This window comes from Notechis scutatus, chromosome 1 (assembly GCF_049901735.1).
Source record: "Notechis scutatus isolate UNSWTSFEM ecotype Mainland chromosome 1, rNotScu1.2, whole genome shotgun sequence".
Taxonomy (NCBI): Eukaryota; Metazoa; Chordata; class Lepidosauria; order Squamata; family Elapidae; genus Notechis; species Notechis scutatus.
In genome coordinates, this window is record NC_142009.1 from 160,657,539 (window position 1) to 161,202,711 (window position 545,173).

At 37.8% G+C, this 545,173-nt stretch overlaps 8 protein-coding genes across 19 annotated transcripts in view; 3 read left to right on the forward strand and 5 right to left on the reverse strand.

Annotated features, from left to right (window-relative positions):
* Positions 1-3,370: 3,370 nt before the first annotated feature.
* SETDB2 (SET domain bifurcated histone lysine methyltransferase 2) lies at positions 3,371-31,625 on the reverse strand. Of its 6 annotated transcripts, none has more exons than XM_087949232.1 (14): positions 31,349-31,625; positions 30,171-30,293; positions 28,066-28,131; positions 26,683-26,719; positions 24,385-24,936; positions 23,493-23,609; positions 21,080-21,249; positions 20,759-20,954; positions 19,485-19,578; positions 11,752-11,848; positions 10,606-10,892; positions 7,908-7,996; positions 5,794-6,686; positions 3,371-4,153 (listed from the first exon to the last, which is right to left on the reverse strand). In XM_087949232.1, the coding sequence occupies exons 1-13, from the start codon at positions 31,353-31,355 to the stop codon at positions 6,569-6,571; spliced, it is 1,953 nt and encodes a 650-aa protein (XP_087805358.1). In that variant the 5' UTR covers positions 31,356-31,625; the 3' UTR covers positions 3,371-4,153; positions 5,794-6,568. The 6 variants fall into 6 exon arrangements, with proteins under 6 accessions (XP_087805358.1, XP_087805356.1, XP_087805360.1 ...); XM_087949230.1 differs by having other exon boundaries at positions 19,485-19,575; positions 26,683-26,764; XM_087949234.1 differs by having other exon boundaries at positions 7,908-7,991; positions 10,624-10,892; positions 26,683-26,764.
* A 4,810-nt stretch (positions 31,626-36,435) lies between these two features.
* RAB20 (RAB20, member RAS oncogene family) lies at positions 36,436-39,134 on the forward strand. Its single transcript, XM_026679067.2, has 2 exons — positions 36,436-36,820; positions 38,120-39,134. The coding sequence occupies exons 1-2, from the start codon at positions 36,652-36,654 to the stop codon at positions 38,650-38,652; spliced, it is 702 nt and encodes a 233-aa protein (XP_026534852.2). The 5' UTR covers positions 36,436-36,651; the 3' UTR covers positions 38,653-39,134.
* Positions 39,135-40,742: 1,608 nt separating this feature from the next.
* COL4A2 (collagen type IV alpha 2 chain) lies at positions 40,743-207,931 on the reverse strand. Its single transcript, XM_087949238.1, has 48 exons — positions 207,068-207,931; positions 206,532-206,611; positions 206,311-206,371; positions 178,626-178,706; positions 138,566-138,700; positions 138,428-138,472; positions 134,407-134,523; positions 131,277-131,352; positions 128,681-128,712; positions 128,519-128,581; positions 125,616-125,651; positions 124,687-124,728; positions 124,337-124,423; positions 122,678-122,722; positions 120,160-120,222; positions 115,158-115,202; positions 114,554-114,607; positions 113,307-113,373; positions 113,057-113,158; positions 103,176-103,331; positions 101,993-102,085; positions 93,786-93,949; positions 93,153-93,225; positions 92,952-93,058; positions 91,071-91,272; positions 89,768-89,827; positions 89,343-89,405; positions 86,823-86,927; positions 81,152-81,373; positions 78,471-78,632; positions 76,620-76,790; positions 76,289-76,432; positions 66,596-66,721; positions 65,010-65,191; positions 64,266-64,329; positions 63,028-63,102; positions 60,693-60,800; positions 57,415-57,522; positions 56,714-56,785; positions 55,292-55,417; positions 52,993-53,109; positions 51,482-51,643; positions 51,292-51,390; positions 50,595-50,741; positions 49,373-49,489; positions 47,593-47,784; positions 45,348-45,634; positions 40,743-42,630 (listed from the first exon to the last, which is right to left on the reverse strand). The coding sequence occupies exons 2-48, from the start codon at positions 206,573-206,575 to the stop codon at positions 42,376-42,378; spliced, it is 5,154 nt and encodes a 1,717-aa protein (XP_087805364.1). The 5' UTR covers positions 206,576-206,611; positions 207,068-207,931; the 3' UTR covers positions 40,743-42,375.
* A 33,332-nt stretch (positions 207,932-241,263) lies between these two features.
* COL4A1 (collagen type IV alpha 1 chain) lies at positions 241,264-358,628 on the forward strand. Its single transcript, XM_087953225.1, has 51 exons — positions 241,264-241,365; positions 241,857-241,946; positions 242,035-242,079; positions 249,461-249,505; positions 249,611-249,673; positions 249,754-249,807; positions 249,980-250,006; positions 251,635-251,718; positions 252,496-252,558; positions 260,681-260,716; positions 262,473-262,514; positions 264,729-264,818; positions 265,466-265,501; positions 271,823-271,882; positions 273,587-273,631; positions 273,852-273,905; positions 275,819-275,860; positions 277,657-277,750; positions 278,122-278,157; positions 279,826-279,981; positions 280,487-280,579; positions 282,836-282,919; positions 284,848-284,918; positions 288,369-288,560; positions 293,664-293,832; positions 298,150-298,242; positions 298,341-298,445; positions 300,502-300,599; positions 303,213-303,363; positions 304,137-304,250; positions 311,959-312,126; positions 313,282-313,371; positions 321,464-321,616; positions 323,176-323,274; positions 323,464-323,553; positions 323,679-323,818; positions 326,767-326,893; positions 326,987-327,067; positions 329,070-329,168; positions 333,019-333,069; positions 337,685-337,870; positions 338,201-338,334; positions 341,203-341,275; positions 341,913-341,984; positions 342,638-342,766; positions 345,479-345,577; positions 346,728-346,940; positions 348,999-349,176; positions 351,057-351,171; positions 355,564-355,736; positions 357,456-358,628. Exons 1-51 carry the CDS (start codon positions 241,264-241,266, stop codon positions 357,535-357,537), a joined length of 4,986 nt encoding a protein of 1,661 aa, XP_087809351.1. The 3' UTR covers positions 357,538-358,628.
* A 3,739-nt stretch (positions 358,629-362,367) lies between these two features.
* ADARB1 (adenosine deaminase RNA specific B1) lies at positions 362,368-436,424 on the reverse strand. Of its 5 annotated transcripts, none has more exons than XM_026679063.2 (12): positions 436,124-436,424; positions 403,953-403,997; positions 398,538-398,612; positions 390,484-391,412; positions 385,176-385,290; positions 383,717-383,885; positions 377,571-377,719; positions 375,929-376,097; positions 372,764-372,945; positions 369,987-370,165; positions 365,610-368,144; positions 362,368-365,553 (listed from the first exon to the last, which is right to left on the reverse strand). In XM_026679063.2, the coding sequence occupies exons 2-11, from the start codon at positions 403,975-403,977 to the stop codon at positions 367,968-367,970; spliced, it is 2,169 nt and encodes a 722-aa protein (XP_026534848.1). In that variant the 5' UTR covers positions 403,978-403,997; positions 436,124-436,424; the 3' UTR covers positions 362,368-365,553; positions 365,610-367,967. The 5 variants fall into 5 exon arrangements, with proteins under 5 accessions (XP_026534848.1, XP_087805365.1, XP_026534851.1 ...); XM_087949239.1 differs by having other exon boundaries at positions 390,484-391,458; positions 436,124-436,400; XM_026679066.2 differs by lacking the exon at positions 403,953-403,997 and having other exon boundaries at positions 390,484-391,458; positions 436,124-436,405.
* An 18,312-nt stretch (positions 436,425-454,736) lies between these two features.
* On the reverse strand, positions 454,737-480,486 carry SLX9 (SLX9 ribosome biogenesis factor). Its single transcript, XM_026679062.2, has 6 exons — positions 480,043-480,486; positions 476,231-476,339; positions 470,816-470,881; positions 458,459-458,615; positions 457,702-457,767; positions 454,737-456,127 (listed from the first exon to the last, which is right to left on the reverse strand). The coding sequence occupies exons 1-6, from the start codon at positions 480,169-480,171 to the stop codon at positions 456,001-456,003; spliced, it is 654 nt and encodes a 217-aa protein (XP_026534847.1). The 5' UTR covers positions 480,172-480,486; the 3' UTR covers positions 454,737-456,000.
* Positions 480,487-489,500: 9,014 nt separating this feature from the next.
* On the forward strand, positions 489,501-532,241 carry ITGB2 (integrin subunit beta 2). 2 transcript variants are annotated; one of them, XM_087949242.1, is made up of 16 exons: positions 489,501-489,606; positions 500,436-500,496; positions 503,697-503,785; positions 506,282-506,462; positions 508,436-508,606; positions 510,273-510,514; positions 511,348-511,503; positions 516,185-516,280; positions 516,407-516,496; positions 517,992-518,132; positions 520,815-521,002; positions 523,692-523,936; positions 525,260-525,479; positions 528,771-528,976; positions 529,862-530,028; positions 530,300-532,241. In XM_087949242.1, exons 2-16 carry the CDS (start codon positions 500,439-500,441, stop codon positions 530,363-530,365), a joined length of 2,316 nt encoding a protein of 771 aa, XP_087805368.1. In that variant the 5' UTR covers positions 489,501-489,606; positions 500,436-500,438; the 3' UTR covers positions 530,366-532,241. The 2 variants fall into 2 exon arrangements, with proteins under 2 accessions (XP_087805368.1, XP_087805367.1); XM_087949241.1 differs by lacking the exon at positions 489,501-489,606 and adding an exon at positions 489,826-489,865.
* The window catches only part of KMO (kynurenine 3-monooxygenase), a 27,074-nt gene continuing 13,704 nt past the window's right edge, over positions 531,804-545,173 (reverse strand). For both annotated transcript variants that reach the window (XM_087949243.1, XM_026679057.2), the window contains 11 exons: positions 543,328-543,376; positions 542,277-542,364; positions 541,305-541,470; positions 541,124-541,195; positions 538,573-538,694; positions 537,659-537,806; positions 536,753-536,810; positions 535,307-535,389; positions 535,125-535,226; positions 534,950-535,009; positions 531,804-533,666 (listed from right to left, as the gene is read on the reverse strand). In XM_087949243.1, the coding sequence (XP_087805369.1) occupies positions 533,544-533,666; positions 534,950-535,009; positions 535,125-535,226; positions 535,307-535,389; positions 536,753-536,810; positions 537,659-537,806; positions 538,573-538,694; positions 541,124-541,195; positions 541,305-541,470; positions 542,277-542,364; positions 543,328-543,376 (1,071 nt within the window). In that variant the 3' untranslated portion in view covers positions 531,804-533,543. The remainder of the gene's footprint in view (positions 533,667-534,949; positions 535,010-535,124; positions 535,227-535,306; positions 535,390-536,752; positions 536,811-537,658; positions 537,807-538,572; positions 538,695-541,123; positions 541,196-541,304; positions 541,471-542,276; positions 542,365-543,327; positions 543,377-545,173) is intronic.

A 545,173-nucleotide genomic window follows, 5' to 3' on the forward strand; every position in this document is an offset into this window, starting at 1 on the left:
TTATTTGATTTGCCAATTGTTTACAAGATAATAAGTATAAATGTATACATAGTTGTGAATACATGAAATGGGTACATATAAGAAAAATAAACAATAAACAATAGGACAGGGACGGTAGGCACGTTGGTGCGCTTATGCACGCCCCCTACAGGCCTCTTAGGAAAGGGGTGAGGTCAATAGTAGACACTTGTATTTTATTTTGTGATTTTTTTTGCCAATATGTAAGACAGAGTATTTATTTGTTGAGATTTGAAGTTGCCATTTGTTTGACCACTCTGATACATAGTCAAGATCTTTTTGTAGGGTAGCAGTATTGTCTGTGGTATTGAACAACTTTACATCATCAGCGAAAAGAACGCAATTGCTCTTAATATGATCACAGAGGTCGTTTATGTAGAGTATGAAGAGAGTTGGTCCTAGAACACTGCCTTGGGGAACACCACTATTGACAGGTACTGGATTTGATAGTACGCTCCCGATTTTGACCATTTGTTGTCTGTTTGACAGGAATGCTTCTATCCAGTTATTCAGTTGTCCAGAGATACCATAGGATTTTATTTTTAGGAGTAGTTTGTCGTGTACCACTGAATCAAAGGCTTTACAGAAGTCTATGTAGATTGCGTCTATTGCTTTGCCCTGGTCGAGTTGTGTCGTCCATATGTTTTTGCAGTGTAAGAGTTGCAGATTACAGGATAGTTTTTTTCTGAAACCAAATTGTTTATTGGAGAGTAGGTTATTTGTCTCTAAGTGAAGGATGATGGATTGGTTAATAATTGATTCCATGACTTTACAGGTGACGCAGCATAAGGAGATTGGCCTGTAATTTTCAACTAGGCTTGGGTCTCCTTTTTGAAGATGGGGATGACTGTGGCTTGTGACCATAGGTTAGGCAGGAGCTGGTTCTGAAAGATTTTTCAAAGATTATGCTTAGAGGTTTGGCTATGGCAGTGGATAGCTTTCTTAAGAAGTAGGCACATATTCCATCCGGTCCAATAGATAGAGATGGTTTTAGGTTGCGTAGTGCTTTTTCAACATTGTCTTCTGTGAAATCGATATGTATTAGATCATTGTTGTTATCTGTGGTACGGCTAGGAAATACTGGGCATGATCCATTGCTGTTTACAAATACTGAGCCGAAGAATGTGTTAAAGATGTTGGCTTTAATGGTGTCGTCGTTGCAGTCTTTACCATCAGGTCCTATCAAGGGAGGGATGGACCTTGAGTCTTTTAGTTTGTTGTTTACAAAATTGTATTCTCCTCCCTTCCAAGAGCCAAATTTGTCCCCCATTTTCCTGGCCTTTCAGAAATATCTTAAAAATCCTGGATGTACCATCTCGCATGGGGGCTCACAGACGAGCTGCAGCCATGGGGTCTTCTTCCCCTGCCTTCCATTAATTTTTAATGTTAACTTTTAGCTACCCTTGCGTGGTTTTTTAAATTTTAATATTCATTTAAAAAAAAATATTTTTAACATTTTATTTATATACTACCCAGAGTCCCCATATGGGCAATTCCTAAATGAGAGAGAGGGAGAGACAGACCCAATCTTGCAACACCACTGGAACAATTTAAAGGCCAAGATTGCAAAATGCAAAAATAACATAGGATAAGTGTTGGAAGGGACCTTGGAGGTCTTCTAGTCCACTCCCCTGCTCGAGCAGGAGCCCTATACCATTTCAGACAAGTGGTTGTCCAATCTCTTCTTAAAAGGATGGGGCATCCTCAACTTCTGGAGGCAAGGCATTCCATTGGTTAATTGTTCTCCCAGTTAGGAAGTTTCTCCTTAGTTCTAGGTTGGTTCTCTTGCCTTCTGGTGCTTTCAAAAATAGGTTCTCATATCTTTGTGGTACCCCTCTAATATTGGAACACCGCAATCATGTCTCCCCATATCCTCCTTTTCCCTAGACTAGACATACCTAATTCCTGTTCTTCATAAATGCTAGCCTCCAGCCCCCTAATCATCTTTGTTGCTCTTCTCTGCACGCTTTCTAGAGTCTCAACAACTTTTTATATTGTGGTGACCAAAACTGGATGCATTACGCCAACTGTGGTTTTACTCAGCCATATTTCACATGACCTTGATTCTCTCCCCCTATTAATGCTTCCTAGAATTGCATTGGCCTTTTTGGCAGCCGCCACACACAATTGGCCCATATTTAAGTGATTGTCTATGAAGACTCCAAGATCCCTCTGACAGTTACTGGTATTGAATCAAACTTAATCTGTACCTGTAGTTGTTTTTTCTTGCCTAAGAGTAAAATCTTATTTTTCTCTACATTGAATTTCATTTTGTTAGATAGTATCTATTTTTCAAGTCTGTCAAGATCCATCTGAATCTTGAGCCTATCTTCTTGGGGGGTTGGTGCTTCCTACCAGTTTGTCACCTGCAAATTTGATGAGTTCTTCTATTCGTTCATCTAAATCATTTATGAAGATATTGAAGAGTACTGGGCCTAAGACAAAACCTTGCAGTACCCACTGTTTACTTCCCTCCATGTGGCTGTAGACTTCAGTCAGTTACAAATCCATCGTGGTGGTGCTGCCTTTTCCACATTTTTCTAGCTTATCAAGAAGTTGTGGTCTACTTTGTCAAATGCCTTACTGAAATCTAAATACGTTATGTCCACAGCATTTAGCTGATCCACTAATTTAGTCACTTTGTCAAAGAATGTAGTAAGGTTTGTTTGGCATGATCTGTTTTTGATGAAACTGTGTTGACTTCTGGTTCTAACTTTGTTTGCTTGTGTTTGCAGATTTGTTGCTTGATTCTTTTCCAGGATTTTCCCAGGCATAGGTGTTAGGCTGATTGATCTGTAGTTTCCTGGGTCCATTTTCTCTCTCTCTTTCTCTTTTTGAAGATGGGAACCACACCAGCTCTTTTCCAATCCTCAGGTAAGGGCTATTTGATCAGGGATAAAATACTTGTTTCAAATTGCTGATAGCTTCTTATGGACTTTTTGCTGAATCAGGACTGAAAAGATGGATTACATATAGATATGAGTTAGGTTATGGGTAGAAGAGTTTTTTTGTTATGTAATTTTAAGGGAGAGTGAAGAATTATGTTAGCTTATGCTTGGTGTGATGAAGGTTGGAAGCTACTTTATTTCACTATTTTCCTTTTTTCTTTCTCTTGTGCTTTTTAAACTTCTTACTTTAGTTTCAGTTTACTTTGTATTTGTTTTTACTATTAAAATCTCAATAAAATTACTATTAAAAACTTAAATCAACACATCTGGAACATGCTAACTTTCAGAGAATTCTGGTCTACTATCAGCTTCATAGACGCTTTGACTAAATTTTATATGCTTATTATATCACTAGTGTTTATATCTATTCCCTCTTTTGAAGTTAAAGCAAAAAGAGCATCAGATTTTCAGAAAACCACATATAATTAGTTTATAGTTGAAGTATTGATGCATTACAAGTATGATTCCTATAATTCTATTTGCTTACTCTCCACTCTGTGTTCATTACACTCATTCATAAAAATAATTGTACACATTATTGTAATAATTAAGATTATTATCAACGTAAGCTTAATGAAAAGTTGGCTTCGGCATTCCAAAGGTTTTTCTAATGGTTAAAAGCCAAGAATAAGAATTGTAGTTAAAACTAAAATAGATGAATTCATGAGAGTTTGGTTTTCTCTTACATATAATCAAAACAGATATTTTTTTTTTTTTTACCAAATGGAAACAAAACCATAGACAAGATTTTTTAAATGTTTTTTTAGTATAAAAATATAAAACAGCTACACTCTAAATGTTCAAATTTCCTCATTTCACCTCCTAAACCTAAAATCTATTTTGTTGCTAGCAGCTGACCCAGTGATATATAGGATCTTGCTCTCTTAGGAATGTATTTTCTATGTAGTATTATTTTTAAAAAAGTACTCAAGAAATTAATAATCTGTTTGTTTGTTTCTCCAAAAGTAGTTACAGGAAATATGGACTCAAAGAAAATAGAGGTAAAATATGGCTAATGGAAAAAATTGAGTTTTCTTATTCTACCATACATTTTATGCTATTGATTCATTAATAATTGCCATAATCAACTAGGGGACTTCCATATGCTTTGCCATAAACATCCTATACAGGTAAGACTGCAACTTGCAACTGGTTGCTTATGATAGTCTCAGAGGGTGCTTTGTGGCCTGCAAGGCACTTTCAGCTCTTGTAAAACTCCCCCCTCCCCCTGTTCACATAATCATAATCTGGGTGCTTGGCAACCTGTTTTCACTTGTGACCAGTTGCCAACTGGTGTTTTCATGTGATCATCATCTTCTCTGCTGGCTTCCCCAGAAAATCAGTGGAGAAATTGACAGGGAAGGTTGAAAAGCTGCTGTCTGGAGACTCCTTCTCATCTCTGGGGCTGGTCAAATGAGCTGCCTGTGAAGGGATGCTGAATTCTTTTGGTGGGATGGAGAAATGGATAAGCTTAGTTTCTGCATCCCCACGCAAGTTCCCTTCTGTGCGTGGATAAAGGACATCCTCTTAAGGAGTGGGGAATTGGAGCTGAGAACCTGATTTGAGCTGTTTCTGCACCCCGTGGAAGGAGTTCCCAGAGGAGAGATGACTTTCTTCCATGGGGATGCAGAAACGGAGTTCAGATCGCAATAATTTGAGCTTCATTTCTGCAGCACGCAGGAGTTCCCTTCCATGCACAGAAGGGAGCTTATCTCGTTTGACAGGGTGGAGAAATGGAACTCAGGTCCTGAAGATCTGAGCACTGATTCTGCAGCCCACCAAATGCATTCCTCTCCGTGCACGGAGAGATGATATCCTTTGGCAAGCAGTGCTTTCAGCCCAGCACCTAGAGACGAGGGAGCAGAGGGACAAAGTGATAAAAAGTATGGGTGCTTCAAACAAGTCAGAGAGGTCCTGCATGGGCTGTGTGTTAGTGTCTCTCCCTCAAGGGCTGAAAATCATGCATGGATTTTAGAAGGGGCAGGTTTCAGCTCCTGAGTGGAACCTCCCAGGGTCTTCCCCCAACACCAAGGCACCCTGCACTCCTTACCTGGGACTCTGTCCACAATGACCACAAGCACAAGTGCCAAGATTGCAATTGTTGAGTGAAGCAATCATGTGATATCTCACTTAACAATGATCAAGATTCCAGGCTCAATTGTAGTTGGTAAGTTGAAGACCGCCTATATCTCCATGTAGGGAGACATATGGAAATTACAGGCATTTAAGGTTCATTGTGAGATGGACTTTTTAAATTATTTATTTCCTATCTTTGATTATTTTTACATATTATTCAAGGCAGCAAATGCAGATGACAAAGCATTGGACAATTTTCTATCTTCTTAATAGCAAATTAAAGATTATATCATGACTTGATCAGTGGAGATATTAATCCAATGTGTTATCTTAGCTGAGGTTGCAACATTTTTGAAGTTTGATGAACAAATGCCAATTGTTTTATTGGCACATCTAGAAGTCTGAAGGTGAAGAGAAGTAGAGGAATTAAAACCATTCTTACACAGGCTATACACTATCAAAAACCCATTGGAATACGCTTCTGATATAATTAAGAGATTTGTTTCTTTCTTAGCTGGGCAGAGCTTTTGGGACTTTGGCATACAAGTAAAGTGTAAAGTAAGAATGAAAGGAATTGCTGAATCAATACCCTATCACAGTAATCAAGTCATTAAATAGGTTACAGCACACAAATTGTGTACACAAGAATTGACTTACGATAAATATGTCCTACAACTAAGAAAGTGAAAGCTGTTAGGACTCTTGCAAAAATTGGTACTGAATGGTAAGCTTTAATATACATGAAAATGACTGAATATAGACTAATACATCATCTTAAAATAATATACATATAGTTAATTAAATACAATGAGTACATTTCAGATATTGTCTTTTAGTACCAGTTCTTGGTCCTAACCTTTCCTCAATTTTCAGTGTGCCTCTCCAAGCCAACTGGTCTTCTTGCTTATGAGGGTCCACAGGAATTTGGGTGGAAGGGGGAAAGCTGTATTGTACGATACGATTATAATTCACATGTGTGTGCTGCTATTACATACCTGTCAATCTTTTGTTATTCTACTAGATATTTTTATTACTACCATCTTTTCACGCAATAGCCAATAGGTTGCTAAAAAAATTCCATCTTTACAAATACAACTATAGGAAACTAGCTGCCTATTACTATATTAGTATGTTAGTCCATGTGAGTCAGTACTTCATACATTTGACTCAGTATTATGTATAGTATACTGGAAATTCTCTGCAGCAGATCTTAGACCTGACCTTGAAGAACTAGTGTATCTGGTTTACCAATTCCTTTTTGGTTGGTAAAGTTGAGATCCAAAAAAATAACTATGCAACTATCTCAAATCACTAAAAATTGAAATCCAAGGAAGCTGTTCAAAACCCAAAGCAGTGACGGAAATCTGCCCTAGACTGGAATGAGATGCTTCCATTAATACTTAATGCAGATAGTACACAGATGCCTTGATCCAAAAAGGCTGTGCCTATCAATTTTTTTTAAAAAAAAGTAGATTATTTGTGTGCTGCCCATTTTGTCAAGTTCTAGATTAATACATACAAAAACTCTACAAGATTTTTTTCCGGCACTTCAGACTCCCACACTGACAGGTAGTCTCCGCCTCAGGCATACTTCCAGCTTCATAACCATAATCCCATGTAAGTTCAGTTCCAGCTTTTACATGTCTGAAAAGCAAATATGCCACACAATTAGAATAATAGCAATAATCCATGAGGATTTATGCTTACTTTTATGAGTGCTTTCTGAAAAATAAGAGATGGGGCTTCAGACTGCCAATAAGGCAGCAACAATGTCTGCTCTTCACAACACTTACAGCTATCTTGGTGAGAAGAACTGTACACAGTACTCCAAATGCTATCTCACTAGTAAAGCAGTACTATCACTTCCCATGATCCTGATGCTATCCCTCTTCTTGATGCAACTTAGGACTACATGGTCCTTTTTGGCAGCTGCAGCACAGTGCTGGCTCATACTCAAGTGGTGTTTCACTAGGACACCCATTCTCTCTAAGTGCAGGATCTTACCTTCACTGAACTGCATTTTGTTTGCTATGGCCCAATGTTCAAATCTGTCAAGACCCCTCTTCTATCCTCCAAAGTGTTAGCAATTATCCCTGGCCTGTCATAGTAACATTACTAAATTTTAAAATTTAATTTAAAGATGACTAAATCTGAATATCTAGCAGACAGTGCTTAAGTAGCACTAATCAAGATTTCTGTTCTTAACAAGGTTAAAGAAACAAATGAAAGCACGGTTTACTTTACTAAAGTTTGCTCTGTCCCTGGAGATTATGCAGGAGAACATTAGCAAGAATGAAAAGCCAGGAAAATTATCTCTTCTGCAACTGTTACTGATTCTTAATAATGGTTTACAAACGCACTTTAAAACATGCTTTTCATCTCTGGTTTATAATTAATATTAACATTTAATAATATCTAAAAAGCTCAGAGCATTTACCCAAGATAAAAGCAGAAGTGTTTATATTACAAAGATAAACATTCTAAGATCAAGTAGCTATTCATCAATACACACATATACAGCCGCACACTCAAATTCCAAAATAACTTTCTTCATCAGTTCCTTGAAATATCAAGTTTTGTTTATAGTGCAGGCATAAAATCACTTATGCTATAAAAATAAGACACAATCATACAGCTGTATTTGCCTTTATATAAATGGGATAAAACTCTTGCTATTATGTTTTTCTCTTTAATATGGCTCAGCCATATCACCATTCCATTTTCTGCCTTCTGTATTGTTTAGTATAGATTTCTACTAAGATAACCACAGAACAAGTAGTTTTATAAAAAAAATTCTTAGTAGAAATCTGTTTTTGCTTACAGAATTATGCTTAGGATTTGTTAACAAAGATAAATATGCCAAACCTCTTTGTGAAGAATGCCACCCAGGGGAAGTTTCTATCGTGAGTCTCTACAAATACACTTTGTACAAAGAGATTAGGAGAGCAGCTGTGCTATAAAGAAAATAAATAACAGTTAAAGTAGAAGTAGAAGCACCTGTTTTCTTTTAATATATATTTTTGTACACATTTGGAATGTTTCTTTTGGCAGACATACTCTACTTATGGAGTCAGGTATGAATGCCTGGGCAAAACATTCTTTTCTGTAACATCATCATCAATGCAAAAATAACAAAAGAGGAAAATGGTTTTATAAAGGGGCAAAATCTGTGTATTTAGTATCAATATGTTATAAAACCATAGAGCTGTTTTTTGATATATTTTATATGCTATTTTTATTTATTTTGTTTTGCTTAAAAGTTGTTGTTAGCTCTAGACACTCTTGTAGGGCCCTTTCAAGCTTTGTGTTTCAAGAAACTACAGTAACACTCTTTTTTAAGGATTCTGATCATTAGCATCCTTATCAACTCCTCAGCCTTAATAGGATCAGGGATCAAACTGTTAAGAACACCAGTTACAGACCTGATACTCTGCCCTATCAAAAGCAGACAAGCCCTGCCTTTTACAGTGAATGGTTACACTTAAGATTCTTCTCTGAATTTTTTATGCTTATATTCTTCTCTTATCACCACAGAATAATCTTTAGTAGTCTCTATTTGATGAATATCCATGTCCTTTTTCTTTTTAATTGTTAAATTATACAAGAACTTTATAATTTTGTAGCTGATGCTGCTGACTTACTGGGTTAACAGATTAGTGACTCTTCCATTATCCATACTTCTTGGATGACTTTTCTAGCACCGAGTTCAACCAGACCAATAAAAGCAAAAGCAAAATTGCTCCAGAGGAAGCCAATGAGTAGAACAAACTTCAATGGCCAAAGGCTTCTATTCCAATAGTAACTAACACGATGAAGAATAAAAGGAGGGGAAGAGACCATAAACCTCATTTTAGGACTTATTCACACCAAGTCCCTTCCTCCATTTCAAACCCTAGCCTTTTTTTTGGCTCCACTCTTCAGCCCTATTTCCTTACAGTGGACATAGTGGCTTAGCAAAATATCATTAATTACACACTGAACATATTTATTTACCTCCTCATTTATTATCAACCACTTCTACATTTGGTTATACTTATCACTGGCATCTAAATGTAAGGCTAAAAAGGTTTTCCAGTATTTGCATGTGAATTATGAGGATGGAAAATGAGAACCCACATTGTTGGGGGCAATATGCTGACTCTGTAAACCACTTATAGAGGGCTGTAAAACACTGTGAAGCACTGGTAAGTCTACTGTTACTGCTATTTCAACACATAGCTAGCAAAACTGTAATGTTTTTCAAAATTAGCATAATATTAATTACGAAAAAGGTAACTCTTTAACTTGATCCATTTCAATTGGGATTCAGCCCCGAGTACGAGACTGTGATGAATGCACTTATGTATAATCTCTTGTGGAATTGGAATGGGGGTAGTACACCCATCCTTGCTGTTCTTGACCTCAGTGGATTTTGATACCATCAATCATAGACTCCTTTCTGGATCCCCTCTGGGAGATGGGAGTGAATAGCACAGTCCTGTGTTAAGGAAAAACTTGTGTTTTTCCTTCCAGGACCAGTTCGAATCACTTAGGGGTGGGTGGGTAAGGGAGGGTCCAGACCACAACCTCTACTTTTTGAATAGGTCTGAGTTCTCTCTCCCCTCTTGCTTAACATATACATGTAGCCACTGAGTGAGGTCATCTGATGTTTAGAGTGAGGTATCATCAGTATGTGAGAGCTAGACTGGTGTGACGGTTAAGGAACTGAGGAACTATTTTTCTGGTCTTGTCTTAGAAAAAGGGGTCACCCAAATGTATCTTAGGAAAGAAGTTGTGGTTCAACCCAAACAAGACTTAGGGGCTTTAAGGTTTTGAACCTAAGGATTTTCCATTTTTTATTCTGGATGAGGTGGCACTGCCTCAAACAGATAGGATGAGCAATTTGCTCACCTTCAGGTTGTGCATCTGTTGTGCCTGTTCCTGGATTGGGAGGCCTTGCTCAGTGTTATTCATTCCACAATAACCACCTGTCTGGACTACCACAATACTCACTACATCGGGCTGCCCCTGAAAAGCATTTGGAAGCTTCAACAGGTGCAGAATGCAGCTTCATGTACAGTAAACTGTGCTGACTACTTAGTGCACGTGAGCTGTATTAGTTGCCAATGTGCTTTTAGATACAATTCAAAGAGCTGGTTGTCACCTTTAAAAGCCTTCATGGCTTGGGACCGGGTTACTTAAGGAACCGTTTTCCCCAGTTGCTTCTACCTGACTGGCCAAGCAGGATGAGCATATTCCCGTCTGCCAGCTAAGAAATGTTGGTTGTCAGGGCCCAGAAGGTGAGCCTTCTCTGCTGCAGGGCCTACAGATCAGGGTGTCCCCATTCTTACTGGCCCTTTCATAAAGTTCTGAAATCCCAGGACCCTGAGTCTATGAAGGGACACATCTCCCAGTTGTGTTAGTGATAGCTGCATTTTTCTCGGCTACTGTGCATTTACATTTTTATAGTTGCAATTGTACGTTTTTAAACTTTCATTTTAAATATTGCTTGCTGCCCAAAGCTATTGGCTCAGATATGTGTCTATGTAAACTGGAACTAGAGAAGTAAAAAAACAAAACTTACATTAAGAAACCTGCCTACATTGCCTTCCCTTGTGGCATCCACCAAACAAGTATTTTCTTCATTCTTTGGGCATGTCTCAATTTCTGCTGCCTCCTTCATACAAGCAAGTTCCTGTCTGGTTCTCTGAGTTTTTCCCTTATGTTGTTTTTTCACTTCTTTGTCATCTTGCATAGGCAGTTTACTTTTCAAAACAGCATCGGAAAGGAGATTCTCTTTATGGCAGTCAGGGTTAGCTTCAGAATTTCTAGCGTTTGCCAATTTTTCACGTTCTCCTTGCAGGCTTGATTCTGTAAAGAACCACATCAAGATTAGCATTTGATTTAGGAACATCTCACAGTTACACCTTCCAGTATGTAATATAGATGCTCTGATTTAAATTTGCTAGACCAATTGATCAAAATATTATTTTTGTACCTGAAGCTCTATCAGATTCAGAGCACGATCATGGCCATACCCAAGTTTTCAGTATTTGGATCAAAAGGCAAAGCCACTGTGAATACTGTGCTTTATCTGTTGGCAGTTGCTTATAAGGAGTTGCACCTTTTCCATAGATAATGACAGGGTAATGTCATTGTGCTGTCTCTGCTTCCTGAATTCACATATACAAATTAAGGAAAAGGTACAACTCCTTCAAGGAGCTGCCAATAAATATAGAAAAGATGCCCATGTGGGATATGAAGTAAAATCTTTGATAATGGCTTATGCTCAGAAAAAAAACCTGCATCATAATTCTCATGCCACGCGTCACATAGCAGATCCCACATATGCCTGCTAAAAACATAAGACCCCATAGCAAGAAGTTAGCTTTGTGTTCTAGGCAGCTATAAATTCTGAACTATTCCAAACAAGTAAGATCATCACTGCTCAAAGCTCTTCAACTCAGAGTATCAGGGAGGTAATATTTGAGGTTATCTGTCTACCGAAGGTAAGAAACCATGGCAAAGGCTGAATATTATATTAATAGAATATTATAGTCTTTTCTGTGCTGGTAAGAATTTTTCATACTTTTACATTTCAGCATTATTTTTATGCAATTTTCTTTTGATTTTATTAACTATAGTGCTTTTAACTCCTTAATAGTGGTTTTGAGATATGCAATTTTATTTTAAAATTTGTTGAAAATGAAAAAAAATGGTGCAACTTTACGTTCATCTCCTTTTTTTGTTGCTGGAGTTATTCTTGTTGTTCCTGACACCTGACACAAAGAAATCTCATCTTCATCAGAGCTGGCATCAGTAATTCCCTTTGAAGAAAGAAATTAGTAAGAGTAGGCAAACTAGGAATTTTAATCCTGGATTTCTTTTGTTGGCTTCTCAAGGCTTTGAACTTTTTCTAGAAGCCACTTGGGTCTTGGATACAACAAACACATTTTCTGGTTTTCATACAGCACCACAGGACATGTTGGGCAAGGGTGAGGTAAGATAAATAAAAATTAACTCGAAGAGACTCTCTGATCTCCAATCAAACCCAAATATTTTACTTAGGCAGGATCAATCTGTGAAACAGAGTACTCCAGTACATCCTTCTTGGAAGGACAAATTGTAAAGTAGATTCAGCAAACAGTGGTATCCTAAAATAATCTCCTTTCTCAGGCTCTCTTACTTCTCCTAACTTCAAAGGTGCATGAAATGTTTCAAACTCAGAACTGTTCAAATGCAAAACAGCCTTTTCAAATTTGAACTGCACTAGTACAATTTCATTTGCCAGTTCAATGAAATGGGCGTTGGTTCTTACCTGACACGCCATTTCTCTGGAGCCGTGAGGATCATCCAGAGAGTGGGAGGTGCTTCAGTCTACGTCGTTGATGGCTGAGCTCAATCACTGAGGAACGCTCCGCCCTCCATCACGTGGCTCTCTTGCGTTCCCCAGTTTGCGTGAAGACGAAGGTGAAGAGAAGGACGTTGCTCTGCTCTCCCTATGCTAAATAGGTCACTGGCCGAAACAAGGCCCCACCAGACGGCAATTAAAGGGTGGGGCTGGATGATCCTCACGGCTCCAGAGAAATGGCGTGTCAGGTAAGAACCAACGCCCATTCTCCTGAGAGCCGTTCGGATCATCCAGAGAGTGGGACATACCAAAGCTTGGCTGTCCTACGGGAGGGACCCCGTCTGGTCCTGCAATCTCCGAGGTTCCCTGAAGACTCGCTGGAGGACTCGCCTACCAAACGAAGCCTCCGCCGAGGCAAAGGTGTCAATCTTATAGTGTCTAATGAAAGGAGAGGGGATGCCCAAGTGGCTGCCCGACAAATATCAGAAATTGGAGCCTGGGTGGCCCAAGCCGCCGAGGTGGCTGCACTTCTGGTGGAGTGTGCTGTGATCCCCTGGGTACCGGCAGTGCCTGGGACAAATAAGCCTTGGAAATGGTAGCCCTAATCCAGCGGCCGATGGTTGACGGGGACACTTTGTGGCCTAAGGATTTGGGCTGGAAGGAAAGGAAGAGAGATTCTGACCTCCGGAAGGGTTGGGTACGCTTAATGTAAATGCGTAGGGCCCGTCTTACGTCCAGTGAGTGCCAAAGCTTCTCCCTTTCCCGCGAGGGATTGGGACAGAAGTTCGGGAGTATGAGTTCTTGAGCCCTGTGAAAGGTCGAGTTAACCTTGGGCAGGAAGGTAGGGTCCGGTCGGAGGACCACCCTATCGGCATGAAATATGCAAAGGTCCTTCCTTACCGACAAGGCTGCTAACTCCGATATGCGGCGGGCCGAAGTAATAGCTACCAGGAATACCACTTTGAATGTGAGGAATTGGAGAGAGGCTTCCCTGAGAGGCTCAAAGGGTTGCTTAGTCAGAGACACCAGGACCTTGTTAAGGTCCCAGGTAGGGTATCGGTGTATGGTTGGGGGACACAGGTTGGTGGCCCCCCTGAGGAATGCCCGAATACGGGGGATGGTGGGAAAGGGAACCCAGGTTATCACAGTCAATGACTGTGGATAGCGCTGCGACCTGACGCCTTAGGGTGTTGGGGGAAAGCCCTTTCCTCAGGCCCTCTTGGAGGAACTCCAAGACCTGAGCTATGGAAGGTGACAGCGGGTTGATCTGGAGACCATGACACCACTCGCAGAATCCCTTCCAAGTGGCGTTGTATATGCGGGTTGTTGAAGGCCGCCTGGCGGCTAAAATGGTCTCAATAACTTGGTCGGAAAACCGTTCTTTCCTTAAGCGTTCCCGCTCAATCTCCAAACGGCTAACTGGAGCCACTGAGGGTCTGGGTGTTGAAGGGGCCCCTGGGAGAGGGATATCCTGGTCGGGGGGATTCTCCAGGGAGGGGCCACCGATAAGTTATGGAGGTCCGCAAACCAGGGGCGCCTGGGCCAGAAGGGTGCTACTAGAATCAGCTCTGCCCTCTCGGAGATGAGCTTCTGGAGAATTCTGGGAACCAGGGCTAGAGGCGGGAAGGCATAGAGGAGCCCTGTGGGCCAGGGGCAACGGAGGGCGTCGTGATTCTCGGCCCCGTGGGAGGGGTACCTGGAGAAAAACCTGGGGAGTTGCGTGTTGAGTGGGGAGGCGAAGAGGTCTACTAACGGGAGACCGAACATACTGGTCGCTTCCCTGAATAGTGACGGGTGGATGCGCCATTCGGACTGGTCCACCGTGGTCCTGCTTAGCCAATCCGCTTGGGTGTTTGAGTCCCCTGAGATGTGTTCGGCTCTGAGGGAAAGGAGATTGCGCTCTGCCCAACGGCAGAGGCGTTCGGCCTCCTCATCAAGCGGATGGACTGTGTGCCCCGACGGTTGACGTGAGCCTTGGCGGTGGCGTTGTCCGTGAGTATGAGGACATGCCACCCGCGTGCTTGGGGGAGGAAACTGCGCAGGGCCAGGAAGATGGCGTGGAGCTCCAGCCAGTTTATACTGCACCCCGTTCTACCTGAGACCATGTGCCCTGAGTTGAGAGCGAGAGGATGTGAGCGCCCCATCCGGACAGGCTGGCATCTGTGGTAAGGGTGAGGCGGTGGGGCTCCTTGATGAAGTGACCCTTGTTGATGGTGGGGCTGGTCCACCAGAGGAGAGATGTAAGGACTTTTGGAGGTACCTTGACTGTGGCCTTTGAGTTGCTTCTGCCGGTCCGCTGGAATGGGAGCAGGAACCATTGTAGGGGTCTAGCGTGTAAACGGGCCCATGGAACAATGGAGATACAAGAAACCATTTTACCCAGTAATTTGGACAATTCTAAAATTGTAACCTTCCTGGAGCGTCTGATATGCCTGACGGCTTCCTGGATACTAAGGAATCTCTCGGGGAGAGGAACACCTTACCCTGCACTGAGTCAATGACAGCCCCCAAGTGGGAGATCCTTGTAGATGGGGATAGTTGGCTCTTTTGCCAATTAACTAGGAAACCATGGTCTTGGAGGGCCGAGATAGTAACCCTGATGTCCCTCTCTGCTTGGGGTCTGGAGGGAGAGAGGATGAGGATGTCATCCAGGTAGCAATGGAGGCGGACCGGGAGATTCCTGAGATGAGCCGCCAGGGCCGCGAGGACCTTAGTGAAGGTCCTCGGGCAGAGGCTAGCCCAAAGGGAAGGGCGACATATTGGAAGTGGCGGTGGTTGTAGCAGAACCTGAGGAATTTGAAATGGGAGGGTCGGATTGGAATGTGGAGGTAGGCCTCGGAGAGGTCTATGGAGGATAGCCAGTCCCCTTGGCGGATACTGAGGAGGATGGACTGCAGGGTGTGCATCTTGAACCTGCGATAGACCAGATAACGGTTAAGGCATTTAAGGTCCAAGATGGCCCTCCATCCTCCGGAGGATTTGGGGACTACAAAAAGGTGGGAGTAGAACCCCTGCCCCGCTGGGAGGGTGGGACGGGTTGAATGGCCTGTATTTGGAGAAGATGATGGATTGCTGAATCCATTAGGTTGCGTTTGATGGGGTCCCTTGGGGGGATGCCAGAAAGAAGTCAGGGGGCGCTCTTGAATTCGAGCGTGAGGCCGAGTCTGATGGTATCACGGACCCAGGTATCAGAGGTGGAAGAGTCCCATCGGTCGGCAAAGTGCTTGAGGCGTCCGCCGATGGGAGGAGGGACGGGATCTATCTACGCCGGAAGGGCCTCCCTCCTGAGCCCCTGAAAGGGCGCCTGTAGCCGCTGCCCCTCCTGTTCCTATCGGCCGGATCGGTTCGATCCTGGGGCTGGAACGGTCGGGAGGAGGGGGTCTCGAGTACCTTGGCGGGAAGGGAGACTGGTAGAAAGGGCGGGAGGAGCCTCTCCGAAATGGCTGGGGGCTCTAGACTCTGACCTCCGAAACAGAGGAGGGAGAAATTTTCTCTTGCTCCGGGTTTCAGATAGCAAGGGGTCCAGAGCCGTGCCAAATAGTTTGTCCCCTTTTATGGGGGCAGTAGCCAGCTTAACTTTGTTTTTAACGTCCGCCTGCCAGTGTTTAAGCCAGAGCAGGCGGCGAGCAGTGACATGGGACGTTATTGCCCGGGCAGAGAACTTGACCGCATGGAAGGTGGCGTCAGCGGAAAATTCCGCCGCGGCCGTCAGTTTTGCTATGTCCTGGTGAGCCCTTGTGTTGGAGGGGGAACATGTTGCTTCAGTTGCCGAAGCCACCGGATCGAGGATCTGGTGAAGAAAGAAGCCGCAGTGGCTGATCTAATGGCCCAGGAGTCCGCTTGGTGAGCTCTACGTAGGGCGAGCTCGGACCTCTTGTCCTCGGGTTTCAGAGCCTCTAGGGGGTCACTGGGGAGGACGAGGAGGCCAACCCAACAATGGGCTCATCCACCTCGGGGGTGTTGAGTAAGTCACAGAAACTCGACTCGAGGTTAAAGAACCTCCTGTCCAGGCTGGATGGGGCGGGAGGGGCCCTAGTAGAATTCAGTTGATTTGAGACCAGGTCATGAAATAGGGGTGGAGCCGGGATTACCTCCGCCTCCACCACGGGTTGACTAAAGATGGTGTCCTCCTGACCTTCTGCCGGGGAGGGGAGAGCTGAGGAGGTTTGGACCGACAGGCCAGAGATGTTCCTGGCTTTGAATAAAAGGGATTTAAACATGTGGGGCTTGAACAGGCCCGCAACAGTGGGTTGGTCCGGGTGAGACCCTCATCCTCGGACATGTCCCCCTCCATAGGATCTACCTCCGATAGGGGCTCCTCTTGTTGCATAGACCCCCATTCCATTTCCTCTTCCCCCCAAATTGGTCTAGATACTCTATATCCTCCTCCGGGTCCCTTTCTGGGAGAGGACTGCCCCCTTGAGAAGGTACCTGACCACAAGTAGGGTCCGATCTAGGCGAGGACCTCACTGATGGTGGGTCGTGTTCGGGCGCCAGTGAGGGGGGAGTAGACCTGGACATCTATTGAAGGCCCTCTGCTATCCCCTGGCGAATGGCCCGTTCCATCAATGCCTGTATGTGCGCAGGGATCTCGGATGAGGGGCCTCCTCCTGGCGAAGACCAGCGGCCGTGGGCGTGAATGTAGCTTCGGGAGGCCGTCTGGTTGATGGGCCGGGAACCTGGTGTCCCTGGGATGGGCTGCGCCTGGAGACGGAAAAACAATCTGGAGGAGGGGGGGTGTCTGGAGGTAGAAGGAGCAGAGGGTGCTGGAAGTACCGGTTGTGCCTCTCTGGACCGCCTGTCAAATTCCCTCTCGAGAGCCCTGTGACGTCGTAGGGCGTCTCTCTGAGAAGCCTTAGAAGTCTCTTTAGGTGTTTCCTTAGGAGTTTCCTTAGGAGTTTCCTTAGCCTGTTTGCGCAGGTGGTAGGATTTGGATTTGGCCTTCAAAGAAGGGCCTTTGATGGGAATGTCATCTGCCATTGTACAAGAAAGGACAGTAATACAGTTAAAGGCGGTTGGCTCGCCAAGGGTTCGACCTACAACAAAGGTCGGGTGTCCTTTCAGCTGGCCCACACCCCCTTTTGGAATTTAGATGTATAAATTCTGTAATATAGATGTTGAAATAATTCTTAATACTTATCTGCACAAGCAGGATAACAATCCAATGAGACTTGGAATGCTAAGGTACAATATCAATAAGAAAAAAATTACAGGAATAAACTCACTCAGGTCTATCTATATGTGAGTATAAATATAAACCTATATATGAGGAAATATCTAGACCTGCATACAGGCAGATATTCCAATGTCTATTAGAATTAGAACTATTGTTAATATTCTTGTTCTAATATTATTATAATTATTATTATTGTAATTATTAATATTATTATTATTACTCTATTAATGAAAGATTGCCAATTATCCGAATTAAACGCCTGAGGCTGGAAGAGAGGCCTCTGGCAGCTGGAGCTCCCAGGCAACAACCGGGAGGGATAGGCTGCAATCACTTGCCCTGAGCGTGCTGCGGGAAGCCAACAATTACTAAATTGTACCAATTACCAAAGGTCCTACAGGCTGAGAGGCCTGTGCTAGGGCCGGTTACTTCGCAGCGCTATGAGGCCTCAATCTTTTTATTTTATTTTTTTAAAGATGGCGCCCGCCACGTGGGGGCGCCCTAGAGGCGATCGCCCACGTTGCTAAAGTCCCGGGCTGCTCAGGGCAATGAAGTTTTTACTTCTCCGGCCTTAAAAGAGGCCGAGGAAGCCAAGCAGTAAGTTTTCGCCCCTTCTTAGGGCGAGCGGCGTTTGCGGTGGGGGGGAATACCAGCAGCACTTATCAGTGCGATCAGTAAAGCTGCTGCAAGCGCAGCGAGAGAAACGGCAGGCAAGAGATCAAATTGGGGGGAAGGGAAATTAGCGCCGAAGCGCGAAAGTCGCCCGTTCTACAACCCCCCTGGGGGCGAAAGAAACGCGCTCCCCTTAAATCCCCAGTCCTGCGCCAGAAGGCTAAGGAAAATAACTTGTTTTTTTTCTATAAATAGATTCAAACCTGAGAGCAGTCTTGGATCGGCCAAGGAGTGAGAAATGCACAGCCTAACTTGACGACGGCTGAGCGCAAACTGGGGAACGCAAGAGAGCCACGTGATGGAGGGCGGAGCGTTCCTCAGTGATTGAGCTCAGCCATCAACGACGTAGACTGAAGCACCTCCCACTCTCTGGATGATCCGAACGGCTCTCAGGAGAATGTTGGAGCACATTCATTAAGGTCAAAACAGTTCGATTTAATCTCAAGACAGATATTTCCAAGCTCAGAATAATTGACACTTACTACACAATACAGGTACCTCTCGACTTGTAACCATTAGTTCAGTGACCTATCCAAGTTACAATAGCACCGGGAAAAGTCACAACTGTTTCTTACATTCATGACTGTTGCAGCAACCGCATGGTTGGGTACTTGGCAACCATGCACGTGTATATTATGGTTGCAACCTCCTGGGTTCACATGACTTGCCATTTGTGACCTTCCTGGCTGGCTTTTGACAAATAAAATCAATGGGGAGAGTTGAATTCACTTAACAACCATGAGATTCACTTCAAAACCGCAGTGATTTGCTTAACAACTGTGGCAGAAAAGGTCATGACTGATTTAACAACTGTCTTGATTAGCAACAGACAATTCTAGTCCCAATTATGGTAATAAATTAAGGATTATCTGTAATCTCTTTAAATTAAGGATTATCTGTAATCTCTTTAAATTAAGGATTATCTGTAATCTCATATTCATATACATTACATACACACACACACATACATTCATTCTTTTGGAGGAAAGAGAAGAAAGGAACAGTGCAGGATAGTTCATCAACCCCAGTAACTTTAAGATACATAGACTAAAACTCCCAAAATTCCCCAGCCAACATGCTGAAGTCTGGATATCTTAAAGTTGTTGAGGTTGAAAAATATTGTGGTACTGTATTATTTACTCACTGAGCAAAGTAAGACCTTTCCTAATTACTTGGCTACCAAATGCAGAAACAGAACAGATTTGAAATAGCTGAAGTATAGATTAAAATAAAGTGAAAAGCCAAAAAACAAATGCAGAATATTTACTAGTTCTCGCCGGTGTTTTTGAAGAAGGGATGTTTTAGTTTTAGGTCTTGCAATAGCTTGTACATTCTTGTATGAAGTGTAGTTCTGAACCCTGCTAACAGAAACATGGTTTTATATAGCATACGTTAAAGTAGAATTCTTTTAACTGTTTTTAAATTATTGCTTGTAATAATTGTCCTAGTAATTGTCCAATGTTTACAGCAAATTCCTTGTCATCTTGTGGAAATTTTGTATTGGCCTACAAAGATTACAATTTTACCTAAACTTTTTTTTATGTAAACAGACTCACACATCCATTTGGGAGTTTCATCCACTTGGAAGATTTAGCGTATTCTACTGAAATAAAAGAGCTTGTATAATATTATTGTCAATGTTGAAAGCCCAGCTTCTACTTAATTTGAGAAGAGATTTAAAGCATTAAAGAATAATTTATGTACTAAGAAGATTTTGAAACTGCTGTAATCACCACATTGTAATATTATGATTTGCATTTTTTATGTCATAAGGCTCTTTTTCACAACTGGGCCTGCTCTACTTTAGAGTGATGCAACATTTATGATTTTCAGCAAATATTTGCTGCCACCACTTTCTTTTTAGCTTCAACTATGGTTATAAAATAAACACAAAAATGCTTTCCCTTTAGTGACCTGGAATCCCTTCCACCACAACTTCAACATATGGACATTTAAAACATACATTTAATGCTCTTAGGAATACATGGCAATGAAGAAAATATAGAGGATTATTGAATTTAGAGATGAGGATTAAACATCAGGAGAGGTAAAATGAACGAAGGAATAATTTAGGTACACTCAGCCACAGTGGGGATTAAGCCTAAAAAGATCAGCCATTTGCCTCAAGCACATGTAAAATAATATCAACTTCCTAACACTACTCTTATTTAATATTCTGAACACATAATTTTGAGTTGGATTATATCTTCTCAGGGTCTGGTAGGTGGGCTTAATTTCCTTTCTCTTTCTTTACTACCACCAAAGAACCAGACTCTCCAACAAACTCCTTCCTCATTACTTCATCTCAAGAGGAGCCATGCTTACTCAGAGCAACTGTGTATATAATTTTGATCTAATCTGATGGATTTTTAAATGCTTGTATTGTTAGAGGTACACATTACATGTTTACGGTGTTAATGTGTCACTTCTAGATGGACCATAAAAGTGGCTCTATCCAGATTCAAACAGTGAAGGGATGCTAAACATGTAATTATTGTTAATTATTTAAATTATTTAAACATGTAATTGTTGTTAACTTACCGATTTGGTTGACCTTCAGCATTCAGATGTAAAGATTGTCTTCCAGTGTTCTGAGTAAGTTCATTCTCTGAATCAGAACAGACTGCACCCAGTTTTCTCTTTCTTGAAAACAAACTCTGGTTGGTTTTCTTGGTAACTTCTTCAATTTCACCACTATCTTCACCCTGGTAATGTTCATCTCTGGACATCAATTTCCCTAGAATAAAACACTGTATTTATGAAATGTATATCCCAAGTATGGCAGTAAAAAAAGATAAAACATTTAAGGAAGACAAAAAGTATGTCTCAGATATGCCTAAAGCGTATCTCCTCTTGCCCTACCTGCATATGTACAAACAAATGTTCCTTTGTCAATGTCATCAAGGCAACGAACTCCCCAGCCTTTCTTTTCAGTGCTGAAGACTTGTAAGCGAACTTGAAGGCCGTGCTGTACCAATCTGTTCTGGCACATGTTCTTGTCACAGCTGCAGAGCAAGCTGCATTCATAAACTCTGATACACAAAGCAAAGAATAAGATAAAGGAGGATTATGGGGGGAAAAGCATCAAAGTGCATATGAGCACAGACAGATAAACACACACATTCACTCCTTTGGGTCTTCCAATAAGGATGCCCCTTGCTTGGACAGAGAAAGATGAAGAAAAATAGGCAGTGAGCATATAAACTCAAGGCAAGACAACTCAGCAACTACACTATCGTAAAACAGCAGGGTTCTTAAGAAATTAACAAGTGCATGAACAGTACAAGATTTGGCCCAATTGACTAGGCAGATGGATATCAACGAATGGTCTAGCAACATATCAGAATTCTTGAAAGTGTACAATGATGGATAATGTTCTTAAAATGTATACTTTATATATTTGCTAACAATTGGCATTCCTGGATGAATGGGTTTATTTATTGTGTCTTTTGAGTGAACAACTATTGCAATTCCTTAGCAGAGAATGCATTTATTGATGCTTAGATTCAATAGAGGCACAATGTAGTCGCCATGGGCGAATAGGCGGCAAGATAAATTTAATAAATAAATAGTGCAGGTAGTTCTTGATTTATGACCACAATTAGGGGTTTCTGTTTGTTGGGTGCTCCATCGCTGGAGGTTTTCAAGAAAAGACCAGACAACCATTTGTCCGGGATGCAATGAAGATTCCTGCAATGAATCCTGCAGAGGGTTGTACTAGAACAGGGGTCTCCAACCTTGGCAACTTTAAGACCTGTGGTCTTTCTTTGCTGGCTGAGGAATTCTGGAAGTTGAAGTCCACAAGTCTTATAGTTGCCAAGGTTGGAGACCCCCGTACTAGAAGACCACCAAGGTCCCCCTCAAGTCCTATGATTCTGTAAGTCAATGCAGTCATAAAGCAAGTCATGACATGACTAGACCTGATTTTACAACTATTTTTACCACAGATATTAAAGGAATCATTACGGTCATTTGGCAAATCTGGCTTCCCCAAATGGCTTTGCTTATTGGAAGCAGGTTGGAAAAGTTGAAAATTACTATCACATGACTACACTATTACTTGTAAATGCAAGCTAGGTGCCAAGCAACTGGATTATGATCACATGACTGTGGGGATGCTGTGACAGCTGTAACTTTTGAGAGTAGATCATAAAGCACTTTTCCCAAGGCTGTTGTAACTTCAAACCATTGTTAAATGAACGGTAAGTCAAGGATACCAGGCATGCTCAAAACAAACACTGACCAAAACATCTTTACTTTTATTTTAGAACGCTCCTCATGTAAGTAATAAAGGACAGGTTTACATATGCCAATAAGTCAATCTGGGACAATTAAAATGCTCTAAAAGCCACCTATAGCTTTCAGGTCTAAGCCTGGGTTGCAAACTCATTAAGCTATAACCATCTGAGAGAACCAAGACATCCAAGCTCAAACCTGGATTCATGAAGCAGTTCTTCAACGCAGTTTGCATTTCCTCCCCCTTGAGTTCCTTGGTGAAATCAGAAATGAGAAACAAACTTTCCAATAATTATCAACTGTTATTTAAAAGGGAGAGTCAGTCTGGTATAATGATGAAGCACCAAGCTAGAAGCCAGGAGACTATGAATTCCAGTCCCACCTTAGATATGAAGCCAGCTGGGTGATGTTGGTCAGTCCCACTCTCTCAGCCCTAGCAGGAAGCAGAGAAACCACAAACCACTTCTTCAACCCTGACTCAAAGGCACCAGAATAGTAGCAGTAGTACTGATAGTGATAGTAATAGTATCTGCAGATGTATGGAAAAACTCCACCCGAAATTTGCTACTCAATACTGCCTATATAAACACAGTACAGTCAAGTGGAGCACCATTTGAACATCATCAGCATTGACAAACTCACTATTAGTCAATTGTAAATTGCAATTCCAATTTACTTGGAACAGTTTATAGCAAGGGTCTTCAAACTTGGCAAATTTAAGACTTGTGGACTTCAACTCCCAGAATTCCTGAGCTAATGTGACTGGAGGAGGAATTCTGGGAGTTGAAGTCTTAGAGCTGTCAAGTTTGAAGACCCCTGGTTTATAGCCTTATACTTTTAACATCATTAAACAGTAACAGGCACCTATCTTGGGCCCTTGGGAAGGCCTCATGGGTGGATAAAAATCCCAAACCTACTCTAAGTATCTGGCTGACTATGCGACCAACCATATAATAATATAAAACAGCAATGCAACAGAGTTTATATGAGTGAAACAAGTGAGTGAATTAGATACAACATATCACACAGTATTCCTTACCCACTGGAAATAGGTTCCTCCAGCCTTTTATAAGTATAACCGTGAGATGATCCATTTTTTGGAGACATAGTTTTCAAGAAGGCTCTTTTAGTAAGAAGCAGGCACCTGCATTTTGTCCTAGAAAGCACACAGTAGATCTAGTGGAAATAAGGATATGAAATAAAGCAACATAGCCCATTTATTCCCTGGATTCTGATGCGATAGCATTTTCAGAGAAAGCAAATATACAGTATTACTTAAGTGCTTTCCTTGATATATTTCATTTGGAATTTTGATTGACTTCTCCATCGATGGCATTTATGTAATTTTGCAGAAGAGCGGTAGGGTGGCCTAGAGGTGGAGCTCTTGCCTCATAATCAAGAGGCTGAGAGTTCGATCCTCGGTAGAGGCAGTTATCTCTCCTGACACACTGAGAATGTATTTGCTGGATATAACTCCATATTCGCAACAGGAAGGGCGTCCGGCTGGTAAAACATTCAGCTCCGTTCAGTTGCCTAGACCCCACCCCACAAGGGATTATGGTGTCATTAAAAGAGGATGATGTAATTTCACAGAATCATTGTAATCTTCTTACCATTTCACATGCAAGTAAAGAGCAATAACACAGGATAGTTCACATATTCCAGGGAAGATATTTCCTTAAGTTTAAAAATTAAGGCTTTCAATAAATAAATTCCTTTACTATGCAAGCTGACCTTTCCCCTTTAAATAGGGCCTTTCAAGGTTCTGCATATTTTGTAAACAAAAATAACCAAGTCCCTGTATTTGATCTCAAATCTTGTAGGAATTATTTAAAGAAACATACTTTGGCAAATCACCCCATTATCTCATCACTACACACATACTTAAACACTTTATTCAAAATGCTGTTTAAAAATGGACAATTATTCACCTGTCAATGCAGCCATCGGTACAGCCGCAGGAGTCAAGAAAACTGCTGGAAAAGTTGTTCAAGAAGTATCCACGGGGCCAAGAAGTCTTCTGGTATTTAAAGCAAGGCAGCCAATCGTGGTTGATATCATTACAGAAGGACACTGGTACAGTCTCTGCCCCTTGGCTGATATCTGGATCAGTGATAAACGCCTGGGGACTAGAACTGCTTCTGAATAACTGCACATAGGTATTGAAGGAAAAGTGATCTAAAAATAAAAAGCTGCATCCTGTTTGAAATAAGTAATTCTGCACATCTTTAAAATTCCTCAGGCTCTTTCCGCACGGAGCTTTGTATATCACATCGTATGATTTTGAGCCAGAATCTGCTCTGGCATGCCATCTCTGGAAGTGACACAGCAGCGGCAACTTCAAAGGATTTTCCCCTTTGTAGGAATCCCATGGCCTTTTGGAAAGACATTTCTTAGAACAGACATGATCCTGGTAGAACTTGGAAGGTGTCTCTGCAGATTCTCCTTCAATCCTTAAATCCATTCCCTCATTATTTTCCAGTCTGCCATGTATAGCCGTACATGTAAAAATAAAAATAAAAAAGTGTCAAGTAATCAGTGAGATGTTAGGATTTGCTCAAACACAATATTGTTCAGCGAACCTGATAATTCAATCTCTTTATTTAAAAAAATAAATCCTACCATCACAGCAAAGGGGGATGTGTGTGACAACTGCCTAGACTGGTATATAATCTCAACACAAAAAGATTCTGTTGGGAATCAACAGGAAAAAAAAGTTCTTCTATTAATTGAACCCTTTAAGACAGGGGTGTCAAACTCACATAATGGCGGCATCACGTGATGTATCAGGACTTTTTCTCCCTTCGCTAAACTGGGCATAAGTGTGGCCAGCACGTGATGCATCCGGCCCATGGGCCGGAAGTTTGGGGGGGGGGGGGGACAACCCTGCCTTAAGAGATTCTATGCTGGATTCAGCTTAGGTAGACTAAAATCTAGACAGAGGTGCTGGGTATTTATTATTCAGATAGCTTTCACCATCAGTTATTTGCATTAAGCAAGCAGCACAATGATCTTAATCCATAATATTTATAAATTGAACTTCTACAATTATTTTGTTAATCTATATAGTAGCAGCCTTTCATATTAAGTTCCACTAAGTTCTAAATAAACACCACAATATGCTAAAAAGAACCCCTCACCTGAATTCCATCAGTGAACTACATTTCCTAAGAAGGATACAAATATGTTTATAGGGATTCTCATCACATTATCATCGATAGTAAATTTTAAAAACATATAAAATTGCAGTATTACTGGTATTATTAATAGTATTGGCAAATTAATGAGGAAAAGCTAACCTGGGTTGAACAACTACCTGCCCAAGTAGGAGAATAGCCTATTTACTCATAGATCTAAGGACTATGCCCCTACATATCATCCAAATAATGGGAGAGATAACTACTGTGAAACAACTTATTCTGGAAGTTAAGCTTGTGCAATCCCTTATTATTCAATCCTGGACTGCAGGAAATGCTGTGTTCAAATGCTCAATAGGAGACCAGGAATTCTGCCTACCTCCCCATTTTTCTTTTGGGCTCTTTTTCCTGGGTTGGGGAAGGAGGATGTGCCTCACATAGACTACTGTGCACCATTAGTGACACCCATACATAGCCATTGGCTGAAAAACGCCAGAGATATCTCAAAGGTGCTGTTTTAAAAGACAAGTGGACTGTTTTTTCCTTGAGGGAAAAGAAGATTTTTCGCTTCTCATCCAAGAAACTTCATCAGTTCTGGCAGGATGACTGAGAATCTCCACAGACAATGAAATAGAGAACTGATAACAACTATGTTGACATATGCTGATTGAGCAACATAGACTTGCTCATAAAGATTCAAGGCAAATTCCTTTACCAATGATCATAAAGCGTTCAGCAATGTTTAGCTCTGCAGCCTTAGTATCCAAAAGAAATATGTATTTGCCATTCAAAAGGCATTTTAAATTCTAGGGGAGAAAAGACAGGGCAGAAGAACAGGCAGTAAGATGAACTAGAGAAGTGCAGGAGAGGAAGGCAGAAACTGAAAACAATCTTAAAGAGAGAAGATAAACTAAGATCCAAAATAGTCAAAAAGTGAAATAATAGGAAAGGCTGAAATTCATATTCAGAGCAGTCATTTTGTCTGATAAGATCTAATCTGTTTAGTGTACCTTACTTTCCAAATGAAATTTCAACTTCTAAGATATAAAAGCAGCAAAAAGACAATTTATATATTTATAGAGTTTTGCTTACAGAGAACAATCATCGCCAGCATCTTCTGTAATTTTCCCTGGAGTAGACAGATGTAAATCCAGATTGCATATAGGCTTATTTTCTTCAGTAGGAAAAAGTACATAAAAACTTTAAGCATACATTTAAAATTACAATTCAGATTTATCACAATTAAGCAAGTAAGAAACTATTAATCACATCATTAAAATTAATATTAATGCAAATACAGAAACATTAAACAGGCAAAAAGTATTTTAAATGTTAATTTATTATTATAATATAACCTCTGCCCATCCATACTTTGTAAGATTTTTGTATTCGATATGCTGACAGCATTAATGTTTAAAATGAACTATACATGAACTACCCTCATGCTTCCATGCCACAAAATATAGAGGAATTCACTTTTTCTTCCTCATCTCAGAGTTCATGAAATATACAGCCCACCTCCAGTGCACATAAATTAACCTGTCGCTATCAGGCTTACAAAAAGCTGGAGGATGCATGCAGAATGAAACTGTTATTGTAAAAACTTGGGGATTAGAAAGCAAACCTCAATGTCCCCACTCCAACTCCATAAAAACATTTGCACAGGATGGAGTCTGGTGGTTTTACCTATCTGAAGGGCAGAGTTTGCGCTGAATTTCTTTTCAGTACTTTTAGACGTCAAGCTTAGGGACAAAATAGATGCAACACATTCCTCTTATATTTGATGCACCAGTAGGAGCACTCTTTGTCCTGTTTAAGTGATGAACAATGAATAAAGACAGCTTTTAGTAAAACAACAATAAGTGTTAAAAGAGGTAAACCAGCAAGAATTTGACTCCATAATATTCTGCTAACAGAGGTCTATTAGTAAATCCACAGACATGTATCATTGGAAAAGCAACTGCTTCACATGTAAAAGTCATCTCCACTAAAAAGGTCAGACAGTATGCTAGGTAAATTCTTCTATCCAAAATCAGGAAGAGCTTGATTACAATGAACTAGACAACATATAATTCTGACCCAATGCAGGGGAACAATATGCCTTACTACTAGAGATGGTGAATATAAATTGACTGGCTTCAGCTTTCCCAAAATGCTTGCTACAAAGCTTTTGATCTGTCCCAATAAAATTTGAATTTGGGTCCCTCATAAGATATGACTATATCAGGTTTATGTTTTGTGAAAAATTAAAACCACAAGTACCCAAGTATTGAATCTGCTGGAATGGAAAATCCAATATGGAGAGTAGACAATAGGAATCAGGCTCAATTTCCCTATAGAAAAATCAGCCAAGAGCCAATATGTGAGGAAAAGTAATTCCTCAGGCTTTTTCTTCTGGCTAGGTAAGAGGCTAGTGCCTGTAGAAAGGAATACATGTCATCATCTGTTATAGAAAAGCAATGAGACTTTTCATACCATGCACCAGAGGTAAGAGGTCAGCCATTCCCAGCTGATTCACAAGTGCCAAAGCTTGATCGCATTCTGTTCAAAATAAAAACAGAAATCTGCACTGAAATATAGCATTTTAAAATGATGTAGATGTTAATAAACAGTAAAATCGTTCTTTCGATTGATATCTCTTAGCTGAAGTCCTCCATACATTTTGAGACCTAAATGTGATTCCCAACCACCTATAGCATGTTACATATTAGCATCAAATACAGGAACATATTTTGGAACAGAGAAGCTCCATATCTGCAGATAGATTTTTTTCTCCTACTTATTTTAACAGAACTGCAAGGAGCCACCAAGGCCAACAAATTTGCTGATTGCAGAATCTAAATTAAAACATTCCTATTCAAGACCAAGAGAGCCAGTTTGGTGTAGCTGTTAAGGCCCAAGAATTACTTTTCCTCACATAGGCAGGGTAAGTTTGGGCCAGTCACTATTTCTCCACCCTATGTAGCTAGCAATGGCAAGCCATTTCCAAAAAAAAAAAAGTTGCCAAGAAAACTGCAATGACTTTTCAGAAGTCAACTCTGACAGTAAGGGACACAAATAAATATAAAGATCAACTAGAATAAATATCCTGAATAAAGGGAGGCATGGTAATTTTTTATCTAACTGGTTCCACACTTAAGCTGATATCTGTCCTCAAAGAGCTGGAAATCAGAAAAGCTATTACTGTCTGTATTTTTTTTTAAAAAAAAACCTGTCCACTTAGGTAGCAACACTGATTGACAATCAATTTCACATGCTGTTGTGCAAATGGAATAGACAACAGGTGGAAAGCATAGGCAGTTAGCAAGACATCCCCAATAAAGGAGTGGTTCTGCAGGTGGTGACCACAGACCACTTCTCATTTCCTATGCTTTCTGGCTGATGGTTTGGCCACTTTTGAATGCTGGCGGTGCTTTCACTCTAGTGGTAGCATGAGACGGAGTCTACAACCCACACAAGTAGCTCAGGTAGTGCAGCTCCTCCAGGATGGCACATCAATGCAAGCTGTGGCAAGGAGGTTTGCTGTGTCTGTCAGCGTAGTGTCCAGAGCATGGAGGCGCTACCAGGAGACAGGCAGGAGACAAATGTGCATGTGGCTGCTCAAACTGTCAGAAACAGACTCCATGAGGGTGGTATGAGGGCCTGATGTCCACAGGTGGGGTTGTGCTTACAGCCCAACACCATGCAGGACACCACGTTTGGCATTTGCCAGAGAACACCAAGATTGGCAAATTTGCCATTGGCACCCTGTGCTCTTCACAGATGAAAGCAGGTTCACACTGAGCACATGTGACAGATGTGACAGGGTCTGGAGACGCCGTGGAGAACCTTCTGCTGCCTGCAACATCCTCCAGCATGACCGATTTGGCAGTGGGTCAGTAATGGTGTGGGGTAGCATTTCTTTAGGGGGCCGCACAGCCCTCCATGTGCTCGCCAGAGGTAGCCTGACTGCCATTAGGTACCGAGATGAGATCGTCAGACCCCTTGTGCACCACAGACTGTCCAGGAGTTGGGGGATGCTTTAGTCCAGGTGTGGGAGGAGATCCCTCAGGAGACCATCCGCCACCTCATCAGGAGCATGCCCAGGCATTGTAGGGAGGTCATACAGGCACGTGGAGGCCACACACACTACTGAGCCTCATTTTGACTTGTTTTAAGGACATTACATCAAAGTTGGATCAGCCTGTAGTGTTTTTTTCCACTTTAATTTTGAGTATAACTCCAAATCCAGACCTTCATGGGTTGCTGAATTTGATTTTCATTGATAATTTTTATGTGATTTTGTTGTCAGCACATTCAACTATGTAGTGAACAAAGAATTTAATAAGAATATTTCATTCATTCAGATCTAGGATGTCTTATTTTTGTGTTCCCTTTATTTTTTTGAGCAGTGTAAATTCAGCTGCAATCTCTGCATGGCTGTATCCAGTTCTAACCCTAGCATTACAAAGTATTGCAAGGTTAACTTATCTGCAGAGGACAGGATACTTAACATCACTAATTATATCTGTGAAACTGAATACAAGTTTTGTTTCATTAATTTCTCAATTCAGGTGTGATAGTTTATAAAGATGTCTAACCTTCACTTGTTGCAGTTCCATCTTTGATCTTCTGCTGCAAAGACAATAGTGCCTTGTGGATACACTCAAATATATCATCTACTTTATTTTTTTCCATGTGGTTCCACACCCTTTTTGCGTCAACTATGAACAACAACAAAAAGTTTTTGTTTACATTTTGGGTAACAGCCGACATCCTAATCCTACCTCACTCCCCAGCATGGATTAGAATAAACACCTATGAATGCATACTACATAGACTTAAAAAGTTGGCACGATATACAATATGTATTGTGTACAGAGAAAAGAAATTATTTCTCCTTCATGGAAAAGTACAATTTACCCAACAGTGAAGAACGGTGGAAAATTCTAAACAATGCAAGGTGCTTTTTCAAAGCATATATAAAATTATGGAATTTTTCCCTTCCCTGGGGAGGGATGAGAAATGACGTGGCATGGTTTTAACAGAAGATATTCAACGTGCATTAAACACAGCATAAAATCCCGCTTTAAAAATAGGCTATAAATCATTTCCATATCCGTGACTAAAATGCATGCACGTCTTGGGTGTTATGTTTGTTGCTAATCGATAATCAAAATATATTGAGTTAATGTGTGTGTAAAAGGGGGGGGGGGGGGGGGGGGGGGGGGGGGGGGGAGGGGTGGGGGGTTTATAAAGGAATAAAAAACATTTTAAAAAAAGGGTAGAGAGTGTATATGTATATATATGTATATGTATATTATATATATAAATGTGTGTGTGTGTGTGTATGTGATGTATATGTATATGTATATTTTATATATATATATATATGTATGCATATGTATATATATATATGTATGTTATATACACATACATACATACATACATACATACATACACACACACACAGATGAACACAATACAGAAGCCTGATAATGGCAGATGAGATTCTGCCGAAACGTTGCTACAACTTTAAAAGCACAACTACAATGACGTGGGAAAATACCCGAACAAAGCTGAATACCATACATGTAAGTACCCGCGAAAACTTAAGAAAATATATATTAATATTTAATATTAATATTTAATATATTCATATTAAAGGAAACGTTTATAAAAATATATAAATAAATTCCGTTCCAAAGGCAACGTCTCAAACGTGGCGCTTTCATTTTACAGCAACCCTCCCTGGGTCCCGGTTCCCGCCCCTCGCTACCTTTCATTGCGTCGGCTTTTCCTGGAGCGGCCCAGGCCTCGACCGCAAACGCCGCCCTGGCCGGACTTTGTTCAGCCGAGCAAAACCGAACCCGGAGTCCACGTCACCAGAGGCCAAAAGACAAAAAGCCGGGAGGAATGGCAGCGTCCCTCCGCCCCGCGCTAAGTCCGTCGTCTGCACCAGCGGCCGAGAGAGTGCGCGGGAACAGCGGCTCTAAGACAAGAACTGGGCAAGGAAAACTGGACGGGAAGGTTTCACGACGCCACCCCTCTTTGTCGGAAATGACGAGCGCGTATCGGAAATCGGGGGGGAAAGACGTTTAAGAGCTCCGCGTTGGGTTTTGTTAGTATCGCTTTATTGCAGGTGAAAAGAGGCGATTCAAAATAAGCATTGGCTTCTTTTACAAACACTCCAGCAACTACAAAGCGAGGCCATACGTCAGCGTTGCACACAGACTTTTAAGTAGCGGGAAGAGGCTATTTGAAGCAACCCCGTAAAGCGACGCCGTTTGAGCAGGGACCGGGTCTGCATCTTCAGACAAAACGCTTTAAAAGTCTTTAATGCTTTAAAGAAATGTTTTAGCATTTCAAATACGAGGGTCCCCCACCCCCCTTTGTTTAATATCACAGTATAGCTCCTGTTGAATGTTGAACTAGCAAGTTTACTGTTTAGGAATCAAAGGAGATATAGTATGCAAAATATTTGGTGGCAGAAAAAAATATTGGGAAACCAAGTAGATCGAGAATTGCAAAACAAACACCTGCAAAAACCTGTATGGACAGCAAATGGAAGGAAAGAGATATAAGGCAGCCTAAGTCTCTGTTGTTGCCATCTAAAGTTTTCCAGAGCTGGCCTAGCCAAAAACTTACCCATATTATGAATTGCACAAGAGCTGCAGCAGATACAAATAACATCCTAATAATTGTAACATAGGAAAATACAATTGCTGCTCATTAGATATTGCTGGAAGGAAAATCATCTGGTTCAGTTAGACACTGGAAATAACATGGAGGCTGATTGGAAAGAAAGACTGTTTATTGATCAACAGAACCACACCGTGCAGTTCTGGGGCAGCTGACCAATTGGTTTGGTTTTACATGGGCTTTTATACTGTAGGAAGTTAGCACCCACCCCACTCCTAGAAAAATGAAATATCCTAGGAAATATTAAAAAGGCAGAATATTTCCCCTAAAAAGAGTAGAAACTGAAGAAGCAGAAACTCTGCTAATGGGCCATTACTCTGGCCTAGGCCTGCCTATTTTACATAACAAAGATCTCCAAGTAGAGCTATAGGAATTGCCCAAAGCCCTTTCATTACATCATGATCCAGCATGGCTCAACCAAGCCTGGGACTCAGGACAGCCTACAGAGTTGCCCCTGCATGGCCCCATGGGAGTCTGACAACCAATCAGAATACAAGCTCAAATTCAAATCCCAACAGAGGGTATAAAACCCAGACACACTCGGCATATCAGCCCTTCCTTCTTCATCTTGAAGCATGTGATCATTCTTTCTTTGGAGCTCCAGGCCATGCGGTCCTGCTGTCCACCATTAAACCATCTTTCCAAACAGCCTCCATGTTTCCAGTGTCTTTCTTCCCCACTTGGAACTGAACTCAGAAGGATGTTTCTTCCAACAATTCATTTTTTAATAGCATTTTGTAATTTTCCACTTTTCTCAATGAATGTGGTTAAGGTCATGTCCCGTCCTTAATCCCATCACCTGGAGGAGAAGGTATTTTGTGAATAGGCTGGCCCAGGATTTCTTAATGGGCATCTGCTGTAGGCTATTAAGAAGAACTGGGGGCTGCTGAGCATGTTTCTACATTTCTCCCTTTGGGGAAATATTATATTCTGCTTCTTTCAATATTCACTAAAATATTTCATTCTTCTTGGGGGGAGGGGGAGAGCTTCCCAAAATATGTGATTGAAAGTTCAGCATGAGCCAATCAGTGCCTTTAAAAAGCATCTGCAAAGAACATGAGGTCTGTAGCCTTTAGCAACTGATTTTGCTTTATGCTGAAAGAAAAAGGAAGAAAGCATCACACTGACTGTGTAATGGGGATGTGTGATGTGGTCAGAGGACAAGGAGAGACAAGAATGGCTGTGTTCCTACTGTACTTGGCTTCCCTCTTTTCCTCAAAAGGAAACTGGCTTCACATAATGTATATGATTACATGTACATGTACAAGGCATGAAGTTCACCACAGGGTACAATGAGCTGCACTGGATCAAGCAAAACTCATAATAACTCTTGCACAATTGCTGACCATGTATGAAACCTGCAACAAGAATTGAAGGCAATAGCAGCTTCCTCCTGCACCCCTGCAGCTACTGATATCAGGTGGCCTTGGAATATCTTTTATCATTTTTCCAAGAATCTACCAAGGTACTAAAATAGTTATACAATTACTAAGAGTAATTATTTTCTTTTATAGTTTCTGAATTACAGTCCTTCAATTGCCCTCCCTCTTTTTATTTCTGGACTTTCAAAATTAAATATTATTTACTCCAGTGTCACCAGAAAAACTCCTCTCAGCCACCCTATAGGATACAGCTGAATAAATTCAGCTCCTTTACCCCAGCTGATGGGGAAGAGGATAGTGACATTATAAAACCTAGCCCTTACTGTAGAATGAAATGGCTCATAGGGCACTGGGCAGGTTATACACTGTGAAAAATAAATGAAATTCCTCCTCCACCACCCCGAAGTAGAGGTCATGTAAAAACTGCTCACACAGGAGCATAACATAATGTAACATCTCTCACGGAGAGGTTAAGGGAAGATGGGTGTTATCTATCGTTTTGATAGAGGCAGGATTGGAGTTAAGCAGGTAGGGGCTTTGCATTTCTTAAACTAGTAACCCTTAGCTATTATATTTGGGTACTGCCAGATCCAACAATATGAAATTATAACAGGGTTAATAATCATCTAAACTGGTTATTCTGGACAGCATAAAAAAAACTAGAAAAAACATTAAAATAGATAAAAATATTAAACCAAATAGACAGCCCAGACTGAAATAATCTTACAGACAACAAAAATCAAACAAAGCAAAGCCCTGGACAAAGATTAACAGGCCTGGGACCAGAGCCAAGTTTTCAGAGCTTTCTGGAGATGGTGCAGTTTTGATCTTTGGGTGGATAAGGTCTGGTGCACAGAAGGTGCATTTGCTTGGTTCCACAAGATGACTACATTTAATGGTGGGGACTTGGAGCACACCCATTCTGCCACAGTGTACTGGGTGGACAGAAATGACTGGAAGAAGGTGGTCCCCCAGGTATTCAGTCTCTCTGCCAGGCAGGGCTTTATAGGTAACAACCAGCACTTCGAATTGCACTCAGAAGCTGACCAGCAGCCAGTGCAGCTTGCATAGTAGTGGTGATACATGGAGACTTTGAAAGGGGTCCATGCATTTTGAATGAGCTTAGCTTCCAGCAGTGGTGGGATTCAAATATTTTTACCACCGGTTCAGTGGGCATGGCTTGATGAGCACGCTTTGCATGCATGCACACACTTTGCGTACGCATGTGCACCAAATACGCACTTTGTGCAGGCGCAGAGGTGTTTATGCAGGCGCAGAGGCGTTCTAACTCCTGCAAGCCTGCCTGCACAATCCTGATTGCTTCAGTAGCTGCCGCACGGCACTCTTCCGTGCTGCGCAAAGCTGCTGTGCTTCAAATTCAAAGGATAAAAGTGAATATGGGAGCCCAGGAACCGGTAGAATACCACCACTGGCTTCCAGGCAGACTTCAAAGGCAGCCCATGTACTACACATGCAATAATGCAATAATCAGATGGTCACCAGTGGTGGCATTCTACCGGTTTGGCCCAGTTCAGGCGAACCAGTAGCAAAAAATGTTACCGTTCGGCCGAACTGGTAGTAAAAAAAACAGCTACTAGTTTGGCCAAACCAGTATTGTTTCCTCCAGATGATCAGCTATTCCAATGATCAGCTGGCCCAGGAGGCAAAAAAATGGAGTATGGGGGAGGGGGTGCTGCAAAAACAACAACCCCAAAGCCACACCCATCCAGTCACATGGCTATGCCCACCTAGCCACACCCACCTAGCCACACCCACAGAACCGGTAGTATAAATATTTGCATCCTACCCCTGATGGTCACCAAGGCATGAGTGATCATCTGATGGGTCTCCCAGTATTATATGTTATTGTCCAGTCGCTAAGTCCTGTCAACTCTTCACAACCTCAATATTATATAAACACAAGCTAAGATTCTGATTTTTTGTTTGACTTCCATTGGTATTTCAGACTTTTTTCCACAGCCAGCACAGGCCAAATTAGCATATTCCATAAGAAGAAAAAAGATACATCTTGTTATATAACGGACTTCTTGTAAAAGAAACATTTTGCATGGGTTCCTTCATAAGGATTCAACATACAATATACAATCAGTCACATGGTAATCAGTAGTAAAATCAGTCACATGCTTAATCACCACCATGATTTAGACCAAAATTGCAGGCTCAATTATGGTCATAAGTTAAAGACTACATTGTATCTAATTTTTCACTTAATTATTCAGTTTTTCTTATCAAACTGTTGCTCTTTCATGGTGTATAACAATCCTATGGATATTTACTTAAAAGTAAAATCATTTATATTCAGTGTATGACTTACTCGTTTCAAATTACACTAAAGAAATCTTCGAAGAAAATAAGGAGAGCTTTCTGATTGGAAAAAAAAATTACATTAGAATTAGAGAAAGGGTTGTGAGAGATAAATTTTGTAAGGGGATGTAATGGGTCAAAGAAATAAAAGGAAATGAGGCAATTTATACTGCAACTTTGTGTGTGTGGGGGGTGGATATGAGAGTGAGCTACTTATTTTACTTAATATTTCCCCATTGATACCATTTTGAAATATTCTGTCACGTCTTTAAACTTAATACAGAAGTACGCTAGTCTAAAAGAGTATTGTCATAACGGAGCTTGTTCGGTTTTGACAGTTGTGCTAGGAACCCAGTCCCTGTCCTTTGCCATCCACAGTTCTGCTGAGGTTTAGTCAGTAAATCACGATTAAGCAAACCATGGCCGAGCCATCTTCGTCAGCGTTACTTGCTTAACCGCGTTCCCGGGAGAAGGAGGCGAGCGCGGCCCTCGCCGGAGCGCCCAACTCTCTCCCCGTAGGGCTTTCGCCGCCGATCGCCCTGCGCCCTCCTCCTTTTCCCTTCTTCACCTCCGCCCTCGGAGGGGAGCGAAAGCGCAACTCCACCTCTCTTCTCCGAGGAACTCCAGGAGGGCAGGGAGGACGGGGCTGCGCCATCACGCCCGGCGGGACAACATGAAGCCCGACGGAAAGGTGGTGCTGCTGGGCGACATGAACGTGGGCAAGACGTCGCTGCTCCACCGCTACATGGAGCGGCGCTTCCAGGACACCGTTAGCACCGTCGGGGGCGCCTTCTACCTCAAGCAGTGGGGCCCTCACAACATCTCGGTTTGGGACACCGCAGGTGAAGGGGGACTGGGGCGACGTCGGTTTCTTTTTCCCAGTGGCGCGGCGGGGGTGGGGGGTCGTTGGCTCTCCCTGTTGCGCCTCCGAGGCCGAGCAGACCGCGCGGGACAAGAGGCGCCAAGCCGCGCTCGGCTAACTTTGCCAACTTCGGGAAAGCAGCCCGACACGCCCACCGTTGCTTGCTGGCCGCGCAGACTACCTCCGCCGCGGGAAGTCAGCGTTTGCGGTCGGAGGAGCCCTTCCGCGGGGTTCGCGGGAGCTGAGCGGCCGACTCGATCCGGTTGTTTGGCTTTCCGGCACCGCGGCCGCTCAGTTCCCTGGAAGAGTTTTCACTCCAGCGCCTGGCTCCTGTTTTACTTTAGGCCCCACATTTCAGCTTTTGTTTTGGAACATCCAAGAGGTTTTTTTGGGCTTCTGGTGTAACTTAAGCAGCTTTTCCAAAAGAAGCTTTGACCCTATTGCGTCAGTAACAGTACTGTATGCAGGATTTTTAGCATTTATTATGGAATGGCAGCAGCAGCCACTTTGGGGGATTATATATTAGGGTGGCCTGGTGGGCCAAGTTTCCTTATCTTGCTGGACAGTATAAGGGGGAGAGATTTGCATTAACCAAAGTCTGTCCAGTTCAAAGGTGAATTCATGGTCTGCTTGCTGTGAGTTTTCAGTTGTTGCAAAAGTAGAACAAAACTGTCAGAAAAATTAGGAAATTCATACTTAGACTATTGTTATTGTCAAGCCAGTATTCTTTACTTAACAGAAAACAGAGTTGGAAGTAACCTTGGAGGTCTTCTTGTCCAGGGGTCCCCAACCTTTTGAACCTCAGGGACCACCAAACTCATAATTTTAAATCCTGCGGACCACTAATATGAATTTTGACTGACGGTGGCTTGCTGACGTTTTTCCAAGGTCTTTGCAGAAAGCAGCAGAGACTGGGGAAATCCCCAAAAAAGTCTGCAGGAAAGTCTCCAGTGATGGAGCACCCACAGCTTCTGAAGGCAAGCCCCTCCACTCACTGATCAGTTGTTCTCACTGTCAAGAAATTTCTCCTTAATCCCAGGTTGCCTTTCTCTTTGATTAGTTTCCATCGGTTGGTTGTCTTGTCTTCTGGTGCTTTGAAAAATAGGTTGATCCCTTCTTCTTTGTGGCAGCCCCTGAGATATTGGAAGACTGCTATCGTGTCTCCCCTGGTCCTTCTCTTCACTTAGACTAGCCATGTCCAGTTCCTGCAACCATTCTTCATATGCTTTAGCTTCCGGTCCTCTTAATCATCTTTCAGTTATTGTGATCTTTCTTCCAGGTCGCGAGCAGTTCCACGGCCTTGGGTCCATGTACTGCCGAGGAGCAGCCGCTGTTATTCTCACGTATGATGTAACTAACTTACAGAGCATGGTGGAACTTGAGGATAGGTTCTTGGCATTGACAGATTCCGCCAGCCCAGATTGTCTCTTTGTTATTGCCGGGAACAAAGTTGACCTGACAGATGCGTGTACCTCTTTGCCAGAACCAGAAGACAAGCATCGGTTTGAGAAGCCTTCAAACAGTTCCATTTCTACAAAGGTGAAAAAACAAGTCCATATGAATGATGCTGCAGCATTTTATAGGAAGATCCTCAAGTATAAAATGTTGAATGAGGCAAATGCCCCAGCAGCGGAAAAAATGTGTTTTGAAACTAGTGCAAAAACTGGTTATAATGTGGACCATCTTTTTGAAACTGTATTTGAAATGATAGTACCAGTAATTTTGCAACAAAAAGCTGAAGGCTTGCCACAAACAGTAGACTTAAATAACTGCAAGACTGCTAAAAGCACACACTCTGGATGCTGCAGATGACTCCGAATGCATTTTTACACTAATTGAAGGACAGTGCAGGAAAGTGTTAACAACAATGTGAAAGTGTTACAATACTGAAAAAAAAAAAGTTGAATAAAGACAACAATGCAAAAATAACAAGGCCAACCAGACAAACTGCATCTTCTATAAGAATGGATTTTTGTAACAATTAAATGAGAAAAAAATATGAGAAAAAAAAAACTTCAGTGAAGGGGAGCTTGGAGTCAATCATTGAAAGCTTTTAAAGCCCATTAATTGTGGGTTTTTTTTTGCCCCCTTCACATTAAATTTATGATACTGTATGCTGTTTTACACACGAATCTGTAGTAACTATTTTGGCAAGTATCTTTTGATATGTGGCATTCTCTATGTCGTAAGGAGGAATTTATAAATGAAGAAATAGATTTCAGGAAGGAGGTAGATGTTGATCAGTCATTTCACACCATACTTTTTCAGAAAAATAAAGAATTGTAGCAAACTAATTCTTCCCTTTTCTCTCGCCTCATTAATTTCATGGTTGTGGCCACTGGGAGCCAGAGCAAAAAGGAAAATCATAATTTCCTTTTTATAATAGAATTGTATTAGTGTCACTATAAATGTTGTTAGGCAAAAAATTTATTCCCATTTCCCCTATAATAAAATGCACCTAAAGAAATTCACGAAGTAGTCTGCAGTTTTAGGTTAATCTTAACTCAGTGGTGAATTGGTGGTATTGGGACTAATAATGTTTATAATTGTACTATTAGCAGACATGATATTATTCCGATTAAAATCGGAATTCCGATTTAAATCGGAATTCCGATTTTTTGGGGAATCGCCCGGGCAGAGCCCGGGCGGGCGGGCGGCGGGCAGCGCGAGCTGAGCCCGGGCGGGCGGGCGAGCGGTGGGGGGTCTCTTGGCCGGCCCCGATTTTTTTTTTCAGAGGGGAATATCATGCCTGTATTAGCTTCAATTTTTGAAATTCCAGGGAGTTGATGAATTATTTATGTTCTAAATCAGTAAATGTTTTTAGTTGTTAGTAGATCAGATTCTGGTGAAATTATTTAAGCATATTTTTGTTAAATTATGAATAATTAATAGAGTCGTAAAAGTGGATATGAGTAGATGGCTAGGGGGAACATCGATTTGTAAAAGTTTATGAGGACAGGGAAGAAAATGGATATGTTTTGTTATGAAGATGATTGCAGTATGTATAACAGGAAACTTGATAAGACAGTCAAAATTATTAAGTAATTTGGTTGTAATCAGTGATAACAATGTATCAGTGATAGCAGTGATTTTTTCAGGACTGTTGTTGAGGAAATATATAAAAATAGCAACTTGAACTTTTTCTTGTTAGGAAAATTAGTTTTTCTAAAATTCTGCAATTATTTCCACATTTTCTGAACATGAAAGAAATTACTTTGAGGCTGATCAAACAATCTATTGACACAAAGCAGCTCTTTTACCTCTGCCTGTTTTTAGACTATTAGCAATAAACTTTACTAACTACTTTTGTGACAATAATTGATAAAAACTAGAGATTATGGGCTAAATTATGCCTGGATTATATATATATTGTGTGTGAACCCCAAATATGGTACATTATTATGGTATTTATTTTAGGACTGAGTCCTGGCAACAAATAACAGGGCTGAGCTCATACTTGGGGGAAATAGATTTTAATAGTAAAGAGAATTGAGAGGAAACTGAAGGACTCGGACTGGAAATCCATAAAAATTCACTGGGCTTCTAAATCCACATAGTGCTCATCTAATTCTGAAACCTTTTCAGTCTTTATCAGATATGTAAGAAATAGACTAACAGAATTTCCTTAAATGTGAAGAATTTAAATTGATTTGAATGTGTGATTACATGCTCTGCATCTAAAGTGACGCTTTAGATATATATATATGCACATTTCCAACGCAGCCTCTTTGCTGCTACAGTTTGCTGGATGGTGAAGTTGGGAATGTCAGGGCCAACTCCCTGGATGATTCTTTTGTCCTGCCCCCTTCAAGTCACTTCATATATGGGTTGTTTCTTCACATGCGATTCTTTTTCTCTTGTTAGGATTTAGGTCATGTCTTAGAAAACCCGTACTAGTTCAATAAGGAAAAGTTGATACTTTTATTTATCATACAAAATAAAACACTCTGATCCTAAGTACAAAGGAGAAACACATGAAAGGAAATTTGAGCATTTCTTTTTCAAGATTTGGCTTGGGAAGGAAACACTCCGGAAAACAGTGGGAAGTCCCAAGTGCCCAATTACAGGTTAGTCTGGGCAGCTGCCCTAATATGCCTGCCACCAAAAGAAGGTCGTTGCCACTTGCAGCGTTGAGGTTCTGTAACTCTTGTCTCCTTTTCATCTGCTTGTCCGTACTGGTGAAGGAGTTGGGGATAGAAACTGATTTACTCAGCAATTTTATGCATGTTTACTTGGAAGCCAGTCGGGCTTCATTTGTACAGTTAAGTATGCACATAATCACAGCTTTGGTATTACACTGCTATGAGAAAAGTGTGTTTCTCACTTTCCCAGGCACAGTCCTAATTCTTTCTGGGCAGAGATGCCTTTTCTGTCACTCACTTCCCTCCCAAGAATGTGATACTAATTGAGTCTCTCTTATCATCCTTATATTGGGAAGAATGACAAATGCCACATTCCTAAGTACGGACACTCACAAAGCTTACTAAATGGTACTCTCTAGTGGGGTGTTTCTTGACTGCAGCTATAATTGCAATTGGAAAAGCTTCCTTTTTTGCTATTCCTGAAATTATGAGATTATTATCACATAGATTCTGCGATACCCAGCAATGGCTGAACAGAATTAGGCAAAGTACCTTCAGATATGGATTTCAAACCACCATCTCTCATCAATCCAGCTAGAATATAAACATCTAAAAGGCCATAGATAGTTTATCTCCAAGCCACGCTAAAGTAATATTAAGATACGTGAATTCTGGTCTAATGGGCTATGTCTATCCATTGAGGGTATTGCATAGAATTATATAAGATTGCAGTCAAAAAAAGTCAAGTGACACATAAATAAGCTTATTGTTCATTCTCTGCAGACTTTTGAAATAATTACGCGCTAATAGCAACATGGTGTTTAATAAAGTAACAATGTATAAAAATAAAGGCCTTGAAATATAACAAAAGTATATTCCATGCATGTTTCCTTCAGTTACAAAAATTGTAGTTCTGTTGGATTTGTAACCAAAGACCTCAGCTAAAACAGGACTCCCTTAGAGCAAGCATACAGCTTATTTTTTGACAGTTTTGAGGATGTTGAAATGGCATTTGCATTTTAACAATATGAGTTTGCTAAATACAGTTTAAAATCCTAAATTCTAACATAGTTTGCATTTGTTTTTAAATATTTAATACTTAATGATTAAGAGTTAGTAGTGTTCAGTAATACATTGAAAAAAAAGATAAATATCATTTGACAGTAAATCAGACTTAAATGACAGCAACTGTATTTAATAATGAAACTATGTCTATTGTTTTATTCCCATAACTGACTGTATTATTTGCAGCATATAAAAGCAAACTCACAAATACATGAACAAAGGCTGAACAATTGCTTGGTTATATGTACTTGCAGTGTTTGTTCTCCCAGATAACAATGGTGTTCAAACGATGAGGTAATAAGTTAAATAAGCACCAACAAAATCTAATCCATGCCACTTTAAAGTGACTTATTTCTTTTTTTGGGGGGGTGGGCGGGAGGGGGTTATTTTACAAATTTTTCATACACACTTGGCATCTGCTTATATGTGTTCGGATGAGTCCAGCCTTGAGAGTATCTGAAGAAGGTGAGTGTTGAAAATGATGGTCAATGGTGGTAAGCCAAAAGCTGTATTTGTTTGCAAAGTAGTGGCAGGTCCCCCGAGCACCATTGCATTCAATGAATGGTGTGGCTCTGAAGTCTTCCAGGCAGCTACCTGGAGAAACCAGTGACTGCCCTCCTCCTTCGGCACCAGCTGCAGTGTGCTAGAAGAAACCAAATAACAATTCAAATATAATACAAAAGCACATTACAGGTAGTGGTGATCATAAAAATGAGAGGAGACTTTTCATATGCCAGCTTTCATCTCAGGGAAGGAGGGATATAAATCAAGTGAGGGGTAACAAAGGTTCCATATGCCCAGTATTGTCCCCCCCTTTCTTTTAACAGCTACCCTGTTTCTCCAACAATACGCCCCCCCCCAATAGGAAGTCCCAGCATGTTTTATAGGCATGAAATGAAATTAAGCCCCTCCCCCCAAATTAAGGCCTATATTAAAACATGCGAAATGGGGGGGGAGTGGTGGTGGGGCTTGCCGTTAGGAAGTACTTTTGTTGCACACCCAGATATGGTGCTGCCTGCGTTGACCCCGATACGAAGTGCCCCACCAACGCCGAGGTCAACATCCAAGCCGTCGCCACCCGCCCACCCGAAGATGCTAGGGGGGAATTAAGTCACCCCCAAAAAGACAGCCTAACCATTTTTTCGGGGCTCAAAAAAAAATAAGACCCGGCCTTATTATATGAGAAACACGGTATCATTTCAGAGTTAAAACACAGATAAGCTATTGTCGTAATGGCCATTATGATTTCACTTTTTTATCTGACTGGTGTTGAATTTTGCAACAAGAAGCTTAATGCACCAGATTTATGAACTGAAAATCAATGTGGGAAAATGCAGGAGTCCTTTTCAGAGATGTTCTATATACATGACCCATTCTAGGCAGTTATTTTCCCCATGTCAGACTCCATGTTTTCTGAAACTAATGCAGTCTAACGTAGGAAGAGTACTATGCTGTCTGAAATTATATCTAAATAAGCCATTGTATAATCAGCTACAACATTGTGATGGGTGGCTATTGGAAATTAATTAATTAAATAAATAAATAAATGTAATCAAAGCGCTTATACCTTCAATATTTAGTATATATGCTTTAATAAGTTAATATGGCAAACTTATGGACCTGTATGTTTTTCAAATTTATTGTAAATGCTTGGAACTCCGATGATATTGTGCCGATGTTTTTACTTCTTATAAGGGTGAATAAATAAACAGAAAAATAAACAGAACATAAAGTAGGATCATAAATTTATGGACTTCATATTTGCCCCATAGTCTTTTTTATTTTTAAACCCATAGATATCAATGAAAGCTTTTGAAAAATATCTAGTCATTACATTCGGAAGAGGGTTTATCATTGATATGAGAAGGGTTAAATCTCCAGTTGGAAGAAAACAAAAGGCCATTTGTAGTAAAAAGCTATATAATATGGGAAGCAAGAAGAGAGAAAAGTGATGTGTACAATTCATAATTTCGCATGACATGGAATTCTAACCCTGATCCTAAAACATAAGTTAGAGCTTAAGTGTTCTATGTGAACCTGGTCAACTGTACACAATACAGGTAATCCTCAACTTACAATCGTGCGAAGTTACAACAGCACTGAAAAAAGTGACGCCTATTTTTCATACTTATGACCATTGCAGCATCCCCATGGTCATGCGATTTACATTTGGATGTTTGACCACGGACTCATGACGGTTGCAGTGTCCTGGGGTCATGTGATCACCTTCTGCAACCTTCTAACGAAGTCAACCGGGAAACCAGATTCTCTTAAAAACTGTGTTACTACTTTAACAGTTGCTGGGATTCACTTCACAAATGTGTCAAGAAAAGTTGTAAAATGGGGCAAAACTCACTTAACAAATTTCTCATTTAGAAGCATACATTTTGGGTTCAATTGTGGTCTCAGGTTGAGAACTACCTGTAAACCATGACAAAGAAAACTAAATCCAGCCTGTATCTATGAAAGGATGAATTGACGCAAAGTACTGAGGTGGTGGATTCCCAGCAGGGAGATGTTGTATTCCAGGGAAGTAAGAGGCAACCCATTTTAGATGCTGCAATATGTGAAAGAAAGAGGGTGAAGACAGAGTCTTCCTAATAGTTCACAGAGTATATTGTAGTTGCAGACAGCAGAGTCCTCAGTCTGGCAACATTTCATCTATAGCAGTGATCCCCAACCTTTTCGACGCCGCAGCCCGGTTCCGGCATCAGCTGGGCGCCGCGGCCCGGTACCGGCGTCAACTGGGCGCCGCCATCTTTTTTTGACGAAAAAGTGCTTCCGGTGATGTCACCGGAAGCACTTTTTCGTCAAAAGATGGCGCGCTAGCGCTCGGTGAGCTTTTCGGGTAGAAATGGCTTTCTACCCGAAAAGCTCACCGAATTGGCGCCATCTTTTTGATGAAAAAGTGCTTCCGGTGAGCTTTCTACCCGAAAAGCTCACCAGAAGCACTTTTTTACCAAAAAAAGATGGCGGCGCCCAGCAACCAGCGGCCCAGTAAGGCTTGTTCCGCGGCCCGGTACCGGTCCGCGGACCGGTGAGTTGAGGGACCCCTGATCTATAGGGGTGAAACAATAAAGAAGTCAGTTTGGAAGAACCGTCAAGTGTCATTCTTGGTTTTGGGCCTGACAAATGGCTACAGGCCTGCCTATCACAGCCATAAAAATCCACCTATTGGGGGTTGTTTCTACTGTTAGTTTCTTTTTGTTCTTACTTTTAAACACATGTTTGCCAGCCAGATTTTCAATTTTGTGAGAGAGGCAGCCACCCATAAGTAAATAAACTTACATAAAATAGGAGACAAATGTAATTTTAAAAGCATTCTGAACTTGTACCCCAGTCATGAAAAAAAGCACATACCATGAGGAAAGAGTAACCAATCCATAAACTGCGCCATCCTTCAGGACAGTGAGGAATAGTAACATCTTGGCTGTGAATAGCAATGGCAAGAGCAGGAGCTTCACAGACAGAACAGCGACTGATATAAGGCCTGATTTCTTCTTCTACCACAGGCATCATTGGAAGAGAGGCTGTGGTTGAGAGCCAGTAGGATTTATCATTACGACTTGCATAGTAGCAGACGTCTCCCGGATTGCAGTAAAGGAAAGGCATGGTGCTGAATCGAGCCAAACATGACCCAGCCAGCCCTACAAGAATAAAGACAGAGAATAATCACCAATGTGTCTCCAGAACTTTGTTCTGGAGGTTTAAAACAATAAAGGTTGTCTTCCAAACTAGTAGATACTTCTGAAGTTTCTGAAATATTTCAGAAACTTCCCTGTGAAAGATTGGAAATGGGAAATGTTAATATATTTGAGAACTCAGCGAACATCCAGAATGCTTCCACCCCCGAGGATATTTTTTTATAATTTCTCTAATGTTAATTTTCAGTCAGGTCCTACACTTAGGCAGGGAAAACCAAACACATAGGTACAGAATAGGTGGTACCTGGCTCAACAGGTGAAAAAGATCTAAAGTTCTAAGTGAATCACCACTTAAGTATGAGCAGGCAATGTGCTGCAATTGCCGAAAATGCCAATGCCGTCCTGGGCTATATGAATAGAACATGGGTGGGATGCAAATATTTTTATTACTGGTTCTGTGGGCGTGGCTAGGTGGGCGTGGGCATGTGACTGGGTGGGCATGGCTTCTTTTGGGGGGGGGCAGCAACCCTCCCCCCCCGCACTCCATTTTTTTTTTGGCCTCCTGGGCCTCAGGAAAGTCTCCTGGGGAGGCTATTTTTGCTCCCATAAGACTTCTCTGAGGCCAAGGAAGGCAAAAAAGGGAGCGTGGGGCAGCATTTTTTGTCCTCCTGGGCCTGGGCGAAGCAGTAAGAAAGTGAGGGGGATCTTGGCACAGCTGATCATTGGAACAGCTGATCATTGGGAGGAAAAAAATACTGGTTTAGTTGAACCGGTAGCTGGTTTTTTTTACTACCGGTTCGGCCGAACGATAGCATTTTTTACTATTGGTTTGCTTGAACCGGCCCGAACCAGTAGAATCCCACCACTGGAACAGAGGAATTAGTATCAAGATCCTGAGTAGCGATAATGCCGCTTTATACTGGACTAGTGAGGCTACACATAGAATAGGGCATGCAGTTCTGATCACCATGATACATAAAAAATGCTGAGACATTAGAAAGCATGGAGAGAAGAGCAACAAAGATGATAAAGGGTCTGGAGGCTAAATCATATGATGAACAGTTGAAAGAACTAGGTATGTCTAGCCTATCAAAGAGAAGAATCAAAGAAGCAGAGGGTTGGACTACAAGACCTCCAGGGTCCCTTCCAGCCCTACGATTTTATGTTCTATGTTGAAGTCCCCTGCAGGAGAAAATGGCAGGAGGCAGAGAAGGAGCAGGAAATGGTGGAAGTGGCAGGACTTTTGGCCCCTCTGGGGAAGGAAGTTTAAACTAATGTGAGGTAGGGATTGAAGTGTTGGACTAGATAATCTAGCTGCAAGTCCACCCTCAAACCATGGAAACTCGCTAGGGTCATTTTCTCTCAGAGCTCAGCCTATTTCACAGAATTGTTTTGGACATAAAATGAAGCAGACTGTTATAGAAAGTGCATTCGGCTCTTTAAGAAAAAAGATATGAATCTAAATAATAACAGTAACAATAAGTAGTAATAGCGATAGCACTGATAACAGTAGTCAGTCTTTGCATGGATTTTTCTGGTACGTTATTTTGAGACAGTCAGCAGTATCCTCCAGAAGAACTGATTGTAAGTCTGAAACAAACCGTGTAGATGTCTTCAATTACTTGCATGAGTTTTTGCCTCATGTTCAAGAACTATCTTATGAATGGACACTGTCACCTTTGAAGCCTTTTACATTAGTTTCTTTTACTCTGTCTGCCTGTCAGATGTTTAATATTGGTCCAGCCGTGGTGGAAATATTCTTCTTTCAGGATAATAATCCATGCAACTGCTGAAATGGTCTGTAATGAGTTTATGCCATTGTAAAACCCCGGAACCAATCTAGTACACAATTTCTATTTTGTTATCTGACAATGAATAGCTATTCTGTTTTTTTGTTTATTGAAATGCTTTTTAAAAATTGTTTTGCAATGTATTATTTACTAAGCAGGTAAAATGCATACCGAGATCCTGGTTGTGTGCTTTGTCTTGTCCTTCAAAGTACAATAAACTGTAGCCGCTCCAAAGTTGCCTCATGCCCTCTGGACACATTGGCTCTTGAGTAGATTGGCTGTGCTTCACAAGAAGATAACCTATGTTAACACTGCGGCCTGGCATACCAGGAATACCAGGAGTACCAGGAGCACCTGCTGCACCTAGAGAAATATAAAGGCAGGACGTTGCTTTTAAAGGTATTGCCACCCACAGTCTAAGAAAATCATGGTGACTTTATTTACCGCTGAAGAATCTAGTACAAGTAGAAAAGAATCCACAGCTGTTGAACTGAATTTATTTGTGCTGATTCTGGCATTATGTAGCAGTTACCAAAAAGTACTTCTCCAATGCCAAAACATAACGGTGCAGTCTGAAGATAACAAGATCTCTCTTTTTTCTCTCCAACCCCTTTGGAGTCCTCAGAGCCTGAAGCTCACACAGCTCCCATTTGTACAAGGAAGATCCCTAGAAGATCCCTTTCCCTAGAAGATCCCTGCCACCCAATGGGACTTTTGAGGCATTCCTAGAAGTACTAAAAGGCTCACCTTGTGCATTGTACTTTGTAGCATTCCAACATCTGTTTCGTGTATTTTGTTCAAATAATATATTTAAACGATCAGATCATGCAACAAGGTGTGTTAATTAAGCACTAAGATTGGTAACCGAAGCCATGGACACTACACAGTCACATCTCTATACTACTCTCCAAAGGATAAAGGAAATGTCCTTAAAAACAGAAAATATAGTTGTGGAGGGAAAAAGATGTACTTTTTTATTGGTTGTTGGAAGGAAATGCAGATTGACACTACTCTTGTGCACTGGTTGTACTTATAAATACATACTCCTGAATATCTGGAAATGCTGAAACTCTTCTATGGGATGAACGGTCCTCTTCATTTCTGCAACCCTTAGATATTATTTGCATACCATGCTTAAAAGTTAAACATTCCAACAAAAAGTTGAGTTAGATACCAAGTTGCTATATAGAAGTGGGCAACCTCTATAGGTATCTTCAGTAGCACCTTCCAGGTTCATTATTCCATCTGAAAGATTTGTTTTAATGCTCATATGAAGCAAAACATCAGACTATAATATCATTTTTCCCAATAATAGTTCACTATCTATTTAAAAATCAATGTTAATAAACATATTTATTTAAAAAGCAGGTAAACACCATCTGAATTACTTCTTGTTCTGTCGCGGGAAACAGACCTGACTCGAGACCAGTGTGATTTCAGCTCTTTATTTGCTCTCAGTAACTTCAACAAAACCGGAGCCGCGGCAGCCTCTTTTATAGAGGCTGCTCGCGGCTCACGGCCAATGACGGCTCCTTAAACTTCCCACCGTCAGGCGGACCAATTACAAAACAGTATTCAAGTATTCAGGATGGACCAATCAATAGGCAGCATTGGCGGACCAATCATAATGCAGTATTACAAGTATGCAAATATATAACACTTCTTGTGTGAGAAAGGCATGGGATGTCTATTCCAAATTTATGCCCTCTTAGGTGAATCTTTCAAATAATAGTTGCTTAGGTGCCTTACCTTTAAAAAAAAAACTATATTTTTTCTTTATATTATTTTGGCTCACATGCAATTGTATACACATTCAATTGACCTAGTGCAGTTGCAATCCTGAATTTATTTAACTGGGAAAATATATATGAATAGATTGGATGCAGAATTAAATCTCCAATTAGATGAAATGTCTGAGAAGATACAAAAAAGAGAAGAATTTAGGATTTACCTTCAAAGCCTGCTAGGCCGTGCAGTCCTTGTCCTCCTTGATCACCTCTGAAGCCTGGAGTTGCAGCTATGCCTCCTCTTCCTGGTGCTCCTGGTTTGCCTATCGGGCCTCTAAAACCTTAAAAGTAAGGTTATTAAACAGAACGATTGATTATGACATTTTATTACAAAATTGCTATGGTACTAAGAATTAAATCCACTCAGCATCTTTAAATAATAGGTGTGTGTCGCTCACAGATAATTTATGTGGCTTTGTGTAGCAAAGCTATTAGTAAGATCCTAAGAGGAAACTAAAGCAGGATCAGGTCACTGTGCCCCAGGCAGAAGCAGTAAAATCAAATATATGAGAAATTTCATGACCAGCACACTGGGGATTATCATTTCTGAATGAGAACAGAATTATCTGGAGATTTCATCTGAAGCAGGACAATTTATAGGACAGCAGCAGGAAGGCTGCGACAGAACAGGAGATGCATTACATTTTCTTCCAAATAACATTACATTTCTGCACAAAAAAACCTGGGCCTTTTCTGAAGGAAAACACAGTGGGAGCCCCTATTGCTTTAAACAAAGGACCAATTGCATAATGTATTTCGCCCCCTCCCCCACTCTATAAGATGTGCTTGTAATGTTAGTGCAGCAGGGATTGATATATGAAGTGTACTAGTAGAGCATTAAATCCCTGCAGCATTTTCAGAGAAATCTGCCAAAGCCACTGACCAAGGGAGTGTCAATGTTATTTTGTGTGGCTGACAAACTGATACATAACAATTTAACCTGCCTCAATATTTTTAGGTGCCTCAAATATCCCTTTGAAATAAGTACCAGTATTTGCCGGCGTATAAGGCGACCGGGCGTATAAGACGACCCCCACCACCACCGGAAACGCCCTCCAGAAATCCCGGGGCTGCAGCGGCAGGGCAGAGTGCCAGGGGCCGTGGGAGAGCAGCAGGCTGCAGCCTCGGGCGGAGCGAGGCGAGAGCGGGATGAAGCGGAAGCGACGCAGGGGATCCAGGAAGCCAGAGGCGCCGCTGCGTCCAACAAGCCTCCGAAGCCGGCAGTGGATATACCGGCGTATAAGACGACCCCCCACTTGGAGGCATGTTTTTCGGGGCAAAAAGTCGTCTTATACGCGGCAAATACGGGTATTATTTGGTCTTTATTTGAGAAATAAATAGCTTCAGAACTCATGAACACCATTATTTTTGGAAGCAACCTCCTACCTGGATCTCCTGGGGGACCATGAGGACCCATTTCACCTGCAGGGCCGTGCGGGCCTATTTTCCCAGGGGCTCCTGAGGCCCCTCGCTCAGCAACCAGTTTAGGAAGTAAAGGTGGCAATCCGGGGGAACCTGGAGGTCCCTGAAAACCTAAAAGTTAAAAATCCAAACAAATCATTGATTTTGCAGATAGATTTTTCTACTTGCACCAGTTGAACACCTATGCAATTTTTAAAACAAATATATTAATCAGTTTAAGAAATTCGTATAGCTGCCCAACTCAAATGATACTAAATATTTATCCCATGGTGTCAGTAGTTGTTTATATGCACAAATGGCTCCATTTTTCTTCCAGTAACCTTGCTTTACCACCCATCTACTCTAATGAATCTGTCACCTGAGGGAAAAGAATGCATCTGGACTCATGGGAAGCCAGTCCTGTAAATAGGTTTGATGAGCTACAGAGGATCCAATATATTCTATATTCCTTACAACTATGAATATTACTAATAAGTGCTCTCTTGTTACAAAGAGAAAAAGACATCATTGCAATTTTAGGAATATGTAAATTATTACTGAAAATGCTGTTAAAATTAAAACTTTAAACATTAAGGAGAAAGGTATGATAAAGCTCTGTAGAAGCAATGTTGGTTTAAATGTAGCAATTGCAGAAGTTAGCATACCGAATCAATCTACTTACCAGTGGGGCCTCTATCTCCTTTAGGTCCTATGGGACCAAAGTCACCAGAAATTCCTGTTTGGCCAATAAAGCCCATGACTCCTTGTTCACCTTTATATCCTTCAAGGCAAAACAATTGTAGGCATGGGTTATTACACATCTGACCAAGTAACCTAGTTTATATTCTCCATGCTGAATTTTCCCATCGTACCTTTTGCGCCAGGCAAGCCTGATATTCCAGGTCTTCCGTCTGGGCCCTGGGCTCCTTTTATTCCTTTTAGACCATCTTCTCCAGCCGCTCCTATTGATCCCTCTTCTCCTTTGATGGCAAATGAGCCAGGTGTGCCTGGAATCCCTGGAACTCCAGGGTAACCTTCAAAAGGTAAGTAGAATTCAGAATGCTCATTGAAGGGCAAAGTATGTGACTCCAAACCTGACTACTTTTGATTGCTTTTAGATTGGTCCTAAGTGAAACATGAACAGGGATGGTTAAAATGTTTCTAATTTCATCCGCAATGGTACTAAACTATTGGGTTGCTGGGAGTATGGTGTGATGTGGTTGGTTATACTATTTCCATAGCTTGTTAACCACTTTTCCAGTAGTTTGCATTCAGACAAAGACCGCTGCTTGTCTGGAGCAGCCCTGATCATACCCCACTCACAGTAACCCAAGATAAGTTACTGCAATAGATTAATGGGAGTCTGCTTCTATCGTTTAAACATAACCTGTATGTATGCAAAAATTACTACAGTAGTGGTCAGAAAGAAGCATCCTGATTAATTATCTCCCCTAAACATAGTTTACTAGTATGTCAAAATGGGCCAGTTCTGATTAAGTAATTTCCTAGGTAAATTTGGTTTACTTTTTATCATTTCATTAGACATTTTAAAAATTATGACCAGATGAGCTTTTGCTTGTGCTCTAAAATACTACTAAAATTCAGCATTCAAATTTTAAATTTTATTTTGAATCCTGTAATATGTTAATTATAACATGCAAAGAAGAAAAACGCATAAGCCTAATATTTGGCACTACTAACAAATTGTCTGTATTAATTTTAACTTGCTTAACTGAATGAGCCATAACACTCTGGTTTGCAAATAATACTAAATCATAAACCATAGTTTACACACTATAAAGGCCACATTAACAGAACTTGCTAACCAAACCTAGCCCCAAACTTTTGGCTTAGTGTAGTAAGTTCTATTTGTGTGTCTCTAATTAATCTTGTAGTTACATGCCATACTTCTGAATTGCTATTCTGCATGAGAATTTCATAGTTCAGTTGCCTCGCCTCAATCCTAGAATGATATTAAAGTAACCCTCCCACATATTCCCACTCCACAAAACATTTTCTAAGAGTCTTTTAAATCATGCTTTTTAATTGATAGCACTAGTTTATCAGCTATAGATTATAACTATAATTATACTGCTAATCCTATGTGAATTCAACTGAAAAGAAGGGGGGCTGCCATGACCTATGGATTAAGCCTTAATTACAGAATTTATATTTAATTATTCTTGATTACCATTTTGCCTGTTTCATTTTTATGGTGAAGAAAGGCTAAATAAACTTGCAACAAATTCAAATAATTACAATGACTTAAAATTTTTAAAACTGATGATCTCCAGTGTTTGAACTTTGTAACTATTTTCATGTTGTATTTGAATAGGACTATAGTTCATACATCCCCGATGAATATAAGGTAGTGTTGCATTACCTGGTACTCCATCAAAACCAGGTGAACCCACATCACCAGGTATACCAGATATATTGGAGACTCCAGGAAATCCTGGTCTTCCATCTGGTCCAGGAGCGCCAGCTAAACCTCTCCATCCTGCCAGTCAGAAATGAAGGAACAAATATCAGATGCAAGCTTTGATAAAAAGGGGGAGGATAAAAGACATCTGGATGATGCCAGTGGGAAGGTAGAAGAACTGGATGTCTAAATTGAAATGGAAATTCATTCTGAAGATAGATTTGGGAGAATGATTAGTAAATACAGTAGGAAGGGTAGGTGGTTCTTCCTATCCCACATGATGGGCTCCATTCTCCTGTGCAGGGCAACAAAAGAAGACCCAGCTGATCAGCTGGGACTTGGGAGGCAGATAATAGATGGGGGCAGGGCCAGTCAGAGGTGGTATTTGCCAGTTCTCCAAACTACTCAAAATTTCCGCTCACGGTTCTCCAGAACTGGTCAGAACTTGCTGAATACCACCTCTGGGATGCATCAAGAAAATAGGGAAAATTAAGAAAAAAAAGTATGGCATGCAAAACAGCCTGGAAGTGAAGTAATCACTGGCAGGAGAGACACAGTGGGAGGCTGCAACCTGGCTATTGTATGGGAAAGAGGGAAGGACCATGGCCAGCTTCTTTTCCTTGCTGTCATACTTCAAACCAAAGCCAGACAGAAAATCATCCTTGAAGTTTTGTTCAGCTTTTATTTTCAGAAGACTCCAGTAAATGAATTAGCGAGATAGGTTAGAGTAGAATCTTTATTGCAGACAAATCCTCAACCTAAACTTATCCATTGCTTTCCTGGATGGAAGAACTAACCTGGCATATTATCATGGAGACCTGGCTTATGAAACAAAGGGAATTCTTCTCTCTTCTACCACACTACTCTTTGCTACAGCAAGTTGGCATTGAAGGGCAAGGATGATATGGTGGCTGTTTAGCCTGCCATTCAAAGTGGCAGAAGATGCCTTCCCATCCAAGTAGCACATCAGATGGGATTTTTCTCTTGTAAATTTTTTGTTTGATTGTTTCTGAGTTTGGGAATAGGTCATGAAGAAACAAAGAAATATTAGATTTCTGATGGTCAGTAATCAAACAAAAGAATAGTTTAAAAAAAACCTGGTAGCTTTAAATACATCAGGAATAAAACAGCAGAAGTGGTGAGATATCTTAGGCTCAGTGGTTTTGGTTGATAAAAAATGTACTTTTTGTTGTGTTTTTACTCTTCCTTGCACTATACAAACTCTCCATTGCTAAGTCAGCAATGCAGATACCTTAAGCTCTTCTGGATAACTATAGGGAATCCTCAACTTACAACCCACAATTGGGACCAGAACTTCCATTACTAAGCAAAACAGCTATTAATTGAGTTGCACCTGATTTACTTGACTCTTTTTGCCATGATTGTTAAGTGAATCACCACAGTCATTAATTGAACCATACAGTTGTTAAGTGAATCCAGCTTCCTCCATTGAGTTTGCTTGCTGGAAATCATTTAGGAAGGTTGTAGGTGACCCCAGGATGCTGCAGCCATCATAAACCCATGCTGATTACCCAGGGCCCAAATTTTAATGTGACCGCAGGGATGCTGAAAAAGATGTAAGTGCAAGAACTGGAGGGAAGTCGTTTTTTTCAGCGTTGTTATTAACTTCAAACAATCCCTAAATAAATGGCTGTAAGTTGAGGACTACTTGTACTAGTCAATAAAATAAACACATTGTCAAAAGTTTAGGAGATGTATTATAGCTAAAGAAAAATAAACTTCCCATTTTGAAATATTTTGTCTGAAAATGGTTGAAGTCAGCCCTGCCAGAAAGACAAGCAGTCAGGCATAAAGTGAAAAAAGAATTGTTCCTTCCTACTATACCAAATTACAGCGTACAGATTGACACAAAGATACTCTTAGGTTGAGATGAGGCTTGCTGGGAAGTAAGAGCAAGCAAATGTTTGTAAGTAGAGTATTCAATTCTGGAAATTACAACTTTGAGCCATTAAAATTAAGCTATTTCAATCTTGTGTGAGTTGCACAGACATTTTAGAAAAGAAAAGAAAAATAAGCTGGGTAGTCTTTATTTGAACACAACTGGATATAATATGTGCCAAATGGTTCTTGCAGCTGTAAAACTTGTAATAGATAGAGATAGATAGATATATAGATAGATATAGATATAAAAATACGGATTCCATGTAAGTACAACTGTACTTTCTGACATGAAATTTAGAATAAATGTTTCTTTAAAAAAATGAAAGTATTTCATTAATTGTGAGGCTAATAAACTAACCTGGATCCCCTCTTTGCCCCTTCTGGCCAGGAGGTCCTCTACTGCCTTCAATGGGACTTGGGTCTCCTGCTGGACCCTTCTCACCCAAAGCACCTATAAAACCCGATGTGCCATATCCATCTGGACCTGTTATGTAAAAAAAAAAAAAAAAAGGAAATTTCTATATTCAGCATAACACTTTTTAAAATACTGGCATTGTTAATTGTCCAGCTTCTAAATGAAGAAGTCTTACACACTAACTGCAGAAATGGGAGACATAATAATATTAAGAGTTTTCATATTTCAAAATTTGTGAGCAAAAGTCTCAAAAGTATCCACTGGAATACCAATAAAACCCAAATTAAAAAATTAAACATATTGCATTAAAATAACTAAGATGATCAAAGGCCTGGAGACAAAAACATATGAAGAACGGTTGCAGGATTTGGGTTTGGCTAGTCAAGAGAAAAGAAGGACTAGGGGGGACAAGATAGCAGTATTTGAGGGGTTGCCACAAAGAGGAGGGGGGGTCAATTTATTCTCCAAAGAACTGGAGGGCAGGACAAGAAACAATGGATGGAAACTAATCAAGGGGAGAAGCAATCTGGAATTAAGGAGTAAAACAATTAACCAGTGGAACAGCTTGCCATCAGAAATTGTGGGCGCTTCATCAGTGGAGGTTTTTAAAAAGACACTGGACAGCCACTTGTCTGAAATGGTATAGGGTCTCCTGCTTGAGAAGAGGGCTGGACTAGAAGATCTCCAAGGTTCCTTCCAGCTCTATTCTATTCTAAGACTCCAGGAGAAAATTTTGGCGTAACACTAAAAAGGCGATACTGTAGTTTAACGTTTCTGGGTTTCCACTGCTGAATAGGCTTACTCTCAAATATCTCAGCATGGTACTCTCCGATGTGATCTGAATTAGAAGTGTTTTCTCAGATATTATGGCCCCCAATAACAAAAAGCTTTCCGGGTTAACATTAGCACTTAAAATTGGACCCAGAAATTAAGTGGAAAATAATGAAAACGATGTACAATATAATCATAACACTCATTACAGCCAGTGTTCCAGCTGTCACATTTTGTACTTGGAAGCTTACGGACGGCTTCCCACATTGCAGTAATCAAAATGAAAGATTTTTAGGACATCAGTGACTAAGATTATTTATTATTTAAGATTGATATAAACTATAACAATAGCTTCAGCTGGTAAAAATCACCCCTTGCTACCGAGGAAACTAATGAAGCTAATGACAACTATAAAACTTTGCAAGGGTCTCTAGATCCAAATTTACCATCTCTAAAGCTGGATCTATAGCTAGAAGCTTGATACTTGGGGTGGGGGGGAGTGTTGTTCCTTTGATTTCAAGTTGGACATCACTTATTCATAAGAAAATTCAGGTTTCATAATGTACGTTAGACCATCTCAAAACTGGAACATACCTGGTGATCCTGGCAAGCCTTTAGAACCCGGCAAACCATCTAATCCAGGAAGTCCTTTGCTCCCATGCACACCTTCCAAAAAGCACAGTAAAATCAGTATTATTTACAGACTTAAGTAACATATAATACAGAATTCTTTGAAAATTTCTGCTGAGTTTCGAACTGATAAAATGTTGTAGGTCAGGCAAATGTTATAACCGTTATGCTATTGAAACACCATTGTTAACAGAAGCTGAAGCACACATTATTGAGCCAAATGCAGGAAAATGCAAGGAAAAGCTAGTTGCATAAATTTAATTTTGAATATGGATGAAGCCTGACAAGAACACTCACAAGCAGATTATTGCAAATACTTAAAAAGCCATTAACAATAAAGAAAAGCAGCTACAGCAGATCCAGATTCAACTCTTATATCTCCTTCTCCTGCCCATGTATCATAATGGACTGAGAGCCACTGGTACCTCAGTAGAAGGAATGTTTGACACTTCACTAGACTTCAGGTTCTTTGCTTCTGACTTTTCCTGTTCTGATCCTTACAAAGCTGTTTTGCCAATGGAATGGATTCTTGAAACCTAAGCCCATCCTTTCATAGACTTCCCAAAACAAACAGTATTTTTTAAACGGATATGAAACACAGAAAAAGAGAAGCTGCCACTGAATTAACGTATTAGTATCAATTCTATTGTTAAAATTTAATTTACCTTTTCTTCCTGGAAGGCCAATGTTTCCAACATTTCCTCTGTCACCAGAAGCCCCAGGAATACCTGGATCTCCAGGTGTACCTTGTTCCCCAAACTGCCCTGGGAATCCTATAGATCAAATAAATATGTATCCATTCAAGTATTAGTGTATTCCTCCAATAATGGTAAAACATGTCAATTTTTGCAAGAATCTATTGTTTATTATTTTAACACTGAACAATATAATGGGAAATAGGTTATGCCACATTTGTTATATTTAACTTATGGAACTGGGCCTGCAAGTTGCTCTTCATTATAATTGGAAGGAGTTGGTAATGGATATTGAGAATAACAGAGCAAAACAACAACATCTTGAACTAAGCAAGGCTTCTGTTAAAATTCAAGGCATATCCTTTAAATTTAGGCAAAGTAAACATTTGCTATAGGGACAATCAGACAAAGATGTCTCTTTAAAAAATCAGATTATATATTATTCTGTGGATTTGGATCTCTTGCTTTAATTTAATTTTCTTGTTTGGGCAACAACTTGTTAGATTTTGTATCAAATGCATTGTGATTTTATTGAAAATAAATAAGAAAAACAAGCTTGATGAGATAAAACCTAGCATTTTTCATGAGCAAACCAGTGTTTTAATTTCTCCCAATAAATATTATTACTTTGTGGGGATACATCTCATATGTTGTGTATAATATTAAATACAACACTTAATATTTGGGTTGGAATAAAAAGCCTAAATAAATAATTTTTGCATCAATTCCCTGACAAATTCCAATATCTTGGAAATTCTTCATAGTCAAAATTACCGTTAAGAATTAAAAATTGATTCTGTACAAAATTTATTGTATTATGCCACTTATTACTTAATGTTAAAATAGAGCCAGATGATCTATTGGCATACATTTCTGTACCAATCTTGAACAACACTGGGTTTGTTCTTTTAACTATTGACTTTTTAATTCAACTTTCTTAATCTTTTAACTGGAACATGATTGGTTTTTTTTGGATTCACTGTATTCTTGGAGACATTTTGGTCTGGGTTCAATAATTAGGAAATTGTGCAATGTTTCTTGGCAGGCTTTGCACTGATCTTTTCCAGATCCTACTTAAGCTACTGAACTCTGCTCTCTTTCCTAATAGCTACTTTAAGAAATATACCAGCCTATCCAGGAACATAGCTATTGAACATTCCTTAAAGAAGGACACCACTCCTTTGGCATTACTGTTTTCTATCTGAATCTTTACTAGGCTAGAAGTCTTCAAATGCTTCTCAGTCACCTACAGCTTTATCTGCATGCAAAATATTTTCTAGCTTATTTCCATGAGGCTATGGGGCTTCCAGTTATTTTGAAAAGCCCAACTGAGTAACACCACAAGTCAAGTGATTTGGTTCCTAGTCCAGAAACAATATTTTCAAAATGCTTTGATTCGGCTGAAAGCAGGATGACCACCCACACCCAACTCTTGTAGCATTCCTCTGCCCTTCCTCCAGAAGCTGATGCCCTGAGGTGCCCTGGCTTCTCTCCCTCATCTTTCTCCTGCCAAATGGAGTTAGAGATATAAATTAAACAGACAAAGGCAAAATCGGGAACTATCAATCCAGAAATAGTGGTGTTCCGGTTGTAGGAAGGGAAAATAATAAGAAGAATAGTCTTTGTGAAAGAGTGTGTTAAATTAACAAATAAATGCTTGTCTTCTATTTAAAAAATAAAAAAAATAAAGCTGTTGGCAAGTGGTTTGCTCTTTAAGCTTGTTTCAATTTAGTCTCTGAATGTTTTGTTACCAGGCTAGGTAATATCATCATCAGGATTGTCTTGTCCTACTCTCCTTAACTTATAAATGTCTTGTGTACCAGTGTGGAGTTAGAGATAATCTGGTTCAGTGGTGGGATTCAAATTTTTTTACTACTGGTTCTGTGGGGATGGCTTGGTGGGTGTGGCAGGGGAAGGATACTGTAAAATCTCCATTCTCACCCCACTCCAGGGGAAGGTTACTGCAAAATCCCATTCCCTCCTCACTCCACTAACCTGCTTTCCAGCTCCATTCTCCTGTGCAGGGCAACAAAAGAAGACCCAGCCAATCAGCTGGGACTTGGGAGGCAGAGAATAGATAGAGGCGGGGCCAGTCAGAGGTGGTATATGCTGGTTCTCCAAACTACTCGAAATTTCTGCTACTGGTTCTCCAGAACTGGTCAGAACCTGCTGAATACCACTACTGGTCTGGTTGTGGAGGGATAGGGTTTGCTCTTCTCTTACTGGGAAGCTAAAATGGTGGTGTGATTTGCAAGGGTGGAGGGCCAGATGCTTTCTGTTTCTGGTATTTCCCTATTCAACTGATTGGGAGGACTGCTAGCCAGGGCAAGATGGGATCCTTGCTAGATGATTATGGCAACGGAGAGAAAACTGGCAGGTTCTCTGGGCTGTTTTAACATACAAGCAAACAGTAATTCGTGCAATAGATAATTTAGTGGACTAGGCAATCTAGATGGCATTATCTGACTAAAAAAACATCATGTGGAATTCATGATGGACAGAGTAACTCTCTATACACAGATTTATCTGGCGACAACCATCGATTTAAGGAGTCATGGTGGTGTAGTAGTTAGAATGCTGTTGAGGATAATAGGCTGTTTCTGAAAACCACTCAGAGAGGGCTGTAAAGCACTGTGGGGCTGCATAAAAGTCTAAGTGCTATTGCTGTTACTATCTGGTGACAATCATGATATGTGGAATATTGTGCTTTAGAATTAAGAAAGAAAAGAGTTGAAGGAAAGGAGGGGTGGGATTAGGTAGGATAGTGTGGGTGTGGGGTTGCATAAAGTAGAAATATAGATGTTTTATGTGCATGTTAGTGAAATGAAAATCGGAGAAATGAAAGACTGGGATAATCAGAAAGAAAATGGCAACTTATAAAACATTGTGTCTCTCAAGATCTCTGTAGGGCTGGCTGATGGGTCCTTCAGACCCCACTGGTGTCTCTCCGTTTTACAAAAGATGGTTGAATGTGATGCATGGTGGAACAACGGTGGAAAAAAATATTATAAATCTAAAAGCATGATTGTAAGTTTAGAAAACAAGAAGGAAGAGGAAAAAAAACGGACAGAGAGCCGAGTTTGAAACGCTTTTCTTCCTGAGGTGTTTGTCTTTCGCCCTAAAAGGCTTACAAAAGAAAAAGTGGTGGTTCAACTTTTCAATGTCTAAGTATCACATTGTCTACTTGTACTATTTACCTTGTTATAAATTTTGCTATTTGTGAATATATAAAGTATAAAAAACTTTACCTCCTTGCCCTATTAATCCCTGGGAGCCTTGAGGGCCTTCCATGCCTTCCACACCACGATATCCTTGATCCCCAGCATCACCCTTCTTTCCTTTGTCACCTTTCAACCCTGTAAATAGGGAAAAAAAATACTTTTTTGTATAGTGTTATTTCTGACATGCTGGACCCTATGATGTCTCCATCTGATGCCGATTCATAAATATTTCAGATGTGTAGTCTGGATTCCTAAAAGGATCAACAAGAGGAGAAGGGTAGTATTTTTCAAATATTAAGAATCATATTGTGAACATAGTAACGTAAAATAAATATGGACAACCTGATGTCTACAGGTCAAATGTGGCCTTAAGGAAATGGCTGTCAATTAAGACTGACTGGAACTTTTTGGGATAGGATATGAGGCAGTGAGCCAAACTGGGAGGAATCCCCAGGGTAAAGCCTACACCAGAGGCTATAGGGCTTATCTGTTTCAGTAGACTTTTAGTTGCTCAAAAGTGTATTCCTCAGACAAACATAGAGGAAACATAGGAAGCCCATAGTTAACGAGGCCAGGAAGGCAATGCAGCACAGGGCTAAATCTTTAGAAAGCAACCTATTCCTAAACCACGAACAAACTGCCCAAGTCACAGCAATTGGCAGTTAGCAGACAGGTACTATCCTAAGTTCAACCTATAACGTAATGCTGATCAACATGCTAGCCATTTATATGTTAACAGCATTTTTACTTATAGCATGAAAAACCTTGTAGTTGCTTTATAAAACAAATTCTGCATATCCATGCTATAATCAGGTCATTGCAATAAATGTAATTCTCATTCTTTCCTCATATATAATTTCTTTGTATGTTTTCCTACAATTTTTATCTGCTTGGTACTTGAGATCTATGTAGGACAAGCTAACAAGAGACCAAAGCAACTATGGGACAAGGATGCTGTTTTGCTGTCAGCCTTCCAGTCTAGAAAATTGTAAATCTTCATAATTTTAGTTCCCAGAGATTCAAAAACGTGTTAACTTCAGATTCCCAGGATAGACACCTGAGAAATTAATGGCTATGTTTACTCTCCCTTCTAAGTACTTTTCAGGCCTGATCCTCTTAATACTGTCACCTACTGAAATTTTTATTGAAAAGCATGTTCAGGGAGAGACACCAGCGATCCCTCCAGACACCAGCGATCCCTCCAAACTAGAGTTCTTATGACTAAATTTCCCACAATTAATTCCATAGCCCCATTAGAAATTATAAGCATTACATAACAAAGCAACTTAGAAGGCTAAACATCTGCCACATTTAAACTTATTACTGCAGATTTCATTTAATTTGGTGATATTGATGATGACAGGCTGGGTTCATTCAACATGGCAAGGCAAAACCAGATCAAAACACAGATATATAAGATCTTACTGTAAGCAGTGAACTCAATCAATGCATGCCATCATTATGTTATTTCAAAACTGAACAAGTTAAGGAGAGCCTTTAGATCATGGCTCTGGAATTCTTTCCAACTAGCAGGAATGATAAGAGATTTCCACATTTTCTTCTGTATAACAAAGTAAAATATTGCATCTGTGTAAATAGATTGTATCTTTGAGTGTAGGTCCTAGGGTGCATTGGAAAGCAAGGGCAGCAGACCACAGATGCTTCACTCTGGGTCACGTGGACAGGAGAAAGGAAAGAAGGGAACGAGGCAGTCAGAAATGTCCCAAGATATTGTCCAGCTGCTTCTCTCATAGAGGTTCTCTTCAGTAATGGTTTTCTCCACAGACCCAAGCCAGAGCCAGTCCATTTTCAAATCCAATCTTTCCTTTGCTAGCCTCTCCTCCCCACACCAAATTTGGTTCTGCTCTGTTCAGTTTTGTTCAGAGACAATCCTGATTCCTTTTACATCATTTCTTTCCAAAATTCTGTTTAGTTACAAAGAAGAACAAAAGTCTAGTAAAAATGTTGAGTCCCACTGTAGCTCAAGTATACATGTAAGTGTGTCTGTGTGGAGAGAGAAAGGCAGAGAGAGCAGGCTCCATTCTGAGTAGTCCGAATATTGCAATCTTAGTTTTCCATCTGGAAATGAGAATCATTATCATGGTTTCATGGTAAAGATCCTGATTTAGTTAAAGATGACAAACCTACAAAGCACTTGACAATTTATGAATCGCTCTATCTTAATTAAATAGAATGTTCAGTCATCTTCTGTAATGATATTGAAATGCATCAAAGATATTGTAGTCATTCCTAAGTGCATAAAACTGTTAATGAATCTCTTTTCTAGTTAGCTATTTCATCTGATAATGAATTATTCTGTATTATAAATGCACACATATACACATTACACATACATAAATACCTGCTGGTCCAGCTGGTCCAGGAATTCCTTTAGAACCTTTACTTCCTGGCAAATTCATAGTGTCTCCTCTGTCACCTATTAAGCAAGAGATATCTTTAATTTTACCAGTTTCCATCTTTTGAATATATTTTAATGTAAAAACTTGTTAGATAATTTCTTACTATACACATCCAGATTTAGGGAGACATTCTACAAGATTCCCCTCCCCCCAAGAGATTGAGACAGTTTGACTCTTTGATTGGGGAAGAAGTACAGGAACATATTCCAGGAAAGAAATTATGCCAATATTCTGAAATGCCAGCATGACTGAACATAGGGTAAAGAAATTAAGGAATCCTTTCCCCTTAGCTATTCCCTCTCATGTGTCCAAGCAGATATTACATGATGATTAAAAACTCTCCCAATGTTTTCTTATTCTTTATAGAACTTAAAACTAAGAAAAAGAACATTCAAGTTATAAAAAAACTGTATATGATAGTAACATTCCTGCAGGGCACTCGTGTAATAATCTGCATCTGCCAATGGATGGGAACTTATAACACTATATATGAACAGACATCTAGGTTATCACTCTCCCAACCTTTTCTAGGAGATTCTTTATTTATTAGTCTGAGGTAGCTGATCTGTTTTACTCATTCTATGACAAAGTTTTTGTAAGATGTACAAATGCATTGCCCTAAGCTAGGCCATATAAAAAGGGTTGATTTCAAGAAATCTCTTAAGTGAAGGAGTTAAGACGTTTGGTTCTATGGCTCCCTGATGTCTAATCTGTGTCATGCTTTATTCTGTGCATGTATTCTATAATGTTAGGGGAGAATGAGGAAATTCCAAGGTCTATATATAAAACAGAAATTCCTGCAAGAATGAAGGTAGAAAATCACATTTTTTTCTTAAGTAATGCATAAAAATTGAAGAAAAAAAAAAATGAATTAGAAGACAACACACATAACCAAGATACTCATCTTTGCTCAGACAACACTACCCACAAAAACCTTATATGGGGAACACCGAACAAATTGAATAGGTATAAGCTGTCCCTAGCACTTCTGATGGGATATAGAATGCTCTTTGTTGAGAACTCTGCATTAGTTTTAGTACAATACAAAAAGGCAACAGGTAAATATGAAATTATATGAAGAATAAAATGATTCAAGAAACCAGGTTCAATGTCTCTATGTAACTGCATATATGAATTAAAAAACAAACCAACTTAGATTCCTAAAAATAATTGGACTTACCAATTTCACCCAGTTGGCCAGCTTCACCAATCAGACCTGGAACTCCTGGAACACCTTTTTCTCCCTGTCACATTGAAAATGGGCACAATCTTATCAATTAGAATTAATATTGGTTTTATCAGAATTCTGTCATGAGCCTTGATAAGCAGAAATTATAGAATGTGGAGTATGTTGTGTTTTTTTTCAATTTATCAAATTTGTATGCTTCTTGATTCTCAGTTACTCTGGGCAACTCGTAACAACTAACAAAACCAAGGTCTTCAGTATCCTTTGTCAAAGGCCTGCAGAAAAGTCAGGTCTTCAAAATCCTCCAAGTTCCTATTGTATAATTGAAGGGACCTGGAGCAGGCCCGTCCTGCCTCTAGTAACCAGGCTCTATGCTTTAGATCAGGGTCTCCAACCTTGGCAACTTTAAGACTTGTGGACTTCAACTCCCAGAGTTCCTCAGCCAGCAAAGCTGGCTGAGGAACGCTGGGAGTTGAAGCTCCACAAGTCTTAAAGTTGCCAAGGTTGGAGACCCTGCTTTAGATTCACCTTTGAAAAAACAACAAGAGTAAAATGTCTTATGACCATTTAATGTATTATGGGATACATTTACATAATACATTTAATGTATTATGGGATACATTTGATTTAGGGATTTTGATGCTCTGTTTAATGAGCTCCCATAAAGTAAGAGTTAAAACACAGAGGTAGTTCGATTCATGCATGCAGACAACCATCAACACACCCAATTTTGCTCACCCTCCGTCCTGTGGTTCCAGGGAAACCAGAAATACCACGAGGACCTGGGACACCAATGTATCCTGGAACACCTCTTATTCCTTTAATTCCGGCATCGCCTTTATGACCTTTTTCTAAACCAGGAATTCCAGGAAAGCCTGACATTCCTGTTGGACCAGGTGATCCCAGCGTTCCTTTACTTCCTACAAAAATACAGTTGAAAATGTTAATTTCTTTTCTTCTCTGCAAACCTTTATGTCTCAAGTCTGCTTGGCATCAGTAGTAGCTCTATCCAAAAGTTCTTGCTTCTAAATTGGCGTGTTCAATAGAGGCATAGAGCACTATATCCAACATCATTCTGCCTATCCTGTGAGGGCGACCGAAGGGGCTTGCTTAAGATTCTTCCTTGGTGAAAGGTAAGAGGATGAGAAAGCAGACCTTCTCTCTGATTGACCCAATGTGAAATATGCTAGGCATTTTAACCTTTCACTTCTGGCATTCAGACAAGCATTGAAACCTTCCTTTTTAGACATTTGATGCCTAGTATTGACGTTATGGTGAACATTTCAAGTAGGATTTTTTTTTAGTTGTATTTTGCTATTGTAATACAATATGGTTATTATATTCATGGATGTCTCTTTTATGCTGCTATGAATTGCATACCTTTGATTAAAAAGTAATTGATTAATTAATATTAATTAGAATGCACTTCTTTTCCTTGAATGGAATCGATTGGTGCCTGGGTGTGAATGCTATCCTGGTTTACTAAAACCCAGAATTATCTGGCTTTATCACTTGAAATCAGCGCAGAATAATGAGGAAATGGTGGACCATAGCTGGACATTTTCCTTGAGTATTGGGTCTCCAAAGAACAATGCTACTCTTGCCTAGTTCCTTAAGCCTTCTTATAAAATTCCTCCAAGATAAACTGTGATGGTCACAACCTTATGTCAGGAATCTAACAAGGCTGTGAAGAACCCCAAGCCACCTCAGTTCAGGAAAAGCCATTTTTTTTCTGTCTACTCAGCTTGAATATGTAGAGTTCAGACTAATAATATGGTTCCATAACATCTCCAGTTTCCCAGATATGCAGATATGAGGTTTCAAAAAGATCCAAAGATGGTTAACGTAAGCAGCACTACTCTATATGTCTTCTATTCTCTGAGAGTAATCTGCAATTGGCTGCAACCCTCCTTTTCCATTCGTCTTTATATTAGTTTTTATATTTACGTTTATTATCTTGTAAGCTACTGAGAAATAAATAAATAAATAAAAATAAAGTCTTGAGACCATTACAGCTGTATTGTCCACAATTCACCAGGAATCTCTTCCTTTTGTTATTTATGTATTTGAAGTCACCCTTAATCCAAGGAAGGGAAAAATTTAAGAAAAGTAAAAGGCAATGAATTGTTTCAGTTAGGACAGACTCGTAGACTAGGGGTGGGGAATGCTTGCTTTCATACAAGGAATGAGAGGAATGTACTGTACGATCTGATGAGAAGAAAGCTTGCATTCTCTCACTATAAAAAAATCAGAACTTGGGGCATTTTGAAAGGTACAACAAAAATTTTAATATATTGTGTTTATGATACATAGTGGCTCTTTACCTTGTAGACCGATGTTCCCTTTAACACCAAATGTTCCTCTACTTCCCTTTTCACCTTTCACTTCCAGCATTACGTTTGGCATGATTTTAGGAGGTGCTCCTCGTAGACCACGAATTCCACGCTCACCTTTCAAGATAAGAATCTTAATTAAGGATGTATTGGAAGCATACAAGTTGCCTTATATTAAACTGAATTTGTGCCTTGCTCTCTTTTCATTTTTAGCAATTTCACCGCCAAAGGTTTTTCCCAGCCCTTGAAAATCAAACATCTAGAAAACTCAAACATCAAAACCTGTCATTTTTCTCATGCAAAATATATGCTCTACTTTTTCCTATAAACCTAGACTTCTAGCTATCTAGAGAGAAAACTGCATGCTGTGATAATATTCTTAACCATATAAAACATGTTTAAGAGGAAATAGCAGAAATGAAAAAATGCTTTGTCCCTCTTCTTGCAGATTTTTAATAGTTGTGTTTAAACACTCTTCCAAATGGTCCCATTAAGTTGTTTTGTTTGAAAATAAATTCTATTTGATTTGAACAGTAAGTAGAAGATCTCTTTTTTTTTCTTCCAGAAAAATTAGGATTTAAAAAAGAAAAATAATGTAAAAGTGTAATCACAGAGATTATCCAGTTGTATTAGTGATAGGAAGATGGCAAGGTGGCAGTATATACGGTACTCTAATGAGCTCTGGTAATTCCTTCAGATATTTCTATTTAACTCACTGCAGAAGATAAGCATTTGCTAATTACTGTTTGAATCCAAACTTCCCAGCCAGCAGACAGGGAATGGATCTAACAACATATTTCTTTGAAAAAGCAATAACAGAGATAAAAAGAATGCTGATACATCAAAACTCAAAAAAACATCAATGAAAATACTCTGAACTAAGAAAGAACACTGACGCCAATCAACCCAGCCTGGAGAATTTTCTATCCATCAGTGCCTTTGTTGGTGAGTCAAATTCTAATGTATTGTCATCCAGAACCTTGTTAGATTGGAAAAGCAAGGAATTTACATTCTTTTAAGAAAGAGGGCGATATGAGACAAGGGGGGAAAAAGTATATTAAATCTCCTCCATGGAAACTTATGTGGAGTCACAATCTACGAACTGTTTATTAACAGTTTGGACTGTAATTTCAATTCATGACATAATAATAATAATAATAATAATAATAATAATAATAATAATAATAATAATAATAATAATAATAATAATAATAATAATCTAAAGTGTACAGTAATCAATTGTGACCAAAATAAAGTTACTATTAGTAATAATCAACCCATTGTTCTTTTTCAACTGGGGTCATGGAAGAGGTTTTTTTTTTTTTTAAGAAATCAAAATACATATTAAAACCGGAAGGGCGGAGCTAGCGTCGCGACAATACGACATGCGATCTTGGAGGTCTGAGATCGCTGCCGATATCTTTGCTCCTGGATGGTCCAATCGGATCTAAACCGTCCCGAAGAGACGGTGAATGTAAAGAGCGCATCCTATCAATCCCAGGGATATCGCAAAGTCCCTGGTAGATCCAGGAGAAGCTCTTTTTGCCAGCGGCAAAGAGGCAGCCATTAAAGCTGCTGAAGTTGGGACAGCTCCAAAACGAAAGAAAACGGAAAGAGAAAGTGTGCTGGTTTGGTGAGACCTTTTTCTTTATTTTAAGATTTGAAAGGATACCCTAAGGAAAAGAAAGAATCTGTAGAAGTTTTGACAGAAGTGATTAAGCGGTGATTTTAAACAGGAATGTCAAAGTAATTTTTTTTTCCTCATTGCTGGATTTTCTACACATGATTTTATATTTTGAAACTGGACTGGTTTTTTTTTCTTTCACCTATTCTTTTTCTCCTTTTTGACTTTAATAATATTCTAGGCTAGAGACTCCCTTTTAGTCATCTTTTTAAATATCTTTTTCCCTTTTTATTATATTTTGTTTGGAAAAGGAGGGGGAAAGTGAAAGCAAAAGAAACTCTGTAACACTGCCAACTAGAGGCTTGGAAATATTCTATTTCTTTTTCTTGACCAGACAAAGCTGAGAAAGAACTGAGACTTCTTTTCAAGGACATTGCTACCGTGTTTCTCCAACAATACGGCCTCCACCAACAGGAAGCCCCAGCATGATTTATTGGCATAAAAACAAATTAAGCCCCTCCCCCCCAAATTAAGGCCCTTTTTAAACATGTGAAATGCGGGGGGGATGGCGGGGGGGGGCTTGCCGTTAGGAAGTACTTTGTTGCATGCCTGGATATGGTGCTGCCTGCGTTGTTGGGGCACTTCATATCGGGAGACTCAGTGCTCATGCTTTGCTCAGATGAGCGAATTGGAACATTTCGGGCACCTCTGCCGCCTCCTCCTTGCCCATCGCAGGGGGTGGCGGTGGCAGCAAGCGGCGGTGCTTCGCTGAGGGAAAAAGAAGACAGCGCAGCCGCCTTGCTTGCTTTTCTGCCTGCCCACCCCAACCGGTCCTCAGGAGCGGCGGCGGCAGCAGGCATGCACGCTCCTGCCGGCGAAGGGAGGAGAGGCGAGGAAAGAGAAGGGAGCGTGGCAGCGGCGGCTGTCACAGTATTCTCTCATAGCTGGCAAGCTGAGGTGGCCGCACCAGAGAGCGTCGCTGCCGACCCCGTCATGAGGATAAAGGAGCGGGATAGAGATTCAGTCAGATGTCAGCCTCGGCTAGAGAAAAGAGCAAGCCTCTCGGAGCACACCGGTGTCTCTCTCTCTCTGTGTGTGTGTGTGTATGAAAGAGCTCGCCTCGCTCGGAGCGTTTGGCGAAGCACGCGAGTTTCACAGTCGGAGAGGGAGGCGGCGGTGAAAAGGACGTGGCGGCAACGGCAGGATGCTGCAATTGGGCAAGGTCAGGACCTTGCACTGAAGCAGCCCTGGGGGCACGCAGCCACCTCCCTCCAGCCCACCTTGAGGATTTGCCTTTTGTTGTTGGTATACTTGGCATCAGGCGCTCCTGTCGCCGCGTTCCCTTTGCCTTCGAAGGCAAAGCGAATTATTTTAAAAACCTCCACTCATCCCACCAGGGCCGTGCCGGAGCCGTGCGGGCTGGGCAGAGCCAGGAAACACCTGCGGCTCACTTTCCCGGCTCTGCCCAGCCCGCACAGCTCCGGTGCGGCCCTGGTGGGATGAGCGGAGGTTTTAAAAATAATTCGCTTTACCTTCAAAGGCAAAGGGAAGGCGGCGACAGGAGCGCCTGAAGCCAAGTGTTTCCTCAGGGCTCCGGTTTTTAATCACTGCGGCAGCAAGGGAGAAGGGAAAGCAACGGTGGTGGAAGGTCACCCAAAGCTGTTGCCGCCCGCCCACCCGAGGATGCAAGGGGGGAATTAAGTCACCCCCGAAAAGACGGCCTAGCCGTTTTTTCGGGGGTCAAAAAAAAATAAGGCCTGGCCTTATTATGTGAGAAACACGGTATTTGATAAGAAGAGCATGGGAGAGTATTATTGCAGGTGCTCTTCTGGGTTTCTATCAACAGCTGGAGTCTGGTGTTGAAGCTTTTAGGGGAAAAAAGGTGATAAGACTCTGGAGAAGAGAGTTATAAATTTTAACAAAAGCCTTGGATAATCAAACAAGGTGCAGTGTGCTCTTTTTATTTTATTTTTTAAGCTGCGCTATTTCTTACTCTAACAAACCCCCTCCTTACTAGTTTACTTTTTGTAATAGCTATTTGGATTTTTGGTCTTTTGGAACTTGTTTTTGTCTTTCTTTTTGTCTTTTGAAGTCAAATTTTTACGTTTGCATTTTATTTTAAAGGAAAGCTTCAGTATTAATGTCTTTTTTCTTTTTTCTCTCTCCCTCCCTTGTATTTTTTTTTCTATTTACCTTCCATATTGGAGTTTTTTTTGTGGCTTTCTTTTTTTTCTTATGCATCCTTTTATACCTGGGACCTCTTAATTGGATTAAGGTGTTGAAGAACCTGAAAAACTTTTCTTTTCTCTTTTTTAGTTTTTGACTTTTTACTTTTCTGCCTTTTTCAGGATTTAACAATTTTTTCTTTTTTGTGTGTGTTTACGCTCTTTTCTTCCATTTTTGAGTTTTTACTGCTATCTAGCCAATCGATTGGATTAAGGTATACAAGAACATGAAGAAATTTTATTATTATTATTATAATTATTATTGCCACTATTTGGTTTATTTTTTCCTACTATTTTTATTTGGAATTGCAATTGGTTATTTCACAAGTGGATTAAGGTTTAGAAGAACCTGAAGATTCTGAATTGTCCAAAATGAGTAGGAAACTAACAGCCCCTGGTTCCTCAACTTCTACTTCTTCCTCTTCACCATCTGGAGGACAACGTTCAATACAGACAATGTTACAGCAAGAAAAAGAACAGGAAAAAGTGACCCTACAGATGATTATGCAAGGAATTCAAAATATTCAAATAAGAACAAAGAATATTGAAAAGAGAACAGCGAACATTGAACAAAGAACAGGGAAAACTGATGAAAAGGTGGAGAACATTCAACAAATGATGATGAAGTATGATGAGAGATTCCAAAAAAATTGAAGAAGAAGATAAACAAAGAGATAAGAAGATTGGAGATACTGATAGCAGATTAACTGTGGTTGAACAAGATAAAAGTGGGATGCTGAGATGGGAGATGGACAGATCAGAATTTTATCTCAGATTCCAAAACATAGAGGAAGAAAAGGAACAAAACCTAGCTGAGATAATGATAGAAATTTTGGCTGAAGCTTTGGAAATAACTAAAGAGAAGATGATGGATGGAATAGATGAGGTTTATCGAGTCTTCACAAGATATGCAATGAGAAATAGCTTACCAAGAGAAGTTCACATCAGATTTACAAAGAAAGCCATTAAAATGCAAATATTACAAGTGGCAAGAGAGAAAACATTGAAATATAAAGACAAGGAGATTGTGGTCCTGAAACAAGTACCCAGAAGAGTGAGAGAGATGAGAAGAGAATACCGATTTCTGACCAAAATGCTACTTAAAAGAGAGGTGAATATAGATGGCTGATTCCAGAAGGTTTAATGTTCACACGGCAAGAACAGAGACATAGAATTGACTCAATTGAGAAAGCTGAATCATTTTACACAGAATTTTTTGGAGGGAAAGAGGCAGAGGCAGAAAAAGAAATCTCACTAATTGAATTCCAAGAGGACTGCCAAATAGCGACTGAAAAAGAAGAAGGTGCAGTAGGTGGAAAGGTGGAAGCCAAAGAACAACGTGAACCAAGATCTACGAGAGCTGCTAAACCTAACTACAAAATATAACCATGGAAGAGAAAAAACTGATTACAATTAATATAAATGGACTAAACTCAGCTGCTAAAAGAAGGAAAACTTTCCATAAATTAAAGAAATTAAATTTTGATAATCTGCCTACAAGAAGTACATACCAAAAAGCAACATGAACAATTGTTGATACAGCCAAAATTAGGGAAAATATTTACTTCTTTGACACAATGCAAGAAAAGAGGAGTGGTTTTATACATTAAAGATATTATCCCAGCGAAATTGATCTATACTGATGACGATGGAAGAATACTAATGGTGGAAATGATGGACAATAATATGAAAACACTCCTGATTGCAATCTATGCCCTGAATGGCAATCAAGAAGAATTCTATAAAAATTTACATATGAAAATAATTGAACTGGACTATGCTAATATAGTTATGATGGGAGATTTTAATGGAATTGTAGATAATAAACTGGACTATACAGCACAGAAAACAACAAAGCAAAACAGAAAGACTCTCCCTAAATCTTTTTTTAAAATGGTAGATGAAATAAACTTAAAAGATACATGGAGAGAAAGAAATGCTAAAACTAAACAATACATCTTCTACTCAAATAGACATTTATCATGGTCCAGAATAGATATGATATGGTTGTCAACAGAATTGTTAGCTAATATTCAAGAAATAAATATTGAAACAAGTACTTGGGCAGATCACAATCCAATGACAATTAAATGGAAAGGACAAGGAAGAAGATCTAGATGGATGTTAAATAATACTATATTAAAGGAAAAAGACTTCATACAGTGGATGGAGAAAGAACTGGCTTTCTTCTTTAGAGAGAACAAAAAAGAAGATACATCAATTCAGAATGTATGGGATACAATGAAGGCATATGCCAGAGGCTTGATAATAGACTATACAAGGAAAAGAAATACCATGAAAAGACTAGCCTTTAAGGCATTAGAGGATGAGTATAAAGGACTTGAAAAAGAGCTACAGAAAATGCCACAGAAAAAGGACATTAAGTTAAAAATGGATATAATTAAACATAAAATGGGTCTAATAGAAAAAGAATTAGCACAGAAAATCGGAGGTGCTAAACAGAACTACTTTGAAGATGCAAATAAACCAGGTAGATGGTTAGCATATAAATTGAGAAAGGAGAAAGAATCAAGGAAAATATTGCAATTAATAGATGACCGAGGCCAAGTTTGCTATGGTAGTAAAGAGAAGAAGGAAATCATATGAGACTATTTTTGGAAACTATACACACAAGAGAATATTGATGAGGAAAGAGTTAAACAGTATTTACAGAATGCTAATTTACCCCAGATACCTAAAGAGATTGAAACAATGTTAAAAAGCAGTATAACGATGATGGAGTTAACTGAAGCACTCAAGAAGCAAAATAATGGAAAGGCACCAAGCCCAGATGGACTTCCGGCAGAATTTTATAAAACACTACAAGAATCGTTGAACCTTCCATTGCTAGAAGTTATGAATGAAGTTATGTTAAAGAAGAAGATACCTAAATCATGGTCAGAAGCTTATATTACACTTGTCCCAAAAGAGGAGGCCGATCCATTACAAATCAAGAACTATAGACCTATTTCCTTACTAAACTCAGATTATAAAATTTTTGCTTCAATATTGGCAGAAAGACTTTAAAAATACTTAAACAATTTTATCCATTCTGATCAAAATGGATTCTGCCAAAGAGACAAATTAAAGATAATATGAGAGTAATCTTGGACACTTTGGAATACTACAAGGCACACCCTGAAAAACAAATGGCTTTGATATTTCTAGATGCACAGAAGGCATTTGATGTGAATTGGCGATTCATGTTATTACAGCTGAAACAGATGGGCTTTGCTAAAAAATTTATTCAAGCAATAGAAGCTATATATCATAAGCAAATGGCAAAGGTAATGATAGAGGGAGAACTGACATACTCTATTGATATAAGAAAAGGAACAAGACAAGGGTGCCCACTATCACCTCTGTTGTTTGTGTTAACCTTGGAAGTGCGAAACAGAAATATTAGAGAAGAAAAGGATATAAAAGGGATGAAAATTAAAAAGGAAGAATTTAAGTTGCAAGCATTCGCAGATGATCTGGTTTTCATTTTAGAAGACCCACTAGAAACAGCATCAAAACTGATAGAAAAGATAGAGGAATATGGAAAGGTGGCTGGTTTGAAAATAAATAAAGATAAGACAAAGATTTTGACAAAGAATATGCTATCAAGACAAAAGGAAGAACTGGCAGATCTATTGAAAATTCAGGTCAAGAATAAGATCAAGTACTTGGGGATACACCTGACAGCAAGATGCAGTACACTAAAAGAGAGTGATTATGTTAAACTTAAGCAGCAGATAGCGCTAGATTTGGCGAAATGGGAAAATTTACAACTGTCATTAATAGGGAGAATATCAACAATCAAGATGAATATATTACCCAGAATTTTATATTTGTTCCAAACAATCCCAATAAGGCTTGGAAAAGATTACTTTGAAGATTTAAATAAAATTGTGTTGAAATATATATGGCAAGGTAAGAAAGCGAGAATAAAGTTAAAACTTTTGCAAGATGCTAGAATAAGAGGAGGATTTGGTTTGCCTAATTGGGAGTTGTAGTACCAAGCTACAAATCTGATGTGGGTTAAGGAATGGATAACACTAAGAAATACTAGATTGTTGACATTAGAAGGACATGATCTGTTGTTGGGGTGGCATGCTTTTCTATGGTATAAAGGAACTAAAACACAGGGGTATTTTAGAAGACATTATGTACGGGAGTCTCTGTGGTTAAACTGGGAGAAGACTAAAAGACAATGTTATTTAAAAATTCCAGTCTGGCTATCGACTATTGAAGCATTTTCTTATCCTATAATATATAAAAAGGAACAAACAGTTAGATATGGTGAAATACTTAATGAAAAGGGTGAACTTAAATCTATACAAAAATTAGAGGAACAAGGTATAAAGATGAATTGGTTTTCATATGCGCAAATACATTCAAAGTATGATAAAGACTCTAAAACAGAAGGTTTCTACGATAAACTGACTGATTTAGATAAGATTTTGACAGGTACTGATGAAAAGGTGATTAAAAAATTGTATGGATACTTATTAAACTAGAAGAAGAACAAGTTAAAGAAACAATGATTGCTTGGGGGAAGAATTTTGGATATGGTATTGATTTAGAGAAATGGCACAAATTGTGGTCTCAAAATTATAAAATGACAATGTCAACAGCTATAAAAATTTGTATAAGATGTTTTACAGGTGGCATTTTCCCCCGACAAGAATAGCAAGAATGTTCAAGAACAAATCTGAAAAATGTTGGAAATGTCATCAGACACCTGGCTCATATTACCATATGTGATGGACTTGTGCGGATGCTAAAAAATATTGGACTAAAATCTACACGTGGTTGGAAAAAATGACAAAAAAACATATAGATTTGAAACCAGAGATAGTTTTGTTGGGAATTTTACCTGAAATATATAGTAAAGAATTGAAATACCTGATTGCAAATGTATTAACAGCAGCTAGGATTGTATTTGCTAAAAACTGGAAAAATGAGAAAATACCATCACAGGAGGAAATCATTAAGAAAATATTGGAATGTGCTGAAATGAGTAGATTGACATTTGAAATCAGAGAACAAGATGATAAACAATTTTATAAAATTTGGGATCTGTTCTATCAATGGTTAGACAATAAAACATGGTAATGAAATATGTAGATTCTTAGAAAATAATAAATATATAAAGATGTATTCTTTTTTTATTATATCTACAAAAAGATTGTAGGATAGATTTGAGATGATAATATGAACTGTCATAAAACAAATTAAGTAAAATATGAATTATTTCGTAAAACATGAATGAATAAAAGTATTGTCAAATGATTAACAATGATATTAATACTTGATTGAAAATATGAGAATATATACAATGTAATTGTAATTGAAGACTATAAAATGGAAGCACAAAACAATTTGTAAACCAACCGGCACACTGTATGTATATATATGGAAGATGGCCTGATGTTTTTATGTTTTGTTTGTCTATGTTCGTCTTAAAAACCAATAAAAAGTTATAAAAAAAATACATATTAAAACCCTTTTTTTGATTCTTCTGTTAAAAGAAGAGCAAAATACATACTTTTAAACTTGGCAACTATTCTTCATTTGTCTTACATGGACGTCAAAAGCAAAAAGATACTGTTGAAATTCATACATGGTAAGATTAAAGCTAACATTCCTAAACACATTTACTCGGAGTAAAGCCTACTCAATTTATAGAATTTGATTCTAAATCCTATACTTAGGATTTACACGGTAATTTTTTTTTTATAAAAGGAATTTTCAGTTAAACAGAAGCTTTCTTAAAGCATATTTACAATTACACAAATGTGTCTGTGCATACTGAATAATGTGAGTACCTCATAACACTGAAGAGAATACCTTTTAATCCGAATTCCCCAGATGGCCCTTTAGCACCTTGCTTCCCAGGGAGGCCTTTCTCTCCATAGATTCCCTTCTGTCCTGGCCATCCTTTGAACCCCATAGCACCACTGAAACCTCCAATGCCACGAGATCCTTTAGAACCTTGAATGAAAATGGTAAAAACATGTTTAGGCCTTCAATGGAAATCTGAAGTGCTGAATTTAGCTTTCACAAAGGGGCTTTACAATAAGTGAAAACAATTCACCAGAGCCTAGTAAAAGCTAGTAGTGGCTGAGAAAGGAGTGGGTTGTAATTCTGAGCAGCGATTTTATGCAAAAGTTGTTTTCACCTTTAAGACCTGGGAAACCAGGCATTCCAGCCGTTCCAGGGAGACCCGTTTCCCCAGCCTTTCCTTTAGTTCCAATAAAGCCCTGTCCACCTTTGTCCCCTGGCAGACCTTTCATCCCCACAGGACCAACTTTCCCTGGCTCTCCTGGTTCTCCTCTGACACCAGGGGATCCTGTAAAAAAGAAATAAAAATGAAAGAGGGGTATTTGATTAAAATATAGGCAGAAGAGAGCAGTTCAGTGGTGGTATTCAGCAGGTTCTGTCCAGTTCTGAAGAACCGGTAGCGGAAATTTTGATTAGTTCGGAGAACCGGCAAATACCACCTCTGATTGGAGATTTTACAGTATCCTTCCCCTGCCACGCCCACCAAGCCACGCCCATAGAACCAGTAGTAAAAAAAATTGAATCCCACCACTGGAGCAGGTTGTATAGGTACACTGGTTGTATAGGTGCACAAAAGGCAACGGTAAGGATTCATGTGTTTGAAAAATAAGCAAAGGAAGTGTCTTCCAATAATCGACATTACAAATTAAATCTAAAACCTTTTTTTATTAGGGATCGAGTACTGTTTAATGTAAGGGACACAGTGGCTCAGTGGCTAAGATGTTGAGCTTGTCGATCAGAAAGGTCGGCAGATCGAATCCCTAGTGCCGCATAATGGTGTGAGCTCCCATTACTTGTCCCAACAGTTCAAAAGCATGTAAAAATGCAAGTAGAAAAAAATAGGGGCCACTTTGGTGGGAAGGTAACAGTGTTCCGTGTGCCTTCAGCCATGCCAGCCACATGACCACGGAGACGTCTTTGGACAGCGCTGGCTCTTCAGCTTTGTAGTGGAGATGAGCACCGCCCCCTAGAGCCGGAAACGACTAGCACGTATGTGTGAGGGGAACCTTTATCTTTACCTTTTACTGTTTAATAAGCAGATGGCTCACTCTAAAGCAATTCCTCCCCCCCTCCAAAGACAATTTTAAGATATGTGGACCTTAACTCCTAGAATTGCCCAACCAGCCAGATTCTTCCTCAGATTTCTCACAGATCTCTTAATAATCTGAATATTTAAGTATTAAATTTAAATAATTATATAACTTAATTCAGGAAATTTAGGGTTAGGAGGCAGTGGGGTTTTTTCATGGCAGGAAAGTTTCACATATCTGAAGACAAGGTTAAGGCCTGATTCAATGTTTCAGAAAATAGTTCAGACTAACTAACAGAGATAAAAAAAATCATAGGCTATCTATTTCAAACTAGGATTCCAGTGAAATTTATGCCTCTTAGTAATTACAGTATGATGACAGAAATTGCTATAGCTTTTTTTTTACCTTTTAAAAGCATAGAATGAAAAAGTAGGGTTACTACTTGACTAGATTTAAGAGAGGGGGGAAAAAAACCCCACAGAGATATTTGAGCTATGGCTTTTTAATTGTCTAAAAAGACCTTTCTTACTCTCCAGTGGAATGACACTGAAAACAGCTGAGGTGTGATCTGCCCACAACGTTTATCTGAGAACAAGATGAGGGTTATTTTTCTGGCCATTTGTTTGGGTGATAGGCGCTGAAGAGGTCTGTGAGAACCTGAATGAATAGGGAGATAGTTTAAATCTTTTTTGTCACTGAGTTTTGAGATAGGGTAGATATCAAGAGTGCATCTGTGGCAGACTGACATAGAGGCTACCTTGATATGTTGGGGGTGTGTGGGAGAGGAAGAATAATTGAATGGGGAAAGGCTTGGTATGTCCGCATATGTGTGATACGAAGCGGGGATGCAGGGGCTGCTAGATTGATGCCTATGAGAAAAGCAGAAAGTGATGAGGCTGTACAGAACTTTTGGGGAGAATACTGGAAGAATTTCTCACCAACAAATCCTTGTGAGCCTTTTCTACCCAGAGACCCTTGCTGGCCTGGGAGTCCAGGGAATCCAAATGTTGCTGGTGGTCCTCGGATACCGGTCAGGCCAGTGGGCCCACGAAAACCAGGATTCCCTTTGGATCCAGAGAGACCAGGGAAGCCATCTCTTCCTAACAGAAGGGGATAATAAGTAAACAGGCTTCAGAGAACTTATATGCACAGGTGCGGTGTTGAATTCTTACTAAGTTAATCAAACTTTCTCCTAATGGAGCTTAAGCCATGACTATTTTGTTTGTAAGAGCTGAATCCAACCAAAGACCTACAAATACTAATAAGCTATGATGATAAAACCAGTTGAAAAACATGGCTTGACCATAAGCTTTTAGGTTGAATCATCTCATCACTGACAAGCTGCATATGGTTGAGCACCTCTAGGTAAAGGCATTCTTTTCTCTGCTGGTGATTATTGCTTCTTTTGCTGGAGTAATATGCAATATATCTTTGGTGATGGCAGTGAGCTGCATTCAAGAATAAAAATCATGATCTTTTCAAATTCATATTCAAATGCAAATGCAAACTCATTCCAATTAATGACCGATGCATTTACATATACAAAATAATATAAATGAACATAAAATAACCTAAAACGAATAATCATAAAACCAATTTACTCTAGACTTACACCAATCAAAAAACATGTCTGTCTATCATCTCTCATCTCTCTCTCCATCCATCCATCCATCCATCCATCCATCCATGTACTCTAATCTAATCTTGATTGCACAAAATATAAAGACTACAGTTATGAATGCACACATTATATATATTCACACTTAGATGGCAAGCAACGAAAAGGCTTTTCTGAATATTGGATATTGTTATATCCAAAGATAATCAGATGGCTTCCAGAAAGATTTCTATCCAGATTAAAATAACTTGGAAACAATGACAAATCCAGTTGTTATACTGTAGCCATTATTTAATTGGGATCCTGGTACTCTCTAAACCCAGTGCCAAAAATGCCTCTGGAGAAAAGCCATGAAACTATAGCCTAGACTTTAAACATCATTGTGAAGCTGTTCATTTTCAGGAAAACTATTAACAGAGAGTCCAGTTAATATATACAATTTGGGGGAGTACTTTGTGGCTCAATACTATTTTAAGCTGAAACTTACATATTAAATCGGGAACTGAATTAAACTCTCAGCAATATTTAAAACCAGAGTAAAAAGAATAAGTGGAGGGGTTTTTTTGAAGCTACATTTCAAAAAACTGCATGTGGAATGTGCCGTATATCATTCAACAAGATAGCAATAGCACTTAGATTTATATGCTGCTTCATAGTGTTTTACAGCGTTCTCTAAGCAGTTTACATAGTCAGCATATTTCCCCCAATAATCTGGGTCCTCATTTTACCGACCTGCATCCATAACCTCACATGGCAAGCTGTTCCATTGATTAATTGCTCTCGTCAGAAAATTTCTCCTTATTTTTAAGTTGTATCTCTCTTTGACAAGCTTCCACCCATTACTTCTTGTTCTGCCCTCTGATGGTCTCAACCGCCTCTTCTTTTTGACAACCCCTCAAGTAGTGGAAGACAGTTATCATGTCCCCCTGATCGTTCTCGATAGATTAAGCATACCTAGGTCCCACAACCATTTGTATGTCAGTCCCTTTATCATCTTTGTTGCTCTTCTCTGCATCCTTTCTACGGTCTCAACATCTTTTTTATATCAAGGTGACCAGAACTGGATGCAGTATTCCAAGTGTGGTCTCACCAGTGTGGAGTAAAGTGGTACTATCACTTCTTGTCTTGACACTATCCCTTTGTTGTTTCAGCCTAGAACTGCATTGGCTTTTTTTGACAGCTGCAGCACACTGTTGGCTCATATTTAAGTGGTTATCCACTACAACACCTAGAGCCCTCTCAGTTACTACTGTTGAGCCAGATACCACCTATTCTATGCATTTGTTCTTTTTCTGCCTAAGAGTTGGACTGTACTTTTCTCACCACTGAACTGCACCTTGTTGGCTAGGGCCCAACGTTCAAGTCTGTCAAGATCTTAGGTCTATCTTCTAAAAAGTTAGCTATTCCCCCTCAGCTTGATGTCATCCACAAATGTGGAGTTCCCCTTCTATCCTCCTTATCTAGATCACGTCAGGTTCCAAGTAATGTGACTGTCATTTATGAAGATGCTGAAGAGTACTTGGCCTAAGGTCACACCATTAAAAAAAGAAAAATTCTGGGAAAGACATTCTGAACATTTGTTTGCGTTGGTGCCGTCCAGGCATGATTACTGGGTTTCTTCCCAAAATTACAGATAAGTGCTGATGATGCACCCTGCACATTGTGCACTCAGTATAGTCTTCTGTGAGACTATCTTGTCATTGGAACTATATCACATGATTCCTTTCTGCAGAACCTGTAAAACAGAGATCTCCAAACTTGGCAACTTTAAGACTTGTGGACTTCAACTCCCAGAATTATATGCTGGCTGTGGAATTCTGGGAGTTGAAGTCCACAAGTTTGGGGACCCCTGCTGTAGCATCTTAACATCCCAGTGGCTCCTCCAATACCAAACTCTGTCTTTTCAGCTTTTTGCCACCCTCTTTATTCTAATGTATAAGGCCCTACTGTACCATTTCTTTCTCTTATTATTAATATTTGTGTAATCTGAGCCAGACTTACCTTTAATTCCTGGTAAGCCTTGATCTCCTTGTAAGCCTTTTGTTCCTGGGAATCCAGGTGGCCCATTGTCTCCAGGAAAGCCTGGTGGTGCTCCTAGAACATCACCTGTAAGCCCCTTTTCCCCAAGGCGGCCTAGCAAACCTGGCAAACCAGGATTTCCTTGAAGTCCCCTTTCCCCAGGGATTCCTGGGGCACCTCTGCTTCCTCTGGGTCCAGTGAATCCTAAGCGTAATAAAATGACAAGGGTGATAAGAATCACACTTCAGTCAATTAACAATGAATTACATAAAGTATGGGGAAAATATGAAAATAATCAGGATCCTGAATATTATTAATAAAATGAATGTTCATTCCCATTAGTTTCTATGGGAATATAGTAATTACCAAAATATCTCATTTGCATATAAGTACAACCTAACTATTAATCTGTTATATGAATATTTTCTAGACATGATTTAGAAAAAGTTTTGGCATAAAGGTCTGATCAAATACAGTCCAATAACAACATTTTTTCATCCAATTAAAATTTTCTCAGTGCTTCCCTCCTTTGTTTCCTGAACATGTGAACTGTAATCTGTTGGTACTATAAGCTATCCTTATAGTTAAACTAATTTGCTAAAAAAATACAAGTTATGTTCAATGGATAAAAATGGAGTCAGACTCTGTTATAGATGTATATTCTTGCATTATATTAAGAAATTAATAAAAAGTACCACAAGTACATATCTGAAACTTACCTTAGAATTTGAAAAAAATAAACAAATTTTGCCCTTGATACTCTGCATATTCTTCCATTCCTTAATCATGCAGGTTTTTAACATGTGGATACACATGTGTAATTTAAGGAATTGGAAGATAAAATCCATAGGATTAGAGATTTTATTTATGGTAAACCTATTTCTGTTAGAAATATGCTGAAGAAGTTATCACTAGTTACAACTACCTTTCAAATTTCAAAAAGAAACATATTTCTTTTTAAATTCATGGGATTATGCAATAAAGTATTTTTCATGTTCGAAGAATGAGATATATCAAAAACATCTCTACAATTTTATATAAAACTCTCACGTTGAATAAACAGGTTTTTAAAAATATGAGATTTAAAATATGAATTCAGTGGATTAGTTTGGACCTTCTTATACTATATAATGATAAAATTTACTTTAGCAAGTAATCACTGACTATAAAAATAATTAATACATTATCTAGATGATGTTGAAAGTAATCAACTTGATGTCTATTACCATCGCTAGTTGGCAATATCTAATTCTTCTACATAGAACATTTTTGGGAAAAGGGGAAATATGCACCAGACTATATGCATTAATTATAATGTTTTATTGTCTAGCCCCAAGGAGGGACTTTTCCAAATATTATGAGAGGAAACTCCTCTTCTTCACAGTAGGCAAAAATGCTCCCTAGTGCAGGGGACAACTTCCTCCTCTCCAGATCACACACAAAATAAATTTTCAGAACATTTGTGGAAAACTAAAGAAATAATAGAAATTAACATGGCTCTCGGTCAATCAGCTATTATATGCTGAAGCAAAAAATATAGTTGCTGTTATAAATACATAATCTTTAGATTGAGTGGAAATCCCTATATTTTCTAAGAACAGGAATACTCAATAAGGATCAATTTCTCTGTCAGGAGAGAACAAGTGAATTGTTAGTGAGTTAAAATCTCCTTTTAAAAACTTTATTAGTTAGAATTAAGAGTTCTTTTCTCAGTGGGTCTGTTTAATCTGTGATTCGCCAGCTAAAGAGTAGCTCTTTGCAGACTTCTAGTTTGAAGGGCTTCGGTGACAGACAGAAATCCGCGATCGTGCGCGGTTTCTGTCTGGGCTCGCTGGTGGAGCGCCCCGAGCCGGCTGGTTTCGGGGCTAAGCCACCCCGTAGAGGTGGTGAAGAGGGGGGAGACCGCCAGCAGGGTCGAGGAGAGCCGCATCTCTCCTCTTCAGCTGGCCATTACTCCCTTTCCCGAAGGCGGTTGTAGCGGTGGTCAGAAATGGCCACCACAAAGAAGAACTCGACCGGAAAAGAATCTGCAGGAGGAAGATAAGAAGTGAAAGTTTTGGCTGACCGGGTTAAATTGTAAAAGCAACAACCAAGGTACCCTGGAATTTAAACTTACAAAAAATAACATCGCTCCCAAAGAAAAGTCGGAAGCAGCGAAGGAAAGTGAAAAGGGAAAGGTTTGGCTTTTTTTCCCTTCTCTCTCCTTCCCTATACTGACAACTAAGAGACTTAAATAAGAAATTGGAAAAATCCACTTTGACATCAATAGGCAATTAAGCTGAAAATAAAACAAAATGCCAAAGGGATAATAAATCTGGACATTAAAAACTTTCTTTTTCATAAGCAGGAAGGGAGAGAAAAAGAATAAGGGCAGGATCTGGAAGAGGGAGGAGACTGCCTGGAATTAAAAAGAATCTAAAGTAAAACTTCAACAAGACTTCTAAAAGATACATTTTAACTGAAACATTGCAACTAAATAGTAACCCCAGGAAGAGAAAGTGAAAAAAAAAAGAGCAAAAAAAGAAACAGCTTGCGTGTATTTGGATTATTTGGTGATCTTTGGATTTTTGGTTATTATATTTGAATGACTAAAATCAATTGGGTGGTTGTTTAAAAATTTATACAATGGCACCACTTCTGGATGAATTGAAAATGGAACTTAAAAAGTACAAAGAAGATGCACAAGAAGGGAAGGGTTCTTTTGGCTTCATCTTTCAATTCTTAGAAATGGAGATTTGGAACTATGAGAAACAACAAGAAATGACTGCAAAACAAGAAGACTGGGATAAAGAAGAAGCCATCTTTAATGAACAAGTAATTCTATGTGGGGAAGAAAAAGGAAATGGGGGAAAGAGAATGGAGAATTTAAGACTTAAAAACACAACCAAAGAAAAGAAAAATAATTCAAAAAATAAGTACAATACTGGAAAACAACAGAAAAGGGGAATACAGAAGAGAGAAATGGAGGTAGAGAGACAAGGGGGTAAAAAGGGGAGAGAGAAGAAGAGAGGGAAGAAGGAAAGGAAAAGAAGTTACAAAGGACTGGAGCAAGATATAGAGAAACAGGACCTATTTAGAGATAATGGATGAAAATCTAACTGAAAAAGGGATTCTGTAAAGGTACATAAGATTGTATTGTTATATTAGTAATAGAAATAACTTTAGAAAATTGGAAACAACGTATGATTAAAATAAGGTATAAAATAGTTAGTGTAATTTAGTAAAATGTTTGTGAATAAAATAAGTGAAATAAAATAAATGAGAAAATTGAATTAGGAAGAAACGGGAACATTTTAATTAGTTAATGTTTTATAAAATATAAGTGAAGAGGGGGGGGGGGAATTAACTATGGAAAGCTTATAATTGTTCCCATAGAAGTATGATATTTAATTGAAAAGTAATGTTAAAGATGTTAAGACTTTAATGAATATTAATATTAATGATAGAATTGAATTGGAATGGAATGTTGTTTTAATTATATACATTTATAATTTTTTTCTTTTTTTAAGAATACAGTGTGTATTTTAAGAATGTACCAACCAGAATCCGAATAGAAGTTATGTATTATATTGAATGTTACAACTTTAGGGAAAAGATATAAAGGCGTCATACTCCAATCAGTAACTACAGGAGAAATTTTGTTTAATGAGAAAAGATAATAGATAATTGAAACAGGACAGACAAAAAATATAAATACAATGATCTGAATTGAGATGAGATAATTAAAATAAAATTGAGAAAATTAAAAGAGGGGAGAAGCTATGCAGAAAATGTAAAATAGTAATAAGATATGGAATAGAACATAAAAATGAGCACGAACCTGAATTTGTGTCTGTACGAAGAAATGTAACCCGGGATTATGCTGCTTTCAAAAAAGATGTTTTATTTGTATTTTTTTCTCTTTGTGAAAACTCAAATAAAATTTACAAAAAAAAAAAAAGAGTAGCTCTTTGCTTCTCCTCAGGCAAATATGCTTGCCCAGTCTGGTATAAATCAGCACACTCTAGGAAAGTACATGTTTGTTGAGGTAATTCCCCATTAGGAGAATGAGCGCATACAGGGAGACGTAGTGAGAGAAGTGTTGGAATAATACACACACAGTACACAGATACACTGTACAGTAAATGTAGGTTTTTACTTCCAGAAACGTTAAGCAAAGTTCAAACACAGTCCAAAGTCATTCACAAGTAAGGCAGTCAGTAAGGTAAGGCAGTCCAGGGATAATCCAATAACAAAGTCCAGTGTCAAAAACAGTTCAGTATCAGACTTACATCAAATCCAGGAATAGCAGTCAATTAAGAGGAACGGCAATATTCTCCAACAGAAGGGGAAAAAAACTCACTGAGACACACTCTCTTCTGAGACTAGCACTAAGACAACCCAGGTTTCTGGCTCCATCTTATGGCCGTTTGAGAAACCACACCTAATTACAGTTTTGCATTTTCTTAAAGATACAGTATTAAAATGTCTATCCTGGTTTATATATTTCCAACCCAAATACCCATTAGGTGACTTATATTCCTAACAATGTTGCTCTGAATGAATGCAGGGAATGGCCCATGATACGGCATACCGACTTGACTGAAGACTGACCTTTCTCTGTTCTATCACTGACCTTTCTCTGTTCTATTAAAAGTATAAAGGTTTTCCCCCTCAGATTCTGAGCTGTGCTATTTTAGAATAAAGATTTTTCCTCAGGAAACTAACACGCAGTCAACTATATGCTTGACATCACCCACCTGCACGCTTAGAAACCTACTTGTATTAGCCAATTACTGCATTGTTACTATGCTGTTATCCTTGGGGTAAACCAATCATTGAGCTTGTATGTATAAGCACACTGCTACATTTAGAGTATAATAATAAAACACGGTTGACCGAGAGAGAACTTCTGAACTCAGGAGACACTTGACTCAAGAATCATGTGTACATGTCCTTGGTTGCAACAAATGAAGCCAGCAGAATTATTACTGGATGCCTTAAACCTACCCCTCTTGAGAAGATCTACCACCTAGCTGACATTGCCCTGCCTGCTGTTCGCAGAGAAGCAGCAGCATACAGAAAGAGTCTTAAATCTTCTATATTTAGGTAACACCCTCTCTATGGCCTACAACCAGTTTATCAAAGATTCAAATCCAGGAAGAGTTTTCTTAGGTCAACAGAAGACTTCAAAGAATTTGAAAGCAGAGTGGACCTATGGAAAACTACAAAGAACCAACACTGGAAGAAGCCAATGGAGGAGCTGGCACCTGGGCCTGACAAAAGCTGGGAAGTATGGAAATCGTTGAAAAGACTGCGCATGGATACAACAAGACACTTTGAACAAATGGGGCTACCCGGTGGCTTCTGCCCTTTGCGATTGTGGTGGCATGCAGACAACAACACATACGTATATCTGTCCTTTGTGTCCCGATCAGTTTACACTTGAGGACCTCATGGCAGCATGACAGAACACAATTAACATTGGTAGTTTCTGGGCAAGATCTGTTTAATTTGTATATATTTTAATATTGCATTTTATATTTTAAATGTTCTGTCATATAGTATGCCTTATTTTAATTGTGATGCTTCTGACACAAACAAACAAACCAGCTAAAAGGTGAAATATAAATCCTATCCAAATATCTGCAAGTAATGGTTAGTTTTACAGTACCTGGTGAACCTGCACCTCCACGACCTTGATCCCCTTGAAGTCCTTGAGGTCCTTGAGGTCCATGCAAACCAAATTCACCAGGAATCCCTTTTGTACCCTTTGCACCTATGATTTGAAGATGTAACATGTATATTTTTATTTAAAAAAACTCATTAGAGGAAGAAAAACTAACTGTGGTTGAATGTAGTCCTGATTTCCAAGTGGGAGGGAGTGTGTTCCAGAAGAGCAAGAGACAGCAAGGTTTAGATAGTTTGTGTGGAAGAGAGTTAAAATTGCCCCTCCCTAGGAATTATCAGAGTATATGTTCCATGGTATATAGTAAGTAGTCCAGTTGGGCAATATTTCTGTTTATAGGTGAGGAACAAATAAAGGCAACTGCTTAGAAGAATACCAACATGTTTTTCTTGGTTTTTGAAAACTGACACTAATACAAACTAACAGAAAGTAAGTAGTAAGAGAAAGAAAATAGCTGGAAAAAGAAACAGAAAAGCACCAGGTAAAGTAAAAGGGAAATTTCATAAAGAAGTGACTTCTATTCTTCATCACAACAAATACGTTTATAACTCTTCACCCCCTATTATAATGTTACGAAGAGATATCTCTTCTTTCCATAACTTACCCCTTTATAAGCAAATCCATAAAACTTCAACTTTTCAGTCTGTAAACAATTTCTTTTAGAACTTTATAAAAAGCATGTGTTATTTTAACCTTGCTCAAATGAACTAACTTTATTTTCCTTCCTTTTACTTCTGACAATCTTAAATTCATTCAGATATTGTCATAGGCTTTGATTTCTCTTCAATCTTCTTTATGCCATCACAGAAGCTTGTTCAAGCCTCTTTTGTAAACCTGATAAAAATACATTATCAAGACCGCTCTCTTGATTTATTGTTTGCACTTTCCTTTTAATTTTTAAAACTTCAGTCAGCTTCTTCTGTATATCCAGAAAAGAGTCTTTATCTGGGTTGTTCAATTGGTCTATCACTTGTATTTCCACTTGTATTGTTTTATAATCCATACTTCTAAACATCCAATATTTCTGACTCTACTATTTCTGCATCAAACAAGATTTGTTTCACATCTGTTGGACATAATCTATCCATACAAGCAGGTATTATTATTAACTTTGTTTAGATTGTGGCTACTAATTTCTGACTCCATTCTTCAAACGTCTGCTTCAATATTTTCATTGTTATCTGTTATTTCTTCTAAAAACAAATCACTACTATTTCCTGCAAGAAGCTGTTTGTTCTTTATAATTAACTTCAAAGTCTTACTGTAAAAGTTTCAATATTCCAAATTTGTCTCGACCCTTACTTAGTCCATCTATTACTTTCTAAGATCAAAATCCTATTTAGCCTTTTGGTGTTTATTTCAGATTTTTAAAATCTTATAAATTTTCTTTTGTTCAGAGCTGAAAATAAATTCACCCTATGTAGATTTTTCAAACCTGTCATTCTGAAGATTTCTAATAGCTTTAAAATAGTTAATAAGCATTTCCTGAAAGTGATTAGGAAATGAGATTTGCAAACTTAGTGTCCTTTAAAAGGTTTTGCTGTGGCTGTAAGCAAGATGGGTAATCCTGTCATCTTCCAGCACTGAAACCCTCATAAAACCATTATCCTGTGGTCTCCTCATAAGGAGCAATTATCTGAAGCATATGTAGATGATCTCCCATCCTTTCTTTATCTGGAGACATTCTAAGGAAACAGTCTACTCTCTGGATCCTTGGTTGTCGATTCCACTTCCACAGAGTCATCTTTAGTTTGTCATACCTCCTCCAGAAGTTCCAATAATATTTTTAAAATGCATATTGCGATAATGAATAGTCATTCTGATTCAGATGGCATATTTTAAAGGGATTAAAATGAAAAATATCCTTTATTAAAAAAAAGTTACTTTGAAATCAATATAAAAGATTTTCAATTCTGTTGAAATATTATAAACATAAAGAATGTGACATGTTAAGTAAGTTAAGAACAAGTTTGTCTACTTGAAACAAAAACAAGAACTACTACTATATTATTGATTACCAAGAAAACGATTACAGTTGTCAACTGAAAATTTTGAGTTCATACAAATACACAAAATTACAAAATAATAATTGACAGATGAATATGGAAGTTAATTTTTTTAATTAAGTAAGCCAGATTTGATGTCCATGAACAGTTGTCATCTTTGATTAACAGCCACCCATTCAGCATCTGAAACAATGCTGAACAACTGGTGTTTGGAGTTCCAGCTGCCATAGCATTCCCATAGTCATGTGATTGTAACAGGTGCTTAGTTTGTGCCCATCTGTGATCCTCTTTAACGTCCTCTAAGAAAGAGATTCATATGATGTTGCATTTTATGAATGCATTGCTTAGTGATAGCAATTCCAGTCACAACTGCAGTTTTTAATTGAGGATTACTTGTACAGTGTTGTTTTGGAATAATTATTATAGTTAAGAAAAATTGGATGAAATTATTCTTTCTATGTGAATGTATGGTACTATTTGATTCTTTTAAAAAGCATACCTGGTAGTCCAGGTGGTCCTGGGTACCCCGGAGCTCCTTTGGGGGCCATAACACAACTGGTCCCTAAAGACAAAAATATAGACTGAAAGAACAAAAAATGCTGATGGTTCCTTAAAGCTCAACAAATGAATTATGGCAAAGTTTTTGTTAGATTAGAGCCCACATTGTCAGTTGAGTAGACAAAACAATTTTACTCTTTTAATACAATTACTTTAATGTTGCTTCTGAATTTTTTAACAATTGTGCATAGCATATTTTGTTAAATAGAATTTGTGAAATTAAAATGTATAAAAAGAGTTTTGAAATAATATTCTTGTCTCACAGTTTTCTTGTCACATAGGTTTCTTGTCTTATGGGAGAAGAAACATTCACTTGAATAAAAGTATATAGTTCATTTTTGAATAATCATATTTGGATCACTTTACCTGAATGAATTGATTCTGTTCTATTATCTCTAAGAAAGTGGTCCTGTGTTTGCCCACATTCTATAAAACAAAAGAAGCAAACAAACAAGAATGTCTGATTTGTTTAAGCCATTATCAGGCACCAAACTATAATATTCAATTAGACTATACCTATGAATCCATCTATAAGAATTCAGTGGATCAATTATCTATCTGATACAAATCATTCATAAGCAGGAAAAACTGCCAAAGTATTCAAAATTTATGAGACTGATGGACAAATGAAGCAACGTTACATGAGGAGGTCTATAAAAATTGTATGGTCAACAATATCGTAAAGCAGAAGGGACACTTTGTTATTCTACTAATCCTAATTCCAAAACAATTTCATCAAGTACTCCTATTGCTAAGATTCAGTGATTTATTAATTATAGTATCCACCTCAGAGATTAATTTCCAGTTCATTGAGACGGAAATTCCCTGTCAGCCTTTTCATTGTTCACTTGCTTTAAATATCAAAAAATTGCCCTTGAAAAAGCCTACAATCTTTCTACATGCAGAACAAGTGAAAGAGATTCTAAGCAATATATGAAGTTTTGAACTAAAAAGTAGAATGTAAATATTATCTATCTATCTATCTATCTATCTATCTATCTATCTATCTATCTATCTATCTATCTATCTATCTATCTGTTTTTGGTCTGAGTGTGTGTGTGTGTGTGTGTGTGTGTGTGTGTGTGTGTGTGTGTGTGTGTGTGTGTGTGTGTGTGTGTGGGAGAGAGAGAGAGAGAGAGAGAGAGAGAGAGAGAGAGAGAGAGAGAGATGGAGGGAGATAATTTTAATTTTAGACAAAAGCTTATATGTTGAAATTAAAATACTTGTGTATTTTGTTTCCTGAATTTGTCTGGGCATGGCTTCTTCTTTTTGTGTAGTACCTGCCCCCCACTTTCTGGTTTTTTTTTGCCTCCTGGGCCTCAGGGAAGCCTCCGGGGGGGGGGGCATTTTTGCTCTCAGGAGGCTTTCCTGAGGCCCAGGAAGGCAAAAAATAGAGTGCGGGGGGCGCACAGTACCCGCCCCTGCATGCCCCTTTTTGCCTTCTGGGCCTCAGGGAAGCCTCCTGGGTGAAGCAGTAAGACAGCGAGGGGGATGCCAGCACAGCTGATCGTTGGAACAGCTGATTGTCGGGAGGAAAAAAAAAGAAATACCGGTTCAGTCAAACTGGGCGGAACCGGTAGAATCCCACCACTGATTTTGTGATCATATTCATCTCAGGTCCTCAGATTTCCAAATGTGCTCAAACTAGTTGGGGATTGCAACAAAGTACCTGTCCGAGCAGGAGTGCCTGGAGGGCCAGGAGGGCCTTGAAAGCCAGGGTTTCCATATGTGCCAAGGTCACCTGTAGGACCACGATATCCCTTTGGACCGGGCAAACTCACACCAGGCAGACCAGTTTCACCAGGAAAACCTTTTGGGCCTGGCTGGCCTGCACTACCAGGATCCCCTTGTCCTCCTCTTATGCCATCACCCTGCAAAGAAATTTAAAATATTGTAAGCAAGCTAAGCTGTTTCAGCACTAAATCACTTTCTTAACTTTCTTAGTTACCTTTTTATTGAGTTACCCAAGTTCTATAAACAGGTAACTCCTGTACTCAGCAATTACTTACAGAATATACAGTATATCTCCATATCTCCAGTTGGCTTCAGGGAGGAAATGTGGATAACAAAGGAAAAACTCCAAATAGTAAAACTGCTAAGATTATTTGATCGACGAATAACTTAGAATCAAAATAGCATAGAAAGCAGTTGTAAAATTATTGTTAGCAGAACATTTATTGCAAGTGACTTAATCGATGAAATCTCTCTGTCCGTGTAGTGCAAATAACTAGCAGCATTTTTCAATTATATTCATCATCTCCTTTTTATGGCCCCATAATCCCTTGCGGGATGGAGTCTGGGCAACTGAATGGAGCAGTGTTTACTGGCCAGATGCCCCTCCTGTCACCAATGCGGATTTTTGTTCATCAGATACATTCTCATTGTGCCCGCAGAAAAATACCTGCCTCTACCTAGGATCAAACTCACAGCCTCCTGATTGTGAGTCAAGAGCTCCACCTCTAGGCCACCGTACCATTCTCAACTATATTTTTCAACTATATTGAACCCATAAAATGTCCAAATTGTCACATTCACACTGTGTGAGTCTATTAGTCACTGTTGGGGGGTAATTTTTAAAATTTGCACGTTATGAATAAGGCAGGCTGTTCCAACCAAATTTTTAGAACAAAGTTCTATTCCAATTGAAGCTTCTTAGTTTCCTCAAGGATAACTAAAAATTCCCACCTGATTTCAAACTATTCCCATCCAGGATTGCTACAGCTTCTAAAGTGTAAAAACAGTAAAAGCAATAAACCAATAGTTGACCAGACTAGCTCAGGATGAATATTAAATCCCCAAGAACCACTGTGTCATGCCCCTGGTGGAGTCTGACTCTGAGGAAGAGGAGGAACAGCCAACAGGGAGTGGGAGTGTGGCTCCAGAGGTGGTGGAGGAGGCTGGGGAAGGGCAGAGGCCGGCTGAGCAGTCAGAGGAGGATCCAGGCCCATCCCCTATCCATCCTAGGTCACACAGGGAGGAGAGGATCAGGGAAACGCAAGGTCTACTCAAGAGGAGATTACCATGATCCTCCTCGTGGCTTGCAGGTGGGAGCTATGTATATAAGTTTGCAACTGCGCAGTTAGAATTGCTGAAGTCAATTAGTGTTCACCTTGAAAGAGGCTTATCTTTGCTGGCGTTCTTCCCATGGACTTTTCTCGGCTATTTTCCTAGAGTTTATAATTAGTTATCTCGGCTTGCTTCAGAACTCTCATCAATATGGTTTGTTTTGGTTTTCTGTTTGCCTCCTTATTTACTTTTGTGACTTTAAACTGTGCCTAATAAAACAGTGAAATTAAGTTGAAGGCTTTACCGGACTTTAATATATGTTTTGGGTTATTTTGAGAGACTACGAGTCATCACACACTGCCTTTGCCCTGCCAGGGTTCTGTTTCAGATTACTGGCCTGTCTTGTCCATTAATGAGTCCAACTCAGCAACTTCAAGACTTGACCTGATTTCAACCATTAGCAGAAGTCAAGTGGAAGGAAGGACATCAACGTGATAAATCTCCCATTAGGACCTTGAGGGTTGAGGCTGAATGCCCAACTTACCCGAAGACCAGGAAACCCTGGTAAACCATCTATGCCATTCCTGCCTGGTGAACCATCTTCTCCTTGACTTCCAGGAATTCCTGGAGTTCCTGGCTCTCCTTTGGCACCTTGAAAACATGGTTTTATGGAGATGTAGCAAAAGAAGTCAATATATACATAACGTTGTTTACTTTATATATTAAAAACGTATCTGTTTGTTACCTTTTATGGTAACATACTGGGAATCCCCCTTTATCCCCTTTGGTCCAGATGGTCCAGGTTCACCAGGTAACCCCTATTGATGGATATTAAGAAAATTTAATTAATCACTCTAAAAACATACTGGAAAAGTGTAAGAAAAAAATTATGTGGTTTTTTTTTGTGAGAACAAAATGCACCAAAGGTTCAAAACAAAAGGAAAAAGAAGTCATATAATTTCTCCCAATTAATGCAGGCTTGCAAGCATGTGTGTAGTATTCTGTTGCAAAGAGAGGATTTCAAGAAAGTATTAAATTTGTGCAAAGTTTAGAATAGGCTGGATTTTACACTGAAAAGAGGATGAATTAGTCTCATTTCACAACTGAATCTGGTATTTCTGATTTTTTTCTCATATAAAAGATTCATAGCACATTTTGTATAAATCTAAAGAATTAACGGAACTTCTACAGGGGAAACAATGCTTTCAAGTAGAGATCTACATATGGAACCCCGTTGCTGCAAATAATGTAAGCCCCTATATGAAGAACTTCACTTTTGAAAATATTTATGGCATAAATATAGATAATAAATTGGGAAAATATTATATAATATTTTGTTCTCTAAAATATACAATATTCTATTACAAAAATATCATACCTTTCCACCAGTAAAGCCTGGAAGTCCATGGTAGCCTTGATCTCCTAATTCCCCTTTTCTCCCAACATATCCTATTGGACCTTGGAATCCTGGAGGACCAGGTTGTCCTGCAGGACCCCTTCTTCCTTCGATCTGTTCAACACATTTGCAATCTCCTGTATCACCTACAAAGATATATAGATATTTGTGGGTTTGTGTTTGTGTATGCTTAATATTGAAACATTTATCTGCAATCATGGGTTTTAGCAAAGTTCATATAAAATTACAGCTATCCATATCAGTTCAATACATCCCTTCATAGATACAGATATTGTGCTAGTAAAGCAGAGCTACTGTATGTAAGTTTAAAAACTGATAGGACCACTAAGTGGAAGTATAGAGATACTGAAAATTCTGCAGCCTTAATTTGGTAATCTAAACATTATGACAGATCTCAGAGAAGAGCCAAATGGAGTGCCTAATTCATCCTGCTGACTGAAATCCCTGATCCATAGTAGTCGTATTCAACAATTTCATAGCACTATGCATCTTTACCTAAAGGTGTTGTACTGAATTCCTTGGGGTTGACTTTTAATTCTGCATAGTATTGAAGCATCCACTTTTACACACTTGGGAATCTTATGGCAACTTAAGCCTGTCTAAGTTGACTAGAATGAGAAAAACGTTGATTTTTCAGCCAAGAGGGTTTCCTTTTCAGATCCATAGGGCCCCCTCCAAATAATTTGCTGGAATTTGATGTTGAGGTTTCCTTATATGTATATTTATCTGTAATGTGCAGAGTCCAGCTATTTATTTATGCACAATCACACATCTTGCTTAAATTCATCTAGATAAATTGTTGCTGGCTCCCTTTAGTAATTGAAATGATTTAGTATATTTAGAAAGCACTTCAAAGCTTTACAGCTTGCATAAACCAAGTGATCTGACATTTGTCTTAACAACTTTTGTTTGAGCCCGAAAAGAAGTGAAGTTAATCAAACCTTTAAAGTAGCTGCATTCATTTCCGAACCATGCACAGCCCTATATTTAGCCTTATTATTTATTTACAGCATTTACTTATAAAATGATTATTAGGGAGCTTATAAACAATACGATTACACATATCATAAAAGATTAAAGGTAGTCCTCAATTTATGGCTATTTAACAATGGTTCAAAGTTATGACAAAGCTGAAAAAGTGGCTTAAGGCCAGCCATCAAAGTTATGACTGTTACATCAAATCCCCAACCCCCCCCCCAGTCATGGGACCATGGTTTGGGACCTTGGGAACTGACTCACATTTACAATGGTTGCAGTGTCCTGTGGTCATGTGATTGCAATTTGTAAACCTTCTCAGCTTCTGACAAGCAAAACCAATGGAGGAAGCCAGATTCACTTAATGACCATTTGATTCACTTAACAACTACATTAACATTAATCATAAAATCAGTGTCAGATCCTTATTGTGATTTTGCCATTCCTATGGGGAGGGGGCCTGAATGCATTGATTAGCTTATTGTCTTCTTCCTGGTTCCTACTCATCCTATAACCTCTTAGTTTATAAATCTAACTCTGACACCTATCTGCTCTGTGCTTTGATTTACCTTTGGGGAATGTTTAAGGGGGGAGGGCCATCTGTTTTATCTCAGTTCTGAAGCTTCTGGAGAGAAGTGCCTGGGAACAATCCCTTATCTCCTTCCCAGGATTACCTTCTTCACAACATCTTCACACCTGTGGATTGGCTCATTCAACATCGGACTTAGGGGAGGGGTTTCTAACTCCTTTATCCTGGCAGAATTGCCTAAGGGGACCTTAGAGCCTGCTTTGCTTTTGTCTTGCAATCACTCCCTTTCAATAAAAGGATCCTTTTTTTTTTTGAACAAATTTTATTAATTTTTAAAGACATACAAAACATGAGACATAAGAACATAAAACCTCTTTTCTGAAAGTTATTTGCAAATTTTAACAAAACTAATAAAACATTTTATACACCATTGTGCCAATCTCCTTATAAACACATACATATCCTTTCAAGTTTCTCATTATTTCTCCCTTTACTTTTATTCAATTATATTTCTTTTCTATATTTATCTATTTTATATGTTTTTATTCACTATACCTATTTTCCCTTCTGACTTGCTTTATTCTCTTCTATCTTTTATTCTCAATTGTCCTCTTCTAACATTCCTCCAAGGTTTTATTAGCTCAATCAAACATAAACACACAAAAACACAAAACATAAAAACATAAAAAACATCTTTTCTGAAAGTTGCTTAGTCCCGGGTTACAACTCTTCGTACAGACACAAATTCAAATTCATATTCATTTTGTATACCATTCCATATCTTATTACCATTTTCAATTTTCTATATAGCTTCTCATCTCTTTTAAATTTTCTTAGTTTTATTTTATTTATCTCATCTCAATTCAAATCATAATATTTATTATCCTTTGTCTGTTCTGTTTTATCCATTTATCTTTCTTCTTTAAACAAAACTTCTCCTGTACACTAATTGGAGTATGACACCTTTGTCTCTTTCCCCTACATTCCCCTACTTCCGGTTTGCAAGGCTTCGGCAGCGGCAGGGATTCGCAATACTGCGCGATCCCTCCTGCGCTCGCTGCCAAGGTTCCTCCGATCCGCTTGGATTTGGGGGATATAGCTGCCCCGTAGAGGCAGCTGAAGATAGGGGGGATCCGGATAGGGGTTTGGGGGTGTCGCAGACCCCCTCCCCGGCCGGCAAAACCCCCTTTTCCCAAGGTGGAGGAGCGGTGGTCAGTAATGGCCGCCACAAAGAAACCTGCAGCCGGACAAGATTGTGCAGGAGGAAGAAAGTCGGAAGAGCTGTGAAAGTGGTTTTTGACCGGGATAAAGTAAGAGAAAGTAACCTGGAATTTGAAAGCTGCCAAAGATAAATTGTTTCCAGAGAGAGTTACAAGCGGCGAATGGAATTCTAAAAGGGAAAGTTTTTTTCTTTTCTTTCTTTTCACTCTCCTTCCTAACGTGACAGCGGATGGAACTATAAGAGAAATCGGAAAACCTGCATTGGAGGTAATTAAATGCTGAAGTGATAAGGATTTCTGAACATTTTTTTTTAAAAAGAACCTTTTTGCTGTGAGTGGGAAGGGAGAGGGAAAAATAAATTGGAGCAGAACTTGAAAATAAGGAGAAGATTGCCTAGAATTTTAAAGAGTTATTAAACATCAATAAGACTTCTAAAAGATATATTTTAAATGAAACTTTGTGACTAAACATTAACCCCAGAAAGAGAAAGTGAAGAAGGAGAAAGTACTTAAAAGAAACAGCTTATTTGGATTACTTGGTGATTTTGGAGCTTCTGAACTATCTTTGATTAAAAGCACTTGGGTGGTTGTTTGGAAAAACCTTTTCTCTCTATAATGGCATCACTTGTGGATGGATTGAAACTTGAATACCAAAAATATAAAAAGGAAGAGCAAGAAGGGAAGGATTCTTTTGGCACTCTTTTTCAATTTTTAGAAATGGCGGTTTGTACTTATGAAAAGCTGACTGCGCAACAGGATGACTGGGATAAAGAAGAAGCCATTTTTGATGAACAAGTGACTTTAGCTGGGGAAGAAAAGGAGAAAGAGAAAAAGGAAAAGGGGACTTTAAGATTTGGAAAAACAACCAAAAAAGAGAAGAATAAGGTGAAAAGTGGATACTATGTTAGAAAACAACAGAAAGGAGGAAAGCAGAACAAAAGGGAGGTGGAGAGACACAGGGGTAAAGAGGGCAAGGAGAATAAGCAAGGGAGAACGAGAAGCCTCAATGGTGGGGAGCAAGATGCAAAGAAACAAAAGTCTTTTAGAGATAATGGGTAAACCTTATTGAAAAAGGGATTCTGGAAAGGTACATAAGATTGTATTTTTATATTTGTACTTAGAAATAATCTTAGAAAATTGGAAACAATAAGTAATTTAAAATCTGATAAAATGTTTAGTAAATAAATGGGAGAATTGTAGTAGGAGAAGGGGGAACATTTTAACGAAACAATGATATAAAATATGTGATGTGTGTGTGTGGGGGGAAATAACTATGGAAAGCATGAGTGTTCCCATAAAGGCATGATATTTAATTGAAATGGGTAAAATGTTTAAGAATATTAATATTAATGATTAGATGGTGTTATCCCAGTGAAATTTTTTGTGAAATGAGAGATTTGAAGTAGGAGAAGGGGGAACATTCTCATGAAATAATGATTTAAAATATGTGATGTGGGGGGGAAATAACTATGGAAAATTGGTGTTCCCATAAAAGTATAATATTTAATTGAAAAGTAATGTGTTAAGTGTCTAAGATATAAATTAATATTAATATTAATGAATAGATTTGTATTGGCATTGATAATATTGTATAATTTTAGAATGTACCAAACAGAATCCCAATGTAAGTTATGTATTTTATATTAAGTATAATAAAAGGATCCTTTTGAAATGCTGCTGTTTCAAGAGTCCATGCTTTCTTGATTTGGGGAGTAGAGACAGGAGCTTACAATCAGGTCTGGTCACATGATGACTTGTTTAACATCTGCATCATTTATCAATCATAATTCCAGAACCAATTGTGGTTGAAAGTCAAGGACTACCTGTATTTGTGAAACAACCAATTGTAGCCTACACTACAATGGATCTAGCTGCACAAACTTTCTTCCTTTGTGTTCCAGCCATCTTCAGATTATTTTCATTGATCTTAACTCAGATTAATACAAAGGAGTCACATTAGCTATGATCAGTGAGAGAAAGTAATCAACCTGAAAATTTCCAGTTCTCATCAGATTTCATTGATGTTAGGAATATAAGTCACCTAACAGTTATTTGGGTTGGAAATATATAAACCAGGATAGACATTTTAATACTATGTCTTTAAGAGAATGCAAAAACTGCAATTGGGTGTGGTTCTACAAATGGCCATAAGATGGAGCCAGAAACCTGGGTTGTTTTAGTCTCAGAAGTCTTAGAAGAGAGTGTGAGTGAGACTCTGTTTCTTCTGTTGGAGAGTATTGCCGTTCCTCCATTTTTCCCTATTGACTGTTATTCTTGGATTTGACGTAAGTCTGTTACTGAACTGTTTATGATACTGGACTTTGATATTTGAATTATCCATAGACTGAACACTGACTGCTTTAACTGTGAACTGACTTTGCTTAAACGTTTATTGAAAAGTAAAAACCTACATTTACCATACAGCGTATCTGTGTGCTGTGTGTGTATTATTCAAACACGTCTCTCACTACGTCTCCCTGTTTGTGCTCATTCTCCTAACGGGGAATTACCTCAACAATTGATTTCCATAGAAGATGAATAATTTTAATGTGTTCTCTCTTATAATCTTAAACCTTAACAAGTTGATTTGATCATGATAAGGAAGCAAATAAAATGCCTCACTTTTCCAAGGCAATGAGATGGAATTGTATGTTCTATAAAATAGAATTTTCACAGATCTTTCTATCAAAATGATGTGATGAGGCAAAGCAAAATGCCCCCATTTTTCTGCTTTCAGTTGCGAGTGTCAAGGTTGAGTGCTTTTTCTCTCTCTTCATGTTAAAGTGTTTTCATCCTTACTTCCAATGGAACATCAACATCCAGTGAAGGAATGGAGGATTTTAGAAGTAAACCATTGGCTTAAAAAATGGTGCCATTGAAAGAACTTTGGATTCCTAGACCACAATCTATATCCAAAATAAGGGACTTCTGGAAAATGAGGGGCTGCACCTCACAAGAACTAGGAAGAATGTGTTTGGAAAACAACTGGCTTGGCTTATCTGAAGGGGTTTAAACTAAAACTGGAAGGGAAGGAAGACCATTTTTATGGTAGGATCCAATCCCAAACATAAACCTAAGACAACCAATTAAACATTGAGGTGGTGAGTGGTGAGAAGGAAGAGGAACTCAAATATAAACAGGGGATGTAGGAAACAAGTGGAGAGTCAGCAAAAAGGGACTCAAGATTCCTATATACTAATGCTCAAAGTATGGGGAAGAAACAAGGTGAACTTGAAGTCTTAGTACAGGAGGGCAAGTACAATATTGTTGCCATTACTAAAATTTGATGGGATGGAACCTATGACTTAAATGTAGAAGGATATAGATTGTTCAAAGGAAACAGACCCAACAAAATAAGTTGGAGGGAGCTGCAGTATATGTAAGAAATCACTACCCCTTTAAAGAAATGCACAATACCAATGATGAAAGACTTCTTGAATGCTTTTGGGTTAGTATAAAAGGGAAGAAATGACATTACCATAGGTGTATACTACAGGCCATCCTAACAAAGCACAGGAATGAACTTTTTGCTAATCAATGAGCTAATCAATGCAGGAAACACACCGCAATAGCAATCACTTGAAGTTGTGGTGGCAAACAGGAAGTGGGGAAGCGGCAAAATTTGAAAGGCAAGGCTGTGGATTTACCCCTCCCCACTTGCAGAAACGCTCCTTTTTTCTTTCTCCTTTATGATGAGAGGTCCCTGCAAAGTTTGAAAGGGAAGGGAAGGGAAAGGCTGGGTGGATTCCCCCCTCCACTTGCAGAAACACTCCCCTGCAACTCCCTCCTCCTCTCCAGAGATCTGTCAAGGCAGAAGTTGGATGTGGAGAAAACTGCTTCCTTCAAACTTTCTCCTCCACGTGATGAGTAAGCAGCATTGAGCCAGCCATGCTGAGCCAACTTCACCCACCCAGCCATGCTCACTGTGAGTCGTCATAGACCTGCATGCACAGTGGGGTACCTCAAGATTTTGTCTCAAGGGTCCGTACTTTTCAACATTTTTAGAAATGATCCAGACGAGGGTATAGAAACTCATCAGATTTGCAAATGACACAAAGCTGGGGGGGAATTGCTAACACTTTGGAATATAAACTCAAGATTCAGAAGGATTTTGATAGACGAACAATAGGATCTAGTCAAGAAAAATGCAATTCAATGGTGAGAAAAGTAAAGTCCTACACTTAGGCAAGAAATACCAAATGCAAGAGACGGTACCTGGTGCAACAGCTGTAATTATGAGAAGGGCCTAGGTATCTTCATGGACAACCATTTAAGAGTGAGCCAGCAATGTGCTGCAGCTGCAAAAAAGCCAACGCAATAATAGGCTGCATCAATAGAGGGATACTATCAAGATCATGAGAAGTGACAGTGCCACTTTAAACTGCACTAGTGAGACCACTTTTGCAATATTGCATCCAGTTTGGGTCACCCATGTTACAATAAGGATGCTGAGACTCCAGAAAGAATGCAGAGAAAAAAAACAACAAAAATCTTAAAGAATCTGGAGGCTAAACTATATGATGAAAGGTTGAGGGAACTAGGTATGTCTAGCCTAATACAGAGAAGGATTGGGGGTGGTAGCAACCTTCATATATTTGAGGGACTGTCATAGAGAAGAAGAGGCCAATGTATTCTCCAAAGTACCTGAGGGAAAGACAAGAAGTAATGAATGGAAGAACATTTAAGAGAGTTCCAACTTAGAACGAAGGAAAAATTTCCTGACAATGAAAGCAGTTAATCAGTGGAATCATGCAGAAGTTGTGGATATGGTTTTCAAGAAGAGATTGAACAACTATTTGTCTGGAATGGTATAAAGTCTCCTGTTCAAGCAGGAGATTGGTTTAGATTAGAAGACCTCCAAGATCCTTTCCAACCTTCTTATTTTATGTTATATCTTGGAGCAACTAGAGTTGAGATGGTTACTTGCTGGATTAGCAGCATTTTACATAAATAATAAACTAATCCACCTATCCCCAAAGGAAAGGAAAGAATAAAAATGACCATATAGTTAAAAGCTAATAGATAAGACTGAGATTTTTTTTTAAAAAGCACTTGCAAGATAAGTTTTCTCGTAAGAGAAATCCTGAAAGTAGAGAACTAAACAGGAGGAAAAGCATTTTAGACTATATCCCATTATCCAATGCATGTTAGATATGGGCTAGATTGAAGAGGCAGGACAGCGGGGAGAGGGAAAAGATCTCTTTATTCAGCTCCGAGTAAAAGACTGCCGGCTTATGTGCCTGCTGTTCTTTTTACAGGCTGCTGTCCACAACTTTAGCCACTGATGGTTGTTCATTTTCCCGCCTAGAAAATGAACCAATGGGGGAAGTCTGACATCACTGACTTTTCCCCACTGAATATCTAACAATGCACATGAAGTATGTTCTCTGCATGAAAATCTGTGGTGACAATAGCTCAATATAGTTCAGTATTTTAAACTTTACCTTTCAGTCCTTTTTGTCCTTGTGGGCCTGGATAACCTTGCTGGCCTGCAGGACCTGGAACTCCTGGATATCCCTTCAGCCCAACGGAATAACCTGTCGAACAGGGAGACTGCAGTGACTTGGGGAGACTGACATGGTTATGCGGTTCTGTACCAGCATTAACGGGTTAGCTTGTCTGTGCTAAGACTTAAGAAAAAGTCTGAAATCAAAATGCATGAGATAACATTAATATTAGTTTTTGAGAGATTTACATCCTTCTTTCTTTTGATCAGCTCAAAATATTCATATATGAGTATAATAGCACTGTTGTTGTTTTTCCCCACTTCTTTCAGACAGCAGGCAGCAGCATAATTTTTTTTAATAGTATTTGCTTCATTTACTTAAACAGGTGAAGACCGAGTCTTTATAACATGCTGTTAAACAGTAATGTTATTTGTCTGGTTTGACTTAGTATATTACACACTACTGTAATTTGTAAACCATGGTTAATAATATACACAATTGTGTGAAAGTAGCCTGGCGTTCTTTATTCAATACATCCTCATTAAACAAATGTTATATTAGTAGATCAGGGAGGAAGCTTTTTAACAATTTTCATTTGCATGGCATATCAAGCCAAGCTGTAGTTTGGTTAACACTGTTATCCAACCTGCACTTTGAATCAGATTGTGATTAAAGAGGAACAGGTTAACTACAAATTGTTACCACTGTTGAAACTTTGCTTATTTTAACTGAAGACGTGGCATATTATCAGGAGCCAAACAATGGCTATCGTACAATTAATCTCATACATGCAGACATTGCATAATGTAATCTCTAATGCTCGTCTCTCTCTCTTTCTCTCCCTCCCTCCTTCCCTATGACAATGGATTTTAAATTAAAAAAATATCCCAGTAAAGAAGCAGTAGAAGAAGAGAATGATAGAAAAGAAAAAGAGAGGCAGATTTCACAGAATAAAATTATTGATAATAATAGGTTATTGTGGTCTTAATTAAATGAGACTAAGATATAAAGCAAGGCATTATTTCACAAATAAACAGCTGGTTTAGTATTTGTTTTTATTTACCTGAATTTTCAAACTTCCCTTGGTTGTTCAATTTCAAAATGCCTGATTAAGGAAATTTCTCAAAGCATTATTTTCTAAATATTTAAAAACCAGTATATAAACGTATATTCGATTTACCTGGACTTCCTGGGGGGCCAGGGGGGCCAGGAAAGCCAGGTGTTCCAGGTTCACCATCTAAACCGGGAGGACCAGGACGATTAGCTGGGAAACCAGGATCGCCAATAAAACCTTTGGGGCCCATTTCTCCAGGAAAGCCTCTTCTCTCAGAAACACCTGGAATGTGGAAGGAAGTGGCTCTGCATGACTTTCAGAAGGCCATAGATGAACAAAATACAAATGAAAAGCAAACTAGTACAGAAGCTCTCATTATTAAAATGAACAAAAAAACTCCAAATCAGTTATCATATTTATAAGAAGAAAAAGAAAACAAAATAGAATAAAAACACAGCCCCAGATCACGATTAAGTCCTGCTGAAACAGAACAGTTCCGGTATGTTCCCAAATACACTTTCTGATGGCAGCATATTTGCTAATGCAGTATTTGATAATGTGAGGGCCACAACCCAAAATACTTCTTTCCTGATCTTTCCACCCCTTGACTTCTTATGTAGGTTGGAATCTGAGCCTCCCTTGATGCCTGGACATAATGGACAGCATTGTTCCAGACAAAGTGATCCCTAACACATCCCAGTGCAATGCTATGTAAGAGTTTAACTATTTGACTTGGCTTTAGAGGCTTATTGACAACCAAAGTAATGACTGCAAAGCAGATACTATTCTACAATAGTGGGTCTCCCTGACAAGTAGTTTTCTACCACATCTTAAACTAGTTGAATCATTCTAAAGATGGCCTCAAATAAAGTTCATTGTAGTACTGTAGTCCAGTGGTGAGGTTCTGAGGTAATAAAAGTAAAATGAACTTCATGATCCAGGTAGAGCAGCAATTGTCACTCCTTCTGAAGCTGGGCATGGACTCCACTGGCTATAGCGTCCATCTGCTGCTGAAGCAGGAGCCACAAGCCCAGGAAGATGCTCAAGCTACAGACCAACTCCTTCAGAGTTAGATGACCCCATCAAGTCTCCTACTGTGGCTGATGTAATCTGATGCGATCAAATTTAACAAATGTATAGGAGCTTAATCTGAAGTTTCTCTCCCTATTCAGCCACTGAATATATTCTGGACAACAAATATATATTGGACAACAAACTTTTCAAAGATTTTGCTTCCTGAAAAACTTTTGGTGATTATGATAGACTCTTTCAAACCAAACACAAATATAATCTCACAATGATGTAGGAATAGAAATAGGAAATAGGAGAAATGGGAAATTAACTTTTACGGATTATAATGTATTTAATTGCATAATGTTTCTGACATGCTACATGAGTTCAACAGAGCTAAAAGTGATTTTCCTTTGCACTCAGTGTCCAATGCATCTCACTGCAATGTCTAACAATAGTCAGCAGCACTGATAGATTCCAGTTGCCCTGATACTGTTTTTCCACTATGTGAATGTCCTGTTGAAACCATTCCCATCTTCTTCTCTGTTATAGGCCCTGAAGTACCAGAAGACAGCTATCATGTCACACATAATTCTTCTGTTTGTTAGACTAGATGTATCTAGTTTCCTTAATGGTTTATTGTACGATTTAGCCTTCAGACCCCTTCAGACCCCTATTGTACGATTTAGCCTTCAGACCCCTTCAGACCCCTATTGTACGATTTAGCCTTCAGACCCCTTGACATCTTTGTTGCTCCTCTCTGTGACCATATTTCTATGGTCTCAGCATCATTTTTGTACCAGGCTAACCAGACTTGGATGTAGTATTTCAAGTGTGGCCTCACTAGTGCAATATAAACATTACTATTACTTCTTATGATCTTGATGCTATTCCTCTGTTGATACAGCCTATGTGTCGTGCCCACGCAACACAATCGACCAACGAAGCTCCGATGCTACGGAGGAGGTTGAAGGTGTTGGTCCAGGGATTCTGTGGTTCCGGAGCGCGTCGCCACGGCTGCACACGCTGGATGCCGATGTCGGCAGTGACCAATTAACAGCGATGATCCTGGAGTGTACACATGAAGGGTGTACAGACGGGGAGCCGTTTTACAGAACAAAATGTTGCAGAAATATTGTTGGTGACGGGATAGTGGTGTTCGTGGTATTGGTAGCGAATTACGTTATATATTGGTGATTGTAACATAGTAATTGATGGTAATGAGGGATTAATTGAGCTACGGATGTTAGCTCCGATGACGGTGATTGAATAATGAGGGGTAATAATGGGAACTATGCATAAATACAGTACCCTGTTAAACTCAGTTTAGAGCTGACTTTAGTTGTTTTGCTTGGCTATTTTCTTGGTGTCCTTGCAAGAAAAAGATTAAACCAACTTTCCAGAATTTGACAGACTCGGTTTTCCTTTATCAATGCAGTAGACCCACAGAGCGGTTGAGAGGAAAGTTTAAAAGCATTATTTTCGCAAGAGCCCATTTTACCACATCCCGATACCCATAAGAGTTTTATCGTACAAGACGATGCAAGCGATGTTGCTGTAGGAGCTGTCTTACTGCAACGTAACAATGAAGGACAATTACAGCCATGCGCCTATACATCCCGCAAGTTCACACCTATGGAAAGGAGGTGGGCTATTTGGGAGAAAGAGGCATTCACTGAAAAATGGGCACTCAGTACATGGCGACATTTACTATAGAATAGAACAGAATATCTTTATTGTCATTGCATTCTACAAATACAATGAAATTTGAAAACTACTCCAGCACAGTGTCCCAAACACCACATCACAATCACACTACAAAGTAATTAAAAATCAAAATAATTAAAATAATAATTAAAAACCTAGTCTAAAACCTATCTAAAACATATAGTAAGTTAGATAGTTTAAAAATGCCACTATATACATAGGGCTAAATCACATATGCATTGTTTGATTCAAGACAATTATTGCCTTGGAAAAGAAACTGTTTCTCAGTCTATTAGTCCTCATTTTAAGACACCCATAATGCCTCCCTGATGGTAACAGTTCAAAATATGAATGTGCAGGATGAGAATGGTCTGTGGAGATTTTTAGTGCTCTAGAGAGGAGTCTGGTCTTCGCAATCTCTTCCAAAGAAGAAAGAGAGCAACCGATGATTTTTTTGTGCTGTGTTTATAACTCTCATCTTCTTATCCACTGCAGAGCATCCAGCATACCACACCGTTACAAAGTATGCCAAAATGCTCTCAATGGTAGAATGGTAAAAAGTAACCAGCAACTTCTCACCCAGACCATTCTTTTTCAGCAGCCTCAGAAAGTGCAGGCGCTGTTGCGCCTTCTTTGCAGTGGCCATAGTGTGGACTGACCAAGTAAGGTTGTCAGAAATATGAGTTCCTAGAAATTTAAAACTATGAACTCTTTCCACACAGTCTCCATTGATACATAGTGGGAGAGGCTCTGCTTTGCATCTTCTGAAGTCTATAATCAATTCTTTGGTCTTTTTGATGTTCAGGGAGAGGTTATGACTCTTGTACCACAAGACCATTCTGAGAACCTCTGACCTATAGGCCATCTCGTCTTCTCCTGATATGAGTCCCACCAACGTGGTGTCATCTGCAAATTTTATTATAGAGTTAGTGGGACAAGAGGGAGTGCAGTTGTAGGTGTAGAGTGAATACAAAAGGGGGCTCAGCACACAACCCTGTGGAGAGCCAGTGCTGAGAGCAAGAGTGGAGGAAAAATAGCTGCCAATCCTAACAGTTTGGGGTCTGTTAGTAAGAAAGCCTTTTATCCAACAGCAGATGTGAGAGGAGAGGCCCATTTTTAGCAACTTCTTAATCAGTATATCTGGAATGATGGTATTAAAAGCTGAGCTGTAATCAATGAAAAGCATCCTTACATAGCTCCCACTATGCGCCAGATGTTTCAGTGCAATGTGGAGAGCCATGGCAATAGCATTCTCTGTGGATCTATTATTCCGACAGGCAAGCTGGTATGGGTCAAGGTTTGATGGGAGGCAATCCTGTATATATTTTAAGACAAGTCTTTCAAAGCACTTTATAATTATGGGTGTGAGAGCTACTGGTCTATAGTCACTTAAAGTATCAGGAAAGGGCTGTTGGGGAACTGGAATAATAATGGAAGTTTTGAGACAAGATGGAACAATGGCTTGTGTAAGAGAAAGGTTAAAAATATTTGTAAACACACCTGCGAGCTGGTCAGCACATGTTTGAGTACCTTCCCAGGTATTCCATCAGGGCCAGCAGTCTTTTTCACATTCACTGCTCTAAGCACCTGCTTCACATCATACTCTTGTACTGTGAACAGTTGAGTACTGGTGGTTTGTAGAGGCAGTGTTTTCAAAGACCTATACAGTTCGAATCGGGCAAAGAAGCAGTTCAATTCTTCTGCCAGTGATGCGTCCTTGTTGATTGATATGGGGTTGCTGCCCCTGTAATTAGTGATGTGTTTAATTCCCTGCCAAGCCCGTCGTGGATCATTATTTGTGAAGTAGTCCTCAATCTTCCTTTTATAGTCCTTTTTTGCCTCCCTGATGCCCCGCCTCAGTTCCGCTCTTGCCTTGTTATACCAAACCCTGTCCTCAGACCTGAATGCCATATCACGTGTCTTGAGAAGTAATTGCACATCCTTGTTCATCCAGGGCTTCTGGTTTGGAAAAATCCGGATGCACTTATTCACAGTAACTGTATCCACACAGGTAGAGAAGTAAAACAGTACAGTTTTTATATATTCCTCCAAATCCTCTTGTTCAAATAAATTCCAATTACTATTTGAGAAACAATCCTGCAGCTGATCAAGTGCTCCCTCCTACTAGATCTTGGTGAGTTTGATTTCAGGCTTAGTTTTCCTTCTGAGGGGGGTGTATGCTGGTATAAAGAACAGTGATAAATGATCTGAAAGTCCCAGATGTGGAAGGGACACTGCTTTATATGCATGCTTTATATTAGAATACACATGATCAAGTGTGATGTTTCCCCTGGTGGCACGTCACATACTGAGTAAATTCGGGAAATACAGTTGTTAGGGATAACATTGTTTACCCTAACTGGTTTGGGTAAAAATAATAAATATGGTATCATGGTTTGTTAGTTAAAGTGTGTGTAAGAGGCTCTCAATAGAACAGCACAAGAATACAGGAATCAGGCAAATAAGAAGAGATGAGACAATAAACCATTCAAAGTTGGCGATTACATTTACCTATTAACAAAATATATAAAGTTACAACTAAACAGTAGAAAACTGGGACCAAAATATATTGGACCATTCACAATCACTAAAGTGATTAACTCCATCACTGTACAGTTGAAGTTACCAGCACGATTAGGGCAAATCCATCCTGTATTCCACGCTAATTTATTGAAGTATGTGCAACACTACAGTGTACCCCAGGTCGAGGAACCTGTCACACTTGGGGAATCCACCCATGCTGAGATTGATAAAATCCTTGATTCATGAATCCGCAGGAATGTTCTTCAATATCTAGTAAGGTGGAAAGGGTATCCTGAAACAGAGGCATGCTAGGTGAAAGTATCAGACATGTGTACAAACAGACTATTAAGGTGTTTTCATTCCAGGTACCCAAATAAGCCTAGACCCCAGTAGTACTGACATATTGATATAACTTGTTACTGTTTTGTAGGCCAGGTCCTGGTAGAGGGGGCCGCCTGTCGCGCCCACGCAACACAATTGACCAACGAAGCTCCGATGCTACGGAGGAGGCTGAAGGTGTTGGTCCAGGGATTCTGTGGTTCCGGAGCGCGTCGTCACGGCTGCACACGCTGGATGATGATGTGGGCGGCGACCAATTAACAGCAATGATCCTGGAGCATACACACGAAGGGTGTACAGATGGGGAGCCATTTTATGGAACAAAATGTTGCAGAAATGTTGTTGGTGACGGGATAGTGGTATTAATGGTATTGGTGGCGGATTACATTATATATTGGTTATTGTAACATAGTAATTGATGGTAATGAGGGATTAATTGAGCTACGGATGTTAGCTCCGATGACAGTGATTGAATAATGAGGGGTAATAATGGGAACTATGCATAAATACAGTACCCTGTTAAACTCAGTTTAGAGCTGACTTTAGTTGTTTTGCTTGGCTGTTTTCTTGGTGTCCTTGCAAGAAAAAGATTAAACCAACTTTCCAGAATTTGAAAGACTCGGTTTTCCTTTATCGATGCAGTAGACCCACAGAGCAGTTGAGACTATGCCTGTATTGGCTTTTTTGGCAACTGCAGCACGCTGCTGGCATACCTGAGGGTTGGCCCACAAGGATGCCTAGATCCCTTTCACACTTACTGCTGTTGAGCCAACCTACTCTATACATGTTCATTTGGTTTTTCCTGGCTAAGTGCAGGACCTTGCTTTTCTCACTACTAGAGTATATCTTCCGAAGGGCCCAAGATCCTTCTGAATCTTGAGTTTATCTTCCAAAGTGATAGCAGTTTTCTCCAGCTTGGTGTCATCTGAAAATTTGATGAGTTCCCCTTTTATTCTCTCATCTAGATAATTTGTAAAAAACGTTGAAGAGTACAGAGCCAGAGACAAAATCTTGAGGTAACCCACAGCATGCTTCCCTCCATGTAAATGCAGTTCCCTTGAGGACTACATGGTGAGTGCAGTTGGTCAGCCAATCGCAAATACATCTGGTGGTGGTACTGTCTATCCCATATTGTTCAATCTTGCCAAGATGTAGGCTATAGCCTACTTTTTCAAATGTCTTACTGAAGTCTAAATAATATATGTCCACAGCATTTCCCTGGTCCACTAATTCAGTCACTTTATCAAAAAAGGAAATAGTTTGTCTACCATGATCTGATTTTGACTAACTCATGTTGGTTTCTAGTAATTGCTTTGTTTACTTCTAGCCACTCATAAATCCACCGATGGTCTTTTCCAGGATTTTTTCATGTATTAATGTCAGGCTGGTTAGTCTATAGCTTCTTGGATCTACTGTTTTCCCCGTTTGGAAAATTGCAGCTACATCAGCTCTTTTTCAGCACTCTGATAGTTCCCCTGTGCTCCAGAGCTCTGAAATATTTTGTTCAATGTTTCCAAGATTGTATCTGTCAGCTCCTTCAGAAATGTAGTATATAAACCATATGGTCCTGGCGATTTGAACTCATCTAGAGTGATACATGTTTTCTTACCATTTTCTTGCCTAGTTTGACTTGAATTCCCATTCTGTCCCCATTTGTTGCTTTCTATAGATTGCGCTATTTTTTCCCTTTTCCATGAAGACAGTTGCAAAAAAGGAATTAAGCAGTTCCGCTTTCTCCCTGTTGCCTTCTTGCTATCATTTCTCATTAGTGCCTCAATCATTTCCTTGACTTTCTTCTTATTCCTTAGATATTGAAAGAAACCTTTTGGGGTATTTTTTATATTTGTTACAAGTCTTGTAGATTTGGGCTATTTGCTGGAATTCTGTTCTAGTTATGTGTCCTTCCTTCCATTTTTTATATTTGTCCTTTTTGTCCCTCAGTTTGTCAAGAGAATTCTTTCTGCACCATGATGGTTTTATCTAGGATCTCTTGTTTATCTTTGTGGAAAGCAAAACACAAAATGTAGTCACCAAACCGGTTGAATCCCACCCCTGCCCTTGATGTAGATATTCCAGTTGTACTTGGTGTACTGGATGCGCTTCAATAACAGTTCATGTTTTTGTATGCATGCCATGAGCACAGCATAGTGAACAGGCCCTGAATGACATAAATTGGGTAACAAGATAGCCTTGAGGCTTAACACTGATGAATCAATAAAGAGATACCACTGTAGTGGATCATCCTTGCAATCCAAAGTTGGGGACAAACTGTCAATGTCAGTATAGAAAATGAGGCTGTCAACCTGTGCTAAAAAATTAGTTAAATAATCTTGGTGGCTTTAAAAGACAGAAATTTTCTTACCTGTTAGTATCAAACACCATCCTTGCAGTCTTGAACTCAGTAGTTCTGCTTTTGATTTTGACAAACCTAAGTCCCTGATCAGGTCCTTTAATTCTGACTGTGTTATGAGATGCCGCTCACCAGACATACAGAGTTCAAAATCTGGATCAAAATCTGGCTGGTGCACTGCAACATCTTTATTTGTTTCATCTAAGTTCCATTTCTCTGGTGGCTTCAGTACTGAAAGATTGTTGTCGTGTGACACTGGTCTCATGGCTGAAGGCAGATTGGGATATTTAATTGATTTCATAATTTAGCAGAAAAACCAGCAACATTAGTCAGGCAGAAGCAGCTGTCACAGGATCATTCTGTTCTCACCATATGATTGGAACAGCAAACAGCACTGATTGCTGAGTTCCCCTGACCCAAGTTCTAAAATCAACAGCACATTTTGCACCACAAATGTGAGGAACACAGGCTTTATCATGGTCACCAATCTTACAACCAAAGTAGAGTTCTTATGCTTTCTTAACAAGCCTAGTCAGGGTGCGTCTTTGAGGCTTTTAGGGGGAATGTATCGTAGCTGTTCCGACATTGGTGCGATATTTCTGCTGTCACCAATCATCTTCTAACAAGTTTATAACTGGTTTACTTGTTATGTAAATTACATGTGCAATGCCTTGAAACGATTACATCAAAATTCATGGAAACAGATACCAACAAAATGAACAGCATCCGGTCATGCGAGCTGCTTTCCAGGCAGCGTCCAGCCAGCCTAGCATGCCTAGGCAGGTGCAGCAGCCAGCCAGCCTAGCATATCTATACCAGTTTCACAAAAATTTATGCAGTATGTCCTGAGTGCATGCCTGGACATGCATGAGCTACACAAAGCATCTTATAACGCAAGCGAACATTAGTAAACTTAAAATATATATACGAAATCACAAAAACAGAAGTTTTCTATAAAATGGTACATGACAGATTACGTTTAAGCAGCCAAAAGTCTATAAGATACACCCAAAAGACTTCAGAAAGCAAAATTTTGTTGTCCAGTGATACTAGTACAATTTCTACAGTATCTAAAGCTTAGATACACCCCCCAAACCATGTCTCCACACTACTCAGTGTTATCATTGTTCTTGCCTTGCCTTTAGAAGTTGTGGGTGCTCCATCACTGGAGGCTTTTAAAAAGAGACTTGACAGTCATTTATCTGAAATGGTATAGGGTCTTCTGCTTGAGCAGGTGGTTGGACTAGAAGATCCCTTCCAACTCTGTTATTCCATTAGTGTTGCAAAAAGTTGTTTAAAAATCAAATACACATAAGAGTCTTAAAATATTTGAAGTAAACCACTTAAAGATATCCTTTACAGATATCATTATAATTGAGTTGAGTTAGAAGTGAGAATTCAATGGCAACAAATTTTTAGTGCCTTGTGAATTTTAGACCACAAAGGGTAGCAGGAGATTATGGATTTATTTACTGTCCTTTCTTCACCTGTCTTGCCTTTTGTCTACGAGATTGCAAATCTGAGGCCATCTCCTTCCACTTTTGTTTCCAGATGACCCAAGAGGCGGCAGAATCTGACCATGTCAGTCAAGGGAACAAGCCAGAGGCCAAGAGGGGGGATCAGATGACCAGGAGGCAGCAGAGTCTGACCATGCCAGGCACAGAGGTGAGCCAGTGAGCCATCCCCACCATGTTGAAGCACCCTCTGTCACAGATTTCAAACATTAGGCTTTAATATTATGGATGGCGAAGATGATGGCAGAGTCACAGTGCTGTAACTGCATGGTTATTGCCAAGACCTCTGATTTCTCTAACCAATCTTTATCTTCAAAACCAACACAGTCCACATACAATCTATTCAAAGCAGTTAAAAAGAAGCATTTGCTATGAAAATGTGCCTGAATTGTATCAACAGCTGCAGAAATCCAAGGAAACCAGCCAAGCCATGTTAGTGTTTGGGATTCTGAAAGAAGCAGTTACAATGACATTAAGAGGAAAAGATCAATTATTATAGTCTGGAGAAAAGCGGATGTATTTCTCCAGAATCAATGCGCTCCATCAAAGGGGTAGAAAATTACCATCGAATGATCCTTCTGCACCAGGTGGACCAGGACTGCCTTTGGTTCCTCTCTCTCCCTCGGGGCCTGGGATGCCATCCAATCCCCGGTCACCAGGTACACCTGGAAAAACCCCAATTAGTTATAGTTTAAACCTCAGCTACATAAGGATAACTCCAGGTTATCTCACATTAATATATTTTAACACTTTCCCCCCCCCAAAAAACTGCTAAGCCACATAAGCAATATTCAAAAGCTATAAAAGCAGCACCTTTTATAAGTGTGGGATGTTGTGCGTGACCTGGTGGCCCTCGGATTCCTTTATCTCCAGGGTCTCCCTATAGAAATATACATTTAGTTAAGCCAATTTAGTACATACTTGAAAATCAACTAATTTCATTATGAATGAGAAAATAAGGCATGAAGAACTTCGCCACAGACCCAGTAATTTCTGTAAGGCTGCATTTTATTCTTATCAGTTACTGTAATATTTCTTCATTTTTTATTCTTCAATCATAGGCTAAAATATCCCCACAGTAAGCGATTGCTACTTATATTACAATAGTACCATGATACGTTGTTTTACCAGTTTTTTTATTGTCACCCATCATCACAATGACAACTGTTCCCAACTCATTTTTGGCAGAATGGTTCAATAGCATGGCAATTTCGCCAATTCATTCTTGCTTGGCCACTTCAACATTACCCAGACTTCATTATTAGACTTGCTTATAAGTAGAGAGACACCAGCTACAATTGGTCATTGTTTAAGTCATGCCATGTCCTTTCCTTAATAATAAATATGTAAGTTTTGCAGGCAAGGCCATAAAGGAGGAAATAGAAACCATGATCAAATTAAGCAAAAATGCTTGAACAAAGACTCAAGATGACAGTGAGGAAAAAAAGGGCATACATAATATTAAGCAAATAATATTTTATTTATTAATCTTATTGGCTACCCATCTTGCCACCGGGTAACTCCTACACCAGATATTCTATCATATTCATGTTTATATTTAATGAGCCTTCATACCTAACACACTTATACAGGATTTTTTCAGACTTGCTTCCAGGATGGACAACCAGACATTTGGCATTTTGCCATGTCTGATGCTGTTCAATTGATCTGACCTTGAAAGATAACACTTAATTGAAGGCCACTATTGTCAGTAAGGGCAGAGAAAAGTAGCAGAGATGTGGATAATCCTTTCCTGTGTGAGGACAATGGCTGGCATATTACAAGGAAGGAAACATGGAGTGGGACAACCATCCAAGGGGAAATTATAAAAGGCAAGCTTAGATTTTGTGAAAATGATGCTTGGGCTGATATTAAAAACAAATAAACTTCAACTTGAAATGGATCAGTCTGTATAAATAATGTATTTCAGTCAGCAAGGTTTCTGTTCATGGAAACCAAATAATTGTGTTGCTTTGTATATTTCTTGTAACCCGCCTACAATGATTTGCAGTTATTTGATGGTTTAACATATAATGTTGAACAACTGAATAATTAATTACCTTCATCCCTTTCTGGCCAGGATTGCCCTGGAATCCATAATTTCCTGGGGTACCCTGAAACGAAGGTCAAAAAGAATAGCAAGATTTCTTTTAACTGAACTCCACATGGCTGCTTCAGTTTCTTATTCTGCATTACAGCAGTGAGAGTGCTTAGAGCCAAAACGGAGTAGGGCCAGATAGGTGGACTTGGTGAGATGAGGACATAGTTAGTCCAGGGAAATATACTACCCCTATCCCTACTTTAAAATAACTGATGAAATTGGAAAGTAAGCTCAACATTTTATCAAACTTCATTCTTTTGTTGGGTGAGGCCTACTATTTTTTTTTAAAAAAAACCTCCAATCTCAATCTACTATGTGAATTTGTTAGCTGCTTTTGTTGGGTTTTTTTTGAACATGCCTCCTCTGATACTAATCTTTTTACTGATCTTATCTGCTGCTCATTTAGGGCTGGTCTTCCTTTTTTCCATCAGTTCTCTTGCTTTGTAAGAGGCACTTCTCAGTGCAGGGTTGCTATAAGGAAGAAGAAGTGATTTTCCTTTTAAAATGTCCTTAAATTGTCTTTCTTTCTCAAAAGCAACCTGATTCTGGGACTTCATACTTACCACATCCCCTTCAGCTCCTTTTAGGCCATTGATTCCTGGCAAACCCTATAAACATTAACAAACAGGACCATGTTATTAAGTATTTATTATCAATTCCTTTAAAAAAGGAACATGATGAAAGAATTAAACTTAATAGACTTATGGAGAAAACTAAACCCAGAAGAGAAACAATTCACATATTATTCAAATCTACACAAAATCTGGACCAGAATAGATATGGCCTGGATGGATGGGGAATTGGCCAATGAAATAAAAGAAATTAAAATCCTACCAAATGAATGGGCTGACCACAACCCAATACAATTAATTTGGAGAGATAGGAGAAAAACAAAGAAGAGATGGACACTAAATACTCAGTTAATAAACGAAGAAGAGTACATTAAGAAGCTGAAAGAGGAATTAAATTATTTTCTAAAAGAAAATAATAATGAAGCAACCACGAAACAAAATATTTGGGATACAATGAAGGCAATTATAAGAGGAACAACAATCTTTATAATGCCATGAGAAATAAAAGAATACATGCCCAACAAAATAAATTCCAACAACAAATTAAAGAATTAGAAATACAACTACAAAAATCCCCTAAAAACCAGAGAACACAAAATCAGTTAATAACAATTAAACATAAATTGAACTTACTTGAACAAGATAAAATAGAAATTAACTTGAAAAGGTCCAAACAAAATTATTTTGAGCATGCAAATAAACCAGGAAGATGGCTATCCCATAAACTTAAAAAGTGAAAGAAAAGAGATTGATACACCAACTAATGGATGAGAAAGACGCCTTACAACATGAGACAGAGAAGAAAAAAAGATATCATTTACAACTATTTTCAAAGATTATATAAAAAGGAGGAAGTTAATGAAGATAAAATAAGAACTTATTTAGAGGAGACGAATGACAACGTAATTGGAGAGGAATGGATAGAGTTATTGAATAAAGATATTACATGGTCTGAATTGAAGTCAGCAACGGAGAATCAAAGTAATAACAAATCTCCAGGACCAGATGGGATTCTGGCAGAACTATATAAAGCAATATTGGAACTAGTAGGACCACTGATGCTGGAAGTGTTTAATGAGGTACTTCTGGCACCCAAGATGCCGGACTCGTGGAGGGGGCGCTGATTTCGCTAATCCCGAAGGAGGATGCAGATCATAGATACATCAACAACTATAGACCGATTTCACTTTTAAATGCCGATTATAAATTATTTACTTCTATCATAGCTAATAGAGTAAAACAAGCTTTAAATCCATATATCCACAAAAATCAAAATGGATTTCTTCCGTCCCGACAAATAAAGAACAACTTAAGAACCGTTATCGATGTCCTAGAATATTATGAAGCCCACCCGGAGAAACAATCCACACTCATGTTTTTAGATGCTGAGAAAGCATTTGACAACTTAAATTGGCACTTTTTAATTCAAAAATTTACAATATGAGTCTTGGCACCAAATTTGAAAACATTATAACAACAATTTACAACACACAACAGGCTAATATACTAATCAATGGTGAACAAACAGGTCCAATAAATATAGAAAAAGGTGTCAGACAGGGCTGCCCTCTCTCACCTCTTCTTTTCATTTTTGCCCTAGAATCACTCTTAACACAGGTTAGACAAAATTCTGAAATTAGAGGAGTGAGGGTCAAATCAGAAGAATATAAACTACAAGCGTTTGCTGACGATATGGTTTTCTTTTGGAGGAACCCATGGAAAAAGGATATAATCTAATAAAAGAATTAGAACGATTTGGCGCAGTGGCAGAATTAAAAATTAATAGAAAAAAAGACGAAATTAATGACCAAAAATTTAACAGAAAACCAGAAGGAAGAATTAGAAGCAATGATGGGGATACAGGTAACAAAAAGGGTCAAATATTTAGGAATATGGTTAACACCACAAGGTAAATCACTCAAAGAGAACAATTACGATAAACTACTTCAACAAACAAAGAAAGATTTAGAATCCTGGAATAAGCTGCAGCTCTCCTTATTGGGCAGGATTGCCTCGATTAAAATGAACATATTACCAAAATTTCTTTATTTATTCCAGACAATCCCAATTAAGTTGCCAAAAATTTTTTTTTGAAGAATTAAATAAGATCACACTTAAATTTATTTGGCAGGAGAAAAACCCAGGATCAATGTAAAGGCCTTACAAGATGCGAAAAGTAGAGGGGGTCTAGCCCTTCCAAATTGGGAATTATATTATTTGGCAGCTATCCTATTATGGTTAAAAGACTGGGTGAACTTACTTAATAAAATAATTTTAGCATTAGAAGGGCATGACCTCCAGAGAGAGTGGCATGCCTTCTTATGGGAAGTGGGAAACCCAAGCAGTCTTACTTTCATAGACACCTCATTAGGGACTCATTATTAATTAATTGGAAAAAAAATATGCAAAAAACACTATCTAAAAATTCCGATCTGGCTATCAACAATGGAGGCAATGGTACATCCCAATAATTTGGACATAACAAAAATGATTAAATATAAAGATCTATTAGATCCGCAAGGAAAATTAAAAACTCGACAAGAGTTACAGGAACAGGGATTTAAAATTGATCAGTGGTTATATATACAAATCCATAGCAGATACAAACAAGATATAAAAGACTTTGGAATTTATAACAAACTGCAGTATTTAGATAAAATTTTACTAGGATCAAACAAAAAGAACATATCCAAATTCTATAAATACTTACTGGAAGTAGAATTAGAACAAGAGATAGTCAAAGGAACATGATAGCCTGGAGCAGGAATGTCGGAAGAAGTATTACATTATCAGAATGGGAAAAGATTTGGAACAGAAATATTAAGATTACAAAATCGGCAGCATATAAAGAAAATACATACAAAATGTTTTATAAATGGCACTTGCCCCCTTCGAGGTTGGCGAAAATGAACCCAAACACGAGTCCAAAATGCTGGAAATGTAAAAGCATAGAAGGAACCTACTTTCATATGTGGTGGTCTTGCAAAGAAACCCAGAAATATTGGCAAAAAAATCAGAAAATGGTTGGAGGAGATAACCAAAGAACAAATCGAATACAAACGAGAGTTCTTCCTACTAGGGATCTCCGATAAACATTTACCCAAAAAGATGAAATATGTAACAATTCATATCCTAACTGCGGCCAGATTAGCGTTCACCCAGTGTTGGAAATCACCCTATACACCTACAGAACAAATGGTCATCCAGAAAATATGTGATTGTGCAGAAATGGATAAATTAACTATAGCACTTAAAAACAAAGAGCCTTCAACATTTTACGATAATTGGAACTCTTGGTATAATTGGTTAGTCCAGAGATAAACTGCTTAATGGACAATGGGTAATTTAAGCATAGATATCGATAAGATGTATGTATTCAAATTAAGGTAGGAGAATTGGATCTTGCAGACTGTCAAAAAGGATATTGTCTGTTTTTAAACGCATCCTTTTCTTTTTCTTTTCTCTTTCTCTTTCTTTGTTTCTTTCTTTCTTTTACATCTCTTCTTCTCTTCTCTTTCCGGTTCGTAAGACCGAGTGTTCTTTTTTTGTTTTTTTCCTTTTGTGTATGCAATGTCGATGTGTTTTTAATTGTAAATTTAATAAAATTTATTTAAAAATAAAATAAAAAAGATTTTATTGAAATTAAACTTTATGAAGAATAAGATTTAAAATGCCCAATTTCATATACAATATGAAGAATGAAATGAAACTTTCCCATACTTCTTGGCTATCATCTAGTTACATGTAAACAGACTAAACTCACCAAAAATTTGGGGCGTATGGTCCAATATGGTCCATCACTATCAGGTAAAAATATTGGAAATTCAGTGGGTGCTTTGACAGAATTTTTGTACATACATTCTATGAACATTTATGCCCACACCTATACAGTACTAGAGATTCAATTTTATTCAATTGTGAGTTAAGCTAAATTATCCCAACTAGGTTTTAAAAGAAAAGAACATTAAATAGGAATGATATCTGCTTATTTTATCCCAACATAATACATTATGGGGATACTAGGATATATTTCAAATATCTATGAACCTCCAAAAGTTAAAAGTATATCAGCCCGATATTTTTGATGACCATGACAATAAAACAAGGAGACTGAAATGACTGTTGCCTTAGCTTTGAATATGAATTGATCACTTCACCTTTTACTGCCAAACATCTGATACTGACTATAGATTTTACATCCACAAATAAATAAACAAAACCAGAAGACACAATGGCAAATCATTCTATGGTTGCCAAGAAAACCTCAGAGATATTTCCATTTAGTCACAAAGAGTCCAAGAAAGACTATCTTGATTCTTCAGACCACTGTCTGCTCAACTTTCCAGTGTCTAGCTCCCTCACTTTTAACTACCAGAAATTTAAACACTCACATCTTGGTTAAAGCAGCTGAATATTGTTTCACATGATGAAGATTACTATGTGCCTCCAACAAAAGCCTGGGCTACAAATGCTTCCTTTACACAAGAAATTAAGTGGCTTGAATGAGATGCTTAGTACTAGAAAAGGAGAAATGGTCAAAGCTCCCTATCACTTGAAGATATTCCTTTCTGATTATAAATATGATTCTCAGAACAGACTCTCAAACATGTGCAAAACAACAAGAAAATCCAGGTAAGAGTAGGTAAGTAGTCCTTACTTAGTGCTTGACTCAGACTACAACCCCTGTAGCTATGATGGTGCTGAAAAAACAATTTTGTGACCAATGCTCAGATGTCCTCTCTCCCTCCCTCCCTCCCTCCCTCTCTCATCATGTGTTTGCCACTACCATCAGTTAGTAGGCACCGTCCAATATAAAATTATAACTACAGACATAGTGTCTGTTTCACTTAACAACCAAGTTGCCAGTCCCAATTGTGGTAGTTAGAAAAGAACCACCTGTACCAGAAACACCACTGAAAACTGTTTCATTTTCTTAGTATAGAAGGAAATAATATATGAATATAATTAATGCTTGGTTTAGTTATATATTTACTCTTTGTCCTGGAAAGCCAGTTATTCCTTCTTCTCCCTTTTCTGCTTCTTGTGTAGGAAAACCCTGTGGGGAAAATATTTGCACAATTGTAAGCATAATAATATGTAATTTAGCATACAATACTAACACTTCATGGAGAGGATCATTATTATAATACAGAGGGTACAGCCATGAACTAGTAGTAATAGTCTCTGCAGGACAACAATAAATATCTCTAAGCATGTCCCATAGGTGTTTTTTTTTTTCCAAAAGGCAATTGAACTTTCTTGTTTTTTTTTCCCTTTGAAAACATTTAGCTTCTCATCTAAGAACCTTCTTCAGTTCTAACTCTTTAAGCATGTGTTTTCCCATTCACATGCATCTATAGTGCAAGGTATCATCAAGTGGTAGCTTATAGACAACCTCAGAAGCTAAGAAGGAACAGCCCAGATTATTATTTGACAAGGAACCACCTAAGGGCTTTTGAAAAATACTCATAAGAAGTTAATGGCAAATGCTTCTGTAACATCAACCAATCAATCAGAATACTTTCCCCAACCTACACATGCTCCCCCTTGTAGCGGCAAGAAAAAGACACAGCAGTTTACTTGATCTCCAGTAGGTGGTGCTTTAACAGCCTGGACAGATATTTTCAGAGATAATCATTCAATTCCAGTTTTAATTGCAGGAAAAGGAACAGAAGACAACTAAGGAGGAAGAAGAAAAATAGTACAGAGGGGAAGGGAGGCTTCTACACAAAACCAGCACCTCTTTTTTGAACAAATAAGTCAAGAAATGGGAGGGGGGTTATTTACTATTCAAAAAAAAATGGACAAAAATGCAATATTTTGTTGTTTAAGAGAGGGAGCACCAGTACCATAGCCATGTCTCCTAAAGAAAAATGATGCCTCCTGGTTTCTTTGGGAAGAAAGTTGGAGGAGAAGGGATGGGAAGGGTGGGGAGAAAGTAGAAGAAAGAGAGAGAGAGAGAGGAGAGGGAAAGGGATGGGAAAGGCAAGAGAGGAAGCAAAACAAGGGAGGGGAAGATTGTGAAGAACAAGTAGAAAATAAAATAGTCAAGGGAAGCTGAACTCAAGGCCTATCAGGCTGCAAGTAGACCAGAGGAACCAATGTGTCCATCTTGGCATAATTATGGAGAGATAAAAGAAACACAAGCACCGTTCTCTTCTCTCCCACACTTTATGGTGTATATACAAACAACTGCTTGGAATATATGTGTTTGTCCTTTATAATTACTAAGAAATGCAAATCAGAAGAATTTACAGTAAGGTCAACCTTTCTGTATATTTAGTACAATAATTCCTCAGAAAATGAACACATTTTATTTTTATTTCTGAGAAGCAACTCAGTAAGAATTCTTTAGCTTCTTTGATGCACTCTTCTGTGGTTAATAAAATTAAATACAGTAATAACAGGAAGCACAGTATATTATCAGTAATTCTCTGCCAGCCCCCATTCTTCTATAATTTGTATTTGCTTGTCATTTCTGTTATTATTAAATTATTATTATTAAATTAAATTATCAAATCAAATCAAAATAATTTTTATAAAGCGACTATTTTTAAAATATTATTTTAAATTATACATTTAAATAAAATTATTTTATTTTAAAAGATAATTATTATTAAATGTGAAATATTAAAATAAAATAAAAAAGGAATTTTAAAATAATTTAAAATAAAAAAATAGGATTATTTATAAAAAAAGGTTAATAATAAAGTGTCTTGATTTTTCATATAACAGTTGGTGTTCCAAGATTGAAGAGTTTTTTTCTTCCCCTTTAATCCATCTTTTCTCAAAGACAGCTGACATGATTTTATCTATCAGGTAGTTTGATCCGATGTGTGCCATGGCCAAGGGTAGAACTGAATCTTGATCTCCCCAGTCCTTACCTAATACCTTACTTGTGGCAGAAAAAACCCACAATTAAAGCTTTCCCCCACCTGAGTGGAAACTAAAATTGGGACAATTAAGAGAACTGATAGTCTAGTTACGAAAAAGTATCACATTTGACTCAATCAGCAAAAAGGAACTATTGAATGAAAATAGATTCTGTCCATTTGGTTGCTGAGAGAGAGAAAGGTTTCATTGATTAAATGCCATGATGGTGCAGAGAAGATGAGACACTTCTAATTATTATCAGCATTCACCAACAATTATAATGTAATGGAAGATGCCATGGCTCTGAAGAGAGTAACAGAACCCATGCTTGCTTAGAAACCGTTTTTAATTTTGTTTCATAATTAAATAAATTGATGCTACAATATGTCATTATTTTTAAAAAATCACCACAAATAGATGTAAAATAGTTTGAGTGTACAATACAGAAATTGTTAGATTGCAATAAGTTGACAGTGATGTCATTTCACTGCTCCATGAAACTTTTCAATTTCAATGTTACAGCTAAAATACTACATTATCATATTATCAACCAAGCACCACTATTATTGAAATAACAATGAATCAAGATATTACTTTTTTCTATGAAAACAGTGTTTCTCATCACAGAAATAACTTACTGGAAATCCAGGTTCTCCTATCATTCCTTTGTTTCCTTTCATTCCCTAATAATATAAAACAACAATAATATTAAATAAATATGTATTCTTATTCTCTGCTAAATTTATATCAGCTAGAACACTTCCATTTCAGTTATCTATATGATAATTTTTAGTGATAAATCAAAATTAATCAGAAGGGCTGAAAAAAAGAAACTTGAGGGAATAGCAGTCTTAGTTTGAATTCTATTTCCTCTAATATAGAATCCAGTTCATAAACTAACACAATACTTTATTTGCAAATATAATCCCTTGTGAGTCAAAATTTACTTCCCATACATTTTACTTTCTATACATGTTATGACAGAAGACTCACACCCTAAAAGGTAATGACATCATTCAAAATGTTCCTTTGAAACCATCAGAGTGTGTCACCTGTATGGCATAGGGAACTGTTTCATCCAATGATATAAAATCATTCTAAGGGGCAGTTTGCACAGGAGAACTTTTCCAAAAGGTAAATTGCCCTGTAAAGTAAGGCCACCACTTGAATAACAGAAAGGCTTAAGTGTGAATAAATTATTCATTTTATATTAAATAACATTTTTTCCTAAATTTACATTAAATTTAGAACCCTAATTTAAATTAAATTTAGGAAAAAAAGTTCATATTTTTTTTGCCCCATAGAGAGGGTTGATTTAAATATTCCCTTGACATTTAAATCAACTTTAGTCTTGAGTAGAGTGACCTTTCCTAGAAAAATTAATATGGTGGCCTATGATTGGTAGGAGTTAACACTGCATAGCTTGTTAAAGTGCTGGACGTTGCTTTTTTTGTTTGTTTTTTTTATTTTTGTAGCTAGCATGAGATTTAAGTGAAAATGCAGTCCTAACTCAGAGACATCAGGGAGTCTAGGAAGAGTCTGGTTGGCTGATCCTAGATATTTACTGACACAAATTTGCAGGAAAAATAACCCAGTTGACAAAGGAATATGAGCAAGGGAACAGAAAATAGCTAAAAGAAAGTAGAATTGGGTTAGATTTGAAGCTCTACTAGATGAGGGATGTAACTTAACATCATTATGTTAGACTAGGCTGATGATAGTCCATGATGAAGCCTCAAAATGGCCTCAGTCAGGTCAGCTTTAGGGTTGGCACCATGACTTATATCTTACTGTAAAATATTGGAATGGAACCCAATAAAGGCAGAGTTTGGCCCATTGTATCAAATATGGTTTGATAATTTAAGACAACTCCAATAGTTGCAATATCTGCAATGTTCTGTACAGACTTCTATGACTTCCTTTATTTTTGTATTTAAGTTTTCTGTAATTTCAGAAATGATTCACAGAAAAACATGGATCACCGACTCCGCAGATACTCATATTTATGTCCACATGGACTTAAGATGTTCTTGTGAATATGAAAGTGGGTACGGGTGGAAGACTCTCTTAAAGTTGCTATTGATCCGCAGAGAAAAAGAAAAGAAAATATTATTGGCACAACTTGTGAGGAGAGCAGCTTGTGGTAAAATAATGGCAAAAATGTGCATACAGAAAAGACTGCAGTAATACAATATAGCAAAAGAGAGACAAGACCTACAGTGGGGAAGGCTAGATAGAACACTTCTATTTTTCAAAGACATGAATACTCTGTAATTTTCAATAATAGTTCTAATTACCTTGTGTTCATTTAGAATTTCATCTATTGAACCAACGAATTCTCCTGTTGATGTACACCCAGGTGGACCAGGAGGTCCAATTTCACCCTTCAGAAAAGCCACAAAGATAAGTTTAATAGGTAAAATGAACATTTAAACAACATGGAATGTACATTCTTTGAACTCAATGAAAGTGAAGAACATTTGATTCTCAACCTGAAGAATCTGAAGACAATGTATGGATTGAAGAACATAGGGATTTTTGAAAGACTGCATTTCTCATACAGTAATCTGACCTCAAAAACAATTTGCATAGATTGCACAAAGTTATGTCCATCACAGTAAATGCAAATTGATTAAATTCATTTTACCTTTTCACCCTTCTTTCCATAAAAGCCAAGACCTCTATTGCCCTGAAATGACAGTTAATGAACATTTAACTTATGTTTACACACTTAACCAAATGACATGTGCGAAACTACATGTCCCTCTGTAATATCAGAACTTTAATACTGTTTTACATTAAATAAAATAATTATCTTGGACACTTAGGTTAATTATATACTTAAGCCATATTCTTGAATTTTGATGTGTCCCATAATATATGTTAAATTCCTACTCAAAAAAATATTGAATGAAATATACAATGTGTGGTTATCAATAATGCTAATTATAATACTTTAACACCATCAAACAAGAACATCTGACTATCCCAAGTGCTTGGGAAGGTTTTGATATATAGATAAAAATGTCAAATCCTGTTTAAACAACTGGCTGTGTGACCAACCATAATGCTGTCAATTTGATTTCTTCTTATAAATTTGAAGATCCTATGTAGGCTACAAATACCAATTTGTGCTCCTATGGGTAGGATTTCAGCCAAATGAATAGTTTGTAGTTAATAAAGTCCGTGAAAAAATGCATAACTGCCTCAGTTTCTATAACTATAGGACCAATGCAATTTGATGACAGGAATGAATGGGAATAATTAACTTTCTTCATTTACACTTCTGCCTCTTTATCTGAGTCAGATCCAGAGATTCTATTTTCAGAGGAAAAGTTAATGCAATATTTAGTGCTGTATGAACCAGCATAAAACTGGGGGGGGAGGGGGAGAGAAATGCCCAAAACTGATTTCATTTAAATATTTATTCCACTGTGTCCCAACATTTTACAGTATTGCAATATCTCATGTTCCCCTTTCAAACAGCAACAACAACAAAAGGATATTTCAGACATTTTGAATCACCTCAGAAAACATCAGAGTCTACCAATCTAAGGTGAGTCCTCAAATACTTACAATGGGCCCTGGAGGTCCTGGGGGTCCTGGAAGTCCCTAAAAGCAATGTTGAGAAACAGAGTAATCTCTTAGAAGTGTTCAATTCATGTAAATACGTGGAAAAACACCAGTTACTTCACACACCGTGTACTAAGTCTTCTTAAAATACGTACATTAAAAAAGAGCATCCTAAATAAAAATAATATTTAATTTTTAGTAATTTATTTTTTATTAAATTATAAGCTTGTTAAACTTTATTTAAATAGCAGGAAATCAGGAAAATTTAAAAATTTCTGATAATCCACATTTCATATACATCATATACCCTCTTGGTTACTTGGGAAGGTTTGACCATTCCTCACAACACTGAAATAATGAAAACCCTCAAACCTTCAAACTGATGCTCCACTGCAATACTCCATTAGGTAGATGATGCTGTTCTACTGGCCCAGACCCAGTTTGGCTTAAATGGTACAAGACTACACAGTCTCCCTTACAGTGGGAGTCATGATTTAACTGAGTTTTAATCGTTCCTGTTGCAGGGAGATGTTATTATGAATATGCTACTGTTAGTTTTGACATAGGATTCAGTTGTGGTTAGAGGAGATGATAGGACAGAAGATAGATTGCAAACAGGAATTATTTTTACTTGGAATTATGACAGAGAGATATAGTAAAGAGGAGACCTATTTAATAGTACATATTATCGCAGCAGTAAGACTGACAATTGCTCAAAAATGGAAAGATAGAGAAATTCCCGATGAAGGTGAGGTGATAAAGAAGATATGTGCTGAAATGGATAGACTGACTCTGGAAATAAAAAATAAGGATGAGACAGAATATTACAAGACATGGAATAAATTTTACCAATGATGGGAACAGAAAGGAAGGACCCAGAATAAAAAATAAGCAGGATTTGTAGAACGGGTAATCAAGATTATGTAACTAAATACAACTGAATATGAAGGATAACATAAGTACAGATGTATAAATGTATAAATGTATACAAGATATGTATTATACTGTATATTATAATATATATGACAAAAAGGAATGTCAGGACAATCACACCATGTCCAATGTTTTAATAATTCAATCAATAAAATATGTTTTAAAAATATGCCACTGTTAATGAAACAGATGAATTTTTATGGTTAAGTGCTGATTATTTATATTGCTTTAATTCTGCTTAGAGATAAGGAGTATTTAAGATGCTCAGAATTAGCTGTGATTGGAGCAGCATATAAACCTAGTAAAAGAACACCACCACCACCATTCTCTCATTTTCAATTGTAGTGAGAAGCTGCAGAGTTCAATAATGGCAACATCAAGATCCTCACTTTTGCTAGATGTCAAACTTGTCACCTGAACAAGTTAATAACTTTTAAGTATTTGGATGTCAATTTTCAGTTCCCTAGCAGATAGTTTGCATCTCTGTATTATATACTGTAGATATTTTATTTTTTATTTATTTGATTTGCCAATTGTTTACAAGATAATAAGTATAAGTGTATACATAGTTGTGAATACATGAAATGAGTACATATAAGAAAAATAAAAGAATAAGAGAAACAATAGGACAGGGATGGTAGGCACATTGGTGCGCTTATGCACGCCCCCTACAGACCTCTTAGGAAAGGGGTGAGGTCAATAGTAGACAGTCTAAGGTTAAAGTTTTTGGGGTTTGGGGAAGAAACTACAGAGTCGGGTAGAGTATTCCAGACATTGACCACTCTATTGCTGAAGTCATATTTCCTGCAATCAAGTTTGGTGCGGTTAACATTGAGTTTGTATCTATTGTGTGCTCTTGTGTTGTTATGGTTGAAGCTGAAGTATTCATTGACAGGTAGGACATTGCAATGTATGATTTTATATACCATGCTTAAATCAGACCAAAGATGGCGTAATTCAAGGTTTCATAGAAATTCAAGATAGCATAGAAATTGGATATCATAATTGCTAGGCCAATTTTTTTTATCTCTGCAATCATTATAAATAATTGCATCTGAGGGAGATGGCTGGTTGAGAAGTGTGAAATTAGATAGATAGATAGATAGATAGATAGATAGATAGATAGATAGACAGACAGACAGACAGACAGACAGACAGAGGTAGATAGATATAGATACAGATAAATAGATAGATAAACAAACAAATAAAAAATTAACGAACTAGTCTTAGTAAAAGCCTCCACACATTTTGGGTTGTAAGGGGATATGATTAACAATATTTGCCTACCTGTTAACACTAGTTCCATTAGCATTAAATGGAAAAGAGAGCAAATGCTGCATTATTACAATTTATTTCAAGAAATTCTATCATAGATGAGTTTTGATCAGACTAAGTTAGCACAAGATAATGGGTTAAGGACTTGCATTTACCGTCCACATGAAGCCATGTTAGAAACTTATCTTTAGCACATCAGGCCTGTTAAATATTAAATCATGTTATAGTATCAGTACTTAGAAAAGTTTACCATCAGCACATTTCAATATGATATCAGATCAGTACTGGAAGAACAATTTAAGAAATATAGCTAGCTTGCCCACACTAGCTAGAGGCATTATATAAGTCAGTCTTATAGTGTGCTTTTAACAAGGATAACAGCATGTTTTATGAATTTTCTTTCGTTCAAGTTCCTAAGCCACACAGGTTTATTTTACTTTCATTAATTATTATCCAATCAGAATAAGACAATATTGTATTTTTCAATGTTGTGTAATTTTGTTCCATTGAGTATAGAGCATGTGAAGAATTTATTACTGTTTCTTAATTCTCAATTCTATTGCTTTATTATTGTTCTGCCTTATTGCTGAGTTTTGTTTTTATTGTTTTACTATTTGTTTTATTGAAATTTTCTAGTTGTTGGCCATAATAAAGAATGTCAAACCACTGTCATAATCTCAGAATTTTATAATACTTACAGGAAGACCTGAGTCTCCTTCCAGACCAGGTTCACCCAACAGTCCAGGAGCACCTTGAGGTCCCTATAAAAGATATTTTTTTCAAAATAATAATCATGCTTTATTTTATTTTACAGATAGCTAATTTTCTTATAGAAATTTATCTATCCCAATGTTACTTACCATGAAGCCAACCACGCCTGAGTCACCAGGGTCTCCCTAGAGAAAAACAATTTATAATGTGAAATGTTGTTTTAGTAAACTTGAACATAAATTTTTGTATACTACTAAAACTCTCATTCCTATAACCTTTGAGCAAAATGGTGCATCATAGGGCAACAAATTTTGAACCAAGATACTGCATCTCAAATGAATAGAATAGAATAGAATACTTTATTGGCCAAGTGTGATTGGACACACAAGGAATTTGTCTTGGTGTAAATACTCGCAGTATACATAAAAGATACATTCGTTAAGAATCAAGAATCATAACGTACAACACTTAATGATAGTCATAGGGTACAATAAGCAATCAAATCATACTAGGAAACAGTCAATATAAATCATAAGGATACAAGCAACAAAGTTACAGTCATACAATCACAAGTGGGAGGGGATGGGTGATAAGGAGTGATGGAAAGGTTAATAGTAGTGTAGACTTTGTAATAGTTGAACAGTGTTGAGGGAATTATTTGTTTAGCAGAGTGATGGCTTTCAGGAAAAAACTGTACTTGTGTCTAGTTGTTCTGGTGTGCAGTGCTCTATAGCGTCGTTTTGAGGGAAGGAGTTGAAACAGTATATGTCCAGGATGTGAGGTGTCTGTAAATATTTTCACAGCCCTCTTTTTGACTTGTGCAGTATACAGGTCCTCGATTGAAGGCAGGTGGGGAGTAATTGTTTTTTCTGCAGTCCTGAAGTGTGTGTCTGTCCCATAGGGTTGCAGAACCAAACCAGATGGTTACAGAGGTGCAGATGATAGACTCAATAATTGCTCTGCAGAACTGTATCAGAATTTAAATTTGGCAAATTTTATAAAACATTTTATGACATAACATGAAATGTCACGAAACATTTCCTTTTCTGATGTTTGACTGTGCTACACAGTTCAACATGGGCTATTTTCAAGGCAGATACGTCTCTGAATGTATCCCAACTTTTCCAATGAATATAGTACATTAAATGCTCTGTCATTGTTGAAGGAATTATGGAATCTGAAAAGGAATTATTTCTGAAACTCTCAGATTTCCACAAATAGCAGATTTTGTAAATTTCTTACAAAAACCTTTATGATTATTTCTAAAATCTGAAAGTTAAAAGTGAATAAAAAAATCAAGTTCTGTAAATATAATGAAATCTACACTTATAACTAAAAGAAAAAAGTTATTGTGTGTGAGGGCATATATGTCTATACACACATAAATATGTATGTGTGTGTGTATATATATATATATATATATATATATATATATATATATATATATATATATATATATATATATATATATATATGTATGTGTTCGGCTTGGTTCGGTATTTTCCCACGTCATTGTAGTTCTTTTAAAGTTGTAGCAACGTTTCAGCAGAATCTCATCTGCCATCATCAGGCTTCTGTATTGTGTCCGTCTGTGGTCAGACTTTCCCAGCCTTTTCTGTTTTAAATTTGGTTTTAAATCTATTCTGCTGAATCTTTTCTGTTTTAAATCTATTCTGCTGAAACGTTGCTACAACTTTAAAAGAACTACAATGGCGTGGGAAAATACCCGAACCAAGCCGAACACCATACATGTAAGTACCGCGAAAACTTAAGAAAAATATATATATATATATATATATATATGCTTTTAAAGTTGTAGAAACGTTTCGGCAGAATCTCATCTGCCACCATCAGGCTTCTGTATAGTGTTTGTCTGTGAGTCAGACTTTCCCAGCCTTTTCTGTTTTAAATTTGGTGCTAGCCTACTGCTGTGCCGTCCATTAACTCGGAGCCAAGCTGCACTAAAAGCCTCCATTACAGGAAACACAATGTTGCCAGCCAATCAAGACAAAAAAAGCTACAAAACAGACAGAAGATATTAGAAACACCAATCTAGCAGAACACAGCAAACTCCAAGACCAATAAACCAGACCAAGACTCCCAACCAATCAGGAAGAAAAAAAAAACCATTCTGGCACAGCAGTAGGCTAGCACCAATTTTAAAACAGAACCGGCTGTGAAAATCTGACTCACAGACGAATACTATACAGAAGCCTGATGATGGCAGATGAGATTTTGCCGAAACGTTGCTACAACTTTAAAAGCACAACTATAATGACGTGGGAAAATACCCGAACAAAGCTGAATATCATACATACATACATACATACATACATACATACATACATACATACATACATACATATACACACACACACACACACACACACACACACACACATACACTAATGGAAGAATCATGTCGGGTTCACTTTGGTTTGGCTCAGCAACTTCAAAGAGCATACAGACATGCTTCTATTTAAACTAAAAGATTGGCTGTGTTTTATAAATGAAAGCCCCAATGTGGCTGCTTCATTTAAGATTGCCAAAGAATAAATCTAAGGAAAAATATTATAGCAAAATTTAGTCTAGCCTCTGCAAGTCTGTATTTGATAAAGCATAAAAGAAGCTGAAAGAATTAGGAAAACTATAGTTTTTTCACTTATATGGAAATATCTGAGGCACTTATTTGAAAATGATGAGGAAAACATACTTTCCCAACAGATTATAACTATTCACAGAGACTTACCCTGAACTGTATAGCTAATTCTTCAGGCAGTGCAAAAGGCTCCCCCTTCTGACCTTTGGGTCCCTGGATTCCCTAAAATGATTGAAAATAAAATTTTTCAGCCATTTGTCCAGAATTGCCTGAGGATTTTCCTGCAGTAGACCGGCTGTTGGACTAAAAGACCTCCAAATTCCCTTCCACCATACAATTCTTTTTCTTGAGGATTCTACAGGATCATCTCAAATGCTGGGTACATGTAGAATTCTTTCTATTATTTTGGAGGTTGGGGATCATTAAGACAACTTTAAGCTTCACATCATAATTTATATGCAATTCCTGAAAATGTGAATGGCCGTTAGCAACTGAAATTATTCCAAGGGTTAATTATGAAAAAAATAAAGAGAGTACAAAAGAGAGGCTGAGAGACCATGTGTGGTGTTGGTACTGCAGATTGCTCTCCGCTTATTCTAAACCATCCAAATGAGAAGAGAGAGAAAAACTGGGCCATGTAGAGTCCATTTCCAAACTGAAAAGCCTGCAGTAAATTAGGGATTGGCAAGATTAGTTCTAGGATCAAATGATCAAGCCCCTCTTTTGTGGCTTCCAGATTATGTCCCTTTGAAAATAATGACTGAAAAACAGGAAAACATTTTCCCACCATTATGAGATCAGATATAGTCTTGCTGTAGTTGTGTCCTCTGCCACACCACAATAATTACACCACAGCTAGGATGTGTCACTTACAGGGCACTTCACAGACTTAGTCAGCAATTCCACGGCTCTCATTGTGGGTTCCCTCTCACCTTATGGACCCAATTGGTCATATTCCTAATGTCCTTGCAATTGAAGCACACCTAGGCAGGCATATCCAGGAGTCCAGAGGTAGGGTCTTACAACCTGTACTAGTTAACTAACTAACCAACACAACTAACACATATTTGTATCAGTTTTTCTTTTCAGAATCATTTGTCTTCTTCATGTCCACTGACAGTAGCAATGTTTATATTTTATGCAATTCATGTTCAAGAGGTTTGCTATATATAGTTGATACAATTTCTTCACATTTATTTCATACCATTTACTTTTCTCCTTAGAATATTGCAAGTTTTTGTCTGTTTTCAGAAAATAAGCAATATTAAAAAACAATCCAGAGCTTAATTGCTAAAGCTTCAAAAAGTCTCTTGATAATTGCTGCCTGCTTGAAACTTCAATTTGACCAGAAAATCAGAAAACCATTGTTCACTAAAATCTTTTAGAATTGATTTTGCTAGCTTTTTCTTTTCTTGAAACATCAGGACAACAGATGGAAATTTATTATTATTAGTGCATAGACTTTGTTATCAGTTTAGACTATAAGACTGGTTATTTGAAAAGGTACAAATTGGACTGTGAAAGACTATGCAATTGCTGCTGTTTTCACCATTTCTTATTTTTATTTTTTGGGTGGTGGTGGTAGTGATGCTGATATTACTGATTTGCAGTATTTCTTCATCAGTTGATATCTCAGAGACATAGCCCTGGATGTTAGGATGTTCAGTTTGACTGACATATAATTTTATTTATTTTTAATAACATCATGGGTATTTTATTTTAAATGTTTAATTAGAACAAATATACAAAGATCTGGAGACTGCAACATTTTTACTTTTGATAAGTAAGTAAATTGTATAATAGCTATAAAAATCTTTTTCTCTTGTTATCATCTACTACTTCTCTATTGCCAAAGCCAGACTGCAGACCTATTTTACCTAATCTGAAAAACTTCTCCATGATTTTATTTCTAAACAGAAACTACGTGGATATATATGTGTATCTGGCCTAGTTGGTATCCATCTCTTGTAACATGGTTCTTTGTCTCGCTTTGTCTATATGACAACATGGCACTTCGGGATTTTTAGATCCTGAGAAAGCATATCATGTAGGGAAGCACAAAATCCTACTGTCCCTCTAACTGTAAGTCCTACAATGTGCTTGAACCCTTGTAAGTGCTTGAAGAGCCCAAGCTGTCCCACAACTCAAGATGCATGATGATGTGTCTGTGTCTGATTGCCTTCAGCAAATCTCACCATGGGAGCCCACGTAGATAGGAACTAATGTTTGCGGAATATTTCAAGCCTTTCTGCTGTGGAAATAAGATTGCCATCTGGACTAATCCCCCTGGTATTCTGACCCCTGGTAAAGTATATCATTCTACATCTTGGGTTCCAGACATACAGAAGTTGTAATGTAACCTTCATGCAGCTGAAAAAGAAATAAACAAAAGAACATCCTAAACTATCTCCCTCATTATAAAGAAACTCAGAATAAAAAAAGATAGATCCTCAGCACTCTATCAATCACAGTTCCTCCAATGACTCATTGCTATGTATCTAAACATTAGTTATCATTGATTAACAAATTAAAATATTTGTTTACACAGTCAAACTCTTTCCCTCATTTGAAATTAAAATGGGCTATCTTCATAGAATAAGCAAACAATTCCTCAAATGTAATCTAATTTTGTCTAAAAGTAACAAAGCTATTTCTATGAATTAGGAATTTAGATGATCCCTGATCCAACTCCACTTCTATTTCTTTGAATAGCAGGGTTCATTTTTGTGGTGTTTTTTGCCAAAAAGTACCCTCAACAAGATACTTTGATTTCTCAGATACTGCTCACCAAACAGAGGAAAATTAATTATTTCTTCACTTTAAAATATGCTATGTATCCCTATGAAACTGAGCAAGTTCATTCAGCACAGAAAGGACAAGTATATTTGCAACTTTATTAATGTGTCTCAAAAGAACAAAGAAGGAAATTTCCCCCTCCTTTAAAAAAAAAGAACCTGTAAATTATTATGGATTTTCCCCTCCAAAAATTATCATTATAATCAATCATGGTCCTCAACTAATGTACTAATATTGTGAGCACATAGGATGACTGAACTCCAAAGTTTTCCAAAATGACTACTAGTCAACCTGGAATTTCCTTCTGATAATTATGTTTCAGCTCTAGGCAATGCACCATTTGTAGCACTTCAGCATATAATCCTAATGTGGTAGATTCACAAGAATGGAAACCCTTTTCTCTCATTTAGTAGACGGGAACAATCTACTCTTGATTTTGCTGCTAGCTTTAAGTCGACATATTCAGTGTTCATAACTTACAAAAAACCCAGGAGTCCCGGCAGGTCCCTGAATTCCCTGTGGACCTGGATCTCCCTTGGTCCCATTGCAACCATCATGGCCTGGTTTTCCTCTTGATCCTCCCTGACCTGGATGACCCTGTGGAAACAAAATAAATACAGTTATGACCTGCTGTTTTTGCTTTCTTCTTCTTGGTTTTCTTGGAATTCTTAAAAGTTCTTACATTCGTGCAAGCAAGTGGTCTATAGGAAAAATGGAGTAAAAAAAGTATTATTTAATTCTATTCTATTAAGAATACTATTCTATAGTTCAAACCATATGTCTTTGAGAATATGAAAAGAAAGTAGAAACAAACTAGGATATCAGCAGAAACAGAAATGTATAGATAACAAGTAGGGAAGAATAGCATATTTTTAATATCTTTGCATTCCTTGCATTCAAATAGTTAAGATAACTAAAATCCAATTTAAATATGGCATTAAGTGAATAAGAAGACCTTCCTGAGGGTGCATTCTATATGTAATCTTTTGGAAGTTGTTGCATTCTGTATATGTATGACCTGCCCTGACAAATGTGTATAGGTGAATAGGTTTAGTAACTATAATAAAAAGGAGGTCTTTTTCCAGGAAATACAGTACATAGTTTAGCAGCAAGCAAATTATTTTTACCAAGACAAAAATCAAAGAGCACGGGCTTACCCAGGTGTGCTTGGATCAAAAGCAGAAGAAAGTGACCTGAAGTTAGCAACATTTTGAATCAAGAGTGAACGATAAAGAGGAGTAAATCCTTAATTCTCCATCAAGAACCCATTTCTCCCCATCAGTTGCAAGGGTCTAAGAAATCAGTGCCACTGATTTATCCAGCCAGCCAGCATTCTATATATCTTATCAATTAAATTGCAATTCTATGAACTGCAGACTAGGAACTGCAACAGAGTATAAATGGTGCTTCATTCATTAGGTATTGAAACTCCATTGGAACCACAGAATGACTGTGTTGTACTGTGTGGGGAAATATCTTTTTATGCTAAAAAAAAATGCATTGAGAATTTGTCCAGTTCTACATCTCTAAAGATTATTGTAAATGCCACTCTTACCATTAGAGGAATGGGAGGTTTTTTTTTTTTTGTAATTATTAAAAATATTTTTCAACATAGTTTTAGAATATTGGAGAGGAATTTTAAAAAGTGTGTTGACAAGTATCTATGAGTAAATGAATGTCATTAAAATGTGTGTGAATACTATTGATATGTCTTTTCCTATCCTAATTCTATGGTGGAAAATGGTTTCCATAAGTATCCTATAAGTTGTTCATGAAAATAAATCACTCTAGTATACCATCACTTCTCATGCAAATTTTGTTGTATTTTAAGTCTGTGTGTTAGAACTGAGGAAGAAAAGCAGTCACTAATCAATTTCTTCAATTCTTCTTCTTTCCTAAGGAAAACAAATGGCTGAAATTTTATTCATAGCTGATTTATACTTTTGTTATTCCCATTGTTATTAATATCAAATTGTATAAGAGAAAATGAGAAATAGTTACAGAAGGTAGGAGTTATTATTGGATTCCCCTCCCCCCCCCCAAGGATTTAGCTTACTACCAAATCTAAATATTCCTGGGAGTGACATTGGAAAAGGGTAAGTTTTTATTTTTTTAGCTTGCTGACTCATTCTTGGAGCAGACAAATGTACAAATTCAATGTTACCCAAAATAAAATAATATTCAGATCACATGCTCAGGACAATGGTTTCCAGAAGGAGAAATCATCAAGACGAGGAAGACAGATTAGTGAAGGAAGAGAATCATTCTTGAATCCAGAAGCTCTGAAATAGCTCAAAATGGAATTTTTCAGACTGCAAAAAGTGTTACGTCAAAAACTAATTCCAAATGTCCCTGGCTGGATGTTGCATGCCAGCCATTTTGAGGTAGTAGAAATAGACAACCCCACTATGCCTTCTATTTGTTTCCTAAAGACACTTACCTTAAATACACAGCAGCTATTTAGCATTTTAGAGGAATATATATCAAGGAAATAATATTATATCTCTACATTGACGAGCATATATGCTCCAAGTAATCTCCAAGAAGGGCCAAACAAGGCAATAATAAATGGTGGTGAGTGTTCTTGCTCCTTTGTGCTTATCTAAGCTATGTGAAAATATAGAAATATAGAAAATTATATTTAGCTTATCATACATGATAAATAAATCCTCCATTGTCCTTCATACTTGAAAATTACTCCTGGCTAGTTTTCCAGATCATGTGAATATTAAATTTGTGTGATCACTGCCCTTAAAATCACATGGCTTGCTTTTTCCTTTTCTCTGTCTTCAGGATATATTCTGCATCATCTGCAGGCAGCTTTTCCTTGTGTGACCTTATATTACCTTTCATTTGCTGCCTGAAGGCAAGTCCCATGAAAGTTAATGCAACATCCATATGTGGAAAAAGAAAAGCATTTTCTAGCTTTAGCTCTGCACTGCAAAACACATTAGAAGAGTGGGTGAATGAGTCAAGCAGCTGAAAATAGCCATTTGGAATTTCATTTTACTGATGCATGTGGGTGGTAAAAAAATGTTCTGATGTCAAAGGGCATGGAAGAGGAAGCTGGTATTGGGAAATCTGTCTGGGGATTTCTGTGAAAGTGTCTAGGAATAAATGTACTTTGCTTATTATTTTATGCAAGGCAGCAGTTAGAAACTCTGTTAGCCGAAGAATGCTTCTCTCTGCATTTCTCATGGCTCTCATGTCCAGAATTTGGCAAAGGGTGATGTAATAGATGTTTAAAATTTACACCAGATTGTTTTCTGTTTAAATGCTTTTCAAGGGGATATTGCTATACCCCAACATTGTGGACAATTTTCTAGGGAACGTTGTAGAGAAGGTGCATTACAACTTCAAAGGACTCTGGAAGAATAGATAATTTTTCAGTCAGGGTTCAGATCTGGGTATAGAACTGAGATGGATTGATAGCACTCTGGTATGACCTCTGGTGGGAGAGGGGTGGGGTGCTGAGTCTCTCTTGTTTTTCTTGACTTCTCAGCAGCTTTTGACACCATCAATCACAGTATGCTTCTGCACCAACTTCAGAAGTCTGGGGGTAGTGTAGTGCTGCTTCTCCTTCTTCTTCAAGGTTGGTTCCAGGACAAAGAGATCCAGCCTGTGGCTCTCTTCCTTTGTGAAATACCTCAGGGCTTGGAGCTCTCTCCCCTCCTATCTAACATCTACATGAAGCATGAAGCTGCTGGTTGAGTTTGGAGTGAGATATCATCAGTGATACTCAGCTTTATATCTACACACCAGGCTGTCTGATTGATGTTGTGGAAGTTCTGTCTCAGTGGCTACAAGCTATGGAGGCCTGGATTGGGCGCATCAGGTTTCAGCTTACTTCAAGCAAGACCAGGTGGCTCTGGAGTTTTGAACCTCCTGGTTCTGGGGAACCTTCCCTCTTTCGTTTGGGATGGGATGGCACTGCCCTAGATAGATCCAGTGCATAATCTTGGAGTCCTCCTGGATTCATGGCTTCTTCTTAAAGAGCAAGTAGAAGCCATGGCTCAGTTGCACTTGTTCTGGGATCACATTTTGTATTATTTGTTTTATTTTAAGCTGCTTAGAGTCACATAAAAGTGAGGCAAGTGCTAAATAAATCTATAAAGAAATGCTTAAAAATAGATTTCTCTTCAGCATGCAAAACATTAATCTTTAATCTCTGCTCTCTATTTTGACTATGTCTGAGATCTAAGATCCAATCCACCAAGATCATGGGACAGTGTATCATGAAAATTCATCAGCATCACCTATGTATAAACAGCTAAAAAAACATTTATTTCATCTACTGTTTAAATAACTTTTTAAAAACATGATTATGGTTTGTTTTTAATGCTGATTTTGTATTTTATACTAGTCTTGAGTTTGGCTGGAGAAAAAATGAGCTGTTTATTTTATCATATGCATTATTTGGTTATTTATAACTTGAATTATTTACAGGAAAGACTATCATAATAGTTTCACATTTCAATACAAGGAACAAACATTTACTTACAGGAATTCCATCTGCACCGGGAAACCCTGTGACTCCTCTTTGTCCCTATAATGAAAAGAGACACATGATGATGTAGTCACCTACTTTTTGCATTTGTTCTTCACAGTGAAATTGACTTCTTAGAAGTTATAAAATTACCGCTTCTCCTTTGGGTCCAGTAATGCCAGGTCTACCTCGTTCACCTTTGTCCCCTTTGTGCCCTGAAAGTCCCGGTATGCCCATCACTCCCGATGGTCCAGGGGGTCCTTGTTGCCCAAGCAATCCTGGCTGGCCCTGTAAACAACAATCCACAAAAGTTTTCAGGCACAATAATAATGAGTACTTCTGCCTTTGCAGTTTATAAAAACTGCAGGATCACAAAACTTAAACCAAGTTTAGTGTGAGTTTAATGCTAATGCCCAGTCAGAAATCTGCACAGTGTTTCATTAGGGAGCAGTTTTTCCACATTTCCTATTGATCATTAAAATATAAAGATGATGAAAGTATTGGCCAAAAGTAGCTTCTCCTGTCAGCAGATGCCAAGGGATTCCCAGGGTAAGATACCATCAATAGAATCAATCAAAATATGATACTTATCCAGAACCAGGCAGAAGACTGTGGATGTTCTAAGCCAACATCTTTTAGACTCTTGAACGAAGAAGTGCATGAAACATGACACTGAATCCCAGGAAGACAGAATAGTTATTCATTCAGAAAGCATGAGTTTCTGGTGGCCCCTTTGCTCTAATTCTGGGCAGGGTTGCTTTTACCTTGAAATGTATGGTCAACAACTTGATCCTCCTCCTAGATTCATGTCTCTACCACAGGTGGAGAATATGATGGGGGAAGGGGATTTGACCAGATTCAGCTTTTGAGAAAAGGTGGGTTTAGTGATAGCTGCTCATAGCTCTTTCTACTTTGAAGATGGACTACCTAATATGATCTATTTATATTTATTCCATTGAAGGCTGCTTCAATTCCATTGAAGGCTACTTGAAATTCAATGATCCTAGGTAAGAACTGTTTTAGAAGCATTATATCAACAATGTAAGCAAGGGATGCCCTGGTTTCCTGCTTGTTTCCAAGTACATTTCAAATTGCTAGTTATTACTTATAAAGATTTACACAACTTAAGTTCAGGTTATCAAGGTTAGGGACCATCTGCTTCCTAAAGAATATATATCATTTTGTTCAGTCCACTTGTAACAGGGCACTTGGTTTTATCTCCTCAGCAAAATAAAATGGCTTGGATTGGAAGTAAGCCTTTTCCACAACTGTCATCTCCATGTGGAATAGGCTGCCTCCTCCCTCAATTCCTACATTTTTGTAGAGAAACAAAATACTGGCTATTTAAGAGAGCATTTGGGACTTGAGAGATGTGATTTGTTCTAACTATTACAGTTAATTACATTTTAAGTGTTGTTTCTGTTTTTCTGATGATTGTACTGTATTATTATTGTTATATAAAGAGCATTATTGTTGTTGCTGTTAATTTATGAGTTTTCTTATTTGGATATTATTTGGATATTAGCAGCCTGGAGTCTTTAGAGCTGTAAAAGTTAGTTGGGTAAATAATAGAGAACCACTAATAATAAACTCTGTCTGAAACAAATGCTCATACAAAAAAGAAGGCTTACATTGCAATGGTGCAATTCCATTGTCAGACTTGGAAGCCATATTTTACTTAGAAGCTTTGAGGCTGCCATATTTTAGTGCCTGGGAATTTGGGAGGGGGGATTTCATAGAGAGGAGGAAGTTTAGACTCAACAACATTCTTCTCAAAAGTCAAGGACAAGTTTCCCTGCACCTGGAGAAGAGGGTCTGGAGGAATGTCTCCAGTTGGAATGATGGTTGATTGGACAATGTGATGAACTGGTGGGTGCAGGGGATGGGATATGATTTTCAATTGGGAAGGGAAAACCTGGCAGTCTCAGATTTGGATTTTCCCAGATGTGCCAAAAGGACTTCTTCAATAAATTCTTACTTGGATGAACTTTGTTTCTGAGTGCAGAATGAAATGGGGAGTCATTGGAACGCTGACAGCTGTTTTTTTATAAGCCAGGGGAAATGGCCCTGCAATTTTGCAAATGGAAAGCTTCCTACAGTAAGGGGAAGCCTGAAGAAAACTCCTACAACCCCTCTCTGCTTCTCCAGGTGCATTCACTATGGCTACATAACTAGACAAATAAAAATAATTATGAAATGGTAACAAAGAGACATGAAAATAGTAAATCTTTACTGCCTTCTAGTGATTATCTGGATTTTTGCAGATCAGATATAATACCCTATTTTTACTCAGGCACCAACACTGAAATAAAGGTTAATATCTTGGTTTGTCTAAACGGGAAAATCTTAATAAGCAGTTGTAAAACTATCAGTGAACCAGAGGGTGTAATTTCTATTGATACAAGGTACAAAATTTCCCAGAGCACATTCCTGATTTCATGGCTGCCTTTGCTTCATCACAGCCGTGCAATGAAAGTCTCTCCCAGTTCAAAGAAGATTGTCAGAACTGATTTTGCAAACATTATGGTTGTAGAAGGAATGTTGTTGGTTTCACACATTGCAATTAGTCATATTACAGTACATTTTGCTTTATTTGGCTTAGCAACCTGTGGGAACCCACCACTGTGCTCTCTAAACCATGGCTTATGGGATGTAATACCAGGATGCAATAACTTATTCAAGTGTCCCTGGATACTTGGCACAATGTGCGAAACTAGTACTTGTGTTTGCCATCACTAGCATATTTAATTTGTTGGAAGCCAGCTCCAAATCCCTATTCAGTCAGGAAATCCTGAATAAGGATTTTAGCCAAAACATGTTGGGCTTCATGTCAAAACACCAATTTTATAGCATACAGTTCTTCAATTTGTAATCATTTTTAATTTTTCAAATAGACCTTTAGATGTCACTAGCTGCCTTCTTAACATTATGTATAGAGCTGCACTTTTAGGAAATTGGGACCTTCAATAACTCAAGTCCCATAATGGTTGGAAGGTTAACAGAGAAATTACGAAGGTGAAGCATTATTTTTACTTGCGCAAAATCCACCAAAGGAAATGCCAATGGACAGCAGTCTGTTTACTGGCACCTTCTGTGGTGGCTACTAAACTATCCCTGATTCCTTTATTTTATTTTATTTTATAAGTGGGAATTTGGTATGTATGGCCACTTTTTTTAGAAAATAAAAGACGGGTAATTGCTTTTTTGTGCCCAGCTGATAAACTAAAAAAACATCACCACCCACCCTGGAAAGCCAGAAAGAGTGGTAAGTGATAATCATCTTGGTGACCTTGGGCCAGACACTCTCTCTCAGATCGACCCACCACACAGGGCTGTTGCTGTGGATAAAATAGAAGGAGGAAGATGTTTGGATATGTTCACCCCCTTCAATTATTTGTAAAAATAATAAAATTCAGGATACAAACAAACAAATAGCCTATCAATAGTTGTGGTGGATGATTAGATAAAAGACCCCTGTGAAATTTCATGAGAATTAAAAATTATTATGAAAACAGATTAGGATAGTTCTTATAATCTAAAAATACTAAAAGTATTTTTGTTATTGGCCCTATTAGCCACATGAGGACTATGGATTACATTTTGTGACAACATTACAATTACTTGCAAATTTGAAATATGTTCATCTACTGATAAGGCCTTTTCTATTTGTTTCCTGTACTCTATACAAGAAGATTGTATTTATAATGGCTAGCAAACAGATTCACATTCTACAAAAATGAAATGCAACCATTTCCTCTACCACAGGGTTGTCAAACTTGACTTCATTGAGGACTGCATCAGGGTTGTGTTTGATCTCTAGGGTGGGGGCAGGGGGGCATGGCTGGGGTGGACTTGGCTAGCTCGACATCACTCGTGTCGGAGGCACCTGTGGTGGCCAAGTGCTAAGGCAGGATTTACCTCAGACCCTCCCTCCCTCTCATTATAATCTCCTTCCTCCCTCCCTCCCTCCCTTCCTTCCTTCCTTCCTCCTTCCTTTCTTTCCTTTCCTTCTTTTTCCTTCCCTCTTCATTCTCCTTTCTTCTTCCTTCCCCTCTTTCCTTATTTTTTCTTCCTTGCTCTCTTTGCATCTTTTCTTTTTATTTGACTGTCCTCTTTCCCTTTCTCCTTTCCTGTCTCTTCTTGAATACTCAAATGCAAAAGGGGAAACATTTCTCCTTTTGTTTTGCTTTTAGTCTGTTTTGCTAGCCCTCTGCCAGTGAAAACGGAGCTCGGCCACGAATGGCCTCCTGCAGCCCTCTGCCAATGAAAATGGAGCTTGAGGGGGGCATGCCCCATTTTTGGCCGCAATGGCCTCCTGCAGCCCTCTGCCAATGAAAATGGAGCTTGAGGGGGGCATGCCCCATTTTTGGCCGCAATGGCCTCCCGCAGCCCTCTGCCAATGAAAATGGAGTTTGAGGGGGGCATGCCCCATTTTTGGCCGCAATGGCCTCCTGCAGCCCTCTGCCAATGAAAATGGAGCTTGAGGGGGGCATGCCCCATTTTTGGCCACAATGGCCTCCTGCAGCCCTCTGCCAATGAAAATGGAGCTTGGGGGATGCACATGGTCCCTGGGCCCCATTTTTGGTCACTAAGAACTCTTGCAGCCCTCTGCCAATGAAAATGGAGCTTGGGGAGGGCGGCGTGTACGGCTCTGTTTTTGCTGGCAGAGGGCTGCAGCAGGTGGCCCTTCTGAGCTCCCTTTTCCCTGGCACAGGCACCACAGGCTGGTCCTTTGCTGTTTCCAGGGCAGCCCCACAGGCCAGATCTAAGCATCCAGCCATGGACCTTGAGTTTGACACCCCTGTTCTACATATTCTTGGTTCATTCCACCTGCAGGACAAGTTATGAGATCACATTGCTTAAAATGTTAATAGTCCAAGCTGTTTTTTTAAACCAGGAGACTTCTACAGGTAATCCTCAACTTACGATCATTCTGTTCAATGACCATTCATAGTTACAACAGAATTGAATGGTGTTTACAACTAGCCCTTGTAGTTCCAGCCATCCCAAATCCCCATGGTCATGCAATCATTATCTGGGCACTTGGCAATTGTTTTGCATTTACAATCAGTTGCAGCACCTTGCAGTTACATGATCCTCATCTGTAACCTTTCTTGCCAGCTTTTACAGAAAATCAGCAGGCAAGCCGGCAGGAAAAGTTGCAAGTTGCTGGGGTAAATCTCCCCAACCTAAACACTCTGCCTCAGCCTCTCTGTGCTTGCCCTGTGCCAGCTGTTCATGCACCCTTGTGCATCCTCCCTCACATCCTCATGCACCTCCCTGAGCCTTATCACACCTCCCTTGCATCCTTGTGCACTATCATACACTTCAACACACTCTCCCTCTCTGACCTTTGCCCCACCTTCCTTGCATCCTTGTATAACCTCCCCAAGACTGCTGCCCTTCTCTCACACTCTCACCCCCTCACTCTCTCCCCCACTCAGCAGCAGGCACTTACCTGCTACCTGCCTGCCAGTCTGCATGCACGCCTCCTGGGACTTGCACCTTCCTGTCAGCTTCTTGGCAGTGGAGAGCTGGCAGGAAGTTGCCTCATCTAGTAATTTAACTAGCAATGGCAACAAGGACTGCAGGGATTGCTGTAGTTAAGCAATGTGGACACATTTTAAGACCACATCATTTAGTGACAGAAATTTGAGTCCCAATTGCTGTTGTAAATTGAAGACCACCTGTATAGCTGAGAAAAATAATCTATACATTGTTGTAATTAAAAGTAACTCGATTTACAAAGCAGTTTCGTAACATAAAAACAACAAATGTATGTGGAATATACCCCAAGCTGAAGAGCTTTGCCAGTACCATGAGCACTAATTTACAAATATGTTCCAATAAGAATTTTTGCTACTTGTAACGTGTATTGCTATTATGAGTCAGAAAATAAGCTCTGAAAGGGAACTATTACATTCTCTGAAATCCCACATCATTGTTCATGAGGTCCAAAGCATTCCCTTTTTGTCTCCTGTTAGGAATCAATATGACATGAATGTCTGACTGAAAGTATGCAATAACATCTCAGTTTCATAAAGCAAGAAATTACTGACTCTTTTCTTCATGCTTGTAATTTTACTCTCCATTCCCATTCACAGCTTATTTTAATAACGGGATGTCTCTACTTCATCAACGTTTCCCAATCAGTCTGACTAGAAAGTTATTAACAGAAACTAGAATCTTGGTTGATAATCCGTATTTATTTCAAGGAATGCAGATGTACATTTCTGGATCAGAATTCCAAGCACATTGAAGCATGATACTTATCTACCCTGGCATATACCCCCAATGAACATTTTGATCTGACAGATGTGTCTTTCATATAAAAATATCATAACCTAAATAAAACATCAATCAACAGTACCTAAAACATTTATCAAATGTACACCCTTTTAAATAGCCACCACACTTTTAGTATACCTGAAAGACATCCACATTTCCATCAGAGTCTTGGTAAGTAGTGACATAAGTGGAGGGCTGGCTTCAAAAATTCATTGCCTTCCCTCTTTAAAATTACATCCCCTCAGAAATTTGGATGGCCTCCAGTCCTGTTAACCTTTTGCAAAGCATTGGGGACATTCAGGGGTTCGCCCCTATTCACTAGAACCGGTTGTTAACATTCTAAGCAGTTTGGAGAACCGGTTGTTAGAAGAAATTACTGGCCTAATCCTGTAAGGAAGGCAGAAAGGAAACATTCTGGTATTGCTTACAGAAACTGCCTCTCTGTTAACCCTTATTACTTTCTTGGCAGGACTGGACTTCCTGTCTCAGGAACTTCTCTGGAGTTTTTTCCCCCTCCTTTGCTGGTACTTTGCTTGTGTGGAGTGACCATTCAAAGTTACAATGGCACTGAAAAAAGTGACTTATGACTGTTTTACACTTACGACTGTTGCAGCATCCCCACAGTCATGAGAGGCCAGGCGAGGAGATGCGTGCCTCGATGTGAATGATATTGAGTTGGCCACACCCAGCCAATAACATGACCACCAAGCCATGTCCACCCAGTCACATGACCACCAAGCCATAACCACCACCTAAACCACACCCAGAGAACCGGTTGTTAAAAATTTGAATCCCACCCCTGGGGACATTGCTGTTTCCCCAGGCATTTGCTCAGTGGAATAGATGGGTTTTGTTATTCTTGGGGTCATTGTTTACCCTGGGCACTGGGGGAGATGAAGAGTTATGTGTAGTGGATTTATGTTTTGATCCTGTAAGCCATCATAGCCATATGTGTGAGATGGGTGGTTATATAAATAACATGTATGTGTATATGTATAAATAAATATTTGGAATGCCTGTATGCAGATCTTTTTTTCTGAACAAGGTACCTTTCTGCAAGCATCCTCCCCCTTTAGTTCAGGACTTCAGGGTAAAGACCTGGGTAAAGGTATTATTCAGCAGTCATGAGTTTTGCCAGGTAACTTAGGGAAAACAATGAAAAGTTTCTGTGCCTTGCATTTCTGACAGGATGCTGATAGTGTCTATTGTAATATAGGCTTGTTTTTCCTCATAGCATCACAATAGATGTCAGGAGCTGGACAAAATGGCTGATCTCTAGATCCAATTATGCCAGAGAATATTTACAGTGCTATAAGTCTCCATTTTTGATTCTATATAACTCTCTTTTTTAACTCTCTCTTTTTTTTTCTTTTTTTTACAGTTTGGAAAGTAATGAAGACATGAAAGTGATGAAGTACTGCCTCAAAGTGATGGCTGGCTGGAGACTGTCACACGTGTTGGGCATCACTGACATTCCACTGCAATCATTTGGATAGTGCAGGTACAGTATATTTCATAGAACTGAGATGACATGATGAACTGTAGCACAATTTGAGAGTTTGTGCCTTCATCTTTGGCTGGAAAGGGCCTGCTAAAATTGTACAACTGCTTCTGCAGTAGCATAGAGGAGGAGGAACTCTTCCAAGCAATTAGAATAGGTCTGAGCTCAACAATAGGCTTATAGTACAATGTAGGGAAGGTGGAGTAGAATATTTCGCTACTCATGGTCTCTTTTCCGCACATATTGCAATGACTTCCTCTTCCTGTTCAGGGCTCTTCAGTGTTAATCAGTATCAATATGCTAGGTTTCAGCTGGGTTCCTATGTAGACATCTGCCTTTGCTAGAGCAGCTGCTTATCATATGGTAACCAAGCAGAATCAATCTTACCCCATTCATTGCCTAATTTCCTTATTGCATCCATAATATGTAAACTAGTCTTTTTTTTTTTTTGTAATTCCCAGGCATTTCTTTGCCTCCCTGTGGAATCAAAAAACCAATCTTATCCAACAAATCAACTGAGATATTATCCCTTCCATTCACATCTTTTTGTTCATATTCCAAGGTCATGTGTGTGTGTTCTAATGGCATCCTTATCTTGCAAGACATGCTTGCTTGACCGTGGGATACTGAGTAGAAGACAAATGACCCTGAGGCCCATAGGCTGGGAGGTGGGTGTGGGACAAATTCTTTTGCAGCTCAAGCTGTTTCCTGGATTGCTAAACAGTTTTCAGAGATGCTTGTCTTATTTCTTAGTTTATCATTTGGTTTGATTTTGATAGGACACCTTGGCTAGTATGGCAACAAACTGGCAACCATGGAATAAATATGTTATCTCACAGCACTTAGATGTATCAAATGTAGATTTGCCACAGAATGTTGTCTCATCCACATTTTCTTAAGCTGACAAGAATTCAAACCAGTATAAGCAGGCCAGCACTGGCTTGTGTCAGGTAAGTGCTTAAATGTCCTTAACACCATGATGTATAAAAGCAAACTACCGAAACTGTATTACTGAGATTTTAAAAAATAGCAATATATGCCCAATTGAGGATAAATCATTCTTCTGTATGATGTATACCTGGAATGTCCCTAACTGAACCTTCCAAAAGTTATAAAAAATATAATCCAAGAGACACACTGTTTAATATTGCTTCCAGGAGAAATAGGCAAGCATAGATGATGATGATGATGATGATGATGATGATGATGATGATGGCAGTGGTGGTGATGACAATGATGTTTTGGGAGCTTCCTGACTCAAACCTTTATTTCTCCTCCTAACAGAGGAGGCAACCAAAGCTAAACTGACATCCAAAATGAGAGTACATCAAAGCCCAAAATTTAATTGGGCGTTTGTTTCCCTAGGGCCATGATGGTGAACCTATGCCACACATGCCAGAACTGGCACGCAGAGTCACTTCCCCCGGCATATAAGAGCTTGCCCGGAAGAGCTCCTCTGCACATGTGCACACACCGCCGCAACCAGACAGCTGATTGTCGGGTATCTGGCGCGTATGCGTGAGGGGCAGGTGGGCGGGGAGACACGTGTGCATGCGCAGAGATGCACAGTGTGCACTGGGGGTCGCGGGCGCAGGCACAAATGGATGGCATGCGAGAATGATCGCATGCACATAGGCGTGCAGCACGCAGCGGAGTGATTGCACATGCATGTGCAGGGGCACAGCAGTGGGAATCACGCGCGCATGCACAGACCTGCGGCATGCGGCAAGGGGAATAGTGCGTGCACGCACAGATGCATGGCGCTGCAAGGGGATCATGCACACATGTGCAGATGTGCAACGCACTGTGAGGGGATCGCACGCGCAGGCGCAGGGGATGGAGTGGGGCCAGCACGCATTGCCTTCTGGGTGCTGGCACGCGAGCATGAGCACACAAGCGCATACGCAATTATCAGCCCAGGAGCCAAAAAAGGTTTGCCACCGCTGCGCTAGGGCTACAGAGACCATGGATGATGATACTATACAGGGATACCACTGGACCCAACAAAGCTTTCAGAAATTTCAACTCAATGGGGAGAGACCTATTTTTTTTCTTTAAACCAAAATATTTATATTAATGCCAGCAGAATTGCAACTCACATTTTCATTGCTGTTTAATAACTGTATAACCCAAATTAGATTCTTCTTTTGCTAAATTTGATCAGCATAATAGTAAAGACACAGTGCCATCTCTGCAAAGAAGCCGAAGAAACAGTGGACCACCTACTTAGCTACTGCAAGAAGGTCACACAGACTGACTACAAACAATGGCATAGCAAAGTAGCAACAATGGTGCATTAGAACATCTGCAAGAAATAACATTTGCCTGTAAGCAAGAATTGGTGTGACCACAGATTAGAAAAAGAAATGGTGAATAAAGAAGCTAAAGTGCTCTGGGACTTTAGAATTTAAACAGATAAATATTTAGCACATAATTCTAGACATAACAATTGTCAATAAGAAAGACAAAATGTCTGGATAGTGGATGTGGCAGTGCAGAAGAGAAGAGAAAGAGAAATTAGAAAAAAATAGCAACATACAAAAACTTGCAGACAGAAGTAGAACTACTATGTCAAAAGAAAGGAAAAATCGTACCAATAGTGATAGATGTCTTCAGTGCAATCCCAAAACAACTGAAACATCATGTGAACACTATTGGCATGGACAAAATCACTATCAGTCAATTGCAAAAGTAGCTTTATTTGGAGCATCTTGTGGAATATCTTTAACACATCAAAAAACAATATTTGCCTTTGCCCACTCGATATTTGGATAAAAATGCCAAATCCAATCTAAACATAATGAATTATTATTATTTATTACACATTGTCCAACTCTCAAAGATTCTGGGATTGTTTGGGATTATAAAATTAAAGTTAGAAGAAAACTTGAAGTTAGCAATCTCTCTATTCAAGAGATTCAATCTCTCTATCTCTAATACTTGCACACCTTTTAAATTTTACTCTACCTCAAACAATCAAGATAGGACTGATGTATTGACAATATCTTGCTACCCTTTTGCCAATATAGCTGGGAATTTATTGTCAATATACACTTTTATTATTCAATGTGACAGGAAACATTGAATTCTTGGTCTAAACATCTGGAGGGCACCAGGTCAGAGCTGCTTTTAAATGTTTGCAACTCTAGATTTGATTAGGCTATTATTTACAAGACATTGTGAGGACATTATCTCAATAAGATTCCTAAATAAACAAAAAACCCCAAAACAAATAAATTATGATGATATTTGGGAAGAAATAGGGCATTGGACTCTTTTGAGGCTGTAAAACAGATGTGTTGGAAACTTTTGAGACTGAAGCAATAATTCTCCTCTCTGTGTAAAAATAATGCACTCTTACAATAAAGGGGTTTTCAATGTAATTCTTCTAAAATACTAACAGAGGAAAAACCGATCCCACAAAGTTTGGTCTAATTATCCTATAATTTACTGTTCAAACATTTGAGATTTAGTCCCAGGAAATGAATTCCAATATCGTGATTCAGCTCTGAGATGGTTTCTTTTTTTAATTACAAATAAGAGCAAAATTAGCATACAATTCTCATGAAAATGCTTACTCAGAAATCCTATCCAATAAAGCTTGTGAATGCCAGATTCTTCCTTTTGGACAGAAGTAGCTCAAAAAACTTTAGAAGGATCTTTTTTTCTTCAAAAATTCAAAACAGTTTTTTAGGTGTTTTTGTAGACTATCTGAACTTTAAGGTAGTCTATAATGTACTCTAGTGACACACTGACCAACTGAAGATTTGGCTGTAGAACCGGGGAGTGGGACTGATAGTAGTATTGCTCACCAAAAGTGTGTGGACAAGTACAGTAATACTACAAAAAGGATAAATTTTACATTTTAGTATTGTTTTATTCAACTTTTATCATTTTTGTCAGCTCAAATTTGGCAAAAAATACAGAATTAACGATATCTCAGTGAATGTCAAGATTCAAATTATTAGGTCAAAAGTGTCCTTTTAAATAAGCCATAAGATGCTAAAACTTTGGATTTATATTTTGTGCCCCCTTTAATATGGATATGCCTATTGGCCATTCTGTTTAAAAGTTTGCAAGACTTAAATAATGAGATTGCCTTATATGGCTGTATGATCAAAGCAAGGATGTCTACCTGCTATGACTAATGGGAGTGACTTGTCCAATTATAAAACAGCTGCCATTTTATGTAGCCATTGTAAATATAATGGAAAGCAGATGGGGAAGCAACTTAAGGGCACCTATAAAAGACTCCACTGGCCCAATGTTGTGGCCCAGAATTACAGAGACAGTCCACAGCGTGAGTGATTTTAATCCTAGCACCCTTCTCCCTTATTCGCCTCTGGTATAACTGTTGCCATACAAAAGCAATGAACATTAAACAAGTAAAATGTAAACTACAATGGTTATTGTAGACATTCAAATTACTTGTAGCCTGATTCTGTGTTTTTCAGTTACTTATCATGCTTTCCTGGTTAGATTTTTAAAATTTGTTTGGATTCCCTTGGCAACAAAAGACAGTGCTTAGTATAGATCTTTTTTTGGCAAGCTGCTTCTAGTTTATCTGATGAAGAGAAAGCATCATCTGCCTTAATTAAGGTAAAAAAGAAAAGATAATTGTTGGCTCCTATTTGTATTACAACAGTGAGTACTATAGTAAGAAGAATCAGTATGAGTGGTCAATCCATATTTTTCAATCTGTGTGGGAGTCTGACTGAAAAATATCCAGGAAGTTCAACACAGATGTTTTATATCAACAGGCGTCAAAGGCACCAGTTACTAAACCTTTTTCTTGTTGTTTCTATTCAAAGTCTTTTAAGGGCATAATTTTTATCCAAATCAGTGACTACTGCTATATTCTTGGTTACTTGGTTGTTTTGGAAAGATTGATGATAAAAATCAGTATTAACCTCAAACTCGTATATTATCATGATAGTTTTAATAGGTCACATTATCTTAAGACTCTTTTATTTGAACAATAATTGATAAAAATACTCCCAAAGTATGTTAATAATGGATGTATAGTGAGAGCAAAAAATCATGCATCTCCTTTTATAGACCTCCCCAGAGCAGCCACCCTTCTAAGAGCTACTATTTTACAGAAGGCAGAAACACAGGATAACTGAAGAACAAAAGATATGTTGAAACCAAATACTTAAATAGTTGGAATAGTTGTTGGAATAGTTGTTTTTATTTTTATATTACTGACATGTGAATAGTTTCATTGTACAGCAATGCTTGGAGATTTAACATTTTATCTGTAGCTGAAATAACTATTAAATCTTGCATTTTATAGCTTTTCATATTCAAAAAAAAATGATAGAATGTATGTATTGGAGGCTGGAGATAATCTCTTCCAGGAATCTGCCTGGTGCAAGAATTTTTTGAAAGTAAGCTTGGGAGCAACATCTAATTAATTTTAGCATGGACTTATGAATGAGCCAAAGGAGAAACTCTCAGCAATCTCTCAATTATAAACTTTTGCTTTGTGAATGCTTAAATGATGTCCTCTGCCTCTTAGTAGACACTGCAGAATATTATTATCAGCCTATTTTTTCAAATGGATGACAAGGATAATACTGGCACGACATACATGAAGAAAATCTGTATGGTCTCTCTCTCTCTCTCTCTCTCTCTCTCTCTCTCTGTGTGTGTGTGTGTGTGTGTGTGTGTGTGTGTGAGCATGCACCCAGCTTAACAATCAAGTAATTATTCTACATGTCTGGAAGACTAACTTTACAAGTCTTTTGCAGTTCTATATCATTCAGCTGACTAGCTCGTAAATTCCAGGATTTAGTAGGATTTAGAATGTTTGACCAGGAACAACTAGAATGCACACATGTTAAATAAATAAATTGGTTTGAAGTGTAGTAAGTATTCATCTCTGTCTCTCTTTATTCCTTTCTGCATGGTCTATGGGAAAATAAACAGATTTCCAAAAGTATCTCTTCATGATACTTATTTTCCCACTAGTAAGAACAGGCATTGCCTAAGCAGCAGATGCTAGCAGATGGAGTGTGGTGATGAGTTGTTGGAGGAAAGAAATGTCCAGGCTGTGTTGCTGCTTATGACCCACCCCCTCCCAATAAAAGTATGTTCCCAAATGAAGGAATACGTTTGTTGACATATTCTTGTGTATCAATAATTTCATAATAAGATTCACTTGATAATAAATACACATCTACCTCATGCAACAAAATATCTTGAGCTTATGCTGCACTTTATTTTCTTTAATTTTTTAAAAACTCAGATCAATAAAGCACTGCTTTTATTTTAGAATTCTAAAAATGTGAAACTGATAAAAAGAAATGAAGGATGTGAGAAGACTCCTGAATGATTCTTCCTGGATAAATTTTTATGCCACTTAAACAGTAATGTGATAAGCTATTTTTTCCGAAATGGTTTGACCATTCCTTCATTTCATTGTCAAATTTGACAGTAATTAAACAAGCAAATGTATTCATTAAAAAAATAAAACATATTTCAATTCAATAGGACAAAGAAATGAAAAATAAAAATTTGAATTTTATTGAGACAATTAAGTACCTCGAAGGATGCAGTTTAACATATGCTTTAACTTGGAAAAACAATAATTTGGTCCAAAGTTTATAGATTTTTGTAAAATATTCTTTTTATGAATGAAAAAAGCTAATTGTTTTATTCTGCCAATTATGTGCAATGTTTAACAATATGCATTTGCACATAAATTGATATAGTTCCCAAGAAAAATATGAAAAATCCAGATGGCTACATTTTCCCTCCCGTCTGGATAGTTTTTACTTTGGTTTCTACCCACGCTCAAATTAGATGCATTATAAATATGGAACTGATTCCAAAGTTTCAGGATTCTCATAGTACCATAGGGATTACTCAAATCAGGAAGAATTTTAATGAAACATTATACAAAAGCAGTTGGGTCACCATATATTGTAGAAGTTATGCCAAAGAATCATAAAGCTAGAAAGGACCTCATGGATTCTCTATTCTAAGTTCCTGTTCAATGATAAGAACAGGATTCTGTGACGGCATCCTTCACAGGTATTACTCCAGCCTCTGGTTAAATGTAGAATGAGCTGCTGCACTCCAGAGTATTAAATAACTAGTATTTTTCGTGACTGTCTTTCAGATATTTGAAGATGGTTACAGTATAGGTTTAATTTTTTCTCTTATCCAGAAAGGTTATCTTAAGCATATCCATCTTCACCTGTCCTATCAGTGTCCTATTTAAGTTGTAATATCCTGAACTATACAAGTACTTCAAATGCAGTCCAGTGAACATAAAATTAGGCAGAACAATAACTCTGAAACCTATAAATTGTGGTGTTAATGCAGCCCAAGATTGGATTATCTTTCCTATGAATTATATTATACTGCCAACTCATATTAAGTATCCATTAAGATACTTAAACAATTTCAGCATTTATTGCTCCCAAGCCAGATTTCAATCATCATTTCTGAATTTTGTTACCCACCTGTAAGATTTGACATTTATTTCAGTTAGATTTCAATGTATGATTTTGGCCCAATGTATCATATTCTTGATTCTGCCTTATTATGATATTGCTCCCATCACCAATTCTTATTACTTGCATAAGTAACTCATCAGTTTTGTAGTTGAAGCAATTTTATTAAAATTTTGAGCAGCACACAATCTAGTGCAGAATCTTGTTACTCTATTTGACACATTTCATCATAATTGGCACAAAGCAATTTGTGAGCACTTGTTGAGTATTGTCGGTTACTCAACTGCTGAATCTATCTAACTCACATTTTACCAAGGTATCCCAGGATCCCTGTCAGACTCTTTAGAAATTTTTAAAAATTCAAAGAAGTATGAAAATTTTCTCCAGATATGTTAAGAAAGGAAGTAATGAATTTGGGAGCTCAAATTGTCCATTATTACAGTTCGGCAGTTCAAATCCCTAGCACCACGTAACGGAGTGAGCTTCCGTTACTTGTCCCAGCTTCTGCCAACTTAGCACTTCGAAAGCATGTAAAAATACAGGTAGAAAAATAGGGATCATTTTGGTTTGAAGGTAACAGCATTCTGTGCACCTTCGGTGTTTAGTCATGCCAGCCACATGACCACGGAGACGTCTTCGGACAGCGCTGGCTCTTCGGCTTTGTAACGGACATGAACACCGCCCCCTAGAGCTGGAAATGATTAGCACGTATGTGCAAGGGGAACCTTTATCTTTACCTTTATCTAGAGGAGAAAGAGTGTTTTTGTATTTTTTGACCAACAAGATATAAATAATGAGACATAATTGTGAAACTTAAAAATAAACCTGGGAAGTGATGAATATTTTTTCACCTTGTGCTAATATCTGTCTTCTTTATATCAAATTTCCTAGCAGAACCCTCCATGCTGTATTTTTGCTTAGCTTCTATTTTAATTTTATATCTTGAAAGTTAAGACTAGTTTCGGTAGAAGCTGCTATCCCATCTGGCATAGAAAAATACTATTAACCAAGGCCTATTGTAAAAAAAACGTTTTTCTTTATGACATTCAAATGTTTCATTCTTGAATTAGTGCATAGTGGGAAATTTGTAAGTTAGCTTATTTCATTTAATTTCATGAAATAAGCTAACTTACAACTTACAACAAATGGTTGTAGCAAGTGGAATACAGGTAGTCCACACTTATTGAACACCTTATTCAACTATTGTTCAAAGTTATGACAGTGCTGAAAAAAAACCTTTATAACTAATGTTGTCATTTATAGCCTTCACAGTATCCTGTCATATCCCTGTCCCTGTAATGTTCATCATTATAGTCAGTATATATTCTCCTTATCTTACTGGTTTCCCCCGCCCTCACACATTAGAAAGATTGGAGAAGAAAGGATTACCAAGAGAGTAAGCAAGGTACACAATGGGAAATACACTGAGCTGCTTGTGTAGTGCAATTGGGGCTGCCAGTACCAGTGCATTGTTTTTGATTGGTTTTCCCCTATTATATACCTGCTTACTCTTATAACCCCTTCTTCTCCAATGCATGTAAATACAAACTTTAATTCCCTCTTTACTAATTATCCCAATGATCCAATGCATTCCAAAGAGTGGGGGACTGGGGAAAAGGAAAGCCCAGTCATGTGAGTTCTCTTTTTGTGACATTCCTTAGTAATGGAGATGCCAATCCCAATTACGGTCAGGAAATGAGGACTACCTGTAATCAAGGGCAGAAAGAAAATAGAAAGGGGAAAATAATTTACCACAATTTAATATCATTGCAAGTATACTTGATCAATTCATGCGTAAAGGAACTGAAACTATAACTGCATAGTGGAACATACAGAACTGCAGCAGATATGGTGCATAGGCTTAAGATATAGAAAAGTTTAGTCACAATTACAGCTGCAGTTAAATTTTTGGGTTTTGGTGTGGCTAGAGGAAACATTTTCAGCACCTGGCACCCAAGAGGCCCCTCTGACTATGCACTGCCAAAACAAAACAACAACAACAGGAGACTGGAATGATCCCAAAATCCCCGAATTCCAAAATGACACCATCTGGATAAAAGATCTGGAATGTTCTAAATAAGATCAAGGGATTTAACCTTGTTTGCTCCAATGTTTTGGGGGAAGCACCCAGTTCTGAAAATAAGTAAGATTCTGGATGAAGTAAGTCAAAGTGTGATGAAAAAAACCAGGAAGGGAATCTACCTACGACATTTCATATTTCACAGATTAGTCATGGATATATTTTATAAACAATATTATCCAGCATATCTATGTATACAGCAATGTGCACAGAACCTCCTCATTTTTTAAAAAAAGAGTTCAAGTGTTAACTGCCTGAGGAAAGAATGGGATACAAGAAGGCTTCCACATGGGAAGTTTCTCATTTTGTCATTCAAAAGACACTGGGTTACTATTCTGGGCTTTTTGCCTTCAGAATGACTTTTTGTGTGGGGAAAAGTATGAAAGAACTTATGGGAAAATACAGTACTACAAAGGGAAGATGATTTCTAATCCCCACGAATTTCTGTAAGTGGAACAGGATGACTTCATAATAAAAATATTATCTTTAAATACTGAAATCTCAAAAGTGTAAAAGTATATTTCTTTTGGCAAAACTTGTTTTCGCATCATTTGTTTAGGATTAGTATATAAAGCATTATAGGAGCTTTATTTGGAAAAAAAACTTATTAGCTAAAAAAAGCTTTAAAATGTCCATAAAGGATTTCTATAGAATGTAACAAAACATATGGAGGCAGAAAGTAAAATGGGAGGGATTTACTGAAAAAGTATTCTACATTTATTGTAGAAGTAATTATATGCATATTTACAAGATTATCGTGGTAAACATTCCTTCTCATATATGTTTATTATAAGCATGAAATACAGAATCAGTTATATCAATTCTCCTACACGATTCCCATCTATTCTTCCTTCACTGTTCTGACAAAAAGGCTATTCATTCAAACTACTAAACAGAATTATTCCAGATTGCTTCTGCCATGGTTCACATGCTCCATTCTGCCCCCAGTAAAATTTCTCTGAAACAGTATCACTGCTGTTCTTATTTTTGTTGAAGCTGCTGATACTTATTATTATTAAAACCATAATAAAATTATTGTATTTTAGTTACATTTCAACATTAAAATTTTATATAGGTTAATCTAACAGTTCTTTACTGGCAACTTACTCTGAAAAAATTAAAGGAAAAAGAAAAGGAAAAAAATTGGCACAACTACAGGAATTGAAATCCTATCTTTCTCCTTCTGTTGTTTTCTATTATTTTCCAAGGAGCCTAACATATGCTGGACTCACAGTGATGTTACATCACTCATGCTGTCATTCCACTGGCTGCTTTATATCTATAGTATAATTCAAAAAATGCATTCCTAATCGCTTCATTGATGGACTGTGGGTTCTTCATCATAAGCAGGTTAAAGGAAAATCTACTCCCTGAACCAGCAGAAAAGTTTGTTGGCAATATTGTACATTTGCTGCCCCAACAAGACCAGTGAATGGTCCTGTCCTTACATTTTTAACATGACTTAAGTTTCCTTTCCAACCAAAAGTCTCCAGAGGATTTTAAAAAAAACAAAAAAAACCCCACCAGTCTTCTTAAGGTGGACTGAGTAAGGTGTAAATTTTGAGTGATGGCCAGATGCACTGGTTTAGCCATTTGTTAAAATGTGGTACCAAAGAGCCCTCTTCTGTTCTGGCTCAGTGCTCTTTCCAACTTTACCACACACCTTTACCTGAGTAAACCTTTCAGATGTGTCTCAAAGGCCTTACAGAATGCAAAACATTTCTTTGACAGTTGCCTGGAAAAGAGCTACAAACATTGAGGATGCCAATATGTGGCTACCCTCTTTCCGCAGGGCCTGAGTTTCTTCTGCAGCTGGCTATTGGCCAAGAGAGCTGATCCGTGTGAGGAGAGAACTGGAAAGTAAAAAAAAGCAACAGAGAGCCAGCTCCTCTTTCCTAACCCATCATCCTGCTGTCCCATCCCCCTCAACTCTGGTCAGCTGCTTTAGCTAAATTAAGGATGGTGGCACCTTTCAGGGAGAGAGGTGGAAATGGAGCTCCAAGCCAACCAGAAGAAATTTTGCACAGACACACACCCAACAAACAGAAGCACGAAAACTACACTGTTTTGCTTTTGTTGTTTTTGTACAGGCCTGGGACTGTCAAAAAGGTTTGAAACGGAATCTCGTTACCTACCCATGGGAGGAGTTTTTACTCAAAAGAATTGGAATGCCTTTTATTGGTCAAAGAGCCAGAAAGAGGGAGCAAATACTTTTTTTTTAATTTCATATATAATGTATGAGTGGTTGGAAATGGGGTTTAAAAAAGGCAAACTTCACGTAACATTTGTACATTTATATGTAAATGAAATATAAAAGATTTCCAGACTGATAGCAATTTGATTGTATAAACAGTCTGCTACAGACTTCTCTGAAGGAGCTCCCACATGTGATTATTTATAGGAATATAAAGTATTTTTTGCAATCATATACTGCACACTGATATTACCAAGGATGGTAAGAAAAGAACTAACAGTGACCTATGGAGGCATGCAAACCTCTCTGTTTCAAGGAGATGGACCTAGTTTACTTGCTCAATACATATGTGTTCATTCAAGGATAGCAAGTGGAATGTTAAAAAATTTTCTTCTTGATTCAATGCAATACAGTAAACATATTTTTATATTAAATTGCTACTGAATGTTATGTAAAATGCTTCAAAATGCTTTTACATAGGAAACCTACAAAACATTTTAAACAGAACTGAACTAAATACAGTACATAAGTACATATAGCAATATGGTCCTAAATTTTCAGGAAAGATTTCACAGTTTTGAGGCAGTGGAACAAGTGACCAATGAAAAACAAGAGTGAAGATAGTTTTTAAAGTCTTTATCTCTCATGTTCATGGTGGGTGGGGGGATAACAGATAATCAAGAGTTGGAAGGACCCTTGTAGGTCATCTAGTCCAACCCCCCGCCACCCAAGCGGGAGACCCTACACCATTTCTGACAAATGGCAGTCCAATCTCTTCTTGAAAGTCTCAAGTGATGACGCTCCCACAACTTCCGAGGGCAACTGCTGTTCCATTGCTTGATTGTTCTGTCAGAAAGTTTCTCCTTATTTCCAGGTTGAATCTCTCCTTGTTCAGTTTCCATCCTTTATTCCTTGTCTGGACTACAGGTGCTTTAGAAAATAGCTTGACCCCTTCCTTCCTGTGGCACCTCCTCAAATATCTGAAGACCGCTACCGCTATCATGTCTCCCCTGGTCCTTCTCTTTACTAGACTAGACAAGCCCAGTTCCTGCAACTGTTTAAATGCATCTCATGTTTGTCATATTTTGCCCAGTTTTTCTTACCCCAATGTTCCCAAGTGTCTGTATGTGTCTGTGTGGGGTACCTTTTATTTTCTCTTCTGAAATTGTAAATTATGAGAAAAAATGCTTCTAATAGAAACATTCTCATGGCATCTGTCCTTCTAAAAACACAGTGTTAACCGCTTCCTTACCAGATATATAATTTATTTTGAATGAAATTATCATATTAATGTGAACTCCAATCTTATTGGCCTTTGTGCAACTGATAGTTCTTATAAATAAATAAATAAATAAATAAATAAATAAATAAATAAATAAATAAACAAACAAAGTAAACAAAAAAACATCACAGTGACACCATGCGTATCATGATACTATCTTGTAAAGGACATATTTTGCACCAGTCAGATCAGTGAGTGCAAGCATAGTCACATGACTGATGCAACCACTGAATATTTGTACAATATGGTGTTACTTTCCTCCTTTACTTCCCTCCCTGCAGATAGCTATGAATTGGGGCTATTCCCTATTCAACTGTGATCATTATTTTTACTGCATTTTTGAGAAGTTGACATTTAGACCCACTAGCAAGCTCCAGTTTAATCTGAGACTTCAGAAGAAACATCTAGCATATCTACCCAAAATTACTAAATAGAAATGCTAATATGGGTTTGGGGTTGAAGGTGGAATTCTTGTATTGAAATATTTGAAGGGATGTAACTAATAATATGAGCTTCATCCTTTAAATTACTTTCACTTTGCTTAGGTCAGCTAAGTTAAATATAATAATTGTGTAAGGTGTCTGTTACCACAGAGTAAGCATATTACAGTTGTACAGGTCAAATATAAGGGCACTAAAAATTTTTTTTACTACTGGTTCTGTGGGCATGACAGGGGAAGGATACTGTAAAATCTACAGTCAGAGGTGGCATTTGCCAGTTCTCCGAACTACTCAAAATTTCCGCTACCGGTTCTCCAGAACTGGTCAGAACCTGCTGAATACCACCTCTGGCACTATCTAGATTAGATTAAATTAGATTCAACTTTATTGTCATTGCCATGGATACAGGCAATGAAATGCAGTTAGCATCCAACCAGAATGCAGGACAACAGTAAAATATAAATATATGTATGCAAATATGCAAGGCATCTATGAATATGTCAATAGAAAACACAACAAAATGTATGTACACGAGCACACAAAGATAAGTGTGACTGCACATATATGAACATATACAACTGTACAAAATGTTTATGGACACATTAAATATAAATACAGAAGGCCAGTTCCCCCTCTTAATGACATAGAGTAAGCATATTATGGTAGCACGAGTCAAATACAGGGCACTGTGGGGATATAATGTATACAGGAACTGAAATGAGTTAGCCTATCATGCAATAATTCTAATGGCATTCTGTACAGGTAGTTCCCAAATAGAGAGAGCCAGTTTGGTGTAGTGGTTTAGGCACCAGACTAGAAACCAAGAGAGTTCTAATCCCACCTTGCCATTTGGCTTGCACAAAGCCATTTGAATGACCTTGGGCCAGTCATTCTTTCTCAGCCCTAGGGAGGAGTCAAGGGCAAACCACTTCTGAAAACCCAGGCCAAGAAAACTGCAGGGACTTCACGCAATTGCCAGGAGTTAAAGGTAGCCAAAAGAGGGGGGGAAAGTTGTCAAAAAGTTATATCTGTTTGCCTAATTGCAGAAAAAAAAAATCACACTATAGGTAGTCCTCAACTTATGAACACAATTGGAACCAGGATTTCCATTCCTAAGCAAAGGGCATGTTAAGTATGTCGTGCTCAATTTTACAAGCTTTGTCGTTAAGCGAATCACTGCAATTGTTAAGTGAAATCATGCAATCATTAAGCCAGGAATGTCAAACTCAAGGCTCGGGGCTGGATTTGGCCCGCATGGCTGCCCCTAGAAACAGTGAAGGACAGGCCCACAGTGGCTTTGCCAGCAAAAACGGAGCTCGGGAGGGCTGCAAACGGCCATCCTGAGATCATTTTTGCTGGCAGAGGGTTGCAAGAGGCCACTGCAGCCAAAAATGGAGCATGTGAGGGCCGTGGCAGCCCTCCTGAGCTCTGTTATCGCTGGCTGAGGGCTCGGGGCTCAAGGCAAAAATGGAGATCAGGAGTCTGTTTTCGCTGGCAAAGTGCTCAGGGCACCACAGGCACCCCCAACACAAGTGACATCGAGGTAGCCACACCTCCTGGCCATGCCCCCCCCAACATCAAACACAACCCTGATACAGTCCTCACTGAAACTGAGTTTGACACCCCCTGCATTAAGCAAATCCAACTTCCCCCATTGATTTTGCTTGTTGAAAACTAGTTAGGAAGGTCAACAAAAAATATTTTATGGTTTAAGAAACTGAATTACCTCTTCTTATTTAATAGCATCAGAAATTTTCTGTAAGTAGATGAGATTTTATTTCCTTCTCATATAGAAAGGAAAGAATATACACAATAGACAAAACTTAATTTCTTACTTTGGCCACCTAATGAGAAGGAAGGACTCACTGGAGAAGAGCCTAATGCTGGGAAAGATTGAGGGCAAAAGAAGAAGGGGACGACAGAGAATGAGGTGGCTGGATGGAGTCACTGAAGCAGTAGGAGTGAGCTTAAATGGACTCTGGAGGCTTTCTGCTAAGCTTTGTCTAACAGAGGATGTAGGTCAAAGTTTATTATGTCTTTTAGAGTCAATTCTTCAATATTTAAATGTCAAGCATTTCCAGACAACCAGCCAGCTAAAAGAATTAGTTATCAGACTTCTCTCCCAACAGCAGATATACTTTTAGTTTCATTCTAACCAGTCTTGTTGAGAAATAGGTCAAATAATTAAATTTGGTACCCATTTTCAAGATTACTTCAAGAGCATCCTGCATATAAAGAGAGACAATCTTTTTTTTTTTTTAAATCCCAAGGGGCTTTTATCAATCACCTGGATCTCCTATCAGCATAAACCAGTGGATTCATGTCCAGATAAAAGTGTCCATGAGAGGGATTCCCTGGGAAATATTTTGAGAGTACAGGAAGGAATCTGGACAAATCCCATTCATAATTACATAAATAGTCTGGATATTTCTATATGACAATGTACTACATTCCATACATTTGAAATAAAACAAAATTAACAGCAAGAAACATATTTCTAACAAAGATTTATTAAGGAAAATGCTTATTTAAAGAACTATTTCTTTAAAGAACTACAGGTAGTCCTTGACTTATGACCACCGTTGAGCCCAAAATTTATGTTGTTGAGTGAGACATTTGTTAAGTGAGTTTTGCTCCATTTTACTACCTTTCTTGTCTCTGTTGTTAAGTGAATCACTGCAGTTGTTAAGGCACATGCAAATACATAATTTGTATGGGATATCAGTTATACAAATTATATATTGTTATGTTGTGAAGTTTGGTGATAGGCTGCATTTGGAAACATAATGCTTTCATCTGTTTTTTACATGCATGCAGAGTGTGTCAGTATAACATCCATGTTATTATCATACATGTTATTCCCCCTCCCCCAAATATGATTATTTCAATCATTAATTTATTTTTTAAGAAAATATATGTAGCTGCCCATCTCAAATACATAGCTCTGCATGGTGAATAATTCACAGAAAAACGATGTTAAAAAAAAACCTATAACAAATGTAAAATTGTAAAACAAATAATATACATGCATTTTGAGCTCCCTTAGCATCCTCGCACTAATGTTTGAGGGAAAATCCAGGTTTTACTACCCCTTAGAAAGGCCGGGGGGGCGGCAGAGTAGGCACACATCCCTGGTCCCACAAGATGGATCCGTCAGATAGGGGGAACCTGATGGAACGAGCAGAACCCCTGAGAGACAGAGGATCCTCCAAATCATTTTGGAATATAGGACATTCCAGGAATGTGTCATTTACACCCAGGATCTATGTCTAATTACTTTACTTTTACATAACTCCGTACAGCAGTTTCTTTTTTCTAACTGAAATGTGAATATGTTTTAAACTTGTGTCTACAGTGGTGAAGCTATATCTATTTTTTCACAGAAAGCATGATATTATAGAATGGAGATATATATCAGAAATGTTACAGTGACATGAATTAAGGAAATTGTAGTAGTTTACCAATGGGAAACAATTTCAAACTGCTCCTTGGCTTCACATCCTTACTTTGCTACTATATTATATAGAATGTCTCTGCTGAAAGCTTTCCAATAATTCATAATTAAAACAATGAAGTCAAAGAGCATGAGAGACTTTAAACCTTGATCCCCAAAGAATTGGTTCATACTGCTGCAAAAAAATCCTGCAATGCATGATGAGGTCAAAAGCATGAAGTCTTGTATGACTCTTATAAAAAGTAACACAATATTTGTACAGTACATGTACATAAACAATACTATTTATAAAAGCTGGTTAGTGTCATGGGAAGCAGTTTAGAACATAAAATGATAAAGTACTTATAATTGTTTATTATTACATTTCTCATTAAATATTTAAATGGATAAACAGTTCAACTAAATTATGAAAATTGAAAATATGTTGTTTCTCTCTTTCAGAACCATGAGAGATTAGCGTATAGTTTCTTTAATGAATTAAGATGACCATCTATTAATATGTTTTACAAAAATGTTCAGTATGCTAGGAATTTTTTCAAAGCTTCACAACGTACTTCCTTCTCCTACTCAATAATAAATCTTTGTTGAAGCAGAGCACAGAGAATTATCTACAATCTCAGCTTTGTCGATAATTTGCCAAAAACATTTGCACACTTCTATTAGCTGTGTTTTCTGTGTCCATATATGAGAAGAAAAATGAAACAAAGTTGTTGTAAATTATCTCTTAAATGCTACGAAAGCATCCAACAAATGAGCTAAATATATGGGCAAAGTCCATGCTTAACTTCCTTTCCTGGGTGATTTTTTTATTTATTGATTACTTGTTTAGTAATTTATTATTTAGAAAGTAATAAATAATTATCTATCTATCTATCTATCTATCTATCTATCTATCTATCTATCTATCTATCTATCTATCTATCTATCATCTACCTACTACCTACTCAGGCTTCCTCTCTATTAATGCTTACAAATATTTATGTTTCTGTATGGCCAAGTAGTTATGTTTCAAGAGAGCAGGTTAATTGTTGCATATCTCTTTAAGACCATATTTATGTCGGTTGGAAAGTTGGCAAATAAAAAAGGCAGGGATTGCAGAAGTGGTGCTGATGACAAATGAGGGAAACATATGCGGTTTTGTATAAAATGACATTGGAGAATGGAGAAATGACATTGGAAATAGAATTATTCTATTTGACAACAACAAAAAGAAATTTCCTGACTGAATTTAATATATTGCCTAACAAACCACATTTTTATTTATGCATTTTCCAAGAAAATTTACTTAATTTAATCCTGCATCATATTTTCAGCCTCTCTCCCCTTTTCATTCATAATCATTCTGAGAAATGGAGCAAAAGGATGGTTTATATATCCTTAACGAGACTTTTGTGAATAATAGTATACTGTTATTATCTTGTCCCGTCCCCCCCATTTTCATTATTCAATCCATACAGGGTTTTTTTTTATTTGTAAAATGTACTGAGCAATACAAATATCTTAAGAACATCCATGTATTGTTTGGAAGCCATGAAATAAATTATTTTAATATCCAGCTACATATCAACAAATAGGCCACCTTAACTGGCCTAAAAAACTTAGAATAGGATCTAATTAGTACACAAAACAGCCAGGAAATTCTGGGATTGTAGATTGGATATGGAAGTTAGAAACACATTCTGGAAAGAAGCAGTGGCAAACCAGTTAAGCATTATTGGCAAAAAAAAAGATAATGTACATGGATAAGTGTATGAAGCATGCAGTAACTCAGCTTTACTCCAAGGAGATTGCTTTCCTAAGCAAGATTTGCTATAACCCTACAACAGTTGTACTTTTTCTGACTTTGTAGCCTGGATATCATGAGTTCAGTTTAATAATGTACGTCTCATGGTTTAGCAATGGGAAAACATTGTTTCTTCATTGTCACTTTTTTTTTTTGCTTGCAATGCTATTTAAATGCTATTAAAATGTCCTAGAATTTGATTTATGTTTACATCAACATTGGAAAACTAAGATTTAAACTTAACAAGAAAACCAAATTCCAAATGAATTTTGTTTTGATATAGTGGACAGCTATGGTTTCGTTGTACATTTTAAGTAGCAGCTCAGAAGAAAAGGAAATAATGATGACCTGCCATGGGATTCTTCCCCCACCATTCCTGCCCTGTTGCTCTGCCCTCGCCACTCCTCAGTGTGAGGATTGGCTGCCAGGACACATGGCTAATTTTCCTGCATGGCTAATAGGCTGGGGCGATTTGTCCCACAGAGAATCGCCTGGGCTAAGTAGTGAAGGAGGAGTGGTGGGGAAGGAATGCCCACCGTGGATCAGCTGGGACAGGGGAGCCAGGGTGATGTGGGCAGGGACAGATAGATACCAACAACTGTCTTAGAACCAACCAAGAAATAACATCCTTCCTTGGTGCAATAATATATGCCTTATTCAAATAAAATAATTATTTTATTTGATACTGCATGTTGGAAGAAAATGGAACACATATACACATATACATATATACAACGGGTTTGTTAACATTTATTTTTTATTTTATTGATTTGCATCTTATTGTTCAGGATAATCCATTCTCAAACCATACTTTAAAACATAAACTGAATAATCCCATCATCAAAACAATAATTCAGCACTTAATTCCTTAAAAAGTGACTTTCCAGAAACACCTAACAACATTTGTTAAATAAAATTTTCCTTGTGAAGGTTCACCAAGGTTATAATGAGATCTTTGCTGGAGATGTATTGACGTGACATCATTATCCAGCAAAAATCCATATTTTCTTTCAAAATATTGTCTAGTTCCAAGTAAGCATTTACTTCCAAACATATTGTTTTGTTGCCTATTCTTTGTTGTGTTTGCAATTCCCATGGAGGCTTCACTTTTCTTTAGGATATTTGATCTCATTATTTCTGTTATATGAATTTTAGCTCTGAATAGGCAGCGTTTTCTTGCAATATGTAATATGTCTACTGCAGTAATGAGATATTATATTTCTCTCTTTTATCTTGTTTAGAAAATAATTCTCAGTTCATTCTTCAAATCATACAGATATCCCTCCAGTTTGGCCATTATGTATAAGGAAGGTATAATTAATTATATTAAATATTTATATCTGGCAATTATCTTAACAGTTCCTTCATTAAATCATCAGAAAAGTTTGTACTGTTTTATTTTAGTATCTTCTGAATAGAGAGATATTCCACACATGTTTTATGTGATGTCTGTCCCAATTATTCTGGATTTATGAATTTTCTGAACATTAAAGAAATGTTCTTGAAACGCATATGTCTGTTTTGCTTATTTTAAATCTCTTCTTTGTAGAATCCAATTTTGAATTAAAGTTTTGCTAAGTTTAACCTACATAATTTCAGATTTAAGACTCTATCCAAGTTTTCATGACAGATGTCTTCTCCAAAATGTCTCAGAGATCTTGCTTTCCAAATAGCATCTCTATCTTCATGCTAAATTCTTCATCATTTTTGAAGTTTGATATTTTCTGATCTTGACACCACTACCATTTTCAAAATCTTTATGCCAGCTTTGAAGGTATGAAACCCCCTCCCTCAATTAGGAGTATTTATGACATGGATATTAATGAGTATCCATGACATGTGGGCTCTGAGTGCTGGTTCAACTGCAACTTCACCAAGCACCTGAAAATAAATGGATCTGTTTTGTGACTGAGATATGTTTAGATGTTCTACATAGTGTTTCATTCCTGGCTCTCTACTAGGCCTATAATTCTTTGGTTGGAAAATAATAATATGCAATTTCCAATTTATTCTGTATCCACACACTCCTTATATCTAGATAATAGTGAACACCAATGTCACTCACTATAGCTAGCAAAATATAGCCTGAAGTTTATTGATTAAACATCAACAGCAGAGGTGGTATTCAGCAGGACCTGACCAGTTCTGGAGAACCGGTAGCAGAAATTTTAAGTAGTTCGGAGAACCGGCAAATCCTACATCTGACTTGCCCCACACCCACCTATTCGCTGCCTCCTGAGTCCCAACTGATTGTCTGGGTTTTCTTTTGTTGTCCTGCACAGGAGAATGGAGCTGGAAAGCAGGTTAGTGGGGTGGGGAGGGAATGTGTTCTCACCCAACCCTGATACCAGCAAGAAAATCTCAAACAAACTCAGTAACTCAAACCTTCACAGCTTTAATCTACAAATAAACTTTTTTGTAGATAAAAGATGGCTTGCAGCCAATTAGTCCAACCAGAAAAGCCTTGACAGAATTCTTCCGATAAGCCGGAGTCTCTACACACAATGCTGGGTTCTTTAAATGTTTTTGCTTTCTGCAAAAGCAAAAACCTTTTGAAACCAGGCTTATATTCCCTGGAAGGAGGGGCCATTATGTTGCATCCTTACTCCCGACTCACCTGTGCTGCTCCAGCTGTTCTCTTCTACGAATCACCCTGCACTCATGCGCACTTGGCACAGGCTCCTCGGGAACCTCCTCGTTACTGCTGCCAGCCCCCACAATCCCTGAAGGCAGCAGCCCACTCCCTGATGGTCCTGGCCCCTCATCAGAGTCATCGCTCTCCTCAGCCACCTGCACCTGCTGCCAGCTAACCACAACAGAATGGGATTTTGTAGTAACCTTATCCCACGAGTGGGGAGGGAATGGAGATTTTACAGTATCCTTCCCCTTCCATGGCCATCAAGCCAAGCCCATCAAGCCAAGCCATGCCCACAGAGCCGGTAATAGAAAAATTTGAATCCCACCACTGATCAACAAACATAAAAACATTTAACTGGCAGGGACAGTCAAAAAAGAAGTGACAAAGAAACATGAATAACAGACAACAAAGTTTATACTATCTACACTATATATCTATACACAGAGATCAAAAGAGACAGAACTTTCCAAACCACTAGAAATAATATTAAGGTAATATTCCCAGACTAAAGGGAGTGGCTTTTGTTGTCCCAGTTCTACTTCTTTTATGTAACAGTAGCAGAATAGAGATGGAAAATCGACACCAGATAAGCCCTCCTCATTCTGTACCATGAAAGAAACAATTTGGTGCATGCGGATAATATAACCAATAACCGGAATTAATTAACCAAGTAGAATGATAAATCAATTTATCAATTGCCAATAAGGGTGCATGGTTACTTTGAGTAGTTTATACTGGAAATTGGGAAATTGGTATGCAACAGAGACAAGGCCATATATTTAACACTAATGCTACAAAAGAAACAAGCCTTGGGATATTTTAATGGGCATTTGGGATTGTTATTTAAATATAGGAATGGCATTGCTAACATACATTTTTAATTCCACTACATGGCATCATGAGAGGTTTATTAATGCTAGCCAGTGATTAATCTTACAGATTGCTCTTTCATTTGTTTTGAATACTTTGAAGAGTTAAGCAATAAAATGGTCATTGCCATTAGGAGCTTAGCTGGTTCTTTGTTTATTAGTAATGTGAAATCCTTCCCTTGGAATTTCCTGTTTTATTCTTAACGTCCTAATTTATAAATGTTGTCCTAAATTACCAGTAGCAACAGTTAAAGTCATTAGCATATATCAAACTATTTTGATTAGGGTCAATTAAGGTTTGGTCTTTCCCACTGTGACAGACTCAGATGTCTTAGCATTTACCCCCTCCCCATCACAAAAACTTGTATAGTGCCTCACAATATGTTTGCTTTTGCTGACCTTCATGCAGAATATTTTAGGAATAAATTCAAAGAATCATATCTCTAGTTCTAATGATTACACTAGCATTTTATGATTCTTCTTCCAGTAAATTTAATTTTATTCTGTTGTATCTTTTATTTCAAGCTGATAAAATTTAAATTATATAACAGAAAGCCAGCTTTGTGAGATAGATATATATAGAGTAGCTAAAATTACAGAAAAGAAAAAAAGGAAAAAAAAATCGAAAAAAGGAAAAAGATACAAAAAAGTAATTTCTAGTCTTTTTTCAGCAATTTTAAGTACAATAATAAATGTACTTCTTACTCTATATACAACACAACCATCCTGTTTATATAATCTATCCTGTCTAATCTTCAAAACCATAAATCATTAGTTCATTTTTCCTGTTTTATGCAAAAAGTCCATAAGGCGTATTCAGTCAATAACAAACATAGATATAGTATTTTCTCCATTCAAAGAAATCAATTTAGTAAATTCAGCAAGTTCCATTGTCTTCACCAACCATTCCTCCATTGTGGGTAATGCCAAATCTTTTCATTTTGTATATATCCAATAATGTTGCTGCAATTACCGTGTTTCTCCAACAATACGGCCTCCACCAATAGGAAGGCCCAGCATGTTTTTGGGGCATAAAATCAAATTAAGCCCCTCCCCCCAAATTTAGGCCTATCTTAAAATATGCAAAATAAGGGGAAGGGCGGAGACTTGCGTTAGGAGCGCCCGGCGGGCAGGAATTCCTCGCCACCAGCCGCTCCTAACGGGCGATCATGGCGAGCGGGGGAGCTCCCTACTCCCACCAAACACCTTTGCTGCAGACACCTTTGGCACCCGTTGCTGTTGCTTTCCCTTCTGCCCATTCCGCCACCACGTTTGGAGCTGGCGCTTCCGTGTTTGGAGTGCCGCCGCCATTTGGAGCTTCAAACGCGGAAGTGGCAGCTCCAAACATGACGGCGGGCGATCTTTTTATTTTGGTCCGCGAAGTTCAGAGCGAGCAAGAGAGGGAGACTGCGATGCCTCCATCTGAGTTGGCAACCTCACTAGTGGATCACAACGTGGCTGGAAGCCCGAATCGGCGGGATACGATGGCAATCTTTTTGGAGCGAGAGGAAAGGGAGAGAAGAGTTGTGAGGCGTAATTTGCAGGAGGAAGTGGGTGTACCCACAGCAGGGAGCCCAAGGAAGAAGGGCCGGTAGGCAGCGGAGAGCGTCCCGTAGCTCCGAAGCAGCCTAGAGACGCGCCCGGAAGAGGGGCGATGCTGCCTTGTAGTCCCCAAACCAACTGCGTGCGCCGCCTTTAGTTATGTGCGCTCCGCTCTCTGGGCATCTCCGTGTGATCGTGACCCTGTCCTTTCCACCTGGTGCCCTTGCTGCTTTCTGGCTCTTTAGCGACCGGCTTCGCGTTTGGAACACGCTTCACGTTTGGAGTTGGTTTGGGGACTACAAGGCAGCATCTGTGCCTCTTCCCGAGCGCGTCTTCCCTAGGCTGATTCGGAACTACGGGACGCTCTCCGTTGCCTACCGGCCCTTCTTCCTTGGGCTCCCTGCCGTGGGTACACCCACTTCCTCCTGCAAATTACGCCGCAACTCTTCTCTCCCCTTTCCTCTCGCTCCAAAAAGATTGTCATCGTATCCCGCCGATTCGGGCTTCCAGCCACGTTGTGATCCACTAGTGAGGTTGCCATCTCGGATGGAGGCATCGCAGTCTCCCTCTCTTGCTCGCTCTGAACTTCGCGCGACCAAAATAAAAGATCGCCCGCCATCATGTTTGGAGCTGCCACTTCCGCGTTTGGAGCTCCAAATGGCGGTGGCACTCCAAACACGGAAGCGCCAGCTCCAAACGTGGCGGCGGAATGGGCAGAAGGGAAAGCAACAGCGGCAGGTGCCAAAGGTGTCTGCAGCAAAGGTGGGAGTAGGGAGCTCTCTGCGCTTCGCCATGATTGCCCGTTAGGAGCGGCTGTTGGCGAGGATGCAAGGGGGGGAATTAAGTCACCCCCCGAAAAGACGGCCTAGCCGTTTTTTTGGGGCTCAAAAAAAAATAAGGCCCGGCCTTATTATGTGAGAAACACGGTATAAGGTGAAAAAAAAGTACCATAACTTTTTCCCAACTGTTTGTACATCAATCCCCAAAGAAAAAACTGTGGTCTAATAATCTTTAAAATCCTCTGAACCAGTTTATGTATTTGAATACAGAATTTTCTGGATTTTTTATATGTCAACCAAATGTGATAAAATGTCAACATAAATTTGAGGTGCCTTTATACATTCTAGACAATTTTTGAGATGACATATTCCACTGATACATCATTTAAAAATTATTTGAGATTATAACAATAAATAAATAAAAAATTAATAACTTGAAGAAAACATCTTAGTTTTTGCCAGGGATTCTTACAGGGAAAACACACATACAAAGGGTACACTATTATTTTGTTTAATACACACTCACATTCACATGCATATTTATGTATACACGTATACTATATGTGTGTGTGTTGAACAAAAGGATAGCTATTCTAATTCTTCTAGAAAGAAGTTCACCAGAAAAAAATATCACTTCCCATATTTCTATGGAGATTCTCAGTCATCCAGGTCATAGTTGTCCCAAAGGTGTTTTTTTCAAGAAGCAACTGGACTTTTTTTTTTTCTTTGAAGGTGTTTCACTTCTCGTCCAAGAAGCTTCTTTAGCTCTGACTGGATGGTGGGGAATGGAAGGATTTATATTCCTTTGCATTCTTTCAGAGAGTCATTAAGAGGACCTGGAGGTTTATCTGTGTCGTCAGGGTCACCTGAGTAGTGCAAATGGCTGTGGAGCCTCCTTGGAATTGTTGAAAACTGTAGACTGGAGATAGATGTATCCCTCCCACTCTGTTGAGAGAGGGCTGTTCAACCCACTGGAGCACAACACGAGTGTTATCAGAACCCAATACCATTGAGCTGAAAGTCTGCCCACCAGCAAAGATGAGGAAAGAAAAATAACTAAAACAAGGATGCCCTCAGAACATGTGGGCCTTCCGAAGTGGGCCTTCATCACACCCTCCAAAAAGACCCAGCAGGAGCTCCTCCATAACAGACAAAGAGAACAATAAATGAAGCAATGTTGTCATTCCATACGCTGCAGGAATATCAGAAATGCTCAGGTGGATCTTCAGCCAATACAACTTACGTGCACACATCAAACCCAATAATACATTAAGGCAGAAGCTTGTCCACCCCAAGAATAAAATATGCAGACACATATTGAGCAACATGGTACATGCAAGACAGTGCAGTGAGATATGTGCAGATCTGTACATTGGGGAAACAAAAAAAACCACTTCATAAATACATGGCCCAACATAGGAGAACATACCTAGGACAAGATTCAGCAGTCCGTCTGCATTTAAAAAACAAAGACCACTCTTTTGAAAATCCACATTTTGGCAGAAAGGACTGCTGGTTTTAAAGAAGGGTCAAAGAGGTCATCTATCTCAAAATTGAACAGCCCTCTCTCAACAGAGGGGGAGGGATAAGACATCATCTATCTCCAGTCTACAACACAGTCCTTTCAGCAATTCCAAGAAGGCACCACACCCATTTGCACTACTCAAGTGATCCTGAGGACACAGATAAACCTCCAAGTGGCCTCAATGACTCTCTGAAAGAATGCAAATGATCAGCTGTCTGCAATGAGTATAAATCCTTCCATTCTCCACCATCTAGTCAGAGCTGGATAAGCTTCTTGGAGGAGGAGTGAAACATCTTCAAAGAAAAACGAAGTCCAGTTGCCTCTTGAAAAAAGCACCTTTGGATTCACTTCCCACAACAAAAGCATAACATTGTAAATTGGAATGGCTGTAAACAGACAGAGCTTCACATGTACTGTACATTACTGACAGCAATATCACTTTGTGAGTGCTTTCTTTGGGGTGCATAATGTCCATTCTCAAAACAGGAAAATACAACATGCTGGTTTAGAAGAATCAAGTTTTTCTAATTCCAAGAATTAAACCAGACTCTTGGAACTGTGTATAACAATGCTGAAATGCCTCACAGATTTTATTTGTGCTTGTCAAAGATTACTGCCAGGTGTTTTAAATCAAACTGCTGTATTATTTATTTGACATAAAAACTGTACCAACATTTTTAGCTCCCCCTGATAATAATCTTAGTTTTGCAGTGTGTAAACATGAATAAATACCATTAATATTTCTTGGAGACATTGAGGTAACTTCTGCCGCTGATTGGGCAAAATGCCTTAAAAATGCGTAAGTATTTTAGAAAATTTACAATTTTTCCAGAAACTCTATATTCATATGAGAAAGGCCTGGAATATTAAAGTATTTAAATTATTTAAATATTTAAACTATTCATCAGTACAATGAGTGCAGAAACTACTATATCACAAGGCAAAATAACAAGGCCAGCCCTTTAATGTTGGCAAACTGCCAGCTAGTAAATTCATTATTATATTGTTTGTCTAAATATGGGAAACACATTTTCCTAGTGCTCAGATATTTTGAGCTGGGCTTTTCAGAGGATAAAAGGTTTTGTTTCTCTTTGGAAATGATCAGGATGCTACTTTCCACCTCCACAAAGTGATATACATAAATCCAAAATAGTTTGAAAATGGGCAATGAACCAACAGAAAATTAGTGAAATTCACAGCTGTACAGTATATTCCTCAGCCATACAAAATCCCCAGGGGAATACAGATTTTACAGAAATCAGCAAATGGATTAAAATATATTTATATTCATAGGCATGCATCTCTGTATCCATGCTAAATTATTCAAAAACCTTCACATAACTGTAAACTTGGAGAGCATTACAGTATGACTTGTAAAACATTATTATGTTTTATTTATAGATATTCTGAAACATTTGGGAAGGATTTATTATTGTGATTGTTACAAATAGTACAAAACTGCTTGGGGTTGTTATGTCAAGTAAATAATACTTTATGCAATTTACTTACATAGTTATTCAGTGTATTTATTGTATTATTAATAGCTAAGCTTTTAAAAGAAATATTGCTATTTTTAAAGTAATCATTTAGTTCTTACAAATTTACAGCTATTTTTTAAAAAAAAATTAACTGTAGTGTTTTTAAAAAGAATCATAAAAAATTTAAAAGAAAATACATTTATTTATTCATATCACATTTTATAAGAATTTATCTAAAATATTTTATTTCTATATAAAACAAATTGTAATTTTATTTTATAAGAATACGTAAAAACATTCCAGAAATATTGTATACACCTAGTCTTCGCTAAGCAATAGTTATTCGGAGCAGAATCTGCATCCCTAAGTGACTTGGTTGTAAACCATTGTCTTGTCTGTTCTGACCATTGTCTTGTCTGTGGTATTTCCTCTTGGTATTTCCTCCTGTTTCCAAAGACCATTCTCACAAAGCATTACAGCAATGTGGTATAATCCCCCGTATTATGTGATCCATATTTTTTTTACCCCAAATGTAATACTTTACTTTTCTCCTTGCTAACGACATTTTGTTCCTCTCAAGTCTACTCTTTCCATCTGTCCAAATTCAACCCCAATCTTGTTCCCTTGGGTAATTCCTGGAATTCTCCTTTCTTAAAGAAGGGAACCACATTTATTCTTCTCCAGTCCTCTAACACCCCCCCAATTCTGCAAAGCTTTGCCAAGAGCTGTATCCAAATTTTTGCTATCCTAAATAATTCTTAACTATTGTATATTCTGAAGCAGTGTTGTCTGTAAACTACAATTTCATTTTTTGCTCACAAAATTACTATGGTTTACTATTGCCAAGAGTCACTAAGTCAATAACATGGGCAGTACTTAAATTTGATAAATGAATTAATAAATTCCATCAGATTTACCCATTTAATCTATGTTCCAATCATTTCATGTTCATCAACTCTGTCATCCAGGAAATTAATGGAGTGGAGTTAGGGTAAATAGAATCAGCAATCCTAATCAATTCTTATTTCCTAAAATAAATTAGGGGTGCAATATATATGGTACAATATAGATGGTTGATTCACTAAGAATTTTTCCAAATACACATAGGATTCAATAACTTCTGGAGTTTGGGACCTTTTCTAGAGAGGTTCCAAGTTACTACTAAGTGATATGCTCACTAAATAACTGCCTATCTATGCCAAGAGATCTATATAAAGTCTCCTACCCATAGGTCATCCAATATCAAATTAGATGTATGATTTGTCAAGTGTGTTTGGACAGAAGTATACTGAATCAGTCTCACGACTTTGATGCCAGCCATGATGTCTTGAGAAACAACTGGTAATAAAGGCCCTAAAAATCAATCCACTGCCAAGATGTTGCAAATGAATGGAAAAGAATCAAAACAATCCTACAGGTCTTAAAAGGTTACAATAAGCTGAGTAAATTTTATTAGAATAGTTGCCCAGCGACCAAGATGGCATCTTCTGGCATTTGATGACTCTCCTCGGAAGCTTGCCCTCAGAAATTGTGGGAATGCTATCACTTGAATCTTTCAAGAAGAGATTGGACTGCCATTTGTCAGAAATGGTGTAGGGTCTCCCGCTTGGGCAGAGGGTTGGACTAGATGATCTATAAGGTCCCTTCCAACTCTGATTATCTGTTATCTGTTATCCTCCATTTACTCACTCTTCTAAAAGCTAGATAAAGAAGCCCTGATACGGCAGAGTTCCAGACTGTCCAGCTAATCACCTCTTCCAATGGGATTAAATTCTACAGTAGTTTAATTTACATGGCATTTACTAAAACCATTTGGGGAGGAGAATACAAATACTGAGCAAAATAATTTTGGCGTCCTTAACCAGTATTATTAAATGTTGAAGCCCTTTTAGTACCTCAATCCACATTTACAGCTCCCTCTTATAACTCTGTAAGGGTTATGTACATGCAAACAGAAATGGGATGGCAGCCCATGCCACCAGAGGTTGTGTTTCCTCTTAGATTCTCCTCAAGGAAATAGTTGTGAAGAAACTATTCAAATGTTTAAATATCCTTATTCAGTTTCTCTGAACCTCAAGAGTCTCAATGCCCATGGGAAGCACAAGAAGATAGACACCCACCCACTCCTGTTTTGTACAAGTCCCAAAATCATATAACTATCTCTCTTGATAGACATTTATTCTGCTTCTGCCTACTAAGGCAGAGAGATTTTCTGGACAAATTAATCCCAGTAGATATGATTTAAGAAGCAATACATATTGATAAACCAATCTATTGCTGAAATTCTGTGTACATTTATGCAGTGTCCTTTGAGACAATTATATCTGGTATTATGTCAGCCTGTTGGTATCATCTGAATTGGCATGGCTCCACAGTTATGTAGATTGTAGCCTGGATGCAAAATGAATTGATAAGCGAATCCCACTACTGGAGTTTTCAGAGACAAATTTCAGAGAGAAGGAAGTCAGTGATATTAAATAAGTTGGAATACACTAAAAAACATTGTAAGTTATACCCCACCCACAAACAAAACAAAACATATCTCCTCTTGTATTTCCTTTCTTGCCAAATGCTATCAGGAAGGGCTTCCTTTTCCACCCCCCAACATCTGTGATCTCAGCTCATTCCCCCTCCCCATTTCCTTTGGGGCTTCAGAAACTAAAACCTGAGATGATCAGAGGCTAGGGATTGTGTTCCATCAAAATATGCACAGTATTGAGAAAATTAAGTTTAAAAAGTTTTCCTCAGTCAGTTAGATCTCTGCATCCTGATATGGAAGATGAAAGTTTTTCCTCACATAAATATTGTTGAAAGAATAACTATATAACCTAGTAATTCAAACAGTATTTTAAAAGGGGTTTCCACTACTTCTTAAACTTCCCACTTTGTAGTAAATCTTTGTAGTAAATCACACAAATTGTATTTTTCCCTCAGTCATCTGACTTATTTTCCTAATTTATAAAGGGAATATACCCAGAGGATACCTTGCTCTTTGTAATAGATAAACAAACATAAAAGGAATCAAGCAACATTAAAAGGAATGTATAAAAGATCTACAAATATCAACATACATAGCAAGTGTGAATTTGAGGAATTTCAACATTAAACTTTTAAAAATATATATTCTCAGAGCCCCAGAATGCTTTATTTAATAGTTTTAGAATAAGAACAGCACAATAATTTCAAAAATAGGGTAACATCTGAAAATTCTTTGTCTTGCTTTTTAATGCCAGTACCTCTAATGACCTCATTCATTGTTGTATTATTTCTTCATTAAGGAAGTGACACTGAAATGTTTCTTCCTGATTAAGATTATTTATCTTTAATGATAATGTTTAAATGTTCTGATAGGAAACTCTTATTTATTTTTAAGAACAAAACAGGTTTTTTTTGTGTGTTAATGATATTCAACAGCTAAACTGACTTTTGGTCAAGAAACACGCTCCAGATAAATTTCTAAAAATAACAATGGACCTTCTGATAATAAAAACTAATTCTATTAGAACTTTATTTTTTTCTTTCATTACATTTGTAATGTAACAGGAAGGTGTATGCAAACTTTAAGGAAACCAGGCCATCAAAGAGCATGGTGGCTGGACACCATCAAAAGTGACACCAGCCTGAGCATAGAAAACTCAAAGAAGTAGTGCAATCAAAAGATCTGGCCCATAGAATTGCCAAGAGTCGGACACAACTGAATGGATATCATCATCATCTTCATAATCATCATCATACATACTTAAGTCAAATTTATTTTATTAAAGGTGAATAAGGTCACACTGTAATAAATACCTGTATTTGACAATATGGTCACATGATTTCTTCAACAAATATTCAGATTTTTATTTTGACATATAAGGACATATAAATATTATTAAATTAATGGAAAAACTCTATTTCCAGTGATATATGAATATGTGTCATATATCATCACTATGTATTGAAAACTGATATTTATAGAAAAAGCAAATCAAAGCAAGCTTAGTGAACATTCTGACAAGCAGTAAACGCCCTGTGTGGGCACTCCTGCCAGCCAAGATCATTAATACAGATGGTGGCAACATGAGGTCCATGGACCTCAATGGGCCCCAGATTCCACTTTAGCTCCCATCGAGATTCTTGCCTTTTAAAATACTTGCAATTAAAATAAAATTGGGAAATTGGCATTCCGAAAAACAGAGTACCAATATGTAGCATATCTTAATTTTCAAGAGTAAAAAATTATATTCTACATCCTTTATTTCAAAATGAATTCATCCCCCAAGGATTTAATAGAAGAAAAGGCAACAGTGAACCTTATAAATTCAAGAGACAAACTTACCTGTGGTTTCTGATAAATGAGTATTTTACAGAGGTGTGAAAGTCCAGCTCCATCTTATTTTGTTTTCTCTCAAAAAGATTTAATCTGCATGTCTGGGATTGGTTCATCTATGTTACGAACTAAACAAACTCATTCATCAGTAACCATACTAGCTTTACTTAAACAGCAGGCTCGTAATCCTGCACTTCTGATTGGCCCGTTGGTAAGTGAATCGTGATTGGCCACCTCTGGCTGACCTGATTGGCTGACAGCGGGCCGTTTCTGATTGGACGCTTTTAGAGCGGTTAATTCAATCTCATTGGTTGTTGTGACAGCAGCCAGCTCTATAAAAGAGCTGCTGCTGCCCTAGTTGTTGTCCTGTTCTGAAGTCACTATTAAAGAGTTGAGTTGAGTCACTATCGATGCCTCGTCTCCGTTATTGCGCCCACTCCTCCAGATCTAACAATCTACATTTTAATTCTACCCATTAATATCTAATTCCAGACTTCTATACCAATTTTTCCAATTTCAGTGATTAAAAAACCCTAATGCATTAAAATAATAGGATTTTTAATGCAACAGGATGCTGGTACTCACACGAGCTCCTTTTTCTGGAAAACATTCACAGCCCCCACTGCAGTCTCTCCCTGCACATGGTCCAGTGTAGGACTTTCCTCCCTGAAAAACACGAGACACATTCAAAAGGTCAATAAAACTGACAATAGGGAAAACAATTAAAATACAATTGAAACAGGAATAGATTTAAAAGACAGCGTTCAAATACAGGTAGTCCTCAACTTATGACCACAACTGAGCCCAAAATGTATGTTGCTAAATGAGAAAATTGTTAAGTGAGTTTTGCCCCATTTTATGACTTTTCTTGCCAGCATTGTTAAATGAATCACTGCAATTGTTAAATTAGTAACACAGTTGTTAAGTGAATCTGGCTTCCCCATTGACTTTGCTTGTCAAAGGGTCACAAAAGGGGATGACATCAGGGGTGGGATTCAACCGGTGTTACTACCAGTTCGGTGACTTACATTTTACGCGCGCATGCACGCTTTATGCGCACACATGCCTGATGCACGCTACGCGCGTGTGTAAAAAACCTTAAGCTGTGCTGCCCGGACAGCTGAAAAGCACTGCGCGCAGGTGCGCAGCATTCGAAAAGCCTCTTTTTTCCTGCATTTTCAACTTCAGCTGTGCCACGCAAAGCAGGTGAGGTTGAAAAAGCAGGAAATAAAGGTCAGGTAAGAGCCTGGGCAGGCGGGTGGGCCAAAACAGCAGCAGACACAGAACCGGTTTGGTGTCTGCTGCTCTTCAGAACTACCGGTTCTATAGAGCCAGGCAGTACTGGTAGCATCCCACCCCTGGATGTCATGACCTGAGGACACTGCATCTGTCATAAATATGAAACCATCTGTCCAGCATCTGAATATAAATCACATGACCATAGGGCTGCTACAACATAAGCGTGAAAAATCGTCATAAGTCACTTTTTTCTCTGCTGTTATAAATTCAAACGGTCATTAAGCGAACTGTTGTAAGTTGAGGACTACCTGTAATATCTATTTGACAAAAAAAACAGATAAAAACATGAGACAGGTGAATGTGAAGGGGCTGATTTAGTCCGGTCCACCATTTTGGTGGAAATAGGTGCTGCACAGAAGCCTGTTTAGCATCCAGATCCAGGAGGTTAAGCCACTCTAATTCTGCCCTTCAAGGAGACAGGCAACTTGAAAATGGCTTCAAAATAAAAGCAGCACTTCAAAGGTCTGCACAGTCACAGTACCAAAAATGGATGCACTTAGAGCAATCTTTACACAGATACAAACAGATATCACTTCTTTGGTACCAACGAACCTTATTAGCAAAGCTCATATTTTTGAAACCCTGGTTAGCTATCACAAGGAGCTCAGAAGAGCTCTGCTAGATCGCCTGCAATATTCTCTGTGACCCAGTTGATCAGATGTAATCAGGAAACCTACAGACATGGTCAGGAGGAAAAAAGCTTTTTTTTTTTTGCCACTAATTGCACTGTGTGCCACTAGTGTTGTATGTTACCTGTGATTTAGGAGATAAGTAACTAGGTCAGTGGTGGGATTCAATTTTTTTTACTACCGGTTCTGTGGGCGTGGCTTGGTGGGCGTGGCAGGGGAAGGATACTGTAAAATCTCCAGTCAGAGGTGGGATTTGCCAGTTCTCTGAACTACTCAAACTTTCTACTGCTGGTTCTCCAGAACTGATCAGAACCTGCTGAGCACCACCTCTGAACTAGGTAGCTGCCTGTTTATTACTTATTAGTAAGTGATTAGGTAGTTCACAAATGCTGCTAGCCCCAGTAATGTTTGAAAGGGAGGGGAATGACAAAAACAGTATTGCACACCTGCATATGCAAACTCCACTTTCTCTCATTAAATCATACACATGTGTAAATAGGACGGAGTATATCTGTCTTTTATCATTTACCCTGCAAATTCATTTCAGAATTGGGATGAGGAGTTCCCATAGTCTACTCCCTCTCTCTAGGCTTTTTATCACTATTCCTGGGAGCCTAGATTAAGTAGGATCAACTAATTATCTTCAAACTGTGGAAGGCATCCTTCTATACTAGATACTTTTAAAGTGTTGCTATTTTGTGTTGTGTAACTTTGAATAGATTAAGAATTCTGTCAATGTTAACTCTATTCTCACTTGGATTAACAGAAATGGAACAAACCATATGACTGCTTGGACTTATCAACTTATCATGGACACTAATAAATCTTACCCATCATTCTGGGGCGGGAAAACCTGTCTTAGACCTCAGTTAGACCTCAGAGCTTAGACCTCAGTAGCTAATGGGGATATTCTTGAGGAGGAAGCATCAAAGACAAGTCAGTTTACTCATCCACCCAATTTATAAAGAATCTGTTGAAAGCATAAACTGATTAAATTGCTGTGCCCAAATGAGAGAAAGAGAGAGATCATCCTTATGCTTATTTGAGAAGGGTGGAATACGTAACCACTTAATGTATCTATCCCCTATGTACCATGTATTTAACTCTAAAAAAATCTCAGTTCTTCAGTTAAATTAAAAGTATTAAACAGCAAGTCACACTGATTGGTATACAACACAACCCCCTTCTTGCCTTTTCAGTCCTTTCTGACACATAAAAGATGCATAAATTTTGTACAGCATTATGTAGTGAATCTTGTGGTTTGTTCTGTGTACCAAAAATGCTCTTATCAAAGTACAAACAACGAGCATATGGAGCTTATAAACATCAAAACAGTAGACTTCCTTCATGTGAATTACACCATGTCATTTGGTGTATTCACATCCTCTCTCAATTAGACACTGAATCTTAACAAAAGTCAGGAAATGTCTAGGCCTGGGAACAAGCAAATGTTTAAAGAAATATAATCTACTAAGAAAAAATATTACTTGGTTGCAAAAATTTCAGATTGATTATTACTTAGCATTTTACAACATTAGTAAATACCTGGATTTTATTTCTCAATTTTATTTCCTAATAAGATATGCACTGCCCTGACACAACACATTTTGAAAAAGAATAGCTAATTGCTCCTCACCAGATTACAGTTTCAATATTTTTTAAATATTCTCTAGAGAATTCCTGTATGATATGTACATTGTATAATCCTAGGTAAGCAAATGCATAAAACCTATATAACGGGTTTGACTGAATTACTCTGTCTTATATAGAATTGGCTCACAAACATTGACATATAATGTATGAAGATCCTGTCCTGTTTAAATTGTACCAAAATGTAGGTTAATATGTTGGAGGAAGACCTATTGATGGGACAAAATACTAAAATTGGCAATAAAAATAGTTCTCCACACTCTGTATTTTATAACTTGTGTAAAAGTTTATAAAATATTTAAAACATTAACATTGCTTAAGAACAAACAATGCACACCCAGGTCATATAGATATATAGATCATATAGATATATCAACCCCCAATATTTAATAGAAATGTATACATATTACTTTATAAATAATAATATTTCTATGAATTGCTACAATAATTGTCTTCTTTCCCTTTAAGGAACTCTTCTAGCTTTCTAATCATTTTGGTTCCCCATACACACACACACACACACACAAACTACCTTGGAGCTGTGATAGAAATTACAACATTTCTATCCAACCACTATGTAAAATACTAGCTACTGAAAATAATTATTAGAGATGCTATGAGAAAAAAATACCCCTTTTTATGAAAAGAGAAAAAACAGTCTCCAGGAGCAACACATAAGAGTTAATTGATTTGCAACTAAATCATAACTCATTGTTTAGGATGGACGAATTAATTTAGGACTGAAAGAAGAAGCCACGATCACATCATTTAAACCATACAGAAGCTAAGTTAAAGGTAGTTCCAAATTGCAGAATATGCTAGGCCCAGGCAAAATATGGATAAATATTACATGTGGATCAAATGTGCTTTAGAAATGTTAGTGAGTCCAAGGTTAACGCCAGCAGTCTCTAGATTGACCAGCAGCCAGAACTGCAAGTTAGGAGGAGGAAGCACTGATCTCTGAACCAGCTGCACTTTCTGGATCTTTTTCAAGCACAGTCTTGTACAAAGTGCATTGTATGGCTCATATCTCAGACAATCTCATTCAATAACATGGCAGAAAAAGAAAAGTACTTCTTTACACAACAGATAGTTAAACTGTAGAAGGTACTTCTGTCTGATATAGAAGCAACTGCTTTAAATTCTTATGTTCTTAATTAGTACACTATTTTTATAATGCAGAAAAAAAGATGGATTAACAGTGAAATGAAGCAGGAGACAATACTGTTTGCAAAAATATTCAAAAAAAGTAGATGAAGAATAAAAATTGGAAATCTTCATGGCAATACAAGTCAGATAATCACTTAAAGCTAATTCATTTAGTTAGAGAGGTAAGCAAATTTTACAGTTTATAATAAAAATACATGGAGAGTTTAAATAACATTTCATTTTAAAACAAAGATATAGCTAACACAGGTTTCATGGGACAGAATATCAAAATAACAACAGCAATAGTTTAGAAGCCAAACAACATCTAGAACTAAATTAATATAATGAAAAATATATCTGAAAAAGGTCTTAACCTGTAAGCATCTAAGTATAGGAACAGATATCTAACTATTTCATTGGGGTCTTGAATTAAACGAAAGAGAGTGCATGTGATGCAGCACTGATTTAATATTTGCTGTTTGGTTTCCCACTCCTGGATTTAGTCTTGAATCTGGGTGTCCAACGGCAGGAATACTAGAAATTCCGGCTAGGGACTTTCTTTGAGAGTAACTACACTGATTACCAGTTGTTTGTTTATAAACACAGTGCAAAGCTTGGGTGATTCTTCTCTCCTCCCACATTAGTGTGCGTAATCCCTAAGTCTTGCTGTGGAAACATTTGTGGTGTCCCAATGTTAGACAAGAGAAAGCTGTGCCCGATGCAGATATAGGGGAAAATCTCTGTGGCCAAGGCTAAATTGTAGGATGTTATCTCAGGAAGCCATTTTCACTTCTGACTACCTCATTCAGTTTTTCTTCACACAGATTTCACTCACCAGGTTGAGGATGCTTTTCCAGTTTTGTCTGTTCGTTGCTTTTTAGATTGGATTTATCTTCTATGTTTGTCTTTTGTTTTACTGCTTTTTGTTTTTGTTTTACAACTTAAGAAAACCAAGAAAAAAAAACCCAAAACTGCAAGTTCTCTGGATACATGCATTTTAAACAGTAGATATTTATCAGAGTAGCCCTGGAACTTGAAAACCTCTATTTTTTTCTGAGATCAGCCAAGGACAACTAGGAGGTTACAGAGTCCGTGTCATTTCAAGGTCCCCTACATCCACCAAAAGAGCCACAGCTGCAGAGAAATTTTCCTCATGGAAAGAACATGGAGCTCCTCCAACCATCTGTGTCTCAAAGACTGAAGAAACAAGGGAGAACAACTCTCTGGCCTCATGGTCTCTCTGGTCTCATGAATCAGCTGACAAGAACTGCTGACTGCTATTGACTACAAGTGCACACACAAAGGATATTAATGCTGATGTGTAGCTCCCCTATTTCGACCTGTCCTGGAAGAATTGATTTCTCTCCTCTCCTGTTCCTGTATGGTCCTCTTTTTTAAAAAGTGATTTAAATTGCTCTTTACCTTTACCTTTGAGAAATGAACAAGGAATGGATTTTTGAGCACCTAAAAATGAACAAGGCAACCAAACAGAAGGCAGCATGGTTTTGTTAAAAATTAGGCCAGAAAGATCTTATTGCCATCATTGATAAAGTGATTAAATTAGCAGATCAGTAAAATGCTGTGGATATAGTTTACTTGGACTTCAGTAAAGCATTTGACAAAGTAGATCACAGCTTACTTCTTGGTAAGATAGAACAATGTGGGATAGATATTACCATTATCAGGTGGATTCACAGTTGGCTGACCAACTGCACTTAGCATGTAATCCTCAATGGAACTATACTGACATGAAGTGAAGCATATCACTTTAGTTATCTCAACATCCTGTCTTGGACCTAGTGCTTTTCAACATCTTCATGAATAATCTAGATGAGGGGATAAAAGGGGAACTCCTTTTACAGATAATACCAAGCTGAATTGCTAATACTTTGGAAGATAGATTCAAGATTCAGAAGGATTTTTGAGCATTGAGCCAGAGCCAACAAGATGCAGTTCAGGGGTGTAAAAAGTTAGTTCCTGCACTCAGGCAGGGAAAAACAAACACAGAGATATAGCATAGGCACTGCTTAGTTCAACAGTAGTATCTGTGAGAGGGATCTTTGTGTCCTAGTGGCCCATCACTTAAGTATGAGCCAGAGGTGTGCTGAAGTTCCCCCAAAAGTGAATGCAGTCCTAGGTTGCATTTACAGATGATATCAAGATCACAAGAACTAATAGTACCACACTATACTGCACTAGTAAGGACACACTTAAAATATTGTATCCAGTTCTGGTTACCACAGTACAACACTGAGATGACAGAAAGAATGAAGAGAAGAGCAACAAAGATGATAAGAGATCTGAAGGCTAAATTGTATGATGAACAGTTAATGAAACTAGGTATGCCTAGCCTAATGAAGAGGAGGATTAGGGGTGACATGAGAGCTGTATTGTAGTATTTATGGGGCTGGAACTAAGGAGAAATTTTCTGCTAGTGAGACCAATTAAACTATGGGACAGCTTGCCTCCCAGTTATGGGTTGTGAATGCTCCATTCTGGAGGTTGTCAAGAAAAGAATTGAAAGGATGAAAAAAAAACACCCCAGCCTTTGGAAGGATGTTGGACTAAAAGACTTCCAAGATCACTTTCATCCCTACAATACGATGATTATGTCAGAATATCTAAGAGATAACCTGTTTATCACCTAGTCAGTTGCTTTGTTGTTGTAGAAACCAGTGTGAATTTATTTTTTTAAATTAAAATCAATAATTCTTGCTTGACTAGATTTGCATCCTGCTATTTGACCATTATTTCCAAAAGCAACTTGCAAAATAAAAAAAGAAATAGTCCTTGATCTCATGCTCACCATCAAGTAAGTCAAAATAAACAAACATTTTCCTCTATTATTATTATTTTTTTTGGCAAATTTTCCTTCTACTTATTTGCAGGAAAGTGTCCTTGACACTTTGTGCTTTTCATTATGGCCTGCAGGAGTCAGAATCTTCTTAACTCAGGCAGCTTTAGAGACATTTTGCATTTCCTCCAAAAGCTCAGAGGATACTATCTAAGCCAGCTGGTTGCTGTCAATATAAGTTAGATTTAAAACTCCCAGTTGGCTGGCCTGGATTCCATTTATGTATTTATTTAACATTTTAAACCACCCAATAGTCTTTCTGGGCGATATGCAATAAAACCCACAATAATTCAATGTGTTCAAGTTAAAACATGTATACAAATCAAATCAGCTTCAAAATATTCTGTATAAACTAGCCACAAGAAGACTGTCATTCAAAATTAATCACAATATAAATTAAAATAAACTAAATAAATAAAGTTCTACAGGCTGAAAGCTAGTCGGGTTTTCAGAAAAATGGGGAATGTCATAGAGAAGAGAGGATCCGCCTATTCTCCAAAGCACCTGAGGGCAGAACAAGAAGTAATGGATGAAAGTTTATCAAAAAGAGATCCAACATAGAATTAAGGGGAAATTTCCTTAAATTTCCCTGGAATCAGTGCTCCCAGAAGTTGTGAGTGCTGCATCACTGGAAGTTTTGAAGAAGATATTGGATAGCAATTTGTCTAGAATAGTATAGGGCAGGGCTCTTCAAACTTGACAGCTTTAAGACTTGTGGACTTCAACTCCCAGAATTCCTCCTCTAGTCATGTTAGCTCAGGAATTCTAGGAGTTGAAGTCCACAAGTCTTAAACTTCCCAAGGTTGAAGACCCTTGAGCAGGAGGTTAGATTAAAAGACTTCCAAGGTCCCTTCTAAACTCTGTTATTTGGTAATTCAATAAGGTTTAAGGTTTCATAGGCAAATACCTTTCTCTGCTTAGTTCCATCCAGAGATTCAAACACTGGGCACTAAGTGAGGGCATCGAGTGAATAGATAACCCTGATCCCAGAACAAGATTTCTAGTCTGTGCATTGGAAATGATCGGAAAGCTATTAAACACCACAGACTCACATTATTGAATGACACAAATATACACCCAGTTCATGGAGAATTCACATGACAATACTGATTACCAGTAAGCTTGGAACTTATTCTGTCTCTTATTAGTCAGAGCCATGAAGTGGTCTGCTTGTGAAGTGCTGGAGAAACAATGGCACTGATGCATGCTATTGTTATTAATAATGGTACATTTCCTCTGGGAGAGAGGAATGCATGTTAGACAGAAGGCTTAATTTCATAACTTAGTTATTAAGTTTAGTCTCAAGAAGGTACCAAAACTTCTTCCAGTAGAAGAACTTGTGCTCACATCTGGACTATGGCCAGATTCAGTTAATGAAATTGGATCTGAGCAAGTCTTTCTGTTTTGCTGTTAGCAATTAGGAACAAGAGTAAAGCCTCATTCGGGGTGTCTAAATTGGTGGAACTTCACTGACACTTTTCAATCTATAAGGACATAGCAGTAGCTCTTGGAGTCCTAGTAGACAGCCACTTAAATATATGCCAGGTGTGTGCTGCAGCCACCCAAAAAAAAAAGCCAACACAGTTCTAGGCTGCATTAACAGAGGGATAGAATCAAGATCATGTGAAGTGTTAATACTACTTCATAATGCCTTGGTAAGGCCACACATGGAATACTGCATCCAGTTTTGGTTCACAGAATGTAAAAAAGATGTTGAGGCTCTAGAAAGAGTGCAGCAAAGAGCAACAAAGATGATTAGGGGACTGGAGATTAAAACATATAAAGAACAGTTGCTGGAATTGGGTATGCCTAGTTTAATGAAAAGAAGGGCTAGAAGTGACATGATAGCAGTGTTCCAATATCTAAAGGGTTGCCAATAAAGAAGAGGAATCAACCTATTCTCCAAAGCATCTAAAGGCAGCAACCTAGAACTAAAGAGAAATTCCTGACTGTTAAAGCAAATAATCAGTGGAACAACTTGCGTACAAAAGTTGTGGGTGCTCCAACACTGGAGGTTTTTAAGGAGAGATTGGACAATGTCTGAAATGGTATAGGGTCTCCTGCTTGAGCAGGGGGTTGGACTAGAAGACCTCCAAGGTCCCTTCCAACTCTCTTATTCTGTTATTTTTGGCTGTTCTTCACCCTTCGCTAGGAACTACTTTCCTGCTTCCTGACTTGCATTCCTGTAATTTCACATTCCAAGCCTGTCCTACTTCTTGTCCCATAGCAAATGTTTGGTGTTAATCTGTCTATTTTGGATTCTTCTGCAGCTAGACCAACAGACTATTTCTTAGGTGACAATTCAGTTTTCCTGCCTCCTGGTTTCAGAAGCGCATTTCCAAGATTCACTCAAACAAACTACAGGCAAGAGCTGTCTTTGCTACATACAACTCTATGGCTAATCTACAACTCGTGGTCTGAATTTTCAAATAACTCTGCAAAAGTGGAAGATTTATTACATGCAATTAAAATGTAAATATCTATAAGTTGTTAATCTTTACATAGAACACTCTTGAACCATTGACAGTTTAAGAAGTGATTCTTGCATAGTATGTACTACTGCACAGTATGTTCTCCATCCTATATTCATATTTATAAAAAAAAATTCTATCCAAATGTTATACTGTAAACCATCTTGCTACTTTGCTCAGTGTCCCAGTTTGTCAAGATCTTCCTGAATGCTGATTTGTTGAGATTAAAGGATGTGGAGCCACTGCCATATGCTTGTTTGGTTCAATTGTTCCAACAACTCTGAATCCATCCAATGATAGCACTGTCCAGTCCACATTTTACCACGGGAAACTCTGTCAAATATTTTGCTAAAGCCAAGGCACACTGTGTCCATTGCATTCCTGTGGTCAAATAAACTGGTCATCCCAACAAAAAGGGAGATCAGATTGGTTCAGTATGATTTATTTGTGATAAAGCAACTTGCACTTGCTGCTAAAGAATGCATTCTTTTCTAAATGCTCACAAACTGACTGCTTAATTCTAGAAGTTTGCCTGGTATTAATATCAAGCTGATTGTTTGGATCCTCTTTTCCTTCCTGTTTGAGGAAGGACAACTGGGTCCTCTTTCCTTTTCACTTTTAAGGCAGGAACAACATAATGCATGCCCTGCATGATCTGTGAAAGATCAATGAAAAAGGCTCCACAATGACATTTGCAAAGTCATTTAAGGCTCTCAGAAGTAACTGTTAAAATGTGCTTATGGATGGAGAGTGGTGCTGATTTGTCTTTGTTACTTGAACTGCAGGATAGGGTACCGGTATCACAAAGCAAGGGGTCGATAGTGAGCAATCTTAGAAGACACCTCCCCCAGTTAACCCCCCCCCCCAACAAATTACTCCTTATTCCTAGCCACATTTTCATATTTGATTAATTATGTATGCTTTTTTACTTTGTTTTAAATGATATGCAGCCAAACAAAAATTGGCATCAGACATCCTTAAGTTGAGCTTAAACAAACAAGCAAACAAACAAACAAACTTCACGGTCCAATCCATCTTGATCCAATAATCTAAAATGAGCATTTTCAACATCTGATAATGATTTTAAATAAAATTGTATTGATAAAATGCTGGATTATGCCATCACATAGAACAGAAACTTTATTTTTTTAATTGAAAATAACTTCTATAAAACAAAGAAAGTAAAATTATCCTTTAACATCAATATCTGTTGGCAACCATTTGTGGGTGAAACATACACATAATGTAGCAAAATTTTGCTACTTTTAGAAAAAAAAAAGATCTATGTTGTTTAACAGATAACACAGATAAAAATTAAGAGAATGCCCCAGAAATTTAAATAAAAAGGGAGTAATCAACTGGTGGTGAATATCCCTGTACTCCTGATTTTATTACAGAACATGGGTGGTGGTTTCTACAGCACCCAAGTCACAGGGGCATAAATGGATTTCCTATAAGAAAACATATTTCCTATATTTCCAGGACAATAGTAGAGAGGGCACTCTTATATATGCTTTTCCTTATTCTCAACTCTGCTAAAGAAGACAAAGAGAGAAGATTCTGGATTCTCTAGTATATTCCCTTAATGCATGACTTTCCATACAGAGAAGAAAATCTTTCACTTCTCTAGAAAGTTCTTTAGAAATCTGATTTTGTTTCAGGGTCCCAGTATTATCTAGGGTGTAAATTATTCTGTGGCTAGTAAATTTTTATAAATACCCTGTTTATTGTTTCATTTTCTGTTGTTATTCTATAATGGCTTTAGACTCTAAAGTTTTTTATAATGTTTCTACATCAATCAATTTACAATTTCATTAAAAGTAAATACAGACTGCAATAACAACTGCTTCTTTCTTGCCTTATTTTTTTTTCCTTTCTGAATATATGAAACAGCTGGATATTTCCATAGAAAGAATTACTGGATAACTACAGAGTGTTCAGATACTTGACTTAACCAAATTTCCAGTCACAGTTAACAGAACTTAACAGAAACAAAATATGCTGTGTCATATTCACTGGCACAGTTTCTTTTCACAAACAGTTTTTATAAGTCAACAGCTCAATATAAAAATAAAGAAAAATGTTGGACCTGGAAATTAAAAACATGATTAATAAAATGATATTTAGTGTATAGGGATCAATGACTGGAAAATAAATATGGATAATACATTAGAAAAATATTTTAGTAATAAATTCAACAGGATAAAGTATTGTTAAATATTAAATCTAATACCATTAACAATTCCAGAGACGATCAAGGTAGGCCTATTAAGTGTGCCTGCGTAAGGGATTGGTGGAAAGCTAGGGAAATCAAGAAAGATGCCATATCAGGTTCTAGAGCAGGGGTGTCCAACCCTGGCAACTTTAAGACTTGTGGACTTCAACTCCCAGAATTCCTCAGCCAGCAAAGCTGGCTGAGGAATTCTGGGAATTGAAGTCCACAAGTCTTAAAGTTGCCAAGGTTGGACACCCCTGTTCTAGAGCATATCAGGGAGAAGTTGTGGGGGACATAACTTGTACCCAAAACATAACCATGTGTAAAAGATGACAACACCATTGGCTGCACACTGCTAGTATCACCACTCAGATGCAGTTCCAGGGAAAGCATTAGATTCTGTAAATAGCTAAGGAGGCTTCAGATTCGGCTAGTAATTGTGTCAGAACAAACCTCCCATTCCCAACAATACTTTTCTGGACATGCCTCAATAGGAAAGATGAGGACCACTTCAAAACAGCACACCTAGTTCCAGCAGATGATAGGGTACTATAGTAGATGATATCAAAACTTCAAAACTGGATCAAAGATGATCCAGAAGAAGTAGCAGTCTCACTTTTTGTATCTACTTTGTAGCACGAGTTTCGAATCAAGATAAAGCAGTTCCAAACCCTGTTAAAATAAGTCCAAATAATCACTCTATTCAGAAGCTTCTGGAACTGCAAGACCATTATATTTTTTTCCTCACCTTTTTCAGACAATGAAAGCTTGATATTATTGTAAAATTACAGTGAAATCTGTGGTGTAAAGTTTTCTTCAATAATGGTTGTACCATATAATTGTTTCCTTAACACAAAGGTGGCACTGAAATCTCTCTTACTTTGGGGTGGGGGATGTCAAACCTGTTTTGCTTAGTCTAATCAGCCAGGAGAGGCAAGGGGCAAATAAGTAGGTGTTAGGTCTCATCTCAGGCACATTCTGTTTGCATCCTCATGATCTATGAAGCTAAAAAGAAAAATAATCTAAAATAAGAGTTGTTAAGATTACATTCCTTTGAACTTCAACAACTTCTTCTTTATCCTCAATCCTATTGGATATAATTTGTCCTGAGAAGTTTTCCACTTGTATGCCAGGACTCGTCCTGTCCTTCATTGTTCTCACTTCCCTAATAAATTAATAAAATGATTTACAAGAAGAGATCGAGCATTTAGGAACTTTAAAAACAACCGCTAAAGCTACCTCCATTTTCTACAGATTTGTTAAATACTGACAGTAGTGATGACAGACGAGATGGGAAATTCTCCAAGCGGATTGAAGAATCCAACCAGATGATTCAGACCCTTTAAGTGATCTTCAACTTCCAGCCTATAACTAACTACAATCAATAAATAAATAGCTTGCACCTTTCATCCATATATTTCACGTTGTATGTATCTTTCTGAATGTATGCATCAAATAATAATGACAGACCATAATAATAATAATAATGGACTGCCTGGTCAGCTGCTGCAAGAAGATCACACAGACTGATTGCAAACAATGGCATGATAAAGTAGCAACAATGCTGCATTGGAAGATCTGCAAGAAACACCATTTGCCTGAAAACAAGAACTGATGGGTCCATAAAATAGAGAAAATGAAAAAGCTAAACTGCTCTGAGACTTTACAATTCAAACAGACAGGCATCTGCCACATAACACTCAGGCTTAACAACTGTTAATAAGAAACAAAAAAGTCTGGATAGTGGATGTGGCAGTGCAGAATAGAAGAGAAAAAGAAAATAACAAAATACAAAATCTTGCAAACAGAAGTAGAACAACTGTGGCAAAAAAAAGCAAAAATAGTGAAAGATGCCTTGGGTGCAATTCCAAAACATCAACATCAACAAAATCACCAACAGTCAATTGCAAAAGGCAGTTTTACTTGTGAACAGCTTACATCCTGTGACGACGATACCTCTAATACCATCAATCATCCACTTCTCCAGTGATGGTATGCTACCGGTTCGGACCGGTTCAGCTGAAAAAAAAAAGCCTCTGATCAGCTGAGAGGAGGAAAAAGCCTCCCATCATCTGAGAGGAGGAAAACAAGTATCAGCTGAGAGAATAAAAGGGAGGGTCACTCCTAGATGTTCATTTCTTCATCCTCTCAGCTGATTGGCTTGTTGAGGGGGGCGTGCTAGGAGCACGCGAGCGAGCGCGATCACCCATCAAACTGGTAGCAACTAAGGTAGTGTCCCTCTACCGCACCTCTCCCTATACCAGGTCCTTGGGTAGGACTCGATAGGTGGATAAAAATGCCAAATCCAAATATGAATTTCTAGCTGACTGTGCAATGAACCATAATAATAATCATCCCAACGGTTTCTATAGTAGAAGAGCTGAAAAATGTCAAACCATCTTTCCCCTTCAAAAGCCTGATGTTTAGAAACTGGGAGCACATTGTGAGAGAAGAGTTATTGAAAATGGGGAAAATAAGACTAACACACTGCCTAAGAGTTCCACAAACCCCTGAGGATTAGGGGTGGTGGTGGTGATGTAGTTTTTAATAGTAGTTTTACTATAGTTTTTACTACAGTGCAACAGAACCATAAATCAGCTCCACTCCCAAGCACAGGTGTCTAGAAGTGTGGAAGTTTTGATACAAAATATGTAAATAAAAGTGTGGAAAACAGTATTCATCTCCCAGAACATTCCCTTCTTCTCTTGAAGTAAGCCAACCCAGCAATCAAGGGATGTTTTATCATCCCTGAAGTTTCCTTTCCAGAAAACGAAACCAAAAAGAGTCCTCTTTCAGGATTGGATCATGTCCTGTTCATGAAAGCCCATTTCGAGAGAATGCCAAGCCACCCCAGGAAGGCTAGATTTGCACATTCCAGAAGAAACACAGGCCATTCCAGAATTGGAACATGCAGTTCTGTACTTCCCTGCAGCTGCTATTATAGGATTGTAGAAATCCAGTGCTATTTCCAAAGTGGAACAGAGTCTGCATGGGAAGATCCTCTTAGCCTACCTAGCAGCAACAAAAGAAAGAAGAAGAAAAAATTGAGTAGCAACTTGGCTTACTGAACTAATTAGCATGTGCAGAACTGTTTAGATAACTGTAAACGCCTTTCAAAACATTTTAAAGAAGTGTATAAATCTTACAAGCAGTAAGATTCAAAGCAGAATTCATATCCTCAGAAGTCAAGTGTTGGGGTTTGTTTTTTTAAAAAAAGATATCAAATGCCACTGTTAATTAAAAAGGCAGCTGTGAGGTTGGAAAGGTAGTAAAAAGTCTACTGAGCAGCATGTAGAGCCTGCAGGCAGAAAACAAAGATGTTTTGGTTATTTCCCTGCCTTTTTTAAAACCTGCTTTTCTGAAAAGGATTACAAACCCTGTATCTTTGTCTGCAACAGCAGGAAGGAACAATCAAGCATAAAAAGACAATAGGCAGAGACCAAAACACCAAGAGCTCTTCCTAAATCCAACACCTCATCTATAATTATTTAAAGTACAGTATCCTCCCCCTATATAAAGACGCTTTTAAACCGCATTAAAAGAAAAACAAGGAGGAATTTTATTTTTATTTCCATGCCCTTTTATTGTTAATCCCTTGTTGTCGATTCCTCATTTCACAGGTCTGAAAAATATTATCCACGCTTCTGTACCTGCTCTCCATTCCCAAGTGCAAATAATTAGCATTGCTCAATATTATTCTTTCTCTCTCTCCCTCTTTTACACACACACACACATACACACATGGGTGGGGAGAGAAGGGAGGGAAAGGGAGCTAAAATATCTATTGTTTCTAAAATCCAAGATGAGAAAAGAACCAAGAAGATTGGCCAGTAACACAAGATAAAGAATGATCATCCAATGTTGCCCTGGAAGCTTCAAAAGTTTGTTCCACATCCGAACATTGCCTTTATTTTCTTTTCTTTTCTTTTTTTAAACAAATTTTATTAATTTTACAATTAAAAACAAATCTACAGCACATACACAAATAGAAAAACCAGAAAGGAGCAAGTAAGAAAGAAAGAAAAAGAAAGAAAAAGTGAACACTTAAAAACATTCTCATTTTCGATAGTTTGTAAGATCTTTTCTCTTCTTAGTTTGTATCATATACGCACATCTTATCCATATCTATATTTAGATTACACTCATATAAGTTTATCCCATTCTTTTTTACTTTATGATCTAAAGTCTATCTTTGGTCTAACCATTTATACCAGCAATTCCAATTGTTATAATATATTGAAGAATCTTTATTTTTTAAGGCTTAGTTTGTCCATTTCTGCACAGTCTGAGATTTTCTGGATGATCATCTGTTCTGTAGGTATGTGAGGTAGTTTCCAGCACTGAGCAAACGTTAGCCTAGCCGCTGTTAAGATATGTATTGTTATATACTTCACTTTTTTTGGTAACTGTTTGTCAAAAATCCCTAACAGGAAGGACTCTGGTTTATATTCAATCTGTTCTTTTGTTATCTCTTCTAGCCACTTTCTAACTCTTTGCCAGTATTTCTGGGTTTCCTTACATGACCACCACATATGAAAAAAGGTTCCATCTATACTTTTACATTTCCAACATTTTGGACTCGTGTTGGGGTGCATCTTCGCTAACCTCGAAGGAGGAAGATGCCATCTGTAAAACATTTTGTAAGTGTTTTCTTTATAAGCTGCCGATTTAGTGATCTTATTGTTTCTGTTCCAAATCTTTTCCCATTCCGTTAATGTGATACTCTGTCCGACACTCCTGCTCCAAACTATCATATTCCCTTTGACTGTCTCTTCTTCTAGCTCTACTTCCACTAGGTAATTGTAAAATTTAGTTATATTTTGTTTGTTTGATCCTAATAAAATTTTATCTAAGTGCTGGGGTTTGTTATTAATTCCAAAGTCTTTTTTATCTTGTATATATCTACTGTGAATTTGGAGGTATACTCACTGATCTATTTTAAAACCCTGCTCTTGTAGTTCTTGTCGTGTTTTCAATTTTCCTTGTGGATCTAATAAATCTTTATATTTGATCATTTTAGTAATGTCCAAATTGTTTGGGTGAATAATTGCCTCCATTGTCGATAGCCAGATTGGTATTTTTAAATAGTGTTTTTTCCGTACTTTTGTCCAATTGGTTAATAGTGAATCTCTAATTAAGTGTCTATGGAAATATGACTGATTGGCTTTCCCTACTTCCCATAGAAAGGCGTGCCATCCTCTTTGCAGGTCGTGGCCTTCTAACAATAGCATTCTTTTTTTAAGTAAGTTCACCCAATCTTTTAAAAATACTAAAACAGCTGCCATGTAATATAGTTCCCAATTTGGAAGTGCCAATCCCCCCCTACTCTTCAAATCCTGTAATGCCTTTACATTAATTCTAGATTTCTTTCCTTGCCAAAAGAATTTGAGTATTATTTTGCTAAATTCTTAAAAAAAAAATTATGCAATTTAATTGGAATCGTCTGAAATAAGTATAAGAATTTTGGTAAAATATTCATTTTGATAGAAGCAATCCTGCCCAATAGTGAAAGTTACAACCTACTCCATAATTCTAAATCTTTCTTTACTTGTTGTAACAATTTGTCATAGTTATTCTCTTTGAGTGTCTTACAATGTGGTATTAGCCATATTTCTAAGTATTTAATTTTCTTTGTTACCTGTATTCCCATACTTACCTCTAATTCCTTTTTCTGGTCTTCTGTTAAATTTTTAGTCATTAATTTTGTTTTTTTTCTATTGATTTTAAGTCCTGCTACAGCACCAAATTGTTCTAGTTCTTTTATCAAATTGTATCCTATTGGTTCCTCCAAAAAGAAAACCATATCATCGGCAAACGCTTGCAATTTATATTCTTCTGTTTTAATCTTCAGTCCTTTAATTTCAGGATTTTGCCAAATTTGTGTTAAGAGTGTTTCTAAAGTGAATATAAAGAGAAGAGGTGAAAGAGGGCAACCCTGTCTAACTCCCTTTTCTATTTTTATTGGACCAGTGTATTCCCCATTTATTATGATATTGGCCTGCTGTGTATCGTAAATTGTTGTTATGATGTTTTCAAATTTGGTGCCTAAATTCATATTATAAATTTTTGGAATTAAAAAGTGCCAATTTAAGTTATCAAATGCCTTTTCTGCATCTAAAAACATGAGTGCGGATTGTTTCTCAGGGTGGGCTTCATAAAATTCTAAAACATCTATTACTGTTCTTAAATTATTTCTTATCTGTCTAGTCGGGAGAAATCCATTTTGGTCTTCATGTATGTACGGGTTTAAAACTTGTTTTAGTCTGTTGGCTATAATAGAGGAAAATATTTTATAGTCGGCGTTTAGGAGAGAAATTGGTCTGTAGTTGTTAATGTATCTATGGTCAGATTCCTCCTTCGGGATCAGCGAAATCAATGCTCCCCTCCACGAGTCCGGCATCTTAGCTACCAGTAAGACCTCGTTAAACACTTCCATCATCAGTGGTCCAATTTGTTCCGCAATTGCTTTATATAATTCTGCCGGGATCCCATCTGGCCCCGGGGTTTTATTGTTCCCTTGATTCTCTATTGCTGATTTCAATTCGGACCATGTAATGTTCTTATTTAATAATTCTATCAGTTCATCTCCAATTACTTTGTCTTTTGTTTCATCTAAGTAATTTCTTATTTTATCCTCATTGACTTCTTTTTTATATAACTCTTCAAAGTATTTATATACAATGTCTTTTTTCTTTTCTATCTCTTGTTGTATATTGCCCTTCTCGTCTATTAATTGGTATATCAATCTCTTTTCTTTCCTTTTTTTTAGTTTATAAGATAACCACCTTCCTGGTTTATTAGCATTTTCAAAATAAATTTGTTTTGTCATTTTCAAATTTAATTCCATTTTTTCTTGTTCTATTAAGTTCAAACTGTGTTTAGCTATTATTATCTGATTTTGTATTGTTTGATCTTTAGGGGTCTTTTGTAATTGGGTTTCTAATTCTTTAATTTGTTGTTGTAATTTATTTTGTTGAGCATATTTTCTTTTATTTCTCATGGCATTATAAGAGATTGTTATACCTTTTATAACTGCCTTCAATGTATCCCAGATATTTTGTTTCGAGGTTACATCATTATCATTTTCCTTTAGAAAATAGTTTAATTCCTCTTTAAGCTTATTAGTATACTCTTTTTCTCTTATTAATTGGGTGTTTAGTGTCCATCTTTTCTTTGGTTTTTCCCTACCTTTCCAAATTATTTGAATTGGGTTATGATCAGCCCATTCACTTGGTAAAATTTTGATTCCTTTTATTTCATTTGCAATTTCTCCATTCATCCACGCCATATCTATTCTTGTCCATATTTGGTGCGGATTAGAGTAAAATGTAAATTGTTTATTTTCTGAGTTAATCTTCTTCATAAGTCCACCAAATTTAACTCATTCATCATTTCCTTACATGTCTTGGGAAACTCTCTTTTTCCTTTTTTGTTCTTCCGCGCATTACTATGGTCCTTTTGGTAATCAGCAATAGAGTTGAAATCCCCTATTATACAGATATTCCTTTTTTCAAATCCTATTATTTTTTGATGTAGATTTTTAAAAAACTCTTTCTGATCTTCATTTGGGGCATAAATTGCTACCAATAGAAATGAGATAGTATTAATCAAGATCTGTAAAACCAGAATTCTTCCTTCCGGGTCTGACCAAACTAGATCTGCTTTTAGGTCATCTTTCATGTATATTGCAATTCCTTTCTTTTTTTTATTAACTGCTGGTGCCGTAAATAACTTCCCTAGTTTAGGGCAGTCTAAATATCTTTCATCTTTTTTTCTTATATGAGTTTCTTGTAAACATATTATGTCAGCGTTTTGTTTAATTAATTTAGCTATTATCCTTTTCCTTTTAATTGTCGAATTTAAACCATTTATATTGATGGATAGAAGTTTCTTTTCTTCATCCATTTAGTTAGATCTGTTTCGCTTTTTGCCTTGTGATAATTCCGCTTTCTCCTTGTGTTTGTTGTGGAATAGATTCTTCTCTCATGAGGTGGATAGTCGTTCCCTTGGTTTTTAGGGGTTCCTTTTTTATTTCTGTGGTGACTTCGGTCTTCCTGTGTCTTTTTAATTCCTCCTTGCTATTTTGGTCTTCCGTGCCTACTAGCTGTTCATAAAAATCTTGTGCCCATTCCATAGAATCTATCTTGATTTTTCTTTCTTTCCATGTTACTAACATCCCCTCCGGGATTAACCATTTGAATAGAATTCTTTTTTGATTTAGATAACTGGCTAGAAATTTGTAGTCTCATCTTATTTCCCTTACTTTTCTATGAATTTGCTTAAGGATCAAGATTTCTTTGCCTTTATACATTATTGTTCCATCTCTAGTCATTCTAAATATTATGTCTCGAACACTCCTTCTCGCAAAGTGAATGTGAACCTCTCTCGGGCATTTATGACATCTCGCATAGTTGGCACTGACCCTGTAGACTTCATCAAATTCCTTAAGTATGTCATCTTTATCTTTTCCTAATAGTTCGGCCAATATTTCTGCCATTAGCTGCTCCAGTTCTTCTTCCTTAGATTCCTCCACATTCTGGAATCTCAGGTATGCAGCCGCCTTATCCATTTCTAGGTAGACCAATGAATCTTCCATTTCTCTGCTTACATTTTTTAATTCTTCGTCTACCCTTTCCAAATTCTTTTCCGTTCTTTCCATCCTTGTCTCTATTTCTTTTATCATTGTTTCATTTTTTTCCAAAGCCTGTTGGAGTGTTCCAATCTTGTCCTCTACCTTGAGAATGTCTGCTTTCATCTCGGCTTTTAACTTTCCCATCTCTTCTTTTAATTCACTAATATCTGCTCTTGTTTCATTATGATTTTTGATCATTATTTCTTGAAGTTTTGTCATTGATTCTTGCAAAGTTAACAAAGTTGATTGTATATTAGCATTCGAGGCATTGGTTTGTTTTTCCCCTGTTAGTGATTCTTCTATGGTTTTTTGAATTGTAGGGGAAGCTGTTGCCAGAGTGGTTGTTAGAGTTGGGGTAGTCTTCCTTCCCGTTTTCAAGGCTGTGGTTGTTGTAGAAGTCATTTCTTTTAGTATTTGTTTTTGCTGTTGAATTATATTAGTTATGTTGTCCCAAATTACCATTCAGTAATATAACCCTTACGATAGAATTGCAATATCTAGTTACTTAGTCTACCTATCTACTAAGTAGATGAATTCTGTGCTCTTAACTAGAAATTAAAATATATAAATATATATTATTTTTGATCTTATGTCCACAATCAAGTATATAATTTTGAACAATCTATATTCAAATACTATAGAACACCATACAACACTATATGACATTCCATGTGATAAGTGTATATAACAAGTATATATAACAATTAATATATCAAGTCCCACCAGATTTCAATTTTGTATGATTATAGGTTTTGTAAATACATATATATATTTATCTAATCTTATCTAACCCTGTCTTGGTATTAAATATTCTTAGTATTCTAAGTCACCAATATTTTTGATCCAAAATGGTATTACTCTACCCCCAATAAATTGATTATATTCACCCACTAAGTTGTACTATTTTAGCATTTAATAATTACTGTTTAATATTTAATCTTATACTTATTATTTATAAAATTCTTGACTTTGTTGCTATTTTCCCTATGAAACTGGTTGCAGTATGGCAATCCTTATTGTTACTAATTATTCAAAACAATTAAATCAATTAGCAATACAATCTAACAATCACTATACCTTTTCTAAATAGATAAATTTATAGTGGTTGTTAGGGATAACATTGTTTACCCTAACTGGTTTGGGTAAAAATAATAAATATGGTATCATGGTTTGTTAGTTAAAGTGTGTGTAACTTTAACAGCAAGAATGTAATTAAGGGTGTGGTTGTAAAAGCACTATATAAGAAGCGAGGCAATTGCAGCTCGTTCTCTCTGGCTTGAAGATCCCTAATTACTGGATGGATTGATGACTGCGTTCTTGCTGGAACGGGGAGAGAAAAAGGAGTGTTGATTTTTCTCAACGGAGAGAAGATAAAGATTGGACTGATTTATTGTAAGTGTACTGACATTGGCTATTCAACACGGACTTTGCAAATAGAGTATCCCCGACAAGACTTGACTGAAATGATATATGACTAATGGACCGTTATTTTGACTATGCTATAATTCTTAAATGGAATAAACAATATTTTTGATAGCACAAGCGTATCTGTATTTTTACTGCGTGTTAACTAGAAAACTTATCTCACACATTTACCTGTCTTCCTATCTGACTTCGCTGCACGTTCTGTTTAGTTTGTTTTCCTTAACACCCGTTGGGGAATCCAGGCTTAACAGTGGTTATAAAGAGAAAATGAAAAGAGAAAAGGAATTCGCCTTAACGTCAGAGAGACAGTAAATAGTAAACAGGATAAAAAGTTTAACAGAGTGATATCAAGGGAAAACCGCAAAGAAATAGGATAGGGCAATAAGAAGAAGGAATTTTAGAGTCAGATTTAAGTCCACCGTTTTTGGGATTTGTAGTTTTCTTCAAACACACCGGAAGGAGGGAGGTGAAAAGTGCTGAATAATAGCTGTCAGCAATCAGTCTCTTCCAAAAGTTCCAAATTACTTTTTTTTTTTTGTCAATGCTTCTAAGTTCAGTATTTTGATCTCCTTCGCTTACAGTCTTCACCTTAGTTAATTTAGAATCAAGTAAAGATCTCCTCCAGATCAGTTAAAGGTCTGTTAAGCAAATAGTGTCTGTTGTTTTTTTTGCAATGACTTCGGAGATTCAATGTATCTCTTATGGCGCCGCGTTTCCCTTTCTTCAGCAGCCTTGCTCCTCTTCGGGTTTTAAACCTGGGAAGTCTGTCAATATATCAGTCCACTTAAGAGCTCAAATTCTCCACCGGTCTCCTACTCTTTCTCACGATTTCTTCTTAAGTTCGCAGTCTTCTCCTTTCAAACACTATAATCCACACTTTCACTTCCGTCTGCCAAGCCTTTCCACCCACGCTAGTCAAACTTTCGCTTTTTTAGCCGCTTTTCCCTCAGGCTTTCGACAGATATTAACACAAAAAAATCACTTGCCGATCGCTCTCTCCACTGTTAGAGTCTTTCTGCCACCTCTTTCTGCTCTTTCTTCACCGATCTTACAAGCTGTCATTTACTCGCTTTTCACATCAGAGGCAGTCCGGACTTTGGAGCCGCCATTGACAGGCGGCTGGCTCTTTCACGCTGGGCTCTGGAGGTCTTCTCTTCACTGCCAGGGGGTTGCCTTCCCCCACACTGCAACCTGAGGTTCCCCCACACCGACATGAATCTCTCCAGGATTCGGGTATCCTCTAGGGATCGCACCAAGCGCAAGAAGAGGTACACTGAAACCACAGCTGGGCTTCTACACGTCCTTATCCTGCCACCGGAAGTCTCCACATTGCCTTTATTTTCTATTTATTTAGAAAACTTACATAGCTGCCTATCACACATATGCATACCCCCCCGGGGGGTAACAATAACAAGCCATAAAACCAGAATAAATATAAACCCCACAATATCATATATGCCACAATCTCCCACTAACTCTATATTTACATTTTCTGGAATCACTTCCAGCCTACCCCCATCCCTGGATGAAGAGCCCACTCTTCACAGCTCTCTGCAGCTGTGGGCCCTCCAAATCTTGGTGGCGGGGAAGTGGGGAGCAGGGAGGCTGATCCAGATGGTCAGGGCAGCACAGAAAAGACTAATCTCCAATGTCCCACAAGAAGACAACATGTAATACAAGAAGACAACATGTAATAATTCTAAGGTATTGCAATATTGATAAGAATTAGCTGAACACAACAAAACTGGAATCAATGCTGCATTTACATTAACTTTCCTCAGTCTAACATTCTTCAGCATCACAACTACCATAAACACTAGAAATTTTGGCATGTGGTGCCAATCCATCAGGAGTTGTGGAAGACTAGCCAATGTCCACATATCTTCATCTTACCCAAGAAAGATCTTAACAATGGCAGTAGATAAACCTCTTAGGAAGATGGCAACTCAAATACAAATATCGGAATAAAAAAGCTATTTTTCTCTTGCATTTCCATCTGTCTAACACAAATCCAGAATCTCAACATTTGGACCTTTTGGGTTTTTTTTCCACCCTAGATTGCTACCCTTTCCTCTACTTTATGGTTTATATGCCAAAAGTCTAGTAAAATCCTTTTCAGCATTCACAGTGTAACTTCCATTCTTCTGCTCCTGATTTGTGTTCTCTCTCTCTCCTTCAAATTCCCATTTTAAACTATTAGTCATTCTGAGATCATTATCCTGCAGCTTGTGTACAAATATAGTAATCTCTGGCCTCTTATATGGACTGTTTCAATCTTTGCAGCATTCATTCAGCTACTGCTTTTCAAAAGCATATATTCTAAACTAATTCAATATCATATACTACCCATCCCTCTTTCATGAAAAGACTCTGCTCCATCACTGCTATTGACAAGATCAAAATAGTTATTTTGTTGATATGGTGTGAAGGTAATTTGAAATGCCCTTTGCTGAAGAAACTAAATCTTGCTCACTAGATTGTACAACCTTTCTTTGGACAACTATCCTTATTTCATCAGGTTGATGGGAGCCAGGTTCTGATATTCCAAAAAGAGAGATTTTTATACATTTTTAAAATATGATTACTAAATAACTATTGTTTAGTTCCTGCACTGGACAGGAGATTTGACTAGCTTCAAGGTCCCTCTAACCCTATGATTCTGTAATATCTGTAATATCTGCATAATATTTGCAATTCCATGAAATGAAGAAATTAAAGTCACTTTTTCATGTTTGCAACACTTCAACCTAGTATCTTTATGATCAACAAAAGAAAGATATATGTTCTGCAGCAGATGGAAACCATACTCCATCTCCTTGTGTGTCTTTTAATTATCTATTTCAGTTCCTGGAGTACATGTTTTGGTACATGCAGCATCAATCTTTATCAATTCCGTTATAAACACTGGCTACACCTGATTAGCAGCCCACAGTATCACATACCATGTAATAGCAGTGTGGGGCACTTTCATCAGGATCAAAAAAGAGGGCTACACCTTCCTCTGGCATACTGATTCCCCCACCCCCTTTCCCCCTTATTCTGAACGCTTTCGCTTGGTGCAAGATCGGGGCTGTAGGGCGGATGAGGAAAAATCTCCCACTTGAAAGCATTCAGGACTTCTCGAGTGCCGTAGTTCAGCCATTTTTAAACTTAATGCACCATTGGCGCACTCCACCTTCAGTGATGATGTTGTCCCGTACACTTCACACAGTTGCGAAAAATTTCAATCGGTTTATGGTTTTTTGCCAACAGAAACCTTATCACTGATCGCACCTCACAACTCGCGGGATTTTCAATTGCAGCACACATTTCAAACGTTTGCTGTGAAATAACGGGCAACGATAAACCTCCCACTAGCACGACTAGATGCAGACTGAGCGGCAGCGCACAGACCAAAGATGGCCACGCTAGCTCCGCCTTCTTGCTACAGACAAAAACATAATCTATTTTGTGGATAGCCCTCGATATTTTATATGTGTGTGTGTGTGTGTGTGTGTGTGTGTGTGTATCTTGTTATTCGGGTTTTCTCCGTAAGATTGAAGATCAGGACGATTGAAGTACCTAAACGATCTCATTCATCATCTTCAGGCTTCTGTCTTCAGCTCTGTGCTTCTAGAGTCTGCTTCTCAGATTCACCTGAGAAGCACAGAGCAAGACAGAAGCCTGAAGATGATGAATGAGACTATCAAACGCGCTTACTGTCAATCTTACGGGGAGAAACCGAATAACCAAAGATCCACATACAAATACCGGAACTCAGTATAATATATATATATATATATATATATATATATATATATATATATATATATATATATATATATATATATAATGAACAATTTAAATATATTTTAATTTATATAAAATATATTTTGTTTATAAAATATATTTTATTTATATTTTATATGTATATAAATATATAAAATATATTTTATCTATATATTAAAAGCAATAAAAATTAATAAGCAGAGATATTATTTTAGCTCAACTCAAAATGTACTGGTAAGAAATGTCTTTAGTGAAGCCAATTACAATGTAACAAACTGTAAACAAATTTAATTCTTTTTCTGAAATAAATAAATACATTCTACTATATACAAATCCATAGAGTGGGCTATGACTGAATGGCCGATGAAAACAATGACTATATACGCTGACCCTATAATATAAACTTTAATGCTACATTTAGCTTTATTCTTGTACTTTTTAACTTCCCTGTTAATTCCCTGTTAATTATTGTTTGCTTTTTAAAAATTCTGTAATGTACAAGAATTCTACTTTTTTGGGTTAGCAGTCTGTTTTGGAAGTTTGGGGAAAGGTCCTCACAAAAAGAGGATGCGGTAATAATTTATAAACAGGTTCCTCAAACAATCAAATATCATGGTGAGCCTCACAAGAATGGTAAAACCAAAAACCAGGTCAGTAACTTTCACAAAAACTTGAAAAGTTTCAAATAGAAACTACACTCTAGAACTCACGATAACTTTCTCCAACAAAGCCTATTTTATAGAAAAACAGATGACATTTTTTAAAAAAACACAGGACAATGGCCAATCGAATAAATTTTAGGCCCCCAAACAAATTCAGGATTATTTTCCACATGGTCTTATTGCAATGTCTCGGAGTACAAATCCAATACTCCATCAATTTGTATGGCTATCATAGGTTCCTCCCCAACCCCCAAATGGGTGCTCACTCATGCACAATGACTACTGACTGACTCCAGGCAGCTGCCTCCTAAACTAAACTTCACTCACTTTGTTTATCTGCTTCAGCCAGCTCTATGAGGCAGACCAGACTAACAAACCAATGGATTAAAGGTCTAATACTGTCCCTCAATCTTTGTGTAATTATAGGAGGGGCTTGTGTGACATGTTTTTTAAGCTATTTTGTGGGATGAGATCATGACCCCTTGTTTGATCTTTGCCTTGGCAGCAGCTCTTGTTTCTATCCTTCAAGGCCATTTTCTATACCCTCTACAGCTTTTTTGTTTTCATGGTTGGTCTTATGTCCCTTAACAAGCAGCAACCACAGTCTGTCCATTTCCCTCTGCTTGAAGGAAGTGGAACACTTAGAAAGACTTCCAAGCGATCAGAACCCATCATTTTTACTTGTTAAAAAATATGGCTGTCCCACAAGGGTGGGACAGGGGAGAAGTCCAAAGAAAGAAATGGAAGATATTTGGTGGCCAGTGGGTTATTTTCTCTAAAGCACTTCTAGTCACCCGACAACTGGATAGATACCTTGATAAGGCATTTTGTGAATAGAGGAAGAGATTTCTACAGTTGTCTGAATTTCCAAAAGATTCAAACCCATAATTACCTTAATTATGATTTATTTATTTTGCTTTGGAGATTAGTGTAAAATATAAACTATACATAAACTAACCATGTGGGCAAGGTACACAGAGGACTGCAGCCTAAACTCTGGTTGGCTTGTTAGCATGTCAATAATTCATGCACACACCCTCAAAGTGGTTCATATCAGCCTGACTTTGTCTAACTCACGAGTTGCTTCAGAAGAGGCCCTAGAGAACTAAAAAAAACTTGTGGTATTTCAGTTGGGTTGTAATATTCTGCAAATATGGGTTGTTCAATTTTTAACATTTCCATAAAAACATTACAAGCAATGTCTAGAAACCAACATGACTGATACTTTCCTTATTGTTTTAAAACATATATGAAACAAATCAATTCAGGTGAGTTACAGTTTGAAATTAAAAATACTTCGCATTCATACTTTAAGCCATATTTCTGAACAGAGAGAAATGGGGAGGGAAGATCAAACTGTTTAGTAGAAAAATAATAATAAAAAGTGCACTTCTGGAAAACAGCAAAGGTAGTTGAAGAACTTTGACAACAGATTTGGATTGACTTGGAAGCAACCCTAAAAAGGTTCCTCACCGTTTTGTTTTAATTTTAAAAAAAATGGTGATGATATACTTACAGCTTGTACACAGGCAGGAAGAAGCACAGTCAATCCCACCAGGAGGATAATTTGCATATCCCTGTACCAAGACAAGATTAAAATAGTTACAATTCATCCCCTTATGGCCAGGCCGGCTCTTACTGTTTTGCATGTCTTACAGCCACTTTTAAGAAATGCTAACAATACTTTCCCTGCCAGTGAAAATGGAAGCAACTGCAGAAAGAAATGGGTCTACTTACTGCCTAGTCCAGCATCCTAAGCTGAAGCGTGGAGTACTTTTCATGTCTGCTTTATTTTCTCCTCGTTGAAGAGGACGGTCCTAGAAATCAAAGGGAAGACAGTCTTGGAAAGAGACATTAGCGGCGGGCAGAGGCAGGCATTTTTCACGGGGAAGCGGGGAGGAGAGAGGAGGGGAATGAGCGCAACCTCCAAAGGGTCGCCGGAGACAAGTTAAGCGGCACTTTCCTCCTGGAGAGGCTAAACAGATCCCTATTGTCGATGGTGGAGGACATTCCCCGCCCCTCCCCATTCCTCAGAAAGCTCCGCTTCCCTCCGGAACCACACGCCGGGTGGAAGAACTTTTTCCCTCAGGTGGCTTACCGGGCTAGCGCGGGGCGGGGCGGACGACGACACACCCGGGGCCCTGAGACGCGAAAGTAACGCCCGGGGTCGTGGTGGGGGGGCACGAAGGGAGCGAAAGAGGCGACCCTCGAGGCGGGCTCAAAGCTGAGGGCGGCGAAGTCGAGGCTCGCGCCCTTTGCAGGTATGGACTCACCTTCCAGTCACGGCAACTACCTCAGGCTGCCGCTCGGCCAGCCCGCATCCTTCCTCCGGACGCGACGGGCTCCTGGCTTTGAACGGACGCGGGAGACAGCGGAAACCGGCCGACTCCTCCTCGGCGGCTCCTGGCTCCCAGGGGCCGGGGGCGGAGAGAGGCGGGGAAGGGAGCGGCCGCGGCCGCCCACAAGCGGGGCCCAAGAATCAAGCTCGCCTTTCCGGCGCTAGAGACGCTCCAGGCGGGACACGGGAAAGGAGGCTGACTGTATCAGCCCCGCCGGGCACGGGCACGTGTGAGCACACCGGTGGGGGCGGACGGAGCTTTTCGCGACGATGGGTAGCAGGCTGGCGGGGCCGGGCATCGCGCTCCTCTTCGCGGTGCTGCTGCTGCTGCTCGTTCCGGGCTGGTCCGAGGCGGCGGGGGTGAGTATTGCCGACCTGCCTTCGGATGGCTCGCTTGGCTTTTCTCTCCCGCTTTTCCCTGCCGGCGGCCGTCAGCGGGATCGGGCCGCCCCACCCTCCGAGCCTTGGCTCAAGCCTTTCCTACTACATCTTGAAGAAGCGTTTGCTGAACTCCCCAAATCCGGTGGCAAGTAGCAGCCTGCTTCCTATTCCCAGCAGCGCTCCACCGAGCAGACCACTCGTGGGAGGTCTCTTTCTCTCGGGTGCAGATTTCTGCCGCCTCAGAAGCTACTCCCGATGCAGAAGGCAGGGCAGGGCAGGGCAATCCGGCGTCGTCCCGTAGGCTAGTCCTGGTGTCAGTTTTTCAGGCAAGAGTCGGCGGCATGCCGGATGCATAGGAGCAGTAGGTTTATTTGTATCGGTATGTCCGTTTTATTTGAATAGCAACCCTGCTTGTATTAATGGTTTTACTACATTTGTAAGTAAATAAATTGCCGCTATCATATAAATGCTTGGCATTAACGTTTTGGGGTGAGACAAATTGCCTTTGAGAGCATTTGCACCAAGGCAAATTCCTTGTGCGTCCAATCACATTTGGCCAATAAAGAATTCTCTTCTATTCTACTGTGTTTGAAAGCAGCCGCTTTCGTTTTGGAACACAGGGGAATTGGACAACTTGCTAATTTGCTGTTCAATTTCATTTATTCAAGTCTGCTTTAAATTCGTTGTTTGAACACGTCCTTAAGATGCCTCTGTAGTGAACCAAAAGCACCCACAGACTATTTTTGCATTTTTTAAAAAAATGCCAAACTCATGGTAACTTATGGTCAATAAACGATGTTTTTCTGAATGAAATCAATTACTTATGTTTACAAACTACAATGAGCTTTAAACTAGCCCTCCACATTGTAGTCTAATAATATGTGAACCCACTCACAGATTTATTGGAGTATTAGAAATGGAACAGTGTAATCTCACTATTTATTTTATGGGAACTTCTAAATCCACATTTATATCAGGAATAAAGTACATATAACTCTATAAACGTCTGTCTAGTCAAGATAATGTTTTACTGTGCTTGGGAGATTTGTTTGTTTTTGTTTATCTGAATGAAACTATGGTCTCCAAAGTACTGCAGACTTTCAATTTAATCAACCACTTCCATCAGTTGCTTATATGACCTGTAAGGTCATAAAAGCTTCCATTATTTAAAATTTCTGGACCATCTTTACTTTGCTAGAAAGGAAGAACCTAGATGTCAGATATCTTGTTCACTTTGTTGTCATTCCAAACAATTTTATTCTAGCTTGACAGTCTTTTCCCCTAAATTTCCTTTTTCTAATCCTATCGTATGTAATTCTTCCCCTGGTAACGTCATCATAATTGATATGAAACTGCTTTACTGAGTGCTCCAGAGAGAAGAGATGAAGAATAAAATATGGTTGATCTGTTCCTTTCGATTTCACTAATTATGATTGATTGGCACAGATTGGCAGATATCAGTCTAAAAGAAAGATTCTTTTTCTGTCATGTCTGAAGAAATCTACAAACCTCAGGAAAATAATCTCAATAATTTAACATAAAAAAAACGTACAGAGATTTCTGAAGGAAACAGATTAATTGCATATCAACCTGGGTTCAGGCCCTGGCATAGGACTGAACATACCTTGATGACCCTCTTTGATGACCTCTGACAAGACTGGGATAAAGGGAGAGTAACTCTCCCCGCCCCCAGTCTTGTTTTATTTATCAGAGGGATCTGATACCATCAACAGCTGGATAGGCTGCAAGATTTGGGGAAGGGTGCACAATGTTGCATTGGTTCTCCATCCTGTATAGCAAGTTCCAGTTTGTGGGTCTGGGCAGAAAGAAGTCAACCCTGGTGACTCAAGAAGTCAACCCTGGTTATGGTGTGCTGTAGAATTCAACTATTTTCTTCCTTTCCTTTAATACCTACATGAAGCATAGGGGGGGTGATATATCAGCATGGGGTGAAGTATACATACATATCCATTGCATCCCAAAAACTGATGTGCTGAAGGCACTGTCTTGATGCTTAGAGGTTGTTAGAAATAGGACCAGGAAGAACAGACTTAACCCTGAAAGAAAAATTGGCTGTGGATATGGAAACCCTCTGATTCTAAAGATAGTCTCTTTGTTTCTGAAGAATGTTGAAGCCCCCTGGACAGAGGCTGTTCATGATTTAGGGTTTTCCTGGGTGTTTGGCACTTGCTTGAGCAAATATGATGGTATCTAGTGTACCCATAGCAATTGTTTCTGGGTCAGGAAACACTGCACACAGTTATGCAGACCGTCATCACTTGGCAATTGGACTATTTAATATATTCAGGATTCTGCCCTTGAAGACCATCTAGATTCTAGGAGCTTAAACCAGTAGTTCCCCAGGTAATAATGGGCTCTTCAAGAGTTGCCCATGTAAAACACATCTATCCTGTAAACTGCTTAGGTGCAAATCAAGGTGCAAATCAACCCCACCTTGAAAACTCTACAAAGAGAGCGAGATACAGAGAGATACAAAGGGAGGGAGGGAGATTTGGCTCAATTCAGCTCTGTCTGCTCCCCTCTCTGTCTTCGCCCAGTTTTGCAAGGATTCAGCAGCGATCTAAGGCAGCAACCTCGTAGCACTGTGAGGTAACAGCCCGACTGCCACTACTTTTGGAATGCAAGGTTTATTTTTGTATCTTTCCAGAGACAGAAAGAGCGTGGCCAAATTTCCTTACAGTTATTCCCTGGGTGCGGGAGTTGGGAAGGGGGGTGGGGAATGGGGGAGAAGGAGGGAGGAAGAGGCATAGAGAGAGAGTTAGAGGAGAGGGAGAGAAGGAGAGGGAGAGACAAAGAGATGAGAAGGAGGGAGAGGGAGATAGAGGGAGAAAGATAGAGATGGGAGAGGGAGGGAGGAAGAAAGAGAGAGCAACCTGTTCCCCATAGAAAACACAGAAAACCACAAAACCTGGGGGGGTCATGTGACTCAGTGGGAGTGACATTGAGTTGCCATGTCCACCCATGTCTCGGGGCTCCCAGTGTTTTGTTTTCTGTGGGAAACAGGTCCAAATGGCTCTTTGAGCGTTTAAGGTTGCAGACCCCTGACCTAGGGGGAGGCAGAGGAAGGGGGACTTGCCCAATATCCAGGATCCTGCTCAGCCAAGCCCGCCCCTCTTTGTAGTTGCCATGCCTGACAGCAAGTTCACAGGGTGCCCCTCCTGCCAGGGATCAGCCTCCCAAGCTGGCCCCCCTCTTGGGGCACTCACGTCGTAGAGGGTGGTGCTGTTCCCTCCTTCCTGGAGCAGGGCAGAGTTGAGGAAGCCCAGGGCAGGCAGCTTTGCTCTACTTTCTCAATGTGCCACTTCTGCGTTCGACGTGCCGGCTCCGCAGGCTCACTCCATTGAGCCCCTTGCACCTCTCCGGTGCAGCAGTCAATGGGGTGAGCCTGCAGTGCCGGCGCCTCGAATGCCCCCCTGCCTCTTCTTAGCACCCCCAAGGGGGCTGGCATAGGGGTGCTAAAAGGTGGCAGGGGGCGTTCGAGGCGCTGGCACTGCAGGCTCGCCCCATTGACTGTTGCAGCGCTCTGGAGCCGGCGCCTCGAATACGGTGGCGGCAGCTTTGCTTTACTTTCCTAAAGTGCCACCGCTGTCGCGTTCTGTCTGTGTGTCTGTCTGTCTGTCCATCCATCCATCCATCCAAAAGGTCTGTCTGACTGCTTTCCTGTCTACCTACCTACCTGCCTGTCTTTCTGTCTACCTATCTACCTACCTGTCTACCAATATCTATCTACCTACCTACCCATCTACCTACCTATCTATCTACCTACCTACCCACCTATCCATACATCCATCCAAAACGTCTGTCTGTCTTCCTGTCTGCTTGCCTGCCTGCCTACCTATCTACCAATATATCTATCCACCTACCTACCTACCTACCTACCTGTCTTTCTCTCTCTCTCTGTATCCATCCATCCATCCATCCATCCATGTTTGAAGTGCTGGCGCCGCAGGCACATTGGGAAAGTAGAGCAAAGCCAGTCTGGAAGGGAGAGGGAGAGAGAGAGAGAGAGAGAGAGAGAGACCTGATGCATCAGATTGAAATGAGGCCCAGTTTAGACTGAGGCCCTTTTCCACATTGAAACATCTTTGGCTTCTATCCAGGTTGGCTGAGGAATGAGTGCAAGCCATGGCGGAGGCTTCCTTCCTCCCTCTCCCCTACTTCTCCTCTTGTGCGCACCCTCCAGGCCCCACCACAGCCGCCTCCATGGCTGTTCACTGCTCTTGCAGCACCTGTGCAGCACACTCAAGTTTAGTGCACTTTATTCCATCCCCTCCTCCTCTTCCTGGAGCTCATTACAAAGCAGTGCATCGGAGCTGCCGCATTTGAGGTGCCGGCTCCAGAGTGGTGCAACAGTCAATGGGGTGACCCTGCAGGGCCTCAAACACCCCCCCTGCCGCCTCTTAGCGCCCCCCTGCTGGCCCCCTTGCCTCTTAGCGCCCCTCTAAGGCATCCTACCAACCCCCAGGGGGCGGTACCGCCCACTTTGGGAACCACTGCTCTACAGGATCACTTCAGGACTTGGTTATTTGAGATCTCCCATAATAAACTTAATATGTCAATCCAAAAGGATCTAGAAGAGAAGTCCTAGAAAGTGGCATAGAAATATTAAAGAATAAATGAAATAATAGATTTAGATAATTATGTACATATATATAAGAAGGACAGAAAAAAATCTGTATTTATGTTTGCTACAACTAATACTTGGAAATGAATAGGAGATCTTTGTCTCTCTATATATTGAAATATAATCACCAGAAAATTTTGTTAGAACTTCTAGAAATTGTTATTTGGTAATACCTAAGGGCCATATGTTAACTGTCTCAGTGCTAAGTACAGGTAGTCCTGAACTTACAATAGTTTATTTAGTGACCATTCAAAATTACAACGGCGCTGAAAAAAGTGACTTATGACCATTTTTCACATTACAACCAGCATCCTCATAGTAACATGACCAAAATTCAGATGCTTTGCAATTGATTCATGACAGTTGCAATGTCCCAGGATCATGTGATAATCTTTTGAGACCTTCTGACAATCGGAAGCCAAATTCACTTAAGGTCATAAAATGGGGCAAAATTCACTTAACAACTGTCTTGCTTAGCAATAGCAATTTTGGCTTCAATTGGGGCTATAAGTCAACTACCTGTAGAAGTTTTTGACCTGGTAGCTGAAAAGGGTCTAAATATCTACATTGTCCATCACATTCCTCCACCATAGCCTGCTCAGTCATCTTTCCTTGTAGGGGTCAGGGGAAGGCAAATTGAATATAGATTATCTGGAGGTAGAAAAGGTCTTTTTAGCAGTGACCTCCTAGTATAACACCTGATAATCTTACTTTATTTCAGTAAAATTATTCTTTTTATTCTCATATGTATTATTGAACATCTTAATCAGACAAGAAAAAAGAATAACAAGCTAAGTAAAATACTGGAAAAAAAGTGGAAAAAAAAACAAGGGATTTGAAATATCCTTGAAATTTTAGTGTTTCATTAATTGATTGTAAATAACTGCATGCATTTTAACATTTGAAAAAAAACTAAAAATCCCCATTAAACCTTAAACAGAATATAAGTATCAAAAACAATAGACAGCATATGGCAAAACAGACTGGCTGCAGGATGTCAAAGGAGCATGACAAGGCTTATATACTTCCCCTTTATTTATTTAACCTACTTGCTGATTATATCAATATCAATAATTTGTGCTCTGCCGATGATGCTACCCTGATAGCCAAAAATGCAACTAGTCTTCAAGCTTTCGTGTTAGCCTTGCAAGGTAGTCCAGACAAGAAGCACTACCAGGATTACTAGCTTTATCCTTATTGTAAGATTACATTAACAGTGTCTTGCAAGTCTGAAAATACATTTCCCTCCTTTCATTTTACTTTCCCCAAAGCTAGGAAAAAATTGTTTTCAGATGCTTTTACCACCTCCCCTCCTTCAGACTCAAATTTCATTTATCAGATTGTTGCATAGGCTATGACTTTTCCTCTTGTCTCCCAATTACGTTTCTGTGACTGGTTAATTTAAAATGCAGGTAGTCCTCAACTTATAACCATTTTGTTTAGTCACCATTCAAAATTAAAACAACACTGAAAATAGTGACTGACAACCATTCCTTGTGCTTGCGATCATTGCAGCATCCTTACAGTCACGTGATCAAGTCTGGGCACTTGGCAACCAAGCCTATATTTGCCAGAGTTGCAGCTTTCAGGGGTCATATGATCACCATTTGCAATCTTCCCAACCAGCTTCTGACAAACAACTGGGAAAGCAGGATTTGCTTAACAACCACAACATTCTCTTAACTGCAATGATTTGCTTAACAACTATGGCAAAAACTGTCATAAAAATGGGTGCAAATCACTTAATAACCACATTCTTTAGCAAGTGAAATTCTGGTTCCAATTGTGCAGGTTAAGTCAAGGACTACCTGCAGAACTTTATAATTTTCTGACGTATAGTCATAGAAATTTAATTTTTTGTGTAGTGTTGAATCTCATTAAATTTAGTAAAGGTATTGCTTTTTTTAGTCTGTTAAAGTTCTATGTCAGCATCTGAATGTTGCATTTATTGACCCAAAAACTTGTCACAGATCCATATTGCTGCACATATTCCAATATCAATATTAAATCATTCTTTGGTATCTATAAATGTAACAGTCTTTGTATAAATTCAATTTATGGTCTTGAGTTGCTAACTTAACTATTAACATTTTATTTTTCTAAAGGGTAATAATCTGATAAACAATGTGAAAGAGCTTGGAGTAAAAATCACAGAATCACTAGATATGTGAAAGGGCTCATTACAACTAGCACCAACAAGGATGGCGCAGTGGTTAGAATGCGGTATTGCAGGCTAGCTGTGCCCACAGTCAGGAGTTTGATCCTGACCGGCTCAAAGTTGACTCAGCCTTCCACTCTTCCGAGGTTGTTAAAATGAGGACCCAGATTGTTGGGGGAAATATGCTGACATTTGTAAGCTGCTGAGAGAGTGCTGCAAAACACAATGGCTGTGTATGTAAGTCTAAGTTCTATTGCTATAAACAATAATAATTCTTTGCAAAATTGCTTGCATTCCTATCAAGCCCTATGACATTTGGTTTTTCAAATCAGCAAAATATTTTTATATGTATTTCCGCAGATCAATGTAGGTGAGAAATGCATTTCCAGAGATTTTGGCTGGTCATGAATGAATTAGCTATCGATGACAAAAGCTCTTATTACAAAAGCTCTTCCTAAAGCATATTATCTTCTTGAGTCAGAAGCTGTGGTTTGCTTTTTGTTTCCAATTCTTGACTTGTTGGGATTCTGTTCGTTATATCATAATGAATTATACAATGGAGATGGCTTTTAAAAAAATTATTTAGCTGCAGGAAGAATTAAGCAGAAACGATTCAGCAATGTTTGCCTGAATTCAAGGAAATTCTAACTTATTGTGATATAGAAATGCTGTTAGTATTGGGGGCAAGATTTGCTGAACCTAAGAATTTAGAAGCAAGGATCACTGGGAGTAAGAGATCTGATTCTCAAATAAATTTGCATATGTTTTGTAATTTATTACAGAGCACTAGGTTATGGTGCTACAGGACTCCTAAATGAAAATTTGTTTATTCTTTCATTTAGGTTGTCATATAATTTCTTATTTTAAATTGACATTCTGTTAGCCAAATATTTTCCAAAATTTGTTCTAAAGACAATAGCATAAATAATAAATAACATTTGAATTTATGTAAATATTAATTGTATTCTTTCTCATTAATCTCTGAGGCTGTGCATAAATGTTTTTCATTGTAATCTCTGAAACTTCCAGTTTCTTACCTGCAATTCCATAGAGCAAGCAGTATTCACTAATATTCCTGACTGCCTTATAGAAGAATAATGCTGTTTTTCACATTAGGAATATTTCAAATATTTTAAGCCTCTGATAAGCAGGAACTTTTAAGTCCAGACCAGAGATAGGACACTGTCCAGTGAACTTTTCTACCTAGACTTCTGGAATTGAGATGGTTTATTCACTCACATCCTAAGGATCCCATGCTAATTGAGCCGGCCTGACCATGAGGCAAGATAAACCCCACCACTTAGTTGGTCAGTTGGGATCATACCAAAGAGAATACGCATTTTATACCTTTTAGCTAAAGAAAAAGGTAGGCACTATTCATGAATGCTTGAGGAACACCTAGCCAATGCTGCCAACCAGAAACTACAGACATCTCCAGATAGGTTGTTGCTGCAGTTTGACCAAAGCCAAAATTGAGTATTTCAGATCAAACAGCATCTAGCCTGCAGCCACTGTCTGAATGCTCTTTGGCTACCTAGGACCCAGTTGCTGCTATGATATGAAGCTAAGTTTGAGGTATGCCATAAGAATGAGAGCCAACTTGAACAACAGCTTACAAAGTTGCTTCTCAAGAGGACCCAAATCCTATGCAGTCTACTTTTTCACCTAACCATTGACTGGACTTGTACTCTCTGTGCCCTAGGCTGGGTTTAGCTGGTGCTTAAATTCTAGACTGGGAACTCTCTGCGTTCCAGGGAGATTTTCCCTAATGTAATGGGAGCCTTTTATTTTATTTTATTTCACTTCTTAATTGCTCGTCTCTCAAGAACAGGGCTCTGGGTGATGTTTAATCAATAACATTAAACATTAAAACAGAATAAAATAAGATTAAAGCTTTTAAAAATATATGAAACTATACTTTAGGTTTCTAGAATTTCTTCCAATGTAAAACGCTCAGAGGTAGAGATACTGTTCAATAATAGCATTTCAGTAACAGCAAACAATGACTCCATTTATTTCAATGGACTGTTTATGGCATGTTATTCTAGTTTCTATCCTTAGAAGGAAGCAGGTATTCAGTCAATGGCTGCCTGATCATCTAGACACGATCTTATTAAAAGAGTAGGATCCCAGAATCTGAAAAAACTCTAGGTTCCTCAGTTAATGCTTGATTTTTCTGTTTCACATCCTGATGTACTTTGCTCCTTTTGTACATAACAGACATGAAATAATCTTTCACACTCTGAAAGCAGCAACAATTTCCATCATTGAAATCCAAATACTGAATCTGATCCAGTCTATTTCTTTGGCAGAGCAGATAAAATTTTGCATGGTTGAGATTTCATCTCCTTGGAACTCCGCTCATGTTGGCTTTTCAATTTCAGACAACTAATCTAACAACACATATATTAGAAAGTAAACTACATTTGAACTGGTTAGTAGGTACAGCAAGTGTTTGGAACAGTTTGTAATTAGGGCCAGGATTGTAGCTAAATTTTGTATTATTTATCACTATGACAATTAGAAGTTTGGGGGTCTGATTGTTTTACCAGGTATATCTAGAGCAGGCTTCTATTGGATACTGTGTAATATATATATAATTTCTGTGCATTTAGTCTTTGACCATATATTTTAATGAACTATACTGAAAATTAACTTTTGGTCAATATTCTTTTACTCTGGTCCACATTTAGCATTTTAGCTGTGGGACATCCTTTGGTATGTCCTGCTTTATTTAAGTGCTGGAATGTGAGCTTATGATGGTATAAGGAATTCACTGTGGAATGTGATGTCATCCTGAGCTTACTAAAAACACATTTTCATTTGGTGACTTTACCGTGGGAATAAGCCCTTAGTCATTTGAGAGCAGAATATTGGGAAAGCTCCGTGTTCTTTCATGGAAGCACTTTAAGACAAACTGACCCTGGAAAAAGAAATGAAGAAATCAAACCAAGTAATCATAAACTGATGGGAAGAACTGTTAAACAGTGAAACATTCTGCCCCGCTATCGGGGGAAAGATTGAATGGATTCTTACACTAAGCTAGTTGGCTGAATTATAAGGCCACTTTTAACTTCCATGTTCCATGATTTTGTTATTATTTTTACAGCCATTGCAAGACAGGCTCTCCAGGCAGATATACATGTTTGGCTAAAATGTGGTTGGTTTGCTTAATGGATAGTTTGTATAGCACCCTATTTTTTTAACAATAGTTAAGTATTATCATAATTTCCTGGATACACATAAAACTTTGAATCATATGATAATTTTAGTTGCTGGATATGTGCACAAACTACATTGTAACCTAACATGCTGTGCAAAATAGCCAAGGATCCAATGTTTTATACAAATCCAGATAACTGGGTTAATCTAATGTAATAATGCAGGATTCAAATAATCATAAATTAATATACTGCATAAGCAGCTTTAACTTTAAAAAAATCAATAATTTCCCCACTTAAAAGAATAAAGGTTGGATTTATCAATGAAACTATTACTTTGTTCTACCATCTTCATGAAATTGTCTTCCCAGCTATAGTAAATTGTTTCCTATTGGTCACTAGTTTTTAGGGGGAAAGTATTGAAAACAAATACAGTTTATAATTGGCGTACAAACAATAGTCATTTATTTCAGGATATAGCATTTCTTCCATTGTAGGCTACTCCAAATTTATGATACCCGGTTTATCTAATGCCACTCCTCTTCACTCATTTTTAGGCAATCAATAATCAGTCGTCACATTTATTTCATTGGGTAGCATCTTTTGTCAATGTATGGTAAACCAGCAGCTCATCTAATTGGGTTTGTATATGAGCAGATGGGCCCATGATAAGGGAGGTACCCAACAAGAAAACTAGAGCAGAAAAAATTCTCTTCATATAATTGCTTTGCTCGGAGTCTTGTAAGCTCAGAGGTTCAAACTTCTCTACTTGGAGAGGCTAAAGTCTTTTAAAGTCTTCAGTGAGCAGAGCATCTGGCAGTCTACTTTGTAGTTATTGACAAAGGTTATTGAGAGGATTCCTCCCAAAGGACAGGATGCTATGAGGAAGGAAATAGGGTGGAGAAGGAAAATAAAGTACACAAATGACTGGAAGACTTGATTTTTGCTGTCAATACTCACTTGTGATTACTGTATCACCTTTTTTGCACAGGAATGAGGCAGACAAGAAGGTATGTGTGCAAGAAATGAAGGAAGGATAATGGAAGTGCTATTTTTTCTTTTTTTAAAAAAAAGCATTATTTTTATGTAAAATTTTCCTTCCCATTTTTATTGCCCCAAACTAATGCAACAGCCTGTAGTAGGTAAATCTTGTTGAGTCTTGGTGCCTAAAAAGGAACAAGTGACCTTAAACAGAGCTGCTGTAGCACTGCCCACTAATCAATAAGGGTGGAATAGTAAGTACATTGTGCCCCTTTTATAGGTTCAAGCACAAGCTTGAGCCTGTGTTCAAACAAATTCACTTCTGTTTTTTCTCTAGTGATGATCTAGAGCAGGGCAATCTCATGGCCTGCAGGCCAGATGTGTCACATGCTCCCCCCCAAACCCAGTTTAGCAAACTCATGATATGTCTTGTGACGCTGCCAGGTTTGACATCCCTGGTCTAGAGTATTATTTCATTTGTTTCATCTTCCTGAAATGAAGATGAAGTAAATCAAGGGAGACTTTGGGACATGAGGGTGAGAGAAGCCATAACCAACTGGATCATTTCAGTGATCCTGAGATGATCTAGGCACTTGGTGGAACTGCCTTTGAGATTGCTAGAAAACTCCAAGCATTCACCAGAGTCCATCCACAAGGCTTCTGGTGGGTCAATTTAACCATTCTTCCAGCTGCAGGGATTTCAAAAAGTAGTTAGCTTCTGGTGAGCCAGAGTCATCCAACCATGCTTTTGGACACCCTGTAGCATCCTCCATTTTTAGTTCACCTATCAGTTGCTTTGAAGTGAAGATTGGATGTAGAATGCTGCCATGAAGTATGCTGGACTTGAGATAACTTGTGGCAAACTCAGTGATGGACTAAATTCCTAATCTAGACCAGATCCTCCTCTAGAGCATTGAAGTCCTCCAGCACTATGAACCTAGTAGATTTCAATACCGGTCTAGCTATGTGCTCCAGGTGATCAAGAAAGGTACTGTGCTGTGCAGCAAAATAACCAGAATCCTTCAACTATTTTCAAAGTCACATAAGGGCAATAAAAGCCACCCCACACATGAACAGTATTCCTAGTTGCCACCAAATCGATGTCATCTCTATCCAATGGTCCTGGCATCAACGTTTGTGCAGGCTTCAACAATCAGGAGGTCAGATCTCAGGCATTGCTACCCTCACCCAACCAGGATTTGATAATACATGGTTATGTTTGTATTAATACTAATATTCAGTATTCTATTCTTAACATAAACTACTGTCCATCTATTTTTCTCTACAATATTTTTGGGACCTTTTAATTGTATCCCTTATTCCCAAAAAAGTTTGACTGCATATAATGCCTCTTATATAAAATCCAATTTTAATATTTTTTTATGCCGATAAATATCAGTATACCCAATATCATTTCTTAATTAAGGTAATTTTTTAATATACAGTAAGTTTGCATCTAGCTTGCTTTATAAAATCTTTATCTATGTAAGTTACTCTGAAAAAAATTCCAGGAATGTTGTAATATCCTTCCGCTGCTCCCTTAGTTAATTTTTTAACAAAAAAAATCTTTTGGCATCAAATATGCTTTTGTCTGAAATACATCACCATAGTTTCCTTCCTCTATAACAGAGATAGGCCAGCCAATCTTGGGTGAACTAAAAGAAACAACAAAAACAGTGTCCCCCCAAAAAACCTAAGTCTAAAACTGATTAATATTTGGGTGGAACACCATTAGGATATCCCAAGTTTGGACTGGGAAGTTAAAAATAATCCTTAGAAGGAGATAATGGCAAACTTCTATATTATACGGATGTACCTATCAAGTCACCAGAAGTTAATCTTGACTTGAGACAGATTGTATCTTTATGGTGGTACAGATTTCATTCAACTGCAGTTACAATTAGCCTTTGCCAACATAACAAATGGAGATGAACAATAGATGTTGTAGTAGAACAAAACAGGGAGAGTTGGTATATACTGTACCAGGCTTGTGCAGAATTAGACCACATGACATGATGGTGGATAAGTGTGCATCTAAGAGTTGGCTGGACAATAATAAGCATTTTCCCAGTTGGGTTTCAGGTCCTCTAGTAGCTATGAGAGTATGGTTGGAGTGAAAGAATTGATGGGATTTTTTTTATGACAGTTGCACCATGAGCACTGCTCCAGAGATGACCAGTTGTGAAAGCCTGAACTAGGAAGGTAGCTTGTTAAGATTCTTGCTGGGGCATCAACCACATAGATGGATACTACTGGTCCTTTACAAGCATCAACATCTCATCTCAGGACTGATGTTGAAGTTTTAGTCTGGGAATTTCAACCTTCAAATCCTGGACGAAGATTATGGTGGATGAGATTGCCTCATGACTATGGATGACTATGGCCTCTACTCAATTGCCAATCCCAAAGAGCTCCTTGGTTTATACCAAGAAGCCTAAAAAGATGCCTAGTAGCAGGAAAACCAAAAGTGGACACAACTGATACTGGTAAGAAATCATACCGAAGCTTATATACAGTAGTGAAACATCTTTTCCGTAGACACCTGGCAGCATTCAAAAAAGCCTTGAAAACCTTCCCATAAATTTGGGAGTAGTGTGTGACTGGAGAAGTTGTTTATTTATGTGAGGGATGTGTTACTTTCGGGGAACTAAGAGTTGTTTATTCTTGTTTTTTTATATTTTTATTGTTTTATTATTATTTTAAGCTTTCCATAGCTATACTGCATGTGTTCTTATGCAGTGTTTTCTGGCATAATGACTTTAATAAAGGTTTGTTGTTGGTTGGCAGTTATATAAATAAGTAACTTACATCCACAGATTGGGCAGGAGGCTGTTTGATGTTCCCTGGACCCTTCTGCAGTTGCTCATATTTGCTCTGTGCTATATGGCATGTGGGCAGAGCCCAATGTTGGCAGTTTTGATCTTGTGGAACCTAAGAAAGGGGTACCCTGTAATTCAGATATCCCCATCCATGTGCTAGATCTGTTTTCTGGGACTGAGGGTGGAGTTAGGTCTGAGCTTCTTTCTCATGCTTCCTCTGTTTCCTGGGCTTAAAATACACTTTTTAAAAAAACAATTATTCCAAGGCGCTTTCTGTGGCTCATTGCTCCCTCGGAAAGAGGTGATCTGTGAATTTGGGGTTCATCTAGACTCTTGGTTTCTGTCTACCCTAGCAGCAGCAGCTCTTGCCCTGAGCATCATTTGACTTGTGTAGACAAGTATGGAGATGGGAATTAAATGAGGACTACCTGTAACCATTATGTAAATATCAACTTGGATATTTGAGATTACATTAATATCAACTTAATAGACAAGAGAAATGAAGAAGTAACTGAAGATTGCCCTGCCTTGATTCTCTTTAGTATAAGGGGTGTGTGTGAAGAGAGACTCTGTGCCAGCTTTTCATGATTGGTTACCCTTAGCTTTCTGGGTTGAATTAATAGCAATAGCAACAGTGCTTAAACTTATATAACACTTATATAGTGCTTTACAGCCCTCTCTAAGTGATTTACCGAGTCAGAATATTGCCCCCAATGCTCTGGCGCCTCATTTTACTGAAAGTGGAAGGATGAAAGGCTGCGTCAACCTTGAGCTGGAAAAATTTGAACCCCTGGCAGTCAGCAGAATTAGCCTGAAGTACTGCATTTTAACCACTGCACCACCGCAGCCGTAATACTGCTGCTTATTATCTTTACAGCCCTCAATGGCACAGAATCTGGGTGTAACAGGTAATGTCTTGCCAGAACTAAATTTGCCTGTTCAGTCTGGGCATAAGGAGAAAGGTTGTAGTAGGTCTTCCCTCCTCGAGGTGTAATGGGAGATGGACCCGAAATTCTCAGAAGCCACTCCCTCTTCTTAGGACCCTCTCCAAACAGGGAAACTAAGCAGAGCTGTACTTCAGCAGGCACTTGGTCCTTAAAGATAGTTTTAGTCAGGGGTGGGATTCTACCAGTTCACACCTATTCGCTAGAACCGGTTGTTAACATTCTAAGCAGTTCGGAGAACCGGTTGTTAGAAGAAATTACTGGCCTAATCCTGTAAGGAAGCCAGGAAGGAAACATTCTGGTGTTGCTTACAGAAACTGCCTCTCCGTTAACCCTTATTACATTCTTGGCAGGACTGGACATCCTGTCTCAGGAACTTCTCTGGAGTTTTTTTCCTCTCCTTTGCTGGTACTTTGCTTGTGTGGAGTGACCATTCAAAGTTACAATGGCACTGAAAAAAGTGACTTATGACCATTTTTCACACTTACTACTGTTGCATCATCCCCACAGTCATGAGAAGCCAGGCGAGGAGATGCGTGCCTCGATGTGAGTGATATTGAGTTGGCCAGGCCCAGCCAATAACATGACCACCAAGCCACGCCCACCCAGTCACATGAACACCAAGCCATGTCCACCAATTAAGCCACATCCACAGAACCGGTTGTTAAAAAATTTGAATCCCACCCCTGGTTTTAGTCATGGGACACCTTGGAGATTTCTCTTTAGTTTTTTTTTTTTTTAACAGTGTGGTTCTAATACATGTAGGAATGTCATTACTCAGAATTCTGGTGGATTGAGATAGGATATAAATATTGTCAAATAAATAAATAAGCATTTCACTTACTCCAGCTCCATACTGAGCACTATTCTTCTCAGACCCTGTCATGTTACTTGGGGAATTTTAGTTTGGAAGCATTCAATGAATCTTACATCAAATTCCTGTATCTGTACACCTTCCCAGAATTTCATCTTTATTTCTGTTTTATTTTTTAAAATGCTTAATGAGAGAACCACTTTATACTCTTTGTGACCTGTACTGTATGTTGCCATGTATAGCATTCCAAATTGGGTTTTTGAGACTTCCTCCTACTCCCACCAGTAAGTCCTCTGAATGTTGCCCTGACAAAGTGAGCTAGGATTATAATAATTTTTTTGCTTTTAAACATATCAAATAAGTACTTTTTCCAAGAGCAAATGTATTTAGTTTGGCATTCCCATCCGCAACTTTGACACAGACAGACTAGAGGAAGTGATGGGTCATAGGAATCACACTGGATCAGATCTCCATCCTGGCTTACATATCCATTTCCGGCACATGGGAAGAGATGCCCGAGGAGACATAAATAAATGATCTCAGGGGAGATCTGAAGTTTTAACAATGTAGCAAAGCTAAATTTGGCAATAAGCCTGCTCATTATTTTGTTATCTCAAGCTTTGTCAAAATGGGACTTAAGAGAGATGTAATTTCCTTCTTTTGCATTTTATGTACAATGCTTTTCTTATCTTTGATTTTTAAAATTTATACATGGAGGTTTTACTCTCTAGTTTGGAAATATTTTATCTTTTAAAAAAAGAAACCTCCTTTTTTTTTAAAACAAATTTCCTATTGTTAGAAATATACATATAGAAACCAGTGTTTTTAAGACTTACATTTAACTAAGTTTGTAAAAACACTTTTTTTAAAAAAAGTAACTCTTGGATTTGTGGAATTCTTTGCCTCCCTTTTTAATATAGTTCCCAAGAAGAATTAATAGTTAGTGAGTGCTGTCTAGATTGTACACCATCTAATTTTTTCCACCAAAATACAATTTTTATACCTTGGAGGCTTGGTTTATACATTATATTTAATGTAATGTGCTGGTTTCATTTTTGTTTAGCTTGTTTTGTGAACTTTACCATTACGGTCAAATGGTAGATTGCTCATTCAACAACCTTTGGTTACTGCAAAGAAGATATCAACCAGTTCTAGGATCTGAGCAGTTGTATTGCTTGCTCAAAACTTTCCTGCAATCATCAACCCAGATCATCCTTTATCTTAACCACATGCTCCAGCCTTCATATCTTTCAGCATGATCCTTTCATATTCAAGTTTGACTACATTTCAGTATTTTGATAAATCTTGCTAGAATGTCTAACTATATCAACTATTAATATTTTTAGTTGTGAAATAAATAATCTTGGGTTTAGTGGCCACTGGAAATCTAACCAGAGACATTGTGATATCAATGATACAGATTCCAGTGGGGATGGTGTGCTTTGCTGGAGGTGACATCGGACTACCTGAAGGCTAAAGAGTAGAACTAAGTGTTTTCTGGGAGTAAGAGTAAATAAGAAACCAAAAGACAAAATAACTTTAGAGAAAATAAAAAATCCTTCCTTTATTAGTACCCGCCCCCCCAAATATGAAAGGATATTGTCTGAGATAGAACTGAGCCAAGACATAAAAGCGGACATGTTACCTTCTCACTTGATTGATTGTCTGGTTGATTAAATGCCATCAAGTCAGTTTTAGTTCTTAGTTATACATCGGTAGACCTCCAAGATGATCTACCCACAACCTGGCACTTCAGGTTTCCAATGCTATACCCATTGCCTCTGTAATGAAATCTGTCCACCTTTGCCACCCTCTTTCTTTTTCTTTCCTTTTCCTTTTTTTCTTTCTTTCCACCTTTCCCAACATTTTAGACTTTTAGACATACATAATGTGTCTAAATGTGATGCTCTAGCATTCCCACTTTCCTAAGAAAATGCTTCTCTTTAACCAATGAAGCACATATTGACTTCTTTTGGTGGTGTTTGACTTCCTCAGTTATCCAGAGTGCATCCCAGTAACTCTCATCACCTGTTCCCACAGTAATTGAATGCTTGATCCATGCTGGTGGCAATACTTGTTCTACTTATTTGTAGTGTATTGGCAATTACTTATTCCTTGTTCCTTGCATATACTGTATGCTGTGATCCTTGTTAAGGATAATTCATGTTTTTGCTGGCTGTAGTGTTTGCTGGCCACAGGGCTAACATTATGATTATGGTTAATATTATGATTAACATTATGGTTTACCACTCAGGGTCATTGGTTTGAGCTGAGTGGTTATACAAATTGAATAAATGGACAAAAATTGGAATGAAGCACCTTGTTTTTGCCAATAGAAAATTGGCTTCTCAGTTAACTAGATTGGTACCTCATGAGATGAAACCATTACTGTCTTGTCTTAATTCAGGCAGTTGTTCAAATAATCTCGGTATTGTTGTGTCTTCGTAATTCCAAGGCAAGATGCCTTTTTATATTTCCTGGCAATGAAGTGAAAAGCAGTATGTTTAAATTCCCACATGAAACCAAGCTACTTTTTCTTCTGGGCTCCCTTTATAAATGTCCATGACATGAGCCAGGGGGCAAGAGAAATGCAGTCTGTTCTTGTATTGTTTAACATATGAGTTTACTTCCCTTAAGTGGAGATTTTAGGATCCTGTATCATTCTTTACCTGGGAGATGATTTGCTTTACTGTATATTACGATCTATGAGTTGACAAATTAGAAAAAATGTCTGCCCTTGCATTTTAATATCTTTTCTCCCTCTCTGATGGAAATCACCGGGATGGAAAATTTCTGTGTCAGGGCTGAGACTGGTATAAAGCTGTGCTATTTTAAAGGCATTTAAAATATGGCATCACTGTGCTTCTCTTCTGCCTTGCTGGTTCTTTTCCAGTAGTTAATGAGTGCCATATTATGGTTGTGTCTTAATTCAGAGGTTTCACTTCGCTTGAGGATGATTTGGACTCTGATGCATAGCTTATCTAATTTGAATAAAAACTTTCAATACCTCTTTCCATTACTTTTTGGCCTTCCTTCAAGCTTTTAGAAGACCCAGGGTTGTTGGGGTTGTTTTTTTTTAATGTTCAGGCAGACATGAGCAGGAGACCGTAACAATAACCAAGGACCACCTAGTCAGCCACAATCATAATCAAGCAGTGGATATATTCACTGGCATGGTAGGCACTACTAACTACCGTAAGGTCTCCGTTGCCTAGAGAGTGCTGCTTAAACAACCACTCTTGCTGCAAGAGAAAACTACTGTATTCCAAACCAGATCCCCTGCTCTATGCTGTCCAAGGTCCTGACAATTCTTGTAACCTAAAGCTTACCTGATATGACCCTGCTAACTGAAGTGTTATAAATGATACAGCATTCTCTCTGGGAGCCGAGTTCTGTGTGATACCCCCCTTCTTCTTCTTCTTCTTCTTCTTCTTCTTCTTCTTCTTCTTCTTCTTCTTCTTCTTCTTCTTCTTCTTCTTCTTCTTCTTCTTCTTCTTCTTCTTCTTCTTCTTCTTCTTCTTCTTCTTCTTCTTCTTCTTCTTCTTCTTCTCCTCCTCCTCCTCCTCCTCCTCCTCCTCCTCCTCCTCCTCCTCCTCCTCCTCCTTCTCCTCTTCCTCCCCCTCCTTCTTCTTCTTCTAAGTCTCCACTTGATTAGTAAGAAGTACCCATGGTGCAACAGTCTTTTGAGTACAGATGGTTCAGCACTACAATAATATGGAAGCTTTCCATCAAATTCTAAAGCCAATAAAAGACTATGCTTTTAGTGAGGAGCTTCTAAAACACAGAATTTTAATGGCAACAACTATTAATTAGAACATACTAAAAATAGCATGTCAGTCCAAAAATGCTTAATTGTATTCTTGCATAGGACCACTTTTTGGAAGTAGAGATATTTTGTGCTTGGTTTTTATTGTGGAAATTATAAATAAATTATAAAAGCAAGGTTTTCATCTAGGATCTGTTTATATGGTGATGCTTATGTAAACAGCACCACAATGTCAGAAAAGAGTATATTCTGGGAAAGAAACTGAAATAGCTAGAAAGCTTTATTCTCTAGATATTCAGATTAAAAAGACAATGAAAACTAAACAGAATGTTTGTTTGTTTGGCTCAGAATATAGATTGAAAATTGCAACTTTCAGTTAAAGGGGGCAAAATATCTCTGTATATTTGAAACAAATATCTGGCATGTTATAATTTGGAGAAATCTATTCACTAGTTAGTTTTTCCTTCTCTTTGTTAAAGATACAGTGTTCTTTATAAATGGGCAACTTGTTTCTGTCACTTTCTCTTCTCTATATTATTTTGTTGGCCTTTTTTATATAGGCAAAATTAGATTATTTTTCTGAAGAATTATAAGAGATTTATGAAACATTAAAATAGTAATAATTTCTTAAGAAACTGTTTTAAATATTTCAGGTGTTTGAAATATGCTGCATTATAGGACTGAAGTATTGTTAACTAGTCTTAATCGCTGCTCTGCGTAGTGTTTCAGGACTCCTTTTTGTTAATGCAGTTGCTTATCAGAAAAATGCTTTGCTTTATAACAACTTGAAGGGTATTTGGAATTTGAGTTGAATGTGTCATGCTCATTTTTTATTTCAGTTTTGCATTTATTCACTCATAAATCAATTATACATGTATTAGATTTTCATGTCATTCAGCAGTTTCCTTTAATTGAAATAAATGTGTATTTATTTTTTATGCACTTTTCCTAATAAATACATTTTAGCATACAATTTAAAACATTGATTTTTGCACACATATTTTTGAGTTAAGAATTGCATTTCAAATTCTGGGTATGTGCAGAATTTTAGATCCTTCATTTTGGTTATTTAAAAATGTTAACTAATAATCAGTTTGATGTTTCCCCAGTTCAGTAAGCAAAAATCAGTATAAGTAATCAACGGATGATGAAAATATGCCAGTTCCACAATTGCCTGTTAGTACACTTATATAAGTTTTAATTTCAATGTTGAGAAAAAATGCTAGATAAAATACATAGAATAGAGACAATTGTCTACTTATTCCTATTTTCAAAAAAAAAAGAAAGAAACATTGATAATCTGTTAACATGAATGTGTAATTGTTCTAATCAGGAGAAGAATAAGAATGACATTGTAATGCACTCCAAATAACTTCTCCTTTAGAACCGTGATTTGTATTAAAGTTGCTTAGCATTTGAAAGAAGCATTTCATTTTTGACCTTCACATGAAACTTATTGTTGTTTCTTTTCTGGATTAATGGAAAGATTTTCTTATTCAAACTTTTCTTGTCAGTTCTATAGAAACCCCAGCTTTTAAATAGGAGATGATACAATACTGAATTTAAAAAACAAGTGTTAATTATTGTGAAAGACTTCAAACTTAATTTTGTCAACAAGCTGTCTAAAATACAGACGTATTCTTAATTCTCAAAAAAGTTGACATGCGGTTTTATATAAATGTGCACAACAAAATAGAAAAAAAAATCACCTGGTATATTATGTCAGAGATACACACACACACACACACACACACACACACACACGCACACACACACGTGTGTGTGTGTTATATGTATTTTGTGATTAAGTTTATATCATAGACATTAATTTACAGATTATGTGATTTACAGATTTTGTGATTAAGTTTATATCATAGACATTAATTTACAGATTAATGGCCAAAGTAAAAGTGGAATTCAAAGACCGAAGTAATTTACCTTCTCTTCCTTTGTGGAAGGTTCTTTTTGATCTTCCTCTGAAAGCTGATGTACAAGGGGTGTGTGGGGTCGGCTGTGTATCCTGTGGCTCCTGACATCTTTCCAGTATCTGTATTACTGCATAATTTTATTATGGAAATAATAAAATTGCTTCAGATGTGTAATAACTGCTGAAGTCTTGCATAGAAATGTTGGTGGGAATGTTTATATACCAGTTTATTTGACAATAAAGTTCCTGAACTTTCCAGCCTAGATAATAAAGCATGAATTCAAATATTAAAAAGATCATAAAATATATATGTACATTTCAGAAATGAAATTTGGCTGTTAGATCTAATTTCTATCAAAAAGTCCATGTACACTTATATAAAAATACAATTTGCTAATTTTATTACTGTCTTCCAAGTGAAACTATCCAGAATTATAACATATGATTAATGTTTGAAGCCAGCACATCTGTAAAGTCACTTTAAAGATTGCTGTTTCAGAGCATATTATGAAATGTCAACATTTGGCATACTTGTTAATGCACAAATGTATTCCCAGTATGCATCCTAACATTGACAACATAAAACTATATATCTCTTCAAAACTGAGAAACAAAAATTCATGATAAATATATTGAAAAGTACACAATAAAAATTGTTAAGGGAATTATAAAGAAGTCTCAAACTGATTTTTAAGACATCTGTGTTGTAAGTATGAGTGAACCCTTGGGAAAAAGTACAATAATGCATTGGAAGAAAATGCCTTTTATACTAGCCTTAAGTTGCAAGCTGTAAGAACAAACAGGGATCAATAACTCATGAATTGAAATGACAAATTGTACAAACTAGTATCCTGTTTTTGAAATGTTTTTAGTTGCAGGTAATAATCACATTGTGAATTTTACTGAATACTTGTTTCTTGTTGGCTAGGAGTCAAATCTAACACACACACTTTCATTTGTTTATCTTTAAAACATTTTGCACATCTTTACTTTTGATTTGTATGTTGTATCTATTGTAGGTTATCATTCTGATAAAACTGTACTTTAGAGAATCGATTTACTGAGGAAATGTCCAAATATCCCAATCCCAAAGGATCTGTGCTGTATCTGGTTTCTGGACTTGTCCATCTTATAACTCAGTGATGTTTTATACTCCTCAGGAGATAATATTGGAGATAATATTCCTGTGTGTATTTGTTCCATCTCATCAACTGAAGGTTAAGAGAAAATAATTAGGAAGATATTCCAAAAAAGCAATGAAAGCATATTATGATACATGCCACTGACATGTTATACTGCAATATCTAGAGGGCTAACTATCCTCTTGTGGAAAATCATTAAAGAGAGATCCAACCTAGAACTAAAGGGAAATTTCTTGACAGTGAGAACAATTAGTCAATGGCTTGCCTCTGGAAGGTGTGGGTACTCCGTCACAGAAGGTTTTCAAAAAGAAACTGGACAGCCGTTTATTCAGAATGGTATAGGATCTCCTATTTGAGCAGGGGTTGGACTAAAAGACCTCCAAGATCCCTTCCAACCCTATTAGTCTATGTCCTATGATCTTGTGAGTAGACAGTAGTCCTGGATTTTCTTCAGGTAGCATTTTTAAAGGTATAAATGCATTAAAATATGCCATTGATTCTCTTATATGTACAAGATACCCTTTTCTCATGTCTCTTTGCTAAAGATATATGCTTATAGAATGGTTATTTACAAATTTCCATCATGGATGGAATGTTAGGAACTTAATCATACTTATGAAGAATGTTGCTCTAAACATCCTTATACTGTTGAAAAAAAATAACTGTGGCTGTAACCTGGTTATAATTTGGGCACAGCTGGGGATTTTAGCATGCTTTCTGCACTATATATGAGTCACAAGTCTGTTACTTGGAGGAATTCTTTGGTAATTTCTAAAAGCAGTTTTATATGGGCTTTCCAGCATCCAAAGCCCTCTCACAATCAGGACAAAAATGATGTTGATCACTCTTTTTTCTTTTTCTTTTTTGGCAATTGATATTCCAAGGCAGTCCAAGACCGACAAATGTACAGATGCAACATTTGGCAAAAATGAAGCTTTTGTGTCACATGTGCTCCCACCTGGACATAGTCAGAAGGATAAATAAATAAGAATGCCTTCTGGAAGTCCTGCACAAATTCTTGCCTTTTCAGGATTCTCAGAGATCATTCTTCCATTTTCTCCCCAGTCCAGGTGCTGATTAGTGGAACACCAATGCCTTTATTCTCACAATTTTCTTGGTCTTGTTCAATGATCTATATAAAGCAATGGCAAACATTTCAGAGTAAAATTGTGTGAGGGCTCAAATTTACCCCACTCCCTTTTTTTAAAAAACTGACCCAAATCATGAAAGACTACTCTTCTTTCTCTATAAGATTCTGAAACCCGTTAAGTCTTGTGAAATTTCAACATTTCCACACACAAAATCTCATATAAGAACATTGTAATCTTTTAAGCCACTTTTAAATTAAAAATATTTTATTTGTAAAGTTATCCTAACTCCTGATTTGTAGTGTTTACTGTGCTGTATTGATCTATATTCTTGACAAGTATCTATAGTTCAAATATGAATGTTTCATCTAGATTCAGGAAAGAGATCCATTTCTTTTTCAATTTATCTAGAGAATATGTCTTCCCACAGAGAAAATCCACAGATGTTTGGTCTTGCTGGTTGAGTCAATGAGGGGACATGATGCTACCCAAAGCATAAGAGATCAGAATGCTCTTGGCAAGTCCTGGAAAATAAACATTTATGATTAAAAACTTTATTTCCTAACACTGGAAGTTCAAACCCATTTGGAATTTTTAACAAACCTTGTTGTTAAACATTTTGGTTTGTTAATGATTTGGAATGCTAGGATTAAACTTTAAAGAAACAAAAACATACTACTTTGTATTAATTAAAATCCATAAATCACTTTTTTTTAAAAAATGCCTATGGGACAATTACAATTACTTTTACTAGAAAGCTTGCACATTCTGAAGATGGAGGAAAAAGAAAGACCACTGGTACATCATGCCTTTGAGCTGAGTCTCCCCCCCCCCATCAACAACAATATTTAAAGCAAAGCTTTCTGTATATGTATATATAGTTTTTTGTCATATATAGAACATAGTCATTAAGGAATATCTTTGGGGAGAAATGTGTGCCATGCAGATCTATCAGAAAAAGTAATCCAACAATCTTCCAGAGTCTGGTGATCTGCAAAATCTGACAGCCCCAAAGAGCATTGCCATTGGTGAAAGATTTTGGGAGCCGTAGTTACCAATAGATAGATCATAGAGGACGCACTTCGCTGCTGCCTCCTCCTATGTCTTGCTCTTAAAACTGATGAACCTGGGTAGCCCTGAACCTGGGGAAAGTTTACTAACAGCCTAGAATGAACTGAATAGCGTTGTTTGTGAGAAGACTCCTGTTTTGCTGTGAGGTATTTGACCTGTCTATCTCATGATGGCTCTGAAGCCAAAGCGAATGCATCATATTACATTTAAGATACTATTTTGAAATATTTAAGATATTTTGAAATATTGATAGCATAGTGCAAATATATGTGTGTATCGTGGAGTGTCACAATGTAACACGCATGAAGAGGAATGACTTGGGGGATAAAGCAAAATGATGGACAATGAGGGACTATGTCCAAACAATAAAGTTTTAGCTTACAGTGTACTCTGTAATCTGTGGTAAAAATCTGATAAGAAAGAACACACTGGACAAATGAATTAGACCTAGCAGCTGTCATGATACTCTAAGCTTGGTTTGTATTAGCCATGCTTATTTTTTAATGGTTGGGCATATTGTGTGAACTTAGTTCATGTGGTTCTTGATTATACTATGCAAGCAACAAGATGAAGTTGTTGGGTGAATAAATCTACTTTGTTTTGTTTCTCCAGCCTATCCAACCAGCTCTCTTGGCTTTTGATTTTCTGATAGGTGAAAAGAACCATGGCCTATGATATAGAAATAAATATTAAGAATTTAAGAACAGCTGAGGGCCAGAGTGGTGATGCTGGAGCCTAACTTGGTATTAGTTAGCTACATGGAAAAAGGGAGAAACCAATCATTTTCTCGTTTCTACAATTAAAATAATCCCTTTGAATGTGCCGTTAAGTACTCTATTGTTAAACCAACTACAGATTTTTCCCCTTCTAGAGGGACATTTTATAGACCAATAAATCTTTGCCATTGGTTCTGGGTCATTTCATTTATTCCCTCCCCCACAGATTCAAAAACTTTTTTTTTAAAGGGAAATGAGTTCACAGGTTTTGAATACCATGCACAGTATGTTTTGAGAGGTTATTTATCTGAAAAATTGTTAAGTTTGTCATGAGCAGGATAGAACCCTGAGTTTTTAATCTTTGCAAGTACAAAGTGCAAGTACTTGTTTATCCACAACGTATTTTGAGAATCCCAGACTGATTCTAGTGAAGAATGCAATACATGATAGATTTTTCACTGTTAATCCAGACTTGCATTAATGCTTTGATTAATCTAAGAAAATGCACTGAAGTAGGTTTCTGTAAAATGGGAGGTCACAATTTGTTTAATCATTTATCACAAATAAATAAATAAACAAACAAACAAACACACTAAGCTGTAAACCTTGAAATATAGTGGCTGTATCCATACAACACAAACAGGCAAGCCACTTTTAGCTGTGCATTGAGTGAACATAAAATAGAAACAAGCAATTTAAGAATCAATTCACAAAATCAGGAACTGCTGGATTATTTCTATTCTATTGTATGATGTTTATGGTGGAATAAGCTGTGGCAATTTTTTCCTCTTAAAGAAATTGGTATAAATTTTAAAAGTATTTCAGATATAATCTTGGAATTTTAGGTTTTCTGCCAATAAAACAAGTAGTTTTTTTAATTGTTTCCAAAAAAATTGGTCAAAGTAGTACGAAGGCCTACCTCAAAAACATTGAGATATAAATCTAGAATGCAATTGAGAAAATATGTAATTGAAAACTAGAGAGTCATGTTGTTGTAGTTGTTAAAGCATGAGATTAGAAACCAGAAGACCATGAGTTCTAGTTTCACCTTGGGCTCAAAGCCAGTTAGGCCAGTCACATTCTCTTAGCCCCAGGAAGCAGGAAATGGCAAATCACCCCTGTGCTTTATAACTCTCTTTGCTGTGTGATCATATCAGATAAAAGAATGACTCTCTGCTCAGACTAGATCAATTAAACTGTGTGAGGGTTTTCTTTGTTTCCTCAAAAAATCCTGAATAGATCAGAAAGCTTCATCAGATGTTATTTCCCGGACTCTTCATTAAATCACAGCTCTAATTCCTGGACTCCAAAAGATAGGACTTATGAAATAGAGCTCTCTTTGCATAAATTAGAATGATAAATGCAGGAAAGGCTGAATGTCTCTTAAAACATTTGCAGCTGTCTAGTATGGTCAGAGATGGCTAGTAGAATCTCAAAGGTGTAGGCTGGATTGGAAAGTTTAAAAGACCATCCCAACAAAAGGCAATGGCAAAATGGTAAAGCATGTTTGTATTGTTGCCAAGAAAATTAGAAGCTTGTGCCTACAAATTCACCATGGGTTATGCTCAATAGAATGGATTTTTTTTTAAAAAAAAAAAAAAGTTGCATCCCAAAGGTCTATGTGAGGGATGTCAAACTGACGTGAGCCGAATGCATCACGTGCTAGCCCTGCCCCCGCCCAGTTTAGCAAAGGGGGTGAAAGTCCCAAGTCGTCACGTGATGACAGCGTGACAACATGAGTTTGACACCCCTGGTCTATGCATTTGCCATTAGTATAAAGCAGGATGTCCCTGTTGCTATAAGACAGTTGTTGTAAACCAGGGATATCAAACTTGCGTTGTCACAGCATTGTCACATGACGTATCATGACTTTTCCCCCCCTTCACTAAAGCAGGCGTGGGTGTGGCCAGCGCATGATGCATCCGGCCTGCGGGCTGTGAGTTTGACAGCCATGTTGTATACCAAATATTTCTGTGGACAAATTACTGTCATGAATCAAAGCACTGTGGTTATTCTTAGTAGTCTTTCTGCTATAGTATGGCAAGTACTAAATGTATCTCCAGTATATCATACAATATGATACAATCTGCAGGACCCTTGATTTCCTATTTCCCCAGTTCTTTTGGGTTAAGCAGAGAAAGAGAACACTCAAAAGGACATCTTTGCAATAGGGACTCCAAGCAGATCAATTCATTAGATAAAAGCTTCAAACTATTTTTTTTCTATTTCCTAAGAAATACCAGTATTACAGTTATAGAGATTTGTGTTCTCTTTATCTACAATCTAAATTGGCTTTTTAATGGAGTCAGCATTATTTAAATAGTCTGAGTGGACAGATATGTTTTCGTTACAAGCAACTTTTTCTCTAGCAAACCTTCTCTAACAAAGTCTAACCTTTGTTGTAGATATTACCAAATTGATGGATTGCTTTTTTTTTAATTACAGGGTTGTTCTGGCTGTGGAAATTACAGGGTTGTTTCGTGTGCCAAGAAAATAGAAAATGACTTTTTCGTGGTATATAATAAGGCGGCTAGTTTTTGAGTCCGAAAAAGCTAGGTATCTCGGTGACTTATGTACAGCATTTTTGCGGGGCACTCCTTGGGTTTATCAGGCAGCACCATCGGGGACAAGTACTTTTTAGGCGAGCCCCCCCTTCTCCCCCATTTTGCATGTTTTAATATCCTTAATTTGGGGGGGAAATGCATTTTATATACGGCCCTTTGGGGGGGGGGGTTGTTGGGGACAGGGTACCAGGGTACCCAATTTGGGAGTGGGGGTAACATTTAGCTATGTGGAAGTAAAAAATTGGACATGACCAAATTGGAAAACACAGGGCAGAGACTGAAGATAAAAGCTGTGATAAATGACTGGGTTGTCTGAGGAGCCACCTCTCTCCCTCCTCTCTCCCCCAACAAACATTTGAAATAAAGTTTTGCAATGACCTCTGAAATGACTTGCTTTTGAATGCCTTGAAAATACATATAAGAATGGGGTTTTCCTAATATCAAATCTACAAGCCTGAGAAACTTCATATTACAAATCTCAATTTTTAATGGTTTTAGGAAGGACATTCTTTGTAGGGTCATATCCACATTATCCCCCTGGGAAAACAGTTTTAGAAAATCTCATACTTCTTTATGGACATATTACTATTAATCCTTGCCCATTTATAGAAATGCAGAAAACAAAAATTAATACTGACGTTTAAACAATTTATTAATAAAATTAAGCAGTCAGCTGAAAAATCCTATCAGGTTCACTGAATGGAGCTATTATCTGAGTAAGATATATATCAGTGTTGTTTAAAAACATTCTGAAAATTATACACCTTAAATTTTAGAGTATGTAATGTTCAGAAGAAGTAAGAAACCATATCAATATCTTTGTTAATACCCAAAGGCATAGCATGTTTCAGAGCCACTGAAAACAATATCCTGTGGATAAAATAGCATAGATAATGGCCTCACCCCGGCTATAACCTTTTAATATACATAATAGCAGCAGAATAGATGTAGAAAGTAGAATACTGGTGATCTTTCTGTTCTGCATGAAGGAGACAATTTTTGATAAATAGGGATAATGTATCCAACAATCTGATGCTTTTTAATTTTTAAATCTCTGGTGACACTGCTGACACTGGTATTTCTGTTTAATTTATTAGGACATTGCCTGTCTACCATTTTAAAAAGTATTTCTAGCAGTAATGACAGCATAAAGTTTGTTGTTGTGTTGTACACTTTAAGTTAGATATAAATTAACATTTGTATAGTAAAAGCTGCTGTAGATATTAAATGACAAAACTTGTTGCAGTAAAATAGAATGTTTGTTTGTTTTAATTCCAACTTAGTCCAGTGTGGGCCAAGCAAAAAGAATGCTGGTGGGGTCCATAGGATTCTTGGGTTGCAATATTTGCACCCTTGCATAAGACATCTGTCACATCTCATAATGATTGGCCTTATTGGACATGCAACAGCCAACATCAAACACATTGTTTTCTAGCTCAGTGCAATAATAGTATTAACTGTATTTTTGAACCAGAATTTTTCCCCCCTCTCTCTCTAGATATTATTAGCAAAATCCTACAAAATTTTGGATAAGAACCATAATATGATACTTTAAAGGGCAGTATTTTATCAAAATGTTCTGAGCTCTTGCTTACTGAGCTGATATATTTTGAAGTAGGCAGAAAATGTGATCCAACAGAAAGAGTAACTGTTAATGTTATAAAATGAAGAAATGTTTCTTTCATAAGAAAGATCTCTAGACAGAATTATTTTCAGTGTATCATTATGGGATTAATAGTTACGTCACTTTCACATTTCTTTCAATCCATTTTGACTAATAATTAACTCAAAGATCAGCAACCTTTTCAAGTTTGGGATGATATTACATGGTCTCATGTGATTGGTATGAAACTTCCCCATTCCCAACCTCCCCCCCTCCAATTTAAAAATGATTTCAAACATTTAATTTTTTTTTTAATTTTCAAACATTTATTTTAGGGAGTTGCAGGAAATTTGCAGGCTAATAGATTGGAAGCTGACCAGAGTAGGTTATAAGATGGGTGGCTATATAAATGTTTAAATAAAGAAAGAAAGAAAAAAAGAAAGAAAGAAAGAAAGAAAGAAAGAAAGAAAGAAAGAAAGAAAGAAAGAAAGAAAGAAAGAAAGAAAGAAAATAGATAATTGAGGTCCTAGTTTAGTTTACTTTATTGTCATTGCACCTTGTACAATGAAATTAAGTGCCATCTTCAGTGTACATTATAACTATAAAAATAAAGCACAAACACACATTCTTCACATTCTATACAACTGAATTGAAAACCCAATATTGCATTAATATTGCACTATACAGTAGAATTCAATGTAGTTATTGCCCTGTGGTAGAAGCTGTTTTTAGCCTATTTGTCCTTGTTTTTATTATCTTGTACCATCTGCCGGATGATAATAGTTTTTAAAAAGGGGTGCCCAGGATGGGATAGATCTTTGAGAATGTTTTGAACTTTCTTAAGGCAGTGGGATGGGAGCTATAAAGCTCTTCCAAAGAGGAAAAGCCTCAACAAATACTGTTTCTGACTAGACACATTGCATAAAGATAAAACTATTGTGGGAAGTGACATTAATGAAAACTAACAAAAAGTTTTACTTTTCTAGATCCTTCTGAAAATTTTCTTAACCAGAAGCAAAATGAGTATGTTATTTTTTGTGTCTGAAAATGTAACCACATGAATGAATGTAATTATAGTATTCACCTGCTAAGTTACACAGAATTTTATATTAACACAGCAAACTAAATCTGATACACTGATATTAGCTGAATAATGGCTTCAAATAGTGTTGACATTCTGCTGTCATTAAATTAATCCCAACCTTGCAAAAAGAACCTGGTGGCTTAAATCTAGTTTGCTTATCAAATGAGCTAGTATGAAAAATATTTTAAAAATATTTTATAAGAATTCAATTTACTCATTCATCCCACATATTCTATAGAACACTTTAAAAATAATGATTTGTTCATTAATTTTGCAAGAAATAAAAAAAAAATTAAGCAACATCTCCGAAAGCAAATTTAGGCTGGAGACATTCTTTTTTTGAAAAGATCTTGTGATACAGCAGGGTTGTCAAACTCATATCATTACATGTGATGTATCAGGACTTTTTTCCCCTTTGCTAAATTGGGCATGGGCATGGAGTTTGACAGCCCTGTGGTACAGCATAAAAAGACTGCTGCGGAAATGGGTATCACTCTGCCTGGAAAAAGCAGATCTTACAAGTTTAGATCAGGACAATGTAGAGACGCCCATAATTTATTTAGATTGGCAGATTTATACTTTTCAACAAAAGAAAGAAAACTCTAGATACTGTTTTTGAAAAGAAGAATAACAATGCCTTTAACTCATATTAAAAATGAACACAAGAGAAGGTTACTTGATCAAAGATAACTATCATAGAATCTCGGAGTCAAATTTCATTCCCCATTTCTGTAAAAATCCAAATTAAAGCATCCCCAACATTGACTATTATTCCATATTCTGAACTTTGGAGATAGCAAGTTGTGCTCTTCTTATAATATTATTTCATTTTTCTGAAGAGTGTTATTGTATCCTGTCTGGTCATCTTCAATCTTTTTCTCAAGGCTAAACATTATTCAGTTCCTTCAGCCTCTGATTGTAAGATTGAAGTATCCAATATCCTGTTTATTCTCATTAACATTCTCATTGCACGTTCCAATTTCTTTGAACTTTTTAATGAATGGTACTTAAAATAAACACAATATTTGAAGCATAATAGCCATCAGTCTTCAACATTTAATTTGGATTTCTGTACTAAGAAAGAGATTGAATTCAATGGCCTACATTCTTCCTCCCTTGTTTCTTTTACCATTAATGGTAATAAACTAAGTAATGATCCTTTGCCCCAGAATTTAAAGATTAATAATTTTATGTAGCTTCAAAGGTGAGGATCTAGTGATGGGTCAGCTGTGAGTCATCAGTGAGTCTTGTGATGGGTCTTATGATAAGAAGATTACATCAAGTCAGGGTCATTGGGAGGTGAAATTGCTGGTGGGGGGATTGCATAGGTTGGTTGACAGTACTGTCTCTGGTTGGTTGTGCGGTTGATTGGAATTCTGAGAAGTTCATAGGCTGGTTGTAGGTCAGTGTATCTGTTGATGGAATTGCTTGTGGAGTGCCAGGCTTCAATGAACTCATGAGCGTGGTGGGTGGTAGCTTGGCCAATGATTTTTGTGTTGTTCCAGTCAAACTTGTGTTTGGTGTCAGTGAAGGTAGAGATTAAAGATTTGGAATTGTGATGGTGTTTGACTGCCAACCGGTGTTCATGGATCCTGTTTTTTAATTGACATAATGTTTATCCTATGTAGAATTGCTTGCAATGGTTGATTTTGTAGATTACATTGTTTCTTTTATCCTTCTGTATCTTGTCTTTGGTTCTGGATAATTCCTGGCAGAGTGTGGTTGTGGGTTTGTGAGGTATTGTTATTCCTAGGGGTTAGAGGATTCTGACTGACAACAGACACATTGATCTACAACCAGCCTACAAACCCCTCAGAATCCAAATCAACCGCACAGCCAACTAGAGACAGCACTGACTCTCAATCCATGCAACCCCTGCCCACCAGCAGTTCATCTCCCAATGATCCTGACCTGATGTAATCTCCTTATCACAAGACCCATCACAAGACTCACTCATGACTCACAGCTGTCCCATAGTTAGAGCCTCACTTGGACACCCACACCTGAAGCCCTTATATCCAGAAGAACACTGACATCCCCTAAACTCTGCTGAAAATGTTACCTAGCCTGGTAATGACATGTTTGGAAACCAACCCACAAGTTAGGAGAATGAACTTTCACCCTCACACTTTTCCCCCTCCAGTCCTGCTCTTTAAAAACTGAAGTTTAAGAATCCTTGGAATTTGATACCAGAGTTTAAAGAAAATATTATTCGGATTGGCCAGTTGTTTCTAATGTTGTTTTTTTAAATTGTTTTTGTGCCTATTCCAGAAGAGCTAAAAACTGGTGAAAAGAGGGAGCAAAACTTAGCAATGGCACCTCCTGGACAATAGTTCTCAGAAAAACCCTAGGCAGAACCTTGCAGACATCATACTCTCAAACTCTGTTACAACTTTTTCTGAAATATAGTTTGCTAATTAAAACCCTGACATATATTGTAAACTATTAACAAAGAAGATGAAGTTATGAATGTTGCTTACTATTGCTCTTGTTAATGACGTTGCAATTTTTTAATAATAAATAGAAATGCATAAGAAACATGTATAAAGTATTCAGTTAAACTGCTTTAGGCTGCAGCTTATAGCCTGAAAAATATTGCAGAAATTGTCACTGATTTTCTCCCTTTGAGGCTTCCAGCCTTGAAGAAGGAAATCTGATTTCTCCTCCTTCTTCCTTAACAGCCTCATTGGCTTCAATTTTCTGATTTGTATGTAGGAAGGATTCAAAACTATTATAACTGCATGGTATAGAGCAGGGGTGTCAAACTTGCGGCCCATGGGCCAGATGCGTCACGTGCTGGCCCCACCCCTGCCCAGTTTATTGAAGGGGAAAAAAGTCCCGATATGTCACGTGATGCCACTGTGATGACGCGAATTTGACACCCCTGGTGTAGAGAGATCTAATGTGAATTACCAGCTCTCCTTGCCTTCTGTTACCTCTCTGATATCAAATGAAATGTAAATAATCCAGATATTGATCTAAACTGTGTCCTATTCCAACAGGAATGCTTATCCATCTTAAAGTCTACTGTTACTGGACAGGCATTGAGCTTATTGAACTATTCCAAAGTACTATTAGAATTACTCTGCTGGTAATCTGTTATAATATGTTGTAATAGAATTTTGGGATGTTGTGGTAAACTAATTCTTTTTATTTATTTTTCAAACTGAGTATTCTGTAAATTTTTCAAACTGAGTATTCTGTAAATATTAAACCTTTGTATTTGTAACTGAAGAAATATTATAATTTTAAATAAGTTCTTTGATTATGCTATTTGCTAAGAAAACTTTGCAATTTGAAATCACAAATTCTGATGAAATCACAAGTTTGTCTGATAAAAGGGACTATGATCCAATTGAGATTATAATTGTTAGTCTTTAAAAGGAATATATGAGTTTTGTTTTGTAGCAAAACACTAACATGTTTCAATGGCATGCAAACAAATAAAAAAGCAAAAAACAGATGGAGATGGAATAATATAAATAATTGTCAGAGATTTAATTTTGTACTTATTTCCAGATTGATGTGAAAGATCTTAAACATAAGAGACTTATGCCTCACTTTTAGTTGCATTGACATCTTTACAAATATAAATGGTAAGCCCAGAAGAGGGGACTCTGCCCTATGAATATAAAAAAAATGTAATTTAGCCCTTTTTTGCCTCACTGATCTTCCTGTAGCAATGCCCTCTCTGACTTCATGACATTAAGAAGTAAATTCTTATTGGGTTTTTTGTTCACTACTATATGTTATACATATTTCTTTCTCCTCCTCCTCCTCTTCCTCTTCTACCATTTTGGGTATCAAGGGATATAAATATATCACATATATATTATATAGTGTGTATTTAATTTTCACAGGGTGAAAGAGGTTTGCAAGGTTTACAAGGCTTAGTTGGATTTCCTGGAGTACAAGGACCAGAAGGGCCTACAGGAGCCTGTGGAACAAAGGTAAAATGAACCTTATGCCAAACATTAACGTGCAGAATGGTACTTGAAATCCTGATAAGAGTAAACATTTTTTTGTATCTTTCTATAGGGTGATACTGGAGAACCAGGACTACCAGGAACAAAAGGAACTAGAGTAAGTTTGTTTAAACCATTTTTGCTGCTATATATATATCATGTCAGTTGTGGTTTGTGTAATAAGCCATAGTAGCCTGGTTTACACAACACTCCAAATCATTAGTCGTGGATTACAAATCACAATAACTGGGCACACATAATGCACTAGGTTATAACCAAATACATTGCATTCTGCATTCTGCTCAGCATGATGCATACTCTACTTTTTTTAAAAGTAGCATTGAACGTGTTAGTCATTCTTAATTTGTTGTATTTATTACATGGTAATGTGCATAACACTTTGTAGAGCACAATTTGCATGCCCTGAATTTTATTATTACTTTTTCACCTTCTTACTAGAACGCGCCGTTTGATTCAGTTAGGTAATCAGCTCAACGATGTGAAAATGACAGTGAAGTAGCTATTTACACTTAAGTCTTACTGGGCAAATGTGTCATTTGACCTGTTGTTTGCAAGTAAGAACAAGAAAGTATTCAACAGTTTATTAACTAGTTAAAATATTTAAAGAAGAATGAAATATACTCCCATTTAAAAAAATTGGAATGCTTTGGTTAAAGCATTCTAAATATTTTTGGAGGTTGGGATCTGAAGTTGTTGTTCTCAAGGATTGTCAGGGAGTATCTGCTTCTCTGAGTTTAGAAGTTCATGCAAGAGCCTCCTGATAGCATCTAGCCACCTTGTTTATCAGCCTCTGTTTCTATGGCTTTCAATTTTCCCAGCATCAGACAAACTGATTATATCTAAGCAATGTCATAAAGCAGAACATCACATGACCATGCCTCTTAGCAAAAGCAGTTCCAGTAGTCCCCTGTTACAATAGTTAAATGAACCGCCATTGGTTGTTAAGCAAGGACCTCATGTAACCTTGATTTCTGGCTTCCTGCCAGCTTCCTAATTCACTTTGCATGCAGGAAGCCTGCAGAGAAGGAGAAAAATTGCAATCATGTGACTGAGGGACATTCAATGGTTAGAAATCCAGGCCGGTTGCTGAGCACCTGACCCATGATCATGAGATTGTGGGGATATGACGATGGTCCTAACATTGAGGATTGGTTGTAAGTATCACTCATTCAGCATCATCCTAAGTTCAAACAGTTACTGACTTCTGGATGAGGAAAATGGCAGATTACACATCTTTGAAAGCACAGAGACAACAATGCAGTAATAATGCAGCAGCAACCAGTGGACTGGCAGCAAACTCAGTCCAGTAGAAGCTCTTTGGACAAGGTGAGCATGAAGGACCACTCGCATATGCACCAGATGGCAGGTCAGGGTTTCTCCCATAGTCTGAGTACTGGGAGACGAGGGAAACCATCAAGCCACTAACTGCAGCACAGCTTTGAAGGACATTAGATTAACCAAATCTCACTTTTGAACCTACAATTAATGTAAAGTTAAAAGAGGTCTTTCAAGCAACCAGACAAATTTATCTGACCAGGCAAATTTGGAGTATTAGAACTTGCTAAAAACTTTTTAAAAAGTAAATAAAACATAACAAGCCTGAGATTTTCTGAATACAGTACAAAAAAACAAACAGGAAAAAGAATAGTGAAACTTGCAAAATAACAGACAAAGGCATAACACTTCATTTCAAAGCATCTTTGAGAAGTTAGGAGAGAAACTGTTAGGCTTTGGGGGATTAACCCCTAGAAGAGTATTGCAGCAGTAGTCAAGCCAGGCAGCCAAAGAAGAGCGGAAGGGCCCCAGAGTATACACACACTGAACACAAACACTGTTTGTAGTTTAAATAGTTTTTAATCCAGTTAGAGTTTAAGCATTGTCATTCAGTCCATTAAGTCATTCACAGTATTTCCATCTAGTAAGACTCACTAGTATAGTCCAAGTTAAGAGTCCTTGCAATATCTTTATCAGCCGATAAAGATATCTTCTCCTCCTCCGGTTTCACTCTCCAGAGAAACAAACGCTGGATATTCAGTAGAATTACGCAGTAAATCAGCAAACAGTAGCAAACAAAAACAGTTCAGTCACAGGCACTCACAGTCAGTAATCACAGTTAGTCACAGTAAGACACAGTAAGTCGCAGCAGCACACAGTTACAGCCAGTTACAGACAGTAAGAGCCAGTAAGCTTTCCAGCTTCTAATGCTTCCTTATATTGTAACTTCTAACCGCACCCTTAATCGGCTAATTGCCTGCTGCATTTTGCTTAAAGTGATAAGCACTTAAACCATGATATCTAAGTTTTATATATTTATTCACCCAAACCATATTTGGTATCAATGTTATACCTAACATACTCCCCTTTTGGGTGAAATAAATATATAATACCTTTACAATCTTATCCCATATTTTTCACAACTCTCCTGGTGCTTATTGGCACCTTGGGCTTTAGTAAAATTATCAGCTAAATTGTCCTCCGACATACAGTATTCTAGCTGAATCATCTTACTTCTTACAGATTGTCTCACGTTTAGGTATCTTAGATCTGTATGCTTGCTCCTTGTTTTTACTCCAATATTTGTGGCCATTTGAATTGCTGCCTGATTATCTTCATGAATAATTATAGGATAATCTACAGTTATACCTATATCAATTAACATTTGTTTATACATTATTAATTCTGTACATAACAATGATAAACAGGAGAATTCTGCCTCCATAGTAGACAAACTTATATGCTGTTGTCTTATTGACTTCCAGCCTATTAATGTCTTACCCAGCATTATGGCTGTTCCTGAAGTCGACTTTCTAGTGTCTCTTTCTGATGCAAAGCTAGCATCTGCATAAGCACTCAAAATTAAATCACCCTTTGGTTCTAAATACAATGAATAATTCATTGTCTTTTTAAGATATCTTAAAACCTTTCCGTGTTTTCTTTATATTCAAACCGAGATACTTCTTTATCTCCCCTAATTGCTTGATCTTTATTCTCTTTCCTAATGATGCTATTATTTTATTTGCTTCATCATTAGTTTCAGTTATCAATGCAATGTCATCTGTGAATAGTAATAATAATGATACTTTCCCATTTGTCTCCCTCTTAAACAGACATGGATCGGCTAAACCAGCTTTAAATCCTATATTGTCTAGTTCCTTTACAATATACTGGTTCCATTCATAGCCTGATTGTTTAAGACCATAGAGACTTTTCTTTAACAACCAACAATCATTATTATCCTTATTTTCACTTTTAATACCAACAGGTTTTTTTCATATAAATAATATGTTTTAATGGGGCGTGCAAGTAAGCAGTTTCCACATCTAGATGGTTAACTATATAGTTTTTACTAGCTGCCCACACTAAAGCTGCTCTCAAGGTTGCTGCCTTAAGACTAGGTGCAAACACCTCATCATAGTCATTAGCATTCTGCCTAAAACCTTGGGCTACTAACCTTGCCTTATGGATTAAATTACCATCTTTATCTGTTTTTACCTTAAATATCCATTTGCAGCCAATGGATTTCTTTCCTGCAGGTAATTTGGCATTTTCATACACCTTCATATCACTTAATGAATTCAGTTCCTTATTCATTGCTGCATACCATTTTTCTTTTTCCTTAGTAGGATACTTGTTAATTTCTTCAACAGAATTAGGAACTTGATTAATCTGGCACACTGTGTTAGCCTGGTACCTATCAGGCGGTCTAGATATCACGTGTAGTTCTTCTGGGAATTACAGGGCTTACAGGAGGACTTTGTTGAACTACTACCTGTTCATCTTCCTCATCCTGTTCAGCTATTGAATCTGTTTCTTCCTTTATGGGCACTATTTCATCCTGTATTTGTCTCTTTACTTTATTTTTAAAGTTACAGGGATAACTAATGGGATTTCTATAGGATTCAATAATTACATCTTTATTGGCATCCTGTTCTAATTTCTCCCATCCTTCATGTTCTAGAAATTGGGCACTAGCACTACATAACACTTTAGATGTGCCTTTCTCCCAAAATCTATATGCCCTATGGTTTGCCTGATAACCAACGAAGAAAAATCTTTTAGCTCTATGTTGCCCTTTTTTCTGATTTGTGCAGGAATATGCACCCATGCTGGTGCACCAAATGTGTGCAGGTAACTTAGATCAGGTTTCCTGCCATGCCATCTGGTAAATGGTATTTCACCTGTTGTTGTATTAACAACGTTGTTCAATATGTTATTAGCACACATTGTAGCCTCCCCCACAAAGAATCAGGTAACCCAGAATCATTTAACATTGTTCTAACCATTGCCTGTAGTGTTTGGCCTCTTCTTTCAATAAAAGCGTTATGTTCTGGCCTGTATGGAGCAGACTTCTTATGCTCTATTCCAGCTACCTTAAGTCTGTTCTGGAATTTGTTATTAATAAATTCCGTACCATTATCTGTCACCAGGGTTATCAGTTGCCGTTTAGTCTTTCTTTCAGCAAACCTAAGCCAATTGAAAAAATGTTGATATGTTTCAGTTTTGCTTTTCATTAAATAGCAAAACCCATATCTAGAATAATGGTCCATAATGCTCAGTATATATCTAGCACCTCCCATACTGGGTTTCTTTGGACCTATTATGTCTGCAAATACTACTTCTAAAGGTTCTTTTGTTTTGAAACCATTTAGCCTATGTGCAGGCAATACTTTGCTCTTATCTTCACAGCAAACATTACAACGCAAATATTTATCACAAGGTTTTAACCTTATTCCTTCAGATAACTCAACTGTACGTTTTAGCATTTTAAAATTTACATGCCCCAAACGCCTATGCAATAAATGGATACATTCTTCATGAGGCTTTATATTATTAAATACAGTCTGTGCCTCCCCTTTCTTACTATTATCTAATACATATAATGTTCCATTTAAAGCTGCAGTTACCCTTTTGTTATCTTTTTCAATTATGCAATTATTATCTTTAAAAGTAATTACATAACCTAATTTATCTAATACCCTTACTGAAAGCAAATTAAACTTTAGTTGCGGTACATACAACATTTTTATATCCTGGTTTATGTACGGACAACGTGCAAAACCTTGACCTTTCGCTTTCAGGTTCCAGCCATTGGCAAGAGATATATGTTGAGAACTTGTAGACATTTTTATAAATTTTGTCTTATCTCTTGTGATGCAGTGGGATGCGCCACTGTCAACCACCCATAAATTATTCTTCACATCAGAGTTGCTAAACGTGGCTAGTTCAAATGCTTTCTTTGGCTTTTTTACATTCTGGCTTTTTCTCTTTTTGCAGAATCTTGCCAAATGTCCTCTGCTTCCACAATTAAAACACTTTTTAATTGTGTATGCCGTTGAAGATAAATTCTCTTCTTCCGGGTGCTTTACTTTGCTAATCTGGTTTCTTTCAAGCTTTGAAGATAATTTCTCTTCTTTCTTATCTTCTCTCAGCTCGTCACGCTCACGCCTTCTTCTGGCTTCTTCTAGTAGCCTGCCTGTAATCTCGGTTAATGAGAGGCTTTCTTTTGGCAATACTTCCAACGAAGTCACATAGTCATCATAGCTTTGATCTAATGAAGATAATATTATGTAGACTTGTTGCAGTTCATTAAATATAAGCTCTTTTTCTTGCAAATCTTGAAAAATGCTCTTCATACAGTTTAAATGAACTAACATATCTCCATTCCTCTGAAGATGCGTTCGAAAAAGCTTCCGTGTAAGATTTATATGTGCTCCTACACTGTCCCGAACATAAATCTTCCTGAGGTTCTCCCAGCAGTTTGCAGCATTTTCTTCTCCACGAATATGGACAAGCTGCTGATCACAGAGAGTCAGTCCTATGATGCATAAAGCCTGCTCATTTTTCAGTTTAAAGTCTTGTAACTTTTCGTTATCATCATCATCAGCAGGATCCCATCTACTCACATCTGGTGGGTTTGCTATAATGTCCCACAAACCTTCTCTGCGTAGAAGTAAACTACATTTCATTGACCATGAAACATAGTTTGTTCCATCCAGCCTGGATATCATGGACAGTTGTGACAAATTTACTTGTGCCATTGCTCTTCAGATATTTTGACTATTTTAAACTAATTAAAACAGTTTGTTTTTACAGTAATGTGCAACTCACACCAACTCTCTCTGCTATATCCTGGTTAGTTAGACTATGCTGCTGGGCCCATAACCAATGTTAGGCTTTGGGGGATTAACCCCTAGAAGAGTATTGCAGCAGTAGTCAAGCCAGGCAGCCAAAGAAGAGCGGAAGGGCCCCAGAGTATACACACACTGAACACAAACACTGTTTGTAGTTTAAATAGTTTTTAATCCAGTTAGAGTTTAAGCATTGTCATTCAGTCCATTAAGTCATTCACAGTATTTCCATCTAGTAAGACTCACTAGTATAGTCCAAGTTAAGAGTCCTTGCAATATCTTTATCAGCCGATAAAGATATCTTCTCCTCCTCCGGTTTCACTCTCCAGAGAAACAAACGCTGGATATTCAGTAGAATTACGCAGTAAATCAGCAAACAGTAGCAAACAAAAACAGTTCAGTCACAGGCACTCACAGTCAGTAATCACAGTTACAGTAAGTCGCAGCAGCACACAGTTACAGCCAGTTACAGACAGTAAGAGCCAGTAAGCTTTCCAGCTTCTAATGCTTCCTTATATTGTAACTTCTAACCGCACCCTTAATCGGCTAATTGCCTGCTGCATTTTGCTTAAAGTGATAAGCACTTAAACCATGATATCTAAGTTTTATATATTTATTCACCCAAACCATATTTGGTATCAATGTTATACCTAACAGAAACTTACAACTAAATTGACAGCAATAATTTCTATAGCTGCCCATGTATTTCTTGAAGATTTTAAAGAAGTTAAAAATGTCAAAGAAAAGGAAGAGAAAATCCCAAAACATATAGAAATTTTGGGAAAAAAAGAAAATTATAAATGGCAATGAAAAACAACCAGGACAAGGACAGATTACTGGATTTACAAAGGAAGGTTTGAAGAAATATTTGAGATGGGAGAAAGAAAGTTTGAATGGGGAATTAAACTTTACAGAAGCATTTTGATGAATTAAATATTAAGACTGTTAAAGGCAAAAGGAAGGAACATGAATCTGATTTATTTGATCAGTGATAAAGTAAGAACAATATTTATAAAATTCTGGAAACCCATTATGAACTTTTTGCCACTACCTGGCAATAGTGTTTTGGAGGGGAATGTCGATGGGGTTCAGAATTACAAAAGCATCATCGTGACATCACAAGTCCTTCCCCTGCTCTATGTGTGTTATGATGTTGCATACTAACATGAAAGGGCAGAGCTAATGGTACAGCCTTACTTTTGTTATTTTGTTAAAACTAAACAATGATTGAGAATGTGACTGTTGTTATGTGTGTTTCTGGTGGTTTAAAATCTCCCTCCTGAATGTTGAGGAGAAGCAATTTCTTGATGGTACTATTTACATTCTTTTTATCATTTCCTCAAACCTTAGGGCCCCCCTGGTCTAGCAGGCTATCCTGGGAATCCTGGCCTTCCGGTGGGTATAAAACCAAGGTTTCCTTTGAAACACAGTCAAGGATTTATTTCAGTAGGAATAACCTACTGACCACTGTTTGCTTTCTGTATCCTTTCTGAACCTCAGGGCATCCCTGGAGGAGATGGCCCGCCTGGTCCTTCTGGGATCCCAGGATGCAATGGAACAAAGGTAAACTGTTTTAAACAAGTATTTTGAAGCTCTTTTTCAAAACCCATGAATTAAAGACATTTTTTTTCCTCTTCCATTAGGGAGAAAGAGGTCCTCTCGGCCCACCTGGCTTACCTGGCTTACCTGGCAATCTCGTAAGCATTTTAAAATCATTTGTTTTAACTGAAATCAGAACAAGTATAATAAAATAAATAAATATGAAAATCCGTGGCTCAGTTTGCAATTCATAATTTAATTGTGGAACTTGATAATTAAAAGATCTTGCTAGTTTTTTTTAAATTTCTCAGACAATGTTATCTATTCTAGGGACCTCCAGGACCTCAAGGAATAAAGGTACATTTTCTAATTAAGAATATACATATCATTTATTGTTTACATGGCATGATATGTGGATTTGCTACTCTGACAGAATTCAAAAAAACCATTTGTTACATTGGTCATAGGGGGGGAAAATCCCAACATCCATAGAAGGTTAAGCATTTGGGCTAACTCAAAATGTCACAGAATAATAAGCAGCTTGATTTGTTAAAAAAAAAAACTAAGCGTTCCCTCTAAAAACAGAAAGGAAAAACCAGTTTCCTGTATGATGTTGCCTGAGCAATTGGTCCTCCTTTCCCTTGTAAAATATTAGCAGTCCTTATGTTGCCCATTCTAAATTTGGAACTAGCATCCTTTCTTCTCTGAAAACAAAGAATCAATTGCCTTACTGGATTTTTTTTTCTTTTTTGGGGAAAAAAACCATACTTCATTTCTCCTTTGAGGAAAAAGGAGCTGCAGAAAACACACTCTGATTGGAAGTGGGGCCTGATGCAAGTTTCCTCCTTTAAAAAAATTCCCCTTTCCTGGGGTTTTTAATGGGCCATTTACCACAAAAAAAGCCATGAAGCAAATATAATGATGGAATATGTCACAGGAAATAAGAATATGTCACAGGAAATCATCCAGACTGAGGAATAATTCCAGTTTGGAGCTTTGCATGAGTATCTTTTTTCCCCCCCAAAGAAAAATGATCAGTTTCTTTCATTATGACAGACTGCTCCATTGCTCCAACCATACCGTAAAACTCTTTCTTAAACAAACATTTTGGTTCAGTTACAACTTTTCCATTCAATTCACAGAAAGGATTAGAAGAACTACGTATTGACAGCAGGGCCCCACAGTAGGCACATATTTTTGCTCAGGTTCTGTTTAAACATATATCAGGTAGGTTGGTCAAGGATCTCACCTGTGGTTTCCATGTAGAATTGTTGAAACTCTACAAAACAAATTAAGTTCTTGAAAGAACAAGGAGAATCATCCTTTTTTTAAATAAAAAGGATGCAAGTAATGGAACCTGTCAGCTCCCTTTTGCAACCAGTAATTTTGTCCCTCTTTTGTACATTTTTAAAGTTTACTATCAATCTGAGTGGCAAATAAAAAAATAAGTATAAAAGATAACAATAGCAACAGCACTTAGACATACATACCGCTTCACAGTGCTTTACAGCCATCTCTAAGCAGTTTACAAAATCGGCATATTGCCCCCAACAATCTCATTTCCCTGATCTCAGAAGGATGGAAGGCTGAGTCAACCTCAAGCTTGATCAGGATTGAATTCCTGACTGTAGACAGAGTCAGCCTGCAATACTGCATTCTAACCACTGTGCCACCAGGGGTCTTAAAAACTTCCATGGGACAAACATCATTGTATAAAATTATTGTAATAATTAGATTTCTGTTTTATCACCATTTCTGTCTTGTCCATGTATTTTTCTTTTGGTTAAAAGCCAGCTTAAAAGACCTCAAAAAGGTTTCTTGTTATTTTGCAACATTTTAATGAAATCCTTAAAAACCTTAATATCAAATGTAAAATTTAAAATTAATTACGGTTATTGATAATTTAAAGTCCTCAATTTTCACTCAAACAGGTGAATGCTCTTGTACTAATTGTAATCTATTATTTTTAAATCTGCATCATATAGGGAGACGCAGGAGAAATTGTTGGATTCGTGCCAGGTAGATTCCAAAAGGGTGACAAAGGATTACCTGGACATCCTGGATCACCAGTAAGTTTTATTCTAACTAACAAAGATCACAATTTTGATAAATGGTGGGGTGAAACCTTAGAGAAGGAATTGACTTGCATTTCTATACACTCTGTGGATCATCTTTATCCCCCTAAATCCATCAGAAAAACAGAATCAAAAAGTTAGGAATATAAATAGCGAAACACCATATAACTCTGCAGAGGTGAAGGGGCATAGAGGAATTCACAAAGACAGGAGATCCCTTGACTGCCCCGATCAACTCTGGTATCCTGGGCATGTTGCTTCTTTTGTGGATCTGGACTAATCTGGAAAGAATTTTTGAAGTCCTGATGGATAATTTAATGGAAATATTCACCCAAGATATGTGAATATTTGTGATTTGTGAAAAGGATAATATCAACATTAAATATTACTAGGAGACAACTTGAAAGATTCTGTCTGTGATGTGGATACCAATGAATAACATATTGGGCACAATTCTTTTTGCCCCATATTGAAGAAAATAGTTTAGGGCTGGAAAAGTTACCGAAGAAAATCATCAGAATTAATTATCTTGTGACTGAGTGCGGTTCGTATAAAGAAAGGCTGAGATATTTAGGCCTGTGGATATCACCATTACAGCAATGTCAGATGTTATAATGAGACATAAATGGGAAATTAGCTAAGTTTTTGTTGGAGCTTGGCTCCTGACTCCTGAGCCATGTTCAAGTATAGGAAATTATGGCATTATATAGCAAAGTGACTAGGAAACTGTGTTACTGACATCATTTATCAACCTTTTTTTTTCATACCCAGGGAGAACCTGGACTTCAAGGTGTTTCTGGCCCTACTGGACCACCTGGACCTCCTGGAAGACAAGTAAGTGATCAGCTTCGGTGGTTTTAAACTGCATATTGCAAGAATTCATAATTTCAATTAGGTGTTGTCTAAATTTATCCCTAATCTAAATTTGTCCTCCATCTATAGGTATGTTAAACATGCATTGGGTTCAGCTAGATTCCACATCAGGTGATTTCAGAGAATCCCCCACCCTACCTCTTTTTTTTTTTTTTTTTTAACGTAAAGCAAGTTTTCTCCACATGGACTTGAAAGAAATTGATATTCCCCTGAACAATTTCAGAATATTTTAATGGCTTACAGAAAAGGTGATTATAGGTTTGCAAAGATACATGTATATGAAAAATGCCAAGATATCAATATTGAATGACTGAGCCATCTCTCCTTTCCCTTCTTTGCACCAACCTTATACCCAGCCAATGCCATGAGATCTTGGCTTTTAGAGGGAGAGATAAGCCATGAAGCAGAAGATGGGAATTCTCACTAATGGGAAGGTAACCCATTCCACAGCGCCATACGAACGAAGCCCTTTAGAACTGTCATTGAAACAGCTCCTGTGAACCTAGAATTGAACCACTTAACCTGCTTAGCTTTTCTCTAGCTTAGCTTGGCTTTCCAAGACAGTCACAGCATGAATCATTTAGTGGCAAATGGAAGGGTGGGTCAAAGTTATTCATGTTCCTTTCCAATATCTTATTTTTTCCATCAGTCTTCATTCCAACAAACTCTGATCCCAGTATTGAAAAGTTTACAATATTATATTTTTCATCCTTACTTGCTCCTTTTGAAGAAACTTCTTTCATTTATTCTTTCTGTTATTGTGTCTTATGTCATGTTAGGTCTTTTTCTCTCTCTCCCCACAACATTAGATCTTATTATAATAGGTAAGGTTTCTATTCAAGTGCTATGGATGCATGGTACTTTAGATGTGAGTGTGAAAAAGATGCTTTGATGTTCAGGAAGTACAGGCAGAGCCTCTGTCTCTAATTTTTCAGAGCAGCCACAATTTTGATGCAGACTTGTACTATGTTTGGACTCCTGCATATTCCAAGGCCTCCATTCAAAATTATTTCTGAAATACTGCATAGACCTACTGTGTATCAGTATTGCAAGTATGATGTTCTACATGATGTGCAGGTCTTCATACGGTTTGTATGTTGCAAATTACATCCTATATTATAATATATAGTGCAATTCAAGCCAATATTTGATTATTATTCAATATGTTATCTAAAGAAATGTAAGAAATCCCTAATTATGAAACAACATGGTAGCAAAGAGAGAGGAGACAAAGGGAAAGCCACTGCGGCTGCACTGCCAATATCCCAATTTCCACTCCTCAGAAATTATTAAATTTTGCAGGTAAAGGCAGACTCAGCCGCTTTAGATCATCTTTGAATTGCTGCTAGTGAGGCTGTGCTCTTAGACAATCACATCTCTGGGATGGATACAATGAATAATTACTTTAATAGCCTGAATTGCTCCCATAGAAGATAATGCAGTATTTGTGGAAAATAAGCAAGGGAAGAGCAAATAGGTACAAGAACCAACAGATAGTCTCTCAAAAATCCCCCTACTTCTATGCTGGTGATTGTCCCAGTTTGAAACAGAGCACCTGGATTACATGAAAAAAGACAAACCAGGGTGATAGACAGCTAACTTACTCACTATACAGCAAGAAAGAGCTGAAGAGAGAAGAAGCCCAGGATGATATTGGCAGAGGTTTGTGTCTGCATTTGAAAATGCAGCTATAAGTCCTGCTATGGGAAATGCCATAAGGCAGCAAACACAAAACTGGCTTCGTGTGATAGCTTCTCAACTTCTCCAGGATAGCCATTATGAGGTAAGAGGAGTACAGAGTGGGGCTGTTGCATTTGGTCAAAGCCAGAAGTAAAATTTATAAAAGTAAGCTACTGTTTTGTAAAGTATCAAAAATTACTGAGGCGGGAAAGCAACATGACCCAATACATCAAGTCAGAAAGGAATAATAAAAGAAAATATTCACAGGAGTCCAAAACATCAATAGTGAGAAAAGTCCAAGATTTTCAAGTTCTTTGCAAGTGGGAGTAATGGAGCTATAGATATCAATGACTGGAAACAAGAAGACAACTCTTTTATACCACACAGCTTCTAACAGTTTACAAGACTGAGAGATAATTTCTGGTCCTGCGAAGTCTTTATTTTAAATCAGTGCTATGATTCATGGGCTGTATTTTTCTTCTGATGACCTGATCATTCTAAACCGAATAAGAATGATAAAGAATGCCATGCATCAAGAATATCTCAGAAACCACAAATAGACTTCTACAACCACATAGAACCAGCATAGCACAGAAGCCAACTAAAGCCCTTCAAAACATCCTAAGCAAACCAAAAGACCCAGCAACCCCAGAAGAAAAAACAAGTCATCTACAACATACAATGTGGTGTTGAGATAGCCATAACAACAAGTCAGCCAATAGGAACTGTTTGGTGACTAAGAAACAGCACCTGTTGTGTGCCATGCCAGATGGCTTGGAGACTGGGCATGGCTTAGGGTAACTGGTCTATATAAATATAGAGCTTCTGTGACTCTGGTAGTTCTGGTGGTTCTGATGGTTTCTGCTTCTTGTTCTTGTACTTGCTACCACATTGCAAGAGCTGCATGAATATTGTATACATGCATCATGTTTTATATTATTGTATATAAATAAGTTTCTACTATAAATTAATCCTGCTGATTTATTTACTTGTGTGCTAGTTGGATTGCTGCAAACTCTAACAAACGCAAGGACTGCAACCACCACTATTTAGGACAAACAGACAGAAGACTGGCAGAATGCATCCATGAATACCAGCTGGCAGTCAGAAGATATGATGAGAATTGTTTAATTTCACAACGTATAGATTTAACCATAGTTTCAATTGGGAAAATGTGACAATCCTAGACCAGGCCAAGTCCCAAAATGCCAGGGAATTTCTAGAAGCCTGGCACTCTGACAAATCAACCCATTAATAGATACATAAACATTAACAACATATATAAACTATGCAAAAGAGATAATCAACCAGTCCCAAAGGGAAAAATACTCCAGCACCTCTCCACCAGTAATCAACACACAGATCAGCATAGATTAATTCCAAGGTCAATGTCAGACAATAATCAAGTAAGCAATACCCCAATCAAGAAACTGCCAAGAGCCATCAGTAAACAGCCCAAACAAAGAATCTCTAACATCGCCCCCATCCACCCAGATAGGCAAGACACCAAAATATAAACTGACAGCCAACAACACTACTTACTAGCATTTATGATGTTACCTAGTTAAGGGTAATAAAATGTCTGCAAGAAAACAAACAAACTCAGAGAGCACCAAGGACCCCTCAATAAATATCATTGACAAAATCATGATCAGTCAATTGCAAAAGGCAGTTTTACTTGAAACAGTTTACATCTTGTGATGATACTTTTAACACCATCAAGGAACAACATCTGCCTTTCCCTGGTGCTTGGGAAGGACTTGATGGATAAAAATTCCAAATCCAGTCTAAACACCTGTGGAACCAACTGTGATAATAATATAGTAAACCTATAAGCCTCCTGACTCTCAATGATTTTTGCTGGCTATATGATACAATATAAATGACTAGTACATGATATAAAGACTATGGCTCCCAAAAAATATGGCATTGTACCCTGGAGAGGGGATATGGACCATACTGAGAACCACTGAATTAAAATCACCCTGCAGATTGGCACTAGATTCATTCTTGCCAAATTTATGAAAGAAATATACAAAACAAACAACTGGTTCCTAAAATAAATCAATGCTATATGGAAAAAATAGGCAAGGCAGTTTGTATTTCACGACTCCTAATGCTAGACATTTTTGTCTTTCTCTTGGGAAGTAAACATTAAAAGTAGAGGAGAAAAACATATAAACTGCAATCCTATGTTTCCTGGAACTTCATAGCTTTGATCAGAATTTGCTTAGAGTTCACTAACCAAATATGTGTCCTCAAGAACAAAACAAACAAAACCCACATGAGACTCTTTTTTTTCCCCCCCAGTTTGGGAAAATGCCCAAGGAACTTATTTTACAGAAATTGGAAGAACAATATCAACCCCCTGTGTTCAGTTGTAGAAGAACACATAAAATGTGTAAAAACTAATATGAAATCTTTTTGGAGAAAAAAAAAGAGTTCTAAAGAACTTAATGATGCAATTATAATGCATCTCTACTCCATGAAATAGCCATCCACACAGAAACAGAACAAGCAGTACCTCTGGTGCTATCAACTCTTTAAAGATATTATGGTGTAGAGTGCTAAAGCCATTGAGAAATCCAAGGGAATTATTTAGGTTGTACCCTGCTATCTCACTCTTACCAAAGCAAGAAAGGACAACCATGGCAGTTTCTACACCCAATCTGGCTTTAAACGGCATTGAAATGAATTTTAAAAAGTCATCAACTAAAAATGTTTCACTCAAGTACCTTCTCAAGCAAAGAAAGGCTGTTGCAAATAAAGTCCATTTGATTTTTGATGCCAAAGACAAAGGCACTTTCCAATCTGCTGCCTGGAAATGCAAAACTAATCCAGATTTGTGTTTTGTCTCAGAAGGCCCAAAGATGCAGCCACTTCCAATAACTAGGAACGTTCTGGACAAATTTCCTCATAGTCAACATCATCTTGTTTTTGCGTGAAATTTGGATTCCCCTAATTCTCTCCACACCTAGACCCAAATGGAATTTTCATAAAGCCAAATGGCCAGAATTTGCCAAAAGTCTTGACAGTATCATACAATGGATCCCACCAACAAGTCAACATTACCATAGGTTTGCAAGGAGGGCTGTACTTGCTTCAGCTAAAAGATACATCCCTCGAAGATTCAGAAAAGATTATATTCCTGATGGAACAAAGAGACTGAAGACCTCTACCAGACTTTTCTACAAGAGTGATGACCCAGAGATTGCCAATGATCACAGCCTGGATGCAGCTTGTCGCAAGACATGGGAACAACTCACAACCTCATTAAATTTAAGCAAAACCAGCAGGAAAGCCTGGGGCCTACTAAGGAAATTGGGAGCTGCAAGACAACTTGCTTGACAAACACCCAGTGTAACTGCCGACCAAGTAGCCTCCTGAGTTGTCTCCTTCTTTAAAGCCCCAAGGGTGAAAGAGCACTCAAGTACCATCAAGAAAATGCTCTCAGCCTTTCAACTGTTCAGCTCCGTCATACACTGAATTCACCCACCCTTTCTCTGTGGATGAAATCAACGCAGCCATCAACAGCCTGAAGTCCGGCAAAGCACCAGGTTTTGATGGCATCCACCCTGAATTTCTAATTCATTCTGGGAGACTAACAAAGAATTGGCTTGGCAAATTCTTTTCAAATATACTTTCTAGCGGACATCTCCCATCGGAATTCCAAAAAGCCAAAGTAATATCACTTCTAAAATCTGGCAAACCACAAGACAGAGTAGAAAGCTACTACCCCATTGTCTTTCTGAGTTCTTGTTATAAATTTCGGGAGAAACTTATCATAAACAAAATTGGGCCCACAATAGATATATTTCTGCCCATGGAACAAGCCGCCTTTTGTCATAACTGCAGTTGTATTGATCAGATGCTGAGCCTAACAGGACATATTGAGGCTGGTTTCCAGTGACGCTTAAAAACCACAGCTGCGTTCATCAACCTTACTGCAGCATACGATACCATGTGGAAGAAGGATGTGCTTTACAAACTGAATCACATTCCCCTCTAAAATCCTCTATTGCCTCATAAATAACAAGCTCAGCAATAATCATTATGGGGGACAATGTTAGCCAATTAAGAAGACTCAACAATGGCCTTCCACAAGGTTCTGTACTGGCACCCACACTGTACAGTCTTTATATCTCAGATATGCCAGCTACAAGAGGATGTAAATTTGAATATGCAGATGACCTGGCCCTAGTATCGCAAGATAAAAACTTGGAAGTATTGGACTACCTCCTCTCTGAGGACCTGAAGTCCTGGGAAAATTCTTTGCTGACTGGAGTCTCATACCCAGTGTCAGCAAAACAGTGGCCACCTGTTTTCATCTCAACAACAAACTTGCCAATGCCACCCCAAAGGTCTACCTGAATAACAACCTACTCCTCTATGATCCTCACCCCAAATACTTCAGAGTAATTTTGGATGGGATTCTCTTTCTATAAGAAACATCTGGAGAACATGTCCACTAAAATCAATACCAGGAACAACTCACTCCAGCAACTAAGAGGATCAAAATGGGGAGCCTCAGCCTCTACTCTCAGAATATCAGCACTAGGGTTGGTCTACTCCACAGCTGAATACTATGCCCCTGTTTGACTTGATAGCTACCACACTAGCAAGATCAATGTTAGACTAAATGATACAATGAGGATCATAAGCAGTTGCATAAAATCTACTCCTACTTGCTGGCTCTCCATCTTGAGCCACATTGCATCACCAGCTCTATGAAGGCAGGAAACTTTAGTGAAGGAGTACAACAAAATTATGAGAAATCCACTTCTTCCTGGTGCATGCTGATCTTCCTCATCTATCAATTGGCAGGCTTAAATCAAGGAAGCCCTCTCTGGCACTCTCTTGACAGCTGTCTAACAACTTTGACATTAATACACAGTGGAGAGCCAAATGGGCTGCTGAATGCCCAGATACAGGCAGTTATCTAGCTGACCCTATCCAAAAGGTTCCAGGTTTTGACCTTCCTCGCCAGCATTGGTCAACTCTGAACAGGATCTGTACTCAACGTGGTGTCTGCCAGAAGTGGGGTCTTGTCTCTACCCCTCAGTGTGATTGTGGTGCTCCTCAACAAAATATTCATCACATTATGTCCGAATGTCCATCAAGAGCTTACACTGGCCCAATGTCTGATTTTTTCAACATCCTTGAATGGCTGGGTGGACTGGACATTAACATTTGAACCACTATAAGTTGATGTATTTGCCACATGCTAAATAAATAAATAAATCAAGCAAAGAAGATGTTAGCAACCAGCCTGTAATGTTTCTCCACTTCTGGCTAGCTGCAATAAAAAGAAGAAAATCTCCCAGGTCTCACCAATTGTTATTGTAGAACTGAGTGTAAGAACACAGTTTGGAATATTAAGGTAATCAGTTGAAGAGTTACCAACATCCTTGGGTCTCAAGAACTAGAATGCATCCAAGACTTTAGAGAAAGTAATGTTCTGTCCTTTACTAATAGTATATAATTGATTATGATGTCCCTACTGCTAGGTATTAAAAAATGAGTGACTATTGTTAGGGATAACATTGTTTACCCTAACTGGTTTGGGTAAAAATAATAAATAAGTTATCATGGTTTGTTGGTTAAAGTGTGTGTAACTTTAACTACAAGAATGTAATTAAGGGTGTGGTTGTAAAAGCACCATAAAAGAAGCAAGTCAATTGCAGCTCTCTCTCTCTGGCTTAATGATCCCTAATTACTGGATGGATTGATGACTGCGTTTTTCATTACTGGAACGGAGGAGAGAAAGGAGTGTTGATTTCTCAACGGAGAGAAGAGATAATATGGACTGATTTATTGTAAGTGAACTGACATTGGCTAATCAACACGGACTTAGCAAATTGAGTATTCCCGACTGGACTGACTGAAATGATACATGACTAATGGACCGTTTATTTTGACTATGCTATAATTCCTAATGGAATAAACTATATTTTTGATAGCACAAGCGTATCTGCTTTTTACTGCGTGTTAACTAAAATACAAACTTATCTCACACATTTACCTGTCTGCCTATCTGACTACGCTACACATTCTGTTTAGTTTGTTTTCCTTAACACTCGTTGGGGAATTCAGGCTTAACAACTATCAATTTCTGTTTTGATAAAGGTTGAAGAAGAGAAGAAATATATAACAGTAATGATACAAATAGGCTTTAAAACAAAACAGGTTTTAAACATTTCCATGCTTTTTATGAAAACGTTTGACATTATTATTCTTCGCCTGAATAGAATTGCTGGCTGTCGTGAGACAGTGTTATGCTCAGATCAGCTGAAAGAAGCAGCATGAAATGAAAATCCTACTTGTAAAGAGTTCATTCACTAATGAAACTAAACTTTTGAAATAAGTATCACTCAAAGAATTAATAAAATATTTAATTTTACAGGGTTTTCCAGGACCACCTGGACCTCCGGGTGAGAAGGTAAGGCTGGCTTTTTTGGCACTTTTATTGAGTATAAAATATTTGGAAAAATTATCAAAGTGCAAGTATTTATTTAAATATTTTCTAGACACTGATGGACACAACAATCTAAATTAACTGAATAACGCTACAGAATAACTGAGTTGCAAGGGATCTTGGAGGTCTTCTAGTCTAACCCTCTGCTCAGGAAACTCTATACCATTTCAGACAAATAGTTGTCCAATCTCTTCTTAAACTTCCAGTGTTGGAGCACCCATAACTTTTGGAAGAGTTGCGCCACTAATGAATTGTTCTAACCGTCAGGAAAGTTTTGGTTGCTTCTCTCCTATATTAGTTTCCACCCATTGCTTCTTGTTCTGCCCTAGGTGCTTTGGAGAATGGCTTGATTCCCTCTTCTTTGTGGCAGCCCTTGAGATATCGGAACACTGCTATCATGTCTCCCCTAGTCCTTCTTTTAATTAGACTAGACATACCGAATTCCAACAATCATTCTTTATATGTTTTAGCCTCCAGTCCCCTAACCATCTTTGCTGCTGTTTTCTGCACTCATCTCTGCACACTACCCATAATCTGTGATACATAAATGCTAAAAAACAGCTGGAAAAAGAAATTGAATAGACACGTATAATCCGAAACTGAGTACTTCTAGGAAAATTGACTCCTTTGCTGAAAAATGATTTGTCTTGCTATGACCGCCTCTTCTAACCTGGTCAGTAACTCACTAATTTTGGGACGTGGTAAAGGAGGCAGCTAAAACAATGTGAAGTAGCACACATAGTCATCCATTTTGCTTGGCAAAGCAGCTTTGAAGTGCCGTTTTGATCAAAGCAAAGCACCCCTTTGAAGCACCGCGTGGTCCTATGGGAGTTCACATGCCATAAGCTTCCGAAAGAAAGGTATTTGGAGTCATCAAATTAGTGGAGGTGCACCAGTTCCTGGTAGTACTGCAAATTTAACAATTACAATATACTTTTTAAAGTAGGGGTAGATATCTGATGTTGTCTCTTCTATGGTAGTTAATTTGAATAATGAAAATTAAAATTACAACAATGAAGTATTTCTAATAGTATTTGTTCTAGAATGCCATAATATTTTTATAAGAGTTATTTGAACCAGAACTTGAGCGGTGTGGTGGAACTCTCACCTCATAGTCAGGAGACTGTGAGTTTGATCCTAGGTACTGGCAGATATTTCTCTCTCTGGACGCAAAGAGAAAATATCTGTGGTGAGCTCCACATAAGTGTCAGGAAAGGCACCCGACCATTTAAACACTCAGCTCCATTCCATTGCCACGACTCCACCCCGATGCAAGGGATTACCGGGTCTTTAAAAGGAAAAAATTGAACCTGAGCTTGCCCTTGAAAAGGAAATAAGACTCCCAGTCTATCTAATGATGAAAGCTGAGCATGAAAGATTCAGGGTTGGTTTGTAGTGGAGTTTAAGGATGACAGTGATGGCAGCTTTAGGAGAGGATTGGGCACATTCACAAAGAAAGGAGGATATTAAACTTACTGATCCTGGAGGATATCTCTTACCTCCAGGATCAGACACATCAGAAAAAGAGGAGAGAACTCTTGCCATCTTGGGTTTCCCAGAGGCATTTGCTGGCTTTGTTGTCAGCAGGAAAAGGGCTCTGGGTTAAGCCTGCAGAACTATTTTATTTGTTTAAAAGTGCCCTCAAAGAATATTCGCAAACAATACTTACATCAAAGGTGCTTTGTTTACTTTATCAACTGCCTCTTGTTTGTATCACCAGGGTCATATGGGCATGAATTCCCAAGGTCCAAAAGGGGATAAGGTAAGGATGCTCTTTTGAAAGTGATAAGCATGGGCAACATGCTGGCTTCTCTTCAGGCTCCAGGATCTTCTTGTTTAATCCCAGCCTCACTTACTGAAAGAAACCTACACAAATTCAGAAGAAACCTGTCATGGAATCCACTATTGCAGAATGTTAGCCAGCCACATGAAAGTTTATACAGTGTATACTGAGCAGTGAAATGTGCACACCAAGAACAGGGATGGCAGCATTGCCCTCATGGCTGTAGAGATTTGGTTATCTCTGAATGGTAGTAAGAGAGTGGGTACAGAGTTACTACAACTAGAATTAGGTTGCACTAGATAACTCAATAAGCTGGGGGAGTCAAGCTTATACTATTGGATGGATAAGCGGGTTTTAGGGGCAGTTGCTGCTCTGACTCTTCCTAAAACAGGGGTCTCCAACCTTGGCAACTTTAAGACTTGTGGATTTCAACTCCCAGAGTTCCTCAGCCAGCTTTGCTCTGGGAGTTGAAGTCTACAAGTCTTAAAGTTGCCAAGGTTGGAGACCTTTATCCTAAAACACTGGGTTTAAACCTAATCTCAATTTTAATTACAAAATTATTACAGTAGTGCTTCTCCAGCTACAGCAAAACAAGGGTAAATTCTGGCAGGATTCTTTCTCTGAGAATAAGTACTTAAAAGTTTTTAATGTATTCATAAACTATATCAACATAGGGGTTAAGACAGGGTGGTTAAAAACCAAAAGTATTCTGAACAGCTCCAAAAAAGATGTTCAAGCAGACTAACTTGTCAGCCAAATGACAAATGGAGTTCAGTTTAAATAAGCATAAAGAGATGAATAATGAGGCCAAACCCCCTAAGTTCACATGCATACATATACAAAACAAGAACAGAAGAGAGGAATCAAAATAATCAAGGAGCTCAAGCAATTTCCCTGCATCAAAGGCAAAATGTTCAGATCACTTTAGTTTGGGGGAAAAGCTAAGGGAAGATTTGATGATGTGCATGCTAACATGGAGCATGGAGAAAGTGGGCAGAGAAAAATACTCTTAAAAATGCTATGCCCAGCAACCATATAAGAAAGATTCAAAGCATCTACTACATGCACACACATGCGCACGCACATACAACACACAGACGCACACACACACAGAGTCTTAGCCAAAAGGACGAGAAGCCACAGGAATGATTTCTTCATGCAGCACATAATTAATGTATAATTGAAGTAAACATGATTTAAATGTTGTGTCCTGGGGGTATGTGTGAGAGTTGGGAGGCTGATGTTTTAACTTCTTTTTTGGAGATTCAGCTATTTTGAAGGAATGAGAGGCATGTCTTAAGATTCTGTGATGTTAAAATACCAAAGTTCCATTAACATTTTGTATCAATATGTTTTTTTTTCCTTTGTATCCGTTAAAGGTAGTAACCCAATGTATTGAGGAATTCAGAATACTCATGAAATTACATTTTGACTACTTAGTTGTATTGCTTTTGGAGAAAAGCTTTGATCCATTATATCAGGGGTGTCAAACTCAATTTCATTGAGGCCCGCATCAGGGTTGTGGTTTATCTTGGCGGGGGGGGCGGGAGAACTGGATAGGCATGGCTGGGCAGGCTTGGCCAGTTTGACACCACTCATTGGGCATGGCCAACTGGGTGGGTGTGGCCAGCTTGACCCCACTCCCCAACTGCTGGCAGGTTTCCTCTTTGCATTGGGTAGACCAGGCCAAAGCCATGCTGAAGCGACACGGACTGGTCCCTTACATTTTCCAGGACGGCCCCATGGGCCAGATATGACCCACATCACGGGCCGGATCCATCCCACAGGCCTTGTGTTTGACACCCCTGCATTATATAGTTTCTAATATTGAAACATCTGTCTCCATCTCTGGGATCTGGGACAGCTGATATACAAACTCTATGTGAACCAATGATTGCATCAAATACAGTATATTTCAGAAAACCTTTAGTAAATCATTTATTATTTATGGAGATTGCATTATCTTTTATTGTGTACAGTGTTATCTCTTGAAAGATTGCGACTGGATAGTGATAATTTAATCTTTAATATCTAATTTGCTCAAAGAAGGTTAACTTAAAAGCCAAACAATACAACATTTGAAATGAGCAGAGTTTTTAAAATGATGTACTACCCCAAGTTTTTTTAAGCTAAGTAAACTCCAATGACTTTTGCTGATTCGTTTGCCAATTTGTTTATTGGGGATATTTGCAGGGTGAGCGTGGTGTCATGGGCCCCCCTGGTCCTGAAGGAACAGAAACATACTATGGAGAGAAAGGGACCACCATCATAAAGGGAGACAAAGTAAATATGCACTTCTTATTTCTCTTGATTACATTGTTTTTAGAAGCTGCCACTTATGATGAGGATTAATGATAAAATAAAAGTTTAAATGAACAATGTGAGCACCATCCATTTTCTGTCTATATTCATTTCTCTGGAACATTCGCTCATTTTCAACTTGTTCACTGCCATCATCTCTTAAGACAGATGGGCTTTGTAAAATAAGGAAAGCATTGTAAAAGACCAGATTAGCCATTCCAGTTATAAGAAATGCTGTGGATTGTAGGTTGGAAAATCCATAGTGCAGATTAAATCCAACAACGCTGATATCAATTAAGTGTCTAAATCTGTTACTATATTGCAAAGTAAAAAAGGGTTTCCCTCCCCCCCTTATATTCAGCTTCAAAAGTGACTTGAGATTTAATTCTGCTCTGAAGTATCTCAACATGTTGCCCCAAGGATTTCAGAATCTGGTCACTCAGAATTTAATGCTTAGCAAATCTGTTAGATTTAACAGTTTATAATAACCAGATATATTGCACAGTTGAGCTTTTCTGCAGGGGAGAAGGCACAAATGTATGCTAATCTAGATTTGGAAAATGCATTTTGTAAACATCAATGGTGCTCTGTATAGTAATTGGATGTTTGTTTGTTTTTAATTCTAATAGGGTGATCCTGGTGAAAAAGGTGAAGATGGCTTTCCAGTAAGTGTAAATCTTTTATGATCTTGCAGGGGAAAACGAGTTTCCCACATCAAACTAATTAACACACACATACAAACAAAATTTCAGATTTCCTAAAGTGCAAAAAGAAAAAAAAATCCCTGGGAAAAAGGAAAGGAAAAACAAGAGTTGGAAATCTATCTCAGGGACAGGAAAAACTCCAAAACCAGATGGCTTAAAAATCCTCTTATTTGCCTATCCGTCAAAATAAAACAAAACAAAAAACAATCTAGCAAAAAAAAATTCTATTTCAATGTTGACTCACCATATATATATATATATCAGCAATTCATTGCTGCAAGGCAAGTATAGATTCACCCTTCTGATATTGTATAAAAATGTTTTTACCCTGTCCCTATGAAAGAAAATGCCACAGTTCTAATGCCTTGATAGATTCCATGTGTTGGAACATTAGCCAAGCAAAATATTTATGTTCTTAACTAACAGCGACCAAGCTAAGGTCATGTTAACAACTGTTTTAATTCCAGCCTCAAATATGGCAATTGTAGGACAAGTTGAAACTATATGAAATAATATTGCAACTTCTGAAAAACAGCATGCAAACCTTATTAAACGTATTTTGAAGTATCCTATATCCATCAAACAGAATTTTCGGTTTTATTAGTCTAATTTTAAGATTAAAAGAAATGAACTTCACATTCTTTAATGGGAGCTTCAGTGAACTTATTTCAACTTCTCATAATAAAAGTTTTCCATTTTAGGAACTTGAAATAAATTTTTAAAGGCTCTAGTGGTCATGGAGCTTTAGAGGGAGTGATGCTTCAGGAACAAATAACCCAAATCAAAATCAAACTTTAATTTTAAATTCTACAACAGTTATAAAAACATCTTTATCTAAACATAGCTGGTTTCTCTAGTCTTTTTTATCAGTCTCTAGTTCATCATTAAGTGCAAATATCAAAAGTACTCCCAGAACAAAGAAGGATATCAGAACTTGCTTGATCACAAAATAGTTTTCAAGTTGAGCCTAAGTTGAGTTGATTTCTGAAATTCTATATTTCAATCAATAACTAAAGTTTAATTTTAATTTTAAAGTTAATAACAGCAATTTTATTATTGTCAGTAATTTTATTATTGTCAGTAATCAATTAATGAAAATGCTCAGCTAAGTTAATTAAGAGGAGTCATAAAAAGAAAACAAAAAATCCCCAAAGAAGCATTAGCCGTCATCAAAAAAGTCATGCTGCATGATTCACTGAAGATGTAAGAAGACTGAAGTCATCAACACACAGTAGCCATGCTTGCATACCATCTGTTTTCTAGTTGCCTACCAGTTGTTTCCTTGCCAAGGGTTCCTTAGTAAAGTAAATCAAGTGTCATTCCAGAGTCCCAATAACTGGAGAGAATCCCCCAAAATAACAGTATCAGCAACTATTATGTGGGTGATCAATAATGAGACTAAAACATCATCGGGATCACAAGAATCTCTGAATTCTGAACATCTTAATTGGCCCTTCAGCTTCATAGGGAACGTTAGCTACACCAGTAGAAATCTCACCACTGATTGCTTGATTGCTTCCAAGCCATCTGTAATGGTCTGTGAGAAGAACCCTGCAAGACAGAAGAGAGAGTTACAGTCTAGACCAGAAGTCGCCAACCTTTTGGACCTCAGGGACCACCAAACTCATAATTTTAAATCCCGGGGACCACTAATATGAATTTTGACTGACAGTGGCTTGCTGACGTTGGTGGGAGAGAGAGACAGAGATCTAATCTAACCCCCCACCCTCTCTCTCTCACACACACACATATACAGAGGCCGGGGTGGGATTCAAAGTTATTAACAACCAGTTCTATATGGGCGTGGCCTAATTTGTGGCTTGGTGATCATGTGACTGGCTGGGCATGGCTTGTATGTAAATATTATAAATATTTATGTAAATATTGATTTTTTTTAAAGCAATTAAAGCAATTTTAGAGCAATTTTTACCCAAAATCAGGCAAAGCAGGCAGGCAGATTGAGTTGCTCACAGAATCACGAATTCATTCAGAGATCTATCTATCTGCCATCGGCTACCTGAGTCTGTCACATAAAATTTGCTTTCAAGCAGACTCACAAAATTAACTCACAACACACCATGTATGTAAATATTTATTTTTTTATTTAAAAAAGAGCAACTTTTATCCAAAATCAGGCAAAGCAGGCAGGCAGATTGAGTTGCTTCCAGAATCACAGATTCATTCAGAGATTTATCTATCTACCATCAGCTACCTGAGTGCACTGAAACTTCCTAAGGAAGGTTCCGCTCTGCTTAAAAGCAGAGCGGAAGATCTAAAGATTAACTAGAAAGCAAGAAATCCAACGATTTCCTGCTTTCTAGCTAATCTAAATCTCTAATCTTAAAAAAAATAGCAATTTAACAGGCATGTTTGCCAGGTTAGGAGTGAGTAAATGGGGAGGGTTCCTGTGGACCATGTGGGCGGTGCAGCCTTGTGTTCCTGCACAACCTGGATTAATTGCTTTAGGGAGGTGCTCTGGGGGTGACATTTCTCTGCAAACCACCAAAATTTTCTCGTGGCCCAACAGTTGGCGACCACTGACATCTGAGTCCTCAGGAGAAATGAGAATAGAGAAACTGTCTCAGAAGGGACACTCAGAAGTGTCAACCCTCCTAGGAAAACCAGACAAAAAACAAGACCAGATGAACTAATTCTACTTTATTATAAGGCTACATTAACCAAATCTTTCAAATCTGAAAGTACAAATCTTCTGCCCTCACTTTTAAGAGACTGACCATTCGGGGTGGGTCCTTCGTAAGTTTTCCCCCCTGACAATTAAGCTACTGGGCACTCCTTCTTTGATTGTCTGATTGTTCCCTAAGGAGTATCTCTTCTATGCACTCCTCAATATATTTCCCATATACCATTACAGAAGGGACCCACCCTAGTTCTCTGGGAAGTACAGGCAGGGGAGTTGGGAAGTGTTTTCAGTTTTGCAAGATTGTGTTAGTGTAAACTTACAATAAAGGTAAAGTAGCATTTAGTTCTCATGGTTTTAGTTTCCTGTCTGGACTACTTTGCATGGCTGATACTAGCCTATCCCATAGTAGCTATGAAATCTTGAGCCAGACTGGGAGTGATCATTTCATGACAGCCCTAGGGTTTCTGAAGATCATACTAGAGAGCTTTTGCCATCTCAAGCAATTGATCAGTGGGGAGTATACCAACAAGATTGCTACTCTGGTTCTGCAACCCAGCACTAGGTAAACTGTTCATAACAAACCAACCAATGATTTCTCTGTGAGACAATTAGAATTTTGATTACATAATCCCTGCACCAGGGATCCATACATTGCTGCTTTGTCAAATATTGAAGGAAGCACAGCTTTGCAGGTCTTCAATGCAGATTTCAATGGTGCAAACTAAATTGACCTTTTTGTCTGTGATCATATCAAAGAGGAGGTGCAAATTTTAATTGATCCGGCATTGACTAACAACTCCATGAGGTGAGAGATCAGATTAGCATAGTAACTCAAGTGTTAATGATGGGAAATTGCAGTACGAGGAGCAAACATAACTGATCTTGGATGATCTGATCCTTGCCCCACCATTCCTGCTGGCTTTTTCACAGATTTTCTGAAGACAATTTATTGCAATTTTTCAGCCAAGCACATATTTTCCCCAGGACCAGAAATCCCGTTCAAGATACTGACACAGTCAAAGTTTTACTTTGTGTGGTCTCTCAGGCAACAAAGTAGAAAACGAGTACAATATGTACAAAAGGAACCTGACTAGGAACTCTTCTCCAACAATCCAGCTCCTCTACTTCTACAACCATTCCTTTGGCATGCTGTCTCTTATTCTAGGTCAGTGTTCCTCAATCTTAGCAACTTTAAGAAGTGTGGATTTCCACTCCCAGAATTCTCCAACCAGCATCAGGTCCACTCATCTTAAAGTTGCTAAGGTAAAGAAATACTGTACTAGGTGAATCTTCCCCAAAGCTACATTCTGCCTCTTCTGCCTCTCATCCAAACAAGATTTTTATATTGAACAAAGTTGAACAGAATAAGGTGCAGAAGGATCCTTACTCTGAAGATCAAATCGAAGATGAAGATAGGAAATGCATCCCTCTTGCACATCCCACTAACTATTTATAGTTATTATATTTATTATTCTAAATATATCCAGTATTGTCTCTCTCTGCTTAATAGGGTAGTTCTGCTTGGAAGAATCCCAACAGGCCTCTCTCGTGTTATGTTCTCTCTAAAAAGAGGATATGCTTCTATTAAATACTTTTAAAAAGTACTGATTAAAAAGAATCCATACAATCTATTAAAAGAAAAAAGTTGCATTTCCTTTTTAAAACAATTTATTTTATTTTATTCAAAACATTAAAATACAAACTACAAAAATAGAAAAAAATGCAAAAACAAAACAAAGCTAAATAAGCCTGCACCCAAAAAGTGCATAAACAAAACAAGACATAAATTGTTCCTCCTAGTTGAATACTGATAAATATATTTCAAAGATAATAACTCCTCCCCCTTGTGAAGCAGGCACATAATTTGTAAATTTCTACAACACTACTTACCCAACCAGCTTAGCCTGACATCTATTTAATATATGAAAATATAGTTAACAGGTAAAACAAATAGCTAAATGAAACTTCCAAACCCTCTGTCAACAATCCATTTATTGCATTTCTCTCACAGAAAGTCCACAATAGCTTCTGGTCTACCATAAGCCACCACAATTATTGTCTTTGGTCCATCCAAGATCAACAATCAATCAATCAATCAATCAATCAGAATAGAGCTGGAAGGGATCCTGGAGGTCTTCTACTCCAACACCCTGCTCAAGAAGGAGACCCTATACCATTTCAGACAAGTGACTGTCCAGTTTCTTCTTAAAACCCTTATTAAAAATATCTTCAATTCTTAATAGTAAACCTTTTCTTTAAAATATTAAACAGGATCTTTTCTTACAATTGGATTTTATTCCCCCAATCACAAGTCTTTATTATGTGTATCTCCACAGCATTTGTTTTACAAAAAAGTCTCCTGTAACTTGTAAGATAACATCGCTTAACATTTTTTTTCCAGTTGGGTGTAATAAAACCATTTCCCAATCTCCCTCAAACTGCTTAGAAAAGTGAACTGGTTGTTCTATCAATTTTGAGTCTTTAGAATCCATACCTTTCTCGGAGTCCTCTAACCAACTTGCATTTTCCCAGTCAGCCTCATCTTTCAGGGCTGCTAGCAGCAAGTTACTTTCCAATCCATCTGGTTATAAATCTTGTGCTAGCGCTGTTAATTGTATCTGATTACCATCTTCTAAAACAGAGGTCACCAACCTTTTGGATCTCAGGGACCATCAAACTTATTATTTTAAATCCCACAGACCATTAATATGAATTTTGACTGATGGTGGCTTGCTGATGTTTTCCCAGGGATTCTGCAGAAAGTAGCAGAGACCCTGGGGAAATCCCCAAAAAAGTCTGCAGGAAAATTCCCCACCCCATTTTCCTACCAATCAATCGTTCTTTATTCGAGACCACAGGATACCGTCTCCAGCTCCGTTCTCAGGGGGAGAGAGAGAGACTTTTGGCTTCATGCAAGGAAAACAGCAGAAGCAGCAGAAGTCGTTCTTTCTCTCCCCTAAACTCCTCCAGAAATGAGTCTTTGCAGGTGCAGCCTTTTGGAACAGGATGCCTTGCAGGGTCCCAAAGACTCATTTCTGGTGGAGTTTGGGGGAGAGAAAGAAAGACTTTTGCTGCTTTCCTTGCGTGCAGCCAAAAGTAGAAGAAGAAAGAAGCAGAAAGAAGCAGCCTGGTGGCCAGGCCAGGCGCCTGGGGCAAGTTCCCCCCTCTGCTCTCTCCCCCTCCCCTCACTACCTCGTGTTGTTCGCAAGGCAAGCGACGCAAGGCTTGTATTCCTGCAGGCCTTGTGTTCCGGCGCAGCCTGGATTAATTGCTTTGGGGGTGACATTTCTCTGTGGACCATCAAAATTTGGGGGTTAAATTAAATCAGCATTCAACTGGTAGATTAATGTTTGAAAGTAAAAATCAGAAGAAAGGAAAAAAATTTCAAAAAATGCAGTTAAAACCCATGCGTTCTTAAAAAGCAGATAGTGGAAAGGAAAAGATGGAGACTCGATTCCCCGACCACTCCCATCTAGAATTATTACCTTCTAGGTCCTCTTCTCAGGTAGGTCCGTGTTCGTCCAAGAGTCATCATGTTCAAAGTGGTGCAAAATTTGGATTTTGTCCATAGAACTTATACTGAAATTTTAATTTTAATTAACTATATTAACTCATGTAAAATATCTGCCATCTTTTAAAAGGGGTCACCAGGCCAGAGCATCAAAGGGGGAAAAGGTGAACCTGGGAAACCTGGTCCACGGGTATGTATGGTTTTTTTTTCTTATCTAGCCATTTGGATATTTTTACACCATAGGGAGTTCCACAAATGGAATTGATTTCTTATTGAAGTTGTACATTGTCTTTTGAGGGCTTTGCAATTTCCTATTTATTTATTTTTATATTTTGCTATTTTAAAATTATCTCTGTAATGACCAGAGGGCTGAACATATATTTCCAGGTTGGGATGCGAGGGTGTTTTGTTTTCATGGCTGATGTTGTTTTGTTACAGTCCCATTGAATTTTTCATTCAGAAAGGTACATTAGAAGAATAAATTAAAGAGGACAAAATATATTTAATGAAACAGCCATGAATTTCACTGAAAGGGTCTTCACCAGCATTTAGTCTCATGTAAGCTATTTGTTGTAGTTTTATGTTCTGTGAAGTTGCAAGGTAGTAAAGAAAAAAACATTGCTTTCCACACACACAAATGATGGCATCTACATAAACAAATAGGAAAGTTTAGATTCAGTTCATCATAAAACCATGGAAAGTCTTCAGCAGAGGTGCTTTGCAGTATGCAAGAGCAATGCAGAAGTACCTCCTACCTGTCTGTATCTGAATGCTTCATCTGGCTTGTAGACACACCCATTGCAGGGACAAGTAGGAGTTGTCAGATGGAAGTTTGCAAAGCAGCTTTGTGAGCTTTGCAAAAGATTCAGCTGGTTTTAGGGATCTGAGGGGGGTGTTTTATTCCTTCCCTTGAATATTTGTATTTGTTACTGTGACCAAAACTACTTAAATAAAAGGGGTTTTAAAAAACAGATATGGGCAAATGGTGATTTGATCACCCTGTTTTGTCTTTTCCTTGTAAAAAATGTAAAAACTTTCTGTTAAACCATAAACTTGACTGATAACCAAAAGTGGATTAAAGAACTTTGAGGCCAGGCCCTGAAGGCATCCTGCACAATTTCCCCATCAGTCTGATAGGTCCCACTGTACTTCCAATGCCCTGAAGGGAAAAAGAGCTTCCCAAACTTTAAGATACACTTTGCTGAAATCGGTGGGAGGTTTTCATTGTTGTTATTTGTTTATTTGTTACTGATAGAGAACAGCTGAGGGGAAGTTTTAGTTGGGAAAAGAAAGGTGGCCAGACTTTCAAAAAGTGGAACTTTCTTTGAAAAACCATTCCTTACTAACTGCAACGAGTTTCAGAATAGTGACTGTTGATATCAGCTGGAAAGGTTCAAAAGTGTGCGTATCTTTACAATTGCGGTGTTACACAATCCAGCAGAAGCAAGGGAGTAAGTGTACATGTGGCTGTGGAAAAGTGTCCTATGCTCTGTGCTTACAATAGGTTCTGCTAGAGATAGAACTGCCATAGCCAGTTCTAACTCTGATCAGATATACTAGGTGTGTACTTCAGGGGGTATTCCACATATTTTCATATCAAAGAAGCTCAGACACTCTTTTCCAAACAACATTGGGACAGACTGAATATGTGAAAGAAGGATACTTACATGGATGAATAGGAAGTCATCTGGAGGTTTATTAGGATGTTAGAGAGCAGGATTAGTTGATGATTCCGCAGCATTATTCTCACCATTTTTCCAAGAAAACTTGAAAACTGTGATTATTGTGCAGGGAAATACTTTGTGTAACTCGTTAATTCTTCATTAGTCTCAGCAACCCAATAGAAACAAGAATTTTCATGCTGACTAAATAAGTAAAATTATTCATTTTACAGGGAAGGCCTGGAAAGGATGGAGAGGATGGAGAGAAGGGAGAACGTGTATGTAGGTCACTTTATCATAAATATTGTATTCATTTTCATTTTCATAGAAGATTTGCTGCTGGTAATTCTTGATTTCAAGATGAAAACCTATGAATTGTTCTGCATGTCAATTTTGCAAAAATAACTTTGGACAGTCTTTAGCTTTGTTTTGGGAAAGGGGAAGTCATTTACAATGATTGTGTACAAATCGGGCCTTTTCTTACTGTGATACCTGCAGGGAGTACCTGGTCAGCCAGGAATTCATGGACAACCTGGTGTATTTGGATCTAAAGTAAGTAGCCACCATATAATAAGTACAAAAAGTCAAATAAACAAGTATAACTAGATAGATAGATAGATAGATAGATAGATAGATAGATAGATAGATAGATAGATAGATAGAAGCATACTCAAACTACTTCTTTTAATCAGAGCCTCTAACAATGATAAATCTGTGTCTCATAGAGCTTATGTTAAATAATAGGTAAATCTTTCTGGAAAAAAATTCTCCACTTAGAATAAAAATCATGGCAACCAAAAATTCATAGTCCTCCACAAACCATTTTGTCCTAGTAAGCATTATAATAGCAGGTCAGAGACTGAGTAAAAAGGATTTTTTTCCTTAATCTGTTATTGGTTCCCATCAGTGGTTGGTAAAGAGGAAGGATCAAGGATGATTCAAGTAGTGATCTTTCAGAATGAAAGGAGGGAAAAAAGAATGCAGCTGATTTCTGAATCATTCATCTTAACATGATAACTAACTTAAACTAGGGTTTGCTGAGTTCTTATCTGTTATGTTTATAAAACCATAGGATTGTCCTCTTTTGTGATTTAATCCAACAGGCACACAGGGGAGTTTAGCCACAATACTTTAATAGGTCTTCAACTAGCAAACTGCAAAATGGTTTCTTAATATATATGCCTCTAAATTAATTGATATTCATATTGCTTATAACAATGTCACTGGCGTTGTTATAATCTACTATAATGTATTTGTTAAGATTGCCAATTTTCAAGCCAATTGTTAAAAACCACTGCAACTGTAGCCTGGATGATCAAACCTAAGTCCAAAATGTTGTGTTCTGTGCAGTGTGATTTTTGTCTTAAACAAGCAGTTTTTGGGTAAAAGTTTCCATGAGACAAAATGTTCTTCCTACACTCTCTATGGCTCAGTGGTTAAGACGCTGCACTTGTTGGTTGGAAATCTGACAGCCCAGGCTCGAGACCTGAGTGCCACCTTCACCCCGGCTCCTGCCAACCTAGCAGTTTAAAAGCATGCAAATACAAGTACATAAATAGGGTATCACTTCGGTGGGAAAATAACAGCACTCCATGACATCATGCTGGCCACATGACCATGGAAATGTCTTTGGACAGCACTGGCTCAATGGCCTTGAAATGGAGATGAGCACTGCCCCCTACAGTCGGCAGTGACTAGTGAAGTAAAATCCACAGGGACTCCTTTACCTTGTTTACCTACACTCCCCGAACCTTCTAAAAGAAGTGAAAAATATTTAAATCCCAGCCCTCCCAATGTGAGCATTGTATCATTATCAGAAGACCTTTTAGTGTTTGCTGGTTGGCAACATTTTTAAGTATTGGTTCAAAACTGGCAGAATAAATCTTATCAGCAGAAGGGCTCTACAGACTCCCACAGCTAGTACACTATTTGGGCTTACAGTATTTTTATAGATATAATTTGTTCTATATTAGCATACTCCAAACCTTGAATCCTGATTGGTCCACACGGACCGCAACCTGATTGGACAACTAAACGGCCGTGATTGGCGTGCTAAGAATCAACCGCGATTGGCCGAGCCGATCGCGGGAGATTCAAAGCCCTGTCATTGGCCGCCGAGCCGAGAGCAGTTCCTATATGAAGGGCTGCCGCGGATCGCAGGTCTTGTACAGAACTGTATACTGAATAAAGAGCTGAATGTTCACTTTTGGTCTCGCATCTCTGTTGGGACCGATCTACCCGATCTAACATAATTTATATTGTTAAAACTTTACAAAGTTTTCAAGTGGTTAATGGTATGTATTTGGATCTGAAGGCATTCATACATGCAAAGTTATTAAAGAGAACTGATACACATTTCTGCATTGGCTATGTCTTCCCTTTCCTCCCTTCCCAATGCAATCAGTTGGTTATACCCACTTGTTTCAAAGTCAGTAGATAACTTTTTTTCTTTATCCTCCTCCCAGGGAGACAAGGGTATAGCAGGACCTCCTGGACCTCCAGGAATTGTAAGTATAAAATCTGGTTTTAAATGTGTTTAAAAAATAAGTAGATAGTTGAATGCAGACTAGACTGTTTGCTTGCGTATTGCAGTATTGACTACTCTGATCAGCAGCAGTTTTCTAGGCTGTTAAATATAACTATTTTTAATTATCTGGGCTGAACCTGATATTGACTATATGCAAAGTATTGCAATCCCATGACTCACTATCCAAATAATCTGGGGGCTTCCTTCCTTCCTTCCATCCTTCCTTCCACTATAAAGATCTGACTTTGTTAATAGAATGTTACCTTGGGACACTGGCAATGTGATTTGGAGTTGGATGGTCTTACTCTAGAGTTCTTTATGACTACATTCCACTGCATTGAGGCAGGATCTGCTCAACTGGTTTGCTTCCAGTAACTAAGAGCCTAACTGAGATTCAGAAAAAGCTCCAGGGTGTAGATTATTCCTGAATTCTGGTACACATACAGTGTTTACTGCTTAAACACAAAGGTGACAAGGGCCTCAGACAAGATCACTCCTATGCAAATTCTAAGCACAGTGGATCCTGGTGTTTCCCCTGATTTTCAGAGGAACTCTGGGTGATGAAGGAGCATCAGACATGCCTTTGGATTTCCTTCTGGTGATAAGGGTAGCAAAATGTGGTTTCTGTGGTTTCTTCCCCAAACCCCAAAAACTTTAACCTTAGACTGTCTACTATTGACCTCACCCCTTTCCTAAGAGGTCTGTAGGGGGCGTGCATAAGCGCACCAATGTGCCTACCATCCCTGTCCTATTGTTTCTTTTATTTTTTATTTTTCTTATATGTATCCATGTATTCATAACTATGTTTTTACTTATACCTATTATCTTGTAAGCAATTGACAAAAATAAATAAATAAAATAAAATAAAATAAAAATAAATGTCCATGGAGAGGCAAGGCTTGTTTAGGGTGATTCAGTCCCTTTAGGTAGAGAGGAACCAAAGGAACAATTACATGGTTCCTGTGAGTAATATCCTGAGCATCTGTTGAATAACTTTTCTTGAATTTGCTTGAAGTGGAACCTAGAGGCTATAGGTCCTATAGAGCTCCCCAATTATCTGAGAAGAGTTTGAACCTGTCAACCCCAATGAAATAAACAGGATTCTTGGGGCTGTGAGTTCAATCATCCTTGTTTTAAAACTCAGAGAGCACCAGGGACTTCACAGTCCATCTTTGAGCTACATATATACTATTCTATTGGCACCAATGAGCTACATATATACTATTCTATTGGCACCAATGTTATAGTATTATAGATTCTGGTTGTTTAAAATGTCCCAGGAAGTGACATGTGGCAGGTTTATGTGACGATTAATACTTCTATGAAGGAGAAGCATGCTCTAAAGAGGTCATGCTAGACTAGCAAAACTGAATTATTTTTGGCCAGTCTTCAGCCAAGTTGTTGAGAAGGTTTATAGCTCCAGAGGACTCCTAGGCAAATGGATAATCTGGATCCTTATTAGTTAGGATTCGGATCTGGTTATAACATTGAAGCAGTACTGATAGCACAAACCCAAAGTGGTTTGCCTTGCTCAAATGAAACCTTTGTTACTGTGTTGTGTGCATTCATTAAAATAACCTTCTTTTTAGATACGGGAAGGCTTGGGAAATTTGGGAGTTACAATTCCAACACATCTTGGGAACTCCAGGGTTGGGAAGGTTGGGTTAGAGCAATTCCTAAGAAAGACAGGAATCCCAGAAATACTGTAAGCTCTGACCTATTTGGAAAATTTCAGGTTGAAGGGTTTTCTGTGTTTTGATGCTTGGCATTATTTAGGTTACAGATGAAAAAGAAGAAACAGTGTTTGGTGAAAAGGGTGATCCAGGACCTCAAGGGTTTCCAGGAAGGAAAGGTGAACTAGGTCCCAAAGGTAAATCTTGGTCATTATTTGTTATATATTCTTAATTGGTTGAGAAATTAATTGAAGTTAAATAAAATTTAAATTGCTAGCCATTTTTTTTACTCATGATGTTTTAATTCTCTTGTGTTACAAGCTGCCTTGATTATTATACAGCCAAGTGGATAGAAAGGTGGGATATAAATCCAGTAATAATTCCAATAATAACAAATGTAATTGTTTTTTGTCATGATTTGAGAGAAAATAAGTAACATATCCTCTAGAAAAAAAAATCAAAACAATCTTCTACAGTATGTCTTTTGCGCCCCAGATTATTATACAGCCAAATATCAAATATAATTTAAGACTTTACTTTCTGAATTGTGATTATATTTATTTTATAGGTTTTGAAGGTAGTCCAGGGCCACCAGGTCCTCCAGGTGAGAATATTTGTTAATTTGGTTAATTGATTAATTAGTTTTAGACTGATTTTTGCCATAACTTTGCCAACTTTTACTTCCAATAATTTCTGTGGATATAAATAGTATATTTTCACTGATATTCACCATAGTTTTTGAAAAATTATTTTATATTTATAAAGCATTTACTTATCTTCAGTATCATTTTCCTATTTTGCATTGAACTTTCCAGTGTCTGGCATTCTTGATACCTTATCAGTGGTTTTGCATCTTTTCTTTCATAGTTGTATTTTTTCTTAGCAATGTAACTGACAATATAGACGCTTAGTCTCTAAAAGTAAAAGAGTAAAGAGGTTACATCACATCCATGAGATGAGGCAGAGGGAAGGCAGGGTTGTGGGTTACATGTGAAATTTATTATGAACACCTTATCAAGTAACAGTTGTAATGTACTTTCGGACACTGCATCTTTGTCTACATCTGACTAGACACCCAGTCTCCCACTTCCTCTCCCTTTCTCCTGCCTCAATTCTGTATAAGTTTAACCATTCAGTGAATCAAGTAAAGTGAGTTGTAGTTCACCAAAACGTAGACCTTTTAATAAAACATGTTGTCCGAAAAGATGTTCCTACTGTAAATACTGTATTTAAATACTGTATTTAAATGTACATTATCTTTTTTTTTTTTTTGAGGCATAATGTTCTTTTTCTCTTTTCTGAGAAAGTTAGCATACTTTTAAAAAGGACCAAAATGTTTAATATGACACAGTTAAATCAAAATGTATTTGAATAATAAGACTTATGAAGTGATTGTTTAAAAGATCTGTTTGATTTACACACTTATAACACTTTACATTTGGGGTCATTGAAGTGGCTTCAACATGAGTTTTCTTATGTCCATCTTAATATAACATTTAATTGTTTTATCTTGTGTTTGAAAAATATTTATGACTATGTCCACCTTAGATAACCTGATGTCTCCTAGATCATGGAATATTATGTCAAAACAATTCTTTTCATTTCCCCTCTCTTTCTCATTACAGAAGAATGTTAGATTTCTATCTCATCTGGCTATTTCAGAACTGATTCTTTTATAATATCTGGTGGTTCTTATTTAAGATAAAACTTTAGAGACAACATTTTTAATGCAGCAACTCTTCTAGACTTAACCAATATGATGTTGTAATTAAGATAAATGTTTAAGATATGGTTATTTGTTAGCATACTACTTCACAGGTTTGTTGAAGCAGTTAAATGAAAACAGATCTCCACATTAAGGCACCTTGGGCTCCTGGATATGCAATTACAATAACTAAATCATACGTAATTGATAAGTTTGGTATATATTATATCTCAATATCTCTTTAATGGAATGAGATGGCATGGCAGCCACCAGAAACATATGATCTGTATGTCTACACAAATGGATTCTGGTTGGGAGTATCTCCTATATCTTTAGATTTCGTGAAACTGGATATTTTTATAAATAACAATCTTGATATATAAACCAATGAAAATTGGAAATGATTAAAAAGAAAAAAAAATGCTTCGACATATTGTCATATTAAGATATATGGCTATTTTTACTATTCTTACCTTTAATATTTTTATTTGATGTTGTTACTATTATTGATGTATAAACCTTCTTAAGGTTTTCGTGCATTTATTTCGCTGCCATCTTATAATCCAGGGCAAGTTATTCCAGGGCCAGCTGGCTTTCCTGGTGAAAGAGGGAGAAAAGGTGACCAGGGGCCTCCTGGAACATCTTTGCCTGGGCCAATAGGAAGAGTTGGACTTCCAGGACCTCGTGGTTTACCCGGGGCTCCAGGCCTCCCTGGTGGAACAGGCAAGTCACTATTTTCTTTAGAAAAATCTATTATTTAATATTTTAAAAGACCTGACATAAGCTGTAAATATCCGGATTGTGGCCAGAATGTGTTGAATGAATTTGTCAGAGAAGATAATTGAATACTTGTTCTTCAAAACTATTATTTTGGCAAGGCTAAATGACTTTACAACGAGTGAGTGGTGACTTCTGACAGTAATTTATTAAGATCATACAATTAATCCATTGCAATACAGTATCCTATTTTCTTAACCTCTACAATTGTTGGATAGAAGGTACTGCAATATAGATTTCTTGGCATGATTATTACTTTGCAAATTGTTGGGATTGCTAAAATATAGAGAGATAATATTATGTGAATTAGCCTTAAAGAAATGGACATTATTAGTAATATAATTTCATGGCTCCTGCGTTTTTGTTTTTGTTTGGCAATCCATGCCATTGGTGTAGATTATTGCTGTTTAAACATCAAAATTAATATCCTTTATTTTCTTACCTATTGCAGATGGAAGTAGGTGTGAACGTGGTCCAGCTGGTGACCCAGGTGTTCAAGGCACCCCAGGGCAGTCAGGCTACACAGGAGAAAGAGGAGAGAAAGGTAAGAATGATATTGGTTTTTGACTTTCATTTTTGAGTTCCAAAAAAGAGATGTCATTGATTAATGATTAATGAAAAATAAATACAATAAAAAGTACGTCCTCGACATACGACTACAGTTGAGCCCAAAATTTATGCTGCTAAGTGAGAAATTTGTTTAGTGAGTTTTGCCCCATTTTGCGATTTTTCTTGCCACATTTGTTAAGAGAATCACTGCTGTTGTTAAATTAGTTGTTAAGTGAATCTGGATTCCCCATTGACTTTGCTCCTCAGAAGGTCACAAAAGGTGATCACATGACCCCAAGGCACTGCAACCGTCATAAAGGTGAACCAGTCATCAAGCATCCGGATGTAAATCACATGACCATGGGGATGTTGCAATGGTCATATGTGTGAAAAGTGGTCATAAATCACTTTTTTCAGTGCCATTGTAAGTTTGAATAATCACTAAGTGAACTGCTGTAGGTCGAGGATTATCTGTATGAGGATCAGGTAAAAGAATCACAAATATACATGTGAACCAGTGGTGGGATTCAAATTTTTTTTGCTCCCGGTTCTGTGGGGCGTGGCTTGGTGGGCCTGGCAGGGGAAGGATGCTGTAAAATCTCCAGTCAGAGCTGGCACTTGCCGGTTCTCCGGACTACTCAAAATTTCCGCTACCGGTTCTCCAGAACTGTTCAGAACCTGCCGAATACCACCTCTGATGTGAACATACATCTCACTTTAGATATACTCTACTACTTCACATGTAACGTGAAGAATGTAATAAAATGTTGCATAAAAGCTGTGGAAACACAGATAGATTTATAAGCTTCACACCCTAAGTAGAACAGGTAATTTACTTAGTGAATTTTTAAAAACAACATTGGTTGCTGCAAAGAAAGACATCACAGGCTTAAAGGCAAGCACGAGTGCAGGGTGTAAAGGTAGTCCTCGACTTACAACAGTTCATTTAGTGACCATTCAAAGTTATGATGGCACTGAAAAAACGTAACATGACCATTTTTCACACTTACAACCTTTGTAGCATCCCCAAGCTCATGTGATATAAATTCAGATGCTTGGCAACTGGCATGTATTTATGATGGTTGCAGTGTGCTGGTGTAATGTGATCACCTTTTGCAACCTTCTGAAAGCAAAATGGGGAAGCCAGAGTTGCTTAATAGCCAGTTACTAACTTATCAATTACAGTGGCAAATCTGTGGCAGGAAAGGACATAAAATGGGGCAAAACTCATTTAACCCACAGAAATTTTGGGCTTAGTTGTGGTCATAAGACAAGGACTACCTGTATTTTTGTTATTTACTTTGAAATAAGAGACCATTACTTTTAATATTCCTTGATACATTCAAAGCATAAATGTATATGTACCCTTCCTTAAATTTTTATGAACAGAATTGTGATTACAGTTCTTTTTGATTTTGCTCACTCCCCATTATGTCTCAATACCTTCCTATTTCCAAGTCAGTAAAATTCTGAACTAAATTTTGAAAAACTAGAAGATCTTCATATGCAATGAAGAACTCTTGTAAAGATGTCATTTGACTTTCTCCTAGTTTCTCTTGGCACTTATATTTCTCCCCTTATAAACACACACGGTAAAAGTGTACCTTGTACAATATGTAATACATGCATGACTTTTCATAATTAGTGTAACTTTCAACATTACTCACAAGAAATGGAGCAAAAACAAGGGAGGCAGTTGTAGAACTGAACCGACATTTCCAGCCTGCTGCAAGAAGGGACAAAGAGAACCGCTATAACAGTGTATGCAAGAAAACGGAACCAGAAATTGTATTTGAGTTTTGTGTGATAAAGCAAGATACAATCTCCCAAAATGTGTGAATGGGCTCAGGAAAAAACAAACACTAAAATAGATTTCATTTAATTCCCAAAGGAAGGCAATTATTATTAAACTATAGTTAATACAATTATTGTTTGATCAAGCACCTAAGGCTTTCAGGGCTCACAGGCAATATTTTAGGGCAGGCATGTTAAACACATAGCCCACAGGCTGGATCCGGTCTGTGCAGGCCATGCCAAGGATAAAAAAAATAATCATGATACATCATGATACAGCCAACGATGCAATCAGGTTGACACCCCTGCTTTAGGGTTTCAAGTAGATTATTTTCAACATGTCACATTCAAAGTTTGATTAAATATGTGTTGAATATTATGTCACACATATTTCCATTCCTGAGGTATGAGATGCTGAATGTAAAGAATTTTCAAACATGTTTACCTTTTCCCATAGGTGATAAAGGTGATGGCTGCTTGGACTGTGATGGAGCAGGTTTTCCTGGACCACCAGGGCCCCAAGGGCTTCAAGGGGAACCAGGTAAAATAAAAAGAGGGAATCCCTTAATTAGATTGCAGATAAAACTTTTCCCTAGAATTTGTTCTGTTTTTCTGTTGTTCCATTCATCATGTTGCTTCATATAGAAATGGAGAGATAGTTTCAACATACACATTTGTAACAAAATAACAAGTTTTAAATGTTAGTTTGTATTACTACTAGATGAGGAGAAAGTAAGAATCACTTGGAATCATTGGTGCTATTCAGCCGGTTCGCACCGGTTCCTCTGAACCAGTAGCAAGGAGGGTCTTCTGGCTGGCCACGCCCTGACTTGGTCGCCGGTCGCTCACTTGCCCCGCCTGCCTGACGCTAGCCCGCCCAGTCACTCCTTAGGGTATTTCTTTTTTTTCTCCTCCCGACAATCAGCTGTTCCTACGATCAGCTGTGCTGGGATTCCCCTCGCTTACTTACTGCTTCGCCCAGGAGGCTTCCCTGAGACCCAGAAGGCCCCCAAAATGGGGGGTACTCCAAAAAGCAAAAAAGCCACGCCCACCTAGTCACATGGCTATAAACCCCTAGCCATGCCCACAGAACTGGTAGTAAAAAAATTTGAATCCCACCACTGTTTGGAATGTTCCTCCCTTCTATTCTGGGCTCTTCAAATTTCAATTTCATTCTTAACATGAGTTAAATAATTTTGGCATTTATTTTAATTCATTTTGATGAAAGAGTCTCTTGTTTGACCCTGGAGCAGTAGAAGTGAAGTTAACTCTGCCTTTTTCTGAAAATGCAATCTTTATTTTCTCCTGAACAAAAAATAAGAGTAACAAGCCTACATTTTCTTATCCTGCATCTTTTCTCTGTCTACGCAAAATGTGAAAACATTATAAATGGCTGTTTGAAAAATAAGTCTCACAAATGTCAAACTTCATCCACAATTTCTACACAATTGCATGATCGTTTAGTTTTGTTTAAGCAGTTTGGAAAGGATGAGCATTCTCTGTAATTGAGGTGATGGTTAAAAATTACATAAAATTCCTTCTTTTTATTGTTGAAGAAAAACATATTGAATTATCATTCCAATATAGCTAGTTCAAGTAAAAAGTATTGATCTTACTGGCAATCAATAAGTAGGATTTCTGACACTGATTTTAAATTATAGGCATTGCCAACTATTTCAAAAACTTCCTGAAAAATAGATTAAACACAGAGCAATACTACTCACAGATGGAACTGGCCAATATTTTAATTTATAATGAGTGGCCTAAACATTACATGGGAGTAACCTTCAACAGTTGACTTCTAATACAATACATGACTGGTTTTTTTTTAAATGTCTAGCCACCCCAGCAGCTTTTAAGATTAGGCAAGCATCCACATGGCAAAAGTTTTATGACCCATGCCCACAATAGGCTCAAAAAAAAAATTAAAGTTTTTTAAAGCTATCGGTTTAAAAAAAATATTATACTTAGTTTTTATTGAGCAGATCTTTCTCCATTACATGTGATTTTTTGATTAGCACTTTTGAATACAATAAAAGTAGAAAATTGCTGAACAGACAGACTCAAGAAGAGTTTCTCAATTCATTCCAGTAACATATGTTGACAGTTATTTGGCACTAGTCTTCAAGTCATTGAGACAGCCCTTTCATTACCACCAGTTCTTCATAGTAGCTGAGAACAAAATTTGAGGATTTTGGGAAGGGATTTAGTACCTTTGACTATCCAAAGCCATCTTCTCATTCAAAGCAGTGATCAAGGTTTCAGCCAGACAAATGTGGCTCTCCAAAAATATCAAAAGCCAATCTAAATACTTTTTCCCCTCTTTTTCTTTTTAAACTAAAGCTGTACACTTTTATGCCTTCTGCAAATACTGTAGTTAGCATGTACAATTTGAAATGATAGCTAGAAAATGCTCTTCCAAGCACTTATTTCTTTATTTATACACACATATTCTATTCCTTTAAAAAGGCAATCCAGGACCACCAGGTGCTAAAGGTGATAGAGGCCTTCCTGGATTTGAAGGCATTCCGGGAGTGGCAGTAAGTAAATGGGCGTTTTGGGCAACTTTTCAGATAAATGTTTTTGTAATAATGAATGTCATCAGTGCTTTAGTGTTCATTATCTTAGGCAATGAATTACAAATACAAGGCCAAAGCATCTTTCTTTTTGTATTTAAGGGCATGGCATTTTGTTTTGATGAATAGGAAAAAGCTTGCATTTCCCATCTCACAGCCCTTATGGAAAGGAGTAATAATGTTTCAGTTATGTCAATAGCCAAGATCTTTAGGACCACACAGGTTGCTAGGTCAGGAGCTGCAGATGCATGCCCCTCCCCCATTTAACACATGCACATATACATTCACAAATGCATGCAGGTATCATTAATTTCCTTGCTTTGCAGCACACTTGAGCAAGGCCACTTGGAGAGGATAGTGTTTTTAAGCTGGGCTGCTGGAAGGCCACTAGCAGTCCTGAGCAGTTTCTGGCAGGGGAAAAGGAAAGCATTGGTGCTTCTCCTTCTCCCAGCGCACAGCTTGCGACCTGCTAGTTTCTCACTGGAGACGTTCTGTTCTTTCTCAATATTTCTGCTGAAGAATACAGATTACTGGCAGAGAAGCAGTCTGATTAATCATTGTGAAGAGGGAAGCCAGTAGCAATTCCTACTGCCTTGAGGGCAGTGGCTTGTGCTGTGGGTGACTTCATGGACTAAAACTCTCAGTCCTGTAATCTTTTAACAGGATGAAATGATGCATCTTAGGGCACCAACTAGAACCAAGTGTGTCCAAAATCTAAAACCCATGATTTGGCAAATTTTATAACATGTTTTATGATGTTAAAATGATAATAAAACACTTCATGACATAATACAAAACATGCTGATGTTTGACTGTGCTATACAATTCAACATAGGGTATTTTCAAGGCAGATACATCTGTGAATGTATCTCAGCTTTTCCAGTGAAGGCAATACAATAGAAACTATACATTGTGGAAAGCATTGAGTAATTAGGCAAGAAAAAAATATGAAAGGATGACCCAAAGGGTGGCAGATTCCTTCGTATTTATAATAACCAGGGGTCAAAGCAGTTACAAGTTGTCCACTTAAGTTATTTACTATGTCCTTTATTTTCTTGACTAGAACTTCTGTGTATGGCCTTTAAACCATGCAATTGCTTCCAAAAAGCAAACTAACTAGTTAGTTTACTAGATTTCTAAATCAGAGTCTGCCCAATTTTGGGATCAAGAAATATTATGTTAATAAATGAGAAAGTATGCCTGTAAGGATAGAAATTCTTCACTATCATTGAATGTGGAATTGTTTAAAAATGCACCCATGCTTCAGTTCCCTACCTTTGGAATGATAATTTTCTTTGGAAATGAGAGCTTTCTTTTCTTTGGAATTTCTGTGTGTAGGTGATTGTTGGAGGCGGTGGCACTGTTGAAGCAGGGGTCCTTGGTGCTCCCTGAGCTTGCTTGTTTTCTTGCAAAAGTTTCATTACCCTAACTAGGCAACATCATCAGTGCTAGTAAGGAGTGCTGTTTGCTGTCAGTTTATATTCTGGTGCCTTGCCTGCCTGTGAGGGTGGAGGCAAGTCTTAGAGATTCTTTGGTTGGGCTGTTTACTGATGGCTGTTTGGCAGTTTCTTGACTGGGGTATTGCTGACTTGATTGTTGATCTGAAGTTAATCTTGAAGTTAATCTATGCTAATCTGAGTGCTGCTTACTGGTGGAGAGGTGCTGGAGTCTTTTTCTCTTTGGGGCTGGTTGATTATCTCTATTGCATAGTCTATAGATGCTGTTGATGTCTATGTGTCTATTAATGGTTGTTTTCTCAGAGTTCCATGCTTCTAGAATAGACACATAGACATTAACAACGTCCCTGGCATTTTTGGACTTTGGCCTGGTCTAGGATTGTCATATTTTCCCAATTGAAACTATGGTTAAATCTATCTATATGTTGTGAAATTGAAGAATTCTCATCATGTCTTCTGACTGCCAGCTGGTGTTCATGGATGTGTTCTGCCAGTCTTCTGTCTGTTTGTCCTAAATAGTGGTTGTTGCAGTTCTTACATTGTATGTTGTAGATGATTCCTATTTTTTCTTCTACGGTTACTGGGTCTTTTAGTTTGCTTAAGATGTTTTGAAGGGTTTTAGTTGACTTGAGTGCTATACTGATTCCATGTGGTTGTAGAAGTCTATTCATGGTTTCTGAGATATTCTTGATGTATGGCAATATAATTCTTTTTAGGATTTGTGTGGGTTGTGCAGTATTGGGTTGAGAGGTCAGGGACCTTTTGATAAAGTTGTGTGGGTGTTCATTTTCTTGGAATGTGTTGCATAGGTGCTCCATTTCCTTTTTCTGCTATTCTGGGTTGCTGCAGAGTGTCTGGGCTCATTTTAATAAAGTCCTTACACAGCTTCTCTTGTGGGAGATTGGCTTGTTCCTTTGGTAGTATGGTTAGTATGAGTGTTTTTTCTGTAGACTTGCATTTCTAGTTTGGCATTGTGGTCTCTGCTGATCAGAATGTCCAGGAAGGGTAGCGAGTTTTTGTTTTCTTCTTCTCTAGTAAACTAGAGAAAACAAATATTCTCCTTTATTGGTACTATTGAAGCAATTTCAGGGAGTGTGATTTTATGAATCTGCCCTGATAATTTCAATTTACTCTTGGATTCATTTTACTGAATTCATTTTTGAATATAATTTTTATATTTTTTATTAAAGAAATGATTAACAAGATAAAAACAATACCAATTACCTAATCAAAGAAATCAACGTTGCCATCTCAGCAAATCCTGCCATCTTCACCAGACATTCCTCCATTGTGGTTATTTTAAACAAAAGCACTTTTCAAATTAAGAGAGAGAACTTTCCTCTTTAAGAGAAAACTTTCTTAAATCCAAACCATATTAAGCTGCTTGCTATTGTATCCACTTTTGTTCCAGAAGAAAACTTGACTCACCAAACGCTTTTTTCCCCCTTTATCCCACTGATCTGGGGATCTCTTTTTAACTATAAATAAGTTACATTCTAAGGTGTTTAAAAAGTCAGGCTCTGAGCAAACCTTCAGCAAGTTTTAGTGTTCTAATGCCCTTAGAAAGGTGGCATTGCAGGTGAAAGCTGACTCTTCCCTGATCCCCAGTCGTTCTACTCAAGAGTCGACTGCATGTGCTGCAGTCTTCTCATGAGGAACATACTTCTGGAGTAGAGGTGGGTGATCTTATAGTTTCCTCTTGTCTGGAGAGGGTCCACTGTCTCCATTTGGCTGCTAAACACCACCATCTCCACTTTTTCATAAATGTCCACCATGAATTTCACTGGAAATCTTCCATTTTAACCGAGTTTGAACTTCACATCAAGGGATAATTCAGTGGCCCATAGATTACTGTTAATTTACAGGTGCATTTTTTTTTTAAATGAGCAATTTTGGCAAGTACTTCACTAAACAGCTTGACAGAAGAAAACTAATTCTGCTGTAACTGTAATTTCAGGGACCTCCTGGTGTACGTGGTTTGACAGGAATCCCAGGACCAAAAGGAGAACCTGGAGAAATATTCTATGACTCCATTGTAAAAGGTGAACAAGGAGAACCAGGATTACCTGGACAATCAGGTATTCCTGGCAAAGAAGGAAGGCCAGGAAAGGATGGTGTCCCTGGCATCCCAGGTCCTAAAGGAGCATCTGTATGTATCTATCTGTTATGTCCATTCTTTTATACACATTATAGAACATAATTATGTGTGTGTGTTTAAATTAATTAAATTTATTTTTAAAACATTTCTGAACATTTGCATAATATGATGAATTATATAGAACTCTTAACTGGTTGAATAAAAATCCCTTGGTAATATGAGTAGATAAATTAATGAACTCTAGTAAATGCATAGTCTGAAAGAAAAAGCATATGCTGTGGTTAACTGATGCACAGATGGGCCGCAGTTTTAGAAGTTTAAGATGTTTCACTATATGTAGAAAGGAGATTCGTTGACTATGAAAGCCTTTGATTGTGTGGATCACAACAAATTGTGGCAAGTTCTTAAAGAGATGGGAGTACCAGACCATCTTATTTGTCTCTTGAGAAACCTATATGCGGGTCAAGAAGCAACAGTGAGAACTGGACCCGGAACCACTGATCAAAATTGGGAAAGGAGTTTGGTGAGGCTGTATACTGTCGCCCTGCCTATTTAATTTATATGCAGAGCACATCGTGAGAAAGGCAGGGCTAGATGAATCAAAAGTTGGAATTAAGATTGCCGGGAGAAATATCAACAACTTCAGATATGCAGATGATACCACTCTAATGGCAGAAAGTGAAGAGGAACTATAGACCCTCTTGATGCGGGTGAAGGAGAGAGTGCAAAAGTTAGCTTGAAACTCAACATTAAGAAAACTAAGATCATGGCATCCGGCCCTCTCAATTCCTGGCAAATAGATGGGGAAGAAATGAAGGTAGTGAACAGATTTTATTTTCCTGGGCTCCAAGATCACCACAGATGGGGACTACAGCCAATAAATTAAAAGATGCTTGCTCCTGGGAAGGAAAGCCCTTGGCAAATCTAGACAACATATTAAAAGACATCACCCTGCCAACAAAAGTGTGTATAGTCAAAGCTATGGTTTTCCCAGTTGCAATATATGGCTGTGAAAGTTGGACCATAAGAAAGGCTGAGCGCCAAAGAATTGAGGCCTTTGAACTATGGTGCTGGAGAAGACTCCTGTGAGGCCCTTGGACTGCAAGGCGATCAAACCAGTCAGTCCTAGAGAATATCAACCCTGACTGCTCTTTAGAAGGCCAGATCCTGAAGATGAAACTCAAATACTTTGGCTGCCTAAGGAGAAGGAAGGACTCACTGGAGAAGAGCTTAATCCTGGGAAAGATTGAGGGCAATAGAAGAAGAGGACAACAGAGAATGAGGTGGCTGGATGGAGTCATTGAAGCAGTCAGCGTGAGCTTAAATGGACTCCAGAAGATGATAGAAGACAGGAAGGCCTGGAGGAACATTGTCCATGGGGTCACGATGGGTTGGACATGACTTTGCAACTAACAACAGAAAGGGGAATACCTCTTCTAGTAGGGCATTTGTTGTACATATTATTATAATCACTTTTACTAAAAGTTACCTATTCAGCAACATCCCAAAACAATTTAACCTCTGTTTGTAAAAGAAGCTTTTCTCAATCCTTCATTTTCTCTTGAGCCATATCAATTTTGGGTGGGCAATAAGGGCTGAAGAGAGTGAAGGAATTCGTTCCACTGACTGATATTGACACAGCTGGATTTCAGTAACAAACTGAAAACAAACTGCTGCTTGATTAAAGAGGAGACATTCCCTTGAATCAATCAAAGTACGTTTAACCAATTAATCTTTGGTGTAGTGGTTTAGAAAGCAGAATCTGTGAGCTCCAGCTATCCCTTAAGCATGAAAGCTGGATGGATGACTTTGAGCCCAACACTTCTCAGAGAATTGCTGCTCACAGGAGACAGGAGTTTTAGATATGTTCACCTCTTTGAGTTATATTTAAACAATTGGGAAACAACAAGAACAACAAAAACAACAATAATAATTGCAGCTTCCTGCAGTAACACCACCGGAACTGCAAAAAACTGTGCAACTTGGAACATTGTACATCTTAAGAAAATATTTAGTTGATACCTAGGATGCTGGCAGCAACCATATCAACCATCAATGATATTTGTAATACGTTTTTAAATGTTCAGTTGATTGAGTTTCATGTTTAATGAATAAAAGAGATAATATTAACAACAACAACAACAACAACAATAATAATAATAATAATAATAATAATAATAATAATAATAATAATAATAATAATAATAATAATAACAATAATAATATCGAAATGATCAATGGACAAGCCATCAAGTGCCACCAACCCAAAGCCTACAAATACCTGGGCATACTGCAGGTGAACAATATCAAGCATGGGCAAGTGAAAAATGTGGACAGCAAAGAATACACACAAAGGGCCAGAAAAATTCTAAAAAGCAAACTGAATGGCAGTAACACCATCAAGGCTATAAATATCTGGACCACACCCATCATCAGATATGCCCAGGTATTTGTAGGCTTCGGGTTGGTGGCACTTGATGGTTTGTCCATTGGGCATTTCGATTCCATCACTTTCTATGATTTTTCTTTTCTTCAGTGCCACTGTGGTGCATTTGTCCAGGCTGAACTCTATGCTGAATAATAATAATAACAACAATAACAATAATAACACAAAGGGACAGAAAACTTCTAAAAAGCAAACTGAATGGCGGTAACACCATCAAGGCTATAAATACCTAGGCCATACCCATCATCAGGTATACTGCTGGGATCATAAGCTGGACAGCTTGGATAGGAAAACAAGAAAACTGATGACCATACACTATGTGCTGCACCCATGTAGTGACGTCGACAGGTTATATTTGCCCAGAAAAGCAGGCGGCAGAGGACTTTTGCAAGTGAAGCAGACAGTCAAAGAAGAGAAGCACGCTCTGGCAAATTATGTGAAAGACAGTGTTGAACCAGCTTTGATGGAGGTCAACAAGAGGAAGTTGCTCAAAGTGCAGCAAACCAAAAATCAATATAGAAAAACAGCGATGCAAACTGACAGCTGGTGTAACAAAGCACCACATGGACAGTTCCTTGAAAAGATCCAAGGAAAAGTAGATAAGGAAAAGAACTGGTTATGGCTGACCAATGGAACACTGAAGAAAGAAACAGAAGGCCTGATTCTTGCAGCCCCAGAACAAGCCATCAGAACGAATGTAATCAAATCCAGAATAGAAAAATCTGCTGATGACCCCAAATGCAGACTCTGCAAAGAAGCAGATGAAACCATTGATCACATACTGAGCTGTTGCAAGACAATAGCTCAGACTGACTATAAACAACGTCACAACACAGTCGCTCAGATGGTCCACTGGAACTTGTGTCACAACTACCATCTGCCTGTAGCAAAGAACTGGTGGGATCATAAGCCTGAAAAAGTGGTCAAAAATGAGCATGCAAAACTACTGTGGGACTTCCGAATACAGACTGACAAAGTTTTGGAACACAATACCCCGGATATCACGATTGTGGAGAAGAAAAAAGTGTGGATCATCGACATTGCCATACCTGATGACAGCAGAATCGATGAGAAACAACTTGAAAAAGTCACCAGATATCAGGACTTGAGAATCGAACTGCAGAGACTTTGGCATAAACCAGTGCAGGTGGTTCCAGTGGTAATCGGCACACTGGGTGCTGTGTCTAAAGACCTAGGCAAGCACTTAAAAACAATTGGCGCTGACAAGATCACCATTGGTCAGCTGCAGAAGGCCACCTTACTGGGATCTGCGCATCTGCCGATACATCACGCAGTCTTAAATACTTGGGAAGTGTTTGACTAGTGATTTGTGATACGAGACCCAGCATGGTTATCTCGTCTGCTGTGTATACTATCATTTTTGTGTAGAATAATAATAATAATAATAATAATCACCACCACCACCACCACCACCATCATCAACATTATCAACATTATTATTATTATTATTATTATTATTATTATTATTATTATTATTATTATTATTATTATATAATATTGGCTACAGTTACTTGACTATTGTGAAATCCAGCAACATTTCATTGCCTCTTCATTACCAATTTTCGCCATGAGACATCTTTCCAGATGGACACAGAATTATGGAGCTGGGAGGGACCTTGGAGGCCTTTTGTCCAACCCCCTTCCCAGGACAGGAGTCTGTGATGTCCCCTGTTTATATTTGTTCTCAATACTGTACTTGTGGAACGTCCATAGTGGACATCCTTCCTTGCTGCCTCATCATTTCCTATCATAAAGCATCCAGTTCTTATTATTGTGAGTGGAATAAAGGGGAAGCATTTTTCAATTCAACGCTTTGTCAGCATAATTATTAAGCCTAATTTGGAACAAACATCAAATCCATCTCATTGATTACCTGCTTGCCCCTAATAATTGCACCAAGTGAATTATTCATTAAGATAAATTTTATGCTGACATAGTACATACCTTCTCAAGAAGCATCAATCCCAGGATTACCAAGAGCCTTTTTTTTCTGAATCAATTCCAATACTATGTTTTGCGATCAACTATAATGGCTCCTGAACTTTGCTTTGCCTGCATTTTTATGAGAGCAGGTAATGTACTGAGCAAATCCTTTAAATAACAGAGGTTTTAGAAGTGGAGACAAATCAACTATAAACAACCAGTTTCTATTGTTATGGATCCTGTGTTTGACTTTGTTTATGTGGCCTCTTGACCTTGGTTCCTGTGTACCTAACCCTAGTAGGCATGTCCAGAGACCCTGGGAAAAGGTCTGTTTAAAAGAACTGAGAGAGTCTCTATTAGATTCCCACAGATGACTCCACCCTGTGTGCTAACTCCATGTTTCTGGAGGTTGTACAGGAAGAACCTTCCCCATCCCCAAATCTCCATAACAGACTGGATTTCATCCTGGTCCAGACTTAGATCAGGAACTATTCAGCGAGTATAGAAGTGTATATCAGTTCTTCCTGGGGAGCAGGAAATTCTTCCTCTCCCCCACTCAGTGGTGGGATTCAAATTTTTTTACTACCGGTTTTGTGAATGTGGCTTGGTGGGTGTGGGAAGGATACTGTAAAATCTCCAGTCAGAGGTGGTATTTGCCGGTTCTCCGAACTACTCAAAATTTCCGCTACTGGTTCTCCAGAACTGGTCAGAATCTGCTGAATACCACCTCTGACCCCACTTACTTTCTTCTTTCCTTAAACCAGGGGACCATTGGATTAAAAGGAGACCGTGGACTCCCAGGAATAAGTGGTTTACCAGGGCCCCCTGGAGACAGAGGTTTCCCTGGTCCTCCAGGAGCTGGGAGTCCTGGACCACAGGGTGATAAAGGAGAAAGCGGGCTTTCTGGAATCCCTGGGAACCCTGGACTTCCAGGTAATATTATAAAAGTAATGTGCATACTCGTTTTTAAAAATGGGCAGATGGTCACCGTATGTACTACATTTTGCAGTGATTAAAATGAGTGTTACATTTTGTGTTATCACAGACATAGCAGCAGAATTGGCAGCTATTTATGTAATATGGGGATTGCCTTTGTGATTCAAAAAGACAAATTCTTCAAAACTGTCATTATTTTGACAAAACAACCCACAGATTATTTTAGTGGAAGAAACAAGGAAACCACTGGGGGAAACAAAAGCTAAGATGAAATATTCTAACTTTTGTAACTTGGAAATCTGTTTCTTAAGATATTTTAAAAGTCCTATCTCTGAATAATAACATCATTTAAATATATGGTTTCCAAATAGTACCCTTTTATGATATATATGCAAACAAGATTTACAAACCTTGTCCACAGCAGTGTTTCGCAAACCCAGCAGCTCTAAGATGCATGGACTTCAACTCTCAGAATTCCCATCTAGCATGCTGGTTGGATTTCTCTTCGCTGACGATGTAAAGCTATTCAACACCACAGACAATACTGCTACCCTTCAAAAAGACCTTGACTATGTATCAGAATGGTCAAACAAATGGCAACTTCAAATCTCAACAAATAAATGCTCTGTCTTACATATTGGCAAAAAAAAAAAAATCAGAAAATAAAATACAGGCTGAATAGTCAAGATCTTGTTGATGATCCAAACTCTGTCAAGGATCTTGGAGTACTCATCTCTAATGATCTAAGTGCTAGAGCCCACTGTAACTACATAGCCAAAAAGGCATTAAGAGTTGTTAACCTAATCTTATGTAGCTTTTTCTCTGGTAATATTACACTACTAACTAGAGCATACAAAACATTTGCTAGACCAATACTCGAATACAGCTCATCAGTTTGGAACCCACATTACGTATCTGATATTAACACAGTTGAGAAAGTCCAGAAATATTTCACAAGAAGAGTTCTCCACTCCTCTACTCGTTGCAGAATACCTTATGCCACCAGACTTGAAATTCTAGACCTAGAAAACCTAGAACTACGCCGCCTTCAGTCTGATCTAAGTATAGTATATAAAATCATACATTGCAATGTCCTACCTGTCAACGAATACTTCAGCTTCAACCATAACAATACAAGAGCACACAATAGATACAAACTCAAGGTTAACCACACCAAACTTGATTGCAGGAAATACAACTTCAGCAACAGAGTGGTCAATGTCTGGAATACACTACCTGATCTGTGGTTTCTTCCCCAAACCCCAAAAACTTTAACCTTAGACTGTCTACTATTGATCTCACCCCTTTCCTAAGAGGTCTATACGGGGCGTGCATAAGCGCACCAACGTGCCTACCGTCCCTGTCCTATTGTTTCTTTTATTTTTTTATTTTTCTTATTTATCCATGTATTCATAACTATGCTTTTACTTATACCTATTATCTTGTAAGCAATTGACAAACCAAATAAATCTAAATCTAAATCTGCTGAGATTGAGAATATTGTTCTATAGCAGGGGTGTCAAACTTAAGGCCCACAGGTTGCTTAAATCTGGCTGTGGAGCCACCCTGGAAACAGCAAAGGACTGGCCCATGATGCTTCTGCCAGCAAAAATGGAGATTGGTGTGGCCCTCCCAAGCTCCGTTTTCTTGGGCAGAGTGCTGGAGCAGACTATCACAGGAAAGGAGAAAGAGAAAGAGGAAAGAGAAAAAGAAAAAGAAGGAACAGTAACAGCAATAACACTTAGACTTATATACTGCTTTACAGTGTTTTATAGCCCTCGTTAAGCAGTTTACAGAGTCAGCCTATTGCCCCCAACAATCTGGATCCTCATTTTACTGACCTCAGAAGAATGGAAGGCTGAGTCAGCCTCGAACCTGGTAAGATTTGAACTGCCAATTTTCAGGCAGCTGGCAGTAGCTGAAGTAGCCTGCAGTACTGCATTCTAACCCTGCACCACCATGGCTCATGGGGAAATGGGAGGAGAGAGAGGAAGGAAAAAGAAGGAAATAGGGGAAGGAAGAAGAAAGAACGGAGAATGAAGAGGGAAGGGAAAAGAAGAAAAGGGAAAAGGAAGGAAGGAGATTATAATGAAAGGGAGGGAGGGTGTGAGGGAAGCACTTGGCCCCCAGCAGCTCTCCTGCCCTTTCACCATCCCCTTGTCTCCTCCTCCTGACTTCTCCTGATGGTCTCCCATCCTATTGCTGAGAATGCTTTGGTTACAAAGCTAGGTCTCCTTGAATGGAGAAGGAGTGGGCCTCCCTCTGATCCACACACTTTGCCCTCCCCCACACACCATGAGCAACCTGGCCAAGGACAGCAAGAACAGCAGCAGCCTCAAGGAGGAGGTAAGCGCAGCTGGGCACCCCCTCGGGGAAGTGGGGCTGAGTTGTCAGGTCCCAATGCCCTGGGAGCTTGAGGGCAGGATTGGACACTTGCCCTCCACTGCCTAGGGCTCTGGACAGCCTGCGTCATCATCTGAGGGTCCAAGGGTTTGGCATTCTCCTTGGTCTCGTCCTTTGCTGGAGACAGTGGATCCCCCCAGCCCCACCTGGACCACCACATGCGCCCCCAACACAAGTGACGTTGAGCTGGCCATGCCCAACTGGCCCCTCAAAGTCAAACACAACCTTCATGCGATTCTCAATGAAATCGAGTTTGACACCTCTGATCTATAGTAAGATAGAATGATGACTTGCTGGGTCTTAGAAACCCATATTTGCTCTCCCTCCCCCCCCCACACACACACACAAAAAAGGGCTTCACCTTACAGTTTGCTGTGAAGAAATAGACAATGGAAAAGATGCCATCTATAGATAGATTGTACTAAATAACTGTTGCTATTTATATATTGTACTTCTCTTTTCATGTATTTGGGCACTTTTTCCATTTTCTACACAATGTGGACCTATAAAATGCAAGAATTGTATCTAATTATGCAAATTGATTCCAGAATATTTGCCTTTTAGATTATGTAATCTCTGTTTGTCTAATACATTGTTTAACGTGTTAGACAAGCAGAGATATGCAACACCTTTCCTTTTTTAGTCTTCCTCATCCATTATATAAAGCAAGAAAACATTTGCCTGCATTTGTAATTTTGCTAAAAACCAGCGATTTTTTAAAGTAATAATCAGTAACATACTCTTTGTGTGGCTGTTGTGAAAACAAGTAAAATACAAACCAATATTTTTAAAGTTGACATTTCTGGGATATGTCAGATATGAACTAAAGAATTCTGAGAAAGCCACAGCAATGGCTTCGGGTCATCTAAAAATTTGAAATTAAGGTTGATTCATCAAAATAATTCAATTTAGGGAGTATTGGACTCCCCAAAGAATGTATATGAAAGGATGGATATCAGATTTGGGTTTTTTTTAGGCTGGAGTTGTAAAATATTGGAGGACTTACTGACACATACGATATGGTCATGTGATCATTTCATATTTCTCTAGGATAGCAGAATCATAGAATCATAGACCTAGAAGGGACCTTAGAGGTCTTCCAGTCCAACTCCTTGCCCAAAGCAAAAGTCCTTATACCATACCAGACGAATGGTTATCCTATCTTCTCTTGAAAACCTTCAATGATGGAGTACCCACATCTCTGCAAGACAAGCTGTTCCATAGATGGCAACCTGTCCCATTAATAATATATTAATGTATATTATTACACATGAGAAAATCTGTAAATGTTATGTGAATGTTATGTTGAATTATATACCAAAGCTTTGGACATTGCTCATTTCTCAAGAATTGCAGTTGTATGCAGTTGTACGCATGGGGGTGGCAAAAATAATGATATTAAGAAGTTAATATAGTGGTATTAAGATATTAAAAAATGGTTATCAAAAATACATGATCTATCTGATTTGGAAAAGCATGTTTTCTATCAATCAAAGGATGCAGGAATATATTTTACTGTGACAATGATTTTGTGATATTATAATAGCAAATTAATAGAAAACCAGTCACTGTTGATAAGTATAAAATATATTATAGATTTATTTTTCATTTTAGTTGTATTTTTAGTTTTTACTTTTATTTTTTAAAATCTTTTTTAAAGATTAAAGATGGGTTTCTTATTATAAAGTTATTAATAAACCTGAGGAAAAATAGCGTGTTAAGATTGTTTCCCCGTATGTCAATCTTTACATGCTATCCAGAGAGAAGACGTAGTGAGCTGAGTAGGATTTATTTTCCTGTTGCAACTGTTGTATAAGTGAAAATAAATATTAGGACTTAAATTATATATTCTGAAAAAGTAGATGATGTATTTGTTAATTTGGTATATCCTTCTATGCATTTATTTACAAGGCCCCAAAGGTGAAGCTGGACGTGTCATTTCCCTGCCTGGTCCCCCGGGGGCCAGAGGTTTTCCAGGACCTGATGGAAATCCAGGTCTCCAAGGTATTTTGTTGTGTTACGATGTGGAGAATGTTCTTAATTGTTCCATGATTCCTTTTCATCAGAACAATACATGGCTTATTTTATACCTACCTCCACAGGTGACAAGGGAGATCCAGGGATCCCAGGAAGACCTGGGCTGCCAGGTGAAAAAGGTCTGGCAGGGCCTCCAGGAATTGGGTTTCCTGGCCCTACAGGGCCCCCAGGTACTATCTTACTTACACTATAAAATGAATGACTATTTGAAGAAGATTATTTGAGGTAAATAGAGTACGTCCAAAATTTCAGAAATCCTTTCTTCTATGCTGGAGATGGGGCCAAAGCAAAAAATTTCAAACATATTTTAAATTATGAATATCAAAGAAATGAGATGTCGTTGGATAAGCTAACAAAAAAGTTAAAAACTTAACATTTAATACCATGTATCAATATTATTTTGATTTAAAAAATTGGATTTCTAAAGAAGCTTCCCAAACTCAAATAAATGCAGCCCATTTCCTGGGTTTTCTTTCTGTTCAACATACTATAGACCGATCTGCTCCCACTTTATAGCAACAGCATTTAGGCTTATATACTGTACCACCCAATAGTGCTTTACAACACTCTCTGAATGATTTAATGATTTACATTATTTGCATATTGCCACCCACAATCTGGGTCCTCATATAAAACATCTTTTACTGGCATGTATATAATAGCAGCATTGACAACAGGCAGAAATCTTTGTGGAAGCATCTCATCATGGAAACACCACCAGCTGTCCTTTTTATATAATACTCATACATGGAAAAGGACTTTGGTGGAATTACTTAAAAGGCGAGGGCAGGGGGGTTTTCAAGGTACTAAGCAGCTCCATGGCTGCCTGCTCCTCTGTGCACCCCAAGCAAGGTCACAGAGCCACGTTTCCATGCCTTCCTTAAAGAACAAGAGAGGGGGACCCCTCCTTACCTCTGGGGGGTGATGGCCACACAGGATGGACTTTATAATACTTGCAATATAGATTTTGTAGTACTGTTGCATTGATGAACATGGGTTTTCTTGTATTTTAAATTCACATTTTGAAAAAGCATGCATTTTCAAATGTATTGCTAATAATTTGCCATAAATCTTAATCTTCAAGAAAAGCCTTTCTTTCAGAAATGAGGATTGGCAAGAGAGCATTTGATAGATTTGTAGATAATAGTTTCATTTTTAGCTGTTCACAAACCTCTATGCACAAAGCAAATATTCAAGCCCAACCTTGGGAAGCGTGAGAATGTATTTTATCCATACCCTTATCCATTCTGATGCAAATATTTCTTTTATTTTTATTCAGAATACAATGCTCTTTTATATGGCTATGCTCATATATTATTGGATGCTTTAATTCTTGTGATGTAATTGGACGGATGACTTTTACTAAATCAATCAATTTTTACTAAATCAATCAATTTGTTGTGCTGACTATAAAAGTAAATCTGAGCCATTTTTCCAGGTTTCCCCTTTTCATAGGAAGACCCCGCTTTATCACAGTACTCAAATAAATAGTTATTAAATGATTTTCTGACTAGTTTGCTTATTGGAAAAAGTAAGCCAAGACTGAACCTGGAGCCAGATTTGTCCATCAGGAGAGAATCTTATCTTTCCATTAGGTTTAGAATAGAATAGAATAGAATAGAATAGAATAGAATAGAATAGAATAGAATAGAATAGAATAGAATAGAATAGAATACTTTATTGGCCAAGTGTGATTGGACACACAAGGAATTTGTCTTGATGTAAATACTCTCAGTATACATAAAGAAAAGGTACATTCATTAAGAATCAAGAATAATAATGTACAACACTTAATGATAGTCATAGGGTACAATCAACAATCAAATCACACTAGGAAACAGTATGAATAGTCAATATAAATCGTATGGATACAAGCAACAAAGTTACAGTCCTACAATCACAAGTGGGAGGGGATGGGAGTGATGAGAAGATTATAAGTGCAGACTTTGTAAATAGTTGAACAGTGTTGAGGGAATTATTTGTTTAGCAGAGTGATGGCTTTCAGGAAAAAACTGTTCTTGTGTCTAGTTGTTCTGGTGTGCAGTGCTCTATAGTGTCGTTTTGAGGGAAGGAGTTGAAACAGTTTATGTCCAGGATGTGAGAGGTCTGTAAATATTTTCACAGCCTTCTTTTTGACTCGTGCAATATACAGTATACAGTATTCTGACACAACTAGGTGTTTAGAACAACATCGGCAAATCTTTTGCAATATTATGCATCTTGTAGGCTTTCCTGGTCAGCCAGGTCCACAAGGTTCAAGCGGAGGGAAGGGAGAACCTGGTCCCCATGGTGCGCCAGGTGCAGCTGGAGCCAAAGGACAGAAGGTAAGTGCCAGAGCTTTGATACTGATGAGGGCCTTCTTCCATGCCACCATGCTCTTAGGAACTACACCCCCACCCATTCTCTGCTTTTAGCCAGGCTTTAAGTATGTCTTACATATTGGCAAAAAAAATAATAATCAGAAAATAAAATACAAGCTGAATACTCAAAACTTTGTTGAGGATCCAAACTCTGTCAGTATTGGAGTTCTCATCTCTAATGATCTAAGTGCTAGAGCCCACTGTAACTACATAGCCAAAAAGGCATTAAGAGTTGTTAATCTAATCCTACGTAGCTTCTTCTCTGGTAATATCACACTACTAACGAGAGCATACAAAACATTTGCTAGACCTATACTCGAACACAGCTCATCAGTCTGGAACCCACATTACATATCTGATATTAACACTGTTGAGAAAGTCCAGAAATATTTCACAAGAAGAGTTCTCCACTCCTCTACTCGTTGCAGAATACCTTATGCCACCACACCTGAAACTCTAGACTTAGAAAACCTAGAACTATGCCACCTTCGGTCCAATCTAAGTATAGTATATAAAATCATACATTGCAATGTCCTACCTGTCAACGAATACTTCAGCTTCAACCATAACAATACAAGAGCACACAATAGATACAAACTCAAGGTTAACCGCACCAAGCTTGATTGTAGAAAATACAACTTCAGCAACATGATTCCTGTTTGTTGTCTTTTTTCTCCGAAAAAAGACAACAAACAGGAATCATGTTGCTGAAGTGTATGAATTATGCAAATAAATGTTTACTTGCATAATTTTGGGTGCCAATAAGACAAATGTTAGGGATGGCAGAATCTGGTTTTGATTTCTTTCTGTTTATTTTTTTCCCAAGATCCCAATTTATACATTTGCTTAATTTTAGTACAGTGTTACCTTGGTACTTGGTGTTAATTCATTCGGGGGGGTGACAGGTATTAAAAATGATGAGTCCCAAACAAACCACATGACTTACCATTTAACTCTTTGTTTCGGCTGGGAAGAATTTTCTGACTGCCCCTTTTCCTGTATCAGCAACCTTCCCAACATGTCCAACTTCCTGTGCACCCTCTGTGGCCATTCCCCTCCTTTTGCAGCAACCTTCCTAGCATGGCTGGCTTCCTTTCCATTCCCCACAATTGTTCCCCCCTCTTCATATAGACACATGTTGAGTACTAAACAAAGGCTGAGCACTGGGACAGTTTCATGTCAAAATGCGTCTAAAACCCAGTCAATGAGTTTTAAAGCAACTGCATACTGAGGTACTACTGTACACACAATAAAAGGGTGCATTTCACCAATTTTCAGAATACCCTTTTTGTATTGCACATTTTTACCTTACTCAAATATTTGAGTTTATCTTGACAAATTTGAATTTGGTAAATTCATTTTAAAATGCTACTTCAATGAATTCTCTTCTTTCCTTTTCAAAATTGTTATTTACACTGAGAACCACACTTACATGGCTCTGCTCTCCCAGAGTTTACATACTAATCCTGTGTTCAAAATAGTTAAAATTTTACTTTTAAATTGTGTACAACAGGGATAGATTTGTTTCTTAACAATGAAGGTGTGAGTACCATAGTAATATATGTAAGCACTGAACGTGTGGCAAAAGCATTAATGTCATTTTCTTTGTGGCCTACCTATTTGTGTATGTTATCTCTCTATAGTTGTGCTTCTGCTTACTGACTTAAAATGTGGTCAGCAAGACTCAGTTCTGACCCAACCATGTTCTGCCCTGAAGCGGTCAAGCTTTGCCAGTGTCCTGCCAAGATTTGCATCCCACCAAAGCTCAGTAGGGCATTTCTCAAGTGTGACTCAAGTGAATTAGTTTACTGTCAAAGTTCAGTGTGAAACACGGATTGCATCATGCTCTTTTCAGATTTCAAATTCAAATTTTCAAATTTCCAATTCAAATTGAATCAGGTTTATTATGAATTATTTAGATTCTCCCAGGCTTCCTATGTACTAGGTTTTCCACATATTGGACAATATTGTTGTTGTTCAGTCCTCAAATGGGAAAATTAAGTAGAAATACTGAAACAATGCTATTATATTGCCCCTATTTCTTCTTTTCATTAGGTTATATATATCTAATTCCTGCAACCATTCTTCATGTTTTAGCCTCCATTAATGGATATATATATCCATTATTCATAAATGTCCACCAAATTGGAGAGTATATAATTTGCAGTGGCTTGGGTCACTTGCATATTTATATTGGCATTATGATGCAAATTATATCAATTCCATCATTTGTAAAATAAATGAAAAGCCTTGCCTCATGCCAAGTCTGTTGGATCAAGGTCCCTTAAAATGAGGCTTCACTCTCTGCTTATTTTATTAGCATTTTAACTGCTAATAAAGACTGCCTAACTGGTTCTATTTTACTGATAGAAGACAATATTTGTAGCTCAGGGTTGAAAGGTGGAATCCTTGGTGGTAGAGATGCTGATGTTGCCTAGTTTGGCAATGAAATATTGGTAAAAAAGCCACCAAGCTCAGAGAGCCAGGACCCCACATGATTCTACTTTACTGGTTTGTTATGCGTATGTGCATTTCAATAATTCTTCTCAATAATGCTTTATTGATTTATCTGTTAAGGGTGAAGCTGGATTAGGCCTCCCGGGTCCTAAAGGGTTTCCTGGTCCTCAAGGACGAAATGGCATTCCTGGACCAAAAGGTGACCAGGGATCTCCTGGTGTGCCAGGGGAGAAAGGATTTCCTGGCACACCTGGTCTGCCAGGATCTCAAGGTGAGGCTGCTGTGATTGACTACAATTTATGATACAGAATTTTTTCCCCTGTGTATGCCATACCTTTTGTAATTAAAATAATGCCAGCCCTGCCTCGGCCTGGACTCCTAAGTAAAAATGATCCTGGCCCCCATTTCTTGCAAAAGGTACCATTTTATTAGAAGTCAAGCAAACTGTGGTAAAGCAAAGCCAAAATTCAAAAACACACACCAAATTCCCCAAGTGTAACGTTTCTCCCTCTTAGGTACTTCCCCTTACTGACCTTCATCACTCAATCAGTTCCAAAGGAGATATTTTCGAATTGGTCATCTCGAGTGTGAGCTGTTACCCAGCCGCATTCCATTCTCAGTTGTCTGACCTTGAAGCTATGTCTTAGGAAGCCACCGTGAACCTTCCCCTCTCCCATCCAGAGTCTATGGCAGACTGGTATCGAGTGCAGATGTGAGGTTGCAGTTCTGACAAATAAACTGAATGGTGTAAAACCTCACTGGAAGTTTAAATGGCTTAATAAAGCTCATTTCCTCTTGAATATTTCTTTTGTTCTCTTTTACATGAGAGGTCAATTTTATTCCTACCTTTCGTTTTTAAAGTGTGACAGGTACTTTCTCCTGTGATTACTATGTCTCATAATACTTTCTAAGCTAAGTAGGACTTCCTTTTAAAGTGTTTATCACATTATAAAGGACTTATCATTGGTATCTTTAAAGACCAATAACTTTTGAAATGGATAACATACAAGTTAACTGGCTATACTTGTTTATTTTTCAAATTAGGTGAATCGGGTCCTCCTGGATTACCAGGTGTACAGGGCGCTCCTGGTGAACCCAAAATAGGCTCTCCTGGCCCCCCTGGCACTCCAGGACAATTTGGGCCTCCAGGACCAATAGGTAACTTATTTATTTGTTTCCATCACCATTAATGTTGATAAATTGAATCCTTAACCTAACCTGTGTTGAAATGTATCCTGCACATATTGTGTGGTTTGATGAAAGGCATCAATATTCATATTTCTAATTTTTATTAAACATCCCAACCTGATGAAAACCAGACATTGCCAGGAGCATGTGGGACAATGAAACAAGTCAACAAATATTTTATTTCATTAATGAACTTTCAAGCAAGGAAGTTGTCCCCTTAGATACAAATTCACATTTGGTCGGTGGGAATAGAACATCTTGAAAGAGTAACTGATCTTAATGCTTATTTACTGAGCCAAATCAGGGAAGAAATTGTCATGTTTCTGCAAATAATTGGTATGTATTAAAGAGTTAGCATTTTCAGATTCAGAATGAGCACATTCAATACTGTGATGACTCCGCCAGATGTCAGCTCGGGGGAGAATGAACCAGTTCTGGGCACATCAGGAGCTGAGTTGATTGATGTTTCTGAGCAGCCATCTATGAGGGACTTGGCTGAAACACAGCTGCAGCAGAACAGTCTGAGGCTCCAGGTGGGGAAAGCTGCAGTTGGTCAGTGATGAGGAAGAGGAACTGCCTTCTGCCCCCGATCCAAGAACATGTAGGACAGAGAAAAGGCAGGAGCAGAGAAGGTCAGCCAGATTACTCGCTAGGAGAAAGGCCCTTCTTGACGGGCTACACTGGAAGTTGGTTATTTGCATAGCGTATAGATGGAAGCAATGCTGGGAACAGTACATTTGTTTCCTAGCTGTGTGCTTTCTGGTCATTGTGATTCCTGCCATGCTTTGGATTGAGACCATGCATTGACTTGGATCATGCTTGGAAACTCTAAACTTTTCTTGCCTCATGAGCAATCTTGTGTTGTGGATTTATGTTTGCCTGGTGGATTCATTTTAATTGAGAAACTTTCAAGTGCTCTGTGGACTAGCATTAGTTTGTTCATGGCTGGATTTAATTGGGACAGTTTGGGTTTTTTGGTGAAGGGAATTGCTGGGGAATATTAATAAACTCACTAAACTACAGTTACATGTGTGTGAGTGAGCAGGACAGCACAGATACTGGCAGCTCTGAATAATTTTTCAAAAGATCTTAGTAGTTGAGGAATTGTTCACATATTAATTGCTGGGGTCTTTGCCCAAATAGTTAATCATGCTTTTATTTTGGAAATTAGTAAAACAGTAACATAGAGCACTGGTCGAAATAGACACTACTTCCTGTGTAGATGCTAATCCTTGTTCTGTTATATTTCAAATATAACAAACATCCTTTGTGAGTGTCTGGAAGAACAGAAATAAAGGGCTGTTCTCAGAGCTTTAGTTTCAGTGGAGACATTCCATCATCATTGTTTCTTAGAGGCAGATTCTCAGTTGTGTGGGTGTGAAGGAATTCACTAGATTCTGCTCAGGCTGTATCTGTGGGTATGGTCCTTTTCCTATCCTTATATCCGTATGTCCTTAAATTATCTCTAGCATAGTTATTATAACTTAGTAAATTCATATTAATACTTCTTAGTTGGTTTCTAAAAAATAAAGGTAGTTTGAAGTTTAACAACTGGGTTTTATATTTCCAGATGTGAGGGGTATTAGCATCACAAAAGCATTGGAAGATACTTTGATACAATCTACTAACATTTCTTTATTTGAAAAAAAAATCCTAATGTAGGATTAGAAGATGCTTTAGAAAACACCTATAGATTTTTTACATGACTTCCGGTTGCGGCGCTGCAGTGGAGTGGGGAGAAAAGAGCAAGTTCTGCTCTCTCATCCTCAATCTGTGCATTCAGAGGCCCCGTGAGGGGTGCATAGACCCTGGAGGGGAAGACAAAGGTGTGAGGAAGCCCGAGGAGAAGTTTGACGGTGGCGGCGGTCAACAGCTTCGAGGGAGACCCCATTTGCTCCGACATGTGAGTGATCGGCCATCTCAATGGCAGACTGAAGCATGGCGCTTTAACTCAATGAGAAAGATACCAGAGTATGAACAGCATTCCTGACATCACTTGGCAGATCCGATCAGAAAGTGAAGTAGGCAAAAAGTGAAAGAAACGAGGAGAGAAACGGCTGAGAGAGACAGCAGAGAGTCTTAAATTAGCGGATGGAAGTCCAAATGGAAATGGCGATCCGGCGGTGAAAGGAGGGAACCTTTAAGACGATATTGAAGCCAATTTATTTGACTAAAGATAGACTGGTGTTTTGGACTTGTTCTGATGAATTTGGAGTTGATTTTAGACTGATTATTTAGGAATTTGGAGCCTAATCTGATGGATTCATGACTTGTAAAAGAAGAAGAACAGTGGAAAGAAGTAAGAGACAGAATTTAAGAACGGAAGTGACATTTTGAGATTATACAGAGAGAAGAGAAGCTGATGTAACAGATCATGACTAAATGAAATGTGAACGGATAAGGAAAGGAAAATGAATGAATAATACTGGACCTTTTTCTACAGAATATAATTAATAAAATAACATTTTGATTAAGGTTTGATTGAATTTATTAGGAACTTAAAAGTTTAAATGATATGAAATTGTGAAAAGATTGATGAACTACTATCCTGATAATTATTGATCGATTGATTATTAATAGTTAATGAAATAAGTAAGGTTATATATATAAGAAGTGGAATTTAGATTTGTTTAATCCTATATTTTAATATCTATTATCTGTTTAAAAGAAACTGAACCCTATAGTTAAGGATAAAGAATATAGTTGATATATCATAATATAATAACTATAATATAGCTGTATAAGAACAATTTATAGTGATTATACCCTATTCGATTCTATTGTACCCTTTTGCCCTTTTCCTCTTTATTTTTATATTATCCTTCCTGCCCTTCCTTTTGCTCTCTCTCTTCTCTTCTCTAATATTGGTGATCCAGCCAACCCTAGGCTTTATATAAGATTGAATTATCTTTGAATAATACATAATACTATAAGTTGGAGCAGTGATAAGATATATTTTAAGGGAAAATACTGAACAGAATTGACAACGAAAGGGAAATTAAATAGTGAATGGTAAAGTGGGAAGATATTTATAACAAAGTTAGGAACAGGTACTACGACAACAACCCTGAAAAGGAAAAAAACGATTTCTGGTTCATCAGTATCCATTGCATCTCCAGCAGGTCAAAAAACAATAGAAGGAATGCTGAACATGGAAAAAACAAGCAACACTACCAACATGCAGATGATGCAAGCAACATTATCTGCCATTCAGGAAACGATGCTTAAAATGCAAGAGACAATGGTAAACAACCACACAGTTATGAAGACAGAAATGGAAGAAATGAAGGGTAAGATCCAAAAACTGGATGAGAAGATAGGAATGATTCAACAGACAATAGAGAAGAACGAACAAAAAATAAGGAATATAGAAATCAAAGCTGAACAAATAGACAAGAGACTGGAAGGGATGGACAGGAAGGTAACAGAGATGAACCTGGAGGATTCGATCATCCATCTCGAAATGGAACGTGCAACATTTTATTTGAGGTTCCAAAATGTATTGGAATCCAAAGATGAAGATCTAGGAGCCATAATGTCCCACCTAATAGCAGAGGCATTGCAAAGGGACCAACAGGAAATAGTGAAAGAATTGGATGAGGTCTTTCGAATTCACACAAACTATGCCAGACAAAACAATCTGCCAAGGGAGGTCACATTAGGTTCGCCAGGAAAAACATAAGGGATATTGTATATAGAATTACAAAGGATGAGCTGATAGTGTACAAAGAAAAAGAGATCACAATCTTGAAACAAATCCCGAGGCAGGTGAGAGAATTAAGGAAGTATTATAGACCCCTGGTGATACTTCTGAATAAACGAAATATCTGGTTCCTGAAGGAATGCTGGTGACTTAGCAAGAAAGAAGAGTAAAAATTGACAGCATCAAAAAGGTGCACAAATTTTATGACCAGCTGATAGAAATAGAGGAGGGAGGGGAGTAGCAAAGAAGAATCGGAAAGCAGTAGTCAAGAGGACCAACAAGAAGACCAACAACAGGGAATACAGGAAACGGACCAAGAAGAGAGAGGCAAAGAAAAGAGAGAATACCCAAGGAGAGAAGGATTAAGAGTAAGACCCCAAAGAGAAGCAAGAACCAACAGAAAATATAGGTAGACTCAGAATCAACAATGGAAGAAGAGATTAAACTACTCTCAATAAACTCCCAAATTAAGAGAAAACAAATATTAACTAAATTAACTAAACAAAATATTGACATTATATGCTTACAGGAGGTACATATCCAAAAACAACACAAAAAATATTTAGAATACCCCAAGTTAGGTTTATTATTTACAGCATTAGCAGATCAAAAGAAAAGGGGGTAGCAATTTATGTAAAAAAAGGGTAAACGCAAAACAAATTTATGCAGATGAACAAGGCAGAATTTTAATGATACAAATTAATTTGCAACAAAAACAACTACTATTGGTGGGGATATATGCCCCTAATGATAACCAGAAGAAGTTTTATAAGAGATTATATGATAAAATAATTAGTGTAGGTGAAGAAAATATCTGCTTAATAGGGGATTTCAATGCCATTGTTGTTGTTAAAAAAGATTATGTTAGTATGGAAGAGACCAGGAAGGAAAAAAGAGAACTCTACCAAAAACTTTCTTTGATTTAACAGAAGAGACCAACTTGGAAGACATATGGAGGAAAAGAAATCCAAATGAGAAGAAATTCACATTTTATTCTAGTCCACAAAAATCCTGGTCCAGAATTGATATGGTGTGGGCGAATGGGGCAATTGAGAAAGACATTAGTGAAGTAGAAATAATGTCTAATATATGGGCCGACCATAGCTCGGTAAAAATTACATGGAAAGGACAATATAAAAGGAAAAGGAGATGGATACTAAACCCACAAATAACAAAAGAAAAAGAATTGGTTTCCTGCCAAACAGACAAATCAAAAACAATATTAGAACAGTACTAAATTCAATTGAATATTACGAAGCTCACCCAGAAAAACAGGCAGCCTTGATCTTCCTAGACACGCAAAAAGCATTCAATAATCTCAATTGGAAATTCATGTTATATCAAATTAAAAAGTTGGACTTTGGCACCAATATAGAAAAAAACATTACAAAAAATATACTCAAATTAAAAAGCGAGCATACTACTAAATGGAGATCGTATGGAAGATTTTGAAATTGCAAAAGGAGTGAGACAAGGGTATCCACTATCGCCACTGCTATTCATCTTGTCTTTAGAAGTGTTGCTAGCTGCAACCAGACAAAACCCAGAGATTCACGGAATTAAAATTAGAAATGAGGAATATAAAGTTCAGGCATTTGCCGATGATTTGGTATTTATAGTGGAAGATCCAATGAATTCGGGACCAATATTGTTGCAACAAATAGAAAAATTCAGGGAAGTGGCAGGATTCAAAATAAATAAAAACTAAAACTAAAATGATAGTCAAAAACTGTACAACAAAACAGAAAGTAGAATTAGAAAACATAATGGGACTGCAGATAGTAAAAAAGGTGAAATACCTGGGAATTTGGTTATCACCCAGATGTTCATCACTAAAAGAGGACAATTATGTTAAATTGATTAAGCAAATTAGGGAAGAATTGGAATTATGGGCCAAATTGAAACTGTCTCTATTAGGAAAAATAGCAGCGTTGAAAATGAATACATTACCGAAATTAATATATTTATTCCAAATGATCCCAATTAAACTAGGGAACCCTTTCTTTATAGAACTAAACAAAATGATGTCTAAGTTTGTCTGGTTGGGCAAGAGGCCATGTATTAAAATGAAACTATTACAAGATGACCTGAGCAGAGGCGATCTTGGACTACCAGAATGGGAGCTCTACTATTAGGCAGCGGTGTTGAATTGGATCAAGGACTGGGTCAAATTAAGAGACAAGAGAATCCTAACACTAGAAGGACATGACCTCCTGATAGGTTGGCATGCATTTTTGTGGGAAAACAAAAGTAATGTACATACCTATTTTAATCAACATCTCATAAAAGAATCATTGATCACAACATGAAAAAAAAATCAAAGGTAAACATTATATGGAAATCCCACGATGGCTGTCAACCATGGAGGCCATAATCCATCCAAATAGATTAGACTTAAGAAAAATGGTAAACTATTAGGAATTATTAGGTAGTCAAGGAAAATTAAAATCAAATCAGGAACTAAAGGAAAATGGAATCATAATTGATTGGTGGCCATATTTGCAAATCCAAAATAAATATAAAAAAGATTTAAAAGATTTTGGCAGAATCAATTAGATAAAGTCTTAATGGGACCAGAAAAAAATTATAACTAAAATATATAAATATTTATTAGACTTCAAAAAGGAAGAGGAAACAGTCAAAGGGACAATGATTGCATGGGCACACAACTTTGGACATACTATAGAATTAGGGGAATGGGAGAATATATGGAACATAAATTATAAGCTAACCGTATCCTCAGCATACAAAGAAAATAGATATAAAATATTTTATAGATGGTATTTAGCTCCAACGAGATTGGCAAAAATTTACCCCAATACAAGCCCCAAGTGTTGGAAGTATAAAAAAGTTGACGGTACATTTTACCACATGTGGTGGTTATGCCCCGAGACCAGGACATACTGGATCTAAATTAAAAACTGGCTACAAGAAATTACTGGGTATCAGATTGAGCTCAGACTGGAAACCTTCCTCCTAGGAATTATTAAAGACAGATTGCAAAAAGAAGTAAAATATCTGTTACAGATTACAACAGCTGCCAGAATAGCCTTTGCGCAGGTATGGAAAACCCAAATATCCCTAACGAAGAATTAATAATATATAAAGTAACGGAAAGCGCTGAGGTGAATATGCTAACAATGAAACTGAAAGAAAGAGATGACTCTGAATTCTTTTTAATTTGGAACAATTGGTATAAATGCTTAACAAACAGAACTAAGAGATAGGACAAGAAATCTAACTGGAATAATCCTTACGAGAGTAAAATGTAAATTTGTAAATAATACAAAGATATAAGAATAGTAATTATAGTCAAAGTTATTATTTAATATTAGACAAATGTAATGATATAATGTATTATGATATTTAAACTAAGAACTTGTATAGATGCCAAGAACGCTGTTGGAACTATGATGTTTTATGATGTAATAAAAGAAACTCAATAAAAATATTTTAAAAAAAAGAAAACGCCTATAGATTTTTAAATATATAGTGTAAACACTATTTTTCCCTTTCCATCACAAGCACTTTTACCCCCATTTTTCCAGCTCATTTTATCTCATAAAGATTTCTTAGAAACTTACAAGTATGTGAGTTGTTAATAAATTTCAGTTGGTTGTCTCAGCATGGACTTTAGATTCTTTATCTATGGTCTTTATCTGTTAATGTTGCTTTTAAAAAAAACAGCCCTCAAGAGTATTCCCCCCCACCCCAAATGGATAATGTATTTCCTACAAGGTTCCTTCCTTCCGACATAAGACTGAACTATTCCTTTCTGTCTGTCTGCCTGTCCCTGTCTATTCCTGAAGCTGTGACAATTGACTCTGCTATTTACTTCAGTGTCTGATACCATCCCAAAGTTTACAGGAGCCTAGCTGAAAATGCATTTTTCCTTTACATTTTTACGGTTAGTAGCAAATATACTGTTTTCTGTGTCAAACCTTTTGTTTCTAAACCTCTTTTTGATTCCTGTAGGACCACCAGGAATCAAAGGCGAGAGAGGCTTCCCAGGTATCCCTGGGCTAGATATGCCAGGACCTAAAGGAGACAAAGGGATCCCAGGAGCAGATGGTCTGTCAGGTGTGCCAGGGTTGCCAGGCTTACCTGGTTTACAGGGACAACAAGGACATCCAGGTGCTCCAGGTGGGTAATTCTTTGTAATGAATTATTCAATAATAACTTTTTATGTACTGTGTTCCAGTACATTCAGAGAAAATGAACACAACCTTAAAGCAAAGAAAATGGCACTAATATGTGATTCAGTTTTAATTTCACTTCTCTCTTGTTTGCTGTATTCAGGCAGTTCTTGTTTAGCAACAAAAATTGGGACTGGCAACTTGGCAGTAACTAAGTGAAAACATGACTGTGATCTTTCTTCAGCTTTCTTTTTATTTATTTAAGAAAATTTATATGGCCGAATTCAGTCTCAGTGACTCTGGGCAGCTTACAACAATAAAAATCCAATATAATCACAATAAAACAAAATAACTCCTGACACACACACACCCCCGCCAGTGACAGTGATCAAACAAGAGATTTGATGAGCTCCATCCCCACACTGGGAACCCAGGTCTGTTGGCAAAACCAGGTCTTCAGGGCCTTGTGAAGTAGTGTCAAAGGAGGGGGGCAATCTAAGAGATGGAGCCACTCCAGAGAAGGCCCTTCTTCTTGGTCCTGCTAGATGGATCTCCTAAGGAGAGGGAACTCATAGCATTCCCTGCCTCCCTGCTCTGGTAGGTTGGGTAGATGTGACCGGAAAAAGATGGTCCCTCACATAACCTTATCCCAAGCGATTGTAGGTTTTTAAGGCGGAAATCTGCACCTTGAACTGGATCTGGAAGCAAATCAGCAGTCAGTGAAGTTCCCGCAGGAGAGATGACACGTGCACACATCAAGGCCTACACAGAACCATGCTGGCTACCACATTTTGAATCAAATCTGCAAAGATCATCAATGGGAGGATTGGTCTATCAGTCTGACAAATTGATAGAATATAGTGACTAATATGTATTATATACCTTTACTATAGTGAAATTGTACTTATCAGTATTAATTCTGTTTATCATTCTTATTTTTTTTCATAAATGAGAATTTTTTTAGAGGGAATAGGAACTTTTCAAATTTACTTAGGAATAATATGCCAGACTTTGATGTAAATACAGTGGACTAGAAAAGTGCCATGTAGTCTGTCATGTAGCCAATGACGCAAGTTCATCGAATTTACATATGAAAATAGAAATTGAAATATATTATATAAACATATCAATAATGTAAACAATTCATATTATTTGATTTTAGGACTGAAAGGAGAAATGGGAATTATGGGTACCCCTGGAATTCAAGGTGCCCCTGGTCCTAGAGGAACTCCTGGAACCCCAGGTGACAAAGGTAAGAATGACCAATGGTTAGCCAAGTGAAAATTAGACTTTGGCAATCTGCTTCTAAGAATTGTTTTTAAAATGAAACAGTTAGAAATAAAAGCTCCAAGAGAATGCCAAGATGCCTCCCACTCAGCATTTGTGCTCCTACTCTGAGTTCCATTCAGGCCCTTGTCTCAAAGGAGCTTTTTTTAAAGGCAACTGTACTGTTTTTTTCCTTGAAGAAGAAAATGTTTTGCTTCTCATCCAACAAGCAGATGATGAGGCTTTCATGAAGAAGCTTCTTGGAGGATAATTGGAACATCTTCTTCCTCAAGGAAAAAACAATCCATTCGGGCCCTTTTGTGCACCCCATAATGCTGTAAGCGTGATGCTTGATGGAAGCAAGGCAAAGTGTGAGAATAAACGGATATGAATGAAAGGTTCAACAATGAGACACGAGTAAGGCAGGACTCTATGACTTACCCTTAGATGCATTTATAAATAAATTTATAAGACTATTTGTTATGATAGGCAACAATTATATAGGCAGTACACCAGGAGACCTTGCACTGGAAACCTGACATATTTAAAAGGAAAGTAATTTTGTTTGAGAGGGGAAATGGAATGAATGATTGCAGGTTATATACATGAACAGTGAAAACTAGAGCAAATAGATGAATTTCTGTCCCTTGGTAAAATATGAAGATGAGAAAATGGAGGGGCATATACAACTTCTGATAGAAAGGAAGCAAGTCGTATGTGCTAATTTCATATAATGTTAAAAGAAGCAAAATATATGTGTGTTGGAATATGCTTCCACCTTCTTTATTATATGGAAGTGAGTTAGGTATGCCAGAAGATGCATGAAAATGAGTTAAATGTAGTGAAAATGAATTACTTTATGGTAATAAAAATGATTGGACTATTAATAAGTGGAGTGATCAATTTAAATGTTGAATGTTGAGATGATCCTAAAGAGGGAATAAATGATGATCAAATCACCAGAAAATATGTGAAAAAAGAATGAATGGGTTGAATTGACTTTGTGGATGAATAGAACTGCTTTACATATAACTGAGAGTAGAAGAACTTGATTAAGATTAATTAATTAATCAATTAGCCTTCTTGGGGAACAAGGTGCTGGTTTCGTTATTCAGTCACTTCTGACTGTCCTGATGAACATTATTTTGCCAGGATGGTTTTCACTAGCTTCTTCTATGAGTTCCTCTATGCACAAACAATCCCATCTATGGTAGTATCTACCTACCTTGTCTTTAGTAAACTTCATTTTCAGTTGTCCTTGATTTGTCCAAACATTGGGGACAACATATCTTGATTTTGCATTACTGTCTACAATATTTTAGTGGCAATTCATTATCACTGCTTCCAGTAAATGATCTGGTTTACTTCATCTAGAATAGCAACGGCACTTAGACTTATACACCACTCCGTAGTGCTTTACAGCCCTCTCTAAGCGGTTTACAGAGTCAGCATATTGCTCCCAACCATCTAGATCCTCATTTTCCTGACCTTGGAAGGATGGAAGGCTGAGTCAACCTTGAGCCAGTCAGGATCGAACTCCAGGCAGTCAGTAGAGTTAGCCTGCAATTGTATACTGGAGTTATGGCAAAATTTTGAATGGCAAAATCTTGTACATTGCATTGATAAAATTATTTTACTAATTTGAGCATTCTTTGCCCACTGCTCATAAATTTATCTTTTCCAGTCCTTTGGCAGCTATGGTGTCTCCCTATCTGACTATGTAATATATTACCTATGTAATACATTAACTATATAATATCATAACTGAATAAAGCTTTTCCATATTTGTATAGAGAGTATATAGTCAATGTGCAATACATAATCATTGTTTTAAAAGAAAGCATTTGCTATAAACACTAAATTTTCTTGGCAGAACTCTAGGAAGCAATTCAGTCTGAGTTAATTATATGAAAGAAAAAAGTAATGTTTCTTATCCAGCCCTAGGCTTCTGATTCAATTCATATTTAAAAGAAAAATCTAAGGAAGGAAGACGATTGTTGTCATGCCATGCCATGACAAAAGATATAGATGTTGTATAATTAATGATGCTTCAGACAAAATACATTTCGGCTTATAATAATCTGTAGAGGAAAATGTGGTAATTTAAAAGCTGTTTGCAAGATATGTCAGATTAATAGCAGAAGATTCATTATTGTGATGAACTTTTTTGTGCTTCAGCCTGAATTATACTATAGCTGCTCTCCCCCTCTCTTTTTAAAATACTTGTTATTGAAGAATTGTACAATACTATAAAATAATATAAACTAAGATAAGACATAAAAGAGTAGAAAAGAAAAAAAATACAAAATGCAGAGAAGGAAGAAAGGGATAACAAAAAAGAAAAGGATAGAGAAAAAGCATAGAAAAAAAGGATATTTTATTTGCGCCACGGTGGCATAGTGGTTAGAGTGCAATACTGCAGGCTACTTCTACTGACTTCCAGCTTGCCTGCAATTTGGCAGTTCAAACCCCACTAGGCTCAAGGTTGACTCAGCCTTCCATCCTTCTGAGATGGGTAAAATGAGGACCCAGATTGTTGGGGGCAATAGGCTGCCTCTGTAAACTGCTTAGAGAGCAAAGCACTGTGAAGCGGTCTTAAGTGCTATTGCTATTTAAAGAAGTGACTCCTGATCGTACTTGCAACAAGTACAAGCAAGTTAATATTTTCTCACTCCCCATACTGTTAGATACAAAATTCATTCCTTCCCATATCTCCCCACTTATCCAATTGCCATTTCAAACATTGTTACCATTTCAGTGTAGGTGTCAGCAAAAAGTCCATAAAGCATTACCAGAATTTTATGAAAATAGTTCTTACTTCAACATTAATCAGTTAAATTGGTTTTATTGTCTTTCCTTTTTTTTTGCCTTTATCAAGTTGCTAAATTGGATTGAATCCGCATTCACATTTTCTTTCATTTTAAACTTTTAATCAAAGCTCTAGGACACTTCTTTTGTAAATTCACTAGTAATTCCTTATCCAGGTTATTTTTCATCATCACACTGATAATAATCTCTGTTTTGTAATCCAGTTTCTTCATTTCCCAATGTTTCCACAACACTTCTAATTTCTACATCTTTTACTGTGAGTTATTTTATTTAAATCTACTTTAAAAAATATGCTGGCAGATGTAGAAATTATTGCTGTCACTATAATTATAAGCTTTTCTTCCAATTTTTCAAAGATCCTTTGAACTATCTCATAAGTCAATTTTTTAAAATTTTATTTCTTAACATCTTTAAACGGAATGTTATTTTTTTCTTCTGTTTTGGGATAAAATTTTATTTCGCAGGAAGATTTTCAGATTTGTTGCTTGAAAACCTCTTTTAACTCTAAAATAATTATAGATCTAAAAGTGTTTGAAAGTTTTATACAGTGTTTGAAGAACAGTAAAACTAACAATCAATTTTTAAGCAATGAAACAATAGCTTTTTCCAGACAGGAACTGAGAATTGGAGGGTTGATTAAATAAAACTAATACTATATTGCCACCTGGTGGACTGATAAAGCCATTTCAAATTAGAATACAAGTGATGGTTATGGATACAGGTTTAAAAAAATATGTGAAAAGAAAAATAGAAAGCTTCTGGGCTTTTAAAGGCTCTTTCAAGAAATTAGACTAGGGTGTATGAACATAGAAAGTCCTTTATTCACTACAATAAAATGAATACTAATAGAAATTTTAATGTGGGAACTATTTGTATACTGCTACTATATATAGGAGCCTCTGTGGCGCAGTGGTTAGAGTGCAGTATTGCAAGCTACTTCTGCAGCCAGCTGCCTGCAATTTGGCAGATCGAATCTCACTAGGCTCAAGGTTGACTCAGCCTTCCATCCTTCTGAGGTGGATAAAATGAGGACCCAGATTGTTGGGGGCAATATGCTGACTCTGTAAGCCACTTAGAGAGGGCTGTAAGTCTAAGTGCTATTGCTATATGATGATGTCAATTCGAAATTGAAAATGAGAAACTCAGTTGAAAAAAGTTAAACAGGATTGTTACAAAAACATACATCATTTAGAAACATAGGAACTCCTCTTTAAGTGTTTAATTTAGAAAATGTGAAAGTGTAAAAGTTGCATGATCCAGTCTGGGTCAGTCACCAGGACCAGAGATTTAGTTTTCTAAGCTTTCTTTTCTTTTTTTTCTTTTTTGTAAATTTTATTTGAGTTTTCACAAAAAGAAAAGAAACACAATTAAAACATCTTTTTTGAAAGCAGCATAATCCCGGTTACATTTCTTCGTGCAGACACAATTTCAGGTTCATGCTCATTTTTATATTCTATTCCATATCTTATTACAATTTACATTTTCTACATAGCTTCTCCCCTCTTTTAATTTCCTCAATTTGATTATATTTATTTCATCTCAATTCAAATCATTATATTTATATTTTTTGTCTGTCCTGTTTCAATTGTCTATTATCTTTTCTCATTAAACAAAATTTCTCCTGTAGTTACTGATTGGAGTATGACGCCTTTATATCTCCCCCCTAAAGTTATAACACTCAATATAATACATAGCTTCCATTCGGATTCTGTTTGGTACATTCTTAAACTACACACAATATTCTTATAAAAAAGAAAAAATTATAAATGTATATAATTAAAACAACATTCCATTCCAATTCAATTCTATCATTAATATTAAAATTCATTAAAGTCTTAAGATTTTTCACGTTACTTTTCAATTAAATATCATACCTCTATGGGAACAATTATTAGCTTTCCATAATCAATTCCCCCCCTCTTCACTTATAAAACATTGACTAATTAAAGTGTTCCCATTCCTTCCTAATTCAATTTTCTCATTTATTTTATTTCATTTACTTTATTCACAAACATTTCACTAAGTTACACTAACCATTCTATCCCTCATTCTAATCATATGTTGTTTCCAATTTTCTAAAGTTATTTCTATTTCAAATATAACAACACATTCTCATGTACCTTTACAGAATCCCCCTTTCAGTTAAATTTTTACCCATTATCTCTAAATAGGTCCTGTTTCTTTATATCTTGCTCCGGACCTTTGTAACTTATTTTCCTTTCCTTCTTCCCTATCTTCTTCTCCCTCCCCTTTTTACCCCTTTGTCTCTCTACCTCTACTTCCCTCTTCTGTGTTCCCCTTTTCTGTTGTTTTCCAGTATTATACTTATTTTTTGAATTATTTTTCTTTTCTTTGGTTGTTTTTTTAAATCTTAAATTCTCCATCCTCTTTCCCCCCTTTCCTTTTTCTTCCCCACATAGAGTTACTTGTTCATTAAAGATGGCTTCTTCTTTGTCCCAGTCTTCTTGTTTTGCAGTCTTTTCTTGTTGTTTCTCATAGTTCCAAATCTCCATTTCTAAGAATTTAAAAACGAAGCCAAAGGAACCCTTCCCTTCTTGTGCCTCTTCTTTGTACTTTTTAAGTTCCATTTTCAATTCATTGAAAAGTGATGCCATTGTAAAAAAAATTAAACAACCACCCGATTGATTTTAGTCATTCAAATATAATAGCCAAAAATCCAAAAGTCACCTAGTAATCCAAATACACACAAACTGTTTCTTTTTGCTCTTTCTTTTTTTTCCACTTTCTCTTCCTGGGGTTACTATTTAGTTGCAAAGTTTCAGTTAAAATGTATCTTATTGAAATTTTACTTTAGATTCTTTTAAAGTCCAGGCAGTCTCCTCCCTCTTCCAGATCCTGCCCTTATTATTTTTTTCTCCCTTCCTGCTTATAGAAGAAAAAGGTTTTAATGTCCAGAAATCTTTATTGTCCCTTTGGCATTTAATTATATTTTCAGCTTAATTGCCTGTTGATGTCAAAGCGGATTTTTCCAATTTCTTATTCTTAATTGTCAATATAAGGAAGAAGAGAGAAGGAAAAAAAGCCAAACCTTTCCCTTTTCACTTTCTTTCGCTGCTTCCGACTCTTCTTTGGGAGCGATGTTATTTCTTGTAAAATTTAAATTCCAGGGTACCTTAGTTATTGCTTTTTCAACTTAGCCCGGTCAGCCAAAACTTTCACTTCTTATCTTCCTCCTGCACGTGTGTAAATTTTTTTGATTCTATCCTGCTATATATTGCTGGCATATTATATATTTAATGGATAGAAGTAAATATATAGTAAGTAATGATGATTATGATAACATAATGTTAGTTTAGCATTCTCTCTTTCAAATATATGTAATAACCTCAATTCAGGAAAGCATTCTACTTTTTGTTTAGTTTTAAATCTTACATTCTGGAGAATAGTGTAAGTCTTACATAGTCTATCACATAGAAATGTACCCTTCTGTTTACAGTCTTTCCAACATTTAGTTGAATAATATATACTAGATATATATGTGCATGTGTGTCTATGTCTGTGTGTGTTGTGTATGTCAGAGACAGAGACACACACACACACACACAGAGAGAGAGAGAGAGAGAGAGAGAATGTAATATTCATATTGGGATTAAATGCTATCTGTGTGCTGTTATTTTTGATAAGCTTTCTTTGTGTGTAATGTAATTCTTGGATGGTCTTAATGAAGCATTATTAAATATTAGAGGTAGGATTTCTTAAACAGATATATGTTGCTGTCCTTGCTTTCTATTTATCTGAGTTTCTGTATACGTATCTGTGTGTGTGTTGTCTATTGTCCATGGCTGTAGCAAGAATTAAGTTAAGCAACATGAGGCAAAATGACAATGTTCAAGTAGACCACTGAAAATTGCAGTTGTGTGCTATTGTTAAAATAAAGTAGTCTTAGGATCCAGATAAAGAAATACCAGAGAGAGAAATTACATGGACTCCTGATAATAAGCCTGAGAGAAATGTAAGGAACAAGTTCCTAACTGTTGATGAAGTAGATTTACCCATTAAAAGAGAAGATAAGTCTAATTGTGAAAGAATTAAGGTTCTAAAGGTTATGCCTGTACTGAGGGAAGTTCTACAGGAGCTGTTCAACCACCAGAATTACCACAAATGTTAGATCTGTTTTATGATGCAAATTAAAAATGAAAGCCTCTTTGGTGCAATGTTTAAAGCATCAGGCCAGAAACTAGAGATTGTGAATTCCAATCCTGCCTTAGGCTCAAAGCCAGCTGGTTGACTTTGGGCCAATCACTTTCTGTAAGCCCTAGGGAAGAAGCAGTGGCAAACTACTTACAAAAAACCTTGCCAAGAAAATTGCAGGGACTTGTTCAGGCAGTCTCTGGGAATCAGACATAACTGAATAGAATAAAAATTAATTAAATGTGCAACCAGGTATAAAGTGTGTAGTTCCAGGAAAATGTAATTCCAAGATATTTGCACATTTTAAAATTCAGATAATTGTGGTTGTGTTAGGTTTTTTTTAAAATGGCTGATTAACAATGTAAAAAGGAAACAGAGTTCCAAAGTCTGTCTTAATACATTGATTCCTCCCATATGCATTTCTGTTGCTCTCTCATTTATTGACTGACTGGCTGATTAGTTACAAACCATGAAGTTATTGTCAACTCTTAACAACCTAGATTTTCTCCATGATTAACCTGGTCCTTCAGGTCTTCCAACTTGTGCAAATCGAGCTGTGCACTCATGTGCACGCACCAGCCCACCACTCACACAAGTCAAGATGTGTCCGTGTGTGCTGGCCCATCACTCATGCAGCCCAGTTCCCCTCCCCACCACACTGCCACCAGGCTGCCAAGTCACAAAGGTTGGGGACCACTGTCCTAAACCATGCAACCCAACTACAGTTTTCTTTTTCATGTTTCCTATTTTGGCATTCTAGTCTCCAATCACAAGAGCACATCTTGCTTGCACGTTCTGTCAATTTCAAATTGAACTTGATCACAAAAGCCAACAACCTATTCTATTTCTGCATCAGTAGTTGGAGCATAAAATCGAATGATTATCATATTAAAGTGTTGTCCACAAAGTCTGATCAATATTATTTGGTCATTGATTGTCACTGTTGCTGAAATGTTTTGTCCTTTTCTTGTAATGGATGTTTAACTATTACTGCTGATTGCCTTTTAAATATTTTATTATTGGAGGTTTGAAAACGCCATTCTTACTGCCAAGGCTAAAATGCCCTTATAATATTTTCTGGATTTTGTTTTGTGTAGGTAGCATAGGTTTTCCTGGAGCTGCTGGACCAAAAGGTGATTCAGGTTTTAAAGGTGAAAAAGGTGAAGCTGGACTTCCAGGGGAGCCAGGATCAATGGACCCTGTTGACATGGAAAATCTGAAAGGCCAAAAAGGAGAACAAGGAGATAAAGGTCTGTCAAATTAAATAATACTCATCATTGTTTCTGTTGTACTTTGATTTTTTTTCTCCTCTAAGCCTAGACAATAAGAATTTTGGCATACCAAATCATCATGTACTTAATTTCTACCCAAATATTTGCCTTAAACTCTAGCTGGAACTTATAAGCAAGAAAATATTATTGACAGGGATATTGCAGACATGTAATAGGATGCCAACCTCTCTCTTGCTCAGCAAAGGAAACAAAAATATACTTTCCAAAGTGATGGAGGAAGTAATGGTGGCCACATTGGATAGACCAGCATCCAACTCTTGTCCTTGAAATGATACTTCAGGACGCTGGAGAGCAACATTTAAACTTCAAAATCAAATACAGTACTAGGTTGGCAAATCTATTTAGTGAGGTTCCTCCAGGGTTAGTTAGTTTCATACTTTTCAGATATAAAAGAAATCCTTTACTGAGGTGGAGTATCAGGAAGACTAAAAATAGCTTTGTAGAGTGTAATTTTTTTCAGAGGCATTAACTCATTGGGGATCTTCTGAAAAGGCATTTCATCCTCCCTTGATATCAAAGAGGTTTGCTCTGCTTTAGCCAAATGGAGGAGCTGTCTCAGACAATTTCTTAGGAATCTGAATGAGACAAATAGCAAAATTCCCTCTTCCTTCAGGACTAAAGAAATATTATAAAATGAAACAACTTGACCTCAAAGCAAATGGGCTGTGTATTGCACTTTGTAACATATAAGTATTAGAGGAGAAATTTGTATGCACCCTAAAATGCACTGCTTAATACTTACAGTATTGTCACCCCAAATAAACTCATGTCACTGTTTGAATGTGAATGGTTAAACTTGAGGTCTTCTAGGCTAGCAAAGAACAGATTTATTATAATGGCATTCATTCATGCAAGAATTAAGGTCATCCAATATGCATGCAACAGGATAGAGCAGTCAGTGCCCTACATTTTAGGAGGCAATTTCAGATGATCCAGTTAGATTGTTCCTCTCCAGGATCCATCCTGTTTTGGGCCAGAATGACTTGGGGTTTACCTGAATTATTGGAGGCCTCTCTTAGACTTGTAAAGCAGCACTGTTTATAAAACTTCACACAGTGATTTGGTCTTAGAGAAGAAAACCATTTTGTTGGCATGCAGAATGATTAATTGGTTTACTTATGTTATTGAACCAAGGCATAGCACATTGCCATTATTGCCTCTGAAGTGTGAGGCCAAGTACATGTATATTTCTTTTCTGCTAGTCCTTGCTATCTGTTGAATGAAATGGGCCTCTGAATATGATATTTCTTGGGTCCAGGATTATTATTGAAATTCAGGCTTGAGATTGGGCTAGTTAAAGCTAAATGTTTCAATATATTCATGTATATTCAAAAGTACTCTTTGATTTTGTACTGGGATAAAAACACCATGTTTCTATCTACTTGGAATTGTAGTATAGTAGAAGCACTGTTTCTATCAACTAATATTTGTGATATAACCAGAGTTATATAATGCAGAACTTTAAGCATGGTTGAGAGAGAGAATCTTGACAGTAAATCAACATGTTTGATTTTTAGGAGAAAAAGGAATAACAGGAGAAACAGGAACTCCAGGAATTTCTGGAAGCCCAGGAATGCCAGGCAAGGTTGGAGATCGTGGTTTACCAGGCAAAGCAGGTAGGATTAAACATCTGATTTTTTTTGTTCCAGAATTCTTTTGAATGAACGCTTATAGTACCCTTCCATGCTATAATTTTTACTTTTAATAGCATCACTATGTACTTACATAATCTAGTAGACCCCTCCAATTATGTCTCTGTAGCAAAGTATGTTTAAATCAACCCAGTTTTCTTTTTTTTAATTTAGGACCAAAAGGAGATTCAGGCACTCCAGGATTCCAGGGTGAACCAGGATTTCCTGGAGACAAAGGATCAATTGGCGAAATGGGTTTACCAGGTACTACCCATTGTAGACCCTGGGTGATTTGGAATCTTGTACTGACTAAGTTGCCATTCATCACTCCAGCTATTCACGTTAAAAAAAATTTTAAGGAAGAAAAACACTTATAATGTGTATTTCAGGGCTTCCTGGAGAAAAGGGGTTTCCAGGTCTTCCAGGTGAGGCAGGTCAATCAGGATTTCCTGGAATTAAAGGTGAAAAAGGACTGAAAGGAAGCCCTGGACTTCCTGGAATTGGCTTCCCTGGAGCTCCTGGTGAGAAGGTATCCATAATCCTTCATAATATGTGTTAACGTCATAAACAACATTCAGGTTACTGTGCTAGTATATCTCTAATTTCAAGAGATAGCTATTCAGAACTAGGTTTCTATAATGAAAAAAATATGAGGGGCAGGGGAAAAATTGACATAGTAGTATAAGAAATAGACTTGTCTGGAGTCAGGTAATTGGAGCAGCAGCCTTTCCCTGAATTGCTTGGTGACACTAGAAGTGAAAACTTAGGAGTTTCTGCATGAAAAGTATGTGCATTTCTGAGGACCCACTGTACCCCTTCTTCCTTAGCATAATAAGCTCTCATTTCTTGTGTGGTCAGAAAATGAAACAATAGACTGACAATTTGAGTGTAGGTGCCACAGGGAAATAGCTGGCAAGTTATTCTGGAGTGGGAAAATATGTGTTAAAATTTGACTCAGAAGAGTTTTGTGGAACCTTTTGCGGGAAAAAAACAACACATTTTTTTTCAGAGCAACAATGCATTCATTCACTCCAGATTGATTTCATCACAAGAATAGCATAAGCTTTCAAAGCACAACTGAGTCAGGACGTCTTTGGCTAAGTTATAGTTGTTGTGGCCTAGAATATAGACCAGGAATATGCAGTAGAGACCATCTATTTCAGCTCAGCTTGATGCAGGAGCCATTATAACATCTTTGACAATTATTTACCAAATTACCAATTTCTCAGATTAAAGGAGGACTCACCAGTTCACATGGCAGTCTGTTTTCCTGGTTGATAGCTTGTACAATCAGGAAGTTCCTTGTAGTTTTAAACTGAGACTGGTCAACTGAAGCTACAGAGAATGTCCACTTGGTCTTCTGTGTGACAACTCTTTACATAGTTGAAGACTGCTATAATACCTCCCCTCAGACTCTTTTATAGGCTGAATATATCAAAGTCCCTTAAGATGTGGACAAGGTTCCTTGAAAGAGTTTGGCTGATCATACGAATACTTGATGTACTTGTGAGAGACAGCAGAGAAGAATTCACTGGAACAGTCCAAGTAACTTTGATCTATTCATTTCCACCTCGCATAACTTCCATCAACCAAAGATGAAAACCTCCTAGAATGCATATGGGTCAATATAAAAGAAAAAAAGAATGACATGGCCATAGGTGTATATTATAGGCCATCCAATCAAGCAGAAAAAATAGATGTCCTTTTTGCCAACCAACTACCATGTTTCTCCAACAATACGGCCTCCCCCAATAGGAAGTCCCAGCATGCTTTATAGGCATAAAATCAAATTAAGCCCCTCTCCCCAAATTAAGGCCTCTATTAAACATGCGAAATGGGGAGGAATGGCGGGGGGGCTTGCCGTTAGGAAATACTTTTGTTGCATACCCGGATATGGTGCTGCCTGCGTTGACTTAGGCCAGGGGTGGGCAAACTACGGCCCGCGGGCCACATCCGGCCCGTTGGTCTTTTTAATCCGGCCCGCCGAAGATTGGTACAGAATTAAGGTTTGATGTGAATGATTGAATGATTGCATTCATTTGATTTTGACTTGTAATGACAGGCATTTCGACACCAGGTGGCGGCCCGTCTGTCAAATTTTAAAAGTCAATGAGGCCCCCGAGCCAAAAAGTTTGCCCACCCCTGACTTAGGCGTTGGTGGGACACTTCGTATCAGGAGACCTTCCGCCACCATCATCAAGGGATACAATCCAGATCAAGTGAGGTTTTAATACCACTCTATAAAACCTTAGTAAGACCACACCTAGAGTACTACATCCAATTTTGTTCACCACATTATAAAAAAGATGTTGAGACTCTAGAAAAAGTACAGAGAAAAGCAACCAGGATGATTAGGGGACTGGAGACTAAAACATATGAAAAATGGTTGCAGGAACTGGGCATGGCTAGTCTAGTGAAGAGAAGGATCAGGGGAGACATGATAGCAGTCTTCCAATATTTGAGGGGCTGCCACAGAGAGGAAGGGGTCAAGCTATTTTCTAAAGCACCTGTAGGCCAGACAAGGAACAATGGATGGAAACTGAACAAGGAGAGATTTAACCTGGAAATAAGGAGAAACTTTCTGACAGTGAGAACAATCAACCAATGGAACAGCTTGCCTTCGGAAGTTGTGGGAGCGCCATCACTTGAGACCTTCAAGAAGAGATTGGACTGCCATTTGTCAGAAATGGTGTCGGGTCTCCTGCTTGTGCAGGGGGTTGGACTAGATGACCTACAAGGTCTGTTCAAACTCTGATTATCTGTTAACTCAGGCATCTATTCTCAGTAAGAAACATTCCTTTGGGAGCAAGATTTTTGCAAAGATCATACCTGAGCAATTCCAGAAATATATGTTTCTAGGTATCATCTTAGTATATTGAAATTGGCAGTATCAAAGAACAACATGCACAACCTTTTACATGTTTATATGTGAGTTACTTTACACAACTGCTCTGCTCAGCTTGGAGATAAATAGCATACAGTGAGTATTTAAGTTTTGTGCCAATCCTTTGGAACATTTCCCTATAATTTTCTTTCTTGGATGGTTGAAGGTTATATATTATAGCAAATTTTGACTGGAGTAAAATTACCGCTCCATAAGACGCACCTGACAATAATACGCACCTCAGTTTTGAGGAGAAAAACAAGAAAAAAAACTATTCTGAACTGGAGCCTGAGAGAACTACAGATAGGTGTCCTCTCATGTGCCAGCTCTGCCTACTAACTCCTGCACTGTGGAAAAGAGACAGAAGAGGCAGGCAATGACAAGGACAGAAGAGGCCGGGTTCAGCACTGTAAAAGGACCCCGCCGAAGGACTGGCACCGTAACTTGGGGTGGGGGGGAGTGCGTCTTATGGAGCAAAAAATATGGTAACTCCAGACAAATATCTGGGGAAAGAATACTTGGTACTGGAAAAGAACTAAGCATCTCTGATTAAAAGTAAGCTACATGTATTATTTTTCTTTTTCTGTCCACAGGGTGAACAAGGATGGCCGGGCAGTTCAGGTGTATCTGGAGACAAAGGTGAAAAGGGAATTCCAGGTATTTCAGGCATGCCCGGATTCCCAGGCAACAAAGGGCAGCCTGGCCTTCCAGGTTCTCCAGGTGAGTGATCCAAAGAGTCCTGTATTATTTTGTGCCAGTTATTTAGGCTACAAATTAAACAGGTGTACTTTACTTTTTTTATTTTAAAAAAAGGTGTTCCAGGACTGCCAGGTGAAAAGGGACAGAAAGGAACTCCAGGTGCGGGTGGTTTTCCAGGCTTAAAAGGACAACCAGGTAAAAGACTTTGGACAATGCTTCATCTTTGAATGGAAAGTCAGGTTTCCCCTTTGATATTTATGTCTTGTGTACCTGGAGCCATGTTAGCTCATACTTGTCAACTGTTCAGTAAGTGAATCCAGAAAAAGAAACTCCTGGGACATTATTTTACCAAGAATATAAACTTTACTGAATAAATGCCCACTGGCACAGAAGAAGCCAAACTAGCTGTGGCTTCCTGCGCAATAGCACACATAGTTCATTCCCCCTTTGCCCATGGGAGTCCATTATATCCGCCAATCACTTCTGTTCATTTTGTTATGAGAACCAGCCAGCCAGCCATTTTGTGACATGTGCTCTGGGTGTCCTTGGGGTGGGGAGAAGCAACCGTCTCCCGGGAACCGAGGATGCTTGGATGCCATTCCCCCCACCCTTGCATTCCAATCCACCACCACCCTATTCTTTGTCAAGCTGCCAGCAAAGCAGAATATAGGTGAAAGTTCGAGTAGTCCTGACAATGCTGAAAGGGCTACATACAGGTCAAGATGGCAATCAGATCCTAACTGATAAGGTGATATACATGTGTCCTCTGCTTTTGTGATACGTGAAATAAGATACTCTAGTACTCTAGTTTCAGCTCCAGTGTTTTCTAGAGAAAATTTGCATTAATCCTAGGCTAGAAATGCACAACTTTTTTTAAATCAAGGACTACACTTTGAATGCATTATATTACAATGCAATACATATTCAACAACATTGCAGAATCATACTCAAAAAAGTGGAGAAGCTCTGAACCAAAAATGGCTTGATTTAATTTCTGATTAATCAAAATTAAATGTAATTAAATGCAATTAATATTATTATCAACCATGTGATTTTAAAAAACCCATTGAAAATTATTAATTAATATTAGGTGGCAGCTTTATAGAAACTTTCTCTTTGGGAGGCTGGTGCATGCATGCTTCTATTTCAGGCACAAATGCCCTTTTAATTATAGACTTCTTTATTTATAAGTTGAATGTAAATCACATGGAGAGATCTATCCAAGTCATTCAGAATCATATGATTGATCTTTAAATCTTTTTCCATCTGTTAACCAAATTAAGAACTTTTCATCATAGTAAAAATAAAAATGAATTTTTCTTGCTCTTCAATTCAATCAGTTCTTTTGATATTAAGCAAGACTCTATAGCACTTATGCACTTGTGTAAGTGTCAGAGCCTTGTATCATATTGCAACATTGATTCCTCACAAATTAAAAATAAAGTAAAAATCAGTTCAAATATTGCAAATTATCAAAAGCCTTGCATGTTCTCTTCTAAAACCTTGCAAACTTGAGGTGCTCCTGCTTAAGATCCCATGAGAGTGTTGTTGATCCCATGAGTAATTGTCAACACAATTACTATTTATTGTATTTATTCTGTTTGGATGTGTGGTCATATTTCAACTGTTTGGTGGAAATTGGAAAGCATTTACCTTAAACAGCAACATAATTTGGGGAAGCCGAAATCACTGCTGTGATTCCTTAGAGTCTCACCCAAACTTCTATCTGAACTTGTAGCTTCCAGTAAACAAAAACTCTTCTTAATTCATTCTAGAGCTCCAATGACCTGTCAGTCAACCAACTGAAAGGAATGAAATGAAAATTACCAGGTCCTCTGTCTCTCCCTCCCTCTCTCTCAGACAAAGTGTAGAGAGCCACAGAGATACTTTGGAGAAACCATGAGATAGTTACAAAAACAAAAGCATGATATTAGTCCAGAAAACAGAGAGCAGATCAAGAACAAGCTCAGACTGCCTCCATTCTAACTCTCAGGAAGTAAGAGGGAGAGAAGTGAAGTTTTCAGTATTCTGGTAGTGTAGCCTGCCACAATAAAATACAGTCTGATGGAATCAGTTTCCTGACCTGGCTCACCTGAAAGTGCTCAAAGAACCACAATAGAAGAAAGCTCCTCCATATGTATAAATAAGGTATTCGTTCATTTCTCAGCATGAGGAATCCTACCTTTCTATTTTGTAGGTGACCCTGGACCACAGGGTCCATATGGACCTGCTGGAGAAAAAGGTGAGCCTGGTTATGATGGAATCCCAGGCCCTCCTGGTTCAAAAGGTGATTCAGGTAAGACTTTTATCTCCTTGGTTTCCTGATATTAAATATACGTGTTGTGTCTGGTGTAGAGTTGTATAATGGTCTGGAATCTCTAAAGAACTTGAAAGGTTAAATATATAACCAATGTTTTAAATATACTATAAGGAAAAGAATGATCTATGAGGAAATTTTCCCAGGAAACCAATGCTGATGGTACAGTTAGTAATACAGAACAATCTAAACATACCTGATTGTGCGCTGTCTCTGCATTTATTCTCCCGAACCCTCTGAAATTGGCAGTATCAAAGAACAACATGCACAACCTTTTACATGTTTATATGTGAGTTACTTTACACAACTGCTCTGCTCATCTTGGAGATAAATAGCATACAGTGAGTATTTAAGTTTTGTGCCAATCCTTTGGAACATTTCCCTATAATTTTATTTCTTGGATGGTTGAAGGTTATATATTATAGCAAATTTTGACTGGAGTAACATTACCGCTCCATAAGACGCACCTGACAATAATACGCACCTCAGTTTTGAGGAGAAAAACAAGAAAAAAACTATTCTGAACTGGAGCCTGAGAGAACTACAGATAGGTGTCCTCTCATGTGCCAGCTCTGCCTACCGACTCCTGCACTGTGGAAAAGAGACAGAAGAGGCAGGCAATGACAAAGACAGAAGAGGCCGGGTTCAGCACTGTAAAAGGACCCCTCCGAAGGACTGGCACCGTGACTTGGGGGGGGGGAGTGCGTCTTATGGAGCAAAAAATATGGTAACTCCAGACAAATATCTGGGGAAAGAATACTTGGTATTGGAAAAGAACTAAGCATCTCTGATTAAAAGTAAGCTACATGTATTATTTTTCTTTTTCTGTCCACAGGGTGAACAAGGATGGCCGGGCAGTTCAGGTGTATCTGGAGACAAAGGTGAAAAGGGAATTCCAGGTATTTCAGGCATGCCCGGATTCCCAGGCAACAAAGGGCAGCCTGGCCTTCCAGGTTCTCCAGGTGAGTGATCCAAAGAGTCCTGTATTATTTTGTGCCAGTTATTTAGGCTACAAATTAAACAGGTGTACTTTACTTTTTTTTATTTTAAAAAAAGGTGTTCCAGGACTGCCAGGTGAAAAGGGACAGAAAGGAACTCCAGGTGCGGGTGGTTTTCCAGGCTTAAAAGGACAACCAGGTAAAAGACTTTGGACAATGCTTCATCTTTGAATGGAAAGTCAGGTTTCCCCTTTGATATTTATGTCTTGTGTACATGGAGCCATGTTAGCTCATACTTGTCAACTGTTCAGTAGGTGAATCCAGAAAAAGAAACTCCTGGGACATTATTTTACCAAGAATATAAACTTTACTGAATAAATGCCCACTGGCACAGAAGAAGCCAAACTAGCTGTGGCTTCCTGCGCAATAGCACACATAGTTCATTCCCCCTTTGCCCATGGGAGTCCATTATATCCGCCAATCACTTCTGTTCATTTTGTTATGAGAACCAGCCAGCCAGCCATTTTGTGACATGTGCTCTGGGTGTCCTTGGGGTGGGGAGAAGCAACGTCTCCCGGGAACCGAGGATGCTTGGATGCCATTCCCCCCACCCTTGCATTCCAATCCACCACCACCCTATTCTTTGTCAAGCTGCCAGCAAAGCAGAATATAGGTGAAAGTTCGAGTAGTCCTGACAATGCTGAAAGGGCTACATACAGGTCAAGATGGCAATCAGATCCTAACTGATAAGGTGATATACATGTGTCCTCTGCTTTTGTGATACGTGAAATAAGATACCGTGTACTCTAGTTTCAGCTCCAGTGTTTTCTAGAGAAAATTTGCATTAATCCTAGGCTAGAAATGCACAACTTTTTTTAAATCAAGGACTACACTTTGAATGCATTATATTACAATGCAATACATATTCAACAACATTGCAGAATCATACTCAAATAAGTGGAAAAGCTCTGAACCAAAAATGGCTTGATTTAATTTTTGATTAATCAAAATTAAATGTAATTAAATGCAATTAATATTATTATCAACCATGTGATTTAAAAAAAAAACCATTGAAAATTATTCATTAATATTAGGCGGCAGCTTTATAGAAACTTTCTCTTTGGGAGGCTGGTGCATGCATGCTTCTATTTCAGGCACAAATGCCCTTTTAATTATAGACTTCTTTATTTATAAGTTAAATGTAAATCACATGGAGAGATATATCCAAGTCATTCAGAATCATATGATTGATCTTTAAATCTTTTTCCATCTGTTAACCAAATTAAGAACTTTTCATCATAGTAAAAATAAAAATGAATTTTTCTTGCTCTTCAATTCAATCAGTTCTTTTGATATTAAGCAAGACTCTATAGCACTTATGCACTTGTGTAAGTGTCAGAGCCTTGTATCATATTGCAACATTGATTCCTCACAAATTAAAAATAAAGTAAAAAATCAGTTCAAATATTGCAAATTATCAAAAGCCTTGCATGTTCTCTTCTAAAACCTTGCAAACTTGAGGTGCTCCTGCTTAAGATCCCATGAGAGTGTTGTTGATCCCATGAGTAATTGTCAACACAATTACTATTTATTGTATTTATTCTGTTTGGATGTGTGGTCATATTTCAACTGTTTGGTGGAAATTGGAAAGCATTTACCTTAAACAGCAACATAATTTGGGGGAAGCCGGGAAATCACTGCTGTGATTCCTTAGAGTCTCACCCAAACTTCTATCTGAACTTGTAGCTTCCAGTAAACAAAAAACTCTTCTTAATTCATTCTAGAGCTCCAATGACCTGTCAGTCAACCAACTGAAAGGAATGAAATGAAAATTACCAGGTCCTCTGTCTCTCCCTCCCTCTCTCTCAGACAAAGTGTAGAGAGCCACAGAGATACTTTGGAGAAACCATGAGATAGTTACAAAAACAAAAGCATGATATTAGTCCAGAAAACAGAGAGCAGATCAAGAACAAGCTCAGACTGCCTCCATTCTAACTCTCAGGGAAGTAAGAGGGAGAGAAGTGAAGTTTTCAGTATTCTGGTAGTGTAGCCTGCCACAATAAAATACAGTCTGATGGAATCAGTTTCCTGACCTGGCTCACCTCAAAGTGCTCAAAGAACCACAATAGAAGAAAGCTCCTCCAAATGTATAAATAAGGTATTCGTTCATTTCTCAGCATGAGGAATCCTACCTTTCTATTTTGTAGGTGACCCTGGACCACAGGGTCCATATGGACCTGCTGGAGAAAAAGGTGAGCCTGGTTATGATGGAATCCCAGGCCCTCCTGGTTCAAAAGGTGATTCAGGTAAGACTTTTATCTCCTTGGTTTCCTGATATTAAATATACGTGTTGTGTCTGGTGCAGAGTTGTATAATGGTCTGGAATCTCTAAAGAACTTGAAAGGTTAAATATATAACCAATGTTTTAAATATACTATAAGGAAAAGAATGATCTATGAGGAAATTTTCCCAGGAAACCAATGCTGATGGTACAGTTAGTAATACAGAACAATCTAAACATACCTGATTGTGCGCTGTCTCTGCATTTATTCTCCCGAACCCTCTGAATGTCATTCAGGATCTTCAAAGCCCCAGTATTTTGACAGAATACTACAAATTATTTTGCACTTTTTCTTCTCTACCTTCCCTTCCCTTCTCCTCCCCATCCTTCCTCTACACATTTTTCTTAAGAAGAGTGCAAGACCCAAATGGGTAGAAATTGTCTGTCTGTCTGTCTGTCTGTCTGTCTGTCCAATTTTCTACAGTATGAGGAAAATTTTAGGGTAACAGTATAATTCTATTCTAATATACAAAGTTGTCACCTGATTGGACTATTTAGGAAACATACTGTATGTTTCTCAATTTCTTAGTTCCTGTTTTCATCTTTACAGGTCTTCCCGGTAGAGGATTTCCTGGAATTCCAGGTTCAAAAGGAGAAAGAGGTAACTTATTAAAAAAACCAAATGTAAAGAATCCTCCGAGTCTTTCTACTGTTTTCATTTTTCTTGGCCATTAGTGACATGTAAGATGTTATGAACCTGAAATATCTTGGGTTGAAATGCCCACTTGGAGTCTTCTTTGCTCAAAATAAAGCAAAATGTGCATTGTTTTAGTTGTATTTTGAGCTTCGCACAAACTCTATGATTTCTTTCCATGCTCAGAACAAAGCTTAGCTTCTTGGTGCTCTGTTTAGAATGTTTCTTGTGCTGTGGCTAGACTTCTACAGCGCTGTGCTGCCCCCACTCACTTACATGTCAGGGAGCTGGGAGCTGGTGTAAAGAGCTTTATTCAGTCTTTTTCCCTCATTTCAGGTTTTCAGCTAACCCCCAGCTGCAAGCTTAGCACAGTAATTGCCTCATGACCAAATTGATAACCATAAGTGAAACAAACTTACAGCCAAACCAAAACAGTCTTGAATATAAAGGTTTTGCCTGGATAGGTTCCAAAAACAAACAGCCCAAATCCCCTCCGAGGTTCGGGGCTTCCACTGAGGTTTGTCAACAAGTCCAATGGTTCAAGTATCAGGGCTTGCAAGGAAAAGTCACAGGAATAGTCCAAGCCAGGAATGCAGGGGGTCATTTTCAGCGAAGCCAGCCACAAACAAGCTCCAGACTAACTTCGAGGCAATGGCCAATTAGTCCTCCCAACAGATAACCAGCTGTTCCAAACACAACCATAAATGTTCTTCACAACTGAATTAAATCCACAAGCTGCAGAGTTCCAGAAACACAAACAACCATCTGGCCACAACCCACACATGTTGCTTCCAGCAACACCTCCCGCTGCCTGCCATGCTAAATAGCGCCTCATGGTACAGCCCATTAAGAGGAGTGGAGTCTCCCCGAGGTCTCTGAGGAAATTAAAAATTAATAAGGAAAAAACTAAAATACTTACAAAAAATTTTAACTAGGATAATGGACATCCAGACGATAAATAAAGTTAAATATTTGGGAATTGTAATTTTGGCAAAATGTATAACCCTTAAAGAGGATAATTATACCCCACAAATTAAAAAAATAACAGAAGACTTCAGGAAATGGAATAACTGAAGACTTTCCTTTATGGGGAGAATTGCATCCATAAAAATGAACACATTACCAAAATTACTGTTTTTATTCCAAAATGCTCCGGTAAAACTAGAGATTTTTTTTTTGACCAATTGGATAAGCTAGTATCACAATTTATATGGCAGGAAAAAAACCCAGAATCAAACTGAAATTGTTTCAGGACGCTACTGAAAGAGGAGGATTTGGTCCACCTGACTGGGAAGTATATTATAGACTGGCTATCCTGTCCTGGGTTAAAGATTGGATAAGCGTTAAGAATAAAAGAATGTTAACATTAGAAGGATATATAATCTACAGGCAGGGTGGCATGCCTTTTTGTGGCAAGACAAAAAACAAATTCATGGTTATTTTCAAAGGCATAAAATTTGGCAGACCCTACTAAATGTATGGAATAAAACTAAACGACAAATTTACGTTGAAATACCAACTTGGCTATCTACATTAGAAGCGTTAATGTACCCACATTTATTATGTCAAGGGCAGGTCATCACATATAAGGACATACTAGATGAGAAAGGAAAAACGAGACAGGAGTTGAAAGATTTGGGATTTGAGATAGAATGGTGCAATTACAATCGAGGTATAGTAAAGATATGAAAGAATGGGGTATTAGTAGACGGAAAACAGAATTAGATAAAATACTATTAGGAACAGATGAGAAACTGATTAAAAATTTATAAAGTATTATTAGAATGTAAATTGGAAGAGGAAAAGGTAAAAGAAACGATGTTGGCCTGGATAAAAGATTTTGGATATAGTATAAATTTAGATGATTGGCAAATCTTATGGGATAGAAATAGAAAAATAACTTTGGCGGCATCATATAAAGAAAACTTACACAAAATGTTTTATCGATGGCATATCCCACCATCAAAATAGGCAAGAACGTATCCTAAACTATCCCCTAAATGTTGGAAATGCAATAAAGAAATTGGAACATATTATCACGTATGGTGGAAATGCGAAAAAGCCCAAGCATATTGGTTGAAAATTAGAAATTGGTTAGAAGAGATATGTAAAATTAAAATAGAATTTAAACCTGAAATTTTTCTACTGGGAATCAATGTGGGCAAATACAATAAAGAGATAATATTTTTAATAGTCCATGTTACCACCGCTGCGAGGCTAGCCATTGCCCAAAGATGGAAAGGTAATGATATGTCAGACGAGATGGAAATAATTAGAAAAATTTGGACATGCGCTGAAATGGATAGAGTAACTCAAGAATTAAAAGACAAGACTGAATCTGACTATTACAAAACCTGGGAGAAGTTTTACCACTGGTTAAAAAAAAGAAAGGAATAAATGTATCAATGATGATCAAGATTTATATATATATATATATATATATATATATATATATATATATATATATATATATATATATATATATATAAATTTTTACTTTTTGTTATATGTATTATTTGATGATGTAACATAAGCAGGTGTGTCAGGATGTATGCACCACATTCACTGTTTTTAAATGTTTTTTTTCTTTTGTTTCACTAATAAATTTTTTTTAAAAAGGAGTGGGGTCTTTTCCCCATCAATCTGGCAGATCTCTGCCTCTCTGCCCTGCCTGTTCTAGCATTTACCAAGGCCGGCAGCTCCTCCACCTCTTCCCCATTGGCCCGCGAGCTTTCCGCAGCTGAGACTCAGGGTCAGCAATACCGGACTTGCCAGGAATGCTCTCATTCTCTCCCGAGGTCTCTGAGGAAGACCTGGATGAGCCATCACCCACAGGAGACATCACAAGCACTCTGTTCTACCCCCAGTCAGACCTGCACAGCAGAAGGGAATCTATCATTGACTGAATAAGAGGAAACTCCTACTGCTATGGCTGCTAGAGTTTGTTTTGCTGGTGGGCACCCACCCCCCAATTCCCACTGTTGGCTTTTGACTTTGCTGTTGTTTTAATTTTAAAGCAGTATGAAGTTCCTAGTTAAATGAAAAAGTGATTCACTCTCTCCTCTCCTTCCATAATCCACCCGTATTTATAGCTTGAAAAAGGCATTCCCACCAGAACCACTATCATCCCTCCTTTTAAGTGTAAATTTGGGGGAAACTTAATTCTTGTAACCAATGACATTTTGTATAGACTACTACTGATAACACCACTGAGCTGTTTTCAGGGGCCTAGATAGCTTTGTAACCAAGACTCATCTTTATGGCTTCCCCCAGCCTCCCCTAGAGAGCTGATTCCCTCTCCCCTCATAAAATCCCAGAAATCAGGTCTGCTGAAGTGACTACTTGAGCAGCAAGAGGGAATGTTAGGCATGACATAACAAGGAATGCACTGATGTCTCCTCAACCTTTCTGACTTGAAGTGTCTTTTCCTGTCAGAGGGCTCTAGGTGTCCTAGTGGACAGTCACTCAAATATGAGCCAGCAGTGTGCTGCAGTTGCCAAAAACACCAACGCAGTTCCAGGCTGCATCAACAGAGAGATAGCATTATGCTTACAAGAAGTGATAGTACCACTTAATACTGCATTGCTGAGACCACACTTGGAATGCAGTGTCCTGTTCTACAGAAAGAATGCTGAGACTAGAAAGTGTGCAAAGAAGAGCAATCAAGATGATAAAGAGTCTGGAGACTAAATTATATGATGTGTGGCTAAGGAACTAGGTATATTTAGCCTAATGAAGAGGAGATTTAGGGGAGATATAATAGTTGACTTCCTGTACTTAAAGGGCTGTCCCAGGGTCGAGGGAGACAATTATTGTTCAAAGCACGTAAGTGCAGGACAGGAAGCAATGGGTTGGAGCTTGTCAAAGGGAGATGCAACCCGGAAATAAAAAGAAATTTTCTGACAATGAGAACAAATGATGTGGAGAGACCTGGCCCATAGAATCACCAAGAGTCGGATGTGACTGAATGGATAACATCATCCTCACCTTCATCCTTATCCATCTTGGTAGAAAGACATTCTGTTTATTGAAAAATGGATGATAGGAAGATAAATCCTCCACAACTTCGTTTTTCTCCCATGTCCATTTTTCTAAAGTAAATTCCCAGATTCTCCACTTCAAATTTAATTCTATCAGTACCAGTTTTTCTTTCATAGCTGAAAGCTCCTGTCAAATTATTTATTATTTATCTTGGAGAGTTTTTCCTTAGGAAAATTAACAGTCATGCCATCCAGCAATCTCAAGTTGTAGTTCTCTCTTTAGCTGCACCATTATTATTATTTTTATATATTTTAAATAGTGCTTAGGTCAGAATCAGTTCAGCCTTCAATGGAGTTGAAAGTTTGAAGGAAAGATTAACCTTCTCTTCCTTCTCTCCACCCTGACCCCTGGTTCCTTGAGGTTTTAGTAGGACAATCTCTGGTCACTTTGGAGCCCTATGAAATTATAATAATGCCATATCATTGTTAGGATCACTTGACTAAGTACGTGGATATCCTTCTTAGGGATCAACTTGAATATTCGGTGTTGCTGAACTCAGAATACCTCATCTAACCACAAAGCGGGTTGTTTTCAATCTTAGGTCCTAAAGGAGACATGGGATTTCCAGGGAGCCCTGGGAGTCCAGGACTTCCTGGCATAAAGGGAGACATTGGATTTGTTGGCCCAGAAGGTCCCACAGGCCAACCAGGCATTCCTGGGTTACCAGGAAAGATTGGAGAAGGACCCAAGGGTGACCGGGGACCCCAAGGGCAACCGGGGCTTCAAGGTAAGATATGGGTCTCTTCTAGACAAACCAACTATCAATAAGATGACTCTTTTATTTTTAAGTAAGTTTGACTGAATAAATTTATAAATACTTTATAAATACTACCTTAAAATGCTACCTTAGAGAAGAAGCAGGACTTTTTGTGATTGTCACAATGAAGCCATAGCTTATTTCTCTATTACAACAATTTTGTTTACTACATATTTGTGAATGTTAAATAAAATTAGTAGTCAGAACCCATATGACTGAAACCTTATTAGGATAATGACAAGCCATGTTTTCTTGCAAAATAAATCTTGTCAAGAAATAATTTTTCCCTGTTTACTTTAGGGTTTCCTGGGCCCCAAGGATCTCCAGGAGTTGCAGGATTACCAGGAGAAAAAGGAGAAAAAGGAAATCCAGGTTGGCCAGGGCAACCTGGGAAAACTGGACCCAAAGGTGACCTGGGAGTTCAAGGAATCCCTGTAAGTTAATGTAACAGCCATGGTTGACTGTTCTACAATTGTTACACATAGCAACATACAAGGAGCTCATTATTTTCAGTCAGTGGATTTATACATTTTCTTCCAAGAGCAAGGCGCTCTTTGAGTCAGGAGGCTAATACTTAAAAAAAAAGAACATATATTTTACCAAATCCTAAACTTTCCATGGAATGGAGACCTTTCACATGTTCATAAAGCATAAACAAAACCTAGGATAAGATGGAGTTTGGCAAGGCTTTCGTTGCTTGTCCCTTGTTGTGGAACAGTTCCACTTTATCACTGACTGAAAAGGCTTTCAGAAAGAGGATCACACACAGCTCTAAGGATTATTCTCACCCACTGTTTGCTTTGACCTGTAGGAAAGACAGACCACATATTTTCTTCCTTTCTTTGCTTTAATCAAGTCAGAGCTTCCATCAGTGATGGAAGGAGCTGGGTAAATTGAAGAAGAATCTGAGCACCTCAAGAGCAGATGTTCATACAAAAAATTAAATTAAACTTGCAGCTTTCATATAAAGGAAAACAAATTTGAATGTTTGCATAAAAATATTGAGGTCCTTCCATAGGAGCAGGCAAGCCACTCCCTGGTCTTTGAAAGAATATTATCACGAGAAGAGAAAGCTCTGAATTAGCCTAAATCCTTTATCAACTATTGGATATGCAACATTTCCTTACAGAGAAACTAATGGATCGCAATCAGTGTACTATTAAGGATACACCTTTGGTTTTATTTACTTTATTGGGAAGGGGAAACAAAACCTCACCAACAATAAATACCTTATGTCAGCATGCAAAGAAGTGCTTTATACTTCCAACAGCTTCATTCTGAGTCTCAAAAGCTCATTTTGTCCTTGCTAAAGACAATTACCCCTGAGTAAAAAATCTCAGATATCTTTATTAGTGGCTCTTTCTGCAGCTTTCCTCACTTATTCACAAAATGGTCTATAATCATTATAGTTAAGGTTCCAAGCAAGGAACTAAAGGCAATTATTTGTTACCAGTGGCTCTATTTGTTGGACTCTGCAAATTGAACACCTTTTCTTCTGCTGTGTCAGACTGTGGTCCCTCTAAATCCCAAGAAAGAAATACTCAGACTCCATGGTGTAGAGCAGAATTATTCTTTTACTGGAAAATAAAGTGGAACCGACAGAGCCAATTCCGAAACTGAGAAATTGGTGGGTAGAATACATATACAAAGGAATAGAATTGCTCCCCCCCTCCATAGATCAAATGATTCTTCCAATTAAAACTTCTGAATATGATCATGTGATCATCTCCAGGTGATGATGAGGCTACTGTCAATTGACCTTGACATATTTTGATAAAAGTTCGCAGTTGCGCAGAAAAGGACAGAAGCTAGCGAAGAAACGGAAAGTTAAAGAAAAGAATCCCCCCTCCCCTTGCTAACCCAGCAAAGGAATGCAAAACACCTCCTGCCTTCTTCCCCTCCAAAATTCCCCCCTCCCACCGTTTCATGACAGCCGAAAGAGTAAAAATGGCACAGCAGCAGAGGAGCAATAGTTAGAGGATAAGAATATACTTAGTATGAAGATATCTTGAGGCTGACATGCTGCATCTTCCTTTTGCAAGCAGATACACTTAATTTAAATAATTTAAATCCATTCCCTCATTTTACTAAGTGATTGCCCAGCGATAGAATTACATTTGAATATCCAATTTGATGTTAGGTTCCTCCAATGAAGGAGAAAGACGATTGGTGTTGCCTCCCCCTCAATGAATGAAATGTTTGTAAGCCACTTCATAACAGCCAGTTTGCTTGGCAGAGAGAGTTAAGATTCAGAGTTAAGACCTCTAACCTATAAGGAATAGAATTTTTGCATGTGAATGTTCTGTAGGGTTTTCAGCCTTATTCTTCTTTCAGCAGTGCATATTATTAACTACATAATACATTTGGTTGAAGATCAAGCAGCATTTCCTTCTTTTTTGTTTCCAAAATGGGATGATAGTTTAAGGCACTCTGCTTAGTTAAAAACACCTACAACTTCCTTAAAGTGGAGAAATATTTCAATTTTCAACTATTAGCAGATTTGGTGGGGGAATCCATGCTGTTTCTTCCTTTTACCCATCTTATTTTAAGTGTTGATCCCACAGACAGGAATAACAGTTAAATAAAAAGGTACAAACGATTAAACCACACACACACCAAGGAACAGAAAAAAATATAAAGCATTAAAAAGTTGAGAACATCAGGGATTCACAGCTGCTCATCCATCTTCATCATAAACTCCCCCAGAATTTAAGTTCAAGTTTAATTATTAATTTCAAATTTCAGTTTTGGCTACCTGGAAATGGAAGGTACTGTATTCCAAAATCCCCATAGAAATCCCTCACAGTATGCTTTCCAGTTAATTAAGCAGAGTGATAATATGTCTTGCAAATAGCACATATGTATTTTTCTTTGCTGGTCAATCCTGGCAATAGATAAGTTTCTTCCAGTCAGGGAGTACAAGAGGACAATTACTGATTGATTAAACTGTAACTTCAAGAAACATACCAATCACAATAAGGTAGAATAGAAATCCCATATAGGAATACTCCTGATCTGTAACGCTGGATTTTAAGGGATCCAGGTAATCTTGTCACCTTTCATAACATCTAAAATAGTGAGGAATGTTCTAGTTTCTCTTTGTCTAATTTTTAAAAGCTTCCTGTGTTCTCATTCTCTCTGGTTTTAATTCTTCGAATATGATATATTTTTCTTGCTGTGTGCAATTTTCATTTTCTCTCTTATTTAGAAGGATTGCATTGAGTTGCATGATATTGCTATTTTAAGAAATTAGCCATTCTTCTGTCAAACTGCGTAAGCACCAAAACTTTTGTCTTATCCAGGGCAGTCCTGGTTTCCCTGGAACCTCTGGTCAGAAAGGTGACATGGGACCTCCTGGAATTCCAGGTCCCCAAGGTATGAGGGGGAAAAAATATTCGTGCTGCTCTGATTTTGTGCTGCACGAAGAAGAAATACTGCCCCTATTACTAATATTGCATTTCTGGTCCATTTGAACATTGGCTCCAACTTTCACCAGAAATAGCCAGCACTATCCCAATCACGTTGGAAGTGTCCCAAGCTTGAAGTAGCTTAAAACAGGATCCTTTCAAGCTTTGAACACTTCTGACACAACCACAGCCAGCACACTCGCAGTACAGGCAGGACAAAGGGCAGGACATTTCAAATTTGGAACATTTTAAATCTCCTTAGTTGAAGTCATGGTATATTTGAAATTATCTACTAAGACAAATGGAGCAATTGTTGTGGCTGTAAGGGATAAACTGCCATGTACTGTTTCTCAGCCCTTTGTCTCATTAGTTGTTTGGGGGGAGGGAAAGCTTTGCCCGTTTACCTTAAGCAAATAAGAAGGAAACCGATGATGAAATGATTAAAAAGAATGAATACTGTACATAAAAGTGAATTTAAAAAGGCAAGAAGTATTGGATAATAAGGATAAAGTAAATGGGACCATTGGGTAGGTTGGGATGAAGAATTAAAAATAGATAAAGGTAGAACTTCCCTTGGTAGCAATGAAGATTTCCTTTATTTCCAGGTCTAAAAGGTTCTTCGGGTTTTTCTGGATCCAAGGGAGTACAAGGTGACCAAGGATTTCCTGGAACTAAAGGTATGTGCTGCAGTGGTGGGATTCAATTTTTTTTTACTACTGGTTCTGTGGGCATGGCTTTGTGGGCATGACATGGCTTTGTGGGTGTGGCTTAATGGGCGTGGCAGGGGAAGGATAGTGCAAAATCCCCATTCCCTCCTCACCCCACTAACCTGCTTTCCAGCTCCATTCTCCTGGGCAGGGCAACAAAAGAAGACCCAGCTGGGACTCAGGAAGCAGAGAATAGATGGGGGTGGGGCCAGTCAGAGGTATTTGCCGGTTCTCCAAACTACTCAAAATTTCCGCTACCGGTTCTCCAGAACTGGTCAGAACCTGCTGAATACCACCTCTGATGTGCTGGCTTTTTTTATTTATTTCAGATTTGATCATTTTGAGAAGAATTGTGTTATTGAGAAAGAGCTGAAATAACCTGCTGAAATCCACCCCATCTCTTTTTTACATTCAAGTCCCATAGAACAGGGATCTCCAACCTGGCAACTTTAAGCCTGGAAGCCTGGAGCAAAGCTGGCTGGGGAATTCTGGGAGTTGAAGTCCTCCAGGCTTAAAGTTGCCAAGGTTGGAGACCTCTGCCATAGAAGGTGTCCTTCTGATCCTTTTATTTCCTGGTCTCTGTGGATGTTGGCTTACTCTGCTTCTTGCTTTATCCCTGCCAGGTCTTCCAGGCCCACCAGGTCCTCCAGGCCCTTTTCAACTTCTGAAAGGTGAACCAGGCCTACCTGGTCTTTTAGGCCCTGTTGGCCCCAAAGGATTTCCTGGTTTTCCAGGACCAAAAGGACAACAAGGTAAAAGGATGAAGATTGAGATCACTTCTTGATGTAATTGGGAAGACTACCTCTTGTTCTGCCCAGATGTCTTCTATGACTTTGCTCTAAAGCCAGAGCCTTTTAATAGGCTTTGCAAATTCAATAGCTGCTTTGATATATCAGGGCATTGTTATAAAGATATATATATATATATTTTGTGTGGCAAAGGCAGTTTTGTTATGCTATGTTTTTGACATCGTAATAGTAGTAATACTTGGCTACAAAAAAGTAGAAAGTGGAAATATTGTGTTTGTAGTTTTTTTTGCCCACAGGGCACCAGATTCTACTTTTACAGGGTGGAAGGCTATACAAGTGAAACTCAAAAAATTAGAATATCGTGCAAAAGTTCATTTATTTCAGTAATGCAACTTAAAAGGTGAAACTAATATATGAGATAGACTCATTACATGCAAAGCAAGATAGTTCAAGCCATGATTTGTCATAATTGAGATGATTATGGCTTACAGCTCATTAAAACCCCAAATCCACAATCTCAGAAAATTAGAATATTGTGAAAAAGTTCAATATTCTAGGCTCAAAGTGTCCCACTCTAATCAGCTAGTTAAGCCATAACACCTGCAAAGGGTTCCTGAGCCTTTAAATGGTCTCTCAGTCTGGTTCAGTAGGAATCACAATCATGAGAAAGACAACGTCAGAAGTGTCTTACCTGGGCTAAAGAAAAACAGAACTGGTCTGTTGCTCAGTGCTCCAAAGTCCTCTTTTCTGATGAGAGCAACTTTTGCATCTCATTTGGAAACCAAGGACCCAGAGTCTGGAGGAAGAATGGAGAGGCACACACTGCAAGATGCTTGAAGTCCGGTGTGAAGTTTCCACAGTCTGTGTTGATTTGGGGAGCCATGTCATCTGCTGGTGTTGATGCTTCATTAAGTCCAGGGGCAACGCAGCCGTCTACCAGGAGATTTTGGAGCACTTCATGCTTCCTTCCGCAGACGAGCTTTATGGGGATGCTGATTTCATTTTCCAGCAGGACTTAGCACCTGCCCACACTGCCAAAAGCACCAAAACCTGGTTCAATGACTGTGGGATTACTGTGCTTGAATGGCCAGCAAACTCGCCTGACCTGAAGCCCATAGAGAATCCATGGGGCATTGCCAAGAGAAAGATGAGAGACATGAGACCAAACAATGCAGAAGAGCTGAAGGCCGCTATTGAAGCATCCTGGTCTTCCATAACACCTCAGCAGTGCCACAGGCTGATAGTTTCCATGCCACGCCGCATTGAGGCAGTAATTGCTGCAAAAGGGGCCCAAACCAAGTACTGAGTACATATGCATGCTTATACTTTTCAGAGGTCCGATATTGTTCTATGTACAATCCTTGTTTTATTGATTGCATGTAATATTCTAATTTTCTGAGATTGTGGATTTGGGGTTTTAATGAGCTGTAAGCCATAATCACCTCAATTATGACAAATCACGGCTTGAACTATCTTGCTTTGCATGTAATGAGTCTATCTCATATATTAGGTTCACCTTTTAAGTTGCATTACTGAAATAAATGAACTTTTGCACGATATTCTAATTTTTTGAGTTTCACCTGTATATGTTATTTGCCCATGTTGTTCATCCCGTCCCCTGGAGTAGTGAAGGGGGAATTATAGAGGACCATAGCTCAGAGAACTGGAAAAATAACATAATTTGCTAGAATATGATAAGCAATGACCAAGTTACAGTTTCCAAATACTATAGTTACTGTTGAGAAGTTAGTATAAAAGATACAGAGATTTTTTTTCTTTTTGTTGGGGAAAATGTATAGAATTCATATTTTAATATACATCTAATTTGTACTTCCCAAGCAAATGAGAGCCTGATAATTCTTGGATTCACATATCTTTGATTTTTATAGTGTGGTTTACCTATAACTTCATACAGCATCCCGAAACAGACACTACAGGAAGAAAATGCCTCTATGATATTATATTATATCATACCAACAAAACAGTCAATTTGTCAAACATAGGGACATCCTAATAACTTCTGTTGACCAAGCCACCTTATCCAGGCAGCATGAATGCAACAAACTAAACTTCCAGAATTTTCCTATGTTGCACACAGGAATTGAAATCTTCTTACATTGGTTCTATTCATGCATACTATTATGTTGCCAATAAGTGCATCCTTTGGTACTTAAGCAAAGAACATTGGGAAATTATCCGGGTGGCCTTTTTAAAAAACAACTTTCTGGAGTACTGGAGTTAAAAACCATTTCAGGTGTCCTGATTTAACTCTTTAAGATTTCCCAGTGCTGTGGAATTTAACATGAATGTGTCTGCAAAACATACTGATGAGAAGACATGCATCTAGTTCTAGATATTCTCGCCAGTGAAAATGAAGCATAAGGTTACACTGAATGAAGGAAGAATGTGGGCCTCTTGTGCTCCTGTGATTTGCCACAGTGGAGGCTCTACTATCACTAGTAACCTAGGACTAAGGAGAAATTTCCTAACAGACTAACCATTGGAACGGCTTGCCTTCAGAAGTTGTGGGTGCTCCATCACTGGAGACTTTTAAGAAGAGTCAGGACAGCCACTTGTCTGGAATCATATAGGGTCTCCTGTTTGAGCAGTCCCTTCCAACTTTGTTACTCTTTATTGTGTTATTCATCATCATCCCTATTCTTCATGACTGGAATTCTATAAGTGAATTATGACTGTTCATTTTCATTTCATTAGGTGTAACAGGACCTGAAGGTTTGACTGGCCCCCCAGGAATACCAGGGTTTGATGGCACACCTGGTCAGAAAGGAGAACAGGGCCCTGTGGGTCCTCCAGGCAAGACTGATCATATTGCTATAGCCAGCTTAATAGCCTTATAGTAAATTCAGGGAAGGGCATTTTAAGATGATAAGCTTGAGGGAAAGATTAATTTTCAGGAGAAAACAATCGTTAAGGAATCGGTGAGGTGGTTCGTATTTTCAACCATATCAGTCTTTGCAGGGATGGGATCCGACCGGTATAACTTCTGGTTCTGTTGCTCTGCGTCATGCGCGCTTTGCGCCTGCGAGTCACGCGGGTGCAATTTACGACCTGCTGAGCTGCCCGGACAGCTGAGCAGCGCTGCGTGCAAGTGGGCAGCGGTTGGGAAAGCCCTGTTTTCCTGCTTTTTCAACCGCAGCTGTGTCGCGCAAAGCAGCTGAAGTTGAGAAAGCAGGAAATAAAGGTCAGGTAAGAGCCCAGGCAGGCGGGTGGGCCAAAACAGCAGCAGACATAGAACCGGATTTATGTCTGCTGCTCTTTGGAGCAACCGGTTCTACAGAGGTGGACAGAACCGGTAGAATCCCACCCCTGAGTCTTTGGCTCTGAGAGCCAATATTTTCCCCCCACAGCACCTCCAGCACAAAATAAATATACCATTTGAATCCTAAACAAGTTTATTTTGAAGCTCTGACTTTGTAGAAGGGGACCTTGAGCTTGGAAGCAACCCAGGGAAAGCAGCCAGAATGCTTGCAAATGTGCTCAGAGGTCTTGGCTATGCAATGCTATTTTCTGTGGAAGATGTGGGATGGCAAAAGCAGAACCAAGAGTACAAAAAATGACAAAGATTGAGCTGTACTTGGCAATAATTCTATATAATAAAATTTTGGGTTGAAGCTGCTTTGGCTTCACCTCCAGGAGTATCATCTTACCAAATGAATCGTACCAAATGAAAAGTAAAGCTTTAAGTCTTGGCTCCAGTTGTGTCCTCCATCTCTGAAATTAAAGAAAGCCTTATTCTGTTTAAATACATTCTTATCTGGGTGATCTGACTTGCATTAGATCATGTTCCAAGATAAAATTGAGAATTTATAAAATTAGGGATTTGTAAAAATTATAAAATGTACTAGGACTTCATTGATAATAACTGAAATCAAATCGTGTTGTCAAGTTAGAGATACAGCTCTCTTTTCCCACTGTCAGTGCTCTTATCCTTGTTTTTTGGTAGGTCTGAGAGGCTTTCCTGGTCCCCCTGGTCCTGAAGGCATTCCAGGGACGATGGGTCCACCGGGCAGTCCCTCTGTGGCTCATGGTTTCCTTGTGACCAGGCATAGCCAAACCACAGAGGAGCCCTCCTGTCCATTTGGGACAAGACTTATGTTCTATGGATATTCTTTGCTTTATGTACAAGGCAATCAACGGGCCCACGGCCAGGACTTGGGTAAGTGAGCACAGAAGGAATACTGTAAAATGAGTATTTATTATATTCATCCATCTTACATTAAAAAAGGGCGGCATTTTATGCTAGGCTTTTCTGTTCATCAATTATTTCACAAAGATGGCAGAGAAATCAATCTGGTTCATATATTTCTATAAACTTACTCAATCCTGTATGTAATCTGTGCATATTTGTGAACTTCATGCTTTTCAAATTCATAATGTATAAAATAAAGAATAAAAATGTATATATCAATGAAAATTATTCCCAAAAGCATGTATGAAAAAGAAATAGCACAAAAGAACATTGTATTAGGGAAACTACATGCAAAAACAGTTCAGGCTTGGAAAAGTCAATGTTTGTGTAGACTTTTTGTTAATGGAAGCTGATGCAGAAATAGTCCAAAACAAACGGATGGTCAGCAAAATTGGACAGTGACTTGCAGTCCCTAGTGTGAGACAAGGGATACCATTAAGCCTCAGAGTCAGGCAGGTGCTCTGACAGTATCTTGAGTAGTAAGTGTTCAAGAAAGTGTTCAAGGCACAGTATATTTTATGCCTATCAAAGCTGAACAAAGTTTATTTTTCAGGTTATCTGAAATAATGATGTTTCTTGAGGGCAGTGATGTTTCTGAATCTACTTTATGCCAGGTTCAGATATTTTTATTTTTAATTAGATTTTATGGAACTTTATGGACGCTCTCTTCAAACTCATGGCTATAGCTCAACACAGCATTCTTTTTTGGCCATGTGGACTTTCTCTCCACCTCTAACACTCTTGGTGTTTACAGGTAGCACGTGACTTATGAGCACAATTGAACCCAAATTTTCTGTTGTTAAGTGAGACATTTGTTAAGTGAGTTGTGCCTAATTTTACGACCTTTACTTGCCACAGTTGTTAAGTGAATCACGGCAGTTGATAAATGAGTAACCCTGTTGTTAAGCAGATGTGGCTTCCCCATTGACTTTGCTGGTCATCATCGAAGGGAATTACATGAGCTTGGGACACTGCAACAGTCATAAACATGAGTCAGTTACCAAGTTTCTGAATTTTTATCACATGATCATAGGGATGCTGCAAAAGTTTTAACTGAAAAATGGTCATAAGTCACTTTTTTCAGTGCGGTTATAACGACTAAATGAACTGTTGTAAGTCAAGGACTATCTGCATTTTACTCAGATAATGTACGGAGATCAAGTCTATCCTTCATTCTACATTTTACTGCCCTCTGAACTTTTCATTCTGCCCTTCTCTTCTAACATTCCTTATCCTGAATGTTCAGAGAAGACTAATTCTCTTTGAAAGGTCCTGGGCGCTCTCTGAGCTTGCTTGTTTTCCTTCAGGTGTTTCATTACCCAAACTAGGTAACATCATCAGTGCTAGCTCTATTTCAAAAGGCCGTATGAGTTTAGAAAGAATAAATACATCTGGGCAAAATAGCTTCTAATTCCCTTTCCTCAAGATGGCCGAAGCGCTGCATTCTTGAAACCTACCAGCCTCTTAATAAGCAGAGCAAAAGGCTTCTTATTTGCTTAGATAAATTTTGTATTTGGGATATTCATAGAGGAGCCATTAAGGCTTCAATGCATACTTGTTGAAAGTATCATAACATTGATAAGTTCTGTGCTGTCTTTGAGGGAATCAGATTCCTTTATTCTTCTCTGTCCCTGTGAGTGTCATTGCTTTTGTATGTTCAGCAAGGAATGGCATGTGTGTGATTTTGCTCACTTTTTACTCTGCAGAAGAAGAAAAAGTTATAAGTCTTTTTACACTTTGAACCTCCAATGAAGTTGAAGGAAATAATCCTAGCAGATACCAGGCCACATCAATAACATGACACCTGCTATGCAAGCATCCACAGGACACAAACTCACACAATGTAGATTTGGCCATTTCTATTGCTACAGCTTGAGAAAACTACCTGGATGCATTCAGTGCCACAACCACTACACGAAGAACATTTCTTGTTCAGCCCTTCTGTACGCTACAGTTGTCCCTTTCTACATAATCTCAGTGTTACATGGAATGATGGGGATTAATCTTTCACTTTTGGTTTTTCAGGCTCTGCTGGAAGCTGTCTACGTAAATTCAGCACAATGCCTTTCCTATTCTGCAATATTAACAATGTCTGCAATTTTGCTTCAAGAAACGATTATTCTTATTGGCTGTCAACCCCTGAACCCATGCCAATGAGCATGGCTCCTCTAACAGGAGAAAGCATCAAGCCTTTCATCAGCAGGTAGGCACTAGAGTCACCTGAGGAATTCTTGGCAGACCCAGGTGTCCAAAAAAATAGATCTTTCACTAATATGAAGATCAGATTGGCAGATTTTGCATTTCTTCCACTATGAGAACCATCACCAATAAACAGTACAAAAATGCCATGGGTTTCAAATTCTTGAACAATATTTGCAGTTGTTGTTGACGATGGAGTTCTATCTCTTGAATACGTGTTCCATAGGACGATACTCTAGAAAGATCTGTCTTTTATTCCTAAGGAAAACTCCTCAACTTATGACCACAATCGAATCTAAAATTTCCATTGCTAAGCAATGCACTTGTTAAGTGAGTTTTGCCCCATTTTATGACCTTCCTTGCCACTGTTGGTAAGTGAATCCTTGAAGTCGTTAAGTTAACAACACTTGTTGTTAACTTGAATTGGCTTCCCCATTGACTTTGCTTGTCAGAAGTTGGGGGAAAAAACCACGTTACTGAGACACAGCAACTGTCATAAAATACATGCCAGTTGCTAAGAGTCAGAATTTTGATCACGGGACCACAGGATGTGCAGTAGTTGCTAGTGTGAAAAACAGTCATGTCACTTTTTAATGCTGTTGTAACTTTGGTCATTAAACAAATGGTTGTAAGTAGAGGACTGCCTGTATTTATTTGAGCCCTAATAGTCAGGGGTTCGCTGCTGGGGGTTCGCAGGGGTTTGGGAGAGCCCCTAGCTAAGATTCTGTGCAGTTCGAAGAACCCACCCCAATCCCACTCCTGGCTGGCCCCGCCCAACTTGCCCCTCCCCTCCCAGGAGTCCCCACGCAGCCCGTTTTGGATGCAGGTAAGTGCAGGGCACGCGCAGAGCTTGGGGAGGGCAAAAAATGGGCCTCCCAGAAGTTCTGGAAGGCCAGAAATGGGCCCATTTCCGGCTTCCAGAGAACCCGGGGAGGGCCGTTTTCGTCCTCCTGGAGGCTTGAGGAAAACCTCCAGAGCCCGGGGAGGGCAAAATCCCCCCCCACTGTGGTGCAGGAGGCCGACTAGGCCAGGGGTCTCCAACCTTGGCAACTTTAAGCCTGGCGGACTTCAACTCCCAGTTGAAGTCCTGGCTGGGGAATTCTGGGAGTTGAAGTCCGCCAGGCTTAAAGTTGCCAAGGTTGGAGACCCCTGGACTAGGCCACACCCACCATGGCCATGCCTACCCAGCAACCGGGCAGAGAACCCATTGCTTAAAATTTTTGAAGCCCACCCCTGCTAATAATCCTTTGGTCTGAAAACTGTCTATGCAGAACAAACTTTTACCTTGCTCTTATTTCATATGAGAAATTCTATTGAGGCTTTCTTTGTTTTCTTCCTTTTCTGGAGAATTTTCTTCATATTTTTTTTCCTTTTGGAAAAAGGTTTCTCCATCAAAAATTTCAGGTAGTTGTTCCTTTGCCTGCAGTAGTCTGGACCGTTAGGAGTAAGCATTCCATTTCTGCAGCCTTCTATAACATTGTATTCTTTAAAGAAATTTATAGGACAGCTATTTAGATCTAATTTGACCTCACTTTTAAACATTACAGATTTTTTTTCTTTTATGATAGCTGGTGGATGCTCCATTTTTTTGATGAGGTCACCTGGTAACAATTACAGAAATGGCTCATATTTTTTTCTGCCTTCTATTTGTAGTACAATGGTTTATTTCTCAAGACGCTTCATATTAAAGATTGTAAACTCACTGGTATACAGCTTTCATGCCGGATGGATATGTGCTGTGGATACTAGGTTGGAAAAGGATGAGCCAGACTGAATGTACCCTGGCAGAGCTGCGCTTGCAGTTGCTTGTTTGTAAGGATGGAGGTTGAGCTTTTAGTAGTCAGAAGGTCTAATCTTGTAACTCTTATGTCATCCCTTTCTTAGGTGTGCTGTGTGTGAGGTTCCTTCTATGGTGATAGCAGTCCACAGCCAAACAGTTCAAATCCCACCATGTCCAGAAGGCTGGAACTCTCTGTGGATTGGTTACTCCTTTGTAATGGTAATGTACTGAGTTCCAGTTCACATCACAAAGCAAAAGTAACTATGTTGATTTTTAAAAAAAAGAACAAAATGCTAAATTCATATAAGAATACTTCAGTTTAATTCAGCTGGAGGTTTACAAGGAACGGCAAGATCTCTATTTCCAAGAGTTCTTCAATAGGGAAGAAAATTAAATCATGGATGAAAATTAAAAATCAAGGGGGGAGGCAGGAGTTATGAAATCAGAGGAAGATTGTGGCCAGTATTTCAACCATTTCTGCTCCATCCCAGATTGTAGTTCTTAATGGAATGCTGGAAAAAGAAGAGAGACATTTGCAAACTCTAATGTTCTGGATCTGGAAGAATCCAGAAACCATTGTGTGGCTCTTTTATGTTTATTTCAGTTTTGAAAATGTGCTTGGACTTTTTTCTTTTTCTTATTGTTGTTTTTTGCTGCTACAGCTGAAGAAACATTACTGTTTATGTTGGTTTGAGATAAGGCTAATGTGACAAGCCCTAGTGGGGAGGAAGACCGACTAAGCAAAATAAAACATTAATGGAAAAAATAACTTTGATAAGGATTTTTCTTTAGGGTAAATTAGGAAGATTTATTCTGCAAATATGCACAGTAAGTTGCTTTAGGTTCTGAAGTCACGTGAGAGAACACAAATGCTTTCAAAGCTTATTGGAAGATACAGATGGTCAAATTATAATTGGTCCTCATACTTGAAAATATAAAATCCAGATGTTAATGTCAAAACTATTTTCATTTTTCTGACTCTGATGGACAGTATTTTCCAATTCATGAATAACATCACTGGAAATAACGGGGGGAGATCTTTCTGATAAAGAAGCCACTCTTACTCCCCAAGGCTAGTGAGCAGAACAGTTGTAAGAATAAACCTTACTAATTACCCTAAAGAAAAACCCTTATCAAAGTTATTTTTTCCATTAATGTTTTATTTTGCTTAGTCGGTCTCCCTCCCCACTAGGGCTTGTCACAATAGCCTTATCTCAAACCAACATAAACAATAAAAAATAATGTTTCTTCAGCTTTCACTGTATCTGCAGAAAACAACAATAAGAAAGAAATAAGTCCAAGCACATTTCCAAGACTAAGACATAAATATAAAAGTGCCATGCAATGTTCTGAATCTTTCCAGATCCAGAACATTAGAGTTTGCAAATCTCTCTCCTCTCCTTCCATTTCTGTCAAACCAAAAGTCCATCTCCTAGGAAATCCAAGATGGCTCACAAGCAGCCTACAACAGAAGCCAAACTAAGATTAAAACAGAAGAGAAGGCAAGGAACTTCTCCCCCTCACTGAGCTCAGGTTCCCTGATTTAAAAAAAGAAAGAGCTTTTTCAAGACAGTCATGAATTACCTTGGCTTTTCCTTCATAACGGTTTCTGAGAAGTGTTGCAAATATGCAAGTCTCTGCAAGTCTCACCAGGACAAAGCAGACTTGAGATGACAAACAATGAAGATGCTTGGCAAGTTACTAAAGCAGTGTCTCTGGGTCATGGGTTTCCTAACTCCTTTGATGATTCATTATGTGCCATCAACTCAATGTTTACTTTCAGCAACCATGCAGATGGACCTCAGGAGGATCTGGCCCTTCAGGTCTTCCAAAGATACAATCATTGCCACTGTAGTTGAGTCCATTTATCTTGCTGCTAGTGATCCTCTTCTCTTCCAGCTTTCTCAGCATGATGGGCTTTTCAAGGGATCCCAGTCCCTAGTAGTCTATTTTCCTGGATCATCTGACCAAATGTTGAAATTTGAATAGGCAGTATTTTTCATAACATTCATATGTTACATTAATATTTTATAGGAATAGATCGTACTCCCAAGGTTATAAAGTTATGGTATTTTTCAAGGTTCAGTGCTAGATATTTGATAGCAACTCTTGCCTCTACTGCCCTCATTCAGTCTAAAGGAGAAGGAGTTCAAATTCAGAACACTGAATCTTCAAGATAAAAAACAGAAATATCATTTAAAAGTCCACCCAATTCTCCTTTTAAAAAATTGCCTACCAGCCAAGCGGTGAATTCATAATCATAACATCCTTTGAAATATCAGAAATTTGTTGGAACAACCTAGTCTTTAGATTGTTCCAACAGTTCTCAAGCTTCCATGTCCCAAGTGAGATTTTTCTTTTTAGTGTACCCCAAAGGAACTGAAATGCCAGGGTGATATTGATTTTTGAACAAACATTTAGCAAAAGATGTTTCCAGATCAAAATTATGAAGTTTTTCTGGTGGTCATAAGTAAGGAGGACCTTTTGGCAATGATAAATAACTCTAATGGAAGAATATATTTTCATCTAAACAAGGAAAAAAACACTCATTGCAAGAAAACATACAATATATCAAATATATATAATGAAAACATATATCATTTTATTTGACTTCAGTTCTCCAGATATTTTTGTCAATTTACAAGATTCTCACACGGATGGAAAAACACAACATCTGTATTCCATAAAAATGGAATCTCACAATAATCTAGTTGACTGGTTGTCAGCTGTCAGACAATATAAAAATCAAAATGAGGACCAAAACATCATTCCTTTTAACAAGAAGCCCAGTCCTGGATTTGTTTGCCCTATATCAGAAAGCCATTATGTCAATGTTCTTTGGTTTCCAGAGCTCCTAGAATTAGAATCTTCAGGATTCCTGAAGAATCCCAGTCAGGAAAGAAAAGCTAATCTAAGGATCCATTGTACATTTTCTGCCAAGTCCTCTCCATCTCATAGTTTGGAGGCTATATGGCAGAATTTAAGTTATTCAGCAGAGGTTCTGAAGAAATTGTTGCCTTCTTGGAAAGCTTCAACTGATAGGATTTATGGCAAATTTGGAAGGCCTTTTTGACTTGATAATGATGTTTCCATCAGCAGTCTTGCTTTTTGGGAAGTTAGACTGATCCACTCTCTGTGAGAAGCGGACATTTTTAAAGGAGATCCCGCCAGTTTGCTACATCAGGAGATACAATTTCCAAATTGGAAAAAGCCCTCTGGGATACTTAAAAAATAAAAATGTACAGCAAGTATTGTCCTATTTTTCTCCCATTTGGTGTATAACTCTTTTGGTCAGTGGAAAACAAGACAATATTTAAAATAGATGGATATCATTTGTCTATACTCCATCTAAAATTATATCTGGGACAGATAATGCTTAAACACCAACCACATTTTTCCTCCTTCCCCGCTATTTTTCCCCCTAAAATTTAATAAACGTGTCCAGTCAAAAGTTATTTTAGCTTCAGCAGCTTGCAACTACTTTATAAATTTTGCTTCAGTAAAGTATCGCTTCAGTTTTAGCAAGTTATTGGTCATGTCTATTCTTTTCATACTATATCTGGATTTAATTTTAATATATCCTACAAGTTTCTTCCATGCTTGTTTCTACAGACATATAAGTGAGTTTCTCAGCATTGAGTTTAAACATTTGGTGTCAGTATTACAAGTGACAGCAGAAAAAACAACAATCACTGTATTTTTCAGTAATACGCTCTTCATTATGACAAAAACTATGTCTTTGAATCAGTATTTCTGAACCTCAGCAACTTCAACATGTGTGGACTTCAACTCCCAGAACTTCCCAACCATCATGGTAAGATGCATGGAGTTGAACTCCATGTAGCTTAAAGTTACTGAAGTTCAGAAACTGAACTAGACTAATATTTAGAATAAAACATCCATCAATTCAATATAACCTTAGAAAGATATACAAGAAAAAAAGGGTTAGTATAATCAATTGATTTTATGACATTTTCCTATGAGATCTTGACAATATCCTTGTCTTCTTCAGCAAAATATTTCTTCCTTAACTTTATCTTGCACTGTATTTCAGTTCCTCAAATTCATAGATCTCAGAGCCAAGACAATAAAATATTCCAGAAAACAACTATATGTATTATGTACAATACTGCTGTATTATGAACAACAGTACAACTGTACAATATGTGTGCCTAAGGACCATCTCATGTTTTTCTGGATTAATTTTGTGTAAAGTGAAATTAATTGATGTTTTGTGATCACATTTTACTAACTTCATTTGGAGTCCACTACAATTACATGCTCACTCCTGTTTAAGGTAACCTAAACATGATTTTAAGGGGTAGGATTAAGTTAAATATAACAGCTCTTCATTTTGAATATATAAATCATGGCTTAACATCAGACTAAAGGTTATTTTTCAGTACTCAATATTTAAATTAAATTTTAAAAAATTAAATATTTTTGATTTTGCAACCTATTTCAATTTACATTGATACAAATCAGTGCACTTCAGATTCTGTTCACAGCCATGAAATTATAGCCTACAAATATTTACTAGAACGCCTTTAAAATTATGTGCAAAAAGAGCATTTGGCCGTGTAATTTAATGCACTCCATATCTCTTGATAGCACACCAGTGCAGGGGCAGAAGGTTCCGGGCAAGCACTGGCCTCTCCGGGCTCCTGCCTTGAAGAGTTCCGCAGTGCACCCTTTGTTGAATGCCATGGAAAAGGCACCTGCAATTATTACGCCAATGCCTACAGCTTCTGGCTTGCCACGATTGAGAGGAATGAAATGTTCAAGTAAGTTGGAAGCTTCTTTTGTTAGCTGCTCTAAGATAGGGGATGTTTTTTACCTATGTTCCATAATAAACATGATTATGACTAGCTGTAGTAAAGTAAGCTGCTTTGCAAGTTTTATCTATTGTTATTTGTTTGTTTCCTTATGATTTTATCTGTCCCAGTATTACAGTGGCTAATGGCCAATTTTAAGTTGGACAATCAAGAGTGGTTTTGAGCGTTGTAGCCAATGTTCCACTAATAGGAGATCTGCTCTGTAAAAGAATGTCACCTCAATCTTTTCTGCTGTTTGTTTTGGGACATATTTTCTGTTCCAGGCTTCATGTGGCTACTGTTTCACTTGCTTACCAGGAATATACAGAGTATAGGAGCTAATTTGAGCGAGTTGACACTGTAATTTCTGCCAGCAAAATATCAGGCCACTATGTTTGAGTATAGGAGCTAATTTGAGCGAGTTGACACTGTAATTTCTGCCAGCAAAATATCAGGCCACTATGTTTGTAGGCAGTTCCTATAACTTGGGATTTTGCTTTCCATCTGGTTAAGGAACAAAGCTCATTTGATTTGACCCTTCTAATAATCCCAACTTCTTTATATCAACTTGGAAAATCAATCATGCCTCTCAGTCACTTTAGTGATATGAACAATCGTATAAATCAAGTTAATTACAAGGAGTCCTCTCTTACCAACCATTCATTCAGTGCACGTTTGAAGTGATGACACTGCTGAACAAGCAGCACTTATGACCAATTCTAAATTCTGACCATTGCAGTATCCCTATGATCGCGTAATTCGGATTTGGACACTTACAGTAGCACCAGCTTGCATTTAAAATGGTTGTAGCGTACTGCAGCATATATGAACATCATATATGACCTCCCCTGTCAGCTTCCCACATGTAAGTTCAATGAGGAAGCCAGCAGAAAATGTCACAAATCAGTCTGGCATACCTGCACTTGTACTGCATTGTCCAATTGCACTCAACACTTGGCATTTACACACCAGCATTCCTGCATTTGCACTCTCCCATCCATACCTGGCCTTCCTACAATTGCATCATGTCATCCATACTCTGATTTTTGTGTGTGCATGCTTTATCATCCACCCCACTCTTCCTGCACTCACATATGCCATGCCATCCACCCTTGCCCTTCCTGTGCTTACGTGTGGTTTGCACCAGGCCTCCCCAGGTCTCCCCTGGCCTCCCTCAACTTGCGTATGACTTGGCTGGCCCTCCCAAGTCCTCCCCCACTCCCCTGCGGCATCCCCACTGCTTCTCACTTGATCCATGTGTTTTGTGGTTATGAAAACAACTGGCAGTACTGGATTTTTGTTGCTAAATGATGCAGGCATGTGGTGTCACACTTTATCGCTTAGAGAGAGCAATCCCAGTCCTTAATGCTGTGATAATCTTGAGAATTACCTGTAAATAAATGCGAAACTCAATGGTAGCTGGATATAGAATTGTAGCCTCAGTCTGCCAAACTGAGCATGGCCCAAAGATTCTCCAAAATTAGGAGCATTATGCATTCAAAGGCAAAAGTAAGCAATCACACAGTCTCCTAGTGGTTTTGACTTCAATTCTTCTCAGCTCCAAGCAACTGGCCCATGGAAAAAGAGAGTGTGGAAATGATCACAGAATAAGTCTGGGCTGCAACAACAAATCTCACCTTGCCTTTGGCCTTTTCCTCACTGATAGTGATTTTTGTTTTCAATTTTCAGGAAACCTTCATCTTCCACACTGAAGGCCGGAGAACTGCACTCAAATATTAGCCGCTGCCAAGTTTGTATGAAAAGAACATAATGACTGCCCTATTGTACCCAATTTCACAATATGGTGCTATTTTGTTAACAGCAGTGAAGCTTAGGCATATATTCCTATGTACCTCATTGTTACCAGGTATAAAGCCATCAAGTGCCATACAGGAATCTGCCTGACTGGATTCTCTACTTTTTTGGCTTTTGTTTGCTGAAGAGGATAAAGATAAAGTGGAGACAATGCTTCAAATGGCGCTCTTGAAGAAACCTGATTTTTGTATGTCAATGTGATGCACTGAAACCTGGCTCTAAATTCGCAAGTGGCAGGAAAAAGAGAAGGATCCAGTTCTGCCATAACTCCCTTTTTTCCATATGTATGCTTTATAGATATATATATGGGGTTCTATCATAGTTAGGATAATTGTTAGACAAATTACCCCACAGACACAGGATTTCTGGACCCAAAATATTGTTGAAGAGCAATATGACACAGCAACATGCCAATGTTTCCTCTTGCATTACATTCAAAGAACTGGATTGAAGAAAGCAGAGTTCTGGCTGAGGGATTGAAGGTTTCTGCTCTGTGGTACTACGTGGCCCTTTCTAGTCTGCCTTCTTAGGGAATTCAGGATGGACGCAAACCGATCCGTGAATATTTATATATTAGCCATTCTGCAAATGAAGCATTGAACAATCTTTAATTATAATATATTTTTCTTTGTATCCACTCTCAGAGGAGCTATGAGAAATTATTAATTCTCTTAAATAGTGATCAGATTGGCTAGGGAAAAAAAACCTAATCAACCACCATGTGATTACTACAGTAATATTCAGGCCTTCAGCTTCTTCTTTATGGATTTAATATTTTCAGGGTTTTAAAGCACTAATACACTGAATGACTTGATTTTAATATATATATACAGCCTTATGACTTGGTGAATCTTTTAGTTAATAAACTCACATGCTTATATTGGGTTTTTATAAAAATATGCTGATAATTCAAAAAAAAAATCATATGTAAAAGAGGTTGTATAAAAATTATATTAAAATACTTTTAAATATAGGCCCTCTTGCTAAATCTTTCACAGTGGACCTTTTAAAAATTAAACATCTGTAATAAAACAATTTGTATAAAAACGTTTTCAGCAATAGTTTGTTGATTTTTGAGAAGTTGATTGTGTGGATTGATGGTTACTTTGATTCCAAATGTGCAGCCATTATCTTAGAATTGATATTTGCAATTGTTCCTGTTTTTATCCTAAATATTATTCATGTGGCTAAAGTTTAACATATCCTTTTAAACTATTCAGAACTGCTGAGTGGAAATATAGCAAATGTTATCTTGCAAGCATTTGAATGGAAATGCATATAACTAATAAGCCAGGGCACTAATGTTTAAAAATGTATATACATAAATATGCATGCACAGACCAATATCAGCAGTGATGATACTGTCTCTGATACAACTGGAATAAGGAATTTTGCCTGTTGTTGTTTGTTGTTGTTGTTGTTGTTGTCAGCTATTCAATCATGTCCGTCCAACCCTCGGCCACTCTATGGATCAACCTTCTCCCTGCCATTCTGTCTCGCATTGCCTCCTTCAGATCTACCATGGTCATGGACCAATCAAATAGACTTTTGTAGTGTCCTGTCAATGGGTAGTAGGGCAGTCCCTTCTCCCTTTTTTTTCTGATCTTATTATGTCTAACAGGTCAGATATCTTTAAAGCCTTGGACTGAGTTAAAATCTATTCTGGTCACTATGAACCAAGGCAACAGTGGACAAGGATGCTTTAACAGAATGTGTGAAAATGAAACATTCAGGATGAAACTTTGAAATTGGTTTGATAGGAAATCTAATTAAGCAACTCAAAGAAGAACTAAAGACTGAATTGCATGTGTCAACAAACGCTATCCAATAGGACTTGGTAGGTATGCTTGAAGAGGTTAATAAACAAATAAAAGAATTGTCTTTTCAAATTTAGGCTGCCCAGACTAGTGGTATTTAATCACTATCTATCAGATTTAAAGTTTCAGTTAAATATGGACAGTATAGTGTTTTTATTCCTAGGTTCAATCAGATATCAAGAACTAAGGAATATAGTAGTTGTATTTGTAAATGCTTGGATGAGAGGCAGAATTTTGCAGAAACATTTTTGTGCTGGAAGGATAAATTAAAGTATAACTTTTTCAAGATAATTTGTTCAGTCATGCTACAAAGAAAAAAAAAACCTCAAGTTTTTGATAGAAGAATGATAAAAATGGTATAAATTGAGATTTCCGTTAAACTACTTTTATTTCAACCACAAGGGAGGATATTTCTATGCTTCAAATGATAATAAAATCTTATAAAACTAAAGAATACTTTGTAAAGAACTAATCAAATCAAATAATTATTAATCAAATAATTATAAAATCAGAAATAGTATCTCCAAAAATAAAACTATTGCACATATCTGATAAATATATAGATATATAGATAACAGAAAAGCAATCAGTATAACATGTATAAATCTTATAAAGAACAAATAGAGAAGAACCTTCAAGATTTAAATAATTGATAGAACAAGTAAAATAATATTTTGCATTTGGGATTTACCAGATAGTTAGCTGTTACGTAATTAATATTGTTTCATATTCATTGGGAAATTAATATTACACACACACACACACAACACACAAAATAGACTATATAAGATGTTGTGCAGACTTTAATAGAATGTCAAGAGGGCTCTGAAAGAGAAGAACTAGAGATAAACAGATTCCTCTAAACTAGAAGATTCAGAGAATTTAATGTTATTATATTAACTTGTGCCTAAATGGGTTGTAAAGGTGAGAGTGAGATGAAGATCACTGGAGGGAGGACCTGGGGGAAGTTTGGGAAAATGGGATATAGAAGACAAATCCAAATATTTATTATGGCCATAGATCAGAAATCCCCCCCCCCCTCACTGTTCGATTGTGTCTGATTCTTAGAGATTGCCTGGATAAGGTCCTACATGTTTTTTTTTTTAGCGAAGTTCAGAAGTGGTTTGCCATTGCCTCCTTTCTAGGGCTGAGAGATAGTGACTGGCCCAAGGTCATCCAGCTGGCTTTCATGCCTAAGGAGGAACTAGAACTTGCAGTCTCCTAGTTTCTAGCTCGAAAAAAAATTCAGCAATCCTGGTGGGTAGATATGAATCCTGGCTGCATACAAGGAGCAATGTAAGCCATCTGGAAATTTCATCAGGATGGCATGAAAAAAAATATATTCAAGATTCTCTGTAAACAGAACAGCAGAGAAAACAGCATACCGTAGCTGAGACGCTCCTGAGACCCCCCACCCCCCACAAGGCCATATGCATTGACAGAAGAGATTTTGTAAAGTTCCAGCAAAACAGCTAAAGGCAATACATCCAACTTGGCTTGTTGAAACAAAACGATATTGGAAGAAAGATAGGACACTGGTGCATAACAATTTTGGTGGGGTGGGGGACCTCACAAACTATAGGTTAGATTGATCTGAAGATCAGCATCCCAGATTTGCTGCTTAGTTGTGTTTCAAAGCCTAATTACTCTCCAACAAGAGTTCTAAGGAGTGGAGCCAGACTAGCTCTAAGAAGTTTAAACTCTGCTAATTTAGGGATATCAAGTTTTGTAAAACAAACAAACAAAAGGCGGTGTACGCCCAAGAGAAGCTGGGATATGACATTGACTTCAAAGGATGGAACACTGTAGAGATGAAATGAAAATCCCTTTGAATGGCAAAATCTCAGGAGAGCTGAAGAACTCTATGCTGATCAATACTATCTATAAAAGAAAAGTGAAGGATACTGAAGCCTGGAAACACACTGAGATAGTTTTGATATGCATCTGCTTGACAAACACTTATAAATTTCGTAATTATTTTGTGCAAATACTAAAATTTCATTTTTTTTCTGATGGTTTATAACACATTTTTCTTTAAGGCACAAAGAGACAAAAACCTTTAGTGCCCATCTCATTTCACATTGGGAAATATATATGATTACAACATCATGTCCATGCAGAACAGCTGGTAAAACTGTTTACTAATTCAAAGGGCAGATTAACAAGGTAATGGTTAGGAACTGAGAGGCCCTGGATTATTGATTTAATATACAAATTGAAAACCAAGGGGATTAAAATGCACCCTGCCTCAACTGTCTGTGTGGAAATAGCTCTAGAAAGACATTCTCAAGGATAGCATCTAACAGGTATTAGAGACACTTTAGTTTTTCCCATAGGTTCAAATCAAAAGTTGATTTGAAATCAATGAAGGCTGTAAAGAGAATATCTCAGGTAGGAAGAGAATTTTTCAGGTAAATGATGAAGGATCAGATAGCAGTCTAATGCTGGGTGGTCCACACTAAAGTCAGTCTATTCCTCAACTAGAACATTCGCACTTTCAATCCCGTATTGTACTTTTGGCTGGAGATATTTGGTGTATAACTTGTAGTAAGCAGGCTGATGAGTCTAGAGTTGGCAGAATCCATTTTTTTCTGTATACTAGAAGGGGATAACAGTGGCATGGTTCTGGTTCCAGCAGAAAACATGCCGAACTCTTAATGCATGTAAATAAAATGATTGCCAATCTTTGTTCTCCTCAGTAATTCTGGGACTTTTCCAAGTTTTAACTGAAATAATCTCATTAACCTCAGCTGTAAATGCAGATGGCCAGTTAGAAAGAGCATTTTAATAACTCGCAATTGGATTATCTAATTATTTAATTGTAAAGATACTCTGGAAATAATGCTGCCATGTTTCTGCAGCTATTTGGCAGGTTGAACCAAAGTCTCTTATCATTAAAAAATCTGTCAACAGAGGTCTCCAATTTGCTATTATTGGTTGATTAAATGCTCATAGAAAAAAATTGAAACTTGTAGAAACCAAAACGACAATTCTTTTTATTAACTAAGAAGTTGTCTACAATATTGTCAAGGTCAGTTGTGAATAATTTTATCATACAGAACAACATCTTATTTTCATTATTCTTGTTCTTTTTAAGCAAATTATAACTTTCAATTGTCATAGGAATTCACCCAATAAACCTCTGTTAAATCTATTAAGTCCAGTTTTTTGTTCAAGATCATTCTTCTATTATTTTTCATATTCTGAACAGTTGTGTGTTGACAATTCAAACAGTTGTTTTTCCCCTGAATGTTCACTGAGAGGTTTAATACATCCTAATATGGAAACTGCAGGGGTGGGGGTGCGGGAATATCTGAAAGTTTATCCCAGGCAATTCCATCCAGATATAAGAGTTGTGTTAATTAACTTGGTACTATGTAACTCAGGCTGAGTATTTTCTCTGTTTTAAGATTCTGTGATTACCACAGACCAGCATTCAAAATATCATTCTCATCTCCATTCCTTGGTCTTGCCAGCTTACAGACCTTTTCATTTCCAGCCGCTACAGGATTCAGTTTAGTACATTTTAGCCAAATTTGCCAGTCCTTGTGAGATACAATCCATACTGGGCCAGCAATCTATTAACAACTTTTGCATTGAAGGAACTTTTATTTTCTTTAATCATTAGTACTGCATTTAATTTTCCTGCAAACTTTATAAACCAATCTTTGTATTTAAAGTACAACACACATTTTCAAACAACAGTTTTGTTCATTTTATTTGTGAACTCACTTCATTTAACCCTTTGGATTTAAATCACATATCTCTCTCGCATCTGAAAAGGTATCTATAGGTGTGGAAATGAAATTTCTCATATTTAACAAAGCAAAAATAAACCTCCATTGCAATTAAATCACAATATCATTAAAAAGGCATTTCTAATAATCCATTTTGCAAGGAAAACAGCTAATTGTTTGCAGCATAAAAGGAAATTAACTCTCTCTTGCCTATCATGTGAAAACACTTTGTTATCCTGTCAATCACAGAGAAACATTAATACAAAAGTGGACCATTCGCAACTGGAATTTCCTTTATGTGGTGAAATGCTCACATCAGCAACCATTGGAGCTCATAGTTACAGCATGACTTAAGCTTTTTGTAATAAGGAATCATATCATGTTAATAACACTTTTGCTAATTCAAAATGAGCAAATGGTTTAACAAAAACTATACCATAATATAATTCACACAGACACAAAGAAATGACAAAAATTTTGGCAAAGATTTTGCGTTCCCTCAAAATAAAATGAGAACAGCAAAACAGCTATATCAGCATGCTTAATAACTGTTATGTAACACAGTTAATAATAATATTAAAGATGTTTGTGCTATTTTGGACAATTTTCTATCCTGTAATTTTATTTGGATTTACCCAAGAAGGTTATTTGCTACAGGGGTTATAAAATCAGTCATAGGCATTACACAACAAGCTTCCCCCTTTAAAATTTTATTGCTAATGACAATGCAGCTTTCTGAGACAGAGAAATGAGGTGGGGGAGAGAAAACAAAGCAACAAATATTCCTCATCTTGGACAAATTCAGTGGTTAAGAAAATTAACTGAAAGCAACCCTGGATGGACTGACTTTTCCTTCTCTGAAGAACCTTTATTTAATTTAAAATAAACCAAAAACAAATGAGAATTAGTTGTGAAATTCAAATAAGGTAAACTCTGGTCAGTTTAAATGAGTTTTTTTATATAACAGTCAGACTTTAACTGGGCTTTCCCTCCCTCCCACACCCATTTAGACATAACAATAAATCTTGACAAATCAGAACCATCTACTTCTTTTAACCCAGCTACAGGTTTGTAGAAGATAAAGGAATGCTAGCCCCACACTTGTTCACTTGTACAGCAATAAACAACGTTCTGGTTTTTTGTCCAAATTGGGCCACTCTAAAACTTAAACAACAGTCTGTTTCAAGCCAGAAATCGCAGAGAATTTATAGTATATTTTAATTACTCTTGTACACAAAAAGCATTATTGGGAATATCAGGATGATTCACAATCAGGGTTGCCAATCAATTATGGAGAACAAGCCAGTACGGGTAGCCTTCGAGTTACAACAGTCCATTTAGTGACCAAAGTTACAACGGCACTGAAAAATGGCTTAATGATTATTTTTCACAATTACCTTTGCAGCATCCCTATGATCATGTGATCAAAATTCAGACGCTTGGCAACTGACTCATATTTATGATGGTTGCAGTGTCCAAGGGTCATGTGATCACCTTTGTGACCTTCTGACAAGCAAAGTCCATGAGGAAGCCATTCACTTAACAATCAGGTTACTAACTTATCAACTGCTAACTTATTCACTTAACAACTGCAGCAAGAATGGTCGTAAAATAGAGCAAAACCCACTTAACAAATTTCTCACTTAGCAATGCAAATATTGGACTCAATTGTGGTTGTAAGTCAAGGATTACCTGTAATCTTGCTTTTTATTGTGCTGTTTAATCAGTTGTCAAAAAACCCCAACACTTTTCCTTGTTAGCTTTTTCAAAAGATTAACACAACTGATATTGTGCTCAGTTGGTTTCAAAATATAGGTTGATCAAATCAGTGTCATCAGCCAGACCCTCTGGACACCAACCTTGAGGCAGAAGGTCCTAGGCATGTTTCCAGATCTGGCTCAGATAGCAAAATGTATCATGTTGAGAAAGTTGGCAATCCTATCTATCATCTAGTTTACTTTCCAATTGTTCATAATTTGGCTTTGATCATCAATAATGGAGTATATTGCAGGGTAAATATTTATGGGATGAACTTTTCAGCATGTGAATGTAGCTATTGCCTATTTAATTCAAGTTACAATTCTGTCATTGTCATTTAAATGTGCTACATAAATGATTTGCTCTTGGAGACTAAAATCTGTAGGGCCTCATCAACATAAATATGTATCACTATTGTGCCTATTAGTTTTTTTAAGTGAACAATTTTTCCTTTTAAAAAAGCGGTTCTTGTTATCTGCAGTTTTTTATATCTGCAACTAACAATTAGAGATCAGATTTTAATAGTTGCAGAAGGTTTTTGCATATCTAGTTTTTGCCATGTTTGGTTACTTTATGCATGTAGTTAAATGAGGGGTGGACTTTGTACATGCCTAAAGTATGTTTATTTAAGGTTAGAGTTAGGTCATCTGTGCAAAATACCTGTATTAGTTTTTTTTTCATCTGTTTTCATTTGTTTTGTCATCTGTGCAAAATACCTGTATTTGTTTTTTTTCTTGTTCATAATAAGACATGATGGATTTTGACAGATCATCTCAGCCATGAAGCTTCATGTGGTTCTCTGCAGCAAATGGCTTCTGGAGCAATTCACTTGGCTGCTGATGGAGATGCCACATGGTTCTCCACTTTGCATGATGTTTTTACAGTCTCAATGGAGAGGCCTCTCCATTGTTTCGCCGGAGATCAGTGTTGTCTGCAGACTTCTTGCAACATCTATAAATTGCATCATTAGTTGCTAGTGCTGCCCACCAACCATTCATTTGCTATTAGTTTGCTTGAGGAAGACACAGGAGCCATGGTGAGGAGCTCATGACTGGGTGGACTCAGTGAAATTTGTTAGGACTGAGCAAGGACCAAAGGAACACATACAGATACATTACATAGACGACTGTTAGAGGAGGAAGAGTGGATATACTCATGGGAGGAAGAGATGACCATGGAGTCTAGAATCCTTCCCTATGCCTGCCCAAATTCCCACAGAGTTCAGATCTCATTCTGTGATTTCCTTGTCCACAGTTCTATACCAGAATGGAGATGGCCCTTGTCTTGAGAATAAGGCTTTCATGGACATGCATATACCCTTCCGTGGTCTTTGCTATCAACACAATACAATGTACTGTAGATAGTTATATCCAGGCTCTACATAGAAACAAGATGCTAGCTATTATTTCTATTACATCTCCTTACACAGACATTGAAAAATACCTATAGCTGATGTGAAATCTTCAATATGAATATCACCCGAAATTCCTGGCATTTATTTAACAAAACATGTTACCATTATTTCTTTTCAAACTGAAGAACAGTCAGAATTAACAGTGCTAAATCTACATAACATACTTTGCCAGAATGGAATTGAAAGGACCAAACTCTAATGTTTATTTCATTGCTATTAATTTTGTTTTAGCTCTAAAGTTAGATTTCTTTATTACTGAAATAAAATTCTAGCACAATTTCATGTTTATAACTACTTCCTCTAATTGAGATAAAGCTAGAGGTGAGGTATCAATCAATAAACGGAGTAAATGCTGTGTGAAACACGGAAACTGGGTAAAAGAGATGGCTTGATGGATTAGTTAGCTCAGCAGGGGACATATACACACTGCATTTCAGGGTAAGCCTTTACAGCTAATAGTCAGTGCAGCACACTCACCCTGATTGTTAAGCAGAGGATCCTCTAGGGAATCTGAAGACCTATGCTCAGCATATGTACTATTCCCTCTGCAAATATTGCTGTCTTTCAGAGATCCAGACACATACAAACATGCTTATGGATTGGGTACTTCATAAATAAATAGGTGTTCAACGTTTATTCCTATTATATTAGCTCAAACAAAACTACATTGCAGAATAATCTGGATAGGTAGTTTTATATCCACATGTTTACAGTCACAGGCAGCATAACTTCATAGTTATATACAATTTGGCTGAAAATAAGTTAAATCTTTAAAGAGCATATAATTTAACTTAGAATAACCTTTCACTTGTTTAACTGTTGTGGTGCGCATGTGCAGTAGGTTTTTGGCAAATCAGCAGGTTTCTCACAAAGGAAAAAGTATTCTGAAATGGCCACCACATTGATAAATGTTACTGTGGTAATTTAGAAGGTTCCTGTGAAACGAAGAACCACCTATATCTAAGCTGAAGTCTATACTGTATTAGTTTACAAACAGTTTCCAGTTTACAATGGTAAAAACCAATAACGTCACAATGTATATAAATGCTAATTGAAGACAAGTATTTTAAAATGGAATAGAAAGTAGCATGTTAAAAACTATCACATACACACAGCAAAGACAAAGATTTTCAGCAGCTGTGTTTTAAGGGTGGGGACAGAAGCAGGAAAAACTGTCTAAACACCAGTCCAGTTTTATAATTTCTATCATTGCTATGATATTGATCAATTTAAAAATAAAACTCTAAATGTGCATAATTTTTCTTTTTTTTTCTAAGGCTCTGAAAATAGAACACAAAGTAAAAGTACATACTTGAGTGGCATGTAAAAATCCTATCCCACGTGCATTACATATGCATCTGACATTAAAATAATTGTTAAAAAGTGTGGATGAATTATTGAAAAAATTGCACCAAGTTTTTTTTTCCTGAAAAGTTAGTCTTGAGATAGTAATCAAATAATTTTGTTTTGATTCCAAACTAGTTACTATATTATCAGTTTTTCCTTAGTTTGAATTAACTCAACAAAACCAAAACTAATTAATCACAAGTTAGTTCCCCAAATCACAAAAGTTAAAAAGCTGCTGTTATAGATGAACAGATGAAATGTTGATACAGAAACTGGACCATTCATCAGAGTCCCACGAAGTGCAAACCATCATTCAGACAACCAGGGAAAACTGATCTTGCTCTATAGGCTTCTCCACCCAGGCCCCAAGGCCAGCCTTCAGAAATGCCTTAAACAAACACTCTTTGGCAGTTTGATATTCCGCAGCTACCTGTTTTGTTTCATGATAGATATTTGGCTTATTGACTTTTGAATGAAGACTGGCAGGAAGCTGGATAAATCAAAGAGAGAGAAAAAAGAGATGTTTATGAAAGCATCATCTTGATTGCTCTAAATTCTTGTAAATTGAAACCCAATGAACTGATGTGGGTTGTTTTTTTTAAATAAAATTTTCCATTAGAATCAATCTCTAAATCGACACCAAATACCCCATGTCCTTCCTCCTATTTTGTAATTCCAATATTACACTGCAATGCTTTCAACTCCACAAATAAATAGCAAGTGAACACAGAATCTTGCTAACAGAAAAACCATTTGGACTTAAAACAATCCCATCCTTTCCCAATCAATTATTCATGTCTGTTTCATGGTTCATTCCCCTTTAGTGAGAGCTGTTGAAAGCAGAGCAACCCCCCAAAGGTTATTTGAATTACACTCAGCAGGATGAAAGGGAAGTGCATTTCATCTCGCAGCCCATTCTTTTCCTAAAGGCCCATGAGGCTACAACCATGCCCAGCCATGCAGAGGCAGGTGCTTTTGATCTAGGTAAATCATTGTAATGGAGATAGAAAATAATTTTCTCCCAAGATATTTTTATGGATATTTTTAAAATTAGGTTTCTTCGAATAAATACTTAAAGCGCTCATAATATTTTGCAGTAGTCACTTTCTTTGTTTTAAGTAAGTTTTATCTGCTACTTATTCTTGTTTTTTTATTCTTCTCAATTATATAGAATAACAGAAAGAAGTTAGTCAGAGGCTCTGTCCTTTCGTAAGATAACGTTCCAAAGAATGAAAACAGAATTCAGTTTGGGGAAAAAGAAGCTGGCAAGTAAAATCCTGACCTCAAAAGAGGGTTAAATCTGGCCAGGGGGTGTGAAGTAAAACATTCCAGAAAAAAACTATGCCAATTCAACTCTATGGGAGAGGTGGCTGGACAGCAGTTCAAAATGTTACTGAAATGTTCATTCTAAGCTCCCCTCCCTCCTACATGACCCAGAGAGGAGATATACAGCCTGTCCTGTACGTAAACATGAACAGGGGGGGGGGGAAAACAGGGGGGGGCAAGAACAGAAATACCCATATAGACCCAACACACATAGTTTGTTACAAATAGCCACTGCTGATAAAGAGGATGGAAACAATTTTAGAAGCCATGCTCTACATATTTTTCTTTTGTTAGTAATTTTTGTAAATATTATTACATTTTGCTAATGTAAGAAGGAGGAGGAGGAGGAGGGATGGGAGAAGGAGAACACTTTCCATACTTATTAGAAATGAATATGTTAAGATTAGAGTTCCCCGAAGTGGTCAGCATCAACTCCCAAGGATCCACAGGTATAACCAAGGAGTCAATGTTATTAGTAGTAGTATTACTATTAGTATGGGTGTATTATTTGTTAAAGTAGTATTTATGAAATTATTTTCATACAATAAATATTTAGGAGCCGATGAACAAGCTCAAACTTCATAAAGAGTTTGAGGACTTTTGATGTAGACTTTTTTCCTAGATCATTTCATGGCAGCTATAAGCAAAGCTTTTCCTGTCCTATTCTATGAGATAAATAGGAGATAAGAAAATGGATTTACACCATGGATAGGAAAATCGTGGCTCTGCACATGTTATCTACATTTCTTGTAACTGATGAGTGTCGTTGGGGCTTCTGGAAGTTTAGCTCAGCAATATCTGGGGGGAAAAAGTAATTCCCTATCAAAGAAGCCAATGTGTCTCAGTTCTATATCCCAAGTTGTTCTTGGAGCAGCAGCAACAATAAATTAATATTTGATGTTCATCAGAGTTCATACTTTGAAAACATTCATCTCTCAGAGATAAAATCAGATAATAAGTCCAATAGCCGTAAAGTAACATTGGACTGTCTGTTTTGAAAACCTACCTTTGTATAAACACGCATCCAGCGAGTATATAGTGCATGCTTACAAAGACGGGATGCACGACCAAGCTCATCCTTGCCTGTTGTAGCATTAATGACTTCCAGCCCAGCATCCCCAACTGTCCAGTTCACACTGAAATTAGGTGCTTTTCCTGGTTGACGGGCTTCAGCATTGCTAATACCTGAAATAACCAAACAAAAATATCAGTAACTGGTAGAAAAAAATAGGGCAATACAGCAGCGGCGGAAACTGTGGAAGTTACGGAGGCGGCTCCCCCACCCGAGAAGCAGCTGAAACGCTTCCACGGTTCCCACCGCTGCTACCGCTGTTATTGGAGATGGCGCTGGCGAGAAAGGGACAGCTGCAGCTTGGCCTGGGCACTTGGAATGCAGGAACAGGCTGCGCACCAGGACTTTTACAAACTTTCAGAGCCCAAGGCTGGAGCACCAAGGGTAGCAGTAGCAGAGACACTTGCTCGGCTCTTCTCACACCCACCCAGCCGCTTGGGATTAAACCAAAATGCAGCGTGCGGCACTCCCAGGTACCTCAAAATGTTTTATTTTTCCTGTTGTTATGGGGACGGGGCAAAAGCGGGAGAGACTCAGACTCTGTTGTTGGAGACGGCACTGGTGAGAGAGGTGCCAGCACCGGTGGGAAACGTGGAAGCTACGGAGTCCTGAGAAGCGGCTGAAACACTGCCAGACATCCACGCCGATGCCGACCACCTGCTGACGCGGGTAAGGGAGGGGTAAGGGGGCCCTCCGTGCTACACCATGGTGTTAGGAACAGCTGATGGTGAGGCGTAGCTGCCCGCGGGGCACTCCTGATGGCAAGTTCCCCCCCACCTTCCCCCCCAATTTCACATGTTTTAAACTAGGCCTAAAACTGGGGGAGGGGCTTAATTTCATTTTATGCCTAGAAAACATGCTGGGTCTTCCTATTGGGGGGGCGTATTGTTGGAGAAACACGGTAATAATTTGAATTGTATTTATTTGATTCAGTAAGGCTTAATGCTAGAAAAATGGATATAAACCTGCCCCTTCATTCTATTTTATTGGGCGGGGAGGGGGTTTCATATAAATTAAGCACTAGTTTGAAACAGCCAGATAAGCTATCAAGAATGTATAAAGATATTTCAAATGAATGTTGGAAATGCAAATCTAAAGAAGGGACTTTCTATCATTTAGGGTGGACATGTGATAAAGCAAAGAAAATTGGAGTCGGATTCATATTCTGATACAGAATATTCTTAAAGTGAATATAAAGACAAAACTTTTCTTTTGGGTTTAATGGAAAAAGACTTGGAATTTTTTTTGGGAACTTTGATGTAATATATGTTGACGGCAACAAGATTACTTTATGCACAAAAATGGATTGAAATGCTTCAATACCCACAATGGATGAATGATTTAAAAAAACTGATGGAATTACAAGTACTTTTGTTTTGTCTTGGAAACCGCTTCTGGACTTTGTGCTTGAGGTGGGAAAAATGAAATTTTGATTTGGGGTTTTACTGATTAGATACTTTGATTGTTATAGAAATGGCTAGTTTATACTACTTCGTAAAAGTAAAAAGTTGAGATTTGATGTTACTATCTTATTCTACTGTACTAAAGGGAGTCGGAAGTCAGTGCCTTTTCTTTCTTTTTCCCTTCTTTTCTACACTTTTCTCTTCCCTTTTCCCTCCCCTATTTTTCCTATTATTTGCTTTTGTATTTTATATTATCAACTAATAAAAAGGATTAACAAAAAAAGACTTATGGTGGAATTTTTTTTCTAATGTGTAATTTCATGGTTCTTTGGAGAAAGCTTTTTTATATAATACAGCCATTTATACAGTTTGTATAATAGATGACTAGTGTACTTAAATAAGCTTCTTAGGTCTCCTGGTGAACATTCTCCATTAAAGTACTAACATTTTATTTTTCTCCTTTAACAAAAAACAGCCCTTGGCTCTAACAACAGTCTTTTCACTCACTTTGCACTATGTTCTTCAGTTAGCCTAAAACAAACCATGAAATCATTCACAATGTGTGGCTCTGTACTCAGTTACTAAATTAATTAAAACATTCCTTTAATAAGGCATAGATGTTTGCAGTCATGTGCAAAACTAAGAGGAGGCTTCCTTATGCCCATCAATTCTGCCATCTTTATTTCTAGTTTTGTACTAAAAAATTGTCAATAGCAACAGTCTAGTTCAGTGGTGGCTAACCTTTTTGGGCCAAAAACTGTGTGCGTGCTGGCACTCGCGCTCTCGCGTGTCAGCACCCAGAAGGCAATGTGCACACCACCACGTCCCCTGCGCATGCGCACGCAAATCCCCCACGTCCCCCCTGCCCCCTTACCTGCGCTGCTCCTCACAGCTGATTTTTGGCTGGTTTGAGGCTTTTTTCAGCCTCCCAGAGGCTTGAAAAAAGCCTCTGCAGACCGAATAGGCCCATTTCATCACTTCCAGTATTACAGGAAGTGACAAAACTGGCCTATTTTCAAGCCTCTGGGAGGCCGAAAAAGGCCTCAAACCAGCTGAAAAATCAATTGTGAGGCACACGCACGCGCAGTGAGGTAAGTTTGCCTGCGGCTTGCGTGCCGGCACAAATGGCTCTGCATGCCACCTGTGGCCCGCGTGCCATAGGTTTGCCATCATGGATCTAGTTGATCCCAAGCTCTTGGAATAGATTTATCATTTATTAAAGTTTTTGTGTTAGCAGTAGTTGCAATATTTTGAAAAAAAAATGACAGCATTAGAAGAGATTCAGTTTTTCTTTCATTTCATGCTTACCACTGAGTAAAGGTCTGTTAAGTACATAGAGAGATGGCAGATCTTCAATCTCTGCTATCCGCTGGTATGCTGCCCTGGACAAATGGTCTCCATGATACAAACTTCCCAAGATAATGCTTGAGAGGTATATTGGCTCTACAAAGAGACTAAGTAAAGCTCCTTGAATACCAAGTACATTCCACCTAAAGGGAAACAAACAACACCCTCTGCTTTTAGCATGTCAGCACTCAACAATGTTAATGCAGTAGACATGTGAAGCAATTTTTTTGTGTATGATTGCCTCTTGAAACTCACCCTGCCATTTCATTATTTCTTCTAGCTTTCGCTAATTTGTTGCCATTAATGAGTGAAAACATTTGTCTTCATAGCAAAATAGCACTTACACAATAGACTTCCTAGAACTCTACAGAACATAATATGACTGCAAAGAGATCATAAATTCCTTTATTTCCTGACAGTTGCTATCCTTAATTAATTGCATTATCTTGGTCAAAGGAAAAGGGTAATATCTCTAACACCCAGTGTGAGTAATTTTTAAGATTATCAAAAGGTGAAGTCACAACCTGGCTCTGCTGATAGTGCACTTTACACACTGGAGCTGTGCAGGGCACTCAGTGGTCAAACTGTGTTGAATAAGCATTGATTTTTGAGGGCTGCAATTATTAACAAAGTATTCATCATGTTTACTTGGCTGACCATTGCCCTTTCTGGCTTATTAAGTGGGATAATGTGTAACATAACCTGCTGCATCCATGTTATTGTAAATTCCTCCTTTATGGCACCTTTAAAGATGACTTTTTAAAAACCTACTATAAACCTAATATACTGGCTGCTAATATTCCTTTCTGATATCATAGATCAAAATATTTTTCTAGACAGGATATCTGAGTTGGGAGATGAGGAAACTGCAGTATTTGGGTAGATGATTTCAGGAGACTATTACTCTGCTCAGGAAGATTATGCTATGGTGATCCTCAGTGTTCCTTTTACCTCCCATGGTTTTTAGCATTTTTATTGAAAGAAGCTATTAGAGTTATCAAATGTGAATCACTTTGTCATCTTTTCTTTTGGTATAATTAATTTTTAACTAGCATCATAGGCTAATGAATGGCATGAGGCCTATAAACTGGGGTCTTAAGCAGTGGTGGGATTCAAATAATGTAACAACCCGTTCACCCAGGATCATTTTGGCTGTCGTGAGACCAATTTGACCCTGGGAGAACGAGTTGTTAAATTTCCACCCTTTGGCAAAAGGGTGCTTGTCCGAGGGTGCTTGTCTGCACGTTGGCTTTGCGGCTGTTTCAGTCTTCTGGACGCAGCTCCGTTAAGAGGCGATGTTTCTGAGGAACCGGGGGGGGGGGTACCATAGAGACAAGGAGTTGATGCTCCAGAGAGCTTGCGTAGGAGGGTGAAGAATTGGGAGGAAGTGGAGGGAGGGATTCCCCCCTCCCTGTGGAGCAGGGGGTGTTGGTCAGTCTGTGAGCAAAAGTGAGAGGCGTGACGAATTAGTTGGCAGCACGATCAAAGCTGGGCCCAATGCAGGGGAGACTTTGGGGTTAGTTTGGCCAGGCAAATTATTATCCCCCCTCCCATTACAGTGGATCCTGGGCACTGTGCTGCAATGGAAAAATGGGCAATGGAGCAGCCGGCACAAGGGAAGGAGAAGGCTGCTTTCCCTCCTCCTTCCCTCATGCCAGCCGCTCCATTGCCTGTTTCTTCATTGCAGTGCAGCGCCTATCCACTTTGATAGCGGGCATGGATGGGTAATTTAACAACCGGTTCATGTGAACCGGTGAGAACTGGCTCAAACCCACCACTGGTCAAGTCAAGATAAAGATACTGCTTTTAACTGAGTCAGCCATCCAGTTAAATGGTGTTCAACCCAGCAAGCAATTAAATTGGCAAAATGCCGGCATAATAACTGGTCCTTCAGTTCAATGACTGCCAAAAGCTTTTAATCCAAGATAATTATTTTACATATAACATGTGATATAGACTCTCAATATCCACAGATAAATATTTATGATAGCTTAATATGCACTGCAGTAAAACTTGAAAGGACTCCAGATTTAATCATATTAGCTAAATAAAATTAAAAGCAATTGAACTACTCTGAGTAGTATAACCAAGTTGGGAAATGCAGAAGTGATTTTTATACATTTTGAGTAACTTATGCTTTTAACATTTTCTTCCACATGTCTTGTGGGTAGAACTCTGATTGACTTGTTTAAGTTTAAAGTAATTCAAAGGAGTAGGAAGGCGGTAATATTGTGGAACTCATGCTTTGCATGTTAAGTCTCATTTTAGAATTTCCAATTTAATAAGACTGAAGTATAATTAGGTATTTTGTGTTAAAATATACTTCAAATCATTATTTTTAAATCGCATATTGAAAAGTATTGCAGTCATTAAATATTACATTACAAAAATACATGACTGAACACCATATATCAAGTGATTTATAAGGAGTAATATTTGATAAAAGAAATGCATGAGTAAATAAACATTTTTCTTCTGGAAGTAAGTGATATTTCCAATTCAGCAGACAATTTGAGGACCCAAATTGTTGGGGGCAATACACTGACTCTGTAAACCGCTTAGATAGGGCTTTAAAGCACTGTAAAGTGGTATATAAGGCTAAATGTTATTGCTATATGCTATATCTCTTTTTGTCAGTTTTGTCCTATTATTTTTCTCTGAAAATTTAAGATAAGCTATCCCAAACCATCTATGATCTGAGAACCAACAGGATGAATTTGTCAGGGATTGAAAGAGACAGTACAGTGTTAGCTGCCTTAAGCTCTTTTAGATAGACAAGCAAGAGAGGACTCCATCGGTATCTAAAAATGTGAGGTCAAGGGGGCATACCCTGGTTTACCCATTGTTTACCCATGAGCTGCAGAAGGGCTGGTTAAGGCTGCATGCAATTACTGACAACCAACCAAAATCTGTGGGATCAATTTGCTTTTTAAGGAGGAAGCACAGTAACAAATAAAAGTATAATACCGTAGTATTCCTCCAGGAGACTTAACATACCAATGTTACTTTCAAAATTCTCTTAAAATGAAATAGGGTTGAAAACTGATACTGTCCCTTTTATGTCCCTGAGCCATAAAATGCTGTCCACCTCAGTTTGAAATATCTCATTGTAAAAAGAAAGCTTACCTAGCTATCTTATCACTGCAAGACATAGTAAGTAACCTCTCTCCCTGAAGAACTCCATCCCATGTCTGGATCGTAGTTGTAGAACGGACAGGGATTGTTCCTTCTCCAGATTCAATTTTTGTCCGTAGCTGACCTCTTGCTTTCCGGTTTGGGTGTCTATCTCCTTGATCTGAATTATGCAAGCCCCCATAGTTACAAAACAAAGCATACAAGATAAATATTAATTTTAACACAACTATAAAATATATACATATATTATATATATTATTTACTTATTACTTATTATTACTTATTTTATTTATATGGCACCTTTATTATTTTTATAAACAACTAAGGTGGCAAACATACTTGATACTCCTTCCCCCTCCTATTTTTCCCACAACAACCATTCTGTTAGGTTAGTTGGCCTCAGAGAGAGTGACTTGTCCAAGTTCACCCGGTGAGCTTTCATGCCAGAAGGGGACTAGAACTTAAAGTTTCCTGGTTTCTAGCCTGGTACCTTAACCAGGGGTGGGATTCAAATTTTTAACAACCGGTTCTATGGGCATGGCTTAGGTAGTGGGCGTGGCTTGGTGGTCATGTGACTGGGTGGACATGGCTTGGTGGTCATGTTATTGGCTAGGTGTGGCCAACTCAATATCACTCACATCGAGGCACGCATCTCCTCGCTTGGCCTCTCATGACTGTGGGGATGCTGCAACAGTCGTAAGTGTGAAAAATGGTCATAAGTCACTTTTTTCAGTGCCACTGTAACTTTGAATGGTCACTCCACACAAGCAAAGTACCAGCAAAGGAGGGAAAAATAACTCCAGAGAAGTTCCTGAGACAGGAAGTCTAGTCCTGCCAAGAATGTAATAAGGGTTAACAGAGAGGCAGTTTCTGTAAGCAACACCAGAATGTTTCCTTCCTGCCTTCCTTACAGGATTAGGCCAGTAATTTCTTCTAACAACTGGTTCTCCAAACTGCTTAGAATGTTAACAACCGGTTCTAGCGAATAGGTGTGAACTGGTAGAATCCTACCCCTGACCTTAACCACTAAACCAATAATATTAACAATTATTTTTATTTCTTATTTCAGCCAGGAAATTTACAGAACAGAAAAATAACACAAAATATAGTGCAATTAGAAAAGTTATTGTGTGCAATAATAATTTTACCCAGCATTTTATAAACACAAATGTGATAATATTATCTAGTCTTCATTGTTAGCATTTCATGCATTCAAATCAAAGAAACCTTAGGATTTTTTAAACTACCAATAACGTACATATTCCAAAGCAATTTACATACAGAATTAAAGCCACAATAAATAAGCTGCTGCAGGAAGAAATGGATTACACATTATTACTATTCTTTACAATTATTCTATACTGCTATTTACAATAAAATAAATAAAATAAATTCTATACAGAAATAAATTGTGTATTTTGCATGTGTGTTGAATAATTACAATGAATAATTGAATTAATTATAGATTAATTCAGAGTTTTCTTTTTATTTTTTATGAAAGGGCCAAAAGTGGTGTCAGCTTGTTTGTAGTGTTCTGTTTTACATGAAGGAACTTAGTTGATTTTGATTTTAGAAACTAGAACTCCTTTCTTTGGCTTTATCAAAATAATCCCCACCAGAGAACTATTTGTACCTTCCTGGGCAGCTTCATGTGGTGAAAAAATCCGAGCATCACCACAAGGAGAAGTGCTAATATAGAGATGAAACTGCACATTTTCATCCAATTTAAAGCCACCTTGTTCTGACTTGATAAAAATAGATTTTTGCTGGTCTTCCTTATTGCTAAAACAAAGAGAGAAAATATTATTCAGGTTGTGTGGAAGTATATACATCAAACAAAACCTAAAATTTAGCATAATTAGATCAAAGATGTTATGGTACAGTCATATTTATTATAATAAATCAAAGGGACTACTGATAGGATTGTCAATAGAAGTACATTATTCTGCAAATAATTAGGATTTTTTGCTTAAGTAATTTAGCAGCAAACGCTATATTCAGTCATGGATTACATCAAAGGAAATTACAAACAGCTGTTGTTCACTTACAACTTAAGGGAAAAAAATATTTATAAACAAATGGCTGAAATGCAGCCTCCGAAACCAACCAAAGAAAAATCAGAAAGAACATTGACTCATAAAGTTCATGACCAATGTCTATAAATTTCTCTTAACACACCCAATTCAGTACTCACTTCCAATTAGCAAAGTGCAGAAGCACCATCTTATTCACAGCCATTTTCACATTTTTTAGAATATTCATGCCTTGCAATGGACGACACAGAACTCATTATCTTTCTCTTAAAATTATCTTTCTGCACATCTTAAAGTTTCTTGTATTCACCCCTATTAAACATTCTACCACAAAACACACATTCATCTATTTTCTCTATTTTTTCAACATATGTATAATTTCTATTAACTTCATTTTCCACAAGTTGACTCCAATGCTCAGCCATTACATTTTTCAACGTTCTCACAGAATGTATTACTTTATTTTTTTAAAAAAACCTTCCTATTTGCTTTAATTCTTGTCAGGCTCAATCCTAGAGACAACTTTCTAAAGTCCAATCAAGTGCAATACTTTATTTGGACAGAATCTTGCCAAACTAAAGCTATAATTTCTAACCTACTAGATATATCTCGAGAGATTCTAGGGTGTGGTCATCCTGAATCTCTTCCCCATCTGTGGAATCTCTTGGATAGCTCTATGTTGCCAAAACTATTTTGTGAGAAGGAACAAACAATTGAAAGAAATAAAGTTATATGACATTATTTATACAGATTAAATATCAAGATAGCTAAAAATAAAAGGAAGAAACCCAAAGTTGACTTATGTGATGAAGGTTAAAATAGATATATTGCTTATCTCGGGTAACTCCTAATGGACTCTTGTTAACATCCAGTAATCAACTATGGATCTTCTTCTAAAAGGGATGATCCCCTTCCACAGAGCTATTAAATATATACAGCTCCAAGAGTGGAAACATATGTCCAAAATGTCAACTTGCCTAGTTTGGATTTTGTATCCTTAAATCAGGATTGAAATAACCAGGCTTTATAAATTAGTTTATAGATAAGAGGTGGGATATGAGAAAATGATTTTTTGTATTTTAAGAGATGGCGGTAAGTTACTAAAATTGTTTATAGTGTGATGAAGGGGAAAGTCATTTCTTTATATATTTATTTCCTTTTTCTTTATCATATTCTGGATTTTTTTCCTTATTATTTTTATTTCTTTTCTATGCCTTCTATTTTTTCTTTTGATTCTTTTATTTTAGTCTGCATTAGTTTTTAATTGTAGTAATTGTAAGCCTCATTAAATAATTATGAAAATTATGACCATTGTGGTGTAACTGGGATGTAACCCTAACCCTAACCCTTCAAATTTCTAGGTTCTACTATATCACATGACCTAAAATGGAACCTAACATCAAAAATGTCATCAAAAAAGCACAGCAAAGAATGTTCTTTCTGCGCCAACTCAGAAAGCTCAAACTGCCCAAGGAGCTGCTGTTACAGTTCTACAGAGGAATTATTGAGACTATCATCTGCACCTCTATAACTGTCTGGTTGTTCTGCAACCCAACAGGACAAGACACAGACTTCACAGGATAATTAGGACTGCAGAAACAACAATTGCTACCAACCTGCCTTCAATCAAGTCAAAAAGAGGGCTGTGTACTGCACGAGTCAAAAAGAGGGCTGTGAAAATATTTACAGACCCCTCACATCCCAGACATAAACTGTTTCAACTCCTTCCCTTCGAACAACACTATAGAGCACTGCACATCAGAACAACTAGACACAAGAACAGTTTTTTTCCCCAAAAGTCATCACTCTGCTAAACAAATAATTCCCTCAACACTGTTCAACTATTGCAAAGTCTGCACTACTATTACTGTTAATCTTCTCATCACTCCTTATCACTTACCCCCTCCCACTTGTGACTGTATGACTGTAACTTTTTTGCTTGTATACTTACAATTTATATTGACTGTTTCCTAATATGATTGATTGCTTATTGTACCCTATGACTATCATTAAGTGTCATATCTTATGATTCTCGACTCCCGATGAATGTATCTTTTCTTTTATGTATACTACTGAGAGTATTTGCACCAAGACAAATTCCTTGTGTGTCCAACTACACTTGGCCAATAAAGAATTCTATTCTATTCAAACTGAGGTGTAACCATCTTATAACTTCCTACTTTAATGCTTACCAATAACACTTTATACTACACCAATATATCATTTTGATGTACATTTTAGCCTTTTATTCATAATGATATCTACACTACCACTTCCATTAGGAAATTCATCAATTTTACTCCACAAAAATAGATGCTCCTTCATTCAGATCTTTTATTTTCTTCTCCCACAACACAAATAAATTGCCTTTCTTCCATTCACCTCCCAGATGATTTATTTTTCTCTCTTACATTCCAGGTCACAATCTTCCACATGCCTTACTAATCATCAGACAACCACATCATCATTGACTTCTGCATCATCATTGTACATGCACGATAATGTTTTAATTGAAGTGTTTTTAGTAAATTCAGGAAAGAGAACACCAGAGGAACAGCTTTACAGTACTTGTACAAAATGCACCACATGTATCATTTCATATTAATGATAAGGACGTAATCCTTATTGGTCAATTTGGTCCACATGCCTCTGCTGCTTCCATTTCCCCCCCCTTAACATATCTCTCAACAAAACGAAACCTACAACATACATTGTGTTGGCATAGATTGACTCATCATAAGGCATCCAGTGAGCTTCTGTGGCTGACAGTGGACTTGAACCTGGCTCTCCCCAGGGCTAATGCCAATTCTACACTTTAATTATTATGCCACATTAGCTCTGATTCTATAAGGAAGCTTTAAAAGACTTGCAGTTCTTATGCAATAATTTTGATAGGCAATTGAAGTAAATTGGTAAAACTGGTATTAGTTATTTAAGTGACCTATAGATAAATTTGAATATGCTTTATACCAATGAAAGGCCCATTAAATAATGAGAAATTCAGAATATGCTGTTTATAATGTAAATTTCTGTTTATAACAATTTCCCCTCCCTCTCCATTTTTATTATGATTAAGTTTTAAGTATATTTCTTCAATACTGTATATTCATACTTTCCTTTAATTAGTTTAATACAGTAACACTATAAATAAAGAAAATTAAGAACAAATGATCTGCTTTGGTTATTTTACATTCAAGTTGCTTAAAACCTAAGTTTCTGTTTAACCCAATATTAAAAGCTTTCTATAATTGTTTAAGAGAAGATGTTACTTAAGATGTCAGTCTTGCAGCTGTCTCCATGTCCTATTGACTTATTTGTGCTGGAAATGTAAATGAAGACAATCAATAAAAATGTATTTTCTGCGTAGTACACATCCAGGAAGATATTAATTTTATAGTATGCATTACCAATCTTAATTCTCAAAAATTCTTCATCAGGAGTTCTGCAAAATAAATTCAATAAGAAAACAGACAACCTACCATCCTCCAGCAAGCACAAAAGTCTTCCATCTCATAGGTGAAGATCAGGGAAAACTTTAGCATAAATAGCCTTAACCACCTTATGAAAACTGGGACCAAATTAACTTACAATAGATGTAAGTTCAACAATCGAACACTATCTCTGAATCAACTGGTGATATTACAAAACATACATTATTTCCTCTATAACATTGTTTTGTACTGTGTGGTCCTAGCACCTTGGGCGTTATCAAACTCAAAATTATTTAGAATGTAGAAAATTGACTTGGCAGGGACCTTGGAGGTCTTCTAGTCCAAACCTGTAGTCCAAGCAGAGGATTCTATATCATTTCAGACCATTTGTCACATATAGCTATGACAAATGTCAGTCCATGTTGAAGAATAATGTTATATTAAAGCTTCTAGGCTGTTACAGATAGAATTTTTTTTCCCTTTGGGGACTTAAAATGAGAGATATTGATGTTCATATTTCCTCAGAAGACAAGCGATCATACAATTTGCTTCAAAGTATTTCAGAAACTTTCACATATGATTAGAAGAGTTTTAAAATTTATTTTAACATCTCAAGAGGAAACACATGACATCTTGAGACTCCACCCAACATTTACCAGTGGATCCTTGTCAATTTATGACTGCTGGTGTATATTTCAGTTCCTACATATGTTTTCCCTTAAGCCATTCATTCAGTATTGTTCCTTTATATTATGAATCATTTTAAAATAATGGGGTCTACTTTTACATGAGGACTTTTATATTCTCTCTATCTATAGCTATATAGTATATATATATATATATGAATGTGTGTGTGTGTGTGTGTGTGTGTGTGTGTGTATAGAGTGTTATTCTAATACAAATAATACAATAGTTTCCTAGAATGTCCATATAATTATGTATTATGGACAGAAAATCTCTTGAGAAGAGCCTCATGCCATAGTCTGTGCAGAGCATGCATTATTTATTTCATTCAATTGATACATTATTATTTATTTATTGTGTTCTGTCGCGGGAAACAGACCTGACTCGAGACCAGTGTGATTTCAGCTCTTTATTCGCTCTCAGTAACTTCAACAAAACCGGGGCCGCGGCAGCCTCTTTTATAGCAGCTGCTCGCGGCTCGCAGCCAATGACAGCTCCTTAAACTTCCCGCCGTCAGGCGGACCAATTATAAAACAGTATTCAGGATAGACCAATCAATAGGCAGCATTAGCAGACCAATCATAATGCAGTATTACAAGTATGCAAATATATAACATATTGAATCCTATCTTTCAGTTAAATTAGCGCTCAGGGCACCTAACATCAGTGGTGGGATTAAAATTTTTTACCACCGGTTCTGTGGGTGTGGCTTGGTGGGCGCGCTTTGCGCGTGCACAGAGAGTTTGCTATTGACAAATCATGCAATCCTGCACTCTCCCTGTGGCTTCAACAGCTGACACGTGGCAATCTGCTGAGCCATGCAAAGCAGCTGAGCTTCTAAACCAGGAAATAAAGGTCAGAATAGAGCCGGGGCAGGCAGGCGGGCCCAGCAGCTGATTGCTGGAGTGAACCAGTTCACTCACAGATGATCCTCGGAGCTACCGGGCCGAACTGGTAGAATACCACCACTGCCTCACAATAGTTACAACTTAAATATCTTAAACAGAAGTTTACAATTAAACATTTAGGGAAAAGATATTACCTATATGACTCCTAACGTAATGTGCCCTCCTCTTGTCCTTCTTGCTGATATTCATGGCTTTGAAAGTTATACTAAAATTTTAAAATGTGTACAATAAGCAACTGGTAATCGTGTACTGATCATTCAGTAACACATTATATTTGTACCTTTAATTGATTAGCAGCCAAACTGATGCATTTTGCACTGACTGCAATTCCCAGAAATTTTAAAGTGTCTTGCATATATACAGCCAAGTATAAATTAATGCTTAAAGATTGAAATTATTTTATAAATTATTGAAAGACTGAAGACTCCCTCACCTGTCTAACAGCAATCTCCTAAAAATCTACAGAATACTGCTCCATTAAAACTGATAGTAATACAAAATGAATTCCTATCTGCGTTATCTCAGAGATGGAAAGAAGCATTAGTTGAATTGCCATTATCAGAAAGTATCAGATCAAACCATTTTTTCCACAATTAGGTCTTAGCATCTTATGAGGTGTACTATGCCCTCATAGAAATTTATATTATCACAATATTCTGTGATCCTATCCACAGTGTAATTGATCGAACCTCCCTCTGTAGCATAAAAGTGCTTTGAGCTTACCTTAAATGTAGTTCAAGTTGTGTATAAAGAAATTTAAGTAGGCATCTCCTAGCTATAATTTCTGCATGGCAATCATTCAAAGCAAGACCACGGTCACTCATATATTCTCCATTAATACATTTTGTTCCTGTGGAAACACTTATAACCTGAGCGTCTTTCACATCAGTACCTGTAAAATCAATTTCAGGAGAAAAGATTTACAGAAAGTTTTTTTCCCCCTCCAGCCATCTTAAACAGGTAGCCTAATGGACACTATCTAATAAAAATAATTTAATAATTAATTATTTAAATAATTAAGTTAATTTTAAACTCGAAACAATTCTGAACTCATAGATATCACAGATATCTGCAGATGAATGCACAGATATTTCTATATGGATTGCCTTTCCAATTTTGGAATCATATTAAATTGAGCAAATTATTAATTTGCATAGTCTGGATTTTATACATTATATTGTCAAACCATATAGCTATGTGCATTTCTGGGATGGACTGAAAATATCCATACAATTAAGTCATTACTAGACTCAGATTACATGCAACACTGATCAAGCTAATGATTTAAACTATACATAACAGATATAGTGGGGCTAGGTGAAAGTTTGTGCATTTCAGAGAAAAAAATATTTAGCTTCCAAACTCGCAATCTCACTCTTTGTTCCATCTGAGTTCTAACAATTAAACTATGCATTGAATTTTTTATGCAATTCAGGATAGTAGATTTGATTGTCTATGAGCAACAATTTAACTGGGAGTATTTTTATCACCATTTTATTTACATATTTTAATCAATGTTATTAAAAATAAATATATGTGTTCATTATAATTGTTAATTAACTGAAATATATATGGGCAACTTTCCAGGAGTCAGAGAATTTAAGAGCATTACTGATTCCTTTTCTCTGCCTTGTTCAATTTTTTCTCTCTCACAATATATAATTTATTTCACTAGTACTTTTAGTACTGAATATATCATGGATAAAATATGCATGATTATAACATATTAACAAGTGTCAATGATTCATTTAAGCTATACTGTAATGATTTAAATGATTCATTTAAACTGCCAAAGATTCATTTAAGCTATACTGTATATTTAATAGTAATGCTGTTGTTAAATTTTTATTATGTTAAATTTGGGATAATATAATATTTGATTATTATAAATAGCTACTTCATTTATATGATTAAGCAAAAGATAAAAAGGGCTTTAAAAATAAAAATTAAAAGAATGATTTGCATACATATGTACACATGGCCAATAATGGTTAATATTAAAATATAACATTCCAATTAAATATGAATTACTAATTATAATTTTTGGCATGAAGAAATTTCACATTATTAAATATGGGAAAGAAAGGGCAAATATCTATTTACCTTGATCACTTTATTTTGTACACAAACAAGGGGATAAAGTACCCAGTTGTATGGCAGGTTGGTCTTGTTTTGTTTTTACCTGTTGTCATGACAATACCGGCGAGCACTTTTCTACGTGCATGAGGTGATGTAAAGTTATCTGTCAAATCGCTGAATTTCTCTACGACCAAGCGTGCAACAGCATCAGCTAAAACCTGCAAAAATCATATTGGTATGTTGGACAGTTCAGAAATACAAATCTATTTCTTACTTAAAAATGAACATTAAAAACCTGCCCTTACAATGTTACAATCAATTTATCCATTTGCATTGCGTTATCATACTATGTTCTATGGCATCCCTTAGAATGGAACAGATAATCAGAAACTGGAAGGATGACTCAGATATACTGTAAAATTAAAAAGAATTAAAAAAAAGAATGACTACGGATTACATATATATTTGGCTAGAAAATCATAAAAGTATAAAAACTGACTTAGAGGAAAATTCTGCTTCAGTGAGGACAGTCTTATATCATACAATTGAAGTCATTCATTATTATTTTTATCAAAACCACAAAAAGTTTGTAAAGTATTTCAAATATCTTAAGAATAAAAGATTCTGTTACAAGTATCAAATGAAGAGTTTTAAAATTATCACAATAAACTATTGACTGGAGGGGATAACTATGAAATACACATTGAATATAAACAATAAATGCTGAACATGGAAGGAAATAAAATAACATGAAAAATGACAGTTATTTGGTTAGTTACTAGCCAGATCTTTCTGTTGCTGAACAAATCCAGAATTGGCCTGTTCAAACATAACACTATTTAAATAGGAGGTCAAACAATAAGGAAAGAGAGCTTCTAAATTATTTTACCAACTGCTGCCTAATAACTCCCAGAATATAGATAAGAAATATTACAAATTCTCGCTCGGAGGGCGGAGCTGGAGTCGCGACGATATGGCATGCGATCTTGAAGATTCAAGATCGCCGCCGATATCTTTGCTCCTGGACGGTCCAAACGGATCTAAACCGTCCCGAAGAGATGGTGAATGTAAAGAGCGCATCCTGTCAATCCCAGGGATACCACAAAGTCCCTGGTAGATCCAGGAGAAGCTCTTTTTGCCAGCGGCAAAGAGGCAGCCATTAAAGCTGCTGAAGTTGGGACAGCTCTGAAACGGAAGAGAATGGAAAGAGAAAGTGTGCTGGTTTGGTGAGAGTTTTCCTTTATTTTAAGACTTGAAAGAACACCCTAAGGAAAAGAAAGAATTTGTAAAATCTAAGACAAAAGTGATTAAGCGGCGATTTTAAACAGGAAGTCAAAATTAATATTTCTTTTTTTATTGCTGGACTTTTAACGTACGATTTTTTTACTTTGAAACTGGACTGGTTTTCTTTTTTACCTTACTTTTTCTTTTTTGTCTTTTTTCATTTTTTGTCTTTATAATATTTTAGGCTAGAGATTCCCTTTCAGCTTTTTTTTTTTCTTTTAAGTCTTTTCTTCATTTTTAATTAATTTTTTTATTACATTTTGTTTGGAAAAGGAGGGGGAAAGTGAAAGTAGAGGAAAATTTGTAACACTGCCAACTAGAGGCTTAGAAATATTGTTTCCTTTCCTTCGACCAGACAAAGCTGAGAAAGAACTGAGGTTTCTTTTCAAGGACTTTGAGCCTGTTTGATAAGATAGAGGGAAGAGCACAGAGTGTTATTGCAGGTGCTTCTCTGGGTTTCTATCAGTGGCTGGAGTCTGGTGTTGAAACTTATAGAAAGAAGACGATAAGACTCTAGAGAAGAGAGTTATAAAATTGTTTGGAATTTAACAAAAAGCCTTGGATAATTAAATAGGTGCAGTGTGTTCCTTCTCTCTCTCTTTTTTTTTACGTTGGGCTATTCTCTACTTTAACAAACCCCCTCCTTATTAGTCTACTATTTTTGATAGTTATTTGGACCTTTGGCCTTTTGTAATTTATTTTTTTTTTTTGCTTTTGGAGTCTATTTTTTATTTTTGCATCTTATTTTAAAGGGAAAACCTTAGTATTAATTTTTTATTTTTATTTTTAAGGGAGTAATCTTTTTTCCCTTTTTTTCTCTCCCTTCCCATCTCTTTATTCACCTCCTATATTGGTATTTTTTGTGGCTCTTTTTTTTTTTCCTTTTTATACTCGAGACTTTTTAATTGGATTAAGGTGTTGAAGAACCTGAAGAACTTTATTTCTTTTTTTTTTTTTTTTTTGCCACCCACAATACTTAACAATTTTTCCTTTTTCTGTTTATGGGTTTTTCTTCTTTTTTTGGGGGGGGGTGTTCCTGCTATTTAACCAATTGATTGGATTAAGGTGTACAAGAACCTGAAAAAACTTTTCTTTTATTCTGCTTTCTTTTTACTTCACTATTTTTACTTTTATTACAACTGGTCATTACATGAGCGGATTAAGGTCTAGAAGAACCTGAAGATTTTGAATTGTTTGAAATGAGTAGGAAACTAACAGCAGCTGGTTCTTCAATTCCTATTTCTTCCTCTTCACCATCTGGAGGAAAATGCTCAATACAGACGATGTTACAACAAGAAAAAGAACAGGAAAAGGTGACGCTGCAGAAGATAATGCAAGGAATTCAGAACATACAAACAAGAACAGAGAATATTGAAAAGAGAACAGAGAAAACTGATGAAAAGGTGCAGAATATTCAACAAATGATGATGAAGTATGATGAGAGATTGCAAAAAATTGAAGAAGATAAACAAAGAGATAAGAAGATTGGAGATATTGATGGCAGATTAACTGTGGTTGAACAAGATAAAAGTGGGATGCTGGGATGGGAGATGGACAGATCAGAATTTTATCTTAGATTCCAAAACATAGAGGAAGAAAAGGGACAAAACTTGGCAGAGATAATGATAGAAATCTTGGCTGAAGCTCTGGAAATAACTAAAGAGAAGATGATGGATGGAATAGATGAGGTTTTTCGAGATTTCACAAGGTATGCAATGAGAAATAGTTTACCAAGAGAAGTTCAACATTAGATTTACAAAGAAAGCTATTAAAACGCAAATATTGCAGGTGGCAAGAGAGAAAACATTGAAATATAAAATAAGGAGATTGTGGTTCTGAAACAAGTACCCAGAAGAGCGAGAGAGATGAGAAGAGAGTATCGATTCTTGACTAAAATACTGCTCAAAAAAGATAGTTGATACCAGAAGGTTTAATGTCTACATGGCAGGAACAGAGACACAGAATTGACTCAATTGAGAAAGCAGAATTATTTTATACAGAATACTTTGGAGGGAAAGAGGAGGAGACAGAAAAAGAAATGTCATTAATTGAATTCCAAGAGGACTGTCAAGCAGCGATTGAAAAAGAAGAAGGTGCAGTAGGCAGAAAGGTGGAAGCTAGAGAACAACGAGAACCAAGATCAACTAGAGATGCAAAACCTACTTATAAAGTATAATCATGGAAAAGAAAAAAATGATTACAATTAATATAAATGGACTTAATTCAGCTGTTAAAAGAAGGAAAACTTTCCATAAATTAAAGAAATTAAAATTTGATATAATCTGCCTACAAGAAGTACATATTAAAAAGCAATATGAACAACTGTTGATACAGCCAAAGCTAGGGAAAATATTTACTTCTTTGACACAATGCAAGAAAAGAGAAGTGGTCTTATACATCAAAGATACTATTCCAGCAAAATTGATCCATACGGATGATGATGGAACACTCTTAATGGTGGAAATAATGGACAACAATATGAAAACACTCCTGATAGCAATCTATGCGCCAAATGAAAATCAAGAAGAAATTTATGGAAAATTACACATGAAAATAATTGAACTGGACTATGTTAATATGTGTATGACTTCAATGGAATAGTAGACAATAAATTGGACTATACAACACAGAAAACAACAAAGCAAAGCAGAAAGACTCTCCCTAGATCCTTTTTTTAAAATGATAGATGAAATAAATTTAAAAGATGCATTTATTTCTTTAGGCCCCATAATATTTGAAGGAGCACTTCCTGTATATACATACTTCCCCATTGGTGACTCTACTCAATGTGTCTTTACATAGATAGGAACTTGGGAGCAACTTTCTGATATATACCTTTTCCACCTCAACCTTTACAGTGTGTCTCCCAAAGGCGTGCTGTCTACCACACTCTTATTATTTTTTTCTATCAGTTAGAAAATTCTTTCAGAACTTTGGTTTTCCTTTGCCATTATGCTTAAGGTTTTACATATTTCTGATATTTTATTTTTATTATTTTTAATTCTAATGCTTTAATATCACTGTTTATACTTTATTTATTTAGGCTAAATTGTATCTCATTCTTAGACATTCAATAAACAAGTAACACATTTTACAAACAAATTAAATTAAATCTATGAGCAAAAATCTATGAGGAAAACTGCACTGAAGTAGAATATAGACATTTGTTCCCTGCCTCAAAAGTCTCATGAAGGTTTAGCAAAACAAAAAGACAGTGGTGATATCTCCAATGGTTCAGAAAGCGCTTGGTTCAGCATTCCAGGATTGTTGGCCTTACCTCTACAATCAGCGGTGGCCATGTAGTACTAAGCTCAGAGTTATTACAGAAACAATGAGAACAACTATTGTTTGTAAAATTATACAGAGGACTGCCATTTATAGCAATATTGGACTATAACACCCAAGGGATTCGAATGTCCCAAAAATCTAATATGTCTAGGAACAGAGACAGGGCAGTTTTACCTCCTAAATAGACAATGAACATTTGACCTGGTGATAGTACAAGCAGTGTCCTTCATTATTACCATGTGCAGTCAGGGAAACAATTGTTTGAGAGCTATTCTTTATTTATAGAAATAGCAGACATTCACATCTATGAGGAAAAAAGATGCAGTAGGTGACTGAATACCAGTATTGGTAGCAGCATACAAAGTGAAATGCTTTTAAGGAAGCAACTACTACCACTTAGATGAGTCATCTCCAGTCTTGCCTATCCACAAGCAGTTACATGCTTTACCAATTGATTTTGGCAAGGCATTATTAGGTTATACAAATTACCATGGCTTTCTGGCAAACAACATTGGTATGATGTTTGCTCGTAATGACAAAACAGTGTTATAATAGCAGTCTCACCCTATCTTAAACATGTTTCACTTTACACAAAAATAGAATTGATCAAATCATACCTAAGGCTCAGGATTACTATGCCTATTTTCTTAGCAATATAAAATATTCTCAGGAATAAAAAAATATAACTTTTCCTCAGCAATAAACACAATATATAATTAAGAGACCTGGAAGAAATATATTAGTAGTATACAGGAATGTTATGGCTTTCTGGATATGTTTAATTGGAATTATAATAAAAGCAATCCTAGGACTGTAAACATTTGTATCTTTCTTCTCACCTGTGGCAAGTGTAACTGGAGGCCCTCGCTAGGAATAGGTTGGTGAGATGGTGTTTGGTCCAGCTGCAAATTAAACAAAGATGCGAGAGCTGACTGAGCTGCCCGAGCCTTTGCCAGTTTTTTGTTCCGTCCAGATCCTTCAAACGTTTGGCCATCCACTGACACAGCCATTACAAAATTCTTGGCGTGACTCTCTCCACTTTCTGAAATAAATTCATACTTTAACCCTGGTCGAAGTTCATTTAGTATCATCACTGGATTCTTCCCACTGGTTGATGCGTATGGTGATGGGGTAGGGAGAGATGACTGGATAAAACTACTGGTCACAACGGATGAGAGGCTGAAATCTGCACTAGAGGTAAAGGAACCATCTCCATTGGATTCCAAGTAAAAGGAATGGTCAGACTGAACTGGATTTTCAAACCCATTGAAGAGGGTGTCTGAGAAATCGGCCTGGTCAGAAGTAAAGTCTGTGTTTATTGAAAGAGTTCTACCCATTGCTAGATGAGCTTCTGAGGCGTTAGGAAATTGAACAAAGGACCTCAGAGCTTTCTCAGCTGCATGGAGTTTCGCTTTCTTTTTGGTGGGGCCAGACCCTTCAAAGAGCTGCCCATTAACTTCTACCGCCATCACAAAAATTGGAGCATGAACTGGTCCGGTTTGGGAGATGAGCTTGTACTGTAAGCCAGGCTTGATTTCATTCAGCTGCATCAGGGCATTCTTGGGCAGCACTGGACCTGGAGTTTTCTTTTTCTTCTTTGGGCGGAACTTGGAATGGCCATTACTTCCCTCGTCCAACAGCCGCTTCCTGCTGCTAGTGCCTCCACCATTAGGGAGCTGATTCCCCTCCCCAGCACCTTGCAGAGTCCCATCTTTAGGTGGAATGTTGTCCATGTTGCGGTTCTCTTTAATATCAGTGCTGCCTGAACCTGTGGTGCCCAGAAAGAGTAACTTACAATGCCTTCGTTGCAGGACCTTGTAAATGTAAAATTTAGAGATTCCTTTATCTACCTTTGCAACTGGTTAAGTGATGTGTGCTCAAATATTATTATTATTATTCATACACAAATTATTTAAACATTTTTGTGCTGACAAATAATTTTCATTCTACAAGCAGAGAAGCTATTAAAATATCAACAATCAAGATGAATATATTACCCAGAATTTTATATTTGTTTCAGACAATTCCAATTAGGCTTGGAAAAGATTACTTTGAAGATTTAAATAAAATTGTGTTGAAATATATATGGCAGGGTAAGAAAGCGAGAATAAAACTAAACTCTTGCAAGAAGCTAGAATAAGAGGAGGATTTGGTTTGCCTAATTGGGAGTTGTACTACCAATCTACAAATCTGACGTGGGTTAAGGAATGGATAACACTAAGAAATACTAGATTGTTGACATTAGAAGGACATGATCTGTTGTTGTGGTGGCATGCCTTCCTATGGTACAAAGGAACTAAAACACAGGGGTACTTTAGAAGACATTATTTACGGGAGGCTCTGTGGTTAAATTGGGAGAAGACTAAAAGGCAATGTTATTTGAAAATTCCAGACTGGCTATCGACTATTGAAGCATTTTCTTATCCTATAATATATAAAAAGGAACAAACAGTTAGATATAGCGAAATATTGAATGAGAAGGGTGAACTTAAATCTACGGAAAAACTAGAGCAACAAGGTATAAACAGAAATTGGTTTTCATATGCGCAAATACATTCTAGATATGATAAAGATTTTAAAACAGAAGGTTTCTATGATAAATTGACTGATTTAGATAAAATCTTGACAGGTACTGATGAAAAGGTGATTAAAAATTGTATGGATATTTATTAGAAATTAAGCTATAAGAAGAACAAGTCAAAGAAACAATGATTGCTTGGGGGAAAAATTTTGGATATGGGATTGATTTAGAGAAATGGCAAAAATTGTGGTCTCAAAATTATAAAATAACAATGTCAACAGCATATAAAGAAAATTTGTATAAGATGTGTTACAGGTGGCATCTACCCCTAACAAGAACAGCAAGAATGTTCAAGAACAAATCTGAAAAATGTTGGAAATGTCATCAGATACCTGGCTCATATTACCATATGTGGTGGATGTGCGCGGATGCTAAAAGATTTTGGACTAAAATCCACACATGGTTGGAAAAAATGACAAAAAAACATACAGACTTGAAACCAGAGATATTTTTATTGGGAATTTTATCCGAAATATACAGTAAGGAATTGAAATATTTGATTGTAAATGTATTAACAGCGGCTAGGATTGTATTTGCTAAAAATTGGAAAAATGAGAAAATACCAACGCAGGAGGAAGTTATTAAGAAAATAATGGAATGTGCTGAAATGAGTAGATTGACATTTGAAAACAGAGAACAAGAAGATAAACAATTTTATAAGATTTGGGATTTATTTTATCAATGGTTAGACAATAAAACATGGTAATGAAATATGTAGCTTTTTAGAATATAAAGAATATATAAAGATGTATTATTTTAATCATAATCATAATATAATTATGGGATAGATTTGGGATGATAATATGTCAGAAAATAAATCAATTAAAATATGGATTATCTTGCAAAACATGAATGAATAATAGTATAGTCAAATGATTGATTAATAATGATATCAATGTATTTAGGAATATTTGACAGATAATATGAGAACATATACAAGTAATTGTAAGTGATGACTATGAAGTAGATGCGCAAAACAATTTGTAAACCAACCGACACACTCTATGTACATATGTGGAAGATGGCTTGATGTTTTTATGTTGTGTTTGTCTATGTTTGTCAAAAAAAAAAAACTTTTTCAAAACAAATTCTCCATTTTTTAACCATTCAAATAATCTCCCCTTTTAAAACAACACAATATTATTAATTGTCAAAAGGAAAAACATTGGTAATTTACTGCTGAATTTGTTAAAACAAATACCATGTTTCTCACAAAATAAGGCTGGGCCTTTTTTTTTTTTTTTTTTTGAGCCCCGAAAAAATGGCTAGGATGTCTTTTTGGGGTGAATTAATTTCTCCCCCTCCCCCACACACCAGCGTCGTCTCAAACAACAGCATCTGAGTCGCTCCCGCTTTCCCCCCGTCCCCGTAACAACAGGGAAAAATGCACCTAAGGGGGAAGGGCAGAGTCAGTCCGGGCAAGGCTTTTCAAGATTAGAAAGACTTGCAGACAGGGAGAAGCAGGAGAGACAGAGCTCAGGCAAAGAGCAAGGACCGCCCTCTCCTGATCCTAGAGTATGGGGAGAAGAGAGAAGGCAAGACCAAAGCAGATTGAGCCAACTACGAGGGTGGAGAGTGCTTCGCCCCCCTTCACAAGGCATACCAGGGGACTGAGATGTAAGGTGGTGCTGGTGGGAGGGGCATTTGTCAGGAACAAGTGTTGAATCTGTGGAGCCTTGTGTGCACTTGCCGACGCCTGGAGATTACTGTGCTCTGTCTTGTGAAGCTTGCCTGATTTGCCTGGCTTACTGGACTTCTAGCCCTGGCTACTGTTTGGCTAACCTGGCTTACTGGACTACTCACAGCCGGAGGCTGCTGAAGGTGCGTGTGAGAGCTTCGCTCCAGGACTTTCAGTAAATGTGGGGACGTTTGGGGGCAAAGTTGGAGCAATAAAGGGGAGTTAGACCTCTTCTCTGGCTATATATATTAATGTAGACAGTAATCTGTGATTTTAAAAAAATGCTTTCTATGTTATTATTCTTTTGTTAAATCAAGGCCTTAATTATAACCCAGTAATTCATTGCCTTTTTAAAAAAATAGACACCACATTTTTAATTCAACATAGCAAAATGCTGCAAGGAATTCAGTGAAAAGTAATATTCTGTTTTGCTGGAGAAAAATATTCTAAAGACAGAAGTTTTTAAATGCCTGCTATACATGCAAACTATTGTGGAATCATAACTGTCTTTCAAAATTTGATCTCCTGGATAACATATTTAAATTTGTTTAAACCTAGCAATTAAAAACATGCACACACCACTTCACCTAGTTGACAAAGCTGATGGAATGGCTATTAAATTTTCATTTATAACATCCTCCAACAAAAGCTTGATAGGTTACTCCTTTCGGTGCTCAAAAGAACAGAAAATTAGAAGAAGTTGGATAGAAAGAGATTGGTAAAACATACAAGTTAAAAAGCAAGAAATAATACTTTTACAATAAAGACAAATAAAATAAAAGCTACAATAGTTTTGCATTTCTAAGAACTATTTTCTTTGTAAATGTTTCACCATATCCTATTTCCTGTATTTTATCTCAAGAGACAATTTGATAGAAGATAGTATTCAGATAAAACACATTTAGAGCATTATATTTATATGATGTAATTTGAAGGCTGTACATGTTTAGAACATTTTTATCCCATTAAAAATTATAATCAAATAGTTTTGAAAGTTTCAGATTGTTTCAAGCTGGACCTTTGAATATGTGAGTTTGATTATCGCTGGACCAAAGGAACGTTTTTACCTTCAACCTTTTGAGTTGTTTCCAAGTCTATTAGAAAATATTTTTGAATTTGCTTTGTATTAAGTTGAATAATAAATATGTATGCCCATAGACTCTTTAAAATAAATGAGAGATTAATTATTTTTTCAGCATTTCTATAACAGCCAGTATTTAAGTTCATTTTCATTTAATACAGAGCAGGAATCCAGGAATAGCTCGGCAAAATGAGGCCAAGTCATTCAGCAAGATCCATCATGGTATAGCCCACCCATTCTGAATGTGTAGAGTGAGGCTGCATGCACTTTCAAAGGGGAGGGAACTTTTCAGCTCAATATAGCACAATGCCTAGACAAGGAAGGATTTGATATGTCCTTCCACTTCAGTAGATTCTAACTACACATGTAAATACCTAAATATATATTTTGCATGAATAATCAGAAGCAAATACACTGATTTCAGTGCAAATTGTTCCCATCTATAAAAGCATAGATCACAGGGAGACCCAGTCAGTTAGTCATTATGAACTATTTTTGCAATCTGATTCTATAAACACAATGATAACATCACAGATTTCTGAGGTTTTCCTGTTTAGAAAATCATTCTTATTTATGAACAAATGCTTTCCTAAAAAATGTAAATATTGCAATAATAAATCTGGATTTTTTTTATTGTACTGCTCCTCCTTTTATCTCTTATGTATTGGAATTGATAAATTAATATTCTTTCCCAAAGAAATGTTTTTGAGAATTCATGTTTCAAATCCTGCTCAATACTAAAAGCTTTAGGTCTTTCAATACTTTTTTTTAAAATTTCAGCACATTTGCATTTTTCCAATATTGTCAGTACAGATTTGATACATTTAAAATATTTATTTTCCCATCAATCACTGTTTGGGCCTTAAATAATTATTAATAATATCAATAAATCAATTACCAATATTTTGCTCTGAATTATTTTACACTCCAGGAAACTGCCCCTTATCCTTAAACGCTGTCACTATATCTTACTGCATATAACAAACATTAATTCATATTGCTGTAAGTCATAGTAAACATTAGAATATAATTAGAAAATATAACTAAATAAGAATCTACTCTGCTGGTATAATTATTTTTACCAAAGTGGACAATAGTAACAACATCATTATAGAAGTTAATTGTAAAAACAGCAATAGGTTTTTGTAAATTGTCATTGTAAAATAGCAATAGCTATTTTAAAGGTTTAAAAAAAGGAAATTGTGTTGAAATACAAACCTTATTTAGCCTCCAAAAGTCTTTTTTTGCTTTCCAGTATTTTAAGACTTATTTGCAACCCCCTTCTCTCAATATTGAATGAGACATTTTCATACAGGGAATTTTAACAGATAAGTTTAAACCCACAAATATAGTTTACCATTTTTCTCTAACATAGAAAGATCTAATGATATATAATCGAACAAAAGAAATTCAGTGTCAATACTTAAACCAAGACATATATACACACATACAAAAAATGGAAAACCTAGTGGTATCATGAACCAATTGAAAATATATATGATTCTGGTAATACGATCTCTGTCTTTATAAATCTTGTGATTTTGCAACTTTTGTCAAGTGAAAGTCATATTTACAGAACAATAGCAATCAGTTAAAATATAGTATTTAACACTATAATCTAAAAGAAATATATTTAATATTTATTTTGGCATGTCAAAAATAAAATACAAAACTCATGACACAAACACAGTACGCAGAAAATTCACTTTTTAAAATAAAAATGAAAATATACATTAAATTTTGCATGCAATGGACAGGATGTTGGAGAGCTATTTAGGTAGCTTCTATTTTTTATGATATAATGTAAAACTGAAAGTTCCTTTTATATGACATGCACCACCCAACCTAAGGGCATGGAACTAGTAGGATCATTCTGTTCACTCCCATTCAGCCCACATATAGTCTAAAAGTTTCTTTTTTGTGGGCCTCAGAGCTTGGGAGAATCTGCTCCTTACTGAGGCAGGAAATAAAATCTAGAGCCTCAGATATTTTTTCTAGAAGCAGAAAAGAGTCTGTTTCTGATTCTGGAAGGCAAAGCTCACCTAACCTAGAATATACATATGCATAAAAGGGGTAGGGTTTAGATCCGAAGACCAAGTTCATCTCTTTGCAGATTTTGACCCCACATCTGGTTGTTGTTGGCTTACTGCAAGCTACCTAGATCTCTGTAATAAAAATTAGTAGGTGAGACAGGATGCCCTTTGTAACAACGATTCCAAATAAGTGATGTTGAAATTTAAAATATATTGAAGAATCTTCTTGTAAGAATTTTTCTCAAAAAGTTTTATTTTTTTCTCAGATGTACACGGATTAAATATGGAAACAGGGATACCACAGCTGCAGTTATTTCACATCTCTGCAGAAAGGAAAATGCTAGCTAAATCCCTGAACAAAAGACTACTGTAATCATAATTTCTACAACAAGCTATGTGAAATCTTTAGATAAAAATGACTGAAACGGTTTTTAAAAATCATAAGACTATGGTAACCATATGATGATGATTATATAAATAAAATATAATCATGATTATCATAATTATTGTATGATAATCAGATGACTTTGAATGTAATAGATTAACAAAAATGTTGCTAGTTTCACAGAAATAAATCTGATCTACAACTTTTCATATTCATATTATGTTTGTCTAGAAAGGGTAAAACTGGTTTTAAAAACTAGAAGAAACAGAAAACCTGGTACAGCAAAGTTTAAATAAATAAATATATTATGCATATAATTTGATCACGAGTAAGAGCATAACTGAATGCATGCCTACTTATTAGCTCAAAGAGTTCAATATGAAATATCCTTTAATAGTTAATAGAGTTCCTCCTTGAGGGAGATGGGAGATCTAGAAATAGGTAAAGGTATAAGTTTCCATTATCCAGTTGTATCCAACTCTAGGGTGTGGTGCTCATCTTTATTTCTTATGTCGAGGGAGTCAGCATTGCCCAAAGACATTTTCTGTGGTCATGTGGCCAGCATGGCTATACGCCAAAGGCACATGGAATACTGTCATCTTCCCATCGAAGTGATACCTATTAATCTACTTGTATTTGCATGCTTTCAAACTGCTTGCAAGAGCTGGGGAAGGAACAGGAGTTCACCCCATTCTATGGCATTCGGGTCTCGAACCCAGGCTGTCAGCTTTCCAGCTGACAAGTTCAGCATCTTTAACCGTTGAGTCATCATGCTCCTGGTCTAGAAAAATGAAATATAACTAACTAAATAAATAAATACTGGTAAGCTAACGAAGTTAACCAAATTCAAGAGAAAATTCAACTGACAATTGTCAGTTAGTATGTATTCTATAAATTCATTCAAACCAAAGCAACTAAATCTTTAGTGAAGTAAATAGATCACATATTCAATGGTACTAATGTACACTTCAGAGACTGCCCCTTATGTTTAAATGCTGACACTGTATCTTACTTCATACAACAAAAAATTGGAAAAATCCTTCTCATTTCATTAAAAATCTGAAAGTAAGTTTTCTCTCTATGAAAGGAGATTTCACAGAAATACCCTGCAGAAGCTATACTGAGTAGACCTTACTCATATTTTCTTCATCATCTATGTTCATCATGAAATAGTTGTTCAGGCTTCTACACTGGTGCAGATGGCTTTTTCCTGAAAGATAAAACAAAATAATTTTAGCATGCTTTAGTAAATAATATTTGGTATTATTAGCATGAATATTTAAATATTTATTACAATATATATTATATAGCACTGTGTTTCATATAAATGTTTACATTCATAGAAATTGCATTCTAATACTTACTGATAATTGGAATTATCCCAGATGTGTATGTTTTTTAATTTAAAATCCAGGTCTGTTTTTAAGTAACTTTAAACAAGGTATTCTTTTATTTTACTTTATACTATTGACTTATTTAAAAACCCAATTGGTTAAGTGTCTAGATTTCCCCTTTAAATCCTTACAGTAAGTCTTTGACAAGGATAAAAGTGAATCAAGATCATTCTGCCTGACTGAACATACCTCAATCACCTTCTATCCTTGCCTTCAGAAGTTGTGGGAGCTTTGGGACTTCCGGTTTGAGCTTCTTCGGCGACAGACCAAAACCTCGTCTCTGCGAGGCTTCAATCCGTGCTCGCCGCTGGAGCGCCCCGAGCCGGCTGGTTTCAGGGCTAAGCCACCCCATAGAGGTGGTGAAGAAGGGGGAGACTGCCTGCAGGGTTGAGGAGAGCCGCATCTCTCCTCCCCAGCTGGCCATTACTCCCTTTCCCGAAGGCGGTTGTAGCGGTGGTCAGAAATGGCCACCACAAAGAAGAACTCGACCGGAAAAGAATATGCAGGAGGAAGATAAGAAGAGAAAGTTTTGGTTGACCGGGTCAAACAGCAAAAGCAACAAATAAGGTACCCTGGAATTGAAACTATTAAAAAAAAACAATAACATTGTTCCCTAAGAAGATTTTTAAGCTGCGAAGGAGAGAGAAAAGGGAAAAGATTTGGTGTTTTTTTTTCTCCTTTTCCTATACTGACAGCTAAGAGACTTAAGCAAGAAATTGGGGGAAAAATCCACTTTGACATTAATAGGCATTTAATGCTGAAAATAAAAAGTCAAAGGGATAATAAAGATTTCTGGATAATCAAAAGCTTTTGAAAACAGGAAAGGAGAGAAAAAGAATAAAAGGGCAGGATCTGGAAGGGAGGAGACTGCCTGGAATTAAAAAGCACTTACAGCAAAATCTCAACAAGACTTCCAAAAGATACATTTTAAATGAAATATCGCAACAAAAACCCCAGGAAGAGAAAGTGGAAAAAGAAATAAGAAGAAATAACTTGGGACTATTTGGATTACTTGATGATTTCTGGATGTTTGATTATTGTATTTGAATGACTAAAATCAATTGGGTGGTTGTTTAAAACTGTTTAAAATGGCTCCACTTTTAGAAGAACTCAAAATGGAACTTAAAAAGTACAAAGAAGATGCACAAGAAGGGAGGGGTGCTTTTGGCTTCGTATTTCAGTTTTTAGAAATGGAGATTTGGAATTATGAGAAACAACAAGAAATACCTGCAGAACAAGAAGATTGCGACAAAGAAGAAGCCATCTTTAATGAATAAGTAATCTTAGGTGGGGGGAAAAAGGAAAGGGGGGAAAGAGAATGGAAAGTTTAAGATTGGGAAAAACAACTCCAAAAAAAATAGAGTGAAAAATATGTATAAAATCAGAAAGCAACAGAAGAGGGAAATGCAGAAGAGAGAATTAGAAGTCGAGAGACAAGGGGGTAAAAAGGGGAGGGAGAAGATGAAAGGGAAGAAAGAAAGGAAAAGAAATTATAAAGGACAGAAACAAAATATAGAGAAACAGGGCCTATTTAGAGATAATGAGTGAAAATTTCATGGAAAAAGGGATTCTGCAAAGGTACATAGGATAGTATTGTTATATTAGAAACAGAAATAATTTTAGAAAATATGAAACAATGTATGATTAAAATGTTTGATAAAATAGCTATCGTAATTCAGTGGGATGCTTGTCAATAAATAAATGTAACAAAATGAATATTTAATGATTTACAAAACATATGTGAAGAGAAATAAGAGAAAAATTAATTATGGAGATTATATGTGTCTTTAAGGAAGTATGATATTTAACTGAAAAGAAGTGTTAAGGATGTTAAGATTTTAATGATTATTAATGATAGAACTGAATTGGAATGGAATGGGGGTTTATAATTACATATATTTATAATCTTTTTTTTTAAGAATATAGTGTGTATTATAGAATGTACCAAGCAGAATTCGATTGGAAGTTATGTATTATGTATTATATTGAAGGTCATAACCTTAAGGTATATATTGAAGTTTAAATAAGAGTTGAATGGATGTAATTAAAAGATATAAAGGTGTCATCCTCCAATTAGTAACTACAGGAGAAAATTTGTTTAATGAGAAAAGTTAATATGAAATTAAAACAGAACAGACAAAAGTATAAATATAATGATTTGAATTGAGATGAGATAATCAAAATAAAATTGAGAAAATTAAAAGGGGAAAAACGATATAGAAAATGTAGAATAGTATAAGATGGAATAGAACACAAAAAGGAGCATGAAATTGAGTTTTGTGTCTGTATAAAGAAGTTCAACCCGGAACCATGCTATTTTCAAAAAAGATGTTTTACTTGTATTTTGTATGTGTGAAAACCCAAATAAAACATTATTTTAAAAAAAGAAGTTGTGGGAGCTTCATCACTGGTAGCTTTCAAGAAGAGACTGGACTGCCATCTGTCAGAAATGGTGTAGGTAGGGTCTCCTGCTTGGGCGGGGTGGAGGGTTGGACTAGATGACCTAAAAGATCCCTTCCAACTCTGTTAATCTGTTACTTATCTATTATTTATTTATCCTCTAATTACAAAGCAGATAATATGAACTCTCATGGGTTCCATACATTTCTTTCTCCTTATTTCATTAGCTCTTTCTTTATTCAGTCATAATTTAACTAAGCTTGAATCAACAGATCATGGTTAGTACTTGGATAGGGGAACTTTACCCAGGGAGACAGACAAGACTGGGTACTTGAAAAAAAAATATCCTAGTAGACAGAAATGACACTGATTCACTTAAACAGAATATTTTCATACATTTTTGATAAAAAGTGTTTGCATTTAATGTATTTACCAATGTAAAATATCAATACAATTAAATAAACATTTTAAAATTAGCACAAATAACAACACAGGCAGGATAAGGTCCAGAGTCTCCTTATCAATGAGGTGGGCGGCATATAAAATTAATAAATAAAAAATAAATTAAAATATTATACCCCTGTAGGAAGTACAACTTAGAATTCTGCCCTAAGTGAAACAGTTAATAGGTTAGAAGGGTTATCTTAAAAATATATTATTTAGATACAAAATGGTTTAGTCTTAAGTATGGAATCTTAAAAGTTGCTTAAAAGTAGCAGAGTTAAAATAATGCAGCAATAGTCAAAGTATTCCATCTACAGTTCTTGATGAGTTGTACTTTCCTGTAAGAACAGGTATACAGCTTACACATTGTCCTGGATTCACACTTCTTGCTAGAGTAACAGTAGCTTTGCAAGAACAGCCTTTGACCAGCTTTGGTGATTCACCAGTTGTGAAATTACTAGAACAAGGAAGCACTGAAAACCATGATTAGCAGTCTTGTCATGCCCTGGTTAGACAATAGCAATTTGCTCTCCCTCAGACTGTGCTTGAGTCCTCCATAGCTGATGGATAATGTAGCTGCCTATTTGTTGCCCATTGAAAAACAATTTAGCAACAATTATGTTGCTGTTGAGCTTCTGGATCCCAATCTAAGCGGTTGACCATTATCTATGTAACTCCACACCTCCAGTTTTTGTTATCTTCAGGACTACCTACTCTACACTAATTCTGCCCACCCAATATTTGTTAGACGGGAGGGGAAGGGGCTCAAAAATTAACTACTTGGAAGCAGCCCTCCCACTCTAGAAAAGCTTGCCGTCTCTCAAAAGATCATGGTGGCCTCCTTCTTTTAAGATTCAGGAAAGCAATAAAATTACATTGTTCCTCAAAACTTCTGGTAATACCAATTAGGTGGATAGTGGGAGAGTTTTGTGTAGTACTGGTTGCTTTTGATTAGTTTATTATTACTAGTTTTTATGATTGTTAAGTTATCTGGAGTCAAGAAAGTAAACAGCATATAAATAGTTAAAAAATAGTGAAAGAATAATGAAGCTATGCAAAACATGCATGATCCAATTGTATGTGAAATTATATGCAAGTTATGAAACAATAACAGACTATGAATTTGTCTGGGCATGGCTGCTATTCATAGGAGGCTGATAACTAAGATTGCTTTATACATGCTATTTTAATACTTAAATATGACAAAGAAAATCTAAAGTTTTATTTTGAGAAAGCAAGTCCACAAATGGACCTATGGGATTTAGAGAGACTGACCTCCAATTCACTCTCTTAAATGCAGATCAAATCACAAAATATGTTCTAATAGCAATTGCACTTACTTATATACTGCTCCATAGTGCTTTAGAACACTCTCTGGGTGTTTTACAATGTTAGCATATTGTCCCCAACAATTTGGGTCCTCACTTTACCAACCTCAGAAGGATGGAATGCTGTGTCAACCTTGAGCTGGACCTGATCAAACTCCTGGCTATGGGCAGAATTTGCCTGCAATACTGCATTCTAGCTGTTGTGCCACCAGAGCTCCTCGCATCCTGCAAGTGGTGATATGACCATAGCAGCCATACCTTTTTTAAAAAAAAATACTGTTTACATAAACATCAAAATGAAAAGAGAAGATGTTTGATTCATCTAATAGGATGTGATAAATCAGCTGCCCACAGATGAAAGAAGTAAAGATGAGGCCGTTCACTGTATTGCTACAACTTCACTTTACCTAACATCTTATTAATCTTTCATCACTTATGCTTTCCCTTTAGATCAGCACCCCTCAACCTTTTGGGCACCAGGGATAGTTCCGTGAGAAGTTTTTCCATGGACTGGAGGAGGCGTGGTTTTGTGTGCTGCCTGCATCCTGCGAATGGGTCCTAGCGTGTTTGCTCGGCCCGATTTCTGGCATACCACGGACTGGTGCTGGTTCATGGATGGGGGTTGTGGACTCCTGTGTTAGATAGTACCTTTTTTATCTGTCCATTCCCTTTCCAACATATTTCTTCAATTTAAAAAACAAACTTAGATTCATTCCCATTAATTATTCTTGTATGCTTTCAATTACAATTAATTTAATTTTAATTATTATTTCAATTAAAAAAAACTTTTGTTTTCTATCCAAATCATGGTGTGTTGTCTTCATTTGTCTTTTTTCTACATATTAGCTTACAAAACGTTTCAGGACCCACATTGTCCGAATACAAGAATTTAATTCATATGTTCTCCTCCTAAACTAGAGGCAGACCCACTGTGGTCAAACTGTTAGGCTAACTTTTATCCACATTCCATTATTTCTTTCTTACCTTGTGTCTCTTTTTCTGCCCTCATGATGTGTGGTATTGCTGTCCCTAGAATGAAAGGAGGCAGAGGCATTAGGGTCAGAGTTGTGACTGACTCTGCCTCTTGTGATTTCCCCCAAATTAAATGGGCATTGTTGGTAGTTAAGGTCATAAATAAGCTAAAGCAAGATCTCTGCTTTATTCAGAGATAGGTAAAAAGACCAGGGACAGCATGACTAGTGATCTTGTTACTACTAATACAGCTGTCAAGACTGTCATCTTTTCTTGGCAAGAAACCTCTAGAAGGAAAACTTCATGGCTCCACAAGACCCTGAGGTCTCTATTACTGTTGAAAGAGGAGGATGTTTTTGAAAGCTGCATCAGTCCCCAGAGAGGTAAGTTTATAATACTCCAACACAAGAAGGCAAAGAAGGAAGCAGAGTCACCTACAGTATATACCTTCCAGTTATCTGCTGATGTCCCCTTATTTTATCAGGAACAGGAAGCAACTCAAGTTCTGCCTATGCAATCTAACTTATTCTACCAAATAATGATCACAGAGGAGGAGGTAGAGCATTGTACAGTAATTCTAACAGTCTTAGGATGTGTCTGAAGAAACATTACCAGTCTGGTCTGAAATACAGAATATAGGATACCTTTATTGTCTTTGCATTCCACGAATACAATGAAATTTGAAAGCTACTCCAGCACAGTGCCCCAAACATCACAATCATACTACAGAGTATTTAAAAATTAAAATAATAATAATAATAGAACTAAATCACAAATGCACTGTTTGATTAAAGACAATTACTGTCTTGGAAAAGAAACTGTTTCTCAATCTATTAGTCCTCATTTTAAGACACCTATAATGCCTCCCTGATGGTAACAGTTCGAAATATGAATGTCCAGGATGAGAACGGTCTGTGGAGATTTTTAGTGTTCTAGAGGGGAGACTGGTCTTCGCAATCTCTTCTAAAGAAAAAAGAGAGCAAGTAATGCTACAAGTAATAGCAAAATATTGGGCTGCAAGGGCAAGATTTTAAAATAGGAAGGAGAAACCAAACAGCTTTCATAACCATCCACTATTCTGTCCTCTAAACCCTGAAAGAACAATCATATCCCATTCCAATTGGAAGAAAAAATGAAAAGAAATTTAGGAAAATAATAGGAATGCAAGGGTTTTTTTCTGAACTAAGACTTAAAACTAATTGCAAGGAATCTAACAGCAATAAAAAGGAGGGGTTAGCTTTATTACTAATCAGGTGGGAAAAAAGGAAGGAGTAAGTCTATTGCTAAGAGATAAGAGGGTAAGAGATCATGGGGAGATCACAATGCTCCATTCCTATTCTGCATCCATCTATTTCCCCAAAGGGAAGCTGAATTCAAATGGAATTTAAACAGAACATTTGTCACAATAAACTTGGAGATTCCATTTGTAGTAACTGATCCTCAAATACAGTAAGTACCAATTTGAAATTTCTATCCTCTGAGCATACAAAATGGTCTGGCTAAATTCTGAACCAGCAAATTTGACTATCTGAAATCTCCAAATTTATCTCATAGCTTAAAAATGGTAGACTCCCTTGGAAAGATCTAATTGTAACTGAACTATTAGTCCAATGTCAACTGGTAAATCTCAATTTTGCATACGTGGGAAGCATATTTCAAATATCAGCTGCCTGTTGTAAATTTATATCATAATTCTGATTTTTTTTTAAATGGTACTAAAAAAATATAACCTCTAAGCCCAATTAGTCTCATGAGCATCATAAACAACGTCTATTCTAGAAATCTCCATCCAAAACTGGTGGATTGGTTGATACATGGTGTTATCATAGGTTTGGAGCAAGCTGGCTTTCTTTATGGCACGCATGCCGGAAGTGGAATGCAGAGCCATCTCGGCCGGCACGCAAGCTGTCACCCCAGAGCAGGTCTACTGTACAGGCATACGCGCAGGCCGTCTGCCAGCTGATCGTTGGGTAGCTGCCGTGCATGGGGGGGGCAGGGAGACCACAGGAGACATGCACGCATGTGGAGAAATATGCGGTGTATGTGGGGGGGTCTCATGCACATGCGCAGAAATGCGCATGCATGGGGAGGTCATGCATGCATCTGCAGAAATGCACAGTGCGCATGGGGGTCGTGCATGCATACACAGAAATGTGTGGTGCGCATGGAGGGGTCACACACATGCAGAGATGCGTGGTGCGCATGGGAGGTCATGCGCGCATGCGCAGGGGGTGGGGGGGCACGTGCATTGCCTTATGGGTGCTGGCACGCGCACTTTTGGCATGTGAGGACAGAAAGGTTAGCCATCACTGCTTTAGAGAAATGAGATCAAGCCTAGACTTTCCAAGTATAGTCTTGGATGAAAAGTGACACATTTTCATCAACCCTCATGCTGCTTATTGATTATTTTTTTGTTGCTTTTCTTCAGTGTAACCAACTCATCCTTTTTATTTACAGTTAAGTATGAGAAACAGAATGCCGAGACAAATTTAAATGGAATTTTAAGCTACTATTCAATTTGGACAAAACTACAGCATAATGTTCTTTAAAGACATGTTAATCTTACAGTTTACTTAAAAGATTTGTTCCCATTATTTATTTAATTAATTTATCGAACTTATTTGCCACCCAGTTCAAAGCAAATCTGAGTGTCTTACAGCAAGATAAAACACACAAAATAAACAGATATTAGCATTTATAAAACATTCTTACTAACATTTAAAATCACTAACGCTTTACAAATTGGCATAAATGCCCCCTAGAAATTCACAGATGAACTCAACAACGATATTCCAAGCAATGTGAATTAACTTTTTGTTCTCTCTTTGATCATCTTGGTCAAAAAGCAGAAATGTCAAAAAGATTTGTTGATATCAACTTAACTTTACATTATTGTGGGAAACACTGTTACAAATATTTTAATGTTTATTTAATAATGATTCTGTCATCCTGAATACTGTGTCAGAATTCAAGAAATAGATTGGGAAACATAAGAGAGAGAAATGAAATATAATAACAATAATAATTGGCTCAAGAGCCAGAAGGATCTCAACAGACTTGAATACTGGGCCCTATCTAACAAAATGAAATTCAATGGTGAAAAAAGGAAGGTTTAACACTTAGGCAAGAAAAGCCAATTGCACAGGTATAGAATATGAGCCAAGAGTGTATTGCAGCCACCAAAAAAGCCAATGCAATCCAAGGCTGCATCAGCAGAGAGAGGGAATCAAGATCATGGTAAGTGTTAATACTGCTTTATAATGGTAAGACCATACTTGAAATATTGCATCCAGTTTTGGTCAGCATAAGTATAAAAAAAAATGTTGAGACTCTGGAAAGAGTGCAGAGAAGAGCAATAAAGATGATTAGGGAGCTGGAGGCTAATGCATATGAAGAACAGTTGCAGGAATTGGGTATGTCTAAACTAGTGACAAGAGGACCGGGGATGACATGATAACAGTGTTCCAATATTTCAGGTGCTGCTGCAAAGAATAGGGGGTCAACCTATTTCCCAAAGTAGCAGAAGGCAGGACAAGAAGCAATGGATGGAAATTAATTAAGGAGAGAACCAACCTGGAACTAAAGAGAAATTTCCTGAGAGTGAAATCAATTACCCAGTGAAACTGCTTGTTTCAGAAGTTGTAGGTGCTCCATCACTGGAGGTCTTTAGAAGAGATTGGACAGCCATTTGTCTAGAATGGTACAGGGACTCCCGCTTGTACAAGTAATTGAACTAGAAAATATCCAAGGTCCCTTCCAACTCTGTTATTGTGTTATGTTATTGATGTTATTATTCAAATAAAGAAAGCACACATTTCCAGCAATACTACAACTGTGGCCATCAAAAAGAATTGTGTAGAAAGGCATGCATGCAAATTAATACTTCTGGTGCTCAATATATTTTTCATTATGAAATACTATGATTTTAAAAGAGAGAGAGAGAGAGCTTTTAGTGTTGTTCAATCCAATATGTAACAGCATCAGCTATAGAATTTTTAGCATATAATAGAAGCATTGGTATGCTTCCATTGTTCCAAATGTGCCCCCATTACTTAACATTAACCAGTATAATCATAAGGCAATATTAATGTAATATTTCTAGAAAAAAAGTTCCAAATTAATCAAAGACAGAGCAAACAACAGAGGACTGGTTAAATGTGAAATCCTACTTCTTCCAACTAACTGCAACTAAACAAGGATGTTTCCAGCAGTATGAAAGGGAGAACTCTTAGTATTATAATTCAGCATACTTTGCCTTTGCCAGGAAGTTGAACAACTGGCCCTGTGGTGCAGCTGGAATCATTTGGAGTTGAACATACTTAAAACTGTAGATGATAGGGGATGTAAGGAGTAGCCTTCCTATTCTACCACCTCTTACTGTATTGGACAACACAATATCAACAGTAGAGACCTTCAAGTTTTTGGCTTCTATAATCTCCCAGAATTTGAAATGGATACCTAACATTAGAACCATCATTAAAAAGAGAATGCTTTCCTGCATCAGCTCGGAAAGTTCAGACTGCCCAAGGAGCTGCTAATACAGGAGGAATTATTGAGTCTGTCATTTGTACTTCTGTAACTGTCTGGTTTGATACAGCAACCAAACAGGACAAGTACAAATTTCAACGGATAGTTAGCACTGCAGAAAAAACTATTGCAACCAGTCGACCTTCCATTGAGGACCTCTTTACTGCACAAGTCAGACAGTGGGCTGAAAAAATATCTACAGACCTCTCAAATCACGGACATAAAACTGTTTCAATTCCTCCTCCCAGGACACCACTACAGACCACTGCATGCCAAAACAACTAGACATAGACTAGTACTATCATTCTGCTGAACACCTAATTCCCACAGTACTGTCTTATGTTTATTTACCCATGTAGCAGGGCTGCGTTACTTTTAGCCTTCTCACCTGTTCCATTACCTTCTCTTATTGGTATAGTTAATATGGTTGTTTTATTTTGATATTATGATTTTTTTACTTTGTAGTTTTGCGTGCACACTGACAGCTTATACACCAGAGACAAATTACTTGTGTGTCTAATTACACTTGGCCAATAAAGTATTCTACTCTATTATATTAAGATGAACCAAAATACTCCCGAACATGCAAGTCATAAAATGTGATTAATAAATTGTTAAAGGATATAATCATAATCAATTGCATTTTTATTATTATAGAATATTCCTATCTTACTATTATAGGATAACCCTATAGGATATTCCTCACATATACTAGTTACATTTAACTCCAGTTGTGGCCTGACTCCCTAAATAATTGGGAGCATCCTATCAAATTCTGTACCTGTCAACAGTGGTGTCCCCCAAGGCAGTGTTCTAGGACCAACTCTCTTCATATTCTATATTAATGACCTCTGTAATTGTATTAAGAGCAACTGTGTTCTCTTCGCTGATGATGTAAAGCTATTCAACACCACTGACAATGCTGCTACCCTTCAAAAAGACCTCGACTATGTGTCAGAATGGTCAAAAAAATGGCAACTTCAAATCTCAACAAATAAATGCTCTAGCTTACATATTGGCAAAAAAAATCAGAAAATAAAATACAGGCAGAATAGTCAAGACCTTGTTGATGATCGAAACTCTGTCAAGGATCTTGGAGTACTCATCTCTAATTATCTAAGTGCTAGAGCCCACTGTAACTACATAGCCAAGAAGGCATTAAGAGTTGTTAACCTAATTCTACGTAGCTTTTTCTCTGGTAATATCACACTACTAATGAGAGCATACAAAACATTTGCTAGACCAATACTTGAATACAACTCATCAGTCTGGAACCCACATTACATATCTGATATTAATACAATTCCAGAAATATTTTACGAGAAGAGTCCTCCACTCCTCTACTCGTAGCAGAATACCTTATGCCACCAGACTTGAAATTTTAGACCTAGACAAACTAGGACTACGCCGCCTTCGGTTCGATCTAAGTATAGTACATAAAATTATATATTGCAATGTCCTACCTATCAATGAATATTTCAGCTTCAACCAAAACAATACAAGAACACAAAATAGATACAAACTAAAGATAAACTGCACCAAACTTGATTGCAGGAAATACGACTTCAGCAACAGAGTAGTCAATGTCTGGAATACTCTACCTGACTCCGTGGTTTCTTCTCCAAACCCCAAAATCTTCAACATTGGACTGTCTACTATTGACCTCACCCCTTTCCTAAGTGGTCTGTAGGGGGTGTGCATAAGCGCACCAAAACGTGCCTACCATCCCTGTCCTATTGTTTCTTTTTTTCTTATTCGTATCCATTTCATGTATTTATAACCATTATACTTATACCTGTTATCTAATAATTGTTTGACAAAATAAAAATAAATAAATAAATAAAAATGAATAAAATAATTAAAAAAATAAAATAATAAAATAATTTTTCAAGGAGAAATAAATGAACTGGTAATAAGTAACTATTATGTTTGACAAGGAAGTAGTATCATGGTAATGAAATGCCGAAATATCATGGGGAAAGGAGATGACTCAAATATTTATTCATTAGATCTAGTGCCAACTCAGCTTCTACTCAACAGCATAGGTGGCTTTTCTACCGGCCACTTCAATCCTAAATTGCTGTTGGTGAACCAAGAAAAACTTCCAGACTAGTGACAAGCACCATCATTTGGACTGAATTACTGAAATACAGTTGGACAGAGAAGAGGGTTGTTGTTTTTTCTAGACATAAGCAGCTGATGAAATAGCAATCATTGGCTGCAGAATCTAAAACTGCTCAGATCTAATATGCAAGGGGGAAACCCACATTCCTTACTATGTCCAAGGGGGAACTCCATGAGGTGATGGAACAAAAATATAAAATGGTCCTTGTGGCATTGAGTCCACCCCATACCATTCACATTCCATCCATATTACCGAACAGTTGCCTGACAAGCTGGCTGAAATATAATTTAGCTGGGTGGAAAAACAGTTAGACATTTGCAGACAAAATTGCTCACATACATTTCAAATGGGGAAGCCCTTAACTGCAATGGAGTATTGTCTCATTAGAATTCTGCTGAAATCATCAGTACGCTTTCAATCCTAGGTGGATGAAGCTCTGTCCCAGTACCTGGAAGCTGTACAAGTCTGGGTGGGAAGAAATCATCATCGATTCAATCTTATTAGAACTGAAGGGCCGTAGGTGTTTGGATCACCCAGATGTGGGGATGTTCATCTCAAACCTTGGATGGGATAATAATTTCCCATCCAAGTTAGAGGTGCAATGTGGGGGGTCTTCTTCCTTGACTCTCGGCTCCTGCTTGAAGTGGAGATGGCAACTGTGGCCAGGAAGCTGAACTTTTCCAAGATCAGAAGGCCGTTCAGGCAGTGATTCATGCCCTAATCATCTCATGCCATGTCAAGTGCATCACTGTACCTGTGATGGTATTCATTTTTTTTTTACTACCAGTTCTGTGGGCGTGGCTTGGTGGGTATGGTGTGGCTTGGTGGGCATGGCGGGGGAAGGATACTGTAAAATCCCCATTCCCTCCCCACCCCACTAACCTGCTTTCCAGCTCCGTTCTCCTGTGCAGGGCAACAAGACCCAGCCGATCAGCTGGGATTTGGGATGCAGCGAATAGATGGGGACGGGGCCAGTCAGAGGTGGTATTTGCCCATTCCCCCAAACTAGTCCAAACTTCCACTACCGGTTCTCCAGAACTGGTCAGCACCTGCTAAATACCACTTCTGCACTGTACAGATTATAGTGATGCACTTTACATGGAACTGCCATCTACAAAATCCTTGGAAGCATGCCTTCCCTGTTGCAGTTGCTGCTGCGTGGAATCAGGATCATCCCCAAGATCCAGATGGCCCTCACCATCATTCCAATTTCAAGAAGGCTACAAAAAAATTGAAAAACTATCTGGAGCCATTTTTTATTAGATCTGGCTGATCTCCCAGCTGCATCCTTATCTGGAAATGACAGATTTTGATTAACGGGTTGCAAGAGCTACCTTTAATGTTAGTTCAGACAGGTAAAACATTACATGGCACTTGTGGGAGACAAGCAATCATATCAAATAATACTAATTTTGTTTTTTCGCTTACTGACTGCTTGTGTATTTTCAGGCCCAATTCAAGTGGTGGCTAACCTTTTTGGGCTCGTGTGCCAAAAACTGTGTGCGCACTTGCACACTCGCGCTCATGTGCCAGCGCCCAGAAGGCAATGCGCCCCCCCACATCCCTACGCCCCCCCACATCCCTATGCATCCATGTACAATCCCATCCACACCTGCCACCCCCTTACCTGCACTGCGCCTCACAGCTGATTTTCGGCCGGTTTGAGGCCTTTTTCGGCCTCCTAAAGGCTTGAGGAAGGCTTCTGCAGGCTTCTACAAGCTTTGTAGGCCGAAATCTAGCCCCATTTTGTCACTTCCTGTTTTTCCAAAAATACCGGAAGTGACGAAACGGGGCTAATTTTTGGCCTGCAAAGCTTGTAGAAGCCTTCCTCAAGCCTTTGGGAGGTCGAAAAAGCCCTCAAACTGGCCGAAAATCAGCTGTGAGATACGCACATGCGCAGTGAGGTAAGTTTGCCCGCAGCTCGCGTGACGGCACAAATGGCTCTGCATGCCACCTGTGGCACGCGTACCATAGATTCTCCATCACGGGTCTAGTCTTTAAGACTGGCTGTGGAATCCCTGTTCATAGGCTTATAAGGAAGACTGGTTAGGAAAGTCATTAGATCACATTATTATGGACATCCTATGACAAGTGCATAAGAACCACTTACGGATACTAGTTTTAAAAACTTGATTTTTATTAACTCTAATTAATCGGATTTTGTCAATGCACTTTAAGAAGTCAGTCTAAAAGTTCTTTCAGTATGTTTTTAATAACAACAGTTTTTCTTGAGAGAAATTCCACAGATATAATGACCATGTGATTTCCCAGTTTCTATTTTTTTCCATTTCCCTGCCACTTTATAGATAACTTGCTTTTTAATTCTTCTATTTTTGCTTCCTCCGTCTATAAAAAGATAGTTAGTGTCACCAGCTAAAAAGTGAGAAAATAAAGTATGAACATGCAGCATGTTTTTCACATACTCTGGGGCTATTTCCTCCTCACTCGTTTACTAGTGTTAAGAAAAGCTGACTTAATCTTGCAAATATTGTTATAATCCAGTGCTAATTAACTGAACTGCTCCAATTAAAATCTGATTTAAAATCAGATCTGATGCTGTTTAATAAACAAAACAATAGCATTTTTATTTGATCAATGACTCATTTCAACACACCAGTTTTTTAAAGAATATTTAGTATTCAATATTTAAAAGATCCCTATATGTGTCAGGGTTGGTGGCTGAAAGCAAGTGCATCATTAACTGTACAAAGCATCAAAAAAGGGTCTTAAGACGATAATTTGATGGGGTCTTTGTGTGTATGTTTTGTCTGGGTACAGAATTGAAAAGAGATACAAAATCTCTTTACAAAAGATACAATTTTGTGATACAAAATATGTTTTGAACATTGGACAAACTGGAAGCTCATAGTTTGATTTATTGCAGTATTATATAAATAGCTGCAAAATGTTTATGACATCCTTTGGATCTGTTCCATCCTGGTCAATGGGGAATGAGCCTTGCCCCTTTAAAATGGGAAAAAGCCCAGACTAAAACCAACAACCACAAAAGAATGATAGCATTATGCAGACCTTCCAAACCACATTGCAGTCAAGCTAGTTTCAAAATCTTGAAGTTATATTATAACTTAAGCTATAAAGCATTTAAGCAATTAAAAATATTATTTTTATATTATTTTAAACATTATTTCATCTAAAGATAGGACCGTATACAATATCTAATTAGATAAAAGGAAGAGAATGTCTTTCTTTTTTCAAAAATACTGTCTGCTGCCAGGGTTATTCTCTAATCCAGGGGTGTGAAACTGGCGGATGCATCATGTGTCAAACTGCAGGCCAGATGCATCATGCGCAGGCTACGCCCATCCTGGCTCCGCAAAGGCAAAAAAACCGTCATGATGTCATGTGACCCGATCAAGCTTGACACCTGTGCTAGTCTAATCAGATAGGGATACTATACTGTTTATTAATTCAGATAAACCCAGGGCTATCAGATCTAGGCTGCAAAAATCCAAATTGCCAATAAGCAAAGGAGAGAGTTAGAACTGGCTGCATCCAGTGGTCTTCCATATTTTTACAGCCCAGACATAGTAACTCTAATCAAGAGGCAGCTTGATGCAGAAGTGGCTTGAATCTACCACAAGTCCATCTCTGTAAGGTGCCTTTTCATAACAACATTTTAAAATTAAAGACTGTTACTTTAAGATATCATCTCCTGTATTTTGCCCATACATGCAGAATAAAATAAAAATATCTATTTTTGTTTTTTTTCCTGAAACATAGTTTGTTATTCAACTATTGAAAGAAATACATGTAAAATCGCAGTGGTTAACCCATGCCCTATCAACTGCATCTGGCCCACAAAAGAATTGTATGTGATCTCTAATAGCTCTAGCCAAACAAAGCACTTTGGTGTGTAAAACAAAACAGGGAGTTTTCCTGCAGCTTTGAAAGAGGTTGCAATATGCCAACCTCCACCCCCAGTCTTTAAAATACTAGATCCAATTGTATTAGATAACTACTACCCTGTTTCCAATTTTCCATCTTTAGAGAAGACTTGCCCCAAAATGCAGAGGCATTGGTTGCATTCATTTTGTCATGGAGAACATTCCTTCTGGTCCTTGCAACTATATTTCTGCACCCTTTGGATCCTGTCAACCACCTTCAATATTGTACCTTGGGTAGTTTATACCATCCTTCTGGGCATATTGCAGGGACTGGGGATTTACAGCACTGTGCTCCAGTACTTCCAGTACTTTCTCAATGGACAGTTGTAAGCAAGGAGAGTTGGTTGCAGTGTCCTCAAACATAAGGAGTAGCACAATGCTCAGTCCTTTCTGCTTTTTAGCATCTTCATGAAGCTAGTCATCTGTCTATTTGGCGTGCAGAATCGTCAGTTATGATATTCAACTGCACACTAGTATCACAGAGGTATGGTCAAAATCTTATCCCTGTACCTGGAGGATATTGGAGGCTGAATGGGAAGAAAGAGACTGAAGGGGAGGCCCAAACAAGACAGAGCTGCTGTTTATTCATCACAATTCTCTGTCAGTTCGGATCTGAAGGACTAGTACTGTCCCTGAGATGGCAAGTCCATGACTTAAGATCCTCCTGCATGAGCAAGGAGGATCTTAAGAAGGTTAAGGTTCAGAAGGCCTCAGTCAGCATAATTGGTGCATTGGTTATGGCTCTATTGGAAAGAATTTTGCGACAATAATTTATGTTCCCATCACCACTCAATTAGACTACTACAAGGTATTCTACATGAGGCTGGAAAAGACCACCTGGAAACTGTACTTGGTACAAAATGCAGTGGCCTATTTGCCAAGTGGAACTAGATGCCCTTATATTGTATCTGTGGTATGATTCCTGCATTTCTTTTCAGGTATTTTGAAGTATTTGTTTTAACCTATAAAGCCCTAAATGGCACCAAGGGATTTTTAGGATTACCTACTTAACTAGAATCAATCTGCTAATAAGAAAAAATATTTTAGTACCATACTATCAGTGGTGGTATTCTACTGGTTCGACCCGGTTCACCCGAACCAGTAGTAAAAAAATGCTACCGGTTCAACTCAACTGGTATTTCCTATGATCAGCTGTGCCACGTGATTTAGATTAGCTAGAAAGCAGGAAATCATCGGATTTCTTGCTTTCTAGGTAATCTAAATCGCACGGCACAGCTCCCCTTGCTGTTGTACTTACCTTCAAAATACTTCCTTTTTCAGCACTTAGGAGGCTTCCCTAAGCTAAGCCCACTAGGCCAAAAATGAGGCACGGGGTGGTGGTGCTGCGTGGCCACACACACGGCCCATTTTTGTTCCCAGGAGGCTTACCTGAGGCCCACTAGGCCAAAAATGGGGTGAGGAAGGGGGTGCTGTGAAAGAAAAAAAAGAAAGAGAAAGAACGAGGGAGGGAGGGGAGAATGAAAAGAGAAAGAAATAAAAAAAGAAAAAGAAAGATAAGGAGGGAGGGAAAAAGGAGAGGAAGGAAGGACCACAAACCTTGGCACTAGATGCAGCTTCGGGGCATGCTTTGAAACAGCACACCAATCCAGGGTTGGAAGGTACCTGGAGGTCATCTAGTCCCAACCCCTTGCTCCAGAGAAAGTGAGTTTCTGTCTTTTGACCCCCCAGTAACATGACCACATAGCCACGCCACCAAGCTACGCCCACAGAACCAGTAGTAAAAAAAATTGAATCCCACCACTGAATGCTATGGTGGGTGGGAAGGTACTGAGACAAGAAAGAGATGCTTCTCAGTAATGACCATGAAACAGCTTCCCTCCAGATTGGCTTCAATATTATCAATCTTTCAGAAGTAACTAAAACAGAGCTTTTCCAAAGGGCTTTTTTAGCTGAATTTATTGCGGAATACAATATATATATATGGTATTGGGAAGAGCATCGGTGGTGCAGTGGTTAGAGTACAATACTGCAAACTACTTCTGCTGACAGCCAGCTGCCTGCAATTTGGCAGATCAAATCCCATAAGGCTTAAGGTTGACTCAGACTTCCATCCTTCCGAGGTGGGTAAAATGAGGGCCCAAAATTATTGGGGGCAATATGCTGACTCGGTAAACCACTTAGAGAGGGCTGTAAAGCACTATGAAGCAGTATATAAGTCTAAGTACTATATATATATATATATATATATTCTTAAGTTTTCGCGGGTACTTACATGTATGGTATTCAGCTTTGTTCAGGTGTTTTCCCACGTCATTATAGTTGTGCTTTTAAAGTTGTAGCAACGTTTCGGCAGAATCTCATCTGCCATCATAAGGCTTCTGGTTGTGTTAGTCTGTGAGTCAGACTTTCACAGCCGTTTCTGTTTTAAGTTTGGTGCTGGCCTACGCTGTGCCAGAATGGTTTTTTCTTCATCCTGATTGGTTGGGAGTCTTGGTCTGTGTTTATTGGTCTTGGAGTTTGCTGTGTTCTGCTTGATTGGTGTTTCTAATATCTTCTGTCTGTTTTGTGGCTTTTTTTTTTTTTTTGTCTTGATTGGCTGGCAACATTGTGTTTCCTGTATTGGAGGCTTTTAGTGCGGCTTGGCTCCAAGTAAATGGACGGCTATCATTTATTAGGAAGCTAGGTTTCGTCTGGGTGCCTGGTTGGGGTGTGTTTGAGCTGGAGGTATCAGGGGGGATCTGTTTGTGCCCAGGTGTTTGCCTGGCTTGTGGTGTAGATATTTTTTTGTTTCTGAGTGCAGGCTTCTAAATAATTGACAGTCTGGTGGAATCATCTCTTCTATTCATGCTTTCAGGTCTTTTTTCAATCTCTATGGCTTCTCTGATAATTCTGTAGCTGGGGTTTTCTATAGTGGCTAGGGTTTTGGTGCCATTGAAGTCGATGCTATGACCTGTGGCTTTCATGTGTTGGACTAGTGAGGAAGTGTGTTCCAGCTTTTTTACTGCATTTTTGTGTTCATCCAGGCGGATACTTATTCTTCTATTGGTCTGTCCAATGTATGTGGCAGGGCATGATGCACAGGGGACTTCATATATGCCTTGGTTTTCCAGGTCAATTTTATCTTTGGGGTTTCTTAGGATGGCTGCTATTTTTCTGTCTGTTTTGAAGGCAGTCTTGAGATATATATGTATATGTATATGTATATGTATATGTATATGTATATGTATATGTGTATGTATATATGTATGTGTGTGTGTGTATATATATATATATATATATATATATATATATATATATATTAACCTCAGAAAACATATATATATTATATTATATATATAATATATAATATATTATATATTATATATTATATATTATATATTATATATATTATATATTATATATATTTTTTATATATATATATATATATATATAAATTCACATCAACAGCTTGGGTAATGGATTGTGTAATGGAAGCCATTAAAACACGGGAGGCTAATGGAAAAAAGATCACTACAAAAGATCACTACAAAACAAACACGGGAGGCTAATGGAAAAAAGATCACTACAAAACAAACGACCCAAGAGATTACAGTACAAGATCCAGGATATCTCCACAACAAAACTCACAAGGCCATCACACAGCCCATTATACCAACATCAACTCCATCAACCAATCAAGAGGCAGCAGTGCAGCCAACCAGCCCAGCACACCAGCCCCCCCACCAGTATTTACAGAGAGACGGCAGCTCCGATCACACACTGCTTGCACTGGCACAAAGCAGAAAGCACCAGCCTGGGGATGGCAAGTGGGACCTCGCCAAAATGTCGCCAAGATACTCTTAATGTTACATGGGAAAAGACCCACACACCTAGACCTACATACCTGTACCCGTGAAAATCTACGAATATATATATATATATATATATATATATATATATATATATATATATATATATATATATATATATATATATGCATTCAGCTTTGTTCGGGTATTTTCCCGTCATTGTAGTTGTGCTTTTAAAGTTGTAGCAACGTTTGGCAGATGAGATTCTGCCAAACGTTACTTTAAACAACTAATGACGTGGAAAATACCCGAACAAAGCTGAATGCCATACATGTAAGTACCGCAAAGATATATATATAATATATATATATATATATATATATATATATATATATATATATATATATATATATATATATACACACATACATACATATACATACATATACATATATATACATATATATATATATAGTTGCAAGTTCTTAAAATTTATAATGATTGCATTATAATATGGACATTAATACTGCATACTCTGAATGAGGCACAGTATCATTTTCTACCATATAATAATAGTATTCAGTAGAATACAAATCTCTTGCCTATGTCTATGTACATGTACTTGGAGATTCCTCAAACCATTTGTAGTTCTACTATAGGTTTCTGCCTTACTGGTCTAATCTAGGAACTTTGTTTCATGTTTCATTCTCTTCCTGTTTTGAGACAGAAGAGAGGAAAACTTGGGGTTACAATCAGCAGGCAGGAAATACTGTACTTCCCTCCAGGATCTCTGTCTTGTAGCTGGCCTTCTGGAAGCAGCAGATAATAAACAATGTATTATATTTTAATTTCTTATAAAGAAGAAACAATTTGTGTATTTCCGCTTATAACAAGAAATAGTCAAGAAAGGAAACTACAGCTCCTTGTTTTCAAGCTTCTGTTGACACTCTTTATGTCAACAAAGAAGAAGCACTGAATATAATGGGCATAAAAGGGCAGAGCGGATGGGGGGAGGGTAAGGAACACTGTTTCCGAGAAGCAGGCAGTTGAATGAGCAACAGAAGGGACTGAGGATGTGAAATTGACTAATGGCTTAGGGGTATGTTGCCTTTGGCCACGTGCCCTTTTCACTGTATACATAGGATTTTTTATTTTTTTTTTGCCACAAGTACAAAGCAAAAAATCACTTCTTTTGTAGATAAAATGTATTTGAAATTTTACCCAAAGTTTCAATCCTGAAGAACAATACATCTATTATTTCAGATGTGGGGCTAAATCCTTTTTGGCAAAAATAAGCAAAACAAAACTAACAGATCCAATTTTACACCAAAACAACCCAAAGCCATGTTTTCCATGTTGAAAGATATCAGCAGGAAGCTTTGCGATTAGCAGAATCTCTGAGACTGGTGTTATCTTGAGACACAGAGCAAACCTGATGTAATATTACTTCTACTCCACTATTAGTTGGAGGCACATAATGGGAGAACAGATTTCACCAAATACTTCCTTTCATACCTCACTCCTAAATTTATACAACTATAATATTGTTTTAACAATGTTCCTTGATTGTGTCTAGTGACTGGAAAATTCAGAACAAATCAGTCCATAGAAATTTGCTAATCATTAATCTAACTTATTTATTTGGTAACAACATTTGAAAATATCATAGACCAAAATGAATGAAATGAAATATTTTATATTATCAAGAAAATTAGATTTAAGCATTCAGTAAATCTCAACTTTAATTAAACAAGTGGGATTGAGGAATCTCTTAATTTATTATTTAATTAATTAATTTTATTTATAAGCCACTTGACTTCAAAATGATTCTGGACAGCTTACAACTAAAAACGAACTTATTAAAAAAAATACAACAGAGCAGAAATGGAAAGTACAAAAATAATCAAACAAAACAAAATAAAACATTGCATGTTCAGTCAGAGCAGCTTGCTAATTCATGACTTCTTAGCTTATCCTTCCTCAGTATTCCACATTCAAGGACACTGCTATATAGCAAATGTTATGCCAACTATTCTGATACAGTATATTGCACCAAATATGCCTCAAAATGGCTGCTCTACATAAAGATATTATTCAACTTACAACCACAATTGAGTCCAACATTTCCACTAAGACAGACAGTTATTAAGTGAGTTTTGGCCCATTTTACGACCTTTCTTGCCACAGTTGTTAAGTATTGCAATTGTTAAATTAACAACAAGGTTGTTAAGTGAGTCTGGGTTCCCCATTGACTTTGCTTGTTAGAAAGTCGCAAAAGATGATCACCTGATCCCAGGACACTCTAACCATCATAAATATGAATCAGTTGCCAAGTATCTGAATTTTGATCATGTGATCATGGGGATGCTGCAACAGTTGTTGCTAAAAAATTTGATAGCAAGGGACTCTCTGCCCCAATGACTGGCTGGGTGGTCATGTGGCTGGGTGATCATGTAGCTGGATGGTCATGTGATCATATGGGTGTGTCCAGGTGGTCATGTGACTGGGTGGATGTGGCCAACTCCACATCACTTCTTTGCCCTAATTACACCAAAAGTACACATATAGACTGGGTGAAACCAGGCTCAATAGCAGTAACTGTGAGAGGGATCTTGGAGTCTTAGTGGACAACTAGCTAAATATGAGCCAGCAGTGTGCAGAGGCCACCAAAAAAGCGAATGCAAGTTGCATTAACAGAGGGATACAATCAAAATCAAGTGAGGTACTCATACCACTCTATAAACTAAAGCCTTAGTAAGACCACACCTAGAGTACTGCATCCAGTTTTGGTCACCACACTATAAAAAAGATGCTGAGAGTCTAGAAAGAGTGCAGACAAGAGCAACTAGGATGATTAGGAGACTGGAGACTAAAACATATGAAGAACGGTTACAGGAACTGGGCCTGGCTAGTCTAGTGAAGAGAAGGACCAGGGGAGACATGAGAGCAGTCTTCCAATATTTGAGGGGCTGCCACAGAGAGCAAGGGGTAGAAGAGGGGAAATATTTGTGTGATATATTTTGCTTGTCAAATTTAAAAGGCCATTGGACTCCATAAAGATTGTGACAGCAATAGAAGTAATGCAGCAGCTAGGCAAACTGCTGAATAGTCTGAATTATGCTTTGAAAATTGTGTAATGTATGCTCTGAAATTGAGCAAATGAATGAGACATAAGGTAAGCTGTCCTCTACAAAATCCACTCTGAACTTACCACACTAAACCTAGTATGAAAAAGCAGAGGAATTTACTAGTTTTGAAGAGGAGGATATGTAATAAAGAAAGAAGATTGGCTCCAACAGTTTTAGGAGATTACATAGTTTTGTTTACCTAGAACAGGGGTCCCCAACCGCCGGTCCGCAGACCGGTACCGGTCCGCGGAACAAGTCTTACCGGGCCGCTGGTTGCTGGGCGCCGCCATCTTTTTTTGGTAAAAAAGTGCTTCCGGTGAGCTTTTCCGGGTAGAAAACTCACCGGAAGCACTTTTTCATCAAAAAGATGGCGGCGCTACTTTCGGTGAGCTTTTCCGGGTAGAAAGCCATTTCTACCCGAAAAAGCTCACCAGAAGCGCTGGCGCCGCCATCTTTTGACGAAAAAGTGCTTCCGGTGAGGTCACCGGAAGCACTTTTTCATCAAAAAAAGATGGCGGCGCCCAGTTGATGCCGGTACCAGGCCGCGGCGCCCAGCTGATGCCGGTACCGGGCCGTGGCGTCAAAAAGGTTGGGGATCACTGACCTAGAACATTCCCAAGGCAATAATCAATACTGTATTAGCTGCTCCAAATGTTCTTTTGGCTAAACATTGAATCCAGGCATAAACGGGGGGTGGAGGATGGTGCCGGACTCTCCCCCCACGCCCCATTTTTACTGCCAGGAGGCCTCCCTACACTTACCTGGGAGCAGACAGGCCTCGTGGGGACTCCTGGAGGGGCGGGGTGGGGCAGGGTTGGGTGAAGCGGGGTGGGGCCAGCCAAGAGTGGGGTTTGGGGGCTCCCCAAGCCTCACAATGTCTTAGCTAGGAGCTGCCCTGAACCCCTGCGAACCCCCAGCAGCCCAGCCTTGGTTGTAAGTGTGAAAAATAGTCCTAAATCACTTTGTTGAATGCTGCTATAACTTCAGTTACTAAATATAAATGATTGTAAGTTGAAGACTGCCTGTATTACCCTTCAAGAAATTGCACACATTCAAAGTTTGTTCTACTAATTAAGATGGCACTTCTGGAAGAGATGTTGAGTAACACTAAATTAATCAACAATAAACAGTTGGTCTAATGACTTTCCATTTGCGTTCATTACATTATGTACCCAGTAATGGTTATTTTCTGTTTCCAATAGGCCAATGTAGCTTACTCCTAAATTACTCAACAGAACATATATTTTTATTGGGAAGTACGAATAAATAAATGAATTCTTAGTAAACAAGATTAGAATTTCATTTATTGCCTTCAATTTAGACATATGTAGTACTTCAACATGTTAATTCCTATGGATTTGGTACATCATTAATATCTACTACAAACTATACTTACCCATGGTACTCAATGAACTAAGGAAAAAGGAAATCATTTTGCTTAGCTGGGATAACAGAATTAGGGTATGCATCCAGTCACAGAAAATGCAAGCCCATGAAACATTCTGTTGAGTGTAGGGCTTTATCTATCAGCCTGTATTTAAGAAAAACTACAACAATTAATTATGTGTTAATTATACTTCCATGTGTTAATTATACTTCCATGATTGTCTGTTGTTAATCATACAGTGGTAGGCTGCTCCCCAGATATATTCTTCTATATTTCCCAGGCTTTAGGAAAGAAATCAAATGGGAGGAGGGAAGTGCTGCAAGACTGATGGTAGGGTTTACAAGCAGATGACATTTGTATTTTTTAATTTACTGTGGATTGGAAAGAGAAATGTAGCAAGACAACATCTAAATAAACATGTTCACGGTGTGACAGAAGCATTCCTGACATTGTGGGAAAGGCATTTTAAAAGACTATTCTGCATTTTTCTGTGTACTTTCTTGCAAATGCTGAACATCTTTTATTTATAAATATACACGCATAAAATTAAGTAGATGAACTGAAGCCATAATCAAAATATATTGTAATCTAGATAGTGAAACCTGTTTTGAAGAAAAGAAAAACCAGTTTCATCTAGTATGCAGTTTAGAGTCTCAAATATTTCAAGTCTTCATAGCTAATAAAAAGGCTACAATTTACTGAATCCGTGAACTTCTAGGGTGAACCCTGTGGCTTTAAACCTATGACTATTGCTTGAAATATGTGAAAGCAAGACACATTTAACCTGCCAAAGAACTGTTGGGAGACTAAGATCATGCAAAAGTTCCTTAATCAAGTTATAGCATTTCCTGCCACCTTCCAACTGTGGGAAGCATAAACACATGCCTTTCTTAGCTCCATGAGATCAACACTCCAGATACATGGATTTACCAGTTATGCCTTAGCTGTAGACTTTTACAATTGGAATTTGAATACATTTAATATCACATCAAATGAGGGACTGTCACAGAGAGTAGGGGTTAATTTATTCTCCAAAGCACCTGAGGGCAGGACAAGGAGTAATGGATGGAAGCTTATCAAAGAGAGATCCAACCTAGGGTTAAGGAGATATTTCCTGTCAGTGAGAACAATTAATCAGTGAATCTGTTTGCCTCTAGAAGTTGTGAGCGCTCCATCTTTGGATATTTTTATGAAGAAATTGGGAAGAATTTGTCTGGAATCATATAAGATCTCCGGCTTAAGCAGGGGGTTAGACTAGAAGACCTCCATGGTTCCTTCCAATTCTATAATGCTATATTGTACTGGTTCTGAATTGAAATTAAAATGGCATTTATTAATAAATAAATTTTCAGTTGGTTTCTCATTATCTATCTTTTGAAATGTAGAAACACTTTCAAGGCATTAAATATTTGGGAGAAAAGATAAAGGGATCAAAATAGATCCCTGTGAATACATCTATACTGTAAACTTAAAACAAAGAAAAATGAAAATTTTAAAAACAAAAGATAAAGAGGTTTTGGTATTCAAACCCAGTTCCAAATGTTGAAGTACAGGTTCACATCATGATAATTTCCAGAAAGAGTTCTACACTAAAGATCAACTATGATAATCAAGATTATACAGATTTCACATGTATTAAAGAAATTATTCCTGAACATCCATGAAAATATTATATGAGAAAGGCAGGGGTGGGAAACGACAGGGTTAACTACCAGTTTGGGATTTACGAGCTTCTCTGTACGCTGTGAGCTGCGTGCCTGTAAATCGTCATCAGCATGCTGTGTGCAGAGAAGCAGCCTTTGAAACAGCCCTCTTTTCTTGCTTTTCTAACTGCAGCTGTGCCTCGTTCGGCAGCTGAAGTTGAAAAATCAGGAAATAAAGATCAGGTAAGAGCCCGGGTGGGCAGGTGGGCAAAAACATCAGCAGACATAGAACCGGTTCTATGTCTGCTGCTCTTCAGAGCTACAGGTTCTACAGAGGTTGGCAGAACCGGTAGAAACCCACCCCTGGAGAAAGGGACTGAGAAAACCTAAAATGCTAAAATGCTAAAGCGAGCATTACAAAGAAGAGGCTCTTTGTAGAGCTGACAGTTTAATTTATACAACGTGAAATCCTTCTCCAGTGTTTTACATAACAACAAACTACTGTTGCTGTCTATGCCCTTTTCGGTGACTTGTCCTTGAAAGAAAATGAGCTGAAAGTTATTGTAGAAGCCACTGAATAAATATATCCCATCATAGATTCCCTTGCATTAATCTTTGGACATATAAGAGTGCCAGCAGAGCTGAACATTTAAAAAAAATGTTATACAACAGAATGAAATGTCAAAAGTTGAAAGGCACAGAAACACCACAATCTAAGAATTTTATGACTGTAAAGGTCTGCTGAGGAATTGCTATCATTCCTCGATCATCCTGCATTCTGAATAATATCTATGCATGCCAAGCTGGTAGAGAACTGAGCTCTAATAAAAAGGGTTTTCATTAAAAAGACCTGTGCTACAAATATTATTTACTGCAGCCTTGCCCTTGCATATCAAGGACAGAGACATTCACCTGAATTGCAGGCTAGACTGATTCCTGCATTATGTATTTTAGTTAATCTTTAAATGTAATAGTTATTGTTTCTATTATTTTGAGTATGAGAACATGCTCCGTCTTTAACGATCCCACTAATATATGACAGGGAAGGCAATCTATCAATTTTTCCAGCCTTAAGTACTGTAGATTTTTCTTTGTCAATAGAAGCATCTTAAACTTGGCTCAGTGGCAAACTGGCAGCGAGGTCAGCTTCTATAAAATAACTGTAATAAATTCACCATTAAGTTGCTGTCTTCAAATGTTAAGCCACAACTTTATGCATGAGCTGCAATTTCTGGCCAAATCTCAAAGGCAGAAACATGTAAAAATTGATGCAATAATGCAATCTTAAGGTGCTTTTATATTTTTGTTTTGTTTTGTTGGTCTCTTCAAGTCAGCGTTGACTCCTGGCAACTGCTTGAACACATTCTTACAGTTTTCCTGGCAAGACTCAAGAAATAGTATGTCCTTGCCCAGGGGTCCCAACCACTGGTCCGGACCAGTACCGATCCAGCGGAACAAGTCTTACCGGGCCGCTGGTTGCTGGGCGCCGCCATCTTTTTGATAAAAAAGTGCTTCCGGTGAGCTTTTCCGGGTAGAAAGCTCACCGGGCACTTTTCATCAAAAAAGATGGCGGCATACTCGACTCAGAGCTTTTCGGGTAGAAAGCCATTTCCACCGGCAAAGCTCACCGGGCGCTGAGCGCCGCCATCTTTTGATGAAAAGTGCTTCCGGTGAGTCACCGGCACTTTTTCATCAAAAGATGGCGGCGCCAGTTGATCTCAGTACCCGGGCTGCGGCGCCCAGCTGATGCCGGTACCGGGCGCGGCATAAAAAAGGTTGGGGATCACTGTCCTTGCCTACTCTCTAGGTTGAGAGAGTGAGTTGCCCAAAGCAGGTCTAGAATTCACAGTCTCCTGGTTTATAGTCTGATGATTTAACCACTAAACCAAACCTGCTCCCAAATCTTAAGGTTACTACTACACAAACTATGGAAAGTAATAACCATTAAAGGCAAATCAGGTGGAGCTAGAAAAGTCACTTCTTAATAGCAAGAATTTAAGGTGAACCCAAACATACATGCTATCTTACAGGTGTAGGGTAGAATGTGCATACATTTATTTTTATCCTGGAAAAAATTATTAGTTACAATGCCCCTGTCTTGCTGGGATGCAGTTTCAGCTTTCTGGCGTCTCATCCATCCAATAACTGAGACATAGATCAAAGGGCCACATAATTTCTGTTTCTGGGGATATGTATAATTTTATTTTTAAGTATCATCATCAAAGACACTTCTCATCTCATTTCTGACAATTAACCCAATGATAACAGACTGAAACCTTGTACTATTCTCTGAACATACATATCTCCCTGAAAGCAATCACAGAAGGAGACAAATGAATTCTAGAAATAAACATGCACACACACAAAGATCTCAGCTAAGTATAGAGAAAATCAGGAAGCAGGATATAGATGGCAGATGATATAACTGATCTTGCCAGTAAAACTTTCCTATGCTCTATCCCTTTGGCTCTACTACAACAACCTCCGTTTGGAGGTACAGATTGATTTTATTAGTAATGTAAATATTTTCATATTTTGTTTATTAAAGTCAATCTGTACCAGCATATTAAATAAGAAATTAAATTTGATGTGATTCTTGTTGTAAAACATCTTACAATTAAAAATCAAATAGGTAGAAAATGTTGCTCAAGATGCTGTTCATTTCCCTTTTTTAAAACAGTTCAAATTAACAAATTGTAAAGGGAGGTGTGTATTGTAGATTGAGACAGATTTGGGGATAATATATGCTATTTATTGGCAAAAACTGGAACATTATGTTAGAATTTAGGGAAATAAATGTTTTTAAATTAAAAAATGTCTTTATTCCTACAAGCCAATTTTGTTTTTAATTTTTTCTTTCATTTCAATAATGGTTTAAAAGCTATAAACTATAAACAATATTAAGTTGTTCCCAGTGAAAAGAATGGTTTAAACAATCTATACATATCTAAAAATAGTTAACTGAATTTGTAATTAATTGTAATGAATGGTTCTTTAGTCTTTAAAAATACAGTGAAAAGGTCTCTACTCAAATAGAAATTTGATTTATTCATTTGAGTCCTAGAATTCAAAGCTTATTAAACATGCCCCCCAAATAGAGAAAGATTAATAAATACTACCCAAGAAAGTGCATTTTAGCATCTTCCTTAACAAAATATTTTGCAAAATTAATTAATAACAGCAAGTAGTAAGTAAACAGTAAGTAAATCTAGTAAATCTCAGAAGAGGATTCTAAGAAGGATGCCTTTCTGAAGAATGAAAAGAATTCAGAACAATTGTTAAAGTAGAAACAAAAACTGCTTTGCAAGAAGAACAAATATTTTGCATTGCTGTCAAGGTAAAAAGATGAACATGTCCATGTAGATATTAGAAGTCAACTTTGACTTGAAAGATGAATCATGTCATGATTTATGGCATGACAATAAAAACAGAACCAGGATATAACCGCATACAATTTACTAAAACCAGCAATGAAAAAACATTTTTTTAAAATATCAGTCTTTTTAGATAAGAAAAAATCAACCATAAACTGAATGGTAGAATGAGCAAAGAATCCTGTATTACTGATTTTCAGTTGATCATTTATATATCCCAATTAGATATAACTTTTTATGAAGAAAATAGTTTTCAAATATAGATTTGAAACTTTACCAATAAGCTTGTAAAGCCTGGTGGAACTGACCTTTACATATGACCTTCAGCCAAGTATCAAAGATTTAACTATAAAAATAATAGTATAGTATAGTACGGTACTATAGTATAGTATAGTGATAGTAATATCATAGTAAATTTAACTGTATTAACGTTTCCAAAACTAATTAGACTATATACTTAAAAATGCACATATTCTATAGGTTATATGCTATCAAATTAAATAAGCATGACCTAGTTTCCCCCTTTTATGATTTTATTTGTATATACTGTCTTATTAATAAAATGTTAATAGTTCTTTAGAAAAAAAATCAGTTAGAATTTTTATATTGTAGACTTATGCATAAATGAATATAATGACCTATTTTGTTTCAGAATGGGAATACTGAGATTGATAGCATTTAAAGTATTTTAAATTAATAGAATTTTATTGATTTATTTATTTAGCCTATGGCATCTTCACAGATTCATAGAATTATAGGGTTGGAAGGGACCTTAGAGGTCTTCTAATCCAACCACTTGCCCAAGACAGGAGACATTATACCATCCCAGTCATTAAATTAAATCTTTCATTTAAAACTAATAAAATCAAAACTATTTAAAAAAAATTCATTTAAAGTGATTGGCTGTGATAACTAATAATCTGTTATTAGTTGCAAAAGTAAATTGTGTAATATGTAGTTACAGCCCCTTTGTAAACTGCACCTTACACATATGACTGTTTACTATAAATTATATTATGCAATCTTTTTCTGTTTATATTGGATTGAAGGAAAAATTAAAAGTTTCTGGAAAAGCTATGTTATCAGGAATTTCACATCTAATTTAGGTTTCATGTGGACTGTAGTCCTGATACCGCTCGGTCATTCAAGCTGAACAAGATCTTGTTGATGACCCATGCTCTGTAAAGGACCTTGGAATACTCACCTCTAATGATCTAAGTGCTAGAGCCCACTGCAACTACATAGCCAAAAAGGCATTAAGAGTTGTTAACCTAATCCTACGTAGCTTTTTCTCTGGTAATATCACACTACTAACCAGAGCATACAAAACATTTGCTAGACCAATACTCGAATACAGTTCATCAGTCTGGAACCCACATTACGTATCTGATATTAGCACAATTGAGAAAGTCCAGAAATATTTCACAAGAAGAGTTCTCCACTCCTCTACTCGTTGTAGAATACCTTATGCCACCAGACTTGAAATTCTAGAACTAGAAAACCTTGAATTACGCCGTCTTCGGTCTGACTTAAGCATGGTATATAAAATCATACATTGCAATGTCCTACCTGTCAATGAATACTTCAGCTTTAACTACAACAATACAAGAGCACACAATAGATACAAACTCAAGGAAATACGACTTCAGCAACAGAGGGGTCAATGTCTGGAATAGTCTACCTGACTCTGTGGTTTCTTCCCCAAACCCCAAAAACTTTAACCTTAGACTGTCTACTATTGACCTCACCTCTTTCCTAAGAGGCCTGTAGGGGGCGTGCATAAGCGCACCAACGTGCCTACCGTCCCTGTCCTATTGTTTCTCTTATTCTTTTATTTTTCTTATATGTACCCATTTCATGTATTCACAACTATGTATACATTTATACTTATTATCTTGTAAACAATTGGCAAATCAAATAAATAAATAAATAAATAAATAAAAATAAAAAGTCAAATAAATATTGAAAAAAATATATAAACAAAAAGGAGATATCTTAAATTTAGGAAAAATCTCAGGCAACCTGAACTTAATTGAAAGATTATAAGACATGAGAAGCTATGTAAATGAAATCAACATCGGAAAGCCTTGATCCAGTAGCAAAGTCATCTTAGGTTTGTATGCATGTGTGTCAGCCCCGGATCCACCCTGATTCAGATCCAGGGCTGCCACAGCAGGGGATGGGCAAGATGTGGGAATGGGAGAGTGTTGAAGGGAGTATAGCCACAACAACATTCTTTCTCCAGAGATCAAGGACAAGTTGCTGGCATTTGGAAGGGAGTGACTGGAATTGGTAGTAGTTGAGAAATGAGATGGATTCAGAGGTAGCATTCAGCAGGTTCTGACCAGTTCTAGAGAACCAGTAGCAGAAATTTTGAGTAGTTTTGAGAACAGGTGGTAGCCTTCCTCCAGGAGTGGGGAGGGAATGGAGTTTTTACAATATCCTTCCCCTGCCACGCCCACCAAGCCATGCCACACCTACCAAGCCACCCCCACAGAACCGGTAGTAAAAATTTGGAATCCCACCACTGGGTGGATTGGCTAATGTGACTGGGGAGTCATAAAATGAAGTGGGGCGTGAGTTTTAGTGTGGAAGGGGGAAAACGCAGGAATTCAGATTCAGGTTTTCCCCAGGTGTGTCAACATGACTTCTCTAATAAATTCTTACTTTGATGGACTTTGTCTTGGAGTTTTGAATTGCATGGAGAGTTTAATTGGAATGCTGGCATTCTGTACTTTTGAAAGAAGTCAGCTAGACAGCGGTCGCCAACCGGTGGGCCGCGGCCCACCAGTGGGCCGTGAGAAAATTTTGGTGGGCCGCAGAGAAATCTCACCCCCAGAGCATCCCCCCCCCCCAAAGCAATTAATCCAGGCTGGGCTGTGCCATCCACATGGCCCACAGGAACACTCCCTGCCCACTCACTCCTTACCCTGTAAACTTGCCTGCTAAAATAGCTATTTTTCCTTTTTCCAACCATCATCTGTTCTGCTGTGCCGGGAGATTTAGATTAGCTAGGAAGCAGGAAATGGTTGGATTTCTTACTTTCTAGCTAGTCTTTAGATCTTTAGCTCTGCTTCAAAGTACAGCGGAACCTCCCTTAGGACTGAAGGTTTGCTTGCAAGCAAATTCAGTGCAGACTCATAGCAAGCAAATTTGAGAAACTGAGCTAGCCGATGGCAGATAGATAGATCACTGAATGATTCTGTGAGCAACTCAATCTGCCTGCTTTACCTGATTTTGGGTAAAAGTTGCTCTTTTTTTAAATAAAAAAATCAATATTTACATGCATGGTGTGTTGTGAGTTAATTTTGTGAGTTTGCTTGCTAGCAAATTTTATGTGACAGACTGAGCTAGCCGATGGCAGATAGATAGATCTCTGAATGAATCTGTGAGCAACTCAATCTGCCTGCCTGCTTTGCCTGATTTTGGGTAAAAGTTGCTCTTTTTTTATAAAAAATTCAATATTTATATAAATATTTATAATATTTACATACAAGCCATGCCCAGCCAGTCATAGGTCCACCAAGCCACACCCACAAATTAGGCCACACCCACAGAACCAGTTCGTGGTCCCTGGGATCTAAAATTATGAGTTTGGTGATCCCTGAGGTCCAAAAGGTTGGCGACCCCTGAGCTAGACTATCTTGTGGAGCAAAATATTACATACTGTATAGATTACTTTAGAGATACTACCAAAGTGGATACCTGTAAGTGACATGAAAATAGAACACTTAACTGAAAAGAATCCATCTTGGTAAAGTCACAGGAACCACATATTCTACTATGTGAATTTTTGTTCAAATTGGTCCAACTCTTTTTATAACTTTAGTTAATCCAACAGAAATATAGTATTGCTTATTGTCTGGTTATATATTTTTCCAATCTTTACACAAGTTCATTGGAGGTGATTTTAAGGACCACTATAGAATAAGCCTTTTGAATACCCTTGCCAAAACATGTCCATAAGATCTGCTAGAAAACTACAAAAATGAGTAAATGAATATTAGCTTTAATATCCATTGCAGGCTGGATTTAATAAGAAATATGCTGCTGTTGGATAGAAACTTCTTGTGAGCATACGCTACACATTTAGTCGTCAAGAGTTTGTTCATCCCTCAATTACTGAAAACAGATGCAAATTCTATATCTTAAATTGAATAGTAGAGGAAAGCATCCTTTCTTTTTGTTTTCTTCAATTGGTACTCAAAAGGTTCTATTGACTCTTTATGCAGATATTATGCTGCTATTTCATTATTTGCATGCAATTGTTTTCTAAAACTGGAATTTATTGTAAACAGAAAGGTCTGTTTCTTTACAAAGTGGTGGCATTTTCTAAGATTATTGCCATTATAAACAGTTATGAATAATTACAATGAGCAGTGCCAGCTGTACCTAACTGCATATTCATTTTCTGTCTGTAAAATCTGTATCAACCCACATATAAGCTATACTGAGAATTTTCATCTATTAGAAGCAATGCTAAAATATGTGTTGATGTGGAAAACCCCATGTAGAAATAAATGAATTTTATATAATTCAGAATGTGTTTTTGCATATACTTCTGGCAGTATTACACAATACGACTGATGCAATATTTAGAAAAGAAATGGGTCTTGCTTTTCAAAATGTAAATATGCATAGATCTATTGTTTCATATTTTTTCCAATATAAACATTGAAAAAACATTTATTTCATAAAATTGTGCTGTTTAGACTAGCAGAATAAAGAAGACAAGCTACAATTCTGTACTTTGCATAATTTAATGCTAAATTAATGGATTACCTATCAGGTTACCATCTCAGGATGCAAGATCTTTTAGGTTTCACTGTTGGTGCCAAATAGGGAAAAATATAATTAAGTATATTTCATCTAAATCACATGGTAAAATAGCAACTTATTTACAGAAACAGACTGTCTTCTCTAGGAAACTTGTAAGATTTCAAACTATGCCTCCAGAATATATTGATAGCCACTGTAAGTGTACTGCATTTAATAATGCTTTCTTTATGTTTCTGCATCAGGTAAAATCCAGTACATTATGCAATACATTTTATAGTTTATTCTATACAATTCAAAGTTATGCTTTTTTTCCCTTTCCCAAAATTTTTATAAGGTCAACTTCAGAATTAGATGGCTGCTGGCTGAGGTTGATGAGTTTCTTACCAGTAAAACAGCTTTGTTTGCATTTAGCAACTAGAAGGTTACATATTTTATATGACACATAACAGATAAAGCAAACTGTTGTGTTCCTATAACTGGAAATGGTTTCTATTTACAAAATGGGGAAGGGAACAATTAACTCTGCATTAGAATCCACTACACTACTCAGTCTGCTTCCTAATCCTCCAGTCCAGAGCATATTTTAAAATATCATTATGCAAAGGCAGTTCGAAGCCCATATTGTTGGAATTCACTCAGAGTATTATTTGTTAATATTGTTAATACATAATAGCTTTAATTTTATCTGTACTTCTGGCATTTTATATGTATTTATTCTTTTGATCAATATTAATGTATGTATATAATTGATATATTAATCATACTATCCATACATCCCTTATTAATATTATCACATCTATCACAAACAATGAATACATAACATAAGATAGTATCCTCTAAGGTTTAAAAATGAAAAAGATTACTTTTTATTGTATTCCTTTGAATTGGTCATGGCACTCATTTTTATCAAATTACTTTTCACTTCCACAAAGGTTCAGAATGAAGTATATAACCATGAATTATTGTATAATGAAAGCCTTTTCTATTAAATAAAATATTTCAGTGACATATAGCTAAAAATAAAATACTACAACTCAGTACAAAACAATACAAAATGTTTGTGTTGACTAGATAAATAATTACTTTATAAGCTTACATGGTATGAAAAATTAGAATTAAAGTGACCTGTTTCTGATGAAGATTTTTGGAGGATATAAAATATTATGCTCTTAAAATGTGACCAGTAAATGTTTAATTAATAACATGTATAGAATATTAATTTGCAGGTATGTTCAGAACAATATTACATAAAATTATTATGTAATATATAACTATTATACAGATATAAAAGTAAAGGAAAAAAACAAACAAAATTAAACACAAATGATAGTCTGAATGCTTTTAACTTCACATTCATATTAATTTCTCAGTGAGATTTTAAAAGATTTTCCCACACCAAAATTTATTGGTGTTACGGAGCAAATCTTGATATCTCTGTGACATTTTAAGTATTGACACATCAAAATATATTTTCTTGAACTGTTTTGAAATAATTTTAGATTCTTAGGAAAACTAATCACTAGAACATAGGAAGCTGCCTTACACTAAGGGGGGCCACTGGTTCATCTATACTGCCTACTTGGATTGGCAGCAATTCCACAAGGTTTGAGGTAGGTTTCTCTCCACGAGCAGTAGAATGAGAAATAATGAAGAGTGAACCTGATATATTATGCATGCAAACCTTGTACACCGGTAAATGAGAAACACAGTTTGAATCATGCTCTTTGGTAAAGGCTCTAATATTCTATTCTTCCACTCTATTACTATGTATAGCATTTTATTATTGTTTCTTAATAACCAAGTTAAGCCTGACATTTATACTAATTTCCACATTGCAACTACAAGCCCTTTATCTCTTATTTTTCACAGTTATTAAAATATATAATCATTCCTGTTATTCTGAGGTTCATCTTGCTATTCTAAGGTTTCAATTCTTGCTATCGCTAAGGTTCCTGCTATTCTGTGACTTCTCAAAACCCATTAAAAGAAATGTTTGTAAATCAAGTTGTCCAATTAAGTTCAAAGATGTAAAATGTTTCACCTTTTCTCCTGGAAGCAACTAATAAGAATCTCTAAAAAGCACATGCATTTTGATTCACCACTTATATTTAAAAGCTGTCATTTTATTTACCCATTTCCTTTAAAAAAAAGAATTAGTAAAGTTCTCATTTCCATTATTGTCCAAATAGAAACCCTTTTAACAGTATCATAGCATATTCTGATAGCTACACTTGATATTTTACTGTATCACTGAAAATTTCTATACATAACTAAACTGCCAACTAGTTTTAAACAATTGTTCAGTATTTGTAAGGCAGCTGAGCTGTTATTGTCATTCTCTAAACCCAAAAATAATTTTACATATGTAAGAATAGGATAAATCAAGTATCTTAGCTATAGTAAAAATTACAATATCTATGTTACTGGAAAAATAACACCAGATATACAAAAGGCAATATAAATGGTCAGTTGGTTACCTTGTTAGATTCTCGGGAAGGAAAGAATTTGATCAGATCAGGATAAATTTTATTAATGAAACCATTTCAGGAGCCCACTATGGCAAAAACTGAAGCTATTAACAATGAGTGATATATTTATTATGGCATAAAGTTTTATTTCATTTGTTTCTTAAAATGTTGTTGCTAGTTGGCCACCACTACAATATATCAACATGGACACAGGCAGAGAAGTGAAATATAAGAAACCCGTCTTCTGAAAGCCTTATAAATATGCAAAAGAATGGCAGTACTCTACAAAGCAGAAACATCTGTCTATCTGTATAAATGGGGTGGCTAGAGCTCAGAGAGATCTTTCCCATCCTCGCATGCAGAGGTAGCTCCAGTTTGTCTTCTCACTATGTCCCAGGCTGGCCCACAGGCCTCATTAACACATGCCACATCCTTAAATGACAATGTGGCCTGTACCACTTTCAAAGACTGCAGACAGGAGGGTGCTATTTTAATGATACAGATTGCCTAGCCATTCGGTAGAGTTTCGGATATAGGTAAATCCCAAACTCCGACCCACCAGGCAGGAGGACACTCTGCAGAGCTCGCTTCCCTACTGCTGGAAATCGAATGGCGGCGTTTCAACGAAAAACAACGGAGGAAAACTTGTGCAAAGGTTAAACTTGACATCTCCAGGCGCCCGGTCTGAATGCAATCGCTGCCCTCCGGACTTCACCATCCCGTGAGGTTGTTGCCATGGGGAGCTGCAGTGCAGTCTGTGTAAGAGCGTGGAGGAAGGACCGGGGCCGGCCAAGCCGAGGAGAGGAGAGGGAAGAGATTCTGCGCCCTCTCGCCCTTCCCCTCTACAGCCCTCGGAAAAGGCGAGCCGGGAAGGGGCGACCACACAGGACAGACCTTGGACAGCAGCAGGAGCAGCAGCGGTGCGGCGGTTCCTCTCTCTCTCTGCTTGCACCTGTCGCCCGGCTCCCCTGCACGCTGCTCAGGCTCTTCTGGCGAGGGAGAAGGATGCCCTCCGTAGGGACGGAGCCCACCCACCCCCGTCCCCCGGGCAATGGATGAAAGAGCAGCGGGAGGAAGAGAAGCAGGCTCTAAGCTTACCTCGCTCAGCCCCGGCGACAATGAACCTCGTCGACAGCGCTGTCGGGACAACGCACCGCCCTTTCTCCGCCACCTCTGCACGGCGCAGCCCCACGCACCCTTGCCCCGCAGCCGATGGGTCGCTCAGTCCGGGCGGGCGGGCGCGCGCTCCACTCCCTTCGCGAGACTGGCGGCGGATCCCCGAAAGGCAAGGCAACAGCTTGCGCTCGAGCCCCTCCGCTCTCCCCCCCTCCTCCTCCCGCCAAGGACTGCTTTTGCTCTGAGGGAAAGACACACCACCACGGAGGCTGGAAGTGGGAGGAGCCAAGAGGAAGGAAGGCAGAGAGAGAGAGCGAGCCCCTCTCTTTGGGTGCGCATGCGTGTGAGAGTCTCCGTGGCCGCCCGCTCTCTTCCTGCTTTGCCGTTCAAGCGCGGCGCTGCCAATGGGGAATGGCGTGGCGGGAGGTTGTTGTCGCCTCCCCTCCCCTCTTGTTCTCGTCTGGTCCAGGCGCCAGCCCGAGGTGGCGCCTTTCTTCCTGGGGTGTGTGGATAGCAACACATGCTCTTCAGGCCAAAGACGGTCGCCTGCTCCGCAGGGACTCTTACATTGAAGCGGCCAGAATGAAAACGAAGGTCTGTCCTTTTCTTGGAGCTGCCCAGGAAAGAGAAAGAGCCTCCATGTTCAGGAAGCCGAATTAACCCCCATGCCGTGGGGCAAAGTCGGCAACGGATATTGCCCTCTGGGGCTCTTCTTGCTGCTGCAGGGAAGCCACCGTTGCGCGGATTGGAGACGCTCTCTTGTCTCCTGAAACGCGGGGCTGCTGGGTTCATTGCCGCAGTTTGCAAAGCAAGGGGAGCGTTTTCGAGGCCCCACTCGTGAAACAGCCGCCCGTTTGTGTTCCTATATCTCCCCCAGGTTTACAGCTGTGATTCTGGGCACGCCGATAAAAGGGCCTTTTGCTAAGTGGATCTAGGTCAAGCAATGACTGACTGGTCTGAACAGAGACGCTGGGTGCTGATTCAGAAACGGAATGACTTGGTTGTTACTCAAAAGCATTGTAAGATTACAGTCTTAATGTGAGTGTGTGCACCCATCTTTCCTGAAATAAATTCAAGAATAATATTACAAACCATGAGAAAATGAGAGGTTGGGATGCTTTGAATTTTAGCTACGTCAGTTTCTCATAAGGGCATATTACTGAACCGGAGCTGTTCAGATTCTGATTGAGGACAGAACATCTGGAAATCCTATATACACTTCTTTAGTGTGTTATGTAACACTGTATGTACACAGAGAGAGAGAGTATATATATGTATATAAAATGAAACAATCTGAAAACTAATTCTGATAATAGTTTATGATGTGGGCAATCCCTTTGATTTAGTGTTATTAATTATATAGTGTATAGCAGGGGTGTCAAACTCCAGGCCCGCAGGCTGGATCCAGCCCGCTTACTGCTTAGATCTGGCCCATGAGGTTGCCCTCGAAACAGCGAAGGACCAGCCTGTGGTGCCTCTGCCAGCAAAAACTTAGCTCGGAAAGGCCATTTTCACTGGCAGATGGTTGCAGGAGACTGTTTGCAGCCGAAAACGGAGCTCGGGAACCCATGTTTGCTGGCAGAGCACTCAGGCCGCCACAGGCACCCTGGCACAAGTGATGTCAAGCTAGCCATGCCCACCACGCCCAGTCCAGCACACACACCCCGGTCAAATACAACCCTGATGCAGTCCTCAATGAAATCGAGTTTGACACCCTTGGTGTACAGTATTTTCAGATTTTAATTATAATCTAATGATTAATTAGGGCGATCACTGGAATCCTGACACTAATCTTTCTCCAGTTTGTCTATACAGAATTATTGTTCTATTTGCAATTAAGAAAACAACAGATGTCCTAGGTCTAAACCTAGTACTAAACCATAAGCGATGTTCCAGTCAACACCAGAAAAATAATACTGAGACATATGAAATTTTACTTCTTACTTTATGAATTTGTTATGGTATAATAGTTTCTCCAGTAGAATTTTTCATAATTTAATAAATAGGACGTTGCTTAAAAGAATGCTGCAATAATCTTAAGAACCCAATCCTGAACATTACATATTTTGAAAGTTACGCTGGTGCATTTGTCAGTTTGCTTAATTTTAAAATGACAGTTGTCACCTGGATGGGAATTTCTTTAACTCTGAAACCTTTTAAATGAGAATCAATATGTTAAAGCCTCTGACTTAAGCTCAATTTGTAGAGATTTCATGGACCTGTCAATGTAGTTTTACTTTAGGATGATCAGTAGAAGAAACATAATTAAATTATGCATGGTACATAGAAAATAGATACAAGGAAATTCTATCTCATAATAATGGAATTTAGAATCATCCAGTAAAATACTTTACAAAGTGTATTATACATTTATAGAATGAGATGCTCCAAAATATTGTGGTAGCTACTATTTAAATGGCTTTAAAGGGTATTCAATCAATTTATGGACAATAGGGATATCAATGGCTACTTCTCAGAGTGAACACAACTGCTAAGGAGCAACAGAAGGACAAAGATATGGCCTTAGCCTCCTCTATACACTTTATATAGATTTTATGCCATTATGGGAAAGAGTAAACTGGTCTGATTTCATGAGTCTGTTTAATACACACACAAAACACATACATGAATTTGTACGCTATGTATTTTAGTGATTTGTCAGCTTCCAAAAAGCTGAAACATTTTTAAAATCACTAAACATGATCCACAAGCAATAATATTACAAAATTAGTATTTTGTATAAAAATTTGTGACACTATATTACTTAGTAGTGGTTGCCATAGAGGGTATGATAAGTCACAGTATACCCATTTGCCAGAGTATATCTCACAAGCAACCTGCTATATGTGAGGGTTTTTCTTCCTATTAAATAGCTTTGTTTTTTAAAAAGTAAAGATGTTTTTTACTTTTTTACTTCAAAATTGGAGTGGAAGGGAGAGTGGCAGATGGTAAGGGAAGTGTTGCCAGGCCTATGAGTATCCACAGGACCCATGTAATCTCCTTAAGGATATAAATTTCAATAATTTTTAGAGAATGTGTTTATTTTAATGTTTAACTTTGTGCTGGTCTGTGAGTACTAAAGATTGATTCTGATTCTCCTCCTTAAGGAAAGTGTATAGTTTTTGATCAGCAAAACCACCATGGTCTTTCAGTAGAAGGAGTCATGGCCTTAAAAACCTACAAACTATAGATCTTGTTTTTCAGTTTCCTTTAACAGCAGCAGAACAATGAGCTCCTCCCCTCAATAGCCTTTTGCCAATTGAACAGCAGAAATTTGTCTAAAAAATAGCAATGTACTGTGTCCAATTTGAAAAAAAAAAAATTTTGTAATTGACCGAGTTTATAGCTTTGTTTCTAATCAGTATGTGATAGGATTAAGATGAAAAACTTAAAATGAAACTGGATTTTCCCAATAAAGGTAAAAGTGAATGATTACTTTGTGATTGTTGTGGTCTACCTTTAATGGGCTGTCAATTTATATAAGTAAATTACAAATTTTAGCTTTGAAATTCTTTCATGCAGTTAACATTTTCAGCATTTTTAAAGCATGAAAATGTTTCACTGTCTTTCATCAATTCTGAAAGTCTTACCACAGGCTGCAATAAATGGTTTACCATTTACAGATGAGCACAATTCAAAGCACTCTGACAATGTCTCCTCAAATGGTGATGAAATGTTTGCAATTAAATTGCCAAGCTCAGAGCTCAGACCAACAACCCATAGTTTACCATCTTATAAATTTAGAGGTGGATGCTGTAATTATAACAGGAGAAATATCTTCTGATTTCTATCTATCTTTTAAATAGAGTACTGTTACTGTCCATTCCTTCATCCTAGAATTGCGGTAGAATAGAATTAAATAAACCGATTCCTTCTTGGTAATCAATTTCTTGATTGATAAATAATGTTATTTAGTTGTATCATGATTTAATGTATTTTTAAATACACCTCAGAGGGTTTCTGGTACTATACATACTTAAATCAATAAGACTTCCTTCCGATAATGGCTACAATCCAAAGAATTTCATGTCTAGTTATATGGTATAAAGCTTTATCTTCTTACAATCACATAGCAAATCAGTTTAAACAGCACAAAGTATACTGTATGTGAATCCTATTGTAATTTTTAATTTTAATTTTAGGAGATTTTTAAATAACTCTAACATACCTGTGCAATTTGTTTAAAAAAATGTGTACTGTTGTGTCAGTACTGTTGCCATAATCATCACTTTACTTTCACATAATTTGATGATGAAGATTCATGCGAGATCGAATCTAGGTTGGTCACTAGGACCTGAGATTTACCCTTCCGAGTTTTCAGACTCATGCTGGAGCCCATCTTCAGGGAATTTCTCTCTACTTGGATACATGCTTTGGGCTGTTCTGTGAGTCATGTTTATGTGGTGCCTTCCTATTGGCTGATTGGTATGTTGATGTCTGGCGATTGGCTGTTGTTTCCTTCTGCTGCCAAGCCCTTGGCTCCTAAGTATATCTGCCTTCATTCTTCCACATTCACTTGCCAGATTTACTATATAAGTAAACTTTTTAAAATTGTTATTTACTTCCATATTAAGAATTTGGGGTGATAAGTTGAATCAGTTAAAAAAAATAAAATGGCTTGTGGTTAATGAGAAGTCCAAATGTAGTATTCTATAGTAGTACTCTACATGTCCTTAAACCTGGTGTCCCATCTTATCCAAGTGCTGTTTGTACTGGATCAGACAGGCTCCAGAAGGTGCTTCTTAGGGTGGTAATTCTGACATTGGACCTGAGAAAGGAAGCTTATTATGTGTATGATGCTACCATTCTAATTTCTTTTATCATGGAAAATCCGTTATACACACAAATATTCAAATAATACGGTTTCTTAAGCTCATTACTTTCCCAAATAAAAGCAAACATATGTGTCCCAGGATAATGTTGCAGGACCCAATCTGTGTCTGTCACTAGAACCAGAGGTTTAGTCTTCCGGTCTTTCAGACTCGTGCCCAGCCTCAGGGAACTTCTTTCTATTGGAATGTGTGGAGAGACGTTCCTGGAAGATAGGCTCCAGCACGAGTCCGAAAGATCAGAAGATTGGATCCTGCAACATTACTTCCCATAATGTTTGGCTGTAATACAGTGATAGGAAAACAATATGTGAGAAATGTCAATTATTTTAAAAAGTAGAAACTAACCAGAAAAGCCTACGTGATATTACCATACAGTTGCCTGCTGTCTGCTGTTACCATAATTGTGTTTCATATATGAATATTATGCTGTCTAATTTGAAATGAAATACTGCATCTGAATGCATCGGTCTTTCAGCTATTAAGAAAAAAAAGAATTCCAATACTCAGCAACTTGTCAGACAATATAGATGAGCATGAGCATAGACATGTAACTTTGATTAAGGAAAAAGATATTTTAAAAACAATAACTGGTTTCAGTTTTTATGTACTAATTGATCATGTGTCTGAAAAATTCAAAAGATCTAGCCTTTCAGTGATCAGAGGTACAAGTTTCATAATCAGTGCAGCTCCCTTTTTCTTTCCATGTACTGTAACTAGTCCTTATTTCTTTTTTGCTAGTCACAAGGTATTTTTGCAAACCTTAATTTGCACTCCTAAGATAAGGTGTTAAACTTGGTTAATACTTGATTGGGAGTTAGCAAAAAAATATTTGGATTGTAGGCTAGAATAGGAAGTTAAAATAATCTCAGGAAATGCAGTGGCAAATTACTTTTATCCTGTTACCACAAGAATTGTTTACATGTGTCCATAAAGTCATCAGGAGTCAAACTTGACTTGAAGGAAGAGTTACTTGTTAAAGCTCTGAATAAATAAAAACAAACCTGTGAATAGAATAAGGCATGCAGATTAAATATGTCTAGGACAAGTTCAAGTAATCTCTATCAATAAAAGTACTCTAACTGATAGTATTCCAGCTTTACCTCAATACCAGCAGTAATCTTTCCTAGTCTTTAGAATATCCCACACTGACCATATTACACAACTTCTGACATTTTTGCACTGGCTGTCAATTTGTTTCTAGGTACAGTATAAGACAGGGGTGTCAAACTCACGTCATCGTGGCGGCATGTGACGTATCGGGACTTTTTTCCCCTTTGGTAAGCCGGGCATGGGTACGGCCAGCATGTGATGCATCCAGCCCATAGGCCGGGAGTTTGACAGCTCTGATAATAAGGTTTTTATTAGCTTAAGACCCTGAACAGATTCCGCTCATGTCCCCTGACAAAGAGCTGCTTCTGCAAGATTTCCACCACTCAGATGGAAATAGACAGATATGATTTAGAGGTGACCCAACTTTCTAAGTGGAAGCCGCTTATAATGTTAAAAGCAGAAAAATAGTTTTTAAAAAAAGTGCTTGGAAGCAAACAAACATTTAAATACCAGAACTGCAGCAGCCCAGCACCATGCTCAGCATCCAATACCTGGAGGGACTGATGGAAGTTCAATGGGTTTTTGAACAGTCTGAGTATGGGAGCCTTATAAATCAACTGGAGAACCAGGCAGTCACTTGGGATGAAGCTTTCTCCCTTGATTGCCCTGTGGAACTAGCTTGCAGTAAAAGAGAAAGTCTGCCATTCCTTTCTTTGATTTTTAAAAAGACAGACCTTAATTGGCCTACCTTGTATAATTTTTTTAGCATGTTTAACCCTCTTGCCAAAATTATAATCAACTTTTCATTAGATTTCTTCCCAATAATTATATACTTTATATTTTAAAAAAATATTACTAGAGTTTTGGCATCTTGTAAATTATCCGTGGACTTTGGTAAATAATAGTAAAAAATGCGGGGGGGGGGGTGGGGGGGGTGGTTGGGGAAGGGGGGGGGGGGGGGGGGGGGGGGGGGGGGGGGGGGGGGGGGGGGGGGGGGGGGGGGGGGGGGGGGGGGGGGGGGGGGGGGGGGGGGGGTGGGGGGTGTTGTGGGGGTTGGAAATCTAATAACTAAGTAACCATCAAATTTTGTAGAGATTGTATTTTCAAGCAAAGACAACTTAGTTCCAGATCTTGTTCTTTGCAAGGGGCTAGGATTTCTTAGACAAAGAAAATGCTAACAGTTTTATTGGCTAGTTTTTAGCTTCTGTGATATAAAATATTTTAAGGCTCTTTGTGTTATGTTACTTTGAAGCATATCACGTTAAAATTTACTGTGTGTTGTATGACTGTGCTTCAAGATATGCGTTGCACTAATACTGCCTGTTGGAGATATCCATAATAATCTGAAGTGCAGATTCTGAGACAATTGGCAATTAGATCTCAGTAAACCTGCCATTTCAGTAAACCTGCAGTCTCAGTAAACCTGCCATTTCTTGTGTTTCTCATCTCCATTCTGAAATACAAGATATGAATGAAATACATGAAGTACCTCTCTGTGGCATATGATTTGTCATTATCAGCATCTCTAACATAATCACAAACAACTTGTTGGGCATAAGGAGAGCCTTGATTCTTGCAAATGAAATAATCCTTGGGAATGACTATTAAAACTGGAGCTGGGAGCAAGGACTGAACTTGAGGAAAACAAGTTGAAATGAATTCTTAAGACTAGAGATTACTTCTCAAAGGCATTGGAAATGTAGATATCCAGAATACTGAATTTCTGTTCTAATCTATGTTAGTCTGCACGGTTCGAAAGGAAGAAGTGTTCCTCCCAGAACAAAAAGGGAATCCAGCTAGATTCTTCTTCTTCTTCTTCTTCTTCTTCTTCTTCTTCTTCTTCTTCTTCTTCTTCTTCTTCTTCTTCTTCTTCTTCTTCTTCTTCTTCTTCTTCTTCTTCTTCTTCCTCTTCCTCTTCCTCTTCCTCTTCCTCTTCCTCTTCCTCTTCTCCTCCTCCTCCTCCTTGATTAAGCCTTTTCTCCATCTTGAGCAGAATTGGATTGTCCTGTCATTTTCAGGGAAATGTAACCTTAACTAATTCTAATGAGTATAGTTTACAAGAAATGGCTTTCCTTTATCTGTGAAAGTTTAGTAGATGTTCTACTTACTAAAGGTATCAGAGAACAGTTATACACCCCCCAGAATTGGATCAGTAGTGAAATGGTTGGCATATAAATTTAATGAATTAATAAATAATTACAATAATAAAATAACCAATTTATTCAAATACAATCTCTGCACTCTATTCTCATTGAGCTTGCAGTTTTCCCATATTTGGGTTTCTTGGATTTCAGTTAAAAAAAGGCCAATGTATGCCCATGTATTTGAAATATCATTAGAGATGAAGAAGCCTCCACTGTTTTGTAGAAACTGCTTCATTTCAATGCCCTGTAGATTAGTATGAATCACCCACTTTGTACTATATGGAATACTAGAAGCATTTTTTTCCATATGATTATTAACTGTTTATAACATGGTGCTGAGAAAAGCTCTGGCATCATGTAAAGTTACATTTATGATTTGGAACACCAATTTTTAACTGCTCTAAATGGTGTAGAATGATGAGCTAGCAGACTAGTAATCCTTAAGCTATTTAAATTTGGCTTAAGCCTCCTACATATTTTCATATTTCACTTAGGTTCTTTTCTTCACAAAGTCTTAGGAAGTCAATTAATTCCTGAGCAATAATGATTATTCTCCTTTTCCTATCTTCTCAAGAGACCCATAAACTAATGCTATCCTAGTAGTTAAATGTCTGGAGATTTTCAGTCATCCAGGTCATGGTTGCCCAAACGCACTTTTTCAAAAGACAACTGGATTTTCTTTGTTTATCCTTGAAGACGTCTCACCCTAATGCAGAGATCCCCAACCTTTTTGACGCCGCGGCCCAGTACCGGCATCAGCTGGGCGCCGCGACCGGTACCGGCATCAGCTGGGCGCCGCGCCCGGTACCGGCATCAACTGGGCGCCGCCATCTTTTTGATGAAAAAGTGCTTCCGGTGACCTCACCGAAGCACTTTTTCGTCAAAAAGATGGCGGCGAGCGCTCCGTGAGCTTTTGGGTAGAAATGGCTTTCTACCCGGAAAAGCTCACGAGCGCTGGCGCCGCCATCTTTTTGATGAAAAAGTGCTTCCGGTGAGCTTTCTACCCGAAAAGCTCACCGGAAGCACTTTTTACCAAAAAGATGGCGGCGCCAGCAACCAGCGGCCCGGTAAGAGTTGTTCTGCGGACCGGTGCATCGGTCCGCGGACCGGCGGTTGGGGACCCTGCCCTAATGGATATACCCTGGGAGGTTGTAGGAAGTGGCTGTTTCTGATCCAGCTCCAGGCTATATTATGTCTTGTCTGGCCCCCACTCCTTGGAATATGGTCTCTCCTTCCTGGGAAACTGCCACTTCACTATAGTCCCTCACATCACATCCTTGCTCACAGATACATTCTACCACGTCATGCTTTTATTCAGTAGAGCACCGCATCTCTTCAATGATCTCATTTTTTCAAACCAGTGTTTTGCCCTCTACTTTTTTAAAATAATTCAAATGATACTGTCAGATTGGATTTCTAAATAATAGTTCTATGAAGCCAAGGTGAATTATTATGTTTTACAGTAAATTGAATATTAAATAATATAAATATGGAGATATTTCCTCTATATCATATAATATGTTATTTTCAAATGCAGCAAGGTGTCTCCAGCATGGCATGTGAAATTGTTCCTTATTTTCTGTGTAAAGCTATTTCCTTCTAAGTGCCTCTGTTTGTCTTCTGCCAGTGTCCTTTGGAGAATTGACAAGCATGATTGTGCATATCCTTGCTTGCCAGACAGCAGTTTCTGGATGATCACTCATGGCAATGTTTTAGGCAGATAAAAATCACACCCTGAGTAATTTTGCATTTTCTCCCAAGTATAGAGCAGAGTTGATTTGGGAGCAATAGTAATTAAAATAATTTAATTTGGTGAAAATGTAGAAAATAGAAGATATATATATATTATGCAGAGGATGCATCCACATCAACTTTCTCCTGAGATGCCTCCTTGGCTAGAGTAAGCCAAGGTATGCTGACACACCCTCTTATTGTCTCTATATAATGAACTTGGGGAGGGAGGGAGGATTAATTTTCTCGGTGAAAATAATTCTCATGCAGCGTTCTTGGAAATGACTAAGTAGACATCAGTTGAAATATTGCCCCCTCAAGCTCTTCGTTTTAAGCTACAGGTTGGAACACCTATCTGTGTGGAAATCTGGGCATGAGTCAGCATTCCTGACAGTCAACGCTGCTAGCAACCTACCTCACTTTCTGAAAGAAAGCAGATCTTTGGATTGTTGCCTCACTTTTTTTTTATTCATCCCTACTTGTGATACATATGCAAGAAGCTCAGATCTGTTTATACACTACTTAGAAACCAGACATAAATCTTAATTCTACCACACAGAGAACTAAGAACTTTTTGAAGTAGCTGAACTGTTCCAACAGAACATAAATATGCAATACAGGATTTAAAAAGCAACATATAAAGACAATACTGTGGTCAGAGTCCAAAGAGATCTTGCTCAGTTTTTTATCCATTTATTTTCATTGCTACCACAATGAAAACTCCAAATCATTTGAAATGAACTGAGGATGTTCAGTACCTATTGCCTGCACTATAGGTCAGAAGAGAAACTGAAAGCTCAGGACATGAAGCTGCTTGTGTGGTCTATGCTTCACAATATCATGTCTTAACCACAATTTCCAAAGTTCATTTAAAGACAATTGGTGATGGGCATATGTGGTGCAACTTTCAAATATGGTGCAACTTTAAATTGAAAATAAGCTGTATCCTACCATAGTCTTGTTAAACGTAGGGATTTGGATAAAAACTTTTGGTATAGAAAAAGTTATAAATTTATAAAAGAAAAAACATGTCACCAACTACAAAATGAATCAATGATGCTGAAAATCTGCCAACCATTATATTAGTTATTCTTGATAACTGGAAAAAAATCAACAGGATTTTTATTTCCAAAAGAAAATAAATGTTATTTATAGATACTAATTCCTATGCACTAATGTTTCTTTATTAGATGTATATCTGCCTTTCAACCAAATGGTATTCAAGGAGGCTAAAGACAATGACACTAATACAATCTAATTAAATATTCAGCATTTCATATCGTATCATCTTATATCTTACAATAAAAACTCAGCTAAAACTAATTACAGCATATGTGAAAATCAGCTTAGGGGCTGATAAAAATATCTTTGCCTGCTCTCAGAATAAGTAAGTAAAGGTAACTTTGAGCATAGTTGACCAAAGTCACTATCATACCACAAGGACCACAGCAACTCTCCATAGTTGATATTCTGAATTGATATTCAGTCTCTGATTTGCCAACATCCAGGTCAGTGATCTAACATGCTTGATAGAACTGACAAATATTAACATGTCAATATATTCTTTTCTTACAAAATTTTCCGTCAGCATACTAAATGCAAGTTAACTCGAACATAAAAGAGAAGATACTAGGATTCGATCTTAGGCTAAATAAGTCCTTCTTTGTTCACTCAGAAGGACCTCTGTTGAATTGTAAAATGATTGCAAAAGAGTGTTCTGGTGCTTCATGAAGTAATTCAGTTTTCCAACAGTGGGCTGTGATTTCAGAAAATGACCAGCTGGACTTTTACCATTAAGGCATTCAAGCCTCAAATGGCACATACAGATGTAATGGCAGAACTAAAGAATGCACTGCAGAATTGAAGAAGTCAGATGACTCTAACCCTCCTAATCTAATTACTAGAGAAGCAGGAGGTTTCCTATCAGAGAACTCCAGGTCATAGAACATCCTTATCTGAGACGGAGCTGCCTTATTTCAGAATAGTAATAATAATCATACTGTATATTTCAACAAAGTCAACCAAATAAAATATAGATCTCTGGTTACTGTCAAGACAAGAACCTATTATACTTGAAAGTTAATTTTGTGTTCGTGGCCAACAAATAGCTTTAAGTCCTTTTGTTCCAGGGGTGCTCAAGGATATACACTCTCTGAAAAATAGTATAAACTATTTGAATCATGTTTACTTTTTTTATATACTTTCTATTTGTGTAACAAGAACTACGCATGTATCATGTCAACATAATTCCTAATAGAGGAAGTGTTTAGCTTTTGTTATTTCTAAGTAAATGCAAGAGTGGTAGAATTATTAGTTCCCATAATTTGGAAATTATATTTCAATTGATGGAAGTCTGAAATCATATTTGCCATTTTTAGCTATGAGTGGGATGATACCAGAATTACCATCATGATTTTCATAATAGGGATCTTATTGACCCTATGACATGTGAAGGGTTTGTGAAGCTAAGTTTGTGAAGTTATGTGAAGACCATATACATACCAGATATATCTTTCTGAGTTGTCCAATTCTGCGCCTCTATTGACTAGCTGCCTCTCCTTACCTAAAAATTTGCACTATGCTTTCCTTTTAGTTTTGTGTCACCTTTACTTTTTTTACTGGCCTTATGGTCATGATAAAGATTTGTTTAAGTTGACCATATACATATAGAAACAATTGCATATGGTTGATGATAAACAGGAAAGGACAGGTTGAAACAGAAGTAAACAAACTCTTGACCTGCTTAAGATACCTTCTGTGTGTCTGTGTGTCTGTGTATAATTTTTACTAAGAATTTTGCTTATAAAAGTAAAATTTATTACAAACTAAACTTTAAAAAGAAAATAGGAGTAAAAGGTTTAAGAAAAAAGAAAAAAGACCAAGAAAGAGAAAAGTAGGAACATAGAAAGGAAAGAACAAAGAAATATATGATAAAGTAATTCCAACTTTCATTATACGTATAAACAAATTTATTAACTAGTTACCTCCTCTAAGGTTACAAACATTTACAGTATCTCTTCATGCCATACCCCAACTTTAATCTTGTAAAAAAATATACAAGACATCATCTTTTCAATCCTGATATCAGTAGAAAGTCTGTAAAGGTTCCCAGAAATCACAACATATTTTGTTTTAACCTTGATCAAATAAACCAACTTTGAATTCCTTCCTTTTACTTTTAATAATTTTAATATTTTGTTCATTCAAATGTTGTCATAGGATTTGACCATTTCTTTACTTTGTTGTCCCGTTATACATAGTTCTTCAAGTTTTTTAACAAACCTCTGTAAATTCAGTAGGAAAAAATTATCTAGGTTACTGTCTTGGTTTGTCATTTATATTTCCCTTTTAAATTTTAATGCCTCAGCCAGTTTCTTCTATAGATCCAGAGAAAAACCCTTTTCTAAATTATTATCTTTGCCTGTCAAATGTAAATGCATGTGATACCATCTCTATCATATCAGTTACATTGTTTTACATCTGTCATTTCTTAAATAAAATATTTTGGTCATAGTCTATCCATAAAAGCAGACATTATTACTGATATTATTGATATTGTGGCTACTAATTTCTGATTCCGTTTTTCAAAAATCTCTGATAGTATTTTCATTACTAGAACTTTTTGCAACATTTTTGCAGGTTTATACATTTTTGTTCTACCTAAAGACTATATTCACCTTTAATGTCCAGTTTTTGAAATCATGAAATTGTGTATTTTTGTTTTGTCTTGCAAAAACCAAAATGGAATACATTTTCTATGAGAAGCTGACCATTCATTATAATTAATTCCAAAATCTAAGTTTCAGTATTCCAATTTTACCTGGACCCCTTTATAACTTTCCATTTATAATTTTCCAGGATCAAAATCTTATTTAGCTTTTTGCTGTTTATTTCAGATTCTTTAAATTCAGTCATGATTGAAGGCAGACTAACCTGGCATTTTCAGAATTGTCAATTTGAGGATCTCTAATTGTACTGAATGAACAATGTCTGAAACTGGTTAGAAAGTGAGGTTCATGAATTTAGTGCCCTTTAAACAGTTGCAGGCAAGTTGACTGATCCTATTAACTCTTGGCCTCCAAACTTGTGGAAAACTACTGTTCTGTGGTTTCCTCATGAGAAGCAATCATGAGAAGCAGCGCATGTGAGCAATCTCCCATCTTTTCCATGCCTGGAGAGTTTCCAAGGGGCTGGTCTACTCACTGTTCCATTGATTCTGCTGCCTTTGACCTGTATTCAGTTCACCATGCCCTCCTCAGAAGTCAGGAATGTGAGTTAGGATCTGCAAGCATGCTGAATTTGAAAATAATAAATAATAAATAAATAATAATAATAATAACCATTAGTTTTATCAGTTCTGAGTATTTATTAGTTTTCTCCAGTTTTGAGGCTTTTCGTCTCTCTGTAGAGTTTTCTGAATATTACACAATCTGATTACACAACAGAGCCTATGTGCAGAAATGAAAATGAGCAAGACTATGTATGCATATACCATGTACGTTCAAATATGCACTGGTACTTGATTTCCTAGCTTCAAGAATATACTCTACCTTTCATTTAGAAATTCAAGATATATATCTCCTCCTCCTTTCCTCCAGCCAGGGCCACTGAGAGGACTATTAAGTGCTGGATCAAGACTAATATGGGCCCCCTCACCTACACATTAAGTTAACACGACCATGAGGGTCTCCCCTCCCCCTCCCCACCACCCTGTGAGAGACTTGTTAAAAAAGCAGGGGCTGCCAGGGCAGCGAAGCAGATCGGGAAGTGGTGGGGGGTGAGGATGAAGTATGGAGAAGCGGCGTTGGAGTCCGCGCAGCCCACAAGTAGATTTTTTTTTTTCTGACTGGAAAAAAATGTAATCACTGAACCGGTAGTAATGCCGGTTCAATCCCATCCCTGTATTAAACCATGTCATTATGAGGATTGCTTGTCACACCCTATCCCATTCCTTCACAGCATTTTATTCACAGCATTGAGACAATATTTGTAAACAAATTATTTAGGATATCTACCTTCTCTAGCAGGGCATCTGTTGCAATTATGAGTATGCCTCCCCCAAAATCCATAAAAATGTATTAGAAATCATTAATAGGCATCATATTGGAATAGTGTCCAGGAAAAAACAGTGTTCAAACATTTCATTCACTAAGCCAAGATAGGAAACAAAGCCCATTTATGAGAAAGAGAGAGAGAAAGAGAGACAGAAAGCTTGCCAAGTGATATGGTCTATGCTCCAAAAACATCTGGGTCTCAAGAGAATCATTATATGCTGCCAAACTCCAGCTAACATTTTCTAAATACTAGTAATATAAATAATTTGGTATTAATAAATATCAGGTGAATGGTTTTGGCAGTGAAGTGCAGGATCATAAATTGATATTAATAGTGAATTAATGAAATAGACAGCAAAAAATTTGGGGAAACAAGTTGAGCTGGAGATGGGCCAATATTTTATTGAGAGAAAAGAAAGTAATGGTCTTTAAAAGTAGAATGTGACGTGACTTGGCATTGGAATGAACATGGAGGACAAAGGAGGAATCAGAAAATCCTGAGACCCAGCCATGGAAAGGAGACAAAAGTAAACATAGGTTAGAAGAAACCAAATCTTTTTTTTCCCTAATGTTTTATTTTTCACTCATAACATTTTGATTAACTTTAAAATAAAGATTGCCTATTTAAGATTTTGTACTAATTTCTCCTGGAACACATTTTCCCATTACTGTATATGCAATGATATTTGAATACTTTTCCAATATAAGAAATAAATTTAAGTATTTTGTAAGTACACAGTGTAGCTTAAACATAATTGTGAAATAAATCTAATGTTTGACTTTAGAAATTAGGAAAAAAAAATGCCTTATGCGAAGTCAAAATATTTATCTGTCTAGCCAGGACTCAGCAAGTTTTTCCACAGATTTTAAAAACAGAATAAATGCATTTGATAAAAGAAGCTGGCTACAAAATATAGGAAAACAAGTAAAAACTGCTAAGAAAAAAAATGCACATGGAAACCTTTTGTTATTGTGTTATATTTACGGAAATAGGAAAATCAAGAGGTTTTAGGAAGATTATCAACATAATTTTGTTTTGTATTAATTATGCAAAGGAAATTTATGCAAATCATTTTTCCACATTATTTTCCTTATTTTTCTGGAATGAAATTGGTCCAAGCAAACAAATAGTATTACATTAAGGCAGTCTTAATCTAATTATTGTCTACATTATTTATTTCTCTTTTAAAAATGTATCCTTGGATGAAGCAGTACTCAAACTGTTTGCATGAAGAACAGGAAGCAATGAAATGTTCAGAAGCTTCAGGTTTACCTGCAACCAATAAGGAAATTATCAAATCCTTGCTGCAACAATTCTTATTATGCTCAACTAAAACATTTAACATCACCAATGCTGAGTACAAAGTGAGCATTTGATTGTTTAGCTCCCTTGATATATTTTTTAATCAAGACCCAAAACTTACTAACAGGAAATCCCTGCTCTGCAGGCTAGACTGGGAAGTTAAGCGAAAGCAGCAGGGACAAAGCATTTCCATACTGTTGTAATGAAAACCACACAGGTATGTTGTGCTTCACTCAAGAGTGAGCACGTGCATCACCGACTCATAACAATATTGAATAAAAACATGGCTTAATAGTTTCGTTACATACAAAAACATGACATTTAATAAAAACTTGGAGATGATTTAACTCAAAGAAGTCATTTTAGGATTCAGGTAGGCAATGGATTATCCATTGTACATATTCATGTATGAAATCCGTATACCCCTGAACCCACATATACTCATAGCAGTTTAAATAAGATTGACAATCAAAACATTCACTGTAAACATCTAACTAAAATATCCAGAGTAAACAACTTGAAGGAATAAAATCTATATAGTACATTTCTAAATAACTTGCCCATCTTAAACAATTAAACATTCACATTAGCATCACCATAAAATAAGAAATTGGTCAATCTTAGTCCCACAGCCATATGCAAAAATACTCTTATTACAGTTCAGGGATCTAGCCGAGGTGGCAGGGGAAATGTTAGATAATACCCTCTGATCAGACTCCACAGGTAAAAAGGAGTACAGATGTCCTCACAAGAATTCATTCTAGGATTCTTGCAATTGGGGGGGTGGGGGTGTTAGCAAAATGCTATAAAAATAGTCGCCAATAGTCACAAAGGTCAGGCAGGAGATGTTTTTCCCCCGGGGCACTTCATAAGCTAAACAAGTCTGCTGATCAACAGCCTTCTAATGCAGTAATGTAAAGATTAACTAGGAAAAACGCATATAAATTCCGTCTCTTTTCCAGTCAATGCAAGTGTGGTTGCTTTGACAATAAATCACCCAGTTTTCATAATCCTTCAACATATTTGAGTTAACTGTACAGAATAGTCCTCAACCTATGGCTACAAATGAGACCAGAACTTCAGGTGCTAAGTATTGTGGTCATGAAGTGTGTGGTTCTACAAGCTATTGAATGAAGATGTGCACATGGCCTCCCCATTTTGCCTTTTTTTAAAAAAAAAAATGACATGATGTAATATGTCATGTGATGTTGTTCCTCTGAGGTTGTATTTACCTACTTTTAAGATCTGTTAAGGACCTAATGATTTGTCCAGATACATAAAACCATAGAATTCAAAGAGTGTATTTTCTTTTTCACACAACTGTACCTAATGACCATGGCAATTTGCTTAAACCACCATAGCAAAAAAGATTGTAAAATTTGGTGTGACTCATTTAACAACCATCTCATTTAGCAATGGAAGTTTCAGTCCCAACTGAGGTCATAAGTCAAGGACTGCCTATACATAAAAAATAAAATGGTAACTGCACTAATGTTTCCTGTGGCCAAAACAGAGACCTCAACTTTTAGATGGAGGATTAGAGCCAGAAAATGCCATTGTATTTATACAATTATGAATAAAGAAATATGTGAACATTTTGTGGCCACTATAGTGTAAGAAATGGGAAACCTAGCATTTTTATGGCAAACAAAGTGGTTTGAAAACATTTGTATAATGTGGAGTTACATGGAGTTATCAGATGATGAGGCAATATCCAAATTTTCTGTTTAACGACAGGTGATAGAACAAGCTGTTTACCTGAAGAAATCTATGGTGCTAATGGAAAGAGGCCTCTTTTAGAAGTCAAATTTGATCATACTCCTAGGACACAATATAACATATTAAGTCTGCTAAGGGCAGGCTAACTCTTCTGCTATGTGGCAATGCTTTGTGTTGATTTCTGAATGCTCTTAATGGCAACAGCAAGAGATTTCTCTTCATTTTTTTTAGAAAACTAATAAGAAATGATATTATATCATCACAAGCAAAAATACACACGAGTCAATAAGCACATTACTCAGATGTTGATTATGGATGCTTTTGTCAGACATAGACAGGCACCACTTGCAAAATACCCAAATGTAGATCATGTGACTGCAGGGCGTTTTGACAGTCATAAATGCCCACTGCTTGCTAAGTACCTGAATGTTGATCATGGAGCCATGGTGACATTGTGATAGTTGTAAATTCAAGGACCAGTCATAAAGTTACTTTTTCAGCACTGTTATAACAGTAGCTAAACAGGACTGTTGTTAACTAAGGACTACCTACATAGTCTAAGTCAGGGTGTCCAACCTTGATGACGTTAAGACCTGTGGCTCCAACTCCCCAAATTCCCCAGCCACTTCCACTCATTACTCTCAAGACCATATTGGTAAATTTTATGCCCACTTATTATTGTTGGATGACTTTTCCACAAGTCACAACACAGACTTTATTTTATGGCAAGGAACAGGATCTCACCAACAAGTTCAGTTTAGCTGAAAATATTCTTTTATTATTTAGCTTATAGTTTCTTCAAGTCATAGTTTTATAGCTTTTTACATGATATTGTATATTATTTTTAAATACTCTGTAATTATCTTAATTTAATCAGACATTATTTTAGATAAGATGTAAGCATTTCTATGTTATAGCAGGAGTCTGTGGCCTGGAGAACTGGGCTATACTGTTGGAGGTGAGCAGCAGGCGGGCAAGTGAGCATTACTGCCTCAGCTTCACCTCAGATAATCAGACTTTAGATTCTCATAGGAGTGTGAACCTTACTGTAAACTGTGTATGTAAGGGATCTAGCTTGCATGCTCCTCCCCCACCCCCCCAGTCCTTGGAAAAACTTGTCTTCCCAAAAACCAGTCCTTGGAGCCAAAAAAGTTGGGGACCACTGTTGAATTTCAAACAAGCTGTTTGTAAGTAATGTCCATTTTCATCTAGAGTAGTTAATGAAAATATGTGTTATGCCAGGGTCCCCAACCTCTGGCCATAGCCTGGTTTGGGCCATAGCCCATTGGGAACTAGGTTGCGGAAGTGGCACAAAAGTGTGTGAAGCTCCATTTGCTGCAAACAGTGGGCACATGTACGAAACCATTCTCTCCCCCCTCCCCCACGGCTACTATTTGGTTCATGGAGTTGGAAAGATTGGGGACCACTGTATTATACAGACAAACACTGATGTTTGTGTACAAATATACATACACATACACACATACAAAACTGAGTGTTACACATCTAATATATATATATATATATATCTAATATGTACGGTCTTCAAGTGTGACATCACATTTCAAATTTTTAAAAAGTGATTTTTGCCTATTTTCAAAGAGAAGCAAAGCACTATGTATTTTATTAATCACATTTCATTTACCAAAACAATTCTCTAAAGGCAGCCATTTAACTGCTCACAGAAAGAAACAAAATTTTTTACATTACTCAGAAGTAGAAAGTTGGAGATTCATACATACATTACAGAAGCTATAGAGAGGGAAACAAAAAGACCAAAACTATAATTAGGATAAATTTGGGGAATTAGAAAGTCTAAATCTACAGAGTTCCACAAGTCTCCAACAAAACAATCCAGAGTTGTAACTAGTACCCACAGTGCATAAATTGAAGTTGATCACCTTATTTCTGTGCTCGGCAAACAAAGTTACTGGGTCTGGTTTCTGAAGGTTACATTAAACTACTGTACAGATAAAGCCATGATTGAGTCAATTGCTGGAGTTTTCAAACATACTCAGTCATTATATTAAAGTGGTTCTTCCTCTTTCTCCTGTTTTAGTCTTTTGGAAAGATGCTGACTAATGATTGATAGAGGGTTGTCTTTGAACAAAGGGTTTGATATTGTCTTGTGAAACTGTGCCACTTCCTCTTCCCTGGAAAAAGAAAAGGGGAGAAATGTATCAATTAATTTGCTGGCATTACTTTTTTTTTTTTGGGGGGAGGGACTGAAGTACGAAGGATGCAGAAATCTCCTAACAAAAGACGCATGTTTTTAGTAAAGGAAAATATTTTGCTACACTATATTAATGTATTCAGATATTACTAACTTGACATAACCAAACTGATAGCATATGTACACTGAATACTGTAATCCATAAGAAGAGAGCTCTAAGAATTACATTTTAAATAAATCCTATTGCCAATGCTCTCAGCATATATTCTTATAATATAGAAAAATTAAAGTCACATTAACAAGGCACAGCTGAGCTCACCCACTGTCCTATTGTCTGTAAAAATATATATTAATGTACTTTTACAAAATAGTTCCCACTGGCATCTTCTTTACAGGAAAATGTTTCTACTAAATTAGAGAGCCTGATTTTGTGAATCTCTTCCATAGCCATATAATCCCATTTCCCCAGAAACAAGATGCCCTTGAGGGTTATCAGCCCTCCAAAACAAATGGGATGTGATGTAGAGGGCAATAGTGTGTAGGGCATTAATTGCTAGATTTTCTAGGAGAGGAAGCATTTTTTCCCCTATGGCACCTTTTGCCTTCCAGATATACTGAATAAAGCCCAACCAGAATGTGTTGGCTGGAGATTATGGGAGTTAAAATCCAAAGTATTTGGAGGGCACAAGACCATTCTAAGGGTAAATATCCCAGTTTGTTCCCAATTTGGCTACACATAGTCCTCAAATTACAACCATAATTGAGCCTGAAATTACAGCCATATGTCGTGGCAGTCATTAAACAGGTCAACATCTGTTTCCAGTTTTGCAACCTTTTTTGTGGTGGTCATTAAGTGAATACTGCAGTCATTAGATAAACCTGTTTCCTTCAAGGGGCATTTTTTTGTTAGAAACCAGAATTAAATGGCAAAAATCACAAAAATAATGGTCACATAACAGTGGGACTGTGTAAATGGCTGTAAATGTAATTGGGTTGTCAAATTCCCCAAATGCAGTAATTTGCAGGTGTGTATGTGCAGCCATCAGAAGTTCAAAACCAGGTCATAAGTAGCTCTGAGGAGATCTGTTGTAATTTTGTTTGCTAAATGATCAGTTGTTAAGCAAGTTGTACAACCTTCTCAATTATGGGCACTTCGTTACCAGGATTTTGATTGCCCTGTTTATTTCTGTTTAATTTCTGAGCAGCACATTAGATCAAATATCAATAGTATATGCTGCACACTAAATGCTGAGTAAAGGTCAACATGTATTATTATCTTTGATGCACTGCTCAATGAGGGACACTGTCAGTGGCTACATGAGGGTTTGACAGCAACAAATTGCTAGGGAATGTGAGATGGTGCAAGTACTACTTGTTTTGAATGTGCTTTCACAGCTACTGGTTAAGAATGGAATCTGTACAAATTCATCACACTGGCAATATCCGGGTGCCGCTCCTTTTCCCACAGCAGAACAACAGAATTGCTCTGCAATTGTGATAACAGCAGATTTTGGTGTCATTGTTCAAGAGACTTCTTTCCCTATCAATACTTACAAGACCTTGCGTTTCTCGGCTGATTTCATCTGGTTGAAATTTGTCAACACTTTCTTCTTCTTCTGCCTAAAGATCACAAAAATAATGGTGAATGCACTCTACCCAGTTTTGTTTTCTAAAAGCATCCATCACTTTTGAACAGTTTTGTGTTACTTTGAATTCCAAATAAATACCATTTCTATGACAGGAAGAACCATGTTACTTCCAACTTTGAAATAACCCGGAAACCTCATTTTTCTCATGCTATCGTTGTGTAAGCATCTATTAACTTATCAACTGAATAGTTGCTAAATTACACAATAGCAAAACAATTTTAAAAATTTGAGTTTGAGAATTTACTTTAAGGCAAATTGACAAGCTTATTGAAAAATGATCTGTAGATATACATTCCTGGAATAATAACCTTAAAGTTTCACATTTTCAATTATTTACCAATATTTATCTTCAATATTCAGGATAGTCCTGATTTTAGCTAAAACCTGCCTTCAGGAGTTTGCTCTTCTCTTTTGAAGCAAACATGTGTACCTTTGTATCCTTTCAGTCAACAAAGGATTGGAAAATTTTGAAAGCACATTCCTTAGTAGGAGCCAACAAAAAGTTTATTCCTAATCTTGATTAACAGCAAAAAGTGAGAGGGTTTTTTTTTTAAATTTATGTGTCTAGAACCTAAGCAAAGCCTAGGATCTTGAAGCTTTCTTATAGGCAGTTACAGTTTGCTTAAATGAGAACCATCTATTAAAATACTCAAAGCACTCACATTTTATTACGCTGTTTGCAGAACTTGCTTACTGTCACCAGGTCTGAAAGCTCAGGCAGGGCATCCAGCAATTGATGCATATCTCCAACAACTGGAGTAGCTTTCCGCTTTGCCTCTGCTTTGTGCTGCTGCTTTGCCAACTTAATGCTCTCAATTTCTATTTAAGGGAGAAACATTCATTAGGAAAGTACTTTAACATTCTGTGAAACTTAATTTTTAAATTGTGCACTGCTGCCTGAATAAGCCCTGCAGTATAAATGCAATGATAAATGCAAAGCTCCAAAAATAACGAAATATCAGCAGTAAGTCAGCAATAAGATTAATGGAACAATGTGCTATGAGTCAGTAATCCAAAGAACAAATGAATGAATCTTATAAGGGGAGGAGGGTATGTTGGATATGTTCACTGCCTTGTAAAAGTAATAATAATAAAAATAATATAGGTGGGATGCAAATAAATAAATAAAAAGAATGAATAAATACACCTACTAGGTTTTATGGTTTGGGAAAATAGTAGTTTTTGAAGTTGAAAGTTCATATTTTATATTCTTCTCTCTAAACTAGGTAAATACGAGGAATGTGTTATCCTTGGGTTAATGTCCTCAGATGAGCCTCTGCTCCAACTATGCCAACTTTCAGAGAAACCTGACAAATATATAAAGAATTCTCCATTTTCAACAGGGTCTCTACATAACAGGTTGTCCTAGAGTTATGTCAATAGGGATCAACATTTCCACTGCTAAGCAATGTAGTTGTAAAGTACAAAGTAACATGACCGCATTGCTGAATGATGGCAATCCGAGCAGTCCTGGCTGCTGTTGAAACCCCAGGACTGTGCGAGTCGTTGAAGTGAGCGCCTCACATGATCATGATTTGGTCCCAGGCAAACAAGCTGGTGGGGAAGGTACGAATGGGAGAGTGCTAGAGTTCGGAGGGCAGTAGAGCGGGCGAGTGGGTGGGTGCTGCAGGCAAGTGCTATGGAGCATGGGTGGGCATCTGCTATGAAGCATGGGAAGGTAGCATAGGAGAGAATGCCGCAGGTACTACAGAGCCTGTGCGGGCAGGCAAAATAGTGGTGGAGGCAACTTGAGGGAGCAACTTGCAATCTCCTGCAACCTTCCCCATGGACTTTGCTTCTGGAAGGTCAGAAGAAAGGGTTGTAAGTGATGATCATGTCATCTTGGGATACTGCAACCATCATAATTGCGAGCTGGTTGCTAAGCACCCAAATTGTGAGGAAAGTGCAATGGCAAATTCGAGGGCCGGTCACAAATCTCCTTGTTCAATACTGTGTAACAGTCATTGAATGAAGGGTCATAATTCAAGGACAACCTGTAAAAATTTACTATCTTGAACAGCTCACCATATTTATTTAAGTTTTTCAGAAAATATCTGTCAAAACTTTTCTTTAAATGGGCTTCGAAATCAAAGCCTATGCCAATGGGTTTATCTCAACATTGATACTACTGCTTAGATTTTTAAAAAAACCGAACAAAAAAAAATCAAATACCTGAATTATAACAGTCTGGTACATAATAGGTATTCTGCAATCTCTTGATTCACCCCTATTTTTAGTGCAAAGTAAATGAAACCACGTCCTTCTTAAATAAAGGTAAAGAGAAGCACCCCTCCCTAGTACTGAAAATAGACATGTGATATACTTAATAATTAATAGTTTATTGCCCTTTTAAAGTGTTAAGAAACAGGAATCTAAAGCGCTGGTTTTATTCTCCCAACTTGTAGCAACAGCTTTCTTATATGAAACAGACAGACACATTTTCTGTTCTTTCTTTTGGAAAGATTTGTATCTGATCAATAAAATTTTCAAGGAGAAACATTTTATGCAATTACTTCATTCAGGAAATAGCTAAAGTTTGTTCAGTCATGTTGTCAAGATATTTACTCTCTGACTAAATATCAGTAAATTGGGGGAAAATATTACTATTCTTTTAGCTTTGTTCTGACCTAATGGTCCTTTAAAGGTTTCTGGTAATTCAATAAGAATGAAAGACAGAAGAAAAAGAGAAAAAATAAATATTTATTCATTCCAGGTTACAATAATGAATGACAGCATTTTTAGCTTCAACAGTACAAGCTCAAAAGCTTCAAAGTGCTAAAACAATCGGCCAATTTTACTGCAATTTATTCAAAGGCTTGATATAATTTTAAAAACTCCTATTACTGTAATGTTCAAAAGAAGACTGAAAAGTACATATTTTGAGCTGGAATATTAGTTCAATCTGGTTGTCTTTTTCTTAACTGAAGACCTAGCCAACATTATCATGGATTCCTCTCCCCGACCGTCTCTGTATGAACTATTGAGCTGCAAGCATTCTGTTAATTCAGTTAGTACATTATTACTTCCCTGGTCATTTTATTCCTTCTTCCTTGAGTTATGCTGTTTTGACATCTCAACATACAACTTTCATTTGACCTGACATAGTTGCTTTTTATAGATGCTTATGAAAAATATGGACTGTATATACTTTTCTTTGGAAGCACTCTCTTGGCTAGTTGTCAGTATTTTCAGCTCCGCAACACTTCTTTTTTTGGTCTGCAGTTATGAAGTTGTGTTGCTTCAAAGCTTTCCAAAAATGTCACTTACTTAAAGCTTGCACATACCTAATTTTGAATTCCTTTCCTATGAAATCGTTTTAGGGGTTAAGCCACAGGGTACATTTTTAATGGTCAAAATTTGAATTATTTTTCTTCCTTTCTCAATTTAACATGATTTATTTGTGACCGGAATGGAATACATAAAACTGCTATTATTCCATTAGGATGAACTTTAACTCTCCAGTTGTCAAAAGAAGTAGGACAAAAACAGAATGTCTTCTCTCCCCTCCCCACCCCAAAAAAACCAAGCAGAAAGCAAATCAACCTTTGAAAATATATTTGCTTTGATAGTTACAGAATTACATTTGCTAATCAAGTAATTAAATCTCCTAACAATTAGTTTACTACATTGATGTTTAAGGAAGTAATATCAACTGTTTTGTAGACATACAATTGTAACTGATTATTGCTGAAGTAAAAAAAAAAAACCTGCAACATTACATCAATTTCCTAATTTCAGCTACAGGGGATAATAAAATTTTATTTTCATATATTTCTTTCTTATGCACCGCCAACTCAGTCTTGACCCCTGGCAAGTGCCTGGACAAATCCCTGCAGTTCTCCTGGCAAGGTTTTTTGGCAGCATCCTAGGGCTGAGAAAATGATTGGCTCAAAGTCACCCAGTTGGCTTCCGCCTAAGGTGAGACTAGAACTCATGGTCTCACAGTTGCTAGTCTACTATAATACCTTAACCATCACACCAATCTGGTTCTCTTCTTTCACCTATAGCTGTATCTATAAAGGGCCATCCTGTGACAGTTCAATTGAATTCAAATCAATTACTTGGTTACACTTTTTGTAGTTTTCCTATCTTATCCTTTCCCCTTCCCTTCAGTAGTTCAGCTATTTCCCAAAGAATAGTTAGTACAAGGATAAGAGTACAAGGATAAGACATTTTGTCAGACTTTCCATTTTAATTTCCTCCCTAACTAACAAACTGCAGGGAAATCTCTGCCCTCTAAAAACAGCTGAGCTGTTATTATTAAGTCTCATTATTTTTCTTCTCCAATCATTCTCTCATTACATCAGGTATTTATAAGTTCAAATCATAGATATGCTAATGATCTTCTAAGATTGAAGTGTGAAATTGGTTCTATAATATCTACTATGTTATTCATTTTATCATTATTATTCATTTTATTGTCCAGAGATCATTAAAATAACGGTTATCTTTAATGAAAGCTCAGTGAGTTAACTGCATTTTTTAATCTTGATATGAAACATCTCACTGATATTTGTTTGCAAAATCTACCGTGTTTCTCATATAATAAGGCTGGGTCTTATTTTTTTTTGAGCCCCCCAAAAATGGCTAGGCCATCTTTTCGGGGGTGACTTAATTCCCCCCCCCCTTGTATCTTCGGGCGGGTGGCGACGGCTTGGATGTTGACCTCGGCGTTGGTGGGGCACTTCGTATCAGGGTCAACGCAGGCAGCACCATATCCGGGTGTGCAACAAAAGTACTTCCTAACGGCAAGCCCCCCCACCATTCCCCCCATTTCGCATGTTTTAAAATAGGCCTAAATTTGGGGGGAGGGGCTTAATTTCATTTCATGACTATAAAACATGCTGGGACTTCCTATTGGGGGAGGCCATATTGTTGGAGAAACAGGGTATATAGCACAATCAGTACCCGGTTTAAAAATACACTTTGTCTATCCTGAGAAACAATTTTTGGTTATTAAAATGTCCTCACAGGAAATCGTTTTAGTTGTTAAGTGGCCTTCCAGGATTCCACTTATGAAGAAGCTCTAGATGTCTATGTTCCTTTGTTCATCCCACTTCCTTTGTGCTGAATCATGAAATCCCATATTTCTTGTCACGAGTGGCTCATTATTTTCTTTCCCCTTCTACTCCCATTTACTTTATGGTAGCCAAAGACATTCCTCTTTAAGGTAGCCAAAGCCTTTCTCTTTTTTCGGGACTATCTAAAATGTACGATGAAGTGCAGTGTGTGAAGGTAAGGAATAAAATAGGGGCTTCCGGTGATGTCGCATCGTGGCGGTGCAGGGAAACTCTGTCCTGCTCCCCTGCATCTGTTTTTTTTTTTTTTGCCTTTGCATAGCCGTTTGTGGTGCGGTTGGATCCTGAAGGGATCACTGAAGTGAGGAGAGACTCTTGGAGCCAATCAGGACTTGGGATCCCGAGGCAGTGAGGAAGAGAGCCCAAAGTCCGGGGTGAAAGAAGTCAGCCTGGCGCGGGCAGACCCGAAAACACGACAAACCAGCAAGGAAAGGAAGCAGTGAGGAGATAGCAAGCTGAGATTGGGCAAGCTATCAGTAGGAGAAATATCTTTTGTATTACAACTGGAACATCGTGGGAAGAAGAACTGCTTGTATTACTGAAACCCAAAGTGAAAGGAGTGAAGGTGGAAAGTGACGGCAGCGATCTAGTTTTCTATCCCCAATGCTGGGAAATAGTGGAAATACAACTTTAAAAAAGAAAATCGAGAAGGAGAGACAAGGGGATATTACTGGAAGGAGCCCTCTGTCATCAACTGCTTGAAGCGAGACTACTGAATCTATTCCGCTTGAGAAAGGGACTTGGGACTTGGACAGAACTTAAAAAGCTTTGAGGAGTGACGGTGCAGACTATGGAGGTGGCCATTGAAAGTAGACGACCTCGGTAAATTGTATCAACGTAACTGGAGTGATTAATAGAACTGAGAATGGAACGGAATTGATACAAAATAAGCTGGATAAATATTTTCTATTTTAGCTGTCTCTACTATTGTATTTAAAATTTGAATAGAGTTAGTTATTTATGTATTTAGGTATTCATTACTATTTAATAGTAAGATAAGGTGACAGTAAGATAATAAGAGATTCTATACTCCCCCTCTTGAAGTATTTTTCCCTCCTTTGAATTTACTGGGCTTGGATAGTTTTATTCTATATATATCTATGTTATATACTTAATATATCTATATATACTTAATAATAAGAGACTAATACTGATTGGTTATTCTATATAGAATTTGGCCTGGGAAGTGATATTTATTAACCTTATAATTTAATTTCTTTGTAATTTCTGTTTCGGATATTGCCCCCCCTTTCCTTTCCCTTTCTTATATATAGCTGATTTATTGTAGATTAATGAATTTAGTACATTGATTAGTACAATGACAACATAAACAATTGCTCTTTCTTCCTTTCTCTTTCTTTTCCCCCTCTCTTGGTTGGATATTGTGGTCTATTAAGAGATAAGAAGTGTTAATTTAAATTTTTAATTTTATACTTTATTTAGAAAAGCAATAGATAAAATACTGTATTATAACTATTTCAAATATTTATATCAGGTTATAACACTGTGGGATATTTATTTAGTTCATTAACAAGACTAATCACTGGACTATCTGAGATCCGATATTAGAATACAGTTATTAAGATTTATTAAGTCCTTAATTTATTCCTAACTGAGAAGTTAGTTTAATAACGGTTGATAAGGTTTTGAACGTTTGAGTACATAGTTGATTAACTGGCAATAAGCTTTAAAACAAATGGGGACTGGAAATTAACTTAACCATTCAATAATAAGAATTTCAGATTTATTAATAAGGGAAATCAAAAGCATAAAATATTGATAAAGTTGATGGTAATTGGTAACATGATCTGGGATAATATAACTAGAATAGTGGATGAACAGTATAGAATTATTAAAGGTATGATGAGCAGTATCACTACCATCACAAAGATTGGGAGAAAATCTGTACAATCAGTAGCATTACCTAGCCCTGCACCAGCGACACAATGAACGATTGAAGGGATGTTGGCCCTGGAGAAATCAAATACTTCAACTGGCTCTCAATCGGTTCCAGCTACGCTGTTAGCAATTCAAGGAACGATGTTGGCACTCCAGGAGTTGATGTCAAAAAACCACACTGAAAGTAGGGCCGATAGAGAAACAATGAAAACAGAATTGAAAGATGAAATAGGGGAAATGAAAATTGAAATCAAGAACTTGGATGGGAAAATAGGCCAGATTCCAATAAGATAAATGAAGAAAAGATTAGAATAATTGAAGAACAAGCCAACCAAACGGAGACGAAACTAGAACATATAGATAAAAATATTACAGACCAGAACAAAGAGATGGAAGAGACTTTAATCCACCTCAAGATGGACAGAGCCTCCTAGTACCTTAGATTTCAGAATGTGGAGAAGATAGAGAAGAAAACCTAGCATTGACAATGGCCAAAATACTCGCGAAACTCTTACAAAGAGATAAAAATGAGGTAGTAAACGAATTGGATGACGTGTATAGAGTTCACACAAGTTACGCGAGGAGGCACAGACTCCCCCGGGAAGTTCATATCAGGTTCGCTAGGAGGTGAGTTAAGGATATAATCTACAGGATCTCAAGAGAAGAAACAATAAAATATAAAGGTAGAGAAGTAATTGTGCTGAAGCAGGTGCCAAGAGGAGTCCATGAGCAGAGGAAAGATTACAGATTCCTCACTAATTACCTTAATAAAAAAAGCATTTCCTTTAGATGGATCATTCCAGAGGGTATCTTGGCAACATGGAAGGAGAAGACAGTGAAAATAGACAGTTTAATAAAGGAACAAGAATTCTTCGAACAAATAGGTGGAATAGAAGAGGAACTGAGTAGTAGAGATGAGCCCGAGACTTCAAGCCAAGAAGAATCACAGTCTAAAGCTAGAGGGAGGGAGAGAGAGAAAGAGAAGGAAAGAAGAGAAGAAATAGCCATTCGAGAAGAGACAGGAGTGAGAACTAGGAGTCAAACAACGGCTAAACCTAACGAGGGATAAAAGCTAGAGGGTAAATGGAAAGAGGAATGAAACTAATATCGATGAACATTAATGGATTAAATGACCTACCTAAGAGGAAGAGAATATTTTTCAAATTAGAGAAGCAGAGAGCCGATATAATATGCCTCCAAGAGGTTCATATTAAAAAACAGGATCAGAGCTATCTACAAAATAAAAGATTGGGGAAAATGTATACAACATTAGCAGAGGAAAAAAAAAGAGAAGTGGTACTGTATATTATAGAGGAAATAACCTCAAAATTGATTTATAACGATACAATGGGGAGAATATTAATGGTAGAGGTGGTCCTACAAAATAAAAGCATGATGTTAGTGGGGATATATGCCCCTAATAAAAATCAGAATGAATTTTATAAAACTTTATATGAGAAATTGATAGAAATTGGCAACCCAAGAATTTGTATATTTGGAGACTACAATGCAATTGCAAATAACAATCAAGATTATGCATGTGAACAAAAGCATCAAAAAAAACCAGAATATATTGCTCAAAAGTTTTTTTGAGATGGCCGAAGAACTAGAATTAGTGGATGCTTGGAGGAAGCTAAACCCAGGGGTGACTCAGTTCACTTTCTTCTTCAGTCTGCATAAATCATGGTCTAGATTGGATATGGCATGGGTAAACAGTGACTTATTTAAGGAGATCCAGCAAATAAAGATTTTAACTAACACCTGGGCAGACCACAACCCGCTGCAGATAGATTGGAAGGACCGAATCCATAAGAAAAGTAGATGGACACTTAATTCACAACCATTGAAAGAAAAAAAGTTACAACCAAAAAATTAGGGAAGAATTGGTTATTTTGAATTGAATAAAAAACAGGATACCTCATTGCAGAATCTCTGGGACACAACAAAGGTGTATTTAAGGGGAATATCTATAGCATATATAGCAAATAGAAATAAAAAAGATGGGAAAAACAAAATACCCTAATAAAAAAATAGAAGATTTGGAGAACAGACAAATGGAAACTCCGGGAGATGAGCAAATTAGAAATGAGCTGGCGCTAGCAAAGCATGAAATGAACATTTTAGACCAGGAAGAATTAATTAAGAAGCTACAATATACAAAACAAAATTATTTCAAACACACAAATAAACCTGGTTGATGGCTAGCATATAAATTAAAAAAAGAAAATCAGAAAAGAACAATATACCAATTAGTGAACAAAAATGGAGTAATAGAGACTAAATTGGAAAAAAAGAAGGTAATTGTAAGAGAGTATTTTGAGAATTTATATAAACAAGATAAAGTAGATTTAAACAAAATAGAAGAATATTTGAAAGAAGGAGCTATACATCCACTATCAGAGGATAAAAAGGAGTTACTTAATAAAGAAATAACCTTGAGTGAACTAAAAGAGGCGATCAAAAAACAAAAAAAACAATAAAGCCCCAGGCTCAGACAGTTTTCCAAGTGAGTTATATAAAGAGATAGGAGCGGTATTAGAGAATGTGTTGCTAGAGATCTGCAATGAGGTATTACTGAAAGCTAAAATTCCAGAATCATGGAAGTAAGCGTATATAACACTAATCCCCAGAGGATGCAGATGCCAATCAAATAAAGAACTATAGACCAATATCTCTTCTAAACTCAGACTATAAAATTTTCATGACTATAATGGCAGAAAGACTAAAGAAAGTGCTCAATGACAAAATTAACCCTGACCAAAATGGATTCCTTTCCACGAGACAGATTAGGTATAATACGAGAATGATAACAGATATATTAGAATTTTATGAACTGCACCCAGGAAATCAAGTGGCCCTTGTCTTCCTGGATGCACAAAAGGCCTTTGATAACCTCAACTGGGATTTTATGAAACACCAGATTAACTTGATGAAATTTGGTGGTAATTTTGCAAATACGCTATATTCAATTTATGCCACACAAAAGGCAAACGTACTGATAAATAGAGAAGCTACCAAACCATTTGAGATAAAGAAGGGCATTAGGCAGGGATGCCCGTTGTCAGCAGCAGAGGTGAAAAGCAGACTTCATAACAATCCTAGAAACATTATTGGACAGAATTAGATCGAACAAAGAAATTAAGGGAACAAAAATTAATAATCAAGAGTACAAATCACAAGCATTTACGGATGACATGGTATTTGTCATAGAAGAACCAATAGATTTGGGACCAGTATTATTAAATGAAATAGACAAATTTGGTAAATTGGCAGGATTAAAAATTAATAGGGAAAAGACCAAAATGTTAGATAAAAACCTAACAAACAGTAAGCAAAAAGAACTAGAGGAAACGATGGGATTACAAATCGTGAATAAGATTAAATATCTAGGCATTTGGCTAAGACCTAGAACATTATCCCTGAGGGAGGGCAATTATACCAAATTATTACAACAAGTTGGAAAGGATTTGGAAAAGTGGAACAAAATGCAAAATTTCACTATTAGGTAGAATAGCAACGATTAAGATGAATGTCCTACCCAAAATCTTGTATTTATTTCAAACAATTCCGGTACTATTGGACAAATTTTTTTTTTAAGAAGTGGACAAAATCGTTATGAAATTCACTTGGGCAGGAAAAAAAACGAGAATAAAAAAAATCTACTTACAAGACAATAAAAGCAATGGTGGCCTTGGTCTCCCTGCCTGGGAGACCTACTACAAAGCAACAGCACTAGTGTGGATAAAAGACTGGATTAAATTGGAAAACAAAAGAATTTTAACACTCGAGGGCCATGATTTGGAAATAGGATGGTACGTATTTTTGTGGAACCCAAATAATAAGAGTCATTCATATTTCTCCAGACACACTTTACATAAATCCTTGATTAAAATCTGGATAGATATTAGAAGAAACCATTATATTAAAATCCTGAGGTGGCTTTCAACAATGGAGGCGATGTTCCATCCTAACACGATGGACATTAGCAAAAAGCTTAAATACCACCAAATACTAGATAATGAAAGATCACTTAAATTGATTCAGGTGCTAAAAACCCAAGGAATATTTGGTCCTACTTTCAAATAAAAATGAGACATATTAGGGATGCAAAAGAAAACGGATTTGAAACAAAAGATACTCAATTAGATAAAATACTCCTGGGCCCAGAAAAAAATATGATATCCAAATTGTATAATTTTTTACTAGGGCATGAATTAGCTGAGGAAATTGTGAAAGGACCAATGTTAGCTTGGGCAAAAAACTTTGGTAATAATACACATTATTATTATATTATTATATATATGTAGATTTGGATGATTGGGAGGGAATTTGGCAAAAAAAACCCTTACATTAACAAAATCAATACCATATAAGGAAAATTTATATAAAATGATATATAGATGGCATCTGGCACCTTCTAGATTAGATAAAATATATCCAACAGCAAATCCAAGTTGTTGGAAATGCAAAGAGAAACTTGGTACCTATTTCCATCTTTGGTGGACATGCCCTGAGATTAAAAAATATTGGACAAGGATAAGAATATGGATAGAAGAAATTATCGAATGTGGACTGGAGTGGAAACCGGAACTGTTCCTCCTGGGAATGATTAAAGGGGAATACCCTCCCAAAGTGAGATATCTGATCCTCCACTTATTAACAGCGGCGCGAATTTCTTTAGCGCAATATTGGAAAAGGCCCGATGTACCACCGATACACATTATTATTCAAAAAAGCTATGAATGCACCAAAATGGAGAGGCTCACGCTCAAATTAAATGAGAAGGAAGAGTCAGAGTATTATTTGGTATTGATAAGTGGTACAGCTGGGTAGAGCACAAGAAAAAAGGTATACAGGATAAATGAACCCAGGACACATACTATAGTTGTATATATTGAATGTATAATAACAACGATTTCAAGCTTCTTGTCTATTATATAAATATTATGAAGGCTCCATTCAATTAACCAATACAGTTATAATCCAATAGTAATAGCAGAATAATATATTATTCATTAACTAATATGTAATTGATAAGGGATAAGGAATACTTGCCAATGATTACTTACTACTGTTTACTATGAGCTATCAATCTTAATATCAAATGTAATAGAAAGAAATATGTTTATTGTTCTAGTTATATTTTTTTATTCTTACATATTTGTATATTTGTTTGTGTTTTAATCTTTTGTAAATAAAGTCTATTTTAAAACTCAAAAAAAGGGTAAGGAAATAAAATAATTGACAATGTGGATTCAAAGAGATCTTAGATCTGACTGAAAAGCAATCCAATGCACATTATAATCCTAACTAGCCAACACAATTAACACCAAAATATTAAACATTAAATCAGCAGTCTTCAAATGTTTGTTTCTGGGAACAGAAGTATTCAACATACACAAAACCTTATCTTATCAATTAAAATTGAGAAGGCTCTCTGGAAACAGGCAGAAGAAGCACCAAAGTCACCCCATTTTCTCCATATACTTAAATTATACTTCTTCTCCAGTGAGGAATCGTTCCAGCTTCTCTACAGCCCCAGATCATTTTAGCCATCAAATACAATATAGAACACCAAAGTGGCCTTGGTTTCTACACTCCTACTAGACTTATCTGCCTCCCCAGGCAGAAACCTAACCTTCTCAACAGTCAGACTATGGCTCGCTCACATGATTACTTCTTATGTAATTTTTAGGCAAGATCTTGGGACTTGGGGGCAAAAATCCTAGCAATTATAGAATTACAGAACGGGAATTATTTCTCTATGGTTTATTGCTGTAATTAAAAGGCATTACATGATGATCTACTATATAATATTTTGCATTTGTATTTAATATGCACATATCTAAGCATAGTACGATTTCTATGTATTTAAGAAAATTAGATACGTTTTGAAATAATTTGAGCCAGCAGAATTATACATCCCATTGTCAGAAATAACTGTTCAGATTGATTCTTGTTCATATTTCCAGGAGCATTTTCTTGTTGGCATACTGTATTAACAATCCAGCTATCTGTGAAAATCATCAAACAAATACTAACTTTGCAGCCATCTCTCCTTACGCATCTTCATTTTTTCTTTCTTAGACATTACTTTTTCATGTTCATCTGAAACACAAGAGAAATAATAATGTTTCTTTGCATCAAGGAACAATATATTCTCTATATGCACTTCAATTTTAAATCTGGATTTTGGAGAGACAGTATTGCAAACAAATGTAAACAACTGAACAGAAAATAGAACATATCAAACAGTCCACATCTTACTAACTCTGTAGTAAATAATTAATAAAGAGGACTTAAAATATGCTAACTACACTACATAAATATCATGATTGGGATGCTAGTCCATAAGCACCCAATTACTGGATTATAGATGATATCTTTAATAAGGTTTTATGTGAAAACAAAACATAAATTCTAAAAAAAGATAACTCCTATTGTAATTGCTTATTGTAAAAGTGATAGAAACCAATATCCCTTCCAGATGCAGAAAATCCATTGTTTCAATTCAGAAGTGAGATACTGATCACAGAACATGCAACTCATAGTGTGCCCCTTACAAGTTTATCTTTATTCATTCCTGATAGTATAGGGAAAAGGCAAATATCCCCAATATGTACTACATGAATGGGATATGAATGGCTACCTCAGACTGAACTAGGATGTTTTAAGAGGGCACAAAACTCTATAATTTTGTGTTATTTATCCTCAGAAGCAAACTGCAACATTCTTAATAAACCTCTAATTTGCATCCTTTTGCTTGCTCGGGTATCAAAAAAGGAAGTTTGCAAAATGGATTTCAAACATTGGTAAATCAGCCTTGCCCTTTCCCGAAATTATTTTTAGCACTGTTATTATCTGCTGCATGAAGAGGACACTGACAACCACCAAAGCTTGCTCTTCTTTTCAGTCAATATTTGTGAAATGGCATTTTCATTAGCAACTTATTGGATTTCCGAACTGTGTACTCTTCCAGTTGAATGCTTCAGCATATATTCTGATTTGGCATGGACAGATATGTGTGAAGGGCAAGGTCACTGAGCTTTAATATAAATTCAAAGCAACAAAATGAAAGCCGTAGCTTGTTTCAACTACATTATAGTCCAGGGGTGTCAAACTCAATTTCATTGAGGACCGCATCAGAATTATGGTTGCCCTCAAAGGGCCAGTTGCATGGAGGACTATGATGACTCACAGCAGCCAGGTGGATGTGGCTGGGTGGTCACAGTTGGGATGCTGCAGCTAGGTGGGCATGGCTGGTTCAATGCCGCTCACTGGGCACGGCTGACTCGGGACTGGGGTGGGACAGAATAAGTCACCTGGATCACTCAACATGTGGACAATCTGGTGCCTCACAAGCTCGCCTCCCCAAACTGCTGGTGCGTACACGTACACACACACACACACACACACACACACACACACACCACATTCTAAGTTTGGGTACTTTTATCCAGAGAGGAAGGAGAGGGCCTTCTCCCTAAGCCCAGGCATGATTGGCAGTTTGTAAGCTCATGGATAAAAGTCTCCAAAGTTGGAATGGTGCATGTGTGTGCGTGTGCATGCGTGCGCACAGCACAACAAAGGTGATGTTGTTCTCCCAATCCCAGACACCATTGACATTTCCCTGTCCAGTGTTCCCTCCCAGGAGGCAGAGGGAAACTCTGCTGCATGTAGAAGTGCGGAGGGGAAAGTTTGCAACAAGCTCCCTGGTCCTGCATGAGGGAGGCTGCCATTCTCTAAAGGGAATCCCCCATTTCCAATCGTGTATGATAAGAATGCTGGCTTGTTGGAGCAGCCTTCCATCCTCCTCTCCAGAGATCTGTCAAGGGAGAAATGGGACTCAAGAGGAAACTGCTTCCTGCAAACTTTTTCCTCCACACTTCCACATGCAGCAGCATCGTCCTCCTGCTCCTGGGGGAGGGGACAAGGCTGGGAGCAGGAAATCCAGAGATCTCCAGCGGAAGAAGGCAAGATCAGGGCGAGCACCAAAGCATCATCCACCAGAGGCGCCTTGTTGTCCTTCTCAGGCCACGCGGAGGACCCCTGGATGGCGGTACAGGCTGCCCAGTGCAGGCTGCCCAGAAGGCAAGCACCTAGCCCGGCCCTGGAGTTCCCAGGTTACCAGGACCCCACAGCCCAGCCCAGCTCCTCACTCACATTCTTCTCAAGACTACTGCTGCTGTGCTTACTCTCCTTGCCAGGTTGCTCATGGTGGGTGCAGGAGGGCAAAGTGCATGGGTCAGAGGGACACCCACCCCGTCTCCAAGCAAGGAGACATGGCTTATAAGCGAAGCTTCCTCAGCGATAGGATGGGAGACCACCAGGAGAGGCCAGGCGGAGGGGACAAGGTGATGGCAAAAGGGCAGCATGGCTGCTGGTGGCCAAGTGCTAAGGAAGGACTTCCCTCACATTCCAATCTCCCTCCCTCCCTCCCTCCCTCACCCCAGACTCCATTTTTGCTGGCAGAGGGCTAGCAAAACAAACTAAGAACAAAACAAAAGGAGAAATGTTTCCTCTTTTGCATTTGAGCATGCAAGAAGGGACAGTAAAGGAGAAGGGGAAAGAGAAAGGACAAAGAAAAAGAAGGAAAGATGGGAAAAGAGCAAGGGAAGAAAAAGGAAAGAGGGGAAGGAAGAAAGGAGAATGAGGAAGGGAAGAAGGGAGGGATTATAATTAGAGGGAGAGAGTATCTAAGGGAAATCCTGCCTTAGCACTTAGCCACCACATGGACCCTCGACACGAGTGACATTGAGCTGACCACACCCACTCCAGCCTCCCAAGGTTAAATACAACCCTGATGCAGCTCTCAATGAAATCAAGTTTGACACCCCTGGTCTACAGAACTGAAACCACAATTTTATACTATAATTGATTATATTGCCATGTCACTATAATGGCTCCATGTAGCTTTCATTTAAGTTTTAGAATTAATAAGTGGGCATGTGGAGACAGGAAAAATAGAATACTCTCCATATACATTCCCCCCAAAAGTTGTCTGCCCCTGCTGAATAACATTCTTTCCTAACCTGGGCACGGGGAGTTCTAGCTGTGGTTGTTCAATCCATAGAACTATGGAGGGAACCAGGACTGGGGAATCCACCCTTACATTGGACAATGCAAAAGGAATTGAAACATTAGTAGGAGGGCATTAGCCTTTCAAAACTGGCAGAATGTTGAAAACGTTGGGAGACTTACAGACTTGGTGAATATTTGAGAGGAGATGGGCTTTTGGAATGGAGCAAGCAGAACAAGAAGAAATATCTAGAGAAGTTATGTTCAAACTCTTTTCAACTTTTTTTCCTCCTGCACTATATATTGCCTGTTCCTTTCTTTTGCAAGGGCTGGGCCTTTTTCCATCTGTCATTTGTGGTCACATGGTCAGATTTGTTCCTATGTAGTTCACACTGATAGTGTTGACGGTATAAGAGCAGGAAGGAAAGGAAGAAGTTCCACTACATAAACAAAAGTTTGTTCCATAATATTGACAGTAGCCTGTAAATTCATTTTACAAATATTTTTCCTTCTTGAAAGGCCTGGAAAATATTTTGCTATTAATTATTAAATATGCAAATGAAAATCAAGATTATCCAAGCTTAAAATGATCAGTAACTTTATTAGAATCAACAAGGACATTAAGGGATGTCTAGTTCTCCAGAACCTTTATCAGTCAAAATGTAAGAAAAGCAAAGAATGAAGAAGCAAATAAACTTTTTTAAAAATTGGCTACATCTGGGATGTTACAGCCTCTATTGCTTTAAACTCAGATCTAATGATATCTATATACAATGTTATGTTCCAAGACCTGACTGTTTTATTTCCAAAAATGTAAGTCTCATGAAAACAATTCATTCTGTAATCTAGTTACCATAGAAATTGCAAAATATTAGTATTGAATGTAATAAATGTTTGACTCAAATGTTAGGAGTTTAAAAAAGTGATTTTAGAGGGTAGATTTGAGATTCTTGAAATAGCAACTTTTAGCTCATAAAAGTTCTGAAAATTATACAAGAGCTAATTGTTTTGTAAAAATGTAAATAATTTTAATGACTGAAAAGTAATAGATTGGAGGATGCAAGTTTCCCAACAATTAAGGCATCCATACCACAGTGAATTAGTTAAATAATATTACAGAGTAATACTGTACTGGATTATCAGTACTATAAGAACAGTTGTCCATAAACTCTGTCTTGAACTAAAAGCAGACAAGCATATATAAGAAAACTTTTTTTTGGGGGGGAAATATCATATTAGCAAGAATTACATGCCGATCTTCTAGCTGCTCATGTCTAAGCACCAGAAGGTAAAAAATCTGTATTCTTTTAAATATAGAGCATTCTTGGACTAATTTCTAAATTTTATGTAGAAATCCTCTCTTGCAAGGGACAGGAAGCACCACAAGATACTTACATAGTGTGTGCATATCTGTATGCATGTGTATATTTGTAGATAGACAGGTAAACTGAGGAACAGTTTAACAAATAACAGCAACTAGGAATTTCTTAAAAGTTAAATAATTTTACAACAGTCATTTTTGCAAGTTGTTGTTTAGGAAAAGATTAGCCTAACTCAGGGGTGGGATACTACAGGGTTAACTACCGGTTCAGGATTTACGAGCTTCCCTGCCTGCAATCATCATCAGCTGCCTGCAGAATAGCAGCCTTTGAAACAGCCCTCTTTTCTTGCTTTTCTAACTGCAGCTGTGCCTCTTTCGGCAGCTATAGTTGAAAAACCAGGAAATAAAGATCAGGTAAGAGCCCAGGTGGGTGGGAGGGCAAAAACATCAGCAGACATAGAACCGGTTCTGTGTCTGCTGCTCTTCAGAGCTACCGGTTCTACAGAGGTGGACAGAACCGGTAGAAACCCACCCCTGGCCAAACTCTATTATTACACTAAAAATACAGGACATTAAACAAATCAGCAGTAAGTTTTTGAGCTGCAGAGTTTTCCATTCTCTTCTGAGCAATTTTGACATAAATGTACTTCGTACATAGTCAGAGAGGGAAGAGTATTATGAGCAACCCCCCCCACCACCACAAAGATAGACTTCGAGAACTCAACTTGAGTTCTCAACTTGAACTCAAGTTCCCAACTTGAGTAAAATGTGTGCTTTTGGAAGCAAGCACTGATTTAAGTTAGGGAGATGAACTAGATCCAGTTCACATGCCCTGACAGGATCACATCACGGACAAGTCTTAATGGGGAGAATTCCAATCCCCTGAGATCATCTATTTCTCACAAAGTAGAGAAGCAGCCAAAGAATCATCGTTATCATGATGTTAAGCATGAAGTATGCATTCTGCTCAATATGAAGCTATTTCCACTTCTATCCCTTAATTAAATTTATCCATTTCAAATCAAATCAAATTATTGTCATTACAGAAGACATATTTTATCCATTTTTACATTCTTACTCATTGCCAAAGACATGTGTAAAGATGCTAAAATTCTTACCTTTTATGACTGAAACAGGATTCTTTGAATCAGCGTCCAACTTCTTCACTAGAATTTTTGGATCAATATTCACCCCAGAAAAAATGTCTGATGTTAGAACTCCCTTGCCCTAACAGCAAAAATAAAGATGAGATATAGCCAATGTTTAATCATTGTTTCCATTTTGATATTCCTTTAAATATCATGTTTACTGAAATCCAATCTATAGTATGCAAACACTGCTAGTGTTTTTGCAGAACTTATAATACTTCAAATCACTTGGTATCTTATTTTATGTAATCATTACCCTGTTCTTTAAGCTGATTATTTAGTATATTTAGCTTATTAACTTATACTGTTTCCCTGAAAATAAGACTCAACCAGAAAATAAGCCCTAGCATGATTTTAAGGTGCTCTGGATATAAGCCCTATCCCCCAAAATAAACCTGTTAAGATTGTCAGCCCTGGGGTGGCCAGCACTGGAGGCAAGCACACAGGGACCAATGATGTCCAGCAGCAGCCGCAGTCCACACAGCACAGGTGAGTCCAAACACTGTGACTGCCGGCCTGGCCCTCCAAGCAGCAGACAGAGGCAGAGGCACGGGAGGAAGCATGCGATCCGGCCTGCCATTGCAGCCGCGGGCAAGCAGACAGACGGTGGGATGGAGTGGGCACGTGACCACGGGAGGCTTTCCTTGTGTGTGCAGTGGAGCTGGAGGACACACAGGGCACCCAGGAGTCATGGCATGGCACCATCCCCGCCTTGCTGCCTACCTCACCTGTGCAACCCTGCAACCCATCCTGGAGCCTTGAGCTGATTGGTGGCTGGAGAGGTGGGTAAGGTGGCTTCCCAGTTTTTAACAATCAAAGAGAACTGTTCTGGGGAGAAGCAGGGAGATCTTATGTGCTAAGTTGCTGTGCTGGCAACTTAGCACATAAGCAGGAAACCCCAGCTTTAAGTGGTCATGCCTGACAATGACTTTCCCCTTTGCGTGCCCATGGTGCTCTGTCGCAAGGCAAGGTAGGTAGCAAGGCAGGGATAGTGCCATGCCACAGCCCCTGCATGCTTGGCCTCTGCCATCCAATGGCATCTTCCAGCTCTGCCGCACATGTGAGATGAAGCTCCCACAGCCGGCCACCACTCCATCCCACCGTTTTTGCTTGTCCACAGTCACAATGGGACAAGTGGCTGTGCAGTGCATCCAGCGCACTGCATCGCATACCTCTCCCCCCAAGCCTCTGCCTGCTGCTTGGAGGGCTGGCCAGGCCGTCCCAGCGGCGGACTTATTGTGAGTTTATCCCTCAAAAAGTTATGGAACAGGCTTTAATACCTCTATAAGAACATTAGTTTGTTTGTTGGGAGTACTTTTTCTTTTCTTTCCTCAAAATGTCATTTTAACTAAATTGATATATATGAGGCTGCTGTTTTTGCCATTTTATTCAAGAATGCAAGAATCAAAACAATATCACTCTTGTTGCTATAAAAAAATGCAGCTTAAATGAAAATCAACTTGATTTATTTTCTTTTTTAGACACAGGAATTACTTTTTAAAATCGGCCTTTCTCAGACTGTCAGCGGCAAATGAAACTGCAAACTGAAAATTGGTTGAACATAGAACATAAATCATAAGGCTGGTAGGGAGCTCAGAGGTCTTCCAGTCCAACCCTGCTCAAGGCAAGAGACTTCATATCATCTCAGTCAAATGGTTGTCCAGTCCATTTTTTAAAATCTCCAAGTGATGGAACTATAGGAGGCAAGCTATTCCATTGATTAAATGTTCTGACTTTCAGAACATTTCTCCTTATTTTCACAATAAGATAAGCAATATCTTATGCATATTATATGCATAGATAATTCCCAACTGCAGTTCCAGTTATGGATCAGGTCTTAATGTTTTTTAAGGATATCTGTTTGTTTCTGGATATATTTTCCAGCATACACTCGTGAAATTTCCTGTGCCAAATAAACACTACATTGATAAAAGGGTGCTTTGCTTTGCACTCTTCTGAAAGGATCTCATATCACCATCTGGTGGAGAATCCCTATACTGTACATTTTGTCTCCAGTATTGCCAAAAATGGGAGTCACAATCTTGGCAAATGGTTAACAAAAGAAAGTTTTCCATTGACAATGGGATGGAAATTAAAAAAAAAAACTTTTTGCTTAAGCTTGGACAGGTAGGAAAAACTACAACTTATCTATCTAATTTTGTAATATAGCTACCTTTTTGGGACACGTAACACAAGGACTAACAATGGAGCTATACTGAACTTAACTGAAGCTGTCGCCATTATATCCTGATTGTATATTAGTGATTGGTGACTAAAGCAAAGTTTCAATAAGAACCAAGTCCTTTGCTTTTTTTAAAAAAAAAAAAACACAACTCCTTAAAAAGTCAGATTAGACAGAGCTTGGTGTACACCAAGGTACGTATCTCATATTCTCATATTAAGATGCCACATTGCCAATCTCTTTTAAACCAGGATCCCCCAAAGTAATCAATATGAACACCAAAGTATCAATGGAAGTATCCAAGGGGTCGATAAATCCCTGGGAGCCAACAAGTTAATAAATGATGGGAGATTAATTGGAGCCAATCTTTTGGGGGGTCTCTGCAGACCCCTCTGTACAGTGGTGGGCGTGACAGGGGAAGGATACTGTAAAATCTGCATTCCCTCCCACCCCACTAACCTGCTTTCCAGCTCCGTTCTCCTGTGCAGGGCAACAAAAGAAGACCCAGCCGATCAGCTGGGACTCAAGAGGCAGGGAATAGATGGGGGTGGGACCAGTCAGAGGTGGCATTTGCTGGTTCTCAAAATTTCTCAAAACTACTCAAAATTTCTGCCACCGGATCTCCAGAACTAGTCAGAACCTGCTGAATACCACCTCTGCCTCTGTAGAGCTCCATGGCAGTCCCTAGTTTTGTTTTATTTATTTATTTATTTAGTCAAACGATTATTAGATAACAGGTATAAGTATAAACATAGCTATGAATATATGAAATGGATACGTACAAGAAAAATAAAAAGAAACAATAGGACAGGGACGGTAGGCACAATTGGTGCGCTTATGCACGCCCCCTATAGACCTCTTAGGAAAGGGGTGAGGTCAATAGTAGACAGTCTAAGGTTAAAGTTTTTGGGGTTTGGGGAAGAAACCACAGTCAGGCAGACTATTCCAGACATTGACCCCTCTGTTGCTGAAGTCGTATTTCCTTGAGTTTGTATCTATTGTGTGCTCTTGTATTGTTGTAGTTAAAGCTGAAGTATTCATTGACAGGTAGGACATTGCAATATATAATTTTATGTACTATACTTAGATCAGACTGAAGGCAGCGTAGTTCTAGGTTGTCTAGGTCTAAAATTTCAAGTCTGGTGGCATAAAGTATCCTAGTCCCTAGTTCTTAAAGTGAGGTGACTAGTGTGAAAAAAAATCACTCCCAGTGAGAGTGGCTTTGAGTTGTCTCCATCAGTACTATCAGTAACCTATTGTTACTGGCCTGTTTTACCTATTTGTTATAGTTAGTATCCGTTAAAGTAGTATTTATACATTTATTTTCACATTATATTTGGGTGTCAATGAATAATCTGAAATTCCACGAACAAGTCAATGAGCTTAAGAGCCTTAAACCATGATGGCACCTTCGCCAAAGAGCCAGCAAATTGCAAATAGGGAAGGCGAGTTATAAGATATGCCCCATTAAATGAGAGAATGGCACTGAGCAGCAAGCCGTGTTGTCACCGCAAAAGTCCCCCAAGAAGCACGTGTCTCTTGCGCGCTTGTCTTCCTCTTTTCACCGCTTCCTCCTCGCACCACCACTATCACCACCAACCTTTCCGGTGTTAGCGCTGAAGGTTAGCGCGGCCGCCGAAAGCACCTCCTCGCCCCCACTCTGCTGCGGCTGTGACAGCTTCGGCGCGGGCTGGTGGAGCCTCCTCCGCCTTACTATTTTCCCCACCATCGCGAGCCAAGAGGGACCAGCGCGCGAGGGTGAAGGAGCTGTGGGGGGGGGAGGGGAAGTGGAGGGGAGGGCGGGCAACAGGATTCGGACCACGCGCTCGCCAGCAGTTTCTTCCCCCCACCCCGGAAGTGCGGCGCGTGCGCTGTAAAGGTCGCCCCCGCCCCCTCCTTTTTTATGGCCACGAGGGGGCGGCAGCTGCTGCTCGTTCCGCGCTGCCGTTTCCTTTACGAGTCCGCCGGGCGGGATTCGTATTTTGAAAGCGATTCTGGCCCCTTGAGGTGTTGAAATCAGAGCTGACACAAGAGATGCGCGTGTGCAAAGTGTGGGGTGGGAATGTTTTCAGTCTCTGGCAAAGAGACCGATGCAGAACTGAGCAGCAGAACTTTAAAACGGACAGGCGAAACTTGCTTTCCCTGAGACTTAGTGATGATTCCTTAGTGATATAGTCTGTTCCTTTTTCTTTTATCGGAGGCAGGTGCACGTGTGTGTGTGTGTGTATGGGGGGGCTAAATTAAAAGTTGAAACTCAAATATTTTTAAAGTAAAACTGATGACAGTAAAATAGAGGGATGAAAATAATAGTTAAGAAGTATAACTTAGTATAACTTGTTCAATATTTTATTTACCCCCCCAAAAAAACCCAAAAATTCTCCTCAAGTTAATAGCTTTGAATACTTTCTAGCTTGCCAAACTGACCAAAGGCCTGTAGCTTTCATAAAATGAAGGAAAGTTTCCATGTTCCACTTCAAAGTCTAGTCCAAATGTCTGATTTCTAATTAGGTATGTATAATAAAATATGTTGGATAATAATTTCCAACTTCAACAGGAACAATTTTTGGACAAAGATCTATATGGTATTTCCAAATATGGTAAGAACCCCACTTGCTAACCATTCATGCTAAGTAAACGTGTTATTCATATAACAGTGGAAAGTATAGTAAGTGTCTAAAATCTTTTTAGTTCTCTCTCGAAGTTCCAGCCATATAAATGTTTAAATTAACCTATTGAGGTGGGAAGAGAGTCTGACTGGAAAGGGAACTTCATGAAGACAGTAGTGTCACAAAAACAGGAAACGCCCAAGGGGAACATCAGGTCAGCCATAAAACAAACTTACATAGGAAAAGGAATCAAATAAAAAAGGTATTAAAGAATCCCTATAGACAAAAGCCTAAGTAATTAAGAAAACTAGACAAATAAGAAAAGGAAACAAAAAGATAATTTAGAAAACCCTTACAAACACAGCACATACCAAATAAGCAAAACAAACAGACAAAAGACACAAAATATAAATTACAAAAGGGACAGACAGGAGATTGCCACAGAACAAATATGAAAAACTATCTTAAAGCTAAAAGAGATTAGAGAAAACCAATAATACAATCTAGCCACCCTGCGGAGTTTGCCCTCCGGCGGGAATAAAGACAAACTCAAACAGGATTTGAAACATTAAGCACAAATACAAAATCAACTTACAAAGGGAGAAAAGGGTATACCAAACCAGGGACTTACCATAAGAAGCTAGCTAGCCCAGGAACGCAGACTTCTCGCTGTCCCCCACCTTCCTGAAAAATAAAAAGATCCAGCTTTCAAGCAGTTGTCCGTATCCTTGCGCCGGAGCTCTCCCAGCGGGAAAATCGAATCCCCGAAAGAAAGGCATTTTGACACCTTTCAACATGACTTATTGCAGGGAACAAATCTGCACATCATCAATAAGACTGCATTCTTCATTTCAAAGGCCATCTCAAAGAGGACAGAATCCCTATACCAGATTGGAGTTAACTGTAGGGATGATGTTTTATTATGAATTACTATATTTTGGGATATTTTTTGTATCTATTTGCATTTTTGTATCAGATTTATAAATTTGATACTGTTTACCTAATAATATCCTCTCCTCCTCCTCCTCCATTATCACTAAGATCATCTATTCCAGGTAGAATCTGCCCACCAATGTGTTAACCGAGATGGAATACACTGAATTCCTAGTCACTAAGGAATTAGGGAGTAGGAGTTCTGTTGGATGGTCACAACTTCTCACTCTGGGAAATTACTTCCCAGGCCAGGATAGTGCTCATTCTTATTATTTTGTAAAGCAATACATATTTTCTTCTGCAGGACCATTGTTGGGGAGAACTCTACTTAGATGTACAACATTACAGTGATGTTTATCCGTGTATTGTTCTGGGAGGGGAAATTGTAAGTTGTTTAGCATCTCTGGTATATTTAGAATATTAAAAGGGATTTCATAACTAAATCTGTGTAGCTGTGAATTTCTTTGTATGTTTGCATTTTGGGTTACTTAAAAAAAACATTGACTTTTGCCTGGAAAGGATTGAGAATGTAGTTTTTCTGGAAGATTTGTGTCTTATACTCAATATCCTCTAAATCAGAATTACATTGGATTTTAAGCATTTCTATTACATTCTGATTTGTTTTTGAATTAATAAAAGTAATAGTGTTTGTGTGTATATTATGAAAAGTTTCTATTTTTAAATAAGCTTCCCATTGTTTCATAACTTTTCATCTTTATTATACTTTTATTTTAATATGCAGGAACCTCATCATTATTACTAATTAGTGCCATATTACTTGAAAACTACAACAAAAAAGGAAAATGATCTGTGCAGCACACACCTATACGCACTCATACAGAAAATAATGAGAAAATTGTTCTCATTAGAAAATTAGAAATGTTTCTCAGGAAACATTAAAGTGACAAACTCATTCTGCATTTCAAATTGCAGCATTGGTTTCCTGTTCCATTTGCAAATAATATTTTTTCCTCTCATGCAAACACTTCTCACCCTTCTCAAAAGTGTTGCAATGATAATAATTACTTGTTTTTGTGCGTTTGTTCCTTATTTTATTTTATTCTATCAAAACTTTTCAGACCCACAGATACTTAAAAATAAAACCACCACAGAATGATAATTATAACCTCCAATGTAATTAATCTTAAAATAAACATGGTAAGAACATATCTCAAACAGATATATCTGGAGAACTGATGCATAGCCAAAGTTTTCTTTAAAAGAGCCTCATCATTTATTTGATCTTTTGTATCTTTTCTTAAACTTAAAATGAAATCTGAATATATTCATACAATTTACTAACTTCAATAAGTTTTTAAGATTACAGCTGGACTATATCATTATTTAGACCAGTGGTCTCCAACCAGTGGGCCCACAAGAAAATTTTGGTGGTCCGCAGAGAAATGTCACCCCCAAAACAATCCAGGCTGCGCAGGAACACAAGGCTGCGCCGGCCACATGGCCCGCAGGAACACAAGGTTTGCATCGCTTGCATTGTGAACAACATGAGGTAGTGAGGGGAGGGGGGAAAGGGCGGAGGGGGGGAACTTGCCCCACTCGCCCCATGTTCCTCACCTGACTACTGGGCTGCTTCTTTCCACTTCTGCTTTTGGCTGCACGCAAGGAAAGCAGCAAAAGTCTTTCTTTCTCTCCCCCAAACTGCCAGAAAAGAGTCTTTGGGACCTTGCAAGGCCTCCTGCTCCAAGAGGCTGTGCCGGCGCAACAAGTCTCACAAAGACTCATTTCTGGCAGTTTGGGGGAGAGAGAAAAAAGTCTTCTGCTCTTTTCCTTGGATGAAGCCAAAAATCTCTTTCTCCCCCTGAGAACGGAGCTGGAGACGCTATCCTGTGATCCCAAATAAAGAACGATTGATCGGTAGGAAAACGGGGTGGGGGATTTTCCTGCAGACTTTTTTGGGGGATTTTCCCAGGGTCTCTGGTCCACTGGATTTAAAATGATGAGTTTGGTGGTCCCTGTGGTCCAAAAGGTTGGCGACCCCTGATTTAGACTGATCTCATAACATATTGATAAAGGTACCATCAAATTGTTGCTTTTTTAAAAAAAAATTCTCATAGACTTTTTTATTTATCCTAAATCAAGTCTGATTATAGGAATGAAAACCTACTTCAAATCCCCATTATATTTTAAAATCTTTGCTTCCTAATACACTCAATTAAATAATTAAACTTAATTGGGCACAAAACTCCATTTCTTTGTATTTACCATTTGATGGCTATTTCTTCATACTGCATTTTATAATACATGCATGCAAAGGTCAATTTCAACATCAGTCTATCCAATTTACATACAATTTCCACAGATGATAATTAAGCAAATGCTATGCAACTTGATATCATCATACAAATACCAGATTTCCCCATGAAAAAAGACGTGTATTGCTGAGTTAAGGTGTGCAGGAAACAGACCACAGTAATAATGGGAAACTTGAACTACCCTGACATCAATTGGGAGAAAAACTCTGCACCAAGTAAGATATCAAATAGGTTCTTGACATGCCTAGCTGACAATTTCATCATCCAAAAGGTGGAGGAGGGAACTGGACTTAATTCTTACTAATAGGGGTGAAATGGTTGAAGGAGTAGAAGTAATAGGAAGTGGAAGCTATAGGAACTTTGTGAGAAAGTGACAATGTCATCCTAGAATTCATAATGTAGCTACAGGTAACTGGAATGTCAGACTGATGTTTAGATTTTAAAAGAATTGATTTAGCTAACTAAGACTGGAAAGGAATCATTGCCTCGAAATCCTAGAAGAAAACACAGTCCAAAATGCTTGGGAAATTGTGAAAAATGAGATAATAAATGCCCAAGCAAAAACAATGCAAATAGTCCTTGACTTATGGCCCACAACTGAGCCCAACATTTCTGTTGCTAAGCAAGACATTGGTTAACTCAATTTTGCCCCATTTTAGGACATTTCCTGCCATAGTTGTTCAGTGATTCACTGAAGTTGTTAAGTTAGTAACATGTTTGTTAAGTGAATCTGGCTTCCCTATTGACTTTGTCAGAAGGTCACATAAAGTAATCACATTTAATGTCAAGTGTCTGAGATGATGATGTGACCACAGAGATGTTGCAATGGTCTTAAGTGTTGAAAACAGTCATAGGCCACTTTTTTCAGTCTGTTGTAACTTCAAATGGTCACTAGAGAAATGGCTATCAGTCAAGAACTATCTGTATCAGAGAGAAAGAAAAATAAGAGACTCCATTGCTAACACCTAGGAAGATATACTCAAGATTCAGAAGCAGCTTGACAAATTCCAGCCCTATCTAACAAGAGGCAGTTCGTTGGTGAGAAAAGTAAGGTTCTGCATATAGGCATGAAAAATCAAATGCATAGGTTCAGAATAGACAGTATCTGGCCTTATAGTAGCACCTGTAACAGGGGTTTAGGTGTCCTAGTATACCACCATTTAAATATGAGACAGCAGTGTGTTGAAGCTGCCAAAAAAAGCCAATATAATCCTAGGTTGCATCAACGGAGCATCAAGATCATGAGAAGTGACAGAATATACTGCACTGGTGAGTTCACACTTAGAATACTATGTCTAATTCTAGCTACCACAAAAAAAGAAAGAGAGATCCTGAGGCCTTAGAAAGAGTACAGAGAAGAACAACAAAGATGAATAGGAGTCTGAAAGCTAAACCACATGAAGAACGGCTAAGGGAACTAGGTATGCTTAGCCTACTGAAGAGAAGGCTTAGGGGAGACTGAATAGCTGTCTTCCAATTCTTGAGGGACGATTACAGGGAAGAGGGGTCCGTTTATCCTCCAAAGCATCTGAGGGCAGGATCAGCAGCAGTTGGTGGAAGCTTGTTAAAGAGAGATCCAGCTTGGAACTAAGGAGAAATTTCCTGACAATGACAACAATTAGTCAAGTTTGGATACTCCATCACTGAGGTTTTCAAGAGAAGATTGGACAATCGTTTGTGGAAGAAGGACTTTGGGCAGGGGGTTGGACTCAAAGACCTCCAAGGTCACTTTCAACCATATTATTCTATGCCTTCCACCATAATTTCTAAGGCCAGAGATTAAAAGAGCATGACTACTCTGGATTACCAGACAGAATCAACCCTTGACGGGTATGGCTTGTGTCTCCAATGGGATGCCATGCTGTAGGACTTTCTATAGAAGTGAAATTTCAGTTTTAGTCATTCTTTCCACAGGTGGGAGAAAGAAAGTTCCAACTTTATTTTCAAATTTACGGAGTATAAATTTGGGGTGTGGGATTTAAATCTAAACGGTTGAAGTTACATATGGCAAAGCAAGTAAGACTCATTTCCTTCTAAACAGATTTGCCCTGAGAACAAAAAAAATGCCTTACTTTATAAACATGTAAATATATTATTTCTTTACCCGATCAACTATTTGACTTTATAGTTGGGGAAATCATGGTGGATTTTATCCTATTACAAAAGAGAAATTGTATTTGCCAGTGATAAGTTTTTCTCTCACCTCTGTTAATAGGGATCTAAATGTATAGCAAATATAACCATTCTTATTTCACTCATTCTTACTTAACCCTGCAAATGTTACATCAAAATCAGGATGTGACCCATCCTCACTAGACTATCCATATTTTACCACAACCTTTATTTAGGGTTTTGCTTATTTCTTCAGAAATTGGTTGCTTCAACATTTGTGCTGAATCTTAGCAGTTGTTTTTAGAAGGGTGTTATGGAACATATTAACTAACATAGGAAGGGAAAGGGGGGGGGATTAAATCTTTCCTATTTTCCCCATTATCATCTAAGCAGTGAGAATCTTAAGCAAGAATTAAGGGGAAAGTTGCAAAACACAGCTGCTGCAATCTTTCTGGTTTCTTTACCAAAAGTGTGTGGTATACTGTATACATATCTGTGTTTCTCTGGAAATAATATTAATTTTTGTTCCAAAAGATGCCTTAGGGCTTATTGTCTAGTTAGGGCTTATTTTCAGGGAAATACAGTACTAAATGCATTTGTCTGGCTGACAATCTTAACTGGGGCTCATTTTGGGGTAGGGTTTATATTATGAGCACCCTGAAAAATCATGCTAGGGCTTATTTTCCAGTTGGGTTTTATTTTGGGGGAACAGGTTAAATATACTTGTTTCAGAAGTAATAAAACAGTTCCCCAAATAAATAAGTCATTGCAACTTTGTTAACAATGACTATATATAATGATCTCTGGCAATTAAAAAAATCATTGAAAATGTTTTACTGCCAATTTTTGAACTGAGATATCCTGTGTGTAAGGGAAATGGAGAGCATGTACATACATTCCTACACATGTAACTGATTAAATTTGTGTCCTAGTGCTACAATAGACCTAGTATGCTTCTGAACTTTTGGATGGGGAATTTGAAGTACCCATTTATAGTTCTCTATCTATCTATCTATCTATCTATCTATCTATCTATCTATCTATCTATCTATCTATCTATCATCTATCTAGACAATTGGGTTGTTTGGAGCACCAGTACTGGGTGCCTCAGGGCTTATATACTACTTATATACTGCTTCACAGTGCTTTACAGCAGTGGTCCCCATCCCCCAGACCATGGCCCAGTACTGGAAATGGGCCGTGCAAGTGGCTGGCTGGAGCACACATATATGCAAGCACAGCTAGACGTGCGTGAGCAGCAGGCCAGTAGGCACTCATGCATGTGTGCGCCGACCCACAATTCGCACAAGTCAAGCTGCATGTTTGTGTTCTGGCTTGCCACTTGCGCAATGGCTGTGTGCACATGTGCAGGCCCATCACGCAAGTGGTGCAGTTCCCCTCTCCTGAGCCAGGCTGCCAAGCTGCCATGGTTGGGTATTGCTGCTAATCAATTGCTCTCTAATCAATTTACAAAGTCAGTATATTACCCTCAACAATTTTACTGACCTTGGAAGAATGGAAGTCTGAGTCAACCTTGAGCCATTCAGGATCGAAGGAATCAAATTCCTGGCAGTGTGAGCAGACTTAGCCTGCAATATTGCATGCTAGCCACCACATCACCACGATTCTTCTATGTATCTATCTATCTTCTTATAAATCTATCTATCTATCTATCTATCTATCTATCTATCTATCTTTCTATTTTATTAAGAATTTTTATTATTATAATAAGAAAGATAAAAGAAATATGTAAAGAAGTGACTTCCAACCTTCATTGCAATAAGTATAAGCAAATTTAGTAACTCTTCACTCTCTAAAGTAATGAACATTTATCTCTCCTTCCCATATCCCATTTCTTATTTATAAAACAATCCACAAAAACCATCTTTTCAGTCCTGGTGTTAGCGGGAAGTCCATAAAGGGCTGACAGAAGTAACAACATAGCTTGTTTTACCTGGATCAAATAAACCAACTTTATATTCCTTTTTCTTCCAACATTTTTTAGTTCAGTCAAATATTGTCATAGTATTTGATTTCTCTTCATTTCTTCTTTGTCCTCCTGCTCAGAGTTCTACAAGACTTTAATAAGCCCTTCTGTAAATCCAGTAGGAAAAAAAGTACTATCCAGGTCATTCTTTTGGTTTGTGCTTGTATTTCCCATTGAAATTATAAAGCCTTGGCTAATTTCTTATGTAGATCTAGTGAAACATCCTTTTCTAAGTCATTCTCTTGGCCTCTCACTTGTAAATCTATTTTCAATGCCATCTCTATCTTGTCAAATAAAATTTGGTCTACATCTTTTGGATATAGTATATTGATAATGTTTACTTGAGTAGCCTGCTGAGTCCATGTCTGCATAGTAACCTTATTCAACAACTGAATAGGAAAGTTATTGGGAAAGGACCTGATACTAGTTGAAAGATAGATTTTGATTGGTGAATCCCACTACTGTCTTCTTTGTTTACTTACATAGACTATCCTTTTCAGATGCCTAAGCAGTGCAGTCAGCTCACTACAGTCCTTATAAGAAATTATGTGTTGGCAGAGGAGCAAGTGAGGTTTAAGCTGGTACAGTCAATATATGACCATTGAATTGCACTCTATCATCTCATTAAAAAAAATATTCCCACTACCCTAGATGCATTCTCTCTGCCTCCTTTATTAATGTAAATGTAATTTTTCATTCAATTTCCAAAGAGAGGGTATGGAAAAAAATTAGCAGTGTCTATTGTTGATTGTCAACTATTTTGTCTAATTATGATGCTATGAAAAATACAGAAGCCTTTCTGTACCACTACCACCCCAAGAAAAGCTAAGCAAAAGTGTACCCCAGCTCCATTCTTTTCAGTTTTTAAGTACTGGCCAAAAAAGGGGTTTCATGTTATGAAGGTAGGAAACAAATTACCTTTAGTGGTTATTTATTGATCTTTACGAAAGGACTATGATCCCATTAATTCTTGTACTTCTACAACCAAAGAAATGTACATTCTGCATCGGTTTGAATTACATATTCTTTACCGAAGCTAACTACTCTTTCTCTGTTTTCACTTCCTCTCTACAGAAACATAAGATCAGTACACTAAAGGAAGGGGGTGTGACTTTAGCAATTTGCTAAAGAGAGGGTTGTGGGCTTGTTTTATTTTTATTAGTAATACAGAAGTTACTCTTCAGAAGAATAGGAATTCCACATTTTCACAATTAACAAGAAAACCTGATATCAAACCACAGAGACTGCTTGATGTACGTTTTATATTTCTTTTAACATTTGGGGGGGGGGGGGTATTTCTCTCCTTTGAAATGAGATTATTATACTCTACATTGTATAGTTATAATTCATTTACTTTTTCTTTTGAAAAATCTATGAATTGGCATTGCTTTTTACTTATTCTTGTGCTGTGAATTGTCAGCTATTCCACTATTTTTGTTTCCCTGTGGTTTTAACATGACCAAGCTTTAATTCTTCTGTTACCAGCAGCCACAGATGCTTTTTACCATCAAGGTAACATATCTGTTGTTCCACAAAGACTTGACGCTCTGTTTTTGTTTGCTTGTCTTGTTTTATGTTTGTCTAAGAAAAGGCAACCTGTTTCTTGGCTGTTTTCTTAACTACCATTTCTCAATTCTAAATCAATTTCTTGGTTTTAAATCCTGAAATATGGAGGGGTGCAGAGTGCCTGTTTAGTCACTGCATTGCAAGCAATCGCTTACCTATCATAGGAATACTTTAAATATCTTAAAAAAAACTTTTTTTAAAAGAGCATGGTTTCAGCTGTGTTATTGGGTCCAGTTTATCTGAAAGTCTTAGCAGTGGGTGCATCAAGATGGCAAGGTAGGCTTTCTGGAATTATTAAGCACTTGTTTTAAATAAGAAAGGACATCTGTTTCCACCCAACATTCTACATGTGCGGGAGTGAGGGAATACAGCAGTGGTTAGAGTGATATTTCTGAAGCCAGTTCTTTGCTGAAATATTAGTCAGAAATGTTTAACTTTTTTCATCAATTATGGTGGAGGAGTTAGCTATTTATAAGCATGTGGTATTAGATATAAAGAATTGTGTGAGTTTTGTAGCATGGCTTGTTTTTCATACTTAGCAGTAAGCTATATATCCCATTGTTTCTAATTAAATTGGGTGTGCAAATAGTGTTCATGCAACCTTCTAATTCACAAATATAAGGATTGCAGTACTTTAGATGTGTTGTTTAGGAACTGTGGCAGAATGGGTCAATAAGCATAGCAATTTTAATTTAAAATGTGTACTCCCAGGTTGATGAGATTGACTTGCTTTGAGCTTAGTTCCCTACCTTCTGGTAAAAATCATTTTGCAAAAAATGATATTGTTAATACGAATTTGAGTGGCTGGGAGCCCATAGTATACAAATTTAATAAATAAAAATTCTTCTTTGTTGTATCAAATATTTTCCCTAGCTATCAAATTATTTTCTTTGGTTAGATAATTTAGTATTTGCTTAAAATCACATAGTAACCACCAACGTATAATTGTAAATTTGTTAACCAATGATAAAGATGTTTATAGGACCCATCATTATTATTAAAAGTAACTTTATACTACTGGTGCCAATTTAATTAAAGTTATTGTTAAAATACTAGATAGTCTACCTGTTTAATATGAATTGCCAGTCAAAATCCTTAAATGAAACTAATCTGTTTTCTAGCTATTGATAATGCTGTCTTTTTTTCATGCATATCATTATTTGAACTCCTGAAAATGCTCCTTTAAAAATGGCTAATAAATGACCAAAGATTTGTGGGTCCCTCAAACGTCCTTAAAACAACAGGAAAATATTGCAACACCAGAATATTTCTGGGTTCACACATAGCACACAGTCTTTGGAACTTTTTAACCAATTAAAAGGTCTTTGGTCCTTTTATAAATAACCTTTTATCCTGTTTCGTATTCACATGTAACTGTTGACTTAAAATTCTGCTTCCCTTCCTCCTTTTATGTTGTGGTAATGTTCTCTGGGTTTCAATTTTTGGGTTGCCATGCTCTGGTAACTTGGGCCATCACATCAGAAGGGGAGGGGAGGGGAGAATGGTTCCTTGTTTAAGATATAGCCGTTTTTTTCCCTACAGTATTTCACGATAGTCATAATCAATTTTGTCAACTTGTTTCCCTTTTTTTGTAAAAGTTAAATGTGTCAGAATATGAAACATTGATTTAAACAAGTTAATGGGAATTTAAAGAAGAAGAAAAATCCTTGAGTTCAATACTTTCTTTCCCTTTCCCTTTCCTTCCCTTTCCCTTTCCCTTTCCCTTTCCCTTTCCTTCCCTTTCCCTTTCCCTTTCCCTTCCCTTTCCCTTTCCCAGTCATTCGGTGCCTTTGAGTCAGTGATGATACCTGGAAATGGCCTGGAGAATCTCTCTCCTAGAGAATAACTGACCCAAAGTCACCCAGCTGTGTTTGTGCCTGAGATGGTGGTAGAATTTAAAGTCTCCTAACTTTCTAGCCTGGTACTACTTAGCTGCACCAAAGTATACATTAAAAAGGCTTCTTTGGAGGCTTTAAAGCAATCAAATTGCACCCAAAAAGCCCTTGCAATTAGTTTTCTGTTTATTAAAGAAGAAAGAAAAACCCATAGGCTTCTTCAGATGTTGATAGATGCTGCCTCTATCAACTGCTTAGGCTCTTTGCAGTTTCATTATATTTTACACTTCGAAGAGAAATGAGGTATAATTTTGACATTAAATGCAGGTGTCTTTGTCACTAGAATTTTTGCACTATTATCAAATGTTTGTATTTAAATAGTGATCCAGACAGCTCTGGGATTCCTGCCACACTTTCCTCTTTACTGTGGGAGGGAGCAACCCACAGTTTCCTGTTTGTCAACACTTTTTTTAATGATGTAAAGTATGGTTCATATGGTTCAGGAATGACAAAGGAGAAGAGCAGATGATGATGGTGCGACAAAAAGGAAGAATTCTCCAAAAACAAAATGAATAAAGTGCCAGAGTCTGACTGACTCTGACAGGGCCTGTCGAAAAGAAGTTTCACTTAATCTTTCTTGTTCCTCTCCTATTTACTCTGTTTTTGAAGACCACTTTGATGCCAATAACTCAGTCTGAATGTTAAAACAAATAATAATTTAGCCATAAAGGATTTCTTTAGGGATCACACCTGCATTCCTTTCCTTTCTCCTGTACAATCTCGTATTTAAAATGGGTCAGTATGTTAGAACTTGGCAAAACTATTGCTAGCTTAATCAACATTATGTTTGAAACACGTCAGGATGAAGCTGCTCTTTAATCTTAGTTTGCTTCAACAAATCAGAGTAATGACAAACTTATTGAAAGTTAAACAAAGAAAATTATTTTATTTTCTGTTTTCTTTCTCGCAACCATTTTACAGATTAAAGGTACAATGCTAGTATAGTTTCATTTATAAGGAGATAAACAAGCCTTCTCCAACTTGTTGCCTTGTTATATTTAGAGTACATTGTCCCTCACATTTCAGCCAAGCTGAATAAAAAAATAGTTTTAGCTTCCTGTGGAATTGAGTTCCTGTTTCCCAGTGGGGGCAGACATTATGAAACAATAATCACTGGATCCAGTTTATCTGTAATTTTGGGCAGAAGTCAACATCCATGGTGTGAAGCAAGAATCAGACTGAGAAATTTTCAAATGTTTCCTTCTTCCTTTTTTTAATGACCTCTTCGTCTGTAATAATTGACCTAAGAATTGCAATTTTTACGGTAACATTGTAAGCCAGGTCAGTATCTCTCTGCCTGCCTCATCTCACAATAGAGGAAGCTGGCAGTATCTGAGAATGAAAGATCAAGAAACGAACTTGCAATGCCAAAGTTAAACGTTTATGGCAAAAATAATATTTGACCCAAAGGTTTCTTCAACTGTAACTCAGCCTCACCACTGTACAACGCTTAGTCACCACCTACATTTCTACATAATTATGTGGGCGTGCTCAACATCCATTACTCAATTTATACTAACAGTGTAGTTACAGTCTGATTCTTATCACTTGCTTTGTTGCAAGAAAGTTGCCTGTGTTTTTCTGTTTCTTAGCTCTTCTCCTCAATATAGTCATGTGCTTTGATAGAAATGTTCCTACCATCATAGATTGACTAATGATTAGATCATATTGCCCAGAAGTTCATTCAGTTGTGTTCAGTGGAGTTTCCTCCATTTCAGAAAGTATCCAACTATAGCTGTGTGTGTAGTATGGAACTAGATACCTCACTTTCCTCTTGTTAGAATATTCTCCGGTTCTTCCACTGATTGTGGATGGTTCTGTTAAAATTCTGCGTCCATTTACAGTAGTCCTCACTTTCAACCACATATTCAGCAAGAACAGCACTGAATGAGTGGTACTTACGACCAGTTCTCATAATTGTGACTGTTGCAGTATCCACAATGGGATCACCATTTATGACCTTCTGTGCCAGCTTCCAACAAGCAAATTCAGTGGGAAAGATGGCAGAAGTTGCAAATGTGATTCCCTTGCTTAACAATCTTTGTTGATTTGTTTAACAATGGCAATTGGAAGTGCTAGGATTTCTATGGCTAAACAGCACAGTTACATGACATTGCAGCTTCCCATTTCATCGCTTAGAGACAAAAATTCCAGTCCCAATCATTAACTGAGGACTACTTGTAATCATATAGCTTTTGACTAATTAAATTTTGTACTTTGCCAACAACTTATTTATGATTAATTATCTGAGTTTTGTGTAATACATTTTTTAACTCAGTCAAATCTCTAACAATTCCATCTGTGGGTTGGTTTCTTTTTTCATTTAATCTTGGACTAATATATGCTGTTTATTTGTAGATGCTAAAGCCAGTGAGGTGGTCCTGGCCATTCTGAAAAAGGAATATTGAAAGATGTTATATTTGTCTTATTAACAATTAAGTATTTTAATCTATATCAGTTGTTATCCACTAACCCAATTTATCAGTACATTTTTCTTCATGGTTGTGAATTATCTAATATCAAGATAAGAGACAATAAATCAACCTTTATTATGGTCAAAAACAATGGGTGGGTGAAGTACAGAATATAAAACATAAAATACAAAAATAAAAATCACATAAACAACTAAAAATATCTACAAAATCTAAAAATATTAAATAATAAAAGCAATAAATGTTGGTAAAACAACAAATGAAATCTATCATACCACAAAATAGCAATAGCACTTAGACTTATATACCGCTTTATAGTGCTTTACAGCCCTCTCTAAGTGGTTTACAGAGTCAGCATATTGCCCCCAACAATTTGGGTCCTCATTTTACCCACCTCAGGAAGGATGGAAGGGTGAGTCAACCTTGAGCCTGGTGGGATTTGAACTGCCAAATTGTAGGCAGCTGGCTGCAGAAGTAGCTTGCAGTACTGCACTCTAACCACTGCGCCACAGAGGCTCCAAAATATTCTATAGTAACAGTCTAGGTGCTCATTAAAACTAGTTTGTGACACAGGGTCATTTACTGACAAACTTTAAGTGCTGCTGCACAAAACCTAGCAACACTGTGTTGTAACAGGGTTGGTATTTGAGAGCAGCAGGAAAGCATAAAATTGTCCTTGCACCCTTGGTTTTTATTCAATAATAAAAATGAGATGGATATGAATGCCTCTATAGTACAGCCACTAGAGAAGTACATGCTATATTGTTTCTGTGTGTCCAGGGTCACAGGGACATTGTCACTCTGGGTAGGAGCTCTTCCTGTATCTGCCTTCAAGGACAGCTGAGGGGAAAATGGGACATCATGCCAAAATAAAAGCCCTTTGATGATTAGGAACATTGATTTTGTTAAGTATGCCATAGGGGAAGCAAATCCCTGTTGGGTTCGCTGGCAATAAAAGTTGGGGACCAGGCTAGGTCCAATTGGTGTTCTGTGTCTGCTACACACTGTTTAATTAGCACTTTGACCTGATCATGTCCCATGTTAAGTAGAAAATCTGGAGACAATCCCAAGGATATTTTAGTTGTTCTCAACAAGATCCTTCATCTCTGTCACTGGTGCCTACATTGTGCAGATGTTCTATATTTTGGCTAGGGCTTCTACTAGCAAGAGCAGTAACGGTATAGAGTTCCAGAAAATATGCCTCCCAGCTCCCTGGTCGTAAGTACCACTCATTCAATGGTGTTCTTGCTGAATGAGTGGTTGAAAGTGAGGACTACTGTAAATGGATGCAGAATTTTAACAGAACCATCCACAATCAGTGGAAGAACCGGAGAATCTTCTAACAAGAGGAAAGTGAGGTATCTAGTTCCATACTACAGACACAGCTATAGTTGGATATTTAACTAGATTATACAGAATTGCTATCAAATCTATCTGTCTGTCTGTCTATCATCTATATCTATCTATCTATCTATCTATCTATCTATCTATCTATCTATCTATCTATCTATCCATCCATCCATCCATCCATCCATCTATCTAAAAAAGATCCAACCAGGTGGCCAGGGGTTATGTAATGTGATGTGCCAGAATGAGACTAAGTAATTAGGTCAGACTGCCTGAATCAGTCATGTCCCCCTGCTTTTTTATGGCTTTCTTTTTCTTGCATACAGCAGTTGTTTGTAGTATCCTTTTTGCTGGAGGAGTTCCGGTGCAGCTGTCGGTGTAGCATTGGATACATAAGTCTGGTAAATGGGAAAAGCTTTTTTTGTATTGCTGAGCCATGGCTTGGGATGGTGCTATTATTGCTGTAGGGCTGCACAGTTGCAGCCAGTTAAATGCTGTTGGAGGTGTTGGGTTAGGGTGTTATAATTGTCTAAGAGTACATCAGAAGATTCAGAGATGTCAGGGCAGACAGGAGGTTCTGTAGTTAATCTGAAGCAAAAAGCTTGGTTTGTGGTTTAACTTTTCGCTCAGCAGTATGTTTTTCCTGCTGGCATTGGTAGGTAGCAATCCTTAATGTGTGTTTCTTAGGGGAAGGCATTTGGGAGGCGTGCATAAGTGCACCAACGTGCCTACCGTCCCTGTCCTATTGTTTCTTTTTATTTTTCTTATATGTATCCCTTTCATGTATTCATAACTATGTTTATACTTATGCCTTATATATCTTATAATAGCTTGACAAAATAAAATAAATAAATAAAATTAATTAATTAATCAAGACTGGGAGATGATCACTATTGAATTTAGGCATAACTTCTTGGGCCTTGACATGAGGGAAAGGGTCCCTAAAGTCAATTATATAATCAGTTGCACTCATTCTGGAGCCAAGCAAGCAGGCAAATTTGGCTGGATAGTCATTCTTAAGGGCACCATTTAGAATGAGAAGGTTTAATCTGCAAAGTTTAGTTTTAGACACTTTAAGCAATGGGTGGGGAGGAATTCAGAGTTGGGAGCAGGGCATTTGTGCTTTGCAGATTCATTTTCTGTTTATCGCTTATATTTAGCACATTTATTTTTAAATGGTCCTGCATAGATTGTACTTGTCTTTTGGTATCAAACCAAAGAATAATCAACATACAAAGTGACAGAAAAATGTATAATAAATATTATGCTTAGAGAATAATGATATAAAATGTTTAATTCTAGTAATGAATACCAAAGTAGACAATTCATACTTTAAACATTGTTGGGCACCTGGTTGGATCTTTTTTAGATAGATAGATAGATAGATAGATAGATAGATAGATAGATAGATAGATAGATAGATAGATAGATAGATAGATAGATAAATAGATAGATAGACAGACACACGGACAGATAGATTTGATAGCAATGCTGTATAATCTAGTTAAATAAAATGAACTATAATCAAATGAAACAAATCTTAAAGGTGAATTTTTATTTTTAGTGCACCATTTTTTTACTAAATAACATTAAGCCTGAGCTGATTTAGGTGAGCAGAACATGATCACAGACGGACTTCATTTTTAGTGAACTCTTAAAGCTTCTTTTTTAATTACTTTTTATGTGGTTTTAAAATAGTTTATTTAGTGGTTTTATTTAATATCAATTAATATTTAGTAACTTGTATTAGGATTAATAATTTTAGAAATTTACTAAGCCTTATATTCCCTCAAAGTCAGTGGTGGGATTCAAATGTTTTTACTACCGGTTCTGTGGGCATGGCTTGGTGGGTGTGGCAGGATACTGTAAAATCCCATTCCCTCCCCACCCCACTAACCTGCTTTCCAGCTCCGTCCCCCTGTATAGGACAACAAAAGAAGACCCAGCCAGTCAGGTGGGACTGGGAGGCAGAGAATAGATGGGGGTTGGGGGGGTGAGGCCAGTCAGAGGTGGTATTTGCTGGATCTCAGAACTACTCAAAATTTCTGCTACCTGTTCTCCAGAACTTGTCAGAACCTGCTGAATACCACCTCTACTCAAAGTATATTGAACTGGTTTTATACATGATAACAACTGCTAGGATTTTCTGCATTTCTAATTGAAAATTATGAGCAATTTCCTTTGTAGAAGAAGGTTTATGCAATTATGGGCTTGATGTCAAAACTAACCTCATTTAAAAAATAATTCTAATATAGAATATAATTCAATATTGAAATTATTTTTCGATTGTTGTTTTAGAAATGGGGTTATATCAAATCCAAATCTTTCTCTTAACATAAGATTATAATAGCCAATATATTTGTGATCTGATAAATTTGCCATATTTCTTAGATTAGTCAGAAATGCTTGCAAAATGAGTTATACTTTATGGGTAATGGTTGTTATGGTTACTATGCTACATAATAACCCAGTGTTAATATTGATTTATTTTATAATGATTTAAAATTTTAAACTGATGTAATATAATATCAGCTATTATATAGTAAGTAATACTTCCACACTTGATATCTAATAAGTACTCAAATATGCAAATTTATATTACATTAATTTTGAAATATTTTAACTAATTTTATAATCATTGTAATTTTCTTTTCTGTTTTCACTTTTCCCTCTTATTTTCCCCTTTCTGTAAAATTTATTGTACTTGTAAAATTAATACATTAAAAAAACAGGAAAAAAAACAGAAAGGCTCTGTCTATATGAGTAAAACCAATCCCTTTCACAACTTTTGAAATCAAACTGGAAGTAAGACAAAAGCGAGAAAGTTTCTTCCTTTTTTGGCTATCATCTGAAATGCTCTGTTGTAATACTAGTAGAATATGAATGTGCAGCTTTCAATGTTTCCTCATACTGTAGTGTTTTACCAATGTCACTGCTTTTTTCATATCAGCTAGGGACATGTTATTTCCATTTAAATGTCTAGAATGACAACATGGATATGGATAGGAACGTTTTTTGGGGGAAAGTAACTTCTTAGGAAAGATAGACAGGAGAATTTGGTTCAGTTCTTTCATATCTTGATGAAATTCCTGGCCATGAGGGCCCTCTTGGTTTTTTTCCAGGTGCTGGAGAATAATTACTTTAAAACAAATTAAATACAAAAAGTGACATTTCACTACTGTCTGGCATGGAAGACGAGAAGTACATGTCATAATGACTCATATGTTTAAACTGCACATCCAACTTTTATACAGGTTTTTCAAAGGATTTGAAGTTTTGTAACTTTATTAGTCTCATCTTAAAGCAAGGCAGGCAAGAGGTGGCGATTAGAGGTCGTAGTCTTTTAAACTGTTTTTTGGCCTTCAGAATTGCAAGGCATGTGGTGATGACACCAGAAGAAGAAGATAAAATGTTTAGCTCTTTGGGAGAGGCTGTCTTTATTCAAAATAAGTTTAATACACCTATTTGTGAAATATTTTATCAAAACATTTTTGTGTGTGATGAAAATTGAACAATTGGCCACTGACTTTTATGTGTGTGATCTTGTGAAAGAGCAGAATTATTGGTTATGTACAGTTTTCAGATATTGTGGGTTTTCTCACCTTTGTAATAAAGCATGTACTGAACATATTCTGTGGCTTTTAATCCAGTCTGAGCAAGATGGCAACCATTTGTCTAATTACAAATTACTAATATAAATATAAATTTAATTGCCTTTTTTGGCACAGCAGCACACTGCTGCTTTATGCTTAATTTGTGGTCTACCAGGAGGTCCTGATCCTTCTCATAGATACAGGTAGTCCTCAAGTTACAACAGTTTGCTTAGTGCCATTAAAAGTTACAATGACAATGAAAAAAGCGACTTATGACAATTTTTCATACTTATAACTGTTGCCACATCCCCATGATTCAGGGGTCAAACTCAAGGCCTGGGGGCCGGATCTGGGCTGCAGGGTGTTTAGATCTGGCCCATGGGGCTGCCCTGGAAATAGCGAAGGACTGACCCGCGGTGCCTCTGCCATCAAAAACGGAGCTTTGCTGGCAGAGAGTTGCAGGAGGCCATCCCAGCCAAAAACAGAGCTCGTGAGGACCACATGTGGTTCCCACCGAGCTTCGTTTTCACTGGCAGAGGATTGCAGGAGGCCGTCACAGCCAAAATCGAAGCTCAGGAGCCCATTTTCACTGTCAGAGCACTCGGGCCAACACAGGTGCCTCACAACACAAGTGATGTTGTCCTGGCTATGCCCACCCCAGCACCCCAAGGTCAAACACAAACCTGATGTGGCCCTCAATGAAATCGAGTTTGACACCCCTGATCTAAATCATTTATAAAAATGTTGAAGAGCATTTGGCTCAGGACTGAATCATTAGGTACTCCTAATGAGAAAGTAGTCCTCTTTGTTAGACTCGATATACCCAGTTCTTGTAACCATTCATCATATGTTTTAGCTTCCAGGCCCATAATCATCTTTGTTGCTCTTCTTTGCACTCTTTCTAGATGCAAATACTATTTTGTATTGTAGTCACCAGAACTGGGTGTAGTATTCAAAGTGTGGTCTTACTAGTTCCAATTCCTTAATGCTTTGTATTTTACATTCTTTAAATTAAGGTGATTATTTTATTAGTGTAATCCACAGTAATTTTAATGTGACCATAACCTTAAATCCAATTTAAATAGTCAACACAAGTGTAAACAAATACTACATGTCCTTCCATTTTCTTTTCAGGTGTTCTTCCTCCACAAAGTATCTTCTTCCATTTATTATTTAAATTTTAGGCCTGCGTTTTAAAGATAATTGTCTCATTTTGTATATTTTATTACATACTATTTACTTTTCACAGGAGATGTTTCCTAAATGCTTCCTTTTGCTATTTGGAGCTCTGCTGCTCCTGTTGACAACAGGTAAGCTGCATTTGCAATTACTATGCAATTCTGCCATATTGCCCCAGTCCTTGGAATAAGAAATATGCTTAATAACATTGAAATAAAGGTCAAAATGTCACATCATATTCTAAGAAAAGGCCACAATCCAAGACGCTATTATTCAGTCATTTGGATCTCAGTTAGTACTAACAGATGTGGGAGAGAACAGAAGAGCAGGATTATCCTAGACCGAGAGAAAATCCATATGTTCCATCTGAAGTATTTTCCAGACTTCTCTCAAAGGCAATCAAATGTGCTGTATCTCTTAACTGATGAACTCAGAGAGCAATGGGCATCAACTATTTTGTAGATCACATATCTCAAAAACTACTATATTCAAGCTTTCCTGTGTGAACAGGTAGTTCTTGCTTAATGATGGAAACTGGGACTGGAATTTCTATTACTACTAAGTGATGCAATCATAAACCATAACATCGTATGATTGCATCACTTAGCAAAACAATCCAGATAATCCCTGTTTATTAAGCAAAAAATATGCATCATTAAGTGAGGAATTCAAGTTGTCACTTCTTGCAGGCTTCCCACAAACAAAAGTCAAGGGGAAATCATCTGGAAATTGCAAGTCCCAGGTGGTTCATAAGGAGGTCTGAGGTTGGATATAATATGGAGTGAGGCAGGGGCTGCTGTAGTGAGTGCATGTAAGCTGGGGAGGGGCACTGCAGTGCTGGGCAGGTGTGTGCAGGCTGTGGACATGCTATAGCATCCTGCAAGTACATGTGGGCTGGTTAGAAGGATGTTGTGGCAAAAGTATACTGCAGAATATGAGATCCCTGGATTCTCAAGTCATAACTACGACTAATTCAGCACCATGGCAACTTCAAATCAGTGATGGGATTCAAATTTTTAATGCCGGTTCTGTGGGTGTGGCTTGGTGGCCTGGCAGGGGAAGGATACTGTAAAATCTTCAGTCAGAGCTGGTATTTGCCGGTTCTCCGAACTACTCAAAATTTCCGCTACCGGTTCTCCAGAACTGGTCAGAACCTGCTGAATACCACCTCTGCTTCAAATGGTTATTGAACGAACAGTTTTAACTCAGGAGTAACTTTGCTAATATCCTCTCAGTGGCTGGTTTGAGTATTCATGAAATGAAGATAGCTCCAACAGCTAGGTTACCATCTGATGAACAAACTCTTCCAGATTATGTCATGGAGCAATTAACACATGCTTCCCTTGATGCACTTTATGCAACATTGTTGTTGATTATGTTTGCATCAGGATATAATTCAGGGAGAAGAAGGGCAAAGCATTTGCTTAATTTCCCTTTTGAATGCATATGCAGCATTTCAGGGTGAGACTGAGTTTTGAGAGAGTGATTTTAGCTGTGAGGTTGGCTGAGTTGAAAATGTTACTCCAATTCTGCATCTTGTCCCCAACTCACTTCACAGGTGTAATAGCTACTACTGGTACTACCGTATGTAGTGAAAATGGCTATCAATATCTTACCCAACTACTTTACTCAAAATGGAAAGGAAACGGGCCTCTCTAACATTAGAAACACACTGAAAGTTCCTTAACCCCATCTCAAGCTTTTAACCCTGGTGAATCTTTTGCATGCAAAATAATGAAGAATGTTAATAAAATGTGTGGGTGGATTCTACCTCTTTGCCTGCCCTGAAAATTATAAGCATTAGAAATCTACCTATAAAAAAGATGGAGAAATCCTTTCAATGTACATAGGAATGGATATCTGCTCCTCTCACTGGAAAACCCTATCATGTCACAACCATGATTCCAGCAAATTATGTTGACTTCTTTATGGCATACAGAAATGTTTAAGAGCAGGGACAGGTTGCTTCTTCACTGACCAAATGTCACAAGCTGGGGGGAAAACGTCCATTAATTATTCTCCTTGACATGGGGTGGCTGTTGTTGGGGGAGCAGTAGAACTTTGATGGATTGCTTTGATTGCTTCCCTGGGCAGCCTGCTGACCACCACTGCTGTCTGAGAACATGAATATGATCCAGTGGCATGGATCTTTGATTTTCCTGATAAAATAAAAGTACTTTTATTTCATGACTTGGTTTTAGATTTTTTTTCTTATGAACTGGCAAAGCTTATTTTGCCTTATTTGACACAGTGTTCAGCTCCACTATAGCCCAGTAAATGATCTGCAAGCTGTTGCAAATGGTGGAGCGGAGGGTCAGGTTTCTTTACCTCAGTATCTCCAAGCGTAGTATATAAACAGCTTTTTGGATTTTTCAGGAGGTTGCTAGGAAGCAGGATGGTGGCTGAGGTAGGTAGTCTTGTTCCAGTCTCAAAGCAAAGGTTGCAACTTGCGTGTATAGGTTCACAGGCCTATAAAAGAAAAGAACATCATTTCAATGCAGGTAGTCCTAGACTTGTAGCCTTTCTCTACTGATTGTTCAAATGTACCATGGCACTGAAAAAAGTGATTTATGACTCATTTTCGCATTGACGACCATTGCAGACGCCTCATGGTCATGTGATTAAAATTTGTGCGCTCGGCAAATGGCATGTATTTATGATAATTGTATGATCCCAGGGTCACGTGCAGAGGTGGTATTCAGCAGGTTCTGACCAGTTCTGGAGAACCGGTAGTGGAAATTTTGAGTAGTTCAGAATACCATCTCTGACTGCCCCCCACATCTATTCTCTGCATCCCGAGTCCCAGGTGATTGGTCTTCTTTTGTTGCCCTGCGCAGGAGAACGGAGCTGGAAAGAAGGTTAGTTGGGTGGGGAGAGAGTGGGGATTTTACAGTATCCTTCCCCTGCCACGTCCACCAAGCCACACCACACCCACCAAGCCATGCCCACAGAACCTGTAGTAAAAAAATTTGAATCCCACCACTGGTCATGTGGTCACCATTTGTAACCTTCCCAGTTGGCTTTTCTCAAGCAAAGGAAATGGGGGGGAAACATGACTACTTGTTTCATTTAACATCTGTAATGATCCGCTTAACAACCATGACAAAAAAGGTTGTAAAATAGGGTTAAAACTCACTTAATTTTTGGTTCAGTTGTGATTCTAAATAGAGGGCTTAGAACAGCTGGAGCTTGGGGCAACTGGCAAAATACATTTCCAGATTGTAAGTTACTGCCAAGGTATGCTATTTTCATATCTGGGGAGATTCAGAATACTTCTACTTTGTTGTTCATTATTATGTCTCTTTTATAACATTTTCTTCCTCTTCTTAAGCATTTTCTCTTGAATGTACCAAATACAATGTGAAAACCTGTCAGGACTGCATTGAGTCTGGCCCCGGTTGTGCCTGGTGCAAGAAACGGGTAGGTATTTTTTTTAAAGAAAGAGAAACAAAAACCAACATCTTACATTTTAAAACTGTTTTTTGTCAATTGTCTCTTTTTAATTTGTCCCTTTCAACTGTCATTGAGTGTTTGTGGTTGCTTTTTGTTTTTTTGCTTTGGGTAGAAACTTTTGCTCACATCAAGTTCTGTTTTATGAAAAGGCTTGTTGCTGTCAGTGCTCCCCCCCAAAAAAATACTACCTTGCAGTCTGAAAATACTAAAAAATAAGTATTTTATCCTTATTTGAACACCTGATGAATCTGACCTTCTCTGACTCATCTTTCACAATGCTGCTTTACTGGGTTATAGGAAACAAAGCATATTGTAATGTTCTTTCTTATAGCTGCTCGTAATCAAACTCAAAACAGGAAGCCCCCACTGGCACTTGCCCAACATCTGCCCAACATCAATTCTCAATGGAAAACCAAATGGGTTGTTATAGGAAGACATATAAACGACCCCAGAAAAAAAGATGCCAGGCTTTGAACAGACAATCAGCAACGGACAATCCTGAATAGGATTCATATATCATACGGTGTCTGCTAGGACTCTATATATAAATGGGGCATCATATCCTCCCCTCAGTGTGACTATGAGGTCCCACATCAAATTGTAGATCACATCATGGCTGGCTAAAAGCTGAGGGCATACACTGGTCCAGCATCTGATTTTTGAAGTATAAACAAGGCTGATTAAATGGCCTAGACCAGGGGTGTCCAACCTTGGCAACTTTAAGACTTGTGGACTTCAACTCCCAGAATTCCTCAGCCAGTTGAAGTCCACAAGTCTTAAAGTTACCAAGGTTGGACACCCCTGGCCTAGACATTGATATTTGAACATAGATATCTTTGTCATTTATATTTTATTGGGTTCTACTAATCTAGTTGAAATGTTAATTTATATTACTAATCCATGTATGATATGCCACACACTAAATAAATAAATAATACTAATGGAACCAATAGATTGGTAGAATTTCAGTGGAAATGGTCACAGTTAGCGTAAGCATTTCTTATGTCCACAATACTCAAACTTTCCTTAGATATCCACTGAAGGATCTGCAGGCAGTTGTGGTTTGGGGTCAGAAAACAAATGCTTACCATAGCTAGTTGCTAGAGGGCAGAAGTGACTATGGATACTTCTACTGTTTCTAATTTGAGTACATTTCTATTTTTTTACTTTTGTTTTCAATCTTTCCTTACATTCACACCTAATGTTAATCCCATAGAAATAATGCATGTGCAAACCACCACAAACATACAGAAATAAATGTTGTTAAAATAAGGGACCGATTTCCCTTCTGCTAGAGCATAATTAAGTTTTGATTGGGTAGTTTTCATACTCTAAATGCACAACAAAATAAATATGTTTGTGTTTACAGTGCTTTATGTATTCTGATTTGGTTTTGTAAATGCTAGGGAAACAGAGCAAGTGGTACGGAAAAATCTGTAAGATTCTTCTAATTCTCATCCATTTTTAGTTTCCCCACTAAAAAGGAATGGAATTACAAGGAAGATATTAAAAATAGACTTTGTTGATTTCAGAAAGAATAATTATATTCAAAGGTCTTGTAAAAGTTCATCCTTAATAGCCCAAAAAATAATAATTGCTTTGTGCACACTTGATATTTTAGCAGCAATCGTGTAAATTTACATTTTCAACTACTGCTGATCATGCCCATCAAAGCTTTGGTCAATCAAGGATTTTAAATCCTTTTTTACAGGAGAAAAATAAAAATAGCTCAGTCATATTGGAGCCATTGCAGAGTTTCTTGCTAATGATAAGGACACTGTCAGCCAGTTTTGACAAATTTTGGCCAATCTGTCAAAAGGGCATCTAATGCCCAGTTTGGCATGCTTATATTATTCTATGCAATTTAGGATATGTGAGGTATAGGTTTGCAAGCGAACATCCTATTGACCACACCTCACTGACCAGGAGACAGATGCAGTGGGCCAACAAACTCAGTAAGTTAGGCTAGATGAAAAAGCACCCTCGAAAAATGCAATCTCATACCACTTCTGTATTGTTGTCAAGGAAACTATATGACCATATAATTAAGTTCTAAGAACTGAGTTCAACTCGAAGGAGGTACTATCTTCATATTGCTGTGACATACCAAGTGGACTAATGATTATTTTAAGAAATAAATAGCCCCAACTCTGCTGGAATTTCGAAGGCATGGCTCTTTGCTCAGATTTGGTGAGAACAATTGATCCCCATTTACTTTGTTTCTCTGCCATCATGTTTTGTAGTTTTATGTTTTTTGTACTGTTACTTGTTTTTAAATGTTTTAAATAATTGGTGAACTGCCCAGAGTTGCTGGGATGATGATGATGATCATATTGATGATGATTGTATGAAATATGTCCTTTAGCAATGAAATATTATTTTTCTCTATCTAAATTATATTAGGCCCACCCAATATCTCAAGCTTATTAATTGTTTTTGTGCTTTGATTGTTATGAAACACAGAATTTCACAAAAATAGGAGAACCAGATTCAGCTCGATGTAACACGAAGCAGCAGCTCCTTGAAAAGGGATGTGATGGCAATATAATTTTCCCAGAAAGCTTTGTTCACCCGGTTTCTTCTGATCAATCAAACACGAAGAAACAAATCTACCCAGAGGAGGTGCGATTGCATCTAAGACCAGGTATCTCAGAATGTGAACCTCAAATCAGAAACCTAGGAAATGGCTAAAAGGATGGCTGCAATTTTAGGATAGGAAGCGTATGGCACATGTGACTTTTTCCACTTCTTATCAGGGCATTTTTTAAAATAGAAAATTAGTATAGATCCTGCTTCAAATATATTGATATTTTGATTTTTCTTACTCAAAAGCTCTAACATGTATTTTCCAAAGCAATGAATTCACCATGACTTTGGCACAATAATTCAGGCTAACTTCAATTCTATTAATTTCAATTTTTTTCCTCTAAAACTTCCTACTTTTCACTATAATAAAACACCATATGAATCTCTCAGAATATTTATGTCAGATCTGACATAAATCATATATAAAGTTATGAAAATTAAAGAGAATGTGAGGTGTGTGTGTGTGTGTGTGTGTGTATGCACAATGATTGCTGATATGCTTTCTGTTTCTCTACCAAATATTCCATATTCTCCTTTCATTCTGTGTGTTTTTCACTTTGCTCCTCTGCTCCCATCCTCATACTGTGTACCTTCCCCTGGGACCTAGTTAATTTCAGTGGTGCCTTCTTTATCATTCTGCCACAATTTGACCGCCATGTTGATTTATTCTGTCCTTTCATGTACTTTCATGGGTTTCTCACAGTCTCACAATCTACTCTCTATCTCTTCTCTACAATCTACTCTCTACAATCTATTCTTCAACACAGTGACTAAATTAGTAGACCAGCAAAATACTGTGGACATAATATATCTAGATTTCAGCAAGGCATTCAACAAAGTAGACCACAACCTACTTCTTAGTAAGCTAGAAAAAAGTGGAATAGATAGCACCACCACTAGAGGGACTCGCAACTGGCTGGCAAACTGTACTCAACAAGTAGTCCTTGATGGATCTAAGTCTACATGGAGGGAAGTAAGCAGTGGGGTGCCACAAGGTTCCATCTTAGGCCCAGTACTCTTCAATATCTTCATTAATGGCTTAGATGAGGGAATAGAAGGGGAACTTACCAAATTTGCAGATGATACTAAGCTGGCAGGAATAGCTAACATCCAAGAAGATAGGCTCAAGATCCAGATGGATTTTGACAGACTAGAACACTGGGCCATATCTAACAAAAGGAAATTCAATGTAGAAAAAAGTAAAGTCCTACACTTAGGCAAGAAAAACCAAAAGTACACATATAGACTGGGTGAAACCAGGCACAATAGCAGTAACTGTGAGAGGGATCTTGGGGTCTTAGTGGACAACCAGCTAAATATGAGCCAGCAGTGTGCAGCGGCCGCCAAAAAAGCTAATGCAGTCCTAAATTGTATTAACAGAAGGATACAATCAAAATCAAGGGAAGTACTAACACCACTCTATAAAGCCTTAATAAGAGTACTGCATCCAGTTTTGTTCACCACATTACAAAAAAGACTCTAGAAAAAGTACAGAGAAGAGCAACCAGGATGATTAGGGGACTGGAGGCTAAAACATACAATGAACGGTTGCAGGAACTGGGCTTGGCTAGTCTAGTAAAGAGAAGGACCAGGGGAGACATGATAGCGGTCTTCCAATATTTGAGGGGCTGCCACAGGGAGGAAGGGGTCAAGCTATTTTCTAAAGTTCCTGTAGGCCAGACAAGGAATAATGGATGGAAACTGAACAAGGAGAGATTTAACCTGGAAACAAGGAGAAACTTTCTGACAGTGAGAACAATCAACCAATGGAACAGCTTGCCCTCGGAAGTTGTGGGAGTGCCATCACTTGAGACTTTCAAGAAGAGATTGGACTGCCATTTGTCAGAAATGGTGTAGGGTCTCTCGCTTGTGCAGGGGGTTGGACTAGATGACCTACAAGATCCCTTCCAACTCTGATTATCTGTTATCTGTTACTCAGAGTACAGTACCCTAGTTTAGAAAAGCATCACTATTTTTGTGAGATGAGGTAAAATTGGAGCAGATGTTCAATGTCTTTCCTTTTACCAATAGAACAACCTGCCGTTTTTAATGTGACATTCCAGCGTGGGGAAGATTATCCAATAGATCTCTATTATTTGATGGATCTCTCATTCTCTATGGATGATGATCTGCAAATAGTGAAGAAATTAGGAGGAGATCTCCTTAAAGCTCTCCAGAGTATTACCAAACGTGCACGGATAGGTATGTACATTCTTCTAAAATATGCAACTGTCTTCTGTCACAGCAGTTGGAAGCACCTAACCAACTTTAACCGATCTTGAAAAACAGCTAATAAGGGATATACCCAACTAGGGCTCAATAAGAGACCACTCTGAAACCCTAAGGCTGTTGAAATTACAAAAATATATTGCAAGTGGCTTAATATTATTGATAAGAAAATGGCATGGCAGTGTCCATGATTGGCCAAAAACTAAGCTTGACATGATTCTAATTTTTTCAAGTGTTTCCAGCTACTAAAATTCCACTGAGATATTCTATATTATGAGAAATATTTATCATATTTTAATTGACATCTCTTCATTTTGCAAGAAATAGCCATTTTCAGAATTTTAATATTAGATGCAACTATACTTTATAATAAGTTTTCCTTTCTTTTGATTTAATATAATGAAATGTCATACCATGGGAATAAAGAAGAGTAGGATTCTGGTGCAATAATTCTGTAAAGAAGGTGTACATTATTTGGAGTTTTCTGGATTAGGGGCCTTCTATGCTACTATAGTTTCCATTCTTGAAGCCCCCAGATTTGGTCTCACAAAGGTCTGCACTTGTTCCCATTTCAACCATTTTGAATAATCACCGGGGCAACCAATACTTATTCTGGTGGCAAGAGTGCCAAATCAACTACTTGATGGCACTGCACGTACTTGCCCCATCCTTACCTCAGTAGGATTATCTCCAAAGCAAATAATAAGGTATATAAGGTGGGTGAAAAGCCAGTGTGACAGTAGCAAGATTTGTAATTTGTCAGCAATGGAGAAGTAGAAACATCAAAGAGAAGCCAGCCTGCTCCAAGCACCAAAGAGCTCCAGGATTGCAATTTGAAAATGGAAGTTTTGAAAAGTGATATTTTTGAACTTTGGGGCTGGAAAAATATAGGGACGTGATAATATTGAGAGATCACCACTAAAACCTTTTGAGGTAACCTTAAAAATCTCCTCTTCACATTGTGCTGCAATCCAAGGTCCTACAAATTAAGCTACAGGTTGGGGGAATTTAAGAAAGTGTTCCTCATACTACTGAATGAAATAGTGGAATTCACTTTTTCATGCTATGCTGAGAGCCTTCAACTTAAATGGCTTTAAAGAAATATTAGATAATTCAAGGAGGATGAAGCTGCAAATGGCTGCATTCTGCAGGAGAATTAGCATGGATTTGAATATCTGTTATCCTCATGCCCTTCTCATAGATATCTGACAAGATTTGACTGACTGTTGCAAGAAACAAAATGCTTGGCTAGGTAGGACTTCAGTGCAGTCCAACCAAGCTCTTTTTAAGACAGTTGATATTTCCCAAACAAGTCCTTGAAGGACAGAAGTTAGTAGAAAATGAGAAGAAATAGTATTTCTAAATGAAGGGGAAAGCATTATATAATTTCTGTTTTCCACAACAGCTGTGTATAAGGAAAATAGCTATTCCTTAACAAAGGATAAGATAAATACTTATTTATCCAAATGTATCTGATTATTAAAGGATAATCCTTTATAATTTTAATAATCATATGCATAGTCCTGTTTTTTCCTATAATTTTATTTTTAATGATATTTTCCTGAAGTGATTTATGGTTCTCTCATACACACATTTATATTGAACAAGGTTGACTACTTTTCCATAATATTTCCTTTAGGTTTTGGTGCCTTTGTGGATAAGACTGTCTTGCCATTTGTAAACACCCATCCAGAGAAGCTCCAGAATCCATGCCCAACCAAGGAGACCAAGTGCCAGCCACCATTTGCTTTCAGGCATGTGCTTAGCCTTACTGATGATATACAGAGTTTTCAAGAAGAAGTAGGGAAGCAGCACATATCGGGGAATCTTGATGCACCAGAAGGAGGACTTGATGCCATGATGCAGGCTGCTGTCTGTGAGGTAAGTCTCATGGCCACTATTGTGTGGAAATAGAATTGATTAAGGAGCTTTTTGGGTCAAAAATAGAAGATGGTTTCACTAATTTATTATTTCCAGTATATGCTACTTGTCCACAAATTCTATACAAATATTTTTTCTGTTCAGGGCCGTGAATGTAAGCCCATATAAATGCCACTATTGACATGACACTATGGTTATTTATATTTTTATTGTGATTATCAATATGGGCAATTGAAACAGCTTGCAGTAAAAGAGTGACAAAGTAAACATAATTAACAGACCAGGATTTGCTCAGTTATTAAAACTAATATTTGTCTTCTGCTGGGGCTGATTTTTCCCCTGGAATGAACTAAAAGAATTTGACTTCAAATATCATATCTTACTGCTTCTTTAAGGCTTCTTAAGATTATGACATTAACACATCAAAATTATTAGAAAGTAAATTATTTTTATGGTTCCTGAGGTGGGGTTGCTCTGTTCTTGATTCCAACAAACACACCAGCTGAGTCAACTGAGGAGTTTTGGGAAGAAGATAAAGTAGAATGCCTCATATTTATTTTCTTCATATCTCTGCCACTGAATCCAGTCTTGGGGTAAGTCAGGAAAAATATGTTTTCATGAAGGACACTTTTGGTGGAAGATATCAGGAAGAGAAATGCTGCATATGTTTCCTTAGCTGCAGGATAAGTACCTGTTAAAACTATGACATTAGAAAGGCTTGCCTGTCTTAGATCAAAAAATTGACTGATTCATCTTGTTTCTTCCTGCATCAATGATTTTGTAATTTGTTATAATTTCTACTGGTTTAAAATTGGTTTTGCTTTAAAATTCAGAAAAAAATTGGCTGGAAGAACGTGACTCGCTTATTGGTCTACACAACAGATGATGGTTTTCATTTTGCTGGGGATGGTAAGCTTGGAGCCATTTTAACACCTTTTGATGGACAATGTCACTTGGAAGACAATATGTACAAAAAAAGCAATGAATATGTAAGTATACAAGTAACTGTCAGCTAACACCGCTATATGATAAGTAGTTTTCTTTTTCAATCTAGAAGTGGACTGGAGTTCATGTAAAACAACAGCTGGTCTGCACTATTTGTCCTTTAGAAATGAGAATCAAGATGCCAATAATTTTAACAATATAAACATGATTTACCAAACTACATGAAATCCAATGACCAATAATTATATTAAGAGCAAAATTTTATATTGTTTTTAATTGCATCTAATTTCACAATTGTGTGTGTATGTATGTATGTGTGTATATATACATGTGTGTGTATATATGTGTGTATGTATGTAGATATATATATATATATATATATATATATATATATATATATATATATATATATATAGGTTATTAGTACCTGATTCTAAATATATATGTATGTATGTATGTATGTGTGTGTGTATGGATGGATGGATGGATGGATGGATGGTATTTAGGTTTCTTCAGGTATTTTCCCATGTCTTAATATTTGTGCTTTTATTATAGCGACGTTTTGGCAGAACTTCATCTGCTATCCTCAGGCTTGTGTATTGGATTCTTTTTAATCTTGTGTGTCAGGCTTAGCAGCTGTTTAGGGGGGGATTTGTTTGTGTCCAAGTGCTTGCCTGGATTGTGGTATAGAGATAAAAAATCTCTATACCACAATCAAACAAAAAAATCTCTATACCACAATCTAGGCAAGCACCTGGACACAAACAAACCCCCCACAATACCTCCAGCCCAAACATGCCCCAGCCAGCTTCCCAAATAAAACCTAGCTTCCTAATAAATAATTATCGGCCATTCACAAGAAACCAAGCTGCACTAAGAAACCCCAATGCACAAAACACAATGTTGCCAACCAATCAAGAACACAGCAACTCGAAAACCAATAAAAACAGACCTAGACTCCCAGCCAATCAAGATGAGGAAAAAACCATTCAAATAAAGCAGAAAGCCAGCACCAAATTCAAACAAAAAACAGCTGCCAAGCCTGACTCACAAGATTAAAAAGAACCCAATACACAAGCTTGAGGATGGCAGATGAGATTCTGCCAAAACATCGCTATAATGAAAGCACAAATATTAAGACGTGGGAAAATACCCGTAGAAACCTAAATACCATACATATAAATACCCGCGAAAACATAAGAAAACATACATACATACATACATATATATGTATGGTATTCAGCTTTGTTCGAGTATTTTCCCATGTCATTTTAGTTTTGCTTCTAAAGTTGTAGCGACGTTTCGGCAGAATCTCATCTGCCATCATCAGACTTCTGTATTGAGTTCGTCTGTGAGTCAGACTTTTACAGTTGTTTCAGTTTTAAATTTGGGGCTAGCCTACTGCTGTGCCAGAATGGTTTTTTCTTCATCCTGATTGGTTGGGAGTCTTGATCTGTGTTTATTTGTCTTGGAGTTTGCTGTGTTCTGCTTGATTGGTGTTTCTAATATCTTCTGTCTGTTTTGTGGCTTTTTTGTCTTGATTGGCTGGCAACATTGTGTTTCCTGTATTGGAGGCTTTTAGTGCGGCTTTGCTCCGAGTAAACGGAACAAACAGGTGGAACAAAAAGATCTGCTTGTAAGTTTTGACGTGGTTTCACTATTCACTCAAGTCCCAATAAAAGAAACTCTCGAAATCATCAAAAATAAATACCAACCCCCCAAACACCTCATGGAACTAACAGAACACTGCTTAGCCAACACATATTTCATATACAAAGGACAAAGATACAAGCAAATTGAAGGAGCCCCTATGGGATCACCACTGTCACCCGTCATTGCAAACCTGTTCATGGAAGAATTCGAATCCAGAGCCCTAGCCAATGCGACCCACAAACCCAAACTATGCTAAGATACATCGATGACACATTTGTTATTTGGCCCCATGGAAAAGGAAACCTAAATGATTTCCTAACACACCTAAACAGCACATACCCCAAAATCAAATTCACTATGGAAACGGAAACAAACAAACAACTACCATTCCTAGATGTACTAATCTACAAAAAAACAGATGGCACACTAGGACACACCATATACTAGAAGAAAGCACACACCAACCGCTACCTCAACACCCAATCCCACCACCACCCAGCACAGATAAACTCCGTGGCCAAAACCCTAATTGCCAGAACCAAACGCCTGGCAGACAAGACACACATAAAGACTGAACTATGCATCCTGACTAAAGTACTGACAGCCAACGGCTTCCACAAAAGCAAAATCACCGGCTTGATCCACAAAAACACACTGAGACATAATGGAGACCTAGAAGATGAACAGACCTATGGAACAGCTGTCCTGTCCTACATAAGAGGTACTACAGACAAAATCAGTAAGATCAGGCATCACATCAAGACTGCCTTCAAAACAGACAGAAAAATAGCAGCCAACCTAAGAAACCCCAAAGATAAAACTGACCTGGAAAACCAAGGCATATATGAAGTCCCCTGTGCATCATGCCCTGCCACATACATTGGACAGACCAATAGAAGAATAAGTACCCGCCTAGATGAACACAAAAATGCAGTAAAAAATCTGGAACACACTTCCTCACTAGTCCAACACATGGAAGCCACAGGTCATAGCATCGACTTCAATGGCACCAAAACCCTAGCCACTATAGAAAACCCCAGCTACAGAATTATCAGAGAAGCCATAGAGATTGAAAAAAAGACCTGAAAGCATTAATAGAAGAGATGACTCCACCAGACTGTCAATTATCTGGAAGCCTGCACTCTCAAACAAAAAAATCTCCACATCACAAGCCAGCCAAACACCTGGGCACAAACAGACTCCCCTGATACCTCCAGCTCAAACACACCCCAACCAGGCACCCAGATGAAACCTAGATTCCTAATAAATGCTAGCAATCCGTTTACTCGGAGCCAAGCCGCACTAAAAGCCTCCAATACAGGAAACACAATGTTGCCAGCCAATCAAGACAAAAAAAGCCAATCAAGCAGAACACAGCAAACTCCAAGACCAATAAACACAGACCAAGACTCCCAACCAATCAGGATGAAGAAAAAACCATTCTGGCACAGCAGTAGGCTAGCACCAAATTTAAAACAGAAACGGCTGTGAAAGTCTGACTCACAGACGAACACAATACAGAAGCCTGATGATGGCAGATGAGATTCTGCTGAAACGTTGCTACAACTTTAGAAGCACAACTATAATGACATGGGAAAATACCCGAACAAAGCTGAATACCATACATATATTATACAACTATAATGAGTGTGGAAAATACCTGAACAAAGCTGAATACCATACATATATATGTATGGTATTCAGCTTTGTTCGGTATTTTCCCACGTCATTATAGTTGTGCTTTTAAACTTAAGAAAACAAATATCTATATATCTATATCTATATCTGTATCTGTATCTGTATCTGTATCTGTATCTGTATCTGTATCTATATCTATCTATCTATCTATCTATCTATCTATCTATCTATCTATCTATCTATCTATCTATCTATCTATCTATCTATCTATCTATCTATCTAATAACATGTACTTGTACCACCATGAATGCCCACACACCCCAATACACAAAGTGTGCTGCCTAAAAGAAATCTATGGAATTAAAAAAAAGAACAAACAAAATATTAAAATGTAGTAAAGCTATAAACACGTCAACGATTCTTAAAAAGAAGACCTGCTGAATTTGTGTGAACACAGAAGCTGTTTGTGTTCATTAAAGCTGTACAAGTTTTTCCAGGCTTCTCTTCGGGAAGCCTGGGGAAAAAATGAGCAGCTTTAATGAGTAGCCAAAAGCGGCTGCCCTGCCTTCAACACTTCTAATCCTTATGTAAGCTTGCCCACTATGAACCCATTGTTCCCTTGGCCATCCCATAGCCACTTTTGAAGAAAGGATGGCGAATGACAGAAGACCTTGTTCTGGCAAGACTAGTGCAGGTCACATTCTGAGAGTGGTCATCTCTAAAGCAAGAGGCCTCATAATCTGATGCTCTGTTACTCAAAAACAGTGTTGCTCTCGGACTGATGCTGCTTGAACTACCAGTCACATGACAGGGCGCAAATGAGAGACAGAATAAAACAGTAGAATGCAATTGGGCAGGGGTGTCAAACTCAATTTCATTGAAGGTTACATCAGGGTTGTGTTTGACATCAGGGGGGCTGGGGGGGGCGTGTCCATGTGGGTGTGTCCAGCTCGATGTCACTTGTGGTGGCCCAGGCGGCCACACCATGCTCCGTTTTTGGCTCTGATGGCCTCCTGCAACACTCTGCTAGCAAAAGTGGGCGCCTCCCCTAAGCTCTGTTTTCGCTGGCAGAGCTACTGTGGGCTGGTCCTTTGCTGTTTCCAGGGCAGCCCCGCGGGCCAGATTTAAGCACCCTAAGATCTAAGCACCCTAAGCTGGATCCAGCCTGCGGGCCTTGAGTTTGACACCCCTGCAATAGGGCACCCATACAGTTATGAATATAGTAAGCAATTCAGCAATTATTCCATTTTTCTTCCATCTCAGTGGACTTTTGTGGCAAGAAAAAGTGGGAGGAGAGAAACAATTCAGTTCAGGCTGAGACTGAAGCAGGGTGGTCTCCTGTCCAAAAGCCAAGTCAGAATTAGTGAATGGGTTAGGTTATCATCTGCGTTGATTTGAAAATGGAGCTCTCACACCATTTTCTTGGTTTCATAGGATTATCCTTCTGTTGGTCAGTTGATACAAAAACTTAAAGAAAATAATATCCAGCCCATTTTTGCTGTTACCCAAAACGTCTACGATACATACGAAGTAAGTAAATCCATAAAATAGATTTTATAAATTGTGTCACATGAACTAAGCAAACGTTATTATGGTATCATGCTGCGTGAAAGCTTATAAGATAATGCTTTTGGCATATTTGTTTTTTACTGGTAGAAACTGAGCAAGATGATCCCCAAGTCTGCTGTAGGAAAACTGGAGGGGAATTCAAGTAATATAGTTCAACTCATCCAGCGTGCTTATGATGTAAGTGTCATTAATAATCTTCTTATCTCACGTAAGTCCACTTCTAGCTCATAGGCTATATCAGTGCTGGCTAACCTTTTCCACGTTGTGTGCCATAAGCGCGCATGCGTGTTTGCACCCATGATGCAATTCCCGTGCAACTTCCCCCGCCCCCCCTGAGCATGCACATGCATGCACTGCATGCCTCTGCACATGCGCGCATGACCCGCACACCACATGCCTCTGCACATGCACATGCAACCCCTCTGCATGCCACATGACTCTACGCATGCATGCGCATCTCCCACACGCATGTCTCTCCCTGCACATGTGCAGCAGATACCCGACAATCAGCTGGCTGGCGGGGGCGCATGCGCAGTGGGGCTCTTCCAGGTGACCTCTCACTTCTGGCACGTGTGCCATAGGTTCGCCATCACAGGGCTATATACAATCTCTGGAAGTTGCCTGCAGCTCAACACATATGTCTCCATCCATTTCTCACTTCCAGGCAGCCTGACAACCTACTTACTTACTGGCAAGCTGCACAAAGTCATTCTTGCAGTGAAGAACAGAAAATCTCGTGGCTTCTCATTTTCTCCCAGTCTAGTACTTAATGATAATATCCTTTGTCAGTGTTGAGAATGAAAAACATCATAATAGCTTCTCCTTCACTCCCCGTCTAAGAGCTTAAAGCTAATCTGTGTACGTATAGGAAGTTCTTTTTTAAAACAAAATTTGTATTGTTTTTGAAATTATAATAAAATGACAAAGGAACGAACTCAAAAGGATATGCATTACTGTATCAAAAGGCTGCATAAAAATACACAATAAATGCTTAGTATAAATGAAAAAATATAACAGGAAAAGATACAGTACTGTAAAGAGCTACAATTCTCTATGTAATTATTTAATACAGACATTATTTGTATTAGATAATTGTAGTGTACATATGGCATGTGTGTGTAAGGAAGATCTATGTGTGGATTTGTATGCATGCATCATGCAAAGGTACGGATCCAAAGAATTTGCTGTGGTCCTTACAGTGAAAAAGAGTGCTAAACTGGCTATTTATTTTACTCTTTGGAAATATATTTAAATTCTTTTAAAAAGTGTCAGGCAGAAGAAGTAAAAACAACTCTTGACTAGGATAACTATAGCTGAGCTGACCATTTTGCTTGCCCGGCCAGAAAATAATGCATTCATTACAGGGAGAGAAAATCCAGCCATCTTTCAGAAACGAATGTTACTGTGACTCTCTCTTGGTTTGGAAGACTATGTATTTTCTGTAAGAAAGTAGCAATCAGCTGTATCACTGGATCATCACTTACAATAAGATATGTCAACAAAAAGAGAGACACCCAAATTCTTGGCGTTGATTCATTTTATTTTTATTCTATATGTAAGAAGTGTATTAGTGTGAATTTATAGACAATAATACCTTGTTTTTCTTCCTCTGAATACGGTAATAAGACAGTGGTTCTAGCCTTTCATCAAGTTTATTTTTATTTCATTTTAGGATTTATCTTCCAAAATTATTTTAGAACATAGCTCTGTGCCAAGCTCTATCAAAATCTCCTATGATTCCTTCTGCCTTAATCAAGTACATACAAAGAATCAACCAAGAGGGGAATGCGACAATGTAAAAATAAAGGATAAGGTAGGGTGTAACTCATACATTGTTTCTGCTGAAAAGTATTTTGACTGTAGTGTACACGGAAAGAAAAGGCTAGTTTCTCCATTTCCGAAAGCATTTACGTCCAAAAAGTTTTTCTTTTATTTACATACTAATTTATTTTGTATGCCTGTTCACCAAAGCTAAAGATTCTGTTGAGAAGTTTGTGATTTTTTTCCCTTTGAACTTAAAAGATACTATGCTCTGCTCAAAATTCCTTCCCATTCCTTCTTTTAAAAAACAATGCAATTGACATAAAATTGTGGCACCACCTTTCTTAAAAGATATGCCTGAGTCCAAGGGACAGAGTATTGACAGAATGTTACATTCTGGAGACAAACTTAATTGAAGCTGCTTTTGTATACATTTGGTGGCAGTTGTTTTACAAAATACCGTTCCTGCTTAAGACAAATATACAGTGGAACAAAATGTAGCTTTTAATACCGGAGTCAGGGTATCTTGCCTGATCTCCTTTCTTTCTTTCTTTCTTTCTTTCTTTCTTTCTTTCTTTCTTTCTTTCTTTCTTTCTTTCTTTCTTTCTTTCTTTCTTTCTTTCTTTCTTTCTTTCTTTCTATCTTCTGTCTATCTATCTATCTATCTATCTATCTATCTATCTATCTATCTCATCCATCCATCTCCATCTATCTATCTATCTATCTATCTATCTATCTATCTATCTATCTATCCATCCATCTCTATCTATCTATCTATCTATCTATCTATCTATCTATCTATCTATCTATCTATCTATCTATCTCTCAACTAGTGCTTAATTAATGGATTTATTAATCTAGAGTTCAGGACTGTTAAATAGATTGGTCTTTTTAGCAATCCTTTCCATTCCAAAGAACAAATAAGGACTGAGGTTGATATGATTTATCACTAGTTGGTGTTCATTACAATTTACATATTAAAAACAAGGGTGGTAGGAAACTAAATTCCTGCTTTTACACATTTATAACTTATCCTGATTTACCTTGACATATTAACTCTATATATGATTCAGATCAGGTACTTCTTGACCACTTTTTAAAAAATAAATCAATCCCCACACATGCTAATATGGGTATTTATTTATTTGTCAAATTTATAAAGTTGCTTATCTCATAAAACAAGTGAAAGGGCAATGTATAACAAGCTAAAACAGTTAAACTAAATACAACAGTATTATTATTATTATTATCATTCAAACATTAAAAACTATAAAAATCAAAATTAAAAGGAGGAAATATTGGGCAAAGGGCTGTTAATAGTGTAGCCTGCTCTTAGGCTACACTAATCTCTCTCGTCTCTGCTTTGATCAGAGTGGATTTGCTGGGGCAGTTCATAATGAACAAAAGAATTCTCTCCACCAGGACTCTGGTTACCCTAGCAGCCTATTGATCTTTAATTGGGAAAGCCTGGGCATAACGGGTAAAATGCTTCCCTGCCCACTTGTATGCAGCTCCAAACATAGGAAGCACACTAGCTCCATAGATCCTCAACTTTGTAGGTGGCCCATTGAGGCAGCCCTGGAAAGATAAAGTCTTTCACTGCATATAATGTAAACAGGGGTGACAATAACCTTCAACTTCAGCCCTCAAGCAAGGCCAGTAGACTGATCTCTTACTAGCTTAAAAATTGTCTTGGGTCCCAAATCACCATGGTCATAATGTAAATCAGCCAGCACTGTCTCTCTATGCTTTTCAGATAGAAACAATTGCCATTTATCTTCAGAACTGTCTGAGGAGTGGGTCCCTTTGGTAGGCCACCGCATTGCGGAGCTTCAATTGATCCCATTTTTTATGCAATGGTTGGGCTTCCTTCAGTGAACCGGTCAGCAAAAACTTCAGCTGGCCACTCTCTAGGGCCTTCACGGTCAAGTTGTACAAGGGGGTCTTCAGCTTGATCCTTCCTCAAATCTTTCTCGATAAGAACAAGTAGACCTCCATCTCTCACTTGTACTGGATTGCAATACAGCTTGGGTACACATGGCAATGACCCCAATAGCTTCTGCCCCTATTGCTCCAGAGGTGGTATTCAGCAGGTTCTGACCAGTTCTGGAGAACCGGCAGTGGAAATTCTGAGTAGTTCAGAGAACCAGCAAATACTACCTCTGACTGGAGATTTTACAGTATCCTTCCCCTGTCACACCCACCAAGCCACAGAACCAGTAGTAAAACATTTTGAATCCCACCACTGTTTGCTCGTCTAGTTCAATGTTCAGCTCCTTGGCACAAGGCATCTATAACCTCTGGTGTCAACCAAGTGCATTAATCAGTAGTGGCTTTAGAGATGTAAGTCCTTCTCGATAGGTTGTCTGAATCTCTTTCCCCCATTTCTGGTCAATACTTTAAACTGAAGTGGAATCCAGAGAGGCTAGCCCACCATTGATGTCCTCTGGCATGAAGTTTGGTTTATTAGGTTATTAGGTCCTTAGGTTAGTAATTAGGAGTTTTGCCAACAATTGTATCTTATTTCTAAATTTCGTAACACTCTGTTGTAAATATCTCTGCAACATCCATTGTTGAATGATCCTTGACAACACAACATTTTATTTAACCAAATGATATTCATAAAAATAATTTGCAAATAATTAGATAAATAATTAATGAAATGTAATGTTTCTATTAATTATCTTAAATGCCATTTGAGACTATATGGGGCAATCCTCTTTTTTTCTTACAGATTACCTTCCAAGTGCAAATTACAGCAACATCATGCGTTGAAAATCAGACTCTTACTCTGCAGCCTCTTGGTTTCACAGACTTCACCACTGTACGCATACACAGTCGGTGCAACTGTGAATGCGATGAGGAATTACCAAATAAATCTGATTGCAATGGACAAGGAAATATAAACTGTGGTATTTGCAGGTAATCTAATTGTTTTAGCAGCAGAGGTCAAATATTTGCTGTTGTATGGACAAGTAGTCCTCAGGTTATGACAGCAATTGAGCACCAGTTTGGTCTAGTGTTTAAGGCACCAGGCTAGAAAGCAGGACCTATAAGTTCAAGTCCTGCTTTAGCCATGAAAACCAGATGGGGTGACTTCGGCTTTTAGACCACCTCACCTCACAGGGTTGTTGTTGTATGGAGGAAGGTATGTTGCATATGTGATTAGAATGTCTGTATTAACCAAAGCAGTCATATAGTGCAACATCATGTTGCGGTATCACTTAGTGACAGCAGTCTCAATAGGTGCAATTGCCATTGTAACTCCAGGACTATTTAGGTCATTAAGCAGAAAGAGGCAGGAATCCTCGACAAGGAGTACAGGGTAATGCACAGATGTCATGAGGCAGTGTGCAGATATTGCTGGCAGGTGATATAGATGGTGTGTGCAGCTGCTGCAGGGGATAAGGGATGCTGAAAGCAGGTGCTGCAGAGTGATGGCAGATGTGGAGGTATGTGCTATGGATTATGGGGTCCCTAGAACTATATGAGCTTGATTGTTCTCTTGAAGACATTTCATTACCAAACTAGGTAACATCATCAGTGCTATAAGGCAGTGGAGATTGCTCTCATTTTATACAGTACATTAGTGGCTTGCTATGTCAGTGTTGGTGGGTTCTTGGTGATTCCTTGATTAGGCTGTTTACTGTTAGCTTGCTGGACTGAGTTGGTGGTGCCTTTATTGAGATATTATTTATTTCTTGATTGTTGCTCTAGTATTAATCTTGGTAATAATCTATGCACATCTGGCTTGCTGGTGAGGAGTTGTTTGGGTCTTTTTGGTTTCTTTTTGGCTTTTTTATTGTCCCTTTTGAATGGTATGTAGGTGCTGTTTATGTCTATATGCTATTGATATCTGATTGGTCATTGTCAGGGTTCCAGGAATTCTCTAGCATTGGTCTAGGATGTTCACAGTTCCCCAATTGAAACCATGGTTAAGCCTGTCCATGTGTTGCAAAATAAGGAGTTTTCATCATGTCGTCTGTTCATAGATGTACTCTGCTAGTCTCCTGCCTGTTATAGTTTCAGTAGTTCAATTTGTAGTTTGGTTTTCCTTTTTCCAGCATGTCTCCAGCAGATAATCATCATGAGGGTTGCCAGCCTTTCTGTGTATGTTGGTGTGATGGTCTATTCTAATTGTTCCTTGAGGTTTTCCACAGCGTGCTGATATTTGTTTAGTCTGAGATGGGCAACCATGATCATAAGCCGTATAATTTTCTACTTACTTTCTTTGGGCTATTTCCCATCCAGCTGTACAGTTTACTGGAGGGTTGTATTTCACCCTGGTGGGCAGGACATGCACCTGGAACCAGAAGACCACTCCTACCAACACTGACAAAGCAAGCCACTAGTGCATAAAAGAGAGCAAACCCCACTCCCTTCTAGCACTGATGTTACATTCTAGCAGGCGTTGGGTAATGAAACTTCTGTAAGAAAATCAAGCTCAGAGAGCACCAGGGACCCCACAGATCTACCCTGAGGTACACATGTTGTCTTTTATTGCTATGGAGTATCTCAAACTTCATACGAGCTCCTCAGGAAAAAAAAAAAAGTGACAGGAGCAACTTGTGGGAGTGAGTTGCAACCTTCCCTGCTCACCTACCCTGTTGACTTTATTGTGGGAAGCCAGCAAGGTGATCACATGACTATGGTGGGCGGGGAGGTGCCAAAATGGCCAGAACTTTAAGAAACAGTTATAAGTACCTCATGTTCAGTGCCATGGTAATTTTGAATAGTCGCTGAAAAAGTGATTGTAACTTAAGGACTATCTGTACATAAATATTTTCATGCAGTCTGTCTATAAAAAAAAAACCTGTTATCATAGAAAAACAAATGCCTGCTTGAATTTTTCAAGGCAAGGAACTTAACTTGAGAACAATAAATAGTAATAAAAAACATTTTGGGGAGGACTTATGGTCTCCCAGTTTCTAGACCAGAGGTGTCAAATTCACACTGTTACAGGATTGTCACATGATGTATCACAATTCCCCCCCCCCTTCACTAAACCAGGCGTGGGCATGGCCAGTATGTGACGCATCCAGCCTGTGGCAGCCCTGTTCTAGACTAATGCCTTAACCACTACATCAAACTGGCTCTCTGAGTACCTGCCTAGCAAATATTTCATACAGAATCATTTTCTTATCAAATTCACAAACTTTCTGGGTATATTTTATTTTTTAACTCATGCATACTATACAGAAACTTTTTAAAAATGTAAAACATAAACTTATGAAACAAAATGGAAATAAAAAAAAATCTGTTTGTATATAGTTAGAAATGTAATACTTGTCTGAAGCCTTTGTGATTGTTGCAAGTGAATTCAAATATCACTTTACTAACCTGAGGAGAATTATGTAATCTGTACAGTCTGAGCAGCAGAGGCATTTATGGGCTGGACTAAATAGAAATTAGTAGAATAACTCTATGCCTCTCCATCCAGAAGTAAAATCTAGTAGGAATCCTTCTTTGATGAGTATAGATGGATGCAGACTGTATAGTAACAGATTATAAATACAGGTGAAGGAAACTGTAGTTGAAAATAAGGATGATCATACTACTGTTGTTTGCTAACTTTATAGTTTGATGTTGAATATTTCTTCTCTCATGTCAGATGCAATGCTGGCTATGTTGGAAAGAATTGCAATTGTAAGACTGGAGGCAAAACCAGCAAGGAACTGGAAAAAAGTTGTCGAAAGGACAATTCTTCAGTCATTTGTTCTGGCCTGGGAGATTGTGTATGTGGACAATGTATTTGCCATACTATGGCAGATAACCAAAAGCATATTTATGGTTCCTTCTGTGAATGTGATAACATTAACTGTGAACTGCACGATGGTAAAGTGTGTGGAGGGAAAGGTAAGTGATTGGTGAAAGCTGAATATAAAAATATCAAATTTACCTCCTCTGCAGTGGTGGGATTCATTTTTTTTACTACCGGTTCTGTGGCCGTGGCTTGGTGGGCATGACAGGGGAAGGATACTGCAAAATCTCCACTCCCTCTCCACCCCACTAGCCTGTTTTCCAGCTCCGTTCTCCTGTGCAGGGCCACAAAAGAAGACCCAGCCAATCAGCTGGAGTCAAGAGGCAGAGAGTAGATGATGGCGGGGCTAGTCAGAGGTAGTATTTCCCGGTTCTCCAAACTACTTAAAATTTCTGCTGTTAGATCGGGTAGATCGGTTCCCATAGAGACGCGAGACCAACAGTGAACGTTCAGCTCTTTATTCGGTATACAGACCAGTACAAGATCTTGGAGCCGTGGCAGCCCTTCATATAGGGATTGCTCGCGGCTCGGCGGCCAATGACAGGGCTTTGAATCTCCCGCGATCGGCTCGGCCAATCGCGGTTGATTCTTAGCGTGCCAATCACGGCTGTTCAGTTGACCAATCGGGTTGCGATCCATGTGGACCAATCAGGATTCAGTGTTTGGAGAATGCTAATATAGAACATCTGCTACCGGTTGTCCAGAACTGGTCATAACCTGCTGAATACCCCCTCTGCTCCTCTGGCCTTTGATACTATTACTCCAGGCATTTTTGCTATAATCTGTAAAACATATGATTCCCATTTTGCACTCTATGTTATTTTTCTGCATTTTACAAAGAGCTGTATAAATAGCACTTTGATCCACACTGTATAATCTGGAAGTAAAACAGCTGATAACCATATACCCGGGATGGATGTGTGTGTTCCTATAAATAAATATTGACTATTTCCTTTAGAATATTGTTCGCTTCACAGTTTTTGAGCATCCAGTTTGCCAAGGACAAGCTGTTCTTGCATTGAGGATCACTGCAGTGTTTTTCATATGATGCCCAGAATCCCAGGGCTCCTATACCTCAGTGGGTCACTTGTGAATGGTTGGCCATCCGCAACAGAGTGCTAGCACTGGTGGTATTCAGCAGGTTCTGACCAGGTCTGGAGAACCGGTAGCGGAAATTTTGAGTAGTTCAAAGAACCAGCAAATACTACCTCTGACTGGGGATTTTACAGTATCCTTCCCCTTACCACGCCCACCAAGCCACGCCCATAGAACCGGTAGTAAAAAAAAATTGAATCCCACCACTGCGTGCTGGCCTGCATTTTAACTTAATAACCCTTTCTAGATAATGTGGGCATTATGTGTCAGGGAAGATGCAAAGAAACGCTTTTGGTCCTAACCTCTCCAATTTCTCTTTTCAGGGAGAGGTACTTGTGACTGTGGGAAATGTAAATGTGACGCTAAATATGATGGCACTGCCTGCCAGTGCCTAGCTTCAACAAAAAAATGCCGGAATCAGAATGGGAATGTGTGTAGTCTCCGTGGGCAATGTCAGTGTAATACATGCAAATGTAATGGACGCTATCAGCCCCCTTTCTGTGAGGAATGCCCGGGTTGCCCGTCTCCCTGTGACAGATATATGTAAGTGATACGCAGGAGTTGTCTACTTTGATCCAACGGCTTATCATCGTTTAATTTCACTTTGCTACTTGTAATGTATAGATCAAGTCAGCTTGACATCAATACCTGGAAGATTCTGGAAAAGATAATAAAATACTTAAAAACCAGAAAAGCTATTGCTGGAAGCCAACATGAGCTTGTAAAAAAGAGATCATGCCTGACAAATCTTATCGCATTATATGACAGAATGACTAAATTAGTGGATTAGCACAATGCTACAGACATAGTATACTTACACTTCAGTAAGGCACTTGAAAAAGTAAGCCATAACCGACTGGAATCAACAGCATCCACCTGATGGATTCATAACTGAGTAACCAACCACATTCAACATGCTGCCCTCTATGGAACATGTCTGTCTTAGGCCCAGTACTCTCCAACATTTTCATAAATGATTTAGAGGAGAGGGTAGAAGAGGAACTCAATCAAATGTGCAGATAATACCAAGCTGGCAGGAATAGGCAGCACTTTAGTGGATAGGCTCAAAATCCAGAAGAATCTTGACAGACTCAAATGCTGGGCCCTATCCAACAAAATGCAATTCAGCGACGAGAAAAGTAAGGTTTTATACTTAGGGGAGGAAAACCAAAAGTACAGATAGAGAAAAAGTGGTACCTGGCAGTCATTGTGAGAGGGATCTAGGAGTCCTAATGGACAACCACTTAAATGTGAGCCAGCAGTGTGCTGCAGCTGCCCAAAAAGGCAATGCAATTCTAGGTTGCATCAACAGAGGGATAGTATCAAGATTACATGAAGTGTTAGTGCCATTTTATACTGCTTTGGTGGAACCACAGTTGGAATACTGCATCCAGTTTTGGTCACTAGGACACAAAAAAGATGTTGATACTCTAGAAAGAGTACAGAGAACGATAATTAGGGAGCTGGAGGCTAAAACATGAAGAACAGTTGCAAGAACTGGGTATGTCTAATCTAATGAAAGGATGGACAAAAATGGTACGATATGAGAGCAGTGTTCCATTATTTGAGGAGCTGTCATAGAGAAGAGGGGATTAACTTATTCTCCAAAGACCTGAGAGCAAGAAAAGAATAACCAATGAAAATTTATTAAGGAGAGATGTAACTTTAAACTAAGGGCAAATTTCCTGACAGTGAGAATAATTAATCAATGGAATAGCTTTCCACCAGAAGTTGTAGATGCCCCATCAATAGAGGTTTTGAAGAAAAAAACCTGAACAGCCTTTTGTCCGGAATGATATAGGGTCTCCTACTTGAACAGGGAGTTGGACTAGAAGACCTCCAAATCCCTTCCAACTCTTATTCTGTAGTAATGGGATCCTAAAGGACTATGCAGTCTGATTCCATTACATCTAGATTTACTGAAGAGCTTTTGTTGAAGGTCACTTTCTGTCAGGCCTGCCTCCGTTTGAAAGTCAAGAAAGAAAATCCCCAACTCCATTGATTTGAAGTTTGAAGTGATGGCAGGGAAAGCAAGGCAAGATCTAATTCAAAACATGTGAAAGTAACAGATTGAAAGTCACCTCAAATCCCTACCTCAGGGTGTCCAGTACTGTGAGTCCATCCATCATCCAGTATGATGTTGTGGAAAAGCCCATTTTCAGGTATTTCTCCCATCTGGAGTCTCAGGACTGTTGGCCTTGACAGAGTGTAAACACCTCCCTTCAGCAGTGCCATATTTCACGAGTGCAAACCTCCCTTTCAGGTCTCATGGGACTACATCAGCTTACTTCTCAGTCTCAAATACCTGATGCCTACTTTCCCATTGCATCCTGATGCCTACTTTCCCTGATGCCTACTTTCCCATGGCATCCGATAGCAAGCACCCTAAAGAAACCTATGCTGGAGATCCGGCTGACATTATCAGAAATCCTGTGACAGTAAAAGTATCCAAGGACTTTGAGACATACCGAGCTGCAGGGGTGGGATTCAAATTTTTTAACAACTGGTTCTGTGGGCGTGGCTTAGTTGGTGGGCATGGCTTGGTGGTCATGTGACTGGCTGGACATGGCTTGGTGGTCATGTTATTGGCTGGGCATGGCCAACTCAATATCACTCTCATCGAGGCACGCATCTCCTCGCCTGGCCTCTCATAGCTGTGGGGATGTTGCAACAGTCGTAAGTGTAAAAAAATGGTCATAAGTCACTTTTTTCAGTGCCATTGTAACTTTGAATGGTCACTCCACACAAGCAAAGTACCAGCAAAGGAGGGGAAAAAAACTCCAGAGAAGTTCCTGAGACATGAAGACTAGTCCTGCCAAGAATATAATAAGGGTTAATGGAGAGGCAGTTCCTGTAAGCAACACCAGAATGTTTCCTTCCTGCCTTCCTTACAGGATTAGGCCAGTAATTTCTTCTAACAATTGGTTCTCCAAACTGCTTAGAATGTTAACAACTGGTTCTAGAGAATAGGTGCGAACTGGTAGAATCCCACCCCTGGCGAGCTGCAGTGCTTGCACACTTCTTTCCTTTAGTGTTGCTGTGCTATCCAGCCAGTTATGGTTCATGGGAATTGGTATAGTTAGTTAGTAATTGGGAACTGTCCCCTTAAGGGAATGCATCATGGTAAATGTCGTTAAGGTATCCTGGGAAATGTAGTTCATGTCATGTGGCCACATCTGTAACCCTGATTGGTCACTGAATTGACCCTTGGTGGGTTGGGGGAGGTTTCTTCACTCTTACTTGGACCCCAGCAGCATGCTGGTGCTTCACCCTTTGCTCCTTCATTATCGGGATGAGAGATAGCCATCTTTTTACCCAGAAAGACAGATATGCAAAGAATTGGACATTGAGAAGAATCTTGTCATAATTGTGAGTTATCTTGAGGGTGCCTGATGAACCAATAAAGAGACTTTGTATGAATGCTTTGTAGAGTTATCTATCTGCCTTTATACATTCAGTCACTAATTATAGAGGACAGAATATCTCTCATCTCGATAATGAAAGAGCAAAGGGGATAAATTGTAGAGGACAGAATAGTTGCTGTAAAGAGAAATTGGGCTACTGTCATTTCTCCTCAGTAAACATTACCAGTTGACCAAGGACAGTTAATGTAAATCCCAGAGATCTCACCTATTTGAGATTAGCTCAAACTTGTCATCCTCCTGACCCAGTACTTACATAGTCTGTATTTTAATAAGTTTGCATTCTCTCAGCTTTACATCCTCACTTACAATATGCTATAATATGCTATATAAAAACTATAGATCTGTTGTATCATGGTTCTGTTACGAAACTTTTTTTTAAACAAAGCTTTGCTTCTTGATTGTTTTTTAGTTCCTGTGTTGAATGTCGTGCTTTTGGGACTGGTCCGTTTGAGAAGAATTGCTCTGAGAATTGTTCAAATATTATTGTTGAAAATAAAATACGCCCAAAGAGTATAGAATGTAAGGAAAAAGATTCAGAGAATTGCTGGATCTCTTACACAATGTTTCAGACTGACGGAGAAGAGCAATATTCTATTACATTCAAACCTAAGAGAGGTATGCTTAGTGCCACATCACCAAAAACTAGCATCTGTTCTCCATTGTAATATCTCTTGATTAGAAATGGCATCTGTGCTGTGCAATTGTTGGACACAATCAGTAACAGAAGCAGATCTTGGCCTTCATTGTGTAAGTGATGGGAAGAGACAGAAAGGCAACTTGGTATTGTTCAATATTTTGAGAGGACCTCATGCAGATTTTTCTTCTTTGTGACAGAAGAAGACCCAAGAGGAATTAGTGAGTCAGAATTAGTTAAAAGGTCTCCCCAGTGGTGGGATTCAAATTTTTTTACTATCGGTTCCGTGCACATGGCTTGGTAGGCATAGCAGGGGAAGGTTACTGTAAAATCTCCATTCCCAGCCCACTCCAGGGGGAGGATACTGGAAAATCCCATTCCCTCCCCACCCCACTAACCTGCTTTCCAGCTCCGTTCTCCTGTGCAGGGCAACAGAAGAAGACCCAGCCAATCAACTGGAACTCAATGGGAGGCGGAGAATAGATGGGGGCGAGGCCAGTCAGAGCTGGTATTTGCCGGTTCTCCGAATTACTCAAAATTTCCACTACTGGTTCTCCAGAGCTGGTCAGAACCTGCTGAATACCACCTGTGGGTCTCCCTCAAGGGATTGCGAACCCTACCACTGACAGAATATGTTGGCTTTAAAGAATTTCTGGCAATCTCATATGGAGATTCAGGATCAGTTATTTATGTAGGGAAAAATGTATCATGTATATTTTTGAATTCTGCCTCATCTTTATCCATTTAAAAAATGCTTACCGCTAGTAATATATGCAAACAGATATAGCCTTATAAAAACATACATAGCTGTATGTCTGTTGTTCAGTCAAGCACACATATTTAATCATTTTTCTTTCTTCTCTTAGAATGCCCAGAACCCCCAAACATTGCAGCCATAGTGGGGGGCACTATAGCTGGAGTGGCTCTTATTGGGCTCCTTCTTCTCCTGGCTTGGCGGCTAGTGGCAGAGTTGATTGATCGCAAAGAATATCAGAGATTTGAGAAGGAAAAATCCAAGGCCAAATGGAATGAGGTAAGATGTTTAACTTTTGTAGAAAGATATAAAGGAAGGAGAAGACCTACTTGTGGCTTTTTCTTCCTGTATTTGAGTTATTAATCAAAGTACTTGATTCAGCTTGGTGTACTTGGACAGATCTTTGGTGTAGATTCTATCGTCTTCCTGCTGTTTAGTTTGGGTTTTATCAAGCTGCTAAGTGAGTTATGATTGTCCATCTGAATCCTGATCTGCTTTTGAAATATTAGGTTTTATTAGCAGCTAAAGGTTTCTGATGTTTTATTGACAGGCCGACAACCCTCTTTTCAAGAGTGCCACTACCACTGTTGTGAACCCCAGATTTAATGGCCAATGAAATGAAACTTCAGCAACAGTGCAAAGCACAAAGAAATTCTTCAGCAGAAAAACAGAAGATGAATCCATTTTCTTTTCTTAAATCAACCATTACTGCTGTATATTAATTAATTTTGAGAAAACCATTCTGTGGATTTTGCAACATGATTCTGTCCAATTTTTTTTTTATTTAAACTGTTAGCATTAAAGACTTTTACTGCATATGTCAGATGAAGTACTCATAATAACTAGGCCTCTTTCATTCATCACCCACACAAACTGTAGAAAATTGAATTTCAATTTCATGTGAAATTACCTAAAACTCTGCTATATTACTATGCAGTATGTAAATAAAATTGCCAACTACCACTCAGGGAATTCTTTTCATTAACAATTTTGCTGTTTGTAAGGCCTATTTTAAGGCGAGGTACATAGTAAGAAGGTGATGAGCTATTACCACAAAATGGCAATGGTCCCCTTGGTTTAAATTGCTGATTTTACTACCTCAGAGGGCTTCCAGTACTTAACATATTTCTAGCATTGCTCTTTCCATACATATAGCCTATATGTATCTTTGTGTATGCTTGTCTTATAGTTTACAAAACCAGGTGAGTAATCAGAGAACCTTGGGGGCGGTTTGAGGGGAGGGGGGATATTTGACTATTGTGGAATAGCCTCAAATGGCTTTGGCTCATCCATGATTGTAGGTCAGCAAGCTTTGTGAGGCAAACCCAAAACCTAAAATTTTGTTTCTTGGTTACAAGGGACAATTCTGAAACTATTATCAAATGAATTGGAAAATCTATAAAGACTTTTATTCATCTGGTGTTATATCAGGGATCTGATGATCTGATAACTTTGAGGAGCAGATTATGACATGAGGATGAGCTTCCTTGTGCCAGAAGCCCCAGTAATTGGATTGTTTTAAACAACAACATGTTGGTAAAAATGTACTTGCATTTCTCTTCCACTGTTCAGAATGTCTAGTTAGTCCAGAAAAATGAGTTTTTCCAAAAGTATTACCCAGTGAGTGATGAGACTGAGTGGTAATGTCTGTTTTCTGGTTTAAACTTAACAACTATATCAGATGCTGAATATAGGAAATCTTTCTATAAAAAAATACTGACAGATCCACAAATTATCATCAAATAGCTTTTTGGGGGGGCTCTTGATTAGCTCTATAATAAAAAAACATGCTAACTCATAAATCAGGCAAACCATATTATAATTGATGAGATGCATGAACAGAGTTTTATCTTGGTTTACCAATTGCATTAAACCATTTATATTAGTTTGGTTAAATTGCTTAAGTCCACACAATATAAGCAAATGCAAAGCATTATGAGACATGGTAGCGGATGAGATGTTTCATTTTTGACATATGTAAATCCTAAATTTTGGGCACTGTAGACATCAATTGCTGGTATAATAGCACAAATTCTGGACATTACATGAGGAACAGTATTGTCACCACTCATTTTAACCAATTTTAATTAATAGAATGGTACATGAATTAAAATTCTTTGTGAGTAAAAACAACAACCCTCTAGTTCTACAGCAAAAGATTAGTTTGATCAGGCAAGCTGTATGCAACCCCAGATAAAACAAGCTTTAGCACTGTATATTAAACTTTGTCAGTTTTCAAGATGCTAGGCATGATCATCCACAGGGAAGGAACTTGTGCAAGACAACAATTGCAATTTAAACTCTCCCGTTTTGTATTAGCACTGCTATGTATTACATGTATATGTACGTAAGGAGCAGAATTTGTGATGTCATGATGTGTCTATTTTCACAAAATTTTGGTCTGGTGCGGATTCCAGGCACTTAATAAGGTACTTGATAAATATTGTTAATGCATCATTGAAATCAATAAACCTTTTACTGATTTAAAGCCATTTCAATTTGTAATTATGTAGCCATGCTTTCAATTCTCAACTATACACTGATACCAATAAATCTCATGTACATTTCAATTTGTGCTCAAATATGCCTTGTGCGTTGAAGTAGTCTGAGATGTGAAAGCGGTTATTTGGTATCAATTTTATTTCCCCTTAAATTATGAACAGATAGGATTTTCATTCAATTAAAGGCAAGTAGGAGAAGACTGAGCTGGGATTATGTAGTATAATGAGATTCAGGTATGTAATCAGAAATATAACAGATTCAAATGTACTTCCAATTTTCCTAGTACTCTGCTCCACTATTCTTCGCAACTTTGCCCCCAACTTTGCCCCCTTCTCAGCTGCTTCCTACTGGCCCTTCCACCCGCCAATCATCATAGCATCTTCTCACCAGCTTGGCTGCCTCCCATCTTTCTAGGATTGTCTCACTGACCTGCTCATTTCCTAATTTTCCCAGTGTCTTCCCACTGGCCCACTGCCTTCTGAGCTTCTCAGTGTATGCCTGCCCATTCTTTAATCTGCTTGGAGTACTTCTGTGGACTTGAAAACTTTCCTAATCTTGGTATTTTCCTAATCACCCTATTTTTCAGGCATTTGCCTGCTAACCCGCCAATCTTACCACCCTCTCAGAACCATCTGCCTTAAAATCCATTAAGCATGACATTGAGATTTAGAACTGTGGATGGAACTAATATCATGCAGGCTGAATGTCACTGTTGCCACAAAACCTGAAAGACCCTCCAGATCATATTTTGAGGATACGCAGGGAGATTATTGCAATTATTGAAACTGTTCTAGCAGAAATAGACAACTGGATCCCAACCAACAACTTTATTTTTTTTTTTCACCATACTAGAGTTTGTGAAGAATGGAATTCCGGGATTATATGATTTTTTTTTTAAAAAAAAGATGCAATAACAATTGAATTAGATAACACCTAGCATTGCCATAATGATTATCTTATGGGAGGGAACCAAAGATGAGATGGTAGAACAGTCTTAGAAATGCCCTAGCATCTTCTGTCAAAATGTGTTGATGATGTAGCTGGGATATTGCAGATTTCTTGCAAAGGAAACACAGGATAGCAAAGCAATCATAAAATGCAAGGCATATCCATATCTAGAAGCAGCTTGTGACATGTTCACCGATAACAAAATAATAGTGAATTTCTCTATATGAACAGGAATTTAGGTCTTGGATCCAGCACTCATCTACATCATATGTGTTTTTATATTTGGAAGACCAAGAAAGTATTCATTTCTATCTCAAACGATTTCTGAAAGTTTTCCACCATTTTTAAGTATGTCTCCACAAATTCTCTACACGAAAGTCAATTTTGGATAACTTTCCATGTCTGAACAGATAGATGCCACTCACTGCTGCTGCTACCATGGTGAGGAAGAGGCCTCTATTGATCACCTTTAACAACAACGAAAAAATTGAATTTTAGTAAAAGATCTGAAAAATATTCCAGGTGGAAACAATTGTAATTATTTTGCCAACGTTTTTAGTAAGACTTAAATCTAGATATTTAAGGCTACTGTTCTGAACACACATCAAAGTCAGTCCCAAAGAAATTCAGGTTTGAGTTCAACAAGCATTTCTTGCATCCTTAATTCCAAATTTTTATTTCTTTGTTATATCACTCTCTGTTTTCATCTGTCCCTTTACCTCACCACGAAACTGGTAAGATATGGCACAAGGGAATCTGATGATGATGATGATGATCATATAACCACCCTAGTTCATTAGTTTTCTCAGAACTGTTTGGTGAGATTGGGTTCATATTCCAGGAAGGAAGAGAGAGTCCTGGAAGGAAGAGATTTCAGGGCAGGCTCAGATGCTCTGCTGATCCTGAGCAGCCTCAGGACTCAAAAATTCTAGCTAGGGGATTATATGCAGGAGTGGGATTCAAAAATTTTAACAACCGGTTCTGTGGGCGTGGCTTAGGTGGTGGGCATGGCTTGGTGGTCATGTTATTGGCTGGGTACGGCCAACTCAATATCACATCGAGGCATGATCTCCTCGCCTGGCCTCTCATGACTGTGGGGATGCTGCAACAGTCGTAAGTGTGAAAAATGGTTATAAGTCACTTTTTCAGTGCCATTGTAACTTTGAATGGTCACTCCACACAAGCAAAGTACCAGCAAAGGAGGGGAAAAAAACTCCAGAGACGTTCCTGAGACAGGAAGTCTAGTCCTGCCAAGAATGTAATAAGAGTTAATGGAGAGGCAGTTTCTGTAAGCAACACCAGAATGTTTCCTTCCTGCCTTCCTTACAGGATTAGGCCAGTAATTTCTTCTAACAACCGGTTCTCCGAACTGCTTAGAATGTTAACAACCATTTCTAGTGAATAGGTGTGAACTGGTAGAATTCCCCGATTATATGTAGTGATTGTCCTGAAGTGTTTCTGGCCATGCTCTCCATCCTGATTAACAAAGAGAGGATGAGTTGGGTACGACCTTTAGGTCTACTGGGAAGCTATTTGCATCTTTACAATATATATAATTTGATGGTACTAGATATTCCAAATTTTCATCTTTATAAAATCTAAAGTGAAGATAGATATACTTTTCAACTTCTTCCTACACATTTGCTACAACAATAAATGTTTGATATAGCTGCTTCAGGCAAATCTCATTGTACATGTTGTACTCTGACAATAAAGGTAATAATGACAAATACAACTGAATTTAATTTACCTTATTCTGCCATTTCCATCGTTGCACAGCTTCATGGTATCGGATTCTGGAGAATGTTACCTGAAGGAGATTACAAAATCAATATAGGACCCTGGGTGTATCCCAGAAGGAAAAAGTGGACAGGTGAAAAAAATATATATACAAAATCCTGCAGTATTAAGTGTTAGAGTCTCACCATAGTATACAGAGGAATGATGATAGAGGGCAGGAGGGCATGAAGCCAATTGTCTATATGCTTTCGGAAAATGAACCACTTTGAATTCACACGTTCCCGCATCTGAAATTGGAAAAGAGATAGATTTGCATTTGATGACATTGCCCATAATTCAATGGCCAATCAAATATTCTTTAACTCACCTCTATATAATTATACATGGCTAAATCTGAAATTGCATGATCGTCAGGTACCCTCAGCTTTGAAAACATTGGAAGGCAAACACCTGAGGAAAAAGCAGGGACAACACAGGCCTTCTTCAGAGAAAAACTTTGATGATGCCACAGAAGATGCAAATAGAAGTTGCAACTAGTTTCCATTCCCTGATCAGCATTAGTTGGATTAGGGTTAGGGTTATACCCTTTTTCATGTTTTATTTATAGCTTTATGAGCATACAGTGTCTAAAGATACAATCTGTGAAGTGTTTATAGTAATATTCTACTTCAGTCCTTGTCAATTCAGGTTCTGCAAGAGTTTTCAATAAAAAAAAATAACATTTTTAAAAAAACTTTGCATGTCACATAATACCAGTGCTTGTAGTGTTGGAAATTTTTAATAGATTCAGCTGTTGGCCTGCCACTTTGCTGTTGCTGATGTCTACCATATAATTTTTGTAACTTTATATTTGAGCCTCATCATGTCACCCATTAAGGGACATTTTTTTGAAGTTTTGTATAAAGTTATCTATATTTTTATACATATTACTTAGGGTTAAGTACTTATAATAGCTTCACTATTCAATATTATCCATATTTGTACATCGTCAGCCTTTTCTTTAAAAAAAAATGGAATGAGATTACCTTTACCAAAATTTAATTTAATTAGCTTAAAAAGTTTAGTATGTGTGCCTTGTAAGTTCTTAAAATTTATGAAAGGAAAGATTTTAAGAATGATAACTTTGCAAAACTGTTTTTTTTTTTTTTTCAGGAAAAGGAAGGGAAGGGACTAATTTTTTTAGTTTAAATAGGGAAAAACTTTTTACATGAATCATTGCTCATTAGCATCTTATACAGAAGAAATTTGTGATAAGACTTTTAGGTTTACTTGTATGTTTAAAAAATCAAATAAGATTTTTTTAAAGAAAGGAAAAATTGAAGTTTTATCTACAGTATTTGTATTACTGACTTATATTAGACATCCTTTCTGGTGATGGAAAAATCAAACAAAAAGAGAGCCACAAAAATATAATTCTCAATTCCAGAGAACACCAACAATTACTTATTGTATCTACAACTTACTGTACCTACAACTTACTGACCATACTAATGTACCATGAGCTATAGAAAAAATATTTTTATGTAGTTTATGATACCAGTTATCTCAGAAAGATTATTTCCATTTTAGGAGCAATCATAGTCCTTATCTCCTATTCTGCTACACACATACATCACCTATCTGACTTTACAATCCGCCTAGCACACAGAGGTTGGGGCAATTGGTTGTCAATGCAATTTTGCAGAAGGAGAAGACACACCCTCAATATGTGGATGGGGGAGTAGATGACAGAGATTCTGAACTCATTTCACATAAAGCCATTTTTAATTTGCATTTGGTAGAATATTGTTTTTTCTACCTCACAGCCACTTACAGAGGTCATTTTGAAACTGGTCCATCAGCTCATCAAAGACTAGACAGTCTTCAAATCCCTGGGGGGAGAAATGCAAGGAAAGTAAGAACCTAATTTTAAATAGTAAATTCTAATTCCATGGGTATTGTATTGGGGGAAACACAGAAATGTGTGACCTAGTAAGTGCCAAATTACTTTTACAATTTTCAAATGATAAAGTTGTCACACAGGCCAGGTACCACTTCCTGAAACCTTGGTGCTTTGTTCTTTCTGGCCAGTTAGAACAATCAAATGCTCAATTACAAATATTTAACTCAAAATTAAGAAAACAGAAGTGATTATCTCAACTTTAACAAATGAGCTAGATCAAGGATCTTCAAACTTGGCAAGTTTAAGACTTGGGGACTTCAACTCCCAAAATTCTTGAGCTAACATGACTGGGGAAAGAATTCTGGGAGTTGAAGTCCACAAGTAATAAAGTTGATACAGAACTTATAGTTCCTCCTACTCCAAATACATTGTGTTCTTTTCCAACATTTCCCTCTTTATAGTGAAGATCTTGCCTTCCTGTTCTCATGTTCACTTGTTAATAGACGTGGCATGTTTACATTCTCTGCATTCCTGCTCCGAGTTTCTCCTGCCCTAAGAGAATCCTGACACCATCTTACAATCCTTTGCCCTATTGCTTGGCAGCTTTGTCTTTACTCTGATCCCCTTTTTCCTTGTTGTGTGAGGAAATGCAGAGGAAATAGGGCACTACTCTTTTTTTAATTGGCCAGCTCTACTCCTTTAGATCAGCAATGAGGACAATTCTGCAATTATCTGAAACTGCTGCGGAGGGTGGAAGCTGATAACTGCAAAGAAGCACTCTTTATTGAGAAACACAAAAACACCAAAGATTTCAGTTGCAAAGGTTCTTTGACTTACAGCATTCATGCCTTGGCCATAAAAGGGTACAACGGCATGTGCAGCATCTCCCATTAGCACACATTGAGAGCCAGTGTGATACGATGAGCATTTCACAGAGATCATTGCCTGAGCTGGTAGCACAAAGTAATCTTGCATCAGTTCGTGCCTGAAATTTCAAAGTGCTGTATCACTGATTAAATGCTAAGTAAACATTTATTTGATAACTGATTGGAATATGGATATTTTGAAAGCTGCAAGGAGAATGGGAAGTGGGGTTTTGGCATAACTATTTCTTAGATACCCAACAAGTAGCAATGTATAAGTTCAGAACTTCAAAAAAAATAAAGATCACAAATATATACATACATGCATACACACATTTCAAATAAAAAAAATTATAGACAGATGTATGACTGAGCTCCTAAGGATTTTCTGCATTGTCTTAAAGACTTAAACTATTCTTATGGTTGATCTGCATTATGAAATAACATTGAAAAAACATCACTAAAGAAATGATTAAGTACTAATATAAAGCAAAGATTCAACAACATATGCAAGTTGGGGTTGAAGGATAGCTGGACTTGGTAGGTAGTTGTTTTGATCTTTACTTGCTATTTAAATATTTAAACAGAGTTTATTTTGCTGAGTTAAACTTTTATAAACCATCTTGGATTGCAGGACAATTTACAAAAAAGCCATCTCAAAATCTTTTTTTAGAGTGAAGACCAAAGTAATAAGTGGAAATTAATGCACAATGGTAAGCACTGCATAAAGAACAGAATCAATGACTTTAATTTCTAACATAATCTCTGCTAGAGCTTGCTCTGTCATGTGCAACGGCTGTTTAGATGCTTTTATGCTTAGATTAGGGCTTGTTTTGCTTTATTTTGATTTGATTTGATTTGATTTATAGTAGACAAATTGAAACTTACTCTCCTATTAGAGGAACTGAGTCTGGAAAATAAGTTTTGAAGAAATTCAGCACTTGCTCTCCTGTGGCAAGCTTTTCAAAATCATCAAAGGGCATGAAAAGTGTACAGGTGAATGATTTATCCTATGGATTAAAATGGTTAAATTACATTAAAACTTGAAAATAATTTTGATTCAGTAGCAATCCTAAAATCAAACTTGCAAAATAAAGAGAATATAATATAAACCACACACACACACACACACATATAAATATATTCATTTTTTGTAACTTCACTTATTTGAACATAAACACACATACATGTATACATATATTTATATATATTTAAATTCTACACTTTTCTATGCTATTTCATGAGGTTTTCAGTAAAAAGAGGATCCCACTCTTTTCAGAGGTACTGCACTTACTTTAGGGCAGGGCTGTCAAACTCCCAGCCCATGGGCCAGATGTATGGCCATTTATTTATTTATTTATTATTTATTTGATTTGTCAATCACTTACAAGATACAGATATAAGTATAAACATGGCTATAAATACATGAAATGGATACATATAAGAAAAAAGAAAGAAAGAAACAATAAGACAGGGACGGTAGGCACGTTGGTGCGCTTATGCACGGCCCCCCCTACAGACCTCTTAGGAAAGGGGTGAGGTCAATAGTAGACAGTCTAAGGTTAAAGTTTTTGGGGTTTGGGGAAGAAACTACAGAGTCGGGTAGAGTATTCCAGACATTGACCACTCTGTTGCTGAAGTCGTATTTTCTGCAATCAAGTTTGGTGCAGTTAACCTTGAGTTCGTATCTATTGTACATGCCCAGTTTAGTGAAGTGGGGGGGAAATCCCAATATGTCATGTGATGCTGTCATGATGATGTGACTTTGATACCCCTGATTTAGGAGCTTCCCCCATTGCTTGATTGAAATGCTACCCGCCTTCTTGAAAAGGCAGAAAACTTTATATCTCCATTGCCAAACTCTTATATTTTATTGGCTCTGTTCATTGCTAGTCATCTAACTTTTCTGGCTGACAAAATCTACAGTTTTCTTTACATTGAGGATATTTCTGGGTGATATCAAAATAAATGCTGCTTTGGGCTACTGTAACACCAGTATAGTTAAGGATGACTTAAGCCTGCTTTCCTGATGGATTGGCAATGAGCTGAAGGTAATATCTTGGGGACATAGGAAAATGCCAGGGCATGTTAGTACTATGATTAGATGCAAGTGGGGAGATATCCACAAATTTTTATCTGTTATCTTGGTGAACTTTCAGGTAATTAAGATGGATGAGATGTTAATCACATTTCAAGGATTTAGAGTCTATTGGTTTGGAAATGGAACGGGCATTCAAACATGAAATATTTATTTATTGCTTGCTCATGTTTGGACAGCAACCATCAGCAAATGGGTGTATGTGAAGTAAAAGAAAATGACATTTTAAAATACCAACTCCAAAACTGTCTGTTAGAAACTAGGAGTGTACAAAATATTGATACCATCTGAGCTAAAGACAGAGAGAAAGGATGAACTACTAGGTGAATGTACTATAATCTTCAACTCTTTGAAGAAAAACAAGTTGAGCAATGAAATAACCCTTTAATCCTATCAGTTGAAAATAAAGCCAGAAAAAATAAGGATGAACAAATAGAGGTCTGATCTTTTCTAACCTCTGAACCACACACATTCTACCTTGAATTACTGAAGGGTGACTTATGTTTGTTTGTTTGATTTTTCAGGCAGCCCTCTAGTAATATACTGCATAGTACAGCAGCAGAACATCTAAAGTTGGGAAAGAAAATAGATCCTTAGAACAGCTTTATTACTGAATCATGCCTGTCCAACCAGGATGGAATGGCAAAAAAGGTGTTTTTTTTCCCCAGTCTATTTTAAGAAATGAAATAGCAACGTTGGTTTTGGCTGTTATGAGATAGGTTTTGCAATTACTGCATTTTTATCTGACAAGAGACAGGGAGAAGGGGACACAATAGGTGGTAATAGCTGATATTTAACTCCACCTGTTACACTGTTCCTTCACTACAAAAAATGACCATTTGAACCTTGTCCTTTTCTAGAATATGCTATACTGTAATACAGAGAAAATAGAAGCTTCTGAACTCTTGTATACTAACCAAGCTTTTAAAACAGCAATTCTGATGATTGAAGTTAGTTTCACATCTTAGTACAGCATGCAAGTGATGCTTCCTCTCCTCCACTTTGTGACTCCTCCTAAAATCACCCTTCGGGCTGTAATGAACTAGGCTGGCAATGCTTTCATACAAGAGAGGACAATTATGAATAAGTGAATCCACTCAGGCAGTTGGAGGAGTCAGAAATTACCCGCCAGTACCTGGCAGTAGCAATAAGAAAGGATATATGAATGGGAATGAGTGTAGGAATGGAATTTGCAGCAGAAAAAAATTAGACATGCAGTTCCAGGCATGCAATCTATAATACTGTATGCTTCCAGGAGCCAACATTGACTGAAACTGATTGTCCAGACCAAATCCAGATTCTAGAATGTCAAAGATGAAAGATGCATTTAGAGTCTCTTACCAGGTTTGGCAGTGCAATCATCATGAATGTGTTCCTAGGCCAAATGTGAAGATAGTTTGGCTCCATTGCAAACTGAAAGACCCAAAAAAAAAAAGGTAATGGAAAGATATCTGTCAATGCCAGTGTATCTTATGAATTGGGAACAGCAGAAACAAGTTCATTGTGAATTATAACTACCTACATCACCATTTTTTGGAGGAATTTTCAGTTCCAGATATCCATGTGGAATATACACTTGACTGTAATCGAACCGTGTTTGTCTCATAAACTGCTTCCTCACTGTGGAAAAGGCTCCGTCACAGCCCACAATTAAGTCACAGGTGATCTTTTTAGTCATTTGGTCTGGTCTTTAAGAAAACACAAAAAGTACCATTAGTATGTGTGCTCAGGCATAAATAAATATTGTGGAATATTGTGTGATGATTGAACACGACTTCTCTTTGCTTAGATCTCTCTTGTAGCACCAAGTTTAAAGAATGTACTTTTTTTTCTGCTTGACTCCTTCACATTTGGGTAAAAAAAAGTAAGTGGAGTTATTTTTGAAATAAGAATTTTGACATCCAATAGATCCTGGCTTTTAAAATTTTATATATTTTAATGTAACAAATGACACTACATGTCATTAGATATTATTGACAATAAAATCTGGGTTTTAAAAATCAAGTATAGATTTGTGAGTCCTCTACTGCAATATTATTCATAATAGTTTTTGTGTGAGATGATCTTTTCAAATGCCCATTCAATATGTTTCCATACATTTCATCTTATATTTTTATTAGGAGGAGAAGAAGAGGATGAAGAGGAGACTAAGCAAATGCATTAAATAGGCGCTTCACATTAGACTTTATTTGTTGAAAAAACTCGTAATCTCCTAAAAATATAAATCATTTCTCAGTAATAAATATATCCTGAATTCAGCAGAAGTCCCTCTATCCAAGATATTATATTGCCAAGAGTTTATGAAGTACAGTCTTATGGTTGTTGTTTGTGCTAAATTGTTAATCTTTGCTAACATGGGGGTGGGGAACCTAATGATTTTTCAATTCCCACAAATACAGGCCCCCACAACAGTTGGAAAGAGTCACTGTGGCCTATTGTTTGGGTACTGGTTAATAATTAGAGTATGCTGGGAAAATCAGAGTGATTTGATTACCCTGAAAAGGTCAGTAGCCCTGAGTCTACATTGCAGTGAAGCAGTTTGTGCTCAAAGTATAATTTAACATTGGGATACTTCTCAGCAGCTGTAAATAGAGGAAAAAGAAACAACATGAAATCTAAACATTGAGATATATTTTTTCTTAGAGGTAGTGAACAAGTGTTTGCAAGAAAACTGTTCTGAAATAATTGATTTTATAAAATGTAGCACATTTTCTAATCATGTCACTTTTTCTCACCCAGTCCATTCATTAAGATCCCTGTAGTTAGATCTGGGTAATTTGACCTGACTTTTGGCACTTGATGTGATGTATATGCATCCACTTCCAAACTTTCTGCCTTCGTCTTCTCAATAACTCTATTTTGCACCATAAAGACCAATCATATGGTGAAAAACAAGTCTGGCCCACTCCAACATACTCATTACTTGTTCACTGTAAGCAGCCAGGACTCTCGCAGCTCTAAGCAACTTTCTATTATCCCTGGTGAAAGTGCTGTTCTCCTATTCTTGAATGGAGGATGGGTTATAAACTCTACCAATATAACTTTTGCTACGCCCATTATTGCTTTTCTGCAGTCTCTTTTTTTTGGCTTGCCCCCAAATGTTTGTGTTCTAAATTCCAGCATGCTGGGCATTGAAAGCAAAATGACTGGATAAACTCTCTGTCTTGTAATTACTGAGATGTTCGGCTTGCCTGAGCTTGTGGAGGTGTGTAACTTTGAAAGATTATTTAAACCTAAAAACCTGGCAGTCAGTTGACAGCCAGCAGAGGGCTAATGGGTTTTGAGAATTGGTGTCTTCAGAGGACTTTATTGAGGTGCTGATTTTGAGTTGCCTTTCTCTTTCTATCTACACAGCATACATATACTGTACTGCTTGTAGTCTTTGCTCATGTAAAAGGAGAAGATAACACTCATTTTAAACAGTAAACAGCCATTCATCTTTCTTATATGTTGATTCTATCTGAGTAACGATTTCACCTCGAACACAACATAATTTTATATGTGATAAATTGAGAAAGGATCAAAACAGATTAAGCCACACTTACCAGTCAATAACTCCTTATTCAAATTTGCTCTGTCTATAGAGAGAATATACTATTAAAAAAACAAAAACAAAATAAGGCAGAGAACATTTTATATGTTTAACTATATTTGAATATAGCCTTGTACAATACACTTTTTTTCTAAGATTTAGCAATATAAATCTTAGATTCTTTTCATGACCAGACACCATGGTTACTAAAAGTCCATCCCAAAAAATTATCCCTTGATCTGCTGGAGGACCCCATATTTTCAAGAACTTTGAGAATAGTGCTGATGGGGATATGTTTTCCAGAGTCAATCTTGTCTGTAAGATAGAAAGGGAAGTCACAACACGGACCGTAGCGAATGAGACTGTGAAAAGATAAAGGAAGCCAAAAATTAGAAGAAGCATCTCCAAATACCATACATAGAGGAAAGCAATAGAAGAACTCTTCTGTATTTTTACCAAGAGAACCATATGCACATGGCTGAAAGTTCAGTTAAATTTAGACACCAGCTGGTGAAACATTATCACCCCTAGATCAGAAGGCACTGTTTTAGATACTGTAGAGGAATATTGAATATTCACAGATAAATCTGGAAGTAATGAACTCACCAAACCAGAACTGCAAGCATATCTAGTGGTGTCACAGTGGTTAGAATGCAGTACTGGAGGGCTAACTCACTGCTTACTCTAGGAGTTCAGCCCTCAACCCAGCCTTCCGAGGTGGGTAAAATGAGGACCCAGATTGTTGGGGGCAGTAGGCTGACTATATAAACTGCTTAGAGAGAGCTGTAAAGCACTGTGAAGCGGTATATAAGTCTAAGTGCTATTGCTAATCAGTGTTGGTATCACTGCTGAAACAATTGTAAAACAGAATGTGACCAAAGAAAACCAAAGAAATCATCAAAGCAGACATGAAGCTCACAACATTTGATGCCTTGGGATTTTAGATGGACTGGATCCGGCCACTTCAAATCAGATGATTACATTATACTCTTCAGGATATGAAATCATATTAAAGATCAGAATAGCAATGATGCTCCAAAGGGGCAGTTCTATATATTAGGGGTCTCCAGTCCCCAGGCTGTGGTCCATTACCAGGCCTTGGGCCTTTCGGAACAAGGCTGTGGAAGTGGTGGGTGTGTGCATGTGTCTGTGCATCTGCACTTGTGGAAGCAGTGGGCAAGCATGTGCATGTGCACTCCATTTGCAGGAGTGGTGAGCATCTGTGTGCCTGCCATTCATGGAAATGGAGTTGCGCTAACTTGGAAGCATCCCCACTTCCCCTCCCCCCACCACTAGTCCACAAAGCAGGAAAGGTTGGGCAACTCTGCTATATATGCTTAGTTAACTGAAGGCAGGATAGAAATGATATCTATTAGAATTATTATAATAGACACCTATTAGAAAATATCACATACTGAAATTATAAACAGTTACAGAAGAAGAGGAAGTTAAAATAGCTAATAGCTCTATGTCAAGAAGTGTAGAGACTGAAAAATGGTGGAATCAAAATAGCAGTCCAAACAGTGGTGGAATTCAATTTTTTTTACTACCGGTTCTGTGGGCGTGGCTTATTTGGTGGGTGTGGCTTGGTGGTCATGTGACTGGGTAGGTGTGGCTTAGTAGTCATGTGACTGGGTAGACGTGTTTGGTGGTCATGTGACTGGGTGGGTGTGGCCAACTCAATGTCACTCACATCAAGGGGTGCCTCACCTGACCCCTCCCAGCCATTCCTTGTCACCCAGCTTCAACTTATCTATGGTTCTGTAAAAAAGTTGTTCACCTTTTTTGACTTTATTATCTGCATACTACAGATGTACTTTTATGGACCACTGAAAGGAGGAAATGGCTCACATGCTTTA

What these genes read in the sequence shown, in the direction of transcription:
- SETDB2 (XM_087949229.1), bottom strand. An exon ending in GCTGGCGATGATTGTTCTCT is followed by an intron (nt 24,937 to 26,682) that starts GTAAGCAAAACT and finishes TATACATGGCAG; the next exon opens with ACTGGAAAATAATGAGGGAA. An exon ending in GCTGAAGGTCAACCAAATCG is followed by an intron (nt 19,579 to 20,758) that starts GTAAGTTAACAA and finishes TGTTTCTGTTAG; the next exon opens with CAGGGTTCAGAACTACACTT.
- RAB20 (XM_026679067.2), top strand. Translation starts at nt 36,652, where the DNA reads ATGAAGCCCGACGGAAAGGTGGTGCTGCTGGGCGACATGAACGTGGGC. An exon ending in CTCGGTTTGGGACACCGCAG is followed by an intron (nt 36,821 to 38,119) that starts GTGAAGGGGGAC and finishes TCTTTCTTCCAG; the next exon opens with GTCGCGAGCAGTTCCACGGC.
- COL4A2 (XM_087949238.1), bottom strand. Translation starts at nt 206,575, where the DNA reads ATGAAAAGTACTCCACGCTTCAGCTTAGGATGCTGGACTAGGCA. An exon ending in TTCCTGCCTGTGTACAAGCT is followed by an intron (nt 178,707 to 206,310) that starts GTAAGTATATCA and finishes CGTGTTTTTCAG; the next exon opens with GGAGGAAAGTCCTACACTGG. An exon ending in TGGCCTTCCAGGAAGAAAAG is followed by an intron (nt 56,786 to 57,414) that starts GTAAATTAAATT and finishes GCTTTTTGGAAG; the next exon opens with GTGTGCATGGGAGCAAAGGA.
- COL4A1 (XM_087953225.1), top strand. Translation starts at nt 241,264, where the DNA reads ATGCTATTTGCTAAGAAAACTTTGCAATTTGAAATCACAAATTCTGAT. An exon ending in AGGATTTCCTGGAACTAAAG is followed by an intron (nt 341,985 to 342,637) that starts GTATGTGCTGCA and finishes TATCCCTGCCAG; the next exon opens with GTCTTCCAGGCCCACCAGGT. An exon ending in ATCAAGCCTTTCATCAGCAG is followed by an intron (nt 349,177 to 351,056) that starts GTAGGCACTAGA and finishes TCCCTTTCTTAG; the next exon opens with GTGTGCTGTGTGTGAGGTTC.
- ADARB1 (XM_026679063.2), bottom strand. Translation starts at nt 403,977, where the DNA reads ATGAGGGCAGAAAAAGAGACACAAG. An exon ending in GGCAGAAAAAGAGACACAAG is followed by an intron (nt 398,613 to 403,952) that starts GTAAGAAAGAAA and finishes TTTATCTTTCAG; the next exon opens with GAAAAAGCCATCTGCACCAG. An exon ending in AGATGATGAAGAAAATATGA is followed by an intron (nt 391,413 to 398,537) that starts GTAAGGTCTACT and finishes TGGGCACCACAG; the next exon opens with GTTCAGGCAGCACTGATATT.
- SLX9 (XM_026679062.2), bottom strand. Translation starts at nt 480,171, where the DNA reads ATGGTGGGGAAAATAGTAAGGCGGAGGAGGCTCCACCAGCCCGCGCCG. An exon ending in TCCTGTTTCAGTCATAAAAG is followed by an intron (nt 470,882 to 476,230) that starts GTAAGAATTTTA and finishes CTTGTGTTTCAG; the next exon opens with ATGAACATGAAAAAGTAATG. An exon ending in GCCGAGAAACGCAAGGTCTT is followed by an intron (nt 456,128 to 457,701) that starts GTAAGTATTGAT and finishes TTCTTTTTCCAG; the next exon opens with GGAAGAGGAAGTGGCACAGT.
- ITGB2 (XM_087949241.1), top strand. An exon ending in TACCAAACGTGCACGGATAG is followed by an intron (nt 508,607 to 510,272) that starts GTATGTACATTC and finishes TATTTCCTTTAG; the next exon opens with GTTTTGGTGCCTTTGTGGAT. An exon ending in ACAAAAAAAGCAATGAATAT is followed by an intron (nt 511,504 to 516,184) that starts GTAAGTATACAA and finishes TTGGTTTCATAG; the next exon opens with GATTATCCTTCTGTTGGTCA.